Here is a 506,549-nt window from a genome sequence, read left to right on the forward strand (position 1 = left end):
CTGCTGAGCGCTTGCAGTGACCTGGGCACGGTTCGGGTTGCTGGGGGCCCGCAGCCAACACGCAAAACACATGCATACGTGCCCGCCCCGGGGGAGCCTGTGTTCCAGTTATGGGAGTGGAGTGCACGGATGGGTGCATGGGTGGTGGGTGCAGTTCTGCCAGCTCGTGAGACGTTTGTGCTACTCTAAATGAGTTTTAACGCGCCTTACCCAGAGTCTACCTTAAATGTTCATTGATCTGAAGAATAAACACTGAAGAAGTTAAAAAAAAAAAAGAAGAAGAAGAAGGCCCCCTTCTCTTGAAAAGTTTCTGTTTAATATTAAGTTTTTAAGACTACTCCTGGGAAGGACAAAATGTATTTTTAATCAATTAATTTATATAGGCAAATATTGGATTTATTCCTACCAGTAATGAAGGAGTCAACTAATCGCTTTCTAGATGTGCAAAAAATGCAAAATGAACACAGAACTATTTAATACCTATTCTCTCTCTCATTGAGTGCACAGTTATTTCATGTCTGAGTAAATATGATTTCTTAAACATGGCACAATGCGTGAAATGTGATTGAGACTGGACGGATCTTGACCTTCTAGATAAATTTTAAACTTGAAGTTTCTTCACTTGGCAGTATTTAGCATAGAGGCTTCGGTCTTTTAGCTTCTTTATCTGACTTCAGGAAATGTGAAAGTAATGCCTAGGTCGGACTAAACCTCATTTAATTTCAAGGCTGAACTTTTTTTTCTTTAATTTTTTTTAAATTTTTATTTATGATAGTCACACACACAGAGAGAGAGAGAGAGGCAGAGACATAGGCAGAGGGAGAAGCAGGCTCCATGCACCGGTAGCCCGACGTGGGACCCGCCGTCTCCAGGATCGCGCCCTGGGCCAAAGGCAGGCACTAAACCACTGGGCCACCCAGGGATCCCCCCAAGGCTGAACTTTCTTAAAGTCAGACCCGAGTCTCATGAGGACTAGAAAGATCAAGAACTCTAGAGCATCTTAATTTTCCATCTGTCAAAGGTGTTCACATTTTCAAACTGCAGCCAAATCTACTAGGTTGAACCCTATGCGATCAGTTTCTTTATAGGTCAAAACCAGAATACTAGCGTTTCAGATAGTTCATCCTAATACTTTCCTTGTGTTTCCCCATGACTATTTGTAGAGGATATCATGGTGGGAATTTCTTGCCAATCTCTTAGCATTGTGTTCAGGCCAAAAGTCTTTGAGAGATAGTTAGGTATTATAACTGCCATGTTTATAAATGAGAAACCTGAAGTAAGGGGGATAGCTTAGTGTTCATACTGATGATTGCCAGCCCTGAGTCTTTTCAAATGCAATCAAACAATTTTGACAAAGGGTTCTTAGGTGCTTGGTTCCATATTCATTACCTTGCAACCCATGAAGGAAGCACTAGATGCCTACTTCAACCACCTCAGGCATCTCTAAGTCCCAGTTTCAAAACCCCAAACAAGACCTCTTCCCAACCCCTCATGCAATCAGTCATGAATCCTAGGAATCTCAGCACCTCAGAACAACCTCCCAACAAACCCCACCTCCATCATTCTTCACCTGGCCCACACCAATCCCATAGATACCCTGCTTCCAGTATAACACATCATTCCATTAGAGACATCTATTGAGCACCTACTGAGCGCCACTGCGCTAGTTACCAAGGACAGAAAGAAAAGACGATCCATCTGTGATAGTTTGAAAATACATCCTCAAGTTCTTTGATATACCTCCCTTCCAGAAGCAACAATTAATCCCTCCCCACTTGAATGTGGGCTGGACTTAGCAGATGACTTCTAACAAATAGAATACAGCATAAGTGATGGTGTGTGACTCCCAAGACATCCCAAATGTCATGAAAGACATTTTGGTTTTCCCCTTTCTGTCTTAGATCACTTGTTCTGGGGGAAGCCCAGATACTCAAGCAACTTTATAGAGAGGCCCACATGGTCAAGAACCAATGCCTCCTGCCAACAACCAGCACTAATTTTCCAGGCTTGCCACCTTGGAAGCAGATCCTCTAGCCTTTGTCAAGCCTCCAGATGACCGCAGTCCCACATGACCGTAGTCCCAGCTGACCTCTTTAGTGAGATTTCGTGACTGCTTAATATAAGATCTACAGGAGTTAAAGGAGTCAAAACTTAAGGCTGGGATGACATAAATAATGGTGGGACCATTAAAAAAATCTATGTGGAACAACAGAGAAAGAGCAGGCCTAGGAGAGGAGAAGATGGCCTCGCCTATGAACAAGCTGGTCTTGAGGAATCACGAGACATCCAGATCTCCACTTTGACAGATCAGGTAAAATATGGATGGACTGGTGTGTGTGGGCGGGGGTGGGGGGACCCAGAATTAAAGGTATTTGTGGTTCATCTGCAATGGGACTGTTGAAGCCATGAGGTTAAGTATGTGATCCTGGGAGAGTGTGCTGAGTGAGAAAAAGCCTGAGGACAGAAGCATGCTAGGGAACCCCGAGCTGAGAAGGGAGGAGGAAAAAAAGGACAGTATAGAAAGCCATGACGCAGGCTTTTCACAAGGGTAGGGTAAATCAGGCAAGATGCAAATAAAATGAAGCCCCTCTTATGGCCTTTGAGAGCACCCCTTTTTTGAGAGCCCATTTTTAATTGGACATTGGAGTGGGCTTACCAGTGGGTAGAAGATGAGAAAAGGAGGTGAGTACGTAATCTATTCTTTTGAGATGTTTGGTGAGGAAAAGGGAAATGGATGTTGTCTTGGGGGATATAGAGGATCTAAGGAAGGATCTTTAAATTACATTTATTTTTTGGTATTGGAGTGTGTTTGGAGAAGAAACATGAGAGAAGGAAGGAGTGAAAATACTCAAATTTTAATAATAGAGATCATTGAAGAAATCAAGTAGAACAGCCCCAACCATTGGAGGAAGAGGGAAAAGTCCTCGGGCTGGGGCAAGGACCTAAGAATGGGTAAATATATAGTTACATCTGGAGGGGGAGGAAATAATTACCTCTCACATTTCTATTGCACTTTACAGTAGCCTGCGAGGGAGGCAAGACAGTCATTACCAACCCCTGGTGTCTCCGTTCTGAGACACATGAATGACCAAGGGCCACATAATCAGTGGGTAGCTGAGCCAGGACTCAGACCAGTAGGTCAGCACAGGGTTCCGTTTGCTGGACCATCCCGTAGCATTTTAGGCTACCTAAAGCGTGGCACCGATCAAGGCGATACCATCTGTCTCTCCACCTGTCCTGTCATGGCTGCTGATAATTCAGCCACACCAGGGACATCTGGGTGCCTCAGTGGTTGGGCATCTGCCTTCGGCTCAGGGTGTGATCCTGGGATCAAGTCCCACATCAGGCTCCCTGCGAGGAGTCTGCTTCTCCCTCTCCCCTGTGTCTCTGCCTCTCTCTGTGTGTGTGTCTCTCATAAATAAATAAGATCTTTAAAAAAAATTCTGCTACATCAGTTCTTACCTAAATTGGCATAGCCCATCTTTCCAGAACAGACCATATAGTTTCCAATCTCTGTGTCTTTGTTCCCCCCACAAGGCCTTTGTCCAATGTCCCTTTGCCAAAAAAGGTAACCATCCTTCAAGATAAGGAATGTCTCTCTTCCTTCACAGAGCTGTCTTCAGGGCACTAGGCTGGAGGCATGAGCACTGTACCATGGACATCTCGGGTAGCAGCACATTCTCCTGCAATCAGTGTATTTGTCTTTGAGTTTTAACACCCGGTGGATAGTGTCATCCTTCGGGGCAGGAATCTAGCCATTTGCTCTTATATTCCCATAGCACCAACCACAAGAATCCCACATGGTATGTTCTCTTCAAGTGTTGTTGAATGAATGAATTAATTAATTAATTAATTAATTAATTAATTAATTAATGAGATATGCTGTTGCCTGGGCTGGTATAAATGTAACTATTATCTCCAACCAACGGAAAATTTATTTTCTCACATAACAAGAAGTCCTGAGTTAGTTCATTCCCAGGAGTAAATGATTCATCAAAAACTAGGGTCTCTCTAGCTTCCCACTTTGCCACTCCGTGTTTGCTTTTGTCTCAGACTTCTCCCTCATGGTTACAAAGTGGCTGCAACAACTCCAGGCATTCTTCATTCATTCCTTCCTACAATAAGATCCAAAACTCAGGAGGGAGAGGGGCATTTTGAAGAGTGAAGAAAACTTTCCCAGAAACCCCAGACTTCTAATGCCTCACTGTCCAGAAGTGCATCCTATGCGCATTCCTAAATCAGTCTTTGGCAAGGTGAATGGAATTGACATAATTGGATTAACCTCACCAAGGAGACCTCCTCAGAGAGCCTGTAGAGATTTCTCACCCCCTGTGAAGATCCTGGCTACCTCTTACTTGAATAAAATAAAAATTCTGATTGCAAGAAAAAAGGGGAGAATTGGTAGGGAGCAGATCCAGAAGGATCTGCATAGTGATTTTTTTTCAGGGTTTTTTTTACTCTATTTATTTTCACAACTTTGCCTCACAGGACACACAACATTCTTGCCCAAAATGACCCTTGCTTTCTGGTTCCTTACAGAAGGAACATGAGCCTTACAAATGTCATACACCTAAAAGTCACTGTCCGAATGTCTGGCTGAAGGATCTCCAGCTTGACAAAGTGGACAGTTTGCGCTCTGGTAGTCTAGTACATTATATCAGACTCAATAACGCCATTCGTCAAAGAATGAGGCTTCAAGGCCACCAGGTCTTCTTGCCTCTGATATCACAGCAGTTTAGTGGAATCAGTGTATATGGAGGGCAGGGCTGTAGGAGCAGTCATCACTGGTGGCAAGCACTAAGGAGTTGCATGTTCTATAAGGAATTTTAAAAACAATGATAAACCTCTAAATGCAGTGTAGTATCCTGGATTAAACCCTGAAACAGAAAAAGGACATTAGTGAAAACTGCTGAAGTTCAAATAGCCTGTAAATCAGTTAACCGCATTGTACCAATGTTAATTTCCGTGTTTCAATAAATGTGCCACACTTATATAAGTTGGGTGAAAGATTTATGAGGACTCTCCCATTTTTGCAACTCTCCTACAAATCAAAAATTATTTCAAAATTTAAAAGAAATTAAATGACAAAAGTGCCTAAAATTGGATATACTTTCTGCATTATCACCATGGCAATTCTAAACATTGTTAGTGGTAAAAACACTTCCCCCTCAACCAAGTCTTTTGGTTCTAAGTTCTAAGCAATTGTTGTAGTTGTTGAGTCTTAACAAAAATGTAAGTTCTAACTTAGCACATTTTTATTATCTTTTAATAAGCATTTCATCCTACATGCAGGTTACTCCTACTAACTCATATATACAATTGACCCCTAATACATGGGGGTCTCAGATGCATGCATTGGTTTTGAGTAAGTTCAAATCCAACTGGAATCATCTCAGCTTGTTTCCAGCCCAGTCATGTCTCCAGCCCAGTGGTACTTCAGAAACTTGCATTTGAACCACAAATTGGAAACAATTCTAGCACAGTGATTTTAGAGATGAAGAAATAGTACTGTGGCTTCAATTCTGTCATTCTGTGGGACCACTTACAGCTTTTATGTGTTTAAAATTTCAAACAGTGAAACAATGCAAAAAGCCAATTTATTATTTGTTTCAAGACACATGTCCGATTTTTTTTTTCATGTAGAGGAGCAGAGAGTTAAAAATGATCAGCTCCAGGTATTAAATATGCTAAATATGGGGCACTCCAGTGGCTCAGTCTATTGAGCATCTGCCTTCAGCTCAAGTCTTGATCCCAGGGTCCTGGTATTGAGCCCTGTATTGGGCTCCATGCTTAGCAGAGTTTGCTTCTCTCTCTGTCCCCACTCATGCTTGCTCACTCTCTCTCTCTCTCTCTCTCTCAAATAAATAAATAAAATATTTTTTTAAAAAATAATATGTTAAATATAAGAGTGAGTGGAATTAAAATCCCAGGTACTAGAAACTGCTGTAAAAATCATATTTCCCCTCCCCTCCTTTTAGGGATCAAGAAAGTTTGAAGGCCCAGAAAGTTGCTGAGGTTAAGAAGGATTTGGTGAAGGGAGGCAAGGACAAGGGCCTCTCCCCCACTGACCCAGTGCCCCTGGCACTGTCTCTGCAGCCCATGCCCACTCTCCTTTAGCAGACAGGCAATAACTTACAAAAACCGAGTCATTTGTTCAGTGTCAGCTAGTGAGTCAGTGGCAGAGCAAGACGTGGGAACCAGGACTCCTGACCCTGCAAGGCTCTAACCACTGCCCCCTATTTCCTCTTTCCAGCTCTCATTCAGTTAGAGACAGATTAATTCCAGAGGGCTAAAGAATGTGCCACCTGACATGGGAAGAGGGAAACATTTTTTTAGAGTCACAACTTGAGTTGACTTTAGAAAAGAGTAAATTTCAGTCAGAATCCCCACAAGCAGAAAAACACTGGAATACAATATTTGAGAAGCAAGGGAATGATTTCAGACCTTGGTTTCCACTGACTTTTCCAACTTGGCAGGGGTCGGGGGGGCTACTGTTCAATGGAAACTATCTGGGGAACTTAACCACAAAGATGCTCATCCTCAGTTTTTTCTTTATTTTTTCTTGTTTTTTCTTTTTTTAGTTTTTTCATGTTTAAGTAGAAAGCAATAATTAATAGAGTGACCTTTGTGATGCAGGGGGCATCACACTGAGGAAAAGCTCAATAGCAAGAACTCCGTGAAAAGGTGTGCATGAACCACTGCCTTCCCTGAGCCACTCTTTCCTACACTTTCCTAGACTCCTAGCACGGTAGATGCTATCTTGATTAAATCTAAGCACCTCCCTGTGAACCTTTGCTACCAGTCTTTGAAATTCATCCCATCTCTGTTTTCTCAGATTACAGTCCAGGGTTCAGAAACCATTCACTTGTGAATTGTCAGGCATGGATCCTACATACAACTATTGGGTTCTGTCTTTGCACAGCTCCCTACCACAATAATTGTTTAGGTGAACCCTGATCCCCACTGAGCTAATAATTGACTTCCTACCTCACGCTTGGAAGGATGATGGTTGAGTAGATGGACCAATGGATGGATGGATCAGTAGGTGGATGGATGGAAGGATGGATGAGTGGAAGTGTGGATGGGTGGATGATTGGATGTAGGTAGCATTTTGTTCCCTATATGAGTGGATGGATAAATAGACTTATAGATAGGTAGATGGATAGATGAGTGAATGGAATGGAAGAATGGAAGAGTGGATGGATTAATGGATCAATATACAGGAATCCATACCATTCCATTTTTATATTGGTGCCCAAGATAATTTTTTTTAAGATTTTATTTATTCATGAGAGACAGAGAGAGAGGCAGAGACACAGGCAAAGAGACAAGCAGGTTCCAGGCAGGGAGCCCGATGTGGGACTCAATCCCAGGACCCCAGGATCATGACCTGAGCCGAAGGCAGATGCTTAACCACTGAGCCACCCAGGTGTCCCAACCCAAGGTAATTTCATAGTGAAGGGGCCCCAAGAGGATTCTACTTCCACACAGGAGATATGTTCAAGACCAATGCTATATTCAGATTGGGTAGAACTTAGCCTTAAGGTAAACTTTAAGGCCCCAAGAGGCAGGAATTGAGCTTTCCATCTATGAGCCTTAATAACCAGCTCATTCTCTGCTACATAGTAGATACTGCATGAATATTTGTTGCCAAGAATGAATGAATGAATGATTTGAAAAACACAAATCAAGGAAGGCTCCCTTGACCCTGAAATTCACTTCTACGGTCTGATTCTTTGTGCTTATAATCCAACATTAAAATTTCATTCCTTTATAAATCAATTATATATTCAGAAAGTATCCAGTTAGGATGCAAAATATTCCTGGATATCAAATACATGAAGTTCTTTCCATTTGTTGTCTCCTGGGCAGGAATTAGTCTCACTGTTATCCCTCTTGATTCTTTGCTGATGAAGTTGGGCATGGGGCAGGTCCAGAGGTTTCTCTGACTGAGCTGAAGGATTCTTGCTAACTAGAAGGGAATGGGCCCTTTAGAGTAGGAAGTGCCAGGGCTGTGACGAGCGACCCAAAGACTCCTCTCCCATCTGACCCCTGGGAACTAGCCCCTGGCCTTCTTGGCATCCCCTCCTCTTGGTAGGATGGGAATTTCTCGCTTTGTCCCCTGGGTTTCTGCAAGGTGGGGCAGGGCGCTGAGTGAAGAAAGAAATAAGAGAAGAGGGACGCCAGGGTGGCTCAGTGGTTAAGCGTCTGCTTCAGCTCAGGGTGTGATCCTGGAGTCCCCAGATCGAGTCCCACATCAGACTCCCTGCCTGGAACCTGCTTGTCCCTCTGCCTGTGTCTCTGCCTCTGTGTGTGTGTGTGTGTGTGTGTGTGTGTGTGTGTGTGTCTCATGAATAAATAAATAAAATCTTTTAAAAAAAAATGAGAGAGGAGGAAAAGCGAGAGGAAGAAGGGAAACGTGAGAAGAAGAGAGACACGGGACAGTAAAGAGAGGAGAGGAGGAAAGCACCCAGCGAGGCTGGCGATGGGCAGAGACAGGAAGGATAGGAATGATATTTGCAGCACAATGCTTCCAGTAATAACATCATCGTTGTCTTGCCCGAACAGATGTGCAAGGACTCCATCTACTCATTATACAACATGAAAATGGAACACGTTGGTTTCTATCAGCCTCATCAGAAATCTTGGCAGATGCTGTCAGAAAGCACACACTACTTCTGAGATGTGATTTTTCAATAATGCAGACTGTACTTTTTGATTGGGGTTGGGAAAGAGAGGAAAGGGGAGTGGATTGTGCTTTTTTTTTTTCCTTTTTAATTTTGAAATTATTCTTTTCCAGGAGGCTTTTCCTTAGACCCCACTGAGCTCCTCTGACTAGCCATGACCACACCACCAGTGGTCTGGGGCAGGCCAGCCATCTCGAGGCCACCCTAGAGCCCTGTGCCAAGGATCCATTCCTTTGAAACAGCCCCCTGTGTGCAGTGTTCAGGGCTCACCCTTGGTGGCTCTCACCTCCCTGGAGTCCAGCATTATTCATAGCTCCCAGTCCCCTCCACTCCACTTGGCCTCGACCTCTGTGTCCCTGTCTTGCATTAAGACATCTGAAGTGGGTGGTTCAAGCAAAGAGCATTTTGTTCCCAGCGGAACAAGGCTCAGGGAGACCGGCAGTGCCAGAGACAGGAGTGGGCACCATTCGTCATTCGACTAAAGCCTCGCAGTGTGCAAGCTCCCCACGACAAGCACCACCTTTCCCTGGGAAGGCGGCCAAGGCCTGGAGCCCTGTGTAGGAAATCCCCAGCGAGAGGCCCTTCCTGAGCGCCACAGAAAATGGTTCTTTTCAGAGACTGAGTCCCCTTCCTTTCTAGCTACAGGCCCACATCACGTCCCCCTTCCTGGCCTTCTGCAGCCCGTTCACATGCCAAGTGCTCCCGCCCCGGCGCCGCAGGGCTCCTGCGCCCCTTCCCTTTCTGAGCCACCCTCAACTGGCTTCCCCAGCCCTGGCAAAGCCTGCAGTCCCCACTTGGGCTGCCAGTGCTCCCTCCACCCCACATGAAAACTGTCCCATGCCCTGTCTCCACATCTCCAGAGGCTCCTCTTGCGTTGAACAGAAATGATTTGTTGACTTTACTAAATTAGCAAGGGGAGCAAATTCCACAGATGCCTCTTTGTTCCTGAGTCTCAAAGTTCAGACCTCTAGCTTGATGGCAGGACTGAGGTGGTGCCAGCAGCTTGAGAGTGTGCGAGAGAATGACAGCTGACAGTCCCTCTTGACAGGGCCATCACGAGCTGGCAGGCGGTGGTCCACGCCTCTCACAGCTTCATAATGTGATCTTCACGACAGCCCGCTCTCTGCAGCAGATACTGTTGCTAGGCCTGCTTTACAGAGGAAGGAGCCCTCTGTAAAGCCTCTTGCTAGTGAGGCTAGCAAGAGTCAGACCTGGGTGTGCCTGGGGGATGGCACCCCTGCACCCATCCGACTACCTCTCCCGAAGTGCGCTGGGGAAGGGGAGCGGGAGCCTTGGATTCTGGCCTCCTCCTGCCACTCCTTAGGTGGGTCACTTTGGGCCAGCCACATGCATTTTTCCAAATGTCCTTTCCTGATCAGAAAAATTATGGGAATGAGGTGATCCCCTAGGGCACTTCCACACAATGACATTCTCCCCCCCATTATAAAGGCACTCAGAAAGATCCCCAAATTCCTAGACTCGAGGCCAGCCCCAGGTAAAGTGATGATGTGGCTCTTCTTTGAGTACATCCCCATCTGTAACAGAGGAAACACTGCCCAGGTTAGGCAGCTGTTCCAGTCCAACTCTCTTGGGCAGGAGGGTGTGATACTTCACGCTTTAATATGAGATGGAGTCATAAATAGTCATGAATACTGTTGCAGATGCCAGGGGCCATATGATCGCAGATGTCCTGCACCCCTGTCAGTGATCCCTCAAGATCACTGCCCTGTGCCTGCAGGAGGAAGCCTGCACTCTAGCTCGGCTTCTTCGAGGAGCTGCATGAGCACACTTTCACCTTCCTGCCTTGACCTCTTATCTTCTCCAGAGACTCACGCGTACCTCCCCTGCCAATTTTGGCTGAGCTGACAGGATGTTAAGGGTTCATCCTTACCACTGGTGGAAGATTTGTAGCACCATACTCGATCGATTCAAAGGTGCACATTTTTTCTCTTTTTTTTTTTGAATATTTTTATTTACTTATTCATGAGAGACACACACACACACACAGAGGCAGAGACCCAGGCAGAGGGAGAAACAGGCTTCCTGCAGGGAGCCCGATGTGGGACTCGATCCCAGGACCCCGGGATCATGACCTGAGCTAAAGGCAACCACTGAGCCACCCATCATTGTTTATTTGGCAGCACTTTTTCTTTCACGGTGGTTCACAAAATAATGATGTATCTTGCAGCCAAAGGCCTCTTAGGTTTGATGAAGTATGGTGAGTAGCATTTTCCAGATCTGAGCTCTAGAAGCTCAGCCAGACACTGGCAACCTGTGTGCCCTTTTTCTGAGGCTTTTCCTCCCAATCAGGATGGGGTCCAGTATAATGGAGATGATCTTGGGGAGTTTCTAGGGCTCTCTAATTGTAGCCATGGGGGATATGCAAAATGTTTCCTGACCAGACCAATCAGAACGAAGACAGCTGAAAACATCTGGCGTGTCTGTCCTGGAGTTTACCCAGTACCCACCCTGGCTCTAGTACTCCTTGCCCTTGGCTCCAGATTTGCAGCCATCTTCTCTCCTCCTTAATTTTATGGGCACTTACCAGCACTCTCAGGGAACATGGCCTATCACTCAACCCCAGGGGACAATCCCTAACTGGACGAAGCCAGGCATGGTTATCCCAGTCTCCTTTGCTTTTATTGTTTTTAGGAGTGGGCATGTGTATTAATTTACCATTGCTGCCATAACAAATGACTAGAACTTTAGCTTAAAGCAACACAAATGTATTATGTTTGTGTAGGTCAGAAGCCAAGTACAGATATCACTAGGCTAAAAATCAAGGTGCCTACAAGACTGAGTTCCTTCCCAGAGGCTCTAGGGGAAAACTGGTTTCCTTGCTCTTTCGGGTATTGGCAGAATTTAGTTCCCTACAACTATAAGAATGAGGTCTCTGGCTGTCAGCTAGGAACCTCTATTAGGGTCGAGAGGCACCCTCCACCTTGGGACAAGTGACAAATCCTCCTCACATTGCCATCTCATCACCCAGCAGGGCTTATGGAATTATATTGGGCACCCCAGATAATCCAGGATAGACTCCTCGTCTCAAGGTTCCACCCTTGGTCACATCTGCAAAGTTCCTATTGCCATGTAAGGCAACATACTCACAGGCTGCAGGGACAAGAGCATGAGCATCTTAGGAGGTCATTGTTCAACCTGCTACAGCAGGTGACGAACTCTGGCTGATGAGCTATAAAGGGGTACCGCTGGGCTTTTGGGGATATTGTTCCCTGACAAAAAGACAGACTTTGAGGAGGCTTGCCCTGCTCCCACTTGCTTTGTTTGAGACGGTGTGAATTGCAGCAGCTACCTTAGCAGCATTAGGCATCAATGCCAACAATAAAAGTTGACACTGAGAACAGCAGTGAGAATATCAGAGTGAAAAGGAAAAGCTTGCCTTTGGATGGTAATGTTGGGCCATTGAAATTGCCTAGATCTCCTGCCTAGCTCCTGTTGACCCCTCTTGAAGGGCAGGGCAAGCCTCCTATATTTCTGGTTATGCCTGATTAGTCTTCGATGAATAGATCTCCCATAGTCCATAACACTGCCTGCCGGGTTGTACCTCCTGGTTGAGATGATTGTCTGAATTATGCCTGAATTTGCAGTGCCGTCCAAACTTGATGGCTTAGATTGCTGGCTGCCCTCATGGCAGCTCTGTTTTCCAGGCCTGGTACCTTCCAGGCTTAGCTTTTCCCTCCTCGTTAATCTGCATGCTCAGGGTCACACCATACCTACACTCCATCCATCTTAGTGTTTCTGGTGTATCTTAATATCCAGATACACTAGGCTACTGGCCATTCCCGGACAATTCCCTTCACCTTCATTCTCCTGTGCCCTTCCTCCTGCTGCTCTCTCAATCAGAAATGCCCTTTCTATATCTGTATATCTTTGCCATTATATCCTTGCAACAATTTTATGAGGAGGTACTATTATTCCCATCTGGCAAATGATTAAAAAACATCAGGTAACTTATATTTAAGGGTACTGGCCAGTAAGTGGCAGAACTAGGATGCTACTGTAGGTCTTATGAACCTGAAAGCCCACATCCTTTCACTGGCTCCTACATTGGCATTTTAGAGGAGACACTGCTCAACTGAAGTCTTAAAGGATTTGTCTCCCTCACTGCATTATAAGCATCTTGAGCGCAGGGGGTGAGTCATTTCTTAGTGACCTCAGAATCAGTGGTGTGCATGTAAAGGTTAACAACTGGCTCTGAGAGAAGATTGGGGATAGGGGAAGGAAAGCCCTAATTTATACTGTTTTTCATGGGGAAAATTCTCCCATCGTGGCTGATCTTGAGCTTCCAATGTGACATTGCTGAACAAGGAGTTAGGAGAGATGTAGAAGCAACCATCAGATGATACTTCCACCACAAAGATAAAATATAGGTGAATAACCTCAAGAGGACAGAAAATGGTAAAAAGTAGTAAAATAATTAGGGAGTGAATGAATTTTGATTAGTTATTACCATTGTTTTATCTAATTTATTCTGTTTTAATCTTATGTAACTTAACCTTTAATAATTGTTATGTTTAATGATCAGCTTGCAAATTTCCTGAACACCTAACAGTGAGGTTTGAGGTTGGTTTGAGCTGGTTCTGGCACACCACTGCTAGAGTCTAGTATAAGGATTTGCTTTTTTTTTTTTTTTTAAAGATTCATTTATTCGGGATCCCTGGGTGGCGCAGCGGTTTGGCGCCTGCCTTTGGCCCAGGGCGCGATCCTGGAGACTCGGGATCAAATCCCACGTCAGGCTCCCGGTGCATGGAGCCTGCTTCTCCCTCTGCCTGTGTCTCTGCCTCTCTCTCTCTCTCACTGTGTGCCTATCATAAATAAATAAAATAAAAAAAAAGATTCATTTATTCATTTAAGAGAGAGAGAGAAAAAAAAATAAGGAGGAGGCAGGGGAAAAGGGAGAGGGAGAGACTCCCCACTAAGACGGAGCCTGATGTAGGGCTCAATCTCATGGCCTGAGTCAAAATAGAGAGACACTCCATGGACTGAGCCACCCAGGTGCCCCAGATTTGCTTTTAATAGGCTCTGGAATGGTGATGAGGATGCTAATAAAAAGAACATGATTATCCATTAATGAGTTTTGAATAGAGTCTGATAACTCAAGCTGCAATGTTCTTCCTGTGATTGAGAATTTCTTAGTTCCATTACTCAGACTTCACCAAAAGCCCAACAAATACAAACTAGCTGACAGTAGAGATCAAAGAATAGCCAAGGCTCCCACTAAGGGCTGTGAAGACTGAACTCTGCCCAGTGTCAGGGTGGGGCGCTATGACTGCTTCCAGTTCCAAAGGGTCTGTGTGGACTGGGCTTGAGCAAGCCTCTGGAGTTATCACCGTCTCCTCTCTTCACTTCCCTCTGGCCACGCCCACAACAAGAGCTGTCCTGGACAAAAAGCACCAAGTCAAATTAGCACTTCGTTACATTCAAGAAAGTTCACTCTCCCAGGAAGTAGGGAGCCTAAAAAGAAAAGGAAACTACATTGCAGCTCGCCAAGAAGTCCTGCCTTTCACTGTCTTAAACTTTTGTCATGGGTGCAAGGCTGATGTCACTGGAAACTGGAGTGGGCAGGATCAGCTTAGGGAGGGAGACCGACAGCTGGTGAATCAGCTGTGCTGCATTACACTCAGCACTCTCCTCGTCCTGGCTCAGGGATTGTACCATATATGGACTCAGCCTCATGAAGGCAGTCCCACTGATTTGCATTGGAGCGCCCTTAAAACTGCCTTTAGGGATTAGGTCATTGTTACCAGGAAAAGGGAGACCCCAGCAAGGTTGGTCAACATGAAGAAATCAAGCCCAATTGTGGTCTGGCAAGGGAAGGCTGAGAAGAGGGGCAGCCCCATCCAGCCACACAGCTCTGGGGAATGAAGGACAGAGCCTGAGAAAGCGGTGGGAGTGACTCTTAGCAGTGGTTGCAAGGGGGAGGGATTGGGCACAGGACCAGCCTACTTCTGTAGACTCCATTCTGCCTCTGGGCGGCCTGGGGCTGCAGGAGCTTTATCCTGAGGCTGACTCAGACCAGAGGAATAACTCCCAAATTTCAGATGTGAGACAGCTTCCCCGCCTGTGGGTGAAGGTGGCTGTGATGCTGCTGAATGTACAGGAGCCCCACTGATGAAGCGAGGGACAGTCCAGGCTCTGAGTTATTCCAGAGCTGAGAGGGGTTCACCCAGGTAGAACACCACTTGTTAACCTCCAGCCCCCATTCCATCCATCCAGACTGGGGTAGCCCAGTGTGACACAGAGAGGCGGTGGGAATCCAGGGAAACAGGAAAGGAAAAGGAGGTCGGGGAGTGATCTTGGAAAGTGGCTTTTAATAGACAGCCAGGAAATTGGATCCAATTTGTAAAGATTAACCAATTTTTTTCATTGTAGTTTCAGCAGTCTGTGTGCTTTAACTTTGTTTTTTAAGGACCAGCTTGAGTCATTTCATGACACCTCTCTCTCTCCGTATACCCCCTGATTTTGTTCAAAAGAGCAGAGCCGTGGAATAATCTAGCGGTGTGAGAAGGAACTACTCCATATGCAAAACACAGACAAATCTCACAAACGTAATGTGGAGTGAAAGAAGGCAGACACAAAAGAGTACTGTGAAATCCCATTTATATCAAGCTCAGAAACAGGCAAAACCAATATGCGATGTTAGAAGTCAGGATAGTGGTTCCTTTGTTGGTGCTAGCCACTGGGAGGGGCAAGAGGGCTTCAGGGGTGCTGGTGATGTACTAATTCTTTGTCTGGGTACTGCTTGCATGGATGGAAATACCCTGAACTGTCCATACACATTTCTGTATGCATGTTATATCTCAATCAAGCTTCCTAAAAAAAAAAAAAATCACAGGAAGAATAAATTCCTGTGTGCCAACCAAAAGGAAGCCTCTGAGGGTTGATGTAACAGAATGGCACTCCCTGAGGGCTAAGAGTCAGAACACTCCATTGCCAATCACACTCTGTTATCCACTGCTGGAAGGGTCTAGGAGGCTTAGCTCCCCTGCATCTCACTTTCTGTGCTGCAGAACAAATGGGTTTTAATCGATTACAGGAGCTCAGAGAGATTCCCCTTTCTTACCTGTTCAGCAGAGATGGAATATAATTTAATGCTCATTTTGCCTCTCATGTGATCTTCTTATAAAGGAATGATCCCCAAGCTTGGTGAGATCACAGATAGATTACTACAATGTCAAATCGTGCACACACAGATGTGCACACACACATGTGCACACCTAGGGATATGTGGCCTCTCTCCGTTTCCTTTTACCCATCATCAACCTTGACTTTCTCATACATATCCTTCTTCCCCTTCATCCCCACCTTCTTTGGTCTTATCATTTATTTGATTCCTTTCCTAGGGCTGCCCTATAATGTACCACTGACTGGATGGCTTAGAATAACAGAAAATTTTTGTCTCGCAATGATGGAAGCTAGAAGTTCCAAAATCAAGTGTTGGCAGAGCCATGATGCCTCTGAAGGCACTGAAGGATCTTCTTCCTGTCTCCTAGCTTCTGATAGCCTCAGGCGTTCCTTGGCTTGGTGCTGATCAATCTAATCCTCTATGTTCATGTGATGTTCTCCTGTGACTTCCCTCACATGACCTCACATGACAAGAAGAATCACTCTGTGCTTTTCTGTGTCTGTGTGACACCGGTCATATTGGGTTAGGGCTCACCTGAATGACCTCATTTTAACTTGATGACCCCATTTCCAAATACAGTCACTTTCTGAGGTCCTAGAGGCTAGGACTTCAACATATATTTGGGGTTGGGGGGACACTATTCAACTCACAACAGCCAGCAATTAAAAGGCTTCAGGAAACCCTAAAGTAGCACCCCAACTCCATGTCCTGCCAGGATAGGTTAAGAATCCCAAATCCCAGTTGAAGACCAAATATCAAGAGACTTGGACAAATATATAGTGATATTAGCCTATGTTTGTATAGTGCTTCCCACTTCCAAAGCCCTTCCCTAATTATTAGACCATTTGATTTTTTTTCACAGTAAGAAAGTCAGAGCTGCAGGCTCTGAGGCTAGACTGCTTGGGTTGGGACCTTAGCTCCTTCTGTTTTAGCTGTTTGACCACGGAGTACATTGCCTCTACACCTCAAAAAGGGATGTGGTGACAATCAAGTGAATTAGCATACATACTTACAATACCACCTGGTATGCATTTAGCATTGATAAATGTTAGCTACTAAAACAAAGAGCCAGATAGTGTCATCCTACATCCTACAGATGAAGAACCTAGAGAGCACACAAGGCTAATTCAAAGCAGATCCAGAACTAGACTCAGGTCTTCTGAGATGTAGCACAGACTTGTTATCTGGCATGACTTGCTGTCCATTTTTAGGCAAAAATAGCAACAATGACAGCTACCTTTTACTGAGCACTTACTAAGCACTAGGCACTGTGCTAAGTGTTTTATATTCAACATCTCTCTTAATCCTCATAATGACCTATGAGGCAGGTATTGCCCCCATTTTAGAAAGGTACAAAGCGAGGCCTAAAATTTTAGGAAGCAAAGTTGGATCACCCAGCTAGTGATGAAGAACTAGGATTTGAATCCTAGTCTCTGCAAGGCCAAGGCCAAGTTTTCAACCACTTATGCTCCTCTGGAAAGAAAACCAGCATAGTTGCTGGCTTTATATACAATCAGGGATTGCCAGGATGGACAGGATGATGCTTGTAAGTTCCCCAAGGGTCAAGAAGAAGCCATTCTTAACCATCCTTCTCCCTTCCCCCGGCTGCTGCAGGCACTGCACTTCAAAAAGTGTCCTAGATCCTCCATGGAAATTTGCAGATCAGTCCCTAGGAGCTAAGGAAGCCTAGCATTGGAGTGAGGAGGAACCAGAGGAGTGTTGGACAGCCAAGCCAGAGGGATTGTTAGGTGCTACCCAAAAGACAGGGGAGACCCCAATGCCAGAACCCAGAGGGAGCCGTGGTGCCCAGGCACAATGGGTTTGTGACACCTCTCAGGTCTGTGAAAGGAGGGGGAATGATTTGACATGGGTGCAACTAGTTGGAGAAGGGGAGTACTGCTCCCCTCAGATGGCTTCAGATGGCTGCTCAGAAACACCTGCCTGGTTTGGGAAGGCCTAATGAAAGCAGCCCTTAGGAGGGCTCTGCCCAGGAAGGCCCCACATCCATCCCGATGCCCACATATGGTTGTGGCTAGCAGCCCAGACAGACACTACTGTTTTGGCTTCTGTCATTTCTTTTTCTCCCTCTATCGGCAGTACTGTACTCGGAGTCCTTGATCTCTGCTAGCCTGATTAGGGTCCTCAGGATCCCAGCACCCTGCATGTGCCTCCTGGGGCCCCCTAGTGGATGAGCAAAGGTTACGTGAATCATTTGAGTCATAAAATAAGGCAGGTGCTGTTGTAAAGAAGGGGGAGGAGAAGGAAGAAAAAAATCATGGTGAGTTTTTCCCCAACAGAATTTAAAGATCTCTGTTGTGAATCTCTCTCTTGTCCCAGCCTGGGTGAATGATTTACTCTGACTTCAGGAGCCACACAAACACAAGCTCTGACCCTGGAATGGACTTGGAGGGGGGCAGGCAACATAGAGGGCTGGCCTCTTCCCTTGACTTACATTAGGAGCACCCCACAACTATCAGGGCATTTAGAAAGTAACACATTTAGAGTTTTCCCAGAAGAATGTGAGCTGTGGCCTGAGGAAAAGGTGTTTACTCCCATGGAGGTGGGATTTTTATTGCTGGTTTCAACATCAAGGAGGTGTGAAAGTTATGGACAAATCCTGACAATCAATACCACCTGAGGAAGGCCAGAAGGCGGGGGGCACGGGCCAGTGTTTCTCAAACGTAAGGTGCACAGCTCAGAAGCACCTGGGAATCGTGTGGAAAGGCACATTCTCAATCAGTAGGTCTGGGCTGGGGCCTAATAGCCTGTATTCTCAACATGCCCCTGCTGCTTGCCGGAGGACCACTCTGAGCTAAGAAATAACGCCGGCACTTTTCTTGGCATCCTCTTCCATACACACCTCCCTTCACCAAAAACAAAATAAAACAAAACAGGGAGACTGAATTGCCTAGAAGCGTCTTACATAATACCAGGTAATTGGGAAGGGACTGCCATACTATATTTAGAATTTCAATCAGCTCCCTCTCTGGCCAAGAACGGGCTTATTCTTGATCAGGACAGAGGGTCAGGCAAAGGATGAAGAAAGTTCCATGGAGGGACACCTGGGTGGCTCAGTGGTTGAGGGTCTGCCTTTGGTTCAGGTTGTAATCCCGGGGTCCTGGGATCGCAGGGAGCCTGCTTCTCCCTCTGCCAATGTCTCTGCCTCTCTCTGTGTGTCCCTCATGAATAAATAAATAAATCTTAAAAAAAAAAGTTCCATGGAATCTTGGGCAATCGTATAGAATAAGCAGAAACTACAGTATTACAACTACTGTTTTTGCTTTAAAATATATTCTTAAAGGTGGCATAAAAAATAGTAGAAAACATAAAGGCAAATTTTGCTTGTTCTTTGTGTCTTCCTGTATTTCCCAAATTTTCTACAAACCAACCTATATTGCTTTTTTTTTTTAAAGCCTAACTTGAAACATCCTGTATTATTGAAGTTTATAGGCCTTTTCCCTGGTGCTAGGAACCAAAACGGAATCTGATATTGTACATACAGGTACATTCTGCAGATAACTAAACCTTTGGGATAGGGGATGACAAGAATCATCTGGTGTTTAGGAGATGAAGTGGGCAGGGCACATCATCAGTGAACCACTATTTAGCATGGAAAGGAGCATAGAGAAGGCTTATGAGGAGTACCCAGTCTCTGCCTCCTGAGGTCGTGCTGACCTCTTGCTGGCCTAATGTCTGATTTATTTTAGTTTCTATGGCTCTGAGGAAGGCCAATTTGCACAAATGGTGGTCTGGCATCTTGATCCGTGTTTACAAATCAATGAACAGACTACCTAAATCAATGAACTCTGATCTTGTGCATTTTATAGATGAGAAAAAGCAAGTTGGACAGAGGAAGATTGCAGAGGGTGGAAGTAATCATGGAAATGGAAACTTCATAACTCAGTTTCCCACCCCATGGCATTTCCTTTAAATCAGGGATTCCCAATCTTCAGAATCGCTAGGGCAGGATAACTTTGGATAAACACAGTCCTTCCTTATCAGCATGGTGCTTTGTGTCCAGTGGGTGCTCAGTTTTTTAATACACTAATGTTTCTTTCATAATGATCTGAGACATAGAGCACAGAGCACTTTAGGAAATGGCTATCTTTTCCCACTGGTAGCAATAAGCTTTGAAAAGAGGTTTGCATAGGCAGTCACCCAAAAGCTATCTGTTAAATGGAATAAAAGATCATTGAAGCAACAAGATTTAAGAGGACTGAAATAACAGAACAGATTTCTAAGAAATGGGAAGAAACAACTCTAAATGTAGCAATACTCTTTTCTATTTAAACATGTAAGTTTGCTTTATTGTTTGAATAATGTGATTTTTAAGGTTTGAAGAAATAAAATTCCAGGAGGGCCCATTCCTTGGTCTCTCCACCTACTATTTGGGAGTGAAGACTGGACTTATGTTGGCATCTTGGCTGATCTCTTGCCTGCTTGGTGCCAGTCTCACTCAGGTTTGAGTATTCTTTATCCTTCATGCTTTGGCTGCAAAGGTAAATGTAAGCACATTTTGTTCTTTTTGTCTCCATTTTTTTTAAAGATTTATTTATTTACGATAGACATAGAGAGAGAGAGAGAGGGGCAGAGACACAGGAGGAGGGAGAAGCAGGCTCCATGCAGGGAGCCCGTCGTGGGACTCAATCCCAGGACTCGATCCCGGGACTTGATCCCGGGACTCCAGGATCGCGCCCTGGGCCAAAGGCAGGCGCTAAACCTCTGAACCACCCAGGGATCCCCCTGTCTCCATTCTTTATTCCTCTAGATCCTTTATTCCCTTGACCATGACCCTTCCCACCAGAGTTCCAGTATTTTCATGGCTTCTCTAGAAAAAAGGGAAAACTCCTTTATACAGAGGTACAAACAACTGATAATGACTTAGAGTAGCACAGATAGGTTCTCTTCTAGACCAAGTCAAGAACAGACAAAATTTATTCACTAAGGATCTGCTTGATTAGTTTTGATCCTCTGCAGTGTCAAGATGTCCCTGGCTTCAAGGGCATCTTTCTGAATCTCTCTATCTGCTCAGAAAAGGCTCCCTACATGCAACGTTGCCCTGACTCCTACACTTCTCTCCTTCTCACCATCCCACCAAAACTAACCCAATGTTCCTGCCTTCATCATAAATTGACCAGATGTACCAATAGATCCTCTTGATAGTGAGAACAAGAAGCAAGTCCATTTTTGAGATCGTAGACCAACCCTGCGCTTTGGCCCAGGGGCCCAATAAAAATTGATGACAGATGAGTTAAGCTGTGGCCTAGACAGTCTTGTCTTGATTCCAAAGCACATTTCCCCAGCCCTATGGGCATCAGTGACTCACCTGAAGACTTAGAGGACCAGTTTGCTCCCTTAGTAAAGCAGATAAGATGAAAACACAAAGTGGTATTTGCTGGGGTGGATCACTGCCCTTTCAGTATGTTTGCATTGTCTACTTCTGATCCAAGGTCCCAGGCTGAGCAAACTGATATGTGACCAATTACATTTCCACTGCAATGGATTCGGCACATACCCAAAGCTTCTGTCATAATAAAGTGCACTCCCTGAGTGCCTTGCTAATGGTAAGTGGGCTTTGTAGCATACATACCATGTTGCAAGAACCAGAAGACTAGATGTGGGTCTCGGCACCCCTTTTCCTGGGGAAGAACCAACCCCGAATCCTAAGTTTACCACATCTTACCACTATTCTACACTAACCTCCAGAATTATTTATGAAAAGCAGTCTGTTGTAGAGAAAAGCAGCTGGGAAGACTCTTAGACACCCTGATTTCGGGAGTGTGCCAGCACTAGCAGCTAATGAAAACAGTGCTTCATTCATTTGCTGTTGCGGGAGCATGAGCTGGAGTTCTCAGACCCAGGGCACAAAAATATGACCTTGAGAAGGGAACTCTCCATCAGCAGGAGACAAGTCTGTCATCTGTGTCATACCAGGCTGCAGTGGGGACTAGGTCTCCATAGGACAGCATAGGTTAGTGGCTTGGTCAGGAGGGCCACATAACCCCTAGAACTTTCTGGGGGATCCTCTTAACCAACAGTCACCCAGATCTGACTCATTCTCAGTTCACTGAAGGCTACTGACAGGAATGGGTCTCTCAGTCTAACTGAGGATGTTAGACTGGGGCAATTGGAGAAATCTGTTCCTGGAATGTCTGCTTGTTTAGGGTGGGGGTGTACCATCAACTTTCTGATCTGAGAGTAAATGTGATGAACTAAAAAAGACTCTTGGAAGTGTAAGCTACAGGCAAACATAAAGTTACCAGTTTACCTCTTAAATATTTATCATCCTAAACTTACTTATCTTGAGAGGCCATAGAGCACGGTGATGAAACCCACAGTTTTTGGCACCAAACAGATCTGGGTCTGAATTCCAACTGTACTCACCATGTGGTCTTATGCAAGTTACTTAACTTTTCTAAGTCTCACTTCCCTTATCAGTAAAATGGAGATGATGATAATAAAACAGTACCTTCCAAATAGAGTTACTATGAAGATTGAATGAGCCAATGCAATCAAAGTGGTAGCACAGAGCATTATTTAGTAAGTGCTTAATATGTGTCAGCCCTAATCTTGGGAATATGAAAGCTCATCATTTCTTGGTAAAAGTCAGGTTTGTTTAGATATAATTTACATGCAATCAAATCCACCCCTTTTGGTATACATTTCTGCAAGTTTTATCAAATACATGCAATCATGTAACCACTACCACAATTGAGATACATCATCCCCAAAGTTCCTTTGTGCCCTTCTCCCCAGCCCTAACCCTAGGCAGTATTCATCTGTTTGCTGTCCCTATAGTTCACCTTTTCCTGAATGTCGTATAAATAGAATCACACAATAAATAGCAGAAAGCTCATCATTTTTAAAGGCTGACACATGTGGCATCCAATGAATTTCTAAGTATATTTAAAGAATCAAGTTACAATGTTCATTCCAAATCAGATGATATATTTCCTGTTGACTTACAGAAGAGGTATATTATTTCAAAACGCCTCCTGAATTAGTCCCTTTATGGGTAAGTGGATCTTTCTCATATGCTCTCTTATCAGTCATTACATCTCAACCTTGAGGCTAGAGTTGGCAAGGACGAGGATATGGCATAAGGAGATCTCAGGTATACAAAAAGGTGAAATAAAACTTCTTCTTACCTGAATGAATAGTGGGAAGAGGAGCTAGAGTCACTTGAGGCAGGAAGTCAATTATATGGTTCTCCATCTTTCTATTTTAAGGGACGTCTTGGGGCTTATAAAGAGTAATGCCAAGGGCAGGGGCATTGTGTGTGTTTGTGTGTTTTTTCAATTTATGCCTTAGACTCTGGGATGAGCTTGCCTTGCAACCTGTCCTGCACCAAGCATAGGAGATAACCACTCTTAAGTAAACTTGGTGGCACAGTAACTGTCTCTGTTTCCACATGGTACAGAGGGGCTCCTGAAGTTCCTTCATGGAGTGAGAGGGAAGAAAGTAGCTGAGTTGAGAATGGCCCACAGTCACAAGGGGAAATGACCCATAGCAGATAGCATGGGCTAATTACCTAGGCCAGGAGCTAGATAGAAGACAGCTTTGAAGGGTTTAACACTAACAAGAGCCTGGAAAACCAAGGTAGCCAGGAATCATTCCCACATCCTGGCCAAGAGGCTAGTTGTTGAAGCACACCCACAGTCGACTTAGCTGTGTGCAAAGGTTAGGAGGGAAGGCAGTGGGCAATGGTGAGGATCGGAGCATCCAGGGACACTTCCTGGATTCCAAACCTCTCTTCTCTACTCCCATGATAATTCAGTCCATACACCTCTCCCCATAATCCCAGTTTGTGGAAGCACAGGAGAAGGCAAGGTCACTGGCAAGACTAAGCCTTTTCCTTCAAGCACTGTTTGAACTGTTGCAGGGAACTAAGGTGACTCAGTGGGTGAGGGCTTGTGAGAAACTCATGAGCTGTTTTCTCAGTCCACTTGAGCATAAGGTGTGTGCCTCTGCAGCCCCAGTATACTGCCATTACAATTTCACAGCTACTTTATCTTCATTTTTTATCTATTACCTCTTGGCCATGGCCCCTAATAGCACAGCTTTAAGACTCTTGGTCTTAGAATATTATTCAGCTATAAAACAGAACGAAATCTTGCCGTTTGCATCAACATGGATGGATTTAGAGAACATAACGCTAAGTGAATAAGTCAGTCAGAGAAGACAAATACCATATGATTTCACTTGTATGTGCAATTTAAGAAGCAAAACAAATGAACAAAGGAAAAATGAGATAAATCAAAAAACAGATTCTTTTTTTTTTTTTTTTTTAATTCATAGAGACAGAGAGAGAGAGGCAGAGACACAGGCAGAGGGAGAAGCAGGCACCATACAGAGAGCCTGACTTGGGACTCCATCTGGGGTCTCCAGGATCACTCCCTGGGCTGCAGGCGGCGCTACACCGCTGCACCACCTGGGCTGCCCAAAAAACAGATTCTTAACTATAGAGAATAAACTGACAGTTGCCAGAGGGGAAGTGAGTGGAGATATGGGTGAAATAGGTGAAGGGAATTAAGAATACACTTATCATGGTTGAGCACTGAGTAATGTAGAGAAGTGATGAATCACTATATAGTACACTTGAAACTAATATAACACTGTATGTTAATTATGCTGGAATTTCAAAAGTTAAAAAATAGCATCTTGGTCTGCAACTTCTACAAAAACCGGACATTTTAAGGAAATAATGCAATGCATTCCTCTGTAAATAATGATATTATTTTATTTTGTTTTTTAAAGATTTATTTATTTACTTTTGATGGAGAGTGCACGGGGAGGGGCAGTGGCAGAGGGTGAGAGAGAATCTTCAAGCAGACTCCCTGCTGAACATGGAGGCTGATGTAGGGCTTGATCTCACAACCTGCAAATCATGACCTGAGCCAAAAGCAAGAGTCTGACACTTAACTGACTAAGCCACCCAGGTGCCCCAGTAATGATTTTTAAAAGCTTGTAACTCAGGCTTTCAAGTTAGTTAAGTGTCTGCCTTTGGCTCAAGTCATGATCTCCAGGTCGCAGGATTGAGCCGCATGTCAGGCTTCCTAGTCAGCAGAGAGTGTGCTTTTCTCTTTCTCTCTTTTTCTCTCTCTGCCCATCTCCTTCCACTTATGCTTGCTCTCTCTCTCTCTCTCTCAAATAAGTAAATAAATAAAATATTGAAAAAAAAGTTTGTAACTCAAATAAGCACTCTGTAACTCATCTTTAAGTTCAAGATTTTACATCCCGATTTCTTCAAATTTCTCCCTTTCTCTTTGGATACACACAAACGTACATCATGCCATTAGATGCATTTATGCATTTCCAGAAAGCAAACATGAGCTTTTTATAATGAGCAATTGTAATGGGATTTGGCTTCTAGGAGAAGATTAAGAAAATGATTATAAATAATAGGAAGAACAAATGCCCTTTATGTGAAAGCAAATAAACTCTAAATGTTAGAGCAGGTTACAATGCCTCAGTGATAGAGTAATTAGTAGTTCCTACTGAAACAAGCTTAACCCAAGGGAAATTTCATAACCAACTATATTTCTCATGTGTAACTGGGCAGGAAAAATATGAGATTTAAGAAAGTAAAAAAGTAACTTCTTTGTAGGCCTCCATTAAAACTGGACATTGGAACATGAATGCACTCCAAAGTATATCTTTTTTTTTTTTTTTTTTTGCACTCTGAAGTGAGGAAACCAATCTATGAAAAAGGTGAGAATCAGCATTCTGAAATGCATTGGAAAATTGCAAATTATGAAAGCTATTGATAAAGTTGGTATTTATAACGCTATCAAGGATTTTATATGATTTACATCTGGATTGTAGACACAATCAAAGCCCACTAACCTATTCCAATTTATTAATGCTGTTTCCATTTTTGGTGTCAAATACATATGAGACAAAGATACTCTGAGAGGGTCACTTGGATCAATTTAAAATATAGCCACTTAAAATAAAGGCCTCCTAAGCCAGACTGTATGTTTTGATATAAATTGCATCCAAACTGGTATCACTGAGGATGTACCTTTACTACTCATCTACAAATGCACATTCCTGTGAATGATAGCAGTTTGAGAAACATGCCCCTGGGCATATAGAATGTCCACTCAACTGGTGAGTTTCTGATTCCAAAAACTTTGGAAGAATTTTCCCCAAAACCCCTCCTTTGGATTCTATGGTTGAGAGAAACATAATCACATAGGAAGCATTGACAATTGCCTCTGTCTTAGCACATCAGTCCACTTCCTCCCCACCCCGGTCTTAACTTCCCCTTACTTTAGTGAGGTCTTATGTTTTATCCATTCACTTATTAATCTTTTTATTAATCTTTTTTAAGATTAATCTTATTAATCTTAACTCCCCTTACTTTAGTGAGGTCTTATGTTTTATCCATTCACTTATTAATCTTTTTATTAATCTTTTTTAAGATTAATCTTATTAATCTTTTTAATCTTATTTGTCTTATTAGTTATCTATTGTTGTGTAAGAAATTACACCCCCCTGCAAGACTTAGTGGCTTAACACTACACACATTTATCACTTGGTAGTTTCTGAGGAGCAGGAGTTGAGGCATGCTTAGGTGGGTCCTCTGCTTCAGGTTCTCTCACAAGGCTGTAATCAAGGTACTGACCAAGGCAGGGATGTCATTCAAAGGCTGACAGGGGGAAGCATCCACTCCCTAGCTCATGTGATTGTTGGTAGGATTCTATTCCTTGAGCTTTTCCAATGAGCTTGCTTCACCAAAGCATGTACAGGGGGAAGGTAATCAGCAAAATGGAAGTTACCATCGTTTGCAACCTCATAATGGAAATCACATACCCTCAACAGTGCTGAATTCTATAGGTTTGAAGCAAGCTACTCCAAGTAAAGAGATGACACAGGCTGTGAATAGTAGCAGGTACAGATAATTGGAGCCATTTTAGAGGTTGCCAATTTATTAAGAATTTGTTTAGTACACCCTAGGTATTGGACACTGTACTAGGTGCAGATAATATTGTGGTAAACTTCCTTCTCTCAGAACTTTTATTGAATCTTTATGACATATTAGACATGTAGTAGGCACTGGGAATAGAAAGAGATTAAGATATCTCTTCCCTCCATGAATTCATTATCTAAAGAGGGATTCCCGTGGTTGAATGACTCATTGCATTACCATGTGATATGCAATTATGGAGGGCTGGGCAGGGAACTGTGGTGGATCAGAGGGGACACAGTCAAGGGAAGACTTCAAGAGGAGATGAAGCTTGAGGGAAAAGGAGTTTGCAGTTGAACAAGAGGCCAGGTGGTACCCATCTCTGAAGATTTGCTCTTTATCTGAATTCACTTCCTTCACTCTGCCTATGTCAGACACCTCACTGTCTAGATGGGGGCCCTTTCTCAATATGCCAAAAATAACTGCCCTAGGCTTTAAGTAGAAAGGCCTGATCGATCTCTCAGGTTCGATAATAACATAGAGAGCTTGCATTGGATTTTTAATTTCTCAGGGTTTCGGGATTAGAAGAGAAGATGAGCCACTTTACACAGTTCTATACCTCAAATTGTCTTTTTCCCTTTACAGAAGGAGGAGCCAAGCAGAGAACACTCTTTGTATCCCATCTCAGTGTTTCCTCCCTACCAAGGTTCTGTGCAGAAAAGGCAGCAGCAGCCTTTGACCTCCGGTCTGATTTCAGAGTCTTAGGCTAGGATCACCCATCAGGTCTAGCATGTTCTGTTGGTCTCAGAGGTCCTCCCCGATTTGTCTCAACAATCCCGAATTCTAGGGTGAGATGGCTAGCATTTGCTCGTTATTTAATTATCCAGGGATTTGATTAATCCTTTATAACTGACAATTGAAAGCTCATACCAGTATAAGACAGTAAGTTCAGTAAACTTAAAGTATTAGCACAGTAAAGGATGCAATACTAGGCTGAAGCTATGCAATATCAGAAGAACTGGCCATGCAGAGGAAAAGGCTTCAAGCCCGGATGTTGGGTTGTGCAAGCCAAGCACTCTGTTGTTTAATTGTTTTATCTCTCCATGACTCATCTGGCATGTTTTAGCTTAGCCCCAGGCCAGGTTTGAATAAGAACAGCAAAAGAATCCAGCTCAACTTTCTCCTCCTCCATAAGATCTCTCCAACAAAAAGCAAGCTCATCTCTGTCCTACAAACTCAGGTCTCCTCTTGATTTTTGGACACATTGTCAAGTGTTGGCACAGTCTCTTGGGATTCCTATGTCTCTTATAATGCTGTATTAACATTCTGTGCTGTTTTTCTTCTCAAGAAATGCACTTTGTCTGCTTGAGTAGATCGTAAACTCCTTTCAGGCTCAGGAAATGCTTTACTTGTGTTGGTATTTATGGTTCTCTCCCACCTCCAGTAGACTTAGCACAGTGTCATACAAGTAGGCACTCTATAAATATTTGTGTGTGAATGAATAACCATGGCCTACCCCATGTATGACGCAGCTAGTCTCATTGACATGTGGGTGACCTAGCTGGGGTATTTGTGAGGGAACAGAGTTATAGAGGCTATCTGGGTGGGCAGCATATGGTTCACAGCTGGCAGGCCACATCCACAGACCCCTGGTCAAGTATGTGTGAAAGTCAACATCTTTATGCCTTGGGGAAAAAGGTCACTGGTTAAAACTGCATGGAGGATGATTACCATTTACTTAACCCCAGCTTGGATGACATATCGCCAGGTTTCCCTTGCACACTTTTCTTTAGTTGTAATTTAACCATTTTTGCAACATTTCACTTCTTTACCCAAGAGTGTATTCCCTGAAAACAACCACCCAGAGGATTCTACTAAGAGCAGCATGGTTTTTATTTTCTTTTGACTATTGCCTCACACGTATACTATAGGCAATTAGAATTTTATCTCCTTCAACCTAGATGAAAAGTTGAAGAGGAGGTAATATAAGCAGAATATCATGAAGCTCTTATTCAAATCAGAATTTGCTTTTTAGTGCAAGTAAGGAGGCTTAATGTTCTAAGCCACAGATAACCATGTCAGGAGGGCACTAGGTCCCACTAGGACATGCCCTTCTGGCTTTATGACTGTCGGTGATTCACTCAACCTTCTGGCAATTTTCTTCCTCCCACCAAAGAGGTGAGAAAGAGACAGGAATATCATGAACTCTTCTCAGGCTAAGGATGTTATGAGAATGAATTGCTTTTTGTCTATCCCCTCTAGGAAAAACATACAAAAAGTGTGGACTTCTGGGCTCACCTTTTCCATAAACTGGATTCTGTTTCTTTTTCCCCTATTTCTAACAATAGTATTATTAATTACTTAACATCTTTCCAAGGCAACCAGTCAAGTCTTAGCAAATCTTCCTTGCCAAAACCTGTGCATTTGTCCTTTTTAATATAGCTCATTGATTCACTTAGAGACTGTTACTGACCATCAGTGAAATGCAAGCCATTGTATTCGTTGTAATGGAAAGAAATAGATATAGGATCAAGAAATGACTAAAAATAAGAAATAAGACTTGGTTCTTATAAAGCTTTTTAAAGGTCACGATTATCAACTGTTCTTCAGTTTTTTCCTTATACGTAAGAAGCTGAGGTTCCAAGTCTAATCTCCTGTCTGGAATCTCTTACTCATTTTCTCTATAAAGCACTCCACTGCCAAATTAATATTCCTAAATAAGCATTATAATCATGTCATTTTATGGAGGTAAAATTTTTAATAGCTCTTCAGAGCTTCTAAAGAAGCTCTAACACTTACGAGCTTCTAAAATATAGAATGAACTTATTCTCACAACTCTCACAACTCTCCACTGTAATTTTTCTGCTTGGACAAACTGGTATACATCCTTTTCCCACTCCAATCTATTGCATGAAGAAAGCCACAGGCCCCAAATGGCATTACTTAGGCTAAGCCCTCAAACTAGGGCTTAACTAAACTAATTGTAGCTTCAACCTTCCTCAGAAATACAGTCTTCCCTAGTTGGGCATTTCTGATAAGCATCAGTGAGGTAATCTGTCGCAGGGTTCTCTCTCTCCCTCAAAGGAAGATGAGGTAATTTGCATGAAAAGACCCCTTTCCTTTCCCCCTCAGGGAAAGTGACCTTGCCTGAAACAATCCTTTTCTTTTCTTTTGCTAATAATTCCTTGCTCTACCCTCCTTCCCATAAAACCTTCCATTTTATTTTATTTTATTTTATTTTACTTTACTTTATTTTATTTTATTTTATTTTATTTTATTTTTTTAAAACCTTCCATTTTAAACAACTCCAGGCTACTTGCTAGATAGGCTGCTGCCAGATTCATGAATTGCTTAATAAGGCCAATTAGATCTTCAAATTTACTCAGTTGAAGTTTTTTCTTTAATACTATTTATTCATATATTCAAGAATGGATTGGATGTCTTCTGTGTGGCCGTCTGTGATAAGAGATGGTGCACAGTTCCTGCACTCAAAGAGCTTATTGTTTAGTCAAGGATAGAGACAAATGGATTAACCGTGGCAATGACAGGAGGAGTACAGGATGTATTGAAGCACTTAATGTGATGGGAATGCACAGAAACACACAATATCCGGCCTGGAAGAAGTCAGAGAATGTTACTCAGAGAAAATGATATCTAAAGGGACCCACATAGAGAATGAGTAAAAGTTGGGCAGTAAGTTGAAGAAAGTGTGGACCAGACAGAAAGCAGTGGCCTGGTGAGGAGGATACATTGGGTTTGAGCAACTGAGTGAAGGTGGATCTGAATGGAATGTGGAATACACATAGCAAGAGGCTGAAGAGGGAAGCAAGTCCACAGGATTTGAGATCTTGTAACCTGGTTGACAGGTTTAGGCCAGACAGGCTTGAAGCAGCAAAGGGCCATGACCAGATTTGACTGTTGTGAGAATGCTGTACCCCAGTCTCATAAATCAGGAAAGAAGTCTTTGGGAACATTAAGGATGGCCTTTCTTTCCAGGGGTATTGTTAATGATCTTATTAAGGTGCTTGATTAATTTCCCTGCATTAGTCCTGAGACTCTGAGAAGTCCAACTGAAGCAATCTTTGAGAATTCAGGTTTTTGTTGGGCCTTAGAAAAATGACAGGGGAGATCTACCTAAATCAATATGGAGGCAAATATGTCACCTGACGGTTTTCATATCAAATTCTTGCCACAAAGGTAATAGGTACCACTGGTTGAGTGCTCACTACATGCTCATATACTCATATCACTTTATGTGAGATATGTATTATTAGACCCATTTTAGAGATGAGAAAACTGAGACTCAAACAGTTCAAACAAACAATCTGGCTCAAGGTCTTAGAATTGATGGTAAATATTTGCTTACTATGATATGAACAAATAAGGCTAGAATTTGAATCCAGAACAACAGGACACCAAAGTACACATAATTTTAAGGTTTATTTGGTTGAAATTTACTCTGTATTAGTCAAAGATATGTTACAATATTTCCTTTCCATCATCCTTCTCATAAGGCCAGGTGTATAGGCTACTCTATGCTTTGCCTAGAGTGGTAAGAATTTAGCAAATGCACATGGCATTAGATAAAAAATAAGGAGTAAAGGAGAGATACCCCAGGGAACAGGGTGTTTTAGGGTGATTTGTACTGATGAGATACGGGAGGGTAGAATTTAAACCATGCAAAATAGGTAGGATTAATGTTTCCCTCACTGACTTCAACTCTGGCCCATGCCTTACAGTAATAATTAGTAGGTTGGAGTGAAATCGCTTCTCTTCTATGGCCCATTGGAGAGGGGTAATGAATGGTTCCTTACATAAGGCTCTCTTGTATGGAGGAATACGGTACACAGAACTGAGTCCTCCAAATACAGAGGCCCATGTCCAGGTTTTAAACACCACCAACCTGTACCCAGAAACAGTCATTCCTTTAGATGTGTAGGAACTAAACAACTCCAGAAATGTTCCAAGCCAAATGGCATGGGGTAAAAAACAAACAGCAGTAGCTTGCTTGCACGAGGTTTCCAGGAATCACCCTGTCCAATAAAGAAAACAACAGCCCAAATCTGCTTGTTAACCAGTTCAAGTCTGAGAGGATAACTCTGCATCTCAACACTTTTTTGCTATTTAATAATGGAAAAAATAATGAAAATCATCTAAGACCTTGAAAATAGGTTATGAACTCAATGAGAAATCACAGTATTTCAGCTGATATTCCACCACTTAATATCCACCCCAGGAAGGAAGCAAGATGTTCATAATAACATTTCTTATTATTGCAAAAATACAGAAAACAACCAAAATATTCATTAATGGGAGATGGCTAATATACCAGTGTAGCCATGTTGTAGAATATCACGCAACATGGAAGAAGAAAGTACTGATGGGTACTGATAAGTACTCAGATGACTGGCTCTTCTTGTCACCCCGTTGAATAAAAAAAGTAAATTGAGAATAATATGTACAGCTTGACAATTTTTATGTATTAACAAATAGAAAGCAAAACTAAATTTAAGCAACTCTGTGTCTTTTCTGAGAGTAAATATATTGGAAAAAGTTCTGGAAAGGTACATACTTTTGGAGAGCACAAGAGGGAAAGTGAAGACAAAGTAGGGACTTCAGTTCTATTTATAATATTTAATTATTTGTAAGTAAATATATCCTTGTATTTGTTGTATAACTATAAACTAGAAATAATTATCTAATACGTTATAATAAGTCAATTTGAAAAAGAATAGGCATTAGGGTTGCTAATATGAGGATCCCACATAGATACTGCCAAATTCATGTAGGGAAAAAAATTTTTTTAAGGAAATGTAGACTTGTTAAGCAAGAATTTCTATTCAGGTTGGTGTATTGAGATGACAAAGCCAGATTTCCATTAGTTGGTATTTTGAGACTACAAAACAGGTTACCAAAGGAAACTGTGAAGACCGTCTTACTGAAAACCTTTACTACCAAGATGTACTTAAGGAGTAAGCTTAGGAATAGATAAGGAAACCCCTCAAAATAAAGTGAAATTGAGTAAAATATCCAGAGTTATGCTTAATTTTCCAATATATGAGCAATTATTGATTGGAAGGAATTTTTTTAAGATTTATTTATTTATTCATGATAGACATAGAGAGAGAGAGAGAGAGAGAGAGAGGCAGAGACACAGGAGGAGGGAGAAGCAGGCTCCACGCCGGGAGCCTGACTCGGGACTTGATCTCGGGATTCCAGGATTGCGCTGTGGGCCAAAGGCAGGCGCTAAACCGCTGAGCCACCCAGGGATCCCCCCAATTGGAAGGAATTATTAATGAAAAAAATTATGTTGACAATAGCAGCAAAAAAGGATAAAGCATCCTAGAATATACAGGAACTTTATGACCAAAACTTTATTAGGAAATATACATAAGTAAATTGAAATAAACGGAGAGGTACATTATACTCCTGACTGAAAAAGCTGGCTGTTATAAAAACAAATCCTTCTCAAATTAATATATAAGATTAAGGCAATCCCATTGAAAAGTCCCAGCGGAATTTTGTTTTCCTGTTGAACTTTGAGAACATGAAAGAATGACTAATGAGAAAAAGCAACATTTTTCTTATTCCACAAAATTTAAAGTATAACACAGGACATCAATGTTTAAAATGTTGTGGTATTGATACAAGAATCAAAAGAAAAACTAATACAGCAGAATAGAACATAGTTCTGAAAGAGATCTATCAGTATATGTATTTGAGATAAATCACATCAACCAATGATGAAAGGAAATATTATTCAACACGTGATATTTTTAATTGGTTATACAAAAAGGAAAATAAAATATAGCTAATTCCAATGTTTTGGGTTTAAATTTTCCATATAACCATAAAACATATGATTTTACTTGAAAATGCAGATTAAGATATAAGTGATATTTTTGAGAAGGACATTCTAAACATAAAAAAGGAAAGAGATCATAAAAGGAAAGATTATGCTTTGAGCATTAAAAAAATAATAAATAAACAAAAACCCAAAACTCTTACAGGGCTTTTAGGTTACACAATTACAAAGGACGAATGGTGACTACTGGAACCTAAATAGCCACAGCCTCACTGCTGTATTGCAAAAAACACCATCATCCAAATTAATTTTTTTATTGAAGTGTGATTTGCCAACATATAGTATAACACCCAATTCTCATCCCATCAAGTGCCCTCCTCAGTGTCTGTCACCCAGTTACCCCAACCCCACCCTACCACCTCCCCTTCTTCAACCCTTTATTCATTTCCCAGAGTTAGGAGTCTCTCATGGTTTGTCTCCCTCTCTAATTTTCCCCACTCATTAAATAAAGGCAGAATTGAAAAGCACTTCTGCATCATATATGACAAGGAAGTTCAGGCAGAGTGATCCATTTACAACATGGCAAATCACTTCTCCCTTCTCAATCCTTCCGATGACTTCCATCTCACTCCAAGTAGAAGCCAAAGTCTTTGCTATGGCCTTAGGGCCCTCTGCCACCTCTCTGACCTTGCTTCCTTCTGGTCTTCCCCTCCATTACTCTACACCAGCCACATCTGGCCACTTAGTACCATGAAACTATCAGGTACACTCCCATTCCCAGGCCTGTGCTCTTGTTCTTCCCTCTGTCTCAAGGCTTTCTTCACTTTCTTCAGACCTCTATGTCATTTTTCTCATTAGGGTTGCCCCTCCCCCAAAGGATTGTTTTATTTTCCTCCACAGTACAAATCCCCACTGTCATTCTATGCATTTACTTATTTCTTTGTTTTCTGTCTGCTTGCCTCTTGAATGTAAGCTCAGTGAAGGCAAAAATTATGTCTACCTCGACCACTTGTATATTTCTAGCTTCTAAAAAAGTGCCTGCAGGTAGTACTCAGAATTAATTTGTTAAATAACTGGATAAATATACTTATTAACTAGTACTTTTTTAAAAAGATTTTATTTATGTATTTGACAGAGAGAGTATGGGTCAGAGAGAGAAGCTGAGGGAGAGGCAGAAGCAGATTCCCCACTGAGAACGGAACCATAGGAGGCAGGGCTCAATCCTAGAATCCTGAGATCATGACCTGAGCAAAGTCAGACACTTAACGGATGGAGCCACACAGGCACCCTTAACTAGTACTTTTTAATATGATTGCCAGAGAACCATTTGAGCTAACTTAACTTAAAACTAAAGATGGAAAGGATGCCTGGGTGGCTTAGCAGTTGAGCATCTGTCCTTGGCTCAGGGCATGATCCCAGAGTTCTGGGATGGAGTCCCACATTGAGTCCCACATTGGGCTCCCCACGGAGAGCCTCCTTCTCCCTCTGCCTGATCCTGTGCCTCTCTCTCTGTGTGTCTCTCATTAATAAATAAATAAAATCTTTTTAAAAAAACAAAACACTAAAGGTGGGAAGGCAGCTGGATCTCAATTATTAGAATCAGCACCAGAATATTATCAAGATCTAATATTGTCCCCCAACTCTACTTCATACTTATCTTTTCCCACAGATCCTCATCTCTGTTTCCCAGAGCACATGGTAATCAGATAATCCTTAGAAGCACCCAAGTTTTATTGTAGGTTGCCCAGCTACTTGGGAGAGAGGATGACCTGGCTCTCTTGATTCTATTCCAAATTCCTGGGGAAGGCTGTGAATAACTTAGTCTGCACTGAGGTCTATCCACGACCAATTGACTGTGGCAGGGATAGAGGTAGGGGTAGGGTCAGAAGTTCACTGTGAAACCATGCTGCCTCACTGCAACTATATGGATAGAGGAGAGGCCAATTCCTAACAAAGGGTGTTAGGAAGTTAAACCAATAGTGTCTACTATAATATACAATTAACTCTTTCAGATAAATTATAAAAAATGCCAATCCCTAATTGAAAATGAAAAAAGGTATGAACAGATAATTTTAAAAAAAGAAAATAAAAATGCATTAAAAAAGGAAATATGATTATCCAACACATTTAAAAAAGGATTTTACTTATTTTATAGTGTACACTAAAAATGATGGTATATTGCTGGGGAAAATATTTGCCACAATAAAACAAAATATTAATCTTCTTAATATATAAAGAGTTTGTAAACACTCAAAAATGAAAGATATTAATGTGACTTAGAAAGGGTAAAAGATGTGAAAACTACTTATCATAGAGAGAGCTTAGAAAGTTATCAGTGTGCATGGACTGGAATATTTGATATTATTAATGTGTCAGTACTATCTAAACTGCAGGTTTAGTGCAGTTCCTATCAAAATCCCAATGGTGTATTTTTTGCAGAATTAGAAAAATCCATTCCAAAATTCACATAGAATCTCAAGAGATCTGGAAAAATCAAAACAATGTTGATAAAAAAAAAAGTTGGAGTTCTCATATTTCATGATTTTAAAACCTATTACAAAGTTTAGTAATCAAAACAATGTGGTACTGGCATAAAGACAGAAATGTAGATCAATGGGACAGAATAGAGAGCCCGAAAATAAAACATCACATACACAAAGAATTTTCAACAATGCCAAGATCATTCAGTGAGGAGCGGACAACCAACAAATGTCAGGGAAACTGGACATCTACATTAAAAATAATGAAGTCACACCCTACCTTACACCATGTACAAAAATCAACTCCAAATAGATCAAAGACATAAATCAAAGACCCCAAACTGTAAAACATAGGGGAAAGAAATATGTAGAAGAAAACATAGGGGAAAATTTTATGACATTGAAATTGGCAATGATTTCTTAAATATAGCACTAAAAACACAGGGAACAAAAGCAAAAATAGACAAATGGGACAACATAACATCAAAGTTGAAAACTTCTGTACATCAAACAACAAAATAACCAACCCACATAATAAAAAAGCAACCTGTGGAATGGGAGAAAATATTTGCAAATCATATATCTGATAAAGAATTGATATCCACTACATATAAAGAACTCCTACAACTCAACAAAAACAACTATAGATAAATAATTTTATTTAAAAATAGGCAAAAAAGTTGAACAGACATTTCTCCAAAGAAGATATGCAAATGGCCAACAAGTGTATTTAAAAGATGCTCAACATCACTAATCATTAAAGAAATGCAAATCAAAACCACACCTCACACAGCTGTTAGGATGGTGACTATCAAAAACCAGAAAATAGCAAATGTTGGTAGTGATGTAGAGCTACTGGAATCTTTGTGCACTCTTGGAAAGAATGTGAAATGGTGCATTTGCTATGGAAAACAGTATGGAGTTTATTCAAAAAATTAAAATAGAATTACCATATGAACCTGCAATCCCATTCCTGAGACTATATCCAAAAGAAAGAAAGAAAGAAAGAAAGAAAGAAAGAAAGAAAGAAAGAAAGAAAGAAAGAAAGAAAGAAAGAAAGAAAGAAAAAAAAAAGAAAGAAGATATTTTCACACTTACATTTATTATAGCATTATTCACAATACCTTAGAGGTGGAGGCAACCCAAATATTCACCAACAGATGTGGTATATACCTAAAATATTATGCAGCCTTTAAAAAAGAAGTCCTGTCACATTCATGACATGGGTGAATCTTGAGGACATCATGCTAGATGAAAGGAGGCAGTCTCAAAAAGACAAATACACAAATTCATATTATTTCACTTATGTGAGATATGTAGAATAGTCAAACTCACAGAATCTGAAAGAATGGTGGTTACCAGGAGCTAGGGGAAGGGGAACACAGTTGTCATTCAGTAGTTAAAAAGTTGGGCAAGATTTAAAAGTTCTAGGGATCTGCCGTACAACAATGTGCACATACCTAACACTACTGGCTGTACACTTAAAAATGGCTAAGATGGTGGGATGGCTAGGTAGCTTAGCGGTTAAGCATCTGCCTCAGCCCAGGGCATGATCCTGGAGTCCTAGGATCGAGTCCCACATCAGGCTCCCTGTATGGAGTCTTCTCTCTCTGCCTAGGTCTCTGCCTTTCTCTCTGTGTGTCTCTCATGAATAAATAAATAAAATCTTTAAAGAAAAATGGCTAATATGGTAAATTTTATGTCATATATTTTTTAAAAACCACGAAGAATTGCAGATGGATTTGTACATGGATTCAAGTCTGAGTTGCACTATTCTAGATACTAAAAACCCTGGTACTCTTCCTTCAATACTCTTAAAAAATATTTTATAGATGTTGCCTGGAAAACATACCAAAACAGCACTTGAACAAAGCAACAAATAAACTGAAAAGAGGTAACGAGTTACAACCTTCCAAAGGAATATCCACCAAGGAGTTTTAATGTTGAAATACCGACATAATGCAAATAAGGCATTCATGCATTCACTACAGTGGAAAATTCTATTATAAAAAGTGTACTTATGGTCAAACAAGGAAATTTGGTGATCAGGCATAATGATATACATGGAAAGATGAAAAAATATATATTATTCCCATCTATCAAGTCGGCAAATATAAAACAGAAATACAATGTAAAGAGCCATATTGAGAAATAATATACATACAGCAAAGAAAACAAATTTTAAAGGTAATATTCAATGATTTCTGACCCATATGCATGTGTGTACACACACACAGACAAGAGTGAAACCATAAAAATCAAGATGCAGCAAACATCCAAAACTACAGAAGATTCCCTCTCATGCCCCTTTCCAGTTAACCCCTCTTGAGAATGTTTTAGAGATAATACTCAGTACTCATAATTATGTTGTGTGACATCCACTTACATGCAATATTAATAGGAGTGTAATCAGGGGATGCTTTCTATAAAGCAATTTTATAATATTATCAAAAGTATTATTAATGCTCAAATTCTAAGGAAGGAATTGAGTTTCTTGAAATCTGTCATAAGCAAATGACATGAAATGTAATAAAACATATACATATAAGGATGTTGGTCACTCCAAAAATGACATCAAAAAATTAGAAATTGGGGAGATGTAGGTCAAAAGATACGAACTTTCAGTTGAAGAGTAAGTTCTGAGGATCTAATAAATAGCATGGTGACTATGGTTAATAACACAGTATTGTATACTTGGAGGTTGCTGAAAACAATCTTAAGCATTCTCACTACAAAAAATAAATAAATAAATAAGGGACGTCTGGGTGGCTCAGTGGTTGAGTGTCTGCCTTCAGCTCAGGATATGATCCTGGGGTCCTGGGATCGAGTCCTGCATCAGGCTCCCCACAGGGAGGCCTGCTTCTCCCTCTGCCTATGTCTCTGCCTCTCTGAATGTGTCTCTCATTAATAAATGAATAAAATCTTAAAAAAAAAAAAAGCTAAATATGTGAGGGGATGGATGTGTTAATTATCTTGATCATGGTAATCACACCAAAATGTATACATATATCAAATTATCACCTTGTATGCTTTAAATATATATAATTATATCTATCAGTGATTATCAACAAGGTTGAGGAAAAAATAAAGGACACACAAAAACATGAGAAATACCCATTCCATCATGAGGGAATGGTTAAATTATAATATATCCACTTGATGAAATAGTTTGCAATTATTAAAAATTAAGTTTTTGAAAAAACTTTCACATTAAAAATACACACAATGGTCATGTATTAATTAACAGGATTAAATGAAATGAGAAATGCAATATGATCCTAATTTTGAAAAACATTACTTTCATGGGGAAAGAAAGAGATTAGCTTGGTATTTTAGTTAATACAAATATAGGAAATTTTAATTTTTTTCTTTCATTTTTAGTATTTTCCAAAATCTTTTAGAATCACATGTGGTTTTTTGGTAATTAGAAGAAACTGTATTTTAAAAAGCAAACAAGGGAAGTAAACAAATTGCTATTGGTTCAGTTCCTTTGAGGATGAAATAAAAGCTTTCCCATGGTTGACTGCAATTTCCATACAATTCATATTGGGGACTTAAATAATGAAAACAACAAAACATAGAATGGATCAAAAGTCAAATGGACACTTCTATGAGGAATCTCATGACACACCTTATGTTATAGACAATTGATAAAGGTTCATCATTTCAGTGTTTTATCAAAAGGAAAAGACCGTAAAGCTGCATAAAATTCTGTGCTATTCCTTCAATGGGAAGAAAGAGGGAACTAAAAGAAAAAGACCAACCCTATATAATGACTCATTTTCACCTTCTTTCCAGAGTTTACAGGACAGGTCAAAATCAATCCAATCTGGAAGCTTTTGGAGGGAACCCAAAGTCCTTCTAATACCCATGTAACACAGATTACATGCATAAGCTAACATCTGACCTGCTCTTTCATAGTTTTAAGGTCCTTCACTGAACAAAAAAAAATTGAGGTAGAAGCTGTGCTCCCTGGCGAATCCTCAAATAGCTCCCTGCTTTATTTTTCTAGAAGTTGGGGGAAAAATAAAGTTTCCAAAGTCTGTGCAACACAATCCATATGAATGGAGGAAAAAGACAGTAGTTTTAATTTTTATTTATTTTCACATCACCTTTTAAAACTTTCTATTCTCTCTGTACAAAATATGTAAGTACAGTGTTACATGCACATAATTTTTAAAGAAATATAAACACATATATTGGGGTGTTCATGCTCACATTTTTTAATGGTAGGGATACATGCAAAAAATAAATAAAATTGGAGGCCATTAGTCTAGACCAGAGGAACTTAGCCTTAGTTACCTCTGAAGCATCTTACAATCAATGTTTTACTGATAATAGTGAAATACCAGTTTGGGTTTGTTTTTTTTTTTTTTAATTAAAGCAGATTCAAAATTATCACTCTCAGTTCTTTCATAGGTAGTATGCTTAAATTTTTTTTTAATTTTAAAGACTTTAGGGCTGCCTAGGTGGCTCAGTTGGTTAAGCATGTGCTGTCAGCTCAAGCCATGATCTTGGAGTCCTGGGATCAAGCTCCTCATCAGGCTCTTTGCTCAGTGGAGAGTCTGTTTCTCCCTCTCCCCCTTCTTTCCCTCCACCTGTGCACTCTCTCTCTCTCTCTCAAATAAATAAATAAAATCTTCAAAAAATTTAAAGACTATATTTTAGAGCAGGTGTAGGTTCACAGCAAAAATAAGAGGAAGGGGCAGAGATTTCCTATATACCTCCTGTCTCACCTATACATAACCTCCCTTATTGTCAATAGCCTCCACCAGAGAGGTATGTTCATCACTGATGAACCTACATTGACAGGCAATAATTAACCAAAGTTCATTTTTTACATTAGGGTCAACTCTTGATGTTATATATATAATGGGTTTGTACAAGGACATGTATCCATTACTGTGGTATCATACAGAGTATTTTCACTACCCTAAAAATCCTCTGTGGTCTGCCTATTAATCCATTCTTCCATCCTCCAACCCCTACAACTACTGATCTTTACTGTCTCCATAGTTTTGCCTTTCCCAGGATTTATATGGTTGGAATTGAACAGTATGTAGCCTTTTCAGATTTGCTTTTTTTTACTTGCTAACATGCATTTAAGCTTCCTCTGTATCTTCTCCTAGCTTGATAACTCATATCTCTTTAGTGCTGAATAATATTCCATTTAGTATTTAAAATAAATGTCTGGATGTATAACAGTTTATTAATCCATTCACCTCCTGAAGGATATCTTGGTTGCTTTGAAGTTTTGGCAACTATGAATAGAGCTGCTAAAAATATCTGTATGCATCCACATGCAGAAGAATGAAACTAGACCATTCTCTTATACCATACACAAAAATTAACTCAAAATGGATGAAAGATCTAAATGTGAGACAAGATTCCATCAAAATCCTAGAGGAGAACACAGGCAACACCCTTTTTGAACTTGGCCACAGCAACTTCTTGCAAGATACATCTATGAAGGCAAGAGAAACAAAAGCAAAAATGAATTATTGGGACTTCATCAAGATAAAAAGCTTCTGCACAGCAAAAGAAACAGTCAACAAAACTAAAAGACAACCTACAGAATGGGAGAAGATATTTGCAAATGACCTATCAGATAAAGGGTAGTATCCAAGATCTATAAAGAACCTATTAAACTCAACAGCAAAGAAACAAACAATCCAATCATGAAATGGGCAAAAGACATGAACAGAAATTTCACAGAGGAAAACATAGACATGGCCAACAAGCACATGAGAAAATGCTTCGCATCACTGGCCATCAGGGAAATACAAATCAAAACCACAATGAGATACCGGATGGAGTGAGAATGGTGAAAATTAACAAGACAGGAAACAACAAATGTTGGAGAGGATGTGAAGAAAGGGGAACCCTCTTGCACTGTTGGTGGGAATGTGAACTGGTGCAGCCACTCTGGAAAACTGTGTGGAGGTTCCTCAAAGAGTTAAAAATATATCTGCCCTACAACCCAGCAATTGTACTGCTGGGGATTTACCCCAAAGATACAGATACAGTGAAATGCTGAAACACCTGCACCCCAATGTTTATAGCAGCAATGTCCACAATAGCCAAACTGTGGAAGGAGCCTCGGTGTCATCGAAAGATGAATGGATAAAGAAGCCGTGGTCTATGTATACAATGGAATATTACTCAGCCATTAGAAACGACAAATACCCACCATTTGCTTTGATGTGGATGGAACTGGAGGGTATTATGCTGAGTGAAATAAGTCAATCGGAGAAGGACAAACATTATATGGTCTCATTCATTTGGGGAATATAAAAATTAATGAAAGGGAATAAAGGGAAAGGAGAGAAAAATGAGTGAAAATATCAGTGAGGGTGAAAAACATGAGAGACTACTAACTCTGGGAAATGAACAAGGGGTAGTGGAAAGGGAGGTGGGTGGGGGTTTGGGGTGACTGGGTGATGGGCACTGAGGGGGGCACTTGGCAGGATGAGCACGGGGTGTTATGCTATGTTGTCAAATTGATCTCCAATAAAAAAATTAAAAAATAAAAATAAAAATATCTATATGCAGGTTTGTTGTTGGATGTACGTTTTTCATTCCTTTGGGTAAGTACCAAGGAGCTTGATTGCTGGGTCATATGGTAAGAATATGTTTAGTTTTCTAAGAAACTGCCCAACTGTCTTCCAAAGTAGGTGTACCATTTTGCATTTCCACCAGCAATGAATGAGGGTTCCTGTTGCCCCACATATTCACCAGAATTTGGTGTTGTCTGTGTTCTGCATCTCACCATTCTAATAGATGTATAGTAGCATTTCATTGTTATTTTAACTTGCATTTCCTTAATGACATATAATGTGGAGTATCTTTTCATATGCTTATTTGACATCTGTACCTCTTCTTTGGTGAGGTACCTGTTAAGATCTTTGGCCCATTACTGAATCAGGTTGTTTGATTGCTTACTGTTGTGTTTTAAGAGGTTTTTGTATATATTTTTTTAAGATTTTATTTATTTATTCATGAGAGACACAGAGAGAGAGAGAGAGAGAGGGGCAGAGACACAGGCAGAGGGAGAAGCAGGCTCCATGCAGAGAGCCTGATGCAAGACTCATTCCAGGACTCCAGGATCAAGCCCTGAGCCAAAGGCACGCGCTAAACCATTGAGCCACCCAGGGATCCCCAGGTCTTTGTATATTTTGAATAACAGTACTTCATCAGATGTGTCTTTTGCAAATACTTTCTCCCAGTCTGTGGCTTGTCTCCTCATTCTCTTGACATTGTCTTTTGCAGAGCAGATATTTTTAATTTTAATGGAGTTCAGCTTATCAGTTATTTCTTTCATGGGTTGTGCCTTTGATGTGGTGTGATTCTTTTTTAGAGGAAAAGATAGTTATACAACCTGCTTCATTTTCTCCAAGGCCCAAATCAGCCCTTATTAATGATATACTATTAATAAGTAGGAAAATTGAAAATCATTGCAATGGATTGTTTTCTCATTTTCTCATGGGAAAATTTCTCACTTTCTTTTAAATGAGAAGCATGGATAGATATATAGTAGAATACAAAGAATAGATAAAGTATACATAAGTACTTTATAAACTAGAATAGTTATGAACTATTTCTATTTCTATTGCTATTGCTATGAACATTTCTATTATAATGACATGATAAAATATTATTACCAAACTGAAGCAACATTTGCATTAATGTTATTGATATTAATGCTAATTTTTAAAAAATTCAACAGATGGTACATTAAAATAACAAAACAAGTTTTATCTAAGCTTATTCTTCAATTGAAATATCAACTTGCCCTGGTAATATTCCTGTGGAGAAATGTGATGAAAGACAACTTGCCTTGCACTTTTAAAGATTATTTATTTATTTATTTATTATTTATTTATTTGTTTATTTATTTATTTATTTATTTATTTGAGAGAGAGAGGGAGAGAGTGAGCACAAGCAGTGGGGAGGGCAGCAAGAGAGGAGGAAACAGGCTCCCTGCTAAGTAGTGTGCCCAATGTAAGGCCGGATTCCAGGACCTGAGGATCATGACTGGAGCCGAAGGCAGACACTTAACCAACTAAGCCACCCATGTGCACCTCATCTTGCATTTTAAATAAAGTTTAAAAATTAGACTAGCCTTGTGTTTTCCCATGTTTTGTTATAATTTTTGAAATTCCAAATGACTGATTTATTAGATGGATAAAATGATGTATTAATATTAAATCAGGAAAAACAGTCTTAGTAGTATTTTATTATCTTTGCTATAAAATATTTCCAGACATTTTTTTAGTGTGTGGATAGAGCATGAAAGAGTGACATGGTTGTGAGCATCATCTATCATTTGTGATGAAGTGGGAGAAAGAGAGCCTTGGGTATATATTTCAGTCTCATCTGAAGAGAATATTTCTTCATTGGCATTCCAGAAAATCCATACTGCTCCTCAATCTTCTAGTCCATGTGAACTAGAATTGCAGAGGTGTAGATGGTATCAGGACCCAAAGAGGCTCTGAGATCTAGAGCTAGGAAGAGGAAGATGAGCAATCAGAGACTGACTACCGTTACAAGTGCATCAATATGTTTTTACTCCAAAGCTTCCTCAGAGATAACAGAACCACTTGTCAGGATAGCACCCTAAGTCAATGCCTCCAGCTACCCTCAGCCTCACTTAACCATGGATGGGGTCACAAAAATGTAATATTAACATGAGAGGACATTTCATTCCCTTTAGATCTCACAGTGACTTTGTCAAGCATTGAAGGTGTTGTGTGTGAGAAGGGCAAAAATCAAAAGCCAAAAGGAAAAAAAAAAACAAACCAATCAAACAACAACAAAAACAAACAACAAAGGCTTTCTAGGCTTTGTACTAGAAATGGTGAACAGATGTTCCTCAGATCCACTGAGAAATGGCCTTAAGTTAAAATAATCAGAATTTAGACATATCATAATTTGGGCACAGATGGGATGGAGAGCCCAGGGGGTTAAAAATCTAGTTATAAATAGGAAAGCAGAGGTAGTGAGTGAGGATATTTTCAGAGGGGAGAGTTAGTTAACACGGGTATGGGTTATTGATGAAGGTCATTCAATGTACATTCACTCTCAGTAGACATTAAAATCAGATAGACTCTCACCCCTCTGAGCCAGCACAAATTAATTCTCAGGTCTCTCAAGATTTTGAAACTCTAGGACTCTTTGTAGGGTGTAATTATATTTTATTATCAGATTTTCCTGTGAAAAGCCACAAATGGACATCTCTCAGAAATCAGACATCTTAGTCAAGGTAAACCCGACTTCCCTGTCCCTAGCAAGGCCATACATGGACAGCTAACCTAAGATTTGTGATTTGGGGGACAATCTCATGGACATTAAGCAATGATTCTCAACACTGCACACTATAATTTGTTGAAGAACTGTAAAAAAATACCAGTGCTGCAATACTGTACACTGAAAACTTTTATAAATCATCATTGAAAGCAATTAAAGAAGACCTAAGTTAACGGAAACATCTCAGGTTAATGGATTGGAAGGCTTAATAGTGTTAAGACAGCAATACTCTTCATATTGATATATAGATTAAAAGCAATTCCTATCAAAATACGGGCTCTCTTTTTGGTAGAAATTTGACAAGCTGATCTTAAAATTCATATGGAAATGGAAGGGACCCAGAATAGCTAAAACAATCTCAAACAAAACAAAACAAAACAAAACAAAACAAAAAACAAAGTTATAAGATTCGCCCTTCTTGATTTTAAGCTTACTACAGTAATCAAGACTGTGTGGTTACTGGCATAAGGATAGATGTATAGAGCAATGAAAAAAATTGAGAGTCTAGAAATAAATCAATGTGTGTATGGTCAACTGGTTTTTGACAAGGGTATCAAGACATTTGGTGGGAAAGGAACAATGTTTTCAACAAATAATATTGTAATGACTAGATATCTAAATGCAAAAGAATTAAATTGGATTGCTACTTCATTCCATATGCAAAAATTAACCCAAAATGCCTCAAAATACAAATGTTAAGGGGTAAAATTATAAAACTATAGAAGAAAACATAGGTATAAATCTTCATGACTTTGGATTAAGCAATGGTTTCTTAGATTCGATACCAAAAGCACATATAATAAGAAAAAAAGTAAAACTGGACTTCACAAAAATGAAAAACTTTTTGCATCAAAGAGTTTAGAAGTAGAAAGCAACCCCTAAAATGGGAAAAAAAATATTTGTAAATCATATATCAGATATTACATACATCTATTGGTGTCTAGCTATTGATATCTACTGGTACTCCAGTACCCAAAATATGTGAAGACTTTTACAACTCAATAATAAAAAGAAAAATAATAACCCAATTTAAAAGAATTTGAATAGACATTCCTCCAAAGAATATATACAAATGAGGAATAAACACATAAAAAGATGCTCAACATTATTAGTCACAAGGAAAATGCAAATCAAAACTGTCAGATATTCCTAGAAATATAAACTACCATAACTGAAGCAGGAAGAAATAGAAAACCTGGACAGATCGATTACCAGTGGTAAAATTGAATCATAATCAATAAACTCCCAACAAACAAAAGTCCAAGATCAGATGGCTTCACAGGTGAATTCTACCAAATATTTAAAGAAGAGTTAATACCTGTTTTTTTTCAAACTTTCCCCCCAAAATGAAAGAGGATGGAAAACTTCCGAATTCAATCTATGAGGCTAGCATTACTCCGATACTAAACCAAATAGAGACACAACACACAAAGAAAGAACTACAGGCCAATATCTTTGATGAAGATGCAAAAGTCCTCAACAAAATACTAGTAAACCCAATCCAACAATATATTTAAAGAAAATAATTCACCATGATCAAGTGGGATTTATTTCCAGGATGCAATTGTGGTTCAATATTTGCAGATTAATCAAGGTGATATATCTCATCAACAAAAGAAATAAAAACCATAAATCATTACAAATAGATGCAGTAAAAGCATTTGACAACATTCAACATCTATTCATGAAAAAAACCCTCAACAAAGTAGATTTAAAAGGAACATACCTCAATATAATAAAGCCCATGTATGAAGAACCCACAGCTAACATCATATTCAATGAGGAAGAACTAAGAGCTTTTCCTTTAAGGTCAGGAACAAGACAAGGATGTCCACTCTCACAACTTTTATTCAATATAGTATTGGAAGTCCTAGCCATAGCAATCAGACAATAAAAAGTCATCCAAATTCATAGGGAAAAATTAAAATGTCACTATTTGAAGATGACATGATACTATTTATAGAAAACCCTAAAGAATCCACCAAAAAACTATTAGAACTGATAAATGAATTCATCAAAGTCCCAAAATACAAAATCAATGTACAGAAACCTGTTGCATTTCTATATACTAATAATGAAGCAGCAGAAAGAGAAATTAAGAAAACAATCCCATTTATAATTGCAACAAAATAATAAAATACCCAGAAAATAAACTTAACCAAAAGGATAAAAGAAAACTTTTATTCTGTGTTCTGTATGCTGAAAATTATAAAACATGATAAGTAATATTAACAACACAAACAAATGGAAAGATATCTTATGGATTGGAAAACAAATATTGTTAAAATGTCTATATTACCCAAAGCAATTTAGAGATTTAATGCAATCCCTATCAAAATACCAACAACATTTTTCACAGAACTAGAACAAAATCCTAAAATTTGTATAGAACCACAAAAGACCTTGAATAGCCAAAGCAACCTCAAAAAGAAAAATAAAACTAGAGGAACCACAATTCAAGACTTCAAGTTATATAACAAAGCTACAGTATTCAAAACTGTATGGTACTGGTACTAATAGAGACACCTAGGTCAAGAGAACAGAATAAAAAAGCCCAGAAATAAACCCATATGATAAATTAATCTTCAACAAGGAGGAAAGAATGTGCAATGGGAAAAAGACAATCCCTTCAACAAATGGTGTTAGGAAAACTGGAGAGCTACATGCAAAAGAATGAAACTGAACCATTTTCTTAACCCAAACACAAAAATAAACTCAAATGAATTAAGAACCTAAATGTGAGACCAGAAACTATAAACACCCTAGAAGAGAACACAGGCAATAATTTCTCTGACATTGTCATAGCAACATTTTTCTAGATATGTCTCCTGTGGCAAGGGAGACAAAAGCAAAAATAAACAAAATTAAACAATAAACAATTGGAACTACATCAAAATAAAAAACGTCTGCAGGGCAGCCCCGGTGGCTCATCGGTTTAGCGCCACCTTCAGCCCAGGGCGTGATCCTGGAGACCTGGGACTGAGTCCCACATCAGGCTCCTTGCATGGAACCTGCTTCTCCCTCTGCCTGTCTCTGCTTCTCACTCCGTGTTTCTCATGAATAAATAAATAAAAATCTTAAAAACAAAAAAAGCTTCTGCACAGTGAAGGAAACAACCAACAAAACTAAAAGACAACCTAGTGAATGGGAAAAGGTATTTGCAAATGACATCTCTGATAAAGGGTTATTATCTAAAATATATATATTAGTAATATATAAATATACTAATATATTTTAGTATCTAAAATATATTATTCAACATCAATTAAAAAAATGTGATTTAAAAATGGGCAGACGACCTGAACAGATATTTTTTTTTCCAAAGAAGACATACAAATGGCCAACAGACGTATGTAAAGATACTCAACATTGCTCATCATCAGGGAAACGCAAATCAAAATCATAATGAGGTATTACCTCACACCTGTCAGAATGGCTAAAATCAAAATCTCAGGAAACAACAAGTGTTGACAAGGTTGTAGAGAAAAACGAATCCTCGTACACTGTTGTTCGTAGAAATGCAAACTGGTATAGCCAGTTTGGTATAGACTGGTATAGACAGTACGGAGGCTCCTCAAAAAATTAAAAATAGAATTACTCTATGATCCAGTAATTGCACTAGTGGGTATGTACCCAAATAATATGAAAACATTAATTTGTTGAAGAGATATGTGCATACTGATGTTTATTGCAGTATTATTTAGAGTAGCCAAATTTTGGAAGCAGCCCAAATGTCCATCAATAGATGAATAAAGAAGTGGTAAATACACACAATGGAACATTAGCTATAAAAAAAGAATGAAATCTTGCCATTTGCAACAGCATCTATAGTGCTAGAGAGTATAATGAGTGAAATCAGTCAGAGAAAGACAAGTACCATATGATTTCACTCATATGTAGAATTTAAGAAACAAAACAAAGAAAAAAAGAAACAAACCAACAAACCAACAGTTAACTACAAAGAATAAACTGATGGTTCTGGGGGAGGGGTGGAGGGTGGATGGGTGAAAGGAGTTTAAGAATACGGTTATCTTGATGAGCACTGAATAATACATGAAATTGTTGAATCACTATACCGTACATCTGAAACTGATGTAAAACTGCAAGTTAACTATGCCAGAATTAAAATATAAAAATAATTTTAAAATTTTTTTCACTATGAAGATATCACTTCTTCATAACCACTAGGATGGTTATAATCAAAAAGACAGATAATAACAAGTGTTGCTGGGGACAGAGTGAGAAAATTAATAACCTCACATTGGCAGTTCCTCAAAAACTCAAAACATAGGGGTGTCTGTGTGGTTCAATCAGTGAAGTAGCCCATTCTTGATTTTTTTTTTAAGATTTTATTTATTTATTCATGAGAGACAGAGAGGCAGAGACATAGGCAGAGGGAGAAGCAGGCTCGTGATGTGGGATCACGACCTGTGCCAAAGCCAAAATAGGTAAATCCATAGGGACAGATCAATCATATCTTAATATCTCGGGATGAGGCCTGGGCCTTTGAATTTTTAAAGGTTCCTGCTAATTTTGAAGCACTGGTGCATTAAATAAACCATCAATCTTTTTTATTACAAATTTATTGGCAGAGATTAACAAGATTTTTTGACCTGCCTCCCACTCCCATCATTATTATAATGGTTAATTTTGGTGAGGACAGTGGTGGGAAAAGGTCTAGAGTAATGATTGCTAAAATTCACCAGTACGAGAATTATTCACCAGTGCTATCAACAAAGGGACATATTGTTTCATTACGTTATAATGCGCTTTAAAAAAAAAAGTTTTCCCCAATTCTAAACAGCATTTTCTTACCTGTTCTTTGCATTGTAATATCATTTAAGATATTTCAAAGGATGTGACATTACCCTTAGTTACCATGTCAATACAACAATCTGTAATGCCAGAGGGGTTTTGGTTGTGTTTTGCTTTTAATCTACTCCTGCTTCAAAGTTCACAGTGGAATAGCCATGGTAATCCCTAGCTCTGAGGATTTCTCCCTGTGGGATCCAGCCTTCAGATCTTGGGTGGTCCAAAGGGTTGGGTGGGGGTGCTTTAACTCAGGATAGGCTAAACAATTTCACCTACCCTAAGTGAAGGCTAGAACCACAACCACCCAAGTGGTTTTTAATTTTGCTTTATCATTCGTTTACTATTCCCACTTAATTTCCAAAAGGAAGTTGAAGTAATTTGATTGTCTAAGAAAGTATATTTAGGCTGGAGCAGGCCTGATAAGCAAAGGCTTAGGTTTCCAGCATGATTCTTTATGGATAGTAACCTGGATATTATGTATCATTTTGGAAAATGACCGCTTTCCACATAGTCTAATCCCATGATGAGAATCAGCAGGGACAAAGCCATGCAGAAAATGCAGATATAATGGCAAAGTTCTCGTATATTCTACTGGGAAACACCTCATTTCTGCTAAGATACCAGAATCATATACACATTTACATTTATTTTATTAGAAAAGTTTTCCACAATTAAGCAATAATCTTTCTGAAACATTTCTAAATAATGGGTTTCAAGCTTTTAATCTATTATTAAGCATAATGGATGAAATGTAAAACTCATGGAACATATTAGAGTAATGAAAAATAACTCTACCTGTAACTTTACTATTTTTAATCTCATATAAGAAAGCATATCAGAATTGAAATGAGCAAAAATAATGTTAATTATTGACTCTAGGTGATGAGTACAAGTCTGTTGTTCCATGTACTGTGTCTCTGCCAATATTGAATTATCCTAATTATATTAATACTTAATATTGGGTCCAATTCAACAGAAATGTGAAAATACAACCTAATGAGATAGGTTCAGTATTGGGGTAATATTGAAACTATTGAATTTAGAATTATCTTAATAATAGCATCAATTAAAACAAACTTTTTACATAGATATTCTGTTCTAGCCATGATGAAATAATTGATACCACAAAGCCCTCCCACTATAAACCCTCCTGCCCCCTCAAACTAGATAAAATATATAAAATAGCTGTTTTCATATACTGGATAATAGTCATGGAGGACTATAATTTCTGAAAGAAAGAAAACAAGACAAGTTACAAGGACACAAAAAAAGACTTCACTGATGAATTATCTCAAACATTTTAAAGGAAGAAACCTTATTAATCCTATATAACTCCTTTTAGAAAATAGAAGAGGGGGAACACTTACAAACCTGTTTTATGAGACTAGAGTTACCCTGATATTAAAGCTAAAAAAGACATTACAAAAAGGAAAACTACTGACCAATACTGTCATTGATATAAAAGTCCTTAACAAAATTTTAGCAAATTGAGCCCAACGACATAGTAAAAGAGTAATCATCATGATTGAATGAGACTTATTCCAGGAATGAAATGTTAGTCTAATATTTGAATACAAATTGATGCAATTTAAAGAATAAAGAAGGAAAAACATATAATCATCTCTATAGATGCAAGAAAAGCATTCAACAAAATTCAATATAGGATAAAAGGAAACTCCCTCAACCTGATAAAGGACATCTATTGAAAAATCTACAGGTAGCAACATACTTAATGGGGAAAAATTAAAATATTTTCCCGCTAAGATGAAGATCAAGGCAAATATGTCTACTCTCACCACTCCTGGTAGAGGTCTGAAATACTTTTACTGGAGATTTTCAACACTGTAATAAGATAAGAAAAAGAAATAAAAGGCATTAAACTGCAAAGGAATGAGCAACAGTGCCCTTATTTACAAATGATATGATTGTGTACATAGAAAATCTTAAGCAATTCAACAAAAGATACTAGTGCTATTAAGTGAATTTAGGATGATTTTGGAATAGAAGGCCAAGATACAAAACTCAGTTGTATTTCTATATATTAGCAAATGAACATTTGAAAAAGTAAACTTAGAATAATACCACTTACAATAACATTAAAAGCCCAATAGGTTAGGTATGCACATAATAGAATATATGGAAGATATCCTGAAAACTAAAATATTGCTAAGAAAATCAAAGGTGACAAACAGAAAGACATACTATTTCTTGCTAAGATGTCAATTCTCTAAGAGTTGATCTAGAGATTCAACACAAACCCAATCAGAATCCTAAACTTTTTTGCAAAAATTGACAAATGGACTATTTTTGTAGAAATTTTTATAGAAATTTTTATAGAAATATGAAAAGCCTAACAGAGATAAAGTAATTCTGAAAAGAAAAAAAGTTGGAGGTTGTATAATATCTGATGTCAAGATTTCTGTAATGCTATGGTAATCAAAACAATGTGATATTGGCATAAAGACAGACCAACAGAAGACTGGATTAGAATATACTACAAAAGTAGACCCATATATATTGATTTCTCACCAAGGTACCAAAGAAACAAAATGGGGAAAAAAATACTTTCATCAAATGGTGCTGAAACAATTGCCTATGTATGCAGAAAAAAAAAATCAATTGCAATTCATACTCATGCCAAACACTAAAATTAATTTGAGATGGATTATAGCTCTTAACATAAAATCTGAAATCATAAAGTTTCTAGAAAAACATATGGAGGTTATTTTTGCAACTTAGAGATCAGTAAATATTTCTTTGTCAAGGACCCACAAAAACTAATCATAAAGGAAACAAACTGATAAAATGGACTTAATAAAAATTTTAAACTTCTGTTCATCAAAAGTCTTTGTTATTACGTTGAATAAGCAAGCTAAAGGAAGAAAATATTCACGACATATCTGACAAAGGACCCGTATCTAAAACGTATGAACAACTCCTATGATTCAGTAATTAAAAGATTTTTAAGAAGTAGTCAATTTTTAAAAAGTAGTCAAGAAGACTTCTGCTTCCAGAAAGATAGAGTAGAAACAATTTTTTCCCTTACTCCTTCTGCTAAGTAGACCTAAAAACTCTGGGCATTCTACATAAAACAAGGTAAAAGGGCTGAAATGTGGAGAGAAGGCAGACCAGCGATAGACATCAGAAACTGAAGAACAAGATGGTGAGTTCATGGGTTTTCTTTTTGTCTCATATATCCCAGACTAGATGGTAGAGAAATCAACAACCTGAAATTGCAATTGGTCATGAACATCTTTCCCTATCAATAAATATGTTTCTATGCCACCATTTTCTTTCAACCAATGTTCATTACTACTCAGCAATAAAAAGGTGCATGTGTGCACCCTCCACCCTGCAGAAAAACCTGCTGGCTCTAGTCAAAGGACCAAAATAGGACAGGCTAGGAAGACAATAACAACTCTATTCCTGCCAAATACTCCGGATAAAATGGAACTCCACCCCCATCTGCACCAACAAGTCCAGGTAGGGAGCCTAACCCTCCATCCTCAAGAGCTTATAATGAGGTACCCCAAACCTCTCTCTTACCCTCCCAGTAAGGTGGTGTCAGAGATCATGGAGCTAAAGATTAAGTCCCAGCTTTAACTGAGTCTCTGATTCCAGTTACTCATTTTTTGATACCCTAGGAGGCAATGAATTGCCCTTTCAGCTTAAACTACTTTAATGAAGTTTATTTAAGAGCCCTAATTCGACTTAAAACTATTTTTTTCTGCAACCTAAATTCTGCTATATACTTTCTTCTCTCAACTTCCTATCCTTTCATGCCTCTTACTACTTAATTCTTCTCTTTAATTGTGTTGGTCATGCTTGCCCACTTCCTTCAGTGCCTAGCCTGTATCCTATAATGCATCTCCTGAACAATGCTTCTTGTTGAAATCAATTTTACTGATCTATAATTTGCCTGCAATAGGCTTCCTTTTAAAATGTACAATTTGGTGAGTTCTGAAGCATCCATATACCAGCGAAACTACAGCTACAATCAATACAGAGAATATTTTCGCCACTCTCAAGTTTCATCTTGCCTCCTGGCAGTCCATCTCTCAACCCCAAGTTTTTTTAGTCACTGTATTTGAATTCTCACTATAGTTTTTATTATTTACACTTTTATGTCTGGTTTCTTTCATAATGGTTTTGCATTTATCTATAGTCCGTTCCTTTTTATTGCTGAGTCGTATTCCATCACATAGACACCATATTTTGTTTATGCACTTACCAAGTGAAAGGTTGTTTCATTTTTGGGCTATTGTGCATAAAGCTGTAAAAAACATTCATTTTTTAAAAAATGGTAGCATAAAAGCATATTTACTGATAGGGAAAGATATTCATGACCAATTGCTAAATGAGAAAAACAAGTCATGGAACCGTTTATAAATATGAACCCATGTTTTATAAAGACTATATTTATGTAAATAAGTAAATGCATGGAAAAAATCCAAAATATTAATGATGGTTATATCTGAGTGCTGAGATTACACATCTTTTAAGGTAAAAATCAGTTAAAGTGGGCAAAAGACTGAAACAGTCACTTCACAAAGGAAGATATGCCAATAAATATATGAATAAATTGGTCAACATCCTTAGTCATCAAGGAAATGTAAGTGAAAGCTACAATGAGATACCACAACTGATAGCACCAAACATTGGCAAGAATGTAGAGCAACAAAACACTCATATATTACTAGTGAGAATGTAAAATGGTATAGCCAGTTTGAAAATCAGTTTGACAGTTTCTTGTAAGTTATACATACACCTACCTATGACTCAGCAAATACACTTCTAGAAGAAACAGAAATACTGGACACAGAAAAGTCTTGTGCATGGATTTCATAGTAGTTTTACTCTTAGCCCTGAATACTCCAGGAAGAAAATCAGATTTCAAAATATTTTACTTTGTTTTCTCTTTTCCCAGCCTCAGTCTCAACAACTAGAAACTAGAAACAACCCAAATGTCCATCAGCAAGAGAATGAATAAATAAAATCAGTATGTCCATAAAATGGAATACTTTACAGCAATAAGAAAACAAAACACAAAAACCTTCTGATAGCTGGTTGCGCCCCAGTATCATTACACTGAGTAAAAGAAGACAGAGACAAAAGGATATGTACTATATGACTCCATTTGTATGAATTTCTGAAATAGGCAATGTCAATCTATGGCAAAAGAAATCAGCACAATGGTTGTCTGCGGAGGAGGGGGCAGGCAGGGATTAACTGGGATGGGGCTTAAGGGATATTTTGGGGGTCAGGCAGTATTCTGTATTGTTATAGGGTGTGGTTGACACACATGTATGCAACTGCTGAAGCTCATCAATCTATACTTAAGAGCTGTCATTTCACTGTATATAAATTATATTTCAATAAAATGGGAAAAATTAAAACAAATCTTTTTGTTAATGTAGATTTTCAAACACACAAGAAAAGTAGAAAATACACTATAAGGATCCCTCTATCATATTTGAGTAATCATTTGCTAACTTCACTTACTGGCAAAAAAATTGCTTACGACACATAATTCAACGGATTCCCATAGGTTTGTGAGCCAAGAACGATTGTGTTTACTTTCTAAAGAAAGGCAGGGAGTTTTTTGATTGCTTGTTTGTTTCTTTGACAGATTTCATGGTTTGAGAAATGGTAGTATTTTTTATTTCCCAGGGATTTCAACAGAAAGTCAAAATTTGAGGTACACCTGGGTGGTTCAGTGGCTGAGCGTTTGCCTTCAGCTCAGGGTGTGATCCTGGAGTCCCAGGATCGAGTCTCGCCTTGGGCTCCCTGCATGGAGCCTGTTTCTCCCTCTGCCTGTGTCTCTGCCTCTCTCTCTTTCTCTCTCTCTCTCTATCATAAAAATTTTTTAAAAAGAAAAAAAAATTTTTTTTAATTTTTAAAAAGAAAGTCAAAATTTGATCCACTGACACCTACTTAAAAAATGTGGTCATTTTCAAATACCAGCCAGCTTCATTTTTAAAGGCTTTTTATCAGTTAATGTTGCTTCTTAGAAGGAAACAACCAGAACTGATTGATTTTAAAATAAGCTCAGGGGCACTTGGGTAGGGTAGTCGGTTAAGTGTCTAACTCTTGATTTTGGCTCTGGTCATGATCTCAGGGTCTTGAGATCAAGCCCCACATCAGACTCTGCACTCTAGAGTGCAGAGTCTGCTTGAGATTCTCTCTTTGCCCCTCCAGCTTGTGCTCTGTCTCTAAAATAAACAAACAAACAAACAAACAATCAAATAAAATAAGCTCAATATTTTTTCCATTTCACCAGCTCAGGAACTACCGTGATAGTTTCTGCTATACTACTCCCCACTCATATTTTAGAAGAGGAATCAATGGAAGAAAGGAGGTAGGTTGAGGTTATGATGCTGTTCTTACCAATTATTTGCTATATGATCTTGAATACATTTCTAAATCATTCTGACCCTCAATTTCCACATCAATAGGCATGAGAATCCCTATCTCAAAGTTTCATAATGGAAATTAAATATTGTCTGTGAAAATGCCTTGACATACACCAGGAGCTCAGTAAATATTACTACCTTCCCTGAACAGAAGACAAGAATGAAGAACATGTTTTCCTTCATATTTCATAGTTAGGTACACTCTGGTATCTGGACACTCTTTGAGTGATTTACACAAGTTCCACTTGAACTATTTTTTAGGTGAGGTGAGGATGGGTGGATCAAGGTGGGCAGGGATGGCAAGGCTGAGAGATCCTTATCTTTTATCTCCTAAGAACATTGTGAACATTTTATAAAAACTAAGGATGAAATATTGCTTATTTTTTGCAGTTTCTATTTGTCTCTAGGAAAGTGTATCTAGAAGGCAATTTCTTGTGGTGGTGGTGGTGGTGGTATTTCGTTCTGTTTTTGTTGTTGTTGTTGTTTTCTGCACTAATCAGTACAGACTGCAGTGATGATTCCCAAACTCTGAACAATAGTCCCCAGTGTGTGGGCAGGGAGGGCCAGCATATGGAGGCCTCTCATATAGCCAAATACTGGCTCTCTGCCTTTCCTTCAGCTTTGTTTAAAGACAAGATCCGTTTCCTCCTTTGTCATCCCCTACAAGGCCTCCAGACTCCACTCTGAAGCCCAGCCAGATTTCTGTAATAAATTACCTGGGAAGCTGAGGCTGAAAAAAAGAAAAGAACAAGGTGAAGTGTTTTGAAATCTGACTTTCCTTTCTGGAGCATTCAGGATTACCTATTCAGAGGGGGCAAGGTTGCACTAAGGTTTGTGCTAGGAAATTTGCCAGCTAAAGTTTGTAGACGAAGTTTGGTCAGTTCATTTAGGCCATTACAAGTTTTTCATATTAAGGGTGAAATGTGTCCAAACTTAAAAAAAAAGATAAAGAAAATAGGTTCAGAGAATTACAAAAGAGTACATATAAAAAAGTTTTGTGGCATGATATAAGCCTATACAGGCATGACTTGTTTTATTGCACCTCACTTTATTGCACTTGGCAGAGGATGCATTTTTTACAAACTGAAGGTTTGTGGTAACCCTGCATCCACCAAGTCTATAGGTGCCATTTTCCCAACATTTGCTCACTTGTGTCTCTGTGTCATATTTCTGTTAATTCTCACAATATTTCAAACTTTTTCATTATTACTGTTTTTGTCATGGTGACCTGTGATCAATGATCTTTGATGTTACTATTATAATTGTTCTGGGTAAGCATGAACCATGCCCACATAAGACAGTGAGCTTAATATATAATTATTTAGGTGTCTGACTGCTCCACTGACCAGTTTCCCTCATCTCTCTCCCTCTCCTTAGGCCTCTCTACTCCCTCAGACACAATATTGAAATAAGGGTAATTAATAACCCAACAATGGCCTCTAGGTGTTCAAGCAAAAGGAAGAGTCACACATGTCTCACTTTGTTTTTTAATTTACTTTACTTAAATTTGATATAATTAACATAGCATATTATTAGTTTCAGAGGTAGAATTTAGTGATTCATCAGTTGCATATAACACCCAATGTTCATTCCATCGTTTCCTAGAGTTAAGAGTCTCTTATAGTTTGTCTTCCTCTGTTTTCTTATTTTTCCTTCCCTTCCCCTGTGTTCATCTTTTTTGTTTCTTAATTTCCACCTATGAGTGAAATAATTTAATTGTCTTTCTCTGACTTTTTTGCTTAGCGTAACACCCTCTAGTTCTATCCACATAGTTGCAAATGGCAAGATTTCATTCTTTTTGATGGCTGAGTAATATTCCAGTGTGTGTGTGTGTGTGTGTGTGTGTGTGTGTGTGTGTGTGTATTATCTCACATCTTCTTTATCCATTCATCTGTCAATGGATGTCTGGACTCTTTCCATATTTTGCCTATTGTGGGCACTGCTGCTATAAACATTGGATTGCAACACATCTCTCACTTTAAATCAAACCTAAAAATGATTTAGTGAGGAAGGCATGGCAAAAACCCAGACAAGCCAAAGGCTAGGCCTCTTGCAGCAATTAGCCAAATTTCAAATGCAAATGAAGAGTTCTTAAAGGAAACCAGAAGTGCTACTCCAGTGACACACTAATGGTACGAAAGTGAAACAGCCTAATTGCTGATATGAAGACAGCTTCAGTAGTCTGGATAGAAGATCAAACCAGCCACAATATCCGCTTAAGCCAAAGCCTAAAGCAGAGCAAGGCCCTAACTCTTTTTAGTTCTACAAAGGCTGAGAGAGGTAAGGAAGCCGCAGAAGAAAAGTCTGAAGCTAGGAGAGGTTGGTTCATCAGGTTTAAAGAAAGAAGTCATCTCCATAATATAAAAGCAACAGGTGCTAATGTAGAAGCTGCAGCAAGTTATCCAGAAGATCTTACCAAGAGAATTAATGAAGGTGGCTACACTAAACAACTGATTTTCTTTCCTTCCCTTCCTTCTTTCCCTTCCTTCCTTCCTTTCTGCAACAGATTTTCAATGTAGATGAAACAGCCTTCTACTGGAAGCAGATGCCATCTAGGACTTTCATAGCTACAGAGAGGTCAGTGCCTGGCTTCAAAGCCTTCAAGGACAGTCTCACTCTCTTGTTAGGGGCTAACACAGCTAGTGACTTAAATTGAAGCCAGTGCTCATTCACCATTCCGAAAATCCTAGGAATCTTTAAGAATTATACTCAATCTACTTTCCCTGTGCTCTATACATGGAATACAAAGCCTAGATGATAGTACATCTGTTTATAACATGATTTACCAAATATTTTAAGCCCACTGTTGAAACTTACTGTTCAGGAACAAAAGATTCTTTTCAAAATATTACTGCTCATCAACAATGCACCTGATCATTCAAGAGCTCTGATGTAGATGTACAGCAAGGTTAATGTTCTCATGCCTGCTAACATAGCATCCATTCTGCAGTCCAAGGAGTAATTTCAATTCTCAAGTCTTATATTTCTTAGTTAAACTCCATAATTTATAAATTAAATGATAAAATTTATAATATAAATTAAATGTTATTTAATTCATGTTTCATAAGGCTATAGCTGCCATAAATAGTGATTCCTCTGATGGCTCTGGGCAACGCAAACTGAAAACCTCCTGGAAAGTATTCATGATTCTAGATGTCATTAAGAACATTCAAGGAAGAGATCAAAATACTAATATTAACAGGTGTTTGGAAGAAGTGGATTCCAACCCACATGGAGATTATTGAGGTGTTTAAGCCTTCCATGGAGAAAGTTAAAGTGCAGATGGGGTGGAAATAGCAAGAGAACTAGGATTAGAAGTACAGCCTAAAGATATGCCTGAGTTGCTGCAATCTCATGATAAAACTGAAATGGATGAGGAGCTGCTTCTTGTGGATGAGCACAGGCAGTGGTTTCTTGGGATGGAATGGACTCCTGGTGAAGATGCTGCAAAGACTGTTGAAATGACAATAAGGGATTTAGAACATGACATAAACTTAGTTGATAAACAGAGGCAGCATTTGAGAGGACAGATTCCAATTCTGAAAGAAGTTCTACTGTGGGTAAAATGCCATCAGACAACTCACATGTTACATAGAAATCATGAAAGGAAGAGTCAATTGATGAGGCAAACTTCATTGTCTTAAGAAATTGACACAGCCAGCCCAGCCTTCAGCAGCCACCACCCTGATGAGTCAGCGGCCATCAACATTGAGGCAAGACCCTTCACCAGCAAAAAGATTATGATTCTCTGAAAGCTCAGATGATGGTTAGCATTTTTAAGCAATAAAGTATTTTTACTTACTTACTTACTTACTTGTTTATGGTGGGGAGGGGCAGAGGGAGACAGAGAATCCCAAGCATGCTCCATGCCCAGCATGGAGTATGATGTGGGGCTGGATCTCACAACCCTAAGATCATGACCTCAGCCAAAATCAACAGTTGAATGCTGAACTGACTGAGGCATCCAAGTGTCCCTAAAGTATTTTTAATTAAGGTATGTACATTGTTCTTTTTAGACATAAGACTATACCACACACTTACTAGGTTATAGTATAGTGTAAATATAACTTTTATATGCACTGGGAAACCAAAAAAGTCATTTGATTCTATTGTAATATTTGTTTTATTTCAGTGGTCTGGAATTAGACCTGTGATATCTCTGAGGTGTGCCTAGAAGTTGACAAAGTTGTTACCGGGTAGGTAATATTAGTATCCCTCATTTTATAAACGAGGAAAGAAAGTCTCAAAGAGATTATGTGCTTGTTTGATAAAAGCATATAGACAGTAAGGAGTAAAATTAGGTCCTGAATCCTGGCATCCTGGTTCCAAATCTTTCCCAAGGCCAGATACCAATTTCAATTCCTCTGAGAATAGTCCTAGTTGATGTGGCCAAGCTTTGGGGCAATGTTCCCTGAAGCACAGACTGTGATAGTGGGGATCCAGAGAATGAGGGGGAAAGGTGGAGATGTAGGAAGCAAACATGAGATGTGGCACATGAACATCACAGCAGTCATTTGCAGGGCTAAGTCAAGAGGTGCCCCTGATAGCATCTCTTGGGTGGGACCCCCTTTCACACATCCCCTTTCTGAGATTACATCTCTGTTTCAGATTGGGAACAACCAATGCAGAGGGAAGAACAAAGGAAAATAGAAAATAGCATTTCCATAATGTGTTGAGTATCATCCAAATGAGAAAGAAATTTGTGAATGTACATAGAACAACGCATAATTTTTTTAGATTAAAAACACTGTATCCCATCAAGTACAAAGCTTGTTTGACTTTTTTTTGTCAGCCCCATGGTTTTTTTTTTTAAAACGGAAAAAAAAAACCATTTTATTTATTTATTTGACACACAGAGAGAAAGAGCACAAGCAGGGGGAGGGGCAGAGGGAGAAGCAGACTCCCCACTGAGCAGGGAGCCCAGATGTCCAGCTCCTTCCCAGGGTCCTGGGATCATAATTTGGGCAAAAGGCAGATGCTTAACCGACTGAGCCACCCAGGCACCCCAGCCCCATGTATTTTTGTTAGCACTGTTGACCACTGAAATTATTTTCTTAGAAGAGAATTTTCCAGTAAACCTCCCACATCAATGCAAACTTCCTGTTCCCAACTGCTATTCCTCTTCTTAGGTCCATCATTACAAGCAGCAGGAGGGCTGATGTTCAGCAGAAAATTAATTTGACAGGGTGTGTGCTTAAAGGCATCAGCTTCCAAGGGGAGGAAGTTTTTGTTTTGTTTTATAAAGCATTGCTTTTTACTTGTGGTGTGCCTTCTGTAGTTATGGATTATTTTTTGAAGGTAAAGACTTTAGGTTTAGCTTAGTTCTCCTGGAAAATATTCTGTACATGCTATTGAATTGAATGTTTAACAAATACTTCCCCTTAACAAAATAAGGAAAATTCTATGTGTCACTCTTCATTTTATTTTTTTTAAGTTAAAAGGTTTTATTTATTTATTGACTCAGAGGGAGAGCACAGCAGTGGGAGTAGCAGAGGGACAGGGAGAAGCAGACTCCCCACCAAGCAGGTTGCCCAATGTGGGGCCCGATCCTAGCACCCTGGGATCATGATGTGAGCTGAAGGCAGACACTTAACCAACTAAGCTACCCAGGAGCCTGGGTCACTTTTCATTTTAGATGAGGTTATAGGAATAGGGGAAATTAATCTATAAGGACTGTGGTCCAAGTTTAAATGTACACTTTTAAAAACAGGGCTTTTGACACTTTATTAAGTATAAAATAAGCACATGGCTAGTATAAACCTCCTCTAAAATTGATCATACCAGGCTTGGCTGCATACTGGGGACATGTGAGGTGGAATGTGTAGTAGGATTTTTTACAAATACTGCTGCCAGGCTCAGAAATATAATTGGTAATCTGTAGCCTGGGCTTCAGAGTTTTTAAAAACTTCCTAGGTGATTCTAATAGACAGTCAAAGCTGAGCATCATTGTCCTAAATGAAAGAACACATTTAATCAGCACTTACTAAGTACCAGGCACTGTGCTAGGCACCTGTTATCCTTTATTTTATGAATATAGAAATTAGGACTCAGAGAGGTTATCTGCTTAGCATCATAGAGCAATTCAGTGTTAAGGTTGGAAAAAAAAATCCTGTGACTTCACACTCTTTTTGCCATTTACATTGTAGTAAAGAATATGCTAGTGTCTGTAAAGGCCAATGTATTGACCTTTGAAAATGAAGGCATGATTAAGTGAAGACTAACTTTGTTGAAGATGAAAAGGATAGTCCTTGGGATGCTATGTGAAGCAGGTTTTTTAATCCATATAGAAATAAAATCTGGTGCAAACCTGTTGATCAATATTTCCTTCTAATGCCACATTCTTTTGTTTGAAACCCAGCAGTGTCTCCTATTGAGTTGGAAATTGCAGACTGATGTGAAGGGCCTGATGACAGGCCTTACTGATTTGGGCATTAGAGGCTGTTCAGTTGGCTCAGTCGTTTAAACATCTGTCTCTTGGTTTGGACCCAGGTCATGATCTCAGGGTTGTGATATCCAGCCTGACGTCAGGCTCCGTGCTCAATGGGGAGTCTGCTTGAGATGCTGTGTCTCTCTCTGCCCCTCCTCCTGCTCGCATGCTCTCTCTCTCTCTCTCAAATAAATAAATAAATAAATTGGCAGGTAGAGGACATAACAGGCACAGAGAACTTAAACACACAGAGAAGAACAGACAGTAAAGGACAGAGAATGAAGGAGACAGAGACAGGGAAACCCCAGAATGAGAGAATGGAGAGAAGCCAAAATGGAAACTCAGGGAGAGCTAGGCAGAGAGAGAGATGGTCAGTCAGTAATGGGAAGAGAGACAAACAGAGGCAACAGAGAAAACCAGACAGGAGACAGAGATGAAGAGAGAAAGGAAGAAAGAAACAGACATGCCGAGAGGAACAGAGAAGACGGATGGAGGTGAACAGGAAGATGGAGGTGAGCAGAGAGGCAGAGCCAGGCAAGAGTGTGGACAGTTTTGCATGCATTCTTGTGGAGAGATGAGAAGCCAACTGGTTTGCCAGGAGGGACAGCCTTCCCAGTCAGGGCTGTTGGAGCGTATGAGTTTAGTCATGCTAAATAGAAACAGGATTCCTTCCTCCTGAGCCTAATTCTGTTCCATCTGGAGGGCAATGTGGTGACTGTGGTTTCTATGCCAGCACTCTGGGCCATGGGAGGACCTCACAGAATTACAGAATGTTGGAACCAAGATCCTTGTGGTGGACATGTGTGGTTTCCTGGCCAGCCCGTATCCATTTACCCCAGTAAAAGCCAGTTTCCAGTAAAAGCCTCCAATATTTGTGGGGGAACCACCCTTTCCCACCTTCAGTCCTTGTGGTTTTTGTGGCATTGACCGTGCCTCCCCACCATGCCCTATTCCATGGATAGTGTATAACCCAGGCTTGGCATATGATCCAGAGCATCAGTTTCTCCTGTGGTTTCAGTGATTGGTTCAAGGACAGGCGCATAACTCAAGGGAGGCAAATCAGAGCCAATCAGTCTCACTTGGGTTTTCTTTCTGGGCTCCTGGGTTTGCCCTCAGATCCAGACTTGAACCATGGAGCCATGTTGGCTGGAGCTGGGGCTGCCATATTGCCAAGTTATATAGTCTGAAAATGAAGCCAACATACACAGCAGCAGAGAGTAAAATGAAGAACAACTGGGTTCTTGTGGCCTCTTTGGAACACTGATCAAACTGTTCTGAGGTCAGAACCATCTCTAGGCCTTTTTTTTTTTTTTTACAAAAGCTAATAGATTACCTTTAAAAAAATTTTTTTAGAACAGTTTGAATTAGGTATTCTTTCATTTGCAACTACATCCTAACGATATAATGTCTTAGAGATCATATATCACTACTTTCTACAAAAACTGAGTTGAACTTATCTATGATTTTAGCTCATTAGTGGCAGCATATGAAGAAAGGTTTCATCCACCACGTACCCCAATGAACTCACTCTTTCATTCTCTCCCCTTTATTTTATTTCAAAATTAAGCAATAGGGACCATTTCCAAAAAACATCTTTACTCGTGTGATTTCATAAGCTCTAGAAACACCAGCCCTAAGCAATATGCCCCCTCTAAGCAATGCTTCTCTTTGTTCGGCTAACTCCCCTTCCTACAATGTTTTTCTTCCTTCCTAGTCATGGTTAAGCAGAATACAGCATATGTCACTGACACTTTTATGTGAACTTACCAAACAGAACCTATATCTTTTAAAAGAGAATAGTGAAATGAACCTGAAGGAATACACATCTAATGCAGGAATTCCAAACATCATAGCATGTGGTTAGAAGACATACTGTGGAGTTGCTGAACCTTCTTACAATTTTCTGAAATGTCAGCTCTGAGCATTAGGTCCAGTATTCTTTTTTATAAGATTCTAGATGAAAACTTACTGAAGAACTCTGAAACACATCTCCCATGTAACATATGTTTAGAGCAGTGGTTCTCAAGCTTCACTGTGCATTAAATCACTGGAGATTTGTTAAACCCTCTTCAAGCCCCACCCCAGATGTTTGGCTTTAGAGGGGGTGGGGGTGGGTCTGATGATTTGCATTTCTGACAAGTTCCCAAGTGATGCTGATGCTACAGGTCTGGAGGGCACCATACTTTGAAGAACATGTTCAGATTTTAAAATAAAATACAGCTTCGAGAGAGTTTGGCCAGGTAGCATAAAACCTCAGCAGTGCCCTGCCCTAGTCTTAGAAATTAAGCCCCTCTCCAGCCCCAGCAGAGGTATAGGCTACAGTTTGAGGTGCAACCTGCACAATTGTGGGAGGGGCCCCTGGTGCCCTGCAGGTGAGTCCACTGGTGAATCAGATGAAGGACTACAGCCAGAAGTTGTTGAGTGCTAGGATTGGCAGATGCTATGTGGTAGGAAAACAGTTTTGAAATACAAATTCAAGTGTCCTTTTTCCCTTTCTGATAATGCCTGTTACTCCAGGCATTAACTAGAGCTGTTTTATTCTCTCATTGCCCCAAGGGATGATGTCACACAGGAAAGAAGCCTATATCCTGGCTTTTGTGTATCTAGATACATAAGCAAGCCAGGTTAATGTGGCCAGTGTGAGTGCACAGGACAAAGTGCTCAGAAGGGCCTGGCACATGGGTTTAATGCTCTGCAGTGGCTGTCTTGAAATTTTTGACAGTTTTAACTTGGAATGTTTGATTTGTAAAGTAGAGTGCAACAGGACAATGGAGCATGCACTTGGGGCTTGAGGCCTTGACTCACATGTAATCCTGCCTCCAGCTGTCTCCTGGGGCAAGTTACCCACCACTCAAATATCCCCTGGTGCCCTAGTGCCATGGCCCTACTTGGCTTTCTTCCATACCTGGCATAAGCCTGGGCATAGGTGCAGAGAGAAGAGGGTGATAGGCCCTGGGGGTGCATATGCCTCAAGGCATCTGGTGATGAGAATCAAAGAGGATGCCTTTGGACCTCAGGTGGTGGGGTGCCACAGCCATCAGGTGGGCAAATCAGTGAGGTCTCTGGTTCACCCCCAATCCAGACATGGGGGCATATGTGTGTACATGTGTATGGCACGCATGTATGACAATCCCCTTGGAATCAACCCACCATGTGTGTTTGGTGGTGTGTTGACTTTTCCCACCCCATCCCTACCTTTATGTTTTCATATTGCATTGAATCCAGCAAATGATGTAGCTGGCCAATACATAGGCTTTGAAACAGACACCTTTGTACCCCAGAATACCTGAGATGTGATGAAGGCCACTGACAGTCCCACGGACGTTCTTACTTTTCCCAGCATTATTGTGGGAAGAGGAGACCTATCCTTTGCACTTGAAAGTAATGAAGAATTGAGCTGAGAGCAAGCTGGAGCTGGAGGGGCCTTGGGCCAAGGATGACTTAGCGGTGACCCACACAGTCCAAAGGCCAAACAGGAACAGGTAAAGTTCAGACTGTGCCAGCAAGGATAGTGACCTAGACTAGGGACGTGTGTGCGCATGTATGTGTGTAAATCCCACATTGTCAGATTAAACTCCTGCCATCAGATGAAGTGGAGGTTTGAAGTAGAAAATAAATGGCTTACAGAAAAAAAAAATTAAATCTCTTACATTCCTGAATTTGCAGATCGATGTGTATATATGCTATATTGTCCCCAAAAATGAGAAAAGGAGTTTGTAGAGGCAGAGTTAAGAACATGCAGGGAAAGAAACCACTTACAAGGCTGAGAGCTGGGAGAGACTCGTCAGGCCTGGCAAGGAACCACTGTTCAGAGGATCTAGGAAGGGAACTCTCAAAGTCCACTTACAAAAGCCAAATTGCCCAGGGTCAAGAAGCATAAGGACTGAGCCTGGTCAGGGGAAGCCGACCTAAGAAGCAGTATCACAGCATAGCTTCCTTCTAAGAGAGTTGTTTAAATTGTCCATGAAAATATTTTGTTCTTTTATGAATACAAATTCCTTGTGTACTTTATTTGGGAGAACATTTTCTTCAAAGCAATTTAGCTAAGGCGGTGGCGGGGAGGGTGGGCGTAGGGGGTTGGGAAATACTGGTTGCCAGGGGCTCCATCCAGGTCCAGGGGAAGAGCAATACTCGACAAAAATTAGCAGGAACTGAGTCTCAGAAACACTGGAAAGAGCAAAGTCATTGAGAAACCTGATTTTTTAAGCGGGAAGGTATTTTTGGAGATTTCTTTTCTCTTTTTTTAAATTTCTCTCTCTTCTAGTTTTTCTACAATGCATAGCTTTTACTTATGCCATTTTTACAAGGGGGTAATCCTCTAAAATGAAGCAAAATGTGGGCATTCACAATACTTGTAGTGAAGATCCATTTATGATTCTAATCTGCCTTTCTCTTGTGAAGAAAGGAGCAATAAAAGAAGAAAATGAAAAAGAAAGCCCAAGTAGTTAGTTTCATTCTCTTTCCTATTAGCTGAATCCAGACATAAATGAAAGAACAAACATTCCCAGGGAAAAACCAGAAAGGAGGTGAGGCAGGGGGACCCACAGGTGGCCAGGTCTTTAGAGGACCAAAGTGCACCCACACGAGTCCTCCTCAAGGAGATATCTCAGACCAAATCATAGCTGACCTGGAGGATGTACCACAGCAGGTTACTGGGCCTCTGGGATTGTGCTGGTGGGGGGGCAGGGAATGGATTCTGTGAACAAACTAGTCAGGCCCATGTCAACAAAAATTCTTATATAACCAAAGATGTTCCAGGTTGTAATAAATAAATACAAAGCCCAGATAAAACCAAAACCATTGTGTCAAAAATCCATGAATAGTTCCCTGGAGTTCCTTGGAACTGGATTTGACTTATAGAAGGTTTAGGGGGAGAGGAGTTTAAAAGATTCTATTTTTAAGTAATCTTTACACCCAAGGTGGGGCTTGAACTCACAATGTCAGGATCAAGAGTCACACACTCCACTGACTGAGCCCGCCAGGCACCCCCTTTATTTATTTATTTTTCAAGATTTGGAAGGTTTTAACTTGTCCATCTGGTGCCAAATCTGCCATAAGAGGGAACTCTCGATATGGATACAATTCATACCTGTGAAAAAACCAGGATAGAAAAAGACATTCAAATGCCAAAGCGCGCCCAGAGACAATAAAAGGGGAACAGAGAAAAGTAGATGCAGAGAGAAATGGCATTCAATAACTCAGAACAGATAATGGATTTGTTCTTATGGAATCGGTGAAAAAAGGTTCTGCAGAAGGGGGTCAAGTCCCTGACCCATTTAAAAGAGTGTGCACCCTACTTGGCAGGCTGCCCTTCCCTGATGTGGCCTCCGTGTCAAGAAAACTGGATCCCGGTTCTCAGAAGCTTGTGTTTCTTCTCTCTTAGGGATCCTGTTTAGCTCACGATGAGAATTCTGTCCTCATCAGCATCAGTTTCCAAAATTCCTCACACTGACACAAAATTAAAAGGGAAGCAGAGGCCCCTCTGGGCTGTTTTATATCATGAATCACCAGGCCCTTCCTGACTCTCCTGGGAATCCCATCCACACACAGAGGTCCCATTGACTCCTGGGGTCCCTGTCAAAGGCGAATTCAAGAATGGAAAAGATGAGCTGGAGTTGATTTCATGTTGGGCTCATCGGCTGAGTCTTGTCACAGGCAAGGGTCACAGCAGCTTAAGATTAAAGAGCCTGCCATTCAAATACTTGGGGGCTTCTAGCATTCTGAGCGTAAATGGATCCCATAATTTACATGCGGACTATTTAGAAGGAGATGAATGAACAACAGAGCTCCACAGTGTTCTTTTTAGGCATACAGTGCAGCCTGTTTGCGTGGTAACTGGACTGTAAACACGTGCCACTGAAGGAAGTGCTTTACCAGGTTTGCTGCGTTTTATTTTAATCCTGGAACAGGCAAAGGAAGAACAGAGTTTAAGAAAGGACATCCTCAAGCCTGGACAATCAAACACCTTTCCAGAGACATAACAACTTTGGGTTTTTTAAATACTTCACTGCTTTAAAGATTCAACAAGAATAAGCTGTTGTTGTTGTTGTTGTTGTTGTTGTTGTTTTAACAAAGGCTGGATCCTCTCTGTACAGGATCCCACACTCTTCCAGCAAGAGAATAGAGGAAGACTGACCATGGCATGGATATCAGAAATTTGCCTTTGGAAATGTGAGAATTTCTGTTATTTGTAAGTAAATCATAGGACTTTGATTTGTTCACTCTTTCATTCAGCTATTCACTTTGTTTATGTAGTGAACATCTGTTAGTCTCTCCCATGTACAAGGCACTATGCTAGGCACAGGGTGAACAAAATGACATGAGATAGATTCCAGGGTTCCATGTAAAATGGACTAAGCTGGACTAACCAACCTTGCTCCTCCCACTGAATGCAGCTATAAAACCTGGACAGAACGCAAGGAGCAGGTATTTACTTTGAAAAGTAAATAGTAGCAGGTGGCTTGGGGAAAAGATCGAAATTTGAAGTACTGCTAAAACTGGTGGTGGGCTTCTCACTTTTCTCCTCCTGGTGTCCCCTGCCCTGGATTCAAGGCAGCCTAAAACCTGGAAGTGAGTGTTGGCAAGAATAGAGAGAGCTCCAGCAAAGGCCCTTTTGTTTTGACATGAGTGATAGAAGGATCTCCCAACATTCAGAGAAAATGGAAGAAATTTCCCATATTCCTTTTTCTTTCTTTTTCTTTTCCTGAATCTCTCAAATTACCCAATCTGTGATGGCCCGCAGGTCCCTAAAACTCCAAGGGACAGGAAGGAAACTTCCTCTCTGATTCTAAGAACTGTGGCCCGAGAGTGGCACTAATGCCTGCTACTTTTTTTTCCCCCTTCTCCATCTTCCTGCCTCTTGGCCACTGTAATGAAGAATCTGACTCTATTTTTGATGTTTGATTGCTGACAGCTTTTGAGCTTCACCACTCCCCATTCCCTTTGTCCCACATCTGGACAAAGCTGGTAAGAAGGCTCAGTTGCTCCTTTGTCACCAATGAGAAGTACAAACCCTGGTGCTCCAGCCTTCATGCAGGGACTTTTGTCCCAGCTGCACTCCCTGGCTCGCAGAAACACCAAGCTAGTCTCCATTTCTGGCTCTTTCAAGCCATTTTCAAATCAGCTTGGGAGGCATCTTTGCTCTCTCCGGAAAGTTCCATGACATAAGTAATAAACTTTTCCATACTTCCTTGTTGATGTATGGCTCATTGATCTTAATATCCAAATAAAAAAAAATTTGGCACAGTTACAGTGGGGGAGGTCCATCCCATTTTTGCTGAATGAAAACAACATCCCCAGATATGGGCACTGCTAATAGGAAATGCACAGCAGATGAAGACCAACAAGGGACTCTTTGGGGAACAAGAAAGCACTAGGGAAATCTCAGAGAGGAGGAAGCTGAGGGCACTGGTCAAATTGTTTAAGAGCTAGGGCTTATTCCCAGGCTGTGCCTGCCTGAATATGACAGTAAGAGTGTATCCCAGGAAGAAAAATTAATCATGGGAGATGTCACTGCCCAAGTGTCAGACTGGCCACTAGGTGGCGTACACTTTAGGTTGATCCCAGCAGCGGAGCAAAGGCTTGGAAAACAACTGACTGAAACCACAACCCACACAAGGCTGGTCAGAACTTGCAGCCTAAAACCAACTAGGTTGATTGCCTGCTAAAACAAAAAATGTCAACAATCTATCGAATTTAAGCAAGACCCAGAGTCTCGTAACAGAATCTTCAAAATATCCAAGACACAATCCAAAATTATTCAGCATGCCAAGAACTAGGAAAACCTCAACTCTAATAAATAGACTTGCTTGCGAGAAGTACACAACCGAGTGTGGAAGACAGAATCGTGAATGGATAGTGGCATAACCTTTGGTATCTTTGGTACCTATGCTGTGAGAGATGCAGATAGGACAATGCAGGAGCACAGACGTAGTAGACCTAACCCAGTCTGGGGAGGTGGAGTCAGGAAATTGGGACTGGCTTCCTAGAAGAACAGATGTTGGAGTTAAGTCTGAAAGAATAAATAGACAAGGAGGAGTTAGGTGAGGAAGTAGAAAGTAGAAAGTATTTATAGGGTACCTGGGTGGCTTAGTCGGTTAGACTCTTGATTTTGGCTCAGGTCATGATCTCAGGGCTGTCAGGCTCCTAGCTCTCTTGGAGTGGGCTTGGGATCCTCCCTCTCCCTCTGCCCTGCCCCCTCCCAGAAAAAAAAAAAAAGGAAGGAAGGAAGGAAGTATTCACATCTATGCAAGGGGCAGCAAGAGAAAAGAAAGCAGGTCAGGCGTGAATGGGGGACTGTAAACTACCCTGTTTTGATGGGGCACTAGCTACTAGGCAGGGAGTAGCAGAAAAGGATGGTGGAATGCCCAGGAGCAGGCCACAGAAGGCTTCAAATACCATCATATATCACATTGGACCTTATCGGTCATCCTATCTGATCTCAGTTTTGGCCACACTGATACATTAATACAACATAACACAGTGGTCATAACAAAATCATAGAAATCATGGCACCCCTCTGGGTCTTGGCTTCTTGTGGCCTAAACTATTGGTATGCACTGTCCTACTGGTGTGCACTGATGACCTGTCTGGTCCGGCCTCTCTTGAAATTAGATTCGCTGTGTGACTGCTTGTGCCTATTGGATGTGAGTGAAAGTGATGCATGAAACACTCAGGGCTCAGCTGTCTCAAGAACCCAGGGTGCCTTTCCTGAACTCTCTTCCCCTTTCGCATAGACCTTAGAGGCATGTGCTCAAAGGCCATGCAACAAGATGCAAGCAATTGGGTTTCTGGGTCAACACTTGGAGGTGAGTCACTTCAGGAACATTAACAAAGGAGTTTGCACTAGGGAACAATAAGCTTTTCTTGTGTGAAGCCACTGAGATTTCATGGTCTAGTCTAATAGAATTTCTCCATCTCTTTATCAAGAACATGATAAACCTCCCTCCAAAGTCTTCCCAGATCCATAAATCTAACTATCTAGAGAAGTCCCTCCTCCAAACATCTTTGTCCAATTTCTTGGGGTCAGTTCTGCCTGTGTTCTTCATCTTGAGGACACTTCTGTATCCTCCCTTGGAGAAGAGTCATGATGCCAGAGACACTGAGGATAGAACAGGTGAGCTTTATAGCTCACCTAGTGCACCTTACTTTCCTAGTACCTGACTCACCTTTCCAACAGTCCTGCTACGTAGTGGTCCAGGATCTGGTTGAAAACTTCCAGTAACTCTAAATTTACTGCCCTGACTACAAAAATTCTTCCTCTCCCAACATTCTGAAAAAGAAATACACTGTCCTTAATTGATAATCCCTATGGACCATGCTTAATCTCCTCACTTTATTTTTTCAAAACAATGAGTAGTAACTCTATTCAAATGAATGAGTTGTGATTCCATTTGGTACATGTGAGCTTTTTCCTGACCTCTTCCCATCATAGCAATAAATTCTTTTTTTCCCCTACACAATGAACTATTTATTTGGTGAAAATGTATGGCCTGTGAGTGACAGTCCAGAAATTATCCTTATATTCATCAATTCCATGTGCCGATGAGTAGAGAGCTCTTTCTTTGAGAGGATATTGTCTATAACACTACAATTTTACAGACAAGATCTGATAAGCAGTAGCAGTTTTGCAGTTCAAATCTTTGGAAGCATTAAGTCTACCTATATGTCCATGTGGTATCTCTGAAACCATGAAGATCTATAAAAAAGTCAACACAACTAAACAAGAAAATAGAAATGAACACCCTCATCTGGCTGGAAACTTTTTAAAATGAAAGGTTTTTGTAGTGAGGCACTCTGTTTTCTTGGATGCAATGTCTGCTTGGTTCATAACACTAGATAGTTCTTGATTAATGCAAAGCACAATCCATAAAAGGAAAAAATGATCAATTGGACTGCATCAAAATTTAAAACTTTTGCTCTGGGCAGCCCCAGTGGCTCAGCGGTTTGGCACTGCCTTCAGCCTGAGGTGGGATCCTGGAGATCCGGGATCAAGTCCCATGTCAGGCTCCCTGCATGGAGCCTGCTTCTCCCTCTGCCTGTGTCTCTCCCTCTCTCTCTCACTCTGTCTCTCAAGAATAAATAAATAAAATCTTTAAAAAAAAAAAAAACTTTTGCTCTGTGACTCTACTGAAGGCATGAAAAGACAAGTTCTTTACAGAGTGGGGGAAAGCATTTGCAAACCACATATGTGACAAAGAACTAGTATCTAGAATTTATAAGGAATCTCAAAGTGCAACAGTAAAAAAAAAAATAATAATAATCCAAGTAGAAAATGGGTAAAAGACATTTTGCCAAATGGTGGCAAATAAGCACATGAAAAGATGTTTAACATCATTCACCTTAGGGAAATGCAAATTAAAATCACAATGTGATATCACTGCACATCTATCAGAAAGGCTAAAATATAAAAGAGAGACTGCCAAATGCTAACAAGGGTGCAGAGAAACTGGATCTCTCATACACTGATGGTAAGAATGTAAAATGGTATAGCCACTCCAAAAAATAGTTTAGCATTTTTTTAGAAGTTAAACATTAAAAAAAAAAAAAGAGCAGCCCCAGTGGCCCAGCGGTTTAGCAACGTCTTCGGCCTGGGGTGTGATCCTGGAGTCCCGGGATCGAGTCCCACATCGGGCTCCCTGCGTGGAGCCTGCTTCTCCCTCTGCCTGTGTCTCTGCCTCTCTCTCTTTCTGTCTGTCATGAATAAATAAATAATTTAAAAAATAAAATAAAAAAATAAAAGTTAAACATACACCTACCAGACAACCCAATAATTCTATTCCTGAATGTTTATCCCAGAACAATGACAATGTATGTTCATACAATAATATGTACATGAATTCCTATATCAGCTTATTCCTAATAACCAAAACCTGAGAGCCATCCAGATGGTTAAACAAAGTCTGGTACATGCATACCATGTACTATTACTCAGGAGTAAAAAGGAACTAATTATTGATCCAGGCAACAACCAGGATCAATGTCCAGATAATTACACTGAGTGAAAAAAACTAATCCCTAAGGGTTATAGATAGAATGAATGTTATTTATATAACATTCTTGAAATGACAAAATTATAGAAGTGGAATATAGATTAGTGGTTGCCAGAAGTTACAAGGGGTTGGAATGGGAAGTGGATGTGATTACAAAAGGCCAACGTAAGGGAGGGATCCTTGTGCTGATGAACATGTTCTGTATCTTGACCACATCAATGTCCATACCTGGTTGTGATATTCTATTACAGCTCTGGAGATGGTACCATAAGGGGAAACTGGATAAAGAATACAAGGAATCTCTATTATTTCTTACAAATGCATATAAATCTACAATTATCTACAGTTATAAAAAGATTAGATTTTAAAAAGATTTTCAAAAACATTCCTCATTTCTGGGTTGCAGCTCATACCAGGTAAATTATAATAGCTGGATGTAAGGGCCAGGCATCGGTAGTTTTTAAAGATGCCCAGCTGATTCCAGTGGGGAGCAGGTTTGGGAACCACTTATTAAACATCTCAGAAGCCTCCAAGGAGATATTTAAAAGAAGGGGGGAGGGTTCTTAAAGCTCTGTCTATAGATATATCTTTGCAAAAGGGAATGACACAGAAGCATCCTATAACATTTTGGCCACAGGCCCAGTCTATGTGTGGGAGATGCTTTGGCCCTTTCTTATTCATCTGGCAGGCTGCTGGCCTTGAAAGTTCACTAACTGAACTTAAGCCTAAAAGCCAATGTTATTAACCACTTTGTTAATTGGAATAACTTACCAAAATGTTTTAAAAGTCATTTCATAAACAAAGCAATATCTTCCTCTCCACCTTCACCCCAACATTCATTAAATCTCACCAGGGGAGGTGAGATACAAATGCTACTAAGTGATCTAGAGCCTGCTCAAGGTTTTACACGTGTATTGTTGTTTTAAAATTAACACTCTATCCACATCTGATTTGAATTTCAGCTTTTTAAATAGCTGTTGCCCTTCTTCCCAAGAAATCTGTTAGAGGTACTACCTCTACTTGCTAAGCAATTAGCCTCTTAGACCAAACTGTAAGGAGAGAAAAAGGGACTGTATCTTTCCTCTATTAAATTTGGACCCAATTTATGCCTGAGTGGCTCAGTGGTTGAGCATCTACCTTTGGCTCAGATCATGATCCCAGAGTCCTGGGATCGAGTTCTGCATTGGGCTCCCCACAAGGAGCCTGCTTCTCCCTCTGCCTCTTCCTCTGTCTCTCATGAATAAATAAGATATTTAAAAAAATATTTGGACCCAATTTCACCTCTACAGTCAGCCCCACTGCCCTGCTGAGAGGACCTCAGAATGTTCTTCAATTGTATGCTTTCAAGTATTATGCCCTATATTTCAGCCTACACCTTCTCTTGGGACTTTTTTTTTTTAATTAAAAACACTGTTTAAAATGTGTTATTGAAGCAACATTAATGTAATGAGAAAAAGCCTTATCAGACAAGATAACCTGCTTTTCCTCAAAGATGCCATTTTTATTGCATTAAGTGCTGTTTGCTCCATAAGATCTGAAGAAGTCAAATGGATTAACCCTGTACATCACGTCCTCTTTCTCAAGAACCCAATTTTCTGTTTGATTTTTCCACTCCAAGTATCACAAATACAGTAGTAGCTCCACGGGGACTCACAGAATAGGAAAAATTGAGCTCTCTTTAATTTTTGTCTTGTTTTATTTCCAAGAAATCTCTTTTGGAGAAGAGCAAGTTAGGCATGTATGCTAATGAATGTATGTAAATCCATTTTACCATAGAAACAAACGTAGTTCTTTTACAGTTAAGCAAAACACAAGAGTTGAGGAGTCATTTCATTCGGGACAGAGGCTCTTCTGGATTTAAGCGTACACAGACACACAGCATTAAACTCAGTTGAGGGCAGCCAATGAAAAACAAGCTGCGCGCAAAGATTGCCTCTCACACGGTGAAGTTTTGCACACAACAACATCTGCAGGCTGCACAGTCCGGATGACTTAAACAGAAGATTCAGAGGCAGGAAACCATACGCAGCCCTGGCTCTTTGTGAACAGAACTTGTCGCTGAACCAATTCACTCTTCTAATTTACAATTCTCCACCCTCAACCAAGTACCCTTCCTTGTTTTCACAAAGCACAGAGCCCTTTCCCCCATAAGAGTCTTTGCTCAGACCATTCCTGCTGCCCCCCATGTGGTTCTCCTGATTCCTTGCCTGCTGGCTCCCTCTCAGACTTCATGTTTCAATTAAAATAATATCCCTTCCCATCCCCCTCGCTCCAGAGTCAGCCTCTGACTCTGCACTCTGTTTATTTCTAAGTCCTATTCCAGGGCTTGTCATCTAACAGATAACCATTTGTAAAATTAATAAAACGCTTCTCTTAAAAAACACTGATAATCAACAAAAGCTTCCTCCAGCTGAAAAAGTAGGTATCACAGCATTCCTTAAGTGAATTCTAGTGACGAGTAAAAATTGATTGTATTTTTAGTTAAACACACACACACATACACACACACACACACACACACACACTAATCAAATACAAAGAACATAATGATTAGCTCAAGTGATTGAGTTTCAGAGGCTAAGGCCCATTGCTTGGGTAGAACTTGAAGCACCTAGTACCATACCCAGCAACCTTTGACCCAGACCTGACTAGTATTGCACAACTGTTCCCGCCTCTGAACACTTAACATGCATCTTGTATCTGTCCCATTCATCCATGTAATAGGTGCTTCTGCCTTATGAATCTTACCAACCTCTAAAAGTATATTTTAAGCTCCTGGAAACCAAGGACCACTTTTTAAATAATAATAGCAAACACTTGAATATTTCCTATGTGCTTTCCTGTATTAATAATATTCACAATGGGAGTTGTGATGGATATCCAGGCAGAAAGACTGCAGAGCCTGCATGCACCTTCTTTCCTGAACCCTGGATTTGACATGCTCAGCTGTTTACATGACCTTTGGCAAGTTGCCTCAGTTTCTTCCTCTGTAAAATGGGGATGACAATGACATAGTATTACCTTGGAGGGTCCCTGTGAAGATTAAAGCAAGTTGATACCTGTAAAGTGCTTGGAAGGTGGCTGGCACACAGCAGGTACTCATTAAATGTTAGTTGTTATTGTTTTAGGAAAGTCCCTAATCCTGGGAAAGCCCTCAGCCCCCCCCCCTTTTTTTTTTGCACGGGAAGTCCCCAGTCCTTAGCAAGGGTTCAAAATGGGTCCAAAAGGCCGGCTTAGGACAGGAAGTTGGCCCAGGCTCTGCGGTCACTCTCTGCTGCCCTGTCTTTCAGAGCCCACCTCAAAACTCTCCCTAGGTCCTATGACCTCTCCTCCCCACACGCCAGTGACATTAAGGAAACTACTCCTTAGCCAGTAGGCTGTAACACAGAAACCATGTGCCTTTTTCTTACGTTTTTCCCCGTAGCCCATTGCTCTGTTTTTCCCATTCACCCTTCCGTTTTATAACCATCCCTGTTTCCTAAGAGCAAGCTACAGGATGTTTGGGAATAACGGACAAGCCTGGCCGAATGAAACTAGGGCATCTAGTGCCCCCTGCTGCCACTCATAGGAAAGGCAATTTAAATAAGAAAAGCTCGATTCACTGACCCTGAATTTTGCTTATCGAGATCTAAACAGAAATCCGTACAAATATCCCAAGTTTGAAATTAGACTCATCTTTTTATCTTTTCTTGAATTCCCACTCTTGAATTCCAGCTTTTGGCTTTGCCTTTGCAAAAACCGATTTTTGCTTATTTATACCTTTCTCTAGGCACCTGGGTGGCTCAGTTTGAGCCTCTGCTTCCACTCGGGTGGTGATCCCGGGGTCCTAGGATCCAGTCCTGCATAGGGCTCCCGGTAGAGAGCCTGCTTCTCCCTCTGCCTCTCTCTGTGTGTCTCTCACGAATAAATAAAATCTTTTTTAAAAATTATACCTTTCTCATTCCTTGAATTGGCTGGCAGCTCTGTTGCTTTAGGGATTTGAACTGGTTTTGTCTTACTCTTGGCTGTTGTCACCTCGGTGGAGCCCAGAGCGGGCGAGAGGCTGAGGCTGCAGCGGCCGGGGGTGCAGGCTGGGACCGACAGACAGGGCTCCGGGTGGGCCCCTGGGAACTCGTCCGCACCCAGGCTCCCCGCCTTGGGAAACCGCACATTCCCACGGATTCAGAGCGCGCTCTGGAGGCCAATGGGACGCCGGCGCCCGGCTGAGTGTCAGGCTGGTTCAGCCAATGAGCGTGCGCGGGCACAGGTGGCTCCGCCCTCCCCGCCGACTGGAACCTCCTAGAGGCAGGCGGGGGCTCGGTCAAAGCCCGCAGCCCAGGCCGAGGCGAGGGCGAGCCAGTCGCCTGCGCGGCATCCGCGGCATCCACCGGCCGCGAGGGGTCTGTCCAGGAGGTCGCGAGCAGGTGAGGGCGCGCAGCCCATGGGAACCCCCCGCCCCCGGCGGAGAACCGACTGGGGCCACCCCCGAAAGTGAGTCTCCAGCTGGGACCCGGGGACCTCCCACTGGAGCCGGAGCCGCGCCGGGACGCCCAGAGGTTGGCCCGGGGGTGAACTGCGGCAAGAACGAGGAGGACTCGAGGTTAGGGGCGGTGGCGTTGGCAGGAGTTGTGGGGTGGACTTTGGTGCTGTCCTGCAGCCGCCTGGCGGAGAGGGCAGGTGGCCCGGAGTAAGGTGTGCGCTGGGAAGCGGTGGAGCAGGGTCAAGGTCTGGGCCCCTCGCGTGCCAGGCCAGGGCCTCCATCCTCCCACCGTCCTCCCTCTCTCCATCCTCCCCTCCAGGTGGGAATGGAATACACTGACCTAAGCCTCTTTCCCCAAAACGCCAAGTTCCTTGAGAGTCACATCTGGGCACCGAGGAAGACAGACATAGATGATTGCACTCTGATAAGAGGGTTTTTAAAAACCAACTTCCAGGGGCGCCTGCGTGGCTCAGTGGTTGAGCGCCTGCTTTCTGCTCAGGTCCTGATCCGGGGTCCTGGGATCCAGCCTCCCTTCCCTGCAGGAAGTCTGCTTATGTCTCTGCCTCTCTCTCTCTCTTTGTGTTTCTCATGAATAAATAAATAAAATCCTTAAAAAAAAACCCACTTCCAGTTGTGATGAGTGCCCAGGGCCTACACCCTGGCCGAGTTGCCCTTTCTCCCTCCCAGTCTTAAGTTTTATTACTGTCAGGCTGGAGTTGAGATCTCAGTAAGGAGGTAGTGTAGATTTATTGACATCTGTCAAAGGTAGAGTCCTTACAGATAGGATGGGTGGGTGTAGACCCTTGCTGTGGATGGTGAATTTATTTGTAATCCTTCCAGTGAAAGCTTTGGGAGGTCCGGTTCTTCCTTAATTCATGGATTTTTTTTTTTTTTTTTTTTTTTTTTTTATGATAGTCACAGAGAGAGAGAGAGGCAGAGACACAGGCGGAGGGAGAAGCAGGCTCCATGCACCGGGAGCCTGATATGGGATTCGATCCCGGGTCTCCAGGATCGCGCCCTGGGCCAAAGGCAGGCGCCAAACTGCTGCGCCACCCAGGGATCCCAGTTCATGGATTTTTTGAAGACACTCCAAGCTCATAGAAGGATGTCCTAAAGGCTGCAAGCAGTTCAGAAAAGTATTTTTGGGAAAGAAGACAGAATAAAAAGTCTACTGAACCATGGGACAGAAAGAAATATGTCATTTTTAACTAAATGTAGGAAATCTGGTTCAACCTTTTATATTCATGTTCTCCTTTTAAAGCCTTGCATTATGTAGGGCAGCCCTGGTGGCTCAGCAGTTTAGCACTGCCTTCGGCCAGGTGTGATCCTGGAGACCCAGGATCGGGTCCCATATCGGGCTCCCTGCATGGAGCCTGCTTCTCCTTCTGCCTGTGTCTCTGCCTCTCTCTCTGTGTCTGTCATGAATAAATAAATAAAATCTTTAAAAAAATAAAGTCTTGCATTATGTATTTTATTTTGATGTATATGTTTGTATTTGAAATATCCACAGCATATTAGCATAGCAGGTGTCTGATTTAGATGTTTCTTCAAAATTTCTTTTACTGATGAGCAGAGGCCTAAATAGTAAGTAGCTCTGTAGCATCTGGAAGAAGAGAAGGATCACGGAATTAAAGCAGACTTTTTTTGTTTGCTTCAAAATCAGTAAGTCCCCTCTGACTTCAATTTGTTTTTGTTGTTGTCATTTTTAAGATTTCATTTATTTATTTAAGAGAGAGCACAAGCAGGGGAGGGTCAGAGGAAGAAGCAGACTCCCAGCTGAGCAGGGAGCCCTCCTTAGGGAGTGTGGGGGGAAGCTCGATCCCAGGACCTTGGGATCATGACCGGAGCCAAAGGCAGACACTTAACCAGCTGAGCCACCCAACACCCATGACTTTGCTTTTTATGAATTAATCTCCCAAAGCCAGGGTGTTCCTGGAAGAGCTGCTACAGACTGAGTTTTGGAACATTGTTGGAAAACAAGGATTAGGCTCAGGATCCACAGAGCACTCACTGAGGGGTAAACATCTTATGAGGTCCTGCCTGAACGACCAGTCTGTCCATCAGTCAGGCTCTCAACCATGCTCTCCTCTTCTCCAATTCCACCTGTGTACAATTTATGAAAGCCTGTATTACTATAGATTGGAAGTTCCACCAATCCAAAGGGAACTGAGGATGGAAATCAGGAGACCTGAGAACCTGGACGGGGAGATTTCTATCTTCACTAACCTCAAACTAAAATGCAGCATTTCTTTCATAGGCAACAAACCACCGTGGGATTAGTACCCATGACTGTGTCATCACTAGGAATCACAGATGTTCACAGGTTACAGATGCCTCAACATATCATTTATGTGCAGCATTACTTGGGAATTATGGTAATTATTATTCCCACTCTGAGCTCTTGTAATTTAGTATAGTAAAGAAGTACATCTATTATATCATAGATTTAAATTTTTAATAATTTGATAACTGTATTTCAGTAAAATTGGCTTCCTTGGCAATCCCATTTTTTATTGTGTGTGTTTTTCCAGACTGCCAAAGGGGATGCCATCTGTCTCTGCTGTGGATCATGAATAGACAGTGTGACAAATAGGTAGAGATGAATATGCATTGTGGTGCTCTTGCCTTGTTCTCTAACCTTACCATTAGCTGGCTTATGAGTTGAGAGGACAATGGCCCCTTTGCCTAAGAACCTTCATGAACCCACATCTCCAAGAATATGGAATTTCCCATGATGGAGAGTTGTTCTTTTAGGTTGAGGTGAAAATGCCTTGAGAAGGAATATCATGGGACTGTTCTCGGCTTCTAATACCTCAGTGACCAGGTGGAAGGGATCTCTGAGAACACCTAGTCTGAGCAGCATCTTATATATCCAAGCACTGAAGTCTGAAGTCCAGGGGCAAGTTATTTACCAGAGCTCATATCAGGTAAAGATACCATTATGGGAAGGCTTTTAGTTGTACTCTGAATAGGGAAAGTGTCCTGGGAGTCTGGAGAATGGGTGGATGGAGGCTAGGGTAAGGGTGGGCATAGAAGGGGATGGACAGGAGAGCTGGCTATTAGTTATTTATCCAAAGGATACAAACATAGTGTTTTGAAGGGGCACATGCATCCCAATGTTTATAGCAGCAATGTCCACAATAGCCAACATATGGAAAGAGCCCAGATGTTCATCAACAGATGAATGGATAAGGAAGATGTGATACACACACACACACACACACACACACACACACACACACAATGGAAATTATCTGGCCACCAAAAAGAATGACATCTTGCCATTTGCAACAACATGGATGGAACTAGAGGGCATTATGCTAAATGAAATAAATCAGTCAGAGAAAGACAGTTACCATATGATTCACTCATATGGGGAATTAAAGAAACAAAACAGATGAACATAGGGGAAGGGAAGGACAAGATGAAAACAGAGAGGGAGACTCTTAACTCTAGGAAGCACTGAGGGTTGCTGGAGAGGGGTATGGTAACTGGGTGATGTGCATTAAGGAGGGCACGTGATGTGATGAGCACTGGGTGTGGGTGTAATATGCAATTGATGAATCACTGAATTCTACCTCTGAAACCAGTAATGCACTATACATTAATTAAATTGGGGGGAAAAAAAGGAGAGCTGGGCGTCAGAGCCAAACCTCAGGTACCACCTCCCCGAGTCCACAGTCCAGTGCATGCCATCAACTCTCCTGTGAACCTTCAGCTGACTTAGACTTCTCATAAGTTAGTCACGTTCGTTCCCTGAAGCACTTTTATGCGCGAGGAATAAGTTCATCAAACACGTTTCACGAGATTTAATCTATATTCTTTGGGTTCTTAAAATACTGATAAGCTCTGCTATTATTCACAGGCCGGCAACACTCCTAGAGCTGCCTGATGACTCCTAGATAACCGCCTTCTTCCACTCTCTGAAGGACTGTCCTATATAAGGAAGAGGGTCGGGTTGGAGTTACTGGATGCAGTTGAGGAAGAAGGCAAACCTGGCATGAGAGGCACAATTCCAAATCCATTTTTTAAAAGATTTTATTTATTTATTCATGAGAGACAGAGGCAGAGACACAGGCAGAGGGAGAAGCAGGCTCCATGCCGGGAGCCCGAGGTGGGACTCGATCCCGGGACCCCAGGATCACACCCTGGGCTGAAGGCGGCGCTAAACCGCTGCGCCACCCGGGCTGCCCCCAAATCCATTTAAGGTTCATTCCTGGGATCCGATTATCCCCGGACGAGACCTGACTTTCAAATCTGTCTATACCTTTCCCTTCTCATACTGGAAGCCCAGCAAACCCTGGGCTTGGAACCAGGGCCCTGATCTCGCCTCCGCGTCTCCAGATCACCTAGGCAGCGCGCTATCACGAAGGGAGCTCCAGCTTAGAAACGCGACAGACTCGGTCTAACCTTTGCACCCTGCTTAGGAGCTGAGACCGGGGACACCTCAACCACTATACCTGTCTGGACCTTAGCTCCCCCCCGCCCCGCCCCCACTGAAAAGGGCGACAGTCTGCTGGTGAGAATCTAGATCCCGGTTGCTGGCGAGGTCCCCCAACAGTCCCTAGAGGGATGAATGATTGATTCTCAGGGTGAAAAAAACCACGTGCCTTCCGGGCCCCCTGCTGCACCCAGCGGAGTGCACTCGGCGGAGGCCCCTCGGTCCCGCCCCGGCCGCTGCAGGCAGCGGAACTCGGCCGGGCTCGCGGCCAGCGCCCAGGGCCCCGCGGACCGAGCAGGAGCCTGCAGCCAGCGGGCCTGCTCCGCCCTGCGAGCCTGCGCAGCTCACACCCAGCCCCGGGTGGCGGCGAGGGCGCGGCAGGGCGCATGCGCGCCGCCGGGAAGGCCCCGCCCGGGACCGGCCGCCCGTGCACCGCGCGGGGAGGCGAGCGCAGGAGCGGAGGCGCTGGCCGCGGGGACGCTGCCCAACCTCAGGTACAAGGTTGGCCGCAGGCCGGCTCTTCATTTTTGCATTTTGAGCCGCGGGGAGCGGGGAGGGCTGCAAGTCAGCTGTGCGCAGTCGAGAACTTCCTCTCCTGGATGGTCTTGTAAAGGCACAGATTTGAGCGAAGATGCTGAGGCCCTTGGGAGGATCTTTCGGGGTTTGGGGCTGCTTCTCCCAGGGATTGCTTCTTTCCAGCTCCTGAGAATTCCCTGAGCTTCTTCCTTCCGGGGCCCTGAATCTCCCACCCGGTCTCCTTCCTACCTTCCTGGAGCTGGGGAGAGGTGGGGAAGGGATGGGGTTCTCGGAACATGGCAGTTTTAACCTTCCTAGTACCGCCCAGACTTCACTGGAAAATGGTCTTTCGAGACCCCAAGGAGTACAGAGGTAGGTAGCTTTTTATATAGTAGCTTACGGAAAATCTCTGTGGGTTCCCCAATTTTGGGAGGGTTAGGGGCAACGCAGGGCCCTGTCACCTGGGTTTCTATGTGGTGCAGTAAATCATTTTGCTGCATTGCACCCAAGATGCTTTCTGGCCTTTCCAAGTGCTGAGGTAGCCTTTGCCAATGAAAAAGCATGTGATGCAAGGCGCACATCGGCTCCCCCTTGCATCACTTTCATATGTGGTTCTGGACAGGTCATAAGGTCCTTTGTGGAAATGGAGCAAGAGGGGCGATTGCTTTTTGTCTGCAGTTTCCCTGTGAGTTCAGAAACTTCTTGCAAGGGTTGGGAATAGATTTATTTTCTCCTTAGAATACTCAGTTCAGTAAGGAGATTAAGGGAACAGGCTGTTTCCTGGTAATAGACCTATATTGAGGGTTGGTCAGTTACAGAATGTCTTCCTTCAGCCAGACGTTGTTCCTTTGGTTCACTCGCTCGTTCATTCAGCAAGTGTTCTGCACACACCTGCCTTCTGCATGGCAGTGAGCTCGGTGATGTAAGAAGGGCAGAGATGAACTGAACTTGAGCTTAACCTGGAGGAGTTTGGCTGGGAGGGAAATGAGGGTGGGGGAGCTCAACCTAAGTAACTACACCAGGTATAAGGGAGTGGGGCCCCAAGAGAGAGTCAGAAGACTGAGGGTCAGAGGAGGGAAAAGAATCATCCTTTTACATCAGGTGGTTGGCTTAAGGAGAAAACTAGGTCCCCAGATTACTACCTGATGATGAGTGATCTCTCCTTAAGCTTCAGATCTGTGTGTAAAGGTGTTTTCCTCACTGTGTGTCAGGTGCCTTAGACTATGTCTTAGATAGGTCCCACCCCTCCTGGTGACCTCCCTCCTGCTGCCACCACATGCTTAGTCCAGTGTTCCCTGTCTCAGAGAGTAGCATCAAGGCCCCTCAGCCTCCTACCTCTCCTTCCTAGTGGTCCAAGCCAGAGACTTAGAGGTGAGTCATCTCTGACTCATCCCTCCCCCGCACTTACCACACCCAGGCTCTTGATTCTGCTCTCTGAACCTCTCTCAGAGCCATTGCTCCAGGCCAGGCTGCCCCATCGTCTCTGGCTTAGCTTATCTTCCTGCTTCACTCGGTTCCCATCGCAAGGAAGTACTTGCTGGAATTAAATCTGGCTATGAGACTCCCTTCATTCCTCCCTACCACCCTTGAGACAGAACTCAGCCTCCCTTACAGGACTTACAAGTGTCCTGGCCCTGTTGTTGTTGTTATTGTTGTTTAACCAACCCCATCTTATCACAGCCCCCTTGCACTTCTATTTTGAAAACATGCCATGCTTTCTTATGCCACTAGTTTTTTGCACATGTTCTCCCTGTTGCCTGGAACACATCCTTCCTTGTCACTGTCTTCACTTGGCTTACTCCCTCTCCCCCAGGTCCCAGCCAGGACCCCATTTGCTCTAGGAATCCTTCCTTAGGCTCCCAAGTCTCACTAGGCACCACTTCTTATTATGGTGCTCATGAGTCTCCTCTTAGGGCTCATCCACACATCTGCCTTCTCTGCTGTGCCCTACTGTGTGTCCCAGAAGGCCAGAGCCAAATCTGAGGGCTTTTCTTTGCTTCCTACTGAAGGCACTCAGTAAACAGGTGTTTAATGGAGTTGAGTAGAAGTTGTAAGATTATGGTTTGATTCATTGAATACCTGAACCATAAATTCATTCTATCCCCATTGTTTCCTAAGTGGGCTGATATAGTTATGGCCTCTCCCATGTCAAGTTGAAAAATGGGTGTGATGGTGAAAGAATAATCACTATTAAAGGAGCTAGTATTGGTTGAGTGCTCGGTATGTGCAGGCACCTTATAGTATTACCTCATTTAATTATCACAACTCTGAGAGGTAGATAATTTTATTACCTGCATTTTTTTGGCAGACTGAGTTGCACAGAGATTAAGGAACATGCCCAGTGTTACATAACTAGTAAGTAGTGGCATCTGGTTTGGAGCCAAGCATACACTGTGAAATTCAATTAACTCTTTGGGAAAGACAGTAAGTAGGACAGACCATAAGAAGCTGACAGGGCTGAAGATGGAAAGTCACCAGATGGATGGCAGTGCAGTGTGGTCACAACTTTAAGCTGTGAAACCAACAGAAGCAACCAACCCAGAGCTTTACAGATCTGAAGAACATTCATTTTTTGTTTTTTGTTTTTTTTACGTACTCACTTTTCTTCAGACAGCTAACTCCATTATTAGAGGTATTATTCCTAGTGGTTAGGAAGAGACTTCTCTCAGTCTGAAACCTTGGTTCTGTTGTGTGGCCTCGGGAGTATTGCTCACCCTTTCTGTGCCTCAGTCTCTTCATCTGCAAAATGGGGGTACTAACAATAGTGCTTATCTCAGAAGGTTGTGGTAATAATTAAATGAGTCGATGTAAGGCTTTAGAAGGGTACCTAGCACATGGTAATTGCTCCCAGACATCCTCATCCCCATTATTATCCACGGGGTGGACATGACCAAGCTTTCCTCTTTTTTTTTTTTTTTTTTTTTTTTTTTTTGAGCTTTCCTCTTTTAATTCTTCCTGTGGATGTTGAGAATTCTTCACCGGTACCTTCTGATCACGGCCATCATCTCCTGGGCTTCAGGATTTCCTCCCCCCAGGCCCTTCCTCACAGTAACTTCTAGCTTCCTCTCTGCTCAAAACTCCTTTCTCTGTTCTTCTGGGTCAGTTTGGTACCAGTTTGTTTAGAGGATAAAACACTCTTTTAGGTCAACCTAAAAGAGGAGCAGTGAGAACACTGTAGAACTACAAAAAAACCTCATATGCTATTCCTCTTATATGAGGATATTTTCCTCAGGGAGGAGGTGTAGATGTAAAGAATTAAGATGCAAAAGCACCCCTGGGAATCAGAAATTAAAACGCCACAAGGGATTTATAGGGTTCATCTCATCTACTCCCCTCGTTTGGGGGGAGTTGATGTTGGGATGGGGCGTGATCCAAGGCCCACCAGCCAGCTAGTGACCATGTCTCCAGCCTGCAGCCAGCACACTTTGTCCTACATCTTATAGATTCCTTGGTAGGATTTTAATGGAACTTCTCACCCTAGATATATGTTTCAACTGCTGCTATGAGGCACCATAGATTGTTCTTATCCCTTACTTAATTTTATGCCAGGGCTTCATTATATTCTTCAGTGATTTACTATTGATTAAGCATGGATGTCTCTGTACTTTTTGTTTTCTTTTAGTAAACTAGAAAAGAAAAATTAACCTCTATAATTCTATGGAATGCGTATCATTTTTATATTACATTTGCTCCCCCAGTTCTTTTTATTTTGTAAAACCTGTCCCTTCCCCCAGCTTTAGAATTGCAACCTTGCCAATGGACCTGATTGGCTTTGGTTATGCGGCCCTTGTGACATTTGGAAGCATTTTGGGATATAAGCGGAGAGGTAAGCCTTAACCATATTTTTCATCAAAGGGACTTCATTGGGGATTGGTGGTTGTGCTAAGATTATCTGAGGGTTTATAAATAAGACAAGAAGCTAAAGATGTCCTAGAGGTGGCTGAGGACCAGCATGTTATGCATGGAAGTGAGTTGTAGAGGGAAGGGGGGACAGAGCATTCTAACCCAGATATCTGGGTCTTTGTTCACTCGTCATCATCAACTGCATAATTAATTGGTTTAACCTCCTCAGCTACTCACTTATTATCAAATGAGGATTTTTATTTGTTTATATACTCTTGGTATCAAAACCTGAATTATGTTGATATGGCATTTTGCAAAGGAAAATTGGTTAAATACTTACATGTCCTATCTGAGTTGTCTTCTTCATCTGTATCCAAAAGTGGAAAAAAAAAAAAAAAGCACCCAGTTGATAAGCTTTCATGGAAAAAAAATGAAAGGTCAAGTTTTATATTTTATTTTGTTTTAAGGTAGAAGCATTTTTAGTCGTGGTATCTCATGTTGATGTTTCTTATATTTTTATGAAATTTTTAAAATGAAGTTATATTTCAAAGAGTGTTCTTTTTGTGAAGTGGTGGGCTTCAATTTGAGTGGAAAAAACAAATCTGGGCAGCCCTGGTGGCTCAGTGGTTTAGCGCCACTTTCGGTCTAGGGTGTGATCCTGGAGACCTGGGATCAATTCCCATGTCGGGCTCCCTGCATGGAGCCTCTTAACTCTAATATTCTGTTATTTCCACCGTGGGAAATGTGTGTCAACGTTGAACCTGGTTAGGGAAGCTGAGTGCCCTGGTACTGTTTCCATTCTAGTTGTCCTCTCCCCAGTCAACCTCACGTAAGTTTTTTTTATAGAAAAACCCTATTTTTCCTTGAGAAGCTACTGTGCCTACAGCCCTCTGCCTGTGTCTGCGCCTCTCTCTCTGTGTGTCTCTCATGAATAAATAAATAAAATCTTTAAAAAAAAGAAAGAAAAACCAAATCTATCTAGTTATTAGAGTTATCCCTTAGAGATTACTAAGAAGTCCAAGGCCAGAAGCACAGGTGTCTGTAGGGCCTGAGGGGTGGCGGGTTAAAGTAGATTATTTTCTAAGATTCCTAAGAACCTATAATTCACTTAGACTTTTGTTTGTTCTTATTTTCTGTCTCAATGTGTGCAACATCATGGATGTGTATTTGTTGGAAAAATATGATGGCATCAAAGACCTATAAACCACTACTCAAAAGCTGATGTTTATAATCGATTTTAAAGAAGACTCAGATGAAAATTCTGATAGGATTGTTATTGAAACACTTGTTCATCGTCAGAGGTGTCTAAATATTTCTGTTACAGAACAGAAAAGCACATCTGGACATTTTAGCTTGCATTTTAGGGGCGTGAGAAGAAGGAAGTGTGTGTGTGTGTGTGTGTGTGTGTGTGTGTGTGTGTGTGTGTGTTGGGGTAGCTGGAAGTGGCGTAGGAGAGGAGAGGCAAGGATTACTTTACTATTCTAACACAAATCTCTGTAGGAACAAATGAAATCTCATTCGCTGTAAGGTCTCTGATTCCAGGTGCCTGTTGTTCAAATGCACAATATGGTTCCTTGGATTCCTAACAAGAGCCCCCAGCTAAGTGATCATGGAAGCCTCTGGGGGCAGGTGTTCTCAAAGAAGCCCACTCTCCTATAATGTAGGTTAAGAGCACAGGCCACAGAATCAAGCATGGCTAAATTCTGCTCGTGACACTACCACTTACTAGCTCAGATACTCATGTGAGTTGTTTTAACTTCTGGGTCTCAATTCCTCATTTGCATATTACTCAGGATTAAATAAGAGAATGCATGTAACACATTTCACAGCGTGCCTGGCCCAGAAGAAGCATTTAATATTCTTGTTTCTGCTGCTGCTGTTCTGCCAGTGGGAGAGTCTCTGGGCCAGTGGGGCAAAGTACCTTTTTCTAGTTTTGTATTCCATATTATATTCTAAGCTGCCTGTGGCCCCAGTGTCCTAGTACTTTTGTAGAAAGTGAATCAGCCCTTTCTGTTTTTACTTAAAGCTTCCCTAGACATGAATCCCATATAGTTCGGCCAGGAGACCCTTCCACAGGACAGTTACTGAGAACAATGTTGGGTAGGTTAAAGATGGGACCTCAAAATGGTGTTTGGTAAGAAAACAAGTATATCTGAATCCTATACTAGACTGGCTGCCAGCCATGGGTTGGGTCAAGGTGAGAGACTGATGCTTTTCTTGCTGGGAGCACAGTGGTAGGGCAGGATGCTGAGCACTGAGTTCTGAGTTCATTCCTCCCCCCTCCCTCTCCCATACAAGTCCCCAGAAAAGTGCATAGCCAAGAAGACACTATGATTTTGAGGCTTTTTCTGAGCTAAGTAGCCAGTGCCCAAAGCCAAAGATGGCCTTCTCCTGCACCAGGGCTGAATCTAGCCTAATATCTTTCTACGCCAGTTCAAGGGCAGGGCACAGCAGCCCCTCCAGAGAGGAGGGAAGCAGGAGAGCTTGTCAGGCAAGTGTCCTGCTCTGAGGGAGGGAGGCCCCCACGTGCACTTTGAAAACTTCTTGAGACTGCCCCCACCAGGTTGGCACTTGGAGGAAGGGGGTGTGGGACAGAGCTTGGAGCTTCTTTTTTTGTAGCCCCACCATAGACAAGTGAGTTTTTTTGCAGGATCCCTCACCCCTCCACCAACCAAGTCTTTCTTACGAGGTGGAGCCCACAGTTCCATCTCCTTCCTCATGCAGGATGCATTCTCCCAGGAAGCCTTCCCATTGCTCAGTCATGTGGGCTGCTGGCGTGCCTGCCCATCCCCACTGTTTGGCTGTCTCATCTCACCAAGGCTCGGGTGCAGATGCTGCCCCTCCCTCCATATACATAAGGTGGGGAGGATTGTAGCAGGGCAGAAACTGTCAGGGTGTACAGAAGAGAGTCAGAGATCTGTAAGTGAGAAGACATATTAATTAAGGTGATCTAGTCATGCATTCCAGAAAATGCTTAAATCCCCTTACTTATTTTCTAATCTGACATCTTGTACTTAAACATGACCCAGAACAGGGAATGCCCAGGCATGCATTTTGTCAACATTTATCTAGTGTTGCCAAGTACCCAGCGTCATGTCAGGCCCTGGAAAACATCAGTGAGCAAAAAGAGATGGTACTCAAAAGGAAGGCAGGGGGCTGACCTTTAAATACATGGACAAGTGTACAAATATATGATAGAGAATCGTGGGAGGTTATGATGGGGGCCCTTGTTCAGAGAAGAGAAGACTCTCTGAAGAGCTACGGAGACATCTGGAGGGGAGCTGCAGTTGGCCAGGTGAGCAGTGCAGGGAAGAGCAGTGCAGGCAAAGAACAGCGTGTCTAGACGCCATGAGGAATAAAGAGTTTGACATATTCAGGGAACTGAAAGAAGGCCAAGCCTCCAATAATAGAGTGGGGCGTAGGTTTTTCCCTAAGTGCCGTGGGAAGCACCAAAGGTTTTTAATTAGAAGAATGACCTGTCCGGGTATATGCTTTTAAAAGATGATGTTGCTGAGTAAACCTGGATGGCTCAATCGAGCATCTGGCTTCAGCTGGGGCCATGATTACGGGGTCCAGGATCGGGTCCCACGTCAGCCTCCTTGCGGGGAACCTGCTTCTCCCTCTCCTTCTCCCTCTGCCTATGTCTCTACCTCTCTCTCTGTCTCTCATGAATAAATACATAAAATATTTTTTTAAAAAAAGATGATGTTGCTGTGTTTGCAGAAAAACTTGTGGGAGGGGGAGAAACAATGAGGAATTTTTTTAAAAGACTTTTATTTATTTATTTGAGAGAGAGAGCAAGCAAGGGAGAGAGAGTACAAGCAGGAGGAGCAGCAGAGGGAGAGGGAGAAGCAGGCTCCCCGCTGAGAAGGGAGCCTGGCACAGGGCTCTATCCCAGGGCCCCACGATCATAACCTGAGCCAAAGGCAGACGCTCAACTACTGAGCCACTCAGGCACCCCAACAATGAGGAACTTAATATTATCCAACTGTAACATTCTAAGCCTTTATATATTTGACATGGATGGTATTATTAACTCTGTTTTGCAACTGACAAAACTCAGAGAAACTAAGTGCCTTAGCCAAAGGCAACAAATGGAAGAATTAAGACTAGAACCCAGTGCTTGTGGCTTCTCATCCAGATGCTGCTGCTGCTGTGTGTTTGTGTATGTGTGTCTGTCTGTGCTTGTGCGTGCAACTACACATGCACACATGTTGCTGCAATGGTTTTTAACCCTGACTACAATCCAAATTTCCTATAGATATTTAAAAAATAGAGATGGTTGACCCTACCCAGAGGGATTCCAATCCCTCTGGGTAGATCCCGAATAGAATGAACTGCATGAAGCACCAACTGCGCGTGTGTCTTGTTCACAGTGTCCCTGGCATGTAGCCCACTGCCAATGCACAGGAAGTACTTGCTGCTGGGCACAGTGCCCTGGGAGCTGGGTGTGCACTGGGTGGCCGACTGGTAGGCTGGATCAGTGCCCTGGCTCTTCCCATTGCTCAGTATAGTCACCATTCGTCCCTGAGTCCTGACATCTTGAGGCTGGAAGCTTTGTTAATTATTCAGGACAAAACCATCACTTGGTTGGCACAGGACTTATCTTTCTACCTCTGTGAGCTTAAATATCAGTGCATCCTATTTTTATTATCACAGCCTCAGAGTAAAAAGACAGAGGCAAGAAGAGGAAAAAAAAAAAAAAAAAGAAGAAGAGGGGTGTAAAGAAGTCAACTGATTGTCCAAGATCATGCAATCAAAGTCAAAACCACTACCACCAGGCAGGCTTTCTTATTCACTCAAGCTGTATCTAACACCTGCATTGCTATGTATTCGTGGTTCCTCTGCCTTGCATTTCAAGTTCAGCAGAGACCAGTCATAACTTAGAAACGGCTGACACATAATTCAGCTTTGTCTAAGTAGCCTGTGGACTTTGTCTACAGTACTCGAGTAGATAAACATTTGAAGGTGCATGTATCATACTGGAAGGATTGGAAGGAATTCCTTTCATTTGGAGATTCTCTTTCTGAGCCCACCCCCCCCCCTTTTATTTTTCTTTCCAGGTGGTCTTCCATCTTTGATCGCTGGTCTTTTTGTTGGATTTTTGGCTGGCTATGGAGCTTACCGTGTCTCCAATGACAAGCGAGATGTCAAACTGTCACTGTGTAAGTAAGACATTTTCTCCAGTTATGAAGCATTGAACCTTTGGAGTGGCTTTTTTGATACCCTATCCTAGGTATACTAGAAAACATGCAGTCACATGGCAAGTGGATATGCCAGCATTGAGACTGAACACAATTTTTGTTCCTTTCTAGACAGGCCCACTCAAAAACAAGGATATTGCTCCCAGGCCTTCAAACACAGAAGAACATTTCTATGAAACATGTTACTAGAAAAATAAAATAAAATTAGAAAAGTAGGGCAGCCCGGGTGGCTCAGCGGTTTAGCACCGCCTTCAGCCCAGGGCATGATCCTGGGGACCTGGGATCAAGTTCCGCATCAGGCTCCCTGCATGGAGCCTGCTTCTCCCTCTGCCTGTCTCTGCACCCCCCTCTCTGTCTTTCATGAATAAATAAATCTTTAAAAAAATAAAAATAAAATTAGAAAAGATAAGGAATTATGCCTAGATTTTCCCCTAAGCTCATATAAGCATACTTTTTGTGTTGCTATTAAAATACCTAACAAGAGACAGCCTCACATTATTTTATTTAATTCACAAGCAGCTTTTAGATCCTCTTTTTGCCTTAACTTAATCTAGAAAACCAAAGCTGACCTTTTTTTTTTTTAGCTTCTTCCCTTGTTTGGCGTGGTAGGGGAATGTCCCCAGTAAAAATGGAAACCTGTATGTGTTTAAAGGCCCAGGTTGCTTGGTTCTTTTTAGCTTGAAATCTGGCGAAGGTTTGGAAATTGTCTTTATTGAATTTGACTATTAATCAAAGTGGCCTGCGTATGTATGGAAAGATATGCAAATGAAGACAAATTGTATCAGTTTGGTCTTTGAGGGAGAGAAGGAGACAGTGTTGTATTTTTTTTTCATGATGTGTTTGAAATAGAACTGGGGATAGTTTTTAAAAGTGTGTCAAAAGAAGAAACATATCAGCAAGAGGTGGATATTTTGGGTTTTTTATTTCACATGCATTTAAGTAGTTTACACATGTTTATTGTCATTTTGTTCTATCGGCAAGTGATTTTTCGTTGAAAGCTTTTCTGAAATTGTGACATCAGCACCCTAAGCTCTTACGTAAAACAGCCTCATTCTTCATATTGGTTCAGCTCCTAAAAGGCTGGTATGTGCTTCTGAATTTAATGTTATTAATACTCTTATTTAGTCTCCAGGCATTAATTTCTCAAAATGCAGTGCTGCAAATTAAAAAACAGCCTTTTTTCCTAGTATTTTTTTATTCATCAGGTGTTACTTAAAAAAAAAAAAAAAAAGATATTTGGTGGCACCTGGGTAGCTCAGCGGTTGAGTATCTGCCTTTGGCTCAGGGTGTGATCCTGGGGTTCTGGTATTGAGTCCCACATGGGGCTCCTCACAGGGAGCCTGCTTCTCCCTCTGCCTCTGTCTCTGTCTCTCTCTGTCTCTCATGAATAAATAAAATCTTAAAAAAAAAAGATACTGATTATTTACTTTCACTTAAATGAGCATTTATTGGATGTCTCCTGTGGATCCAGACGTACTGCCTACTGTTCCTGAGAAAAGTTGAATTAGACACAGTCCTAGCCTTCCAGGAGTTTCTACAAATAGAAATTTAAGTTAGACAAAGGCTTTTTCTTTTGAAGATATTTCAGGAATGGATTATAATGTGCTTGTTAACTCAGAAAAATTTTCGGTAAGCTAGTTTATAAAGTCTTTTAAGAGCACTTTATCTTTTTAAGAAGATAGCAACTTGATACTTATACTTAATAGTCATTATATTAAAAAGCTGAAACAATGTCTTTTTTTTTTTTTTTTCACAAGCAAGCATTGATAATGTGTTTGAAACTCTGGTTCATGCATTGATTTGATTTTTAGTTACAGCTTTCTTCCTGGCCACCATAATGGGTGTGAGGTATAAGAGATCTAAGAAAATCATGCCAGCTGGGCTGGTTGCAGGTTTAAGGTAAGAAAAACTATTTTGATCTGTACTTTCTTCTGCCATCATTTTGCAGTGCTGACTTTTTGGCAAGAGTCAGTTTTAACTTGAAAGGTCAAAGTAAATTTTTTTTTTTTTTTTTTACAATAAGCATGACTGTAAAACTTTAGAATATCATACCTGCAATCAGTCATGGTATTGATGTTTCCATGAGCCCTTTTTGGAGTACATGCAATGTTGCTATAGTATCTGATCACATGCACCCGCTTACCTTTTTCCAAAAAACTAAATTCAGCCTCATATTTCCTTAAGATTTACTCATCTGAAACAGTAAATGTGTTCATTTAAATCTAAAGTCAGTCTTTCTTAGAATGTTAGACTGATAGTAGGCTACACATCTTCTGAGTTTTCAAGGGAAGACCATATATTTTTAAAAAATAGGCACCGTGGGTGGCTCAGTCGGTTGAACGTCTGCCTTTGGCTCAGGTCGTGATCTTCAGATCCTGGGATGGAGGCCCAAGTTGGGCTCTCTGCTCAGCAGGGAGTCTGCTTCTCCCTCTTTCTCTGCCCCTTGCCCCTGTTCCTAGGTGCCCTCTCTCTCTCTCAAATAAATAAATAAAATCTTAAAAAATAAATAAATACAGAGCCTCCAATTTCTCTTAATTTGATCCCAGTGATTCTATCCATGAGATTAAGCATATTACCATGTACAAATTTATAGGTAACATTTTTCATTCTTCCTGGAAGCAGCCTTTCTATGTTAAGTCTTAAATATGTTTACTTTGTTATACATTTTTACTTTTTGAAATAAAAAGAAACAATGAAATGTATACAAAGACTGATGTTTATTACAACTTTTTTTGAAGATGCTAAAATCCTACAGATTTATTAATTTATTAATGAATTGAAGATGAAACAGAAACAAGATCAAAGTCTGAGCAGACTATGGTTCACTGTTGCCCAATAAAAGGAAACAGAAGAAAAAAAAAAAAAAAGGAAACAGAAGTTGGCCCATGTGAAATTCAGAGAGATTCTGGGCTCAGACTCAGCAGGCAGGAGAGAGTTGTAATGCAATTCATATTAAAACTAAAGGAATAAAAAAATAAAACTAAAGGAATCGGGCATCCTGGGTGGTTCAACAGTTTGGTGCCACCTTTGACCCAGGACGTGATCCTGGAGACCTGGGATCGAGTTCCACATTGGGCTCCCTGCATGGAGCCTGCTTCTCCCTCTGCCTGTGTCTCTGCCACGCTATCTCTCTCTCTCTCTCATGAATAAATAAATAAAATATTTTTTAAAATACTAAAGGAATCAACACAGGGTCCATATTAGAAAGCCTGCTCTAGTCCATAGTGCTATACTCTCCCACCAGGAACAGAGAATTGGGAGCCTGGGTTATCCTCAGACAATCTTTTTTTTTTAATTCAGTGAATTAACATATAATGTATTATTGGTTTAAGAGGGAGAAGTCAGGGATCCCTGGGTGGCGCAGCGGTTTAGCGCCTGCCTTTGGCCCAGGGCGCGATCCTGGAGACCCGAGATCGAATCCCACGTCGGGCTCCCGGTGCATGGAGCCTGCTTCTCCCTCTGCCTGTGTCTCTGCCTCTCTCTCTCTCTGTGACTATCATAAATAAATAAAAATTAAAAAAAAAAGAGGGAGAAGTCAGTGATTCATCAATGTTATATAACAGCCAGTGCTCATTACATCACGTGCCCTCCTTAATGCCCATCACCCAGTTACCACTGACCCCCTCCCCCACCCGTCTTCCCTTCAGCGACCTTCAGTTTGTTTCCTATGATTATTGCGACTTTATTTCTAATGGAACACACGTGAACTGAAAAATTAGAAAACAACTTAAAAACTCACCAATAAGGAAATGTTTCAATAAGTGTTTTGTCAACTTAATGAAATATCGAGCAGGAATTACATGTCACATTTTCAAAAACTATTTAGTAGCATTATAATATCTTAATGTTCTAATCAGGAAATACTAGGAAGGCAATGCTTCCAGCTGCTAATAGTGTTTATCACTGGGTGGTAATGCAGTGAGTTTTTCCTTTTTACTTTTCTTTCTCTTTTAAAAAAATATTTAGTTATTTATTTGACACAGAGAGAAAGCACAAGCAAGGGGAACTGCAGAGAGAGAGGGAGAAGTAGGCTCCGCTGAGCAGGGAGCCCTACATGGGGCTTGATCCCAAGGTCCTGGGATCATGACCTGAGCTGAAGGCAGACACTTAACCAATTGAGCCACTCAGCTGCCCCTCCTTTTTACTTTTCTGTAGAACTTTCTTCTGTGGCTATGCATCATGTTTATGACTTGGTGGTGGAGGGAGGTGTCAGGGAGGAATGTGGTTACAGGGAACTACTTTCCAGTTATGGCTGTGTTCTAGAAATGATACTTGATGATAGAAAGGATCAGAAGTATGGGTCCCGAAGACCCTAGTCAGTGGAAAGTAGCTGAGACTGTAATAAGAACACCCTAGAATTGCTCATTGCTTTTTTTTTCAAGCCACTTGCCTTTACTAGCACATCAAAGACTTGTGTTCCTTTCTAAACCTTTCTCTTAAAAAGGTTCATCCCAGATTTGCAGAATCATGAGTTCTGATTTTGCTCATTCAGTCAATCAACATTTTTAAGTGGTTAATTCAGCCATGTCTGAAGTTCCAATACAGGGATCACGTGATCACCCCTGCTCCAAGGAGAAACAAGAAAGAACCTTGGAAGCCAAAGTTTAATAACAGTACAGGTTAGGTGAATATGTGAACCTCTGTCATATACCAGGTAAGCATGACCCGCTACTTTGCCTTTCTTTTATTTTAATCCAGCCTCATGATGATTCTGAGACTTGTCTTACTGCTGCTTTGAAAGTCCGAAGGAACTGAAGACTAAATTCATATGATTCTACTGTAACGGGCAGAGCATACACTTTGTATTTAAAAGATAATCTTCAACTTGGAATGTGAAGTGTCTCATTTTACATTAGAAACAACAGAAACACTCCAAAATGAACGCTAGTTTGAGGGATTTTTTTTTTTTAACCAAAAACTCAACCGTTTTCTACTTGTCAGATAATGGTTTCATTAAAGATATTTAATAAATCATTATACACTCTTTCATTTACTGTGTCTTGTTTTATATATGTGGAGGTGTTTTGTTTTGTTTTGTTTTGTTTTTGTCGATTCCAAATACTTGTGTCTGAAGTTTACATTAAGCTTTAAGTCCTCAGATAATGGAATGCCGGAAGTGAACTTTACAAAATGCTGATGTATCTGCTTGTCCTTTGTGTTATATTAGAAATTATAGTTCCTCCATTTTAATTTTATTGCTGCCAATGTGAGTTTTCCCTTTAAAAAAAAACTATTCTTAGCACCCTCTGCATATTAACAGGATGTATTTGGTATTCAGATAAAATGCATTCAGTTTTGAACCTGTTTCTATCATTTTAGTGTCCTATGTACTCTAAATCATTTTTAACATTTAAATGTTCAATTATTAAAGAGATTGGGAACTCTTCCTCAGGAGCAAATGTTCTCCCTTGCTGGAACAGTAATAATTCTGAAAGAGAAATGATTTTGTCCCAAGTCACCATTTCATTTTTAGGTATAATTATGACAGTGTCCACAGCAGTTATCTTCAGGCCCCAGACTGACTATCAAGAGAGCTGAGTTCTAGCCCAGTTTTCCCACTGACTGGTTATATGTTCTTTGGAAGGTCATTACCTCTCTCTGGGTCTCAGTTTCTCATCCTTAAGGTGGAATTTGGACTAAATGGTTGATGAAATCCCTTCAAGTTCAAAAATCTGCAATTTTGGGCAGCCCCGGTGGCACAGCAGTTTAGCGCCACCTGCAGCCCGGGGTGTGATCCTGGAGACCGAGGATCAAGTCCCACTTCGGGCTTCCTGCATGGAGCCTGCTTCTCCCTCTGCCTGTGTCTCTGCCTCTCTCTCGCTCTCTCTGAATAAATAAATATTTTAAAAAATAAAATAAAAATCTGCAATTTTGATCCTGTTGCCTCTACTCTAGGGTGTCAGATTGCAAACCCATTCTTTATATGAAATGGTGGGTAGAGTCCTACCTGGTAAGAGCAGAGTTGATACTGTTGTGTTCAGTTACCTTTCCCAGCTGACTTCCAAGGAAGTTATTAGACTTCCAGTGATAAGTAATGCAATTAAGGGAAGGGAGGGAGGGAGGGAAGAAGGAAGGAAGGAGAGAGCCTACCAGGGTAACCAAATAGAAAACCCAGACAAAATTCTTTGATAAACTTTAAAAATATTCTACTTAAAAAGAAAAAAAAATCTCACTTATACCAATGGTGCTAAAGAGGTTGTTAGCACAAAGTTGGAAAAAGTGGCCATCATTGGGGTACTGTGCATACTTACTATCAGAGATAATTGAGAATTGGATTGATAATTCATACTCAAACTCTGATTATGATACTGAAGCAGAAACTATGAAATTGATTATAAAAATATATGCCATATCTGTAAAATGCACTAGTGATTGAAAGTTTAAGAAACTAGTTTGAATCTATGCCATGTCCTGGACTTTTCCCAAAAGGATGTGGAAGTAGGTGAGGGTATATGTATATGTGGGGGTTTTTTGTCTTTTAAAGAAGTCTTTGATATCCATTGCCTTTATGATTTTACTCTTTTGCAATAAGAAGAATGCAGAAGAATCTTCATTTTGATGAGTGATTGGTATTTTATTGTTTTATGAAAAAGGGTTGTCCGATTTACAAAGTATTAGTTTATTTCCTTTTGCTTCTTATTACTTTATTAAAGTGGCCTCATGATATCTTCCTGAGCACTGCTACAAATGCAAAGTGAAACATTTGCCGAATTCTCTAGCCCTCTTCATTTTTTAATACTCTGCTACTATAGTGCTCATGTTTTTGAGAAACATGCCACGTTCAAATTTGAATATGTTCTTCACGCTCTCAATGGAGCTTTCATCTAGTGGAGGCTTCCTTTGGCTTCCAGGCTGGAGAAATTTTTGAATTGTGGGAATGTAGCTGATTCTGGCCTTGAATTCCTAAAATGCAGAAGTATACTGTCCATGAGAAGAAAATATGGCAAAATAGGCAAAATATAAATGATACATATTTTTGCAAATGAGAGAAACCTTGTGTAAAAATTATATTCCTCATGGCTGGCAGAAGTAGGGGATAAAATGGTGTTTTCACACACTGTGTGGCATTGTGAAACGATGCTACCCTTGTACAAAGCAACTTTGCAGTATTTCTCAAAAAACACAAAAATGTTCCTAGTCTGTAACCAAGTGACCACATTTTTCAGATTGCTTCCTAGTGATACCGTTTTAAATGAGGAAAAATCTATACCCACAAAGATGCTGTTGCAACATTACTTGTAAGAGCAAATATTTCAGAGTATCCTGATATATAACTAATAAATAGATGTCCTTATGTCATAAGGATTTCTTCATGTCCTTATGTAATCTTTGAAAATACACCTTTAGGTGGCTGCATAAAATCTACCCAATGGATGCATCCTTGTTTATGTAGACCCTTCTCTGGTATTGAATATTTAAATTGTTTATGGTTTTCACTATTTAAAGTAAGATTATTCTGAGCATAGTACATGGAATATTATATAATCATGAAAAATTTCAAAAATAGAAGACTAGGTTGTATCAAAATGAGGCAGATTACATAAAAATACCAAAACATGCTTATTGTGTAACATGAAGTGGGAGGTTGAGGCTGCAGAGTTATCACAACTTTGACAACAACTATATTTTAAATATATTTTTTAAAGGTTAGAAAGGAATCCACCAACATAGCAGAGTGTTCTAGGAGTCAGGTCATGGAATCAGCTGAGGGTTATGTCCCAGTCCCGTCACCTACCAACACTGTGACTTGAAGGACAGTTATTTGACCTCTTGGAGCCTTGTTTCCTATCCACTTTGAGGATGGAATAAAATCAGTGAGGTAATGCTCATTCAGTGCTTGGTATACTGCTTGGCACATAATAAGAATATAGTCGGTGGTTATGGTTACTGTTAAATAATGGCTATGTTAGGATGATAATGTCTTAAATGTTTTCCCATCACCTTATCTAGAGGAAGGTAGCCATTTTATTGAGGTTCTGCTACATTCAGGGCAAACCCTTGGAGACTGAAGGCCTAGGATCAGAAGTCTGCCTCGGATCCCCATGCTGGCCCAGATGACCCTCATCTGCTTTCCTTTCTCACTTTATTTTTAAATTTACTACCTTAGATTGAGGTTATTTGTCTATGTGCTTCTCTCGCCCACTACATGTTTCCTTAAGGGCATATTTGTATCTTTAGCACAGGTCTTGGCATAAAGAAGTTAGTAGATTCTTAAATAATAATGAAGGACTGAATGAAAGAATAAATAAATGATAAAAATTTATTCTTCCTGCAGTTCTTGGGAGTTATTTGGATAACATTACCTGTAGCAGAGGAAAGCCTGTGAGGACACTGGGTTTGCATTCTTCAGCCATTAGGATGACTTCAAGGAGCTGTATATCAGCCCAGCTCAGCCGATTGCCCACAAGAAAATCTTGCCCATGATCTCTTAGTGCCTGCATGACAGTTGAAAAGAAAGTAGAGGATTTAGGGGCATACCTAGCAGATAAAGGCAGTGAGACTTGGCAGAAAATCTAGAAGTTTAGAGACCTGGCTCCTAAGCTTGGCTGCTGGCTAGCTGTGTGAACACATATAAATCCCATCTCTGAGGGCTTCGGTTTGTTCATCAAAAGAGGTGAGATAGCCTGAATTGTCCTGAGAATTCTCAACACCAGAAACAGCCTAATCTCACATGCCTTTGTTTTCTTTTCATTACATCTCCTGTGCCTATTCTATGAACCTTTATAGAATAATTTTACCCCCATAGCCTGGATTGGTGGTCCTCCTGGGTGTAGGATGATAATTCTCTCCTCACATCATCTCAGGTCAGTATCCTTAGTGCACTGTTCTTCATGGGAGAACATTGTTCTCACAGGGACCCCCACTGTATTTCTAGAAGTAAATTTTCTAATAGGGCTCTGACTGCTAGGTCACTTTGAGTCAAAATCAACTGAATAGAAAAGGTTGGAGTAGAAAGTCACTAAGGTATTTTGTAGCCCTAAAACTGATTTTGTGATGCTTGGACATTGGGATCAGGAGTTAGAGAGACCTGAGTATCAGCCCCAGTGTGATTAGTTGTATGACATCAGGGAAGTTACCATGCTTCTTTATGCTCTGCAAAATGGGGAGAACAGTGGCACATCTTTAATGAATTTAATAAGATTACATGGGATCATGCATGCAAAATGCATAGCACAGTGCTAACACATAGGAAGCACTTAGCAAAAATGAACCATCAGGAAAGTTCTGTTTGAGTGATGATCATGTTAATACTATTTTTAGCCATGAGAGAAGTCTCCGTTCTTCATAGTATCCCATCACAAAAACATAACTCATCCATCCCATTCTCATTATTGGTAAACTATAAGATAAAAATCTCTTAACTAAAAAAAAAAATCTCTTAACTCATATGCTCATTACAATGGAATGGATTATCTTTCAAATAATTTTGAAGGAATGACAACAAGAAAGCTGGAGGTATAGAATATTCAGTTTGATCCATCTTCCATCTTGGACCAAAGAGACTGATAACTCACTAAATGTAATTAATGGAAAAGTATAACCTAGGAAGTTAGAATATCTATAATCTATATTCAATACATAAATATCAATTTAAAAATCTGTAGGATTAGACTATAAAATAGTTGATATGATAAGTATATTTAAGTGTATGTACTAAATCATTCAATTAGAACCATTGTTACTCAACCTGGAAAGGATGGATTAAAACAGCATTGCTGGTGGGTTTGGAAAACTGATGTCTTGTTTTTACCAAACCCTTAACATTATTCATGATCCTTTCCTATATTGACTGATATTATATCAAATGCATCTTGACCTTGAGGTCAAGAGCACTGTTAACTCAAGAAGCTATCCAACTCTGTGTCGGGGCTGGTACTAAGTATTTGCTTAAAGCTCAAGTTTTTCAGACATATTTTCAGCTGTTAAAAATGAAGAGACAGATGAAAAATAGCATCAGTTTTGGAACAATTTTTTTCTTAACATTTTAAATATTGTGTAGAATTCAGATAAGCCTTATGAAGTACCCTGAGCCCTGGTACTATCCCGTGTATTTTAGAAGTAATATCCATCCTATCCCTTACTCTAGCTCTCTAATTAGTGTGGGATTTTCCCCCTAGAATTCTTTTTACAAGACTGTTTTACTCCAGAATTAAATCAAGCAACTGAAATTATGTCAGCACAAGAACCACAAATATTGCTGAAGTTATGCATGAAATCCTTAAAAAATAAAATGCAGAAGACTGAGGTGAGAGGAAAGAGATTTGTTTCATAATGGCAACTGGGGGAAGAGTTTTGCTTTCACAGAGTGTTTTGGGGATCTTTCACCCACCAGTGAAGTTCTTTACTTTTAGTTTAGTTAGTTTTTCTCCCCCTTGACCCAAGTCATACAGCAAGGCAGAATTTGTCACTTACCTTCTCATAGACGGGGAAGAATTTTGTAGTGGCTCTTTCAAGGATGTATTCAAGATTCATCTCCTTTTCTCCAGGCAGGGAGAGTGGAAAGAACATAATCATGTCACTGAGGTCCTTCAAACCCTCTACATACATGTCAATCCTAGAGAAGGGGTGATAATTCAAGAGCTCCAGATAAAGGAATCATCATTTCACGAGCCAAAGAAACATATTAAGTAATGCCTTAGTTCCACCTGCCTTGTTAGCAGGTATCTCAGTGTCCCACGAGTTAATACCATTTCTACTTAATATCCTTTGAGATATTAAGATCAATTTGAGAAATGGGAGAATTATAGGACTAAAGTATGGGAGCAATTATGTGAGTGTGAATATCAACTGTGTAACATGAGTGCTAATTAAAACACAATGTATAAAATAGTCCTAAAGTAATATATTAGGCAAAGATTGTATTTGACTATTTAAATGTTATAACAACAATGAAACTGGGGCACCTGGGTGGCTTAGTAGTTGAACGTCTGCCTTTGGTTCAGGTCATGATCCTGGGATCGAGTCCCACATTGGACTCCCTGCAGGGAGCCTGCTTCTCCCTCTGCCTATGTTTCTGCCTCTCTCTCTAGTCTCTCATGAATAAATAAAATCTTTAAAAAATAAAATAAAAATAAATTTAAAAATCAATGAAATTGCCCATGTCTATACTTGTTGGGGAAGAGATAACTAGGAACCTCTATGCCAGCAACAATATCTCCACCTGGACTGAAGGTTCTGAAAGTTAGAACAATTCAAGAAGGCACAGAAGTTACTCAACAGTTCCCCTTGCCACCACTCACATCTTTATGCCAGAATGAATTGAAAAATATATACTATGTTAGACAAGACACCATAGTGAAAAGACTACTGGTTTGGGCATTGGCAAACCCTGTCCTGGTCCAAAGGGAGTCTCTTAATCTTTCAGAGCCATAGTTCTTTTAACATTAACCCAGAATAGCAACAAGTATCTTGAAATGGCCTCAAATTCGTTGCTACTTCTGCTATTGAGAATGAGTCTCATTCTCCCTTGAATTTGAATGGTTCTTGAGGACTTGTGTGACCAACAGAATGTGGGGAAGTAATGTTCTAAGATTTCCAAGACTAGGTCATAAGAAGTCTTACAGTTTCCACCTGGTCCTCTTCCACGTTTGCTCTGAGGGAAACCAGCCACCTCATAGAAACTCAAGCTGTCCTCATGGAGATGTCATGTGGAAGGAAAGACATACCCCACCAGGCCCATTTGTTCCAGTTCTCCTAACCCAGGTGCAAGATATATGAGGGAAGAACCACATGAGAGACTCTTGAAGAGTGCCATCCAGCCTGCCCCTGTCAACTCACAGAACCGTAAGAGATGGTGTCTACAGCAACAAATTGCCTGAGCAATAGCAACAGTAGGGTTATGTTGGGATTTTGTAGTTGCAAGAGTTTTAAATAATAAGGTCTCTAACATATGAGGTTTTATCATAACAATATCTCAGTGAAGGCACTATAAAAATTCTTAATTCATTTTCAATTTATAAACATTAGTTTTATGAAAGATGTACTTAAAAACAATTTTGAACCACAGGTCCTCAGAGAAATGGCTGAGTTCAGGTCTAGAATAAGAGATGTACAGGATAAATATGGATTATCACATTTTATCAGGTAATAAGGAAATTTTGAGAGATAACTAGGGTAAGGTCAAACATTCCCAGGAGCCACTTCACTCCCACTGGCCAAAGGTAGTACAATTTGAGTATCAAGAAGAGTAACAACTGAAGTGAATTGAAACACCTCAGAGATATTTACATTGACAAGATCACAGTGATACTAGAATAATAACAATAATTAATTGGTCAATGTTGTAGGATGCAGGTGAGCCAACTCATTTGGAAAATTGGTAAACAAAGGTCTATCATGTCTTTCCTAGAGGAAATTGTACTCCAGATAACCAGAGAGTAGATGAAGAAAAGCTTTTCTTTATAGAAGTATTCTAGATAACAAATGCAGAAGGAATGATAGTACTGAACACAAATGGTGTTAACATCATAAAGAAGGAATGATAGTACTGAACACAAATGGTGTTAACATCATAAATAGACAAGCAGATATTTTTTGCTTCCTGATCAGGGAATGCACCAATACCTATGAAATAGTCTTGCAAAAACCACAAGAACTCGAGTCTGATAAAACTTCTATATCTTACAACCAACTGACAGGAAATACAGAGACAGAGGAATGTGTTAAACTACACTGCAGAGATGCAATCAGCAGAAATTTGGCTATGAGAATCTGCTAGAAAGCATGAGAAAGCTTATGTTAAGCTTTTAAAATACAAAAAAAAAAAAGATTTTAAAATACAAACTCTATTTCAAAAATTTTACTGCATTAAAAATTTTAGTTATGTTTCTGAAGAATGTCTGGGAGACTGGGTGACTATCTGATGTGCCAGAGACTGAGGAGGTGGCTATTCCTCAGGAAGGCTACTTCCTGAATCAATTTCACAGATTCACACTCCAAATTTTGAGTTTGTTCTTGTGATTTACCCTGTGCTTTACTCCCACCTAGTGGAGCAAAACACAGAGTTCATCAGGAAGAGGCAGATTTCCTTCATTGGTTTTGTCCTTGCTTTGTTCTCTCTAAATACAGAATTAGAAAATGAAATAAACTGTGTAACTGGCCATGAATTGATAATTGCTGAAAGTAACTCTGTACATAGGGTTTTTTTTTACCAGTCTCTCTCCTTGTGTGTTAGATTTTTCCATAAGAAGTTAAAAAACAAGAAAAGAAGTTTCAGGTAATCTATCAAGAACTACATACAATTGCTAACATGTCTAATGGTTAGATTTTCGTTTTTTGTTTGTTTAAGTAAAAAATAATTGTTGTTACCAGGCTTGTTCCTGTATATTCCTTCCATACAAGTTGTATTTTGCAGCTAAGTATCTTAGGATGGCTCTGGTTTCTACCAAATTCATTCCATCAATTTCGACCATGGGCACTTGTTCATACATCAGAGTTCCACCTTTAAATGTACAAAGGAAAGTTGGATTATTTACTGTCCCTAATGGTAGCATCTGAGTTTTCTTTAACCCTTCAGGTGCTACAAAATGGGACTACGTAACTAAATATGATTAAAATATTTTACAGACTAATCCACAAGGAGAAATAATTATGTATTTATTCACAGATAAATGTGTAGAGTGCAAGACTTGAGGCTGTGTCCTCCAGGAGATACAACAAGGTACAGACAGAAGCTTTCTTTCTGGCCAAGAATGTCTGTTTCTCATCACTTATTCTCCATTCCTGTAGCCACCCTGCTGGTGAGACTCTCTTTCCCTCTGAACCATCATAGTAATGTCCTAGCTGTTAACATGACCCTCAAATGATCCCTCCTTTTTTTGTTGTTAAACTTTTTTGTTTTCATTCCTGTACAGTTAACATAGTGTTCTATTAGTTCCAGGTGTACAATAAATTCAACAAGTCTATACATTACTCAGTGCTCATCATGGTAGTGCACTCTTAATCCCCATCATGTATTTCACCCATCCCCCACCCACCTCCCACTTTGTTCTCTATAGATAAGGGTCTGGTTTTTGGTTTGTCTCTTTTTTCTTTGTTCATTTGTTTTGTTTCTTGAATTCCACATATGAGTGAAATTATATGGCATGTGCCTTTCTCTGACTAGCTAATTTTGCTTAGTATTATACCCTCTATGTCCATCCATGTCATTGCAAATAACAAGGTTTTATTATTTTTTATGACTGAGTAATATTCCAGAGGTGTGTCTCTGTGTGTGTGTGTGTGTGTGTGTGTGTGTAGCACATCTTTATCCATTCATCTATCAATGGACACTTGGGCAGCTTCTATCATTTGGCTGTTGTAAATAATGCTGCAATAAACATAAGTGCAAATATCTCTTTGAATTAGTGTTTTCATATTCTTTGGATAAATATCCAATAGTGGATCATAGGTTAGTCCTATTTTTAACTTTTTGAGGAACCCCCATACTGTTCTCCAGAGCAGCTGCACCAATCTGCATTCCCACCAATGGTGCATGAGGGTTCCTTTTCCTCCACATCCTCACCTATAAGACAATAATATTTATCCTCAACCTGGAATTCAAAGCACTCCTTGTAATTTGCCTCCATGTACTTTCCACACATTCCATGCCACTCACCTATGTGAACCAGAGTCCCAGTGGCCTCCCATCAGAGTGACAGCTCTTTGTTTGGAGTTTATTTTTTCAGTCTTCTAGGGAATCTTTGCGTTACACATCAACAGCAACTTAAGAGGCCCAAGGTTTAATTTAAAAGAATTCCATTCTCTCTGCACCATCCTTCCCTCCTTCTCTTCCTGTGTCTTTCTGACTCTTCATCAAAAGGGCAACAGTAAAGCTGGCACTTTTCCCACTTTTCCTTAAGTTGAATCAGCTCTCTGGACTGAATCCATGGCAAGAACATCCTGGTTTTTCTGCTCTTGCCTCCAGGTTTAACTGGAAGAACATTTTCTCCCTAATTACATCAGTCGGGGTCTAGCTGGGAGATAGAACCATACTAGTTAGTTACTTTAACCATACTAAGTTACAAAGAAGTCAACTAGGTCCTGGAGAACTGAGAGGCAACAAAGGGACAGTACAGTATCATGAAGGTGACATCTGCAGAAAGTATCATCCCTAGGGCTGAGAAAACAAGGGGACGGTGCTGAAATTATTACAGTTTAGAAGCTCAAGGGCAGTACTCCTCTTACTTTGAGCATTCATAAGCTTGTTGCAAGATCCAAGTGCTGCCCTCCTGACATAGAGATATTGATAGACACTGTCTAGCTAATTTTCTCCACTGAATGTGTGTGTGCTTTTTTCTCACCTTGGATTAATTTCTCAAATTCTTCACGTGTTTCAAAAAGTTCTTCTTCAAACTAAAAAATGAAAAAAAGAATATGTTGCTATTATTTTTATTGTTATTATTACTTTTGGTATTATGGAAAAAGAGTTGAATAGAAGTAAAATGCCTAACTACCAATGAAACCAATGTTTCAAGGAGTTATTCAACACACGCTGATCTTTTCTGGGTTCTATGAACCTAAGGAAGTTTTGGTATAAAACTAAAGCAAAAGATTTACTGAATTCAGTTGATTGAGTAACATTGATACCTCCTGTTGTGTGGATGGAGCCTGCCAGGTAGACTTTTCAGATCACAATCTGAATGCAGGCTACTCCCTTCATTAGCTCAGATAAATTACTCTCTTCTAATTTCAGTTTCCTAACATGTGAAAATGGAGCTAATACCTACTCATAATGTTGTCATAATGTTTTAAATGAGATCCTATCAAAGGAAGACCAACACTCATGTTTGGCTCACCATTACTGTTTTCCTCAGAACTTTCCCTTGGGTAGTGTTTGTTGTCCCTAGTTTCCAGGGTTCAAGAACAACCAAATGTTACTTTGATCATTCTATTATATATTCTCTTTTTAAACCCAAGATGGTTAGACACAGAAAAATTAAATTGCAGCAAATCTCAGAAATTACAATCTGACAATAGAATTGAATAAACTCAAAAGATACTTTGTAGCATTAAGGAAAGAAGAATCAAGGTACGGTTTATTTCTTACAGCTTTCAATTTTTTTGTCTTAGATTTCTGCTTTAATGTTTTTTCTACATTATTACCAGTTACCTTCCAGAGACTTAGAATATATCCACAGACTGAACATGGCCATTTTGTACAGTATAATTTTAATATAAAATTTAAACACAATTAATTTTTTGTATTATTTCTATCATAATTAGAGATGGAAAACCCCAACATGTAATTGGAAAACAGTGTTTTCCCCAAGGATTCTATTCTACCCCCACTGAAACAAAAATAATTTTAAAATTTTACATTTACAGTTTGGAATGATAAAAAATATTAAGAAAAGATACGGATAACGTGGTTCCCTAGTACTGATCCTGGATACTTACTATTAAACCAAGATGTCTGGTCATCCTTATTCCTAAACCTTGAAGACCAGCATTAACTACAACTCTTGGTGCTCTTCTTTTCCAAGCCTTCATGTGATACTTATAAAGCCCAGAGAGGTTAATTGACTTGTCTGAAGTCCTACAGCTAAAAAGTGGAAGAACCAGGGCTAGAATCCCTTATCTCCAAACTCACTACATTTTAGATATTATCATTTTGCTAAATGTGTAATTTGTATTTCAATAATCTTTATAGGAAGAAGTCATATTCCCAAATTGACATCAAATCTTAGGATACAGATAGGACCAACTAAGACATAAAACAACGCTTCCCAAAAAGCACTTTTTCCCTACTTTTAAAGATTGCTTATGACTTTCATGTAATGTGATGGGGGCAAAAAAGTATATGTTTATGATTTCAATTTCTCCTCAAATTTCTCACATCAGGAACTCCAGGGTAACTGTCTACTTTGGCCAGGCTCCAAGAGTTCAGAGCTTAGCCCCAAACTCCAATTCCAGCCCAGGTGTTACCAAGTGGGTCCCTGAGAGCAGCTTGGAAAGAGGGCAGCACCCAGGAGTTCATAGTCTGGGTGTGGCCATGGAACAAAGGCATGGGCTACAGCAAAATTCCTCAGACAATATACTGCATGAGGAATTTTCTGGTAGGTTTAGATTGAGTTTGACCAGATCACACACCAAAGATTTCCCACATGAACGTTTTTGTTTTTAATGGTGTGTTTCCTTCAATTTTATCTTTTGCTTAAAGGCTTAATGTGCAAGAACCCTGGGCTCTGAAGATAAACAAAACACAGCTGTTTTAGCAAAGTCACTGATGCTAGAGCATGATTATTTAACTTCTGAAAATTTCCTATGACTCACATCAAAAGGAAAAAATCAGGCACAGAAGGTAAATATTGACTATAGAATTTTCTTCTAACTCTAAGAAGCTTTGAGGATACCAACCCTAATATAAAAATTGTGAGGAGTCAGAAGATGCAGGAAGGAGCTTCATGTGGCTCAGAAAGGAGAATTGTCCTTTTATTGTTTTGAAAAAATTAGCTCATTGGAAGAAGAAAGGACAAGTTCAATTTTTTTTTAATTAGATACTAAAAATAGTGCCCCCTCCAAAGAAATTGGAGTGTTTTTGGTATGTGGGCTTTGGGTTCACATCATCTCCTGTGTGTTTTACCATATTTTATTCAGATCTAATGTTAAAGCAACACTACATAAAAATAAAGGAATGACTCTGATTCTCCACTCCCTTCATTTATTCATCTGTCATTTATCTGCCTCAATATGGATGGATCTCAAAGACATAATATTGAGTGTAAGGAGGAAAATAAAGAATGATTCACCAAAGGAACCACTTATATAAATTATCTCAAAGGACGCACAAGTTGTTGGTTGGTGAGCACACACATAAAAATATAAAGGCTGGACTAACAGGATAGGGGTTACTTATGTGACATGGGGGTGATGGTCCAACTGAATCTTAGCTTTATCTGTTAATGTTTTATTTTTAAAAGAAGATTACATTAATACCCATAGCCCAGGGCAGCCCGGGTGGCTCAGCAGTTTGGTGCCACCTTCCGCCTGGGGCGTGATCCTGGAGACCCGGGATCGAGTCCCGCGTCGGGCTCCCTGCATGGAGCCTGCTTCTCCCTCTGCCTGTCTCTCTCTCTCTCTTTCTCTCTCTCTCTCTCTCTCTCTCTCTCTCTGTGTGTGTGTGTGTGTGTGTGTCTCATGAATAAATAAATAAAATCTTTAAAAAAAATGCCCATAGCCCATATGTTTTTTTAAGACTTAAGGCAAATATGACAAAATAATAATACTCATTCCATATAGTGTCATCATGTGTGTTTATTAAAATATTCTTCATACTTTATTATATGTGCTGCCAAAGCAAGCATTCTTTAAACTTTACATATCTTCAACATTTAAATAATTCATAATAAAGGAATTTTTGAAAAAAGTGATAATGAACTTTGTTCACAAGAATTTGTTGCTTTATTATAGCAGAAATTCTTAATCTGGGGGCCTAGGATATGTTATGTATTTTGTGGCTTCTTGGAGACCCTACAATTCTATGTACATCAGGCTTTTTCCTGGGAAGCAGCTTTATAGGTTTCTTTAGATTCTAGTATAAAACATCTGTTCTATTCTCCTGAAATGTCTTCAAGCCTTGGTACCACCAGATACTGTAAGATGGTATGTTTCACAAAATATTTAAAAACAATAAACTGTGTTCTAAGCTGCATTTATATAAGGTATCTGCGTTCCTAGTGAACAGATGAACATATGTCTTCTGTCAGGGTCAAAACAATGTAGAGATTCTAAACAAATATCAAGTGAATGGGGTTATTTGCTATTCTCATGTTAAACCACGGAAATGTGAAGAAAACTCCCTGTTCTTTCATCTTCGGATCTAAGAGACCCACTTAGGAGTGACTAGGAAAAAAAAATTGTGGGTCACAGAAGAGGCTAATTGCTTTATATTCACAGTGAATGTGTATAAATGAATGTGTATATAGACACAAATATTTATCTTTGAAAGGTCGGTATAAACTTCAATAACAGGGATCCTGGGTGGCTCAGCAGTTTAGCGCACTTGTGTGCAAGCCCAAGGGTGTGATCCTGGGGTCCGAGGATCGAGTCCCATGTCAGGTTCCCTGCGAAGAGCCTGCTTCTCCCTCTGCCTGTGTCTCGGTCTCTCTCTCTCTCTCTCTCTCTCATGAATAAATAAATAAAATCTTTTTAAAAAACTTCAATAACTTAGCTTTTAAGTATGTTGAGAATAGAATTTTTTAACTTCATTAAAGTATAGGATAGTTATATTTTTGGTAATGAATGATATGTTCTAACATCAGTCTCTATGAGACTTTTCTATGCACTTAAAAAAAAACACCTTGTTTCTCAATATTCATGAGACAGATGTAGTTAAGCAAATCCAATACTTGGCTGACAAGGACGAAATGGAAAGAAACTCTTTGGTAGAACAAGTCCCTTCCTCCCTTCCTTTCTTCGTTAGTTATTATTTGCTTCACCTTGGGTCAGCTCAGTACCCACAACCAGTTTCCACGATACTTGGGCACTTATTTAAAAGAACTCACTCCCTCCTTCACAACCGAGTATCCAAAGAGCAGGTGGCAAAACCGGCTTTTTGTTCAGGAATCATATGAGAAGTTTCCTATACCTGCTCTCTAAGTAAGTGCTCAATGGCCCCATTATGAAAATAATATGAGGGCACCTGGGTGGCTCAGTCCATTAAGTGGCTGCCTTCGGTTCAAGTCATGATCCCAGGGTCTCCCTTCCTCTACTCCCCCTGTCCTCCCCACCCCCCATCCCCGCTCAATTCTCTCTCTCTCTCTCAAACAAATAAATCAAATCTTTTTAAAAAAGGAAACAATATGAATAAATCCAGTGTCTTACCTCTACTCCTGCTGCAGCCAAGAGCCATCTGATGGACTCCATTCTGCCTCGTCCATTGAAGTAGTGAAGCTTGGGCTTTCCCGCCATGCTTAAGGATTCCTGCAAAGCAACAGGGAGAGAGACTGATGAAGACCCATCCGCAGAGAGAGAGAGAGAGAGAGAGAGAGAGAGAGGGAGAGAGAGAGCAGGAGAGAAACAGAAACATACAGAGCAGTGTAAAGTGAACCAGAAAGCTCTGGACTTGTGCCCAAAGTCAAAGCTGTTCCTCAGCTCCAAGGATGTCTGCGTTCTGTGTTCTGTCTCACAAATGGAGTTTATCATCACAAATTGGTGTTCTCAAAGCTTAATTGGATAACAGATACATTTTTAAAAATAGATAGAGGATAAGTGAGGAAGCTAAACAGATGGAAGGAATTCAAAAATAAGACTCTGACCAGCTTTTCCTCCTGTAGCAGGTGGTGAGCTTCCAGCATCCCAATCTTTTTCCTTTTTATCTGTACAGATCCCCCTCCCTCCTCCTACCAGCACAGCACAGACTGACAGCCCAGACTGGCAAAACCAGGAGAGATTAGGCGAGGTTGATGTTTTTCACTTTCCAAGTAAATCTCTGTACTTTAATTGAGGTGTCCTCTGAAGCCTGGAGACAGCATTCAAGAGGATTTTCAATGACTCATTAGGATTTAAAGCAAAAGTGCAGAGTTAGGCAAACTGGGTCTTTTCATCCTTTTTCCTCTGAAAATGCCTTTTTTAAAGAAACATAACCCTTGCTCACTTTGAAGAAGTTAAAATAGTATAGAAATTAAAAAGCCTATCTGCACCACCCCAAGATAGACTCAAGGCTTATGGGACATGGGGAGTAGCTTTGGTGGGGTGACAGGTTCTGGACATTCAAAAATAGCTTGAGGTACCTGGAGAAGTGGGTCCCTGGAAGCACAGGAGGCTGTGTGGAGGGGCAGGAGTGGCTTTCAGAGTAGAGAGTCAGCGTCTTCATGCTAGGAATGGGACCTGATTTACTTTGCAGCATATCACCCGGCTCACTTTTTAAACAAACAATTCTACACATTAAGAGCTCAGCAAAATAAGTGAAGAGAAAAGGATAGGTTGAGGATATTACCATTTGGGAAACCAGAATGAAAAAAAGTAATCTAGACCTATGGCTTTTCAGCCCCCTATGTGGTACTTTAGAATCATCCTATTAGGTGCTTGCAACACACACAGGTGCATGAGTGCACATTGGTGGTTCAATCTCAGTCTCTCTCTCCTTCTCTCTCTCTCTCTCCCCCCACCCCCGTTCCCTGCCCCCCCTGCTCCGCCACACCCCCCTCCGGTCCCACATTGATTTGGGAAAGGACTCTGGCACCAGTGTATCTTAGAATCTTTCTAATATGCAGTCAGCATTAAGAACCACTGATCTAGACAACGGTTATATCAATAGCTGCTGAAACTACTGATAGAGATCTCTAGAATGGAGAGGCCAGGCTGACTACTCTAAACACCTAACATCACTAAATTGGGACAACCAGACATGACAGTTTTCCCAATGTCATGTAATAGAAAGTGTACAGCACTGCCTGTGAAGAATTCTTGCCAAAACAACTGACCAGGAATTCAATCAAGCCTAAAGATACCAATTTATGGGATACAGGAAACAGATGAACACTTCAGGGATGCAACTAGCAAAATCAACAAAATCTATAATGTGGAACTGGACAGGCTTGCCATTCAGACAGTGGTCCCCATGCTAGCAACATATGGATCACCTGGGAAGTTGTTAGGAAAGGCTCCACCCCAAACCCTCTAGAATCTACATTTTAAGATTCCCAGGGATTTACATGCACACTGAAGCTTGAGAAGCACGGTTCTGCAGGTCAAATAACTTACATATTCCCAAAGAACCCTCTACTCTTATATTGTGTGATAAGAATTTTTTAAATTTGCATGAAAATTAGAGATGCAGGGGAATCTATAGGTTCAAGAGACTTAAGAGATCCTTTAAACAAATGCAATGTATAGGAACTTTTATTGGATTCTGATCTTAACGAGCAATTAATTTAAAAATAGATGATATGCTGGGAGAATTTGAACTACAAACATTTAACGTACGGGAATTACTGTTAGTTTTGTAGGTATTATAATGATATTATGGAATGCTTTTCAGAAGGAATCTGATCTTAAGAGACTCTGAGCGCAGGATCCCATCAATGCAAAGCTGGGTTCCTGATCGACAGAAACTAGGAAATAATACACGGATATTACACTAAGCCAAAAAAAATCCGTATCTTTCAGAGAATCATGTCAAAGTATTTATGGAAAAAATAGTATAATATTGGGATTTGCTTCCAATTAACCCAGTTGTGAGCGAGAATGGATGGAAGCCTCAGTAACATGAGTGATCTTTTATTGCTAATTGTTGCAGCTGGGCAATGGGTATATGAGTTTTTTATATCATTTGTTCATTTTCATAAATGTATGAAATTTCCCATCATAAAAATATTTTTAATTGCTCAGCAAAAGCTGATATTATTCATAATGGACTGAAGCTTTAAAGGCCCTGGGGTGGCTTCTGAATCACAAGGAGATTTGGAACAGTGCTCATTCCCGCTTCAGGGATGAATGCTCAGCCTAGTTTTAGTTTGTATCCCTGGTGGAATGAGGCTCAAAATAGAAATTAAACTCAGTTATAGAAATATAAAACTACGTATGCACTCTTGAAATTGTGAACTGGCTCAGCTGGATCTCCACCCTACAGTATCTACTCTGAAAATTTCCCTTGAAAAGTCTGAGGCCCGGGGAGCTTGTGAGCTGACCCAACTTCCCATCTGGTCTCACCTACAGCAGATGTGGGGCAGCTGTGGAAGAAAGCAGGTGCCTCCCACAGGACAATGGGCTTCTGAGTCTCATGTCATCTTGGGGAGCTGTGAGAGAGGCTGAGTTCATGGAGCCTGGGGAGGCCCCCATGAGGAGCTGGGGCTAAATATTATGGTCAATGATCTCTGGTTCCATCAGCTCTGGGCTGGTTCCTGTAGAGTAGAGGCCAGTGGGTGACCTTGGATCATATGCCGGGGAGGCTCTGATGAGCACAGGTAGGAGCCTGAGCTGGGGAGGACCTAAGCCACCCAGAACTTTACCTGCTGTCCACAGGGCCTGCCACCCCAACTCCCAGCAAGACTGCCAAGGGGGCCCCGTCCAGACCCTCCCCACCATAAGCATTCACTTTTGGGGGTGGTTCCCAGAAACCCATAAGCCTGGTGCACAAGCTCTTGTCCCCTCTGTTTTTTCTGGACAGGCAAAGCCTTGGTTTCCCCCAAGTGGGGGCATCCTCAGCATTCTGGACCTGGGGTTTCCTGGGTCACCCCCACCCCCCAGGAGTTGACTAGACCAGCACAGGGCTCCCCCATTATCCTGCTCCCTTCCCTTTTGGGGAGGATGTGGAAGGCCCCTGCCCCCAACTTACCTGCCCACCTGTCCCCCAGCTGAAGACTGTGACATTAATGAGTACTTGACCTGGGGCACAGCTTATCTGAGACTTAATAGAGAAAACCATACCTTAGAGAAAAAAAGAAAGCAGAGAAGGGCTAGCGTAGCTGGGAGAGCCCCCGAATGTGTTACATATAATGTTAAGTCCCCCGTCTACTCGTTTCAAATATACATATTAATTTGAGGTGAGAAAGTAACAAGAGTATATGGCAAATATAACTAAATCAATATGGTTAACCCATTTTAAATCATTTGAATTGTAATTGGGGCTTTCGTTAAAGCTATAACTTAATTATAAGCAGAAAAAAGGGTATATCTTAAGTATCTGTGACTTACACATATAGTAAACACACTGTAGCATAATTGCGGGATTTTAACAACTGAACTTGTTTGTTTAAGAGCAAGTACTGAACTGCCTCCTACAAATGACCCCAAATAGATTTCCAAACAAAATATCTTCCACCAACTTTTTCCAGCTGTCTTTCCTCTCATAACATTTCCAAATCTGTTTTTTTTTTTTTTTTTTTGAAAGTCAAGGGAAATTGTCAGAAGGCTCAATAGATTCCAAGAGCACTGATCACAATACTCCTCAACCTATTTGCAGGAAAAAAAGGGATTAGAAGCAATTATTGTGCATTTATTTCATTCTAGCTAGAAGAACATCATTAGGCAGATAACCCTGCCAAGTAGATAATTATAATAGCTTTCAAGAGGACATCTGAAATTTTTTTAAAAAATTAAAGGAGTAACCCGTTGTTTAAAGGGCGTAAGACTAAAAGGAATTAAACAAACTGGTAATGGCACGTCTTTTTCCTTGATCCTCAGCCTAGCATTCTGGTATTCTATTTCTAATTATCTTGGCATCATGCCCCTGTTCTGCTTTGTTTTCTGAAACCAGATTTTTAGTAACACTGATTCCTAGGTAATCTAAGAGAAAGAGTAAGGATGTTCTCCTCTATAAAAGTCAAGCTAGAAGCCTAGTGCACAGTACATCTTCATGTGTCTATGGGAATTGGATGCATATTTTCTGGTTTATGGAAAATCTTTATGTCCTGCTGATGACATAAAGGGAAGTTTGTTTTGCTTCCATATAGATACTATCTTGGCACATGTTGGTCTGCTTTGGAAGAGTCTGTGCTTCAGTGTTGATGCCAGTGGATGGCTTGGTTCTAGGAACTAAATTGTTATGAATAGTAGAAAAGGAGGCTTTGTAAAATTATCAGATGATAGCCAGATAAGCAAACAAGTTAATTTATTTAAACTATATTGGAAAATCTTTAAGCAAAATCAAGTATTTCTTCGATATTCATCTCATGTTTTTAAGTTGTCAAACAACCTTAAAACATGGAACTTCACAATTCAGTACAATTCAGCCCATTAGCATTTAGTACATGTTTTCCTTACATATGTGTATATGCATGCAGTGTATGTGCAAACACAATCTTGTACTGGAATCTTTGTTTCAAGAAAGCTTACATAGGGGTGCCTGGGTGACTCAGTCGGGTAAGCATCTGTCTTCAGCTCAGGTCATGATCCTGGGGTCCTGGGATGGAGCCCCATGTCCAGCTTCCTGCTCAGCAAAGTCTACTTCTCTGTCTCTCTCTGCATCTCCCCTTGCTTGTGCTCTCGCTCTCTCTGTGTCAAATAAATAAATAAAATATTTAAAAAAGAAAGCTTAGCATAAAAGTATTAATTTATAAAACAATATTAGAAGCAATTATTCCATTACAAGGCTCCTTTTGGTTTTGAAATGATTTCGTAGGTTTAAGTTAGAAGCTTCCTGATATTTTTAAATGATTCTGTTGAAATGTTTTGGTTCACTTTTACCTTGTCAGTGAATTACACCCAGCAAACAGTAGTCTCAATTAGCGTGGTTAGCTGGCCTCATCCTTTTTTAAAAGGTCATTACAGGGACACCTGGGTGGCTCAGAGGTTGAGCATATGCCTTTGGCTCAGGGCGTGATCCCAGAGTCCCACATCAGGCTCCCTGCATGGAGCCCACTTCTCCCTCTGCCTGTGTCTCTGCCTCTGTGTGTGTGTGTGTGTGTGTGTGTGTGTGTGTGTCATGAATAAATAAGTAAACTCTTTTAAAAAAATAAAAAGGCCATTACATTTTAATTCATTTTTATTTATTTATTTTTTTTACAATTTAATAAATCATACCAACATACTTATCCACTAAACTCCAGAAAGGTAGGGTTTTTTTTTTTAAGATTTTATTTATTTATTTATTCATGAGACACAGAGAGAGAGAGGCAGAGACACCGGCAAAGGGAGAAGCAGACTCCCAGCAGGGAGCCCAATGTGAGACTCCATCCCAGGACCCCAGGATCATGCCCTGAGCTGAAGGCAGACGCTCAACTGCTGAGCCACCCAGGCGTCCCTCCAGAAAGGTAGTTTAATTTAGTTTGGCAAATCCACACACTGTGATTTGCTTTTTAGTTTTCTTGTCCTCCTTTTTTTTTTTTTTTTTTTTTTTTTGGTGTGAAAGCAGATGAGTTTTTCATCTATAGTTCAAGTTATGTTTTCAAATACCTATAACATGAAATTATATCTCCTAAAATACTATATTGTCTGGGCAAAATCTCATGGAAAAAAACCAGACATTGGATTCCCATTTCATCAGGATAAAATCCAAATTCCTTGACAGGACTGGTAGGAGTGTGTCATTTGCTATCTGCCACCCCATCTCAGGCCATATAGCTATCCCCCACCTTGCAGCTGAGCCTCTTCTAGCTTGGGGTACTTAAGACGCTGCACACTTTTCCACCTGAAGTGCTTTGAGGATGCTGGTTCCTCAGTCTGGAACTCCTTCTGTCTCTCTTCTTTAGAGAGAGACAGTGTAAAAGTGTGAGTTCGGAAGGAGGGGTACAGGGAGAGAGAAAGAGATTCTTTTTTCTGGAATGAGAGAGAGAGATTCTTAAACGGTCTCCACTAGTCCAATGCAGGGCTGGATCTTATGACCCTGAGATCATGACCTGAGCAGAAATCAAGAGTCAGATGCTTAATCAACTGAGTCACCAGGTGCCCATCTGTCTAGAATCCCTCTGCCCATCTCCTTGCTTGCCTGGTTTCTTCTCACTTTGTATGTCTCACCTTAAAGGCCATTTCCCCAGAGTGGGCTTCCCTCACCATCCATCTAAAGTAGAGTCCTTGTTGGTAAAAGTGTACTAACTTTTACCTAGAAGATGAACGGTGTATGAGGATCCAGTGTATAACATGGTGACTATAGGTAGATAGCACTATTGCATAATTGAAGCTTGCTAAGAAAGTAGAACTTAAATGTTCTCACAAAAACAAAAAACAAACAAACAAAAAAAAGTAGATATGTGACGTGATGGGTGAGTCAATTAACTCAAGGGAAATCCTCTCCCAATATTTATGAATATCAAACATCACATTGTATACTTTAAATATCTTATCATTTTATTTGTCAATTATACCTCCATCATGCTGGAAAAATATAAAACAAAGCTCTCCCCTTATCTGCCCCCCCCCCCCAAGCGACTCTCTGGTGTAATTCCTGTTCAATTTTCCTCATATCCCTATAACAGGTTATAACTGTGATATTTATTTGTTTGTTTGTGGCCTATCTCCTCTCACTAAAATGTAAACTCCTTTAAGTCAAAGACCTTTGTCTCTCTTGCTCATCCCCATATCTCTGTACCCTTGCAACATCTCATATTAGGATTCAAAAGATGTTTCCTGGATCAGTGAATAGGTGGGAGAGGCTTTGGCCTATGTCAGGAGATCTGGCCTATAGGCTGATCCTACCATTGACCAGCCCTGTGACCCTAGACAAACCCCAATATCTCTGGATCCCTGCCATTATTCTTCTAAAATAGGGAGATTAGATGTCTTGAGGGTAAGATGGCTGCCAAGTATGCTACTTGATTCTTCCTTCCTCATTTCCTCACAATAATACTGGAACAACTGGTATCCAGGGCAACCTCAAAAAAAGTATGGTTAAGTCTTGAGGTAGGACTACACGGTCAGGATGGTATAACAACAGAATTTCTTTTTTAAAATATTTTATTTAAATTCAATTTGCCAACATATAGTATAACACCCAATGCTCATCCCATCATGTGTCCTCCTTAGTGCCAGTCACCCAGTCACCCCATCCCTCCACCCATCCCCTTCTGTAACCCTTTGTTTGTTTCCCAGAGTTAGGAACCTCTCATGGTTTGTCTTTCTCTCTAATTTTCCCCTGCTAAGTTTCCTCCCTTTCCCTTATGGTCTCTTACACTATTTATTATTTTCTACATAGAAGTGAAACCATATAGTTGTTTCTCTCCTATTGACTTATTTCACTCAGCATAATACCCTCCAGTTCCATCCACATCGAAGTAAATGGTAGGTATTCATCCTTTCTGATGGCTGAGTAATATTCCATTGTATATATACACCACATCTTCTTTCTCCATTCATCTGTTGAAGGACATCTCAGCTACTTCCATAGTTTGGCTGTTGTGGACATTGCTACTATGAACATTGGGGTGCAAGTGTCCCATTGTTTCACTACATCAGTATCTGTGGGGTAAATACCCAGTAGTGCAATTGCTCAATTGTAGAGTAGCTCTATTTTTAACTTCTTGAGGAACCTCCACCCTGTTTTCCAGAGAGGCTGTACCAGCTTACATTCTCACCAACAGACAAGAGGGTTCCCTTTTCTCCACAACCTCACCAACATTTGTTGTTTTCTGTCTTGTTAATTCTCGCCATTCTCACCGGTGTGAAGTGGTATCTCATTGTGGATTTGATTTGTATTTCCCTGATGGCAAGTGGTGTAAAGCATTTTTTCATGTGCTTGTTGGCCTTGTATAGGTCTTCTCTGGAGAAATTTCTGTTCGTGTCTTCTGCCCATTTCATGACTGGACTATTTAACAACAGAATTTCAATCAGCTTCCATGTTTCCCCATCTCTGTGCATGGGGCCCAGCCTTCACCTACAAAGTCTAATAGCAGCCTTCCTACTGAGTAGGAAATGTTTCTTCTCTACTGACTACTACCACCCCCCTGTACACTTTCCCCAGTGCTAGGGTGAGGAAACTATAACCTGGGGACGTAAGAACAGAATGGAAAGAAACATTCATATCCAGGGGTGCTTGTGGGAATGCCCAGTATTTGTTGAGTTCACCAGTGAAGGTGTCATTATGGAAAAGGCCTTGATGGACTGGCAGACAGTGGTGGAGACATTTCAAGATAAAAAGGAAAGGAACTTAGAGAGTGTGGGACAACAATCATGTCACTCTTGAGGCTTGTCCAACTTGCCCCATCAAATGCTGCATTCAGTGCCCACTCTCAGGCTCTGGAGCATTTCTGTAGCATCCTCACAAGCCTGAGCTCTGGAGGAGGGAGGGCTGTCACTGATAATGTATTATTCATTTCGCCAAAATTCTGTCCTTTTTTTTTTTTTTTTAATTTTGTCCTTTTGAAACAAAGCAGGATTGGATGCAATGAGTGTGACAGCATGTGGCAAGAAAGACATATAAATCACTAAATAAGCAAAGGGAGCCCCCAAATTACATGAGAACTAGAGTTTAGTGGAGGGCAGGGAGGCTCTGGCAGTAAGTTGTGGATGGAGAGGGAGGGTGGGCTTGTGTTTACAGTAAAGAGGTCAAAGAAGATGAAATTGAGAAGAGACCTTTGAAACAATAGGACTAAGGTGGTGGTTAGTTCATTAGTTATGAAACAAAAGTTCAACACTTTGGCCTTTGGTGAGAGGAAGTGTAGCTAGAATGTAGATGTCTGAAGCTTTGGAAGTGAGAAATAAGTGGGAAGGATATAGCCAATGGGAAAACCAGATAGAGATAGAGAACTGTTTTGATTTGTTTTGTAGTGTTTGTTGGGGTTTTTTTTCTGTGGGGTGGAGAAGTAGATAGCTAAGAGGGTTAGGACAGGGGATCCCTGGGTGGCGCAGCAGTTTAGCGCCTGCCTTTGGCCCAGGGCGCGATCCTGGAGACCCGGGATCGAATCCCACGTCGGGCTCCCGGTGCATGGAGCCTGCTTCTCCCTCTGCCTGTGTCTCTGCCTCTCTCTCTATCTCTCTGTGACTATCATAAATAAATACAAAAAAAATTTAAAAAAAAAAAAAAAAAAAAGAGGGTTAGGACAGGAGAGACTTCAGTCAGTTTGTAATTAGAAGGCGACATGCCAGAGGCCAAGGAGGCAAGCAAGGCAGCATGGCGTGCAGATGAATTGTCCAGAATGACTATCTACAGGACAGATTTGGGGCTTTATTTGCCTCCATTAGTATTATTACCATATTTGGGGGCATAACTGACCTATAATAAAACATGTAATTTAAGTGTACAGTTGGATAAGTTTTGACATATGCATCCCCCATGAAAGCATCACCACAGTCAGTAAATTGAATACAGCAGGTCTGATGCCCTGTTACAATCCTTTCCTCCTGTCGCTCCCCATACCACTGGTCTGCTTGGTCATGCAAAATTAGTTTGCGATTTCTAGAATTACGCATAAGTAGAAGCATACAATAAGTGCTGTGATTTGTCTAGTTTCTTCCAGTCCATATCATTATTTTGAGAGTCATCTATGTTGTTGTGTGTTTTCCTTCTCATTTATCACAAAGTAGCTGCACTCGTTTTCTGTGGCCATTGGCGACTAATTACCACAACCTGGGTGGCTCACACAATAGAAATTTATTCTCTCACAGTTCTGGAGGCTAAAAGTCTGCAATCAAGGTGTCAACAAAGGTGGTTAGTTCTGAGGGCTGTGAGGGGAATCTGCTCCATGCCTGTCCCCTAGCTGCTGGCTTGTAGGAGCATCACTCCAATCTTTATCATAGAAATGGACAATGGAAAAGGAAACTGAGTATGGGACTGATGGACAAAGGAAAAGAGATGGTGGAGAAAGAAATGAGAAGAATGAACTAGAAGGTGTTGAAAGGAAGCATGGAAAACTTTCCAACTTGGCTTCTCAGTCAGAAATTTCTAGTTTCCATTTTGGCAGTTTTCCAACATAGATTTAAGATTTACAGGAAAAAGTGATTTCTCTTCCAGCAAACAGATTGTTTTGAACCAACCTACTCTGAGAAGTTAGTCTGACTCGGCTGCCATGGCTGAGCACTAGATGGCACACTTTCCAGAGCAACGGAAACTTCCTGGTGCCAACAACCTAAGTGCCTTCAGGAAACTCTGTCACTGTGTAGTACACAGCCTCACTGCTCTTAGGTGACTTCCCATGATCACAAATGAAGCCGACCCCAACCTGTTTAACATTCCCTTTCTTTTTTAGTTCACAGATAAAGTCTACTGTCCCACACATCTGCCCTTCTTAGGGCAAAACTTCGCAAAAGGGTGATTGATCAGTAGCGGTTGTCTCTACTCACTTCCCATTTCCTCCTCAACCCACTCTGGTCAGGCTTCTGTCCCACACTCCACAGCGCTCATCAAGGCCAGCAGTGGCCTCCTGTCCCCAGATTCACCCTTTACTCTCCAGTCCTCGTGCTCCTCTCCTTCATGACGCTACTCTTTCCCGGCTCTCCCCTACTTCATGGACACCACCTCCTCAGATTCCTTGACTGGCTCCCACTCTGCTTCCCTTCTCCTCTCCAAATGCTTTCTCTTCCTACATGGGTTTCCAATCAGTCACTATCATCAGAAGTGTGGCCCTGGATGATAGATTGTAGAGGACATTGCTGTTTCTGTCTTGTTCTCCCTTGGATTGCTTGCTCTAGGGGGAAGTTAGCTGATCTATCATGAAGATACTCAAGCAGCTATACAAAGAAGCAGACATGACAAGGGACTGAGAGCCTCATTGCCAACAGCCATGTGAGGGAACCATCTTGGAAGTGGATTGCCTGTCCTTAGTGAAGCTTTCAGATAATTGCAACCCCTGCTGATGGCTTGGCATACAACGTCCTGAGAGATCCTGACCCAGAATCACCTACCTAAGTTGCTCCTGGGATCCTGACCCTCAGAAAGTGTGCTAGAGAATAAATGTTTGTTGCTTTAAGTCACTAACCTTTGGCCTGATTTATTAGGCAGCAATAAATAACCGAGGCACTGCAATAAATAACTGACCTTGCTTACCTCTCTGACTTCATCTTCCAATACTTTCTCACCATGCTCCTGCAACATACGCTTGCCTACTGTGCCTAAAACACACCAAAGTTGTTCTTGACCAAGATCCTTGTCCTCATTAGTGTCTCTAGTTAGCACCCTGTTGCCTTGGATCTTCTCATGCTTGGCTTCTTCCTGTCATTTGTGTTGCACGTTCTGCGGCAACACGATCAGGGTCCTGAGGATAAGGGGATGAGGAAAATAAAAGAAAAGTAAAGAGATGGGGACAGGAGGGACACAGTGGATGATGTCCAAGCAGTGTCAGCTTTATTCAAGGTTCTACAGCATTATGTAGCATAAGCAATACAAAGATAAGGAAATGTCCATTCTTAGCATAGTTGTGAATCCCTCCAAGCTTTCCCTTTATCAGCATGCAAGACAAACCCACAGGCGCCAGAAGATTTAGGATCCTGGTTAATAGATAAGCTTGTTGCTCCAGGTGTATGTACCTCGAAGGAACATTATACATGGTTAACAGACCAGCAAGGACAGCACAGACCCCTATTTAAGTTTATGACCAGGCCAGAATAAATTGTATCTATTGTGTTACGTGGGCGATCACTGTAGAAGCAAGCTCTGAAAACCGTTGCTCAAGCCCTTTCTCAAGCGTCTACCAGCTATTCACCCTTTAGGCTCCCGAGCCTTTTGAGTGAATGAGGGACGCAAGTCCGGGCCTGGTTTGGGTTAGTAACTCTAGCTAGTCCGTGGCCGCCCACACACTTGGACTTAGTCTTCTATGACCAGTCATTTTAAATTAACCACTTACCCACTGCCACCCTAAAAACTCTCCATCACCCTACTCTGTTTTATTTTCCCCTTAGCACTCATCACTAATAATTTTCTCATTGATTTGTTTTTTAACTCATTGTCTACACAGGAAAATGCTCTTATATGTACCATGGCATCCTCCCTGCCTAGAAAAATTCAGGGAACAAAATAGGTGCTCAGTAAACATTTACCAAATGAAACAAAGAATAAAACTATTTAAGTATGATTTATTAGGTCATAATCCTTAAGAATATTTCATCAATTTCCAAAGTCAGAATCTACATTTTTTTTTCTACCAGGTATCCTTGGCTGGCTTGTTGACTTAGAATATCACAATTATGTCAAAATTTCCAAAGGACAAATATTTTCAAAAAACTGTTGGGTGCAGACAGGAGGTTAGCAAAGCTTTTGAGAGAAAAATAGGAAGCAAAGTGGATCAAATATAACATAGATAAAAGTTGTGCTGACTCATGAAAACCTGGTCCAACCAGTTTGGGTTGGCAAAAGTTTCTAGTACTTTTTCTTCAAGAAGATATTGGAAATTTGGCAAGTTGCCATGTATAACAGCTCAAATCTTGACCCAATTGCCCTAGGACAGAGAAATTAATATTTATTTTCATTTCAATTTATCTGTATAATCTCTCCATAGAAACGGTGGGTAGTATAAGGGTCAAATACCAGATGTAAATTATTTTATAACACATATTTTTGTCCTTTAATATCACAGATTACCCAGGAGTGATATTCAAAATACTTGACATCTGCATAGTAAATAAAAATTAATATATGTCAGGATATATACTGAGAATGAATAATATTTCTTTTTACTTTCTAACTAAACTGCATATAGCATTGAAAAAGCAATAGTGCAAGCCAGTCAGAAATCATTGTGATAGTTTCCATTCATTTGTGATTTTTACTAATTATCTCTGTGTTCTGGGCCGTTTCAGTGACGGTGAAGAACATCTACTCTATCAAGGTGGCTCTTTCCTGCACCTGTGACTCGGCACATTCCTGGGTTCCTCTTCTGCTTTTTGCCCTTGTTCCATTGAGAGTAGGGGAGGTAGAGGCCTCCCCTGTGGCTAACCCAGGTGTATCACCATCCCTTGAGGTATCTTAATACTACTCCAGCTTTGTAAATAGGCACTTCACTAACCTCTCCTCAGCCACCCTTTTTGAGATGAGGTGATATCTTAGTTTTCATGTACTCAGAGCACCAGTCATAATGGGGTTAATCTTACTGAGTTCACTTCAAGACAATAAAAAGGGATTATAACGTATGTTCTAAATTGGGGCGGGCTAGATGTGATGAGGTTGAGAACCTCTGTTCTGGAACAAAGGTATAAGAATATATTGTTTGAAGGATGGATAACAAAGGCCCCTTCACCTCATAAACACCTTGAGGACTCCAGTGTTAGATACAGAACAGGTAAATGCAAGGGGAAGTGGGGGCCTCCTGAGAGGACAACTTGGCACATCTTGCTTGGGCTGAATTGACCTGATACTGGGTAAACATAAAGGACCCAAGGCATGTGTCCTGTGTATGTATCTGCCCCACAGTATGCAACTGTGGGGAAGTTCACACTGTGAAAATGGGCAGTCAGGGCTAGGGCCCTGGGCTCAGCCCCATTGATCCTACATGTTTTGGGGGAACGCAAGTTATAGGCACAGTAGTTAGTTGAGGCTAGACATCACTCACCATCCCAGCGTCTCCTGCACAGCAACATGCGGGGAGGCGGGGCAGGGTGGCGGGGAGGACCATATATCTCCCTGTAAGGTTAGGGATCCCAGGCCTAAGTAACAGCAGGGAGAGAGACCCCCACATCTTTTTCTCTGAGGTCACAGAGAAAAGGATGCTGCTGCCGAGGTGGACGAATGGTGGCCAGTGTTTCAACCAAACTGTCTCAGATCAGACAGTCTTTGGGACAACAGGAACTCCACATGGCAGAAAGGGCAGCAAAGAACAGGTACTGCAGCAGAGGACTCCTGGGATTTTTCATCAGTCTCAAGTTGGGTGACTCCTTGAATGGAGGAAAGCTCCTAGGTTGTTGGATTTAGCATTGCAAAAGAGATTGCTGGGGGCAAGAACCATTCTTGCAGTTCTAAGATGGATGCTTGAGTGACTTAAAGCAAACATTTAAAAGATGTGATTTTATTATGTGTGTATCAGGCTGGGTAAGCAGGGTATATGGCTGCACTTCAGTGGTCCCCTATTTTCCTTAGAACAAAATCCAAACTACCCTTCATGACAGACCATGAATGACTTGCAGATTCAAGCAAGGGTGTCCTGATTAGGTTCATGTTCAGCATTATCTCGTGCCCTAGTATGAAGTTATAGATTAAATTGTGTCCCCCAGAAAGGGTAGGTTGACGTCTTAACCCTGGGTACCTGTGAATGTGATTTTATCTGGAAATAGGGTCTTTGCAGTTGTAGTCAAGTTAAGATGATGTCATACTGGATTACGGTGAGCCTAGATTTGATTACTGGTGTTCCCTAGAAGAAGACGGAAATTTGGACAGACACACACACACACACACACATTTATGCCATATGGCAACAGAGACAGAGATTGGAGTTATGCATCTACAAGCCAAGAAATGCCAAGCACGGCCAGCAACCATCAGAAGCTAAGAAGCAAGGAAGGATCCTTCCCTAATGCCTTCAGAAAGAGTATGGCTCTGCTCATATCTTCCTTTCACACAAAGAGCCTCCAGAACTGTGAGGGAATACATTTTGCATTTTTCATCCACTAAATTTTTGGTCACTTGTTACAACAGCCCTAGGAACATGCTATACAAAGTATGTATGACTTTGGATTAGAATTATCTATTTTTTTGTGTGTGTATGTCACTACAGTCACCCCTCATTGGGCAAAGACTATATCTGGCTTGTTTATCTTAATCCAGCTCCTGGAACACAGAAGTCCTATATTATACATAAAATAAATATAATTTCCATAAGTGAGCAGGAAAAAAACTGATTACCTGAGGAAAATGGTTCTGTACCAAAAGAGAAAGAATAAAAGAAAGAAAGAATCAATCTTTCAGGCTGTGGATCAGAAATCTAGCAAAATACAAAAGAAAGAGACTATTTTTGTCTAACTAAAAATGTCATATGAAAATTTCTACTTCACTCTTCTGGACAAAGTATATGACAGCTGTTATGACAATTTTTTAATCAAAGAATCCATGACATTTTTCTCCTTTTATCTATGTTTGAGACCAAGAGAAACCCCAGGAGGTGATCGTGATTTGATATTTAATCAAAACAAAATGAATCGCTTTGCAACTAAATCTGCATAGTGAATTTGTAATGAAATTAGATTTTAAATTTTTGAGAAGTATCCTAGCCTTGTAATAGCCAGGATTTGGATTTAGGTAACACATTTCATCTCAGGAGATTGGTCCTGCATGTGCTGGGCATCCATTCCTGTTCAGTTAATCCTGAAAATCTTCTTTGCTTGCTCTAAACTTTTCTCATCCAAGGGAGGCTTCCTTGGGCTGCCAGGCTGCAGAAACTTCTTCACGGTGGGGAGATTGCTGACTCTGGTTTTCAGGGCCTGCAAGGCACAAAGACACAGACTCAGAATGGAGCCAAAGACCAGCCCCGTCATCAGCACAAGCCAGGGAATCAGAAATGTTCCTAGCAAGGACCACTGAGTCCCCTCCATCAGCACCACAGGGAGGCTGGGAAATGACACCCAGTGAGACACAAAGGTTGGAGGAAGAAAACACAGCTTAATACCATTTTCCCCCAAAGACATCTTTCTTTCAGACTCTATTCAGTTTCAGGTCCCCCTGCCTCCTTCCCTACACATAAACCCTACGGATTCATTGCTCTCATGCAACACAGGGAAGAGGAATGTGTCTGTCACATTTCGACACACATACAGTCTCCAGACAGACCATGAAGATATAGCAAAACTGCCCTGGAATGGAAGACAGAAAATATAGAAAGGTAAACCATGAGACCAGGCAAAACAGTCATTCAGCCCACAGAGAGAGGAACAGGGAGAGAGGGAGACTCTGCCCAGAGAAACGTGATGTCTGCCATTAGGAGCAGGAGTGGAGGAAAGGAAGCAGAAGGAAGGAGACCTGCTCAGGCAGAAGTACGAAGGAAGGAGAGGGACACACCGGGATAAGGAAAACCCCAGAGAAAACGAGGACAGAAACCATAATGGAATAGGGATGTGGAGGTTGATGCTGAGCCCTGGGTCCTTCTCGTGGCAAAGACCATTTCTTTTTCTCAGGGAAGCATTCACTTCATCCCTTGGCATGACAAGATTCTGAGCCTCAACCAGCCCCTAGGAGCTAACTCTGGAGGGAGTTCCAGGGCCAAGAAGATCTGCACAATGATGGGACCTGAGTCCAACTGTTAGATCCTCAGGTGGGAAATGTGAGCCTTCCCTCCTGAAGGCTGTGAGAGAGATCACCTTCAGCAGAGGGAAGTTGGCCAGAAGGCTGGAGTCAAGCTCTTCCACATAGTAGAGAAGTTCAACCAGGTGAATGTCAGCCCTGCTCAGCTTGTTGCCAACAAGGTAATCTTGTCCATGGCTCTTTAACACCTGGAGGATTTGAGGAATCACATCATGAGCTCAGGCACAGACAGCCTAAGACCCTCTGCTCCTCCTTGATGTCTCCAGCCCAACCTCCCCACCTCTCCTGACTCACTGAGGGAGTGTGGGCTTCAGACCCTCTGCATTGCCCCTGACTCAGTGAAACACTGGGTCTCGGCTATTCTTTCCCCTCTCCTCAGCTGAAACCCTGGCTAATGTCTCCCTAAAACATGTGTCCACTGTCTATCTCTTTCAACTATCCTGACATATGCAACTTCTCCTAATAAAATGTTGGGGAAATTAATGAAATTTATTAAGATATTCCAATAATATGCAAATGATAACGTGAAGAAAAAAACCCATGGCACCATCAACTTCAGGAAATTTTGCCAAATACCCTTTAAGGCTATGTACACATAGAAATATGGATAATTAATAGGCAAAGAACATAACACAATTTCAAATACTGTATAGTAATATACATTTTTCATTTATCTTATCATAGGGCTCACTCTGTAATTTCACAGTAGGGCTGTACTCAAATGGGATGACTGTTCAGGTCTTCATCATGTGAATGTGCCCCAAACTCTTAGCACCACAAGGGATAGGAGGATTTCCTGATTACTATGAATTCTTCCCTCCTTGAATAGGGCAAACACACAAGCAATCAATTAACATTTATTCAGTGATTGACAGAATGACCTACTGCCTTATAAGGATGGGTATGTCTGTGTTAACCCTTTCATTTCTATGTATGACCCCCTGTATCTCCCACAATCTTTTTTTTTTTTTTTGGCCCATAGTTTTTATTTAGCACAATTTCAGGTTCTTTTGATCCCAAAATGTTCTCCTCTTACCTCCCAGGAGAAACATTAACTAAGATACCAATCTATGTCTAGTGATGGAACCTTATTTCCTTAGTTTGCATGGTTTTCCTCTTAAGTCTAAAAGCCATGTCTTCAAGGATGTCAATTATTTTTTCTTAACACCTCTCCATCTGTCTGTTCCTCTCCATCCCACTGCCCCCATCTCTGTCTAGATACATCTCATCCATTCATCCTCAAAACACTACCATATTCTCCTGAAGGGCAACTTGTCTCATGTCTCCCTACACATGTTGCCAGAGTGTCTCCTGATGCATTGCTTTCATGGTATTCTTCTGAGATCAAAGCCCCTGCATGGTGCTCTGAAAGATCTATTTCAATCTCCAGTGTGGCTCTCAGAGCCTTCAACAGTCCAAGCTCTGACTGTGACCATAGAAGTCTGCCAGACAGAGAATTCTAGATTGGGTTCCTATTAGTTGAAGTCTTGCTGGAAAACTAAAACTTGGGTATAACTGGTACAATTCTTCCTCACAGTCAGTTTTTTATAAGATGCCTTGAGAGTCATACTAATGCTGCCTTAGTATTCAGGAAGGCCTCTGAAGCGACAATCAATGCCTGAGCAATGCCAGGCATCATCTTTCTTTGTGCTCTAAGTTCACAGTCCCAAAGTACCCAACAGTCCACTTACTTTTTCAAACACGGGGAGATAACGATCTGTTGTTCTCTCTTTGATCAGAGTAATCTTGGCATCTTTTTGATCAGGTGGGCATAGAGGCAAAACCATGATCATTTCATTCAAATCTGCCATACCTTCTGTGTACATATCTATCCTGAAAGACAAAGTGGGCAAATTGTCAAATGTCTTCTGCCTTGATTTTATTTTATTTTATTTTATTTTATTTATTTTTTTAAAGATTCCATTTATCTAGTCACCAGAGACACAGAGAGAGAGAGAGGCAGAGACACAGGTAGAGGGAGAAGCAGGCTGCATTCAGGGAGCCCAACGTGGGACTCAATCCTGGGTCTCCAGGATCACGCCCTGGGCCGAAGGCGGCACTAAACTGCTGAACCACCGGGACTGCCCTCGCCTTGATTTTATAGCTGAAAAATGTACAAGAACGGGCATCAGGAAGTGGTAAAGTAGTTCAGCTCCCACCACATGCATTTTTATATGCAGGTATCCAGCTCTGATTTTTACTCGATTTGAACATTTCATTCAAGAACAACCTATCAAGGTAGGTTTATGTCTAAAATTCTCTTTATATGCATGACCAAAAAGAGGGACAGAGAACATTGGTGACCTGTCCAGAGTCACAAAGGAATTGGTGCAATCCTGTAAGTACCCCTAGGACCGTACCCGGGACTTGCCATATCTGTGGTGACGTGTTCTGTGCACAAATGCAGTGTGACTCGTGTGGCTAAAACCTGCCATCTAAGTGATCTCTAGAGAGAGTCCCTGGCACAGCCATCCCAGTCATGGTGCCTTCCTCTCTTGTCCTGTTACACCACCCAGGCCCATTTATACCAAACATCGGCAGGTTTTCCAATTATTTTCCACAACCTGTCCCCATGTAGTTGCCCATCCCTGGCTTTGTTTGCATTTCTCAAGTCTTCATCTAAAATGTCCCCTAAGGGACACCTGGGTGGCTCAGTGGTTGAGCATCTGCCTTTGGCTTCGGGTGTGATCCTGGAGTTCTGGGATCGAGTCCCACATCGGGCTCCCTGCAAGGAGCCTGCTTCTCCCTATGCCTATGTCTCTGCCTTTTCTCTGTGTCTTCATGAATAAATAAATAAAATCTAAAAATAAATTTAAAAATAAAAAAAGAAAAGAAAATATCCCCTAAAAGGGTGAAAATCTTTGTACATTGCAACTAGTACATACTCTAGGAGATTTGGTTTTATAGTTCCAAACTGGGCTTCCTATAAGAGTCTTTAAAATAAAATCTTTAGGGATCCCTGGGTGGCGCAGCGGTATGGCGCCTGCCTTTGGCTCAGGGCGCGATCTTGGAGACCCGGGATCGAATCCCACATCGGGCTCCCGGTGCATGGAGCCTGCTTCTCCCTCTGCCTGTGTCTCTGCCTCTCTCTCTCTCTCTCTGTGTGACTATTGTAAATAAATAAAAAAAATTTAAAAAATAAAATAAAATAAAATAATTATTAATACATAATTCACATACCATAACGTATAAACTTCTCAAGTGTACAAGTTTGTGATTTTTAGTAAAGACACACAATTTGGGAAGCCAGGGTGGCTCCGCAGTTTAGCGCTGCCTTCAGCCCAGGGCGTGATCCTGGAGACCTGGGATCAAGTCCCACGTCAAGCTCCCTGCATGGAGCCTGCTGCTCCCTCTGCCTGTGTCTCTGCCTCTCTTCTCTGTGTGTCTTACGAATAAATAAATAAAATCTTAAAAAAAAAAAGAAGACACACAATTCTGTACCATCACCATACTCTAATTACAGAATATTTTCATATATCCAAAAGAAATGCTGTATGCTTCTATACTCATTCCAATTTCTTCCCTCCACAACCCCTGGCAACCTCTAAACTACTTTTTGTTTCCATAGATTTGAATGTTCTGGATATTTCATACAAATAGAATCATACAATCTGTGCCTTTGTGTCTGGTTTATGTAACATGATGTTTGCCAGTTTTATCTGTATTGTACTATGCATCCATACTTCATTCCTTTTCATGGCCAAATAATATTCCATTGATGAACAGGCCAATATTCCAATCATGCACATTCATGTCATTTCTACTGTTTGAACATTAAGAACAACACTGCTATAACCATTTGGAGTTTTCTTTGTTTTTTTTTTTAATTTTATTAATTTATTCATGAGAGACATAGAGAAAGAAGCAGAGACACAGGCAGAGGCAGAAGCAGGCTCCCCATGGGGAGCCTGATGTGGGACTCAATCCCAGGACTCCAGGATCATGCTCTGAGCCAAAGGCAGATGCTCAACCACTGAGCCACCCAGGCGTCCCATGCTATAATCATTTGCATAAAAGATCTAGTGTGGATATATTTTCAATTATCTTATGTGTATACTAGTAATGGAGTTGCTAGCATATGGTGACTCTATGTGTAACTTTTTGAGTAACAGCACCTTCTGAGATTTAAATTTCAATCTTGTGGTCCCATCACAACAGAGAAGAGAACCCATAGATATGGTTGTAGTGACTAAAATCTAGCTACTTCAGTCCTGTATCAAAATGGTCAAGATAACCTTGGCATCTGGATAACAAGGTTGTGCTAACCCTTGTCAAGTGGCTAGTCTATATAACAGGCTGATAAGTGAAGTTCTTGGTCATCATTCTTGTAATTTAAGAATCTTTAGAATCAGCTCCTTTGGATCCTTCTGTTCCCCAGCCTTATCTGCTAGACACTCAGACACATTGTCCTTTGTCTCTAGCTGTTGACTAGTATCTAGCTCCTAAAGGCCTGAGTACCTGGAGTGATGATTCCACCATCTTTCTGACTTTATAGTTCATCAGCATTCAGAAAACTGTGTCACCATATGTGCTCTATCCATGGACTGCTTCCTCTTCTGTAACCCCACTTGATGAATCCACTTCAAGTGGAATCCCTCATCCTCACAGCTCTCTGTGGTGTTGGACCTTAACCTATACCACCAAGTCCTATGGCACTACTGGCCATGATCTTCCTGACAGTCCTGCTCACCCAAGGAAGAAACCAAATTTTCACATTAATCATTCATGAAAAAGCAGAAAAAATACCGTACAGGGCTCTCTCCTTTATGTCTTTCCCATAGAGGTTGTATTTGGTGGCAATGTAGTTGAGAATGGCTCTGGTCTGTACCAGCTTCATTCCATCAATTTCCACCATTGGCACTTGCTGGAACATCAGACTTCCATCTTTTAAAGGAGAAAAGAAGAAGTAGAGTGAAATGTTTTATGGATCATTACTCTTTTAGCATGAAAAAACATTTGTTGCCATGACCTAACATATAAAAGGAAACAAAAAATTATTGCCTGGTCACATTTCAACAAAACAGCATTTTGCTTTTAGCTTCCTATAATCCTCTTTGCTCAATCTGCCTCTTACTTTTCACCTATTATTTCATTTATCTTTTTATTTCCCATTTAGATACATGGTAGGTTTCTGTGTTTTTTGCAGTTGATTTACTTTCATGGATATTTTAGGAAATTTTGAGAGAAGCTACAACAGGGCCACCATGACATGCATTTCAAATGAGAAGTCCTTTGGAACTTATGCCATTAGGGCAAATGCTAAAAGAGATTTTTATGTAGGGTGTTTTATGTGCTCTTCCAATTCTCCTAGTGGACAGTTTATGCAGGTCAGGCCCTGTTTTCTTGAGTATGCTGATGTTTGTAGTGTTGGACCTTGTTCTTCATCTCCTTCTTCATATTGTCACCTGGACTTTCAACTAATCCATCATCTCATTCTCTGAGTCTATAATATTGCTGAGTATTCGCTTGTCAACCTTACCAGAGAAAAGAACTCATAGAAACTGCTGGCCTATTTCTACTTTTTTGTTCAACTGCATGTGTTTGAGAGTCCTTGGATGGGCAGGCGATGTGAGATCCTGAACGGACCCAGCTCACTCAGGGTACGAAAAAGCTAGCGAGAGCAAAGAGAGGGAATTCATAGGGAAGGGGGCATGGTTTTTTTAGCAGATACTCAGAGTTCAAGCCCTTCCTAGCCCTGAGTGAGATGGAAGACCTGCCCAAGGAGACCCCCTTACATTGGAGCCACTTTTCTTCCTTTTCACCACTCCCAATTCCCATTACATTCACACATAAGTGTTAAAACCTCAACTTATGACTTCTACCCAATACCCTCATCCAAGGAATTAGATTCTTGGTCTTACCATTTTTTAATTTATCCAAGTCTTCTGGAGTACCTATAAATTTCTCTTCAAACTGAAAAGCAGAAACAGTGAATTAGTTACACCTACAATACCAACATTGCTTCTTTAAAACCATCTAAGATCAGGATGCCTGGGTAACTCAGCAGTTGAGCATCTGCCTTTGGCTCAGGTTGTGATTCCGGGGTCCTGGGATTGAGTCCTGCATCAAGCTCTGTCTATCTTTCCGCCTCTCTGTCTCTCATGAATAAATAAATAAAATCTTTAATAAAAAAATAAAATCATCTAAGATCAAGTTTCATGTTTCTAATTTTTGCCCACAGGCCATAAATGATATTTTGTAGTTTGCTTAAATCCAAATCCAAATAATGCCTAGACACTGTGGTTAATTTCCTTAAGTTATTTAATTGTTTATGTTCTTTGATGAGAGGAAATTTTAATAATGTATTAGGTCAAGTCTGTTCATCTGTCTCTTTTTTTAAAAGATTTTATTTATTTATTTGAGAGAGTGAGAGAGAGAGAAAGCCTGAGCAGGGAGAGAGGCAGAGTGAGAGGGAAAAGAAGACTCTCTACTGATCAGAGAGCCTGATGTGGGGCTCCATCCCAGAACCTGAGATCATCACCTGAGCCGAAGGCAGAAGCTTAGCCAACTGAGCCACCTAGGCACCCCAAATCTGTTCATCTCTGTCTGTCTTTAATTTTTACTTATTCATTTGAGACAGAGAGAGAAAAAGAGAGCAAGAGTAGGGGGGGAGAGGCAGAGGGAAATGGAGAAGCAGACTCCCCGCTGAGTGAGAAGCCCAATGTGGGGCTCAATCCTGGGACCTGGACTCAGGTCATGACCTGAGCTGAAGGGAGATGCTTAACCATCTGAGCAACCCAGATGCTCCTGTTCATCTTTTAATAGCTGACAATTTTTTTTCTTTTTTTAGAGAGAGCATGAGTGTGGGGTGAGAGGTTGTCAGAGAGTAAGGGAGAGAGAATCCTAAGCAGACTCCACACCCAGTGCAGAGCCCAATGCAGGATTTAGTCTTATGACCCTGAGTTCATGACCTAAGCCAAAATCAAGAGTTGGACACTTGACTAATCCACCCAGGCACCCCAAACTGACAATTTTTTTAATGCAAAACTCTTGACATTTCATTTAATAAGAAAATTCTTTTAGTTTATGTGAGAAAAGTACTTTGATAGAGTCAATTTGAGATCCAACTTAAGATGAGGACTCAGATCTAACCTCTACTCCAGCTGAAGCCAGGAGCCACCGGATGGACTCCATTCTGCCTCGTCCATTGAAGTAGTGAAGCTTGGGCTTCCCCGCCATGGTAGTCTCTGGATTTCTTTAAATATGAATCAAAGAACAAATGAATGAATTAATTAACATATGAACGATACCACAGAAGAAAAATGTACTTTTTGATATAGGGTCAAATAGTACCGACAACGCTAAAGGAATATCTTTCCTCAGGACAGAATTGGAAAAGTCCCTAGCATGTCTTTCACGGCCAAAATCATCATCCATCAGTAGCCAACCATGGGAAATTGTTCCAAATCATGCCCATGTCTCCACTGGGTAAAATCTGTTTGTCTTGGCAGGCTAATAGGTGGGAGTGTATGGTAAGGATTTAAGTATGGGTATTAGCAGGACAGGAAAGGATTAGAGAATTAATATTTATTGAAAATCTCCTAATGATCATGACCCAGTGTTAGTCCCTTTGGATATATTATTTCTTTAATCTTCATAACAACTCTATCAACTAGTTATTATCATATCATATTATATCATATCATATCAGCTAATGAGAACAAGGTTCAGAGGTGAAAAAATGGGTCCACAGTCATTCTTTAGTTAGTGATGGACATAGAAACCCACACCTAGGACTAAAAAGAGTAGGGCTAGAACCCACACAAGTGCTGGCCCTGTGAGGGTCATTGAAACCAGAGTACTTCACTGATAAGAAAGGGAGGCGGGACAGAGTTAGTCCTCCACTCCTTGGCTGTTATGCTGCTTTTGCTTAGAGCAAAAGTAGGGCTGAGACTCACCCTTAGCTCGAAAGACCCTAGTTCTTTCCATAGACACAGGATATTAATTCTTTTCTTTTTTTGGCGGGGGAGTTGGTGGGGGATGGGAGGAGGAATTCTACAATTCACCTTTACTTGATACACTTTATAATCTAGAAAAAGGGATATTACTCCATTAAATTTACAGTAAATGGAACAGAACTAACATTTCTTCAGTGTCTGTCACACAATGGGCATTCTCACCTATTTATCTTCATTTCATCCTACAAAAATCACCTGAGGTGGCTTCTGTTATTACTGTCATCTTAAAATTGATGATACTGAGGTTTCTAGAATAACTTGCCCAAAGTAAGTGGTAGAATTGAGATTCAAACCCATTTTTATTCAAACCAAAAGCTTTATTTTCTATATTGGTATTTTTAAAATATTCATGACAATCCTTCAGTGGATTGTGAAACCCACCAATTTTTAAAATGAAGCAGAAGAAAATCGACAATATCTGCATGCATTATGTGTAGAAACATAAACATCTTTTCATGAGGTTTTAGCTTCAAATATGTTTGTTGTGTGTATGGACGGGTGCGTGAGTACACACGCATCTGATCAGTATAATGGTGAGGGATACTTTGGTTCTGCTTGGTCAACAAACTTTGAAAGCCCTTGGTCCATCCCAGCCTGCATGACAAATGAACAAAGCATGGGGCAGCCTGGGTGGCTCAGCAGTTTAGCGCCACCTTCACACCAGGGCCTGATCCTGGAGACCCGGGATGGAGTCCCACGTCGGGCTCCCTGCATGGAGCCTGCTTCTCCCTCAGCCTGTCTCTCTCTCTCTCTCTCTCTCTCTCATGAATGAATAAATAATAAAAATTTAAAAAAATAGAAATGAACAAAGCGGGGAATCAGATAAGGAAACTCAATGGCTTAAACAATGGATGTTCTAACATAGATATGAATAAAAACACACAGGACTCCTTAAAAGCAGGAGTCCCAAAGCCAGGTCTTAAGGAGGAACAGCTGCATATTCTGTGCAAATCTCAGGTTCTGTTTACAAAATATTAAGATTCTCTTGCAGGGATGCCTGAGTGACTCAGCGGTTGAGCATATGCCTTTGGCTCAGGGTGTGATCCTGGAGTCCCAGAAAGGAATATTGCATCAGGTTCCCCGCAGGGAGCATCCTTCTCCCTCGGCCTAAGTCTCTGCCTCTCTCTCTGTGTCTCTCATGAATAAATAAATAAAATCTAAAAAAAAAAAAAAAAAAAAAGATTCTCTTGCAAAATTTTGTTGTGAAATCTGAGACAAAAGATACCTCTCTTTACCCAAGGCATTGTGGGAAGCAAAGGCAGAAGGAAATGTAGATAAGATTAAATGTCTCTATAACCTGTAGCCCATTGATAAATACTTGAGATAGGCAGAGTATAACACTCCTCCAGGAAACTCCCAACTGTCTTACTGTTAATGCTTTACTAGAGGGGAAAACAACTTTAGCTTGACAGTAGCAAGGCCTCTGCTATCCTGTGAATCTTCTTTAGCATATGAAAGTCCTTTTGGAACATCCCTTATCTTTACTTTCCCCCAACCTCTATGTATATAATCTGTTGCTCCTCACAATCCTGGGTATCTCTTCCAGCCATTAAAATCATCTTTTTTGCACCAAAAATGTTTCATTAATTCTGGGTAATAGGCTCTGGACCCCAACAACACTACTCCAAAAAACTATATCAAATGTATATATCTCTGAAAAAGTGCATGTGACTTGAATTTCAAATATCAAAATGTTTTCAACATCCACATTTTTCATGTGGGACTCAATAATTCTAACCTTTATAAAGTAAAGAATTGCTGGGACACCTGGGTGGCTCAGTGGGTTTCATCTGCCTTCAGCTCATATCATGATCCCAGGGTCCTGGGGTAGAGCCCCCAGTCGAGCCCCCAGTGGAGACCCCAGTCCAGCGGCCAGTTGCCCAGTCGGGCTCCCTGCTCAGTGGGGAGCCTGCTTCTCCCTCACCCTCTGCCCCTCTCTCCCCCTACCCTCATGCTTTCTCTTGTGCTCTTTCTATGTATATTAAATAAATAAATAAAATCTTTAAAAAAAAGAAAGAAAGGAAAGAACAGTTTGGAAACATACTTACCTAAGTCTTCTGTCTTGTAACTGGAGATTTTGTTTATTGTACTTTCTTATCATGGGGACTGGAGGTGTGTGTGACTCAGCAGAATGAAAAGGAGAATGGAGCTTATACTAAGTGTGTTAAAGTACAGATCACAGGGCTGTGATAAAAGCCCTCACACTGCCTTACCTATTGACTGAAGGTCAGGATACAAAAGGAAATAATGTTTGTCTTAATAATATTTTATCACTAGGCCCCCCGGGTAAGCAACTTTGTTCCCCTTTTGAATGGGAGGTCACCAGAGGCCTGATGGAGACTGGGGCAAAGGGTGTCAAAGAACTTTGCCTGATCGACCGAAAATGAGAACTGGACAGACTCAATGATTGGCCATAGAGCTACACACGGATATTCCTGATTTGTGCTCTCGATCTGGTGAGTGTGATCACCCCCTAGGACAACTTGAGGAAACAGCTTCTAATGTCCTATTTTAAAGATGAGGAAATTGAAGTACAAAGAGACAAAGTACCTTTCCCACACTCACAGGTTTTTGGAACTCATCTGATTTCAAGTCCAGGGCTCTTCCAGGAAACCATGTAACACTTTGACACCTTTTATGCTTCTCTCCAAGACCCTTGTTTATTTGCTCCCATTCAGAACCCATTAGCCAACTAACGGATGGGGGAGGCAGAGGGTGAAACAGAATTCACAAGTTCCTTTCTTGTTAGCTTATTTACAGGAGCATGATAAGAAGAATATTAATAAAAGCAGACCTCGCTTTACATTGACATCCTAAAGAACTAGGAGTAAAATGAGCACTTATATATTTTACCTGAATAAGAAAGTAGACTTATATTCCTTGAAAGGAGAATATCCTATGATAATTCCAGTAGTAGATGAAAGGAGTTATTGTCACTGGATGTGGCCCTAAATCACAGTGTGTGGATTAGAGAGCGAGAAGGGAGCCTTAGAGACAAATGCCAACTCCTCTGCTTCAGAGTACATAATCTCAGCCAGGTTGTTAAGTGTCTGCACATCAATTTTCTCTTCTAAAAACAGAGATAGTTACATCTACTCTTGAGGCCTGTTGAGAAGTGCAGTGAGATCGTGTACATAAAACTCATAATAGGGATCCCTGTTCCTGGGAGAAGATGGGTCTCTGAGCACATTGGGTAGCGCACATCTTTCTTCTATCTCTATCTATCTATCATCTATCAATCTATCTCTATCATCTATATCTATCTATCTATCTATCTATCTATCTATCTATCTATCATCTATCTCATCTATCTGCCTATTTATCAATCACCTTGTGTATCTATCTATCTCTTGACCCAGAGCGCTCCAGTAGGAATCAGATTTCACATGTATCCAGATGTTGTTTCACAGAGTCATACAATCATTGATTTGGCTTGTGTTGGTTAGTCAGTTTCACACGGTGACATTGACTGTGTGCTAACCCGAATTGCAGGACTTTTGATGAAGGTTCGGGGAGGTCTGGCATCATGAAACACCACCTTTGGTAGCCTCAAGATGTCAGCAGATTTCTGGTTCTGCCCCTACCACATGCAACCCCCAGTGTCTCTCACCTCTGGTCCACCCCCACCCTACCAGCTCCCCAACCCAGGCATTCTGGAGTCTATCCTGTCTCCAGGCTCCTCCATGAGTTCCAGCCCTGTGAGTGGCACCACTAGGCAACAGCACTAGTGCAGAGTCTCACTGTCAACACTTGAAAATGATCGCTTCTCTCCAACATCCTCTTCCTTACCTGGTAATAGCTATTTCACTGAACCTCCTTTAACACTTTGTTTCTGGTTGATGTGTAATGTATTTCCTGCTTTCAAGAAGTTTCCTTCCAACTTTCTTGACTAACATCATTGAGCACTGTCCTGTACTAAGGAAACAATGGCTGCATGGGAAGGAGATAGGAGCATTATTTGGTTCTTGCCCGAAAAGGTCTGTAGACAACAGCAGCACACAAAGGGCCCAGTAGTGACTCCAATTTAATTGGTCCCAACCCCCAAATCATGATTCTCTTGGCCAAGCAAGCCATAGCAAGGTGAAGGCTGCCAGGCTGTAAGCCAAAGATACTGAGCCTTCTGTCCAGGCTGGATCCCTCCTCCAGGGGCAGCCTGACATACTCAATCCCTCTCCCACCTCTACTTATCTGCCCTCCTGCCCTTCAAAGTAGGATCATGCCTCATCCTTGTCAACCCTGCTCTCTTTAGCACCTTGCAAAGTGCTTTTCCTCATTGCCATGTCAGTAGGTACTGCCATAGGTACTGTTTTCCCGTGGATTCTGTTATACCTACAGGGTTCCTGGATTGTTACAGTGATGTCACTATGCCTCTAGTCTCACCTGTACAAAACCTGTCTTTCCCCATGAATATGAACACTGCGGCAGCACATTGTTGACTCTAACATTCTGATTCCATGGGACACCTGGGTGGCTCAGTGGTTGAGCATCTGCCTTTGGCTCGGGGTGTGGTCCTGGGGTCCCAGGATCAAGTCCTGCATCAAGCTCCCTGCATGGAGCCTGCTTTTCCCTCTGCCTGTGTCTCTGTCTCTGTGTCTCTCATGAATAAAGAAATAAAATCTTAAAAAAAAAAAAAAAAAGACTTCCTGAGTTTGGGAGTTTGAGAATTCATGTAAGCTTGGGAGTAAGAGAATTCATGTAAGAATCATTAAGTGATTCTTAAATGGGGATTATTTTGCTCCCGAGCACCCTGAAGGCTAGACATTGTTGGTTTGTCAAAACCAGAAGGGAAAAAAAAACCAAACAAACAAAAGGGAGGGTGTTAACACATCAGTTGGGAGGAGATGCCTCTGATGTGGCATGAGGCCGTGCTTGATGTGCCTCTGAATGCCTTTTATCTACTACTAGTCATTCTGCATTTTATCTGCCTATTTTTCATCAACCTTGTTATCCTAACACACACATTTATTGGATATTTAGTTGGAAATATATTACACTTGAAATTGCAATTGCCTACTGTATCTATGTAGTCTTTCCAGGATAGAGAGCATGGCCATTTTGGAAAATACAGTCATGCTCTTGTTATCCATTGGCACTTATCATTCTACTCTTGGGCTGTTTGTCAATGGCACTAGGATGGAACCTCACCCCCACACTGTGCTCTTTCTAGAAGTACTGAATGAAATGGAAAGAAACTGTGAGAATGTAAACTGTATCAACAGTATTGATGAAGTGACTATTTCTTGTAAAACTTGTAAATAAACTATCACTGTAAATATTTTAAAGGTGTGAAGTTTCCAAATTTGAGGAAATACATGTGTTAACACCATTGTCAAGCACATTCTTTAAAACTAATTAAATGTGCATTTCTATAATAAATATTTATTAATTACAAAAATAAAATACCAATCAGCTGGACCGCTCCCCATAACAGAGAATAAGCCCGCCTAAAATGTCAATAGTACTAAGGTTGTGAAACACTGCTCCAGCCCTTCTCTATGTTTGACATGAGCTGATTGAATCCTAGAGAGAGAATGGGCCTTGCCAGCTATCTAGTCAGAGCCGAGATTTGGAATCTGGTTCTGCTGACATTCACACTAAATTTTTTCTATTATACTAAGTCTTAATTTTTAGTTTTCACATGCTACATAGCATTGTAGGATCATAATTCACAACTGTTGTGTGTTGACTACAATAGTTCTCCTTATCTGCATGGCTATGTTCCAAGATCCCTAGTGGATGCCTGCAACCAGGAGAGTACCAAACCCTATATATACTATGATTTGTCTACATACATACATACCTATGATGAGGTTTAATTCATAAATTAGGCACAGTAGGAAGTTATCAACAATGACTAATAATAAAATAGAACAATTATAAAAATAGGCTGTAATAAAAGTGATGTGCATTTATAACATGAATATTTTTCTTTCTGGAATTTTCCATTTAATATTTTCAGACTGTAGTCACCATGGGTAACTGAAACTACAGAAAGCAAAACACACATTAGGGGAACCTCCATACCTACAGAGAAAGTAAGGCTGGCACAAACACCTACACTCTCTCTTGCACTGGCCATAGTCTCAGATTGCTGAAATGGTTTCATTCTTTTTCCCCTCATATCATTAATTCTTTTCTATCTAAATTCTCCTGCCCTAGATTTCAAATCTCTTCATTTTTACATTTCTGTAAAGCAATGTATCCAACAGCATTGAATTTATCTAACAGCAATTGAATAAGCAACTCTTGATCTGTCCCTTAAACACATCAAGAATGCACAATGTGAGTATAAAATAGATTTTTCCTGGGGCTAAGGACACATTTTAAAGTAGTTTTCTGGTGACCTAGAGATGACGATGTGAGACAATGTCTAAAGATTTATGAAAGCAGTACTTACCTCACTAAAGTCTCTCTCCCACGAGGCTCAGCAGCTCCCGTGCCAACCCCTTATGCGTTTATAAGCTCTTTGACAGTAAGTAATGCCTCCTCTCTGACTAGGGGCCAATAGAGTTCAGTGAAAGAAAAGTCACTCCCACAGTGTTCAGGGCCTTGGCTCCCAAGCTAGATTAGAAGGAAATGACAAGTCATCATCCTCTTATGAAATAACTAGTTAATATGTTCCTTTTCAAGGTTGGCAATTAAAAGATTAAACAAACAATTTCAGACTGATTGGACTCTCTCTGTCAGTAGGTGAGGTATGGCTTTTGGGAGGAATTGTGAGGTTTTCACGAATTGGATGCCAAGACCAAGGATGCAAAACCCTTAACATGAGCCTAGCAGGGAGCTAATGTCAGTAAATGGAAAACAGATCTCTGGGATACTGTTTATATTGTGTTTTAGATAAAATTCAGGGCACCCAATTAAATGTGAATTTCAGACAGATAATAAATGATTTTTTTGGTACTGGCACCAAAATAGACATACTAGATCAATGGAATAGAAGAGAGAGAGCCTAGAAACAGATTCATGATTATATGGTCAATTAATCTTCAACAAAGGAGACAAGAATACACAGTGGGGAAAAACAGAGTCTCTTCAACAAATGATGCTGGAAAAACTGGACAACAACATGCAAAAGAATGAAACTGGACCACTTTCCTACACCATACACAAAAATAAACTCAAAAGGGATTAAAGATCTAAATGTGAGACCTGAAACCATAAAAATCCTAGAAGAGAACACAGGTAATAATTTCTCTGATATCAGCCTTAGCAGCATTTTTCTAGATATGTCTCCTCAGGCAAGGAACTATATCAAAATTTTAAAATTTGCACAAAACAGAAACAATCAACAAAATAAAAAGGCAACCTCCTGAATAGGAGATCTTTTCAAATGATCCATCTGCTATGGGGTTAATATCCAAAAAAATATATATATATATAGAACTTATACAACTCAACACCCACAAAACAAATAATCCAATTTAAAAATGGGCAGAAAATGTGAACAGACATTTCTCCAAAGAAGACATATGGATAACTAACAGACACATGAAAAGATGCTCAATGTCACTGATCATGCGGTAAATGCAAATCAAGACCACAATGAAATATCACGTCACTCCAGTCAGAATCACTAAAATAAAAAAAACAAGGAGCAACAAGTGTTGATGAGAATGTGGAGAAAAAGGAACCCTTGTGCCCTGTTGGTAGGAATAGTATGGTGCCACCACTGTGGAAAACAGTATGGAGGTTCCTCAAAATTTAAAATTACAAAAAATAATAATAATAATACAAAAAATTTTTAAATTACAATGACCATATGATCCAGTAATTCCATTACTGGTTATTTGCCCAAAGAACATGAAAACACTAATATAAAAAATATATACACCTCTATGTTTATTGCAGTATTATTTACAATAGCCAAGGTATAGAAGCAACCCAAGTGTCCATGGATAAATGAATGGATAAAAAGAATGAAGATATATATATATATATATATATATATTATATATATATATATATATATATACACACACACATATACAATGGAATATGACTCAGTCATAAAAAAAGAATGAAATCTTGCCATCTGCTACAACATGGATAGATCTAGAGGGTATAATGCTAAGTGAAGAAAGTCAATCAGAAAAGACAAATACCATATCGTTTCACTCATATGTGGAATACTAAGAGTCAGATGTTGATCTGACTGAGCCACCTATGCATCCCAAAAACATTTTTATCGTTAGAAGAAAAATGGCTCCCTAGAAGAAACATGAACATTTCTTTATGCTGTTACCCAGAGGGGTAGTTATTTTCCTGTGGGTATATGAGAATGTCAGATATGAGTTTCTACACTCAACTCTTTGAGAGGCTAGGTGACAAATGTTAATATGACAATTCCTACAAAGATTAAAGGAGACCACATAACCTGTTTTCCTTTGTCATTTAATTTTTAATTCAAGAAAGAGACGAGATAGAAGAATTGAAAATCTGATTTTATATTTGATCCTAATGAAAAAGAATAAATTATACTACAATCTGCTTATGGGAGTTTTATTATTTAATTATCACTAAACCTTGGCAATGCTTTCCTGCCTCACAATAGCCAGGATTTAGATTTAGGTAACATACCTCATTGCTGGAAAACCTCAGCAGACTGGCCCTGCATGTGCTGGGCATCCATTCCTGCTTCATTTGATCCTGAAAATCTTTGCTTGCTCTAAACTTTTCTCATCCAAGGGAGGCTTCCTTGGGCTGCCAGGCTGCAGAAACTTCTTCACGGTGGGGAGATTGCTGACTCTGGTTTTCAGGGCCTGCAAGGCACAAAGACACAGACTCAGAATGGAGCCAAAGACCAGCCCCGTCATCAGCACAAGCCAGGGAATCAGAAATGTTCCTAGCAAGGACCACTGAGTCCCCTCCATCAGCACCACAGGGAGGCTGGGAAATGACACCCAGTGAGACACAAAGGTTGGAGGAAGAAAACACAGCTTAATACCATTTTCCCCCAAAGACATCTTTCTTTCAGACTCTATTCAGTTTCAGGTCCCCCTGCCTCCTTCCCTACACATAAACCCTACGGATTCATTGCTCTCATGCAACACAGGGAAGAGGAATGTGTCTGTCACATTTCGACACACATACAGTCTCCAGACAGACCATGAAGATATAGCAAAACTGCCCTGGAATGGAAGACAGAAAATATAGAAAGGTAAACCATGAGACCAGGCAAAACAGTCATTCAGCCCACAGAGAGAGGAACAGGGAGAGAGGGAGACTCTGCCCAGAGAAACGTGATGTCTGCCATTAGGAGCAGGAGTGGAGGAAAGGAAGCAGAAGGAAGGAGACCTGCTCAGGCAGAAGTATGAAGGAAGGAGAGGGACACTCCGGGATAAGGAAAACCCCAGAGAAAACGAGGACAGAAACCATAATGGAATAGAGATGTGGAGGTTGATGCTGAGCCCTGGGTCCTTCTCGTGGCAAAGACAATTTCTTCTTCACGGGGAAGCATCCACTTCATCCCTTGGCATGACAAGATTCTGAGCCTCAACCAGCCCCTAGGAGCTAACTCTGGAGAGAGTCTTGCTGGAAAACTAAAACTTGGGTATAACTGGTACAATTCTTCCTCACAGTCAGTTTTTTATAAGATGCTTTGAGAGTCATACTCATGCTGCCTTAGTATTCAGGAAGGGCTCTGAAGTGACAATCAATGCCTGAGCAATTCCAGGCACCATCTTTCTTTATGCTCTAAGTCCACAGCCCCAAAGTACCCAACAGTCCACTTACTTTTTCAAATACGGGGAGATAATGATCTGTTGTTCTCGCTCTGATCAGGGTAATCTGATCTTTTTGATCAGGTGGGCATAGAGGCAAAACCATGATCAGTCCATTCAAATCTGCCATACCTTCTGTGTACATATCTATCCTGAAAGACAAAGTGGGCAAATTGTCAAATGTCTTCTGCCTTGATTTTATGTTATTTTATTTTATTTTATTTTTTTAAAGATTCCATTTATCTAGTCACGAGAGACACAGAGAGACAGAGGCAGAGAGAGACACAGGCAGAGGGAGAAGCAGGCTCCATGCAGGGAGCTTGACGCGAGACTGGATCCTGGGTCTCCAAGATCAGGTCCTGGGCCAAAGGCGGCGCTAAACCACTGAACCACCGGGCTGCCCTCACCTTGATTTTATAGCTGAAAAATGTACAAGAACGGGCATCAGGAAGTGGCAAAGTAGTTCAAATCCCACCGAATGCATTTTTATATGCCAGTCATCCAGCTCTGATTTTTACTCGATTTGAACATTTCATTCAAGAACAACCTATCAAGGTAGATTTACGTCTAAAATTTTCATTATACCCATGACCAAAGAGAGGGACAGAGAACATTGGTGACCTGTCCAGAGTCACAAAGGAATTGGTGCAATCCTGTAAGTACCCCTAGGACCATACCCGGGACTTGCCATATCTGTGGTGATGTGTTCTGTGCACAAATGTAGTGTGACTCGTGTGGCTAAAACCTGCCATCTAAGTGATCTCTAGAGAGAGTCCCTGGCACAGCCATCCCAGTCATGGTGCCTTCCTCTCTTGTCCTGTTACACCACCCAGGTCCATTTATACCAAACATCGGCAGATTTTCCAATTATTTTCCACAACCTTGTCCACATACAGTTGCCCAACTCTGGCCTTGTTTGCATTTCTCAAGACCTCACCTAAAATATCCCCTGAAATGGCGAAATTCTTAATACAGTCACAACCAGTGCATATTATAAGGGATCTCTTTTTCTTTTGTTTCAAACCAGTTTTTCTAATCTACTTATAAAAATACAAGCTCTATTGAAATATATTCATATACCATAATTTTCACCTTTAAAAATATTTTTGCAGTAGTTTTTAGGTAATTATGAAACCATCACCTTCTAATGCCAGAACATTTTTATCACCCTAAAGACAATTCAGTACCCTTGATAGCCACTCTGTATTTCCTGGCCCCTCCAGCCCCAGGCAACCACTCAACTACTTTCTGTTTCTATGGATTTGAATGTCTGGACATTTCACGTAAGTATACAAAATGTGTCCTTTTGTGTCTGGTTTCTTTGATTTGGTACATTATCAAAGCTCATCCATGTTGTAGTACACATCAGTACTTTATCTGGCTAAATCATACTCCATTGTATGGATAAAACCATCTTTTGCTCATCTATCCATTGTTGGATGGACATTTTATTTGTTCACCTTTGTGACTATTAAGAGCAATACTGCTATAAACTTTTGTCAACAAGTTCTTGGGAGGATTTTTTTCATTTTCCTGAGTGTAGATGTAGCAGAATTGCTGACATATGTTAACTGTGTAATTTTTGTGTAACTGCTAACAGTTCCTTACAAGATATAAATTTCAATCATGTGGTCCCCCAGGTATTGCCATAGAGAGGAGATCCCTCAGGTATTATTGCCATATTGACTAAATCTGGCTGCTTTAGTCCTGTATCAAAATGTTAAAGGTAACCCTGACATCTTGAGAACCAGCTTCTGCTAACCCTCATCAAATGGCCAGTTCATGTAGCTGACTGATATGTTAGGTTCCTGGTCATTATCTTTATAATTTCTGGAACTTGAGAACCCAAAGGATCTGCCTTTGCATGCTTCCAAGCCTTCTACTCTAGGCCCTCAGGCTCATTGTCCCTTGGCTCTAGCTGTTGGGTGTATCCAGCTCCTTTGGGCCTGAGTACCTGGAGTCATGTTTCCATGTCCTCCTGGCTTTGTAGTTCATCAGCTTTGGGAAACTCTGTCAGTATGCTCTATCCATAGACTGCACCCCCTTATGTAATCATACTCATTTGGGCAGCTATGCCATTTATCCAACCATGTATGTATCCATGGGTACATGAGACTTAACTATCTAGGTACATGAGAAATCTTTTATCATTTTGTATCAATTTATTTATAAAATCATGGAGGTTTTAGGAATATGTCTGAAGAGACTACAACAAGGCTGCCAACCAGTTGCCATTCCAAATGGGAAGTTCCAAAAGAAGTCTGCAACAGCACTCTTGCCAGTCTAAAGGGTTAACCTGCTTCAAGCTAACATATATCCTTACTTGCTGATCTAAATCCCTGGATTTGTAGAAGACAGATCACTGTCCTTGAGGACGGAAAGACCAGAGCTTTCCTGGGCTGCAGAGGCCAGTAAGTCTCTTTGAAGCTGCCTTGGCTTTCTGATTAGCCTAGCAATTTTTTTTATCAAAATGTTCTCCTTTTTTTAGGTCACGCAAATGATTTTAGTAACCTCCCTTTGTGTATCTCTAGACTTAGCCATCCTTTGCAGAAAGAACAGTTACTGTTGCATGTCGCAAAACTGGAACCAGACCCCCTCGCACAACCCTCAACACTGAGATAACGTTTTTATCCCGGACTCTACCTGTTATCAAGAAATGTTGCAGTCCATTGCACTCCCTTTACTGATTAACTACCTTACAGTCCTTTAAAAATCCCTTTAGAAATCTCAGAGTTAGCTTTTGGACAGGAGTCCAACTTCTCCCCAGTGGCCAGCCTCCTGAATAAAGCTCATATTCCTCTCCAATCAAAACCTATCTCCTGAGTATTGCCTTTCAAATGACAGGCAGCCGAACTTGATCTGTAACCAGCCTCATAATGTTCATGGCACTTAAAGCAGATTATGAGAGATATTTCTATGTAGGGGTCCCTTTCTCTGCTCTTTAAAGTTTATACATATTGTTATGCATATTTCTGAAGCATAAGAACTGTTTTGAAAATAACCACAATAATATACCTAAAGTTATACCTAAAAATTCACAAAAATTCTTTAATATCATCTAATATTCAAGCAAATGTCAAGTTTATAATTCTTGTGTCATAAATATTTATAGTTTGTTGAAACACAAATCTAAATGAGGTCCACACACTGGATCAGTTGCTGTGTCTTTTGATTCCTTTAAAATTAGTTCATGAAAAAAAAATTTAAAAAAATAAAATTAGTTCAATAAATAAATAAATAAATAAATAAATAAATAAATAAATAAATTAGTTCATGTACTCTTTCATGGGCAAGATGACTTAAGTTTCCATTCGGTCAAATCAGTCCATTTCTTTCTCAATATGTGGATATTTTTATTTAAGGGAAAACTATTCACTTACCATCTAGTGTGGAAGTCTCTTAGTTTATGAGATAAAAGTACTTTGATACAGTCAATTTAGTATCCAACTTCAGATTACTTAACTTAGAATCTACCTCCACTCCAGCTGCAGCCAGAAGCCACTGGATGGACTCCATTCTGCTTTATCTATTGAAGTAGTGAAGTTTGGGCTTCCCCATCATGATCCCATCTCCTGTTTTCCCTAAACCTAAATGGATGGATGGATGGATGGATGGATGGATGGATGATGGATGGATGGATAACCATTGAACAAATGAAACCCAGAAGTAAAACTGTACTTTATGGTATGCATCCAAACAGAAGAGTAAAGTGTCTGCTTTCTTCACAGTGGGGTTGGAGGAGTCTCATGAAGGGCTTTGTGCCTCAAATTCTCACCCATCAGTGGCCATCATCATGAAATTGCACCATACCAGGCTCAGGTTGCCATTTCTTCTCACTCTGAGGGCATAACCAAGGCCGCCATGATCTCACATAGGTGCTGGCCCTGGGAGCCGATGAGGGGCACTGAAATCCAAAGACCTTACTCACAGGGAGTGGAAGATGGGAGCAGTCAGTTTCTGTTCATTGGCTGTCATGCCACACTTGCTCAAAAGTATTAACTGGGCCTTCATCTTCATCTGTTGCCAAAACCGTCTAAATTCTCTCCATAGAAAAGGATGCTCAACCTGTACTTAGGTGGCTCAGTCAGTTAAGCAACTGCCTTTGGCTCAGGTCATGATCGTGGGGTCCTAAAATTGAGCCCCATGTCGGCTCCCTGCTCAGTGGGTGGGGAGACTGTTTCTCCCTCTCCCTCTGCCCATTCCCTGCTCATGCTCTCTCTTGCTATTTGTCTCTCTCTCTCTCTCTCTCTCTCTCTCTCTCAAATAAATAAATATAAATCTTTAAAAAAAAAGGATACTCGGGATCCCTGGGTGGCGCAGCGGTTTGGCACCGGCCTTTGGCCCAGGGCGCGATCCTGGAGACTCCGGATCGAATCCCACATCAGGCTCCCGGTGCATGGAGCCTGCCTTCTCCCTCTGCCTGTGTCTCTGCCCCTCTCTCTCTCTCTCTGTGACTATCATAAATAAAAAAAAATTAAAAAAAAAAAAAAAAGGATACTCAATCCTTTTTTTTTCAATTGAAATTATATATTTTTCTACTACTGGGCAAATTTTATTTTATAATCTAAAAAAGAGGATGTTAGTGCATTACCTTTATAGTATATAAAGGAACTAACATTTTTAGTGTCTACCACAAAATGAGCATTGTTCTCATTTTTATCCTCATTTCATCTCCATAAAATCACTTGAGGTATATTCTATTATTTTATTTAAAGATTTTATTTATTTGAGAGAGAGAGAATGAGCAGGAGATAGGTAGAGGGAGAAACAGACTCCCTATTGAGCAGCGAGCCAGACCTGGGACTTCATCATCCCAGGACCCTGAGATCATGACTTAAGCTGAAGTCAGGCTCTTAACCAACTTAGCCACTCTGGAACCCCTAGATTCTGTTATTAATCCAAGTTTACATTTGAGGATTTTGATATCTATAGAGGTTAAGTGACTAGCCTAAATTAAGTGGTGAATCTAGCATTTAAACGCACTTTTCTTTGACCCTCAAGTCTTAAAGATTCTCTAAATTAGTGTTTTGCCAACTGTAGGCTGTGATGCATTAGTGGGCTGGGAAATCAGCACAGTGGATTCTGATTAGATTTTTCAAATGCGGTATAATAGTAAACATCATAGTATATCATGTACAATAAGGGTAAGTATCTTTTTGGTAAAATTTTAATTCTAATTACATTAATACTGTGTATGAGTGTCCCTGTGTGACTGGATGCTCTGAATTGTTGTCAAGTGAAATATTTTGACAGGGACCAGCCAAAGATGTCTGACAGCTGTTGTTTATTCTAACGCTTTCTGTATTATCAAGATTTGGGGCTGGGTAATTCTTTGTTATCAGAGGCGGTCCTCTGCGTTGGAGGATATTTACTTAGCAGTATGCCTGGCCTCCACCCATGAGATGCTAGAAGCATAGTGCGCCTCTTCCATCCTGACAAGCCAAAACAAAACCAGGGGCAAAATCAGCCATAGCTGAGAACCGGCTCTACCCCAAGCTGCTAGAGGCAGCGACACACAGATGGGAGGAGCCAGAGAGCTCCTGACACAGTGACTAGGAGAATCAGCAATGGTCTTGCCTGATTCTATCAGTGACATGAGTACAAAAGCACAAAATCCATTACAAAGCAAGGATTCAAGTTATCAACACTTGGGGAGGGACAATTTCAGCCCCAGTTTGAGTCATCAGAACTCTGGTCAGAGAGCTTTGCAAGATTTTGTTGTCGTTGAATTTTTAGCACAAATGTGTTTGTCCTTACATAACTGTCATATTTTTGAAAAGTGATGTGAAATTTGAATTTTTATATGCCAAAATAGTTTAAAGGTTCCAAAGGACCTTTATTTTTCTTCTTGGACACCTGGCTCCTGGTTGACATGTAGCACATTTCCTCTTCTCGAGAAGTTTCATTCAAACTTCCCCCATTAACTCTCACTGAGCAGTTCCACGTATGAAGCAATAATGGCAGCCGGTCAGGAGCGGGATACAAGTCTGATTTGCTCCCTACCCTGAAGGGGTTTACATCTGGTTAGAAAAATAAGCTTACAGGGATACCTGGGTGGCTCAGAGGTTGAGTGTCTGTCTTTGGTTCAGGGAGTGATCCCCGTCTCGGGATCGAGTCCCACATAGGACTCCTCTTGGGGAGCCTGCTTCTCCCTATGTCTCTGCCTCACTCTGTGTGTTTCTCATGAATGAATACATAAAATCTTAAAAAGAAAAAAAAAGAAGCTTATAGACAACTGAAGTTTTCTCCCGTATACGGGAAAGCCTGCTTTATTTATTTCTTGTTTTGTTCTCTTAATGCTGGCAATACTTCCAAGCCACTACTGATTCTCATGCTGCATCCTACTTGATGACTTGAAGTGCCTTCCAAAGACTAAGTCTGTGCTCCATTGATGTACCCAGCTCTCCCTTCAAGACTCCTGAGCTATAGAACCAGAAGGCATCTGAGAAATCAGCTAGTCCTCCAAGTATGTAATGCGTATGCTGCACCCCAGAGAAAGCGTGTGATTTGCCAGCTAGCAATGGAGTCTGGACTAGATCCTTGTTCTCCTGACATTCAGACTAGTTTCTCCTTGTTACTCCTAACTACTGAATTTTCACAGCCTGCAGCAATTACAGTTTCTGTGCCCCTCACTAACTTGTGAGCTCCTAGAATGCAGAGAAGTTGTCACAGTCTTTTAACCCAACACACTGCTCAGTATGGCACTTGCTCAAAGTTCAGCATCCTCCATATAACATGGCATGACTGAATATCTCAAAAGCCACACTTCATTTTTCTTTTGTGTTTCCCTCATAGGGTTCCCATTTTGCAATTCAGCAGTATAGAGTAATTAGATAATAAGCTAGGATCGTGGTAACAAAGTGACTGATCCTGATTATAAAGCTCAACATTGTGCTGTTTAAACAGACTCATCAAAGCAGTGGAACCCTCCCACATGGCAGAAACACAGCTGTGTGATAAAGTTTGGACAGGTCATTGGCAAGGCAGCCCAGGGGAATGTTAAACTGTTCAGACAGAAGGAATTTGCAAATCCTCTGTTAGACTGGGAACATGACAGCTCAAGAAAAGGGCATTATTGTTCTTAACTTTGTCTAGGAGGTAAATCCAGATGCACTTGTCTTTCTATGCCAAAGGCCCTATACATTTAGATTCGATTGCAATTTTAAGACTTTTGTTTTTTTAAAAGATTTTATTTATTTACTCATGAGAGACACAAAGAGAGGCAGAGAGAGACAGAGACACAGACAGAGGGAGGAGAAGCAGGCTCCATGCAAGGAGCCTGATGTGGGACAAGATCCCAGGACTCCGGGACCACGCCCTGAGCTGAAGGCAGTCACCAACCACTGACCCACCCAGGCGTCCTGCAATTTTGAGTCTTTTATTCATAAAAAACCTTTCCCATCCTTTGGTCCCAAAAACATTGAACAAAGAGGAGGAGTAGGAGGAGGAAGAAGAGGGGAAAGAGGGTAAGGAGGAAGAGAGGAATAAAAGAGAAGAGCGGGCTACAAAGAAGGAGCAGAAAGGAAAAGAGAAGAAAGAAAAATAGCATGCTACTCGGGCACCCAGTCATAAAGTAACTCATATGAACAACCAGCTAATGCATGTGAAATCAGCTGTGGGGTGTAAATCCCGATTCTGATTGGCAGGCATTGATGATCCGTTTCCCCACGGGGAAGTGCTAGTTCAAGTGCGGTACAAGGGGCACGCAACCACTCAGACATATTTGCTTTGCTTTGCTTAAGTGGAGTCCCTGAATGTGTGACCCTAACAAGTATAAGTCCAGTATAATTGTGTGTTGACTTCTCCATGAACCACACTAATTCATCATTTTTAATAGAAAAAGTAATTTTAGTGTAAGCTCATATACTCCTCCTGGCATTGGACAATTCAGATTGCCCATAATAGCATTCTGACCTTTCCCATATCATCAAACCCTCTGTTCTTCCTTTCTAAATTCTTGACTATTGTTATTTTTCTTAAAGATATGTCCTTGAGGAGCTAATAAACAATGCTTGAATTGTATCCTGAGCACACAAAGAAGGCACAATGAAAACATAAAGTACTCAAAGTAACACATTCAAAAATATTTTCCTAGTGAAACAGGCACGAGAAAATTATGAAGATCTATAAGGTCAAGACTAACCTGGTTAAAGTCCATGCTGCCTCTCTGCTCATTCCTCAATGCCAATTTCTGATATGCCTATTAGATGCTTTATTCTTTATTTAAATCAATTAATTAACATATAATGCATAATTGGTTTCAGAGGTAGAGGTCAGTGATTCATCAGTTGCAAATAACCACCCAGTGCTCATTATATCACCTGCCCACCTTAATGTCCATCACCCAGTTACCCCGTCACCCCACCCCCCTCCCCTCCAGCGACCCTCAGTTTGTTTCCTATGATTAAGAGTTTCTTATGGTTTGTCTCCCTCTCTGATTTGGCCTGGTTTTATTTTTTCCTCTTCTTCCTCTATGATCCTCTGCTCTGTTTCTTAAATTCCACATATGAGTGAGATCATATGATAACTGTCTTTCTCTGAATGACTTATTTCACTTAGCATAATATCCTCTAGTTCCATTCACGTCATTGCAAATGGCAAGATTTCATTTTTTTGGATGGTTGAGTAGTATTCCATTGTATGTGTGTGTGTATGTGTGTGTGTGTGTGTGTATATATATATATATATATATATATATATATATATATATATGTATATACCACATTTTCTTTATCCATTCATCTGTCATCTGGGCTTTTTCCATAGTTTGGCTATTGTAGATATTGCTGCTTTAAACACTGGGGTGCAGTTACCCTTTCTGATCACTACATTTGTATCTTGAGGTAAATACTCAGTAGTCTAATTGCTGGGCCATAGAATAGCTCTATTTTCAACTTTTTTGAAAAACCTCCACTGTTTTCCAGAGTGGCTGCACCAGCTTGCATTCCCACCAACAGTGTAAGAGGGTTCCCCTTTCTCTGCATCCTGGCCAACATCTGTTATTTCCTGAGTGGTTAATTTTAGCCATTCTGACTGCTGTGAGGTGGTATCTCATTGTGATCTTGATTTGTATTTCCCCGATGCCATGTGATGGGGAGCATATTTTCATGTATCTGTTGCCCATTTGCAGGTCTTCTTTGGAGAAATGTCTATTCATATCTTCTGCCCATTTCCTGTTTGGATTATTTGTTCTTTGTGTGTTGAGTTTGATAAGCTCTTTATAGATTTTGGATATTAGCCCTTTAACTGATATGACATTTGCAAATATCTTCTCCCATTCTGTTGGATGTCTTTTGGTTTTGTAGAATATTTCCTTTGCTGTGCAGAAGCTTCATTTCTTGATGAAGTCCCAATAGTTCATTTTTGCCTTTGCTTCCCTTGCATTTTGGAGACGTGTTTAGTAAGAAGTTCCTGTGTCCAAAGTCACAAAGGTTGCTGCCTGTGTTTTCCTCTGAGATTTACATGGATTCCTATCTCACATTTAGGTCTTTCATCCATTTTGAGTCTACTTTTGTGTATGATGTGAGGAAATGGTCCAGTTTCATTCTTCTACATGTGGCTGATCAATTTTCCCAACACCATTTGTTGAAGAGACTGTCTTTTTTTCCTTTGGATATTCTTTCCTGTTTTGTTGAAGATTAGTTGACCATAGAGTTGAGGGTCCATTTCTGGGTTTTCTATTCTGATTCCATTGATTATCCATCTGTCTCTTTTTGTGCCAGTACCATACTGTCATGATGATTATAGCTTTATAATAGAGCGTAAAGTCTGGAATTGTGATGCCACCAGTTTTGGTTTTCTTTTTCAATACTCCTCTGGCTATTCAGGGTCTTTTCTGGTTCCATACAAGTTTTAGGATTATTTGGCCCAGCTCTGTGAAAAATGTTGATGGTATTTTGATAGGGATTGCACTGAATATACAGATTGCTCTAGGCAGCATAAACATTCTAACAATATTTGTTCTTCCAATCCATAAGCATGGAATATTTTTCCATTTCTTTGTGTCTTCCTCAATTTCTTTCATAAGTGTTCTATAGTTTTCTGAGTACAGAGCCTTTGCCTCTTTGCTTAGATTTATTCCTAGACGTCTTACGGTTTGGGGTGCAATTGTAAATGAGATCAACTCCTAATTTCTCTTTCTTCTGTTAGTATATAGAAATCAAACTGATTGCTATGCATTGATTTTTATATCCTGCCACTTTGCTGAATTCCTGTATGAGTTCTAGCAATTTTGGGGTGGAGTCTTTTTGGGTTTTCCACATGGAATATCATGTCATCTGCAAAGAGTGGAAGTTTGACTTCTTATTTGCCAGTTCAAGAGGAAATTCTATATCCAGACTGCCCTCAGACTTGAAGTGCAATATCAATCCTCTGAGTCTGGCCTGCCAGCCTACCCTATAGATTTTGGTTTGTCAGTCTCCACAATCATGTGAGCCAATTCCTAAAAATGAAATACACTCTCTCTCACACATACACATTCTAGTCTGTTTATCTGGAGAATACTAATACAGAGGTCTACAGGAAAAAATGAGAAGTAGTGTCTTTGCAATATTATCAATTAGTGTATGGCAAAGATTCAGTAAGGTAAATTATTTAGGGGTACACAGAAAACTGGGCAAATACAAAAAAATAAAGTAATTATTAATTCTAGGAAAAACAAAGCCTTGTACCTCAATGAACAATGTTTTGTCATAGAAATGTAAATGCCTACAAATAACTAGCCAAAAATCCTTATATAATTATCTGAGGAGAGGGAAATGAATCAGGAATATCTAAAACTGATAAATTGAGAAACGGAATATAAACATATTATTCAGAAACACAGAAATGAATGCTAAGAAAAATTGCCCCAAAAAAGACATGGGTAATTTCCCCTAGTACAAGGGTAGGAGTTAAGAAAAGGCAGATCAGCTATTTGCAGTTTTTCATCATAAGACTTTTTAACTATTTGAACTTAAAATCAGGTATTATTTTGATAAAAATTAAAATCAACATAAATGCTCAGAAAAAAAGGTATTAGTTCTTCTTTAAATATTTGGTAGAATTCCCCATCTGGCCCCTCACTTTAAATCTGGAGGTGTTTTGAGGTCTAAAATAAATCTCTTATAGACAGCATTTTGATGGGTTTTGCTTTTTTTTTTTTTTATTCAATCTGATACCCTGTGTCTTTTGATTGGGGCATTTAGCTCATTTACATTCATGATTTTTGGAAGATATCAATTTAGTGCCATTGTATTTCCTGTAAATTCACTATTTCTGTGTATTGTCTCTGTTTATTTCTGGTGTCTGTTACTTTTGGGCTCACTCTTAGCTTATAGGATCCCTTTTAATATTTTCTTGTAGGGCTGGTTTGTTGATCATAACAAATTCTTTTAGTTTCTGTTTGTCCTTGAAGCTTTTTATCTCTCCTTCTATTCTGAATGATATTCAGATGAATGAAGTATTCTTGGCTGAATATTTTTCTCATTTAAAACTGTGAATATATCATGCCAGTCTTTTTATGCCTGCTGGGTCTCTGTGGATAGGTTTGCTGCGACTTTAATGTTTCTACCCTTGTAGGTTACAGACCTTTTGTCCTGAGCTGCTTTCATGACTTTTTCTTTGTCTCTGAGATTTGCAAGTTTCACTACTATATGTCGGGATGTTGATATATTTTTATTGATTTTGATCAATAAAAATTTTATTGATCTATTTTATTGATGTTGGGGGGTTCTCTGTGCATCCTGGATTTGAATGCCTGTTTCCTTCCCCAGATTATGGAAGTGCTTTGCTATAATCTGCTCCAATTTACCTTGCGTACCCCCTGTCTCTGTCTTCTTCCGGGATCCTAATTACTCTAATATTGTTTCACTTTTTGGTATCACTAATCTCTCTAAATCTGCCCTCATGTTCCAGTAGTTGTTTATCTCTTTTTCTCAGCTTCTGTATTCACCATCATTTTGTCTTCTAGATTACTAATTCTCTCATCTGCCTCACTTATCCTAGCAGTGAGTGTCACCAGTTTTTTTTTTTTAAGATTTTAATTTATTCATTCATGAGAGATGCAGAGAGAGAGAGAGAGAGAGAGAGAGAGAGAGAGAGGCAGAGACACAGGCAGAGGGAGAAGCAGGCCCCATGCCAGGAGCCAGACGTGAGACTGGTCCCTGGTCTCCTGGATCACACCCTGGGCCCAAGGTGGCGCTAAACCACTGAGCCACCGGGGTTGCAAACATCTCCAGTTTTAATTGCATCTTATTAATAGCATTTTTTTTATTTCAACGTGATTATAGTCTTTTTTATTTCTCCAGGGATTCTCTAGTTCCTCCTATGCCCAGCTGGTCTCTTTACAATCATTATTCTGAAAACTAGTTCCAACATCTTACTTATGTTCATATTGATTAGGTCCCTGGTAATCAGTACTGCCTCTTGTTCTCTTTTTTGAGGTGAGTTTTTCCATCTTGTTATTCTGTCCAGAGAAGAACAGATAAACGAGAGAATGAAATACTAAAATGGCAACGACCCCAGAGAAATATACACTAAACAAATCAGAAGAGGCCTGAAACTGAAAAGAAAAAAGATAAATAAAAAATAAGAGAATATAATTAGACAGGTGAACAGAATACAGCAATACACTGGATCCTGTATTTTGGTCCATTTGTTAGAAAACTAGATCCCAAAATTGTAATGAAAGAAAAACTTACATACATACAAAAAAATTAAATACAATGAAAAGATAGAATGTAACTGTAAAAATGAAAATTAAAAAACAAGAAAAGGGCAGCCCCGGTGGCTCAGTAGTTTAGCATTGCCTTCAGTCCAGGGATATACAAAAAAAATAAAATTAAATACAATGAAAGGATAGAATGTAAAATGAAAACTTAAAAAATGAAAATTAAAATTAAAAAAGATTTTTTTAAAAGAGTGATAAAATAAGAAATTGGTTGAAAAGGAAAGAGAAAAAATTTAAATGTTAAGACTAAAGAATCATGGGAATAAAAACCATGAATTCTATATGCTATATTCCCCTAGCAGTGGAGTTTTGCAGTTCTCAATGATGAGTAAACTTGGTCTTGGCTGGATGCTCTTGCTGATCTTCTAGGGGAGGCCCTGTTGCATTGATCCTCAATTGTCTTTGCCCCCCATCCCCTCTGCGTCCCCATCGAATTGCACCACTCTTGCCAGGGTCCAGGCTAACTGATCTGTTCCAGATTGCTGAAGGTGGCTTTTATTCTCGGGAGGCTTTCCACACAGCCTTAGAGGATGAGAGTGAAAATGGCAACCTCACCAAGCTCCATGCCCAGAGGGAAAGCTTGGGGCCCACCCCTCAGTGCCCCACAGGAGAAAGCAGTCACTCCTGTTTCCCTAGTCTCTAGCCACTCCATTGCTCTATCACTTTCTGGTAGGGTTTACACAGGTTCCACCCACCCCACCCCGCCTCTGTGATTTATCTTCCCATATATCACCCCAGATTCACTTCTCTGCACCTGCCTTGCAGAAAGTGGTTTATTTTCTGTTTGTAGAATTGCAGCTATTCTTTTCTTAGAGCTCTGGTTAATAGCTATCTAGCTGAATTCCTAGGACTAGAGGAAACTAAGGTCTCCTACTCTTCCACCATCTTGGACTCCTTTGCAATGGTATAAGGAAGAGCCTAACCTGGAGAAAGTGCTGACTCCCTTCCATTTTCTGGAAGGAACAGGCACTGCTAGTCTGAGGAGGTCATAACAAGGAAGTGATTGCCAGATAACCTGTCATATTAAATGCTTAAATATTGAGACAGGCCGGTCTCCCCAAAGGGGGTGTTCCTCAGTAGGGAGCAGCCTCTCCCACAGCTCCCAGGCTCCCCAGGGTTCCCTACTAGACCAGGAAAATAGTGATGGGGAGGAGAGTGTTTCTAAGCACAAGAAGTAATACCCAGTTAAGGCAGCTAAGCTCCTCTCACCCAGTGCTAGAATAACTCAGCTAGATTTTCTGGTCTTACAGAACTTGGGTTGCAACAGAATTCACTATATAGTCCTTTTCACAAATTTAGATTGCTATCTCCCCATTCTCTTTATCATATTTTCTTTGCTGTCAGCATACTCCCCGCTGCCTTAACTGGGTCATTTGCAGACTCTTCTTGACTGTACTTTAGCTTTTTCCTCTAGCCCCAGGACTCTTGCATGTGTTACTTCTTGTGCTTAGAAATATTCTCCCCTCCCAACTCTTAGCAATCCTGTACATCCTCTAGCCTATCATTATTTTGACCTCATGTGTTTAATAGTTGCTTTCCCCCTGTTGACTATGGGCTCCTTCAGGGCAGGGATGAAAGTACCCATGGCTAATGATAATATCTGGCACATGGCAGGGATATAATTTATCTTTTTCTAATGGAAAATTTCTAACATATAATAGACTTCAACGTACCCATCACCTTGCTTCAACAATTGTCAACGATATTTCAAGGCGCATTCCAGACTTCATTTTATTTCATCCATTAATAATTTAACATATATCTTCTAAACTTTTTTAAAGATTTATTTATTATTATGATTATTATTTTAAAGATTTTATTTATGTATTAATGAGAAACACACAGAGAGAGGCAGAGATATAAGCAGAGGGAAAAGCAGGCTCAATGCAGGGAACCTGATGTGGGACTTGATCCCAGGACTGTGGGATCATGCCCTGAGCCGAAGGCAGATGCTCAACTCCTGAGCCACCCAGGTGTCCCAAGATTTATTTATTAGGGAAAGAGAGAGAGAGAGAGAGCAAGTAGGGGAAGGGGCAAAAGGAGAGGGATAGAGAATCTCAAGAAGACACCTTGCTGAGCACAGAACCTGGCAATGCAGGACTCTATCCCATGACCCTGAGATCATGACCTGAGCTGAAATCAAGAGTCAGACAACTAACCGAGCCACTCAGGTGTCCCTCAAAGGGGTCTTTTTAAGAAGCAAATTAATTATGTCATCTTCTGGCTTACACCCCTTCAGTGAACCCTTTCAGTGAGTCACTGTTGCCTTCAGGGTGAAGTTCAGGCTCTTGAACAGAGTTTACAAAGCCCTTCTGAGTCGCCCATTTTGTCCAGCCTCATTTTGGTCACTCTTCCTCCCTCACTCCCACACTCTCACTTTTAGAATTTCTTTCCCACCTCCTGGCCCTCCTGCCTTGACACAGGCCATTTGGTCTTAAAATTCTCTCTTCCATCTGCCTTCCAACTCCCCCTTTGGATACCTGCTCCTCACATTTCAGGACAGCTAAAGTACCAGTCCCTGCTGAAGCTCCTCCTGACATGGTCACACAGACCAGGTCTGCTAAGAGCTTGGCTTGGCATTAGTGTGGTGGTTATAAGCCTGGCCTTTGGAGTTAGGTTCCTGGGTTCAAACCAGGGCTCTGGCCCTTGCTACTGTGTAGGTTGGGGTAAATTACTTCCTCTCTGTGTTTCAGTTTCTCCGTCTGTAAAATGGAACCATAATACCTATTCTCATGACCCTATTGTGAGGATCAAATGTGGAGTGCATTAGGTCAGAGCCTAATAGTAAAATAGCACTCACTGTATGTGTATGTCTTAGTCATCATATTTCTGCTCCATCCCAGTGTTTCCTGAATGTCAGCTTTTAACCCCATTAGGTGTAGGAAGATATGAAGGCATATACATTTTTATGACTAACAATGGTTATCTTTGGGTTGTGAAATTAGACGAGGGGTGTGTGTATATGTACATTTTGTCTTTTCATAAGTTTTGTGCACTAAGCCTATACTATGAAATTTAAAAAAGAAGTAATGCAATACTTAGGAAATTAATAAAAAGAATCAGAATACTCAACCATTTCCTCTTTGGTTACAAATATATAAGGATGTATATGTACATGTGCAAAGACAGAAAGGAACATAGAACAAGGAAAATAATGTGCATTAGAGTTGCAAAACTGTGGATAAATTAATCTTCTTTTAAAATGTACTGGAACTTAATATAATATCATTTCTTAACAAAATAATTAAAATCAGGAGAATAGATATGAAGCAAAAGGGAACTTCCCCTATAAAATTTTTTTTAAGATTTTTAAAAATTTATTTGAGAGAGAATGAGTGAGAGTGAGAGAGAGTACAAACAGGGGGAGTGGCAGGCAGAGGGAGAGGGAGAAGCAGGGTCTCTGCCAAGCAGGGGGCCTGATGCAGGACTTGATCCCAGGACCCTGGAATTATGACCTGAGCTGAAGGCACATGCTGAACTTACTGAGCCACCCAGATGCCCCAGGAACATCCTCTAAAGAGAAGGGAAGGAAGGAGGGAGAGATAAAAGGAAAAAAGAAGAAGCAGGATTCATTTTACCTTAATACAGATTTGTGTGCCCTAACAGTACTCAGCATTATCCAATATGGCAAGCATCGCTATATATTGCAGAGTATAGTACAATTAATGCTTAGTGAAATATGTATTAGTATGTCCCAACCTGGCATAGGCTTTGCTTTGCATTGCCTTGTATTAGCTTAATGTCTCCTTATATCTCCTCAGTTACTGTAATTGTACAATGAAGAAAGTGGGCCTTTGAGTTGTAGTTTCAAAACCCAGCTTAACCACTTACTAACTATGCAAACTGGGGAAGTAGTTTAATATCTCTGAGCCTAATTTTTCATAAGTAAAATGGAGAGAGTAATGCCTACCTCACTAGGTTATTGTGAGGTTTAAATGAGATAATATGTGTAAAATAGTTGGCATTTAATTGAAAATGGTCCTTACCACCATCACCATCACACACACACACACACACACACAGAAGAATATTATTTAGCCATAAAAACATGAAATTTTGCCATTGCAACATGGATGGACCTAGAGAGTATAATATTAAGTGAAATAAGTCAGTCAGAGAAAGACAAATATACGATTTCACTCATATGTGGAATTTAAGAAACAAAATAAATGAGCGAAGGAAAAAAAAAGAGACAAACCAAGAAACAGACTTTTAACTGTAGAGAACTGATGGTTATCAGAGGGGAGGTGGGTGGGGAATGGCAGAAAAAGAGGGTGGAGATTAAAGAGTACACTTATCATGAAATAAAATAAAATATTAAAAAAAGAAAAAAACTAGAGATCATTTGAGATGATAAACAAAAAGACCCAGCTGTGGGAGGATCGTCAATAAAGCTAGGGTCAACATTCAGACACTGGAGCTGGGGCCTTTCAGGAACAGTCTGCTGCCAAACCCTCAACAAATACATCAAATCCAAGTTTTCCTTAAAATGTGGTTCTACGTGAGAGAATCCTAACTGTGGGAAATGAACAAGGGGTAGTGGAAGGAGAGGTGGGCGGGGGGATGGGTGACGGGTGATGGGCACTGAGGGGGGCACTTGACAGGATGAGCACTGGGTGATATGCTGTATGTTGGCAAATTGAGCTCCAATAAAAAATAAAATAAAATAAAATAAAATAAAATAAAATAAAATAAAATAAAATAAAATAAAATAAAATAAAATAAAATAAAATAAAATAAAATAAAATAAATAAAATAAAATAAAATAAAATAAAATAAAATGTGGTTTAGAAACTACTTCTAAAGCAGGTTTTTATTCAGCCATAAGAAAAGGAAGGAAATCTTCCATTTGAGACAACACGGGTGGACTTTGAGGGTATTATGTTAGGTGAAATAAGTCAAACAGAGAAAGACTAATACCGTCTGATCTCACTTATATGTGAAATCTTAGTTGTGGAGGGGGAAGGGAAACAAGTTCATAGATACAGAGAACAGATTGGTGGTTGCCAGAGGCAGGGGGTGGAGTGTGATTGAAATGGGTGAAGGAGGTCAAAAGCTACAAATTTCCAGTTATAAAATACATAAGTAGGGGGGAAATGATACACAGCATGGTGTCTGTACAGTTAATGAAACTGTATTGTAGGAATGCCTGGGTGGCTTTGTCGTTGAGCGTTTGCCTTCCGCTCAGGTTGTGATCCAGGGTCCTGGAATCAAGTCCCATATCAGGCTCCCCCTAGGGAGCTCCCCTGTATATGTCTCTGCCTCTCTCTCTCTGTGTCTCCCATTAATAAACAAATACAATCTTTAAATAAATAAATAAATCTGTATTGTATATTTGAAAGTTGCTAGGAGAGTAGATCTTAAAAATTCTCATTGCAAGAGAGATTTGTAGCTATTTGCAGCTATGTGTGATAATACATGTTAAGTAGACTTACTGTGGTCAACAGTTTTGTAATATATACAAATATGAAATCATTATGTTGTATACCTGAAATTAATGTAATATTAAATGTCAAGTACATCTCCCCCCCAAAATTTTTTAAGCAGGTCCTGTAATTCAGAGCTTATTTTGTCCCAGCAATCATGATATATTTGTAGAGTTTATTTCTCACCAAGGACTCAGTATAAAATAATGCCTAGATATGGCCAAGAAAATCTCATGAAAGCACAGATGAACTCTGAACCTTCAAAATAGATTTCAATAGATTTATTGAGCTTTAATTGGTATAAAATGGAGATCTACTGTCATCCCTAAATCCTCCTTAAGACATATTTGGACACAATTGATATTTTGCTTGAAGAATCTAAGGGATTGGTGGCTAAAAGGAAGTCATGGGCTTCCCACGTCTCCCTCAGTCCCACACCTAACGTCCACCAAGTTTGCTGATTTTCATCCCTGTTTTTGAATCTATCTCTTCCTCTGTCCTTACTTACCTCTGCCTTACTTTTGGCCCCACCATCATTTAGCTGGGGGTCGTCCCAAGAATCCCTAAAGATATTCCCTGCCCCCTGGTTCTGTTTTTCAGCTTGAAGTTACAGAAAACTCAAACCAAATGTGTTAGCAATAGAAAATATCACTGTTTCAACAAGAAATCTGGAAGCATCTCAAAAGATCATTAAAAAAAAGGTCATTAAAAAAAAAAAAGGTCATTAACTTGGCAACACAATAAGGTTATCAAGGACTCTGCAAGTATGTTGGCAGCTTCATGATAGTCATATCCTTGGCTGCACAATGACTGACTGCCACAGCTTGGCTCTTCAGCTGACTTCTCCTTTTGGGTCCTTTGTTAACGTTGCATAGCAGCACATAAACACATGACCATGACTGTCTACAGATTAATCAAAATTCATTGATGGAACTGAGAAGAGGCCAGTTTCCCTGAGCCCATGAGAAAGTGATGACAACAAAATTGCTGGATGCTAGTAGGATAGGCAACCAAATGTGCCTGCTCTCCTTCATCCTCCTCACCAGCCTCCTTCTACACAAAAGGCATCTCAACAATGCATATCTGACGCACGTGCACTCCACCCTCCAGTGGCTCCCCAGGATTTAAGTCCCCTACTCTACATTCTAGCAGCATGAATACAAACTTTGAAGTATTTTTACACACACCAACCAATCTGCTCTATGCTGGTCCTCTCCTTCCTTTATTCTCATGCTAATACTGAGCCTCCAAAACCCACCTGGAGGAGATAATCTCCCCTTTCACCTAAGATTTGGCTAAATAACCCTTATTAAAGGGTATTTATTAAAGGTATTAAAGGGTATCTGCTATCTGCTATATCTGCTCAGTACAGAAACCATCACAATGGTTGTTCAGGGCTGAGTTCCCTTCTGGTTAGTCCCTGGTCTTCCTAAAACCCACTGTTAAATATGTTTTACATCATCCTACTTTTCTAACACTCTTGCAGTCTATCTTAGCAGTTACCTCTTAATGTAATGATTCTTTGCCAAATATAAACTCATTGAGATAATGTGCATTACCTTATTCATCTATGTAGCCCCCATAACTTCTGAGATGTAGCATAAAGTAAGCTATCAATAACTTGAAACATTGTTATTGTTGAACCAGTTGCATACAAGCTGATTAAGGAGAGGAAGGAGTCAAAGATAATGGTGGTAAGTGGAATAATTCTGCTAGGAAGAATGTTGGGCAGGAGAGCCACTTGGGTGGGAACAAAGGTTTTGTGGGGTTAAAATATGACCATGTGGGGACTTAGGCAATGGCAAGACTGCCCCGGTAAGACGAAAGACTGGAGTCTGTCTCTGGGGCCAAGAGAAGTTACAACGATGGTACAGTCATCAGTGTAGAGGAGATAATGTAAAGCATCAGAAAAGACCTATTCATCTTCAGTTGAAAACCTGTACATATAGAACTAACAGGGCTGAAGGTTTTAGCTTAAATGTTACTACTTCCTGATCCCCTTCATCTGTGTTGCCAGCTCCTGGAAACTCTCATAGGAACCTGTCCTATTGCCATCATCATACTTCCCATATGCTATTATTATTATCATTATTATTATTATTATTATTATTAATGATTTGACTATCTTCCCTGTTAGTCTACAAGCACCATTCTGTTAGGGACCATGTCTACTTTGATCTCCATGGTTTCTCCAACCCAGAATCCAGCACAGCAGACAACATTTAAAAACTATTTCTTGGGGCACCTGGGTGGCTCAGTGATTGAGCATCTGCCTTTGGCTCAGGTCATGATCCTGGGGTCCTTACAACCCTCCTTTGATCTGGCCCCATTATCGTCCTCCTACAGATGTGGAATCTGGGGTTTAGGGAGTTTAAATAGTTAATGCAAGGGAACTGGAGCCTGCTATCTAGCACATCATTTTACCTCCCAGTTTTAGTAAAAAGAAGGCAAAAGATAGGTTCTCAATGGTCATCCATGGGCTTAGGTCTGTCCCAGTCCTTTATTTGACTTGCCCAATATTTTTAAAACATTGAGGCCAACACTGGAAATGGGGAGATTTCACATATACACCTGGATATCAAGCTTCTTTTGTAAATTTCAGAAAAACTAAGGAATTTATGCAGATTCAGACAGGTCAGCAGTTGAGCCAGAGCTGAGTAATAGCTGCTAGCCTGGTGAGGCCCTTAGGGGCCCCATCACTCACACACACACCCCTGAGTGTAAGCACCTGGCGCCCACGAGTCTACTTCACTCACTGGCCCACATGTACCCTGCAGCCATGCAATTGCTCTCTTCAGATTGTACACAGAGTCCTTACAGTTCTTTTATTATCATTCAATTTCCCTTGTCTTTTTCCTTAAAAGCAGAGTTAATCTTTTTTTGTTTTCTTTATGATAGTGACAGAGAGAGAGAGAGAGGCAGAGACACAGGCAGAGGGAGAAGCAGGCTCCATGCACCGGGAGCCCGATGTGGGATTCGATCCTGGGTCTCCAAGAATCAGGGCCAAAGGCAGGCGCCAAACCGCTGCGCCACCCAGGGATCCCTTTTGTTTGTTTTCTTAGTTGTTTTTTTAAGCCTCATTTTATTACCCTGCACTTTTTTTTTTTTTTTTTTTTAAGATTCTATCTATTTATTCACGAGAGACACGGAGAGAGAGGCAGAGACACAGAAGCAGGCTCCATGCAGGGAGCCCAACGAGGGACTCGATCCTGGGTCCCCAGGATCACACCCTGGGCGAAGGCGTCACTAAACCGCTGAGCCACCCAGGCTGCCCCACCCTACATTCTTATTTTCAAATGAATTAGAGTCCTCTAGAATGAAGACTGATTCCAAAGTCCCCTCTTGAAGACATCTACCTCAATACTCTGTAGTCACACCTCAGGTCTAACCAGCAGCAATGTCAGGTCTTACCTGTACCACCATGACAACAGTGGAGGAACAAAGCTCCTGCCTGAAGTAAACCAAACCCCCTTCCCCTGCAAGCCCACCACCCTGAGAAGTCCTTCAGAGCAGTGCTTGCTCTAGCTATGAAGTATAAAAGAATCACCTGGAGAGCTTGTAAAAGCACATATCCTGGGCCTCTTTGAGGAGAGATTCTGATTTAATTGGCTCAGGTGAGGCCCAGAATTTGTACTTTTACCCAGCAATTCCACCTCTGGGTATAAATTCAAAAGAATTGAAAGCTGGGTCTTGAAGACATATTTGTGCACCCATGTGCATAGCAGCGTTATTCACAAAAGCCAAAAGGTGTAAGCACCCAGTGTTCATCAAGAGATGAATGGACAAACAAAATATGGTATGTACACACAATAAAATATTGCTTAGTCTCAAAAAGGAAGAAAATTCTGACACATGCTACAACATAGTTGAACCCTAAGTGAAATAAGCCAGTCACAAATAGGTAGGTACTGTATGATTGCACATATGTGAGATACCTAGTGGAGTCAAGTTCATAGAGACAGTGGTTGCTAGGGGCCAGGAAGAGAGGAGGTGGAGAGTTGTTTAATGGGCATGGAGTTACAGTCGACAAAACTAAAAGACAACCTACAGAATGGGAGAAGATATTTACAAATGACGTATCAGATAAAGGGCTAGTTTCCAAGATCTATAAAGAACTTATTAAACTCAACAGCAAAGAAACAAACAATCCAATCATGAAATGGGCAAAAGACATGAGAGAAATCTCACAGAGGAAGACATGGACATGGCCAACAAGCACATGAGAAAATGCTCCGCATCACTTGCCATCAGGGAAATACAAATCAAAACCTCACACCAGTGAGAATGGGGAAAATTAACAAGGCAGGAAACCACAAACATTGGAGAGGATGCGGAGAAAAGGGAACCCTCTTACACTGTTGGTGGGAATGTGAACTGGTGCAGCCACTCTGGAAAACTGTGTGGAGGTTCCTCAAAGAGTTAAAAATAGACCTGCCTTACGACCCAGCAATTGCACTGCTGGGGATTTACCCCAAAGATACAGATGTAATGAAACGCCAGGACACCTGCACCCCGATGTTTCTAGCAGCAATGTCCACAATAGCCAAACTGTGGAAGGAGCCTCGGTGTCCATCGAAAGATGAATGGATAAAGAAGATGTGGTTTATGTATACAATGGAGTATTACTCAGCCATTAGAAACGACAAATACCCACCATTTGCTTCAACGTGGATGGAACTGGAGGGTATTATGTTGAGTGAAGTAAGTCAATCGGAGAAGGACAAACATATGTTCTCATTCATTTGGGGAATATAAATTATAGTGAAAGGGAATAGAAGAGAAGGGAGAAGAAATGGGTAGGAAATATCAGAAAGGGAGACAGAACGTAATGACTCCTAACTCTGGGAAACAAACTAGGGGTGGTGGAAGGGGAGGAGGGCCAGGGGTGGGGGTGAATGGGTGACGGGCACTGAGGGGGGCACTTGACAGGATGAGCACTGGGTGTTATTCTGTATGTTGGCAAATTGAACACCAATAAAAATAAATTTATTATTTAAAAAATGGGCATAGAGTTTCAGTTTTGCAAGATGAAGAGAGTTCTGGAGTTAAAAGGTGGGATGGTTGCACAACACTGTAAATATGCTTAATGCCTCTGAACTGGACTCTTAGAAATCAGTAAGATGGTAAATTTTCTCTTATGTATTTTACTAGGATTTTAATAATAATAATAATAATAAAGATATTTGCATTCTAAGAAGCGCCCTGATGCTAATGCTGCTGACCTATGAATCACACATTGAAGCAGCCTTACTTCAGAGGACTCCACCACCATATGTTGATAAAAACCAATGTTTTTATCATTGACATTGAAACCAAATTAGTTCTTAGGGATACCAGCTTCCCTCTTTATTGCTGGGTGACTTGGTGCTTATTCTCCATAAAGCAGATCTCTGTTAAGAGATTCTCCCTGGGTCTTTGTTTTCATGTCCCAAAGATGGAGAGTTTGGATGAGACCCTGGACCAGGTGACCCTGTTTCCTTCGGGATAAGTGAGTACATAATTTGAATATGAAAGTGCTTCCAGGAGAGAGCTCCAGCCAACAGATGGAAAGACTGTGCAGTGTACACAGTGTGGATTTAGGATACTCCAGACTTTTCCAGTCTATGGGAAGGAAACAAATTCTTTAGGAAAATTAGGTTTATTCAAGATGGTTCTGAAGGTTTGGGATCAATGTTTAGTATGCCTGGAATTTGAGAAGTGATCATTGGAATCTCTGATTTCAGTGTTTGGTAGTTTCCAGAAATGTAGGAGTCTGGTAATTCCAGTATAGTTAATGTACAGTGTTAGATTAGTTTCAGGTGTGTTATATAGTATTCAACACTTCCACACATCACTTGGTGCTCATTGGCAGATATAACTTTTAAGTCCCAGTTCCTCTTTCCTATTATTGTGAAATATTGTTTCCTTAATGGCAGTTAGACCCCCCCCATGCTGCCTGTACAGTATTAATGGCTAGGGCTGGAGCTTGTTGCTAATTTGATCCAATTAAGTAAAATCCAATTAAACTTTAGATGCAGGGATCCCTGGGTGGCGCAGCAGTTTGGCGCCTGCCTTTGGCCCAGGGTGCGATCCTGGAGACCCGGGATCGAATCCCACATCAGGCTCCCGGTGCATGGAGCCTGCTTCTCCCTCTGCCTGTGTCTCTGCCTCTCTCTCTCTCTCTCTCTCTCTCTATGTGACTATTATAAATAAATAAATACATTAAAAAAAAAATAAATAAACTTTAGATGCAATGGACTTCATAAAACTGGCACTTCTACAGCTATTATCAAATATACATATATGGCTTGTATAATAGACCTAGTAAAACTAATGATTACGTGGATTCATGAACTTCATGTTTGTTTTTCCGTATTTGGGGGAAAAATCATAGAAAAATTCAGCTTCGAAAGAAAGAAAGAAAGAAAGAAAGAAAGAAAGAAAAATTCAACTTCCCCTCTCAAAGCTACCACCAGGCAAAGACCGGTTAACTAGAACATGCTTTCTTACCTTTGCTGATCTCTGGTGGTGCCAGCGGGAGTGTTTAAAGAAGCCAACGAAAGTAGAAATGCAAGAGGGAAAAAAGTACATGTTTGTGGAATGCATGGAATTTATAATACCCCAAGCATGTTTCCCTTAGACATGCAATTTAAACTACCCAGATGAAAACTGGTCCATTGGTGATAGTTATATATGTTTCCTCTCAAAAAAAAGTTGCTATAGGTGCAGCAGAACAACCATATAATTACATTTGGCTTGGAAGCAACCTGAGTCAGGAATCTCATGCTAAATTTGCAACCCAGAAATTGCTCCAGTCAGAGGTAAACTCATGGCAGACCAGTAACAGATGCCACTAGAGAACAATACTGGTCTGCATCAAAGTGCTATTCACATCCAGTTCTCTGGAGTTGATACTAGAGAACGGTAGAGACCCAAGGATAACTGGACCATGCCTGCCAGGGATCGGGTTACCAAGAGATAACTAAAGTCAGCCAAGGACATTGGATAAGCAGATGTGTTCTGTCCCTGGTGCTCTCTATATGACACTGAGTTTTATAGGCAAAGAGACAGGCTCAGAAAGACAAAACTTGCTGAGTCAAGGGGCTGGCTTGATGCCAAATCTTTTTTTTTTTTTAATTTTTCTTTATTTATGATAGGCACACAGTGAGAGAGAGAGAGAGGCAGAGACACAGGCAGAGGGAGAAGCAGGCTCCCGTGCACCGAGAGCCCGACGTGGGATTCGATCCCGGGTCTCCAGGATCGCGCCCTGGGCCAAAGGCAGGCGCCAAACCGCTGCGCCACCCAGGGATCCCCCAAATCTTTTTTTTTTAAGATGTTATTTATTTATTCATGAGAGACACACACAGAGAGAGACAGAGGCAGAGACATAGGCAGAGGGAGAAGCAGGCTCCATGCAGGAAGCCCGATGTGGGACTCGATCCTGGGACCCCGGGATCACACCCTGAGCCAAAGGCCAACGCTCAACCACTGAGCCACCCAGGCATCCCTTGATAAGCCAAATCTATGCTATTTTCACCACCTGCCTCTAACCCACACTGGGAGAAAGGAAGCACACCATGATCTAAGGCTTGAAAACATGAACCAAAGGCACAACCACTGGAAGCAAGTGAGGGTCTGAAGCCTAAAGCAGGCAGAGGTGGAGGTGGGAGGTGGTCAGGGAAGCCCAGGACTTTGACTCCTGAGTAGGAGTGCCAGATAAAATGCAGGACATATGCAACATTTGGGACCTACTTGCACCAAAAACTATTTATTGCTTCTCTGAAAGGCAAATAAATATAACTGGACATTTTGGATTTTTATTTGCTAAATTAGAAACACTATTTTTTTAAAGATATTGTTCATTTGTCTCATTTATTCATGAGACACACAGAGAGAGGCAGAGACATAGGCAGAGGGAGAAGTAGGGTCCCCGCTGAGCAGGGAGCCTGATATGCGACATGATTCCAGGATCCCGGTGAGGAGAACAGGGCTAGCAGAGGACAAAGTGCAGCTGATATTCCACAAACAACCACGCCCCGCCCCCAGGGTTCCTCATGAAGTTTCTGATTGTCTTAATGTGAATGACTTGCTGGAGGGAAAAACAATCTTTAACTTGAGAACGGCAAGGCCTCCAGTATAGGGTAGGTCTTCCTTAGCATATGAAAATCTTTTTGAAATCTCCCTTTTCCTTACCTCCCCTAATTCCCAGTTATATAATCAGCCACTCCTCACAGGCCCCCGGGGTAGCAGCTCTTCCTGCCCCCGGATCATGTCCCTGTGCTTTAATAAAACCACCATTTTGCACCAAAAATGTCTGAAGAAGTCTTTCTTGGTCATGGGCTCTGAACTTCATCCAAATTCCAACTTCATCACCGGGATCACACCCCAAACCAAAGGCATAGGCTCAACCATTGAGCCACCCAGTAGCCCCAACAACCCTACTTCTGGTTTGTTTGAATTGGAGGCAGGACCTTGAAGTTGTTCTTTTTTTTTTTTTAAAGATTTTATTTATTTATTTATGAGAGACAGAGAGAAAAACAGAGAGAGAGGCAGAGACACAGGCGGAGTGAGAAGCAGGCTCCATGCAGAGAGCCCGATGTGGGACTCAATCCCAGGACTCCAAGATCACGACCTGGGCCGAAGGCAGGCGCTAAACCGCTGTGCAACCCAGGGATCCCTGAAGTTGTTCTTTCTAAGTAAATGTTTGATTGCTCTTATAAGGGACAACAAGTAGAGGATGAAAAGGCAATAGAACATTCTCACATCTGAGAAGGATAGCATTCTACGTGGGGAGCCAAGACTGTGTGTGTTTGGAAAGACAAGTAATAATACAAGACCAGGTCAGAAACCTCAGTGGGCACACAGATCACCTGGGATCTGGTTACAACGCAGATTCTCATTCAGTAGGTCTGGGGAGGGCTTCTAACACTCTGCATTTCTGACATGCTTTCAGGTCCTGTCCATACTGCTGGTCTGGGGCCACACTTTAAGTAGTATATGTAAACCACATAAGCTGAAAGGGTCGTTCAGACACTGGTACTCTTCACAGATGGAGCTTTCCCCACTGGGATGGGGGACAGAGGCACTGGGGGCCAGCCTCTGAGGTCCTGCGGGAATCTGTGCTTCAGATACGAGAGTCTTGGGCACGTCTGTTATTGTCTGCTGCTGTTATAATCCATCTATGGGTCTTAATTGTTTACTTTTAGCAAAAGACATACAAGAACTATTGACCCAGGGTGTCTGTCTCTCTTTTCTTTCAGTGGAAAGATTTCTGTATTTCTACAGTGGTTGGGCTGGCCATGGGGCCTCAGAACATTTATTTTCCTGCAGACATTTGCGCTCAAGGATGAGGAGGATCTTATCTCATCTTTCTCCAGATCAAAGGAACCCCTTCCCCACAATCTCACTTTTCAAAGTCTGGTTGTTTTTGAATTACAGGGAACAGGACTGAATTGTGGGGCCAGAACCAGAGAGGCCGATAAGAAGCCAGCTGCACTGGGCCTGAGCCAGCATCTGGGAGCAGAGAGGCTTCCCTGCCCATGATCAACAATGCAGATGCCACAGAATGAAACTGTTCTGGATTTCAAGGCCTAGCACCTCATAATTGACAAACTTGAAGGCAGATACTGGCTTCAGGGTCATCAGCAAAAATCTCTACTTCTCCTCTCTAGGTTTGGAAAGAAAGAGAAAAACTACTATGTATCTAGGGTCTGCTCTGTGCCAGGCATTGTGCCTAAATCTGTCACTGGATTCACACACACACACACACACACACACACACACACACACGTTGAAGTAACAGGCAGAAAAGCAGCTGGTTTTTAATTTTTCTTGAATTCATTTCATTTGTGAGAATAAATTTCTATCTCTAGAGTATGGATTTATACACTTCAAATCTTTTTGCTTTTGTTGATGCGGATGCCCTGATTAAACACAAAATTTGATTTTGGAAATTGTTCAGATAGGGTATAATCTTACCCAAGAAAAAGGCTTTGCAATTCCATTCCCTAGAAGAGACTGGGGCTGCCCCGCCCATTCAGTGGACGTGTCTCTGGAGGTATCACCCGATTCAGTTGACTCCGGCATCTCTTCCAATCCCATGACTCCTTTGTCTGCTTGTTTTACACTTGACTGGATGCTTTATCACTACATGAAGCAGTTCTCTTTGATGCCTTCTGGGAATAATAAATGCAACTGAATTATAGTTTTTAATTCAGCCACAAAGCCGAGAAGGGAGAAACAATCGTGTTAACTTGATTATTGAATTCTTTTACAATTGTCAAGGGACAATAGAGGCTTCCAGACTATTGGGAAATATTTGGCTACTTCAAGGTGTACATTCCAGTCCTGTAAAGAGGTGATCCAGCTTAAAGCAGAACTTGAGAGTTCTCCACACCCTCCACTCCCCTGTACTGGTGTCCTTGGTATGCACGGTCTAATAATAATGCAGGTCCTTCCCACTCTGCCCCTCCCCTGCTAGTGAGATTGACAACAGGTATTGCTGGCAGGACAGAGGAAACTCTCTTTCAACCACTTAACTTATTCCATTAACTACTTTGAGACCTACCTCATAAGGATGACTTGTGAAGGATAAGTCATAGGTAAAACCTGCCTAGCACAAAGCTAGACACAAGGAAGGCACTCAAAGACAATAGCCATTGTGATTTTTGCATCATTATAAATAGAAGAGGCTAGGGAGAGAGAATTTAAAGGCACCAAGGAGAGGTGCTGGGGTGGCTCAGTCAGTTGAGCACCGCCTTCAGCTCAGGTCATGATGATCCTGGGGTTCTGGAATGGAGTTCCAAGTCAGGCTCCTTGCTCAGTGGGAAGCCTGCTTCTCCCTCTCTCTTCCCCTCTCCTCACTCATGCTCACTCACTCACTCTCTCTCAAATAAATAAATAACATTTTTTCAAAAAGTAATAAATTAGAGCACTGAGGAATGATAAGAAAGTAGGGAAGAGAGAGGTTAAGTCAATAGCCTCTTAGACTGGTTCCTATCTCACATGGTTAGAAGCCAACCTCAGTCTCGCAGGCAGGTCTTAGAGGATGCCAGCAGGGAGAATGGGGCCACATAGACTTACCAACCAGGATGCCCATAGTTATCCACCACCACTACCAGGAAAGCAAAAGAGAATTGCCTCTCTGGCTCCTTCTGGGGCCACTGGCCTGGCACACCTGGCCTGTTAGAACAGTCTTACCTGAAGGCTGGGTTGAGCAAGGATGTCCCTGGACATACCCACAGGACTGAAATCTTTAACACTACCAGAGGCCATCCTGGGAAACAAGATGGAATAATCTCTCCCCGACCAGTGTCTGGATCTGTTTAAAGCCTTGTATTTTACAATTACTTGCTCTTGACTCTGGAAAAGGAAGGCATCTTGGGCCTGGCATGAGTAGCCCTGGCTTTTCACCCTCATCCTGGTCCTGTCTCTGGGAACCTTCGTCCTCAGGGTTCTCAGGGCCTCAATTTCCTCTGTATAATCTCAAATGATCATATGGCTCTTGGAATGTTGTCAAAAGGATTAAATCATATAGTGGATGTAGAACACCAGGAAGAGAGCCTGGTCCAAAGAAAATTCCTAATAAAGATTACTTTTCACTCATGACATTTGTCTGAAGAAATCTGTATGTCGGGGATCCCTGGGTGGCCCAGCGGTTTAGCGCCACCTTCAGCCAAGGGCCTGGTCCTGGAGACCCGGGATGGAGTCCCACGTTGGGCTCCCTGCATGGGGCCTGCTTCTCCCTCTGCCTGTGTCTCTGCCTCTCTCTCTCTCTCTGTGTCTCTCATTAATAAATAAATAAAATCTTTAAAAAAAGAAAAGAAATCTGTATGTCATGTAGTTTCAGCAGGAAACTGATCCTTATAGGTATCCATATTATATCCATATTATAGATATCCATATCTATGTCCTGATACCTGAAATTCCTCTGAGAAGGGACAAAGGTTTTTATAATTAAATATGAGGCTGAATGTACAAATTGTGCAGAGAGAGGTTTCATAAATCTGAGAACTTACTGTGGAGGGGAAGAGTGCTGTGATCAGAGAAGCCAGAGAGAACAGGATCCCAGCTGGCTTCTCAGATAAAGATGGCAGCGGTAGGGTCGTCAGCCCAGGGCCTGTGTGTCAGCTCCGCAGGTCCTAAGACACAGTTGTATGAAGTGCCTCCACAGGTAACATAACAGGAGAAAACTTCCTTTCGTGAAAAATACACGAGACAGCCTGAAAAAGAAGGAAATGCTGCCACACACTATAACATGGGTGGCCTTTGAAACCAAACGCAAAAGAACAAATATTGTATGATTCCACTTATATGAGGTACCTACGGTGACAAATTCACAGAGACATAAAATATAACAGTGTTTACCAGGGGCTGGGGGAGGGGGAATAGGAAACTATTATTTAATGGGTACACAGTTTCAGTTTGCGATGATGAAAAATTTCTACAGATGGAGAATGGTGAGGGTCACACAACAATGTGAACACACCTAGGGCAGCTGAATTGTACATTTAAAATGGTTACAATGGTAAATTTTATGTTATGCATATTTTACCACAATAAAACAAAAAGGGGAGGAGCACCTGGGTGGCACAGTTGGTTAAGCACTGGATTCTTGCTTTTGGCTCAGGTCATGATGTCAGGGTCGTGAGATCCAGCCCCACGTTAGACTCCATGCTCAGCGCAGAGTCTGCTTTGAGATTCTCTCTCCCTGCCTCTCCCTCCCTCATGCTCACGCGCACACTCACTCTCTCTCAAATAAATAAATTAATCTTAAAAACACACACACACACACACACACAAAAGAGACATATATACAAACCAGAGATACCTAGTTACTTTCAAGAAGAAAATAACTACCTGGATTATCAGAATGTTTCTGATAGCTGGCCAACACACCCACAACCCTGGGGGTCAAAAACAAAAAAAGTCTGTTAGCAAAGCCATAATTAACATGGAGGGGTAATATTCAGAGCTGACTCAACTCATGAAGCTATGAATTCAGTCTACCATCAGCACTCCCTTTGGCAATTTCCCAGCCAGTTTTTCACAAACTAGTAGAGAGAAGAAATGATAGTATTTGTTAGCTCCAGAGGTAAACCACCCCTCTAGCTGCCCCAAGGGCTGAGCTAATTAACTCCTGGTTTCTACAACCCATCCAGGACACACAGCTATGTCAGGAGGCCCGGAATATTCACGTTCAAGTACTAGAACGGTCTGCAAATTCCTTTCCTTTGCATGCTGCCTTATAAAACTGCTATATGAATTCTAGCTCATTTTTGCATTAAATCCTATTTCCTTGAGGTTATACCTCAACATCCTTAACTGACTTAGGAGTTTCTGAGATTTCCTCACAGGATCTTGACATTCTCTATGCCTAGCAGAGTCTGTAATACCTTATTTCATTCACTGTTGAGAGAAGGAGCTACTGGCTCAGGTAGGACAGCTTCTCACCTACAAGAGCAAGTCTTGCTGGACCTTCCTGCAGGAAGAGAAAGTCACGGGAAGATCACCCAGGAGTATTACCTTGGCATTGTGGGTTTATGCCAGTTTTATCTTGGAGAAGTGAATGGGCTGTGATAGCACATCAGAGATGGCCTGGGATTGGGGTGGGAGCAGCCTTTGACTGGGACAAAGAAGTTTTTGTGGAATGGGAACATATTCTAAAACTACAGTAAGGTGATACTTGCACAACTATGCACACTTACTTAAACTCATTGAACATTTTATGTATGTTATCCTCAGTAGTGTTTTCTATCAAAAATAAGAATGTGGAGTGCCAGGGTGGCTCAGTTGTTTAAGTGGCCAACTCTGGATTTCCACTCAGGTAGTGATCTCAGGCTTTGCACTCAGCCAGGAGTTTGCTTGTCTCTCTCCCTCTTCCCCCCACTTCCCCAGCTTGCTTTCTCTTGCTCTCTCTCTCTCAAATAAATAAATTAATTAAATATTTTTTTTAAAAAGAAATGTGACATTAGTAAGAACAAAAACAAAAAACACTGAGCTGTAAACATTAGATTTAGCCCCTTTACTGTTCACTCAGTTAAAAAGTTTTATCTTAAAAAAAAAAAAGCATCAAATTCCAATAGTGTTATAATCTGAAAAAAAAAAGAAGTCCTATACTTGCAAAGTTTGGGGGAGGATCCAATGGCACTGGATGAAAAGTGTCATGGGGAAAAAAACAAAAACCAGAAAGCACAATATGCTGACTCAACATGGTAATGGCTGTGGAGGGCAAGGCCTGGAAACACCAAATCCAAATCTGCTATTTCTTAAGCAACCAGGAAGACTATCTCCTGGCTATCTTCAGTCTCACAAGCTGAACACCAGGCTACTACTGCCAAATCTATTGAAAAGACCATGGATCCTGACTGCTGTGTCTGGGTTCAGGTCAGCCACTTACTAGCTTGTGATCTTACACAAATTTGCCTCATCTCTATGTGTCTAGTTTTTCCCATCCCTAAAGCCGAATTGTCATTCCTGCTACAGCACAGCATTGTGGGAGCTTGGCATATGGAGTAACAGACTGGCTGAGCCTCACTTTCCCTAACTATAAACTGGTGAGATAGTAAATCTTTGTGGGTGTGTCTGGCCTGCATGTCTATTCTCTCCTCCTGGCAATACCAGTCCACTCCTTTAGGGAACCTCTTTTGCCTCTTCCCAGTAGTCAAACTGTGGCTGCAACATCACCTCATTGTCAGCCCCTGGGCCATCTGAGATGAGGATGAGCCAATCATAAGCCTTGAAAGAACCTGAGGCCAACATAGAATGAAATCTGGGCAATCCGGATTGTCTGAAAGTCCCTGGATTCATATTTGTTCTTTCAAACATATGAGCTAATAAACCTTCTTTATGTAAAAGCAACAGCCAACACCCCATGCCCCAAATAAAAAACCAAAACCAAAAACAAACCTCCTTCTCCCAATTTTGTTCAGGGCCAGCAGTCCACTGGGGAATGGGAGAAAGCAACCATCTCTGACTTTGTCTTGAGTTTTTTCCTCTAGCCCTGGGTAGAGGAACTCTCACAGTAATCCCACGTTTTAAAATCCAAGCTGAAAAATAAAATAAAAAATAAAAAATAAAATAAAATCCAAGCTGGACTCCAAATTATCAACATTGAGTTAGGAAGGGTCAGGATGGGGTCATTGCGCGCTGTTTTCATCCTTTGTATGCTGAGGTTTAAACAAACAAAACAAATAGGCTTTAACTGAAACAGGGGAGATTCATCGTCGCCAAGAAAAGAAATTCTCACCTTCTAGAGAGCTAAATGCTTGAAATGGGAGAACAAAGTTGGCAATAGGAGCTCCACCCACCCCAGTATCTTCTGGAAGAGAGGACCAAAGACCTCTAAGCTGCCCGCCACACACACACACTCCTTCTATGAGTATACTGAGCTGTCTTCACTTGCCCATCTTTTTCTGTCCAAAGCTACGACTGTCTGATGATGGGAGAGAAGTAGGGCCTTGAATGTTGCTGGGCGCTATTGGGCTCTCTGAGGTTCAGTTCCATGGGCACCAGAGTTACCTCTACCAGTTTGGGTAGCTAGGCAGTGGGCCCAAAGAGAACCCTATCGAGAAGAATGAAGAGGTAAAAACTATTACAAGAAAGGCAGCAAGTTGTACGAATGGGGTTATTGGGTGATGAAACACGCTCTGGCACAGTGTCTGTGCCTCTGTCAGGTGTTTTTAGGGTGTGCTCGGAGAATGTGCCAGGCTGGGGTCAGACCTAGGGCTTGTTTTCTAAACCCAGGAAGAAGAACCTTAGGCGGAACAGGCTTAGAGCTTTGGGAACTCAACCTCGCAGTGTTTGGCTTCTCAAGGGAGGCACCAGGGCAAGGTGTGAGGACCCAGGAAATGCGTGTTTTTAACAACAATCCAGGGAGGGGAGGATTTTATTTTTCATTGTGCAAGCCTTCTAAAGTATTTTCATTATTTGCCAAGACCATGTGATTGTAACAAAAAGAGACTGGCTTACAATTATGAACCATGAAAAAATAAGTTCTTTTCCTTTTCTCACATAATTTCTGTCAGGTCAGATTTTTAGCTTTGGTGGATGTCAGAAGAAAAATTTATCTCACAGAGAAAGGGGCAGAGTTTTCCCGTGAGAAGACTTTTCTCCTCCTTTGTCTACGCATCATCTAGTAGCTGGCGATAGCCTTGCCAGAGTGGGACATGAGATGGGGCGATTAGCTAAATGAGAATCCCTGGGATGTGACCACGCTGGGAGCTAGAGCTCAGGCTCTACACAGTCTGGGCTGGGGGACACTGTATGGCCCAGGTGGTCATAAGGTGGTCAGTCTGTCATCTGAGTTGAGGAGGAAAAATGTATGGGACGGTGTACAGTGTAGGAATGGTCATGCCCTGTGGTGGCCCTGAAGAAACGGTATGAAGTCTGGTGAGCCATTAGGTTATTTCACAAGTACGGACATGTATAGGTGGGTACTCACTGAGAAGCTGATCAAGTGTGTGGCCTGGGCAGGATGGCCTAGCAACAGTTGAAAGCTGGTAGAGTCATGTACCTCAAAGCATTGGCAGGAGCCCTGCTCCAGAGCACAGACCACCCACTAGAAATCATAGCTGTGCCTGTAAGATCACCCTGAGCAGCTGTTCTATCTCCCACCACATTGGGTCCCAGATGTGGGGCTGAGTTCCAAATTACCCAATTTGGGAACACAGTAGTTACCCTTAAAAGAGAGGGAATTGTTGGGTCAATTCGTATAAATATTGATTATATCTTAATCTCAGTGTTACTTGTTTCAGCAAAACAAAACCCAGTCTCAGGTAGCTCTGTGAGTTGTCTAATTGTCCAAGTTTTTTTTCAGGGTCTCAGAATAATGTTCCCTGGACATTCTGTTTCTCCATCCTTTCTCTCAGGATTTACTGGCATCAGCCATCATCTTACTCCTGATTTGTCATTTGTCATTTTTTTTCCTATCCCAGCTCAGCATTAGTGTGGGTGTTGGGGAGATCCCATGTCCCAATCTCTGTTCATTCTTCCAACAGTGATCCTGATCTTGGTACAAACAGAAAGAATAGTGCCTTAAGTGGGCCACTGCCCTAAATACAGCAGCCTCCTGATTTATTTACAGAGAACACTGATTTCATCAAGTTGTAACCATCATCCACAATTGACAAGCTTAAAAAAATTCCACATATCACAATGGTTTTGTATTGCATTTAATTGGTGTTTGCTGTTCATGACAGTATGGTTTTGTTCTTTTTAGACACTTTACTTCTAGAATCTACAGTTTTCTTCAATTGGCAGCCCATACTGATGCTGTGACTGGATCATTGCTGTTTGCCATGGTAAGACCTGCTGCCATCAGAAATGCAGGATGCTCCTGACTACTTCCACATAGTGGCTATCCGGGGGTGGCTGCCTCTGACTCCCAGGCTGCAGGAACTTCTTAATTGTAGGGATGTTACTGATTCTTGTTTTAAATGCCTGAGAGGAGAACCAGAACATTAGAGCCTCAATGACAGTCACGGCCTATAACAGAACTTTGTCATGGGAGGATGGTATTTAGACTGTCAGCTTACAGAGCCCAGTTGAATCTGAGTTAATCCCTCAACACCAGTTTGCTGGATGTTCCCGGGAAGGTAATACAATGGCTGGTGTGCTTAGTGTGAATTAAATAATCTTATTTAAAAATCATTGTCACAAGTAGGTGGCACATAATAAAAACTCTAAAAAATTCATATTCTTTGACCTACTGATTCCAGTCCTAGGAATTTATTAAAAGGATGAGCAAAGAAATAATATTAAAAATGTTGGCACAGTGAAAAATTGGAAATAATCTATGTTTCCAAGAAAGAACACTGGTTATACAAACTATGGTATGCCCCTACAAGATATATAAGCCAGTAATTTAAAATGATATATATAAAAAGAAAGAGGAAGTTCTCTGTATTAACAGGGAAATAACTCTAGAATACAAGGATTAGCTGAAAGAAAGAAAGAAAGAAAGAAAGAAAGTAAGTAAGTCAACCCGCCCGCCCCAAGCAGAACAGAATATATTTGCTGTTTTGTGTAAGAAAACCAGGGGTGATGGGGCACCTGGGTGGCTCAGTGGTTGAGCATCTGCCTTTGGCTCAGGTCATGGTCCTGGGATTCTGGGATGAGTCCTGCATCAGGCTCCCCACAGGGAGCCTGCTTCTCCCTGTGCCTATGTCTCTGCCTCTCTGTGTGTCTCTCATGGATAAATAAATAAAATCTTAAAAAAAAAAAGAAAGAGAAAAGGAAAGAAAGTAAGTAAGAAAGCCAGCCAGCCAGGGGTGAAGAAGAGAGAAAAAGAGATATTCATATTTGTTTGTATCTACAAAAATAGGAACACTGGAAGGGTACACAGGAAACCAATAAAAGTGATTATAGGGGCAGGAAGATGGGAGGTTAGTGGTGGCAATGAGCTTTCTCAATTTATGCCCTTTTTATATAGTTATAATTATTCAAAAAGATGTGACTATTATCTAATGAAAATAAAATAAAATGATATTGCAGAGGAATATTTGTTGACATATCAAAACATTCACGATAATTTTTTAAATGTTAAAAGCAAGCCATGAAATATTTAGTATGATCTTATTTCAGGGGAAAAATGTAAAATAATAGATCAGAGAGTCTAATGTGGTGGCATCTGGCTGGTTAGGTCTTTTCTTTTTTTATTTCATACAAATGCCTAATGTAAAGACCTGAACTTTCATTTCTTTTGTAGTAAGAAAAAATACTGTTCTTAAACTACAAAACCTATGGTCACCTCTTTGATAAAATGTTTCTAAGGAAATGGAACAGAGGCCAGCTCCAGTCTTGCAGTGGCAGGATCCAGAAAGAGAGGTCTAAGGATGGGCTGAGCAGCAAGGGATAAGCAAGCAGTGATACCTAAGCAGAAGCTCTGAGCAATGGAGGGGCATTGTGGGGTGTCCCTGGCATCAGGTACACTAAAGTGGGGCAGAGTTGTCTGGCAGGCGCTCTGAAGGGAAACGACAAGACAGATTTGCCAGTGTCATCACTCCATCAGGAAAAAAATGCTCAAAAAAAAATGCTTTTTTTTAAAAAAAAGAAGGCATTAAATATTTATGCTAGAAACCAAAATAACCCATCATAAGAGATTATTCCTGTTCTAGGAATTTATTAAAAGGGTGAGCAAAGAAATAATGTTAATAATGTTGGCACACCGAAAAACTGGGAATATCCTATGTTTCCAAGAAAAGAAAACTGGTTATATAAACTATGGTACATCCCTACAAAACATATAAGCCAGTAATTTTAAGGGTTTCTCCCATCATTAGGGTTTATTTCCTAATTATCCTGTAGTGCAAGTAGGAAAAAATTACCAAAATAAATTAAATAATGATTTTTAAAAATCTTCTTTTGAAATTGACCTGGAAATGCATTTTGTTTTACTCTTTGTTTCTGTTCACTTTTCCTTGGGCTTTGTGTGGCTTTTAACACCCTACCTGTAGCAGACGGAAGTCGGAAAGAACAGAAGCGTTGAGTTCTTCCACCATTAAAATCGCTTCCAACAGTTGTATGTCTGCCCAACTGAACTTGTTGCCAACGAGAAAATCCTGTCCGTGGTCTTTCAAAATCTACAGAAAGAGAAATAACAAAGAATATCAAATAAAAGTAAAGACTATTTTGCCTGGCTTAGCACTTATAAAAGCAGGGAGTCTTCTGTACAGATCAAGTTCACTAAAGAAATCCTTTTCTTAATAATCTCCAAGACCGCTGGAAAGGATCAGATGCAACCAACTCTTCTTAAACACTCTTAGATATTGCTGTAAATTGGCACAACCTTGTTGGAAATCTGTCAGTGATTATCAAGACATTTTGGGTAGTGAAGCGCTGGAACAGAGTCCTCTCTTAAAAGCCTAAAGCTGGTTAAGTAAAACTGTACCCACCAGCCCAGGAGACACAAAGGTCATGATTGGTTAGAATGAGGCTACTGTACCGCAGGTAGGAGGCAGGATGATAAAGCTCATTTAACATTATAACTCAAATAATCCTACCAGCTTTTTATTTTATTCATTTGTTTGTTTGTTGTTTTAAAGATTTTATTTATTTATTCATGAGACACACACAGAGAGAGAGGCAGAGACACAGGCAGAGGGAGAAGCAGGCTCCTCGCAGGGAGCCCGACGTGGGCCTCGATCCCGGGTCTCCAGGGTCAGGCCCCGGGCTGCAGGCCTACCAGTTCTTTAAATGGAAGGCATTTCAACGACACTCTGCATTGCTCCCCAATAAAGAAGAACCGGACTGTCTGATACTGCGGGGCACTGGCAAAACTTCACTGTAGCCTGATCCGTAGTAAATCCTCGCTTCCCAAGGCTAAGGCTGAGCAGAAATCCCAGAGAATTCTTCCACGGCCCACCTTTACCCCGGAGCCCTCTGCTAACAAGTCTCTCGCACCAGGCCCCGCGCTGCCCTTACCAGGTGTATTTCGAGGACATTCGTACTTAGCACTCAGCCAACACGACTTCGGTAAGGTCGTAAATTTGAAAGACCTTGTTTTTTTGATCCAGGCGGGATTGGGCCTCCAGTATTAAAGGTAAAGAAATACCCATGGTACGTACGATGTGAAGGTAAGGCGGGGATGCCCTGGGCTGCCGTTGGCTTATTTTTTACATCGGAACAGAAATGTTTCTGAACAATGTATGCTTTCGGCGCTTTGGGTTAACTCCCTTCTGTTTTGGTACAGGCTCCGCGTAACTGCGTTACGGCATCCGTTTCGGGGCTCTCGCCCCAGCTCAGGTCCGCCGCAGCGGCCCCCTCCCGGAGCAGCCGTCTCAGCAACAGGAGGCCAGGCCCGGACCCTGCGACCCGCCAAGCGCCGCGGCCGGTTCTCCTCCCTCCCTGCGGTGGGGCGGGGGCCTGGGGGTCGCTCGATGACGTCAGCCCCGCCCTCGCCCCGCCCTCGCGCGCCCCCATCGCTCCCAGGGTCTGCGCGCGCAGCGGCCGCCCCCCGGACCCGCCCACCGGGCCCGCCTCTCGCGAGAGCACCCGAATGTCCCCCCCGCCCCCCCGCCCGGCCCGGCTGGGGCCCGCGGCGACCCGAGCTGCGACCCCGCAGCCTACCTTCTCGAAGACCGGGAAGTAACGAGTTTGGGCCTTCTGCACGATCAATGCAAGACTCTCCTCTTTTTCTGCCGGGGGTTTGAACGCAGCCAGCGCGATCATCAGCATGAGGTCCAGGGTGCCGTCCGCGTACATGTTGATCCTGACAAAACCGGCGCGTGACTCGCGTCCCACGGACGCCTCTGACCTCGGGGGGCGGGGGGGGATGGGGGGTCCCCGGGGGGTCCCCGCCTCGCAGCCTCGCCGCCTCGCCGCCTCGCCGCCGCGACGGTGAAGGGCGGATGGGGCGGATGACCCTGTACACCCCTTCCCGGTGGGTTCCGGCCCACGGGGGATACTAGGACCTCGGGAAAGGCGCGCTGGGTCAAGGGATGTGTGAAAAAATTAGCAAGTGCTTGCAGGTTGAAGTCTGCCGTGAATACATCATTGTGGTTTTAAAGACCCGACTGGATGAAGTTCACCGCAGGTGCAAAACCGTTAGTGCTTCCCGAGGGAAGATACATCATGTGGCAGGTCTTCCCCTGACGTGGCAACCTTGTCAAGTCAGACAAATACCTCGATTTCATTTTCTAAAATTTTCCTTTCGTTGACAAACACAAAGGTTAAAAACGACTGGGGCACCCCGCTGGCTCAGTGGTTGAGCATCGCCTTCGGCTCAGGGCGTGATCCTAGAGCCCCGGGATCAAGTCCCGCGTCGGGCTCCCTCCCTGCATGGAGCCTGCTTCTCCCTCTGCCTGTGTCTCTGCCTCTCTCTGTGTCCCTCATGAATAAATAAATAAAATCTTTAAAAAAAAAAAAAAAAAAAGATTGCCTGTGTATCCTCCACTGTATGCTAGTTGCCCAATAAATTTGGCTCAATGATCATCTTTGTCTTTTTAACATATATAAAAGCACAATTTACTTAATTGTCCTATCGGAATTATAAATCTTTTTTTTTTACATGTGAAATTGTTACCTAACTAGTCACCTTTAACCGTAAAAAAATAAGCACATTCATCCAAATAATGGGAAACAGCTTTTGCATGTCAGTACTGTTTACATTCTTATAAAAGGATTCTTTTCACACACTGTTTGAAAGTGCTTGTCTTGCCATGTACTTCTGGGACTGCAAGTCAGGATGACTCAGTTCATTTGAGAGTTGAAAAAGTTGGGGTATGCCTCTGGTTATGAATTTTGTTCATTCTTATGCTATACTCTTTCTCTCTTTTTTTTTTTTTAAGATTTTATTAATTTATTCATCAGAGAAAGAGAGAGGCAGAGACACAGGCAGAGGGAGAAGCAGGCTCCATGCAGGGAGCCCAACGTGGGACTCGATCCGGGGACTCCAGGATCACACCCTGGGCCAAAGGCAGGCACTGAACCACTGAGCTACCCAAGGATCCCTATACTCTCTCTCCTAAACAGTTGAATTTGGACCTTTCTCCCACCATGTCTTCTATCTATATGTATGGACCATCTCAGTGTCCATGCTTATGGTGATGAGATTTTAGGGACCATGGAAATGGCCCTTTGACCCCAAATCTAGATAAAACTTTTATAGTTGTAAGTCTGTCTTTGTTTTGTCTTTAGTTTGCTTATCTCCTGTAAAACTGAACCATTCCTGGGAGTAATAATCCAGCTATCTGCAGCCAGGCCTACCATAGTGCCCAGCACAGGGTAGAGGCTTGTGGTATATTTGTGCAGAACAGTGAATATACATCTTCACCCTTCAGTAATTGTGACAAAACTCAACAGCTCCTTCCATCAATAGCTGGGGTCTGTTTTCTGGAATGATCTCATGACTTGCTTTCACTAATAGAATGAGGTGGAACTGATGACCAGTTCTGAGCCTAGAACTTTAAGAGGCCTTGTGTGCTTTTACTCTCTCTCTTAGAACCTTCCCTAGCTGCCCCAAGAACAAGCTCGGCATGAGACAATGAGAAACACATGCCCCATGTGCCCCCACCCCTGCCCTGGTTGATACTTAAAACCCAAAACCAGAACCTCCTGGCTGACTACTGATTGACCACAGAATACATGAGTGAGTCCAGCAAAGAGGAGTCAAGCCTGGCCGAGATATGCCAACACCCACATGACCCATAGATTGATGAGCAGTAATAAATGAATGCTAATTTAAGTCACAGTGTTTCAAGGTGACATGTTACACAGCATTATTTGTGGTAATAGATCATTGATACAATGCTCATTGTTTGTTTGCTGAGTCAGTCATTTCCACTTTCATGTAGAATAGTTTACCAGGTCATTTTATGAGACCATATTTGGTAGGAGTGGGAGAGAAGAGGAGAATGTTGAATGCATACCACCATGAGTAGTAAAAGGGAGTATATATCCAGCTATGCACAAGGCATATGGGTATAGCAAGAGCATCTCCCCTTGTTCCCCCTTGCCTTCTCCCCCTAGTCTAGGCTGAAAGGCTCTATGTTAACTGAGTCTCAGCTGGTGCGAGACTATAGAGCTTGGATAAGAGTCAAGTAACAATGTAAACACTGTGCTACCTGACTGTCTCCTTCAGGTCCTTCCCATACAAGTCATATTTGGCAGCAAGGTAGCTGAGGATGGCTCTAGTCTGCGTGAGCACCATTCCATCAATTTCAACCATAGGTACTTGGCCAAAAAGCAGGCGTCCATCTGTGGATTGAGAAAAGCAAAGTTAGATTACTCTCCTTCCATCGTTGTGGTAAGCCTGTAGGAGAGTTTCTTCTAGGAGCGGATGACCTTTTGCACAAGGATTTTTAAAACTCTCAGATCAAGAGCACAGGAAAAGATCTTTGAGATCATTTAGCTCATTCATATTATAGACTGTGGCACTGTGAAGGCCAAGGGGGCAAATGTGACTTGCTCAAGCTTACAGTCAGGAGACAGCTAAGCCAAGTGGGCCTCCTAACTCTTAGCCTAGAGCTGTCTCTGCTGTCCCTCTCTAACTCCTATGCACAAGTAATAGTAATGCTCAGGCGGGTGTCTCAAGCACAAGAGCAGCATCACAGACTCAGGGAGGACTGGAGGATTTCATAGGCTATTAGGGAGGACTTCTTGCCAGAATGATCATGGAAGAGTCTCTGGAGATCCATTTCTTTTACTTATTCAATACATATGTACTGAATCCCTACCACATGTTAGTGACTGGCCTTGTTTGGGGTGGAGTAGGGCAGAAATAAAGAAGAAAGGAGCTTCAGGAATATTTGAGGCGATAAAGTTCCTAAACAAGAATTGGGAAAGGGGCTAGCCGGCCTTCTTCATTCAGTGAGATCTACTGGTATACCGCATCTGTGACCACAGAATTTATTTTTTTTTTAAAGATTTTTTATTTATTTATGATAGACATAGAGAGAGAGAGAGGCAGAGACACAGGCAGAGGGATAAGCAGGCTCCATTGCCGAGAGCCTGATGTGGAACTCGATCCCTGGACTCCAGGACGGTGCCCTGGGCCAAAGGCAGGCACTAAACCACTGAGCCACCCAGGGATCCCCAGAATTTATTTTTATATTATGGTAAGGAGATAGGATGCAGAGAACTTAGAGGCCTTCTGCAAAGTCATACAGTTTGTAAATGGCAGGTCTGCTGATTACTAGTTGAATGTTTCTCCGAAAAATAATATATGTCAGTCTCATGGCTATTTCTCAGGAATGGTGGGAGCTTCCAGGTTTCCTTAGGTAAGGAAAGTAACATTGTGGTTATTAGAACTATGAAAGTACTAGTCTTTTCTCTCTCTCTCTTTTTTTTCAATTTTTATTTTTTTAAATTTATTTATTTTTTAATTTATTTATTAATGAGAGATAGAGAGAGAGAGAGAGAGAGAGAGAGGCAGAGACACAGGCAGAGGGAGAGAAGCAGGCTCCATGCAGGGAGCCGGAGGTGGGACTCGATTCCCGGTCTCCAGGATCAGGCCCTGGGCTGAAGGCAGGCGCTAAACTGCTGAGCCACTGGGGCTGCCCTAGTCTTTTCTCAATGTGAGAAACTTTTCTAGGGAATTGTAAGGATGAAGGACTTTTTCGAATTTAATCAAATTTTGATCTTTTCTATAGTCTTGGTTCTACAATTGTGACCTATTAAACAGTGTCTTTTAATCTGTTGAAACCACTGAGAAAGAATAGATATTAGCCATGAGCACTTCTTTTTTGCTCCCTCCCTTCCAACCCACTGGATCGTTATTTAACAATTCTTAAAGGATTCTTTAACGGGATGATGAGTATTGAACCAATTAGCTGAGTCAAACCCATGCTTTCATCTCTAATTGAGGTCAAAGTCAGAGTCTACTTGATAAGCTTTTACGGATAAGGATACAATGCAGATGATAAATTTAGCCCTGTGACAGGGACACAGTGAGTACTCAATCAGCGTTAGCAGTCCTTTTTCTAATAGTTGTTACTCCAGAGTCCTGTGTTCTATGTTGAAATTAATATTTCCAGAAACAAATATTTATTTTTTTCCAGTAAGAAAACATTGAATAAATCCAGGCTCACCCTTCTGCAACTTCTCATATTGTTCCGCTGTTTCAATAAACTCTTCTTCAAACTAGATAAAGGATAGAAACTTTGTTATAACTTTAATGTCCTGAGAGAGAGAGAGAAATATTCACAGTGTAAAATGCCCGGTGTCTTTCAGAATAAACATTTTAAAAGGAACCACAAAGTTGTCAATTTCCACACAGCTGAACATTCCACCGTGTGTGTGTAGACTAGCTTAAATGGGCATGGGACTGGCACCCCTCTTGGGTTTTGCCTATTTATAGGATATCCTCAGCCTCATTCATATTTTCCCTTTTCTTCACCTTAGCTCTTTTTTTCTCTCTCCAAATTCTTGTCCTTTTCACCAACTTCCCCCAATGATTTCCCTTCTCTCATTCCTCTCTTCTCTCTCTTCTGTATCATTCTCCCTCCATATCAGGTCAAATTAAATTTCTCTTTGATGTTCATACATTCAATGAAAGAGATCCAAAGATCATTACCCAGGTGGTATCACCATCACTTATTGATGGAATCCCTACAGCTTTTATGGGTGAGAGTGACTTTTTTTGTTCCCCAAACTTTGAGATGGGGGTAGGATAAGGTGGACAAAACAAAGAAGGTCATGCATGAGTCTTGTTTTAAAGCAGATGGCATACAAATAGGGAAAAAGAAGTCACACCTGCCTGAAACCAAACAATTCCAAAACACTCGTGCAAATCTATGGTAAAGTCAGTGGTTAAGGAATTCAGAATTAAGGAAGGATCCTGGTGGGGCAGACCTTTCCAAGGAGAGCTCAAGAGGAGACCAGACTGCAGCTGGATGTAAGGTTCCAGTTGGCAGCCATGGATAGAACAAGACTGAGGTGCCAGGACAGAGCTGGAAAGACCACAGTTAATTGGTTCCAGTAAAGACAATGATCCAGTTGTGGGTCTCTTCTCTCTCCTTTGTCTTATGAGTCACCGTGACTTCTTAGGCCTCTATGAAGCTTCCAGAACATCTCCCTAGGCTTCCACCCTCCCAACCTTGCTTAAACAGAGGACTATGTTCTCTCCCTCAGCTCTTACAAAGAAAGATACATGGAAAGGGAAAGAGTGGTCTATCCTGAAAGCCCCATCCTAAATTTTGAAGGGGGAAGAGGACCACTTCGGTCTACCCAAATTACCCTCCTTCCTTTTCCCAATCAGGAACCAACCTCCACTCCAGCTGCAGCCAGGAGCCAGCGGATTGACTCCATCCTGCCCCTGCCACGAAAGTAGTAGAGCTTGGGTTTGGTTGCCATGACTCCTGGCTCAGGGTTTTCTGAAGGGCAAAATAAGAAAAATAAGAAAAGCAAGAAAACAGTGATCACAGAATCAGGGTGGTGGTTATCTCCAGTGAGGAGAACGAGTGTTGTGATTGGAGAGGGGTGCAGGGGAGGAGGCTGGAGTGCTGTTAATATTATATCTTTTTTTTAAGATTTTATTTATTCATGAGAGACACAGAGAGAAAGAGAGAGAGAAGCGGAGACACAGGCAGAGGGAGAAGCAGGCTCCTTGCAGGGAGCCTGATACAGGACTCTATCCCAGGACCCCGGGATCACACTCTGAGCCAAAGGCAGATGCTCAACCACTGAGCCCAGGCGTCCAGACCTGCACCCTTTTAAAAGAGTATAGAACTATGTGACCATACCTGATAGCACTTTCTGCCTCACCATGGCAAGGGCTACAGTGACCATTATGTTAGTGACCCCTTCCGGTCTCATAGGATTATTGAACGTGCTTTGAGAATACTAAGCTCTATACCAATTTAGAGGACTGCTAGGTCTGCTTTTCTCACATTTCCCTCTCTCTCCCCATAGGTAACGATGCATGCTTCATGGAAACAGCAAAAAAAAAAAAAAAAAAAAAAAAAAAAGCCAAGTCCCTGGTCCAGTCAGTGCACACGGTGCTATGGCTGGGAGGTTGTTTAGCTCAGGGTGACACACGGATCTCATAGGGACCCACGGCTTCTCAACACAGCACTCAACATGGTCCTTTGCCCACTAAGCCCCAAACTGCCAAGTAACCTGTCCTAGCTGGGATTCTACTTGAGGATGCTTCTTGTGCTAACAAAATTCATAAGGAAGTTAAAAAACCATAACAGTAGCTCGGTTTATGATAAAACATTTGACTGGGAATACCTATAACCATATGACAACAAGGTCACTCACTCAGGTTCATAAAATCTTACAGGTGTTTTGAAGCAATGTTACCCACAACCACTCTATTTTCTTATATGTTGGATTTATAGTTTAACTCTTGGAAAAGTTGAATTCCTTTCCTCTTTCTTTTTTTAATATGGAATGCTTCACAAATGTGTGTGTCATCATTGCATGGGGACATGCTAATCTCTGTATTGTTCCAATTTTAGTGTATGTGCTGCCAAAGCCACATTAATTACTTCCTTGTGGTCTTGTCATCCCTAGGTACTATTTATGTCGGGTTGTTTTCAAGATTCATTACTTTTAAGTTGCCTCTTTAGCTATTGAGTGTTGAGAGTTTCAGGAGCTTCCTAAAACCCCACTACTTTATTGTCTTGGGAGACACAATGATTAAGAAGGCACCCACATTCCCTGATTAGAGAAATTTGTTTGGATCTAGTAATTCACTTAGAATGAATCTTACGATAAAAATCAGTGACGAGAAAGTATGACAAGAAGGAGAAGGGAAATGGTGGCTTCTTGTTAGCCTCTCCCCAACAAAAAAATTCTTGAATTCTCTGGTCTCCTACAAGGTCCCACATATGATGGTTAAGGAGCAAATGTAAGTGCTGTTAAAAGTCAGAAGGAGGAGGCCATAGCAGTTCCTAACATGCAACAGGCACAGCAGGATGCGCATGCCTGGTGGGTTCCAGTGCTAGAGAAACTCACATCCTCATGGGCCATGTTTCAGGGACTGACCAGGTGTCAGGAAGGCTGCAAGGCAGACAACTACAAAATATTTAACAGCAGCAAACTCTGGGTGATTGACAAATAATTCAAGCCCTCACTCTAAGAACCCTTTCCAGGTCTCTGTTCATTCTGCTACCTTCAGACAAAAATAAAGCAACACTGGTGAAATTAAATATCACTCCATCTTGAGGAGCTCCACAGAGTTCCAGCCAAGCTGACCCCTCTCCACCGGCTCTGAGAGACAGGGATGAAGCTGTGGATCTGGATGGGACTCAGATTAATTCCTGTTGTTCTGTGTCCCTGAAACCTTCAACCAGTCCAAATTCTGTTTGAAATAAATCTTACAGTGAAAGAAGGTGGAATATAGGAACAGCTGCCAACACCCTTTTTATTGTAATTCTATCCTGCTCCTCCAGTTAGCCAAAGCTGAAAGTTATCCTTTTATTTAGACCATGGATCCAGAAAAGGTCATCTCTGGTAGCCTCCAGAAAGCTGTTTCTAAGCAATGAATGGTCACTTAAAATGCAGGCTGAATGGTCTTTCTTCTGACTATTCTCTTAGTTATTTGAAATCCAAATTTCAAATAGAGATTAAAAAGACATTAAAAAATCCTAGCCCCAGACTGCCCACGAGAGACAGATACCTAACGCCACTACTGAGTGTCATAACGTGGAGGCTCCAGACATCATATTTGTTCCAGAAACCCAATGAAATCTCTCAGATGAAAGGAGAGGCAGCAAAATGTAGCCCCACTCCTCCCTTTTTAAGATTTTACTTATTTGAGAGAGAGAGAGTGAGAAAGTAAGAGTGGGGGGCAGGGCAGAGAGAGATGGAGAAGCAGACTCCCCACTGAGCAGGGGGCCCAATGTGGGGCTCAATCCCAGGGCCCCAGGATCGTGACTTGAGCTGAAGGCAGATACTTAACCGACTGAACCATCCAGGTGCCCCACAAAATGTCATCCTAAAATGGTCAAGAGAGGGTAAGCTTCTTGCTGGCATTGCAGAATCCACACTCAAAGGGATGTAGAGATACGAGCCCTTGGAGGTGCTGGAATAAAAAAATCGGGAACTGGCAACATCAGGGAGACAGGAGTCTGAGTATGAGGGAGGGATTGTGCTGTGTTCTGCTGGGAGGTGTGCTGTCAGGGGGGGAGAGAGGAAAGCTGTGCTCCTTAAGGTGTATAACCAAGAATGTGGATTAACAGCCATCCTGGCTTTGCTGAGAGAATGAACCCTGAGAGAGCTGAGGGCATGGATGTGGATCTGGTCACATTCATTTCCAGCCCCTCTGCCAGGCAGATACCCAAACAGAAATGTCCAGTCCTCAAACAGAAATGATAACTTTGTGTTACTGTCCCCATCTTTCAAAGGCAAGGGGCTCTGGGCTTTTGAGTCATGAGTCCTCACTAATGTTGCACAACCTTTATCCACCTCTGTAAGCCTCAGTCTTCTAATCCTTAGAATGGGTATGGTGGTTATACCTACTGACTTCAGGCAGAGGCCTATTGTGAGAACCAAGGATGAATAAAGTAATGGGTAAAGTACATACCACAGGATGTGGTCCATATCAAGTAGAGTCCCCTGTGCTTCTTTAAATGACTTACACACAGATTTCATGTTTTCTTAGAGTTTCTTAGGCTGGTTGGCTTGTCTATTAGTTTTATTTGAGATTGATACGTGTTGCAAATGCTACTGATATTTTGTAAAAGGGAGCCAAGACTTTTTAAATTTGACTCAATATTGTGATACAGGATATTTTAAAAGCAAATCTGATGTGACTTTTGCCTTCATTTTGTGACTGTGAGCAGCATTGGAGCTTTTTCATGGTTTGTTGCTATATGGAAGAGTACTGGGGGACTTTATGTGATGCCTACCAATATTTCCCACTTCGTTTCTGCCAGCCCCTTACATATATCCTCAGGGTACGTGGGAGATTGAAGGATCTATCTTTGGAATCCAGAGTTGAATTACAAGGATAGGATCATTCCTCTCCCTGGCAGCATGTCCAAACCTTCCTCGATGTTCAAGGGAGCCCTAAAGTTAGAATAAAGGAGACCCCACCTCTGATAAATAGGACTGTGGCCTGTAACCTTCCCTCTCCAGTCCATAAGAAGGAATTTTTCCCTAGTCATTAATAACCAGCCACTCGAATGATAACCAGTTACCACTTCTTCTATAAAAATCTGGATAAATGTCTGTGCCCCCCATAAACAGCTGGTTCTGGCCAACCATTCACCATTCCTCAATCTCTCCGCTTTAGCTCAGTGGTGTCCTAAAGTGGGCTCCTAGATGAATGATGGGAGACTGAACAGGAGGGACGCTTGGGTGGCTCAGCAGTTGAGCGTCTGCCTTCGGTTCAGGGCATGATCCCGGGATCCGGGATTGAGTCCCACACTGGGCTCCTTGCAGCGAGCCTGCTTCTTCCTCTGCTTGTGTCTCTCATGAACAAATAAATAAAATCTTAAAAAAAAAAAAAAAAAGGAAGACTGAACAGGACATCGTCAGGAGCTACACCAGACTCCAGTCCCTACCCCATGCCCTTCCGAGGAGCAGCTATTTCTTCTGGAAGAGCTGATTACAGAGAAAGGGTCAATACCACTTACAATCTCACCCCAGCCAAGAACCAACTGCTCCCCTGGGATTCTGACCTGCAAAACTAACAAGGTGGCAAACTCTTGGAAGGCAGGAGTCAGGGTATCTTTCTTCCATCTCCTAGAGAACCAACCCAGCACTATCCCAGACACATGGTGGTTACACAGAATATACTGCTATTGCCTCAGTGGGCCTGAGATATCAATTTCTAAACTTGCTAAAATGTCTATGTTCCATCTTTCATTCTTTCCTTTAACATCAAACATTTATTGAGCTCCTGCTATGAATACAGTACTAGGTTAAGAACTCCAGGCATACAAAGATAAATAAGATATAGTTCCTGCAATCAAAAACCTTGTAAACCTCATACCTTGTGATGGAAACACTCAGGTTCCCAAGCTGTAAGTCAGAATGAAATTGTGTTTAGAAAGAAATACAATACGTTATTACAAGAATTGAACAGAGCCATACAGAATGAGCATATATAAACAGAAGTTTTGTCTGAGCCCTGCTCCTTCCAGCCCCTCCCATGGCATTATAGGTTAAAGACCTAAATCAAGTCTTTTAATTCTTTTTTTTTTTTTTTTTTTTTTACCTCTAATGAAGTTCAACAAAGAGTTGGATAAATCACAGCTTGGTGATATAGAAAACCAAGTTTGTGCTTCAAAAAGTAAACCCAATTATTTTCATTGTTTAAAAAAGAAAAAGGACATTGTCAAATCTGAAATGGACAGGTGCAATGGGCATATTTGTTCCTTTTCTGAGAAATAAAGGGAGCAAAAGAGAATGTTTTCTGGGTGTCACCCAAAATGCAGACACTGTGAACACAGCTGCTGGAAGATCCAGAACCTGAGATGTTGAGCTCACCATAAATTCACACTCCAATCTTCAAGTCTCTTTTTTGTGCTGCTAATATTGCCCAACAAGTTGGTCATGAATTAAAACTGATTCACCAAGTAGGCTTCCCACACAGGGCTTATTACATCAGGAATTGAAAGCCACCTCTTGGGGCTTGCAAACTTCCCCCATATGCCACCTCACCTGAGATGAGCTGTGGGACGCACTGCCCCCACCCCCAGAGCTCCAGGGGCCCGTGCGGTGCTTGGTAAAAAAAAAAAAAAAAAAAAAAAAAGCCACATTCAAAATGGGGGCGGGGTATGCCTGGGTTGCTCAGTCAGTTAAGCCTCCGACTCTGGTTTTGAATCAGATTGTGCTCTCAGGGTTGTGAGATAGAGCCTCGTGTTGGGCTCCATGCTCAGCATGGAGTCTACTTGGCAATTCCCTTCCTCTCCCTCTGCTCCTCCTCACCTTAAATAAATAAAATAAATGGGATCCCTGGGTGGCGCAGCGGTTTAGCGCCTGCCTTTGGCCCAGGGTGTGATCCTGGAGACCTGGGATCGAATCCCACGTCGGGCTCCCGGTGCATGGAGCCTGCTTCGCCCTCTGCCTGTGTCTCTGCCTCTCTCTCTCTCTCTCTGTGTGTGACTATCATAAATAAATTAAAAAAGTAAAAAAATAAATAAATAAAATACATATTTAAAAAAAAGAAAATGTGGCAGAACTCATATGACTTATGCCCTGGGTGCCAATAAAAGTAAAGACCTAAGTTGAAATTTTAACTCTACTTCTCACTTCTGCAAGTTTTTAAAACTCTGTGAGCCTCGGTTTCCTCGTTTGTGCAATAAGACTAATTGTTCTTAATTCACATGGGTAGTTATGAGGTGGAAATAAGATAATGGATGCAAATCACTGAATACAGTAAGGACTCAAAAGATGACACGCACACACACACAAACACATCTACATCTCCAGATCACAGCAACATTCACTGTAAGGGAAATTTGCTTCTGAAAGGAAAGGAAGGCATTCTCTAGAAGTGTGATTTTGGACCAACAGCATCAGCTTCACTTACTAGAAATGCAGACTCTGAGTCACTGGGTCAGAGCTACGGAATCAGAGTCTACATTTTCACAAGAGCCCCAGATGATTCACTTGTATATTAAAATGAAGTTTGAGAAGCCAGGTCTGGAGTGAAAACTCAACAAAACTGCATCTGGGGCTCAGTGTGTGGTCATTCTTCTCAGGGACTGTTATGCAGGCATAAATTACAGAAAATGATGTTTTAAAAGAGGGGTGAGCAAATGGTGAAGTGCTGGAGTTGTGTGTGGCTAAGAATAGAAGAAGAAGAGAGGAAACTGGAGGTAATTATAAGTGAATTTCCCATGTTAAGCCATTTTCATTGGCCACCTTTGAAGAGATGTGAGGCCTTCTTTCATCCCCAAGTTTAACCAAGTAGCAGGTGTGTAGCTTCCTCCCAATCATGAGGTTGGTCTGGAAGAAATGTCAGGTGCCCGAACTATAAAAATGGAAGTTGGTACAGAATTTGGTAACCTCTTTCATTTATTCCCAGTTTTAAGTCTTTCTGATGTCATTTCTCTTTCCTTGTCATTCTTCGCCCTGTGCTCCTAACTGAGGAACACATACATTGGGAAAGCAGTCAATCTTTTTCGGAGTGAAATTCTACTGACAATGTTATCAGCTGTTTTAGATAATTGTGGCAAAAGAGCACACATTTTTATCAGTTATTTGAACAGTTGGGCAAAAGGCAGGCTTTTACTGAAGTTTCTGGCTAATGAAAATTTTAAGGGGTTAATTTAAGAGGCTGGGAGTTTTAACAGATGCTTTGGGCCAAAATATAAGATGTCAATTCTAAATCTATTATTAATAGAAATATCTGTAGCATTTACTTTGGTTTCTCCAGTGGATTAGAATGACCTATTTTCATTGTAACCAGCAGATCAAAATGTGTCACTGAGACAAAAAAAAGAAGAAAAAAAAAAAAAAAGAAAGCAAAACAAAAGAACTCTCCCAGATAACCCTGTATTCCCCCACAGTACTTAAATTTGCCAGATTGGAAAGGTGTAGCATCAATTTAGTCTTTCGACAAAGACTATGTTCAAGTTGGAAAATAGCAGCATTAACAGCATAACCAAGGCCTTCGGTATAGTTTCAAAGTGTGGCTAAGTATAGCCTTAAAGTTACAGTCCATTTGTAATTGACTAGGAATTATTCTCTTCTATTTTCCTAACATGTTCTATTAGCAAAATATTTAATTAGTTGATTTGATATGTTGATTAGTTGAATTGGACATGTTATCTAAAGGTAAGCCTCCAGGACACCTGGGTAGCCAAGTGGTTGAGCGTCTTCCTTTGGCTCAGGTCGTCATCCCCGGGTCCTAGGATCAAGTCTTGTATGGGGCTCCCTGCTGGAAGCCTGCTTCTCTGCCTATGTCTCTGCCTCTCTCTGTGTGTCTCTCATGAATAAATAAAATCTTAAAATAAAAAAAAAAAACAACTAACAAGAGATCAATTTATACACCCAGGCATATAAACTGACAGATAAAAAATATACCTGAGCCAAGAAAGAGACGTTCATCTGCCCAGGTGACTGAGGCTGCTGGGAGAATGAACAGAGTGGACCACAACTGGCCCCACTGCTCTTTAACGATCAGGACAAGTCCTAGAAAAATTGTTTTCAAGGCTTGACTAGAGACTCATTTTTCAACAGGACCTCAGAGGAAGTCCCCTGTATCAGATTATTTGGATTATATCTTCCAGGCATATGTTGAGTAGGCACCTAGAGAGGGAGATTTAGTCTATGTGTTAGGAACTATGACACAGTGAGCGGGGCCTGTGTTCTTCTCTTCAACTGCATACAAAAATATCAGATTTGAAAAATATATATATATATATCAGATTTGCCTGAGGAGAAAAAAATGTAATGGCTCAATTCTGCTAAGTGGGTTATTTCCACCAATCAACTGAAACACCACTTGACTCATATATCTTTAAAATTACATTTAACATCAGAGGGGCTACATTTTAACATCTAATATGTATGCCATGCATAGGCAATGGAAGTCTTTATTTTTTAAAAGATTTTGCTTATTTACTCATGAGAGACACACAGAGAGAGGCAGACATAGGCAGAGGAAGAAGCAGGCTCCCTCCAGGGAGCCTGATGTGGGACTCCATCCCAAGACCCCAGGATTACAACCTGAGCCAAAGGCAGAAGCTCGACCACTGAGCCATCCAGGTGCCCTGGCAATGGAAGTCTTTAAAAGGCCTTGTCTAAAGGCATATTTGCTATCTTGTTTTCGTGTACATATCTACTCTGCATAAAAATACATTCCTTTTATTTGATACAAGCAGGTTTAAAATAATAGCCATTAAATTAGCCAAAGTTAAAACAATTGCTGCTGTAAGCTACAAATCTGGCCACAAAATATAACTATCCAGCCAAATCCAAGTACAATGTGTAAGAAATTCACCACTAACCTTATCTCTTCCTGGCTCTTTTCTGGGAGTGCTTCTTGGAGATCAGGTGAGGGTTTATAACTCTTTCCTTTCCCCGCTGAGTGCTCCACCCAACTCAAGGGATTAGACAAGCACTCCAGTTTGTACACGCCTCTGGGGCTTCACCTTACATCTGCTGTTTGTGCATTTGGGAACGTATCAAGTTACCCAAGTAAGGATCCCACTGGCTCACTGAACAAATCTCTGTGACAGGCACACTTTTAGGTCATGAGTCTAAAATGGTGGCCCTGGCAGCCACAATTCCTGCATGTGTGGTGCTTACATTCTATTTGGGAAAGACAGGCAGTGTAAATATATGAACAAATCAATATGGTGCATTAAAAATAATAGTAGCAACAATGTATTAGATGATTATAGCTGAGGAATGTGACATCTGTAACAGAAATGTTATAAGGGACCAGGAGGAGGAATCAGGAATACTCTGTTAGATACCTGCATGGGTCACCTTGGTGGCCCAGTTGGTCAAGCATCTGCCTTTGGCTCAGGTCATGATTCTGGGGTCCTGTGATCAAGCCCTATATTGGGCTCCCTGCTCAGCAGGGGGTCTGCTTCTCCCTTTCCCTCTCCCCCTGCTCCACTGTCTGTCTCTCACTCACTCTCTCTCAAATAAAATCTGAAAAAAAAAAAAAAAAAAAAAGATAAGATACCTGCATTACCCGTTAGGTATCTTATTTGAAAGTCCCAGCATAGCTGTAAATCTGCATTATAAATTTTCTGAGTGGCTTGTCCTGGGTCCCAGAATCATTAAGTGCCGTACCCCCTCCTCTGTCCAGACACCCACAGCCCCCTTGTATGTGGTTATGCACTTTAAGCCCTTGGTTTACTGCTGTGGCTTTAGTTGGTGAGGCTTCTAGTTTACCTGTTTGGGTTTAGCCCTGCACCCTCTCGCACAGTGTTTTTAAGGATAAACAATTTCTGGTGCCTGACCCTTTACTCTATTCCCAGAGTCTGGTGGTTCAGGAATATGGGGGGTGGCATGCCATGGGCTGAGACTCAAGTGTAGGAGTCTGGCCCAAAAGGGGACTGTGACAAAATGGGGGTAATGCCACCTGAGGCAAGATGGCAGCGGAAGGAGGCTTGTTTTCAGTACAGGAAGAGCACTGTCCCATGTGAGGTCACGCTTCCACCCGGAAAGCCACGGGCTTCATTTGAGACAGTGTGGCCTTTTCTATTTGTTGCTTCTAATCCTCTGACTCCCTACAGAAGCCAACCTTTCTCTCTGGTTGTTCCCTCAGAGCCAGCCTTGAGGGCCCCCTGGTGTTTAAGAAAATGATAACCCAATAGTTACAAAAGGCTTAGTGTCTGCATATTACCAGGTGATGGCACTGCACAGTAACATCACACCAAAATCATAGTAAAAAGTAGCACATGTTTGCTGCCATCCCACAAAACTCAATTATACAGACGCCCGGGTGTTATTAAGGCAATGTCTGGTTCCTATCTATACGTTGATCAACACCTAAGTATAAAATGTTTCTCTTCCCTGAAGAGGTTATAAGGAGCAGTCCAAGAGACCACCCCCACTTCTCACACCAGCTTCAAGTTGAAGGGTGCCCAAAATCCAGCCTTAGGTTCCACAAGTCACTAGAACTCATAGAACATGTTGAAAGCTGTTATACTTACAGCTATGCTTTACTACAGGGAGAGGATACAGATGAAAATCAGCCAAGGGCAGAGATGCCCAGGGCAGAATCCAGGAGAGTTCTGAACATGGAGCTTCTAGATAACCTCTTTCTGTGTGGTTGTGGACAGCACTAAATCCTCCTGACAACCAAGTGTGACAATGGAGTACGGTCAATCAGGGAAGTTCACTGGAGCCTTGAGTCCAGAATTTGGGGAGCACTCCACTATGTAGGGATGACTGACTATCCATGTGGCTGATCCGTCTCCAGGCCCTCCAGAGTTGAGCTGATACCACAAGACCCAAAGCCCCCACCCTATGCTGCATTGTTGGTGTGGGTCAAAGCCCTAACCCTAAATCATACAGTTATTATCTGGCTAGCTCACTTGTTTGGTCCAGGCAAACAAGTGTTTCCATCAGGTATGAGAGTCCAAGGGCATATGGATCTACTCCCAGAAATGAAGGCCAGACCTGTCTTTGGGCAAGGTCATGCTGTATACACCTGACTTTCTTCTTATTGGCTTGTGCTCTCAAGAGCCTGGCAGGAGCCTGGGCCTCTCCGTCAGAAGCAGCAGCCTGGACCATCACCGCTCCTCAGGCTTGCCTGGCACTACACCTGCCACCAATTGTACTTCAAGCAATTCTAAATATCACAGTGATGACAGAGGCACTGAGGACCTGGGAACACAAACAACCACTTTGATGCCTGCACTGGATTTTCCTCTAATAAAACACTTAAATACTTGTGCTGATTGTGACAGGCATTAATGATCACTTCACCGCTGTTGTCTGTTCTTCACATCTCAGCAAAAATCCCTCCTGCGGTAAGGAATCGGTAAAAATCCCTCCTGCGGTAAGGTGTGTCCTCTCGGAGATTCTCATCAAAAACTTGCTTTTCTTCAGTTTTCTAATTCCTGAAATATCAGATACTCTAAAAGCAGAAATTCTCCCTTTTCCAAAATTACTTCAGCTGTTGACACCTCTCTCCCCTACTTTGTGGTGAGCTGTTCTAGAACAGGGGCTCTGTTCAAGAGTTCTGTCCCCTGGCACCCTGCCTGGCACATAATTAGTGCTCAATTAACATTTGAGACCTAAATCAACACATGTTAAAAGCAGTATTAATAAACCATACTTTTAGGGACACTTGGGTGGTTCAGCAGTTGAGCATCTATCTTCAGCTAAGGGTGTGATCCCGGGACCCTGGGATCAAGTCCCCCATTGGCTCCCTGTGGGGAGCCTGCTTCTCTCTCTGCCTCTGTCTCTGACTCTCACTGTGTCTCTCATGAATAAATAAATAAAATCTTAAAAAAAAAAAAACCATACTTTTAATTCTGAAATGCAAAAAATTAGCAGCCTACACATAATCATTTGGGGAGTAATAAGATAAAAGTAATATCTATATATTTTTTTAATGTATGCATCAAATATAACCGGAGGGATATACAAATGATAACTATGTCTGCAGGTGGGGAGCAGAACCGGGTAGCAGCAGGGTAGGGCTGAAAAGAACACTTCCAATTCTACACCTTCTTATACTCTTGATTTTTGAACCATGGGAATATGTTATAGATTCCAAACAATTTAATCAAAAAAATTCTGGCAACAGGGCAATGATTTGTAAATTCTTTATTTTGGCTAATATTGGCTGCCTTCATTACACCACAGATTTATTATAGCTGAAAGGAATTATTCACTAGATATTCTGGGTTGTTACAAAACACCAAAAATTAGGAAGATACTGCTTTTAGACAGGGATAAGAAGCGGAGGAGAAAAAGCTCAAGGGAGAATACAAAGTCCCGCCCATTCTGGTTATCAGGAAATGAATAACTACATCAGATCTAACTTAAATGCAAGCCTCTCTGAAAAGGCTTTCAGAAAAAAGTTGCGTAACAATTATTCACCGGACAAAACAAAAGGTCAATGTTTCTAGAAAAGATCTTGACATGAAAGACCCAACTGAGGAACAGTTATACATAGCACCATGACAGAGCTGGGATCAGAGCAGCCTGGCATCAATTAAGATGCTACTGTGGAACTGCAATCTCTAGGGGCTAGCTCTCACTCACAGATGTATGTGATGTTTATGGCATAAAGATATTGTAGACGGTTCTCACGTAGATGTCATCCGGAGGAGGCTTCTTCTTGCTGCCAGGTTCAAGGAATTTCTTAATTGTAGGGATATTACTTATTTTCACTGTAAACTCCTACAAAACGAAAACACAACAGTTCAAGGTTGACAGCAAAGGTAATGATAACTATGAAAATACGATTGTGTAAAATGGCCCAAGAAGTATGTTATAGGAACCCGACCAGAAATGTCATCCAGCATCTGTTTGGGATCTGATCTCTTGGTGTAACCATTTACCATCTCTGTCCACAATGGCTGGGACCTAAACCAGGCTTTATATACACAAATATCACAGTTCAGATGAAGATGTGAAATTCTCCGGAGACAGAAAAATAAAAAATGCTTAGATTAGAATTATGATGCTTCCTTAAAGAGGAAAAAGGAAAGAAAAATTAGTACCTTAAGCATACTGATCTACTCAGAGAAAATACATGAGTTATTTAAATAAAATTATTTTAAAAGGCCATCATAAGACCTTTTAAAAATTCAGCTTCCTTGAACTTTTTTTTTTCTCCTTGAACTTTTTTTACTCCTATTACCAAATGAATCCTCTTTCAGGCCAGGTGTGGGAGATGGCCAGTTATATCTTTTGTGGCCTAGGGCTCAGACACTAGATATCAGATATTTATGTAAATCATATTTAATGGAAACCATATTTTCCATTCACAGAGTCAAATCTTACCAATTCTCAGTAATTGAGAAGAAAATTCTATTTTGATCTAGTAAAAATTTTAAAACGTATGAAAAAGTGTATATCCATCAAATATAATTATTCTAACAAAAGTTTTCAAAGAGGTCATTTATTCAAAAAGCTACTATTTATTAAATGTCTATAGTACAAAGCACAGCCTTAAGCATGCACACAGACATATAAACATACATGCATATATCACTAATATTAACAAAATATAATAATTATGTCACTTAAAGCTATGTAAATGACAATTTTCTTTTTTTCACTTACTCAAACTCTTTGTATCATCTAATTTCAAGTACTATACCAATATTTAGAAGCTTCTTCTATAGGATTTACCATTTTAAGATTTACCTAAGCTTCATATTTGTCATGTATAATAAAACTGTTACACTTCTGACTTTTTTATTATCCTTTAATCAATGCAGGAATGACCTTTTAGATTCTAAAGCCCTTTAATATCAATGCCCTATCTCATCCCGGATTAAAATTATATTTAGGTGAAGCCATTATGGAAAACAATATGGAAGCTCCTCATAAAATTAAAAATAGGGGACGCCTGGGTGGCTCAGTGGTTGAGCGGCTGCCTTTGGCTCAGGATGTGATCCTGGAGTTCTGGGATCAAGTCCCATGTCGGGGTCCCACATGGAGCCTGCTTCTCCTCCCTCTACCGATGTCTCTGCCTCTCTGTCTCTCATGAATAAATAAAAATTAAAAATAGAAATACCATATAATCCAGGAATTCCACTACTGGATATTTACCCAAAGAAAATGAAAATATTAAGAAAAAAAAATGAAAATACTAATTCGAAAAGATACATGCATCCCTATGTTTATTATGGTAATTACAACAGCCAAACTATGAAAGCAATGAGTATCAATCCAATGAGTATCAATCAATCTTTGAATGGATAAGAAGATATGGTGTATATATATATATACAGTGGAACATTACTTGGCCATATAAAACAATGAAATTTTGCCATTTGTGAAACATGGATGCACCTCAAGGGTATTATAAGCTCGGTGAAATACATCACAGAAAGACAAGTATCACATGACTTTACTTATACGTGGAATCTAAAAACCACAACAAACAGAAACAGATGCATAAATACAGAAAACTGATGGCTGCCGGGCAGAGTGGGAGGTACAGGCTTCTAGTTATGGAATGAGTAAGTTCATTGAAATGAAAGGCATAGCACAGGGAACACAGTCAATGACGCTGTAACAGAGTTGTATGGGGACAAATGATAGCTATACTTGTGAGCACAGCATATGTGGAGCTGTTGGGTCACTGTGTTGAAACTGGCACAGCATTGTGTCGTGTATCAACTGTGCTTCAAGGGGAAAAAAGGAACCGGACCCGTGTTTAAAATATACATATTGGGCAGCCCGGGTGGCTCAGCGGTTTAGCGCCGCCTTTGGCCCAGGATGTGATCCTAGAGACTGGGATTGAGTCCCATGTTGGGCTCCCTGCGTGGAGCCTGCTTCTCCCTCTGCCTGTGTCTCTGCCTCTCTCTCTCTCTCTCTCTCTCTCTCTCTTTCTGTGCCTCTCATGAATAAATAAATAAAATATAAAAAATAATAATAAATAGCCCCCCTCCCCAAAAGACAACAAAACATACATATTTACATAGCTACGCCTGGGGTGTAAAAGCAAATTGTCTGCATCATGGAAAACACCAACAGGTCCTTGGGTTATTTCAGGGACCTATTGGTATTGAAGTCAAATTTCAGAATATTTGCTTCTTTGTCTGCAAGAGGAAATAAACAGGTAGCTAAACAATATAATGCCTATTGCCTTAAGATTTCAGTTCTTATTTCTGGGTACATGTCTTTAAATAGTGGTGGTTGTCCTCATTAGTGCATCAAAATGTATTTACTAGACTTGGAAAAAAATCTAAAAGAAAGCATATGTACCTGGAGACTTCACAGATCTGTTTCTCTTGGCTTTGGATAACTTAGTCAGAGATGTGCCCATGTGGGGACTGGCAACCTTTTCCTACCAAGGACCAGTTAGTAAGTATTTTAGGTTACGTAGGCCCTATGGTCTCTATCAGAACTACTCAATTCTAGTGTGGTAGCACAAAAGCAGGTAGACAATGCATACATGAATGAGCATGGCTTTGTGAATTCGAACTTCCTATGATTTCATGTGTCATGAAATACTATTCTTTTGATACTTTTCAGCCACCTAAAACTGTAAAATGCATTCTTAGCTCAAGAGCTGTACGCAAACAGGTAGCAGGCCCGATCTGACCCAGGAGACTAGTTTGCCAACTCCCCATATACAGGAAAGCCCATCAGATCTCAAGATAAAAAGCTGGTTCTAGATAGAACTGAGGCTCCCACTAAGTAGTCCATCTTGGCTGCTGGCTTCTTTACTCTTAGTCTCTATTTACTCCTATCTATACTGAAGGTGCTGGATGAGATTGGTTGTTTGAAGCCCCTTTTTGCTTTGAAGTTCTATGATCAATATTAGCAGAATAATGAGGAATAAGCAGAACCACACCCAAGTCTCTCCTTGGAATTTCTGGGAAGGAGAATGGTGGCAACTCTTAGGGCGCCATGTATTAGCTTCCCAAACTCAGGATGGCATGTTTCCAATTTGAGAGCAAGTTTGTTATTTCTGAGACTGAGAGCCATATCCTGACGATGAGATTGGTTTTGGTGCTGATCTCAAGCCCTATCCGGCATGAATGGACAAGGAACACTTCATCCCTGTGATTACCACTAAAGCAAGTACTCACTGGCAAACTCCTTAGGTACATGATCTTTCAGCTCTAAAGACTGGGGACCACAAAAGCCATTTCAAGCCTGTATCTTCACTTAATTTCACGAACTAGAATCGTGAAAAGTACACACACCTCTAGTCAACCATTAACAGATATTGAAGGAAGGCCTAAGAGTCCTGGGCCAGTGTTCCAAAACATGGTTTTATTTACCTGGAGGTGAGGAAAGGCAGACAGGATATTGGGGATTTTCTCTTCTAGAGCCAAAATGGTTTGAAGTAGAATAATGTCCGCAAGGCTCAGCTGGTTACCAACGAGAAACCTTTGCCCATGATCCCTTAAAACCTACAGGATACAAATGTTTTACATTGCTTACAATACTTTACATGGAGAAACTGATGACACTATTGAATCAGTGCAGTATCTGAGTATTTTATAAATAATATCAACTAAGAGATTCCCTATATCAGAGAGAGAAAATGTACAAAGGGTACAGAAATTGAAGTACCATAAAATATGTGCTTTGTATCAGAATGAAACACTCTAAGGGGAAGAAAATATTAATTCTAAATTTAGCATCCAGTGCTTTAAAAGGATATAGCCATTCCATAAATGTATCTACAGAAATGAATTAAGGGTGACAAATTCAGGAGGCTGGGGGATGTGACTTAAGAAAGCAACATGTCCCTTTAAGGAGTCTAATCCTACTCACCAGCTCTGTGCTTCTACAAACATCAGGACTTGTAGTCATTAACTAGACATGACTATTAAAGAAATAGGATTCCTGGGACAACTAGATGGTTCAGTTGGTTAAGAATCTGCCTTCGGTTCAGGTCATGGTCCCAGGGTCCTGGATTTGAGCCCCACATGGGGCCCTCTGCTCAGCAGGGAGTCTGCTTCTCCCTCCCCCTCTGCTGTTCCCCTTGCTTATACTCTGTCAAATAAAACCTTAACAAGAAAAAAAAGGTAGACTTCCTTTCATATCTTCCAAGACAGAAGAAATGAAAGCGTAAGAGCTCATTTTGACTCCCATTTTGAGAGTAACACGTAGGTTCGGAGATTCACAGGGATAGGTGATGATAGGGGAGAGGCAAGGAACAGCAGTAGAAAGGGGGTGGTTCTCCTTTGCAGCAAACTCTTGGATGCCCACGAGTGTGAGTTTCTGTGAGGTGGGAGTGTCTGGGTCTGGGTCTGTGGGTGTGTGTGTGTGTGTGTGTGATGTCTGACAGGGGCTCTTCATACAATTCCTGGAGCCAGGGTGGGAGAGCACAATGAATCCAGAATTGCAGTCAGGGGCCAGAGCTCCAATCCTGGCTCCCCTCTTTAGGCGTGTCACTCAGTCTGTCTGGGATTCCATTCCATTACGTGTAAAAAGGGTAACAGTTCATGAGTTGGGAGGAGCCCTGACCTAGTCCAGGCCACAGGAACAGAGGAGCCAGCGTGACCCTTTACTAAGGCACCTGTTCCCCCCTCGCCACACCCACATTTCTACATTATCATATTTCACATTCACCAAGTGCCTCTGGGCAAGAGACCATGAAACCAAGCAACAGAAAAACCCAGAAAATACCTCTCCTTTTTAAATCTAATTCCACGAAGATGGCCAGAGGACATTTGCCAATTTCCTATTTTTACACTCTTTTTTTTTTTAATTGAAACATTTAAAACCGTTCCCCTCGGTTGAGAAAAAGAGTTTGAAGCTCAGAAGAGCAGATGCAAAAAAAAAAAAAAAAAGAAGAGCAGATGCACAATAAAAAGTAGAAAACAACAAAACAGAAAATAAAAAGAGCAAAGGGAAGAGAAATAAAACGGTCTTCTATTACATCAAAACTATTCGGTAGGATGTCTGATACACAATGGCCATTCCACAAATGTTCGTGGGAGAAAGAAGCAAGGAATTAGGTAGTTTCTGCTTTTCTGTATCTTACACAGGGCCGGATGGTGAATGTAAGGAACAATAATGCACACATGTGGTGAACTCATATTTCTTCTGAATAACATGGCCCAAGCTGCGTCTGAGGGGCTTCAAGAAGACATCCTGGCTTTGTGCTGACAGCTACCATCAGCTCTCAGGAATCCAGCACGGTTAGTTCAATGGCCCTCCATGTTACACTGTCCTGAGCAGGAAGTGGCATTAGTTGCTGCTCCCTTGTAGACTGGTTATGCTTTGCTCATGGGCTTCTCTGCCACCTACCTTTTCAAACACAGGAAAGTATCTAATTATAGCCTTCTGGGCCATGTTAACCACTTCCTTTTGTTGATCATCTGGTTTTAGAAAAGGATGCATGATAATCAGTTCCAGCAGATCTAGCGTCCCCTCCACGTACATGTCAATCCTTAAAACAAGAAAAAGTTGTCTCAGTTTCCCCTTCTTTGAACACATCGGCTTCCACAGCTAAGAATTCACAGTGCTTTTCACTTAAGTACCCAGAAGCAATTATCTATACCTGTCTCCCAAGAGCAAAGATGCAAAACCAGTGCTAGTTGTAATTTAGAAAAATCTGTCACAAATCAGAAACCAGAAGAATCAAATCATGACTTCCCCCTCTCCCAGGCCCCTAATCCTCTCCCCTCACCCCAGCACCCACGCTCGGTGTGGGTGGAATTTCACATTCATAAAAACAGTGGGTATCATTTATGGAATGCTTAGTGTGTACCAGGCATGGTGTTAAACATCCTACACCTGTCACTTCATTGACTCTGATGATAATATCAGGTATGTGCTATCTACATATTGTATGGGACACTCATCGGCACTGTGAAACTCAGCACTTTACTCAGTATCATGCATCTTAGGCGGTACAAGGACCAGGCTCAGTGTTCAAAAATATAATCAAAATTATAATCAAGGCACAGTATCCCTGGTCTTGAATGGAACAGCAGCTTCCTGTTCTTCATAATTAGTGATAATACATTTGTGAGAAAGGTAAAAAGCAGTCTCAAAATATTTAAAGATGTTGAAACCTGCAACAATCATGCCCCAGATAGAGGACCCAGTATCTGAACTCAATTCTTCTCTATTGTTTTACTCAGACTTTTCTATACTGATTTTTTCAACTGGTTTTTGTTCGTTGTTTACACTAATGATACAAGGCAGGAAGGAGACGGGGCATAATATAGAGGCTGCCAATCAGCTAAACTATCAGTAAGTGACACAGGAGATCACTCGAGAGGGGCCACAGTACAGGGTTCTCTCCTTGAGGTCCCTGCCAAAGAGGTGGTGTTTATCCGCTATGTAGTGGAGGATGCTTCGGGTCTGCACCAACTTCATTCCATCAATTTCAACCATGGGCACTTGTTGGAACAGCAGGTGGTTACCTGAGAATGGAAGGGCCGGAGTTAGAACTGATCTCTTCCCTGTCCCCAAGAACCCCTCCAAATGCCCTACCAAATGAAAAGGGACAGTGGGGTCAGAGCCTTGGGGACAGTGTGAAGCTCCCTGATGACAGATAAACTCAACTTCACTCAGGGAAGCAGATTTAACCATCACAAGAGCTTGAAAACTAGCACTGTTCCAAACCTTTTTTCATTTTCACCCCACAGAAAATACCTACCCACATGACAAAGGGTGGGGGAGAGTGCAGTGAAGATAGTTCTGCAGAGCTTCATTGGCCAACATCGTAGCTAGTGAAACCTAAATTTAAATTAATCAAAGTTTTGAAAAATTTAGAATTCTATTCTTTAAGCATGCTAGACACATGGCAAGTGCTCAGGAGACACACATGACTAGCGGCTACTGCTTCAGACTGAGAACAGAGCATTTCCACCATTGTGGGATGTTCTCCTGATTGCACTGCTTTAGAAAATTCATAAAAAAAAAAAAAAATTCATTAAACCTAAGTCACCAACCAACACTCTTGTGTACACACTGGCTCCTCCACAGCCACAGACCACGTACTACCAAGTTTGCAGCCACTGATCTAAAAAGCGACCCATTGCTTTCTTCAACAAACCTGTACTAAGGTTTGTTCTTTATACTTGCAGAGACGCAGATAGAAGATACAGCCCAGGCCTCAAGGGGCTCAAGGACTGGGGGGCACGTGAGGGTCTGGGGGAGATGAGGACTCAATACTTGTCTAGGGAGGTCAAGCCAGTGTCACACATGAAGGCTGACATTGCAGCTGCTTCCTGTTTAGGGAGCCTTCAACTGGGCCTAAAGACCCCGTGATGGTGGGGAGGGAGGCTACCTGCAGAGTCACGGGGTATTCCTTATGGAGCCCAGGCACAGAGAGAGTGGGGCTGACCAGGAGTTAAGGGGACACCTTTCATGGACTTCATTTGTTTGGTATTTGCCACAGAAAGGCGGCCCAGTGTACATGGGGACTTCCGTCTGTACACCTCAAGCAGACACCGATGCCTCAGACAATTTGGAGGGAGTGGGGTGGGGAAGAAAAGAGGAGGGAAGGGATGAAAGAGGGGAAGGAGAGGTGAGAGGCGGGCAGGCGGAAGAGAAAGGAATGGAGAAGACTGTCCACCTGGTGGTTTACTCCCATCTACTCTCAGCGAATTCAACTAAAAGTGACTTCCTGGCTATTTCAGTTATTTCTCCCCCTTGGTTTTAGGATACTGTTCTGAAGTCAGTGTCAGCGTCTTTGCCCTTCCACATAAATATCTGTTCTTAAACAAAATCACTATTAGGGCGCCGGGGTGGCTCAGTTGGTTGAGCATCTGACTCTTGATTTTGGCTCAGGTCGTGATCTCGGGGTCATGGGGTCATGAGGTCAAGCCCTGAGGTCGAGCCCCAAGTCAGGTTCCGGGCTCAGTGTGGAGTCTGCTTGAGGATCCTCTCTCATCCTTTCCCTTTGCTCCTCCCCCAGCTCATGCTCTCTCTCTTTTTCTCTTTCTCTCTCCGTCTAAAAATAAACAAACCTGAAAAGAAAAACAGTATTACCAAGAGTTGTTTCATTTCTATACTCACCATCCTGCAACTTCTGCAACTGTTCTTTAGTTTCTAAGAATTCTTCATCAAACTAAATTAAAAAAAAAAAAAAGATACCCCCCCCCCCCCAAAGGCATATGTCATTACAGGATCAGAACTGAAAATATCAAGTTAAACTGTCTCAGAAACAGAGAGAAAGAGCACACTTAGCACCCACATCTCGGTTTCCTAGTATCACTGCCTACTAAAAGAAACTAGGGCTCCTGGGAGAAAAGGTTGGTGCTGGTATATTAGAAAGCAAAGAACACAGGAGACACACAAGGCCAATGCGATATGGCAATGGCAAAGGCAAAGGCAGGCAGGACCCCATTTGAGGGGGAGTCCCTAGCCAAATCTGGGACAATTCAAGCATTAGAAGAGTAATGTCACAAAGGGATCATCACACACACCAATAAAAAAAAGCCCCTGTCCTTAAGCTATGATACTCAAAAAGGCAGAAGGAAAAGCTCTTTTATTATTAAAGAGTTAATGATAACATTAGAATGTTGCCAATTTGTAATCTACAACTGATTCTGATAAGGATCAAAACGGATGCTGAAATCACGGAGTTGTAGGGCGCAGAAGACTCAAAACAACCTCAAAGTATCAGCCCACAAGTTAATTATGACAAAGGTAACACGTATCTTGGTGGTGGAAAGATCCGGAGATCGCACCATCTATCTAAGTGATTAAACTTAGCACCCCATTGGGAGACACTGAGACTTCATGTGCTTCCTGCTGTGACACAATGAGATGGGCCCAGTAGCACTGTAAAAATACTGCCAAAGACATTAACCCAGGGCTAACTGCAAGGTGAAAATCAGGCATATCCAGGATGCGGGGCACCCTGCAACAAAAATGGCTGGGACTGTCTCAAATATACGGAAAAACTTGTTTTGTTTGTTTGTGTTTAAGCTTCTTCTGCGGGATGCCTGGGTGGCTCAGTGGTTGAGCGTCTGCTTTCGGTTCAGGTTGTGATCCTGGTATCTGGGATAAGTCCCGCATCGGGCTCCCTGCAGGGAGCCTGCTTCTCCCTCTGCCTATCTCTGCCCCTCTCTCTGTGTCTCTCATGAATAAATCAATGGAATCTTAAAAAATAATAATAAAATGAAATAAAAAAATAAAAGAGATTTGATTCTATTAGCCAAGTAGACCTCCTCTGATAATTCTTCTTCTTCTTCTTTTTTTTTTTTAAAGATTTTATTTACTTATTCATGAAAGAGAAGAAAAAGGCAGAGACACAGGCAGAGGGAGAAGCAGGCTCCATGCAGGGAGCCTGACGTGGGACTCGATCCCAGGTCTCCAGGATCAGGCCCTGGGCTGAAGGTGGCGCTCAACAGCTGAGCCACCAGGGCTGCCCCTGATGATTCTTCTTTATGAAATTTGATTTCCAAGTTCACGCAAGAGTCAGTTTCTCCTTTACATTTTTCTTTTTAGTTAAGTCAAGGGTATGGAAGGAAAGAAAATGCAGACACTACTATATATGAAAGCAGACTAAAGAGATAAAATAACCAAACACCTGAATCCTGTTAGATTCTGGATGCTGGAAGCAGGGGAGTGGGGAGTGGTACTGCTAAATAGATAATAAGTATATAGACATTTGGGGATTATATGGAACTTTTGAATATGAATCATATATTGATATTGCAATATTAGTATTAATTTTATTAGTTGTGACAGTGATACTGTGGTTGTTAGAACAACTACTTTTTCTTTCTTAGGAGGAAAGTATGGGTTGATGTCTGCAACTTACTTGTATGTGGTTGACAAAAAAAATAAGGCAGAGAGAGGAGAGAAGGAAATGTAGCAAAATGTTAACAATTAGTGAATTTAGTTGAAAGGTGTCCATAATCCTTTTATAATTTTTCTGTAGGCTTAGAAGTTTTCAAATTAAATATGGCAGGGGGGAAGAAATAGTGGAAGCATGTTCCTCTTCTCGTGACATTAAAAAAAATGTGTTTGAATGCACTAAAGTGCTTCATCTCAAGAAGGGAAGACCTCCTCTTACCAAGTCCCCAGATGACTCCCCACCCATGTCTGTCCCCAGGCTGCTCCCCCAAATCATCCCAGGGAGGGGCAGAGCTGACCAGCACAGAATCAGCAATCCTCCTCTCTTCTGGCTCAACTACCTGACTTGGGGTTGAATCAAGATAACAGGATGTAGGTATGGCTTCTACTACTTGCTGGGATCTTCATGGTGTGAGACAGTACTGGCAGGAACTCCGTCTAGTGCCTACAGAGCAGCAGCTCAGGGTAAGAACTTTAGAGCATTTGTCCAAACACCCACATTAGTGCAGGTGGCACTTCTTCTATATTATGGCTCTCAACCTTTTTTAACCATGATCATTTAAAGCAGGAAATAAATAGGAAAGTAAGTGTGTGTGTGTGTGTGTGTGCGTGTGTGTGTGTGTGTGTATGAGAGAGAACTGCTAGGTCCACCGTTCACAGATTCACATTCAGTAGTTGAGAGAGACTAGAAATGTACATTTTTTTAAAGCAAATCTTTCTAAATGGTTCTGATTCTGGCTTTTGACTTCTCAGGAACATTATGCAAAATGTAGGTGATCTCTCAGCAGAGAAACTCTTGAGCTTTACAAAACTTCATCAGTAAGAAGAAACTGGCAAAGGAAATACATATGAGAGGGTCGGAGAGGGAGGGGGAAAAATCACAAGGCAGAGCTTGAAGGGAGCTTGGTGACTGACTCTGTATTGTGCAAGGCTGCAAGTACATCTCGGGTTCTATCTACGTCCCGGGTTCTATCTACGCAGTTACCTTTGCTCCCTAACCAGGGTACTGTTCCCAGTGAGATTCTTTGGAGAACTGCCCTCTTACCACACCATGCTCTTTTCCAACACTCTCAGTTTTAGGGGAATTGCCCAGAAAACCTAAAACAGGAGTTTGGGGCACTTGAGTCCTTTACATGTGTTACTCTCCCTCTTAACAAAGGGGATTGGACTGGGTTTCAGGGAAGATTTTCAGGCAAATAAAGCCCCAAGCAGCAAAGCAGCAACACTCAGCCAGGAAGCAATAGCGATGTCTAAGGACCCAAACCAAATGACTGAGTCTGAGGATGCCGACTCTCTGAATCAGGCAGGCTGCCTTCCAGCAAGTTTTAGTTACTGAGGGACTCAGATGCGCATGCTTTACATGTCAGGCTCAACCTAGCACTGTGATATTGGGCATCATGAACTTTTCCAGTGGGCTGCCAGCCTGTCAACCACAACTGTTTCAGATCTATACGAGCACAAACCTAACTAAAAGTGTGCTTTGGAAAAGAAATGTGGAGGCCCCCTCACCAATGCTACCTTTGGGGGATGGCTCCTGTAAACCATGTGGCCAATCTCTAGTTAAGGACGCCAATCCAGCTCCCTCCACACAGGTTGGAAGGGTGGGCTGGGGACCTGCTGGACCAATTACTCTACCTCCCCTGCCTGCCTTCTGTGACTGGTCTAGGGGAGGTGGGTCATATGATCCATGTTCTTTTTTGTTGAACTTACCTAGGGTTAGTTTCTCTACTGTTGTCACCAAGAATCTTGATTCTTACATAGGGAAGTAGGAGGAATAGGGGAGAATGAAGATTGGAAAGAGAGGATTTGACAAAGGGTTATATTAAATGTATAAGTAAGATATCCATTGCAAACCCATTAAATAAGCCAGAACTGCAAACTCAGAAGCACGCAGGGAAAAAACAGGTGACTTCAATATGCCAACCAGGTTCAGGTCAGGAGACCAAGAATTTTTTCACACTCTTCTTAACACAATTAGAAAATCAATCCTGAGACAACAGGGAATGATGAGGAGTGTAATGAACTGTAAAAGTTCATATATGGTGGTAGCCCTTCCTTGATTTAGCAATTACTGCCCTCTGAAAATGAGGGCCTAGTATTATCAAATCTTCAAATATATCAAAATAAGTCAGAAATCAGAATTTGTATATAAAAATGACATCAACTGATTTAGAAAATTTTAGAACACTGTACAGTGAGTTATAATGATATGCAAAGAAACCAAAACCAAAACCAACCAAGCAAAACACAAAGCCTCAAATCCAACAACTCTCATTTGCCATCTTTAGAGGTTGCTAGGGTAACAAATGAGTATTCTGAAAATTCATAAAGAGACTATATCAAGCATATACCTAACCTTTCCCATATGAACTATACTTCAAGGTAACTAAATAGTTAAGTTAAATTTACTCTTTGTAAGAGAAATACAGTTCACAAATTCAGATACAATGATAGAAAGAAAACAGAAAAATCACCATTTTATAATCCCTAACAATGGTGATGGTAAGTAGCTGCTAAAACCAGTGATTGAGAAGGTAATGGAGGAAACTTTACGTGCGTGGGTCAGGCTGATGTCACCGGAACACCCCGATCAAGCCCAGCACTGCTGAAAAGGAGACACTCAGACATCATGCATCCCTTGATGTCGTATAATAAAAACATATTCAGGACAGAGTCTGACAGGCAAAAAAAAAAAAAAAAAAAAAAAGGTTTAGAGATAGAAAAGAGCCTGGATTTGATCACATCTCTGAGTCCAACTCAGAAGCTAGTAGCTTACAGGAGATACCGGAATAGAAGAATATGTTAAAATGAGGGTAGATCAACCAAATCCAGAATGAAGGAAATTCTACAGGGCAGTTTCTTCCACAAATAAATGCCACTAAAAACAATACAGACACTTGGTATTCAGCTCTTAGCTGCTAAAACCACTTGCTCATAAAAGACACCTGAGCTCCTTGGAGAAATACCAGAATCTAGGGCCAAGAAAAGGAAAATACAAGATGAGCCTGGAGCATCTTTAAGAGTCAAAAGAAAGAGAGAGCTGAAGGTGGGAAAAAAAAAAAAAAAAAAGAAAAAGAAAAGGAAGCATGGAGCCATGTAAACAGGTGTGACGCAGGAGCCAACCTGAAAGAGCCAAAGGCCAAAGTAGGCTAATTTTAGCAAGAAAGCATTCTTGGATTGTTAAACAAACCATACAATAAATATCACATACTTAAATCCATACTGATATAAATAAATGATTAAATAAATGGAGGAGAAAAAAACTCCAAATATCTCTTACATAAGAATTCTAAGTGCAGATGCCTCCCCTCCAGGAGGTGGAGTTTAACTCCCATCCTTTTGAGTGTGGGCTGAACTTAATGACTTGCTTCCAAATAATAAAGGGGAAATAGTCCCTTTACAATGAAGAAACCGGCAGACTCCACCTTACCAAGTGACCAAGGTTAACAGCACCAGCAATAACTCATGTTAATATCACCCCTAATAAAGGGAGAAGAAATGTGTGGGAAATATCAGAAAGGGAGACAGAACATAAAGACTCCTAACTCTGGGAAACTCTAGGGATAGTGGAAGGGGAGGAGGGCGGGGGGTGGGGGTGAATGGGTGACGGGCACTGAGGGGGGCACTTGACGGGATGAGCACTGGGTGTTATTCTGTATGTTGGTAAATTGAACACCAATAAAAAATAAATTTATTATAAAAAAATTAAAAAATAAACTAATGCAATTAAAAAATATATATCACCCCTAATATTATGCAAATGAGAAGGACACTTGACCTCTTTGCTAGTCTTCACCAAAACCCCAAATTCCAGTCCAATTAGAGAAAACATCAAACAAAGCCAAAGTAGGGAGTTCTACAAAAAATCTGATCAGTACTTTTCAAAATTGTCAACCTTATGAAATAAAAGAAAGATGGAGGGACCTAAGGAGGCATAGTGTCCAAGTACAAGGTTGGAGCCAAGAACAGTAAAGGACATTAATGACAAAGGTAATTAAATTTGAAGTCTGCAGTTTAGTTGTGCACCAATGTCAATTTCTTAGTTTCGAAATGATTATGTAAGATGATAGCATTAGGGGAGACCGAGTAGTCTTTATATGCACTGTCTTTATAACTTTGCTAATTATAACTTTATAATTTTAAAATTATCCCCAAATATACAGTTTATTTTTTAAAAATGCAGATGGAACGGTTACAGATTTTTTTTTAAGGTTACAGAGTTTAAAAATACTGAAAGAAACATAACCAAATGCAATGTGTGGGCATGATTTAGATCCAGACTGGAATAAACTTACTATAAAAAGACCTGTTTGAGTCAGTGGGGCTGTTCAGATATTAATAAGGAATTGTTAATTTTGCTGGGTGTGATTGTGGTATTGTGGTTATGTTCTAAAATTCTCATCTTTTAGAAATAAAAACTGAAATACTCATCACAGATGAAAGGACATGATGCTTGGATTTTGCTTTAAAATATTTCCACAAAACAAATGGAGGAGATGGATGAGGCAAGAGCTGCATAAAGCAAATGACTGGAAACTGGGTGAGGGAAATTTATGGCAATGTTTTCTCAACTTCTGTACCAAGTTGACCATTTCCATATATAAGAAGCTAAAAGAACAAAAAGAAAGATATAAACACTACACACATTCAGACAGATAAGAAGGCTGCCAGTTGGAAGCCATTGAAGAGGAAATTTACCTACAAACTGTGCAATTAACAAGTCCTAACTGGCAAATTTCAGGCTCATTCCTTTTCTCCCCCTGAATAAATACTTACTGGTGGCAGATCAGAAAGTAACAGTTAAGGAAAAGTCTAAAGTAAAACAGAATTCCATCAGCCACATTCCATTTATAAAGAAAAAAACTCTTGCAAGGAAGGAATCTTCCGACTCAACCAAGCATGTCTGTTAGGGGGGTTGAGGGCTACAACAGGCCTCCCCGCCATTTAGGTTTCCCTCAAAAGTCTCCAAGTTGTATGGCAAATCTGTGAAGAAACAGCATATAGGGTACCTCGACTCCAGCGGCAGCTAAAACCCATCTTACGGATTCCATCCGGCCTCTTCCATTAGGATAGTGGAGCTTGGGCTTCGCTGCCATGATGGCCTTTCAGGCTTTCTAGAAGGAAAAAAGAAAACAAAACAGAACAAAAAAACCAACCAAATGCGCAGCTCCTCCTACAAGAGCAGCCTTATTTCGTGTCTTCCACCCTGTGCTCGCGGCCTAAATGAATATTCAGGATTTTGGCACAGGAAATCGTTTTTTTTTTTTTTTTTTTTTAATTGTTTTTTTTTTTTTAAGGACTGCGTTTTCCCTCACTCAATAAAAACCTACCACCGTTTCCAAATATTAAAAGAAACAACCACGCTGGTTTTCATTCTGTTCCTATTCAGGATTTCTTATTCTGGGTCTTAGGAAGCTGGGGACATTTGTTGGGTAGAGGTTCGTGCCAGCAGCACGGGCCTTCTTAGATCCGGAAGATCCTATCCTTTGACCTTGAAAATCCTGAAATTTCCAAAATCAGGCCGGCGAGGCGGGGCGAGGCGGGACGTGGAGGGCGGCGGGGCACGAGGCACCCTCTGCAGCCCCGGCAAGAAGGGCTTCCCCGGGCATCCCCGGGCATCCCCGCACGCGGTGCTCGCGGCACCTGCAGGTGGACGGGCCGGGCAGTACTATTGTCTGCAAACCGTGCGTCGGGGGTCCTGCCTGCGGGGTGCCCCCAGGCCACCGACGTGGCCGCCCGAGACCGGGCGCCGCTCAGCCAAGTTCCCGGGGGATCCGAGCTGCTCTTCCACCGAAACCGGAGGCTCCGGACTCCGCGGAGCGGGTTAATAAAAATACGCACCCGGAGCCAAGGAGGACCCCGGCCCCAGCCAGGAGGTCCCTGGGCGGAGGCGCCCAAGGACCGCAGGGAGGGGGGAGGGACACGAGAGGACCAAGGGGCCTGGGAGGGAGGGATGCGCTGGACGGTGGACTTCAGAGGCCGGGGGCCGAGGAGCGGAGGGGAGGAGAAGGGCGGCGAGGAGAGCGGGCGGGTGGGGGCGGCCGCGGGGAGACAGACCTGGCGTCGGCGCGCGGCACCCGGAGCCCTACGAGGCGCTCGGCGAGCGGTCTGCGGCGGGGCGGGGCGGGGCCGGCCGGTCTCCAGAGGGCGCCCCGGTGGGCGAGGCTCCGCCAAGCTTCACCAATAGGGACGGCGGTGTTTAGCATGCCCCACCCATCTGCAAGGCATTCTGGATACTGTGAGAGCAGCCCCAAATCAAGCCAGCTTTGAGCAAAAATTTTAGCTTTACGAGGAATGGAATGGCCTTGGAAGTGTTGACAAGGTCACGGTCTTAGCTAAAAAGTCCCATTCGAGGGCCAGTGTGATTACAACAACTCGACCTATGTGTAAAGGAAAATGCTATCTGAGGCATATATAGCGCCTGCGCGGCGCTGGTCTCTCGGATGTGAGGGCGATCTGGCTGCGACATCTGTCACCCCATTGATCGCCAGGGTTGATTCGGCTGATCTGGCTGGCTAGGCGGGTGTCCCCTTCCTCCCTCACCGCTCCATGTGCGTCCCTCCCGAAGCTGCGCGCTCGGTCGAAGAGGACGACCATCCCCGATAGAGGAGGACCGTTCTTCGGTCAAGGGTATACGAGTAGCTGCGCTCCCCTGCTAGAACCTCCAAACAAGCTCTCAAGGTCCATTTGTAGGAGAACGTAGGGTAGTCAAGCTTCCAAGACTCCAGACACATCCAAATGAGGCGCTGCACGTGGCAGTCTGCCTTTCTTTTGACACCTTGATCTTTTAAGATTTTTTTTTTTTTTTGAATTTTGAAAACCCAATGCATGACACACAATTTTGAAGGTTGTTAAAAGGCAAAAGTACCTAAATACTTTTCTAATGTATACTATTAAACAGAACACCCCAGAATAAACAGGACCCATATATTATTAGAACTTGTCTCATTTTGTCTATAGATCATATACATTTTCCCCCTTTTCTCTCTTGATCATCTTGAGCTTTCCCTTCGTTTCTTTTCCTTTCCCCCCCCCCCCTTCGTTTCATACGCTTTAAAGACAACCACTCTAAGTCACAGGCTAAATAGAGATGGGAAAAAGGGGGCCATTGGGGTAGAAGTGTCAGCGGAGCTAAAAAAGTAAAATAAGTTTAAACTTCAAAAAGTAAAAAACAAAAATAAAAAATAAAACTTCATAAAGTATAGTAAAGCTATCTTATAGAGCAGAATGCAGAATTCACATGGATCTCAAAGTGTAATGTATACGCCTTCAGGAGGACTTAAAAACTATTTCTTGCTTTTAGAAGTAGCTTCTGCTATTTCTCAAACTATAGATGTTGATATTATGTCCTCCCTGAGGGGCTCCTGAGAGTATCTGCCTTGAGAAGCCTTGGTGCTGAACAACTGCAGCAAATAACACAAAGTTTAATTTCAGTAGATTTCTGTGGCAAGAGTGTGGAGAATGAATTGGGATAGTGGGAAGGAGAGAGAGACCTATTAAATATCCGTGTGCATTAAAGTAGCACCATGAATTTGAAGATAATGGTTAAGAAAAGGTGAGATATGAAGGAGGTGGAAGGTAACAGATTTTCTGATCATGTCACAGGGAGTAAGGGGAAGGAAGAGGAAAAAGTCTAGAATGATGCATCTTACCCCCCCCCCCACCACACACACACATTTCCTTTACCGCCCTCCTTGTCTATTTTTCATGACACTTACTATCATCTAATATATCATGTATTTTATTTATGTATTTTGTAATCTGTAGATTTAATAGAACATAAATTCCATGAGATTAGCGATTTTCATATTTTAAAAAAATATGCTTTTGTATATCCTGCTCTTAGAATAATGCTTAGCCCAGAGTAGGTATTCAGAGAATATGTGTTGGAAAAATGATTAAATGAATGAACAATGGTTGGTTGGTTTCTGTTCCCTAAAGGGTGGAGAAGGACAAGGTTTGAGGAAAATAATGAGTTGATTTGTTTTTCATTCCTACAAGCCATTAAACTGGAAATGTCTACTAGACAGTAGAATAAGCCAGTGAGGACTCAGAAAACAGGACTGAGCTGAATCCAAGTGGCAGCAAAAGGATGAGTTTATCTAGAGAAAGTATGTAAAGTAAGAGAAGCAAGTTAAGAACCGCTGGGCACCACAAGAGTCAGAGACGTCACTAACAGTACATGTTCAATTTCACCTTTCTAATTCTGACTTAACACAGACATTGTTTAGTTTACTGTGGGTAAGAAGTCATATTTTCCCATCTGCTGAAGGTTATTGTTCTTTATTCATTTTTTCTAACCCATCTTTTTTGCAAGAATTCACTTTACTCAAACTAGATAGGACAAGTATTATTCAACTTTGATAGGACAAGTATTATTCAACTTTGTTGATAAACCAAACATTTATCACCATTCCCTTATTTCTAAGGAGTTGAACCATATCAAATTGCTGATATTTTGTTGTATTTTTCTAACCTACAAAAATGGCAACTTCGTAAGTCAAACCTAATAAAATAGGGGTAATATAATTTCTAGCAGTCTTGTTTACCTGAATGAGAAGCTAAAGCAGTATCATAAAACTCTATGTTTACACAGGCTTGTGGAGAAATAAAAAGGGCTGTTATAATAATTCTGCCATTTTATGACAGGTGCCTTTAGGTCATTTTATTCCTGAAAGGTTTTTATGTCAACACTCCAGAGAGAGGGAAGCAATTGGCTTACATTCAGCCTTAGCTATAAATGACTGGTGTCAGAGACCATATTCTAACAGCAAAGTGGTTTGTCAATTTTGTACATCTTTTCAAAGAACCAAATCCTAGTTTGGTTAATCTTTTCTATTGTTTTTCTGTTCTTTATTTCATTTATTTCTACTCTTTATTATTTCCTTTCTCCTGCTAACTGTGGGCTCAGTTTGCTCTTCTTTTTCTAGTTCCTGATGGCAGAGAGTGAGGTTGTTCATTTGGAATCTTCCTTGTCTCTTAATATAGGTGTTAATTGCTATGAACTCTCCTCTTAGAAGGGAGTTTTACTGCGTCCTACAGGTTCTAGTATGCTGTGTTTCCATTTTCATTTGTCTCAAGAAACTATTATTTCTCCTTTAATTTCTTCTTTGATCCATTAGTTGTTCAGGAGAGCGCTGTTCAATTTCCATGTGTTCCTGAATTTTCCAGTTTTCCTCTTGTTGTTGATGTCTAGTTTCACGCCATTGTGGTATGAGAAGATACTTGGGATGATTTCAGTCTTCTTAAATTTGCTAAGGCTCATTCGGAGGCCTGACATGTGGCCTATCCTAGAAGATGCTCCATGTACACTTGAGAAGAATGTGTATTCTTGGACAGAAGGTTCTATATATGACTATTATGTCTCTTTGGTCTATAGTATTGTTCAAATCCACTGTTTCCTTATTGATTTTCTGTCTGGACGATCTACACATTGTTGAAAGTGGCCTATTATTAAAGTACCCAACTATTATTGTATTACTGCTAATTTCTTATTTTAAAACTCTGTTACTTTTTGCCTTATATATTTAGGTGCTCTGATGTGCATAAATATTTACATTTGTCGTATCTTCTTGTTGTATTGACCCCCTTTATCATTACATAATGACCTCCTTTCTTTTTTTATCATTTTTAGTTCAAAGTCCATTCTGACTGATACATGTAGCTATTTTGTCATTATTGTTGTTGTTACCATTCACCTGGAATGTCTTTTCCCATCCTTTTACTCTCAGTCTATGTGTGTCTTTAAGGCTAAAGTAGGTCTATTGCAGGCAGCATATTATTAGATCTTGTCTTTTTGTTTTTGTTTTACCCATTTAGTCATTCTCTGTCTCTTAACTGGAGAATTTTACCCCTCTTTGTTAAAGCAGCTATTGAGAAGTTAACGACTTACTATTGTCATTTTGTCCATTGTTTTCAAGTTGTTTTATCACCCCATTGTTCCTTGTTTTTTATCCTGCTCTCTGTTTTTGTGCTTTGATGTCTTTGGTATCGCATGTTTTGACTTCTTTATTGTATTCTTTTGTGGAATGACATGATGGCAGGATTTTCCCTTATGGTTACCATGAGGATTACATAAACTGATAAATTATACATCTTAAACTGATAACCAATAGAATTCCTTTTTTTTTTAGGCAGTAGAATCCTTAAACTTTACACTTGTACTTTTACATTTCTTCCCCCTCACATTTTAGGTTATCATTGTTACAATTCACATATTCTTTTAATGTTGTGCTACTAATAACAGATTGTTGTAGTTATGGTTATTTTGACTACATCTGTTTTTAGTTTTTAACTTTTAAGCTAGAGATTTAAGTGAATTATGCATCACTATGATTATATTGCAGAATCTAACTATGACTATACGTTTATCATTATCAGTGAGATTTACACTATCTTTTCATGTTTTTTTTTCTTTTCATGCTTTTATGATGTTAATTAGTGTTCTTTTACTTTCACTGGAAGAAATCCTCTGAGGGTTCTTTTGTAAGGCAAGTCTGGTAGTAATGAATCCCTCAGCTTTAGATTGTTCAGAAAAGTCTTTATCCCTCCTTCATTTCCAAAGAACAGCTTTGACAGGTACAGAATTTTGGGCTGACAGTTATTTTCTTTCAATATTTCAGATACAACATCTCATTCTCTTCTGGCTCAAAAAATTTCTTTTTAAAAAAATATTTATTCATGAGAGACACAGAGAGAGAGAGAGAAAGAGAGAAGGAGAAAGACAGAGAAAGAGAGAGGCAGAGACACAGGCAGAGGGAGAAGCAGGCTCCCTGCAGGGGGCCCGACGGTGGGGACTCGATCCCAGATTTCCAGGATCAGGCCCTGGGCCGAAGGTGGCGCTAAACCGCTTGAGGCACCCAGGCTGCCCTGGCTCAAAAAATTTCTATTGAAAAATTCATCAGTGCTCTTATGGGCGGTTCCCTCATATGTGACTTCTCTCTTTTTTCTTGCTGCCCTTAAAATTCTTTCTTTGACTTTTGACAATTTAATTATAATAAAATATAGTATAATTTAATTATAATGTAATAATATGTCTCAGTGTAGCCCTATTTGGATTCAGCCTATTGGGGTCTTCTGGGCCTCATGGATCTGGATGTCCATTTCTCTCCCCGGGTTTGGGAAGTTTCCAGCCATTGTTGCTTTAATATACTTTCTGTATATACCTTTCTCTTCCTCTTCTCTTTCTGGAATTCTTATGAATTTTGTTTCATATTGTGTCCCAGAATTCATTGTGTCCCACCAAAAATTCCCATAGGCTTTCTTCACTCTTTTTCATTCTTTTTTCTTTTTGCTCCTCTGATAGGGTAATTTCCAGTGTCTCATTCTCCAGGTCACTGATTCTTCGGCATGGTCAAATCTCCTCTTGAAACTCCTTATTGAATTCTTCAGTTCAGTTATTGTATTTTTCAACTTTGGAATCTCTAAGGTTTGGTGGAGTTTTGGGTGGGTTTGTTTTGTTTTTGTTTTTTGATGGTTGCTATTTCCTTGTTAAACTCATTTTTTCATGCATTGTTTTCTTAATTTCATTTAGTTGTCTGTTTTCTTGCTGTTCACTCAGCTTTCTAAAGAGGATTATTCTGAATTCTTCATCTGACGGTTCATAGATTTCCAATTTCTTTAGGTAAGTTATTGAAGTTTATTATTTTCCTTTGGTGGTATATTTACTTGATTTTGTGATCCTTGATTCCTTACATTGGTACCTGTGTTTTTGAATAATGGGGCTCCTTTTTCAGACTTTACAGATTTACTTTGGGAGAGACAGTTCTTCACTAGTCAACTCAATTTGGGTTTCTGGGTGTGTCTGCTATAATAATGTCTCTGAATAGAAGAGGCCTACTATTATGGTCTATTTTTGGGTGAGGCAACTGTTCAAGCTCTGAGAATGGGGGTGGGGGAGTATGCTACTGGATGAGAACAGTTGGATGGGACTGCTGACTTGGTTCCCTATCCAAGTGAGGCTCTAGGAGAGGCCCCACAGTGCCTGAATTCTCTGGTGAGTCTTGCTAGATGGTCAGGACTGGGGACTATATTCAGTAATAGATGGGGCTATGAATTAACTTCCTTGTCTTAGCAGGGTAGCAGGACAGAACCCAAGTCTTATATAGCTCATTGTTTGGGGACCCACATCAGGACAGAGTGTGCACTGAATTTTGTCTTCAGGTGGGGCCATTGGTTTTGCCCTGCAGATGAAGAAAGCTATGGGCTGTGCTCTGTTCAAGTGTCACTGTATATGGGGCTGTTGAATGGGCTATACAGCTTCCCATGTGCTCTGGTTAGGTTCTGTGGCTGGACACATTGAAGTCTGTATTCAGTGATGAGCAGGGCTATGAATCAGATTTGCTGCTTGGATGCAACAGGAGAAGCAGTAAAGTTGGTAAAGCTCTTCATTTATTTTCTTAATTAAGAAAGAAATTAAGCCTACCCTTACCCCAGTTCCCTGACTGATCAGGGCCACTGGCTTTGCTCCCCAAACTGTAGGCTCTGACTGATTCTAGGCTTGGGTACTGCTGGGCTACATGGCTTTTAGGTGTTTTTGCCAGCCCTTCTAATCATATGGCGCCAAAAGACACTCTCTACGGCAATAGGGCCATATCTCAGCTTCCTTGCTTGGTGGGAAGGGAATGGGTGCTCCTGGCTACTCCCAATTTCCCAAACGGGCTCTTAGATTGGGAGGAGCCAGAAGCTACCCTCAGCTGTGGCTGTGAATCACTCCCCCTGCCTATGTATAGGATGGGAACACTCTGCACCCCATACCGGCTTTGCACTGTGGGGGATCTCCTCCGCTCAGTCACCTCTTAGCTTAAGTGCTGCTGGGACACAGCTTCCAGGACTTGTCGCCAGCCCTTCTGGTCAGATGAGGCTGAGAGACATTCCACAGCAGGTGAGGCTGCTGGCTGGGATTACTACTTGGGAACTGCAAGTATGAATTCAGTCAGCTGAGATCTGCGTGCTGCTTGTTGCAAGGCCTCATCCCTGTCACAGTCAGATTCCCCCGCACTCCCCCTGGTGAGAGATCAGGACCCTAACTTACAACCCCAAGATCAAAAGTCCCAAGCTATACTGACTTGAACCAAGTGAAACTTTATTTTATTTTATTATTTATCTTATTTTATTTTGATTTGATTTTTAAAAAATATTTTATTTATTTATTCATGAGAGACACACACACAGAGAGAGAGAGAGAGAGAGAGAGGCAGAGACATAGACAGAGACATAGGCAGAGGGAAAAGCAGGAAGCCTGATATGGAACTCAATCCCAGGACTCTGGGATAATGCCCGGAGCCATAGGCAGACGCTCAACCACTGAGCTACCCAGGCGTCCCTTGATTTTATTTTTAAGTAATCTCTACACTCAGCCTGGGGCTTCAATTTACAAGTCTGAGATCAAGAGCTGCATGCTCTACTAACTTGAGCCAGCCAGACACCCCAAGGCTTAATTTTAGAAAAGACACCTGCATGTGTTTTAGTTGAGGCATGAGCCAGAGGGAGTACTAAGGGCAGCAGACTCCCCCGAAGGGTAGGCTGAGGACTGGGGCTGAGCCCTAGGTGGGTCTCCTGTTCCCACTGCTCCCCTGCACAGCTTCTTCCCCCAAAGTCTATGGCAGGCACAGGATGGGGAAGCTAGGAGGGACCACGGCGGCTGTTCCCTTAGCACATTGGACAACTCAGACACCAGCCTCCCATCACAGGTCTTCATCTTCTTCACCAAACATGGCCTTGGAGGAAATGGCACTGCCGAAGGAGCTGGAGCCCCCACCACAGGCGAAGCTGGCCTAGAAGGGGCTCAGGCTGTAGCTGAGGCCAGGCCCGGCTTAGCCCACCGGAGTAGCTGCTGGTGAGTTTGGTATGAATATTCACCTTCTGCATCCCACACTCCAGCTGGCTCTCCCCAACCTCCAGCAGCTTGGGTGGGTGGTGATCTCTCCGACCAGGACCAGCCTGACATTCCTGAGCTGCTGGTACTCATGCAGCTGCTGCCCCAGGTCCTGCTCTGCTCGCTGCAGGGCAGCCTCCAGCTCAGCCAGTGTGGTGTCCGCGGAGAGGACGGCGGAGGTGTCAGAGACCAGCGGCCTGAGGAAGCCCATCTCTCCGGCCAGGACCACCAGGCAGGACTCCAGCTCTGCCTTATTCATGTAAACTTCACCCACAGCCTTCCTGCTGAGAACAGATGCGTTCCCATCTCTGCACGCTCCTCCATCTCTCCCGCCTGCTTATCCTTTGGTCCCCGCCAGCCCCTGCACACTGCCTCACTCCACCTGGAGCTCCAGCTGCTCCTGGCTGTGTCCAGCTGCAGTCCAAAGTTGTTGATGAAGCTCTCCAATGTGTTGTCCGTGTTGCTCTGAACCATTTTCTGCTGCTGCGGGAGGCTCCACTTGGTCTCCAGAATCTTGTTCTCCTGCTCCAGTGTCTATACCTTGTCCATAAAGGACACTGACCTGTTGAGGAGGGTTTTGACCCCTTGAGTACCCATGGCCTGGATGTTGGGGTCCACCTCCAGCTTTAGGGGACTCAGCAGGCTCTTGTTCACTAGGACAGTTGTTGTGCCCTCCATAGACCCGCTGTAGCCTCCAACCACAATCCTGCTGGTGTCCAAGCCACTCTGGAAGCTGCTGCTGCTGCCCACCTGGGAGAAGGCAGAGGAACTGACGCATGTGCCAGGCGCACTCATGGAGGAGCTGCTATTGAAGATCCTAGGCCAGAGGTGGACACCTTGTAGGACTTCTGGGTCACCCTGATGGGCATGGTGGGGGCTGGAGTGGAGGCAAGTAGGCTGAACCAGATAGAGATTCAAGGAGGCGAGAAGCTGCTTCTAAGTGGGAGAACTCAACAGCAGATTTTATTAGCAGGAAGGATGGTGAGAGCCCAAATCTGTAGGCCCTCTGAAGGAGTAGGCTGGGCACAGGATTCCAAAAAGATAAATGCCATTGAGTTCACAGTCAGGGCAGCAGTGTTCTAATGTGACAGATTCAGCAATACACCTTTGGTAAACTGTGTTCCTAAAAAAGTCTTTCAAGGATCCAAAGAATGTTTGGGAAGTGAATTTCCCATGGAATCCTATATGTAATTCATGAAGTGATGAGTTTGGTTTGAAGGTTTATATTGTACACAGGAGTATGCTGTGAAAAGCTGAAAACACGGAAGGTAGGTATTAATCATGAGGCATGACGAAATCAGCAACAAGAAATTGTTTCCACCTGCTTTTTTCTTTTTATTATTTTAAAGATTTTATTCATTTATTCATGAGAGACACAGAGAGAGAGAGAGAGAGGCAGAGACACAGGCAGAGGGAGAAGCAGGGTCGGTGCAGAAAGCCCGATGTGGGACTCAATTTCAGGACTCTGGGATCACGGCCTGAGTCAAAGGCAGAGACGCTCAACGGCTGAGCCACCCCAGGCATCCTGTCTTTTTCTTTTTTAAAACATTCCTAGTCACCTAACTTGCTAGATGCTAATTTTTTTTAAAAGCCTCCAAAAAAATAAAAATAACAATAAGTCTCCAGATTGCAAGATAACTCTTTAAACTGCTGCTCTAAGCTTATGCTTCCAATTTCATAGCAGTACAACTATACCAACCATTAAGAAGTTATAAAATATCAAAATTTCACATTAGGAAATTCTGATGTTATCTTTTTGCTGTTGTTAAAGAGTTTATTTTTAAGTAATCTCTATATCCAATGTGGGGCTGGGAATTTACAACCCTGAGATCAGGAGTCCCATGTTCTACCAACTGGGCCCACCAGGCACCCCACTGTTACCTTTTGATGGAAGAACAATGAGAACAAAAACAGAACACTCAAATCATTTTTTCTCTCTTTAACTGTGACTTTATTTAGGGTAGAATTTCCTTACATAAAGTTAACGTTTTTAAACACCTTAGGACAAACTATTCAAAAAGCAATATTTTATTTCAGAAGGGGCTTGTGTCTGTGGTTTTCTGTCCGCCTCTATTTTCATCATTCTGAACATTTGCTTTTTAAATAAATATATTCTCAGTTGTTCCCTTGTACGAATCAGGTGACTAAACTGCTATCAGTACTAAGATATCTGAGATCAGAAGACTGCTCGGGTCATTTCAAATTCACATTAGCACAGTGTCTATAAGAAACAGGTAATACAGATCAATGTGATGCTTGCCTCTAGTTTGTCTTCTTAATGGTTTCCATGAGAGGGTCCTCACAATAAGTTATATAAAATACAGTACTTTGGTTGGAAATTGTAAAAATCATTCTAAAAATTAAGCACATATATTAAACAAACGAGTTGCTACAGTATGCTTTAAATGATATAATATAATTAGCATGTCAAACATTTTCTTATAAACATATTGCTTTTGGTCATACACTGAGCTGGATCGTACAGCCTGCATTCTTTTTCTCCTACATGGCACAAAACGATGGCTTGATGGTAGGGAAACGCTACTTCATGAGAAAAGATGGTGTCCATGAGCTCCAGTAGTACCGGTCTTTGTACTTAGGCATTACCTTGAACGTGTTCAATTTTTGATAACGTCAGAAGGTGACGCAGTGTCAATTTGTTAGATGGATACGGTCCTTTAGGCTATCTATAAGAGAGGGTTCTAAAAAACTGTTTGAAAATCAATTTTCTTCCTACTTAAACCCTATCATACTGAGCAATGCTTAGTAATTCATGGAATTTTACTGTAAGATGAACAATCACACCAGGAGTAGCTTTTATGCCCATGCAGCTTGGCTCGCAGTTGATACATGTACCCCAAGGCACACCGCTATCACTGGACCTTGGGGTGTGGAATGAGAGCCATCCCTGTACCATTTCCTGACATCCCGAAAAGCTTTCTGACTGGAAATGAGGTATAGTCATGGATAGATACAGTGAAACTCCTCATTCCTCTTGGTGTCTATAGTACATTTTATAATTCTCTATTAACTAAAAAATATATGCACCAGGTAGCATTTGATTTTCACTTAACAAAAAAATGATCACAATTCCCTTCTATAGTAAACAGTGTGTATACACATTTGTCCTTTACCCATTACGGTGGGGAGTGGGGAGGGAGAAATTTCTAGGATTTTGCTGGTTCTTTAGAATTTACATTGTTTTTTCAGTCTTCCAGTTTTCTCAACTGCTCATCAGCTTCTCAACTTTCACATGGATAAATGTGTTTAGCTTCCTAAGGGAAGTCGTTTGCTCATAAATAAAGCAAAAAGTAAGAGGACAAAAACAGAAATATCTTCTAAATTTGGGCCCACAAAAATATTATGCAAACAATTTTATAATGTGTAATAACCATGTGACTAGATTTCTCAATTTAAAAAAAAATCATGACCTTAACAAGAGCTAGAGTGCCAAGAATATGGTATTCACAATCCATTTGCTTCTCTAAGAGGTATTTACAATTTAAAACCAGCTTTCCAGCAAGCTGGGTAAGGTTACAGATTAACTTACTTTTTATACATAATACAGAAAGGGAAAATAAATATTACTCGCAGTAAAGGACTCATCTCTGAAAACACATTTTCTGTTGCTTTAGATAATGAGTTGAGGATATAATACAGAAGTGAACTCAGCTTCAAGTTGTGCTTACATTTACATATTTGTTTTCTGAAGCTTTGCTGCCAGTTTGTTAACAGAAAATATTACCTATCAAATCCACATCCATTAGGTGCTTCTCTCATGCCTCTCGGGATCATAGTGCTTGCTCAAGTACATTTTTGAACCAGATTCTCCAAAGCAAAAATTACTCCCTGATTTAGATTAGGGCTCTTCGGGAGCCAAGGCAATTTGTTCAGGCTGCAACACATTACTAATACCTCAAACCAATCATTTGCCAACTTATTGGGTTGAATCCTATCAAAGTGCCAATGTTCACTTTAATATATCATTTTAACCTCCAGAAATGACAGACAATTTCATATGGCTCAACTTGCTTATACCCTGGCACCCAGAACCAAAAGAGAGTAGCTTGGGGCCTGGGAGAATGTGAGTCAATACACTATGGAGTTTGTCTCGTGTTCAATGGCTGAGACCTTCACTCTTGCCTTCCAGGTAACCACAGGTGGAGGCAGACATGCCCTACAGAAACAAAGAGTGGACCTTTTGTCTTTTTCTGACTCCAAACTAGCTTTGTCGTTTTTAAAATTGCTGTAAACATGCCTCTCAATGGAACAGCCTCTGTCCAACAAATAAGAGTTCCCACTGTGTGAAGAAACTACAGTTGTTAAGAGTTCAAATGTGGCACGCTATAGACACTAACATCATGGTAGCTATGACTTCCCAGATAAGTGGAACCTCTACCATAAATTTTTTCTGCTCCCCAAAATGCCCTGAGAATTTGGCTAGGGCAGATTATTCATCGTCTGTTCCTAGCCAGGCCTGGAGAACTGAGCTGAATGCAAAATTCAATCAGTTATTACAATAAAGAAAATCTTCTGCTGCTTTGACACTCAGCTTTTTGGTCATGTATCTTGGTAGGGATGTAAGTTTAACGGACTGTGTTGACCTTTCTGTTCAAAACCTGTTGACTTGAAAAGCTTCCCTTTTGTGGGTACTGATACAGTTTGATTTCAAAAATGGAAGGAAAAAGTGGGAGAAAATAGGATGCGATGGCATAGCTGATAAAATGGTTCGTTTGCATATCTCCAACCACCAAAAAGGGTTGTCGTCAAAATTTCAAAAAATATTTAGAGTTCTTTCATCTGGGAGACTGATTGCATAATAGTACTTTTAGAACAGCACAGTGGTATCAAAAAAAAAATCAAACCAGGATCATAATATTGAGAAAAGCAGAAGTTCATTTATCTAGTGCTGAGCTTAGTCCAAGAAAGCCTGAAGTACCAGTGTGCCACATTTAAAATTTAACCACTTCACAAATACCTGCACGCATTGAGTAAATAACCTTCTATCACATAGCCTTCAATTGCACCCCTGCTGCAATACTGCATCAATATTATTACATTTTTAAAAATCTGTATAAAATACTATCTGGAACCCCAAAGGAAAATCAATTAATTTTTAAAAAGTTCATTACAAAGTTGACCGTATAAAATGCTAAAACATAATCCATATATACAAAATGCTGCTGTTTAAGAAAATAATGGGACCCAGTTTTAGAATAAAATAATTTTGTACAAAAAAAGGGTATTGCATTCAAATCAATATTTAAAAAAAATTTTTTTAAAGAATATTGAAATGTCTTAGTTCAGAAGAATAACTATATAAAGTGTCTGCTTTTATACCCTTCACAAGTTTTCTGCCGGCAGAACACCAACTGGCAGAGGGACTGTGTCTTGCTATTCCCTGCGCCCAGAAGCTTCGTGCCGGTCATCGCCGAGAAGCGTACTTAGAAGCCCAGTCCGTCCGGCCGTGCACTGGCTGGGCAGCTGGAGGCCGTGGCATCAACCCAGGAGTGCTTCTAGGCTGGGTGTGGAAAAAAGGTCGCCCGGGGTGAGGTCTCACAGCCTTCAGGGAAGAATAGCCTGCAGTTAAAGAGGAAGGTGGGTCTGATTGATATGGGACTCCTGCAAACAAAGCAAATCAATGCATCTGGGCGACAAAAATATCAGAAAACCAAGTTCAAGAGAAGCCCTGGTGGGATACTCATAGTCTTCCCTTCCATTCTAGAGTGTCAGGTCAAAAATGCTGGTGTCATTGCTGATGCCTCTTTTTTCACAGCCCACTTGTCACTGGTCAGCAAATGCTACTGGCTCTACCTTCCCAACATACTCAGAATCTGGCCCCGCTCAGCTCTTAGCACCCTGGCCCATTCTTTCCTGCCTGGGTAATTCTAGTTGGTTTCCCTGCTTCTGATCTTGTGACAACCAGCACTTGAGTGAGGCTGCAAGATGGAAGTCAAATCACCTCATGCCTCTGCTTGACACCCTCCAGTGGCTCCTATGTCGCTCACGGTCAATGATGGCAAGCTTATAGTGGCCTGCAGGGCCGGCCTCATAGACCCCTGCCTCCTGTCACCTCTCTCTCCTGCCCACTCCCCTCCCATCACTCATGCCACCCCTGCCATCTGCCTCCCTGCTTTTCCAGGAATATGGCTGCCTATCCTGCCTCCAGGCCCATGCACTAGGAACCCTGTGCTGAGGACAGTCTCAGCCACACCACATGGCTAGCCCTCTCGCCTCCTTCACACTTTCACTCAACATCTCCTTGGTGGTTAGGTCTTCTTTGGCCACCTTCTTTAAAATACACACTCTGACCCCTACATTCCCTATATCCTGCCTACTTAATTCTCCTTAGCACTGGTGAGCGTTTGATTCGGCTTACTTATTTTGTGCAGAGTGTAAGTTCATGGGACAGGGAGTCTTGTCTTTCTCTTTCACTGGTGGGTCTTCAGCCTACAACATGCCTGGCACAAAGTAGTTATTCGATAACCGTTTGATGAACTGATCCACGAATAATCCAAAATAGAACTCACCAGGGGAAGGATCTGGAATAGGTGCCAAGTGTACTCTCTGCATAGCAGAACCCACTTCTTTTTTCAGAAAGGATGGGATATAGTTTCCAGTCAGTCCACTAGAACTTGTAGAACCGGAACCAACTGATTCACAAAAGCAAAAGCTTGTTACTACAAAGACATGTGCAAGTAACACCAACGTAGTTACACAGGTGCAGAACAATAAAGAATTAGATTTTTACTTTTAGGGGGGAAATACAATAAAAACAGTGAATTGCGAGCAGAGCATTCTTACACACCACACTGTCAGAAAGACAGGGAAGAGGGACAGCAGACAGTGCCGCTCCCGCAGCCTGACCTGAACAGAGTCTGGAGGGTTGCCTGGTTCCAGAAAAGGGAAATGTGCAGTCTTCTTTCTTTTTTGGAATCAAAGGTTTAGCCTGTTCTGAAATTCACTTTTTCCACTTCATAACAGAGAACAGTTATCCTTCCATGTCAGTATATACAAATTCTAGAATATGGCTAAGCCATAATTCACTGGACCATTCTCTTACTGAACAGCACACAGGTGACCTTAATTATTTAGCTATTACAAGTGATCCTACACTAAATGCTCTTGCCTCTCACCAGAACAATTAATAACTTCTATTAAATATATTCACTTTTTATGACACTTTCATATTGAGAGTGCTTAAAGGCCCGGAACTGTATGCTACTCATCCTAGTATTCTGGGAGGTTAATGGAATGCCTTATATGTAGCAGTAATCAATACATTCTGGATGGATGAATGGATATCTCTAAACCTTATTAAGACTTAAAGTACACACGGAATGATGAAAGATGTTATTATGGGCCATTATACAAATGGAAGTTACATCCGGTGGGAAAAGAGGGAATGTGTGGCAGAGTTGTTGTACGTCTTCACAACACAGTGCTCCTGGCAACTGCTTAAGGCATGGTGGCAAAGCATGTGTGAGGAGTTGTGTTGTGCTAGAGCACATTTTGTATTTTTGGTGAATAGATATGAAAAAAAATGCGAAGAGAATCTGAACACGTAAGTCACAAAAGGGGAAAAAATATAGTCAAGAAACACAAGAAAAGATGCTCAACCTCATTAGTAAACATGCAAGTTTAAACCACAATAAGATGCCATCTCACACCTATCAGACCGGCACACATTTTGCAATCTTGACAGTACCAAGTGGCATCAAGGATGCAGCACAACTCCCAGACCCTGCTGGAGAGCAATTTGGCAACATCTGTAAAGTCAAAGATGAGCACACCCTTTAACCTGTTAACATTATACCCAGAGAAACCTTCACATGGGTGCACAACAATAGGTTCATCTCAGCACCCTTTCTCATGGCAAAGATTGTTCACAAATTACACGCTCATCGAGAAAGGAAGAATAAATAAATTACGGTCCAGTAAAACTAATAGATTATGATACAGTATATATATTATATATATATAGTTATGTTATACAATATTTATTATGTGTGTCTTACATATATGTTTAATTGCTACAGCATAACATAATTACTAAAATGAGTGGAGATCCAGAATTATGTTCATATTAATTTTTGAACATGCAAAAACATACTAAGTGGTTCATGAATCTTTTAAGAATGCAGAGAAATAATAAGCACCCAAATCAGGTGATGGTCAGGGGAAGGAAAGGGGAAGAGAGAAAAGGTAGGAAGGCCTAGACAGTGGACTTCATGTATATTTGCAAAGTTTGACTCCTTGAGCTGGTGGCAGGTACCTGTCTGGGGAGAGTGATGTGGGAAACTGGTCTACTGGGAATGGGGTTAGCCCGCCTGGAAGGCTTATGAAATTCATTTACTCATTTTAAAAAAAGTGAGGATGAGGGAAAAAAAGTGAGGCACTTTTTTTTTTTTTTGGCACTCTATCTATCATTGTGCCTTCTGAGCTGTCCACCTACAAACTGGAGGGGGTTTTTCGATGCTCTGGGCTAAAGCTGGGTCATCAGAGGAGGGGGCGAGCTGGATGGAGCAAGGCATTTTACAATGCATGGAGCTAGGTTGGAGGTCCAGTAGGGCAGGGTCTCGGAAGTCAGAGGTGCCCGATGCCTTGGCTACTCCTGAGGGCAGACCCTGGAGTCGCTGGCTGAGTACCCAGGGCCTGCTGCCCAGAAAGAGACAGGAGCACAGGCCTGGTAAAGGGGCCCTGGGCTTGCCGCCTAGAAAACCCTCTTGTCTCTTCTCTCTGGACCCACCCTGCAGCATCCAGAGAATTTGCCTCTTGTCATTTAGGGGTTAATGATCATTACCCACCTGAATTTATTTTGCTGATTACCGATACCGTTCCTGAAGATTTTCCAGACAAACCAGAACTAGACCACGGGTTAGATGGAATAAAATCCTTGCCTGGATTTGGAAGGATGCCGTTTCTTATATTTATTCCTAATAGGGAAGACAGGAGTTTCAAATGCAAAAGACATATTTCATCTTGTACCAGATTTCAGTGGTAAGCTCATCACAGAACCCTATTCATCCAAGCTTCCTACAGCTTGACAGTCAGAGCAAAAACTGGCTGTGATGATAGACAGCAGAGGAAAGCTTGTGTCCTGGGGTTGAGTATGCTGTCTCACTGGTGGGCAGCCCGAGAGAGGTCTCTTGACCTTCTCCCAACAGGTCTGCCTCACGTCTTCTGTCTTGGCCCCTCTGGTGGTGTCCTGGGCGTCAGTGTTCCTGGACACTCCTACCTGTATCCCTTCATGGGTCACTGCTTGTCTGTCACCTTCCCAAAGTCTTCTCCATCCCCCTTCTACCAGCCAGCTCTGCAGGCCCCTGCTCTCCTCTCTGCATCCTGTCCCCCAGATCCATCCTCTCACCTGACCTGGACCATGAGCGCCATCGAGTGCTGGTGACTTGGGTCTGCACTGGTGACCCTTGCTGACTCCCTCACGCCCAAGGCTGCCTGGATCTTTATCAATCACCTTGACCTGGAGCCAAACCACCCACGTGACTGCCCACTTGCCTATTTATGTCAGGCACTGCAGCTATTTTTCAGAACTGAAAGACTGAATTCATCTTTTATCCTCCTTCTGCTGCTAGAGCCGAAAAGAAATAACTAATTCCCTCCCTGCTCCCTTTCGCTTGTGGTGGCTGTAGTTCGAATCTTTGCCCCTGACATCTGGACCACTGCTGTGCTCTGTCACTTGCTCTCTCTTCTTCTTGGTCATCCCAGGAGGCCTGTCAAGGGCGAGGAGTCAATACACCAGCAGGGCCTGCTGCTCCCACCTCATGTGTCCTGGGGCCCCAGCCCCAGCCTAAGCCACCACTCCCTTACCGGCTACGAGAGCTACAGCCTGCCTTCATCCGCTCATCACACAGATGGGACATGAACCCAGCACACTCTCCAATTAAAGCCTTTGAAACAGCTTCCTGCTGCTTATGAAATAAATTCCAAATTTCTTAGAAGACTCCCAAAGAGGGCTCTAGTACATCTATCGCTCTCTTACCACACTCTGGCTACTCTGGCCCCACTGCCCTTCCCCTCACAAACCAAGCCCTTTCCTGCCTCCTAGGCCTCTCCATTTGCTGCTTCATCTGCCTGGTTTGTACTGCTCATTTGTTCCTCCACATTCTTTGGTGGCCCAGATAGGAGTCACTTGCTCAGAGAGGCCCTTCCTGAGCACTCTATCTATCATTGTGCCTCCTTCCTGCCTTCTATCGCCCTTAACATCTCGTATCACCACCTGAGCTACTGGTTCCTATTTGTTTAGGGTCTGGCTCCCACCTCTAGACTATAAGCTGCAGGCTGCTGTACAAAGTCACTGCATAGACTGTAATAAAACTGCAGCCCATGGTCCCACTTGGATGCTGTGTTCCCCATAATTTCCCTAGCACACATCAGATGCTCAGTACATATGTACTGACTGAATGAATTTGTGAACGGATGGTTGGCTCATCCTGTAAGCTTGGAATATGGAGGATGTGGAGAGAGGAGGCTTGCGCAACCATCAAGCTACAGCGTTTATACTTACCCCTTGCAATACTGCCAGGTGGTATGACTGAGTTCCTACCCTGGTCTCCTGAGAGCACACAGGACTGGCAATTTTTCCAGAGAGTCTCTGGAGCAGGGGCCCTCAGGCATGCTGCCTGGCTCTTACCAGTTCCTCCCTCTCAGTAGGGGTGGGGAGCCCCTGGACCCAGTTTCCACTACAAAATGCTTTTATCTTAGACAACTATATAAAATAAAAATGTGAGGCCTGGGTTTCAGCAAGTATTTTTACGATGCTCCTGCTGGTTCTGAAGGTCTAGAAGCCCCTTGGCACTTGCCTTCCAAAACAGAATCTTTGTGAAAACGTGATTCCAGAGAAATGGTTTCTTATCAATGATGAAAGTAAAGGCAAGTATTTCTATTACCAGGCAAGTATCGTGAGTGCTTCAAGTAGTGCTGCTTGGCGGCAGATCTCAGGGTTGGTGTGTCTCGCCTCTGATAGGAGGTCTGGGTGGGGGCGCTATTGCCTGTACCCACAGGCTCAGAGGGCTTCAGGTCCAAGACACTCTCAAATCTGAATCAAGGGAATGTGACTCAGGTCAGCATGAGACTGAAAACATCATCAGAGAGGTACAGATTGTTCTACAAACCCCAGATCCGATCTGTTTACAGAGCTGAGGAGCATACTTGCCTGCAGAGAGTCTCTTCACTCTGTCTCTTCTTGTTTTTCAGGTCAATCCTGGTGAGGGATGGACTGAAATCCAAGTCATCCAAGTCAGCCCAGTCATCGGAATCCTTTGTTGACCGGGACACAAGACCCCACCTTCTCCTACTCTTCGGCTTGATCTCCCCATTTTTGGGTTCTAGGCCAGCTAGCATTTTCTGTGCATCCAAGAAGTGGGGGATAAAGCAATATTTGGCATTAATGAAGCTCACCCATGGGTAATCCCCATTCCAAACTTTCTTGGTGATGAAAAGTAGGATCAGGGGCATATCATTCCCAATATGCAACCATGGAAAATTCCTAGGCCTGTCTCTCACCTCTCCTGCACACATCATATCAGTTTGCATCCTATGGGGACACTCAGTTATATAAGATAATGATTTTTAAAAAGAATTTTTTAAATAGATTTTTTTTTTTTTTGAGGAGAGGGAGAGAGGGAAGGGGTAGAGGCAGAGAGAGAGAGAGAGAGAGAGAGAAATAGTCGACTCCATGCTGAGTGCAGAGCCTGACACTGGGCTCGACCTCATGACCCCGAGTTCATGACCTGAGCTGAAATCAAGAGTTGGGCGCTTAACTGACTGCACCACCCAGGCACTCCTAAAAGGAAACTTAAGGTACCTCTCACATATAGGGAAGATAGCTAGGTTGTCATCCATCATTAACATGCTTTATTCTGTCATAAAGAGAAATGCAAGAGAAAACAGCTCAGATGTCAGTTATCCTGCTCTTTTACTGAAAACACTGCAAATATGCTTTCTTTGCCTTCTTAGTAGACCTCGATACTATTTAATTAAAGAATCAGCAACAACAGGAGATTTCCAAAAACGTATTGATTCCAAAGTTGTGGGTGGGGTACAGCAAATAGTCTAAAGGCACCACTCTTATAACCTCACATGGTATCTCACAGTGTTGGTTGGGAGCTGGCCCTCAGTGAATGAATACTAGTTGAGAGAAAAAATACTGCTTTGCATAAAGCTGTTAGAAAATCAGACTCTCTGACAGCATTACAAAGCTACCAGTAACTAGATGCCCTTGTCAGGTTATTATTGAATCTAACACTCATTGTTTTGAGCACCAATCCAAGCAGATGAGAAAGATCTGGACTCAATTAACAGCCTAGCATTAGCAGCATTAATTGACAGCATTAAAAGAAATAGCAATCTACAAATTTTATTATGGTACTTTGTGATTTTTCAAAACATCACAATTAGTAGGACCTTTGATCTTCCTGCACAGCTTACAGCCTGGTCTGGTGGGAAAGAGAGGCATTATGATCTTCCTTTTATAGATGAAAAAACTGAGTCCAAAGGGATTAATAATAACAATGACTAACATTTATCAAATTTTAACGAAGTGTCAGCTACTATTTTAAATTCTTTCAAGTATTAACTCATTTAGTCCCCCAAAGAATTATTATCAGGGGTATGCAATTACAATCTCTATTTTTTTTTAATTTTTATTTATTTATGATAGTCACACAGAGAGAGAGAGAGAGAGGCAGAGACACAGGCAGAGGGAGAAGCAGGCTCCATGCACCGGGAGCCCGACGTGGGATTCGATCCCGGGTCTCCAGGATCGCGCCCTGGGCCAAAGGCAGGCGCCAAACCGCAGTGCCACCCAGGGATCCTACAATCTCTATTTTTTTAAAAGATTTTATTTATTTATTCGGTAAGAGAGAAAGAGCGTGAAAGTGTATAAGCAGGCGGAGCAGGAGCAGAAGGAGCAGGCTCGATCCCAGGACTCTGGGATCACGACCTGAGTGGAAGGCAGATACTCAATCTCCAACAGAGCCACCCAGGTGCCCCTATTACCCTTATTGTTGAAAATCTTTCACACAACAAGTGAGGTCAGAAGAGGAACAGGCAAGACAAGGTTCCCTAGCAAATCTTCACTCCTTACCGACTGAGGCTTCTTGGTATGGAGGGACGGGAAGAGCAATGGGCTTGGCTTGTCCTCTGGAAGATGGTTTGGGTGATCTGTCCTGGAAGCCTCTGCTTTGTAGGGGTATATGAGATGCTGAGGGGCCTGGCTGCCTTGATGTTGTCTCGATGAAATCCGCGGGTGTGGTTTGGTTGGGGGCTGGGCAGGGGGGACTGGCTTAATGTGAGGAGGCGGGCCTGCCTTCTCCAGGACATCTTTCTGTGCTTTTCCTGAATCTTGAAGGCTCTGTGTGGTGCTGCCCAGTGGATGCCCAATCTGGAAGTAAGGATATCGAAGTGCCTGGAATAACACATAGAGCTGCTTTACGAGAAAAGTCTAGCCAGGAAGGTTAATACCATCAGGCTAACTGAGCCACATTTCATGGGACTAGTTTACTACATTTTCTTAACCTAAACCAACTAGAAAACAGCACCGAATGTGTGATACTCTATGATTTTCCTGATCTAAAATATAAAATGTATACACTTAAAATTATTTGGATAAAGCAGCCAGTTACAATACTATTACCTTTGCTACTTCTGAAAAGTATTCTGGCTCAACACAGATGCTGGCTTTGTAATTTATTTGTTCTGCACTATTTTTTTGGGGGGGGGGCAGGGGTGGGCAGAGTGAGAGGGAGAGAGAGAATCTCAAGCCAACTGCCTGCTGAGCATAAGCCCAATGTGGGGCTCGATCCCACAACCCTGAGATCATGACCTGAGCTGAAATCAAGAGTCTGACACATAACCGACTGAGCCAACCAGGTGTGTCTGCTATGTGTTTTATTTTATTTTTATTTTTGCTTTTTTGCTATGTGTTTTAAATGTAATGTTTCACCTTTATGAGCCAATTTCCTCAGTCCATAAAAAGCAAAAATATATAGAGAGACAGCCAAACACAATAATCCTGGAAGACTCTGAGAATCAAGTGTAAAATGAGCAGACATTTTACCCTAGGGATGCCAAGAATGTAATACATGATATAGATAAACCCTGCCTATAAACAACAACTGACAAACCTTGTTCGTTGTTCTGAACAATCCAGTTTTCCAGATAGTCAAGGAATAAATCTTAAAGTGCTAGGGTTTACAATTCTTTCTAAAATAGTCCCTGAATTGCCTAGCTTTTTTTTTTTTTTAAGATTTTATTTATTTATTCATGAGAGACACAGAGAGAGAAAGAGAGAGGCAGAGACACAGGCAGAGGGAGAAGCAGGCCCCATGCAGGGAGCCCAACGCGGGACCCGATCCCAGGTCTCCAGGATCAGGCCCCGTGTTGAAGGTGGCGCTAAACTGCTGAGCCACTTGGGCTGCCCCCTAGCTTTTTTTTTTTTTTAAAGATTTTATTTATTTATTCATGAGAGATCAAGAGAGAGAGAGAGAGAGACAGACAGACAGACAGACAGACAGACAGACAGACACAGGCTGAGGGAGAAGCAGGAAGCAGGCTCCATGCAGGGAGCCTGATGTGGGACTCGATCCTGGGTCTCCAGAATCACACCCTGGACTGAAGGCGGTGCTAAACCGCTGAGCCACCCTGGACTGAAGGCGGTGCTAAACCGCTGAGCCACCCAGGCTGCCTTTTTTTTTTTTTTAAAAAAAGATTTTATTTATTTACTCATGAGACACACACACACACACACACACACACACACACACACACACAGAGGCAGAGACACAGGCAGAGGGAGAAGCAAGCTCCATGCAGGGAGCCAGATGCAGGACTCAATCCAGGACTCCAGGATCACACCCTGGAGGCACTCAACCCCTGAGCCACCCAGGCATCCTGCCCCAGCCTTTTTGAGTGGAAGTTACCAAACATAACCTTTCTTAATAACTCTATCTAGCTATGAACATCTATCATGATTATATGTAAGAGGCTGATAACATGGAGACTCTGGAGGTTCTGGATCCTGGCGTCTACCTTGAAAAGTCTCTATAGCTCCAGGCATTTTTTGCAAACTGCTCTGGTGCCATTTTTAGCTTTTCTGACACATTCTTAAAAGTACACATCGTTCTCTTGGCTCCTTGCTACAGAATTTCTTCTTTTCATCTCTTGGGTACAACCTTTACAAAAATGTTCATCAGACAGCTTTTCTCTTGCCCTCAGAATTTTTGTGATTTTCATCCCCCAAAGTGCACTTCTGAGAGCTTTCCAATCCTTGCCACCCAAAGTCTTGCGGCACCAAATAGCTCTTTCTTCTCTGAGCCTTTGGAAAGCTACTTTTCTATAATTCCTTACCCCCCAATTATTGTCTCTCTGGTTATCCCAAATTCTAGCATTGCATCAGCCCTATCTTCAAGCGTCCCCATCACTTTTGTTTAGCCAAATCATTGTCTCTGATTAGAACTGGTACCTGTGTCATTCTGAGCCATGTAACTGCCAAGGAGGCCACCGAGAAGAATCTAGATACACTAGTGCAGAGGGAGGCCTGCAAGAGGCATGGGAGCAGCTGAAGCCACAGCATGACCACACGTCTTGGGGCGCATTTTATCATCTAAATCAAAGTGGACGGCAGGGGGAGGTGGCGGGTTGAGAAAACAGGTGGTATGAAGCAGGAGACCTATCATCTTTGTCACTGAACTGTAGTTATCTGTACTAGTCTCTGGATGGGAAATCGCTTAAACTTACTGGGATTCAGTACTCTCACTATAAAGTGAAAACAGTTAACACTGATTTCACAGAATCTTCATAGGGTTAAAATGGTAACTGACATATTTGCAAACTGTTAAGTGCTATAAAAAAGGATGGTTATCATCCTAACTCTATCTTATCTGTTGTTCTCTCTGTGTCATCTGTAAAATGAGTGAGCTGGATTTTACAAGATATTTTTTTTTAAGATTGATTTTATTTATTTATTTATAAAAGCTTTTATTTATTTATTCATGAAAAATACACAGAGAGAGGCAGAGACATAGACAGAGAGAGAAGCAGGCTCCCTGAGGGGAGCGCGATGTGGGACTGGATCCTGGGACTGAGATCACACCCTGGGCCATAGGCAGACCCTCAACCGCCAAACCACCCAGGCACCCCTATTTATTTACTGAGAGGGAGAGAGAACAAGCCAGGGGGAATGACAGAGGGAAAAGCAGACTCCCTGCTGAGCAGGGAGCCCGATGTAGGGCTCAATTTCAGGCTCTTGGGATCATGACCCGATCCAAAGTCAGACGTTTAACCAAATGAGCCACCCAGGCACCCCTACAAGATAATTTCAAATTCCCTTTCAACAACCAGTACTGCCTTATAAGCAAATTGCTATGTAATCTTAACTCAGAATATATTTGAAAACATTCTCCAAAGACAGGTAGATCTATCTGCTTATTTTCATTTCTACATATGTGGTGATGGGAACTGTATGCCAATTTTCAAAGCAAGTATAGTGTTTAAACCTTTAACATATACAGTGAGTTTCAAACTATTTTATGTTTTTATATTTAATATACCATTAGTGGCATCTGATACTATTTTTCACCCATAATACCAAATAAAATACTTCTATGAGACAGGGATTATTCAGAACCTGAACTTCGAAAGAAATGCATCCAACAGAAGGAAATGGAAGAAAACCTGACTAGCTGTTGGCCGTTTCTTGGGATCCCACTGGAGCATGTCTCTCAGGAGTTGAATGGCTTCGCTGCTGGCATTTGGAATCAGGGTCTTTAAGTTATTGGGTACACATTGGGGCCAGCGGAAGTTCATCGCACTTGAAAGTTGGTAGCCTTCAGGCCAGTCAGTCTAAAAGAAGGAAGAGATAGAAAGTCTTGCTTAGCTAACTTGCTGTGATAGTTTATATTCTGGCCCATGTACCCATAATGGAAAAGCAATCATGTTGTTACCATGCTCATATTCACAGTGCAGCCCTGCGTGCGACAAAACACAGGGGATGCTAAGGGAGGCACTAGAAAGAACATGAAGTCTGGGGAACAGTGGAAAACACTGAATTTGCCACCAACTTGTTTTAAAACTATAACACAACATAGTTCAAATTAGTATTCTTCCAATCGCGTCCCATGAGACAACAGTTTAAGAAACCGCTAATGAAAAATTGTTCTGGGGGAACAAAATGAAAGAAGACATCTTGTTTCCCATTAAATAAATTTGTGATACCCTACATATTACAATATCTCCATCTTGATAACTCAAAATAAACATGCTGAGAAGTCCAGTAAAGAAAGCTATTCTACTCAGTCTCAAGCTCTCCACTGCTTTGTGCATCATACCCACTAAATTCGGGAGGTAATGATGGAAAATGAAGAGCAAACAATCTTTACGGTCCCTTCTAATTCCAACACTTTTTGCAAAACACATTCTCTACATTGCTTTTATCTTTTTTTAAGGTTAAGTGGCACTATGTATAGCTTATGTTATTTATTCACTCAGATGGTTATTGAATGCTTAGTGTGTTGGATATATAAAAACAATCCAGTATAAATCCTGCTCTTAAAGATGTTATTGTCCAAAAAGAGAAAATAAGACATTATGTAAAAACACAATAATACAGAGAAAAAAAATGATGAGGGTCACAAGGGAGGTACAAGTACAGGTATCCAGAGGACACAGGGAGTTCAGCAAGAGACTCTGAAAATCTTGAAGAGGTAGCACTCATGATTTATTCAAACGATGTAAAAATTTTTTGACAGTCTGGTTTGTACTAGCAATGGTGCTAGGACCTAGAAAAATAAATACAAATAAACACAAGCCTATGGTCCAGGGCACAGAGATGTACACGGATAATGATATTAGTAACACAGAACACGGCTGAAATGAAGAAGAGATTAGAATAGTACAGACGAGGTAAATTATTGAGAGGTTTTGGAAAAACAGAATTACATCACGTGAGATGTTCACGCAGGTACGCAGAGTGTGCATGCACAGAGTAGGGAAGTGGGGCACCACCCAGGTTGCACCAAGCAGGTGCAGGTAGCACGTGGGCGATAAGTAGTGAGAGTGAAGAAAGCTCGGGTATGGGGACTCAACAAGTATTTTTAGCAGGGAGGACTGTACCAGGGCTAATGTTTAGCTGGAGGAATATGGCTGCAGAGCGAAAGATAAGCTGCAGGCAGGGCTTGAGGGCAGGGGGGCTGAGAAGATGCCCCAGACACAGGTGGGATGGTCAAGGCTGGCCTGTGCTGGCTGCAGCAGGGCTCCCAAGCCAGATCCCGGTAGCGAAGTTCAACATGATTTGTGGCCAGCTGCTTGGATGACGGGAAAGAGGGGATGGGAGAGAGAGAAGGTGGCACTGAAATTTAAATTTAGCCTCAACGCCAGGGCACTGGGATTCTGGTAGGAGCGCAGGCAGAAACAGGGTAATGGGGGAAGGGAGCTAGCTGGGGGTAAGCAAAACACCATCTGTGTCAGATGTTGAGGCCACAGGGACGGTGAGGGTGTTGGGAGAAAATCTCACAGGTAGTGTAAGCATGTGAATGCAGTTATAAGGAGGGATTTCACGTAGGAGGACTTCCAAATGGATGCAGGAGTCGTAGCCATGAGGATGGAGAAGGCTGGCGAGGGAGGTGAGGTGGCTGAGAGAAAAGCAGGAAGCCGTAATGCATGTACTTAAGAGCAGGAGGGTTGAGGCCGTCTGCAAAAAGGGCAGGGAGGGATCACCAAGGTGAAGAGAAAGACTGCAGGATGAGCTGGTGATCCCCAGGGCCAGGGGGGCACAGGGTACAGGAAAGGTAGTGGGGGAAGCTGCTGGTTTTAGCCCACAGGCTTTTGTTCCGTATCATCACCTTTTTGGGTGTCCCCAACAGCTGGCAAATTTTGAAGATGGTGTCAATTTCACTGGCCCCGGGAAAGAGTGGCCTGAGGGTGTACACTTCTGCCATGATGCAGCCCACCGCCCAGATGTCAATGGGGGAGCTGTAGTTGGTAGATCTCAGGAGCACTTCTGGGGCCCTGTACCTGGAGAGAAAAAGACAAAGATGGACTGCTGGTTACTGTCTCTATGAGTTAAATGCAATACTACCACTAATTCTCGGGGAGAGACCTATATTTCTAATATTTCTAATATTTCTAGTGCAGTGTGGTAGGTGGACTCAGGACGGATTGGCAACTGCTGTGGCTGCTGTCAGAAAGTAGTGTTTCTCTACTTCTCTACTTCTACAGTATTTTCTACTGAGCATTTCTCTGCAGGACTCTTCTGTACAGCATCTTTGAGAAACATAGAGTGAGACCGAGGAAAAAGAAGAGAGAATAGAAGAAAGAAGCACATAAAACTTGTCTGTAGGCTACTTCTTGGTCATGGGCAACTGCTTAAATTCTTGGGGTCTGAAAGTTTCAACAATAGTCATTGGCTGGTTTTTTAAACAGGTCTTTGGAGAATCTTCTACACAACTCTTCTAGGAAGCGGTCTTCAGCAAGGGCTGTATATAAAATATTATTTATAACATGGAAAAGCATAATGGGCCTCCTTTTAAAAAGATTTACCATATAAGCTTTTAAACCTGGTGAAATGTCAACAAAACTACAAATACGTGTTTCAAACTGCACTGCTTCTCTTAGTGAAAAGTTAATTATTTGTGACATTAATATTATTCTCAGTATAATGGTATATTTTAAAAGAAGTGTGATTTGAGGAAAGAGGATTTACCATCTGGTAGATACATAGTCTGTGTATGGGGGTCTCGATCGGATTTCTCGGGCCAACCCAAAGTCTGCAATTTTCACAAGTTCTGGGCCCATGCAGAGGAGGTTCTCAGGCTTTAAGTCCCGATGGAAGAAGCCTGTAGAGAGTGGAGTAGGAATACAAGTTCATGTTTGCTTCTGCAATAACTCTTTACAGTTGTATTTCTTTCTTTCTTTTTTTTTTTTTTAAGATTTTATTTATTTATTTGAGAGAGCAAGAGCATGCATAAGCAGGGGGGAGGGGCAGAGGGAGAGGGAGAAGCAGGCTCTCGGCTGAGCAGGGATCCCAGGAACCTGGGACCATGACCTGAGCCAAAGGCAGACGCTTAACCGACTGAGCCACCCTGTATTTTTTTCATAAATAGCTGTAAATTGAAAAGAACCCTGGAATGATTCCAAAGGCTCCATGCACAGGACTTCTTTCATTTTCCACTGATGAATTCAAAATGTAAAATAATCCAAAAGCTGATCTTCATAATACTTTTCCAGGAGAGAAAACAGCTTTTAAAATATCAAAACTGGGGATCCCTGGGTGGCTCAGCGGTTTAGTGCCTGCCTTTGGTCCAGGGTGTGATCCTGGAATCCCGGGATCGAGTCCCACGTCGAGCTCCCTGCATGGAGCCTGCTTCTCCCTCTGCCTGTGTCTCTGCCTCTCTCTCTCTCTCTCTGTGTCTCTCATGAATAAATAAATAACATCTTAAAAAATAATAAAATATCAAAACTCAGTTATGGGCTGATGACCTTCAAAAAGAAAAGTCACCCAAGGGGGGGGGGGAATATATATATATATATATAAAAGTCTCTAGTCTCTAGTCCGAGACTAGAACCATTTCAAAAGACAAAAGTCTTATGACTTCTGAGAGTTTATATCACAGAAAAAACACAATTACAATTTTTGTTTAAAGAACAAAGCTATTTAAGAATACGGCCTACTTGTATCTGAGATTCTGGTGTGTTGCAACAAATATTCATATGTTAAATGCTTATGACTTTGCCTAACAAAGAAGTAGAGGTACATCTGCAGCACAGCATACATTGTAGAAGGCAAAGACAACTCACCAAATGGGAAGCCTGTCTCAGCTACAGCAGAGCTTTGCAGGTGCATGCAGGATATTCAACATGTGAACTTTCCAGGTACGCTCAGACACCCACTGATCAGTGATAAATGTCTCTGAAAATCTAAAACCCTCCACTTGTAGAGATTATCACTGACATAGACATCATTCTATATAACCCTAAATCTCATTGAAACACCAAAACTGGAAATTGTGAATGCTGCTGGTGGTGTTGTTATGTCCTGTCATTATCAATGTTGTGATAGCTAGATCCCAACCAGCACATGATGGGAGGAATTAATAGCCATCACAGAGGAGCTACACTGCTCCTTGCCAACCTCTATGCTGAAAATGTTTAGATCTGCATCTCTGACCCCACTCTTCTCTGGACCCATGTCTCCAGTGGGGTAGCAGCTGGATATCACTGTCTCCCCCCATCAACCTGTCCCAAACCACTTTTATCCTCTCCCAAATCATCTCTCCTTCCCAAACCTTTGATAAGATATCCTGGTTTCCTTTGTATATTGGATCCTTCCCAAACAGTCATAGGATTGTGTTCTATTTTTCACCCAAATATCTCCTATCGACCCTTCCTGCCCCCTTTCACTCCTCCCCCCCAAATCTTTGCTCTCCTCACCTATCTCTGTGCTGCCACTTGCTGGCAGGGCTTCCTCACCCTGGCTACTCTGGAGTCCCACACTTCCTGATAATTTAAACACTTTCCCTTGTGACGGTCTCTCTCACACACACACAACCTTCCATGGCTCCTTTAAAGTTACATAATAAGCTTGAATTCCTTTCAGTCTACCTAAAGAGATAGACTTACTTTCTAATACTTATCATCAGTATGTATAAAGTATGTTTCAATTCGGTAGAATTTCTCATTTCCTTCATTCATCTTACCTACTCCCATTCAAAATGCTGGACCATGGTTTCTTTGTATCTATGTCAGTCCCAATCTTTGCCATCCTTCAAGACCCAATTCAAGTTTCCCCTCCTCCAGGAAGCCATTCTCTCTCTCTCTCTCTCTTTTTTTTTTTTAAGATTTTATTTATTTATTCATGAGAGACCCAGAGAGAGAGAGAGACAGGCTGAGACACAGGCAGAGGAAGAAGCTCAACCGCTGAGCCACCCAGGCATCCCTCCAGGAAGCCATTCTAATTACACTAGCCTTTTTCACTCATTTGTCCTACTAGTAAATGTTCACTGAGGGCCTACTCCAAGCCAGGCACTGGGCAAGGCTCTGTGGATTCAGAAGCAACCAAGATGGACATAGTTCTTGCCCTGATAGACATGATAGGCTCTCCTCTCTGAGCTTAAGCAGAACCCTGCTGTTTTCAGGTATATTGACCATCTCTCTCTAATTAGATGGAGCACTTTAAGGGTAGAAGCCACAGTCCTATTTCTTCTGAAGGTCTAGCACCATGGCAGGAGTATAGTGGTCTCATAACATAGTCTTATTGATCGAACAAAGGCCTTGAATAGTTTTGTAGAGAACATGAAAGAGCTCAGTGGTTGACAAATCTACCTTGGCCCAGCAGGCAGGGACAAACGAGAGAAGACCTGGAGGCAAGAAGGCTCATAAGCTAGTAACTGAGAAGTGAGAAGAGCAGTGACCCTGAAGTAGTGGGGGAGACACTGAGGGTTCAGAGCAGGAAGTCCTCAGCGTGGGAGGAGGGGGGGTTCCAGCAGGACTAAATCTACTAGTCAGGGTTATTTCCCCCAAGCCCTCTCTGCTCTAGAGGAAGGGGTGGGGGACTGTGATGTGGTTATACCTGAATGTGCACTGGATGTGACTCATATATCATGAAAAGCAACAGTGTTCTTTTAAAAAAATTCTCCACTCTGTTTATCACCAGAGCTTGGTATTAGATCACACTCCAAATGGATAGTATTATGGCATAATGATGGGTCTGCAGGCAAATGGCTGGCTAAGATACACAAAATAAATATAGTTACAGAGCACATAGAAGGGGCTGAAGGGAGCCATCTGAGAGGTGCAGTTGGTTGGGTGTCCAACTCTTGGTTTCAGCTCAAGTCGTGATGTCAGGGTCATCAGATTGAGCCATGTGTTGGGCTCTGAGCTCAGTGTGGAGTCTGTTTGAGAGTCACTTTCCCTTTTCCTCTGTCCACCCCACCAGGGTGTGTGTGCACGTGCTCTCTCTCTCTCAAATAAATAATCTTAAAAAAAAATTAAAAAAAAGCAGGGGCTAAAGGTACAGAGGGGATCATATATATTCAAGAGGGCCACACGTGAGAAGAGGAAGTACTTCCTTCTCACCAAAGGCTGCTTCTATTTTCCATAATCCAGGGCATTGAGAAATTCAAAGGAGTCCTACCTGGGTTAGACCAGAGACAGGAACAGAGAGAGCTTGCTATTTGTACATCATATGCACATGTATTCACATATTCTTGTTTGTATGGAAATGTGTATTAAAAATATATGTATATATTCCATTGCATCATTCTTTATCCTGCCATCATACCAATATACACCTGATGGCCTTCTTCACACCACTTGCTTTAAGTATTCTAACCAAATTAATAATAAATTAAACCTAAATTATAGTAAGAACCAAATTTGAGGCTGTCAGCAAATTCAAAAGGTAATTCAGTATTAGTCAAGGGTGGCCTTTGAAATAAAAGAGAAGAATTTTCTTTCTTTCTTTTCTTTCTTTCTTTCTTTCTTTCTTTCTTTCTTTCTTTCTTTCTCTTTTCTTCCTTTTCTTTTCTTTTCTTTTCTTTTCTTTTCTTTTCTTTTCTTTTCTTTTCTTTCTTTCGTGACTTTATTTACTTATTCATGAGAGACACAGAGAAAGAGAGAGGCAGAGACACAGTCAGAAGGAGAAGCAGGCCCCCTGCAGGGAGCCCGCTGTGGGACCGAATCCCGGGACTCCAGGATCACGCCCTGGGCCAAAGGCAGGTGATAAAACCACTGAGCCACCCAGGCATCCCAAGAGAAGAATTTTCTGATGAGGACAAGTTTGGATGGCTTATTATCAGATGGATTAAATAAAGATGATCAATACACACCAGAGTGGGTGGTTTCTAAGACTCAGTATAACTGAGTCATCATGCTTGGACCCTCTGTTCCTCAGAACACCCTCCAGCAACCAGAAGGCCTGGTTGTAAGCTCCCTCTTGGAATTGGCTTAAGAAAGTGCAAAGACAGAAACAGTTACCAGAGAGTGATCTTTTGTCAGTACATGCAGGAAGACTCCTCTGACCCTGAAAATATATGAACTGTGGGACCATGGCCTCTCTTCCTAAAAACTCAGAGCACTAAAAACACACCAGTGAAAAAGAGAAATGGCAAGCATCATTTTCTTATTGAACAGATGGGAAAAGTGAGTCAGTGGTTGGTGATGGTGGGGGGTGGTTAATTATTCATAGTCCTACCAGAAATGTGCTAGAGCTACTATACTGTTGAGCTGTACTCTGGCCCTCTCAGGATTCATATAGTTAAATCTTGATTTGTGGTTCTAGTCCTCTCAATACATACCAACACTATTTCTCCTCTTAGACTCCCTCTTTCTCATCTAGTTGGGCTAAATAAATTATTATTTCCAAACTCATGTGGCCTTTCTCTCAAAATGAGTCATTTGTCCTCTAGCGTCCAAGCCTCATCGCGAGCTCCCTCTGCCACCATCTATAACACCCACCTCAACAAACTTGCATCTTATCCTTGCTCAGTTCATCCTATCACACTGACTTGTACTATGATACAAGTATCACTCTTACGCTCTGGATCTTGCACCTTGCTTCCACCACAGGATATGAGCACAGACCACCTCCTCACATTGGTCAAGCTTTATCCTTTCCCTCACTGCTAACCCCTCTTTAATCCTACTAGAACAGATGTACTCATAAACCGAGGAGAATGAAGATTCTAGTTCCCCATATATCTGTATAAGTAGCTTCACATTCTATAGATCATACTCTGGACCTGAAACAATCAGAGGTACAAGACTAGGAAAAAAATGAATTGCAAAACAGATCCTTAAAAATGACTAATGAAAACTGTATCTGTCAGGTGGCATTTTGACAAATATTGTTTGACAGGTGCTGTTTGTTATACTGTATTTGAGGATAAGCCTTTTGTAACTAGGAAACATTCATAAATATGTCTGTTTTTCTTCATTACTAAATTAGTTATTATCAGTCTTATAAGTTCTATTCCTTCGTAATTAAAACTATAAGACCCTCACATTGTGTACATTTATTTTTCATCTCTATTTTAACAAAATATTATGATTTCCATATGAGAGGCCATACAGCAGAATGGTTATGTGTGCAGACCAATAAGGTTGCCCAATTTCAAATCTCAATTCTTTTTTTTTTAAGATTTTATTTATTCATGAAAGACAGAGAGAGAGAGAGAGAGAGAGAGAGAGAGAGAGGCAGAAGCACAGGCAGAAGGAGAAGCAGGCTCCATGCAGGGAGCCTGACGCGGGACTTGATCCCAGGTCTCCAGGATCATGCCCTGGGCTGAAGGTGGTGCTAAACTGCTGAGCCACCCAGGGCTGCCCTCAAATCTCAATTCTGTTCTCTGTCTGGAAAAATCATGTAATCTCTCTGTGCCTCACTTTCCCAATCTGTAAAAAGAAAACCTTAACAGCTTGTTTTGTAGGATTCAATGTGTTAGTTTTGTAAAAGTTTTAGAGCCATATCTGGCACACTGGCACCTTGCAAGACCTTGTCATTATTTGTAGTATGAATCCTCTCATTTATCCTTCCAATAGGGGGGCAGGCAGACACAGCTCCATTTTTTGCATATAAGAATTAATGCCTACAAAGCTAGTCATGCACTTCACCTGTGAGGAGGAGGTGCTGCTAAGCTCCAATCCAATTATTAGCTAGGTACATGTTCTGCTGATGTGTGCACTGGAGCTTGTAACAATGAGCCTACTTCTTCCTCTGGGCTTCTGATTCATAATGGAAACCCTTACAGATGGTTCATTCAGACACCACACAACAGCAAAGTGCTATTAAGATAAGAATCTTCCCGTTCAAAACTGTTTGGTTTCCAGAAGACAGGAACAGACCTTCAATTTCATTTCAGGGTACCCCATGCCAGTCAAATAACAGAGGGATTTTCTTTTTTCATCTTGGCAGAAACTGTGTTGTGCTTACTTTTCATTAACAACCCTTGGGCTAGGAAAACATCAAGCCACAAAGCAGGCTTTCTCCCATCTACTACATTCTGCTAATGATGAACCTGATATGAATATATGGAAATAACCAGGGAATATTTAAACACGATGAATTTATATAGCATATCTTCCTGCTATGGAAGTTGTTACTTTCACAGATATCACTGAATTGAAACCTATAATGTTTTTATCAAGAAGACCAACAGGACAGCAACACACAGACCAAGGGGTGACTCAAGGTCATGCACGGCAAGACAGTGGTGAAACACAGAAGCAGAGAATCACTTCTTGGGGCAAAACATTGTCCTCCAAGCCATGTGAGGCATTTCTGACTGCCTGCACGGGTAAGTGTGAGCTGGACATTTCTAAGGGCAGGTCAAGGACGAATGCAGTTTGCGTTAATTATTCAATTCCAGCAAAGTACATATGCTTTGGCATTGCTCAATCAGCACCAAGTGGAGTCATGTTTTCATTCCCTGTGGGGGGAAAGTACTCGGTGACATGAACTATGGCCATAGCAACTACCTGCAGCGCTGTTCTCCCCTCTCAAAGGAGTCTACTCCCTAGGGCCAGAATGCACCTTCTCGCAGTGAGAACAAGCTAACAAGACAAATCTGTGTGTGAAGTACTTTAGATGATTTTTTTTTCCATTACTGGAAGAAAGGGGTAGTATGGAGTTACATGTGCACTTAAACAAAGGCAAATCAATACCATATAAAAACCTTTATAAAGTTTCTGAAAATCATTTGTCAATAAAAATGGGATAGGACCTGTAAAATTAAGATCCCTCCCACCTACCATTATTATCACTATTTTGTTCACCTCTTATTCTCTTGTTCTCTTTGAGAAATGACAGGATTTTCTGGTAAAGCATCAGATACCTGAGCTAATCTCCACTCTACTACTTTGTTGCAGTGGGGCCTTTGGCAGGCCTTTAAACCTCTTTGAACGTCAGGTTCTTCTTTGGAAGGAACAGATACCATCTGTCCTTTCTAACTGAGAAATTGGAAAGGAAATAAGTAAGGTGACAGATGAAATGTTATTAAACTCAAATTACAACTGGGCACTTAACAGCTGGGGAACAGTGCCCGCAAAAATCTTTGGTAATAGCAACAGTGCTGGGTTGTAAAAGCAGAGGTTTTTATGACTTTCTTCATGACCTGAGCCTTCTCCTGTTATCGCCTTCATACATGATCTGAGTGTCCAAGGCATGTGGGGGGAAACTGACAGTCCAGAGTTTCAAAGAGCAGTGGTGTCACAACAGTATTTGGATGCTACATTATTGGATACAAATATGGATTGTGTGTGCACACATATACATGCCATTTGTGGGTTTGGGTGTGTGCATGTATTGGGGGGGAGCAGGATGTATGCAGGTATGTGGGCATGTATACATGTAGATATGTATGCATATATGTGACGTACATGTGTGAATATGTGTGTTCATTTGATAAGATTAGGTAGAGACCCAGGTAAAAGACTACAAGTCCTTTCTGGCAACAAATACCCGAGTCTCATGAAAAGCAACCAAAGGAAGAGAAGAGAAAGCCTAATGAATACTAACTTTCTTTTGGGTCCACTACTCAGTTTCCAGGACTGAGGAAACAGCCCAAGGAACTGAGACACTATGACCATCTCTGTGTGAAAACATTCTGGCTGACTTTCTCTTTCGAGAATCTCTTTGATTTCTCATCACTTCGTTTTGCTGGGTTCCTGAATCTAATAAGTATCCTTCTCCCCCTATTTATCCCTTAGATACCATACCCGTTTTTCATGTTTCACATGAAACATCCCTTGTGAATTCTGGTGACTGAAGGCTCTGTTGATGCCAACAGAAATCAGGCTGACCATTTTACTAAACCATTTACTAAAAACTTTTTATTAGAATTGGTTCCCAAGTGGACTCAGTGTTGTATATTACTCACTGATAATTTAGCATGTACCTGAGGCTGACATGGATTTGCCCAGATAGCCTCTGTCTATGTTTCATTTAGCCCCTGAGAGGCTACTTAGAGGTTAATCACACCACCAGCTTTGGCACGGTGTCTTTTCCACTCACTGCCAATATGTCAAATCTGTACTGACTGTATTATCAAAGGGCTTCCGCCCAGTTTCCTTATTGGGTAATGAAACTCACCTGTTGATGCAATATTTGCAATGGCAACAACATCTTTAGGCTGGGGGTGAATGGCTTTCTGCTTGTGCAACTGCTTAGCCCATCTGTCTATAAAGTTAAAGTGACTTTGAATGACCCCCCTAGGGGACTCCCTGTTTCACTGGTGGACATATCCACCTCATGGCTGTGTTCGCAAGGTGGGTCTGCATCTAGTTAGCAGCAGAGATTTAGTAATACCCCAGGTGTTTGATGGAAAATATAGCCTCAGAGTCATTGCTACTCAACACCTTTCAAAAGCTCTGCTAAGGACAACAGTATTGGAGGATTTCCCAAAGGGTTCATGGCCATGCACTCCTCTAGATATTCTAAATTTCTCCTTGGACTACCTAGACCATTTCTACAGTGAATCCTACTGGGCCCCAGTAGGGATTACTTTCTCTGATCAGGTGATGTAACCGGCCTATAATGAGGGATATGACATGAAACTGCCCAGTGTAACCTGTCACTGTTTACCATGAAATCACATTATATACTGTCTCCTCCAGAAGGATCCATGAGAGAAACCTCTCTGGTCTTAGTTCCAAGCCAAAAATAGTACTGCTTCTCTTGGGCAACCAGACTGTTTTTACTGGGGGTAGGTGGGTTGTGGCGGGGGGGGGGAGGGGAGCTAGGTTGGATGCAACTGGTCATGTTTCACATTTTGCATTGTCAGAAAGCCAGTTCAGAATCAAATCTGTAGCCTATTTCTTTGACTTAAATAGAATTTGTTGACATGCATTTTGCAGATTAACTTTCACCTCTGCTATATCCATATATTGTTTTGTCTTTATTTTTCTTTGCTAATTCTTAATTGATTTTATTTTCCTGTTTTGAATCAATTTTGTTAGGCCATTTTTGCATGCATTTGAACTGAAATCTAGTACATCAGGAAAATGAGAAGCCACAGCGAAGCAGTAGTAGTAGATTAAATAAGTGAAATTTCTCTGATTCTAATCTGAGGTGTCTTATTGATACACCAGATAATGGGCAGTAATAACTTTTAGATCTATAACCAATGAGCTTAATGTTAAACCCTAAGGATTAAGAACATGCAAATATAAATAATGAGAAAAATTCAGAAGTCAATATGAAAGAGAATAGATCCCAAACCCCATTGTCAGCATCTTAAGCCATCAACCTCTTCTGGGAGGCAGTCACAAAAAAGAGCCTGATGCTACCTATATCTTCTATGTGACGACAACATTTCACTATTAAAAAGCACAATACTCCAATTACCTACCGTGTTTGTGAATAAATGCAAGTCCTTGTAATATCTGATACATGATATTCCTTATAGCAGATTCAGGGAACAACTTATTTCTGTTTGGGGCAGAGGAGGAAAAAAGTTATAAATCTAGATTTACATATGAAAACAAATACCCCGTGTTCCTATTCTTCTGGTTATATAGTAAGTATTTAAGAAAATATTTGGTCATACATAATTTGATCAGATCCTTTGATAATAAAGATCAAAGAAAAACAACCATTTGTCCATATGAGATAGTTACCTTGTAAACACTGGTGTATTGCTTACTGGTATATTCAGTTACGTTACAAAGAAGATTAAAAATTTTATAGTCACCACCCCCCTCAATCCCTCCAATCTATCATATAAAAAAAACTTCTCTCTCCATAATATAAAATAAAACTTTAACACATTTTAACAGGGAAAATCTGAGGTCTTCCAGACAAAGTCCTTATAGAATGTGATGGACAGTGCCGCATTGCCCCTGGTTGGGCAGACCATACAGCTTCACTATTGTTAGTGACGATGAAGACCATATTTGTTCACTGAATTCACTCAGAGAGAAGTTGTGAATGGCACTCACTTGCCACTAAGAAAATATGACCATGAGGTTCCATGTGACTGACTCACTTTCAAAGTTCAAAATGACCAGAACAGGTAAGGTGGTTGTTAGTTTCCTCTTCTTAGCACACAAGCCCCTGAGCACAGCAGCAGGAAAGGAAATACAATAAACCTCCAAGTTTTCAATGGAGCTCTCAAAATAAATGAAGCCATCACACTCTGACCTGAAATTGTTCTGCCCATATGTCCTTGCAGAAATAGAGAGCTGTGGAGTATCTGTTCAATCTCCGAGCTTCTCTGGGTGAATAACCCATTGAAAAATGAAAATGGCTGCATTGAAAGTAGCTTTTATGAAAACTATCACGAGGCCTCCAAAGTAGGAATGTGGTTTGGGCCCCGCATCTAATGGGCAGCTTTAAACAGTGAAGCCTAAGCATCAGGATGGTGATACACAATCGCCAAAAGAAAACATATCCACTTTGCAATACTTATTTCTAAGATCATGATGACCAAACAGTACCTTTCTTTAATGAGCTGGTAAAGATTTTCCTTCATGTACTCGAAGATAAAATAAAGATGATCATTTTCCCTGATAACTTCTTTTAATTTTACTACATTGGCATGGTTGAGCTTCTTTAAAGACTGAAAAAGGCAAGAGAGAAAAACAAAAAATTAGAGAAAATCTGTTGTTGAAAAAGAAAAGTCATCGCATATATACTTAGGAAGAAACATCTGATTCTAGAACCATAGAAATGCCACAAATCCCATTTTATTGACAATTTAGTAAGTGGTATTTCTCTGAAGTCAATAATAACTTTATGTAGAAAAACTATTTCGATTAGCTGACTAGAGAGGAAGTACTTGACCATCACGGGGATTTCTGGCTGCCTCCTGCACCAGGCAACCGGCCAGGGCTATCTAGGGTGCACTCCCTCCAGATGATGGAATTCATGCCATGAAAATGGCCAGAAGGGAACCAATGGGAAGCTAAAGCTTTGATTGTTCTAGTATCGGAGGAGGCAGATGCTTGGGACTGAGATGACCAGCCAACAGTCCACAGGCCCTTTGAACAAGAAATTGTTCAAATAGACAGAGGCTTATAGCCTGAGGCTCTCAATTTCCATCTGAATCATGTGTGTCCATGAGGCATACAGCAGTCTTTACAATGTGAATTTTATTTTTCTAAATTTTATTTAAATTCAAGTTAGTTAACATACATGGTGTAGTATTGGGTTTTAGGAGTAGTATTTAGTGATTCATCACTCACATACAACACCCAGTACTCATCCCAACAAGGGATCTTTTTAATACCATCACCCATTTAGCCCATCCCCCCGCCACTAGTGTGAGTTTTAAAAGAGAAAGGAGGAAGAGGAGCGATCTCATTGCAAAGCACCCCCTGAGGTGAGATGGGGAGAAAGAGCTCTGCTTCCAAAGGACAGCAAAGGCAAAAGTCAGCAAAGGCAAAAGAGTCAGGCGGGTGATGAGAAACAAGAGGGTGGCTCAGAAAACAGAGCATGACCTGATTCTTTATCCTTGTGCATGTGCAGTTTCCCTCTACCTGCCACATCCACATGAATACAACTATGTATAAACTTTTTTCTGTTTGCATCATTAGTTCTGTTGGTGGATAAATATACTTTTGTATTCGTGAGCAGGGATCCTGTTCATGTACAGCAGCCAGAGAAACTGCTGCTTTGCTCACCAGATGGTCAGAATTTGATTAATAGTCTCCTTCAAAGGAACCTCAAAGGGTCGCTGGCCAGCGGGATGAACCCTTTAATTCCAAAGCCTTTCCCTCACAGAGAAGTGACTCAGACAATAATTCACTGTAAAACCCACTTTATCTCTGAATTTCCTTAAAAAGAATACTCCTTTTATAAAATAAATGCAACAGCTGAAGACAAAAAGCTGAACATGAATATCCCAATCTAGAAGGATACTCAGTAATAATGCACCCAAGCAAGGAATCAGAGCTTGGGAATGCTGCTGTGATATGATTGAATTACTTCAAGGGGCCAGGAACAGACCGGAAATGGTCAGTGAATGAGAATAAAATGAAACTCTTCTGGAACCTCTTTCCTGAAAGACAAACTCTTGCCAAGGAGGAGCTTCTCTGGCAGGAAATCTTCAATGGAAGGGAAGGCCAGATCCTTCAAGAATGACCCAACCAGTCTGATTACTTGTTTTAATTAGGTTGGATTCCAGGTTCTCCATGAGTAACAAACAAAAACATTGCTTAACTTCTAAGTATTTACCCCTGCAGGCATCTTTTCTATTTGCTTAAAATGCATCACAGCAATCGCTGAGATGTCCAGTGGATGAACAGCAGAATAAGCAAGGGTAGTCAGAGAAAAATGAAGTAGGTTTTTAAGCTTTTCAAGAGAAGGGTTCAGGCAAGGAGCAGAGACAGTACCTTCCACATTTGGCCTGACATATGTTGTGAGCATGAATCACTGGCTCAAGTCTAAGGGCTCGTAGTTCTTGTTTCTGAGTGAGCCTCATGGACAAGTGAAGTCTATATTAGCTTAATGTAAAAGGGATGAATTTTGTGTGGGAGATTTCATGTGACTCATTTTACAGGAAGAAGGCATCTTCTTTTGGCACAGGAAAGGCTTACGAGAAGAAGAAGCAGGACAGAGCTGAGAAGCACAAATAGCAAATTAGACCCAGGTCAGCAGTCCAAATGGGGACTGTTTATCCCCACTTGGAGGAAGGTTCTTAGCGATTAAACAAAACTACAAAGTACTTCTCTTCAAGGGTACCCTGGGGCATGAGACACAGTCCTCGCCTGTAAGAGGCAAATAGCCTAATTAAGACAGGGCATGAATACAAAATCCACAGAACAGAATGAGGAGGATTTTATTAAGGTCAAGAGAATGGCAGCAACAAGGAACATTAGACATGTTTTCAAGAAGGAGTAATCAGCAAACTCTGAGTGGCCAATGAGTATCATTCACAATGTGATTTGAAGGAAGAGTGGCATCTAGATGAAGTCAATGGGAGGGAATGGGTGTGTCAGGAGAGAAGTCCTTCTTAGGTATGGGTGCATGAGTGGAATGGCATGGTCTGTGCCTGAGAGATGAGAACTGTCCCAGTTTGTTTCCAAAGGAAGCTTATCCAGAAGACTTTGATGGGGGAAGTGGGCAGGGAAGACACTGGATGCCAGGTGTATATGCCATGGAAGCCCGACAAACATGGGTCTGAAACCAAGCTTTGTGGCTTAGAGTTGTATTTACCACAAGCAAGCGGCTTGAGTCTCTGGGTGTCAGCTGTTTTCAGCAGCAAGTCCAAGATACTAACATCTTCCTCATGGGGTAGTTGTGAGGATGAAATAAGACAGTGCATGTGCTGCCTGGCTCATAGTAGTGTCTCAGTAAATTGTAGGTACTGTGTGAACAGCTGAATGTCGCGAGGATTATTCTGGGGGCAGCACAAAAGGTGGATGAGATGCAGAGGAAGTAAGGTCACACAAGCCACCTGCAGTTTCTGGGTGACTGGGTGAATGTTCATTAACAGAGAGAATATATGAGCATTGGGGGAGCACTGGCAGACATTCTAGAAAGTTCAGGCACTGATATCCACTAAGCAGGTAGATTTGTGGACCTAAAGTAGGTGTCAACAAATTCTTCTTAAAGGGACAAATAATAAATATTTTAGACTTTCTAGGTCTTTTGGTCCCTGTCTCAACTACTCAACTTTGCCATCAAAGCATGAAATCAGCCATAGGCAACACATAAACAAGTGGGCATGGCTGTGTTCCAACAAAATTGCACTTAAGCGGGATGTGGCCATTTGTTAACCCCTGATCTAATGCTTACGAAGGATAAAAGATTTGATGAGCCCACTGAAGTGAGGAAAGTAAATGAAATTACTCGTTGGAGATTCAGAGCAAAGGAGAAAATCGCTAAGGGCAGAATGCGAGAAGTCATTGCTATTTCAAGGGAGAACTACAGAGCGTTTGGTGAAAGGCAAGAAAGCCACATGTCAGTGGGGCAAAAAGCAGAGTCCCACAGCCATAGGAGGGGACAGCACCCAACACTGCAGGCAAGAAAATGCCTAAGAAAACAAACTGGACTTGGCAACTCGTGACTTTGAGTGCGTGGCTCCCATAGAGCTGCAGAGGCAGATGCCTGCTTCGGCCACACGGGAAATCAATGCAGGTCGGGGAGTGAGGGCTTGGGACAAGGTCTGCTAGGGTAGGCAAGGCAAGGGGTAGAAGCTTCCACAGGAAGGGGGCTGGAACTCATCAGGGAGGGTGGCGGGCACATATATTTATTTATAGACTGAAGAGAAGGAGATAGTAGAAAGGAAGAGCTTAAAGAAATGGGTAGGTTCAGAAGAGCCAAAAGGTGGGAGCAGCCCAAGTGTCCATCAATGGATCATCAATGGATGAATGGATCAACAAAACGTGGCATATACCTACAACTGAATAAGATTTCATCTTAAAAAGGATGGAAACTCTTGACACAGGCTATGATAGGAACCTTGAGGGCATGATGCAAAGTGATATAAGCCAGGCACAAAGAAGAAATACTGTATGATTCCACATATATGAAGTACCTGGAACAGTCCAATTCATAGACACAAAAAGTAGAATGGCGGTTGCTGAGGGTAGGGGTAGAGGGGTCACGGGGCGGGTGGTGGTGGTGGTGGTTGTTGTTTTATGGGTACAGAGTTTCAGGTGTGTAAGATGAAGAGTGTTCTGGAGGTGGATGGAGGTGATGACCGTACAATACAAACGTACTTAACACCACTGAACGGTGAATTTACAAATCTGTAATATGGTAAATTTTATATGTGTATTTCATCACACTTGGAAAGGGAAAGGGCATTAGGGGGAAATGCTTGAGACTGAAATAAATCTGTGGTTTAGTTAACAGTACTATACCAAAGTTTAAAAAAGTATATTCACTAATATAATAGGAGAGCAATCTTCTACTTTGAGCTATTAACTATATGATGTTGTCATTTGCCCCCTTTTGTGGGCATCAGTGTAACAATTCAAACAAAATGACTAACTCTATCAACCGTATGTCTAAGCATGTATAAAGCTATTTTAATCAACTACATACAAATTATTCCCCAGTGTATTAATAAATACCTTAACCTCCCGAAGGTTCATGCATTCCTCCCAGGAATAAAACTTTCTTTTCATTCTAAAAGAGAACAAAGAAACAAATAGCATGCTTATTCCAAGTAACAGGCTAAACTTTCTTGTTTAAAATATTTCCATTCTGGAGAGGTGGAGGGTGGAACAATTCAAAACTTAACTAAAAAATTAAAAAAAACAAAGAAACCAAAAACAAATGTTTTTGACCTGAAACTCTTGAATAGTGCTTAAAGTTGGTTTCAATTTCTACCAAACATTATACTACCCAAAACAACATTCATTTTAAAATCTGGCAGTGTGATCAAGTCTACATCGCAAAATTTTCCAGCAGAGGTGGTGCAGTACAGTGCAAGGAAACCTCCCCTGCTGTCTTGCTCTATCATTAACTGGCTAACCTTGCCTTGGAGGCAAATCCCTCAGGCTTTTTTTGATCTAGACTAGAGTTCTCCAACAGAACTTTCTGTATTGATGGTAATGCTCTGTGGTATCTAGTATGGTAGCCACTACACTACACATATATGGATATTGAGTACTTGGACTATGGCTAGCATAACATAGGAACTTAATTTTTAATAAAATTTAAATTTAAATGTCATATGGTTACGTATTATCCTATTGGACAACACAGTTCTAGACCCTCCTGTATAGAGGTTGGCAAATTATGACCCACAGGCCAACGCTATCTCACTATCTTTCTGTGTAGCCCATGAGCTAAGAATGACATTTATATTATTAAATACCTGGGGAAAACAAAGAAGAGTACGATCTTATGATGATGATAATTTTATGAAATTTAAGTTTCAGTTTCCATAAAGAGTTTTATTGGAATACAACCACACTCATTCATTTCTACATGGCCTATGGCTGCTTTTACACAACAGCAGAACTGAGTTATGACAGAGACCATATGGCCTGCAAAGCTTGAAATATCTACTATGTGGCCAACCCTGGCCTACGGCCTGAGGGGAGAGAAAGAGAACTCGATGGGTGAACCAGAAATCCAAGTTTCTAGTTATATTGTTCACTGCACTGCAATCACATGGTCTCACTGGACTCTTCCATTAGCCCCAGGAAATAGATGGGACAAGGGAGGAAATGATGAAACTGAGAAATCAAAAGATTTTCCCCAAGGTCTCTCTGCTGGCTAATAAGAGGCCAAAATCCATTTCTCCACCTCGCTCTCACACTCTGTCCCCAGTGTCACATATCTGCAGGTAGAGTGACCAATTCCTTTGTGCATACCCAAATATTGTTTAGCCCTTCCTGTATGGTAGGGCCTTTGTCAGGCACTAGAGATACAACAATGAGAAGGGCATCCCTCGTGGAACTGACATTGCAGCAGGTAGGCAGGCAATTCATCATCACTTTCTGTGTTGAGTGCTGGGAAGGAATGGCATAGGGCATGGTGACAGCAGACGCCAAAGTGACCTAATTTAGTCTGAGGTATCAGGGAGCACTCCTAGAATGAGGTGATGTTTCTATTAAGACCTGAAGGTTCTGCAGAATTTAGCCCATCGAGGCAGGAGGCAGGGAATATCATGTGAAGACTAGGGGCAGAAAGGTATCTGGTGAGTTCAAGAAGCCAAAAGGCCAAAGTGGTGGAAATGATATTGGTAGGGTGGTAGTGAGACATCAGACTGAAGAAAAGAGGGAGCGGCCAAGTGATGTAGCATGTTGAAGATCACATTAAAAACTGGGGGCTTGGGATCCCTGGGTGGCGCAGCGGTTTAGCGCCTGTCTTTGGCCCAGGGCCAAAGGTGATCCTGGAGACCTGGGATCGAATCCCAAATCGGGCTCCCGGTGCATGGAGCCTGCTTCTCCCTCTGCCTGTGTCTCTGCCTCTCTCTCTCTCTCTCTGTGTGACTATCATAAATAAATTTTAAAAAAAGTAAAAAAAAAAAAGTAAAAAAAAAACAAAACTGGGGGCTTGGGCAGCCCTGGTGGCCCAGTAGTTTAGCGCTGCCTTCAGCCCGGGGTGTGATCCTGGAGACCGGGGATCGAGTCCCATGTTGGGCTCCCTGCATGGGGCCTGCTTCTCCCTCTGCTTGTGTCTCTGCCTCTCCCTCTCTCTCTGTGTCTGTCATGAATAAATAAATAAAATCTTAGAAAAAAACAACTGGGGGCTTGATCCTAAAATTGATAGGATATTGCAAGCTGTTATAGTTTGGGTTCCCCTGAAAGCAGAGCCTGAGGCAAGGACTTGGGTATGGGTAGTTTATTTGGGAGGTGATTCCAGGAAGCCAGGGCAAGGAGCAAGGAAACTAGGAACAGAGAGATGGGAAATCCATTAAAGGGCATGTTATTGAGATGACACCAAGGTGTACAAGTGGGGCTCAGTCCTGGTCTGGGCTGTCTACAGACCTATGCGGAAGGTCCCCTGGTTGAGAGTCTCCCATGTGCATTTACAAGGATGGGAGGGGTGCTAGTGGTGGGTACAGAACTGTAACTCACAGCACACTGAGGTCAAGTAGGACAGGCGATGAAGTGGGGCAGCAGGGACACAGTGTTTGGTGTACAGGATTTTAGACAATCAGATTCAGGTGTTTAAAGTAATCCCTTCAGATTGGAATGGAAAGGGGTGGAATGGAAGCCAAGGATCCTACAGAGGAAATTATTCTAGTGGTAAAGGTGGTAAAAGATAACAGGTTGAATGGTAGGTTAGCAGGGAGAATACAGAGAAGTAGGTGGATCAGATAAATACATAGAAGTTGGAATCTACAGGTCTAGGTAGCCAATGCTGGGCATACAGAGGGAGGTCAGAAGGATGTGCAGGTTTTGAAGAGATGGTAGTGTCATTTATCAAGATAAGGAACGTGGGAGGAAAAACAGGCTTGGGGTAAGAGAGAGAGAATGGTGAATATAAGCTCAGTTTGGGATATAATAAATCTGAAGTGTCTGCAGGGCATCCAAATGGAGATGTTGAGAAAGTGACTGGATATAGGTGGTGTGTCAGGCAGGCCCTGAAATGGTCCCTGAAGATTCCCACCTCCTTGTATTCAGAGCCTGGTATAAGGCCTCTCCTTTAATGACTTGCTTCTAACCATCGGAACACAGCAATCTGAGAGGATATCCCTTCTGTATTAGTTTACAAAAGCAAAATGATGTGACTTCCACCTTGACAGAAGCCTCTCTCATTGCCTTCACGACCCCCCATCTTGAAGCAAGGTGCCATGTTGAGAGCTATTCTTTGGAGAGGCCCACATGACAAAGGACGGAGGACAATGTCTAGCTAACAGCCAGCAGGGAACTGAGGCCCTCAGTGTAACCACCCAGGAAGTAATGAATGCTACCACAATCATGTGAATGAGCCTGGAGGTGGATCCTTTCCTAGCCCAGTCTCCAGATAAGACCTCAGCACTAGCCAACACCTTGATTATAGCCTCATGAGAGACCCTAATGTAAAGAACTCACCCAAACCCTGCCCAGACACCTGACTCACAGAAACCATGAGGTAATAAATGGGTGTAGTTTAAAACCATGAATTCCTGGGGTAAATTATTAGGTAGCAAGAGGTAACTAATACACTCAGGTTGGACTCAGATTGTAAAGGGGAAGTAGAGTGGGGAGGTGAAGATAGTAGTCCCTAGACCACCACCTGTGTGAATGATCCAAATCAAGTCACTTAACTTCTCAGTGTCAGTTTCCTTTCCAATAAAATGTTTCTAAACCTTTTCATTACTACGTCACATTACGATATGACAGTTTGGAAGAGGACTAGTGTCATATGCAAATCTAAAGTAGGAATGTGTTTAAGACCTCTGACACGAACATTCCGGAGCCAACAATCATCTAGCCCACATAAATCAATGTCTAAGACTTTCCTGTATGCCTCCTACCCCCCCCCTTTAGAAATTTTCAATAACGAGAAATGCAGAGGGTAGAGTGAAAACGATGTTGACATGTGTCGTTGATGATGAAATGATGTGAGTGAAGAATAAAACTTACTTTTTAATGGCAATCAGTTCCCCAGACTCAATGCTTCGTCCCAGTAGGACGGAACCATAGGTTCCATCCCCAAGTTGCTTGATTGTTGTGTATCTATTCATGGTGTGCCCGCTCAGGCTGGACACTCATCTCAGGGCCGAGGCGGTGCAGTCCTGCAGAAGCAGCAGGCCTCCCCAGAGTGTAACCAGATTTTTCGATGGCAGCACCAGCACAAGGTATTCAATAGAACGTGACTATCTCCCAAATACATATTTTCAAAGATCAGTCTTCTGCCTGTAGAGAAAAAACAGAGACAAGAGTAACTGCTAATGTACATTTTGTGTATTTTTATTGTCTAAATCAAGGGTCAGCAAACAATAACCCTCCCAGGCCACCACCTGTTGTTGTGAATAAAGTTTTATTGGAACACAGTTATGGTCATTCATTTGCATAGTGTCTATAGCTGTTTTCATACTACAAGAGCAGAGTTTTGCAGTAGTTGTGACAAAGACTATATGGCTTACCTGGGTGGCTCAGTGGCTGAGTGTCTGCCTTTGGTTCAAGTTGTGAGACTATCCCTGGGGTCTTGGGATAGAGTCTCGCATTGGGCTCTCTGTGGGGACCCTGCTTCTCCCTCAGCCTGCGTCTTTGCCTCTCTCTGTCTCTCATGAATGAATAAATAAAATCTTTAACAAACAAACAAACAAACCTAAAAAATTTATCATCTGGACCTTTATGGAAAAAGTTTCCCAACCTCTGGCCTAAATAATACTCTTTTTAATTTTCATAAGATGAAAGATACCATTCTTGGAAAGTGAACTTGCACTGACTCAGAAATGAATCAGTTGCAATTCAATGCTTTTCTGCTGACCAGCCACTGTGGGCAAACACTGCATGAAAACTATGGTTGACAAAAATTGCAGAGCTACAAAAATCTGTACTAAATATACTGTGTTCTGTGTATTTCTGCTACAATTTACAATGTAACAAAGCCAAGAAATGTTAAAATTAAAGTTCTCCTGATACAGAATTTACATGTGATCCATGAACTATTTGTGGCTAGGCATCAACAGTATTATTTTTATTACTAGACATACAGAAGCTAAACAAAGAACAACTAATTTCTTAAGGTCTGTATATAGGGTGTGCCCTTTTTAAAGTCATTTAGCTGTCTTTTCTTTAATAACAAATCATTGGCTTTTGCAATTTATAGAACTGAGTCATTCAATCTGTCTATAATAAAGAAAATATAGCAATAACTTAAGTGATTGCAATGCTTAATAAAATATAAATGCTAAAATAAAAGTAAAGTTTTTTTTGTTTTTGTTTTAATGTAAGCTCTATATCAACTGTGGAGCTTGAACTCACGACCCCGACAACAAGAACTGCTGCATACAATATCAACTGAGCCAGCCAGGCACCCTGAGCAAAAAACAGCTGATAAAATAATTATCTGAAAAATCAAAAGATCAGAAAACACTGATTAGAAGTATGCGATGTTCTGCATCTAAATCCAGTTTACGCACCTTGTCCTTCTAGAAGAATTCCAAACAATAAATGAAGAAGGAAAGAAGGAAATAAAAAATTCACTATTAGGCAAATACCACAATAAGATTTGTTGCAGACAAGAGTCACTGATGAATGCTAATATTAGTGGATGAATGGTTGAGGAGAAACAAGGTATTTACATAGTTTATTGTTCATTTTTTTTTGAAGATCTTTGAGTCTCAGGACGGGGATGATGGTGGTGGTGGTGGATCCCCAGATATGTTCTAGGGGATGACGGTGGATTGGCCAGATATGTACTAGCGAATATGCACTAAGATATTTCAAGTCAGCTTAGGTTTCAGGGACAGGGTGTGGGAGAGGTTCAAGGGAAAGTCCCCTAGCTTCCAGCAGGGTCCATTCCATCTGGGTAAGGGAGGGCATAAGTAAAGTCTTCACAAAAGACGGAGCTTGAGAGAACAAGAAAAGAAGGTGTTTTGTAAGGTAAGGCATTCTAGCTGTTCAAGGAGCAGAAACAAAGGCATCAACTCAGGAGGGAGGGGTAAGGTGGGAGCTTGGAACAGGAGAGAGAGAACCCCAGAGTTTTGTTTGTGGAGGGCCTCAGATGCCACTTTGAAAAACATAGGCTTCAACTTGATCAAAGGAGACAAAGTGCTGCAAAGGACATCATTGGGCCAATGGAAAGGACTGAAAGACAGATGGTAGATTAGGTATTCCATCTGTATTAAATTTACTGAAGTTGATATCTGTCCTGTGGTTCTGTAAGAGCAGTCTTATTTTTAGAAAATACACCCTGAAGGATGTATAAGTCAAGGACCATGATGTATGCAATTTGTTCTCCAGGGGGTACAGTTAAAATATTGTGTGCATGGGAGGGAATGATGTGAGGGTAGAGAGAGGGAACAAATGGGGTTAAATGTTAACAATAGGTAAATTTGGGTAAAGGTATATGGGTATTCTTTGGACTGTTCTTGCAAGTTTTCTGTATGTTTCTAATGTAAATTATTCTACATTAGAAGTTTAAAAAGTTACCAAAATGGTAAAGGAAGAGAATCTTTAAAAAGATATATATCTTAAACATTTTATTTCAGCTTAAGACATAAAAGTGTAGATTTATTCGATAAAACCTAACATTAGAACATACATCATGGCTGTGTCTCAACACAACACAGGAAGAGTACTTGAACCACAACATAAGCAATTTTTAACTCTGGGCTTATTTTCCCCTTTTTCTTCTTTTTCATATCTATCTCTACCTATTTTTGATATGACCTAAATGATTTCTACATCATTCATGATTTCATTTTCTAACAAATTAAAATTCCCAAACCATTTTTGCATGTCATCTTCCTAAAAATCACTGGTACCTTCCTTGATTTGTCAAATAGCAGCTAATAAATCACATGCTTTATTTAAAAAAAAAAAAAAACAACAAAAAGGAGGCTTTCACCTAGAGGCAGTGGGAAGTTAAATTTTTTTTTTAACTTGAGAATAACACGATTAGATTTGCATTTTGTAATCTAGTTAATTAGAATATTTTTCTTAATGTCCAACTAAAACTTGCCTGTTTTAATTTAAGCTAATTTCTTCATGCTTCGTTTTTTGGTAGATATAAAGAAAGTACCCCACAAAATTGTGTGTATACATGAAATTAGTAATCAAATGTGTGTCTCTCAGCCTTCTCCCGCATTAATTATGCAACCTTTCCTCATAAGACCTTTTTCCACTCCTTTAATTATCTTTGGCATTCATCTCTGAATCCTCACACATTTCTCCATTCCCTTGATGAGCTGTGGTGACCAACCTTAATAATGATGTGCATTCCAGTAGCATGTGGGCTCTCCCCTACCTTTTTTTTTTTTTTGCAATAGCATTATATTATTGATTCATATCTATAAATTATCAATCACAGAAACCTTTCTTTGGTAGTTATGTCTCACTACTTCCTCATCCAATTAAATTGTATAATTAGGACAATGTTTCTAGATTATCATTGAGAAAGCCATTTGTGAAAGAATTAAGAACTTTAGTGAAGTCAAGATAGAATGAGTCATTCATTTAACATATAGTCATCCTAATAGCTTCTTATACAGTTTGTCAAATTATCATAGAATTAAATTTGATTACTCTAGAAACATTTGACTTTCACCATGCCATGATAGCAGCTTTTTAATCTTATGTTATTTCAGGTAATTACATAATAATTGTACAATAGATCAAATTGGTGTCTCTTCAGGCACTGATGTCAGGTTGACAGTGCAGAATTTTATTGCACCTTTACTAAGATGCTAACCATTATGCAAGGCTTTTGCGGCACACAATGAGTAAGATAAGTGTCCTTTAAATAACTCACAACTGACGTGATCATGAAAAATGTAGAAAGTACTATGAGACTATAGTAGAAAGAGCAACCAACTCTTCAGTGGAGGGAGGGATCTGAGAGAAAAGAAGAGAGGAGGTAGTACTAAAGTAGTAAATGAACAAGGTTTTATTAAGCAGAAAAGGAAGAGAAAGGAATTATAGATGGAGGAAACTGTGCAAAAAGTTGGTGGTACAGACCTTGGTGTGTTCATGAGAGGGCAAAAGTCCAGTGGTTGCATCCATGTCTGAACACTAGAATAGCCTTTTAACAAATACTATTGCCCAGACCCCACCTCTAAGGGTCAGGTGAGGGGTGGGGAATGAGTTTCAGTAGTTAAGAAAGCTCTGCAGGTGATTCTAATGTGTAACCAGACTGCGAAGTATGGGCCTAGGGCATAAAGACTATGGAGAGAAGTAAGGAAATGGCGGGAAATGCCTAGAAACTCAGGGTGGGGGTGGGCCCATGTGTGAAGAAATATATTCATCATGCAGGAGTTTTGGTCCTTACCCTGGAGAGGGGAGTTCTCCAGTATTTTGAAGTAGGGAAACAACATGAGGAAGATACCTTTGGAGACCACATAGATGTTAGGATGGAGAGACTACAGGCATAGAAACTAGTTTGGAAGGTTTGCTGTAGTCTATATGATACATGTTGAAGGCCTGTACAAGAGACCTAGCCTACATGACTCTTAGATACAGGAGACACATGTTTGGAATAGGGAATGTATGCATATATGTTACTTGGACAAGGTGTAGAGATGATGGGTTCTGCTTCCTGAGGTGTAGGATTTGAGGAATGTACAAAACCTCTCATTGCAGATGCTCAGTAGACAGCTACAAGTAGTTTTAAGGTTGTTTAATTTTCTCCAAAGATAATACATTATTGGAGCTCTTATGAAGAGCTCAGCATTCAGACAAGGTTGATCTGCACGACTCTGATCATTTCAACTTTGGACGACAAACTTCAAGAGAGACATTAAAGAACATAATAAAGGGCCTAAATAAAAGCACCAGAAGAGTAGCTGAAAGAATATTTGAAGTAAAAGAGACTTGGGGAACCATGCTCATTGTTTCAAGTGTACAAACGGGTATAAGGGAAAAGGATTAGTTACACTATGTCTGGATCCAGAGAACAGGACCATGACCACTGTCTGAGCTTTCTGGTCTCTGGTCAATTATTTCCCATATCAAAAAAATTGCAGTGGCATCATTCATATTAGCATTACACAAGAAGCATCAGTCCACCCACAGTCAATTCTGGGCATATCCCAGCAGGAAGCAGTTAAATACATTTGAGATCGGTATTTTCAGTTGTTCACCACTTTTGTGGTGGCTCAAATATGATGACTCATGTCATAATCTGAAACTGAACAAAAACCTCACTGCTACTCTGGGAAAACAACAGGGCAATGGACAATGCTGTAGAAAAAAGAAGGGAGAGGCAGTAGATGCCACTGTGGATCTACCCAATAGCAATGCTGCCCTTCTTGCTTAATTTTCAAAACACTATTTATATTCAGGATCCAACATAATCAGGGTTGGCAGCCACCTACCACAGCCCTAGGGCATGAACTGTGATCACTCTAAGCCAAGCTAAGCTATTCCACCTCCCACTAAAATTTGTTTAGGAATGGGGCTATGGCTCTTACTCGTAGATGGAAAGGATGGTGAGCTGGTAGGAGAAAGAGAAAGGCTTCTAAGAGGGAATCTCCTGCCTGATAAAGACAGCTGACAAAGAGGTTGCCCTGTGTTTCTGCTTTAAATAAACATAGTTGCATAAAACTCATATGTAGTTGTGAGATAGCCTTCTAGTGACTATGAGAAATCAACTCTAAAGAGGAGAATCCTGTCTGCTAAGAATGGATAAAAACAAAGAAAGAGGCTGAGTCTGTGATGATACCACTAGGCTGCTGCATGATCTCTGAAAATATCAGCCTTAGATTTCTCATTATAGGACCTAATTAAAAATCTTTGTTGCTGAAGCCAATGTTAGATATTCCCTCAAGTACAGCTGAAAGCATTCTGGATACAGTATACTAAGGCTACTCTGACTTAAGAGACTAAAATTCAAAATTCTATCTATACAGGAGGTAATAGGTCAATTAATCCATTAACCGATTGAACTTCTGTAGCTAGCATGGTTTTGAAAACTGAAAGAGGAATAGAGTTGGAGACAAATTAGAAGAAGTAATTCTGTTAGCCTAAGGTAAATTTTCTATCCACCAGGATCTGCTTCCATTTTGCAAGAACAAATGACTACAAATCTTATAGGATGAGTGTCCAAAAATGGTCCTGGGTGTCACTCAGGGTTGCCTGGACAACTAGCCAGCTGGGACTGGGCTTCCTTCTTCTCCCCAGTATTTATCCAAACCCAACTTCTCTTAGGCCTTATAGGTCCCTCCATGGTAGGCAGATGGTTTTCTCAGACAAGTCCTCTCTGTAGGTGGCACCTAAACCCAGATTCTGCAAATCCTCTGATAATGGCCCAACAGACAAGACTGTTCTGACACCCACGAGGGACCCAGTCTGTATGCTACTGATAGTGAAACTTACCACACGGAACAAGGTAGCCTCAGTTAAAAAGGCAACCAAGGAAATCATAGAACTCTCATTCCGAGTTTTAACAGGAAAGAAGTTTCAGCATACTATTGACTATTTGTACTGTACATTCTTTGATGCTGGAGAGACATCTATATCTATGGAGTCAGTTCTTTAAAAAAGGTAGACAAACATCAAATGTGTAAAATGCATATGTGAAATAAAAAGTTGGGTATTGCAGTGTATTTTATTAACTTGGCACTTTGGAATGCTCATTTAGAACAAAAGCCATTAAACTATGTTTTTAACTGTAGCTAACTCAAGTCTCAACTCAGTATAAAAATAAATCACAGCCATGTCATTCTGGTTCCTCTCAAGCCCATCATGTTGGCTCCTTTCCACAACATTGTGTCTATATGTCATTCTATTGAGACCTCAGTATATAAGTAGAAGACAGTTTCTACTTTCGGATTCCTTACGATTGGTAAAAATTTTACAACTTTTTATAATTTGGTAAAAAAGGCAAAGTATGGTCTTTCCCATGGTTGTGAGGTTTACCCACATTTATGTTGCACAATATAGAAATATGTGAAATATAAATATATTTTAAAGATTTTATTTATTTATTCATGAGAGGCAAACAGAGAGAGGCAGAGACATAAGCAGAGGGAGAAGCAGGCTCCCTGTGGGGAGCCTGATGTGGGACTTGATCTTACAACCCTGGGATCTCGACCTGAGCCAAAGGCAGTGCTCAACCACTAAGCCATCCATGTGTACCTGAAATATATATTTTTATAGAAATATGCAAATATTTAGGGGCATCTGGGTGGCAAAGTCAGTTGAGCGTTGGACTCTTGGTTTTGGGTTAGGTTATAATCTAAGGGTTCTGAGATTGAGCCCTGTGTTGGGCTCTACACTCAGCACAGAGTCTGCTTAAAATTCTCTCTCCCTCTCCCCTTCTTTCCCACTCCTTCTCTCTCTCTCTCAAATAAATATTTAAATCTTTTTAAAAAAAAGTATACAAATATTTATCTCAGATACAGGAATAAGTATGCTCAAAAAATTAAAGTAGAACATATTACACAAGTGAAAAATTATGCACACAGCACTATGCTTAGTTCTGAGTAACAAGATCCAAAGAGCTGAGGGAGGTGGATCTGGCCTCTAGGCCTTTCCCTCCTAGCTAGGGAGGTGGAATATACACAGTGACTAGGAGACATGGTACCTGGGGTCGGTTCCTGGGAGGGGTGGAGACCACAAGGATGCTACAGGTGTACAAATAAGAAATCATTTTGTGAACCACTGGCTAATTTCTCTTACTGAGGACATGCCATTTACCCATACACTAACAAAAACCAATCTTTGAAAAAAATATAAAACGATTTCCTTACCAGCTCTATTAGTTTCCCACAACTGCTGTGACAAACTACCATATACCTGGTGGCTTAAAGCAATAGAAATTTATTCTCTTACAATTCTGGAGGTCAGAGTCTGAAATCAGTACTGGGTTTCTCAGTGGGCTAAGATCAAGGTGTAGGCACTTCCTTCAGAGGCCCTAAGGGGGATCTCTTCCTTGTCTCTTCCAGCTTCTGGTAGCCACTGTATCCCTTGGCCCTGGCCCAGTCTCTGCCTCTATGGTTCCACAGCCTTCTCTTCTGAGTGGTGTCAAACCTTCCTCTCCTTCTCTCTATAAGAACTTAAATTTCCATTTAAGGCCTACCCGGATTATCAACAGTACCCTTCTCACCTCAAATTCCTTAATTTAACCACAGCTGCAGTCTCTTTTGCCATATGTGGTAACATTCAGAGGTCCAGGGACCTGATACCTTTGGGGGATATTATTTAGCCTATTACTCCCCAACATAAGGCCCAAAGCCTTTCACACAATCATCTGAATCACTGAGCAATGCTTTTCATTCATTTAAAGTTGAGTGTTTTAGGAATGGAATCAGAAGTCTGTGCTTACTTACCCAATGAACAAGGGCATTCCTCTTTGAAGTACAGAGAAGATTTCTAATTTTGCACAGTGGGCAAGACTTCACAATTCTGACTGAAATCCCTGAATATATGACATTAGCATATGGAGAGTCCATACTGTGTAGACCAAGGGTTGCAAACCAGCAGCCTGAGAACTGAATTCAGAGGTATGCTTTGAGTCTATATTTAAAAATAGTATCTCTCATATAAAAATGAGATCTAGGGCTTCTCTGGAAAAACTGAAGAGCTAATAACAGGATCTCCTTAGCTTTCCATGGTAATAAAGAACTAGAGAAACATCACCATCCTTTTAGAATGAGCAAGGGTCCAGATGCTCATCACAATCCCCATCCTGCCTGTTGTCCCTAAACGGTTACCACAATGGTTGCTAATATTTTTAGTTGTCATTTATTTTTGTACCTTTGCATCACTGGTTTCACTGGAAGAAAAATATTTCTCTGTTTCTATACCTCTACCAAAAGTGACAAAGTAAAAGCCTGAAAACTGCTCATGTTTGAAGAAAAACTGGAGAAGAAAATAATGTTTTGTTTTTTTTTAAAGAGAAGAACATTCCTTTACTGTTTCACAAGCACATATCCAGCTTCTCTGAGTCTTTTACATTTCTTCCTCTGCCTCTGACAGCATTTGAATTCACAGCTCCAGGTACAGACCTCCTGAGAAGGGAATGGAATACAGCAGCCGATCCTTTAACTTGGGAATTAGCTAACTTGCTGATGGGCAGTATTCTAAATACTGCTCTGACTCTAAGAATTAACTTGGATAAAGCACTCACTAGAATTAATCCACACTTAGCCTCCTAATACATCAAATAAACCAAAAGGATAGTAATGATAATAATTTAAATACTTGATAGGTGTACAGTACTATCATAAGCGCTTTGCATATATTAACCCATTCAATTCTCAACATTCTACCAGTAGGCACTACTATTACCCCTATTTTACAGATAAGGAAACTGAGGTACAAGCAACTTGCCCTTAGTACTACTGTGCTCACCAACTCCCCTCTCGCCAATTTTCTAGATAAGGAAACTGAGACACAGTGACTTGCCCAAGGTTATATAACTAATAAGTTATAGAACTAAGATAGGAACCCAGGCCGACTGCACCAAACTCAAAAGAAAGGTTGCAAAAGATCCAAAGATCATGAAATCTTTTGAGGATCTGAGAATGAGAGGAATTTAGAAGCACTCTGTAGCTCAAAATCCAAATATGGAAACCAGTGATGTGGCCCTGGTCTAGTTGGCCTCATTCTGCAATCAAACATCAGGGAACCCAGCAAGGGACCTCACCAGCACTGACTGTCTACAATGGAGGCAAAGTGAATGCAGAGAAAGAGGGACTGGGTCCCAGTTTCAGCTCATAAGCACTGTCACATAGACTGAGCTCACAGGCTTGTTGACTGCTTTTAAATAGCAAATGATGGAGTGATGTCTCAATGCCTTTACCTGCCCTGCAGAACAATCACCGTCTCCTTGATTTTTGTGTTTTTTTAAAGAAAAAGTTTTTATTTATTATTTTTTTGAATTTAAATTTTTTTTTTTTTTTAGTAATTTGTTCTAAACATGGGACTTGAACTCAAGACATCAAGATCAAGAGTCAGTTGCTCTACTAACTGTACCAGCCAGGACCCCTGCTCCTTGGGTTTTTTAACACTGAGTATCAGGAGCTGGCCTCTGCCTTAATCATGAGACCCACCTGGGATAGGAAACCCTGACCACCCATGCTCATACCACTTGGTCAAAGTCACTGTTGTTGGGATCATTTAGTGTTCTTTTAATTTATATATATATATACATATATAATTTTAAGATTTTATTTATTTATTTGAAGAGAGAGAGCACACAAGTGGGGGGGGGGGGGAGCAGAGGTAAAGGGAGAGGGAGAAGCAGACTTCCGGCTGAGCAGGGAGCCCAGTGCAGGGCTTGATCCCAGGATCCTGAGATCATGACCTGAGCCAAAGGCAAATGCTCAACTGACTGGGCCACCCAGGCACCCATGTAGTGCTCTTCCTAAAGACACTCTTTTTAATTCAAACAGAATTATTTTTTCTGTGACTGTCACATATTGTAGATCACCCAAAACCTAAATTCTGGCAAAAGCTGAGATGCTCTTGATACATCCATTTTTTGCAACACATCTAGTCTTTCGATGAACACTAAACAGAAGTCTTTTCTCCCACAACGCTACTTGATACATATGCAATATGTTCTGGGTCCAATTTCTTGATTTTCCTTTACAGAATACAAAGCACAGTATATAGAGAGAATGGGATATAAAATATACATCATTTGTAAGGCAACAGTTTGATCATTTAAATCACTACTCTGAGTATTTGCTCAATCTAGTCCAGATCACATGGGTAGGGCCACAGGCACCAACCCCTGTGACTCAGAGTACCTCTCAGTCCTTAGGTTTACTTTCCATGAAATTGGGACATTGGATTTGACGAACTAAGGTGGTTTCCTGCTCTAATGATGTGTGATTCCATGACTCCATGTCAGGACTCAAGTTAGTCTTGTCTAAGAAAAAAACCAGACCAATGCTTCCAGTTTTGCCATCATGCACAAAAGCTAGCAAAGGGAAGGTTGTAGCCCAGAGGGACCCTGTATGCTATACAATATCTCTGTTTTAGAGTGGGACAGTACCCTACTGACACAGCCAGGCCCCCAAATCAGAATCTACGTGTTCCCTTCCCTCTTAGCCCAGCTCAAACATCACCTCAAGAACCTTTCATTCCAACCTGTAACAACGGACCCAGCTAATGGCTCTTTCTTAAGCCACCACAGAACTCTGTCCCCACCTCACAGCCAGCCCTTCCCTCTGCATTAGTGGGGACACTCACCACACTTCCTTCATCTCTGTGTCCTCACACCTCACATTCTATTTGCACACAGTAGGCATTCATTGTTTGGTCAAAATTTGAATTTTAGTCTTTGCTATCTATTTCCGGTACCACCCTTGGTACAGGATCTCCAAACACAGTGCCATTTCTTCATGTGCAAAATCATGATAATCAATTTGTTTGACCTGACCACAAATGCTCTGAAATTCTAAGATGAAAGAATAGTAGATGCCATAGAAAGGCTAATGCAGGCTGGCTGCCAGGGGCCCTCCCACCACAACACTGGAATTCCTGTGTCTCAGGGAATCACAGAAAGGCCCCCTTTCTGTTATCAGATCAGGCCTTAGGCCTTCGGGCAAGGCCATATTCAATGAACACGGAAATACAGCTCTATTTTGCTTTCAGTCTTTGAAACAAATGTCACGGTTTCTCTGGCTAGGTGACATGAGGAAAAACCTTCCTGCGATCCGCCCCAAATCCCTCCCTTCGGCTTCAATCCCCAGTGGAGGCAAACAACATCTGCTCATGGCCAGCAGCTCATACTGGGTATACCCTGCTCATTCACAGCCTGGAAAACAGGCTGGAGGCAGGGGACAATGGTAGTCCATTCTTCATTTTGAAACTTGGATGGTCATGGAATAAATGTCACAATCACTAATTTTTTAAGAGAAGAGGCAGAAAATTGTGCACAAATTTGGTCTTGTCTGGGAACTGCGGTTCACTGGCTCTGCTAAATTCAGACCCTTCTGAGCAGCTTTTCTTGCTCAGCCTTAATCGTTTTAACACTGAAACTTACCTGTCCTCATAGGAAAGCTGAATTACGCGCAGAATTATCAAATGGCCCTTCTATGGCACTTCAGAGTTCCATTTTATTTTATCCTGCAGGTAATTACACATCGGATTCTAGGTTCTAATGTGTCATAATTTCACAAGAGTTAAGCTAATACTGTTAATTTACTTCAAAAGGGTTCTAAAAATAGTACATCTGTGTTTATATTTTTCTCTCTGGGGCCTACTCTTTCTGCTCATATTCATTTCAGCAAAACTGCTTCTAAGTACTTTGCCTCTTGGATTAGTGCTCCTTTCTGCACTGCGGACAGCAGCTAGAAGACCAAAAGAACTTTCTTCATGTGGAATTTGCTTTGCTTTTACCTCAGCAAAGGAGTGCATTAAAGATGCCTTTGGCTCTTGCATCAACTGGAGGGAGTGGAAAAGAAAATTAGCTAGCTGGTGCACCTCTGCTATTCCCCAGAAACTGTTCCATGGCTCTTCCCTCAATCCCACTTCTGAGCAAAAGGACTTCTTCTGCACCAGGGTCCTTAATACCAAGAGAAGGATCCACGGCTTCTTATTGCTTCACCTACAGTACCAAAAGGGCACTCCTGTCCGGAGTCAAAAAAAGTCTTCAGTCACTTGTAGATTATTTCTAAATGAGGGCACATCACTAGCAATGGCTCAGGCAGACCGTAAAGAACTGAAGTTAGTGTGAAATGCTGAAGAGCTAGAGGAACAATACCTTTACCCTTGACTCATGTGAAAAACTATGGATGAGCTGTGGGCACAGTTCTCCCAAGCTTAACAATATTGCTGTCAAGGGATGCCTGCGTGGCTCAGTGGTTCAGCGTCTGCCTTTGGCTCAGGGTGTGATCCCAGGGTCCCGGGATGGAGTCCTGCATCGGGACTCTGCGTGGAGCCTGCTTCTCCCTCTGCCTGTGTCTCTGCCTCTCTCTCTCTCTCTCTCTCTCTCTTTCTGTCATGAATAAATAAATAAGTAAATAAGTTAATAAATAAATAAATCTATCTATCTTTAAAAACAAAACAAAACAAAAAACAATGATGGCTGTCGAGGGTGGCAGCAGTCAGAGCCCAGCTACCTGCCTGATTGCCACCTCGTGATTGAAGTGGGGGGGCAGGGTTGGGTGAGGTGAAGATGGGGAGAGTGAATGAGAACATATATGAGAACATGTATCTCTAGTGCTGTGCTACTATGACAGCACCTTTAACCCAGGAGCTGATCTCACTCAATGGAAGGTGCTTCACTGTTACCGCAACAAACAAATCAGTAAGACATACCAAAGAGGTAAAGGCTTAATATAAAAATAAAATAGGGCAGGGGTCAGCAAGCGTTTTCTGTGCAAGGCTAGTAACTACTTTAGGCTTTGAGAGCTATGTCTCTGCACAACCACTCAACTCCACCGACGTAGCACCAAAGTAATCATAGAATGTAAATAAACGGGCTGTGTCCCATAAAGACTATTTAAAAAAGCAGGGAGCAGGTAAATTATGCCTACAAAGCACAATCTGTCTACCCCTGAAACAGGAAATCTGCACATAAACAAACATTTTAGCACTCTCTATGTAAGCCTCATGTACCCTGGGCTTATAGGGTTAGATAAACTGTGCTTCTCCCAAGAATATAAATGCCTTGAGGGCACAATTTTTATTCAGTTTTTAACTGTATTCCCTGCACCGAGACAGAGATCAGGCATGCAGTTGACACAAATCAAAATAGTTGCTCACAATAGACATTTGTTGAAAAAATAAATTAATGAATGAGCACATTATGTGTCTGTAAAGGATAATTTTGACTATTGGTGATTTTTCTGTACATCAACCCCATTCCCACTGCCATTCCATCCCCTTGTGCCTCCTTCTTTGCAAAATTGGACAATTATATAGGGACCTGGGCAAAAAAATTATGAATCCTTCTAAAATTTTTTTTTTAAGTTTTATTTATTTATTCATGAGAGATACACAGAGAGAGAGAGAGAGAGAGAGAGAGAGGCAGAGACACAGGCAGAGGGAAAAGCAGGCTCCCTGCAGGGAGCCCGATGTGGGACTCGATCCTGGGACTCCAGGATCACATCCTGAGCCAAAGGCAGACGCTCAACCGCTGAGCCACCCAGGCATTCCTCCTTCTATAAATTTTTATACAAATTTATGAAAACACTTGCTTTTTTTTTTTTTTTAACACTTGCCTTTTAATAGCTAGGGTAACATGCAGGAATATATATCTTTTTTCTCACTCAGTTTTATCTAAGTTAAATCAATCTTTAATAAATTTACTTGCAGAGCAAAGGCAGTGTACAAGAGGCCAAAGGCATTAATTATTATCTTCTGGGAACTACAGGTTCATGCAGATAGTAACTTTTGTGATATGGTCAAATATATAGTTGGACGTTACAACATAATACTTTACCCTTGGCTCTGGGACATTATCTTTCATAGTAACCACAAGGGCAGTCACATGTTATCCGCACTTTATCACAGGTCATATTACACCTACAGAAAGGTAAAATATGACTCGCATTGATCTTGTCTCAGAAATATGGGGGCTCACAAGTTCTTGGCCATCACTGTACATTTATCAAGTGGCTGCCAACAGCCCTGGCCATGGTGGAAAAAGTACCAAAGGAAATGTGAGGCACTATTGTGGTCCTTCCATTTTAAAAAACTGAGTTAAGACAACAAACCTAAAACTCCAGAAAAATTTAAAGTATGATAATAAATAACCCAGTATTAATCCACATAGTTTGAATGCTAAGCTTGATAGGACCTAAATTCAACATGGATATAGCATCAGACTTTAGACTACAGAATTTGATTTTTTTTTCTATAAAGGACCTTAATGATGATCCAATACCTTCACTTTACTGATGTGATCTAGAGACCCAATTAATACAAATAGAATCTTTGTTATCTCCAGAGTAGCATATTTTTTAATGTGTGAATGTAAGAAGTGTTCTAGTAGTCTTTTAAAAGTATTTATAAGGGCACCTGGGTGGCTCAGTGGTTGCGTGTCTGCCTTCGGCTCAGGGCGTGATCCTGGGATGGAGTGCTGCATCAGGATCCCCGTAGGGAGCCTGCTTCTCCCTCTACCTATGTCTCTGTCTCTCTTTGTGTCTCTTCTGAATAAATAAGTAAATAAAAATATTTTTAAAATAAAATAAAAGCATTTATATACTTTTGTACAAAGTATATAAATGTATAATTAATCCTGAACCACATATTTAAAAGAAGAGGGGCAGATAATGTGCTTTCTTCAAACTCTGAGACAACTTCACCCATCCACACATACAGGGCTTGATCTCACCTGCACAGTTGAGCCCGACCACAAACACTCTTTCTATGAAGGTTTCGACTTTCAAAGCACAGTGAGTCAGTGCCTGACTCACTAGTGCAAGGACACTTGTTTCCTTGCAAGGAAATAAGGAATGGAAGCTTTCCACTTCCATTGCCATCACAATCCAATACTGGATTGAGTATTTCCCTGGGATCGGCTGAACAGCAGTATTTTCCTAACAAACATCACATAGCACCTCACTAGGTACAGAGGGGTTAAGCGTGAATGTCCACATCAACTTTCCTTACCATCTTGCAAAGACCTGTGCTGCTGCTTTTACTTCTCTGGCTGCAAGTGAAGACATCTCTGATTTCTTCAAGCCATTAACACTCAACACTGTAATGCAATTTGCCCCACAAAATGACTTGCTTTACCAAATTGCTTTTATGAGGTAATTTTCCAGAACATACATGTATTGATAAGAATAGGAGAACTGTTTCAGGGTAAGCACAGTCACAACCTAGGATATGGTTGCATCATAACCCCCAGTGTGTGTGTGTGTGTGTGTGTGTGTGTGTAAGCTGTCCTGTGTACACCTCTGCACATTCTCCCAGCCAACCACATCAGCCACAAGCACTGAGGTCTGCTGAGAGGAAAGTTCTAGTCCTCCAGTTGTTGTATACCCCTCTAGGACACTGGTTGGCAAGGACTGCTAGTGAGAAGATTTATGGTTTAAGAGAGCCCTACTCACAGGCTGATAGATCAACACACACAGAAAGGTCACTGTACCCAGAATTCTGACAAGAAAGCACCGGGCAAGGAGTCCTGCCATAAATACACTCACACATACCACATGGACAGAAAAATAGAAGGGCTAGGTACCACTCCAACTCAGCAAGATCCTGCAAAATGAAATGAAGGAGATTTCTGCAAGAGAAGCAATGAGAGAAAACACACACACACACACACACACACACACACACACACACACACACATCTAGAAGGCAGTAGTATGTATTCCTGGCAAGGTTCAGCTGGAAAAACAGCAACAGATCTCAGAAGCAGAGCTGTAGCCAGGAATAAGCTCAGCTTAAGCCATGTTCAGTAAGGCCAGGATAACACTCCTGGAGGATTCAAGGACGGGCTGGCTGCCCTCTCTTCTGGGCCTCCAAGCTGAGCCATGACCTGTAGTCTACCACAAGTCACTCAACAAATACCAAATTCGTCCTAAATGTTCCGGCCCCTTGAGTCACTGCGGAGAGATGAGGGGATTTCAGTCAGGCGGATGTCAGGCACTGCTGAGGCAATATAGACCATCTTCACACCACCCACCACATGCTGAGGAGGCATTTCCCCTCCTTTCAAATGGTAGGAGAATCCCACAAGGCCACAGGAGTAATAAGTGGAGTCAGGCCCTGACCTCAATTCTGATTCCAAAGCCCAAGACGTCACATTACTATGCATAAACTATGGCTTCTGTCCTAAAGAGGCTTAAAATAAGCTAAACCAATTAGAGATCAATACAGCCAATATAATGAAGGATTACAAACAAGTTATCTTAAGATTTTAAAGAGAAGAGAGGGGAGCCTGGTTGGTTCAGTCCAGGGAGATGTGGGAGTCTTGATCTCAGGGTCATCAGATGGAGCTCCAGGTTGGGTGTAGAGATTACTTAAAAAAAAGAAGAAGAAGAAGAGGAAGAAGAGAAATAAGTAGCTAGAGAAGACTTTAGGGAAGAAGGAGGGTGTGGGCTCCTTCTCAGAGGATGGGTAAGATTTGCCCAGGGAGAGTAGGGAGGAGGGTGGGAGTTTCTAGGGGAGCAATCTGAGCAGTGACACTGCAGTGGGAATGAAGCCATCCCCCTTAACAGGACAGCAAGACCAAACTGCGTAAAAATGGAGATGTAAACTGAGCTGAAAATAGGATTTAGATAGGAGGGGTGAGGCCTGATTATGAAGGCCTTGAAAAATCAGGCAAATTATTTTAGACTTGTGACAGCAAATGGAGAGGAACTGAAGGTTGCAAGGCAAGGAGAGAGTTGAGGAAGTGATAGTTTAAAAAAATTAGATGGACAACAAAGGCTGAAGAGACCAGAAAGAGGAGCATCTCATTCATTCATTCATTCATTCATTCATTCAGCAAACAGACACTGAGGGCTTATTAAAAAAGCCAGGCTTGGGTGGCCAGTAAGAGGCTGCTCCGGTCTGCAGGAGAGGAAGGGTGAGGTTCTGGATGGGGGCAGGGATCTGTATAAATCACATTTCAAAGGTCTTGATGACTCACTGATATAAAGGATGGAGGAAATAAAGGAAAGAAATGGTTATAGATAATTCCAAAGGTTCAAGATTGACATGATTTCCACCTTTACTAGAAACCTCAAAAAGCGCTGCGAATAAAACAATGAAAGTACAAAGAACTTTTATGATGTTGAACAGAAAAGAAAACCTTGCAAAAACCTGTTCTATATCCTGCCAGCTCATTTACACATAGTCTGTAGGTAAGAAACTTCAGTGAGAAAAACCCACTTCTGTGTGACTAAATGCTGTGTTCCCTTGACAAGAAGCACAGAACCTCTGCCTCCTCAGACAGGCTCCATCAACCCTCCACTATATCCCTCCATCATCTAAACTAAACCGATCTCATTAAGAAACCTGGCTGCTCACTCCTGCCCAGCTAACAGCTTTGACTTTGGAGAAGGGGCAAGCCAAAGTGGACAGGGTGGGAAACAGAAAGTTGGCACGGTCGGTGTAGGGTGCTGGACCTTAGAGAGGAGGCAATGGTACAGGATATCATTTTAAGTAGAGAACCCCAGCACTGGTCTCATTTCTACACCCACTTCCAGGACAATCACTGGTCCTCAGATAGGCAGGAAGGCCTTAAAGATTCCTTACCAAATTAAAAAAAAAAAAAGAAAAAGAAAAAGAAAGAAAGAGAGAGAGAGAGAGAGAAGGATTCTTTACCAAATTGCAGCACTTTATCCAGAAGTGATTTCATATGTGCATATCTATGCATACATTTACTCCGAGTACGGCTGGTATATGGTGAAGCACAAATTCTTCTTAATAATTTATATGCTGATGACACAAATTTCAAGCTCATTTTAATGTCACATTCAGCAACAGTACAATTCATTATTGAGGCACATCCCGAAAGCCTACTCACTGGAAAATGCAAGAAACGAAAAGTGCAGCTATCAAACTTCTACTGCCAAAAAGAGTGCTCTGGGCAAAAAACAAACAAACAAACAACCCAAAAACAAAATAACAAAACCACACAAGAACGCAAGTCCCAATACCTTGGAGAAATCTAGTCTTGCATGCACGATTCAAGGCAGTATTCTCTCAGCATAGCCCAGCTTTGGCAAAAGCAGATCTTTACTTGATTATAAGTAGAAATGAATACTTTTTTTCTGCGGAATGATGCCTCCCACTACTTTTATGTTTAAAAAAGTAAGACCTCTCAATGGTAGTGTCCAAGTCAGATTTGAACAGGCACATTACAAAAGAAACGGTTGCTCTGGGGGGGGTGGGGGAAGAAACCCTTTAACATCCATCTCATCACATCTACTCAGGTCAAGAAGAAATCAGAGCAGAAAAACAAAAACCAAAAAACTGAAAAATGGTTGCACATACATGGGTGCGGATTCCTGCTAAGACCCCATATGGGACAGCCACGGGCCTAGTCAGGGAAATTCTAGGAACAAGTCCTCCACATCCCGTTGGAAGGGGCTTCCACCTGGGCGGGGGGCTTCGCCGTCCGAGCCGGAGGGCAACCCCCCCCCCCCCCAAACCTTCCAGACTCCCAGCCATCCGGAGTTTCCACGCCGCGAGGGCGAGAGCCACACGACGGCGGAGAGAAACTACAGCCCGGCAGCGTCCCCGTCTCCTCCGGGCCCCGGGGGGGGCCCCGGGCGGCGGTGCCTCCGCAGCTGCAGCTCTCGGCGCCCGTGACAGGTCGCCCCGCTCAAGCCCCTCGCCTCCCGGGCCCCACTTACCCGCGCCGCGGACGCAGGCGGGGGCCCGCCCCTGCGGTGAGCGCGGCTCCGGGGCGGCGGGGGCGCCGCGGCCCGCAGGGCACCCGGGGAGGGGGGCGACCGCCGCTAGGACCGGCCGCGCGGTCCGTGCGGGGACGCCCGGGCGCTCCGGAGGGTCGCACGGGCCGCGCGGCGCATGGTGGAGCAGCAGGAACCCGGCCGCTCTCCAGCCTCCGGCAGAAAAACAAACAAAAGGCAGGGAGGCTTCTAGCGGGGACGACCGGGCGCTTTCCCTGGGAAAAGTTACCCTGCAGCTCCCCTCGCTGGCCCTGCGCGTCCCTGCACCGCGTCCAGGCCGCCGCGGCCGACCGAGCCCGGGGAGCCGCGCCCCCGCGGACCTCCCCGGCGCCCCGCCCCCGCCCAGCCGCACAGACGCCTTTTCTGCAGGTCGGCGGCATCCGGCATCAGGACGTAGAACTGGAGGCCGTGCACGCCGGTTCTGAGGACGTTTCACTACAGGTTGATGCTCGTGGTGAAAAAATCTTCTCCCCCGGCGCAAAAAAACGTAACCGGGGATGCGCCTTGTGAATGAAATCAATGCCCCTGAAACGTTACGCTCCAACATGGGGTAAGATGGCAGATGGTGTTGGATTTTCCCGCAATAAAAAATATACATATATTTTGCTTTTAATGAAAACGCAAGGGATTGCCTGGGAGGATTCATTGGAACTTGAAGAGTTTTATAGGTAGCAACTTCAGTTTGAAAGACTGGATTGTCACCCAGGTGGGAAGCAGACTAGATGGTATCTAATGCAACAATTGTCCTCTGTGTGTAACAAGTTATATGCAATCTAATACTTGCACTGGTCTGTTAAACACACTCAGTTGTGTCATAAATTATGTTGTAGAGAGTATCTTAAAGACGGTCCTGAAGTGACTTGGAAAAAAAAAAACTGCTTCAAGCCTACCCCCCCCCACCCCGCATTTAAATTTAAACGATTGCCCCAAGACTTTATATTTTTCAGAATTAGTTTAATGCCCATAGCAGAGGGGGCAACTTTACTTGGAGGCATCGGAATCATTTGGGGGCTTATGAAAACAGATTGCTGGGCCTTTTTCCCAGAATTCTGGTGCTGATGCTTTTGGTCCAGGGAACCATATTGCCCTAAGCAACACACTTTTCATCAATAAAGCAATAGCCCATTTACACATTGTGGGTCTTTCTCGGAGTTTAAATTTTCCAGCTCATCACCATATCGATTTTCTCTCCTTTTATTTTTGAATTCTAAGAACTGAAGGCATTGTTTTTTTTTTTTCCCCCCCTAAAAGAATCTATATCAAAGACCTGAATCCCTCACTCTTCTTCCTCCTATTGAAAAAACCTGCAAGATGCAAGATTTCCCTTCCCAAATGGGAAAGGATCATCTGGCCTCTTGGCAAATGTATAACACTGATCTTTGTGTTTACCTATGTAACACCCAAACCATTTGGCAAACGAAAATTGAAAGTATTTATCAACGAAAAGACCGAGACAACAGGGGTAGCCTAACAAATTATATACTGCTCTGGTGAAGAGTGATTTTTAAAGTATCTAAAATTAACAGTTTTAGTCAAATTCAGTTGTCCATGCAAGTCTACCCAGCAAATACAGGGACTCCCTTGGTCTACCTTTAGCAAGGGTCCACTGGTCAGGAAAATTATAATCCTGTAAATATAATATAATAGGATAATACAAACCTGAGGTGTAGTAGATACAGCAGGTACTGGTCTAAAATAGAAAATTAGTAATTGAAACATAACAGCAGTTTAATAAAATAGGTGCTTAATTTATCCTGATGAATACTAATTATTATTTTATTAAGCTTTATTTTTTTTATTAAGCTTTATTATTAGCTAGAATAGAAATTATCTGTATTAACCAAGATATCTTAAATTAGTATTCAACATGTTCAATGAAATTGAGTAGTTCTGAAAACATTTCCATCTGCCTCATTCTTCATTTGCAAAACTGATCTTTTGTGTTTGTGAATCACATTTATCAATCTCCGGTTATAAATCCTTACAACTGACCCCCCCCCCCCCCCATTTAAAATGAAAAATCCAATTTTAAAGAGGTCTTGGGAGGAAAGTCAAGTTTAAAAGACTTAAGTTTCCTTTAAAAATTAAAAACTTAGATTTTTTTGGCCTTCGTTAAACATGAAGGTACTTTTTCTAGGTGGCTGATTTGGAGGGGCAAACAAAAACACCCATTCGAAGGGTGGATCCTAATATTTAAAAATAGCAGCTGGGCTTCCTTATTGTAGCTCACCATTTTGCCATCCCCCCCCCTTTTTTTTTTTTACTATTTTTCTGCCGAACGTACTGCATTTCTAATACCTCCAGAATATAATAGTGGATAAGAGGTTTAAACTCAGTGGGCTCGTCGAACTAGCGTCTTGGAAATCTGATCACTGTTAGTACCTGACGCCTGGTAGAAATCGTAGAAACTCAGTGTTTGCCAAATGAAGATAAGAGCCTGTAAGGCTGTAGGTTTTCACAGAGCATACAACCTTCCGTATTCAAAATAAGGTAAAATGTGGAAAAATAATAAATTGCCTGATAGATTCAAGTGTCTTCTTAGGAAACAAAGTCGGGTGTTTGGCCTTTAAGAGGTGGTACTAGTATCGCGAGCAAATTCCGGCGCTCCAGGCGGAACAGCGGACTACAAATCCCAGAGAACATCGCGGGCGCCGTCTCCGCAGAACTGGAGTTTCAGGGCCTTGGGAGCCTCAACGTCTTTACCCCATTGCATGATGGGATCTGTAGTAAGACTTGCCTCGCGGTGTCACTACCTGCCTCCTGCTTCTCTCCTAAGCCTATCTTTTCCTCAACCTCCAGATCCATGTTTTCAAAAAGTTTAGTCATTGTAAGAGCCTGTGACTGTAGTGGAGTTTTACTGTTTCCCTGCATTCCTGGCATGGGACTCCAGACAGAAAAGCGTGTTAGCGACCTTACCGAGCACCAAGTGGATGCTCGACTTAAGGCAAGTTTGCCTTAGGGTCTCAGACCTAAATTTGAGTCATAAACGTTTTTTTAGATAATGTTTAGATAAAGTTTGCATTAAGGGGGTCACTGCGACACATACGTGGGCTCAAACTGGGGTCGGCAAATTGGGGACCTGACGCAACGCCGCCTGGCGGACAGTAGGCCGACGGCCCCATCCCTCCACTAGGCAGCGCACGCGAGGCGGGGGTAGCAGTGAGGCGCACGCAGGCGGCGGCGGCGGCGGCGGCGGCGGCACTGCGCATGCTCAGTGCGTCGACCCAGGTTTCCGCAGTAGAGGGGGCAGCTCCGCCGCGGCGTCCGGGGTTTCCAGCAGCGCCGACGCTCGGTGCTCGCACGGTCCTCGGCCTCGGCTGGCAGCGGGCGTCCCTCCGCTCCGCGACTTCCCGGCCGTCGCTCTAGCGCGCCCGGATCTGGCCCCCTGCCCCGCGAAGATGGCTGCCGTACGCCGGGCCCGCAGTTACTGCCGCTGCCTGGTGCGCTTCTCCGACCGAGAACTCTGCTAAGCCCCGTTGCAGCAGACGGGCAGGAGTAGGCACCCGGACACCCAGCACACCTCCTCGGGGGAGCGGTGCGCAGGGGGCGCGGAGAGCCCCTGGCCCGCGGCCGCCTGCCCCGCCAGCATGGTAACCCGGGAGGGGGCGCGGGGGGCGGGGGGCGCCCAGAGGGGCGCGAGTGCGGCGTGCAGGAGGGGTCGGGCCTGGGAGGAGGGAGCCTGAGGGGTGGGAGCTGCTCGGCCGCCACCGCCGCAGGGCCCTCGGCCTGAGCGGGCCCCGGCGTGGGGCCGCGCGGGGTGCAGGACACGGAGGAGAATGCCTCTTCTGGGTTCGCTGAGGACGCTGAACCGGCCCTGCCCCTCTCGAGGGGTTTTTCTAAAAGCGGTGAGCACGGGTTGAGGTGAGCCGTTGCAGCGTCCGAAATCGGCGGGGGTGGGGGTACACGGAGTGGGGAACCTGGCAAACCCAGACACTTGTTGATTCCCCCCCCCCCCCCACTCCGGAAAGCGGTACCGATGGAGAACGCGTTCAGATCCTTTAAGGAGCACCTGGATTTAGGACGCACCTGCCCGGTGGCTCTGCGGCCCTGGAGGTGTGCGGTCTCCCTCCGTAGCAGGGAGGGCCTGAGCAGCGTCGGTGCGGTCCAGAGGAAGACAGAGGGAGTTAAGCTCCAGAAACTGACGACGCAAATTCCACGGGACGATCGCATGCTGGAATCTTGTAGTCTCTGCCCTGTGCTGCCTTCCTTTGGTCTTGAAAAAATTTCCTCTCTGAGAAACTAATCTCTGGCTGGGATGAAATGAATCAAGTGTGAAATGATACCAACTGCTGAGTTCATCGTAGGCACACACAAATATTTATTGAGTAAATGGATGGCTGAATGTATTTCATGAAGTTAACCCGGAGGATAGAAAAAGCAGTAATGGACTATGCCCTTAAGCTTTCAGAAGTAGTTTCCCTGATCAGGATTAAACACTTAACTTTTTTTTATATTTCATTAATCCCATGTGTAAAACAGGAGTAAAATGCCAGAGACACGAACTACTCAAGCGAAAGGTGCTGTTTAGGTCGGACTCAGTTGTGAAAATCTCTGGGTGACAGCTGGGACCTAACTTCTTTCAAGTGGTATTTGAGTTGGCAAAATGTAGTAATATCCCTAATTTGATGTCTGTACTGCCAGAATTAAAGTCATAAAGGATTAAGAATTCAAGAATAACACAGGAACTCAGGGGAGAAGATGCTTTCTGTATCATAGATTTCTCATTTTTTTCCCTTGAGGTATGCACTATGCGTCCACATGACTTTTTATTTGTTGATTCAGGCAATTTTTTGGAGCACTTATTAGCAGCCTGACATTGTGCTAGACCCCCCGCACAACATTAGATATTTGGTATAACCAAATAAATCTCCCAAGGTGATTTATGGTAAACTTAACCATAGAATGTCAGCTATGAAAAGGGACCTCAGAGGTTGCCACATCCAATGCCCTCTCTTTGCAGATGTGAAAGCTGAGGCCTAGATAGACCTTTACCATGACTCAATGTGTTTGGCCCTCTGAGATTACAGACATGACTGATCCTTGTTCCCAATGCACTAACTCTAGGGAAGAGACAAAATAATGTTAATGCAGGTGTTAGGTGCTTGATACAAGCACAAGTGTTGTAGGAAAACAAAGGCAATTGGGAGGATCAGAAAATGCTTCTTACTGAATAATCCCTGAGCTGAACCTTGAAGGATGAGAAATAGCCAAGTGAGGAAGAAATTATTCCAGACGGAGACAGCAAGCAGCATACGCAAGAGCTTGGAGCTGGATGGAGCAGGGAAAGCTCTTGAATGAAGTCAGGTTAGCATGACTGCGAGGACAGGGGTAGAAGGCTGAGTTACCAAGAGGATACCCTAGAGAGCTCAGGTCCACTCCTATTAGCTGTACTTAAGAGTTTACAGTAATAAATCAGCCTCTTACTGGAGAACAGAAAGAGCCTTTACAGTGGGATATATAAATTCAAAGTCCTTCATTATGTATTTTCCTATTAGTAGGAAAGCTCCCAGCTTAAAGAGACTAAAAAATATATTTGGTAATACATAAATGTTTCCATTTTCCAGTTTTCTGGAAACTAATTCGGAATCTTGGCCTCTTTCATTTAGTTTTTCATTTATTTATTCTTTTCAGTATGCCCAGTGCTTTATCTTATACCAACTAGTTCAAGTCTTAAAGTCACCTCTGCTTTGAGCCTGGTTGTCAGAGATAAGATAAGAAACGGGGCTTATTTATGTTTCTCTGTAAAGTACTGCAAGTCTGTCTGGTGGTTGAGTTAAAAAATTTGTGTTAATACAAATGTTTTTGTCCTAGAAATGAATTACAATGAAAATTTACAGTGATAAAGCTTACATCTTTGGAACAAGTTAAATAGGTTTCATTATTTCTTATTTCTGACTCTCAGGTCATTTCCCCTATTGCCACATTATAGGACTGAACACATAGAGTGTTGAGCAAGTCCCATTTGCTAATAAGTCTATTAGGCAACAGACTGACCTGAGGCAACATGTCATTTTCCCGGGGAAGGTAGGATTCAGTTTAATTTAGCAAACATATAGGGAGAATACAAGGATAAAATGTGAGGAAACTGACCTGAGACCTCTGCTAAGCCCCAAGCCATTGCACAGTAATTCCAGTCCAGTTTTATTCTACCACAAATCAATCCAATAAATAAAAATCTGGGCTTATGAAACAGAACAGGCTTCTTTATAAAAACATTCACTATTACATGACTTTGATTAATGAGCTTTCCTAGGACATTTGAAATAATAAACAGACAAAAGTCATACTCACATATTGGTAACATGACAGCCACGTAAAAGGAAGGACATCCATATACGGACTAAAAATGATCTTTTAAGTGATCCAAGAAATAAAAACCATTTGCTGAACTCTGCTGCAGCTAAATGTTATTTTTTGAATCAAAGTTGTTTTAAATCACCTACTGACACATTTTAACTGGAGCCCAGTGAAGTCCTTTATTCTTCAGTGTTAGGAAAGTATCGAATCATTAAATCATTAATCATAGGAAGTTTAAATCATTAAACTGTGAAGGAGATACCTAGAGAGAAGCAACTGAATATTTCACTGGGCAGGTAGCTCAAGGAGATGTGGATTATAAAGGGAAACTGATGTTTGTATATTCCTGACGATTATTTTGTTTTTTCTCCCCTCAGGCAGAAGCTGAGGAAGATTGTCATTCTGATACTGTCAGAGCAGAAGATGATGAAAATGAAAGCCCTGCTGAAACAGATCTGCAGGCATGTTTCTTCAAGTGTATATTCAATTCATTGCTTTCCATGCATAAGCAAAGATTGGTCGTACTTACGATTTATCAATTCTTTTTTAAAAAATTATTTATGTATTTAAGTAACCTCTATCCTCATCGTGGGGCTCAAACTCACAGCACCCTAGATCAAGAGTCCCATGCTCTTCTGACTGAGCCAGCCAGGCGCTCCAAGATTTATTGGTTCTTATTTGCATTGAATTTAACTGTATTTTCATACTGGTTTACAGAATATGCAAATTAAAGCTGTGTTACAGATTTTTTTTAACCATTTGTCACCATATGTTATTATAGTATCATTGGCTATATATTCACTAAGGTATACTTTTTATTTCTGTGATACTTATTTTATAACTGGAAATTCATACTTAATATTCTTTAGCTATTTTGCCCATTGCCCCCTCTGCTACCCACCAGTTTCTTCTCTATATTTATGAATCTATTTCTGTATTTTGTTTGCTTGTCTTTTGTTTTGTTTTTTAGATTCTACATATAACTGAAATTATATGATATTCGTCTTTCTCTGACTTACTTGACAGTATAACCACTAGGTCCATCCATGTTGTCAAAAATAGCAAGATCTCATTCCTTTTTGTGACTGAGTAATATTCCGTGTGTGTGTGTGTGTGTACACAAATACACATCTTTATCCATTTATCTGTTGATGGATACTTTAGGTTGCTTCCATATCTTGGCTATTTTTAACAATGCTGCAATAAACAAGTACATGTATCTTTTTTAAAAAAAATTTTTTTGGTTACATATATCTTTTCAAATTAGTGTTTTAGTTTCCTTTGGGTAAATACCCAGTAGTGGAATTACTGGATTGTATGCTATTTCCATTTTAATTTTTTTGAGGCACTTCCAGCCTGTCTTCCAAAGTAGTTGGAATAGTTCACAAGGATGCCCTTTTTTCCCCACATCCATACCAACTTGTTACTTCTTACCTTTTTGATTCTAGCCATTCTGACAGGTGCGAGGTTAATATCTCCTTGTGGTTTTGATTTTCATTTCCTGATGATTAGTGATGTTGAATATCTTTTCATGTTAACTGTTGGCCATTGTCTTTTTTTAGAAAATGTCTATTCAAGTCCTCTGCCAATTTTTATTTATTTATTTTTTATTTATTTTTTTTTAATTTTTTTTTTTTTAATTTTTATTTATTTATGATAGTCACAGAGAGACAGAGAGAGAGGCAGAGACACAGGCAGAGGGAGAAGCAGGCTCCATGCACCGGGAGCCTGACGTGGAATTCGATCCCGGGTCTCCAGGATCGTGCCCTGGGCCAAAGGCAAGCGCCAAACCACTGCGCCACCCAGGGATCCCTCTCTGCCCATTTTTAATAGAATTATTTGTTTTATTAGTATTGAATTATATAAATTCTTTATATATTTTTGATTATCATTTGCAAATCTCTTCTCCCATCAGTATGTTGCCTTTTTGTTGTCTTGTTTCCTTTGCTATGAAAAGTTTTTTATTTTGATGTAGTCTCAGTAGATTATTTTTGCCTTTGTTTCCCTTGCCTGAAGAGACATATCCATAAATATATTGCTAAGGCCAGTGGTTAAGAGATTACTGCCTGTGTTTTCTTCTAGGAGTTTTATGGTTTCAGGTCTCATATTTAGGTCTTTAATCCATGTTGTTTGTTTGTGTGTGGTATGAGAAAATGGCCCAGTTTCATACTTTTGCATGTAGCTGTCCAGCTTTCCTAGCACCATTTATTGCAGAGACTGTTCTTTTCCTCATTGCATATTCTTAACTCCTTTGTTGTACATTAATTGACCATTTAGGTGTGGGCTTATTTCTGGGCTCTCTATTCTGTTCCATTGATCTTTGTGTCTGCTTTTGTCCCAGTACCCTACTGTTTTGGTAAACGTGACTTTATAGTGTATCTTAAAATCCAGACTTGTGATACTTCAAACTTTGTTCTTTTTCAAGATTGCTTTGGCTTTTCAGGGTCTGTGTGGTTACATATGAATCTTAGGATTATTTGTTCTAGTTCTGTGAAAAATACTCTTGATATTTTGACAGGGATTGCATTGAATCTATGATTTGATTTGGGTAGTTGGACATTTTAACAATATTAATTCTTCTAATCCACAAACATGGGATATCTTTCCATTTATTTGTGTTGTCTTCCATTTGTTTCATCAACATCTTACAGTTTTTAAAGTAGAGCTCTTGGGCAGCCCGCGTGGCTCAGCAGTTTAGCGCCGCCTTTGGCCTGGGTCGTGATCCTGGGGACCCGGGATCGAGTCCCACGTTGGGCTCCCTGCATGGAGCCTGCTTCTCCCTCTGTTCTCCCTCTGCCTGTGTCTCTGCCCCCGCCCCCCAAGAATAAATAAATAAATCAAATCTTAAAAATAAAGTAGAGCTCCTTTACCTTCTTGGTTGAGTTTATTCCTAGATAATTTCTCTCAGGTGCAATTGTAAATGAGATTGTCTTCTTAATTTGTCTTTTTTTTTTTTTTTTTTTTGTCTTTTTGCTACTTTGTTCTTAGTGTACAGAAGCGTATCAAATTTCTAAATATTTGTATCCTACAGCTTTGCTAAATTCATTTGTAGTAACAAATGAATATCGAAGTATCGATAGTTTTTTGGTGGAGTCTTTAGGATTTCCTGTATATATCTGGAAATAGTGACAGTTTTATTTCTTCCTTACCAATCTGGATACCTTTTCCTTTTTTCTTTCTTTCCCTTTCCTTCTATTTCTTTTCTTTTCTTTTCTTTTCTTTTCTTTTCTTTTCTTTTCTTTTCTTTTCCTCTTTCTTTCTTTCTTTCTTTCTTTCTTTCTTTCTTTCTTTCTTTCTTTCTTTCTTTCTTTCTTTCTCTCTCTCTCTCTCTCACTTTGTTTTTGAGAGAGAGAATGCACACGAATTGGGGAAGGGGTGGAGGAGAGGGGAGAGAGAGAATCCCAAGCAGGCTCCATGCCCAGTGCACAGCCTGATGCGGTCCTCAATCCAATAACTCTGATATCATGACCTGGGCCAAAATCAAAAGTTGGACCGACTTAACCAACTGAGCCAACCACGCACCTCATGGATACCTTTTATTTCTTGTTTGATTGTTGCTGCTAGCACTTCCAGTACTGTGTTGAATAAAAGTAGTGAGTGGTCATCCTTGTCCTGTTCCTGATCTTAGAGGGAAAACTTCTGCTTTTTCTACCATTGAGTATGATATTTATTAGCTGTGGGTTTGTCAAATATGGCCTTTATTATGTTGAGGTATGTTCCCTCTAAACTCACTTCAAAAAAAAAAAAAAAGATTTTATTTATTTATTTATTTATGTATGTATTTATTCATGGGAGACAGAGAGAGAGAGAGAGAGAGAGAGAAGCAGAGACATAGGCAAAGGGAGAAGCAGGCTCCATGCAAGGAGCTTGATGTGGGTCTCCATCCCAGGACCCCAAGATCACGACCTCTGAGAAACTAATCCCTGGCTATGATGGTTGATTTGCAAGTGTTGAACCATCCTTGCATCCCTGGAATAAATTCTACTGATTGTGGTTCATGATCCTCTTAACATATTACTCAATTCAGTTTGCTAATATTTTGTTGAGGAGTTGAACATCTGTAGATCATCAGAGATACTGGCCTGTAGTTTTCTTTTTTTGTAGTGTTTTTGTCGGTGATGTCAGGGTAATGCTGATCTTGTAGAATAATTTTCCTTCCTCTTCTGTTTTTGAAATGGCTTGAGAAGAATAGGCATTAACTCTTTTTCAAATGTTTGTTAGAATTCTCCTGTAAAGTCACCTGGTCTTGAACTATGTATTTTTTTTTGTTTGTTTGTTTGATTAGCAGTTCAATTTTGTTAAGGTAATTGATCTGTTCAAATTTTCTATTTTTTTATTCAATTCAGTTTTGGAAGACTATATTTTTCTAGGAATTTATCCATTTCTTTTAGGTTGTCCAACTTGTTGGCATATACTTTTTTATTATATTGTCTTGCATTTCTTTGTATGTCTGTGGTGTGGTGTCAGTTATTATTTCTCCTCTTTCATTTCTAAATTTATTTATTTGAATTCTCTTTTTGTCCTGATGAGTCTGGCTAAATTCTCCCCCCACTCCCCCATATCCAGCTCTTTCTATTTTTTTTTTTTAAGTCTTTCATTTATCTCTGCCCTGATCTTTATGATTTCCTTCTTCCTTCTTTATACTAGCTTTGGATTTGTTCTTTTTCTAGTTCCCTTAGGTGTCAGGTTAGATTGTTTATTTGAGATTTTTCTTGTTTTTTGAAGTAGAAACTTGTATCACTATGAATTTCCCTCTTAGAACTACTTTGACTGCATCCCAAAGATTTTGGGCCATTGTATTTCCATTTTTGCTTGTCTCCCATGTTTTTTTTTTATTTCCTCTTTGATTTTTTTGTCGATTTATTAGTTATTTTGTAATGTGTTATTTAGCCCCTTCATGTGTTTGTGATTTTCCCAGTTTTTTTCTTGCAGTTGATTTCTGGTTTCATAGTGTTGTGGTCAGAGAAAATGCTTCATATAATTTCATACATTTTATTTTTTATTTTAATTCTGACATAGTTAATGTACAGTATTATATTAGTTTCAGGTATACAATAGCATGTTTTAACAATTCCATACATCACCCAGTGCTTATTATAGCAAGTACACTCCTTAATCAACATCACCTATTTTACCCATCCTCCCATCCACCTCCCCTCTGGTAACCATCTCAAACTTTTCAAATTTGTTGAGACTTATCTTGTGGCCTAACATGTGATCTGTCTTGGAGAACATTTCATTTACACTTGAGAAATATGTGTATTCTGTTGATTTTGGTTGGAATGATCTGTATATGTTAAATAATAGCTAGTCTCCTGTGTTGGGTTTTTTTTTGTTTGTTTGTTTGTTTTTTGTTTGGTTTTGATTGATTTTTGTTTGTTTCCTTATTGATTTTTCTGCCTAGATGATCCATCCATTGATGTAAATGAGGTATTCATGTCCCCTGCTATTAGTGTGTTACTGTCCATTTTTTCTATGTTAATATTTGCTTTATGTATTTTTAAGTTCTCCTATATTGGGTGTATAGGTATTTATAATTGTTATATCCTTTTTTTAAACTTTTTTTTTTTATTGGAGTTCAATTTGCCAACATATAGCATAACACCCAGTGCTCATCCTGTCAAGTGCCCCCCTCAGTGCCCGTCACCCAGTCACCCCTATATCCTTTTTTTGGATTGATCTTCTTATATGTTTTATACTATTCTGTGGTGCCTTTCTTTGTTTCTTACTACAGCCTTTTTTTTTTTTTTTTTTTTTTTTAAGATTTTATGTATTTATTCATGAGCGACAGAGAGAGAGAGAGAGAGAGAGAGGCAGAGACACAGGCAGAGGGAGAAGCAGGCTCCATGCAGGGAGCCTGACAGGACTCCATCCCAGGTCTCCAGGATCACACCCCCAGCTGCAGGTGGCGCTAAACCGCTGTGCCACCAGGGCTGCCCTCTTACTACAGTCTCTATTTTAAAGTCTGCTTTGTTTGGTATAGGTATTGTTTTTGTTTTTGTTTTGCTTCCATTTGCGTAATACAGATTTTTCTCTCCACTTTCAGTCTGTGTCTTTGGATAATGAAGTCTTTTTTTTCTAACATACAATAAATAAAGGGTACACTTTATTGGCTTATCTCCAAATATTTGTCACATTTTATTTTAGTCTTAAAAACTATTTTTGAAAATAGAAGATTTACTGTGAATTAAATATTATACGTGGAAGTTGAAACTTGATAAAGCTCTTGGGCTTTGGTTTCTATGGTTGTCATCTTCATAGCTGAATAAATTATTTTTTCCTTTGGTAATAGTTTAGTCCCATTACATAAAATAAACTTTGGAAAACAGGTTTTTTGTAGTCTGATTTGAAAAAAAATTTATTTTAATTCCAGTTAACATACAGTGTTATATTAGTTTTAGGTGTACTATACAGTGATTCAGCCATTCCATCTATCACCCAGTGCTCATTATGACAAGTGTACTCCTTAATCTCCATCACCTGTTTAACCTATTTTTCCACCCACCTCCCTTTTGGTAACCATTGTTTTATTCTCTATAGTTAAGAATTTTCTGTAATTAAGGGTTTGTTTCCTGTTTTTTATTTCCCTTTGTTCTTTTGTTTTGTAAATTCAACTTATGAGTGAAATCATATGATATTTGTCTTTCTCTGACTGATCTCACTTAACATTAGACTCTTAGCTCCATCAATGTCGCAAATGGCAAGATTTCATTCTTTTTTTATGGCTAAATAATATTCTGTTACACACACACCACATTTTTATCCATTCATAAATTGATGGGCACACTTGGGCTGCTTCCATATCTTGGCTATTGTAAATAATGCTGCTATAACTGTAGGGGTGCATGTATCCCTTTGATTCATGTTTTTGTACTTTTTTGGGTAAGTACTCAGTAGTGTAATTGCTGGATTGAAGAATAGTTCTATTCTTAATTTTTTTTAAGAACCTCCAAACTTTTTCACAGTAGCTGCATCAATTTGTGTTTCTACCAGCAGTGCACTAGGGTTCTTCTCCATGTCCTAACCAACATCTGTTGTTTCTTATGTTGTTGATTTTAGCCATTCTGATAGCCATTCTGATACCTCATTGTAATTTTGATTTGTATTTCCCTGATGATGACTGATGTTGAGCATCTTTTCATGTCTTTTTTGGCCATCTGTATGGAGTAAACTGTATATCTTCTTATTTTCAGATTGGGTTATTTGTTTTTTGGGGTATTGAGTTTTATAAGTTTTTAATTTTTTTTCAGATACTAACTAGTTCTTTATTGTGGATGTGTAATTCATAAATATCTTTTCCCATTCCATAAATTGCCTTTTAGTTTAGTTGATTGTTTCTTTTGCTATAGCTTTTTATTTTTTGAAGATTTATTTATTTATTTATTTATTTATCTATCTATCTATCTATTTATTTATTTATTTTGGAGAGCATGTGGGGGGAGGAGAAGGGGGAAAGAAATATAAGTAGATGCTGCATTAAGTGTGGAGCCCAACTCAGGACTTGATCTTGTGGCCTTGAGATCACAACCTGAGTTGAAACCAAGAGTTGGATGCTTAATTGACTGCGCCACCCGGGCACCCCAGAAGCGCTTTTTATTTTGATATAGTCCCCCACCAGTTTATTTTTGCTTTTGTTTTCCTTACCTCCAGAGACATATCTAGGAGAAAGTTGGCATGGCCAATGTCAGGGAAATTACTATCTTTGCTCTTAATAGAATTTTTATGGTTTCAGATGTCACATTTAGGTCTTTAATCCATTTTGAATTTATGTTTGTGTAAAGTCTAAGAAGGTGGTCCAGTTTAATTCTTTGCATGTTGCTATCCATTTTTCCCAACATTATTTGTTGGAGAGACTATCTTTCTCATTTGATATTCTTTCCTGCTTTGTCAAGGATTAATTGACCATATTATAGCTGTGGGTTTTTCATATATGGCCTTTATTATGTTGACCTTTGTTCCCTCTAAACTTACTTTGTTGAGGGTTTTTATCATGAATGGATGTTGTACTTTGTCAAAAGCTTTTTCTGCATGTATTAAAATGATTACATGGTTCTTCTCCTTTATCTTCTTGATGTGATGTATCACATTGATTGGCTTGTGAAGATTGAACCACCCTTGCAACCCAGGAGTAAATAGTATTTGATTGTGGTAAATAATTTGTTTTTAACGTATTGCTGGATTCAGTTTGCTAGTTTTTGTTGAGGATTTTTGCATCTATGTTTGTCAGGGAGATTGGCCTGTCATTCTCTTTTTTAGTAGTGCCTTTATCTGGTTTTGTTATCAGGGTAATTCAGGCCTCATAGAATGAATTTAGAAGTTTTCCTTCCTCTTCTACTTTTTTGGAATAGTTTAAGAGTAGGTATTAACTCTTCTTTAAATGTTTGGTAGAGCTTTGTGTAGTGGCAGTATCATAGCTAATAAAGTTTATCCAAGGCACAATTATTGCTAATTAAATGTTTGGTAGAATTCCCTGTGAAGCCATCTGGTCCTGGACTTTTGTTTGTTAGGAGTTTTTTTAAATTACTGATTCGGTTTCTTTGCTAGTTATAAGTCTGTTCAATTTTCTGTTTCTTCCTTTTTGGGTTTTAGTAGTTGATGTGTTTCTAGAAATTTATCCATTTTTTCTAGATGTCTGTTTGTTGGGATATAATTTTTCATAATATCCCTGTAATTGTTTGTATTTCTGTGGCATTGGTTGTTATTTCTCCACTCTCATTTGTGATTTTGAGTCCTTTCTCTTGTTAAGTCTGGCTAGAGGTTTATCAATTTTATTATTTTTTTTTCTAAACACCCTGCTCCTGGTTTCATTGATGTATTATATTGGTGTTTTTGTTTGTTTTGGGGTTTTTTTGTTTTGTTTAGTTTTTTAGTTTCTTCTTTTTTTTTTTTTATTAAGATTTTATTTATTTGAGAGAGAGTGAGCAAGAAAAGGAGCAGATAGAGGGGCAGAGGGAGAGGGAGAAGCAGACTCCCTGCTGAGCAGGGAGCTCGACATGGGGCTCCATGAGGCTCCATCGCAGGACTCCAGGATCATGACCTGAGCCAAAGGCAGATGCTTAATTGACTGAGCCACCCATGTGCCCTTGTTTTTTTTTTTAAGTTTCTATATCATTTATTTCTGCTCTGATCTTTACTATTTTCTTCCTTCTAGTTTTAGGTTTTGTTGTTTTTCTAACTCCTTTAGGTGTAAGATTACATTGTATTTGAGATTTGTCTTGTTTCTTGAGGTGACCTGCATTGCTATAAACTTCCCTTTTAGAACCAATTTTGCTGCATCTCAAAGGTTTTTGATGTGTTTTCATTTTCATTTGTTTCCATGTACTTTTTAAATTTCTTCTCTTATTTCCTGGTTGACTCATTCATTGTTTAGTATCATGTTATTTAATCTCCATATATCAATCTTTCCAGATCTTCTCTTGTGATTGACTTCCAGTTTTATACTGTTACAGTCAGAGAAGATGCATGGTATGGCTTTACTCTTCTTGGCATTTGGTGAGGTGTGTTTTGTAAGCCAATATGTGATATACTTTGAAGAATGTCCATGTGCATTTGAAAAGAATGTGTATTCTTTCTCATTTTGCGTAATTCTTTTTTCTCTTTGTTCAGCTTGATTATTTTCCATTATTTTGTCTTTTAGGTCATTGATTCCTTCTTCTGCTTCTTCCAGTTTGCCATTCATTCCATTAAATGTGTTTCTCATTTCGTTTATTGAATCCTTTATCTCTATGTTATTCCTTATCTCTTTGTTAATAATCTCACTGATGTCTTTCACTCTTCCCATGTCCAGTGAGTATCTTTATGATCATTACCCTAAATTCATTATCAGGCAAATTACTCATGTCTGTTTCACTTATATCTCTGGCCGTGGCCTTCTCCTATTCTTTCATTTGGACAGGTCCAAAATGTCTTCTCATTTTGTCTAAGTCTCTGTGCCTATTTCTCTGTATTAGGAAAGTCAGCTGTGTCTCCTGCCCTTGAGGGTAATGGCCTTATGAAGAAAAGGTCCTATAGTGCCCTGTAGTCTAGTATCTCCTGTTCCCCAGGGTCTGGTGCTTCAGCGAGTGTCTCAGTTGTGTGCTGTATGCATTCTGCTGTTATATCCTGGCTGCTTTAGCCTTCAGGCCAATCTGCAGAAGCTTTCTTTGCCTGTTATGGGCAGTGCTTGGTCCTTGGCCGAACGTGTTAAGTTTTAACCAGGTGTGCTCTGGCCTGCTTGTGAAATGATACCTGTCACCACTACCACTGGAACTGAGGCCGTGCAAAACTCCTGGGTTGGGAAACATGGTTTGGGCAGGGATTTAGGCTGGGCTTTGAGGGGAGAGGAGGCCTTCCACAATGGGATAAGGCAATTGTGACTAGGAAGGGTGATACCTCTGGAATATGGAGTGGTGGAGTTTGGTATAAGTAAGTTAGGGAGCAATTGTCCACTCTTTGCTCTCCCCCTGTGTGCTAGTCTGCGTCTAGCCCATCTCTATAACTGGGACTGCCTCCTGGCTGCAGGGGCCATGATTTGTTTCTCTCCGATGTTGTCTTCACACTATCTTCTTCGATGTGGCCTTTTCTCTACCTTTAGTTGTGGAGTTTGTTCTGTCAGTCTTCCGGTCAATTTCTGAAGTATTTAGGATGATTTGATAGTTGTCTAGTTGTATTTGTGGGATGAAGTGATCCTAGGGTCCTCCTACTCTGCCACCATCTTTCAGACTTTGAAGTGAGTCTCTTGTAGGCAGCATATAGGTGGGTCTTGTTTTTTTTATCCATTCACCACCCTGTCTTCTCAATGGAGCATTTGGTCCATTTACATTTAAAATACTTGTTGATAGGTATATACTTATTGTCATTTTGTTCATTGTTTTTTGGGTTTTGTAGTTTTTCTCTGTTCCCTTTTTCATCTCCTGCTCTCTTCCCTTGTGATTGATGACTTTTCTTTAGTGTTATTTTTGGATTCCTTCCTCTTTATATTTTTGTTTATCTATTACAGTTTTTCATGTATGGTTACCATGGGGTTCATTTATCACATCCTATGCATATACCAGTCTATATTAAGTTGATGGTCACTTAAGTTCAAATGCATCCTAAGGCACTAAATTTTCATTACCTGTTACCTGTTTTTTTTGTATTTGACATCTTATTTTACTACTTTTTAGTTTTTGTATCCCTTGACTGATTTTTATAGATGTAGTTGTTTATCATGTTAGTCGTTTAACTTTCATATTGGCTTCATAAGTTTTAATCTATTACCTTTACTATATGTTTGCTTTTACTAGTGAACTTTTTTCCTATCAATATCTTCTTCTAATTATGGCCTTTTCTTTCCACTTAAAGGATTCTTTTTAACATTTGTTGTAAGGCTGGTTTAGTGGTAATGAATTTAACTTTTTCTGTCTGGAAAACTCTTATTATGAGTAATAGCCTTGCTGAGTAGAGTATTCTTGGTTGTAGGTTTTTTTTTTTTCCTTTCAATACTTTGATAATAGCATGCTACCCTTTTCAGGCCTGCAGTTTCTGCTGAAAAATCAGCTGATAGCCTTATGGAGTTTCTCTTGTATATAACTGTTTTCTTTGATTTTAAGATTTCTCTTTCTTTTCTTTTCTTTTCTTTTCTTTTCTTTTCTTTTCTTTTCTTTTCTTTCTTTTCTTTCTTTTTTCTTTTTTCTTTTCTTTTCTTTCCTTTTTTTTCTTTTCTTTCCTTTTTTTTCTTTTCTTTTCTTTTCTTTTCTTTTCTTTTCTTTTCTTTTCTTTTCTCTTTTCAGGTTTTATTTATTTATTCATTATAGACAGAGAGAGAGAGAGAGAGAGAGAGAGAGACGGGCAAAGGGAGAGGGAGCCTGACCTGGGATTTGATCCCGGGGCTCTAGGATCACGCCCTGGGCTGAAGGTGGCGCTAAACCGCTGAGCCACCTGGGCTGCCCAAGATTTTGTTCTTTATCATTACTTTTTGCCGTTTTAATTATGGGTCCTGGTGTGGACTTACTTGGGTTCATCTTGTTGGGGCTCTCTGTGCTTCTTGGACCTGGATATCTGTTTCCCTCTCCAGACAGGGAAGTTTTCAGATATTCTTCAAATAAGTTTACTATCCCCCCCCTTTTTCCTTTGGGAACCCCTATAACACAAATATTATTACATTTGATGATTTTGCAGAGGTCCCTTAACCTGTTGTTCTTTTTCCATTTTGCTGTTGAGCTTAGTTGCTTTCCTTTATCCTGTCATCCACATCGCTGATCAATTCTTCTTTGTCCTCTGATCAGCTATTGATTCCCTTAGTGTATTTTGCATTTCAGTTGCTGAGTTCTTCAGATCAGATTGGTTCTTTTTTATATTTTCTGTCTCTTGGTTGAAGTTCCCATTGAGTTTATCAGTTTGTAACTCTGCTGAATAGCTTTATGACCATCACTTTGAACTCTTTATTAGGCACAATGTTTATCTTAGTTCCTTTAGCCTTTTTTTTTTTTTTTAAGCGATTTTTGTCTTGTTCTTTTCTGTCTCCTCATTTTGTCTGACTCTTTGTGTGTTTCTTTGTATTACGTAGGTCAGACACATGTCCTGGTCTTTAAGGTAGTGGCCTTGTGTAGAAGAAGTCCTGAGGTACTCTGTAGCTCAATCCCTTGGTCACCAGAACCAGGCACTCTATAAGCATCTTCTGTGTTGGCTGCCTTTGCCCTTCTGTTGTGGATGAGCTATGATTGATATAAGCATGCTGGTGGGTTGGACTGTCCTTGGTTCAGGTGGTTTCAGTGGTCTGCTGCTTCTTAGTGCAGGTGCAGTGGGCAGGTTTTGCTGTTGATGCTGTTAGATGCCTGGCTGTAGCTGCTATGGGCTTTATGGTTGTTGGAGTCAGTTTTCACATTGGCTGTCTGCAATTAACCACTACTGACAACTGCAAGCACACCAAATGGCAGAGATTGCTTCCTGCACAGCCAGCAAAGAGACTGGCTGCAGGAATTTATGTGCTATTGTGTGGGGTTATCTCCCTTCCCATGATAGGAGTCCGTAGGAAGTGTGCTGGTCCTGGCCAGGGCTGCCTGCTGGCTGTAACAGGTATAGAGCTATTTTGGATAGGCACCTACTAAGGTGGGAAGTCTACAGGTAAATGCAGCAGCCAGGCGCACAGTGCTGGCAAGGCAGATAGATAGTGTTAGAATTGGCTCCCACATGCATCCAGCTATCCAGGGTAGAGGAGGGAAGGAAAATGGCACCCACAAGCACTTTTGTTCCTGGGGAACTCTCCTGCAGATACCTGCCCGTTTGGCACATGTCCTAGAATTAATTAATAAATGCCTGTTATATATACCCCAGGCATTTTATTTTATTTTTTTAATTAATTAATTAATTAATTAATTAATTAATTTATTTATTTATGTTAGTCACACAGAGAGAGAGAGAGAGAGGCAGAGACACAGGCAGAGGGAGAAGCAGGCTCCATGCACTGGGAGCCCGATGTGGGATTCGATCCCGGGTCTCCAGGATCGCGCCCTGGGCCAAAGGCAGGCACCAAACCGCTGCGCCACCCAGGGATCCCCCCCCCCAGGCATTTTAAAAGTGCTATTTCCGGGTGGAGTTATTGGTGTGCTGGCTCTGTGCTCGCTTCGGCAGCACATACACTAAAATGGTGTGCTGGCTCTTTAAGGGTGGAGATGCCTTTTCCAATAGCTCTCTGCCTCTCTTGGAATTAAGCCTCACTGATTTTCAAAGCCCGATGTTATGGGGACTCTTCTTCCCAGGGTTGGGAGTGCCTGGTGTGGGATTTGATCCTCTCATTCCTCTATGCCTGGTACTTTGGATGATACCACCACTCCTCATGTGCTGCTTTCCTACAGGTACACTATTCTGAGATTCACTTGGTCTCTAGAAAGGTCAATGCCTCTCAATATATTAACAGAAACCCAAAAGAGGACAACTTGTTCAAATGTTAATACCTTTGCAAAGGTCTTAATGCAGTGTTTTGTTATATTTTGCATTGAACACATGTATAATGATGAATTAATTATTTCCTTATTCTGGAAAATTTTGAAAGTGCTCACACTGAGGATAACAATAATTGCCATTATGAGGTTTGATACATGGGTTTAAAATGTTCAAAACAAGACATAACTCAAAACCCATCACCTTAAAATAGATTTGACCACCTAAAGGTTAAAACCTGTATGTAGAAGAGACATCATAAATCAAGAGAAATGATTAGCTAGAAAAACCTACTTACCATATATTGGCAGAGCATTGATACCTACCCTCAGTATTTGGAACATCCTTATAAATTTGTGCAAATGACACAAGATTGATATGAATGGACAATTAATGGAAAAATAATATAAATGCTATTAAATATTTGAAGAGATAGTGTCATGATTTTTAAAATACAAATAAAATCTAAAATGAGATTTTTCTTAATGAGATTAGTGAAGAATGCCCATTGTTACCCAGGCTTTGAGAACACTCAAGCAGTGCACATGAAGTGTAAATTGCTATAACTTTTTTGGAGAGCAGTCTAGCAATATGGAACAAAATGAAAAATATTCCATTTGATCGAGCAATTCTTTTTTAATTATTTACTTATTTGAGTGAGAAAAAGTGAGTGCATGTGCACATGAGTAGGGGGAGAGGCAGAGAGGGAAAGAGAATCTCAAACAGATTCCCCACTGAGCACAGAGCCAATGCAGGGCTGGATCTCACAACCCTGAAATCATGACCAGAGCCAAAATCAATACTCAGACACTTAACTGAGCCACCCAGGCACCCCTGGTCAAGCAATTCTATTTCTAGAAAATCAATCTTAAGGAAATAATGGGGAAACTGAGTAAATATACATGTACAAAAATGTTTATTATAGCATTGTTATATGAAAAAATAGAATACAATCTAAATATGCATCACTTGTATTAAGTAATGGTGCATTCATACAGTGAGATGCACCATAGCCATTTAAGAGGATGGGGTAAATCCTGTGCGTTGAAATAGAAAAATACTCATTGTAATTAGATAAATGCATCTTACTGAATTTATAAGCCTTATAATACTTATTTGGAATGTATCATCTAGCAGACATTTGGTGTTACTAATGATTGTGTAGGGCAGAGGTGTATGTGTTTTGTGTTACAAGTAGGAGGATGAGAACCAAAGCTGTTTAGAATGGCAAGACAAAATTATTTTAAGAACTTACCCATTCTATATATGCCCCTTTAAGAAAACCTAGGAATAATATACACAGTTGTATTGATAATGGCCTTGTTTGGGAGGAGAGATATTTCAGGTTGGGTTCCCAGAGAATAGACTTATTCTAAAGGTAGACATTACAATGAGGGAGGTTTACTAGGGAATGCTTTGGGGATCCACATCTATGGAAGGCGGAGAGGGTGGAAGCTGAGTGGGCAGAGGGAGAAGCTGAGCTTCTGTACTGTCTTAATGGACTACCTTAGCCAATTTTGCAGGAGTTCTGAGTATGGAGGAACCAGAGCCTTTCTTTTTTTTTTTTTTTTTTTTGGAACCAGAGCCTTTCATATGTTTATCAGCCACTGATCAGTCATCGGGTTGGGATGGCCTGGGAATGGGTATGACCCTGCCTAGGCAGTGCCCAAAGGGGCTGACAGCTGAGGGCTGTCTGTGTGGCAGTCCTAGCAATTAAGGTCCTCAGTGCTCTTTTTTTTTTTTTTTTTAAGATTTTATTTATTTATTCATGAGAGACATAGAAGGCAGAGACACAGGGAGAGGGAGAAGCAGGCTCCATGCAAGGAGCCTAATGGGGGACTCCATCTCAGAACCCAGGATCATGTCCCGGGCCAAAGGCAGGCACCCAATCACTGAGCCACCAGGCATCCCTCAACTACACAATTTTTAACAGTACTTTTCACATCTGGTAGGTGGTATATTCCAGGTAAACAAATATTTGAAAGCTTCTAAGTTCAGCCTTATAGGTGAACTTAGGTGATGGCTTATATTTTCAACTCTAAAACAGAACTTGGTTTTCTAATACCATTAGATTTTTCCTGTATGGACAAACGTAGGGACCTTTTCATGATTTCTTTAAAGATTTAAGCAGAACATTATTTTAGAAGATAACATGTTGACTGGATATTAACTTAGTAATTTAAAAGACTATGTCTTCTAGTCTTAGAATATGTTATTTATATGGAAATTGATGTTGGACCTGTGGATAAATTGTCCAGAGTTGAGCTTCTCTTCCTTTATGAGCCCTAAAGTACTTTTCTTTCCTTAGGCACAGCTCCAGATGTTCCGAGCTCAGTGGATGTTTGAACTTGCTCCAGGTGTAGGCTCTAGCAATTTAGAAACTCGGCCTTGCAGAGCAGCAAAAGGCTCTTTACTGAAAGCAGCAGACACCAAAGGAAAGCAAGAACTGGCAAAAGAAGAAAAGTTAAGTATTATGGACATTGTGACAAAGTAACTTTTTTAAAAATTGCACATGAAAATTTTCTCATGTGGTCGTTATAGTTATATTCTGGTGCCATTAGCACATAACTTATACAATTTTTCCTCATGTGCCAAAGTATGCCAGTGTGCCCATCCTTCACTACTACTTCTGGGTACTTTGGATGATACACTACTCCTCACGGTCTTCTTTCTAGAGGTTCAGTGTCTTCATGGAACTGTCTTTGGCAATTTATAGATCCCTAAGATTCATTTGGTGTCTAAAAGGTCAATGCCTCAGAGTTCATTAGCAGAAGCTCAAAAGGAGAAAAAACTTGTTTAAATGTTAACACCTTTGCAAAGGTCTTAATGCAGTGTTTTGTTATATTTTGAGTTGAACAAATGTATAATGATGTATTATTTCCTTATTCTGGAAAATTTTGAAAGTGCTCACACTGAAAAAAATTTGGAATGTTGACAAATTGTTTACCTCTTTTTAATATTACATGAAGTAGGCACAGCACATTTTCCATTTTTCCTGTTCAATAGAGGCTATCTTCTTACACAATTTCTTTACAAGCTATTTGCCATTAAATAATTGAAATTACCGTGATAACTATAAACTTCCATATTCATTTTAATTTTTATTTTGAAAATAATCACAGAAACGTAGATACAGGGAAGTCCTATGTTCATCCTTTCTCCTTCAGTGGTGACATCTTGCATAGCTACAGTGCAAGATCAAAAAATAAGAGAGACATTGGTACCATGCACAGAGCTTATTCAGACCTCCCAGATTTATAAACACTTTTTGTGTGTGTGTATAGAAATACTTCTGTGCAGTTTTATACATGTGTAGCTTCCTGTAACGAGCACCATGATCAAGATACAGAACTGTGGTAGCACTGAGGAGCTCCTTTCTACACCTTTATAATAACACTCTCCCATCCCCCACTCCCTGACCATTCCTAACCACTGGCAATCACTAATCTCTTCTCCATTCCTATAATTTTGATATTCAAAAACTGTTGCATAAATGGAATCACCCAGTATATATCCTTCTGACATGAGTGCTTTTCACTCAGCATGATTCCCGAGATCTATCCAGGTTTGTGTATAATAGTACTTTGTTCCTTTTTATTACTCAGTGGTACACAGTATGAGTGTACCCCAGTTTGATTATTCACCGGTTGATGGACATTTGGGTTGTTCCCAGTTTTTGGCTATTAATAGCGCTGCTATGAATTTTCATGTGCAGGTTTCTGCATGAATGTAAGTTTTCATTTCTCTGGCCCAAGAGTGCAATTGCTGGGTTGTATGGTAAGTGCCTGTTTGGTTAAAAGAAACCGCCCAGGTGTTTTTCAGGGTGGCTGCATCATTTTCTGGTCCCAGCAGCAGTGTATGAGTGGTCCAGCGTCTCCACAGCCTCGTCAGCCCTTGGTGTCATCATTCCTTTTTAGCTATTCTGATAGACATACGGTGATAGCTCATTGTGATCTTAATTTGTATTTCCCTAGTGGCTAATGATGTTGAGTATCTTTCCATGTGCTGTTTGCTACCTGTATCTCCTCTCTGTAAAATATGTTGTCTTCTCTATTTGCATTGCTTATGTTTGTTGAGTTTTGAGAGTTCTTCTAAATACAATCCTTTGTTGAGCAGGTGGCTTGTAAATTCTTTCTCTCAGCTTATAGCTTATAATTTTCATCCTCAGGGTATTTCATGGAGCAAAAGTTTTTAATGTTGATGAGATCCAGTTTATCACCTGTCCTTTTATGGATTATGCTTTGGGAATCCAGTATAAGAATTCTTTGCCCAGCCAAAGGTTCCCAATACTTTAAAAAAATTTTTTTTCCCTGAAAGTTTTATATTTAAGTCCATAATCCATCTTTGAGTTAATTTTTATGTAAGATGTGAGGTTTAGGTCACGGTTCATTACTTTGCCAATGGGTGTCCAGTTGTTCTGGCACTTTTGTTGGAAGGCTGGCCTGTCACACATACTCATTTTTAATACAGACTTTCAAAAATTGCATTTCACTATTTTTATAGGCTCGAGAACTCTTCCTAAAAGCAGTAGAAGAAGAACAGAATGGAGCTCTCTATGAAGGTAAAAAAACTCAGGGCCCAAGATCATATGGTCATGACATTTCTGAATAACAGCTGTTACTGAACAATTTTTTTTAAACTAGAATATATTTGGCATATAAACATCTGTCTCCCTGTATTTGAAATTGTTTTCTAACAAGTCAAAACTAAACATTGTATTTCTGTATAACCTATTCTCAAAATATATTGCTGTGGAACATCATCATGTTGGTCTACACTTAGGTTTTAGTATTTATTAATTCTTCATTATTAAAGTCTTAAAAATAATTTGTTTCTCATTTTTAAAATAGTGTATTTTTTGTGGGTGAAAATTACCTCAGAGGAGGGGAATATAAAGGATAGCTTCAGGAACATATACATATTTTCTAATTTACATTTTACACAAAGGAATACCCTTCAGCTTTAATTGTCTCTCTTAACCCATTAGAAATGCATAAACGATCAGAGCGATGGGGCATTTTACTGCATTAGATGTGTAAGTAGGCTTCCATTTTGTTGATAATAAAGCTAATAATTGGGGCATGGGAAAAATGCTTGTGCTTGAATCACTTGAAAATGCCCCCAAAATAACATTTTCAGGATTACCGCATTTTACTCTCAAGTTTCTTCTAGTGATATTTTTACTGAGATATTAAAAGAGCCCAAATGGTGAAATCCCTCCACAGTCTTCATTAGTTTGTGAGATTCCCATTTCCGTTTAGTGTACAATAATTCACCCAGAGTAATACAACACAGCAGAATATATTGAGTAGAGTCCATCTAAGGGAAGAAGAACTAGTCTGCTTCTGTAGTCTCAAGTTCTGTTGTATAGCTTTGTGAGAGAGATTACTAAATATCATAGCTCTAAACCACCTGGCCAGGAACTTTATAAGAAAATAAGTTTTAAAGGTTATGTAGCTAAATAATAGGCAGCTGGACTAAAGGAAAGTTGGATTTGAAGGTTAACTAAAACTCTATTCTACGTAGGAGGAAGTATTTGATTATCCTCAACTCTGCATCTTAGAAAGAAAAGGTTGCTTAAAAAATGTTTTTCTTGGAGCTATAGCAGTTGCATTTCCAAAGCCTGAAGAAAGCCATATGAGATCACTTCTAGCAGTACTTATGAGGTTGAGGGAAAAGGTGGGAAGGGCTAACAGCAAAGAGTGAAATATGACATCCATAAGCTGCCATAATGTGTTAGCTTTAGAAAAAAAGATTATTTCTGAGTAATAAGGCTTGGAAATAAGTTGTTCACTGAACTACTGTTGCATATAGAAAAAAGGAAATTTGGCTGTTTGTAAAGAAAGTTACCAAATTAATCCACAGTTACAGGTAATCAAAGGAAATGACAAAAATGTGTGGTCATAGCTAATTTAGCTTTATTTCTTCTTTTAGCCATCAAGTTTTATCGTAGGGCTATGCAACTTGTACCTGATATAGAGTTCAAGATTACTTATACCCGGTCTCCAGATGGTGATGGCGTTGGAAACAGCTAGTGCGTATATAATTCGATAGACAGTAATACATAGAGTTTGTTAAAGTTAAGCGTCTTTGCCCTGTTGACTCTTAACGTGATAAGAAGGTGGTGGTAATTCTGTTAAATTATATAGTCCTTAGTATAAAGACTTGTTTATAAGGTTGTAGAAATTTTTTTAGTTAGGGAAAATTTAAGATTAAAATATAGAAATGCACATTTTAAACAGATATAACAAAGATAAGGTAACACAAGTTTTTTTTTTTTTAAATAAAAGCAGTGATTATTGAAAGTAAATTAAAAGACACATTTCAGCTTTTGAAACCTATTTTAAAAAGTCAAACCTATTAAAATATAATTAGGTCAAAGTTGACAAAATGTTAATAGTGGTTGAAATTAGGTGATGGGTACATGGGGTTTCATCATTCTTTTTGATATGTTTGAAGCTATACTTTCAAAAAAAAATTTCAGTTTATTAAGAAAATGCTGAATTATAAGAAGACTTATTCTCTTAAGGTATCTGAGAGGACATTGTTAAGACTTTTTTTAAAAGCCCAGGTGCAGGATATAAGCCTTGTTTCTTTGGATAGATACCCCTTGCATCAAAATTATAAAGTGGCATTGATAGTTTTACATGGACAAAGATCAAGAGAACATATTTTGAAGCCAATACTTTTGAAGTTATTTGTGAGCCAATTGTATAAAAATGTTTTGGCTTAATCTCTCTACCTCCAAAAGCTTAATTATTTGGTATTAGAAGGGAGGAGAATCTTTGCCCATGAGAGAATGTCAGGTTAAAAATGAGCAATACATAGGAAAATAATGCTTTTAGTAATAAAATATTACCATTATGTTATGATATTACCTCTGTCATGAAATAATTAAGAAGTTACCTTTATGGATAATGTGCTCACTGCCAGTGTTTTTAAACCGCTTATGGTAATTAACACTCAAGCTTTGGATAGTAAAAACATCCCAATGAAGTCAGTCTTAATTGTCTCTTTGAATTTCAAGGCTAACAGTGTTTGTTGTTCACCAAATGAAATTTAACAGTGTGAGGTAGTTCAAACTCAAAATGAATCATTTGGGCTTTTTCTAAGCCCTCTTTATATTTAGGTGGCCATTTAGACCCAGCTCTTAGCCAGTTTTATGAGTAGATGCAGATGCTGTTAAGAAAGGCTGTATTAAAACGTGAAGGAAGCATTCCTTTTCTTTCCCATCTCTTGGTACAGCCCAGATGCAATAAAAGTTCTTGAAGGATACAGTTGTTTTTTTCTTATCAGATCTAATAATCCCTGAAAGTCTCTCTCCTGGTTTTGTTCTTGTTTTTTGCCTTCTCTGAAATGTTTGTAGAGTAGCCCTTGTGCCCATCTAGCCTCTGCCACATGTGCCTTTGTTATAGAATAATTAGCCCTTCCTGGTCTTTGGACCTCATCCTCATCTAAGCCTTTCTTGTAGGTCTGATTGCTTTTAAGGTTAATTTCAACAAAAATGGAAAGACGGTTTTTTGTTTTTTGTTTTTTAGAACTCTAAATTATACTCTGTTTAGATGATTGGTAGTTGATTTGTGGACCCCGCTAAGATTTTTAAATTACATATTTTCCTCTCTTAAGGTAGGGTGGTAAAGCACATCTGTTAGAAAACCCTTGGTAAGTAAGTACCACAGATGACATCTATATATTTTATTTTTATCCAATTAGAATGGATTATAGTCACATTAGTATGGAATATATTTACCTAAGTTTTTTAAAAATCATTTGAAATTATCTTTTTCACTAACTCAAGAAATCTCTATCTTAGAATAAAAGGGGCTAATTAAATCTCAACGCTTGTATCCAAAATTCTTGTTCTTTCTGGGTGAGAATGAAAATTGCTGAAGCTTTTTTCTTCAAAAGACTTGGTATGCTACACCTTGAAGCCAAATAAACTTTTATCAAATCAAAACAATGGTTAAGACAGTTTGCTTTTAGATGACTTTCTCTGAAGCAGATTTGAAAGTACTATGAAAAATCAGTTTCTAAGCTCTGTGTTTGTGGACTTAATTTATTCCCCTCCTCCTTTTTCAGCATGGAAGATAATGATGATGACAGCAAGATGGCAGACCTCTTGTCATGCTTCCAGCAGCAGCTCACGTTTCAGGAGTCTATGCTCAAACTGTGTCAGCCTGAGCTGGAAAACAATCAGACTCACATATCAGGTATGAGTTCATGGTTGTTATAACTCAGTGAGGCACACTTTCACTTTAGATTTAAGTTTTCCAAATTTACAAGGCCAGAAAACTTGCCAGGCGATTGCTCTAGTTCAAAGTATGTTGGGAGAGCTAGTTATAATTACTGTTTGCATATACTAACAAGCTTTTCAAAATCTGAAGTAGAAAGGAGTTTATAGTTCAGGTCAAGGATGCCCTACTTTATTCAGTGAAGATATAAAAGGGTGTCTGTGTTGTTGAAGCAGCCCAAGAAAATTAAAGGAATACTGGTGTCATCAGGCATTTCAGCCTGAGATAGGCTGCATGTTTAAAAATGAATGTTTTGAGCTACCCCTGGGTGGCTCAGTCAGTTACACATTCCAACTCTTGGTTTTGGCTCAGGTCATGATCTCAGGTTGCGAGATCGAACCCCGTGTTGGGCTCTGTGCTCATTGTAGAGTCTACTTGAGTGTTTGTTTTTTGTTTTTTTAAAGATTTTGTTTATTTATTCATGAGAGACACAGAGAGAGGGAGGCAGAGACATAGGCAGAGGGAGAAACAGGCTTCATGCAGGGAGCCCGATGCAGGACTTGATCCCCGGACTCCAGGTTCACACCCTGGCCGAAGGTAGGCGCTAAACCGGTGAGCCACCCAGGCGTCCCGTAAAATGATCTTTTGAAGGAGAGGGTGCTTTATAAAAGTAGCTTTTGATATGTTCTGTACGGAAAATTTCAAAACATTTGTGTATTGATGTTAGAAACCATTGTTACTTTTTAGATAATTAAATACACTCACATATAGCTCTGAGCAATACTGAGGGTGTGATTCACAGATGTCTGGGAATACCTGAAGCTACCTGCTCGGAGAAGATGGTAGAATAATCTAGGAGAGTTGCTGAAGGGATGATTTTCTTTTGCAGTGCTGCCAATGGAGGTCCTGATGTACATCTTCCGCTGGGTGGTGTCCAGTGACTTGGACCTCAGATCATTAGAGCAGTTGTCGCAGGTGTGCAGAGGATTCTATATCTGTGCCAGGTACTTCATCTTTTTAAAACAACTCTGGCAGTAGTGAAAAAAGAATTATGGTCTTTTGCCAATTTTGATTAAAAACTTGATTGATGATATTCTGAGTAAAAACTTAAAATGAACAGTTTTACCTAAAGTGTATTTCTGTGATTTTGCCAAACCCCTTAGCCCTTAAAGGCTAGAATGCACCAAGTTTCCAGGGTATAGAATGTTCTGCAGAACAGGTGTAGTCACACATACTACTACCATAGGGTAGTTTGCATGCCAGCCTAGCTGATTTGGAAAAATAATTGTGCTAGGAAAATAAACTCAAGTCATCTTCACAATGACTCTAAACCCATTAAGTGGTAATGATTTAAATTTAGATTGCACTAGAATTTTCTTTTGGCCCATTAAAGGTTAACCTATACTTTTAAAATATTGCTGTGTGAAGAATAATCATAATTGAGTATAAAATTGTTGGAGACTAATAATCTTTCATGAATATTCTTTTTTTTTCTTTCATGAATATTCTACATAAAAATATATACTTTGTCCTTAGCATCTAGAAATTTTTTATAACTTCAGTTCTTAAAATTCAGTATTCTTAAACAACCTGATTTTATTCGGAGTCTTGTATTTTGGATAAGATATTTGAATTGGCTGATGGCTTTGTTTTTTGGTGAGTCTATGTGCTATTCTCTTTAACAAAGACTTACTAATCACCAGGTACATTTCAGTTTTAAAATTGGAGTCTCTAGAACCCTTATTCCAATAACTTTTAAAATGTGATTATCCAGAGGGAATTTCTTAAGAATGCAAATTTTCAGGGATAAAACTTCCATGTGCTTTCATAAAATAAAAGTAATTGTAAAAAGAAAAAAACTGAGGAGGTGGCTAATCCTTTTTTTGCAGCCCAGCTCAGACACAAGTAGTTTTCATAGCTTTAAAACTGAATATTTCAGGTTATAGATAGGGTTAAAAATATTTTGAGCTTTATCAGAATCCTGTTAATATTCATTACATCTTTTGCTTAGTTTTCTACACTAATAATAGTCTCATTGGTGCTACCTTAGAAAAATAGATCTCCAGTCTGACCATTTCACCCTTCTCCAAGGACCCTTCCTATTGTACCCCTTGTTACACCCGGCCTGGGTTATGGCAGTAGTCTGCTTCCACTCATATACTCCTAGAGCATATTTTCCAGACCACCAGAGTGATCTTTTAAGAGCATGAGTCATCCTTAGAGCTTTTCAGTGGTATCCATCTCACCCAGATTAGCTTATAAACCCCTCCCTGCCCTGCCCCTCACTGCCTCTCCAATCATGTAGCCTGTTAACTTGGCTTAGTTTGCTGCACCAGTCACACTCCCACCCAGAGCCGTTCCCTTGGCTGTGGTTCTGCCTCAGTTCTTTCGGCTGCTGTATCTGAAATAGTCTGTCTTTTCCCCACTGCAGTTGTCCTTTTCTGTTTACTCTGCTTTGTTTGTTTCACTATCTGAAACTTTTCTCTTTGTTAATTCTTGGTTTTGTTTGCTTTCCCACAAGTGAAAGAGCAGGGCTTTTTGCCTTGTCTGTCTGTCTCCAGAGCCCTGGCCAGTGCCTTGCAGGTGCTCAACAGATTTTTACTAAATAGAAGACGATGGCTGATAGCAGAAATATTTCTGCATTTAGGGACTTAACCTTTTTTATAAATTGGTGTTCTGCTTTTATTACCTAGAGACCCTGAAATATGGCGTTTGGCCTGCTTGAAAGTTTGGGGCAGAAGCTGTATTAAACTTGTTCCATACACATCCTGGAGAGAGATGTTTTTAGAAAGGCCCCGTGTTCGGTTTGATGGTAAGTTGAACTCTTTAGAACTCAGGAGAAATAGTGGTCTTTCATGCTGATTTTGATAAATACACAATCTTATTTTTCTGTGACACACCTAAATACTCTGATCATACTTAAAGGAAACCACAATAAAAATAAAGCTGGAAACATGTTAGCTGATTTTAACTGTAAAAATTTAATTTATATTCCTACTTAAAAAAATTTTTTTTTTTCTTTTTTATAGGAGTGTATATCAGTAAAACGACATATATTCGTCAAGGGGAACAGTCTCTTGATGGTTTCTATAGAGCCTGGCACCAAGTGGAATATTACAGGTACAACTGTAGTAAACTGAGTGAGTGAAAAATTCTCTCTCTCCAAGTATTAATTCATTAGTTACCGGGCAGCTGTTCTTTGTGGCCTTTATATTTATCCACAGAATGACCCTCAGTATTTTTATCCAGTTTTGTAACAGGAACTGCACTCAGAGAACCGATAAGTTAATACAAATTGTTGAATTCCTCCTAGCCTCTAAATCTGAGAATCACTTTGTTTTAGAGCTCTTAGTATTTTGCTGTTGGTGGGACTCATTTGCCTTTTCAGCTAGCTTGTGCTATATCATTCAGCTTTACTGTCCTTGAGAAATCAGTAGACATTAACTACTGTGTATGATCATTAGATCTCACTTTTCACATTAATTAGTACTTTAGGAAAAAATGCACACAGCTATCATAGGGGTGTATTTATTTTTATTCAGGAGTAAAACTGAAAGTTCAGCACCTCCCTCTAAGAAGTATAAAAGAATGCCTTTACTTCTTTTTTGCTGGCCCCACAGGTTGCCAGTTATGTTTGTTTTAATGATGTTTTGCCAGTTTTTTGGCCATTGTACTTCTGATTTGATTTCACAGCAATGAACAGGTTTAGGTGCCAGGAAATAAGGACATGTTTTATACTTTGTGTGTGTGTGGTGTTTTTTTGGTGTTCTTTTTCTTTTTACACAGGTACATAAGATTCTTCCCTGATGGCCATGTGATGGTGTTGACAACCCCTGAAGAGCCTCAGTCCATTGTTCCTCGTTTAAGAACTAGGAATACCAGGTAGTATTTTTCTCTAGTTTTCTTCCAGTTCACATTTTATATGGTTACTTGGAGGTTAATGTAATCCAGTGCTTCCTTAGCTTAGTATCAGATGATTAAAACAGCACTCAGCAGGGGCCTTTGTGAAAAATACCAGTTCCTGGCCCTCTCTCCCTAGGTATAATTTTCGGTAGATCTTGGGAGCCTTAGCAAGCTAGGTTTACTCACATCCCAACTGATTCTTCTCAGGCAGTTGAGTAACCACTGTTAGAACCCATTATTTCTTAAATGATTTAAATACATGATTAATAGACTTGGTCTTTAATTGTATTTTTTAATTTTTAGAACTGATGCAATTCTACTGGGTCATTATCGCTTGTCTCAAGATACAGACAATCAGACCAAAGTATTTGCTGTAATAACTAAGAAAAAAGAAGAGGTGAGTATGCAAGTGGAATTAGAGTTCTCTTTTTATTTTAGTACCTTACTCATTCAGACACTCTTGATTTGAAAGGATAAGAAAATACTGTTTCATAATGTATACTGTTACACAAAATGTTTGTTTACTTACAGCATTTCTCTGAAGAGAGCTGGAGGGTTTTCTAAAATGTGGGGGTTTTTTTAGTTGGATCACTTTGTTTTTCTCTAAATGATTTCCTTTTCTGGTCTTTTTTACATTAGAAAATGAAAAGCCAAAATATGCTATGAAATAACTAGTAAAACTATACCTGAATATGGTTTTTTTTAGCGATTCTTGTTTTGAATCATAAGGGATTTCTTTCATAAGTTAGCCCATATAGATAATTTTTTCTCAAGAATACTCTTAACAGAGAATTTTAATTTCTACTGGAAATAAGCTAAAGTAAGATAATTTTCTTCTTCTTCTTCTTAGAAAAGGGGGAAAAATGCCAAGCAAATATTGTTGAATTACTACATTCTAGAGTATTTTTAACTAACACATTGAGGGGGCCTAATTTTTTTCACAACTTTTCTCTATATGCATTTTTTAATCCTGGTTTTAAAAATGTATATCCAAGAGTCAGTTGTGATGGAGTTGGAATAAATACTTGCCTAATGCTTTTATAATTAATACAGTTTTTAGAGTTTTCCTTAGATCCGCCTCTCTTCCCTGGCATCATGTGTCAGGATAGTTAGGGCAGAGTTTCATCTGAGTCCCTTGCTAGTTTCCTTGCCTACTTCTGATATGCTCTAGTTACCTGGGGCAGCAGTCTGAGGGGCGAGAGGTAGCTGCTATGGCTGTGACCTTGGCCATGAGTTTCGGGGAGTTGTGAGGCCCTTGTTTTTTAGATCTTGTAAAAGAGTTTAGGAACTCTTACATTGAGTACCAGTTTTCTCTTCAGAGTATGATACAGTGAAGCCATGTATACTATGGACATTCTTGTGTTGTTAGCAATAGTATTTGCAAAAGTGTGATTCAAAAATGAGTGTCGTCCACATCTGTTTCTTCATTGACTCTTTTACCATTACCACAAAAGATAAGTTGTACTCCATGCTTCTTCTACATCTTTCACCAATTTATCACTTTGTCTCTTTAAAAATTCCCATATTTTCAGTTGAAGGAAATGCTAGGCTTACATGGAGAAGACAGAAGTTTTCATTTCCAACTCTGAAACTACTGTGTAATTTTAATTTGTTTAATCTCCTGGTGTCTTCAGTCTTTCAGCCGTTAAATAGCAATGTACCATCTTATTTATTTATTTATTTATTTATTTACTTACTTACTTACTTACTTACTTACTTATTTACTTACTTAAAGATTTTATTTATTTATTCATGAGAGACACACATAGAGAGAAAGAGGCACAGACACAGGCAGAGGGAGAAGCAGGCTACATGCAGGGAGCCGGATGTGGGACTTGATCCTGGGTCTCCAGGATCAGGCCCTGGGCTGAAGGCAGCACTAAACCGCTGAGCCACCGGGGCTGCTGTACAATCATATTTAACACTTAGGGTTATTATGTTGATTAACTGAGATGATGATGGAGAGAAAAACCTTATTTTTAGAGTGCTTAACATTTTTCAGGGCACTCATATACCTTCTCATTTGATACCCAAGATCCCTGTACCATGTGCAGTTATTATGTTACTCTTAGTATCACTCTTACATATAAATACTATAGGAACATATTATGTATCAATGAGGGGAGGTTTCATTATAGCTCATACACTTTCTCTTTTATAGAAACCACTTGACTATAAATACAGATACTTCCGTCGTGTCCCTGTACAAGAAGCAGATCAGAGTTTCCATGTGGGGCTCCAGCTGTGTTCCAGTGGCCACCAGAGATTCAACAAACTCATCTGGATACATCATTCTTGTCATGTTACTTACAAGTAGGTGAATATCATACAAATACCAAAGTTGCAGAATAAATGTGTACTTCCTGTCAGGCTTAGAAAACTCTGATAGGTTTTAAAGTCCTCTAAGTCAACATTATATTATAAAACATTATGTTCCATAACATTACATTACAAAGTATAATTAAATGGTACTGCTACTATAGATGCCTCCAGAGTTTGCTGTGCTTTATGTAGAGAGCTGCCAGCATGATAATGGTGCCAGGGAGAGGTTCCTGGCCAATGACAGTCTTTTCGGTAAGGGTATTATTCTGTCAGGCACCAAAAGAGTGGACCAGGAGGTGGAACTCTCCCCAGTGCCCATAGGAATAGGAATGGGAATGGGTGCCACCACTTTGGAAGTGAAAGCAGCACTCTGTGAGCAGAATGGTACTCAGTCCACCTCTAAGCCGTCTATACATTACCTACTCATTAGCTTAAGGCCCTTTTAAAACATCAAATCTTTTTTCTTCTCCTGTGTTTCACTCTTACCAATTTTTTTTTTTTTTTTTTTTTACTTTTACTTTATTTCCAGTTTCCATAATCCTCTGGGATTATGCACTGATTCTAATAAAATTGTAGCTAAGAGAGTAAGTCTTCTAAAAAGATGTCATGTGTTCCAAAGCCAAATCTATTAGGGGGTTTCTATTTAAAGCTCTTTGTGTTAGGATTTACCTGTAAGGAGTAATTAAGGAACAGAAGAATGTGAGAGAGAAAGGAGCAATATAGAAGTAAGTAAAACATCAATTTATGTGAATAGTGAGATTTGCTGTTGTTAGATTTGAAAAAATGTTGTGTGTAGTCAAGGTCTCTCAGTTCCAAAATTGAATCTAAAATTCTGAGAGACAAGTTTTGAAGTCACCTTCTATTAACCTACTTCACAACCTCGACCACTGGGTTGCAAACTTCCTGCCTCCTGTTTCCACCCTTTGTCCTCTTGTATGGAGGGTCCTGAGAACTGAGAAAGTATTTTTCTTTCTTTTCATTCTTAACTTACCAGTCGTATATCTCCTTTTTGCTTCTCTCAGTGAATATGCAGTGGAATGTTTTTTTTTATTCTCAAGAAAGACACCAAACTCAGGGAGTACCAAAGAAATAGAAAACATCATGCTTTAAGAGAAAAAAGGACATTATAATAGGTGTCTTTTGTAACTGCTAACAGTGACATTGACTTCCTTATTGTATTTATAAAGTCGCTTGAATTTTCTGCCTTTGTTTATTTTTCCCTTTTAGGGAACAAAAATAAAAGACTGTAGTAGTATTACTTGTCATCTGCTTCCACTCCCTCCCAACTGGGATGATGCTGTTGATCAGTGCAAATATTAAGTCATCAAATTCTATTCCAGGATAATAATTCTTCCTAAATTACATTTTAATGAAATCCTTAAAATGTTTGTAGCCTTTTACTTAGAATTTTTAAGGAATCTGTTCAAAGGACATAATCAAAAATATTACATTATTTTTAATTACCAAACCTAAATCTCCAACAGAAAGGGAATTATTAAGGAAATTGTGATACAGGCAGACAGTGAAATATTATGCAGGCACTAGAAAGGGCTTCTGAAGAGTATTTAATAATGTGATGAAATGCATATGTCAGAATGGTAAATGAAAAGCAGGATTACTGACTTCTTTCTGATCAGTAGATTATTAGTAGTTACGTTTCTGGGGAATCAGAAATTATATGCAGATTTTTAACTGTGGGAGTTTGGCACCCAACCCTTATGTTGTTCAAGGGTCAACCATACCTCATATTGTTATGTCTACGTGGTAGAATGAGGAGTGATTTTTCTTTGTACTTTTCTAAATTTTTCAAGTTTTTTACAGTATGCTTGTCAAATAACAAAAATTTAACCAAGTAAATTTTTAAGATCTAATTGGATTTATTAAATGCGTGAATGGGGGTGCTCTGAGGAGTTGGACAAAATGGAAGGTTTTAATAAAAGAAGAGTGGGGCAAGAAGGTTATTAGCAAAAGAAAAGGATTGTTTCAGGCAAAGACACTTCCCTTAGAAGGAAGAGCAGAGCATCTATGCAGACTCCTCCTCTTCCTTTGAGGGGTGGGAGAGGGCTCAGGTGGGTACCCATCAATAAATTTCTGACTTACCAGTTAAGACTGCATTTCTGGGGGAGGTTGAAACTGCAATTAAATTATATATTAAGCCCTGGTTTGGGAACTCATTCTGAGTGATGCCATTTGGGACCTGTGGTTTTCTTTTTAACAGTTCCTCCTTTTTATTAGACTCTCAGCCTAACTGAGAGATGTGACCAAAATTTAAGGCATTACACTAACCCTCAATTACCCTTTTGTAGTTCTCACAGCTTTCGTTGTTCTTTGTGTGGTTCCTGTAGGTCATGATGCTTTTCCTTAATCTCTGTGATATATATAGATCACAACAACAGGTTTATGTTCCAGACTTAAATCATTTGGTGATTAGTGACAGTGAACATACATTTAAAGCTTTTCAGAGAATATAATTTACCAAAGAGAATACTATTACCATAGATTGTTATTACTATTAGGATAATTCCCGATAGTTGGAGTATACTTTAGAGCCATGGTCCCCAAGACCCAACCAAACCAATCAAAAATAAATAGTCAAAAAAGGATTCTGCTGAAGGAGTCATCTTTTTAAGCCCAGTGCCTTGCTCAGTGATCTTCTATAATTGAGTTCTAACTTCCCCATAAGTGTTAAATCCAAGCATACGAGGTGGTATTGGCCACAACACAGACAATCCACCTCCTTGCTCAGCTAAAAGATAATCAAGGACAACTTTGGCTGCAGAGTCTTAGGATCTTTGTTGTGCTACTATTGCTTTAGCAGCAGACTTTGCAGTAATTTTCAGAATTGATCATAGCCTCATTTATTTGTATCCCTAACCAGGGAAATAGAGACCTATGAAAAAGAGTGAATCTGAATCATGAATGTCTCCTTTTTAATTCCAACAATGTAAATTTAGGAGAGTCAACCAAAGAGATCCCTTATTTTGCTTAGAGGCACAGTTTGATCTTCTCCTAGCCTGAAATAAAAGGTGGTTTTAAATTCCAGAGGTTATACCCCCTACCCCCTCCCTTAGCCTGGGAGATACAGATGAGGGTGTTGTCTTTCCAGGGCAAGGCCAGAGTGAAGGAAAGGAAAAGGAGAAAGAGGTTTACGTTTAGTTAGCGAATGAAGTCTCCATCCATCATTTGGGGTGGAATCAGCCTGCCTCTCTGTCAGCTACTTCTCTTCCTCATCAGTTTGATGTGGAGGTCTCTAGCATCTGTACAGGACCAGGTGGAGCCTTCTCTGTATGCTGTGTACCCAAGGCTTAATGGTTTTTAGTTTTGCAGCAGTGTCAGTGGTCAGGAGCACCTGCTAAGGTCTTTTTTCCAGTGGGGCTGGAGGGTGATTTTCCTCTGGTGACGTTTATACACTCACCAAATTCTGTGACTAACAGGTTTCTTTGAATTGGGATCCAGGAAAGCTTCTTGAATCTGTGGTTGACACAGGCCTGAGCATAAGACATTAGAGATTTATAGTAGCTCGTCGTCATACAAGCATGAGGCAACAAGAGACCAGAAGGTTGTGTACCTTCTTTATGTGATAGAATTCCAAGAAGTTTATAGGGTTTTTGTTGGGCTCAAATGATTTGTCCAGTGAAATGGCTGCCTTGATCACTGGAGATAGTGGAAATTATACCCTAAGTGGGAAACATATTCTTAAAGTTTGGTTGATTGGTTGGTATTTCCTGTGAGGGCATCAGTCATACAACAAGGGAAATCTCAACCCATCTAGAAAACACACATACAATAACAAGAACCTAATGATAAGCCACACTAAGTGGCAGGCAGTTGATTGAAGTCCAGCTCCAAGTGTTCAGAGGGTCCAGAGGACCGAGCTTTGAGGCCCCCGGGAACAAAAATAGGTTTTTAGGTGTGGGGAGGTGATTGGTGGTGACCAAATAGGTCACACATTGCTGGTAGACTGTTTTTGTCATTTTAAAGAAGTCTATCAATGTCTGTTTATAACTTGAGTCTTTGTAAATGTGCTATGGTGGGTGAAGGAATACAAAAATTAAAATATGGGATTTGCTAGAGAGCCAGGAAGAATTGGGCTGTCTTAGGTTTCTATAACCTCAAGTGTGTGTTTAATTTGCGGTCAATGCTCACTCATTTCAGTGTCTTCAGTTTAGAAGCAGGCTGTTGCCATGTTACAAGGACATCAGGATGGCAAGCCTGGTGATCAGGGGCCATTTTTATGGAAGCAGAGTGGACTTTCTATATAAGTGCCACAAAGAAGGCTTAGTATTAACTTAGTTGGCAGTGCTTCCCTGGTAATTTGCATAGTTGAATAAGCCTCATTAGTTTAACAAGTCCTTTGGAAGTTTGTCAAAAATTTTTCAAAAAGGTTTAAAAGTGCTTTAAAAGCACTTGCCTAATAAGTAAGATTACAGATCATTATGAAACTGCAGTCTTATCAAAAGCAGACCAATGTCCAAGAAAACTTTGTTTTTTTAACAAAGCAAAAGCCAGATTCTACAACCTCTTTTTTCTACATTCCCATTTAGTCCCTTTTTTCCTTTTAAACAACATAGACTCTCTTTCTCCTCAACAAAAAATACATCTCTATTTCTCATACTTTATTTTATGAAAAGCACATCCTGCTTTTTTGGCATACAAAGGTCTTTTTCCCTTATTACTTTTATTTTTTTATTTTTAAAATTTTTTAAAAATTAATTTTTTTCTTATTTTAGTAGCTTTAATGACATATGAAATAGAATTCTTAACCTTTAGAAGCTTGGGATCCCTGGGTGGCGCAGCGGTTTGGCGCCTGCCTTTGGCCCAGGGCGCGATCCTGGAGACCCGGGATCGAATCCCACGTCGGGCTCCCGGTGCATGGAGCCTGCTTCTCCCTCTGCCTGTGTCTCTGCCTCTCTCTCTCTCTCTCTCTCTCTGTGACTATCATAAATAAAATTTAAAAAAAAAAAAAAAAAAAAAAAAAAAAAACCTTTAGAAGCTTTAATTTCTAGTGAAAACTAAGAAGTAAGCAATTGTGAACTTTTACACTAGCATTTTTTTAAATGTGTGTATTTGTGAATACATTATAAAATTTCTAGAAGCCTGTACTGTTTTACATTTTTTCTCTGTAATATGAAGCCAAAAGTTTACTAATTAATGTTTTTAGTACTTTATCTTATTTGGAAAAGATCTAGGTATTTATTGGATTTAACTTTATTCATCATTTTAAAACTTTAAGATTTTAGATTATCAAAAAACAAAAAGGCCTGGGAAAACTAAGTAGACATAATTATTGCTGAAAAGCTTATTTCTAAACTTTTGTTTTGCTTACCTGTTTTCTTGAGTGATGTTTAGATTACCTACAGACACTTTATTAAACATTAGACAAATTCAGCCATTACCCTAAGCTATTATTTTTTGTGTGGACATATCTAATAAGAGAATATGAATTTATATGGCTAGTAAACTAAGGTAGATTAAGTTTTATATTTAATGTTAATAACTAAAAACATGTCTGTTTTAATTAAACCATCAACCATAATCTAGCTTTTATATCAAATATTTTCTGGATCACATTCTTTTTTTTTTCCTTCATTTGTTTTTATTGAAGTTTGATTTCCCAACATATAGCATAACACCCAGTGCTCATCCCATCAAGTGCCCTCCTCAGTGCCCATCACCCAGGTACCCCAACCCCCCACTCACCTCCCCTCCTGCAACCCTTTGTTTGATTCTCAGAGTTAAGAGTCTCTCATGGTTTGTCTCCCTCTCTAATTTTTCCCACTCAATACCCCTTCTTTCCCTTCTAGTCTCTTTAACTATTTCTTATATTACCCATATGAGTGAATTCATATGATGATTGTCCTCCTCCGAGTGACATATTTTACTCAGCATAATACCCTTCAGTTCCATCCACGTCGAAGCAAATGGTGGGTATTCATCCTTTCTGATGGCTGAGTAATATTTCATTGTGTGTTTCATACACACACACACACACACACACCACATTTTCTTTGTCCATTCATCTGCCAAAGGACATCGAGGCTCCTTCCACACTTGGCTATTGTGGACATTGCTGCTATGAACATTGGGGTGCAGGTGTCCTGGCATTTTACTGCATCTGTATCTTTGGGGCAAATCCCCAACAGTGCAATTGCTGGGTCGTAGGGCAGGTCTATTTTTAACTCTTTGAGGAACCTCCACACAGTTTTCCACAGTGGCTGCACCAGTTCACATTCCCACCAACAGTGCAAGAGGGTTCCCCTTTTTCAACATCCTCTCCAGCATTTGTTGTTGCCTGTCTTGTTAATTTTTGCCATTCTCACTGGTGTGAGGTGGTATCTCATTGTGGTTTTGATTTGTATTTCCCTGATGGCAAGTGATGCGGAGCATTTTCTCATGTGCTTGTTGGCCATGTCTGTGTCTTCTTTGGTGAAATGTCTGCTTATGTCTTCTGCCCATTTCATGATTGGATGGTTTGTTTCTTGGGTGTTGAGTGTATAAGTTCTTTATAGATCTTGAATACTAGCCCTTTATCTGATATGTCATTTGCAAATATCTTCTCCCATTCTGTAGGTTGTCTTTTAGTTTTGTTGACTGTTTCTTTTGCTGTGCAGAAGCTTTTTATGCTGATGAAGATCCAGTAGTTCATTTTTGCTTTTGTATCCTTTGCCTTCATAGATGTATGTTGCAAGAAGTTGCTGTGGCCAAGTTCAAAAAGGGTGTTGCCTGTGTTCTCCTTTAGCAGTTTGATGGATTCTTGTCTCACATTTAGATCTTTCAACCATTTGAGTGTATCTTTGTATATGGTGTAAGAGAATGGTCTAGTTTCATTCTTCTGCATGTGGCTGTCCAATTTTCTCAGCACCTTTATTGAAGAGACTGTCCTTTTTCCAATGGATAGTCTTTCCTGCTTTGTCAAATATTAGTTGACCATAGAATTGAGACTCCATTTCTGGGTTCTCCATTCTGTTCCATTGATCTATGTGTCTGTTTTTATGCCAGTACCACACTGTCTTGATGATCGATCACAGCTTTGTAATACAACTTGAAATCTGGCATTGTGATGCCCCGCCATTGGTTTTCTTTTTCAATATTCCTCTGGCTATTTGGGGTCTTTTCTGATTCCATACAAATCTTAATATTATTTGTCCCAACTCTGTGAAGTCTGTGGTATTTTGATGGGGATTGCATTGAACATGTAAATTGCCCTGGGTAGCATAGACATTTTCACAATATTTATTCTTCCAATCCATGAGCATAGAATGTTTTTCTATCTCTTTGTGTCTTCCTCAATTTCTTTCAGAAGTGTTCTGTAGTTTTTTGGGGCATAGATTCTTTACCTCTATGGTTAGGTTTATTCCTAGGTATCTTAACGGTTTTGGGTGCAATTGTAAATGGAATTGATTCCTTAATTTCTCTTTCTTCAGTCTCATTGTTAGTGTATAGAAATGCAGCTGATTTCTGTACATTGATTTTGTATCCTGCCACATTGCCGAATTGCTCTATGAGTCTAGCAATCTTGGGGTGGAGTATTTTGGGTTTTCTATATACAGTATTATGTCATCTACAAAGAGGGAGAGTTTGACTTCTTCTTTGCCAATTTGAATGCCTTTTATTTCTTTCTGTTGTCTGACTGCTGAGGCTAGGACTTCTAGTACTATGTTGAATAGCAGTGGTGAGAGTGGACATCCCTATCGTGTTCCTGATCTTAGGGGAAAGGCTCTCAGTTTTTCCCCATTGAGAATGATATTTGCTGTGAGCTTTTCATCTTAAAACCAATATGATGGCTTCATCAGGATAAAATAGCTTTTAAGATATTGAGGAATATCCCCTCTATCCCTGCATTTAAAGAGTTTTAATCAGGAATGGATGCTGTATTTTGTCAGATGCTTTCTCTGCCTCTATTGAGAGGATCATATGGCTTGTCTTTTCTCTTGTTGATGTGATCTGTCACGTTGATTGTTTTGTAAGTGTTGAACCACCCTTGCATTCTGGGGATAAATCCCACTTGGTCATGGTGAATAACCCTCTTAATGTACTCTTGGATCCTATTGGCTAGTATCTCGGTAAGAATTTTTGCATCCATGTTCATCAGGGATATTGATCTATAATTCTCCTCTTTGGTGGGGACTTTGTCTGATTTTGGAATCAAGGTAATGCTGGCCTCATAAAACGAATTTGGAAGTGTTTCCCTTTCTATCTTTCGAAACAGCTTTAGTAGAATAGGTATCATTTCTTCTTTAAATGTTTGATAGAATTCCCCCAGGGAAGCCATCTAGCTCGGACTTTTGTGTCTTGGGAGGTTTTTGATGACTGCTTCAGTTTCCTCTCTGGTTATTTGCCTGTTCAGATTTTCTTTTTCTTCCTGTTCCAGTTTTGGTAATTTGTGGTTTGGCAGAAATGTGTACATTTCTTCTAGATTGCCTTAATTTGTTGGCAGATAGCTGCTCATAATATGTTTTTAAAATCGTTTGTATTTCCTTGGTATTTGTTGTGATCTCTCTTCTTTCATTTGTGATTTTATTAATTTGAGTCTTTTTTTTTTTTAATTTATTTATTCATGAGAGACACAGAGAGAGAGAGAGGCAGAGACACAGGCAGAGGGAAAAGCAGGCTTCATGCAGGGAGCCCGATGTGGAACCCGATCTCAGGTCTCCAGGATCACATCCTGGGCCAAAGGTAGCACTAAACCGCTGAGCCACCCAGGCTGCCCAAGAGTCTTTTCTTTTTAATAAGGCTGGCTAGGGGTTTATCTATCTTATAAATTCTAAGAACCAACTCCTGGTTTTGTTGATCTGTTCGACAGTTTTTCTGGTTTCTATTTCAGTGAGTTCTGCTCAAATCTTTATTATCTCTCCTCTGCTTAGTATAAGTTTTACGTGTTCTTTCTCCAATTCCTTTAGGTGTGAGGTTAGCTTGTGTATTTGAGTTTTTCTCAATTTTTTGAGGGAGACTTGTATTGCAGTGTATTTCCCTCTTAGGACCGCTTTTGCTCTATCCCAAATATTCTGAACGGTTGTATCTTCATTTTCATTACATTTCCATGAATGTTTTTTAATTCTTCTCTAATTTCCTGGTTGACTCATTCATCGTTTAGTAGGATGCTCTTTAACCTCCATTTGTTTGGGTTTCTTCCAAATTTCTTCTTGCAATTGAGTTCTAGTTTCAAAGCATTGTGGTCTGAAAATATGCAGGGGACAATCCCAGTCTTTCCGTATCTGTTGAGACCTGATTTGTGACCCAGTATGTGGTCTATTCTGGAGAAAGTTCCATGTGCACTTGATAAGAATGTGTATTCAGTTGCATTTGGATGTAAACTTCTCTATATACCTGTGAAATCCATTTGGTCCAGTGTATCATTTAAGGCCGTTATTTCTTTGGTGAGGTTCTGCTTAGAATATCTGTCATTTGCTGAAAGTGCCATGTTGAAATCTCTTACTGTTAGTGTATTATTATCTAAGTATCTCTTTACTTTGGTTATTAATTGATTGATACACTTGGCAGCTCCCACATTAGGGGCATAAATATGCATGATTATTAGGTCTTGTTGGATAGACCCTTTAAGTACGTATTCCTACAGTCTTTGGGATTAACTTTAATTTATCTGATATGAGGATTGCTACCCCAGCTTTCTTTTGAGGACCATTTGAATGGTAAATGTTTCTACACCCATTCATTTTCAGACTGGAGGCGTCCTTAGGTCTAAAATGAGTCTCTTGTAGACAGCATATAGATGGGTCTTATTTTTTTAACCAGTCCAATACCCTGCGTCTTTTGATGGGATCATTTAGCCCATTCACGTTCAGAGTAACTATTGAAGTATATGAATTTAGAGTTATCGTATTACCTACCTATTTAGTCCCTGTTTTTGTGGATTGTTTCTTTGGGCTCCCTCTTTATTTTACAGGGTCCCCCTTAATATTTCTTGCAGAGCCAGTTTGGTAGTCACAGATTCTTTCAGTTTCTGCCTGTCTTGGAAGCTTTTTATCTCTCCTTCTATTCTGAATAACAGCCTTGCTGCATAAAGTATTCTTGGCTGTATGTTCTTCTCATTTAGTACCCTGTATATATCATGCCAGCCCTTCCTGGACTGCCAGGTCTCTGTGGAGAGGTCCACTGTTAATCTGATATTTCTCCCCATATAAGTTAAGAATCTCTTGTCTCATGCTCCTTTAAGAATTATCTCTTTAGGGATCCCTGGGTGGCGCAGCGGTTTGGCGCCTGCCTTTGGCCCAGGGCGCGATCCTGGAGACCCGGGATCGAATCCCACATCAGGCTCCCGGTGCATGGAGCCTGCTTCTCCCTCCGCCTGTGTCTCTGCCTCTCTCTCTCTCTCTCTGTGACTATCATAAATAAATAAAAAATAAAAAAAAAAAAGAATTATCTCTTTATCTTTGAAATTTCCAAGTTTATTAAATGAGGTGTTGAACAGTTTTTATTATTTTTGGCAAGGGGTCCTCTGTCTCTTGGATCTGAATGCCTGTTTCCTTCCCCAGGTTTGGGAAGTTCTCAGCTATGATTTGTTCAAATATACTTTGTTGTCCCCTCTCTCTCTCCACCTCTTCTGGAATCCCAATTAGACGTATATTCCCTCTTCTCAAACCCTCATTTATTTCCCTAAGTCTTTCCTCATGGCTCTTAATTGTTTTTGTCTTTTTTCCTGAGCTTCCTTCCTTACCATCAGTTTGTCTTCTATGTCACTCACTGTCTCTTCCACCTCATTAACTCTAGCAGTTAGAACATCCAGTTTGGATTGGATCTCATTTAATCTATTTTTAATTTTGGCCTGATTAGATCTCAATTCTGCAGTAACAAAATCTCTATGGAGGATCACTGGGTTTGTCTACTTGGGTGCCCTGGGATCCAGGGCTCTGTGCTGCTGGATCCCCACTCCCTGGGACCACTTCTACCAAAGGGAAAGGGGCACAGCCATCTCCTTCCATTGCTGGGATCTAGGTTAAAGGGAGCTCTGGAGCCAGCCTGCCTACCCGACTGTCTTATCCCAGAGAGCGCTCCAGCCCTTTACCGATATTGGACTGTGATTTGTGGTGAGCTTTCGCCCGGGTACCCCTCCTCTTATAGTGAATCCAGGAATTTTGACGCTTTACTGCCCCTCCTGTGATTCTGCCCAATTTCTCTGCTAAGCACTTTTCAGTCAGGGAAAACTGTCACACAAATTTTTTAAGTTCCCGCTTCTTCAGGGCTGGGCTTTCCTGCCCCAGAGGCTCTCGCCTCTGCTTTAGCCTGGCCACTTGTGGTTCCCTCCCCCATTTTATTCTTTTTTTTTTTTTTTTTTTCATCTTCCTACCTTGTTAGAAATGAAAACTTTTCTTCCATAGCATTCCATCCACTCTCTTTAAATCTCAGGTCAAATTCATAGGTGTTCAGGATGTTTTGAAAGTTATCTAGGTAAGTTTGTGGGGCCAGGTGAGTTGAGGAGCCTATTCTTTCACCATCTTCCTGGATCACATTCTTTATGATTTTCAGAATGCCCATCCTTAAAGGCACTTGCCTTCAAACCCACTAAATAGAGCTCTTTTACAAATTCATTTCAGTGATAGCATCTAGAGGTGAAAAGTACCTCATAAGTAAAACACACATGAACAGACAGACTCAGAGACCTTATAGCTTGTTTTGAAAGTCCCGCCTAAATTAGACAAAGGATTTATGAAAGTCAGATGTGAGTTTGTTTTTCTGATAGATGGAATGGACTATGTTGAGGTTACCTGGCTGCGTGGATAAGGCTTTTCTTTATACACATCTTTGGAGAAAACACTTCAGTGTTGTATTTGTCCTTGGTAAGTCAAGTTCCAAATGACTTCACCCATTGTGTTTTTTCTTGAAAGAATCATCTCCTTAAGTTTGCATTGTAAAGAGATCGACTAAAGAATTTCAGGAGAAGCCCGGGTGGAACACTGAGATTTGAAAGGCACAGGGAAAAATGCAAGCTCCTTCTCGAAGAAATTTGGTTTCCTAAAGCCAATCATTTACAAGCTATTTGAGATAAATGGGGCATTTTGGGATTGGTAAGGGCATAGGGGAACTTTCAGTTACCTGTAGAACTGCATTTCTGGTTTTGTAAAGATTTGTGACGTAAGGACCATTGCTTTCAGTTCAGTTCAGAGAATTGGATTGTGACTTCATGGCATTGTAGGTTGCTGCATCTACTCAACTGTGATATCCTCAGTTTGCTTTTTTCACCCTGGAGTACATCATTTTAATTTTAAGCATTTTTGGCAGTATCGAAGAGCCTCCTTTGGGTAAAAGGTGGATCTCCAAGGAGGGTACAAGGTTATCAACTTCCCTGAATCTAGAATCACTCACAGTGATGACTCCAGAGAGAACCAACATCCTGCATGTCCCAAGCAGGCAGAAAGCCAGGCCCAGTTATGTAAAACCAGACAAACAAGAAGGTAGTAGATGTCCCTGGGAGAGAGGGATCGGTAAACAGTGGATCTGGATTTAGAAGGAAAGGGATGGTCATTTTATTTTCTCTTTGAGATTTGGAGGAGCTGATTCCAGTAAGAATTTTTTTTTTTTTTCCCAGTAAGAATTTTTACCTTTTGCTGGCTCCTGCCAGTTTTCCCCGCATCCCCTCGGCACGATCTGGTATATGCCAGTTCCCTCTCGACTAAGGAATAGGATAGCAGTTTATCAGCAGTTTGCCCTCGGCTTCATCAACTCTGGGAGGGGCTCACCTGATGCCCTGCTTGGAAGGTAGATAACAGGGTGTCTGTAAGGCCATTAACTTGGCACAATGTCGTTTATGTTTGTGTAGTCTCTTCAGAGTGGGAAAGAAATTCGGATTAGAATGAGTACCCAAAGGAGGAAGATGGGGAACAGGAATGATGTCAGTCCCACAGGCTTGTTTTAGGTACCTACCTTTTTTTATTTTTTAATTTTACATTAACTTTTTGTGATAAAATCTTTCAATGAAACTGTTTCAGAATTTTGAAACCTTTTGGAGGCTTCTGCATGCCAAATAAAATGGGTATCCCATTCTGTCTGGTTTGGAAGCCCTTGCTTTTAAGTGGACTTCTTCAATGATCTTATCTAATGGGAACATTCCCCATAATGGCCATCATGTTTCCAGGTTGTGATTCCTCTGAGGGCTGGCAGCAGGTTGGTAGGACCCTAGCCATAGAGTTAACCCACATCAGCCTTCTTTTGGGGCACCCATCCTGACAATTACCAGGCTGAGTTCCTCGGGACACATGACAAGCTTAGGAAGATTTTGTCGTTTCTGTTAAATATCTAAAACTTCTGGGACTGTAGTTCTTAGACATGAAATAAGCAGATGAGCCAGAAGGTGGCATGCTTGAGGCATTAGCTAAGCCCTTGGGTTTCCCTGAGCTGAACTACCACCTGCAAGGGCTGTGCTATGGGGTAGGGGATTGTGTATGTTTTACAGTGTGCCTCGTTGCCTGGAAAGTTTCTTGAGATTGGTAGGTGACCTCTGCCAACATAACGTGTTCCACCACCAACTTATCTTATCCCAGGTCTTCTTAAGGTGGTGAACACTTTGAACAGCCTTTAAAAAACTCAAACCATCCCCACCAATTCTTTCGGCTTTTTGGCCTCCCAAGATCCCCGCTAGCAATAGGCTTTACACAAAACAAGACAGACAGACCTGTGCACCTTGCCGTTCCGGCAGTACCGCGTCTTGGCCGCAAGGCCCTGTGCACACCACCACCGATTCCCGCAGCACGTTGCTTTTCCACCAGAGATTGTGGCCTGCAGGGTTGGGGGCTTGGCTCTGGCAGGCCCTTCTGTGGGCTCAGTTGGGCTCTGGACAAATATGCCAGCTGGACTGGGCTGTAGGCATAACTGTCTGCCAGCTCAAGCTGCCCTGCCCTGGAAAGGAATACCATTTAGATGGGGAGCTTGGATGTCAACAAGTGACCAAAAAGCTCAGAATCGAGAGGAACTTACGCATGCCCCTCAAAAGGGTGACAAAGATAGGAACTCCAGAGCTTCGCAGGTACCATGCCTATGTTCTCATCGTCCCCAAATGCTGTCAGAAGTTCACTTTGGATCCTGTTGGTGCCACCAAATCTGTTAAATGACAGAAATTCAACCAAGTGAATTTTAATTGTCTAGTTGGCTTTATAAACAAGTCATGAATTGGGCAGCGTCCCATCTAACAAGTAGAGGGGAGCTCAGAGGAGTTGTACAGAATGGAAGGTTTTCATAGAAGGAGGGCAGGGGCAAGAAGGTTATTTGCTAGAAAAGGATTGTCCCAGGCAATGCTGCTTTCCTAGAGGGAAGAGCAGGGAGTCTTACCACGCAGGCTGCCTGCTTTTCTTTGGGGGTTGGAGAGGGCCCAGGTGGCAGACTCATGAGCACTCCTCAGAAAATTCCTGAGTGATTGGAAACTGCATCTAGATTGTGTGTTAGGCCCTGGTTTGGGAACACAGTCTGAGTGATACATTGTAGCCTGTGATTTTGTCTTGTCATACCTCTGTCATTTAGAATTTACTGAGATGAATTAAAAGTAAAAAAGACAGAAGCATAAGATAAACCTTCCCCTATAAATACGTGAGGATTTTGAATGAGTTGAAATTTCCTTGTGACTGTTGATTTTGTGCTTTCCTTCCAGATCCACTGGTGAGACTGCAGTTACTGCTTTTGAGATCGACAAGATGTACACCCCCTTGTTCTTTGCCAGAGTGAGAAGCTACACTGCTTTCTCAGAGAGGCCCCTGTAGGGCCTCATGTCCAGTCCTCTGTCAATGTTGCATGAATAAAAGTATATAGAGCAAAAGAGCACCTAAGTTATAAATGTACATATATATATATATGGAATTGGAACTTATTTTACATTGTTAGAGTTCTTTTAAGAAGAGTATAAATTGATTATTTTTTTTATTTAAAGGGATAGTTGATACTTGGGGTATTTTGTTTTGAAATTAAGGAGTTGAGATCACAAGTTGTTTAATAAGCACATTTATGTTGTGAAAAACCTTAAAATGAGCTTTAAATAATGTCCTTTTTCAAGAGGATTTCTGAGCAGATTTCTGTCACACAAGTCTCCTTCCTCCTGATCATCCCAATATTTTAATTGCATCAGGGGAGCTTCCACTGGATCAGCATTTCTTTCACGCATGACACGGTGTCTTTGCACTAAAGGCTCAAAATGTGAAAACTTGTTCTGAATTTGTTTGAAACTGTTTGGCCAATAAAAATAATAAACACTTCTTTCAAGAAAATATCTCTGGATGGCCTTTTTAAAATATGAGAATAATAAGCAGCCCTAGGGGAGCCAGCAGAGGCTTAGGAATCTGTCTCCTTTCATCCGTGGTCTCTATATGCAGCCACATATCCGTACTTCTCCACACTCCAAGCTCATCTAGGCACCTTACAGATGTGTGATGTTAAATGAGAAAGACTGAGCTCAAGCCTAGAGCCCTTCAACAAACTCAACTGGGCATCACTATTTTTAACAGCAGATGATCATGCCATCCCAGGCCCAACTCTATCCAGAATTAAAGCAGGGAGGGCACCGCCCACCAGGAGCACTGTTTTGACTCCCTAGTGATGATGCCATGGCTGTGTGATCTCAGAGTTTGTGTCTGGCAGACCTGTACCAGAGTCAGTTCTGGTGTTGGCAATTCAAGCTCAGCTAGAATTGAAGACGCACATACTTTGAGAAACCAGCATCGGCAACCACAGCTGCTTTCCAGTTGGTATTGACGTTAAAAGATACTTCCTAAGTTCCTGTGATTCGGTGTGAGACAGTTCATTTAAAAAGCTGATATATGGGGGATCCCTGGGTGGCGCAGCGGTTTAGCGCCTGCCTTTGGCCCAGGGCGCGATCCTGGAGACCCAGGATCGAGTCCCACGTCGGGCTCCCGGTGCATGGAGCCTGCTTCTCCCTCTGCCTGTGTCTCTGCCTCTCTCTCTCTCCCTGTGTGACTATCATAAATAAATAAAAATTTAAAAAAAAAATTTTTTTTAAAAAGCTGATATATGTTATATTAAAGGTGAAAACCAAACATCCAGAGACTACTACTTGGGTAATCTGTAGTAATCTGAAAAACAATGTTTTCCTCAAGCAAAAAAAGAGAAAGCAGCAAAATGCCTAAGATAGGGCAGCTCTTCATGATGTGACTAGTAGTTTTGATACCCAAGTGAAAAGGACATCTGACTAGGACATCGTCAAATATAGCTAGAAAAATACATTCCTAAGGAGAGTGGGAGTCGAAGATTCTCTGTTGTTTTGCCACCATGCCTGGATTAGTCAAGAGCTGCTGTGGACAGCCAGTGGATACTAAGTTCAAAGCTTTCCTTGTTCCCACGAACGAGACTTCTATGTATTTAGCTTGTAGCTGACGAGTATTTTTGAATTACATTTTCTGTACATTCAGATTTTTTATTTTTTAAAAGATTTTTATTTTAGAGAGTGCAGGGGGAGGGGCAGAGAGATGGGGAGAGAGAGTTCCAAGCAGACTCAGTGCTGAGTACAGAGCCCAATGTGGGGCTGATCTCTAACCAGGGGTGCACTGGCATATTGAGTTCTCTCTCCCCCCTCCCCATGGCAGGAGTCACTTGGGAGTGGTACCAGTCCCTGCCAGAGCTGCTTTCAGTGAGGAAGACCTGCTGAGGCAGAAGGGTTAGAAGATGCAGGTTTGCAGGGGAACTTAGAGGTGGCGCACGGGGTGCTAGCAAGTTAAGTATGGATGTTAGTGCTGGTTCTCACCAGTATCCAGCTGTCTAGTCTCAGGGAAGGAGAGCCCTGAGCCCTCCTACCCTGCCCTCCACTAAGGTGTGAGAAGGTTGCTTGTGGAGGAAACACCAGAGGAAGGGGAGCTGACTCTACAGTAGTGCTTAGGCCAGATTCTCTATGAGGACATCTGAGCAGCTCAAGGAGATAAAATGCAATTTCTGGATCTCCTTTTTTAGGAGCTCCTGTACATACTGCTCTATCAGCTTCCCCTAGTATTTATTGGTGTTTGTAATGTTCAAATAAAGAAAGGACATCCCTGTAGTTAAGAGGCTTCTGTGGCAGGATTTGCAGAGAACGGGAGAAAAAGGTTACACAGCAAAAATTCCTTCTGGTTGGTTATCTTTGGGTGTCTTTTGATGTTCTGTATATTCTAATATTCTCACAGTAAATGTCTATGTTTTGTATTAACAATTTGAATGTACTGCGGCACCTGTGTGGTGCAGTTGTTGAAGCCTCTGACTCTTGGTTTCAGCTCAGGTTGTGATTCCTGGCTGTGCAGGGAAAAAGCCCTGCTGCTTGGTGCACCCATAACTGTGGCAGAAAGATGAATACCACATCTAGTGCAACTGCCGGCCCTGCCCATCAATGAAAGCCTCTGTGGGCCACCGGGAGAAAGCCCTGGCCTTCCAAGAGCCCTCAACTACAGCAGAAAGGCTGACAGCAGAAACCTAGTCTGACTGCTGATCCCATCCACTTGTAAGCCCCATACTGATTGATACCAGGCACCTGATACCCTATACCCTGTGTGGTGTGCCCACAGCAGGCAAAGTGGGCTATTGCTGATTAGGGGCAGGCAAACAGCCACACAGCAGAGTACATGCAGCCTACATGGGGACACCCCTGGAGCACCTGATTCTGGTGCCCAGGGGGCATTGTGCTCCAGGACACCACAGGACACAAGGCCACTACTTTCAAGAGACCAGTAGACGTAGCTGACTTCCCTAATCCATAGAAACAAACAGAGACTAAGACAAAAAAAGGACACAGGAATAGGTCTTAAATGAAAGAAAGTAGAAATCACAAAAGAGCTAAATGAAATAGGTAAGTCCTATGCCTGAAAAAAAAAATTCAAAGTAATGGTCATAAAGATACCAACCTTGAGAAAAGAGTGGGTAGGGATGCCTGGGTGACTCAGTTCGTTAAGCGTCCGACTATTCATCTCAGCTAGGTCTTGATCTCATTGTCGTGAGTTGGGCTCCATGCCAGGCGTGGAGCCTACTTAAAAAAAAAAAAAGTAGATAAACTCAGTAATAACTTAAAGAGGAAATATAAAAAAGAACCAGAGACGAAGAATTCAGTAACTGAAATTAAACTAACAGTAGAGGGAAAGGACAGCAGATTAGAGGATGCAGAAGAACAGATCAGTGATCCTAAGGAAAGCAACCACGCTGAACAGAAAAATAAAAAGAATAAAAAATGAGCATAAATTAAGGGAACTTACCAATACCATCAAGCTTAATAACATTTGCATTATAGGGATTCCAGAAAGAGAAGAAAGAGAAGGGGGTAGAGTATTTACTTGAAAAGGGGCACCTGGGTGGCTCAGTCGCTTAAGCATCTGCCTTCCACTCAAGTCATGATGCTGAGGTCCTGGGATCAAGCCCTGCATTGGGCTCCCTGCTCGGCGGGGAGCCTGCTTCTTCCTCTCTCTCTCTGCCCTTCTCCCCACCGCTTGTGCTCTCTCAAACAAAACAAAAGAAAAAACTTTAGAAAACAGCCATCCAGGCCCAGGAAGCACAGAAAGCCCCTTAGAAGATGAACCCAGGAGGTCCACAGCAAGACATAATTTAAATGGCAATTAATAATTTAAATGGCAAAAAATAATGATAGAGTTTCAAAAGCAGCAAGAAAAAAAAAGTTATATACAAGAGAAACCCCATAAAGCTATCAACTTTTTTTTTTTTTTTTTTTTTTTTTTTTAGCAGAAACTTTTAACATACCATGCCAACCCCTCTGGCCTACAAAGTGCTGAAAGGAAAACAAAAAACAAAAAACACCTATAACCAAGAATACTTTATCCAGCAGGTCATCACTTAGGAGAGATAAAGAGCTTCCCAAACAAGAGTTAAAGGAATACATCATCACTAAAACATCCTGATAAGAAACATTAAAGGGAATTCTTTGGAAAGAAAAGGCCATAACTGGAAGAAATTTGAAAGGAAAACATTTCACTGGTAAAAGCAAGCTTATAGTAAAGGTAGCAGATAAATCACTTATAAAGCCAGTGTGGAGGTTAAAATAAAAAGTAGTAAAATCAATGATTTCAGGCAGCCCAGGTGGCTCAGCAGTTTAGCGCCGCCTTCAGCCCAGGGTGTGGTACTGGAGACCTGGGATCGAGTCCCGTGTCGAGCTCCCTACATGGAGCCTGCTTCTCCCTCTGCCTGTGTCTCTGCCTCTCTCTCTGTGTCTCTCATGAATAAATAAGTAAAATCTTAAAAAAAAAAAAAAATCAATGATTTCTACAAAATTCACTCAAGAGATACACAAAAATGTGGAATATGATATCATACACATAAAAATTGGGGAAATAAAAATTTAGTATTTTTAGAATGTGCTTGAACTTAAGTGACCATCAATTTAATATAAATTGCTGTACACATGAGACATTATATGTCAATGAAAGGTAACCATAAATCAAAGCATATATAATAGATATATAAAAAAGAGAAAGGAATCCAAGCATAACACTAAATAAAAACCATTAAACCACAGAGAAAGAACAAGAGAAGAAAGGAATAGAAAATACCTACAAAAGCAACACAATGAACAAAACGACAATAAGTACATACTTACTAATAATTACATGTAAAAGGACTAAATGCTCTAATCAAAAGACATAGCGTGACAGAATGGATTTTAAAAAAAGGCCTATCTCTATGTTGCTTACAAGAGATTCACTTCAGACCTAAAGACACATACAAACAAAGTGAAAGCATAGAAAAAGATACAGCATGAAAATAGAAGTGGTTAGGGGACAAGAGTCAATGTAGCAACACTTAGATCAGACAAAATTACTTTGAAACAATAATTGTAACAAGAGACAAGAAGGGCATTACTGCATAAAGATAAAGAGATCAGTCCAACAAGAAGATATAACAACTGTATATATCTATGCACCGAACATTGGAGCACCTAAGTACATAAAAGAAATGTTAGTGGACATAAAGGGAAAAACCGCTAGTAATGCAAAAATAGCAGGGGATTTTTAATGCTCCATTTACTTCAAAGGATAGATCATCCAGGCAGAAAATCAATAAGGAAATCATGTTTTTGAATGACAATTTAGACCAGAAGGCATAAACAGAGATATACACAGAACATTACATACAAAACCAATAGCATACACGTTCTTTTCAAGTGCACATGAAACATTCTCCAGGATGGGTCACATGTAGGGCCACAAAACAAGTCAATAAATTTAAGGAGATTAAAATCACATGCATCTTTTCAGACAGCATAATGAATCACAAGAAAAAAAACCCAGCATAAATACATGGAAGCTGAATGACATGCTACTAAACAGCCAATGGTCAATAAAGAAATCAGAGGAAATTTAAAAATAGCTGGTGAAAAATGAAAATGAAAACACTAATGTCCGAAATCTTTGGGACACAGTGAAAGAAGTTCTAAGAGAGAAATTCATACTGATGCAGGCCTACCCCAAGAAACAAGAAAAATCTCAAACAATTTAACCTCATACCTAAAGAAACTAGAAAAGGGAGAACAAACAAAACCCTAGGTTAGTAGAAGAAAGGAAATAATAAAGATCAGAGCAGAAATCACATGAAATAGACACAAGCAAACAAAGATCAATGAAACCAAGAACCATGGGATCCCTGGGTGGCGCAGCGGTTTGGCGCCTGCCTTTGGCCCAGGGCGCGATCCTGGAGACCCGGGATCGAATCCCACATCAGGCTCCCGGTGCATGGAGCCTGCTTCTCCCTCTGCCTGTGTCTCTGCCCCTCTCTCTCTCTCTGTATGACTATCATAAATAAAAAAAAAAAAAAAAAAAAAAAAAAAAAAAAAACCAAGAACCAGTCCTTCGAAAAGATAAAATTGATAAACCTTTAGCCAAATTCATCAAGGAAAAAAAGAGAGAGGACACAAATAATATCAGAAATGAAAGAGGGGAGGTAACAACTAACACCACAGAAACACAAAGAATTAAGAGACTACTCTGAAAAATGATATGCTAACAAATTGAATAAGCTAGAAGAAATGGATAAATCCCTTGAAACGGGCACTGGGTGGCTCAGTCAGTTGGGCATCTGCTTTTGGCTTCCGTCATGATCCCAAGGTCCTGCTTTTCCTCTCTTCCTCACTTGTGCTCTCTTGCTATCTCTTTCTCCCTCAAATAAATAAAACCTTTAAAAATTCCTAGAAACATACAATCTTTCCAAACTGAATAATGAAGAAATGGAAAATCCGAACAGACTGGTTACTAGCAAAGAAATTGAATTGGTTATCAAAAACTCCCAACAAAAAGTCCAGGACCACATAGATCACAAGGGAATTCTACTAAACATTTAAAGGAGAGTTAACATGTATTCTCTTCAAACTATTATGTGTGCAAGGACACACACACAAACATACACAAAATAGAAGGAAGGAAAGCTTGCAAATACATTCTATGAAGGCAGCATTATACTGATACTAAAACCAAAGACACTAAAAAAACAGAAAACTACAAACCAATATGCCTAATGAACATAGATACAAAAATCTTCAGCAAAGTATTAGCAAACCACATTCAACAATACACTAAAAGGATCTTTCACCAAGATCAAGTGAGATTTATTTTTGGGATATAAAGATGTTTCAATATTCACAAATCAATCAACATGATATAACACATTAGCAAAACCAAGGATGAAAATCACATGATCATCTCAATAGATGCAGAAAAAGAATTTGACAAAATTCAACATATGTTCATCATAAAAACTCTCAACAAAGTAAGTTTAAAGAGAACACACCTCAATATAATAAAGGCCACATATTACAACCCACAGCTAACATCATACTCAATGGTGAAAATTGAGAGCTTTTCCTCTAAAATCAGGAACAAGACAAGGATGTTCACCCTCACTAATTTTATCCAACATAGTACTGAAAGTCCTAGCCACAGCAATCAAACAAGTAAGAGGCATTCAAATTAGCAAGAAGTATAACTGTCACTATTTGCAGATGACATGATACCATACACAAAAAAAACTAAACTCCACACAAAAAAAACTATTAGAATAAATGAATCCATAAACTTGCAGGATACAAATTAATACATAGAAATTGATTGTATTTCCATACACTAATAATGAAGTAGCAGAAGTAGAAATTAAGAAAACAATTTCATTACAATTGCACCCAAAAGAATAAAATGTCTAGGAATAAACTTAACCAAGGAGGTAAATGATCTGTACTCTGAAAACTATAAGACCCTGATGAAAGAAATTGAAGATGACACAAATAGAAAGACATCCCATGCTAATGGATTGGAACAATTAATATTACCAAAATGTCCATGCCACCCAAAGCAATCTACAGATTCAATGCAATCCTGATCAAAATACCAACAGCATTTTTCACAGAATCAAAGCAAATAGTCCTAAATTTTGTATAGAACCACAGAAGTCCCTGGATAGCCAAAACAGTCTTGAGAAAGAACAAAGCTGAAAGTTTCACAATTCCAGATTTCAAGATATACTACAAAGCTGTAGTGATCAAAACAGTGTCGTACCAGAACAAAAGCAGACACACAGACCAGTAGAATAGAATAGAGAGCCCAGAAAAAAAAATGCTTTTACGATTAATTAATCTATGACAAAGGAAGCAAGAATATACAGTGGGGAAAAGGCAGTCTTTTCAATAAATGGTGCTGGGAAAACTGGACAGCAGCTACATGCCAAAGAATGAAACTGGATACCTTTCTCATGGCACACACAAAAATAAACTAAAAAATGTATTAAAGACCTAAATGTGAGATATGAAACCACAAAAATCCTAGAAGAAAACAAGCAGTAACTTCTTTGGCATCAGCCTTAGCAACATTTTTCTAGATGTGTCTCGTCAGGCAAGGGGACCAAAAGCAAAAATAAACTGTTGAAACTACATCAAACTAAAAAGTGTTTGCACAGCAAAGGAATCCATGAACAAAACAAAAAGGCAACCTGCTGGGTGGGAGAAGATATTTGCAAGTAATATATCTGATAAGAGGTTTATATCCAAAATATACAAAGAACTTCTACAGCTCAAGAACAAAAAAAGGCAAATAATCCGATTAGATAATGAGCAAAGGACCTGAATGGACATTTTTACAAAGAAGACATATAGATGGCCAACAGACATATGAAAAGATGCACGACATCACTCATCATCAGGGAAATGCAAACCAAAACCACAATGAGGCATCACCTATCACCAGTCAGAATGGATAGAATCAAAAGACAAGAAACAAGTGTTGGGGAAGATAGGAGAAAGGAACCCTAGTGCACTGTTGGGGAAAATGTAAATTGGGGCTGCCACTGTGGAAAACAGCATGGAAGTTTCTCAAAAAAATTAAAACTAGAAATATCATATGATCCAATGATTTCCCCTCTGGTTGTTTACCAAAAGAAAATAAAAACACTATTTAGAAAAGATATATGCACCTCTGTGTTTACAGTATTATTGTCAATAGTCAAGATATGGAAGCAACCCAAGTATCTGTCAAAAGACAAATGGATAAGGAAGAAATGGTATATACATATGATGGAATATTACTTGGCCACAAAAAAGAATGGGTCTTATCATTTGCCACAACATGGATAAGCATGAGGGTATTATACTAAGAAAATAAGTTGGGCAGAGAAAGAAAAATACCAGGTGATTACACTCATATTTGGAATCTAAAAAACAAGACAAATGAACAACAAAAAACCCAAACCAACCAACAAACCAAGAGACTCTTAAATACAGAGAGCAAACTGATGATTGCCAGCGGGGAGGTGGGTGGGGGGAATGGGAAAAATACATGAAGGGGATTAAGAGGTATAAACTTACAGTTATAAATAAGTGATGGAGATAAAAAGTACAGCATCAGGAATATAGTCAATAAAAATGTAATAACATCAGATGGTGAAGAAACATGGTGACTACACTTACCATGGTGAGCACTGAGTTGAATCAATATGTTGTACTCCTGAAACTAATATATCATTGTATATTAATTATATTTCAATTTCTTTTTTTTAATTTATTTTATTTTATTTATGATAGTCACAGAGAGAGAGAGAGAGAGGCAGAGACACAGGCAGAGGGAGAAGCAGGCTCCATGCACCGGGAGCCTGACGTGGGATTCGATCCCGGGTCTCCAGGATCACGCCCTGGGCCAAAGGCAGGCGCCAAACCACTGCGCCACCCAGGGATCCCTTAATTATATTTCAATAAAAAACTAGAATACATGGCACATAATGCTTTGTAGGCTTATTTTCTTTACATAATAGTACCACATACATCATTTCAATATATATTATATATATTATTTTCTTTTTTTAAAATTTAAATTCAATTAGCCAATATATAATACATCATTCTTTTTTTTTTTAAAGCAGGCTCCACACCCAGCATGGAGCCCAATACATGGCTTGAACTCATGACCCTGAGATCAAGACCTAAGTGATATCAAGAGTCTGACACTTAACTGAGCCACCAAGTTGTCCCTCAATATATATTCTTAATGGCTATGTAGTCTAACTTTCATCTCCCCTTTAGATATTTATGTTACCAATAAATATATGAACTAGGGCTCCCTGGGGCTTCTGTGGCTACAAAGTCTAATTGGGATCAGAAGCAGGAGCTCAGACAGCAGGATTGGCCTTATTCTCACACTGGCCATCCATCAGGCAGTCTGACCAGTCATGATAGCTACCTATACCCAAAAAGAGATTTCCGTACCTGATTCTCTATGGTGAATGAAACCTGTGCATTTGTCTCTGCTCTTCTGAAACCCCACTAAAATGGCAGTAAATAAAGTACAAATCCTCAAAGACAAGGAGAACAGGAGAGGCACCATCAATGGACAAGGGAGGGCACTATTTGGGAAGTAGAAAGCAGAGGAACAAGTCACACAGTGGTTTTGAGCCTGGGTTCTAGAGGGAAGTGCTAGATCCATGGCTTTGTGACCTTGAGCAAGTCACTTAAACTCTCCATGTCCCAACAAAAAGTTGGAGGAAATATTAGTACCTACCCACACAGTAGAGAGGAAGAAATGACACATTACATCTTAATTACTCAGGACAATGTCTGTTGGAGTTGATGCTTAATAGCAGCCATAGTATATGCTCTCGTTACTGCTGCTGTTCTGGAGAGACTTGAGACCTCAGCTGGGAGTAGGGGAAGCTAAAAAGAGCAAATCAATTCAACTGAACTCCAACTGGAGGCAACGGTGAGACCTGGCAGGAAAGATTCCCAATTAGCCTCCAGAATGCTAATTGCCAGGCTTATAGCCATCAGGCAGGAATGTGGAGACTTTCTCTCTGGAAAAACAGCCTCTCCAAATAAAGACCTATAGATACTGACACTGAGGCACGTCAACAAAACAGGCTCATTTCTCACTGCTCAGTCAACACCCCACCCTGACATCCCCCTCCCCTCACCCCCACACAGAGGTTCCAGTCAGCATTTAGTGTCTCATCCTTGAATATCAATGGGCAAGTCAAGACCAGACATGTGAAGGGCAAGTCTCTCACACAAAAAGATAGAGAAGCAAACTTACTAAACAGAAAAGGAGCACAGAGTAAACAGGAAAGTACAGGTAGTAGGAGAAAAATTTAAGAACAAGCCATAATTATACATCTCCAGAGAGATGAAAGTATAAATAAAACCAGGGAAACAAAAACAAGACTATAAAAAGAAAGAAACAATTTGAAGACAGAACTTTGCAATACTACGAATGATAGCTATTTTTTTTTAATTTCAGGGGAAACAGAACAACAAAGCTGAAATTTATCTTAGAAATCATTTATTGATCAATTGTTCCAATGGGGAGCAAAAAAAATGGAGATCTGGAAAAGACAACGGGTTTGCCTAAGGTGGTAACACTAGAACTTGTACAAATTAAAGGAGAGAATTCATACAAAGGGCTTGGCAGTAGGAAGCACTCAATAAATTTTAGTCTTAATAACATTCATTAAGAGTTTATTATTTATAAATGACACCTCAATAAAGCTGTTTAGAAATTTTAAGAGCTTAAATGTATTAAATATAGAGCAAAGAGCTTTGGTTTATAGGGATTATTGTTTATGCTCACAACTCCTAAGTCTTATTGTCCCTGCTTTATAAGTTAAAAAAAAAATCCTGGCATTAAGAGAGTTTAAACTTGCTCAAAGCTTACCCTAGTTACTGAGTAGTGGAGCAGGGCTGACTCCAGAACACTGGTTTGTGGCAGAGCCAAGGTCTAGTTCTAAAAGAATCACATCAAAACCCAAATGGGCAGGATTCCCACTGAAGTTGAACCAATGATTAGACCAGCATCGCCTAGTTCAAAATAGAACTTAAACAACATAAATAATTTTAAGTTTTCTAGAGCAATACTAGCAAAAAAAAAAAAAGAGGTGAAATTAATTTCAAAAATATTCAATGTATCCAAAATAGTATCATTTCAATGTGTAATATAAAAACATTAAAGGGATTTTTTTATTCTAAATTTCTGAAATCTGCAAAATAATTTACCTTTATCACATATCTTAGTGTAGGTTAGCTGTATTTCAAATGCTAAATAGCCACATGAGGCAGGTGACTACAGTAACGGACAGGCACGTCACAAACCAGTGAGAGCAAGCGAGTGATCAGGGCTAAGCTCAACCCTCACAGCTTCTCAACTTGTGCAACTGGCTGCAGGGGTCACTGAGCCAATCATGGAACTAATGAATTCCCTCTTAACCTTAGGCTCAGCAGGTCTGGAATACATCCTCTGACTCCACCAGAATGTACCCCTTCTCTGTGTTTCCTAAATACCCTGTATTACTTCTATCCTAGCAGTTATTGATGTGCGGCCATGGAGTGCAATGGTTAAGAAAGAATTCTTGAGACATTTTATGGTGCAAAAAGGTGCTTTTATTATAGCACAGACACAGGACTGCCATGGGCAGTAAGAACTGCACTTATGATTATGAGGAGTGACTGGTTACATGCCCCCCTCCAAACTTAAAAGTATATAGAGATAACATAAGTCTCTAAAGGGATTTCCATGTGTTAAAGAAGAGTTACAGGATCCTGGAGATCTGGCTATTATTGTCAAGACGAGGTTGTTGTTAGTCTCTAGCAAAACATGAATTTAAGGCAGCCATGAGTTTCTTGAGGAATGTCATGCTCCGCAGGTTTCAGGTATTTATCAGTGGGCTGAAATCGTAAGGACACTTAATTTTAACTGCATTTCTCTTGCCTTTGTTCTTCTCATTTTTCCCCCTGAACAATTTTGACCCTTAAATCTTTAAAGTTGCTGAGGTTGGAAGGTTTTATCTTCTGTAATTTCTTCCTGCTGAAGAGGGACGTAGAGATGTCCCTACTATGAGTCAACACTGGTCAGTTGGGGGATTTATATATAGGAGTTACCAAAGGCAGAGCCAGCTGAATCCAAGGTAGATAACATATGGGAGTCTTCTCAAGGAGAAAGGATCATCTGTCAGCTTGAAGTAATGGTAGTGAAAGAGTCTCAGCATCAGGCAGGGAGACACTGGAAAAAAAACAGCAAAATAAGATTAATATTATTATGAGAAAAAGAAGCCCAATAAGAAGACCTTTGATAGTTGACCAAAATCCTCCTCCAGTCCAGGAGTTTAACCAATTGTTAAAGGAGAGGGAGGAGGGCAGCCCCGGTGGCGCAGCGGTTTAGCGCCGCCTGCAGCCTGGGGTGTGATCCTGGAGACCCAGGACCGAGTCCCACATCGGCCTCCTTGCATGGAGCCTGCTTCTCCCTCTGCCTGTCGCTCTCTCTCTCTCTCTCTCTCTCTCTCTCTCTCTCTCTCTCTGTCTCTCATGAATAAATAAATGAAATCTTAAAAAAAAAAAAGGAGAGGGAGGAATCATGTAAAGTGCCAGTTTGAGTATATTCACATCTTTTAGCAATCCTGTTACATTTTTGTGATAATCTGGGATATATATACATCATTCCCTTTTATTTATTTATTTTTAAAGGTTTTATTTATTTATTCATGAGGGACACAGAGAAAGAGGCAGAGACATAGGCAGAGGGAGAAGCAGGCTCCCTGTGGGGAGCCCAGTGCGGGACTCAATCTTGGAACTCTGTGATCACACCCTGAGCCAAAGGCAGACACAACCACTGAGCTACCCAAGCATCTCACATCATTCCATTTTAATAATGGGGTATCACATTGTGCAGCTGTTAAATATCTTAGGCCATTGTATTTTGTAGAACTGCTTTAAGCATCTGTGAGCTGTAACTTCAGCATTAAGTAAGGAAATACTGTTTTGTGTCATTTAGTGCTTCTATAACATATTTGTTAAAGGATTCCATATGCCAGATATCCCTCCAATTCTATTGAGGGAACAAAGATGGACATTAAATGATCATACCAATGAAATATTGATCATGTCTATCGTTGTTTTAAATTTGGAAGATAAGCCGAGTCGTGATGGTTTTGATAAGGCGCCCCCCAGTCCAAGCAAAAAACAAAACAAAACAAAAACAAAAACAAAACCAAAAACCCAAGGTACAATGACCTGTCAATCCTGGAGGAAGTCAGGGCCACAGGTCAGATCCATGTAACCGCTGGGGGCTGTTTGGAGCTAGCCATCGAATTCCCAGTTGCCTTGCCCAGCCAGTAACAAAGCAATCAGCAACACGGAGAATAATGGTTTGAGAACATACTTCTAGTGCCAGCCATTCCAAATGTCATGCGCTGTTTGTATAGGTATCACATGTATGATCTTTTGTTCTCAGCATAAAACTCTTTTTTTTTTTTTTTATAAAACTGTCTTTTGATTGAATTGTCCAGTAGTTGTTGTGAGCCATAAATAATCATCCTGGACTCGGTATATACCAACCTGGGTATACTGATAAGTAGGGTTTAGTAATCTAGGCAGTCATTGACAGGCGTTTTTATTTGTAGGCTTGTGAATTCAGTTAAAACCTTAATGGTCTGAGGGTATGAAAAAGTCTGGTTATGACTTGGGAAGTTCCAAGTCATATCGATCATTGGCCAAGAAGAAATATTTTCAGGTGATAGAATTATCACAATATATGCCAGTGTTAGGATATCATATCTAAAGTATAAGTGTATAAGGAGTGCCAGTCAGTGCCCTGTAAAGGGGAAACCACCAGGGCAATGTGGATGTACTTGACATAAGCAAAAATCTACAAATCCAACAAGCTGTTTGATTTTGAAATTCAGCATAATGTTGTACCATTGTAGGAAGGAATGGTCTGTAAAATTGGAGAACAAAGAACAAAGAGAAAACATACAACCTTCATTGTCTTTTGAAGAGGAGTTTGAGATCTTCTAAAGGTTCACAGGAGTAAGATGGCATGTTAGTTTGTTCACTGGTTTCCTGTGAAGGAAGTACAGGTTTTATTTTAGATGGAAGAGTCCCTCTAATTTTACTGCAGTAGAAGTACATAACATGACCTGACATGAACATTTCCATTTTGGATTTAAGTCCCCCACAGTATTTGACTTCCAATCTTTTAAATAAGCCATGTCTCCAGGGCTTGCATGGGGTGGATTTTCAGTTATAGTTAAATCAGGTTTGGGGAGCATTTGATCAGCATATTCATTAAGTAACTTATTAATTAAACCAGCCTCGAATGAATAATTAAAGTGTTATGATCTTTATCTAATTACAAGTACACTGTAAGAAATGGTTTTCTGTATAATATCTTATAACCAATAGGTTCTTCTGGAGAAGTTCTCATTTGGAGAAGTCTTATAGGTAAGAGAGTAACCCAATTTTCCTGGGTCTCTAGATATAGTAAGGTGTTGTTTTATTATTTTTTTATTTTTATTTTTTAAGGTGGTGTTTTAAAGTGTAATTAGCTTTCTCTACCTGTTCAGAGGATTGTGGATGCCAGGATAAATGTAGAAAAAATTTAATTTTCAAAGCTCATGCTATTTGTTATTTGTGCAGTAAAAGAAAGTCTATTGCTATTTTGAAGGGACCATGGAAGACCAAATCTAGGAATAATTTCTCACAACAAAACTTCGTTATTTCTATGGCCCTTTCAGTTTTACATGGAAAGGCCTTGATCCATCCGGTGAAAGTATCAACAATCACTAGTAGGAACTTAATAACCTTTGCAAGGAGGCATTTATGTGAAATCAAGCTGCCAGTCCTCTCCTGGATATGTTCCATGTCATTGGAGTGGTTTCAAAAGGGAGGAAGTAGACTGCACTTTCCAGATTTACCTGTGCACAGACAATAAAGGATTGACAGACCTGTTTTATAGTTGTTAAACTTATCCCATCAAATATATTTGTAATTAAATGTTCTAAAGCAAATTTTTTTTTGCCCAAATGAGTAGCCTGGTGTAAACTTGTATTACTTTCCATCAGTTATTTTTGGGTATGAATATTTTTCTGTCATTAACAAGGCAGTCCTGTGCATTTTTAAAAATATACTTGTTTCTGGACTATGTGAATCTCTTGGTCTAAATAGACTAGAGATATGAGGGTACCTGGATGGTTCAGTTGGTTAAGTGCCTGACTTAATTTTGGCTCAGGTCATGATCTCAGGGTCTTGAAATAAAGTCCCAGGTCATGTTCTGCTTAAGATTTCTCCCTCTCCCTCCCATTCACACGTTTGCTCAAATAAAACAGACTGGAGATATGGGCTTATGTGGAATTAAAACTTTATAGTTTTAATTACAGACAAATAAAACTGGTGAAGACTTAGTATTTATTTTGTGCTGCCTGTTTGCTGCATGGTTGGCCAAATTGTTTCCTTTAGAGTCCAAGGTCATATCTTTTTGATGTCCCTTGAGATGAATTACAGCCACCTCCTTAGGTAGATTTATGGCCTCAAGAAGGATAATTATTTCAGGCTTATATCTGGGGAGTTACAACTTGATAGCAATTCCCTTTCTTTCCAAATTGCTCCATGGGCACGTAGTACCAGGAAAGTATAATTGGAATTAATTTAAATATTAATTTTTAGGCCTTTTGCCAATTGAAGAGCACAAATACATACTATTACTTTAGCCTTTTGAGCAGAAGTATTTACTGGAAGGGCTTTTTCCTCAATGGTCTTAATTAAGCTAACTATAGCATATCCAACTTTTCTTTCTTCCTTATCCATGAAGCTACCACAATTGGTAAACCTGCAGTTATCTGCATTTTCAATAGGGGAATCTTTTAAGTCAGGTCAGCTAGAATAATCAAGATCAATAATTTCTGAGCAGTCATGTCCAAGCATAGAAATATGATGGTCAGGTCCAGCATAAGGGTACCTGGGTTTAAAGTTTGACAAGTTTTAAGCACTACTTCTGACATATCTAAAAAACATAGCCTGGTATTTACTAAATCAGCCTCCTGCTATCCATTGGTGGCCTTTGAACCTGATATGGAATCATCACTGTCAAGGACTATTGCATCATAAGTTTTGAAGCTTCTTCTAGCAGCAGGGCTGTTCCAGCCACCATTCGAAGACAAGCTGGCCACCCTTGTGCTACATTATCAAGTGCCTTTGAATAATAGCTCACCAGTCTTGTTTCTTTCCCTAATTTCTGGTTAAGAACCCCCAAAGCTTGTCCCTGTTTTTCTGTTGCATGTAAAGTAAAAGATTTTTCTAAATCTGGAAAGCCAAAGCTAGGACTGATGAAAGTTAGCTTTTAATGTTTGAAAGCCTGTCTGCTGGGCTTTAGTCCACAGTAAAAGTTCTTTATCAGGGCCTTTAATTGAATCATACAATGATTTGAAGAATCCAAATCTAGGAATCCATAGGTGGCAAAATCCTGCCATACGTAGGAAAGTATGGAGTTGTTTCTTTGAAGTTGAGAGTCCAAAAACTAATGTAGCCTTTTCCTGTCAGTAGACAGGGTATGGTGACCTTGTGTTACTTTGTATCTCAGATATTGTACCTTTTATTTAGATATTTGTGCCTTTAGGGAGACATGATATCCTGTTTATCAGGAAGTTAAAAGTTAGAGAATTACTATCAGATGTTTCTTTTGTGGGACAACATATTAAAATATCATCCACATACAGAATTACAGTCCCTTGAAGCAAGGCTACATCACCAAGGTCTTTACGAAGCACATCCCCAAATAGGTGAGGGCGGTCCCTAAAACCTTGTGGCAAGACAGTCCCAAGTTAATTGAGCATCCTCTGGGCTTAAAGGTGAGGCCTGTTCAAAAGCAAGTAATGGCTGTGTTTCTTCACTTGGAGGGATGCAAAAGAAAGTGTCTTTTAAATCATACTGTAGGGGTGCCTGGGTGAGTCTGTCAGTTAAGCATCAGCCTTTGGCTCAGATCATGATCCCAGGGTCCTGAGATTGAGTCCTATATTGGGCTCCCTGCTCATCAGGGAGCCTTCTTCTTCCTCTGCCACTTCCCCTGCTTGTGTTCTCTCACTCTCTTTTTCAAATAAATAAAATATTAAAAAAAAAAATCAAATACTGTGAGTCAGTTAGCATCCCCAGGGACTTGGCACTATGGGATGAATAGATTCAAATGTTTCATTTATTGCTCTTAAATCTTATGCTATTCAATATTTTCCATTTGGCTTTTTTACTGGTAAACTTGAAGTATTATAAGGAGATTGACAAGGCCTTAAAATACCATGTTTGAGGAACCTAATAATATGTAGTTATAACCCAGCTTTTGCTTCATGTTTTAAGGGATACACACATATATAGGGATACATATATACATATATATGTAAATACATATACATATATATAAGTGTATATATATATATACATATATACACATATATATATATATTTTATAAGGTATATTGGTTAGGTCTTTTAAGGTCATCATTTTAACTAGTTGGTCTTTAAGAGGCTGTCCTGGAACATTGCAACCCTAGACCTGTGGATTTACTTCTTTCCAAATATTAGAAGGGTTATCAGGGTAAGGTTTTAATTCTTCAAGTGTTAAAGAGAATAAGTCATTCTCCTTTTTAGTAAGAGCAAAACTGCTTCTTAGTTTATGAATTAAATCTTATCCAAGTTATAGAGTGGAATAGGATGGAAGGACCAGAAAAACATGAGTCATCAATTGACTTTTGTATTTATAAGTTAAAGGAATTGTCTGATGGCATATTTTAGCTTCCTAGGCCAACAATGTTATGGTTAGAAAGATAAATGGGTTGGGATGCCAGGGTGGCTCAGTTTGTTAGGCATCTAATTCTTGGTCTCAGCTCAGGTTATGATCTTGGGGTTGTGAGATAGAGCCTGGAGTTGGGTTCTATGCTGAGCATGGAGCCTACTTGGAATTCTCTCTCTCCCTCTAACCCTCCCCACTCCCCACTTTCTCTAAAAAAAAAAAAAAGAAAAGAAAAAAAAAAAAAGAAAAAGGGAAAAAAAAAGTTAACTAGGGCCTGAGTGCTGAATAAGAACAGAGTAAATGGCTCCTGTATCAATAAGATCAAATTGAACTTACCTTCCACATCCAGGGTAACCTGGGGCTCAGTCATCTTGATGTCAAAGGGAGCCGGACCAGCCTCAGGGCCTCGTCATGCCAGATCCTCAGGTTCCTGCTCTCGGGCGGGGAAGTGAGTTCCTGTCTTCCTCTCTCTCTGGAGATGAGGACAGTCTCTCTTCCGATGTCCTTCTTCCTTACAGACAGGACATGGCCCCGGTGGAGAGCTTTTGTTTGGACATTCCTTGCTCCAATGTCCGATCTGGCCACCCCTGTAGCACGATCTCACCTGGTCCTTGGTCTGATGCCGGCTTTTTCTTTGGCCCCTGGTTAGTCTGGTGTTGTGGGGAATCCGCGATGGCGGCAGCCAATGTTTGAGCCTGTATTTTACCCTGCACTTTAGCTCTCCGGTCCTTTTCCTGTCTTAAAACCTTCTCTCTATTATTAAAAACTCCAGTAGTGGCCTTTAGTAGGTGCCGGGTGGGGTTTGAGGACCTAAAGTCATTTTAGTTCATTTTCAGTGGCTGTCAGGCTCCCAGGGACTTAGAATATGTGTGCATAAATAATTGTTCCCTCAGGTGAGGTTGGGGCCAGATTTGTAGATTTTATGGATGGCTTCTATCACACAACCTTGAAATAGAGCTAGATTTTCATCAGCTCCTTGAATGATTTTCTGAATTTTAATAAAGCTTACAGATTTTGAAAATACTTTTTTTTTTCATTCCTTCTATTCAACAAGTGATCATATGGTCTCGTCTTTCCTTTCTTTGGCTAGCTACCCTCTTGATAATTTCAATGTGGTTGGGTATTTGGGATAACAACACCCTCTACCCCCCTACCCCTCTATCTCTGACTGGTAGTTCATCAACAAATTCTTGAGCCCCCGCCCAGATAGGTTTTTCTTCCTCAAGGGTGCAACAGTGAGTTCAAATCAAACATAACATAATTGCTGAGAACCTTCAATAAATTGAGAAGAGTTTTCAGAACGTTGTCCTAATTGTCTTACTTGAGGCTAGTCTGCCATGGAGAACAAGACATGGACTCTAATAATGCTCATTTCTCCATTAGCAACCTCCCTAAGGGGATATAGTCCAGATTTAGAAGGAGCTCCTGGGAGACAGGGGTTCCTCTTCTGGTAGGTCCAGATAGGCTGGGAACAGAAGGGACTTGGGGCTTGTAAAGAGGAGGGATAGTAACAGATCCAATGTTTTTGCACTGGCTGGTGATTCCTCCAGTAGCTCAAGTTTGTTGAGAGGAGGGGGCCTGTTTAGACAATCAACATCCAATATGTTGAGAGGGGGTTTATCAGCCTGGTTAGTGGCTAAACACATTCTGTAAGAAGCCCTTGTAAGGACTTCCAAGATCAAAATCAAGGATCTTGATTTAAGGCCATGAAGGCCTGAACATAAGGCATTTCTTTTTTTTTTTTTTTTTCATAAGGCACTTCAATGCTTTTTCCTTGTTTCCTGCAGAAGAGATCTAACTGGTATATAGTACTGAAGTTTTTGTCCCATTAATGGGCTATTTTGTCCTTATCTCCTAAGGAATACCGAGGCCATGCATTATTGCAGAAGAAGAGGAGTCTTTTTTTCTTTATCTTACAATCCAAATTGGTTCCAATGGATTAAGAGATACCCCAAGGGAGGAAGATTCCCCCAAGAGGAAGATCTCATTACCAGAAAAGTGGAGAAGTCCGTTACCATAATCCCCCTTGGACAGCTTGGTGGCATCTTATTCAAGATCATGTCAAGGTTCCTAGTGTTCGAAGCAACCAGAGGCATCCTTCAAAAGGCTATTATGAATACTGACTTGTTTACTGAAGGGACGTCAACATCCCTTTGCTTCCCTATTGTTTTTCCCAGGATATAATAGGTGCTGGTAGGTGGACCAAGAGTGCTGCCATCTTAACCCATGAAGAATGTTAAGAATCTGCATGGGGAAATACCTAATGTTACAATTTAAGTAGTCAGTAGGGCACACTGAAGAAGAAGAATAAAGATGGAACTCCATCATGGTCTAAGTGATATTCCAGCACACGTGGTCATAATAGCTGACTTCCCCAGGAAATGGTCCCTGGCTGGGTTTTAATTCCATCAGTTACTGGTTTCGGTGGCTCCAGGCAGAGGTCCTGTGGCCAGAAGCGGCTACACCAGAGATCTGGAGGGGATCACATTAGACCAATAAGAAGGAAACCTCCTGTGGGAGTCTTAAGATTAGCAACCATCTTAGTGACTTAAGTGGCTGTCCTGTGCCCAAGAAAGACAGCTTTGTATAAGAGTACGAATAAAGAGAGGGCATCAAGTTTCTGGGTCTTATTACCATTCGGGCCAAGGTACAGCTTCCAGTCAAAAGGCAGGCTTTTCCCCCTCCCCGTAGAGGAGCCACGGGCTAGAGGATTGCAGCCTGAGCAATCGACATGAAAGTGTTCCAGTAAGACCATACTCCTTGAAGAGCCCTGAAATGAGAGTAAAAGGAGAAGAGGAAGTAACTCACCAAGTTTGCACCAAGGCTTGAAGTCCAGGTGAAGGAAGATGCAGAAACCCTGTACCTACCAGCCATCAAAAATGATGTGGGGCCATCGATGCAATGGTCAAGAAAGGATTCTTGAGACGTTTTACAGTGCAAAAAGGTGATTATAGTACAGGCATAGGACCTATGGGCAGACAGAGCTGCCCTGTGATTGTGAGGAGCCACTGATTATGTACTTTTCAATTTGGGGTGGTGGCGCGTAGAGATACCACAAGTCTCTAAAGGGATTTCAACATGTTACAGAGAAGAATGATAGGATCCTGGAGACCTGGCTATTATTGTTAAGATGAAGTTGCTTTTCATCTCTAGCAAAACATGAACATTAAGGCAGCCAAGAGCTCCTTGAGGAATGTTACGCTCTGCAGTTTTAGAGTATTTATCACTGGGTAAAAATTGTAAGGACATTTAATTTTAGCTGCATTTCTCTTGCCTTTGTTCTCTTCATCAGTTATCACATGCAATTCTAACATTCTTACATATCGATGTCCCTCTATTAAAGTCTGGGTTCTTTGAGGCCTGGGACCACTCCTTTTAAATTCCTGATTCCAAGCACCTCTGCACTATTGTACATTAAATAATCACTATGTTCTGATCCAAGATGGTAATGTAGGAAGACCCTGAACCCACCTCCCCCATGGACACACCAAATCCACACCTATTTATTTATTTATTTTAAACTTTTATTATGAGAGAGAGAGAGAGAGAGAGAGAGAGAGAGACTCCATGTAGGGAGCCCCATGTGGGACTCAATCCTAGGACTCCAGGATCACGCCCCAAGCTGAAGGCAGACACTCAACAGCTGAGCCACCCAGGCATCCCTCCACACCTATTTATAAAGCAATTCTTCCTAAAAAACTGATGGCTGACTGAACCAGCTTCTGCACAAAAGACAGACCACATCGGAACAGCATGAGAGGTAGAGAGACATGGTTATGAAGGGAACTGCCATCCCTCATGCTGCAAACTGCTGTGAGGAGGGATAGTTCTGAGATATCATAAGCAGATTCATCATCCTTGCAGCACAGAAAGAAAAAAAAAAGCTGTGTTTTAAAAGGATAACTAGAATATAAAGGAACCAGCCCTAGAATAGAACTCTGCCAAATGGCAGGGGGCTGCTGGAACTCTGGGTCTGAGGGGCTCATGAGTGCCATGGTTTATGCTCCCCCTCCATCTTGATAATGCACATGGGAGCAGAGTCCATGGGCTATAACCAGCTAGCTGCTTCAGTGAGCCCACACCAGCCCCAAATGTCCTGGGGCACAGAAAAAAAGCTACATTTAAAAGAGCAGCTTGGGACACCTAGGTGGCTTAGTCCGGTTAAGCATCTGACTTCAGCTCAGGTCATGATCTCAGGATCCTGGGATCAAGTCCCATGTCAGGTTCCCTGCTCAGTGGGAAGTCCGCTTCTCCCTCTGTCCCTTCCCGTCTCCCACTCTCTGCTCTCTCTCTCTCTCTCGAATAAATTAAATAAATAAATAAATAAATAAATAAATAAATAAGCAACTAGAATATAAAAAAGCCAGTCCTATAAAACTCCTGAAGGGCTGGTGAACTCCATGGTTGACATTCTCCACAATGGATAGGAACAAGGTCTGGGTACCAGAGCTGGCTTATCACCTCATGAGCCTAAGCCCCTAATTCACACCCATCCCAGTTGCCCTATCAGGCAGCCCCAGTGCAGCACACACTGGGAAATCCCTGGGGTCAATGCTCACTATAGCTCCAGCTGTCACACCAAGGTAACGCAGGTGCAAAGCACACCAGAATACTCTAGGCCCATACCACTTTGGCTCCAGACAGCTTGCTAGGGCACCTCTGGCAAAGAGCTCTCCAGAGCCTCGTGGCTCATACCTCCTTTGGCTTTAGCCGCCCCACCAAGGCACTCCCAGGGCAGAGCACCCCAAGAAGCCCTGGCCAGTGCCTACCTCAGTTCTACCTGCCCCATCAGGGTACTCCTTGTGTAAGAATCCTAGAACCCCTGGACCACTCCCCATCTCAGTTTCAGCCACCCTACCAGGATGTCTACTCCCTGTGTGGAACACCTCAGGACACCCTGGCCCATGCTGGCCTTGACTCTAATTACCCCACCAGGGCACCCCCTGTACTGAATACCTTGGAATACCTCAGCATGCACCCACTTTAGTTATAGTTCTCCTGCCTTGGCACCAACTCTGTGGAGACTCCAGGGACCATTATGGCCTGTGCTCAGTTCAGTACCATCCCCCTAGGTCAGCCCCAGTATGGATTGCCCCAAATCATCTGCCCTGTGCCAGACACAGCACTAGCCACCCAGCCAAAGTCACCAGGCACAGTCTACACAGAAGATTACCACATAAGACCATTCTTCAAGTTCAGGAGAAGTAGCTGTTCACCTAACTCATAGAAGCAAACATAGATAGTCAAGCAAAATAGGGAAGACAGAGGAATAGGTTCCAAACAAAACACCATGACAAAACCCCAGAAAAAGAACTATATAAAATGGAGGTAAGCAATATGCTTAATAAAGAGTTTAAAGTAATGATTGTAAAGATGCTCCCAGGACTGGAGAGGAGAGTAGAAAAATTTGGTGAGGGCAGCCCTGGTGGCTCAGCGGTTTAGCGCCGCCTTCAGCCCAGGGCGTGATTCTGGAGACCCAGGATGGAGTCCCATGTCGGTGGGACTCCCTGGATGGAGCCTGCTTCCCTCTGCCTGTGTCTCTGCCTCTCTCTCTCTCTCTCTCTCTCTCTCTGTGTCTCTCGTGAATAAATAAATAAAATCTTAAAAAAAAGAAAAAAAAATTTGGTGAAAACTTAGGCAAAGAGATAGAAAATATAAAAAATAACCTCAATTGAAGAATACAACTGAAATAAAAAATACACTAGGGGGAATTAATAGCAGATTAATGGATGAAGAATAATTGATCAGTCATCTGGAAGACAGTGGTGGAAAGCACCCAAGCTAAAAATCAAAAAGAAAAAAAGAATTTAGGGATCTCTGGGACAAAAACAACTGAACGTTCACATTTTGGCATCCCAGAAGGAAAAGAAAAAGGGCAGAAAACTTATGTGAACAAATAATAGCTGAAAACTTCCCCAATCCAGGAAAATAAATAGACATACAGGTTCAGAAAGCAGAGGGTTGCGAAGAAGATGAACCCAGGGAGGTCCACACCATAACATTTTAATCATTATTTAAAATATCAAAGTTTAAAGATAAAGAGAGAATTTTAAAAGTAGTAAGAGAGATCGCTTCTTGGCCTTTTGGCTAAGATCAAGTGTAATATCTTCTTATCAGTTTGAAAGGTAGTAAAGAGACTAGAAAAAAGTTACACATAAGAGAAATCCTATAAGGCTATCAACTGATTTTTCAGAAGAAACTTTGCAGGCCAGAAGGGATAGCATGATATATCAAAGTGCCAAAAGGAAAAAAACACAACCAAAAACACTTTACTCAGCAATGTTATCATTCAGAATGAAAGGAGAGATAAAGAGCTTCCCCCCCAAACGTTAAAGGAGTTCATCACTGAACAAACCTTAGAAGAAATGTTAAAGGGGCCTCTTTAAGTGGAAAAGAAAAAGCCATAGTTGGAAGAAAATTATGAATAAAAACATGTAAAATATGATAATATATACATAAAACATGGTAGAAAGAGTAAAAAAGTTCTTTTAGAATGTGTTCAAACTTTTTTTTAATAGATTTTATTTATTTATTCATGGGAGACACAGAGAGGAAGGCAGAGACATAGGCAGAGGAAGAAGCAGGCTCCCATAGGGAACCTGATGTAGGACTCAATCCCAGGACCTGGGATCATGACCTGTGTCAAAGGCAGATGCTCAGCCAGTGAGCCACCTGGGCATCCCTTAATAATTACTTTACATGTAAATGATTCAAATGTACCAATCAAAAGACATAGTGTGGCAAAATAAATAAAAACAAGACCCATCTATATGCTGCCTACAAGAGACTCACTTCAGATCTAAAGACAGCAATTTGAAAGACATAGAGACTAAAAGTGAAAAGATGGAAAAAGATATAGCATGAAAATAGAAGCAAAAAAAAAAAAAAAAAGCCAGAACTTCCAGGTTGATGAATAAGTGAAGATTTAAAGAGAATGGCTTGCTTAGAGACCATGGAAGCTCTGTGCACTTTTCACATACCCTGCCATGTGCATCTCTTCCATCTGGCTGTTCCCAGTTACACCCTTATAAGAAACTGGTCATCTACTTAATACAAAACGCATTGCTAATAGGTTCTGGTTCAATATTGTGACATAGGAGGATTATGAACTCACCTTTTCCTCAGAACACACCATATTACACCTATTAATGAAATAATCCCCACAAAGAACTGAGAACTGACTGAACAGCTACTAAACAACCAAAGACAGATAAAATAGCAAGAGAACAGCAAAAGACATGGAGACATACCACTGTTTCAAAGAGTAACTAGCTGGGGCACCTAGGTAACTCAGTTAAGTGTCTGATTCTTGGTTTCAGCTCAGGTCATGATCTCAGGGTCATGAGATCAAGCCCTTTTTGGGCCCCATACTCCACTGAGCATGGAGCTCCACTACTTAAAATCCTCGCCCCCCTCCTTTCCCTCTGCCCCTGCTTCCTGGTTTGTGTGCACTCTCTCTCTCAAAAAAAATTAAAATTAAAAAATAAAAGAGTAACCAGCATACACATCCACAGCCCCAGCCACCGTAAGTCACCAAGTGCACACAATCTGCATAGAAGTCACCATACACAAGACCATTCTTTCAAGTTTAGGAGAAGTAGTTGTTTGCCTAATCCATAGAAATAAACACCAAGTCCGACAAAGTGGGGAAAGAAAAATATGCTTCAGAAGGAAGAACAAGAAATAATTCAGTAAAAGAATTAAATAAAACCAAGATAAGAAATACGGTTGATAAAGAATGTAAAGTAATTACTGTAAAGATACTCACTGGATGGGAGACAACAATGGAAGAACTCACTGAGACATTTAGAAAGAGATAGAAAATATTAAAAAGAATCAGAGGGGCACCTGGGTGGCTCAGTTGGTTAAGTTTCTGACTCTTGGTTTTGGCTTGGATCATGATCTCAGGGTCATGAGACTGAGCCATGCATCTCTGCACTCAGCTCAAAGTCTGTTTGAGATTCTGTATTTCCCTCTTCCTCTGCTCCCCTCCCTTCTTGTGTACTCACACTCTCTCGAAAATAAATAGTTTTATTTATTTATTTATTTATTTATTTACTTACTTACTTAAGATTTTATTTATTTATTGTGTGAGACACAGAAAGAGAGGCAGAGACACAGGCAGAGGGAGAAGCAGGCTCCTTGTTGGGGAGCTGGATTTGGGACTCAATCCTGGGACTCTGGGACCACACCCTGGACTGAGGGAGACATTCAACCACTGAGCCACCCAGGCATCCCTAAAATAAATTTTAAATAAAGAAATCAGGGGATGCCTGGGTGGCTCAGTTGGTTGAGCATCCAAGTCTTGATTTTAACTCAGGTCATGATCACAAGGTTGTGAGATCCAGCCCCACATTGAGCTCCGTGTTCAATGTGGGGAGTCATTTGTCGCTCTCCCTCCCCTCTGCTCACTCTCTCTCCTTTTCTCTAAATAAGTAAGTAAATAAGTAAATAAATAAAATATTTTTTAAATTTTTAAAAAGAATCAATCAGAGCTCAAGAATACAATAAGTAAAATGCACACACTGGAGGGAATCAACAGTAGATAAAAGGATCCAAAAGAATGTATCAGTGATCTGATCTGGAAGACAGAGTGATGAAAAGCACAGAAGCTGAACAATGAAAAGAGACAAGAATTTTTAAAAAGGAGGCTAGATTAAGAAATCTCTTGGACAACATCAAACAAAAAACCATTCATATCATAGATATCCCAGAAGATGATGAGAGAAAAAGTTATAGAAAACATATTTAAAGAAATGATAACTGAAAACTTCCCCAACCTAAGGAGGGAAATAGATACCCAAGTCCAAGCAGCATAAAGAATTCCAAACAAGATGACCTAAGAAGGTTCACACCACCACAGATAATTAAATGTCAAAGATTAAAGATAAAGGGAGACTCCTAAAAGGAGCAAGAGAAACAGAAAATTGCCTGCAAGGGAAAACCTATAAGGTTATCAACTGATCTTTCAGCAGAAGCTTTGCAGGCTAGAAGAGAGTAGAATGATATATTCAAAGTGCTGAAAGGGGAAAAAAAACTACAACAAAGAATAGTGTACTTGGTAAGGTTATAATATAGGTTTGAAAGAGAAATAGAGTTTCCCAGATAGTGATAGAATGGATTAAAAAAAAAGAAGAAGAAGACCCATGTTTATGTGCCTACAAGAGACTCATTTTACACCTGAAGCACTTTCAGATTGAAAGTCAGGGGATGGCAAAATTTTTACTAAATTTCAAATGGATGTCAAAATGAAGCCAAAATAGCAAAACTTATATTGAACAAAATGTACTTTAAGATAAAGATGGTAAAAAAAAAAAAAAAAAAAGATAAAGATGGTAACAAGAGACAAAGGTCACAATATAATAATAAAGGGGCAATCCAACAGGAAGATATAACAATTTTAAATATTTATGCAATCAACATAGGAGCACCCAAATACATCAAACAGTAAATAACAAACATAAAGGAATGAATCAATAATAATACAATAATAGTAGAAGACTTTAACACCCCACTTACCTCAGTAGACAAATTATCTAAACAGAAAATCAACAACAACAAAAAAAAGGCTGAGGATGACACCCTGGGCTAGACAGATTTAACAGCTATATTCAGAAGATTCCATCCTAAAACAGCAGAATACACATTCTTCACAAATGCACATGAAACATTCTCCAGAACAGATTATATATTAGCCCACAAAACAAGCCTCAACAAATTCCAAAAGATCAAAGTCATACCATGCATCTTTTCTGACCAAAAGGCTATGAAACTAAAGTCAACCACAAGAAAAAAAATCTGAAGACACCACAAATAAGTGGAGATTAAATAACACGCTACTAAACAATGCAAGAGTCAACCAGGAAATAAAAGAAGAAATAAAGTCCATGGAGATAAATGAAAACACAAAGGTCCAAACCTTTGGAATGCAGCAAAAGTGGTTCTAAGAGGGAAGTTTATAGCACTACAGGCCTACCTCAAGAAGTAAGAAAAATCTCAAACAACCTAACCTTACACCGAAAGAAGCCAGACAAAGAAGAACAAATGAAACCCCAAACCAGCAGAAGGAAGTAAATAATAAAGATTAGAACAGAAATAAATGATATAAAAACTGCAAAATCAGTAAGACAAATCAATGAAACCAGGAGCTGGTTCTTTGAAAAAATATCAATAAGACTGATAAACCTTTAGCCAAAGTTATCAAGAAGAAAAAAGGGAAAGGACTCAAACAAATAAAAATCACAAATTAGAGAAGAGGAATAGCAATAAAGGCACAGCAAAACAAACAATTATAAAAGTATTATAAAAATATTTGCTAACAAGTTGGACATCCTAGAAAAAATGGATAAATTCCTAGAAATGTATAAACTACCATAACTGACAGGAAGAAACAGAACATTTGAACAGGCTGATAATCATCAAAGACATTAAATCAGTAATCAAAAAGCTCCCAGCATCATCAACACAACAAACAACAGGTATTGGCAAGGATATAGAGAAAAAGCAACACTTGTGCACTGTTAGTGGGAATGCAACTTGCAGCCCCACTGGAAATGCAGCCACTCTGGAAAACAGTGTGGAGTTTCCTCAAAAAGTAAAAAATAAAACTACCCTATTACCAAGCAATTGCACTACTGGGTATTTACCCAAAGAATACAAAAATACTAATCAAAAGGATACATGCACCTTGGTGTGTATAGCAGCATTATCTATAACAGCCAAATTATGGAAACAGTCCATATGTCCACAGACTAATGAATGAATAAAGATGTTACATACACACACACTCACACACACACACATACCTCAGCCATAAAAAATAATGAAATCTTGCCATCTGTAACAAAATGGATGGAGCTGGAGAGTATTATGCTAAGCAAAATAAGTCAGAGAAAGACAAATTCTGTATGATTTCACTCATATGTGGAATTTAACACAGCAAACAAAAGGGGGGGGGGGAAGAGACAAACCAATAAACAGACTCTTAATATAGAAAACAAATTGATGGTTACCAGAAGGAGGAGAGTCTGGGAATGGGTTAAATAGGTGATGGAGATTAAAGAGCACACTTGTGATGAGTACTGGGTGACATATAGAATTGTTGAATAACTATATTGTGCACCTGAAACTAATAGAACACTGTATGTTAACAACTAGAATTAATATAAAAACTTTAAAAAACTAAAAAAAAGGTGGGGGGGAACCTGGATGGCTCAGTTGTTTAAACATCTGCTTCCAGCTCAGGTCATGATCCTAGAGTCCTGAGATTGAGCCCTGCATTGGGCTTCCTGCTCAGTGGGGAGTCTGTTTCTCACTCTGTCCCTCACCCTGCTTGCTCTCTCTCTCTCTCTCTCTCAAATAAATAAACTCTTAAAAAAAAAAAAAAACTAAAAAAAAAAAAAAAGTTTCCCAAACGAAATACACAGTAGTTCATTACCACTAAACCAGCTTCACAAGAAATGTGAAAGAAACTGCTTTAAGTGGAAAATAAATGGCCATAATAAGACATAAGAGAAATGTAAACAAAAAGATGTGGGGATCCCTGGGTGGTGCAGTGGTTTAGCGCCTGCTTTTGGCCCAGGGCGCGATCCTGGAGACCCGGGATCGAGTCTCATATCGGGCTCCCAGTGCATGGAGCCTGCTTCTCTCTCTGCCTCTCTCTCTCTCTCAATCTCTCTCTCTCTCTCTCTGTGACTATCATAAATAAATAAAAATTTAAAAAAGATGTAAAACATGATAGTATATACATAAAATGTGAAGAGAAGAGTAAAAATGGGAAGAGGAGAGGAAAAAGTTGTTTCTTTTCCAATTAAAAAAAAATTATGTATTTGAACTTAAAGGCTATCAAATTAATATGAACTGTTATTTACTTAGGATGGTATATATGAGCCTCATGTTAACCACAGACCCAAATCCTATGATAGACACACAAAAAATAAAGACAAAGAAAGCCAAACAAAACACTGTAAATACTCAATAATCACAGAGAGCAAGAGAAGAAATACAAAATGAGAAAACAAAATTTTAAAATGGCAGTAACTACATACCTATCATACTACATGATAAATGGTTTAAATGCTGCAATAAAAAGAGTTATGGAATAATAAAAAATATACATCTATGTGCTGCCTATGAAAGCTTGCCTCAGACCTAAAGACACATACAGACTGAAAGGGAAAGGATAGAAAAACATTCACCATACACATGGAAGTGACCAAAAAACCAAGGTACAAATATTTATATCAGATAAAATAGACTTAAAAACAAAGACTGTAACAAGAGACAAAGAAGGACATTACATAAAGGGACCAGTCCAACAAGAGGATATAACAATTGTAAACATCTAAGCACCCAACATCAGAACATCTAAATATGTAAAGCAAAAATTAATGGACATTAAGAGAGAAACTCACAGTAATACAATAATAGGAGAGGACTTTAACACTCTACTTACATCGATGGATAGATCATCTTGACAGCAAATCAATAAGGAAAGAGTATCTTTGAATGACACATTGGACCAGATGCACAGAACAGATATATACAGAACATTCCATCTATAACCAATAAAATACACATTCTTTTGAAATACACATGGAACATTCCACAGAATAGATCATATAGTAGGCTATAAAACAAGCCTCAATAAATTTAAGAAGATTGCAATCATATACATCTTTCCTGACTACAACAGTATGAAATAAAAATCAGTCACAAGAAAAAACTGGAAAAATAAAAAACACACGGAGACTAAGCAATATAATACTAAAAATCCAAGGAGACAATGAAGCAATCAAAGAAGAAATACATTTAAAAAATACATGGAGACAAATGAAAATAAGAACACAACAGTCCAAAAATCTCTGGGACTCAAGGAAAGCAGTTCTAAGAGAGAAGTACACAGCAATATAGGCCTGTCTCAAGAAACAAGACAAATCTTAAACAAACTAACTTTATGCCCAAAGGCTCTAGAAAAAGAACAACAAAGGTCAAGATAAGTAGAAGAAAGGAAATAATATAGATCAAAGCTGATATAAATGAAACTAAAAAAAAAAAAAAAATAGAAAAGATCGATGAAACCAAAAGCTGTTTCTTTGAAAAGATAAACAAAATTGTCAAGTTCTTAGCCAGGCCTGACAAGATATAAAGAAAAAGGACTCAAATAAATAAAATCAGAAATGAGAGAGGAAAAGCAACAATTGATTCCACAGAGATATAGAGCACTATAAGAGAATACTATGAGAAATTATATGCCAACAAATTGGACAACCTAGAAGAAATGGCTAAATACCTAGAAATATATAATCTTCTAAAACTAAACCAAGAATAGAAAAATCTGAGTGGACCAAGTAGAAGTAACAAAACTGAATCAATAATTTAAAAAACTACCAAAAAATAAATGTCCAGGATTAGAGGGATTCTCAAATGAATTCTATCAGATATTTACTGAAGAGTTAATACTTATTCTTCTCAAACTATTCAGAAGAAATAGAAGAGGAAGGAAAGCTTCTAAATACCTTCTACAAGGATAGTTTTACCCTGATATCAAAACCAGAAAAGACACCACAAAAAGCCCCCCACACTACAGACTAATATCCCTGATCAATACAGATGCCAAATTACTCAACAAAATCTTAGAAAACCACATATAGCAATATATTAAATAGATGTTTCACCACAATCAGGTAGGATATATTTGTAGGATGTAAGGATGGTACAATATTTGTAAATCAATCAATGACATACACCATATCAACAAAATCAGGAATAAAAACCATATGCACATCTCAATAGATGCAGAAAAAATATGACAAGATTCAAAATCCATTCATGATAAAAATTCTCAACAAAATGAGGTTAGAGGAAAATATATCTCAACATAATAAAGGCCATATATGAAATTTTCAACCGACAGCTAACATCATCCTCAATGGTGAAAACCTAAGAACTTTCTCTCTAAGATCAAGAACAAGGAAACGATGTCCACTCTCACCACTTTTATTTAACATAGTACTAGAAATCCTAGCCACAGCAATCAGACAAGAAAAGGAAATTAGAGGCATCCAAATTGGTAAGCTGTCACTATTCACAGATGATAGGATACTATACATAGAAAATCCTAAAGATTCCAGCAAAAATCTACTAGAAGTAATTAAAAAATTTAGTAAAGTGGCAGGATACAAAACTAATGTACAGAAATCTGTAGTATTTCTATACATTAACAAAATCACAGAAAGAGAAATGTAAAAAACAACATCATTTATAGTTGCACCAAAAAGAATAAAATACCTAGGAATAAACTTACCCAAAGGGGTAAAAGATTTGCACTCTGAAAATGTAAAACACTAATGAAAAAAAATTGAAGATTACACAAATGGAAAGCTATTCCATGTTCATGGATTGGAAAAATTAATATTGCCAAAATGTCTACATTACTCAAAGCAATCTACAGATTCAATTCAATGCCTAACAAAATACCAACAACATTTTTTGCAAAACTAGAACAAATAATCCTAAAATTTGTATGGAATCATAGAAGACCCTGTATAGCCAAATCAATCCTGAGAAAGAAGAACAAAGCTGGAGGCAGCACAGCTCCAGATTTCAAGATATACCAGAAAGCTCTATGAATCAAAACAATATGGTATGGCATGAAAATAGACACATAGATCAATATAACAGGATAGAGACCCCAGAAATAAACCTATAGATATATGATTAATTCATCTATGACAAAGAAGGCAAGAATACATAATGGGGAAAAGACAGTCTTTTCAATAAATAGTGCTGGGAAAACTGAACAGTCCTCTGTAAAAAAATGAAACTGGATAACTTTCATACCAGATACAAAAATAAACTCAAAATGGATTAGAGACCTAAACATTAGAGACCTAAACATTAGATTAGAGACCTAAAAAAAAAAAGAGACCTAAACATAAGGCCTGAAACAATAACAATCCTAGAAGAGAACACAGGTAGTAGTCTCTCTGACATTAGCCATAGCAACATTTTTCTTGATACATCCTAAGGCAAGGGAAACGAAAGCAAAAAATAAATTATTGAAACTACATCAAGCTAAAAAGCTTCTGCACAGAAAAGGAATCCATCAACAAAACAACAGACAGCCCACTTAACAGGAGAAGATATTTACAAAAAGGTGTATGCAATAAGGGGTTAATATCCAAAAAATATAAAGAACTCATCCAATCAAAAAACCAATCTGATTTTAAAAAATGGGCAGAGGCCCTGAGTAGACATTTTTCCAAAGAAGATATATAAATGGCCAACAGACACATGAAAAGATGCTCGATATGACTAGTCCTCAGGGAAATGAAAACCAAAACCACAATGAGACATCACCTCACCCCTATTAAAATGCCTAAAATCAAGACAAGAAATAACAATTGTTTGTAAGGATATGGAGAAAAGGGAACCCTTTGTGCACTGTTAGTGGGAATGTAAATTGGTACTGCTACTGTGGAAAACAGTATGGAGGGCAGCCCGGGTGGCTCAGCGGTTTAGTGCCACCTTCGGCCCAGGGCCTGATCCTGGAGACTTGGGATCAAGTCCTATGTCGAGCTCCCTGCATGGAGCCTGCTACTCCCTCTGCCTGTGTCTTTGCCTCCCTCTCTCTCTCTCTGTGTCTCTCACGAATAAATAAATAAAATCTTAAAAAAAAAAAAGAACTAGGGATTCAGAGAACTGTAGTTAGTGAGTTCATTTAAAAAAAACAGTATGGAGTTTCCTCAAAAAATTAAAAATAGAAATACTATATGATCCAATAATTCCACTATTTACTCAGGAAAAATGAAATCACTAACTCAAGAAAAAAAACCTACTAAAAGTACTTCAAAAATTACTTAACCCTATGTTTATTGCAGCATTGTTTACAATAGCCAAGACATGGAAGCAACCTAAATGTTCATCAGCAGATTAGTAGAAAGGAAAATATGGCATATATACACAAGGAATATTAAAAAGCCATAAAAAAGGATGAGATGTGTCATTTGAGACAACATGGGTGGTCCTAGAGGCTATTATGCTAAGTGAAATAAGTCAGACAGAGAAAGACAAATATGATTCCATCCATATGTGGAATCTGAAAAAAATGTATCTACAAGAAGCTGAATCAGAACTATAAATACAAGAGTGCCTGGGTGGCTGAGTCAGTTAAGCATCTGCCTTTGGCTCAGGTCATAATCCAAGGGTCCTAAGAAAAATCCTGTGTTGGGAGCCATGCATCCAGGGCAGGGGAGGGGGTGGTGGTGTCCATGCTCAGCAAGGAGCCTGCTTCTCCCTCTCCTCACTTCCTGCTTGTGCTGTCTCTCACTATCTCTCTCTCAAATATATATATATATATATATATATATATATATATATATATATATACAGAAAAGCAAACAGATGACAGCCAGAGGGGTAGGTGGGGTATGAGCAAAATGGGTGAAGGGGAGAGGAAGATTCAAACCTCCAGTTATGAACTGAGTAAGTCATGGGAATAAAAAGCAGAACATAAAGAATACAATCAATTATATTGTAATAGTGATGTAATGGAGCAGATGGTATCTAAACTTGCAGTGAACATAGCATATCATAAACTTGTCAAATCACTAAGTTGTACACTTGAAACTAATGTAACATTTTGTTTTAACTATACTAAAAAAATTAAATAATAAAAGCTAATGTACCAATACTGAGATCAGACAAAGTGACTTTAAAACACAGACTATCACAAGAGACAAAGAAAAACATCATATTATTGTAAAGGAATTAATCTGACAAGAGAATATAGATTTCCATGTACCCAGCATTGGAGCATCTAAATAAATAAAGCAAATATTAACAGATATAAAGAGAGAAATTAACAATAATACAACAGTAGGGGACTTTAATGCTCCACTTACTTCAAAGGATAGACCATTCAGGCAGAAAATCAATAAGGAAACAGTGTCATTGAATGACAAAATAGATCCAATGGACTTAACAGATTTATACATATCATTCCATCGAAAACCAATAAAATATATATTCTTTGTAAGTATACATGGAACGCTCACTGGGAGAGGTCATATGTTAGGCCTCAAAACAAGTCTCAATAAATTTAAGAAGACTGAAATCATATCATGCATCTTTTCCAACCACAGCTGTAAGAACCAAAAGAAATCATTCACAAGAAAAAAAAAAAAAAAGCACAAACATGTGGAGGCCAAAAAAACATGCTACTAAAACAGCATGTTTTTTTCATTTCTTCTCATCAAGAAATGAAAGAGGAAATTTTAAAAACTTGATGAAAAATGAAAATACACCAATCCAAAATCTTTGGGACACAGTAAAAGCAGTTCTAAGAAGAAAATACATAGAAATCCAAGCCTCCTTCAAGAAACAAGAACAATCTCAAATAAACAATTTAACCTCATATCTAAAGGAACTAGAAAAAGGAGAATGAACAAATCCCAAGGTTAGTAGAGGGAAAGATAATAAAGATTAGAGCAGAAATAAAGGCTAAAAACAAACAAGCAATACCTGAAAAAGATAGAAAAGATCAATGAAACCAATAATTGATTCTTTGAAAAATAAACAAGATTGATAATCCTTTAGACAAATTCAAGGGGGAAAAATGGAGAGGGCATAAATAAAATCTGAAATTAAAGAGGGGAGGTAACAACCAGCACCACAGAAATACAAAGGATTATAAGACTATTCTGAAAAATTAGATGCCAATAAATTGGACAACCTAGAAGAAACAGATAAATTCCTAGAAATACACAATCTTCTAAAAATTCTAAGTCAGGAAGAAATAAAAATTCTGAACAGACTGTTTTCTAGTAATGAGATTGAATTGGTTGTCAAAAGCTCCCAACAAACAAAAGTCCAGGACCAGATGTACCATAGGTGAATTTTACTAAACATTTAAAGGAGAGTCAATACCTATTCTCAAATTATTGTGGAGGGAGGATGGGAAAAAAACAGAAGACGGAAAGCTTCTAAATGCATTTTATGAAGCCAACATTACCCTGATACTAAATCCAGACTAAGACACTAAAAAAAGTAAAACCATAGGTCAACATTCCTGATGGACATAGATGCAAAAATCCTCAGCAAAGTATTAGCAAACCACATTCAACAATACATTAAAAGGATTTTTCACCATGATCAAGTGAGATTTATTCTGGGCATGCAAAGATGGTTGAAAATTCACAAAATCAATCAACATGATATAACACATCAGCAAAACCAAGGATGAAAATCCTATGATTATTTCAATAGATGCAGAAAAAGCACTTGACAAAATTCAACATCTGTTCATGATAAAAGCATGAAGTGGGTTTAGAGGGAATACACCTCAACATAATAAATGCCACATATAACAAACCCCACAGTTAGCATCATATTCAATGATGAAAACCAAGAGCTTTTCCTCTAAGATCAGAACAAGACAAGGATGTTCACTCTCACTACTTTTATCCAACATAATACTAAAGTCCTAGCCCGGCAATCAGACAAGAAATAAGAAGCATTTAAATTGGTAAGGAAGAAATATAACTGTTACTATTTGCAGATGACATAATACCATACACAGAAAACTCTAAATACTACTTAAAAACTATCAGAATAAATGAATTCAGTAAACTTGCAGGATACAGAATTAATACACAGAAATTGATTGTTTCTGTACACTAATAATGAAGTAGCAGAAGTAGAAATTAAGAAAACAATTTCATTAAAATAGAACTACAAGAATAAATATCTAGGAACAGACAACCAAGGAGGTGAATGACTTGTATTCTGAAAACTGAAACAATGATGAAAGAAATTGAAGATGATACAAACAAATGGAAAGACATCTCATGCTAATGGATTGGGAGAATTAATATTGTCAAAATGTCTACATTAATCAAAGCAATCTGTAGATTCAATGCAATCCCAATCAAAATACCAACAGCATTTTTCACAGAACCAAAGTTCTATAAAATTCATATGGAACCACAAAAGACCCCAAAGAGCCAAAGCAATCTTGAGAAAAAAGAACAAAGCCAAAAGTTTCACAACTCCAGATTTCAAGATATACTACAAAGCTGTAGCAATCAACACTAAGACACATAGACCAGTGGAACAGAATATACCAGAACAGAATATACCAGAAATAAACCCATAGTTTTATGGTCAATTGATCTATGACAAAGGAGGCAAGAATATACAATGAGGAAAAACAGTCTTTTCAATAAATGGAGTTGGGAAAACTGGACAGCTACATGCAAGAGTGAAACTGGACAACTTTCTCACAGCACACACAAAAATAAACTCAAAATGTATTATTCATGTGAGACATGAATCCACAAAAATCCTAGAAGAAAACAGGCAGTGATTTCTTTGTTATCAGCCTTAGCAACATTTTTCTAGATATGTCTCCCCAGGCAAGGGAACCAAAAGCAAAAGAAACCTGTTGAAACTACATCAAACTAAAAAGTGTTTGCACATCAAAGGAATCCACCAACAAAACAAAAAGGCAACCTAAGAAGAAGAGATTTGTAAATAAAATATCTGATAAAAGGATCATACCCAAAATACATAAAGAACTTATACAGCTCAACACCAAAAAAGCAAATAATCTGATTAGACAATGGGCAAAGTACCGGAACAGACATTTTTACAAAGAAGACATCCAGATGGCCAACAGACATGAAAAGATGCTCAACATCACTTATCATAAGGGAAATGCAAACCAAAACGACAATGTGGCATCACCTATCACCAGTCAGAATGGATAGAATCAAAAGACAAGAAACAATAAGTGTTGGTGAGGATGTGGAGAAAAGGGAACCCTTGTGCACTGTTGGTGGGAATGTAAATTGGTGTTGCCACTGTGAAAAACAGCATGGAAGTTTCTTTAAAAATTAAAACTAGAAATATCATATGATCCAGTAATTCCACCACTGGATATTTACCCAAGGGAAAACCCCCACAAATTCAAAAAGATATATGCACTTCTGTGTTTACTGTAGCATTATTTACAATATCCAAGATATGGAAGCAACCCAAGTGTCTGTTGACTTATGGATGCAAAAAGAAATGATGTGTGTGTACACACACACACACACACACACACACACACACACACTGGAATATTACTCAGCCATAAACAAGAATGGGCTCTTGCCATGTGCAACAACGTGAATGAATGGGAGATTATTATGCTAAGTGAAATAAGTCAAACAGAGAAAAGCAAATACCCTATGATTTAACTTATATGTGGAATCTAAAAAAACAAAACAAATATATATAAACAGACAAAAAGCAGAAACAAACTCACAAATACAGAGAATAAACTGATGATTACCAGAGGAGAAGAGGTAGTGGGATGAGCAAAAAGGGTGAAGGGGAATGGAAAAATATAGGCTTCCAGTTATGGAATATCATGGGGATAAAGCATACAGCATGGGAAAGATATACAATGGTATTCTAATAATATTGTATTGTGACACACGGTAGCTATTCTTGTGGTGAGCATAGCATAACATACAGACTTGCAAAAGTCATCTATGTTGCACACCTGAAACTAATGTGACATTCTATGCCAACTATACTCTAATTAAAATAATAACAATAATCCCTAGTAAGCAGTGGGCACATTCTATGAGCTTTTGATACTAGCTTTATTGAAAGAAATAAATGAAAGCATGTCTTTGCCGCTAGGTGACACTCTTGTCCCACCATTATTTTTGCTTTTATTTGTGGCCAGTGTTATGGGGAGCTGTTTTTCCACAAGAAAACAGAAGCATTCCCACATCCTTCTGATTGGCCTTCAAATCTGCAAATGATAGGATAAGGTGTGTATCCAAAATGAAATGCCATCTTGATGACAGGGCTCTGACTCTTGCCATGCTGAAGTCCTCAATAGTCAGCCAAGGAATCCAAGTTGTCTTGGCACATTTTTATCTAGCCAGTGTATCTTGGCTGTTTGAGGAAATTGAACATCCTATTTTGGACTGAATAGGAAAGGGATGCTGGGATGAGTCATCTGGGGCAGGGGTGAGGGTAAAAAAGCTGGGAAGGGGTAGAAGAGAGGCCAACTTGTCCTTATTTCCAGGCAACAGGCTGGCTCTGTGACTACTTTATATTTGGAGGCCCCCAGCCCTGCCTCCCATTAGTTTCCCACCCAATTCAAGATTTGGTATATCACTATTAAATCCACTCAAAGGGACACCTGGGTGACTCAGCGGTTGAGTGTCTGCCTTCAGATCAGGGTGAGGTCCTGGGGTCTGGGATCAAGTCCTGCATCAGGCTCCCTATGAGGAGCCTGCTTCTCTCTCTGCCTGTGTCTCTGCTTCTATGTGTCTCTCACGAATAAATAAAATCTTTAAAAAAAAATAAATCCACACAAGACTTCCTTATTTGTACCTCCTTCTTGTGACTCCGATAGGCATTTGGCCATGAAACGGAGATTCACAAAAGCATGTGGGACTGTTCAAAGAACAGTAATTGACACCAGACACTCTGTGTGTGTATGTGTGTGCGTGCTCACATGCAGGCATGAGCGCACAGCAGATTGAAGATGAATGGAGTGTAAATTTCATCAGTGGCTTAGGCTTCTTTTGCACAAAATGGAAGCGTGTGCAGATTAACTTTTCCTTCAACACTGGAAATCTATCCAGCCCATTTTATTGCGTGCAGGCCTAAGGAGCAGTAAGTTGAAACCTGCTGTATAAGCAAGGTAACCACACAGTCAATTTATTGTCAAATCAGAACATTTTTTTAGTGGAAAGAGGAATATGTTTTCTAATTACACTGAAACAACAAGCATAAATGGCACCGTTAAACTGGGCAAACTGGGATGAATGATCACTCTAGATACAAAGCCATTGCCCTACAAACAGCTTTTAATCAGATTTAACTCGGAATGAAGATTATTTGTTCTGGTCTAGCTATTTTCCTTGCTCCTGACAGGAAAAAAGAAAATGGCTCTGGTGTTTCTTTAGTGGGTGAAGAGTGACTGCCCGTGAATACTGCTCATTGCCCTCAGAAGGTTCAGCAACTTCTGCTGGTGGCTAACAAAGCCTGATGCCTGGAATCAGCAACAGCCCTAAAGTGTGCATCAATATGCCTGGTCCTACTTCCCTCAAATCTGTTCTTGATTGCAGTCTGGTTTCTCTAAAATATGGCTAGTTGCTTGCAGGCCCAAGCCCACAATCCTGGGTTAATGTGGACAGTTGCTGAGAGATACCTTCCCCTTGCCTTATGACTCACATTCCCTTGAGATAGAAGCAGAGTTCCCCCTCCTGCTTTGATCTTTCTTCATTCCCATCTGTGAGAGGTTTCCTCTGCAGGATTGCCTTAATTGGAGCACTGTGATGTGAGGTGATGTGAGGAGCTAGCTGTGTGATGTAGTGCAAAGACCACAAACTGGATCAAAGAGCATGAGCTCAGAGCCGGACACATAGTAAATGCTCAATAAACCCAAGCTGATTCCAAGTCTGACCATCACAGTAACCTTGCAGTGGAGGCAAGGCCTGTTAACTTCTCTACTCAAGGAGGAGTTCCTTGCCTGGGTGCCCCCAATTCAAGCCTATTGTTGTAGAGGCTAGTGCCACTGGGGGCAAGTGATAACACTGGAGCTTCTATAAATCTAGAGTCTCTCATCTATATATCTTTCCAACCTCAAACAGGATTCCTTTGAATCCCTGAGAACTGAACAGGAAGGAAAGGATCTTATTCCCCCAGAGATGAAGGAGTGATGCCTTCCCCTAACTCAGAACTTGAAGGGAGAAGAAAGTAGTGGAAAACAGGAAGACTACCCTGAACTCTGGAGTTAGAAAGCCTTGAACTCTCACTCTTACTAGCACTTGCTATCTCCACTTAGCCCCTGGAGCCTTATTTGTAAACTAGGGATGATGATGATGACCACCTGCAGCGTTGCTGTGAAAACAGAATACTACAGATGTTAAACCCCAGCACATAATTTATCTTCTGTCTATAGAAACTATTATTGCACAGGATTCTCTAAAAGAACAGTAACACTCGGGTGGCGGGAGAAAACAACTCTGTAAAAGTAGGAACCCCCAGAAATCTTGAAAACCAACCAAACTAACCTAAGACTATGCTTATGACCTTTCTCAACTGGGCAGTTTAGATCAGAAATCCCCTGACACCAGGGCAAATAAGCTCGTGTCAAATCAACCAATTTAGTCAACTGGTTGTGGTCACCTGAGTGCCAGTGGAGGCAGATTCTGGTGCTGAGTGTGAACTCGGTAGGGAGTTCACTGACTGATTTGTGATACCTGTGCTCTGGGCGCAGGATTGGGAAGTACAAGTTACCTTCTGTTTCTCCCTGACCATTGGTTAAGATTGCCCTTAATGCAGGCAGGATATGGAGGTCTAGAACATTGTTCAGGCTTTGGACAGCTCAGGAGAAATTAATGAAAGGCAGTGACGCTCCAAAGGGGGATACAAAAGGAAAGGCATGGAAGGTCACAGGAAACCCCTGGTAGTATGTTAGGCAAATATCAATGATTTCCTAATCCTATCCAGGAGTAACCTTCTTAATTCTTCTCAGGAAAACCTGAGAAATTACATGGAAGAGTCAAGAGAAATCAGGAATATTGAGAAACCCTAAGGAGTGCACAGAGCCAAGTTAAAGAGGAGGAGACTGGAAACACTAAAAGAGTACACGGTCAAATGAAAGCAAATGCTCAAACTGGTCCTCGAGAACATTAGTTTAAGAAGTAAAAAGTAGGGGTGCCTGGGTGGTTCAGTTGGTTAAGCATCTGCCTTCGGCTCAGGTCATGATCCCAGGGTCTAGGATAGAGCTCTGCTTTGAGCCCCCTACCAGAGAAGAGTCTGCTTCTCCCTCCCTCTGCTTTTGCGCTCTCACTCACTCTTGTGCTCTCTCTCTCCCTCTTAAATAAATGAATAAAATATTGAAGAAATAAAAAAACAGAAGCACAAGTTTATAATCCTTGAGCCAAAATAGTCAAGAGCAAGAAAGCCTCCACCTCCCCTAAATTGAATGCCCCTTCCAGAACCCAATGGCCTTGTCCTATGTGTATGATATATCAATATATCTATTCTGAGGAGTCTAATCTTGAGAATTGAGTAAGAGACAGTCCAGCTAGTTCTTCTGCAATGATAGAGTACAAAAGATGATCATTATAAGCATCATGGAGACTCTCAATATTAAACACCTGTTCCTGACCCTGTTTACCCCCATCACAACTCAACAATAAATAGAAGTATTTGAAGCAGAAATAATGGTCTCAAAGCAGATCCAAGTGAGGAAAAACAATCTTGAAGAACTTGAAGAGGCAGGGGAAATATAAAGACCAAGAAGCTTTAAGAAAGAACAAGTTTTCTTTAAAAAAGAACAGGCTTCTGGGGTGTCCAGATGGCTCGGTCAGTTGAGCATCAGACTCAGGTCTGATCATGATCAGACCATCAAATCAGGTAATGATCTCAGAGTCATGAGATCGAGACCCACATTGGGCTCCATACTCAGCCATGGTGTCTGCTTAAGATTCTCTCTTTCTCTCCCTTTCCCTCTACCCCTCTCCCTGCTCATGATCTCTCTCTCTCTCTCTCTCTCTCTCTCTCAAATAAGTAAATGAAGTCTTTAAAAAAAAAAAAAAGAGTAGGTTTGTCTTCTTCTACTGAAACAGTCATTAAGCCTGGACCCTTAGGGTCAGGCACCACGGAGGAAGCATCCTACAGCCCTCTCCCTAATCTTTCTGAGACAGGCAGTGTTCTTTTGCCTTTTCTTCCCTCACTTTCCAATGACATGGCACCCTGGGAAGCACCCATGAATTTTCCAAACTTTTTAGCAAATATTACTGAAAAGTGAAGATGACAGGACCTGACTCAGTTTGAAAAGATGTAGGCTCCAGATTCACATCTTTCCTATTATTTTTTAAAGAAATACATGCTTCAAAACTTTTTTTCTGATTATAGAATAATTATACCCAATTTGGAAAATGCAGAGAGGCATTAAGAAGAAATTGGCATTTACCCATAAACCTGCCACCAGAGATAACCAGCATCTGCACTTGCCAGCCTCATATCTGCCATTCACTAATGGGTACCCTGGTTGTCTTTGTCCTTATGTGCTGTGGGACACTGGTATGTTGGGAAAATGTTCTGTCTCCTTGCCAGTTTTCACCAAAGCAATACTGGCAGGGTTTGGGATAGGGAAGGTGAGAGGCATTAATACTGGTTATCACAATGGTGAGAAATGGAGTGATAAAATGTGTGAGCAAAGTGTGAGTTTAATGCATTTTGAAGGTAAATGTGGTAACACTAATTGTTGGCCTTGGGGATAATTTGGTGAAGATTATCCTGATGTGTCCTGGTGGGTAGCTAGGGGTTTTACCACCTAGAACCACAATCCCTCGTGTTTGAGAAACATTGTCTTTCAAAGCCTTGTTTCCTCATTTGTACAGTGGGGAGACCTCCTCATACCACATAAATTGTGTCAAACTCCCTGCAAACTAGAAGTGAAACAATTATTTCAAAGCCTACTTATAGCAGCACACATGGCTGGTGCCTTTACACCTTAACCAGGGGTTCAACCCCTCTGCCCCACTGCCCGACCAAGGTAGGCAGTGACCACCTGATTTATCTTGATAGGTGGGGATGATGGATAAATACAAAGGGAGAAGAGCTCAGGGTGAATCAGAGGCTATCCTGAGATTAGCTCTATCTCCTGATCACTGAAATAGTCCCTGGAATTTTCTGCTCAGTCCTAGAAAGGCACTGTCAGGGGGATAAATTGCTGGAATGGGATAGGCACCTCCAAGAAACAGTAGATATACTGACCGGGAGATGAGGCAGTGGTTTACAGAGAGACTACCCCTATGCCATTGGTAGTTACTCAAAACTACCTTCTTTTACTCATCCCAGTTCCTGCCTGTCATAAATGCCTGAGTTGGGGCTGGTCCTCTATGTGGTTGGAGGAACCAACCAGACTTTCAGCACCCCGCAGACTGGTTGAGGGATGGCTGCCTTTCAGTGAAGAGCTGGAAAAGCAGGGTTGTCTTTCACTCATCAGCCATGTGGATTTGAACCCATTCCTCCCAGGGTGTCTACCTCTGGGTGTCTCAACCCTTCTACTGTTGACATTTGTGAGTAGATCATTCTTAGTTGGGGGAGTATAGTTCCTGCCCATTGTAGGATGTTTAGCAATACCTGTGGGCTCTACCCGCTAGATGCTAGGAGCAATCTTCCCACTTGTGACAGCCAAAAATTTCTTCAGATTTTGCTAAATATTTCCTGAGGGAAAAATTACCCCTGTCCTTGCCTCATTGAGAAACACTGAGTTATCCTGAAGGAGAGAGAACTAACCAGAAGTCTTGAGCAGGTTACCCAGTAGTTAGAGAGATAGATGGCTTCAGGGATAGCCTCTTTCTGGAGGTTCAAACACTCTCAACACCCAGGTCCAGCTAAAACTTGGCTCCCATTTCCTTAAATGTGCTACTTAAGGTTTGACCTTTGACTCCAATGACACTTCCCCTTGGATGTGGCCCAAATACTTAGACTCTGGAACCTCTCTGTGCCACTTCCTATCTTCCTTGTTTCCAAAAGAGTTTTAGGCATCTCTGGAGGGAGAGACATTTGATGTGAGTCTCTCTGAGCTAAAATCAAGGTGTCTGCAGGGTGGTGTTCCTTTTTGGAGGTTCTAGGGGAGAATCAATTCCCTCACTTTTCACAGTTTCTAGGGGTTGCCCACATTTCTTGGTTCAAGGCCCCCATCCTCCTTTTACAAAGCCTGTGGCCTGCATCTTTCTTAACCAAACCCCACCCCCAACCCCAGCTAGCAATGTTTCTCTGCTTTTAAGGAGCAATAAGATTAGATTGGGTCCATTTGGATAGTCCAGGCTAGTCTCCCCATCTCAAAGTCCTTCCTTTAATTACATTAGCATAGTTAATGGGCCAGCCACGTAATGTTTTGTCCTAGGTATTAGGGTCATCCTTCTGCCTACCACAGCTATGCAAACTGCCTGGCCTATATGAACATCACTCAGACTCAGTGCTCCCATTCTGAGGGGTCTAAGTGCAGGTTATGGGCTCAGGGTTTCCAGAAGGCAGTGTCTCTAGGTAGTTAGCACCCTGGGCACAATATCAGCTGTTTAGTACCCGTGATTATGACCAGCCAGCACATAGTCTACCTCCAGCCAGGTGCCTATAGCTGAGTGTTGTCACTTCCACCAGCCTCAAGTCTCTTTCCTCTGGCTGTCCCAGGGATACAAAACTCCAAGCCTGACTCCCTAGGAGGATGGTCCAAAGCAAGGACAAGTCCCATCTCCCACTCTCTACCACGCATAATGACCCAGATGGCTCTTCAATCACCAATATAGCCTCTTGTTGGCAATCACCATGCAGAGAGGGTGTCCCGATGCCCCTTCCACATCCACACAAATCTTCCCAGTGCCCCTGCTGTTCTCTGCTCAGCACAAGAGACCCAGGGCTGTGGACAGGCTTATGAAGAATGTGGATAGCAATGAAAGAGCATGTAGTAGCCCACTGAATCCTCACAACAACCCTGTGAAGTCAGCGCTGCCATCATTTCTTTCAGGCAAGGAAAATGAGGCAGCAATATTTAGTGACTTGCCAGTAAGTAGAAGTGATGGGATTCACAGCCAGGCAGGCTGGCTCGGAGCCTCTGCCTGGCCCGTAGGCTACGGTGCCTTCTCTATCAGCAGGTCATCATGCTTTGCTAGGAACGGGAGTGCGTTCTCCTGGCTAGATGTATCTGCACCGTTAAAAAGCAGAGAGATGCACTCACTTTGGCAGCACATAAACTCAAATTTGGAATGATACAGAGAAGATTAGCATGTCCCCTGCACAGGATGACACTCAAATTGGTAAAGCATTCCATATTTTTTTTTAAAAAAAGATAAAACCAGAAAGGAGTACTTTGTGCAACATGGAGGCATACCCATGTCACCCAACCAACGGAGGTGGATTCGGGTTGGAAGCCCAAAGGTATTTTGTTCAGGTATTTCTGTTTTCTGGCTGAGGGGCTTTAGGCAAATAACCAACCATCTCAGAATCTCAACTTTTTCACCCACAGAATGGAGGGGACAGTGACTATACTATACCACATTCTCAGGGGTATGGTGGATCTGATGAGATAAGGAAGGTGAAATGATCAGGTTTAAGATATTATTAGGGTTTGAGCATGGGCTTCACACTTGTTGAGAATGAATTTGGGACAGAGACCTCACTGGCGTTCACCTCACACCACCAGGCAGCACCTAGTCCTTTGACATCGAAAGCCAACTCTTTCTTTTCATGCACTGCCATCACCTAGGCTCTGCTCGAACCTCTGCAACCATCTCTAGCAGGCATCCTGCCTCCATTCCTGCCAGTGCCCCACCCAACTGCTGCCCGTGACTAGTCTTACTGCTATTAACCCCAAGGTGCCACCTTCTATGGCCTGGGTCTGGAGGGTGCCACAAATGGGCCGAGCCAGGTGAGGCAAGTATGCAGTTACGATAGCTGGACCCTATGTGGTTCATCCAAAAGGGACTTGGCTACTTCACTCCTTCGGATTATCTCCACAAGACCAGATCTTCCCATGATTAAGGGGAAGCTGGAAATCTGGGTAGTATGTGAAATTTAGGTCCGTATTTTAAAAGGTTGGCTCAAATTAAACACACACGCACACACACACACACACATACTACACAGGCCAAACAAAAGCCATCTGCAGAATAAACGCAATCGGCCAGTTTTTTACTTTACTGTGAGGCTAAATCCAAAATCATGAGTGTTGCATTCTAGTCTCAGAAAGATTCAGCAGTGACCTACCTTTCCAATAGTGTCTCCCATTAGCTTAGGTCTTTGGCTCACCAAGAGGAGGTCTGGTTCCCAGGACACCTGAGGCATCTCTCCACCCCGCGCACCTTTGCTCTGCTGGCTCTGGAATGTTTTTCTCCCAGTTCCTCCGGCTTTCCTTCAAGAGTTCTACTCCTCTTCCTGGAGGCCTTCCCTGAATTATCCCCAGCCAAAGAATAATTCAGTAATTATATACAATGTACTCTGGGCCTCTGGGGCACTCTCAGAGATTGTGTTTCACCTCTGCTGCACTTTCTCCCATATCCCAGCATACGCCACACATCACAAGGCTTCAGAGAGAAGATGTGATGTTAAATTGTCAGGAACTTGTGTGCACAGTCCCTTCCTGGGTCCCCAACCTGCCCTCACTAAGCCCCAGGATATTCCTTGTAGGTCCTGGATGGATGTCTGGGCTTCTTGGAAGCTCCAGCTTTATGGGACTGAGCAGAGTTTCTCCTGGCTAATCTCAGACCTGGAAGACTGGGCCTGATTGACTCACCAGCTTCTACCGAATCCTTGGACCTGCTGTTCATGGAGCAAAACTCTGCCTTTTCCTTGCAGCACTTCCCCAGGGCTCCACTTTTCCCCCAGCATGCCCCAAGTCTCTTAGCTGCGCCCTGGGTCACTTGGGATCTCTTAATGAGCCAAGCAGCCTCCTCATCCACCTGGGGGAGTGGGTCCAGGTGCTGGCCCTGCTACTTGGTTTGGGGGATGCCAGGATCACCAGGGAATGGGAAGAGATGCCCTGAAGGAACAGCACCTGGATTTGGCTAATCCAAATAAGTACTGATATTACCTTCCTAAAAATGTTAGAGCCCAGAGGGGTCTTATAAACATTAAGATCAAAGGAGGAAACAGCCCCAGAGAAAAGTATGGTTTGCTCAAGGACAAAGCAAAGTGTGCCCTGGTTAGGATCTGAGACACCCAACTCCAACCTTAAGGACTTTTTCCCACTAAGCCACAGATTTGCCGCTATCATTCTTCTGATAAAAACACAGAGGACATGTCACAGGGCCATATTTTTCAAAAACTCTGTTTTGCAGCTAAGCAAAGATGGGTTTCTGGTTTCTTATCCTTCCTGCCTTTGTGAATGTAGCACTTGGGAAATGAACACTCGCTGCCCCTCCAGCCATCCCCACCATGGTGCAATTTCCTGAGCAGAAGAAATATGAGTGGTGTGCATCCACACATTTCAGACTCCCAGCAAAATGTATTACAGGAGGGAACAAAATGAAAAAACTCTCATGGGTTGTTTGCTGCGATGTGTCTTGATCTGCTTCCCATCATAGCTTGCCATATTTCCCTGGGAATATTCAAATAAGGAAGAGCTACCATTTAAATGACGAAAAAATTTTTTTACACTTAACACTATTTTTTCCAAAATAAGAGATTATACTATCTCCTTCTTATGTCCACCCTGGGAACCTCTGTGTCAGTGTAGAAAGAGATCCAGTGATGCTAAGACAAGATTATTATCTTCGCTTCACAGACAAGGAAGCTGAGGTCCAGAGCAGCTCAACATCAGTCACCCACAAATTCATAGCCAAATAAATGGACCAGGTGCTGTGCTAGGTTCTGGAAATACAATGGTGGGTAAGATGGGTACAGTCCTCACCCTTAGAGTGCTTCCTAGCCTAGCAGGAGATGGACTATTGATAACTTATATGAAATTGAATGTTAACAGAATATGTCACTCCCAAATACACCACTTTGGCATAAGAGTTGTTTTGAGCCAAATACAACTGAGAAACAGACCACAGGAAAAGCTCTCTACCCTCCCCATTTGCCTAAAAACAGGGAAAAGACTTCCCATTGGGAAGGGATCCCCTCCTGCCTCTCTTGTACCTGGAAGGGCAGGACTGAATCACTGGAGAGAACTCCAGACCCATCAGTCCCAAGATGGTACCGAGAGGAAGTGCTATAACCAGACTTCCTAAGTGTTCACATTCCATCCATTCCCACAACTTACCAACCCCAGAAGCTCAAGAGCCTTTTTTCTTTAAACTGTCTTGTCACTTCTCTACGTATTTATTGTCCTTTGGGTCTGACCGTGTCTTGGGGGTCTCATTTCATGTCTAGGAGGCCCTCCATATGCATGTGAGATAAATCTTTTAACTCTGTTCATCTGTCCTTTGGCAGTTTAATTCCCAGGGCCTTGGCCACAGAACCTGAGGGGTAGAAGAGATGGTGTACCTCCCCTACAGCCTCTTCTGACACGTAGTCCTTTCCACTCCGTGATGCTGACACCACACTCCCGAACCAGCAGTGAAGGAGATTTCCCAGGTGAGCTCAGTCTTTAGCTGCTCCTTTCACCTGACCTTGTCACCACTCTGGCTGCTTCCTTAAAAGATGCTTTATTTTGAGGGGAGTGTGGAGATCTTAATCTTCGTAGTCTACATTTCATGAGTTCTTCAGCAGTATCTTTCAGGGCTGGCTTGCCCAGAGCAAGCTGCCCATAGCTCATCTATGTTGTAATGATGTGGCTTAGCCAAAGCCAAAAGCCAAGGAGAACAGCATCAAAGACTTTTTTTTTTTTTTTTGCTTAAAATACACTTAGTCATGCAAACCATGGCAGGCTTTGATGGTTTCTGAGAAATGTCCAGCATTTCTAAGGAAGCTATCATTTAAAGTCAGCCTTGTGACCTTGGGTCATCCAAGCACATTTCCACATCCAAAGCCGAGAGTTCTTTACATCAGACCACGGTGCGGAGTCTCTCCAGCTCATAGTTGAACCCTGGCAGCTTTTGTTACCATAGAATCACTAAAATCCAGCAGGAGAAACCAAAAGTACTCTGATGAAACAGGCTAATGGAGGCAGAATGACAACTGATATGCAAAAGTGTGTGTGTGTGTGTGTTGGGCATTGCAATGTTGGGGATACTATGGAATTTTTAAATTCTTATTTTGAAGTGCTGCAGAGGGGACTTTGCCAGGCCCTGATGGTGGAGCCTCAGTAAATGTCCCTGGATGCTGTGAGTGCCTAGCCACCCCCTCCCCCCACCCCCGAGTCCCTGAGCGCTGTGTGACAGGTATCATCCAGGGATGCCTTTAGGCTCACCTGCTTGAGTGTCAGAGCTGCTTGGTCACTTTGGCAGTCTGCCCCACCTGCTATGTGGCAGTCCATCTTCCTTCTGCTTCCTGAGCCAAGGAACTCTTAAGGTGGGTCAGAAGCTCAAATGAGAGTGAACTTGGACCCTTCCACAGCCGGGATATGGGCATGTTCAGAAATTGAGAGACTTGAGGAGGGCGGGGTGGCTTATTGTAAGCGAGACTGCAGGGAAGAACAGTAGGGATCCTAGGGGACAAACCACGACTGCCAAGGAGCCAGGCAGAAAGGCCAGCCTGAGTACTAAGTCCTGTCCTGGGAGAAACTATGGTGGGAGGCAGTACACCCTGCCCAACACTCCTGCCACTGGACTCGGGCCTTCCAGCCCAGGACTCGGGTCCCCAGTGAGATCCCTTGAGCAGGTGTGAGGGTAGCTAGGAGCTCACACCCCAAGGGAGTCAGAGGTTGAGGGCACCGCTGCCAGCCCTCCCAGGTCAGGGAAGGATGGCAGGGGTGGGGACAAAGGCCTGGTGGCAAAGCAGCCCCGGGAAACAGGTCAGTGTGAGTGGGCGGGGAAGCATGGAGCAGAGTGGCAGCCAGAGGAAGGTGCCCAGAGCTGCCAACTGTGGGTTGACTGATCTGCAGCTGCCCCCTCCCACCTGCCTAAGGAGGAAGGACTGCCACACAGCAGGTGGGGCACACCGCAGGACTGACCCACGGTGAGCATAAGGACTCCCTGGGTTATGCCTGTCACACGGTGTGTTGGGACTCCCAGAACAGGGTGAAAAAGGAATTCCACTCTGGAGTGCACTCCAGTGGGAACCCATATGACATCCGGGAGCTGCCGAAGATCGAATTTGCCCAGATTCTTAGTACTAGGTGCTCTTTATTGCAAAATGAGCCATTGCTTTAATGACAGTTTTTAGGGAGATTAAAAAAAAACAGACAATGGGGTACCTGGGTGGCTCAGTCGGTTGGGCATCTGCCTTCAGCTCAGGTCGTAATCCCAGGGTCCTGGGATCGGGCCCCACGTTGGGCTCTCTGCTCAGCAGAGTCTGTTTCTCCCTCCTTCTGCCCCTCTCCCGACTTATGCTCTGTCTCTCTCCCTCTCTCAAATAAATAAAATCTTAAAAAAAAAAAAACCCAGACAATACGAAACACTATTACATTAAATATATATAAACAGGCACATCCTGATTTTAGAAACATCTGAATATGGTAAAAAAATACTTTTTATAGAATGGAGGTGACTGTCATATTAACATAGTTACATTTATACTCAGAGGCCAAGAAAGGGCACGTGTTTCCATGACACGAGGCTGTCAGGTAAGTCAGAGCCCTGACATGTCACTTTCAGAACAGCATTCACAATGTGGGAAGGTCTTGGTTTGTTCTGGGCCTTGTGACCATCCCTCAGGGCCCTTCAGCAGAGCTCCTTGGCATTCTGACCCTGAACTTACCAGTTTAGGGATATTAGGAAGCTGTAGGAATAGTACCCAAGGTCCATCTTTTCTTGGCAAAGTTTCATTTAAGCTGCACTTATTATAGTGAATCTTAAGCTTATTACTTAAAAGAATCATGTGGCACATTCTATCTAATTTAAAAGAATCTTCAAGGAAATAGACATTCATCCCATCATTTATATTTCACTGAAAAAAAACTTTTTTGGTCCGAATTAAGTTGGTTTATCTTTTTCTATTTCCAATGAGTTATGTGGAGCTTGTTGAGCATTTAGACTTTTCCTGTTGTGGTGTTTTTTTGACCGATGGGGAGTGAATTTTTCCTTTTTAGACCCTTCCCTGCAAACCCTCTTTTCAGTGGCAACTCTTGGGAGCGCTCAGACTCCACACTGCATTAGCCAGTTCCCCTTCTTCCCTGGGTTTTGGGTATCACTGAGCTTGAGAGACCAAGGCAAATGCTCTAAGTGGGGGCACCTGGGTGGCTCAGTGGTGGAGCATCTGCCTTCAGCTCAGGTCATGATCCCAGGGTCCTGCGTTCGAGTCTTGCATCAGATTCTCGGGAGGGAGCCTGCTTCTCCCTCTGCCTATGTGTCTCTGCCCCTCTCTGTGTCTCTCATGAATAAATAAATAAAACCTTTTTTTAAAATAAAATGCTATTAAGTGGTGGAGAGCATAGGCTCAGGAAGGGCCTGGGTTCAAATCCTGGCTTCCCATGGTGATAAACTAAGTGCCCCTGGAAAAGTTACCCCTCTCTGAGCCATGGCTTGTCACTTATGAGAGTAATGATAATAGTACTCGTTTCAGGGATCCTTGGGTGGTGCAGCGGTTTAGCGCCTGCCTTTGGCCCAGGGCGCGATCCTGGAGACCCGGGATCGAGTCCCACGTCGGGCTCCCGGTGCATGGAGCCTGCTTCTCCCTCTGCCTATGTCTCTGCCTCTCACTCTCTCTCTATTATAAATAAATAAAAATTAAAAAAAACTTTAATAGTACTCGTTTCATAGTGCTGCTGTGTGTCTTACATGGGTAAATAAAGATATGGCCTGTAAAACAGAACTGGCACAGAGTAAGTGCTCAGTAAATGTGAACTACTAACTATAAAACAAGCAAGGTCAACATGATGGATTACGTCCAAGGTGGACTCATAAGGCACATAATAGTGCTAGAGTATCCTGCCATCAACCTGCCAGAGTAGACCTCTTGCCATTCAAGTCAGTCCTGGGCCAAATCATTGTCTGTCAAAGGCCCCGGCTAGAATGTGAACACTAAATCATATGAGGGTAACTTACTCTCTGTTAGCAGAGAGAGAGTGGTTTCTCACAAGTGAAGTCTTGTGAGAAGGTTCTTGACCACTAGAGGACACATTCAGACTGGATCCAAGGGACTGGATGAAAGTTCGGTGCTTATGAAAAGGGACATTGGAAATGAATTTAAAAAGAAATACATTGAATAAAAAACCAAGAGGAATAAAGCTACGCAGTAAAAAGGGTACCTGTCATCAACGTGTTGATTTAATACTTACAAACCGCAATCCAATTACCACTAACACCTCCGTCGTCTCCCATACTTCATTTAATGGTAAAAACACTTAAGATCTAGTCTCTTAGCAGTTTTTAAGTATATGATGGAGTGTTGTAACTATAAGGACAATGCAGTGCTTGAGATGCCCAGAACTTATTCATCTTCTAATTGCAAATTTGTACCCTTTGATCAACCTCTTCGCATTCTGCGCCCAGCCCCCACCCCCACGGCTCATGCTCTTAATTGACCCTTACTCTGTGCTCTCTCTGCATAGCCTTGTGAATTACTTTACATCTTGGAGCTCAGTTTTCTTCTTTGTGAAATGAAGACACTGAAAACGTTCTAATTGTTGTTTTGAGGATTAAATAAGGCAATGTATAGTAAGCATTTGGCATGATGTCTGGCACATTCCAATCCTCTCAATAAAAAGAATCCGAGTGTTGGACATTCTTTCCCATGCTTCATGAAAAACTTTCTGCATCTCAGGAAAGGGGTTTCAAACAGCTCAGGCACTTCTCTTCCTCCAAGGGATGTTCTCCATCTCCCTTATAACCAGAGCAAAACCAAACAGGTCCCAAGAGATGGGAAAAAAGGAGCGGCCCTGAAAGATCTGCCCAGGGTATATGAAGAGCCTCTGCTGATAGGAAACTAGATGCAAGCTATTTGCTCAGTCCCAGCTGTGTGCACAAGAAGACGATCACTGGTATGAAGTTACACAAGAGCATGAAAGAGCAAGAGCTACCAGAACTCAGTACCTCACCCCGCAGGAGCTCAAAGAATCCTAGGTCTCCAGGTTATTGTCCAATTATTATATTTTATTTTATAACAAAAGAAACCTAAGTTCTCTGTGTCAGGTTAAAAAAAAACAAAAACAAAAACAGAAAACCCCCAAGGCATACAAGAGGATGCTTCGATTTCCAAAATATTCTTTTCTTATTAGCAGGGCACAAAATAGCTAGGGAAAGAAACATGTAGAATAGGTTTCTTCTTTCTTTGTCAATGAAAAACTGTTCTGGACAAGGCCTCTATGTAAATATTTGCAGGAAAGAATTAAACCACTGAAATAACCCAGGGCCAGAAGCTTTGTCCTCTCCTCCCAGGACAATATTCCACTTTTGAGGGAGATATTCTGGTCAGAAGCTGGATAATTATTCTATTTTGAACATCAGAATGAAAGTTAGGGAGTTGGTTCTGGTTTTAACGTGCATCCCATCCTTTTTTCATCGATCACCACGTGCAGTTATTAATCTTCCATCTCTCCCAACATTCCCCCTCACCCCACTTTTGAATGGTCTTCCTCTTTCACTCATCCTGGGAGCTTAAAAGGGTCCACTTGGCCACCAAATCATCTCCATCCTCTAACAAAGCCCTGATGTTTAAGGGTGGTTTAACCTTCACCCCACTGGTAGGGGCTGGTTGACAAAAGAAAAACAATAGCTATTAAGGTACCATCTGGAGTCAAGACCACTTACAGGCTGGCATCACCCAAACTGACTGCCCTCACTCCCATTCACTCCACTCACCTGGCTGGGGTATCTCCTCACCTGTGTCTCTGAGCTCACTCCTCTCCAGACACCCAGTTCCTGATTAAATCTTATCTATGAGTGAAGACGAAAGCACTCCCTAAATGGAGGGTCACTTTGTGCATTCAGAACCAGCTAATAGATTAGCAGTAGGAAGACACAGAGTAGAGACACAGCTATTGGCACTCATGTCATAAACACAAATATTATTAATCATATATGATGAACAATAGAAGCCAATCAAAAAGCACTTGTGACAAACTTACATTAAGTTCATGTAGTGCTTTTTTTTTTTTTTTTTTTTTTAAGATTTTATTTATTTGAGAGACAGGGAGAGGGAAAAGCAGATTCCCGGCTGAGCAGAGTTCAATCCCTGGAGCCTGAGATCATGACGCATAACCAACTGAGTGACCCAGGCACCACTTATGTAGTACTTTTTATTTGATTTGTCATTCTTAATTTTTCAATCAAAATGACATTTGTACATATATAAGATGTATTATATACATATATACATATGTATATATAAAAAATCATATATAATAGTACAAGCCAAGAATTGATAAGAAAAGTACTCCTCCTCCTCCAAGTTTCCCTAAGAGGCAACTACTTTAAATCAAGTTTCAGTTTTTCTGAGGTCACCCTCAGAATTCTAAATCCTGTTCTTATCCTGTCTGGAGATCTATGGATTTCCCAGAATGAATTTAGCTCAGGGGCATGGCCACTCCTCTCCCTCCCTTCTCCCTTCCTCTTCACGATCTTTCTGTCATATGTTGTTATAAGATTATTCTTCAATGCTTCTAGCAAATATCTTGGCAGCTTAAAATTACACATTAAACCACCATTTACTTATTATCCCATCAATGTTAGTCAGCATCTGGTGATTCCCTTCCACGCAGGATATAAGGCGCTTACCCAAATCCTCCACTTTTTTCCCCTTCATCATCTGTCAGCTACACCTTTACCTTTGTAAAAGTTATGTTTGTTCTGTGCTGTAACTTTTATGAGGTCTTTTGTATTTTGTCTGTGGTTAATTTTAAAAGTTGGAACTCAGGGACTACTGTATACAGTACTGGGTCTCTGTAAATAGCTCATTGCAGGCCTGGATTATCTTTACTTATCTGTGGGCTTAAGTTAATAGCATAAAGATTTTTAAAATACCAGTTTTTATTTTAGACATTGGTTCCCAAAAGGCAAGCATGAAAGGTGTTTTATTCTGGGGAACAAGTACCATAGTAAAAACCTTAGTACTTCCTAGAACACTAAATTGAATTTGTTTTGAGACAAGTCTTAATGCTTATTTTTAGTTTTTTATCCTCTAGGATACATGTTTGGATGAATGCCTGCTAAGAGAGGGCCTGACTGGTAACAGCTGATCTATACAAAGACCTTCAACTGTTGATCCTGTTTTTGGAGCCCTTACTCTCCCCATTCCTATTCTTCAGCTTGGTGATATCAAGCCCGCAGCCTCTCCAGAGCCCTCTATTTCACCACCACACCTCTATTTCACCACCACACCTCCTCACTACAGGTCTATGAATCCTTCATCTACTTCCCATCTCTCAGAAATGTGTTGACCTTTCTAATGCATTTGTGTTCTCCCTTATATTCCCTTGGCTATGCGTTCTTTTTTTTTTTTTTTTTTTTCTGTACTTCATTACTAACATTGAGGACAATCTCAAGAAGTGGCAAAGGCATAAATTTGGTCTGCCACCCTGAACTAAATGAAAAATGACTTTATTTTTATACAAAGCAAAGGCAGTAGAACTAGTTCCTACTCTGGACACTTTGTTCTTATTATATGTTTATCAAAGTCAGAATGATAGTCTTGATCATTGATTTTGTTTGGCCTTTGACATTTCTTTACATTTGAGCCATTCTAAGTCATTTCTAAGACCCTAGTGGGAAGCCAGGTGATAGGTGATATACTGATGACATATATGAAGCCTGACAATATGAAAAGTAAATTTTAGTGCTGTAATAGTTGTTACTATCTATGTTTCCACTTTATTTGCTCTTCATATTTTTTTATTTGTATTTTATCTTGACCTCAATAGATTTGGATTTCTTTGATCAACTACTATATCTTGTAACTTATCTATAGACTCAAGTATGGTTCTTGCAATCAGTCAATGCTCAGTAAACATAGTTGATGCAATTTTGCCTGGCACAGCAGCCAGTATAAGCACAGAGCCCAGGGTAAGTACACGAGTAGGTGCTCAATGAAAATTTGTTTAATACAACACCCAACTAAAACTAAAAGTTTCAAAAAAGAGAACGAAAAAAAAATATTCTCTTTTTCTTTTATTTTTTTAAGTAGGCTCCATGCCTGCCGTGAGGCTTGAATTCATGACCTGAGATCAGGAGTCACACAATTTATGGACTGAGCCAGCCAGGTGCCCTGAAATTTATTATCTTTTTAATTATAAGAAATGCCCCATAACAGAACCCAGTTAGTGTCTGGCACAATAAATAAAAAATAAAAAGTCCCACATCAAAGCTCATTATCACGAAATCTCAGATAATCAGAAGTTACAAAAAGTACCCGTAAGAGCTTCTAAAAAAAAAGGACCACATTCAAAGGACCAGAAATTGAACAATATGGCACTATTCTCAATAGCAACACTGAAGGCTAGGAGACAACAGAGCAATAACTTCAAGCTTTTGAGTGAAAATTACTTCCAAACTAGACTTCTATTCTCAGCTAAAGCCTCAGTCAAATATGCAAATAGAATTCAGACATTTTCAAATGTACAAGAGTTCAAAAGTTATCTCCCATCCATGTTTTTTTCATAGGAAACTAGTAGTGTATGTTCCACCTAATGAGGAACTATACTAAGAACGCGAAAGGTGTGAAATCTCACAGAAACGAGGAGAAGGAGGGTCGAAAGATGATGGTGAGGAGAAACAATATGACAGCAGAGCATCAGGATTACTGTGCAATCTGTCCACAGTAGAGGAGAGATAGAAGGTTCTAGGAGGATTATCTTTAAGAAAATGCTGAGTTACTATAAAGAAAAGGACTAGTATAGCTTGGATGGTGATTAAGGATAAATTTTCATTAGTTATATAGAAAACTAAGCAATGAGGTGAAACAATTATTAACTTCAAAATAAATAATCTGTTGTGTAAGGGAAATGTAATTATAGTACACCAAATGATCTACCTATAACTTAGTCACAAAAGCAGAAATTCTGAATTTTCATTTAACCAAAGATCACAATTACATTTTGATTTACCAAATGGTGCTGAAACTATTTCATATCCATGTGTGAAAGAAAATGAAGCTCAATGCTTACCTCATACCATATAACTGGAAACAGAACACCGACCTACATGTAAGAATTGAGAAATAAAATTTCTAACAGAAAACATAGGAGAAAATTTTTGTAATCTTGGATTGGATAAGACAATAGCTGGGAAAAAATGCTCAAAACATATCCAATTATAGACTTTTATCCAAAAGATGAAAAGAAAAAAACTTGTATTATATCTGGCAAAAGACTTATAACCAGAATATATAACTCCTACAATTTTTAGAAGTGAACAAAAGTTTTGAATAGACAGTTCACCAAAGATATATAAGTGGCAAATAAGCATACAAAATGAAGTTCAACATCATTAGTCATCAAGGAAAATGCAACTTAAGACCACACTGAAGAGCGCCTGGGTGGTACAGTCGGTAAAGCATCTGACTCTGGGTTTCTGCCATGGTCTCTGAGTCATGAGATCAAGCTCCGTGTCATGGCTCTGTGCTCAGCGCAGTCTGCTTAAACTTTCTCTCTCTCTCTCTCCCTCTCCCCCACCTGCACTCTCTAAAATAAATTAATTAATTTTAAAAAAAGGACCACACTAAAAAACAGCACTATATTCCTATTAGAAAGGCTAAAATTTAAAAGACTGTATCAAGAAATCAAGAAGCAGTTGGAGCTCTTGTACATTACTGGTACGAATGCAAAATAATACAGCCATTTTGCTAAAATAGTTTGGCTGTTTCAGCTAAAATACGTGCACCCAAGATGAAACAATACTGTAATATTTGCTGGTTGCTAAGAGAATAGATCTTAATACTTATCATCACAAGAAAAAAAATGCCTGTAACTATGTGTGATGATGGGTGTTGACTAAACTTATTGTGGTGACCATTTCACAATATACGCAAATATCAAATCATTGTCATACATATAGCTAAAGCTAATACAATGTTAGGGCAATTTTATCTCAACCAAAAAAAAGTTGCACACACACTAATCTACCCCATCCTTGGTCTCAGAAGTGGAACATTAGAATGATAAGAATTATCCTTTGGAAAAACAAGGAAAAAAATCACAATATTCAAGGTACATTAAAGTGCATTTTAAGTCTATTGTGGTTTTTATTTGGTGGTCATGCTCTGAAGTAAAGAATTTATCTTTTCTGCAAAGCAGTAAAAACATGCTGGATAAACTTTTATTTGGAAAGTAGGAAGAGAGATTCATGTCTGTTCAGATATTTGCACAAGTGACCTTTAAACTTACTTCAAACTCTGGGATCCAGTGGTTGTATAGACATGCAGGATGAGGGGATGAAAAATCCTGGAAATCTGTGAGTAGAGTTAAATTTCATGACACACTACTTTCCAGAATTTTGAGCCAAAATTTTTAACAGCAAAGGTGTCTTGTTTTAGAGCATGGAGAAAAAACATTTGGGGTGAAAAAAATTTTAGGGGGGCCTGACTGGCTCAGTCAATAGAGCATGCAGCTATTGATCTCAGAGTTGTGATCTACACCATGTAGGGTATAGAGATAACCTAAATAAATAAACTTAAAAAAATAATTTAATACAACAGTGAAAATAACAAACTACAACTGCACACAACAATCTGATTCTTATGGACACAACGTTGAGCAGAATATATGCTAACCAGGTAATGGCTAGATTGGTGTGTGCTTGTGACAATTTGTTGAGATGTAGGCTATGATTTGTGCATTCTACTGCATGCAAATTGTATTTCAATACTTTTTTACAGTATCCCATATGATTCTATGTTAAGTTCCCCCCAAAAGGCAAAACCAAACTATTGCTTAGTAATACTGCAAAGATAGTAAAAATATAAAAAGCCAGTCAATTGCCTTCAGAATGCAGGAAAGGGTTTAAGATCAGGAGTGGGTGCAATCAGGAGACCTTGATTTACTGAACTGCTGGTTAAGTTCTATTTCTTGGTTTGGATGGTGCTTACACAAGCATTTGCTTTAGAACTCTGCTAAACTGATCATAAGTTTTATGCACTTAGAAAGAAAAAAATTAAGTAGATTCAACCCAATCTAAAGATCTATCAATAGGGAACTATTTAAATTAATTATAATACAGTCATGGAATATAATCTGTACCATTAAAAATGAGGCAAGTAGGGGGTGCCTGGGTGGCTCAGGCATCTGCCTTTAGCTTGGATTGCTATCTCCAGGTCCTGGGATGAGCCCTGCATTGGGATCCCTGCTCAGTGGGGAGTCTGCTTCTGCTTCTCCCTCTCTTCTGCCCCTCCTCCCCCATTCGTGCACGCTCTCTTTCTCTGTCTCAAATAAAATCTTCAACACAGAAATGAGGCAACTGTATGCTTATAAGGTCCTATATGCTTCTAAGGACCCGATGCCCAGATTGTGCCCTGAAATGACAAAAGCCATTTTAGAAATGAATCTATATGATGTATATATATGTGTGTGTATCTATATATATATACAGATACACACACACACACACAATACCTCTATCTCTAGAATAGACAAGAAATGAGTCAAAATTGCCTTGAGGAGGAGACTGGGAATCAAATTTTGTATTATGTGCATTTGTTATCCTTCAAATAGAAAGGAAAATTATGAACTTTGGAAAATATTTGTTTATCACACAGTTCTTTCCAGATTTTATGTCTAGGCTCACATTTTATTGTCAAGTACTTTAGCAAAGAAGAAGTGGCATCCAAGTATGGTTGGCCAACTACGGCCAGGTTAATTATACAAGGACTTTTCTGAGCTAACATTTCTCAAGCACCTATGAGGAACTTGGCACGGAGTTGGGCACGGTAAAACTGTAAAAACAAAGGTAAATGGGACAAAATCTAAGCCTTCATGGAAGAGGAAGGCAGTAAGGAAGAGTGAGAAGAAGAGCAGGAGGCCATTTGGCACCATGGGGATTTTTCTTCCTGCAGCCATTTAGTCTTGCTCTTTGTCTTAGATGGAATCAGGTCATATTCTTGTCTTGACAAGTCTTAGAAATCAACCAGAAAACACAGAGTTCAGGAACGAATACCACATGTTTAATACTAGACAAAGCATTAAATACCTCAGTGGTAGAATCTTCATCTTTCTACACCTCAGAAGCTCTTTTACCCTTTATCCCTGTTGCTTCAGCTTCACCTTTCCAGAAGGCAGAGGCGAGATCTAGGGGAGTGGGCTTTTCACATCTCTGCTGTTTGATAGGATTTAAGGACAATGAAACAGATAATGCAGCGGAGGTGCCAAGCACCAAATAACGTGGGGGGAGAAAAAAGCAGAGCACATTTCCCACCACAGAGCAGACAGGTTTCCGTACCTCACTAAGGATGGGAGAACTGGAAGGGAGGACGACCCCAATTACTTGTATGAGGAAGGAAGTCTTGCCTTCTGCTTATCGCCATGATTCCGATTTACATGTGGTTGTTTTGAAAACTCTTTCCCAAAGAAATTCTTTCGGCCATTTCCTAAAACAGTTCTTTTTGAATAGTTGTAAAAAATCTGGGTCGTCTTTTTTTTTCTTCCAGTTTTATTGATATAATTAACATATAACATTGTAGAAGTTTAAGATGTACAACATAATGACCCGATATATGTATATACTACCAAATTTTTACCACAATAAGTTAATACCCATCGCTTCACCTAGTTACAATTTTTCGCCTTGTCATAAGAACATTTAAGACCTACTCTCTTAGCAACTTTCAAATATACAATACAATATTGTTAACCAGAGTCATCATGTTGTACATTACATCTCCAGGACTTAATTTATCTTAAAACTGGAAGTTTGTAGCTTTTGTTCGCCTTCACCAAATTCTCTCCCCACCCCACCCCACCCCCCACATCTGGCAACCACCAATCTGATCTGTTTCTATGAATTTGGGTTTCTTAAGATTCCATATGTAAGTGAGATCACACAGTATTTGTCTTTTTCTGTCTGACTCATCTCACTTAGCATAACGCCCTCAAGGTCCATCCATGTTGTCGCAAATGGTAGGATTTCCTCGCTTTTGTGTGACTGAATAATAGTCCATTGTATATGTATATATGTATATATACACACACACACACACCCCATATTTTCTTTATCCATGCATCTGTTGATGGACGCTTAGGTAGTTTCCATACTTTGGCTATTGTGAATGATGCTGCAATGAACATGGGAGTGCAGGTAGTCCTATTTTTAATTTTCTAAGGAACCTCTATACTATTTTCCATAGTGTCTGCACTAAATTACATTTCTGCTAATAGTGTACAAGGATTTAGATTTGGATCATCTTAAAGGACAGAGGTTTAGAAGCATTTCATTGTTGTAGTGATCCAAACCCATGCCCCTCATTTCTTCATCAAAATCCCACTTGCTGCTCTTGCCTGTCAATGAATATTGATGGTGGGGATGGGAGGTATAGGTAAAGAGAAAGGGATCTTCCTGAGGTGAATGGCATGTGGTGGAAGGGTAGCAGCTGCTAAAATCCACATGCACCTTCTCTTCATAAAGATCGCCCCCTGGATTTGGCCATAATGGACGGTAGCTACTTTCAGCTGCAGGTGGTTCCACTGGAATCTGCTCGGTAAAGGGTTCTGAAGAGTTCTGGGAAGGGGGGAAGTCATAAGGCCAGCTGGTCAGAGGAAAAGGATAATTGGGACAACAGTTGTCATTAAGAGAATTTCTCCCCAAAGCAGTGTTTTTATTCCACGTTTGCCGATCATCGTAGTCAGAGAAGACTCCAGAAACAGGATGAAGCAGGTCCCCACTATTATAGATCCAACTACTGGACAGTTTGCATTTCTCATAGAGCTTAGTGGGGCCCAAGGTGGAAGTGGGGTCTGCCAAATCAGTGGTTCCCCCCAAACAATAAGTCTTGGAGAAGAATAAGCAATCATTCAGTGACTTCTGCTGGGGAGGCTTAGCTATTAAACGTCCACTGTAACTACCAGGCAATTGGACGCCTTCCTGGAAAGACCAAGTTAAAGGTAAACTTCCCCAACTTTGAGTTTCACCTGAAAGAGACTAGAAAGGAAAGCGAAAAGCTCACATTAATAAGTTAAGCAAATTGACACAACTACCACAGGCACCCAGAGTTACTCTGTACAAATAAGCACGCCGTCCGATTTTCCTCATTCCTTACATACTTGAAGCACAAGTGCATGGGGCAGTTTTTACCACAAGCACTGAGAGAAGCAGTTTGCCTCCATTTCCACTCTGAAGCCTATTGACCAGTAAGAGCTGAATTACTCTTACTTCTTTGGCTCTGAGCAGAGTGAGTGGGCTTAAAATGTTTCATCCTCAAACACAAATCTAGTATTGTAACTGCCTTTGTGAGAAACTTGTAAGAGACTAAGAAAATCAAACTACAGCTTCATAGGTTTGTATCACACTCGGTATAACTCTCAGGGGATCTCTCACACACTCTTTCTCGCTAGCTCACTCAATCTCTCTCATGCACACATGCATGTCATTTCCTTCCTTGACTTTCTATGTTTTAGTGCTCTTTGCAATCCGAGAGCCTAGGCTTGTTGTTTTTTTCAAGAGATTCTTCTCTGTGTTCATGGGGATTCTATTGAATCATAGATAGGAGGACCTCTAGAATATGAAGTAGTAAGTTTGTTTCTATAAATAAAGTGTACTACTTTCCAGTTAATCATAGGAAAAGAAGCTGGTTGAAAATTAAGTTTTCTGCTTACTTATGTAACTAGAGGGTGGAGGTAGAGAGATGATGACCAGGTGGAGTGAGTGGGAGAATATGCCCTTCAATTTGTCCCATGACTGGGAGAAGGGATGAGGAACCAGTCATTTGGGTTTGACTCACGTTTCCCTATAACTGACCCAAATGACAAATTTTTTTTTCTATGTAAGACACAGTTAGAACCCCTAGGGAAGGACTGGCTCCATCTCTCTTCTCATGAAAAGAAATGTGGAGCACTGAGCAGTAGTAAAATATAAGAATTAGTATCACTGTCAAGCAGACAAACCCACAGACCTATAGTATGATGCCCATAAAGCCATAGATTTCAAATCACAGTTTGGCTTCCCAACCCCCAACCCTCCAGATGGCCAATATTTTCAGAAACGTCCTGGTTATTTCATCTTGATAGAGTGTGCTCATCTATTTAGGGGAAGAATGGAAATTTTGGAAAAAAAAATTTAAAACATAAGGCTAATATTTTGTGGTTCATTTCTAAACCAAAACTAAGTGCCAAATATAGGTTAAGAACTAATCCCAATCTCTCCTTATAATTCTAGTAGGGAAGATGATTCTAAAGTTATATGGAGGGGGATCCCTGGGTGGCGCAGCGGTTTAGCGCCTGCCTTTAGCCCAGGGCGCGATCCTGGAGACCCAGGATCGAATCCCACGTCGGGTTCCCGGTGCATGGAGCCTGCTTCTCCCTCTGCCTGTGTCTCTGCCTCTCTCTCTCTCTCTCTGTGTGACTATCATAAATAAATAAAAATTGTTTAAAAAAAAAATAAAGTTATATGGAATTTAAGAGCGTTTGAGAGCATACTACAAAGATGGTAGAAATTAAGAGGAAAACTCCAGATTCCATTTCTTTTCTCTGGTGGATGCTGCCTTGTAGCTGAGCCAGAAGGTATCATTTTGACTTCATTCGTAGGTAGCAAGGGACCAGGGATATGTATTGCCCCCACCATAGGGGCAGTGAGTTGCTGTATGTTTTGAACACACACAGGAAACAGGTTACCTTTGTCTCTGGGCTCCCCTTCAGCTTTAAGGAGACAGAGGAAGATGCTGTGTGTGCTTTCTTCGTTGTTCTTCTTGCCTCGGCTTCCAATTTAGTTTCTGGTTTTGGATGATCGTGCTCTCCTTTTGACTTACAGGAGACAAGGAGGTAAAATAAATAGCAAGATTGTACTTCATAGTATGTAAAGTTTTTCCTTGGGCCCTGCCATCTGACTAGGTGTTTCTGCTGTTGGTGACTGTCACAAGACTACATAAACGTCTCGGGTCCACTATGTGCTTTCCTGCCTGCCTTTGTTCATGGCTCCCCTCGCCCACCTGGCAAAGCCATATTCTCAATAACAAGGGACACTTATGAAGTGCTTCCCATGGAACATGCAAGTGGCTGCATCAAACACATGACCTCACTGAATCTTCAGCACAGCCATCAGTAGTGCCACCATTACCGCTCCCAGCTTACAGAGCAGGAAATCGAAGCATGGAGAGACTCCATCAGCCAGGCAACCTCTTTCCCCTGCCCCCAGAGCCCACAATTCAAAGCATATTGGAGCTGGCCAAGCCAGCTCTAGGACATTCAGGAATTCTGTGAGCTGCCTGGTAACTGGAAATGAGCCATAGTGGGAACTGTCATCAACACAGATGCTGGCCCACCCTGGGAATCAGGACATTTTCTTCTTGTATGGCTGGTAGACCAGCATGCCATCGATCTAGGTAGGCCCAGGCAGGCTGACATCAGAGATCACCCTTTATCCTGTTTATACCACCACCCCCTTATGCACTTCTTAATATTCACATTTTATGTTAAGCTGGGACTTAGGGGAGTAAAGTAACATGTTTAGGTTTACAGAGTTGGTGAGAGGCCAGAGCTGGTATTCAACCTCGGGTTTGAGGAAGCTGACCACAGGCCGCAGCGCTGTGCTAGCCTGAGTGTGATCATATTAGGGACAGCTGCCTCCCACAAGGAGCCTGAGGCAGAACCAGCCAGCTCCTCTCCTGGGACTCCAGTACCCTGTGCCTCTGTTCAAGGGTGGGTACAGACATGTGCTTGCCCAGAGTGTGCCTCAGGGTTGGTGCAGGCTCTGATTCACCTGTCCATCTCCTGGATGAAACTTCCCCTGTGCTCTGTACACATTTCTTGAATTAAAGAGAAGTGGCATCTCATAACTCTAACTCAAATCCAACCTGGAAGAATATGAAGCGTCCATCGTGCCTCCAGAAGTTGGTGACCGGGAAGCCCCCATGGCCTCGGCAAGGAATCAGCTTCAGAGGCCCATCACAATTAGGACAGCGTTTCCCTGAAAGAAAGCACAGGAAGGTGACCATGCCAGCTGACTCCTGAGTCTGTGCAGCCCTGGCACTTTGAGCTTGCCTCCAGCATGGCAGAGAATATACCTGGGCACAGCTTTATGGACTTCCTTCCACTGGGCATTGCCTCTGACTCTGGGCGCCTTGGACATTTAAGTGTCTCAGACCAGTCTCACACAGGGGTAGAGGAAGTGGTTTCTTTCGGAGTAGGATATTTCACAGGTCAAGGGAGAGCTCTTCTGAGCAGAAAATCCCTCCCTACTTATTCATTGATACTTGAAATTCTTTGCAGAGAAGAGGACAGAATTCTTTTCCTTCACAATAAGAATTAAGGGGCAAGGAGCAAAGTCACATGAGAAAAAGAGCGCAGATCCTAAATTTTCATTCAAGTGTAAATGACTGATACCAGATGCTTTCCTCCGAGAGCAAGTTTTAAAGACATATTACAAGGGAAGAACATGAAGTAACTTGAGGTCTAAAATGGGCAAGGCACAGGGAATGCTGAATGTATTGGTTTCACAATCCAATGAACATGATAAAGAGAAACAAAATGAACATGATTATGGCATGGACCTAAATGGTGTGGAATGGGGTCGAATCTCAAACTTTGTCCCACGGCTCCCACTCCAGATCAAAGCCTTCACTGAGCTCATGGGAGGGATCCATTCCCCAAGATGTCAAGTGGCAAGTGTGATCAACAGCTTTCTCCTAGACTCTATGTGGGTACACTGATGAACTAATGTGAGTCCCCTAAGTGATACACCTGCTTTTGAACAGAAGCTTTGAGTCAGATGCCTTCACCCAAGGGAGCAGTTTTATTGGTGGGTGCCCTGGGCATGGTAGATCCACAGGGCAGATCCTGGGGGGTGAGGAGGCTTGTTGGCTCTATATAAGGTGTTCTGAATAAAAACAGCCTTGATCTCTACCACACTCCACACCCCTCAGGATGTGCTGGGATGAAGCAACCTTTGGGGAGGAGCCTCTAAGTGCAGCCAGCTTCCTCACTGTACCAGCAACCCTACTCACTCTGCTGCTTCTGCCGGGCTTTGTCACAGATGGCAGGTCTCAGGTAAATCTTGCGGCCCTCCTCGGCGGAGCAGTCGCGGCTGCACACCACCACACCCAGGCAGGACTTCTTGAGGATGCGGGAGTTGTGGTTGTTGGTGTTGCGCATGGCCCAGCTGCTCAGATGCCGTTGTGCATTTCTGTCCTCAGAGCTGTAGATGTGCTTCTCATAAGAATCTGGCCATTCCTGGAACCAGTCGGTCTTTTTGACATTCTAAGAGAAACACAAAGAATCATGCTATATTGGAAGTGAGAAAACACAACTGTTCATAGATGTGAGGCTGTTTGGGCACCCAAGAGCCGTTGAGACCTTTGGCAAAGACCATCCAGGGTTTCATTCTGACAGTGGGATCTGAGCGTGGTGCAGCAGCAGCAACGGGACTGCTATGTCTAGGAAACATCTGCTCCCCAGACCAAAATGAGTTGTAATTCAGTGCCCCTGCATCCCCTGAGTTCTACCCCATTGATGTTTCTCTAGCCCTTGATGGTAAGACTTATTGACCCTTTCTCACTAAGAATTTTTGAGGGTGAAGTAATATTATTACGCTCTTACACAATCACAGTGGAAAACATTGTGGCGGGGTAGTGAGATAATGTCTCATACCACACTGTAGTTACCTTATTGGGAATGCAAAGAGGGTTTATGCGGTCACCAGAGATAAGCAGTGGGAAAACTGGAGAGCCCAGGCTTGGGAAGGTTCTGACAGCCGTCTTCTCCCCTGGGGAGATTTTCTTCCTTTTTCTCTACTTCTAGATCCATGGGCCTCCAACAAGGCAGAGGAGTAGGGAAGAGTTTACTTTGGCTATGCTCTAGCCCAGCACTGGCACTATATTCCCCATGTGTGAACATCTAAGCTCTCCTTAAAAAGATCAGGGACACAGTACATTCAATCCTTCTGGCAATCGTTGGGCTTTCTGTACTTCTGTTTCTTCATCCGTAGAAAAGGGATTATGAGACCTGCCTACTGCAAGTGTGGTTTGGAGAATATGCTAATATATAAAAAATCCTCAACACAGCACCTAGCATAGGATAAGCTCTAAATAAATGTTAGTAACTGATGTTGAGGCACACATTCCTTAGGCCCTTTGGTGTATAGATCCTGCACTTGACAGATCCCGCCTAATTCTCAAGAATGACAATCATTAAGCAGTCTCTGTGCTCAAACTTAGGTTGTGTCCATCCTCATAGCCTCCAGAGGTCTGGCATGATAGAAGAACATTTTTCATCAAGAAGATTCTAGAAGGTCAGAGAGAAGATTCTGTAAGGTCCAGAAGGAGAGATCAGGGTGTGCCTCTCTTTAGATTCCACAACAAGAAAGCACAGCATAGAATATGAGAAAAAAATGACATTTTAGAAGGAAAAGAGAAAAAACATCAACTTCAGGATGGGGAAGTTGGTGTTTATTGAGTTAGATTTCAAGTTTAGAATGTGCCAAAGAACTTTGTAATGTGAGACTCTGGCAAATGACTATCTCTGAAGCCTCATTTTGCTCTTTTCCAAAATGGACATAGTGATAAAGTATTCTTCAAAAAAGCACCATGAAGAGCAGATGTGTTATAAACCATAAATCTGATATAATGATAGTTGTCATTTGAATGGAATGTCACAGGAACTCAGTGAATCTGAGGAAACAAATGAAAGTTTTCATGTACATGGAGAGGTAGTGTTCGTAAACAATTAAGAGCTGGTCTGCAATCTAGGGCCCATAGGTCAAATCCAGCCCACTGCCTTGTTTTATACATAAATGAAGTTTTTTATTAGAACACGGCCACACTCATTCATTAGTGTGGTCTATACATACTTTACACTACCATGGCAGTCTAGTAGTTGTAGCAGAGACTGCAAGGCCCACAAAACCTAAAATTTTGACTGGCTCTTTACAGAAAGTTTCCTGACTCCTGGTTAAGAGCAAGGCCTGTGGGACGCCTAAGTGGCTCAGCAGTTAAGCGTCTGCCTTTGGCTCAGAGTGTGATCCTAGGGTCCGGGGATTGAGTCCCACATCAGATTCCCTGCGAGGAGACTGCTTCTGTCTCTGCCTCTCTCTCTGTGTCTCTCATGAATAAATAAATAAAATCTTAAAAAAAAAGAAAAAGAACAAGGCCTGTGAAGTAAGTCTTTTTTTTTTTTTTTTAAAGATTTTATTTATTTATTCATGACAGAGAGAGAGAGAGAGGCAGAGACACAGGCAGAGGGAGAAGCAGGCTCCATGCAGGGAGCCCGACGTGGGACTCGATCCCGGGTCTCCAGGATCACACCCTGGGCTGAAGGCAAGGCTAAACCACTAGGCCACCCCGGGCTGCCCTGTGAGGTCAGTCTTAACAAAGTTCCTTGCCCTCTGTGTGCCTCCACTTCCTGCTCTCCTGGGCATGTTAGGAAGACTGAACGAGTTAACATACACAGAGCATTTAAAATAGCGCCTGGAGCACTAGATCCAGGGCCGCAAGCAGCCAATGTGGTTGTAAGAGCCACTGGCTTTCAGGAGGGAGAAGACCCGCGGAGAGGTCACTGCATGCTTTAAGCCTTGCCAAGACAAACACAAGATGGGAGTCCGAGCCCCAAATAAGCAAAAATTTTATTATTGGTGCAACTTATTCCATGGCTTTCTTTCTCAGAGCAACGGTGCAAGCAACCCCTTCCTGTGCTGGACTGTGAGAAAGGGAAGCTGCCCCAGGGGGACAGAGGAAGGAGTGTGGCGTCTGGTAAAGTCCCCTCTGGCCCATCAGGCAGCCACAGCAGAGCTTCTGAGAAACAGGCATGACCAGGCCAAGATGCTGAAAGGACTGTCTGTTTTTCCCAGGTTCTTCCCCTCTCTGTCTCAATTCCCTGGTAATTCTGAGCTGAGGAAGATTCACTTCAGGCAGCCCCTTCCTGCTTCCTCCACTGGCCTTCTCTTCTCTTCCTTCTGACCTCAGGCTCTAAACAATGTTCTCTTGTTTTCTGTGGTCACAGAAATGCCATAGAAAGCATATTTTATCTACTGAAATAAGAAGAATGCAGGTTGAAACACTAAAATATGGACATTTGACTATAAAAATCTATGGGTGCATTTAAATTATTCAAACACAAAGCCCAGCTGTCAGGGTAGCACAGACAAGGGCAACGCAGACTAAAGAAAAGCGGAGATTTTCATTTTCAAAGGTGAGTGGCCCCTGCAGGCTGGTCAGAGCCTGAAATCCCATGAAGCAGGAGGAGGGGAAGGTATATGTGTCTCAGGTGTTCAGAGGAAGAAATGATCTCCACCGTCTTTGTTTCCCCGTTTTCTCTCAGTTTAATGTATATTTTGATCTTCTTTTTTTATAATGAAAAAATTTATATTTAGATTCATAGCCAGCTGGACTCAGTTTAGATGATCCCAATTTTGTTGGCAACATCCAAAGCATCATAGTCAGGAGCCAGTCAAACATATGCTTTCTTCTCTCCATCAGGCCTGATCAAGGCATTGACCTTGGCCACATCAAGTCATACAGCTTCTTCACTGCCTGTTTGATCTGCTGCTTATTGGCCTTGACATCCACAATGAACATAGGAGTGTTGTTGTCTTCTATTTTCTTCACGGCTGACTCAGTAGTCAGGGAGGACTTGATCAAACTTGTTTCTCCTGGGGGCGCTCTTTCGAGGATATTTGGGCTGCCTTCCAAGACGCGGAGTCTTGGGTCATCAGAACGTAGGTGATGTGCGGATCTTCTTTTTTTCTTTTTTTTTTTTGTGACCGTGCACGCCTTTCAGCACAGCTTTCTTAGTTTTCAAAGCCTTTGCTTTGGCTTCAACTTTGGGAGGGGCAGGGGCTTCCTTCTTTGCCTCGGTGCCATCTTCGTGAAAGGGCTTGATCTTCCTCTTTGAAGCTTCCTCTTTGGCTTGTGGATTATTTACAAACATGTTGTTTCGTTTCCATGTATTTGCAGATCTAATAGCCTTTTGCTATTAATTTCTAGTTTGGTTCCACTGTAGTTGGAGAACGTTGTGTGTTTTCAATTATTTTAACATTGTTGAGGTTTGTTTTAGGGCTTACAGTATTTTCTATCCTTTTTAAAAGAATATTTTATTTATTTACTTTTAAGTAGGTTCCACACCCAATGTGGGACTTGAATTTATAACCCTGAGATTAAGAGTCACATTCTCAACCTACTAAGCCAGCCAGGTGCCCCAGGGCTTATAGTATTTTCTATATTTGATGATCTTTTAAAAGTCTTTAAAGTTTGTTTTTTGTTTTTAGTAGCCTCTATACCCAGTGTGGGGCTTGAACCTGCAATCCCCAGATCAAGAGTCACATACTTTTCTGACTGAGCCCGCCAGGTACCAGTACATTTGTCCATCTTTTAAACTTTTTTTTCTTTTTTTCCCCAGGAGCCTCTCCACTGCCAGCCTACTTTGCCAGTCCCATCAGTAACATACTGATAATTCTGACAACATACTGACTCGAGAAAATCACTAGGAGTAAATATGTTCATATCAAGCAAGCTCTTCCCTATGCTCAATTTTTAGACTTGGATGCTTAAGGGAATCTTTGACATTTTTTGACACTGAAATTAAAACATAACCAAATTCCTATAATGCAAAGGAACACAGGTTTCAAATGACTGATAGGGATTTCTGAAAGCCTTGTAAATTTGAGGCTCCAGAAAGGTAAAATTTAAAAAGAAAGAACAATCATTTCTTAATCTTGTTTAGCAGATCTCCATAAAATATTTTCTTCTTTTCTGATCTTGTGTTTAATTTCTAACTTTTCATGAGTAACTCTTTGTTTTTCCTCTCGGTTAAGACGTTTATAATTTAAAGGGAATATTCTTAAGGCCTCCAACATGTAAATCTAATGAATTTATATTCTATAGTCTCTTTGGGTAACATCACTGGCAGTTTAATCAAACATTTCTCTGACTTCTGTATTTTTTTTTACTAAGAGACGCAATCTTCTAGCTCACTTAAAATCTTTGCAACTCCATGGAATCCTAGAGCACCCATCCCTCCTTATTCTGCTTTGCCTAACTACTTAGAGCTCCAATAGGGTCCCTTAAGAATTAAATATACACTATTATATAAAACTAATAAAATGAAAATGAAAATTTTGAAATAAGCTATCAAAAACAACTACCTCACCGTGTTATTATATTAAAATTGATTTCACATAGACTATAATCCACTTTCATATAAAGCAATTATCTGCAGGTTTTCTTTAGTGCTATGAATAGCTTAATTCTTCATAAATAAATGTTACCAAATAAAACAGGGAAAGCAAATAGAAACACATTTAAGCAAATCAGATAGAAGGGAAAAATGTAACTTATGGAACACAGAAAAAACAATTCAACCAGAATTTTGGTTTCTATAGAAATTTTCAGGAACTTATCTCTTTTGGGCCAACTGAAACCAAACTCCAAGTGTTATCAAAGGAAAAAATTTGGGATCCCTGGGTGGCGCAGCGGTTTGGCGCCTGCCTTTGGCCCAGGGCGCGATCCTGGAGACCCGGGATCGAATCCCACATCGGGCTCCCGGTGCATGGAGCCTGCTTCTCCCTCTGCCTGTGTCTCTGCCTCTCTCTCTCTGTGACTATCATAAATAAATAAAAAATTAAAAAAAAAAAAAACAAAGGAAAAAAATTTAACTCAACAAAATGCTTGTAACTCAAGAATAACTCCTTAGGCTAATGCTGCAATTTCTGGCCTTTGTTGAAGGGTCAAAATTCAAAACAAAAAAGTCCTTATTTGCTCAGACCACACTAAGGTGGGCTGGAGTACTCCAGTTTTCAAACTCTCCATCACTTGCCTCTCTCTGCTCTTCTTCCTTCCCTTTCTCACTCTACACAGCTAAGCAAGGGAACTTCCAGCAGGCACCAGAAGCGTTTCTCCTACTATAGAAGCAGTAAGGTCCCCATCCCCATCACATCAGGAGCTTACTTATGGAGTGGCAGAGTAATTCTGGCTCCAGTAGTGGGGATTCAATGACCAAGGGAGCCCAATATAGGTGGAGCTGTCCAGGAAAGTTGAAATGAACTTGAAATCAAGGGGAATGTCAGCAAGGAGGACATAGCCATGAGCTCACCTATCTGACTAACAGCAATGTGACCTGATCATGCAGGCAAATGATAATTGACAAGAAATTGAGAATCTGGTTTACCTGTTAATTCTTTAGCACCAAGACACATCTGATTACTCTTACTGGCTCATTGTGATTACATTCAGCCACATGAACTCACTGAAAGAGTTCAGATTTCCCTTCCCTTAAAAGTTTAAGGCAAATGCAACCTTGCCGGCTAAAATCATGGTCCAGGAATTAACTAATTGGAGACATGGCTTCTTCTTTGTGGTTGACTCACCAGGTTTTAGATTGGCCTGTATTTATGTTTAGACTATGTATATTTTTAGATCTTTTATCCATGAAGACTGTCCTCAAACCTTGGGATTTTGTGAGTTAAATTCTGTTTTTTGGAAGTAAGCTCTATGCCGAACATGGGGCTTGAACTTTTATGATCCTGAGATCAAGAGTTACATGCTCTACCGATTAAGCCAGCCAGCAGCCAGGCACCTCTGTACACAGGTTTAATTTGAAAACTACTCATGCTTAGGAACAAAATCAGGTTTTCTCTGCTGTTGTGCTATTGGAACACCCTGTACTTGTACTCAGAGAAAACTGGCTGGTGTCAGGAACAGAGCAGGTGCTCTCACCACACTGCTAAAATGAGTATTAGGAAAAAAAAAGAAGTGATTCTGCTCCCAATTCTGACCAAGAAAAACAAAGAAAACAGTTTCTTAGGTATTCAAGGCTGTCAAGAGTTACAGTCAATATTCATGAGATTGTGACCCTTTTCAGGAACTCATAATAAGCATTTTTAATGTAGGTAAGGCTAAACCAACATCAGACATTTGCTGCTTGGACCAAGTGAATCCTAAAGCAATTATATTTGAACCTTTAAAATGAAAATGTAATTTAAGGGAAATAAAATGGGAAAGCAAAACTGGTGTACCACATTAGCCTGGAATAGAGATTTTTACCAATGATGGGTTTGAGTGAATTGAGTACCTGTAGTAGTTCAGGGCAGGCTCCCTTGGGGCTGGATTATGGAGAAATGGTGTCAAAATAAACACAAGTTAGAGGAGTGACCAGAAGCAAGTGAAATGAAGATTTATAAAGATATAACACACAGCTGAAAGGAGGACAAAGCACTCATGAAACAAATATAGGGGAGCGATGAATTAGCGAGGGCAAGTGGACTTTGAGCCCTAGATCTGATCATGATGTTGTCCAGGCCCAAAAGCCTAAGGGCTGCCCACTTCCTAGAAAAACAACTGAATCTTCTTATGATAGTTTGTTTCTAAACTATGTTTCCAGCCAGTAGCCTACCCAGTCTCCTTGGTGAATGCCTGTGCACAAGCTCTCTCAAATGTAGAAGCTTAATAGAATCTGGTGCTCTGCTCTGCCTTGATGGTCTTGTTTGCTTCCTTCCCCTGCCTTAATCCTTTTACATTTTACAATGCACTTCTCCAGAGAAAGCCCTTTGCAAGAATCTCTGCCCTGCTTCCCATGTCCAAGACATGCTGAATTACATACTTCCTCTTTCAAGTACCTCCAGCATTTTTCTGCATGACATAGGTTCTCTGTTCAGGCATGGATCTTGTTCCATTTGCCCAGAAGACCATGAGCCCTTCCAAGAAAGTTAACATAGCTTAATGGCCCCTGTATCCCCAGAGCCTGCTGTAGTGTCTGGCACATTCTAGTTACTCAGAAATGTTTGGTGTCCTTTAAAAAAAAATTAATTTTTTTTAGAGAGAGAGGGAGGGAGGGAGGGAGGGAGAGAGAGAGAACACACAAGTAGGGGAGTGGCAGAGGAGAGGGAGAGAGAGAATCCCAAAGCATGCTCCATGCTCGGCATGGAGAGGGGCTCGAGCTCACAACCCAGAGATCATGACTGGAGCCAACATCAAGAGTTGGACACTTAACCGACTGAGCCACCCAGGTACCCCATGAAACATTTGATGAAGACATCAGCGTTCACTGTTGCCAAAAATTAACCCATAAAGCTTGACATGTCTGAGGTGTATAAGGGGATGTGGAATTTCAGGGAATGGAACAAGTCATTAGCATTCAGGTGATCATCTTGAAACTTGAAGCATGTGAGTGGATGAGCAGGAAAGAATTTGGTCTATAAGTTGCAGGAATGTGCCTACACATTGCAGAAATAATCATCCTGGCAAGAACATAAAATTATGAAAAACAAACTCTTAGTTCCTTGTATGAAATTTACAACAATAACAAGTGATTGCATTTGATCCTTTAAACCACATTTTTTGGTGCCCAAACAGGTGGTCTGAGGAACATTAATCACCTGAGGGGCTCCATCCACAAAGAAGGCTCCAGGGTCAAAAACCAGTTGGGGCCACAGTGCCTAACACAGCTTCCTCCTGGGAGCACCGCCAATACCACACTGATGGGAGTCTCTAAGTCTGCAGCAAAGAAGTCTGTTTAACTTTGTTGAACCTAGTATTTCTGTTTTTCTTCCTTACAATACCCACAAAAATACCTTGTCACTTGCACTCTACAGAACGTACTTTGGGAAACAGTATTCCAAACAGCTTGTATAAGGAATTACTGTTTTTCTTTTACTGAGGTGGTATCTAGACTTAAGATCATTTTATGTAAAGTCACACAATTCTAAGCAGTGGAGCCATTCACTAATGAATTCCACGTTTGTCAATTGCTGTTAATACACCCCAGGTATTGTGTTAGCACTGGGCTGACAGTTCTAGAAAGCAGGCTGCCTTCCTGATCTCAGGTCACAGAATCCTAGACGGGTGAGTGCAACCAACTCATTTACAGAAGAAGAGAGTCTCAGTAAAGGTAAACACCTCCCTAAGGCTTTACAGATTAAAGAGGCAAAACTGGAATTCCAAGACAGGGCTTTGTCTCCATACCCTGGCTTCCACAGTGCAACCGCTCAGCCTCAATATACTCACAACCACATCTACTCACAAAATATACAACCTAATCTTGGAAATCTTTTCAAGACCTTTTTATTTTTCACCTCAACTGGTTCTTTTTTTTTTTTTTAAAGATTTTATTTATTTATTCATGAGACAAAGAGAGAGGCAGAGACATAGGCAGAGGGAGAAGCAGGCTCCCTGCAAGGGGCCGGATGTGGGACTCAATCCCGGACCCCGGGGATCACACCCTGAGATGAAATCTAAGCCACCCAGGCGTCCTTCAACTGGTTCTTGCTATGAGTCCAGAGCCAAGCATAAACCCAGATCAGGATGGTGTTGTCTTTACTTAGAAAATATTAAGGGGGGCAGCCTGGCTAGCTCAGCGGTTTGGCGCCGCCTTCAGCCCAGGGCATGATTCTGGAGAGCTGGGATCGAGTCCCACGTCAGGCTCCCTGCATGGAGCCTGCTTCTCCCTCTGCCTATGTCTCTGCCTCTCTCTCTCTCTCCCCCTTTGTGTCTCTCACGGATAAATAAATAAAATCTTAAAAAAAAAAAAAAGAAAGATTATAGGCTCTGAAATCAGAATGATCCTGTAACTTGAGCTCACATTTAGTAGATGCACAACCGTGAACAAATCTAACTTCCCCAGACTCAGTTTTGGCGTTTGTGAAATGGAGAGGCATATTCTGCCTCTCTCTCTCTCTCTCTCTCTCTCTCTCTGTCTCTCATGAATAAATAAATAAAATCTTAAAAAAAAGAAAATATTAAGGAACACTGACTTTTTTTTTTTTTTTTTAATTTGAGAGAGAGTATGCATAAGCAGGCAGAGTGGAGCAGACAGAGAATCTTAAGCAGGCTCCACACCCAGTGCAGTCCAACGCGGGGCTTGATCTCACAGCTGAGATCACGACCCCAGCCCAAACCAAGAGTTGGAGACTTCACTGACGGGGCCACCCAAGAGCCCAAGGGACAATGGACTTCTAATCATTTTCTTGGCATATTTACAAGGGCACTTGTTGAAGAGTTATTTCCTGGGACACCTGGGTGGCTCAGTGGTTGAGCGTTTGCCTTCTGCTTTGGGCACAATCCCGGAATCTGGGATCGAGTTCCATATCGGGCTCCTCGCAGGGATCCTGCTTCTTCCTCTGCTATGTCTCTGCCTCTCTCTGTGTCTCTCATGAATAAATATATAAAATTTTTTAAAAAAGTTATTTCCTTGAGAAATCAAACTTTTTGATTAACTATAAATGATACATTTTCAAAATTTCATTGTGTATTTTTGTTGTAAATTTCCAAATTTAGTGTCTTGGGTAGCTGAGAATACTTTTGTTCTTGGAAATTCTCATTGGAAAAAGAACTTTTATAAACTCTGAGAAGTGGTGATTCCTTTCTTTTATCTCCAGATCTGAAGAATGATACGGATCCTCTGTCCCAGGAAAAAAATGCAAGTTAGTCACAGTGTTACCCACCATTTCAAAGAGTTCTCATACCCATACCCTTGCTCTGGGATGCAACATTGCATTGTGAATCTTCCACATACCTGCTTACTTCTACCTTTGATGTTTAGGAGACCCAGCTGCTACTTGGGAGCTGCAATCATGAAATTAGGAATAGGCAGCAATATAGGTCCCTGAGCCAGGTATAACTAAAATGTACCTTAAAGTTTCCCATAAAACAGCTACAACAATCACAAACCAATTAAGAGCAACTATAAAGGGGTGCCTGAGTGGCTCAGGCAGATGGTTAAGTATCTGCCTTCAGTTCAGGTCACAATCTCCAGGTCCTGGGACTGAGCCCCGCATCTGGCTTCCTACTCAGTGGGGAATCTGCTTCTCCTTCTCCTTCTGCCACTCCCCACTGCTCATGCTCTCTCTCAAATAAATGAATAAAATCTTTTTTAAAAAAAGGCAGCTATAAGGACAAATCCCTACAATAGATATTTCTATGATTCAGCTGTGATTTATTTAACCATCCTTAAATGAGTGAAAAGCAGTATATACTTTGTGTCTTCTAGCTCTTCCAAAACCTACTGAGAGGTAACATAGGGGAGAATTTAAGAGAAAAACATAGAAAATCTTCATTAGACTTGAATTTGGAATGGTTATAAATTGAGGCTGTGGAATCTCATTTCTTCTGCCCTGCTTGGGTAAATACAAATTTTTTGTTCCCTAGAATCAGGCAGACTAGCTTGACCTTTTCATTACATGTTCCTGGTGATCTCCAGTCAGCCTTCCCAATGCCCTTTCCAACAACTTCCAATGAAAACATCATTTGAATGCCAAAAGCGAGTCAAGGGAGGTCAGTTTTAGACAATATTTTCCACCAAATTAAGAGTTAAAAAGTCAAATGCCAAAAATGAAGTTAAAGAAAATATGAAAGTCTCTCTGTAGCTGAAAAATGGCCCATTGTGTATATACCCGGTATCACTTACAAAAGTTCTAGAAAAGCACTGTCCCATAAGAGCACTATCATTTGGATATTCCGGGTATAGATTTAATTTAAAACCATTACTATAGCAAATAAGGCTGTTTGGGAATTTGTGTACCATGCAGAGTCCATCTATACACAAATACCTTATCATGAACTTTATTCCACTACCTAGCTAGAGTGGGTATGACATGAGCCAAACCAAACTTTGAAAGAGAAGGGAAGTAGCATTTTCTTTGTTTCAGTCTATAACTGTTGTGGGTTGAGGGCATGGGGGCCAGTGTCTGATTCATAAAGATACATTCAAATTCTAGGTCATGACATCTTGTCTTAAAATTCTTCAGTTGGATGCCCAGCTAAAGCTCTGAAGGAGAGAAATTTACCCAACTTGGACTCTCACCAATTTCCTTCAGATTTTATCAAGTTAAGGCTTCATAGTCAAATGCTAAAGGCAATTCTTATAATAAGTACATACCTGTGGCAGTTTCATATCATTAATATCCCAGCTTAACATCTCTTTGTCCTCAGAATCAAAGTCTTCAGGCTCCATGACAATCAGCTTACCCACAGGTTTCCGTCTATTCAACTTCTAGCAGAAGTGGTGGAGAATTTTCCTTTCAAAGGCGTTTCATACAGTGGGATCAATCCACTCTTGAGCAGCTTAGACCTGGAGACTGTTTTCTGACACTAAAAAATAAGTGATAGTAATACTGACCGTTAAAGAGATAAAAATCAGTACTTGCCTGCCAGAAAAACCTGTTTCATTGACATTTTTTGCAAGCACCAACATACAAAATAAAAATACACTCTAGAAGTTGTTAGAGATCTTGTTGCAATAAAGCTTGACCATGGGGAATCAGAAGCACCAGGATCATTGCTTTCACCTCAGGTTTGGGCTGCCTTTCTCACTCTTACACCCAGGTTGGGAAAGCCTGAGTAGAGACCATTGTCACCTATAGGCAGTGGTTTTCCCCTAATACTTTGGGGCAGGAAGGAGAGGTGGCTTGCAGTTCTTTTCATGAATATACCTTTGTACACTAGCTAAAGTGTGGTTCAAGTTATGAGTGAGAAACATCACAACCAAATGTATCTATAAATGTTTTATAAACCTAAATTGCCACAGAGATTAATTTTTATCTCCTTAGTAAATCCAGTGTGTACTTTATATCTTCAAATATTGTCAATGGATATCCTCAAATCATATTCCCTCTAAAACCTTGGCATTATTGACATTTTGGACCTGATAATATTTTGCTGTGGGAGGTTATCTTGTGCACTATAGAATGTTTAGCATCATCCTTGGTTTCTGATCATTGAGTGTCAGTAGCAACACATCCCTTTGTTGTGACAACCAAAAATGTCTCCAGACATGGCCAAATGTCCCCTGGGTGGGGGGGCAAACTGTTTGAGAATGACTGCTTTAAATTAGTGTTTCTTGACTTTAACTCAAAGCACTTCAAAACTTCTTTCTTCAAGACTTTGTTGTTTTTTAAAATTTTTTATTTATTTATTAGAGAGAGCACAAGTAGGTAGAGTGGCGGGCAGAGGGAGAGGGAGAAGCAGACTCCCCACTGAGCAGGGAGCCCAATGTGGAGCTCAATCCCAGGACCCCGGGATCCTGACCTGAGCCGAAGGCAGACACTTAACCAACTGAGCCACCAGGTGCCCCCTTTAAGACTTTCTAATAGAATCTCCCTCTTCCTTGCCCCCTCCCAAAAATTCTATCTCAATCTCACTTTACTTTGATTAAATTGTATTATGTAAGTGATAGAGATTAAAAAATGTTTGTGCAAATTGCATTTCTTCCTCTGAGAGGAATACCACTCTGGTTCTAAATGGTTAAAGGAGATTTAGCCTCCCAAAAAAGGAAGAGAAAAAGAGGAAGGAAGGAAGGAAGGAAGGAAGGAAGGAAGGAAGGAAGGAAGGAAGGAAAGAAAAGAAGAAAGAAAGAAAGAAAGAAAGAAAGACAGAAAGAAAGAAAGAAAGAAAGAAAGAAAGAAAGAAAGAAGAAAGAAAGAAGAAGGAAAGAAATGTTCTACACTGTGGAAAAAGCTAGTCATTTTGCAGATGAAATGTGTTTATTAGTAGAACACAAAGTGAAATATGTTTACATGTGTGACATCTCCATTTGCTTATTAAAACAAGGATGTAATGATGTGACATAAAACAACTTAATAGTAAACTTGCACTATGATTACTTTAATAGTCTCCAGCCAACGAAGTCTCATGGGCTTTCTTCCTTAGTTATTTAACTGTATATAACCCTAATACTTTTCAGTCATTGAGATATGCTGAGGACAAGAATATGAATACAGAAATATATGACCATTATATAACAAGCTAATAAGGGTCTCTTCACCCTCCCACCACATTCACCTACAACCTAGTGGTCAAAGAACATGAAGTCCATTACCCTTGTTTCAAACACTGCCATGCAAGGTTAAATCCCCAAGAGTTTTTTTTTTTTTTTTTTTTTTTTATTTATTTATGATAGTTACAGAGAGAGAGAGAGAGAGAGGCAGAGACACAGGCAGAGGGAGAAGCAGGCTCCATGCACCGGGAGCCCGACGTGGGATTCGATCCCGGGTCTCCAGGATCGCGCCCTGGGCCAAAGACCGGCACCAAACCGCTGCGCCACCCAGGGATCCCTCCCCAAGAGTTTTAAGTCAAATTCTGTTTGGGAAATAAGCATTGAGTTGCTGAAGAAATGCTGCCATAAACTCACTTGAAATCAGATTTCAATTACAAGTTTATGAGACACAAAGATCGAGTGTCAACATGATAGCAGCAGTTTTATGTACTTACCTCTTTGAATGTTAACAACAGTAACTCAGACGGTCTAAAACTTGTTATAGCTAATCAGAACAGATTGATCTTTTTAAAAAAATATCTCGAATAACAAGATTCACATCTCAAAAATTCAAAAGCGTTTGAAGCAACACAGACATAATTCTTCTGTTTTTAAATTAAGGGGAGGGGAGTAAAAATTCTTGCTGCACAGAAGTTACATTGCTCTTTTGATTTTCTCAGATATGAATTGTTGCCAAATGAACAAACGTTAATTTAATATTCCCCCTGGAAGTTAAGAATACTTGATCTTAGCCAAAAGGCCGAGAAGCGATGAAAGTTAAGAACAAAACAGGAAAAAAAATGTTTGCAGCCCTTCGAAAAATAAACAACTAACTCAGTTTTCTTCCAGAATTAAAAAACTAATTTTGTAAAGACTTCCTTTTTTTTTTTTTTAAGCAACTTGCACCAAAGTATATTCAAATTTCATCATTTCTACAGAGAACTAAGTACAACAACTGAAACCCTGGAGGAATAGGGTGACAGAATATTCCTTACATTGGCCTCTCAGGATTTCTGGCTTCCTTACCTTCTGACTTCTTATGGAAATGCAGACAATACAGTGTCATAAAAATCTCATCTCTGGTTCAGGTCCCAGCAGGTTCTGATCATTTTCTACGCAGAAGCTGTAGTTCCCTAATCCAGGTCAAGGTACACTATGCTAATGAGCTCTGGCAAAAGTCCAATCAAAATTTAGATGCTCTCAGCTTGGGATAGGTGAAAGAGCTTGGGATAGGCAAGAGTGATCCAGCCCAATTGGCCCCAGAATGCCAGTAATGTGATGGATATTTCAAAGTTTTACCTCTGAACTTTCTCCTCCTTTAGTTTAAGAGGGGATTTTAACTGAAATGGACATTGAAAAAAGAACCTCATGAGGAAGTACAGGTGTTTTTCTGCTCATCATTTCATAAGTTGGGCTCATAACAGGCTGATTTAATAGTAGATTCTAATTCTCCTACCACTTACCCCTGCCTCTGTATGAGAGAGAACAGAGAGACAGACAGAGGTAGAGAAATACCATGCTGATGGAACTTACTGGAATAGATATTGGATAGCCAACATTCCTAAACCAGAAATACTAAAATGCTATTTATTCTACACCTACCAATTATGCCCCCACTAATTCTGAGTGTTCCGATCTCCTCAAATAATATCATGCTCCCAAGTCAGTTCAGTCCACATGCTGTGTTCCAGGCTGTCTGCTAGGCTCTCGAGATCTAAGGGAGAATTAAAACATTGAATTTCATAGTAGAAAAGACAAACAAAGACACTAAATAAGCCTAAGATAACTTAATGCATGGAACAGAGGCATTCTAGAAAGAATGTGGAAGGAGAAGTTATGAAGTGGAAGGGAAGTTAATCTGGGGAAACTTCTTCCACCATCATGATGCCCGATTAGCCTTTTGAAGGACAAATGGATATTTGTTAAGGCATCAAAGAATGGAAAGTGTTTCAGGTAATGGTGATATTGTGAGCAAAGAGAAAGTCATGGGAAGAGTTAGTGTCCTCAACATTAGAAGTAGGCGACTGTCAGGAAGGCCCTGACCATGGAAGACAGGATGTGGACAAAGGGATGAGCAGGCCAGAGGGCAAAATCCTCGGGAAGACTCAAAATCCTGTATTGTGTAGTTGCTAAGAGATCGTTGGCAGTGTTGAGATTTCTCACTAGTGTTTCAGTTCATGAATGAATTTCTCTTCTGCCTAGAGGTTGAGACACTGAAGAATTTTCTGGTGCTTTATCACACTAATCTTGATCTGCTCCTTGTAGTCCCTCCTTGGTCAGGGGGTTCTTTCAACATCTCCAGACACGCTGTGGCAGGACAAAGCCAAGGGCTCTGCCAACTGGCAAGAGAGAGAGCTCTACATGGTCCTGCTCCAGAAGCTCAAAGCAGAAAGCTCCAGAAGCACAAACAATGGATTTTAGACTTGAGAGGAAATAAATTGGTAACTGGCACACCCGTCATGATTATCCATTCACTTTGGTCTCCTCTATTCTTGCCAGTTACCAATTTATTCGTAATCTTTAAAAAAAAATTGTGTTCTTATCTCCTAGGGGTTCCCATTGTTCACATTTTGGTCATGTCCTTTCAGGCATTTGTTTTCCCCTACACACATCCCCGAACAAAGATATTACTTTGCATAATTATAAGAGTAAATGTACATACTATTACTTTAACTATTCATGAGTGCTAGTCCTGGGTCCCCAGCTAAGCTACTGGTTCCTTTACGGAGGAGTTGGTATCTCTCACTTCCCTTCTCCTCACACAATGATCTGCTGCAGGCCAGCTGCAACATCACATCCATCTTCATCCCACCAAACAACCCTACTCTGACACAGGAAGAAACTGAGGAGCTCTCTCCACACTTGGAGTGGGCTGTGACCTCATGTTGTAGACTGGTTAACAGCACTTCTACTTTCGCAAGGCCAGAATCCTGCCTTCTTACCCAAATTCTCCTAATTGGATCTCGATCATTGTTTTTAGTGACAACAATAATCACGGCCACTTCCATTGATGGAACACTTGCTAAAGAATCCATCCTTAGAGCACTCTTATGTGGTAGATGCTATCCTTATTTACCCTCTCTTCAGCGGTGTTCATCGAGGCTTTCAGAAATAGTGACTTGTAAGCATGTAGGTGGCAGCGCTGAGGCAGAAACCAGAGCGTGCTGGCCAAGGTGCTGCATGAACTGCCCAGGGTTGTTCAGGGTCTGGAGTCTTTGTCTTTCTTCCTATGTACTCAGAGCTCCACTCTGCTTTTTTGAGTCTCTGTCTCCTTTCCGAAGACAGGAATCCTGCCCTAAAAGCCAGGTGCTCAGGGGCACCCGGGTGGCTCAGTTGGTGTTCAAGTCTTCATTTTGGCTCAGTTCATGATCTCAGGGCATTGGGCTCCCTGCTCAGTGGGGAGCCTGCTTCTCCCTCTTCTTCTGCCCCTCAGGGGCAGGGGTAGCCCTGGCTTGCACATGCGTGTGGGCGCGCGCACACACACTTTCTCTCAAATAAACAAACAAATAAATAAAATATATATAAATTAAAAAAGCTGGGTGCTAAGAAGCCCTATTGCTTGGTGACTGACCTCAACCACGGAAGCTTGGATTTCTCAATATCTCTGCTCTTGTGTTCCCCATCCCTCTGGGGTCTACTTACTGAGATCATGATGGATTCTCACATCACTGGGGGTGCTTTAGGCATTTTAGGAAGGATAGTTCTGTGTAGGACTGTCCCATGAACATACTGTTTCCCCAGGCCCTAAAGGCCAGCAACACATCCAAGTTACAACACCAACCCTAGCTTCCCACCCCTGTACTTCCAAATGTTTAGAAAGGGACAGGGAGAGTGCCATTGTATGGCCTCTGCTTCAGGACAAGTATGCCAGAGGTGCTTGCCTAGATAGGCTATCACTGTTGTCTCCAGTTTATGGCCTTCAGATGTCTTGCAATACAAGATGAATGAGCTTTTCCAGCATTTACAAGTCTTGTCTATCCTCCCGGTTCAATAGATGTGCCAGGCCCTAGCTTCACCCATTGTCTGGTCCCTCCACTGTTTAACTCTTACCATATGTCAGGTACTGTTCTAAACACTTAATCCTCACAACTACCTAACGAAATAACATTATTATTAAGTTATATTAGTACGAGAAACTGAGGCACAGTATGGTTAAATAACTCAATCTTTATGAGGTCACGAAGGAACCAATCTCTTGGCATCCATAATCTGATCTTGGTCAAAGGAGAAATATCAGCTAGATAACAGTGATTCCCTCCATGATAGAGTAAATCTATCTGACACATCAGCCCTTTCTGGTAACAACTTCCCCCTGCCTCCTCACCTCACCATTTTTAAGGAAACTGCTATTGCCACCACCACCACCCCTCACTCCCCCTACAAGGCTATCCATCAGAATTTTCTGTCCCTTCTAGCACCAGACTCAGTCTGATCTATACAGTCCTCTTCTGGAATTTCCCAAGTCAGAGGTGAAGAGGTTGCTCTTTCCTTTCAGCTGCCAAATTGTAAGCTGGTCTCTGAGCTACTATGGCCATAGCTCTGCTGTTGCAGGACAGAATCTGACCATGAAACCAACAAGGGAGCAAAAAGCATAGGGAGAGAGATAAGCAAAGGGAGAGCAAAGAGATTTGGATTCAGACAAGTCTGTGGCCCACTTCAGTCCTCTCATTTGGAATCATGCGACCCACAAAGACCATTTACACTTTTACTCCTTGGAATTGAGTCCTTCAACTTGCACCTGTTAAAGATCTATTTACACATCTCCCATCTAGGTAAGCCTAAATTTTGCCCAGATTTCAAAATGAACCACTCTCCTTTTTATTTATCCTTCTAATAAAGGTGGGCACCCAGAGGAACTTGTCTGACACCCCTTAAAATCAGAAAGGCTTCATAATATCTCACTTGAGTCAATGTGCAGGACACAGAATCTTCATCATCTCAGTTAAACCCTGAACCAACACAAGCAGTCCTTAAAGCAGGTAATCATTCATAAAAAGTTCATAAAACTGAACTTTGGATTTTTCCTCTAGGGTGTCTCAAATTTTAAGCCATTTGTGATTCTCATATGGAGAACTCTCCAAGGTCTGTATAGGATACTTTAGTTCTAAAGACCATCCTGCATCATCTTAAATTGGATTCTGAGCTGCATCTGTTCTGAGAAATAAGAGGCTAACTTAGTGTACTCTATAAATATCTGGGCAGACAAGACAGACATGGTTGACTGTTCCCTAATTGGTGGTTGAGGTGGGTAAGCCTCTGGATGTCATGGTGTTCTCTGGAAAATACTATGAAATTTAGAAATACTTTCTTTAAGGGGTGCCTAGATGGCTCAGTTGGTAGAGAAGACAACTCTTGATCTCAGGGTAGTGTATTTGAGCCCCATGTTGAGCATAAAGCTTACTTTAAAAAATATACATACTTTAAGACTTGAGAACAGTTTTACTTACAGAAACTATGACTGATAGATATATGTGTAATATAAAAATCACAACTATGAACCCAGGGTCAACCCCCCAAAAGGGGAAAAAAACCCGAAACAAAGAACTTCTCACATTCATAAAAGTGGATTTTTTCCAGTTTCCTATAAAAAGTTGGCTGCTCTTTTGTTTTGTACCAAAAGGCAAGAAATGGGATGTCCTGCTGGTTGATAACAATGTGAGTAAAGTCAGAACTGAGAAAACAATTTTGTTTCTTAAATAATTTTGCAAATTAGGAAATTGACACCAACTTTTTAAAATTTAGGAATCAGATTTTTAAAAAGTCACAGAACAATCAAAGCAGGAATATGATCTACATTAAAATGGAGTAAGCTGTTGCTGCTATTTTAGAAGAATTAATAAATATTTCAAGCTATTTTGTTCTGATTTCCAATATGGCAAACATTGGTAGATATTACCACATAATCAAAAGCTGTTGGAGGTTCTTACTAATTTTGAATAGTGAAAATAGACCCAGAAGATTAACAACTGCTGTCGTCACGTAGTAAGTCCTGAAGTAGTGAACCCGTCATGGGGTGGGGTGGAGCTGTTGCTAGTGATAGTCACACTCAGAATGTGAACTCCAGCTCTCCATGGGCTCCTATCTCAGGACTAGAAAGGTGGCAGGAATGGAGGGGGTAACACGATAAGGAGAAAGAGATGCTGTCAGTAAAACAGCACCATCAATGTCCACAGGATGAAATGCTGCTGGAGGAGGGAGGTCCTGCCCTCAGCCGAGGCTCTATGGCACCCAAGACTGGTTCCAGCAGACCCAGCACCCACTGCTTCTGCTGACTGTGAACTCCTGATCACCGGCATTTGAGGCTCTAGCAGCTAGTGTCCCCATAGAGGGCAGAGCAGGAGAGGGAGAAAGTGGTGGACAAATGCAGTAACTGAAGACTCAGCAATGAATACACATGAGATATCCCTTGAAGAAAACACAGAGAGAACTGTGCAGAGCTGGGATCCTGAAGGTAGAGCCAAAGGCCAGCACCTGACAGCCTAGACTGGTGCCACCCAAACTCTGAAGCCTGGCGGAATCACAGGTTAGATATTTGTAATCAAAGGATTGCACACCTGAAGCTAATATAACATTGTGTTAATGATCCCTCAATTAAACAAATTTAAAAATAAAATAAATAAAAAATGCAACAAAAATGGTAACCACTGTTCTTTGTATTATGGAATTATTGATCATACTATTTCCTTTTTTATATTTATTTGTAATTTTCTAAATTTCCCATAAGAAAGGTGCATCCTTTTTTAGCATGACATTCCTTTTTAAGTCAGCGATATAAAGTAAAAATAACTACCATTTATAGCAACCTTTATACCAAGTAAATACCACTATACCAGTATACCAAGTATACCAGTATACCAAGTTTATACCACTACCTTTATAGCAACAGTTCTCAAACATTTTTATACTCTTAAGAAATAAGGAGACTCTTGGGGGACCTGGCTGTCTCAGTTGGAAGAGCATGTGACTCTTGATCTTAGGGTCATGAGTTTGAGCCCCATGTGGGGTGTAGAGATTACTAAAAAAATAAAAAAAAGAAATAATGAAAATCTCAAAAAGCTTTTGTTTATGTAGTTATATCTGTCAATCTTTACCATATTAGAAATTAGAACTGAAAACTTTTTTGAAATATTTATTTTTTTAAAGATTTTATTTATTTATTTGAGAGAGAATGAGAGCACAAGCAGGTGGAGGGGCAGAGAGAGAAGCAGACTCCTCACTGAGCAGGGAGCCCAATGCAGGGCTGGATCCTAGGACCCTGAAATCATGACCTGAGCCAAAGATAAATGCTTAGCCCACTACCACTAAGTGACTCAGGCACCCCTGAAATATTTATTAATTGATGTAAAATAATAGTAATAACCCATTTCATTTTAATATAAATACCACTTAAAAAAAACTATGTTCAAAACAAAAATTCATGGGATGAGTCACAGTAACATTTTTTGCAAATCTAATATCTAACGCAATAGAAAGCAGCAGGACATCTCATATCTGCTTCTGGATTCAATCTGTTATAGTACATGTGGATGTCATGTAGGCTCTGGGAACTACACTGCATATGTGTGAGAGATTTATAGTGAGATTATTTTGAAGTGAAGAATATATCTTAATATATTCATGAAAATAGTTTTAATTTTGTAAACCTCCTGTAAGGGTCTAGGGTACCTGCAAGATTCATTGGACCATACTTTAAAAACCATTTTCTTTTCTTTCTTTTTTTTATGATTTATTTATTTGAAAGAGAAAGGGAGCTGGGCAGGGTTAGGGGGAAGGAGAAGGGCAGAGGAAGAGAGAGAGTCTCAAACCGACTCCCCACTGAGCACAGAGGCTTGGTGGGCCTCCATCTCATGAACCTGAGATCATGACCTGAGCCAAAATCAAGGGTCGGACACTCAACCGACTGAGCCACCCAGGTGCCCATAAAAACCATTTTCTTTATAGTATACAAAATATCTTTACAAACAAATCTCATCTGACTCACAAAAACACCTTGAATCAGGCATGTTTTTAAACATATGAGGAATTTGGGAGTCAAAGAGGTCAACCAATTCATCAACCATCACATGAATTCCTGTCTTTTAGAGTCTGAATCTGAGACTCAATTCCAGATATCTATCATATCAACCCTGAAAAGCTTTTTAACTGCCCGCCTTTTCCCAGGGCAATAGCTGGGACACTTAAAGATTTTATACACAATAATTAGGATTAATATATTAATTCTAGAATGTGATAAATAAAAACAGATCTAGAGGAGTTAGAGAAGACAAAGCATGACATAGCAGAAATAAGCACAGGTCCTGGCAGGCAGGAGCCCTGAGTTCTGGACGCCATTCCTTCACTTATTGTGTGACTTGAGCTGAGTTTCTCTACCTCTCTGGTCACCAGGATTGCCTCATCTGTAAAATGGGATGATGATATCTTACCTGCCTGAAGGCATGGTCTGGACCAGATGATTGCTCAACATCCCTGCTAGTGGAAGACTGGTCATCTACCAAAAATTCCAGTCACTTGAAAAGTAGGAATACAACTCAGCTGAAATGGACTCTCGTTTGATAGTTCCTGTAATTCTTCCTTTTTCTTTAGAGTAATATTTGGGACTTGGTATTTATTGAAATTTATTTCAGTCATCTTTCTTGTAATTTCTTCAAACTTTATCCAGAAAACCTAACCTTGAGAAAATTCATTAAAATCACCTGGGTGACTCAGTCAGTTGAATGTCCAACTCTTAATTTTGGCTCAAGTCGTGATCTCAGGGTCCTGAGATTGAGCCCCCATGTCTCTCTCTCTCAAATAAATAAATCTTAAAAAAAAAAAAAAGAGAGAGAAATCACTTAAAAACTTTGGTGAGTAGAAACCCAATGCAGGGATCCCTGGGTGGCGCAGCGGTTTGGCGCCTGCCTTTGGCCCAGGGCGCGATCCTGGAGACCCGGGATCGAATCCCACGTCGGGCTCCCGGTGCATGGAGCCTGCTTCTCCCTCTGCCTGTGTCTCTGCCTCTCTCTCTATCTCTCTGTGACTATCATAAATAAATAAAAATTAAAAAAAAAAAAAGAAACCCAATGCAATTCAACAAGCCCCACAAGTGTACTGAAAACCCACTATTGTGCTGGAGACATGTTATGATTCTAGAGAAGCAGGCACACCTGATTTTATTTCTGGGCATGCTACTGGATTTAGACATTTATCATGCACTTAAGCTGGTTTATTTTTCCAATTTTTTATTGTGGCTAAATATACATAACATAAAATGTACTATTCTAACCATTTTTAAGTATAGTTCAGTGGCAGTAAATATATTCATTGTTGTGCAACTATCACCACCATCCATCTTCAAAACTCTTTATATCTTGCAAACCTGAAAATATAGCCATTTTTAAAAAAGATTTTACATATTTATTCATGAGAGACACAGAAAGAGAGAGGCAGAGACATAGGCAGGAGAAACAGGCTCCCTGAGGGTAGCCCTATGCGGGACTCGATCCCAGAACTCCAGGATCACGCCCTGAGCCAAAGGCAGATGCTTAACCACTGAGCTACCCAGGTGTCCTGAAAATACATCCATTAAATAATAACTCCCTTTCCCTTCCTGCTCTGGCAACCACTATTCTACTTTCTACCTCTATGAATTTAACTACTCTTAGTACCTTATATAAGTGGAATCATGCAGCATTTGTCTTTTTGTGACTGGCTTATTTCACTTGGCATTGTGTCCTCTGGGTTTGTGTTGTAGCAGGTGTCAGAATTTCCTTCCTCTTTAAGGCTGAATCCTATTCTATTGTGTGCATATACCATATCGTGTTCATACATTTATCTACCAATGGACATTTGGGTCATTTCTACCACATTGAAGCTTTCCAAACCTTTGTTTAAAGGTTAGAGGGAAAAAAAAAGGTTGGAGAAACTTAGGACGCCTGGGTGGCTCAGCGGTTGAGCATCTGCCTTTGACTCAAGGCATGATCCTGGAGTCCCAGGATGGAGTCCCACATCGGGCTCCCCGCATGGAGCCTCCTTCTCCCTCTGCCTCTGTCTCTGCCCCTCTCTGTGTGTGTCTCTCTCATGAATAAATAAATAAAATCTTTAAATAAATGGATGAATGAATGAATGAATGAATGTTGGAGAAACTCAACCCAAAGAAGAAAGTAGAATACAGCTAATGATAGCAGACATGGGTCAGAAAAATATGCACAGAGTTATTTCAGATTCGAGACATAAATTCTAGTACTAAAAGAAAAAAAAAGCTAGATTTTTGTCTTTGTTATTTTCCTCCCTTCCCTAAAGAGCTGTTACTAAATTCTAAGTGTCATAAGATCATGGAATGTACTGCATTTAATTTCACATTCCACAGAAAATGTAACAAAGTTCTGGGCAAATTCCATTAACGTATCTCTGAATATATCAGTGTAGTGGCACAATTAGGGAAACATTTTGATCTGAATGACCACACTTGATTTTCCAACAATCTTACAAGATAGTCAAGGCAAGTATTTGTGTCATTTCATACATGAAGAAGCTGAGAATCTCAGCCATTAGGTCATCACCAGGCAACATGGAACAGGACCGCTAGAGGTCTCACAGCAACTCTAGCACTGTCCCTCTGCCCCTGCCATCTGTCCGTAGTTGTGAATGAGCATTTAGAGTCATTTCCTACGTACAATATCACTTTGCCCTGAAGCACAGTAGTATCAGCTAGACAACATCACACTTAAGATCCTTCTAATCTTATGATTTAATGTGACGGTTTTCCATTATGGTGAGTTCTTTTTTATTTTTTTACTACGATGTGTCTGTGTGAAAGCAGGCCTACTAACATATATATTTACTTAGTAATAAAATGATCCGAGGTTCTGTTAAAGACTCTGCAGTAGTGAGAGGAAATCTGCAAAAAGTGGCAGGGGAGGGTTAGCTTGTACATATAGGGTAGGAAGAACATTGCTCTTTGATCCTCATGCTTAGCTTAGAAAAAGTAGGTATAAAGTTGATTAAATGTATCATATATTTGTTTAAAAACCAAAACATATGATGGTTGACAAAGAGTACCTAGAACAAAATTATGAAGTAGTCAGACTAACTGCCCCTTGAGTATTCCAGTCTCCTTGCAAACTCTTGGATTGAACCTTTCTTGGCTCTACCCAGGGATTCAGTACTTTCAAAAGGCCTGTATATCCAGCCCTACACGAGCGTCTTTTCTGGACCTGCCCCGACCTCTGCACTTTTTCCTGTCTCTTCATCAAAACATCTAGCCAACAAATTGTCCATAGGTATTTATTTCCTCTTCATCCCCAATCCCTCTGCTAGACTAACTGTAAAGAAATTTTAAATGTTATTAAGGAAAAAGTTCACCAACATCACCATAACAAAAAGAGGCAAGGAGGACACAGGAGAAAAGGGATTTCAATGATTTTTTGAAAGACAAAGTAGACATGAGGGGAAGCAATTTAGGAAGGGGAGAGAATGTTTCAACTTAAATGGAGGTAGATGTGGAAAAAAAAGGAAGCCAATGGCTCACAGGCTTAGTGGCTGGAGACCCCAGGGACTAAGAAAGGCCAGGCTTGAGTGAGGGTGGAATGTACTAAGTAGTTGAGTTGTTTTCCTTAATCCACTAGAGATAATGCCTCCCCAGCCAACAGGAGAGCTGAGATCTGTTCTCTTGGGGAACTGAATGACTATGGCTTTGGATTTGGAGACGGTTGCCATATGGGGACATAAAGAATAAGTGAAGATTGAAGTGAGCACCAGGCTGAAATTAGCTCAACTAAATAAAAGTCTAAAAATTAACTGTGGGGACCTCAGCTTTTTTTCCCACTCTGCCCTCAGCCTTTTTTCCCACTCTGCATAGGCCTCGTTGGACATTACTCTGGCTGTAGGGAATGGATGACCCTTCCAGAAATTGAACAGTCTTAGAAAAATAAAGTTTAGCATTCCATGATAAAAAGGACAGTTCAAGGACCAATCCCCTAAAAGAGAATTCACTAGTCCACAGGCTTAACCTACAGATGTAGAGCTACAAATTAGCTTTTAAGAAAGTGATCTCACTCTTAAATATGAACAGTCAAGGATGACTACACATTTGGGAAAAGCCTCCAACATGAAAGAGATTTAAAACTAACGAGCTAACCACGCCTTGGAGGAAGGAGAGTACCAGAAGATGTTGCTACTATGTCATTGAAGTCCCTGGAGGATGAAACAGCTAAGATGCTACAAGAAAAAAAAAAAAAAAAAGAAAGAAAGAAAAGAAAAAAAATATCAAAAAAGTAAGAAAGAGCTCTAGGGAATTATAAATATAACAGTCAAAATGAAAAAATCATAAAAATTTAGGAAACTAAAATCAAGGAAATCTACCAACCAGGTTAAATCAAAACTGAATGAGAACAAAAATAGGAAATAAGCTTCAAGGGTTAGATTAGAAAGACCACCCAACTAAAGTTAGAAGCTAGCAGAAAAAGAAATAATTGAAAGTAGAAAAGATGGGCAGCCCGGGTGGCTAAGCGGTTTAGTGCCGCCTTCAGCCCAAGGCCATACCCTGGAGGCCTGGGATAGAGTCCCACGTTGCGCTCCCTGCATGGAGCCTGCTTCTCTCTCTGCCTTTGTCTCTGCCTCTCTCTCTCTCTCTCTCTCTCTCTCTCTATATGTCTCTTGTGAATAAATGAATAAAATCTTAAAAAAAATAAAGTTAGAAAAGAGGAAAAAACCAAAGTGATATAAGAAATTTTTCTGGCCAGAATTGGAGGGCATGAGATTCCAGACAGCAAGTTATACTGAATCCTCAGCAGGTGAGTGAAAAAGCCCAACCCTGACACATCACTGGAAAAGCTCAGGACATTGGGAGTCAGGAGAAAGAATTGTTACACTTCCAGAGAGAAAAAGCAGGTAAATCAGAATTTTACTGGACTATTCAAAAGTACTAACTCTGAAAAATCAGCAGATGATGGAGTAATACCTCCAAAATTCCAAGGGGAAAGCATCTCCAACCCAGAATTTTAGAGTGAGCCACATCAGTCAAATGTGAGGGAAAAATAAAAATGTTTTAAACATTCAAAGACCAAAAATTTTGCTTCTTGTGCACTGGAAACTACTGAAGGCTAGCTATGCTCCCCCAAAATAGGGGTAATTGGATGAGAAAGGGTTCCAGGAGCACAATGAAGAGAAGTCCATCAGGGCAGGTATGCAGAAGACCATAATTATGAGCAGAAACTATATGCATGAACAGAGTATTCTGGGAAAGAAAGTGTGAGGGTTAAATTTTATTTATGTGTTTGGGTTTTGCTTTTTTGTTTTGTTTTGTTTTGGTGCTGGTTAATTTAATTTTTAAAAGATTTTGGGCAGCCCCGGTGGCTCAGCGGTTTAGTGCTGCCTTCAGCACAGGGTGTGGTCCTGGAGACCCAGGATCCAGTCCCAGGTCAGGCTCCCTGCATGGAGCCTGCTTCTCCCTCTGCCTGTGTCTGTGCCTCTCTGCCTCTCTCTCTCTCTCTCTCTCTCTCTCTCTCTCGTGAATAAATAAAATCTTAAAAAAAAAGATTTTATTTATTTATTTGACGTAGAGAGAGCACTAGGGAGGGAGAATCAGCCTCCCCACTGAGCAGGGAACCCAATGAGGAACTCGATCCCAGGACCCTGAGATCATGACCTGAGCCTAAGGCAGACGTTTAACCAACTGACCCATCCAGGTGCCTTGGTGCTGATTAATTTTAATGTGTCAATTTAGCTAATCCAAGATCCTGGATATGTGGTTAAAAACCAGTCTGGATGTTGCTGAAGGTGGATTCTTTTAGTTGAGATTAAGGTTTATGTCAACAGACTAAGTCAAGCAGATTACCCTATATAATATAGATGGGTCTCATCCAATTAGTTTTAGGCCTTAAAAGAAAAAAATAATAACATCCTATGAGCAAGAGGGAATTTTTAAAATTTAAATTCAATTAATTAACGTATACTGTATTATTAGTTTCAGAGGTAGCATTCAGTGATTCATCAGTTGCATACAACTCCCAGTGTTCATTACATCATGTGCCCTCCTTAATGTCCATCACCCATTCACCTCATCCTCCTCCCCTCCAGTGACCCTCAGTTTGTTTCCTATGATTAAAGGTCTCTTATGGTTTATCTCCCTCTCTGATACCACGTTGTTTTATTTTTTCCTCTCTTCCCCTGTGATCCTGTTTTGTTTCTTAAATTCCATGAGTGAGATCATGATGATTGTATTTCTGATTGACTTCTTTTGTTAAGCAAAATATCCTCTGGTTCCATCCATGTCATTGCAAATGGCAAGATTTCATTTTTTTTTAATGACTGAGTAGTATTCCATTGTGTATATATACACCACATCTACTTTATCCATTCATCTGTCAATGGATATCTGGGCTCTTTCCATAGTTTGGCTGTTTTGGACATTGCTGCTATAAACATTGGGGTGTAGGTGCCCCTTCAGATCACAACATCTGTATCTTTGGGGTAAATACCTAGTACTGCAATTGCTGGGTCATAGGGTAGCTCTATTTTCAACTTTTTAAGGAATCTCCACACTACTCTCCAGAGTGGCTGCACCAGTTTTCATTCATGAACAGTGTACAAGGGTTCCCCTCTTCTGCATCCTTGCCAACATTTGTCATTTCCTAACTCGTTAATTTTTCCATTCTTACTGGTGTGAGGTGGTATCTTGTTGTGGTTTTGATTTGTATTTCCCAGATGCCAACTGATGTGGAGCATTTTTTCACATGTCTGTTGGCCATTTGTACGTTTTCTTTGGAGAAATATCTGTTCATATCTTCTGCCCATTTCTTGATTGGATTATTTGTTCTTTGAATATTGAGTTTCATGTTCTTTATAGGTTTTGGATATTAGCCCTTTATCTGATATGTCATTTGCAAATATCTTCTCCCATTCTGTCAATTGTCTTGGTTTTGTTGACTGTTTTCTTTACTGTGCAAATAGCTTTTTATCTTGATGAAGTCCCAATAGTTCATTTTTGCCTTTGTTTCCCTTGCCTTTGGAGATGTGTCTAGTAAGAAGTTCCTGTGGTCAAAGTCAGAAAGATTGCTGCCTGTGTTCTCCTCTGGGATTTTGATGGATTTCTGTCTCACATTTAGGTCTTTCATCCATTTTGAGTCTATTTTTGTGTAGGGTGTGAGGAAATGGTCTACTTTCATTCTGTGCATGTGGCTGTCAAATTTTCCAAATACCATTTGTTGAAGAGACTTTTTTTCCATTGGATATTCTTTCCTGCTTTGTTGAAGGTTAGTTGACCATAGAGTTGAGGGTTCATTTCTGGTTTCTCTATTCTGATTCCATTGATTATCCATCTGTCTCTTTTTGTGCCAGTACCATACTGTCATGATGATTATAGTTTTATAATAGAACTTGAAGTCTGGAATTGTGATGCCTCCAGCTTTGGTTTCTTTTTTTGTTCCACATAAATTTTAAGATAATTTGTTCCAATACTGTGAAGTAAGTTGATGGTATTTTGATAGGGATTGCATTGAATGTATAGATTGCTCTAGGTAGCATAAACATTTTAATAATATTTGTTCTTCCAATCCATGAGTGTTGAACATTTCCATTTCTTTGTGTCTTCCTCAATTTCTTTCATGAGTGTTCTATAGTTTTCTGAGTACAGATGCCTTGCCTCTTTGGTTAGGTTTATTCCTAGACGCCTTATGGTTTAGGGTGCAGTTGTAAATGGGATCAACTCCTAATTTCTTTCTCCTGTCTCATTGTTAGTGTATAGAAATCAAACTGATTTCTGTGCATTGATTTTTGTATCCTGCCACTTTGCTGAATTCCTGTATGAGTTCTAGAAATTTTGGGGTGGAGTCTTTTGAGTTTTCCATATGGAGTATCATGTCGTCTGCAGAGTGAGAGTTTGACATCTTTCCCAATGCAAGAAGGAATTCTATATCCAGACTGCTTTCAGACTTGTGCCAGTCTACCCTACAGATTTTGGTTTGCCAATCTCCACAATAATGTGAGCCAATTCCTAAAAATGAAATGCACTCTCTATCTCTTTCTCTCCCACCACACACACACACACACACACACACACACACACACACACACACTATTCTGTTTCTCAGAGAATGCTGATACAGAGGTCTACAGGAAAAAATGAGAAGCAGTGCCTTTGGAATATTATCAATTAGTGTGTGGCAAAGATTCAGTAAAGTAAATTAATTAGGGATACACTGAAAACTAGGCAAATACAAAAAATAAGGCAATTATTAATTCCAAGAAAACCAAAGGTTTGTACCTCAGCAATGAACGTTTTGTCGAAGAAATGTAAATGCCTATGACTGACTAGCCAAAAATCTTTATATAATTATCTGAGGAGAGGGAAATTGAGAAACACAGTATAAACATATTATTCAGAAACATGGAGATAAATTATAAGAAAAATTGCCAAGAAAAAAAAAGACATGGGTAATTTCCCTGAGTACAAGGGTAGGAAGTAAAAAAAGGCAGATCAGCTATTTGCAGTTTTTCACCATAAGCCTTTTTAACTATTTGAACTTATATTCAGGTATTATTTTGATAAAAATTAAAATTAACTGATAAATGCTTGCCCACTTGAAGCTTCATTCCTTTTGGGTCCTGTTGCCAGGTAACTGATATAGTAATAAAGCTTGACATGTTGTCTAATCCCATTGGATAATTTATTTAATTTTTAAAGGGTTTCAGCACTATTATACTAAAAGGGATAATTGCAAAAATTCTAACCAAGGGACCCCTGGGTGGCTCAGCAGTTGATCGCCTGCCTTCAGCCCAGGGCGTGATCCTGGAGTCCTGGAGGTCCTTTTTTTTTTTTTTTTTTGATATAAAATCAGATTGGTTTATTGCTTCTGCTTGCATATAGACAGGAGAAAGGCAAGTGGGAGGGCCTGGGGTGGGTGGTAGATGAGGGGTATCAGAGGGGGAGAAAGGTGCCTCAAATCTGCTCTGAGTAATGGAAGGAGAGGGAGAAAGGGAGGCACCCGCAGGCTAAAAAGAAATACATTTTCTGCAGGCAGCTCTCACCGAGTGGTAGTGACGGCCACCCTGCTAGGGCTCCCTCCTTATCCTCTCCCCTACTCCCAGCCTAGCGTGGGAGGACTGGGAAGCTGAGTCAGAAGTGTTTTCTACTACTGCCCCATCGATTGGAACACATTAGTGCAGTTCTTTAAACACATTGTGTGGTCCTACCTATGCATGGGGTTTTCCTCTATGATGATATCCTGCTCATGGACTCTGATTTGGAAAGCACACAGATCACTACTCCATACCTAAGTGAAAAGTCAGCACATTGCACTGAGGTAACCCTCAACTCAGCCCTCACCCTGCCCAGCTACTGGATTTATAAATCAGAGGTGAGGATAATGGTAGAGTCCCAAATTAACAAAAGCCGAGTTCCACATCAGGCTCCCTGCATGGAGCCTGCTTCTTCCTCTGACTATGTCTCTGCGTCTCTCTCTCTCTGTGTCTCTCATGAATAAATAAATAAAATCTTTTTAAAAAATGCAGAACCTGCTTCAGTAGTCCTTAGATCGACCTGACTGCTTTAAAAAAAAAAAAAAATCTAACCAAGAGGGATGCCTGGGTGGCTCAGTGGTTGAGTATCTGCCTTTGGCTCAGGGCGTGATCCTGGGATCTGGGATCGAGTCCCACATAGGACTCCCTGCATGGAGCCTGCTTCTCCCTCTGCCTGTGTCTCTGTCTCTCTCTCTCTCTCATGAATAAATAAAATCTTAAAAAACAACAACAACAAAGCTTTTTAAACCAAACCACTGGGTGATGAATATATTATGTAGGACCTATGGCAGTCTGTGTCTCAGTAAACATCTAATATGAATTCTGATCGAAAAACATAAAGTTCACATTCAGTGAACTTACTCCGAGTGTAATGCCCTGTCTTCATGGTAGCATATATGTGTTTGTAGGGTGCAAGGATGGCCGCAGTGTAGACCCTTGAATCTAAAATATTTCCTGCATTGGTTTTCCACAGACACTTGAAAATAAATGACTATTTCACTTCCTTGGTTCTTGTGAGCTTTTGATATTCAAAGTCATCCACTAAAATGGAAACATTCCCAAGAAAGAAATGTCCTTTAGTAGGAATTACTTTGCTCCTGAGAATGAGAATGGAAAATTGAGGGCTGGGGAAAGGCAGAGGTGGTGGCCTCCTGGGCAAGCCAGGCCATTGTTTTTACCAGGCACCAACCCCAGATGGCGAGAAGCTGGTTGTTCTGGGGCCTGGTGTGTCTGCAGTAGCGGCAACTGGCCAGGAGGTAGCAGCCCTGTCTTATCTGGTGCCTCAGCCGCCGTTCCCGCCTAGGCCATGCAGCTCCCGCCTAGGCCATGCAGCGTTAGAGCAAACAGGGTCGTCCCAGAGGCAGCGCTGAGCGCCCAGAGCAGGTGTGTTACACTGCGGCCAGATGACAGTGAGCATTCAGCGAGCAGTTGTTTGAACGCGGGAACTCTCCAGCAATCATTAAGACCGCTCCCTTGAATCCACCCTCAACGCGTTTGCAGGTAGCACAGCCCTGGATCATTCCACTCTTCGCTTACCCTGGTCAGTCCCGGCCCATTGCAGCAAAAAGTGGCCAAAGAAAACAGAACATTGTGCTCACCACTCTGGCTTTAGACCCACGTCCATAAATCCCACGAAGACCCTTAATCATCCTTGATGAAGGATCCTGGATCCTCTCACATCGTGTCCTAGACAGCTTAGGGTTGTCACTCTCACATCGTGTCCTAGAACAGCCAGTTAACACTTTCAACTCGCTCCACACACCTCCACCACCTCACTCTGCTGATGGGCGGGCTTCCCACTTCACTGCAGAAATGAAGCAGCTGGAAATGAGCTTCTACCCCCAGCAGCCACACCCTGAGAGCTGGCTTTCCTGCTTGCTATGGTAGATGAACTGTCCAGGCTCTTAAGGGTAACCCTGTCCATGCCCTCGAGAGAATCCCCTCTCATCTCTATGGGAACAGAACTCTAGCATTTTCCACTTTTTTTTTTTTATCATCAACTTTCCTTTCTCTCCTGTGCTATTCTCATTAACACATGAAACTGCTCTTATGTGTCCCATCATTATTTATCTCTCTCTTTAGTCCCAGTTACCTAGTAGCTTCTGGCCTCATCTCTCTCCTTGCTTTTCCAGTAAAATTTTTGGAGTTATCCATGCTTGCTGATGCTGTCTCCAAAGCCCTTCCCACCATTCTCCATTAAACCCACTGCTATCAAGCTTTTGTTCAGATCATTTCAAAGAAACTCCTCCTGACCTGCACATCACTTACATCCAACAGTCAATTCTTCATCCTCATCTTTTCCTATAGAGAGCACTTGACACAGTCTATTACTTGCTTCTCCTGGAAACACGTCCTTCATTGGCTCCTGCGGTCACCATAACCTGGCTCTTCCTCTTCCTTTCTTAGTTTTTTGCTGATTTCCACCTTTTCTCCCCAGTCTTATTCTTAAACTCAGTCCTTAGACTTCTTTTTCTTTAAGAGAGAGTGCACACGCATAGCAGGGGCTTGGGTGGAGGGCAGGGGAGCAGTAGAGGGAGAAAGGGAGAGAGACAGAGAGAGAGAGAGAGAGAGAGAATATCAAGCAGACTCCATGCTCATCACAGAGCTAGACATTGGGCTCCATCTAACAACCCTGAGATCGTGACCTGAAATGAAATCAAGAGTCCACCACTTAACAAACTGAGCCACCCAAGCATCTCATCTTCTTTTCTAAACATAATCTCACTCCCTTGGTGAGCTCCTGTAGTATCCTGACTTGAAATACCACTTAGATGTTACAGTTCCCAAATACATACCTCTAGCTCAGACTTCTCCCCTGAGTGCCTACTTTACACAGTCAATGGTCTACTAAATATCCACATAACCATTTAATTGCCATCCCAATTGATATACTGATATTCCACAGCTCTGTCTGTGGTCTTCCTAACCCAGTTAATGGCAGCCCCATTCTTCCAGTTTCTCCAACCAAAATATTCACAGACATCTTTGACTCCTTCTTTTCTCTCATCTCTCATGTCTATTCCTGTAGGAAATCCTCCAGTCTCTACCTTCAAAATATATCCAGACTCCAACCACATCTCATGACTTCCATCACTATCACTCTGCTAAGCTACCATCATCACTCCCCTGACTTACTGCCAATACCTCCTGACTGGTCTGCCTGCTTCCACAAGTGAGTTTCTACAATTTAATCTCAATATAGCAGCCAGAATGATCCTTTTACAAAAAGCTAGACCATGTCATTCCCCTACTCTAAACTCTCCAAAAGCCCCCCATTTTAATCAAAATAAAAGCAAAGTCCTTAGAAAGGTATAGAAGAACAGCACTAACAGAAGTAGGAGCCATGTGTGGCATTTAAAATTTCCCAGTCGCCATAATAAAAAGGTAAAAAGAAACAGGTGAGATGAATTTTAAAATATTATTATTTCAACGCAGGCTCCATATAAAAATTGAGAAATCTTACCTTCTTGTTTTCATTGAAAGTCTTTGAACTGCAGCATGTCATTTAGCCATCCAGCATGTCTCAGTTTGGATTAGGCACATTTCAAGAGCTTGAGAGCCACGTGTGGCTGGAGGCCACGGCAGTGGACAATGCAGCTCCAGCCCACGCCTCTCTGAGGGGCCTTCAGCTCCCCTTCACCTGGCTCACTCAGCTCCTTGCCCAATGGACAGGCTCCCACCTCTGGACCTTTGCACAGCCAATTCCTTCTGCCCACCCCCCCAACCCACGCGGCCCCCCACTGCTCTTTCCCAATAACCTCACAGATGCCTTTTTCACCTCCTCCTCATCCTCATTTACATGGCCATCCCACTTAAATTGAAACCAGCACACTTCCCATTCTGACACTCCCAATTCCTCTTACCTGCTTCAATTTTTCCCCCTAGCAATTATCACCTTCTCTATTTTCTCACACAAGAAAAGCTCCCCCCAGGGCAGGTGGCTATTTTGTCAAGTGACATATTCCCAGTACCTGGTACATAATAAATGCTTCTTGACTGAATGAATTAAGGGGAGCATTAACTTTATCTTCCCACAAGCTTCTCAGGTCAGGGCTTGGAGCTAGCATCTCACATTTCGCACCAGGCAGGCACTAGTCTTGGGAGTGACTGACAAGAGAGCTATTTCATCTGTTAGCCATCACTGCGGGAAAAGGAGTGGTAGCACGATGGTCACAAGGACGTGGCCCCATGTCCTCAGGCAGGCCTGGATTTCTGGGCGCAGCTCCGGAGGCCAGAGCCAGTGCCACAGCCAGAGCCAGTGCCGAAGTGGGGCAAATAGAGATCAATTTCAATTTGTTGGAAAGAACCTTTGAATCAGTACCTGTTCAGAATGAACAGGTCTGTCTTAAGAGATCCCCTCAGGGCAGCCTGGGTGGCTCAGCGGTTTAGCGCCGCCTTCGGCCCAGGATGTGATCCTGGAGACCTGGGATCGAGTCCCACGTCGGGCTCCCTGCATGGAGCCTGCTTCTCCCTCTGCCTGCCTGTCTCTCTCTCTCTCTCTCTCTCTAACTCTCATAAATAAATAAAATCTTTAAAAAAAAGAGAGAGAGAGATCTCCTCATGGCACAAATATAGAAGTCACCCTTTGCCAAGAGGTGGGCTCTATACTTGGGGTTGGACTAAACCTCTCCAGTCACCTTTACCATTGTAAGATACTTGAGCCTAAATTGTTGGTGTAGTAGAAATATCAGGGGTTTGTTTTTAGATTTTAAGTAAACTCTACACCCAACATGGGGCTTGGACTCACAACCCTGAGATCAAGGGTCGCACGCTCTACTGACTTGAACCAGTCAGGTGCCCCAGTATTACGGGTTTTGATATCTGACAGTTTGGGTTAAAGTTTTATTTCACGGTTTACCTGCTGCTACTTGCATACTTGTATTTGCTCAGGATGTTATCTATCTCCAGGGATTTGCTTCCATATAATATATATACAACTGTCTCCCATACGAGTTGACATGTAATGGAAAGCAAATACTTTTTTTTTTTTTTACCTTAACTTGGAAAATTTTCTCCTAGGTTCCAGAATTTCCAAAAATTTTAAAGGTCCCACCCCACCCCCTTTAAATTGTCAAGTAATTTGTAAAAACCTGCTCTTACCTCAAAATGATTCCTCCCTACCTCTTTTCCTATCGGCAACAGCAACAATCACTACTTCTTACTGTTAAGTGCTACCTCATTTCATCTTTGCAAAAGGTGTGGAGGTGTTGACTGGAATCACTCATTATTCAGATGAGGAGATTGAGGCTCAGGGATGTTAATTAACTTGCCCAAGGACACATATCGGTTAATAGGTCAAATATAACCTAGGAAATTCCAAAGAATCTCTTTTCCTGTTCCATACCCCTTCATTCACTCAACAAATATTTATTGATGTGTCTGTGCCAGGAGCTCTATTAGGAACGGGGGACAGGGCAGCCCGGGTGGCTCAGCGGTTTGGCCTCTGCCTTCGGCCCAGGGTGTCTGGAGTCCTGGGATTGAGTCCCACATCAGGCTCCCTGCGTGGAGCCTGCTTCTCCCTCTGCCTGTGTCTCTGCCTCTCTCTCTCTGTGTGTCTCTCTCATGAATAAATAAAGAAAATCTTTAAAAATAATAATAATAATAATAAAAATACCTCTTCTCTGCTGTCTCGACTTGGCCTCTGAAATTAGGTTAGAGGGCTTTTTAGCCGTCTCCTGACCTGTTCTCTTTCATTTAAGGCTCTGGCATCCCCTCCCGGCCCCAGGAAGGGTCTCTATGTGCTGTTGGTTTGTGGCTTCTCTACTGAACTGCAGTCTTCTCTTGAATTTATTACAATTGTACAAATGAGCAGTCATTTTCCATTTCTGATTGGATAACAAAGGGAGTTCACTTTTCGCTAAGCAGTGGCTGCACATCTTGGCCAACATCTCACAGAATGTGGACTGTAGTTTGAGAACCTGGCACTTCTGAAGGCCCCTTGATGTCTCCTCTGACTTCCAGTTAGTTTCCAAATCCTAGTCACAACCTGTACATTCGACTGGGGGGCCGAGGGGATGGGGAGGGAGAAGAAGCGTGTGTGTCCTCAAGCAGTACAGAGACAGGAGTGAGCAAAATAATGTTTGCTTACTCCTTCCCTTTTCTCAAAGGTCTGACCAGACGTCTTCATTCAGGCCATGACCCAGCCCATGCTGGCTCCTTCCTAACCCCTCCTTAGGCCAACCCCAAGGCACCACCCACAGATCCAATGCATATTTCAAGGACCCAACCTTCCTCTTTCTATTGTCTGATTTTACTCACTTGTTGCAGGGTGGGTGGGTGGGAGTTCTTCAAGTATTTTCTAAATTACTTTCATTTTAGGGACGCTTGGGTGGCTCAGTGGTTCAGAGTCTGCCTTTGGCTCAAGGCGTGATCCTGGGGTCCTGGGATTGAGTCCCACATCAGGTTCCCCGGCATGGAGCCTGCTTCTCCCTTGGCCTTCTTTCTGTGTCTCTCATGAATAAATAAATAAAATCTTTAAAATAAAAATAAGTAAATTACTTTCATTTTAGAAGTAACCAGGAGATTATGAAAGCTTAAAAAGAACCAACTGCAGTTTTCCCAACCCCAGGTTATATACTATTGTAACATGGTAGGTTTCAAATCCATTTTTAAAAGCTCTCATATTCAGGTATGTCAAATGGTTGAGCTGCATTGATTTCACTACTTCTCATCACAGGGAAGGGGAGGGATATTAAACCAATGTTCCTAGATTTCTTAGCATAACATTCAAGGGCATCCCTGATCCAGTTTTTTTTTTTTTTTTAAGATTTTATTTATTTATTCATGAGAGACACACAGAGGCAGAGACATAGGCAGAGGGGGAAGCAGGTTCCATGTGGGGATCCTGATGCGGGACTCAATCCTGGGACCCCAGGATCACGACCTGATCCAAAGGGAGACGTTTAATCACTGAGTGAGTCACCCAGGTGCCCCATTGATCCAGTTCTAAATGAACTTTCTATGTCACTCTATAGACTGGAACACTGATTAATCTTCATTTCATGCCCCAACACGGTGCTGGATACATGGGAAGAATGCAATTATTTCAGCCCTCTTAGGGCATTATCAATATGCAACCAGTGTATCTGCTCCCTCTGAATGGTGAGTTCCTTGAATTCCTTACCTTCAATGGTTTTGTTGTCCACCCAGTGCTACTGGCATATCCCAGTGGCTGAACCCTGAACCTTGTCATGACCAGTGGCTGAACCCTGAACCTTGTCATGATCAGTAGCTGCAATTGCTCATAATTTCAAGGTCAAGCAATCGATTCTACTTCGGCCTTCCTGGTAGCATCTCCAATATTCTTCTCCAAACTAGAACTTCTAATCCACTGACACCCCACCCCATAACACTCCCTCAACCACTTTATGTTCTCTCTCCCTCCCACCTAATCACCTGATTTGCTTATACTAAAACATTTTTTTTTTGTTTATCTGAAATTCAAATGCAACTCAGCATCCTGTTGTTATATTTGCTAGCCTCACAACCCAACAACCATAATAATCACTCTCCTATACAAACACAACTTCTTGGACCTCCTCCTACTCAGAACCCCCCCTTAGCAAAACCACAGCTTGGGAAGACCCAACTTTCTGAGAACTCTGCGTCCCCATCCAAGCAGCCGATTGTGGCTGGTGAAAAACACAACCCCACCGAACAGATCTCACTTCAGATTCATGACCGCAAACTTCAAAGGGGGCCTTCATGCTTCATGGAGAATCATTTTACTTAATAGGCTCTTCCTGGTCAAGTCACCCTCTGTATTTTTGGCCTTTGTTTCTCTCCTCAAACCTACTGTACTTTCTCTCTCCTCATTCTCAGGGTCTTACTGGACAGAAAATTGAAGCACTCGGGAGAATTCCTGGATTCCCCTCACCACTTATATCCAATTTATTTATATCCATCCAGGTTAACCTCCCGTCTGTCACCTAGATTGGGGGTTGGCAAACTATGGCCCATGAGCCATCCAGCCCACTACCCATTTCTGTACAGCATGCCAGCTAAGGATGGTTTTTAGTTTTTAAATAATTAGGGAGGGGGTGGGGTGCACAGATCACAAGAATATATTTTGTAACCGGTGAAAATTATATGAAATTAACATTTCAGTGAACCTAAATGAAGTTTTATTGGAACACAGCCACACCCATTCATTTATGTATTGTGTGTGTCGGCTCTAGAGACACAGCGGAATAGTTGCAACAGAAACTGTATATCCGCAAATACTAAAATATTTACTGTCTGGTCCTTTGTAGAAAAGTTTGCTGACCCCTCATCTATCTGCACTCCAATCCAAAACCACTTAATCCCATCCATCTTCCCTACTCAGGAATATTGCCTTTCTAATTCCACCGAACTCTGCCTCATCAATATTTCCATCTGCTAAATCACTCCTCCTATGAACCTACCGAAAAGCTGTTGTTTCTCCAGTCTTAAAAAACAAAAACAAAACGCCAAAAAAAATACCTCTTCTTGGCTTCCTTCTACCCCTACTATTTACTGCTCTCATTTATAGCAAAAATCCCAAAGAATTATCTGCACATGAGGACCACACTCCTTCTTCCCCAAATCACACTTAAATCTTTGCCTTTCACTCTCCACCGAGGCTGCTCTATGAATACCTTGTTTCCACCGCCACTGCGAAGCTGCACCATCGGCTGGTCCTCAGCTCCTCTTACCTGGTGGGTGGGCAGCAGGACACAGTGAACGCTCTTGGCCCCAAAGCTCCTTTTCACTTGACTACTGAGACACTATACCTTCTAGATTTTTCTCTCACCTTCTGGGCACTTCCTCATAATCTCTTTTCCTTGTTCCTCTTCTCTTATTACTGGAGGCCCCAGGACCTTTCTCCCTACCCCTGCTCTCTCCTGCACAAGCTCCTGCAGGCTCTTATGCTAATGTTCCCAAAGGTATACCCCCAACCCAGAACCCCGTCCTGAAGACTGAGCTTCATTATCTAACTGCCCACTTACATAGCCAGGCCAGCATCTAACAGACAGAGTGGCATCAACATGCCAGTCCACAGGTCAGACAGACTGAGACCCAGGTTCCCCTCCATCCCCAGCCTGTCCTCCCACCTCTGGTGATTGGCAACCCTGCCCTTCCATTCAGGCCTAAATCCTTGCAATCACTTTGACCACTCTTCTCTCACACTCCACCTAGAATCTGTCGGGAAAGACTGTTGGCTCGTCTCCACAATTTGCCTGGCAACGGACCATTTCTCACCTGACCTCACCTTATCTCATCATCTCTCACCTAGATTAAGGCCAAGTCTCCCGGCAGTTCTCCCTGCTTCCACCCTTATCTGATACTTTCCCTCTCCATTCAGTGGCCCGGAAACATTTTAAGTCTGATCAATCCCTCCAATGGCTTCCCATTTCACTCAGAGCAAAAGCCAAAGTCCCTTAATGGCCTATAAAGCTCTACGTGATCTAGCTTGCTGTCACCCCACTCACACTCTCTGATCCCATCTCCTGTCATCTCTTCCTGACTCAGTACAACACACCAGCCTGCTTGCAGCTTCTGGGACTAAATGGGGCTGCTCCTGCTTGGGGGATTTTGTGTTGGCTGATCCCTCTCTCTGCAACACTTCTCCTTACTTAAAGTACAGTAAATCTCAAATGTGGGCTACCCGGGTGGCTCAGTGGTTGAGCGTCTGCCTTTGGCTCAGGTTGTGATCCTGGGGTCCTGGGATTGAGTCCCCAACTGGGCTCCTCACAGAGACCCTTCTTCCTCTGCCTATGTCTCTGCCTCTCTCTGTGTGTCTCTCATTAAAAAAATAGTTTTTAAAAAATCTGCTCAAATGTCACCTCTTAAGTGTGACCTACCTTGACCTCCTGATCCCTCAGCCCCTGCTCTACTGTAGGACATCACTCTGTTAACTTCTGACATATTGGGATGCCTGGGTGGCTCAGCGGTTGAGCGTCTGGCTTTGGCTCGGGACATGATCCCAGGGTCCCAGGTTCGAGTCCTGAACTGGGCTCCTTGCATGGAACCTGCTTCTCCCTCTGCCTGTGTCTCTGCCTCTCTTTCTGTGTCTCTCATGAATAAATAAATAAAATCTTAAAAAAAAAAAACTTCTCATATACTTTCCTAGGTACTTACGTATGCAATTTACTAGAATGTTGACTGCAGAAGGCAATATATTTTTGTCTGCTTTGTTCAATTATTTAGTTCCAAGTGCTTGAAACTGACACACACTCAATAAATATTTGTTGAATAAATCGAATGTCTACTCACTAGATGATTTCATCCTCATTTTTTAAACTTAATTTTTCAACAACCTTGACAGTCATGTGTTATCTCCATTTTACCCCGTTAAATTAATGGGACAGGGAGGCCATTGGTCCAAAATGGTTCTAATGGTTTGGTGGCCTGCATAAGCAAACCAAAACCTAAGCCTGGAATGCCTGGAGCTTAAGAAATCAAAACCTAAAGATAATCAATCACAGCCAACTAGGCTTTAAGCAATAGCCAATCAAATAACTTCCTTTCTATGCTTCACCCTCTTTTCCTCCATCTACCTTTCCTCTGGCTCAGGTCAACAGAGCACTTCTAAATACTTCCAGTGTGGGGCAGCCCAGGTGGCTCAGTGGTTTAGCGCCACCTTCAGCCCAGGGCGTGATCCTGGAGACCTGGGATCGAGTCCCATGTCAGGCTCCCTGCATGGAGCCTGCTTCTCCCTCTGCCTCTCTCTCTCTGTCTCTCATGAATAAATAAATAAAAATTTAAAAAATATATAAAAAAATAAATATTTAAAAAATAAATAAATAAATAAATACTTCCAGTGTGGAGCTGCCTGAATCCAATTAATTTTCGTTCAAATAAAAGACTTCAAGGGCACTTAGGTGGCTCAGTGGTTGAATGTCTGTCTTCGGTTCAGGTTGTGATCCTGGGGTCCTGGGATCGAGTCCTGTATTAGGCTTCTCCCTTTGCCTAAGTCTTTGCCTTTCTCTGTGTCTCTCATGAATAAATAAATAAAATCTTTTAAAAAAATGAAATTGAGAACCTTGATTTTTTTTCACCCCACAATGTTGTTTCCAGCTTTCTGGGTGGCTGGCTTCCACGTTCCTATTCATGAGGGTCCAAAGAATGACTAGGTCACTCACACTCTCTGTAAACCAAAGTAGGGCTTCCCAAAATAAGAGCAAAGGAAAAGTTAGGAGTGGACTTTTGCTCAGAATTATAATTCCATTTGTTCCTAAAATAATTCACATCTTTACCGGACATTAAATTAAAATTATTTTTTAAATGCAATTATTTTAACAGGTAGGGATCTTTTTAAAATTCACACATTAGTAAACATAGAACAAATCACTTACTTTTGTCACGTTTCAAAGTTTCCTTGATGAAGTTGTCATTGAAGAGACTCGAGGTGAACTTGATGAGGCTTGCTTGGAGATTTGGGGCAAAGCAAAGTGCTGGAGAATTAAAAAAAAAAAATAGGGAGGAAGGGAAATGGAAAAAATAGAGAAAAAAGTGTTACTTAAATAATTTGGTCAGCTCACATTGCCTAGACCACAAGAGGCTGATGATCTCAGTGAACCTTTCTTTGTTTTAGAAAAATTTAGAGCATGTGCTGTCTCTTGCCTTCAGGAGAACCGAAGGCTGTAGTCTAGATCAAGTTATCTTACCTGGAAGGCCTGTTTAGGACAAAACCAGTAGAAAAGCTACTACCAAAAAAAAAAAAAAAAAAAAAGAAAAGCTACTACCAACCCCAATCTCAAGCTCCTCCCACTTCCACCCTGGATCCCTCAAATTTGCATCTGGAGCTCTGGAGGAGGGAGCCTGGGGAGCCTGATAAACTGACAGCCATCCTGCGCCCAAAGGTATACTCACCCCTCCAATAGGTGGGTATGGCTGGAATTGGCCCTACGATTTGTAGGGAGAGAGGAGGAGGACGGTTTCCTATGTTACCATTAGTTCTCATTAAAACTGCAGATTCTCTACTAGTTAATAATTAAATACAAGAACCATCAATCCAGCAATATTAGTATTATGCATTTTTAAAAATCATATGCTGCAGATAACTAAGTAAGCATTGTTACTGTATTAATAATGTAATGTGGAAAAGGATAGATAGGACACTCTGCTGGGCCTGGAGAGCCCCTGGTTATCTTTGTTCCTCATTCATCTCAAGCTTGCTTGTTGCAGACAGCAAAACCAACAAGCAGCCACAGAACCAAATGGAATAGGAGGGTGTGGGGGTCACGGCCATTTAGACAGAACTGCTCCTCCTGCCCAAGGTAATTGCATCTAAAGGGCCCCTTAAGATTGGTAAAGACAGACCTTTTGAAAAAGAATTGAAGTGATTCCCAAGGGAATGAGTCTGAGTCTATTACTGACAAGACAGAACCCTTAAAACCAGTCCCTGTTCAAGAGTTGGCTGGGGTGAGATGCCTACACAGCTCCTTCAACCAAGCTGATGCTCCACTAAAGCCCCAAGACCCAGGATCCTGGTGTGTCCACTCTGGCCCTTTAAATTAAAGTCAACAGAAGCTAAAGCCACTCTACCTCACAAATACAGTTAAGTAAAATATTCACTAGGCACAATTATTTATTTAACAAAATAAATGGGTAGTAATCTAAGAACTAAGTTTTTGGCTCACTCTATACTTGATGTGGAAAATACTGAGTCAGAACCTTAGCACATGTCTTTATTTTGACCCTTGGGGGAATCAAGAGGATATTTTTGCTTGAAATCTGTTCAGTTTGCTAACCTAATCTAAGGTAGGAAGACCGTTGCATCTAAAATATAACTTTCCTGGGACGCCCGAGTGGCTCAGCGGTTTAGCGCTGCCTTCAGCCCAGGGTGTGATCCTGCAGTCCCCGGATAGTCCCACCTCAGGGCCCCTGTGTGGAGCCTGCTTCTCCCTCTGCCTATATCTCTGCCTTTCTCTCTCTGTCTCTCTCATGAATAAATAAATAATTTCTTTTTTTAAAAAAAGGACAGTACAAATCTAAAAAAAAAAAAAAAAAAAAAAAAAGGTGGCTTAGCGGTTTAGTGCCTGCCTTTCACCCATGGCTTGATCTTGGAGTCCCAGGATGGAGTCCCACAGGGGGCTCTCTGCATGGAGGCAGTTTCTCCCTCTACCTATGTCTCTGCCTTCTTCTCTCTGTGTCTCTCATGAATAAATAAATAAATAAATTTTTTTAAAAAAGGAAAGTACAAATCTTTAAAATAAATACATAAATAAAATAAAATAAAACTTTTCTGAGAGTCATGATTATATTTAGTAAATTAAGTCATTGGAATTGGAATTGGAAAGCTTGGCTTTAGTTTTGAGCTGTTAATCTAAAATATTATGTCATTAAGCTTGCAGTATGCAGTGAGTTCTAGTGCATTGTATACCTAAATAATATAATTGCTTGGTTACCTTCACACTAGACATCAAGTCAGGCAACTGGAAGTCGAATCCTGGCTACCCCATCTCACTTACTACTTACTGATCTTGGGCAAGTCACTCAACCTTTTTGCATGTCATGAAATTGATCATCGAAATTGATAATAAATAAAATTGAAAATACATACATCCCTGCCTCATTGGTAAGGCTAATGTAGGTGGAATGACCATTAAATAACTCGATGACCCTAAAGCTCTGTACAGATATTTGTTATGATGTGAGAAACAAAAGCAAAAGAGAAAACTTAGATATCCTTGCTGCTTACAGCCCATTGACAAGTCCTTCTAATAGGTAAAATGACCTTCCTCTAGAAACTCAACTGCCTTGAAGTTGACACTTTCCTAAGGACAAAAGGCAATCTTAGCTTGACCCCCCCCAGGATCCTGTAAGCCTTATGAAATAAATGAAAATTCCTTTGGAAATTTTCTTTCTCTCTACCCACCAAGCCTATAGCCCACTGATATACATCTGAAGGGTCTCCTGACTAGGGTTTTACTAGATAATAATAAATGACTTTTTCCTAATAGTACTCAAGGTCCTGGAAACCTTGCTTCCAAAACCTTAGAGACTTACACTCTTTCTAACCCCCACCTGACTTGAAAGTATATCATCAGCCATTCTTCATGACCCCAATGAAGCTCTTCCTGTTCATGGGTCCTGTCTCTGTGCTTTAATAAAACTATCTTTTTGCACTGAAGATGTCTTAAGAATTCTTCTTGGCCATTGGCTCCAAACCCCCACATATTTCCTATGTTAAATTTTTTTTTTAAGAGAGATGTGGGGAAGAGGGAAACAGAGAGAGAATCTTAAGGAGGCTCCACACCTCCTTAAGGGTCCGACGGGGGGCCCCTGAAGACCCCTGAATCATGACCTGAAGTCAAGAGTCAAATGCTTAACCAACTGAGTCACCCAGGCTTCCCTACATCAAGTTATTTTTATTTTTTAAATTTTTATTATTTTTTAAAGATTTTATTTATTCATTCATGAGAGACACAGAGAGCGACACAGAGAGCGACAGAGGCAGAGACACAGGCAGAGGGGAAAGCAGGCTCCATGCAAGACCCCGAGGTGGGACTCGATCCCGGGTCTCCAGGATCATGCCCTGGGCGGAAGGCAGCTGCTCAACCACTGAGCCACCCAGGCATCCCTCAAGTTATTTATTTTTATTTATTTTTTATTTTTTAATTTTTATTATTATTTTTTATTTATGATAGTCACACACACACACACACACACACACACACACACACACACACACACAGACACACACACAGAGGCAGAGACATAGGAAGAGGGAGAAGCAGGCTCCATGCACCGGGAGCCGACGTGGGATTCGATCCCGGGTCTCCAGGATCGCGCCCTGGGCCAAAGGCAGGCCCTAAACCGCTGCGCCACGCAGGGATCCCCCTTATTTTTAACATCAACTACTATAATTGTCAAAATGGCAAATATTGGCCAAAAGCCACATAGGATTCTTACTAGTGCCTAGAAAAGACTTCCTAATCATATTATGTATTGTTATATTTTATTATTCCCAGTAGACGGACAGTAAGAAAGATTTACTGGTATTTATCTTTAAACTTACTTTTATGACCACCAAATAAAACAATTTACATAAAGTCTAAATGTCTTCACTGGAGGTAGGAATGAAAGCAAAAAATTGGAATCAATCTAATTGTCCCTCAACAGGGGTTGATAAAACAAATTATGTCTTATCCATCCTATGGAATACTATTCAGCTTTCAAAAAATAAAATAGGGAAGCTCTTTAGGTAGTTATATAAAAACCTCAGACATAAGAGGAAAAAAAAATCAAGATGCTCACCCGTATCTTCATTCAGCAAAATCTGTAGGTTAAAAAGGGGTGGGGGAGCGGGACAAACCACTTTGAAAATTTATAGAAAAATGCAAAAGTCCACATACAGGCAAAGCAACCCTGAAGCAGAACAAAAGGGACCCCTAGATGGCTCAGGGGTTGAGCAGCTGCCTTTGGCTCAGGGTGTGGTCCTGGGATCTGGGATGGAGTCCCTCATTGGGCTCCCTGCAGGGAGCCTGCTTCTCCCTCTGCCTGTGTCTCTGCCTCTCTATGTGTGTCTCTCATGAATAAAAAAATAAAATCTTTAAAAAAAGGAAAGAAGGGGACATTTACTAAGGGGACATTTACTAAAGGGGACATTTACTAAGAGAGTAGAACGTAAATGTGCTCACTAAATAAATAAATAAATAAATATGAATAAGTGAGGTGATGGATGTGCTAATTGATACAATATATGTCAAATCATCACATTGCACACTTTAAATATCTTACAATTTTATTTATCAGTTATATCTCAGTAAAGCTGGGGAAAAGAGACTTACTGTGGATCCCTGGGTGGCTCAGTGGTTTACCTCCTGCCTTTGGCCCAAGGCGTGATCCTGGAGTCCCGGGATCGAGTCCCACGTCAGGCTACCTGCATGGAGCCTGTTTCTGTCTCTGCCTCTCTGTGTTTCTCATGAATGAATGAATGAATGAATGAATGAATGAATGAATGAATAATATATATATATATAAAGAGACTTACTGTGAAGCTCTAGTAGTTAAGTCAGTTACGTCCTTGGGTTACTGGTGCAACAAAAGGCAAATAGACCAATAACACAGAGTTCAGAAATGCACACATACAGACAACTGATTTATAACAAGGGTGTTACTGTAGTGTGGTAGAAAAAAAACCCATTCAAAAAATGGTGCGAAGTTAACTGGATATTCATATGAAAAAAAAAAAAAAGAACCTCGACTCCTACCTCACAACATATGCAAAAGTCAACTTGGAAAAAAAAAAACAATAAAGGTCAACTCTGAAGAATTAGAGATCTGAAAACAAGACAACTGAGCTAATAGAAGAAACATAAATACCTTCATGAGCTTAGGGAAGGCAAAGATTTTTATTTATTTAATTAATTAATTTATTTTAAAGATTTTATTTATTTATTTGAGAGAGAGAAAAAATGAGAGAGAGAGCATGAATGGGGGACGAGGTGGAGGAAGAGGAAGAATTAGACTCTCCGCTGAGCAGGGAGCCCAATACAGGGCAGCTGGATCCCAGGACTCTGGGATCATGACCTGGGCTGAAGGCAGAAGCTTAACTGAATGAGCTACCAGGCGCCCCAGGCAAAGATTTTTAAAAGCAGGGAACAAAAAAGTGCTAACTACAAAAAAATAAAATTTACACTTGGACAACCAAGTAAACCAAAGACATTTCTTTATCAGAGGACACCGCTATGTGGGTAAAATGGGAGTCATGGAGAGGAAAATCTGTTTGTAATATACATAATAAATGAAGGATTCATAGCCAGAAATGTAAAAAACTACTGATCAGTTAAAAAAAAAAAAGGCCTGTTTTTTTTTTTTAAACGGACAAAAGTCCTAAATAAATACCTATTTACTAAGAGGCTATCCACATGACCAGCAAACATATGAAAAGTTGTTATTCTTTAAGTTTGGAAAGTACTCAGAAGAATGACTAAGGTGGAAAAAATAGTCAACCGCGAGTATTGTTGAAGTTATTGAGAGACTAGAACTCATACAGCCCGGAAGGGATTTTATACTGCAGATCGGTTTGCCAGTATATATGAAAGCCGAATACACACATCCTGTGATCCAGTGAGTCTATTCCTAGGTATGCAACAGAAATGCTTGCATGGTATTCACCAAAAGCCAAAACATGGGGTGCCTGGATGGTTCAGTTTGTGGAGCATGCAACACTTGATCTCATGGGTTCAAATCCCATGTTGAGTAGAGAGATTATTTAAAAAATAAAATCTTGGAGTGCCTGGGTGGCTCAGTCAGTTTAGCTTCTGCCTTTGGTTCAGGTCATGATCTTGGGGTCTTGGGATCGAGCTCCGCATCAGGCTCCCTACTATGTGGGGAGTCTGCTTCTCCCCCTACTGGTGTGCTCTCTCTCTCTCTCAATTAAATGAATAAAATCTTAAAATAAATTTTAAAATAAAAATACAAATTTAAGATATGAAATGAAAATAACGCTTCCAAAATCCAAATAGTTTGATTACTTGTTCCCAAAATTCTTATTTCAAGAAATAAGCAACTATGGAATTTGAAGGTGTACATGGGAAGACAAAACAGTTTATTATTTTATTAATCAATCAACTTTCAGTCTTTTTTTTTTTAAATTTATGGTAGTCACAGAGAGAGAGAGAGAGAGAGAGAGAGAGAGAGAGAGAGGCAGAGACACAGGCAGAGGGAGAAGCAGGCTCCACACAGGGAGCCTGATGTGGGACTGAATCAGGAACTCCTGGATCACGCTCTGGCTGAAGGCAGGTGCCAAACTGCTGAGCCACCCTGTTATGACTATTCAAACATATATAATGGTAGAAAGAGAATAGTAGAGTAACCCTGCACATACTCGTTGCCAAAATTAAACAGTATCAAAATTGTGCCGTATCTTCCATATCTTTTTTCCTTTTTTTTCTTTTTTGTTCAAGTATTGTAAAGAAGATGCTTGAAGTGGTATCAAGTCTCTAAAAGCATGATAGATGCCTAAAGCATGATATTTTTTTCATATAACCACAGTGCCACTATCACTCATGACTAAATGACTTTTTTTTTGGCGTTATCTACTACATTACCCATAATCAGACTTCCCTGATTCTCTCAACAGTGTCTTTCTATAGTTGGTTTCTTTGAACTAGGGTCTACCATACATGAGGTTATGACTCTATAGTGTTTGCATCTAGAGTAGTCTTCTCTCCTTTGACCTGCATGTCATTGACTCACAGAAAACAGGTCTGTTTTCCTATAGAGCATTTCTGTATTTTGGTTTTATCTCTTTATCTCCTTTGTGAGGGTCATTTAACTTTCTCCTCTATTTCTTGCATTTCATGTAAGTTAGTTCTGAGGATATGATTAGGAGTATTAGAAGATAAAGGGATGCTTTAAACTTTTTAAGAGTTTATTCATTTCCAAAACAGGCAGCGTCAAACCAAAATTGGTTTGGAGTGCTCCACCAATACGAATGGAGAGAGACTTGTATAGAGAAAATGCAAAAGTAAAGCAAGGAAATTATTGATTGGCTGTAGCTTAAAGCCTAGTTGACTGCTTGTGATTGGTTGTCCTTAAGTTTCAATTTCGTAACCTGGAAGCACTTTTAGGCTTGGATTTTGCTTTGCTAATGGAGACCCCTTCATGTTGGAGCTGCCAATGTCTAATGACCTTCCTGTTTAATTAATTGACAGGGGCAAGACTCCTCCATAGGTGGGGCAGTGGACTTCCTGTTCCATCACATTAGGAGCTCCAAGTCTACCGTCCCCTATTAAGGATGCTAAATTTGATCAATATCAGAGCACACATGGCAGGTCAGGCATAAAAGGGACCATCAAGCTATCTTTGGGAGCTATGGTGCTCTATTTGCTTGACCCTCTCTGTTCCCTCCCAGGGAGTCGTCACTGGTACAGATGTGGAAGGCTGGGCCTTCCAGTCCTAGCTCTTGCCCACACATCTCCATCCAGAAGGGACCCTTTCTCCTACTAGCCTTATTTGGCTCTGGCTGCATTCTACTTGGCTTATTATTTGTGTTTGTGGCTCCTTGTCCCCACCCCACCCTCAACCCCCGCTTTAGGGTGCAAGGTTTCAAGGGCAAGGCAATGGTTTGTGTATCTTCTTATTCCTATTTTCCTAAGTGGCATGTTAGTGCAAAGAGCACAGCTCCTGAGTCAAACTGCCTCTGTTCAAAATCTTCCCCGCCCCTTATTGACGGTGAGTTAGGAACAAATGACTTAGATTGTCTGTGCCTTGGTTTCTTTTTTTGTATGTGCATGAGTCTTAGTTTCTATGCTGTTAAAGTCGGGGTGGTAATGGACACAAATTCATGGCACAGTTGTGAGGAATAAATACAGGCATAACTCTTAGTATGTTTCACTTGCTTGCATTTGGCAGACAATTGCATTTTTTACAAATTGAAGGCAATTCTCCTAGTATTTAAATTTTTTTTGTTTATTTATTTATTTATTTACTTACTTACTTATTTATTTTTAGTAAGCTCTATAGCGAAACTGGGGCTCATGACCCTAAGATCAAGTCATATGCTTTTCTGACTGAGTTAGCCAGGTGCCCCTCAAACTTTTAAAATCATTATTATATTTGTTATGGTGCTCGGTGATCAGTGATTATGCTTTGCTGGAAGCTCAGACAATGGTCAGCATTTTTAAGCAATACTTCTTTTTTTTATTTTTATTTTTTTAAATTTTTTTTTAATTTTTTAATTTTATTTATTTATGATAGTCACAGAGAGAGAGAGAGGCAGAGACACAGGCGGAGGGAGAAGCAGGCTCCATGCACCGGGAGCCTGATGTGGGATTCGATCCCGGGTCTCCAGGATCGCGCCCTGGGCCAAAGGCAGGCGCCAAACCGCTGCGCCACCCAGGGATCCCCTAAGCAATACTTCTTAATTATGTTATGGGCTTTTTCTTTTTTCTTTTTCTTTTTTTTTGATATGGCCAAAGAATTTTATTTTGCATTTCAGAAATCTCATTACAATTATGCTTTAATAGACAATAGTGAGATATATTCAATTCCCAGCCCAAGAAAATCATAACATGGAGAGAAGGCTCTGTAGAGGTTACATGATAACTGACCTTTGTGGAATTTTGACATCTTTCAGAGGAAGCATGAAATTATACAATTTTTATATGATTGATCAATTCCAGAATAGTCTATTTGTCCAAATAGTGGACTTTTGGTAATTCTCTCTTTCCTTATAGTAGTGCTTTGCAGATTGGCTGAGGATTTATTTAGAGAATTGGGGAAAGCCCCTTGAAATTTAGCTAGAAACATCACATTAACATAACATTTATATATTCATTAACAACTTCTGAACTATTTGTTGAGCACCTACTATGTACCAAGCATAGTGTTCAGGACTAGGAATTAATACTCCATGAAATGGGCCCTGACCTTACTCTCATGTGGATACCTTCTAGTAGGAGTTACAGAGGAGTGGACAGGTAATTTTAACCCAATGTGACAAACTCTACCTTGGAGTGGATATAGAGTGCTATGGGCACATAAGAGGGATATCAATTTACATTTGAAGTGATTGGTTAAAGTAGTTTGAGACTTTGTTTCATGGCCTAAGAAGTAGGGGTAACAAGGAGGTGTTTGGGAGGGCCCATAAGCTGACTCATGGGACAAACGGAAAGTGCAGAGTCTGTAAATAGGGACAGCAAAAAAGGCAATTAGAGTCAACAATTTAAGGACTGGCCTCTGAATGATCATTCCTGGGAATGATCCTTTAGTTTGGTGTAAGGCTGGACATGGGTTGCTGTGTGGCATGGTGTCTTTAGGGTGTTGCCCAGCGACTGATGCTTACAGATGGGAAATTGCCTGGGCCTGGAACAAGGTCAGGTAGACTGAACAAGTCTGTACCTGGTGTCCCAGGGATTTACAGCCACTCTTTGAGCTTTCTATTGGTGAATTCAGCTTCATACAACAGAAACCACTCTAGTGAATTTAAGCAGAAATATTACCAGATACTAAGATCACTGGATACTGGTTAGAAGAGCTGGTTCTAGGCTGAGCTTCCAAAAACACTTCCAGATTCCAAAGTCATACAAACCTAAGCCATAATTCAAGCAGTTGCATTTCTGCTGCAGGAGGACCCTGAATTATAGGGGGCTGCTGACTACAGGTTATGCTGCCTTTGCCTCGGGCTTTTTCTTTTTTAAGATATAATGCTATTGCACACTTAATAGACTACTGTATAGTGTAAACATGACTTTTATTTACTTATTTATTTTTTAAAAGATTTTACTTATTTATTCATAGAGATGCAGAGAGAGAGAGAGAGAGAGAGAGGCAGAGACACAGGCAGAGGGAGAAGCAGGCTCTACGCAGAGAGCCCAACGTGGGACTCGATCCAGGGTCTCCAGATACGCCCTGGGCTGCAGGCGGCGCTAAACCGCTGCGCCACCGGGGCTGCCCTAAACATGACTTTTACATGCATCAGAAAACAAAACGTCATTTGGCTAGGTTTATTGAGATATTTACTTTATTGGCGTGGTCTGGTATTGTACCTGCAATATCTCTGAGGTGTGCCTCTACTCAGTGAAAATTACCTTCAGCGTCCTTATTGTGCATAGTGGTTATCTATGAATAACTGTCCTCCTCGCTGCCACTTGCTCAAACATTTGTATAGCTCATCATCGCCTCGTGCTGGTGAATGAGGTACCAGTTTACAGCTGCTTTTCTCTAATTCATAGGATTCCATGGCCACCGAACCAAAGGGTCCAAGAGCTGACTTCGTCCAGACCCCGACCTTCCGTGAGAGGATAGATATTTTGGTTCTCATCTTACACAGGAGCTGACTGTAGTCCGCAGAGGCTAATCCATTCAGAGGAGGAGGAGAGATTAAAGATTTAATGGAAGAAGAGAAGCCATGGGTGACGGGATAAATCGTTCCTGGTAATCAGACAGCTAAAAAGTGTTGCAAGGGGATCCGGTTTCAGGTCCTCTGCTTCCAAACCTCGAGCTCATTTTACTACATGTTAATAGATTTCTCTGCTCTTTAGATCTTCAGTTTTTTTTTTTAATTTTTATTTATTTAAGAGAGAGAGAGAGAGAGAGAGAGGCAGAGACACAGCAGAGGGAGAAGCAGGCTCCATGCACCGGGAGCCCGACGTGGGATTCGATCCCAGGTCTCCAGGATCGCGCCCTGGGCCAAAGGCAGCGGTTTGGCAACCGCGGCGCTACCCAAGGATCCCTAGATCTTCAGTTGTAAATAGTGACAGTGAGCCAGTCAGGGACCTTGGGAACCAGCTCCTGCGCTGTGTGTGGGGGGGGTGGGTGGGTGGGAGGGGGAGGGTAGAAGTTGGGGGGGGGGGCTCCCTGCAGCCTGCTGGATTGTTACCACTTTTCTTGTAAAGGAAAGCACCAGGTGAAGTGCGAACCCAGACTGGTCCAAACCAGTCTGCACCAGGGTGAACCCTAATACTGAACTTTCACCGACTTTCCCCCTCATTATAATACTAAACGTCACACCCAAAGGTGGAGATTTAACATGTTAATTAGACAAGCAACTCCTAAAGAAGCATTACCTAGAAGTGCAGGATGCCTCGGGCAGCCCAGGTGGCTCAGCAGTTTAGTGCCGCCTTCAGCCCAAGGCGATCCTGGAGACCAGGAATCGAGTCCCACGTCAGGCTCCCTGCATGAGCCTGCTTCCCCTCTGCCTGTGTCTCTGCCTCTCTCTCTCTCTCTGTGTCTCTCATGAATAAATAAATAAAACCTAAAAAAAAAAGAAAAACCCTACCTCAAAAAAAAAAAAAAAGTCCCTGCCTCTGTGCTTGTGCTTAGATACCACCCTTTCCCCATCTAAGTGTCTTTTTTTAAAAAAATATTTTATTTATTTATTCATGATAGTCACACAGAGAGAGACAGAGACACAGGCAGAGGGAGAAGCAGGCTCCATGCAGGGAGCCCGACGTGGGATTCGATCCCGGGTCTCCAGGATCCCGCCCTGGGCCAAAGGCAGGCGCCAAACCGCTGCACCACCCAGGGATCCCCCATCTAAGTGTCTTTAAAAAAAACTCTCTCTGATCTCACCTCCTCTGAGAGTCAGCCTGAGGATTCTCTCATGCTGCCTCTCTTGTACTCGAGCCTAAGTCCTGGCAAGTCTTGCCTGTGCTTTTAAATTTGGGGTCCAGCTAGGTTTCTACCTTTGCTGGGTCCAAAAAGAGTCCAGGAACACCAGCGACTGTAGTAATGAGCAAAGAATAGATTGAAAGCAGGGACAAAGCCGCAAAGCCGGTGTTGGAGGAAGTTGACTTCTGTAGAATTTTGTTTGCTCTCCGTTTGGCTGTATTTTTCTCTTCCACCTGTCTGTGATAAGTGTTTCCAGGAGAAAGACAAATGTGTGCTTTCCCCTCTGTGAATGTCTGTGTGAGTAGCCATGGAACTGTGGTCTGGCACTTGTATAGAGGACTTGAGTGACCCAGGCCCCGCCTGGGAATAAGCACCAAATAAGACCTATACATGGCCAACAAGCACATGAGAAAATGCTCCGCATCACTGGCCATCTGGGAAATACAAATCAAAACCACAATGAGATACCACCTCACACCAGTGAGAATGGGGAAAATTAACAAGGCAGGAAACAACAAATGTTGGAGAGGATGTGGAGAAAAGGGAACCCTCTTGCACTGTTGGTGGGAATGTGAACAGGTGCAGCCACTCTGGAAAACTGTGTGGAGGTTCCTCAGAGTTAAAGATAGATCTGCCCTACGACCCAGCAATTGCACTGCTGGGGATTTACCCCAAAGATACAGATGCAGTGAAATGCTGGGACATCTACACCCCAATGTTTGTAGCAGCAATGTCCACAACAGCCAAACTGTGGAAGGAGCCTCGGTGTCCATGGAAAGATGAATGGATAAAGAAGATGTGGTCTATGTATTCAATGGAATATTACTCAGCCATTAGAAACGACAAATACCCACCATTCGCTTCAACGTAGATGGAACTGGAGGGTATTATGCTGAGTGAAATAAGTCAATCGGAGAAGGACAAACATTATATGGTCTCATTCATTTCATATTCATTTGGGGAATATAAAAAATAGTGAAAGGGAATAAAGGGGAAAGGAGAGAAAATGAGTGGGAAATATCAGAGAGGGAGGTAGAACATGAGAGACTCCTAACTCTGGAAAACGAACAAGGGGTAGTAGAAGAGGAGGTGGGCCCGGGGGGGGGGGGGGGGGGGGGGGATGGGGTGGCTGGGTGACAGGCACCGAGGGGGGCACTTGACGGGATGAGCACTGGGTGTTATGCAATATATATGTTGGTAAATCAAACTCCAATAAAAAAATATACCAAAAAAAAAAGAAAAGAAAAAAAAAAAAAGAAAACAACAACAACCCAGTGCTCTGTCACCTTGATGCCTTAACCCCAGCCTGGGGGGCCTGTGCCCAAGGTCAGACAATGTAGGGTGCCACCACAGAGTGCATGACCTTCAGGAGAACCTTGCACAAACAAAGGCCTCTCCCACCCCGGCAAGTCCCTCCTCCATCTGAAATACAACTTTGAGAGAATTCTTTCCCTTCAGCCAAGGCATTGTCTCTGAGATTACTTCATTAAAGTGCAAATGGATCCAAGAAAAGAAATAAGGGCCACTGTATTAATTAGCAATGACTTAATGATCCTTCAATCATACTGATTAAGTAAAAGAGAAGATCCCTAACACTTGCTAATTATCCTCTTAACAAAGGATCCCAGCTGCCAGCAGGCAATAGTATTAAAGCAGACTGGAAAATATTGTTTTATTGCTGCTATATTTATTTTTGGTAACTTTTATATTTGTGGCAGATGCATTTTCCATTTTATGTTGTGTGGGACGGTCTTTACGATATAGCTATTTAACTTCTGAAAAGTGTGAATACATTTAATAAAAGGTATTAAGTATGTAGTAACACAGGCAGTAGTCACTAGTGGCAAAAACCAGGAGGGCTACGTACAAATGACTGAGCAGGGGATTATGTCATCCCTGAGCTAGTGATGACTTAGTGTGACTTTAAAAAATTGATTTTAAATATTTTGTTTGTTTGAGAGAGAATGAGAGAGAGAGAGCACATGCACACACAGAGAGGGAGAAGCAGTCTCCCCTCAGAGCAGGAAGCCCAGTGCAGGGCTCGATCGCAGGACCTGGAGATGGTAACCTGAGGCAAAGGCAGACGCTTAACCAACTGAACCACCCAAGCATACCCCCTTCCCTAAAATTAATTTTAAACAATTTGTAAAAATACTCTTCTATTTATTCATGAGAGAAACACACACAGAGAGAGAGAGAGAGAGAGAGAGAGAGAGAGAGGCAGAGACACAGGCAGAGGGAGAAGCAGGCTCCATGCAGGGAGCCTGATGTGGGACTCAATCCTGGGTCTCCAGGATCACGCCCCGGGGCCAAAGGCAGGCACCAAACCACTGAGCCACCCAGGGATCCCCCTTAAAATTAATTTTAAGTTATAAAATAGTTTAACCAATTTGGAGAAAGTTTGAGAAATAGAGACAGGGAAAAAAGCATCTATAAACCTTCCACTCACACCTCTCATCTAATGCTCCTGTCACAGGGGTGGTTCGGGGGAAGGTCTCTAGGAGTAGGGTCCCTGCGATGTAAGAGGCAGGCGGGCAGGTCTGGTAGCCGGAGCAGGAGTTACAGTGAGAAAGTGGCTGCCGGGGACAGGGAAATCCTGGACCCGGTTGGCATAGGAAGCTGAGAGGAGGGGCGGGAGCGGAGTAGGGGGTCGTAACCAGAGGATAAAGAGATTGAAAGGGAGAATGTCAGGGGCACCATTCTGAACGTTTGGTAAGCGCAGCTCTGTCTGTGCACTCCTAGGAGGAATTATTTGAAGGGAGCTCTATCACCTAATTGCCTAATGGTCAGATAGGACCTTCCCTTTGCAAGGACCAGCGACACCTCCCGGGGAAGATGAGGAAATGCTAAACCACATAGGAGACGAGAGTGTTCCACGGAAGGCTGACGTATGAATGGGGATGTAACTTGGAATAAAAACTGTAACTCACAGGCCAGAAGCTCCCGTGGTGCGATCAGAGTCCCACACTGCAGTTGCGGCACCCTGGAAGTCACATCAGGAGCAGTTATTTTTTTGATCCACTGAAATAATTCACCTTTTGCAGGGACCAGAAGTTTTCCTGTGAGTAGCAAATGTCCACCAACGAAGCCGCAAAATAAATATGTGTGTTTATTTGGGGGTCTTAGGGATTGCAGTCAGGAGACACAGATTCAGCTGAAACCAAGTGTTTGGCTCTAGAGAGACAAAGGAGGTTAGGGTTTTTAAAGAGAAAAGAAGGAATTTACACAAGTTGTTTTGAAGAAAACGTAATTGGTGCTGGTAGAGCTGCTGTTACACTAGTTGATACGTGACTGGTTGCTAGGGCTAGTGTAAGGTGGAAAGTTCCTTTATGTCCATTTTAACATAGCGGATGCTTTGGCTTTTAGCTGAGTTCAGCAAATATTCCAAAATTGCTGATTTTGGAAGACAGAAGATGTGCATAAGCCTCACTTCCCCAATGCCGTCCTGGTTCCATTTTATTTTTAAAAAATAAACATTTAAAAAAATGTTTAAAGATTTTTTATTTTTAGGGGCACCTGGGTGGCTCAGTGGTTGAGTGTCTGCCTTTGGCTCAGGTCTGACCCCGAGGTCCTGGGATTGAATCCTGCATCAGGCTCCTGCAGGGAGTCTGCTTCTCCGTCTGCATGTCTCTGCCTCTCTCTGTGTGTCTCTAATGAATAAATAAATGAAGTCTTAAAAAAAAAAGATTTTTTATTTGTAAGTAATCACTACTAGAACCCAATGCGGGGCTGGAACCCACAATCCCAAGATCAAGAGTCACTTGTTACACTGGCTGAGCCAGCCAGGTGCCCCCAGCTCAATTTTATATAACTCTTTTAGCAATACTTACTCCATTTTATCACAAAGGCTAAAATAATTAACAAGGAGACCAGTAGACTGTGATGGCTTTAAAAAAAAAAAAAAACTTTTTATCGGGCAGCCCCGGTGGCGCAGCAGTTTAGCGCCGCCTGCAGCCCAGGGCATGATCCTGGAGGCCCTGGATGGAATCCCACCTCAGGCTCCCTGCATGGAACCTGCTTCTCCCTCTGCCTGTGTCTCTGCCCCTCTCTCTCTCTCCCTGTGTGACTATCATAAATAAATAAAAATTAAAAAAATTTATTTATTTATTCATGATAGAGAGAGAGAGAGAGAGAGAGAGGCAGAGACACAGGCAGAGGGAGAAGCAGGCTCCATGCACCGGGAGCCCGACGCGGGACTCGATCCGGGGACTCCAGGATCGCACCCTGGGCCAAAGGCAAGCGCTAAACCGCTGCGCCACCCAGGGATCCCGAATACATAAAATCTTAAAAAAAAAAAAAGAAAAAGAAAAAAGAAAGGAAAAAGGAAAAGAAAACCCAAACCTAAGCCTTTACCTCCACCAGGTTAAGAAATCGAAATCTAAGGAGCAGCAGCCACAGCCAGCTGGACCTTCCCAAATAAGGCAATTACTTAAGTTATGGCCGATCAGTTTCTTTGCTTTGGCCTCTTTCCTGTATGTTTTTCCCCTGGCTCTCATGAGCAGAGAGCTTCTAACCATGGCTGATTTGGTACTGTAGGATTAGGATCAATTTTTGCTGAAATAAACTTAAAATTTTTAGTATGCCTCAGTTTACCTTTCAACACAAGTCTCTCCCAATCAGTGCGATTAAAGCAGGATTTGAAAGTTAGTTGGTAAATGTAGAATATCATTACATAGACTTAGAAAACACTTATTGAGCACCTACTGTGTATCAGGCACTGTAGACGGTATGCCATAGACAAGGTCAAGGACTTGCACTCTAATGGGGTGCCCAATTAAAGCAGTTTGACAGAGGAACCGGGTGGCTCAGTAGTTTGGCATCAGCCTTTGTCTCAGGGCGTGATCCCGGGTCCTGGGATAGAGTCCTGCCTCGGGCTCCCCACAGGGAGCCTGCTTCTCTCTCTGCATGTGTCTTTGCCTCTCAGTGTCTCTCATGAATAAATAAATAAAATCTTTAAAAAAACTCCAGTTTGACAAATGAACATATAGGACAATATCAAATTTTCAGATAGAAATAACTGTTATATAAGCAGAATATGGTATGGAAGGAGGGGAGAGAGAAAGCATGCATGTGCATGTGTGTATGTGTGTGCGTGCGAGCGTGAGCACATGTGCGTGTGTGTGTGTGTGTGTGTGTGTGTGCATGTCGCTTCTGTTCACTGGCTGATCAGGGAAGGCCTCTTTTAGGAGGTGGCATCTGAGTTAAAGCCTGAAGGATGAAGAGGACCCAGGAAAAGAGCTGGGGAAAGCAATCGAGCTTTGGGGCAGTGCTGAAGCAAAGGCAGACCAACTGGGTCTTTTAGAGGGACAAGGTGAAGCCCATGGGGTTGGACAGGAGAAGGAAGGAAAGGGAGGCACTAAAGTGTGTAATGGTGGGCAGTTAGCATGATGGCTTAATGTGCAGACTTTATAACAGGCTACCTGAATTCAAAGCTCTACTCAACACAACCTAGCTCTGTGACGTTGGACAGGCTACTTCACATCTCTGTGGCTCATTTCTTCATCGATAAGGAGGGGAAAATACAGGTTACCACTTCACGGAGCTTCTATGAAGATTACATGATTACATGAGACATTCTTTTTTTTTTTTTTTTTTAAGATTTTGTTTATTTATTTGACACAGAGAGAGAGCACAAGCAGGCAGAGTGGCAGGCAGAGGGAGAGGGAGAAGCAGGCTTCCCACTGAGTAGGGATCCTGATGCAGACTCGATCCTAGGACCCTAGGATCATGACCTGAGCCAAAAGCAGAAATTTAGCTGACAGGCACCGGACATGAGACATTCTGAGGAAAGCCCAGTGCTATTTTGCCACCTGGTTCATCCTCGGTAGATACTAGATATTACTATTAATGTGTCCATGTCCATGTAGACTAGTCCAGTGTAAAGAGTCCCTGTTCTTGGGGTTGCACTTGGAAGGACACTGCTAAGTTGGGACACTGAGTACTTTTTCAAAGTTGAGCAGTAATACACCAGAGATCTGCAGATGAGGGCTCACAGGCCAAACCTCCCCTGATGCCTATTTTTGTAAATCCTTGAGTAAGAAATAGGTTTACACTATTAAATGTTTGGAAAAAGATAAAAATAGGAATATTTCATGATACATTAAAAAAATATGTGACATTCAAATTTCAGTGTTCACAAATGAAGGCTTATTAGAATACAGTCACAGCCTTCATTTATATGTTGTATCTGGCTTCTTCCTTGCTCCAACAGCAGAGTTGAGAAATTTCCAGAGACCAGAAGGCCTAAAATATTTTCTGATCCTTTATAGACAACATTTGCCAATCCCTGTATTACATCACAATTGTTAGGAGTGTGGATTTGCGGGCCATGTTGCCTGGAGATTGAACTTCCTTCTAAGCAAATGGACATAATGGTAACTGCCTCAAGAGGTTGTGATAATTAGGAATATTTATCCTCTAGTCTGAGCTCAACAAAGCTTACCCATTGCTTTGACAATGAAGGTGATGAGGATGAGGATGTTCCTCTAGCTGACAGTCCAGTCTCTGACTGACACCTTTCCTTCTTAAATCATGTGGATATTTTCCCTGGAAACAACCTTTTCAGCCTGGAAGACAGCTTCTCTCTCTCACTTTTTTTTTTTTTTTTAGCTCATTTTGTAGATATGTGCACACAATAAGTTAACTCTATGAGGGCAATCTTTCCCCTTTATCACTAAGTTCTTAGAGGGTCTCTTAACTAAGCCTCCTGGCATTAAATATGCCCACAACTAGGTAGCTTTCAAACTCCCCTCTTCTCTCTGTGCCCAGGTTGGCAAAAGTTCACAACTCTGAATGGTAAGTAAACAGAGTACCTTCACAGGCTTAGTTTATTTACTCTCTGATTATGGAACAAGATGTGGTTTTGATGATTGTTTTAGGCTATCTTGAGATAAGCTAGTAACCTATGTCATCAGGAGTCAAATATTCTCCCAAATTCACTCTTTGTTTCCTTTTAAATAGACTCTGTTTTTTAGGTTCATGGCAAGGGTGAGGGTTTAATACAGAGTTCCTATATAACCTCTGCCTCCCTGCCCCCATATACAACATCCTCCACTTTCGATATTCCACACCATAGTAGTATATTTGTATCAACTGATGAACTTACACTGACATATCATTACCCAAAGTCCATAGTTTGCCTTAGAGTTCACCTTTGGCATGGCACAATTTATGGATTTTGACAAAAGTGTAAGGACATGCATCCACCATTATAGTATCATACTGAATGATTTCATGGCACTAAGAATTTTCTGTGTTCTGTTTATCTCTCCCTCCCCTTATCCCCTGGCAACCCCTGATTTTTTTATTTTTTATTTTCTTACTATCTTTTCCAGTACATCCTATTGTGGTATCATACAATATGTGGCCGTTCCAGATGGGCTTTTTCCACTAAGTAAGATGCATTGAGACATGCATCTTCATGTCTTTTCATGATTTAATGACTTCTTTTTCCCCCCACCGTCTACCCCCTGGCAACGACTTTTCTACTTTCTGTTTCTATGAGTTCAATTATTTTGGGGGAGCTCCACACATAAATGTATAGTGTAATGACCTCTAGGTTTATCCATGTTGTCACAAATGACAGGATTTCCTTCTTTTCTAAAGCTATTGAATAACAATAATAAGCTATTGAATATATAAGGACTATTTTTAAAAAAGATTTTATTTGTTTATTTATTTATGAGAGACACACAGAGGCAGAGGAGGAGACATAGAAAAAGGGAGGAGAAGCAGGCTCCATGCAGAGAACCTGATGCGGGACTCGATCCCCAAACTCCGGGATCATGCTCTGAGCCAAAGGCAGACACCCAACCGCTGAGCCACCCAGGCGTCCCATATGGACTATTGATATATTTATTACATTTTCTTTATTCATTCATCTGTTGATGGACACTTAGGTTGTTTCCACAGCTTGATTATTATAAATGGTGATACACTGAACATGGGAGTGCAGGTAACTCTTGAGATAATTATTGCATTTCCCTTGGATATATACCCAGAAGTGGGATTGCTAGATCATATGGTAGTTCTATCTTTAATTTCTTGGGGAACCTCCATATTGATTTTCATAGTAGCTGCAGCACTTTACATTTCCCACCAACAGTGCCCGAAGGTTCCCTTTTCTCCATATCCTTGCCTGCACTTTTTTTTTTTTTATCTTTGTTATCTTCTTGTTTTGATGATGACCATTCTAACAGGTGCGAAGTGATAGGTCATTGTGGTTTTGACTTGCATTTCCCTGATGATTAGTGATGTTGAGTGCCTTTTCATGTACCTGGGGACCATTTGTAGGTCTTCTTTGGAAAAATGCCTATGCTGACTGATCCTTTGCCTATTTTTAAGTTGAGTTGTGTGTGTGTGTGCTTTAAATATCTTATTTATTTATTAATGAGAGGTAGAGATAGATATATATATATATAGAGAGAGAGAGAGAGGCCGAGACACAGGCAGAGGGAGAAGCAGGCTCCATGCAGGGATCCTGACGTGGGACTCGATCCCAGGACTCCAGGATCACACCCCAGGCTGCAGGCAGTGCTAAACTGCTGCGCCACCGGGGCTGCCCGAGTTATTTGTTTTTTTGACATTAAATTATATTCCTTTGTATATTTTGGATATTAACTCCTTATGAGACATACAATTTGCAAATATTTTTTCTTGTTCTTTTTTTTTTAATTTTTTATTTATTTATGATAGTCACACAGAGAGAGAGAGAGAGAGAGAGAGGCAGAGACACAGGCAGAGGGAGAAGCAGGCTCCATGCACCGGGAGCCCGACGTGGGATTCGATCCCGGGTCTCCAGGATCGCGCCCTGGGCCAAAGGCAGGTGCCAAACCGCTGCGCCACCCAGGGATCCCTATTTTTCTTGTTCTGTAGGCTGCCTTTTCATTTTGTTGATGGTTTCCTTTGTTGTACAAAAGCTTTTAGTTTGATGCAGTCCTGTTTTGTTTTGCTTTTGTTGTGATTGCTTTTGGTGTCATAGCCAGAAGTCATTGCCAAGATGAATGTCAAGGAGTTTACTCCCTACATGTTCTTCTAGGAGTTTTGTGGTTTCAGGTCTTCATCCATTAAAATTTTTTAAAAAGATTTTATTTATTTATTTGACAGACAGGAAAAGAGGAGGGGAAGGAGCAGAGGGAGAAGGACAAGCAGACTCAGCATCGAGTGCAGAGCCCGTTGTGGGGCTCCATCCCATGGCCCCCAAGATCATGACCTGAGCCGAAATCAAAAGTTGAATGCCCAACTGCCTGAGCCACCAGGTGCCTCCCTCTCCCTAATTTTTTTTTTTTTTAAGTGAGTTCTACACCCAACATGGAGCTCAGACTCCTGACCCTGACATCAAGAGTAGCATGCTTCACTGACTGAGCCAGCCAGGCGCCCCAGGTCTTAATCCATTTTGAGTTGATTTTTGTGTATGGTGTAAGACAGTGGTCCAGTTTCATTCTTTTACATGTGGCTGTCTAGTTTTCCCAGCACCACTATTGAGCACACTGTCCTTTCTCCATTGTATGTTCTTGGCTCTTTCGTGGTAAATTAATTGACCATATTTGTGGGGGGTTGTTTCTGGGCTCTCTAGTCTGTTCCATTGATCTATGTGTCTGCTTTTATGCTAATACCGCACTGTTCTTGTTTATTTGTTTGTTTATTAAGTAATCTCTACACCCAATGTGGGGCTTGAACTCCTAATCCTGCCATCCAGAGTTGCATGCTTCACAGACTAAGCCAGCTAAGCACCTGAATACCACACTGTTTTGATTACTACCGCTTTGCAATACAGTTTGAAATCAGGAAGTGTGATTTAATGCTATTATAAATATCATTTTAATGCTACTGGAAATAGGATTGTTTTCTTAATTTCTCTTTCTGATCATTCACTGTTGGTGTATAGAAATACAACCAAATTTCATATACCGCTCTCTCTCTTTCATGAATAAATGAATAAAATCTTTTAAAAAATAATAATTTGTTAGTTCTAGCTCGTTTCTTTTCTTTTCTTTTTTTTTTTAAGTTTATTCATGAGAGACACAGAAAGAGAGGCAGAGACACAGGAAGAGGGAGAAGCAGGATCCATGCAGGGAGCCCAATGTGGGCCTCGATCCCAGAACTCCAGGATTACACCTGGAGCTAAAGGCAGATGCTCAACTGCTGAGCCACACAGGCATTCCTAGCTCATTTCTTTTTAATGCTGAATAATATTCCACTGTTTGGATGCATCAGTTTATCCATTCACCTACTAACAGACATCCTGGTTGCTGCCAAGCTTTGGCAAGTATAAATAAAGCCTCTACAAATATTTGTATGCAGGTTTTTGTGTGGATATATTTTCAACTCACTCAGGTAAATACAAAGGAGCATGATTGCTGGATCATATGATAAGAATATGTTTAGTTTTGTAGGAAACTGACAAACTTTCTTCCAAAGTGGCTGTACCATTTTGCATTTCCATCAGCAATGAATGAGAGTTTCTGTTGCTCTACGTCCCACCAGCAGTGGATGGTGTCAGTGTTCTGTACTTTGGCCATTTTAAGAACTGTGTAGTGATAGCTCATTGTTGTTTTGATTTTTATTTCTCTAATGACATATGATGTAGGGCATCTTTTTATATGCTTATTTGTCATCTGTATATTCCTTGGTGAGGTGTCTGTTCAGGTCTTTTTGCTCACTTCTAAATTGAGTTGTTTTCTTTTGTTGAGTTTTAAGAGGTTTTTTGTGTAGATTGGATATGTGTTCCTTATCAGATTTGCCTTTTGCAAATATTTTCTCTTATTCAGTAAATTTTAAACAGAAATCATTTGTAATTCTTTTGGTTGGAGAAGTGAAGTGAGCTCTACAACAGAAGTGACTACAAGGTGATAAAACAAAAATCATTTTTTCCATTATAAGATGAAAATTTTTTTGTTGGAATGGTAGTTTTTATTTGGTGGAATAAAAGTACTGCCATTGCTATTCAACCATTAAACAACAATCCTAACCTACTCCCAGGAAAGAGATTGAGGGTAAACACACCACAAATCTCCTCTCTGGAAGATTTTAATAGCCATGAAAAGGAAAGATCATCCACACCTGCATAAACTAATATTATTACAAATTTTCTTATCTCTATTTCTTCTTCTAGAAACCCATTGAACAGTTTGATCAAATAAATGCTTACTTCCCAAGATTCTTTGAAATATTCACCTGCAATCCACCTTACTGTGTCCAATTCTAAAACATACTATGATCTTTATTTATTTTTTAAAAAGATTTTATTTATTTATTCATACGAGACAGAGAGAGAGAGAGAGAGAGAGAGAGAGAGAGAGAGAGAGAGGTAGAGACATAGGCAGGCTCCATGCAGGGAGCCTGATGTGGGATTCGATCCTAGGACAGCAGAACCATGCCCTGGGCCAAAGGCAGGCGCTAAACCACTGAGCCACCCAGGGATCCCTACTATGATCTTTACATCACCCTAATTAAGCCCTCACAATGAGAGACCTGCCTTCAGTCCAACTTCTCAGACCTCATAAATACTCCAACATCACCTCTGAGCTCTAAGACTCTGTCATAGTAGTGTGCCCTCTTTTTTATTACGGGAAGAATAACTAAGCTTTGTCTTAGTAAGAGGTTGTTTCTCTGGTATTTTCTGGGAGCCGCTGTTCAACAGTGATAAATTGCAATTTTTAAAAATTTATTAATGAGAGACACAGATAGAAAGGCAGAGACATAGACAGAGGGAGAAGCAGGCTCCTCACAGAGACTCAATCCCTGCACCTGGGATCATGCCCTCAGCTAAAGGCAGATGTTCAACCACTGAGCCACCCAGGGATCCCTAAATTGCAATTTTTAAAAAAGATTTTTTATTTTTAAGTAATCTCTACACTCAATGTGGGACTTGAACTTAAAATTCTAAGATCAAGAATCACATTCTCTACCAACTGAGCCAGCCAGGTGCCCCTTATAGGTGAAGTTCTTTTTCCTTTTAAAGACTGTTAAAGTAATCTCTACACTCAATGTGGGGCTCAAACTCGCAACCCCGAGATCAAGAGTTGCACACTCTATTGACTGAGCAGGAATTTTATTTGTTTTTATTTTTATTTTATTTTTTAAAAGATTTATTTATTCATGAGAGACAGATGGTGAGGCAGAGACATAGGCAGAGGGAGAAGCAGGCTCCATGCAGGGAGCCTGATGTGGGACTTCATCCCGGGTCTCCAGGATCACACCCTGGGTTGAAGGCAAGCGCTAAGCCGCTGAGCCACGGAGGCATCCCTGAGCAGCAATTTTAAATATACATCACCAAGTAGGCCTACTTAGGAATGTGATATTTGAACAAAGTTCAAAAAAGGGGGTTCACCTTAGGGAATTGTGAGAGGAGAGTGTTTCAGGCAGCAAGGACAGCCAGAGCAAAGGTTCTAATGGGTTTCAGGTCTGTTCTGATTATAGCAGAGTGAGCAAAGAAAGAGTAGTGAGAGATAAGATCAGAGGTTATGTATGGTGCTGAGTGAGGTATGTGTGTGCTTCTGCATGCACATGTGCTGTGGGGCAATAATATAATTAAGAGTCAGCTAGTTAGTCTACAAATATTTATTGAGGTCTTTCTATGTGCTGTTCTAGGTACCAGGGACATTGTGATGAGATAAATCAGTTTGATGACCATACATTCCAGTAAACAAACAAAAAAGAGAATTTCAGATATTATGGGCTCTGAAGACAAAAACAGAATAAAAAATGACTTGAAGGAAGAGCCTACTCTACTAATGTGTTAGGAAAGGTTTCTTAAGAAATTGATGCTTGGCTGAGGTACCCATAAAGAGGAAGCAGTTGCCTAATGAGTGTGAAGACAGCATTCCAGGAAGAAATTACAATTCACAAAGCCCTTGGGGAGTCTGAGGGATAGCAGGAGGTCAGTGTGGCTGGAGCATGGTGGATGAGCAGAAAAGCAGGGCTCCTACTCCCTCGATGGTTGGGCAAGGAAGGCAGAGTCATGCCATAGATAATGCTAAGGGCTTGGATATTACCCAACACATTATTGGAAGCCATCAGATGGATAGTGGTATGATTAAGCAAATGTTTATAAAACATCACTCAGATTGCCATCTGAGGAAGGGACTATCAGGAGAAGAAGAAGGGAACCAGGGAGAAAGGGGTTTTACTTGAAGTCTAGAGAAGAAAGAGTTTCCAGAAGGAGGGAGTGGTCTGTTTGGCCAAAGGCTGCTGGACAGCCTCATAAGATGAGGACAGAGAACTGACTACTGACTTTGGCAAGACCTAGGTCATTGGTGACCTCAGTAAGAGCCGTTGAGTTAGAGGAGTTGGTGTTGAAAGCCTGACTGGAGTGGATTGAGAGAAAATGAGAGTGAAGATGTCGACAAAGCAACCACAGTCCACTCTCTAGCTCTTACTAGAGCTCCAGGGCGGGCTTGGAGAGTGACATGGCTGGGCCCTGAAGCTGATGGCAAGGGGCGATCTATATCATATTGGGTGAGATCCTCCCATGTGAGGATCTCAAAAAGCTATGTCTTTTTGACCAGAACTGCCTGAGAGAGCTAGAAGGGGACATTGAAAAATGAAAATATTTTTCTTCAGTTTGTGGGCTTATATGTACATTGAAAAGTTTGAATTAACAAGTGGTGTGGTGGTTAAAACATCAGGGTTTCAGACCTAGGCAAAAATTTTAAAGCAGTGTTTTCCTGAGGAAGCACCGTAGTATAGACTGAGCCAGCTTCTAGTATAGACTGAGACAGTTTTTATCTTTGCAGTTGTCCAGAACTGTGCACTTGTTTTGAAGCATTGCTATCATATCTTAAAATTCTTAATATTTTTTAACAAGGTGCCCTGTGTTTTTATTTTGCTGAGCTCCACAAGCTATTGCCTAGAGTATAGGTTAGTGCTCATCTCTAAGGCAGGCATTTTGCTATCAAATATGGATCAATTCTTAATAGATTAAAGAAGGCAATATCAGTGTGTTGGTGGTTGTGTGCAAGAATGACTTCCCAGCATGGATGACCAGACAAGTTTAGCATTTCTAAGCATTACTGTTCTCTTAGTTCATAGGACAGATATCCTTAATTTTACAAGTAAGAGGAAAAAATCTAGTTAAAAATTATAGATACTTCTGAATATAATTCAGCCTTAATAAGAAAGGGAATACTCATACATGCTACAAAATGGATGAACCTTGAGGATCTTGTGCTGCAATAAGCCAGTCACGAAAAAACAGGTACTGTATGATTCCACTTATATGAAGTATCTTGAATAGTCAAATTCACAGAGATCAACAATGAAATGATGCCAGAGGCTGGAGGGATAGGGAAATGGGTTGCTTAATGGGCATAGAGTTTCAGTTTTGCAAGATGAAAGAGTTCTGGAGATTTGTTGCACAACAATATGAACATATTTAACACTTCATTTAGAAATGGTTAAGATGGTAATTTTATGCTTGTGTATTTTACCACAGTTAGAATCCTTTTTTTTTTCTTTTTCGTTTTTAGAGGGCTGGAGAGAGAGAGCTGGTACGCAAGGAGGGGGAGGGGCAGAGGAAGAGGAAGAGAGAAACTTTTTTTTTTATTCATGAGAGGAGGGGAGAGACAGAGAGCATGCAGATGCATAAGCAAGAGAGGGATAAGGACAGAGGGAGAAGGAAAAGCAGACTCCTTGCTGAGTGCAGAGCCCAACATAGGGCTTGATGTGGGGCTGGACTCAGGGTTGGACATGGGCTTGATTCTAGGTCCCTGAGATTATAATTTGAGCGGAAGTCAGACACTTAACCAACTGAGGGGCCCAGGTGGCCCAAGGGAAAGAAAATCTTAAGCAGGTTTCTCACTCATCTCAGAGCCTGACCCCAGGTGCCATCTCATGACCCTGAGATCATGATAGGAGTGAAATCAAGAGGTGGATGCTTGGGATCCCTGGGTGGCGCAGCGGTTTGGCGCCTGCCTTTGGCCCGGGGCGCGATCCTGGAGACCCGGGATCGAATCCCACATCGGGCTCCCGGTGCAGGGAGCCTGCTTCTCCCTCTGCCTGTGTCTCTGCCTCTCTCTCTCTTTGACTATCATAAATAAATTTAAAAAAAAAATTAAAAAAAAAAAAAGAGGTGGATGCTTAAGGGCTGACCCACCCAGGCACCCCCAAATTTTTGTTAATTAAAAAAAATTGTAGATAGTTCTGAAAACTCTTAATACAAAGGTGCTTGGGTGGCACATATCAGATGTTTTCTTCCATGGGGGAAGATATAGGAAATATGAGATTTCTAGGTGATTTTGGTGTCAAAACAGATTTCAAAGGCATGGTGTACTCATCCTTTTGTCTCTAAAGAATTGTGTCATATGAACTACATTATGCTCTCTTGACTTGACTTGTGTATTTTTCTATTATGCTGATAATGTTTTATCCAATTCTCTAAACAAACATTTTTTTGAGAGCCTACAATGTGCAAGGCACTGCCCGAGGCAATGGGTATACAGTGGTGAATCTAACAGATTCATCTCATTCTCTGGTCATAAGGCTCCTGTGAGGGAGACAATTTATCACATAACTAACTTGTGATAAGTGTCATGAAAAGAAATTCAAGAAGCAAGGAGAGAGACTGTGACAGGGTCTGAGGATGGAGGTCTAGAAGACTGCCCTGATCATAGTAGATTCAAGATGGCTGCCAATTCTTTGCCCTTCTCCCCATGGAGAGGTGGGGCCTATTATCCATCCTCTGAATCTAGACTGGTCCTATGACTTGTGTTAACCAATCGAGTGCAGTGGAAGTGAGGCTGTGTATCCCCTTAGGCTCCAGGTTCCTGACTTTGTTGCTTGAAATGTTTTCCCCTGGAAGCCAACCATCAGATAAGAAGTCTGGCTACCCTAAGACCACCATGTTGTGAGGAAGTTTAAATTAAGCATGTGGACAGAGAGAGGCCATAAGGAGGAGCACCCAAGCACCAGCCTTTTTTGACCTTCTAGTCTACCCCTGCCAGCCACTGCATGAATGAAAGCTGAGTTGATGATTTCAGCAGACCCCGCATAAGCACCCAGCTGAACTGTGCCTGATACCTGTTTCATAGAATCACCAGCAAATAAAATCATGGGTGTTTTGGGCCACTATGTTTTAGGTAGTTTGTTACACAGCTGTAACTAACCAAAACATAGAGGAAACAATCTTTGACTGAAACGAAGTGATGTTTGGATTTCAGCACCTAGCTTTAGCCCAAGATTCCCAACATTGCACCAGCCAGTAGGGAAGGCACCTGACAGTTCACTGTAAGGTAGGGTTGAGAGGCAATAGAAGAAGTAGTATTTACTAATTAGCAGAGACTTGCTTTCTCTGGGACTCACGAGTGCCATGGCAGTGGGATGAATTTGTAGCGTCTGAAAGCAGAAAGGTTTGAGACTTGCTCCCAGGGAATAATTTTTTTAAAGATTTTATTTATTTATTTATTTATTTATTCATGAGAGACAGAGAGAGGCAGAGACACAGGCAGAGGGAGAAGCAGGCTCCATGCAGGGAGCCTGATGTGGGACTCAGCTTCAGGACCCCAGGATCATAGTCTGGGCTGAAGGCAGGCACTAAACCGCTGAGCCACCCAGGGATCCCACTTGCAGGGAATAATTAAACATATCCATTGTGTCCTCTGATTTTGTGTCACCAGCCTCTCTATATACTTGTCAACGTTTCATCCCTTCTGGTACGTTTCCTGGCCTCTGGCATCCAGAATTTCCTGGTGCTACTTTGTGCCTATTACCCCCAGCAACCCAGAGGCACAATGTTATACACAAATGAAGAATTTCTTAGAAATTTTTCTGTATCACCAGACACAATACCTGTAAGGTCCCAGTCCCTCCAGAAAGTGAAAATCACCTGCCAGGCCCTCTCTCCCTGTGTTCTACTGGAAGGGGGTATACAATGAAAGGAGAAGCAGACATGTCTGTGCTAATGACAATGATACCCACTTCCAGTGTGCCTGCATGCTGTGTTAAACATCACAGCAACCTGTGAAGAAGGAACAATGACCCCTCTGACACAGATATGGAACCTGAGGCTCAGAAGACGCGGGAGGCTGTCTGCATTTGCACTGCTGGTGGGACAGGGCTGGAAGTGTGCCCTTTGAAGAGGAAGGGACCTCCCCACCCGTGCTCCAAACCATTCAGTAAGCAAGGCCTGAGTTCTTCGGGCAGGTCCTCTGTTGGTGGGACTCCCATGTTCTTTCAAAGAAGGTCTTTGTTTAAAGAGTGGGAAGAAGAAAAGTTAGTACTTGAAATTCTGCTCTCCTGGCACAAATGGCCTTTTCTGAAATGGTTTATTTATTAGCGGATTTCATCAATTTATCAATAGCACATATTTTGTATGTGGCATTGAGCATAGAGGTCTTCATTATGACTCAGAAGATGTAAGTCCTACTTCCCATATGAGCTGGAACTCTGACAAATTGCTTTACTATTCAGATTTTTCAGATCTCAGTTTCTTTTTTTTTTAAGGATATATTTTATTTATTTATATTTGGGGGGGCGGAGGGGCAGAGGGAGAGGATCTCAAGCCAACTCTACACTTAGCACAGAGCCTGATCATGACCTGAGCCGAAATCAAGAGTCAGTCACTTAACTGACTCCCAGGCACCCTTCAGATCTCAGTTTCTGTCTCTTTCACTAAACCGAGAATAATTTGAGGGCAGAGAATGTTCTGGTCTTCTTCATATCTCTAGCATCTAGTACAGGGCCCCCAAATATTTGAAGGTAGAAAGAATGAAGAAGAGGGAGAAGAAAGAATGAAGGGATTTATCACGTAATACTGATCATGGGATCAGCTACAGATTTAAAAACAAAGTGCAGTGTTTGTTGAAAGACAGGTGGATCTGGGTGGCAAGCTTTTGAGGCGGAGGTGGGGCCTGTAGCAAGGGCCCCTTTTATATACAGGGCACAGAAAATGGAACTGACATGTAGGCAAATAGGCATAGGCAAATGCTTTGGCAATCTTCCCTTTCCTTGTTCTTTCCAAAGCAATTGATATTACAAGATGACAAAGTGGGGCAACAAGAGGACGACATCCGGCCACAACTCTGTCCAACCACTTCCTTTCTAGTCACTTTGTAGATGGTAATAAGAATGGAGAGGTTGGAGGAAATCTTAACACACATGCGGTATTGCAGCTTGGTTTTGTGTCACCAAACTCACCTGATACATGTTCTTTGGTGACCTCGATTCTTCTGACCTTTGCAGAGCAATCTCCCACTTTAGGATTGTGCCAGGATTTAAACAGGGAGCCTCAGCTGCAGAGGGCAAAGGAGTCATGCTAATAAGTTCTCCAATTCTGCTTCTTGCAGACAGCTTCAGTTTGGAAGGAGAAGGCATTATTTTTAGAATCCCTTCTTGCTTTCATCCTGTGCCTTGAATGATTAACTCCTAGTGTTTCCTCCCTGGTTGCTCCTGGGGAAGCAAGTACACTCTCAACCCAGAGACACAGTGGTTCCTTTTTTTTTTTTTTGAATCATTCTCAATCTGCCTCCTTCACCCCTCCAACTCTCCATCTTCTGCCCCCACAACCTCCCTCCTCTATTAAAATCACCTCCATCAGGTCTCTGGGACAGTGGTTTGTTTGGGAGGCCCTAACGTGGTAAGAGAAAGCTTTAACAATGTTTAAGTCCAGTTTAACTCTTCTGGTGTCTAGAAGTGACTTCATAGGCAACCCCGGTGGCTCAGTGGTTGAGCGCCTGCCTTCAGCCCAGGGCGTGATCCTGGAGATCCAGGATCGAGTCCCACATCAGGCTCCCCCCACGGAGCCTGCTTCTCCCTCTGCCTGTATCTCTGCCTCTCTCTCTCTGTGTGTGTCTGTCGTGAATAAATAAAATCTAAAAAAAAAAAATAGAAGTAACTTCATGGATCTTCAAACAGATAATAGCGTAACTTAGGACATTAAAATATGGAGGTTGGGGTGAAGGGATAAGAAGCACACACAGTTCTGCCTTTTGGGAGGGGCACATATTTAAAATCTCCATGGTCTAAAGGGGCACCTTGGTGGCTCAGTTGGTTAAGCGTCTGCCTTCAGCTCAGGTCATGATCTCAGGGTCCTGGGATCGAGCCCCACATTGGGCTCTCTGCCCAGTGGAGAGCCTGTCCCTCCCTTCCCTTCTTCCTCTGCCCCTCCCTCTTCTTGTGCTTTCTCTGTCTCAAATGAATAAATAAAAAAATCTTAACAAAATTAAATATAAATCAAAATTCCTATGGTCTTTCATAGAGTAAGCAGATGCAGTCACTGTTTACTTATAAATCTACAAAATTCTTTCAAAATATATCTTCACTCCGTGGTTTGTTTTTGCTGAATTTTCCTTTACTAATTTTAAAAAAGAAATCTCAGAAGGAAAATTATAGTTTTCAAAATTAGATGCAAATCAAAATCTATGAGCATCTTTCAGATAAATTTTCTTGAAAGAAAAATGGATGCAAATTGCTACATTTGGGGGAGTATTTGTATCTGAAACAGAAGAACATGCTCTATGTAAGTAGTGAGTAGTTCCTAATACTGACTTATCTAAGTGCATTATTTTATTTTTAAAACATGGGACTGTGGTGACCAGAAAAGGAGCCAAAAAAGACGTCTGATTTTATTTTTGACTTTATTATTTTTAAATATATTTTTATTTTTTTAAAAGTAGACTCCACGCTCAGTGTGAGGTTCAAACTTATGACCTTGAGATCAAGTCACATGCTTTACCAATTGAGCCATCCAGGGCCCCTAAAGATGGGAGGTTCCATGCCCAGGGTGGAGCCTAAGGTGAGGCTCGAAATCATGACCCCGAGATCAATACTTGAGCTGAGATCAAGAGTTGGACACTTAACTGAGCTACCCCGATGCCCCGATGCAAAAACCTTAAGTGAATTTGAACCTGTAATGAAAAATGGATGGGTTTCGCGACCTTGCCAAAAGCATGGGTGTGTGAGTCTGTTTGTGTGAGTGTAATGTGTTTAAAGTTGTATTGGGTTTGATATGGTGGCTCCTGAGATGTAATGAATAAGATTTTAAATAAACATAACTTGTCCTTTAATTCTCTAGAGTAGGTTTTAATTAATTAATTTGTTTATAAGTTTATTTATTTAAGTAATCTCTACACCCAACATGGGGTTTGAACTCAGGACCCTGAGATCAAGAGTCCACTGACTGAGCCAGCCAGGTTCCTAGAGCAGGTTTTATTTTTTTATTTTTATTTTTTATTTTTTATTTTTTGCAGGTTTTAAATAAGCTTGCATTGGACAAGAATCTTACTATCCATTATTTTTTTCTTTTTTAAAAATTTTGTTCATTTATTCATGAGAGACAGAGAGAGAGACAGAGAGAGAGAGAGAGAGAGAGAGAGGCAGAGAAACAGGCAGAGGGAGAAGTAGGCTCCCTGCAAGGAGCCTGATGAGGGACTCGATCCCTGGACCCCAGGATCACGGCCTGAGCCAAAGGCAGATGCTCAATCACTGAGCCATTCAGGCATCCCTTACTGTTTCTTTAACAGTGAATGAGGACAAATAAATCTTACGGTTTCCTTGACTAAGAATATTTTCCTGATAATGATTTGGCAACACGAAACTTGGGGGAAGTGAACGATAGTTACTGAACAGACTGCCTTTGATTATCTTATGTGAATCACCTATTTAACCTAAGAATACCTTAAATTATTTTTGTAGGGATAACCATACTAACTAAAAAAAATGAAAACCACATTTATTATGGATACATGGGATATATGCTAAACATTTTTTTTATTGTTGTCCCAAGTGCTTTAATTGCAACTCCAAAATTTATCTTCCTCCTCCACCTGGCCAACACCAGCACACATATCCAGACACAGACACACAGATATCTACTCCCATATAGCAACCTTACAAAATTGCATCTTTATTAGTGTCCTTTAAGATAAATGTTACCATGTTTCCAAAGTCAGAATGGCTCTTGTAAAGGAAAATAGAAAATGATGAATAGAAGACCCATTCACTTGGCATACGTGGCTCCCCTTTGACTTCTTCAAACCAAGAAATCAAGAGCGAAAATCATATAAGGAGGCAAAACTTGAAATACTTCCCAAATCCCTTCACATCCAGTCATGTGGACCTGTGTTGAGTGCAAAGCCAGTTCTGCAAGTCAGCTGGTAGACAGCAGAGTTATTTTAAAAAGATCATCTCAGGAAGCTTATTTATATTCTCTTTGAAGTAATGAGTCCAGTGAACTCTTGAACTGGAGATTTGAAGTCCTTAATTTTTTGCTGTCACTTGGACGAGAATTACTCTTGATAATTTTAAATGTAATTTATTGGAGAGCAACAAAAGTGGCTGACATTATTATTAACTGGACTTTTGGCCTGTTTTGGTAAACACCAGATAAAATGTTTTGGGGGTGGAGCTTGAAAGTCTAATTAGACAATATTCAAAATAAATGTCTCAATATCAAGCATAGTTTGTATTTTGTTAATAAAGATTTTATTTATTCATGAGAGACACACAGAGAGAGGCAGAGACACAGGCAGAGGAAGAAGCAGGCTCCCCAGGGGAGCCGGATGCGGGACTCAATCCCAGAACCCCAGGATCACGACCTGAGCTGAGAGCAGAGGCTAAACCACTGAGCCACCCAGGTGCCCCCATAGTTTGTATTTCTACGTGGACATGAAAGACTGTTAGAACATTCTGCCTAGCAATTCTGAATCTCAAAAAACTGAGGTAAGAGGTCTGGCATGGAATTTGGCATAGAATGTTTTTCCACAAATTGTAATGAGAAAGGACATTGAGGCAAGAGACTTAAGATTCAGTTTAGTTCCAGTTTTACTCCTGTGACCCGGCCAAATCACTTCAGCGTGAACTTGGATTTTCACAGCTACTGAATAAAGGAGTTGGACTTTTAGTCCAACATCTCTGATGATCTGTGTTAGATTATCCTATATTCAGATCCTATATCCTGTATCCTGTATCCAGATACAGGAGGCCACGTGTTTTGGGCTATACCAATTACCATTTAAACAAATGATCTTCCCTTGTCTCAGTGGAGGAGGAGGTTAAATACACGCTCTGCTGCCTTCCGTGGGAAATCCAGATGGATTCCAATTAGCAGGCCCCAGCTGACTGATATGACCACAGTCAGTTCCCATTCCACGGATGGGAGGCTTTTGGAGGCAGTTGAGTCATACTCTCTGTGAGCAGTTGGATGGACCAGCAACTACATAATCCATCTCCAGGAGGGATAATGGGGTGAATGAGCGAAGGTTCTGGGGAAAGCTTCATTCAGGTTATTTGCTCTGTGTGAAGGCCCAATCACTTCAACCAGCCTCAATCCACTTGCTCTGGCCTCTTTCTTTCCCCACATCTTCTCTGGATCTTGATTTCCCTTCTTACTAGTGCAGCTGGATTCTTGTTGGCTCAGAGAAGATAATGTACCTAAGCCATTCACGACCACCCTAACTCTTCCTTGGTGCCAGAACCCTGATTGGGATCAAGCGTGCCCCAGCCTCATGCAGCTAAGTGCTGAGCTCCAGGGGAAAACCCTGGCTGTTGTGAGCCATCCTCCTATTACCCTCACTAGTGATTGGTTTGGGTAGGGGCAGGCATTATAGTTCTGGCTAATGTGGGTGAGATCAGTCGAGAGACTTCTGGGAAAACTCATATTGTGATGTCTGCATGCAATGCCTTTTTTTTTTTTTTTTTTTGCATGCAATGCCTTGAATGTCATGGCCATCCTCTGAAAATAGGAAAGATAAGCTGACAGGCTGAATGAACTTGGTTGTGTAGAGAAATGGGAAGAATTACCTGGTCCTTGGTGATATAGCCAAGCTGCTTAATGAACGCTGGAACCCATCTAGGTCTTGAATTCTTGCTATATGAGAAAACTTTTTTCTTACTATTTGGGTCAGAAACCAAAAACATTTTAATACAGTTCACGATGGCATGCTGGCAAAGCAATGAGGAAACCTCATTGCAGACTTCGGCTGGTCTGTGCATACACCATCTCTGAGGAGAAAGACAATGTGTGGGACTCTGGACTACTTGCCCCCAGAAATGATTTAGAGGAGAACATACAATGAGAAGGTTGATCTGTGGTGCATTGGAGTACTTTGCTATGAGCTGTTGGTAGGATATCCACCCTTTGAGAGCCTTTCCCATAATGAGACCTACAGACGCATACTCAAGTTAGACCTACGATTTCCCTCATCATTACCTTTGGGGGCCCAGGACTTAGTCTCCAAGCTTCTCAGATACCAGCATTTGGAAAGGCTACCCTTGGCCCAGATCATGGAGCACCCTTGGGTCAGGGCCCACTCAAGGAGGGTTTTGCCTCCATCTGTTCAAATGGCTTCTTGAGGCCTGTCTGCACCTGTTTCATTGTGTTTGTTCAGAGCTTTGCTGGCTCTCTTATCTTTTGTTTCTTCTAAGATGCTAATTAATAAAAGCTGAATCATTTTGTAAAAAAAAAAAAAAAAAAGTCTGCTTGAGAATTTATGTGGACCCAGTTTTCAATATCAGTTCCTCCACTTAATAGGTTGTTGCTGAGAAACAAATTAATTCATTAACTTAGGGATCCCTGGGTGGCGCAGCGGTTTGGCGCCTGCCTTTGGCCCAGGGCGCGATCCTGGAGACCCGGGATCGAATCCCACATCGGGCTCCCGGTGCATGGAGCCTGCTTCTCCCTCTGCCTGTGTCTCTGCCTCTCTCTCTCTCTCTCTGTGACTATCATAAATAAATAAAAAAAATTAAAAAAAAAAGATTTAAAAAAAATAATTCATTAACTTAGTGACTTCAAAAAACACTAAGCATCTCTCAGATTCTATGCATTGTAAAACTTAGGATAGCTTAGATTTTTATTCTCTCATGAGATTGTAAACAGATGGGGTTGCAGTCATGATGGCTTAACAGGGGCTGGTGGGTCTGCTTCTCAGGGAGCTTACTCAGGTGGCTGATGGGAGGCCTCTGCTCCTCCCTACCTGGGCTTCCCCACAAGGCTGTTTTAAATGAAGTTCTTATTAGGTCTATATAGTCCTTATTAAAGGACTAGATGGTATAGTCAAGTGTCTGACTCATGATCTCAGCTCACGTCTTGATCTCAGGGTCATGAGTTTGGACCTTGTGTTGGGCTCCATGCTGGGCATGGAACCTGCTAAAAACAAAATTAAAATGAAATAAAATAAAATAATCAAAATAAATAAAATAATAAATAAGCATCTTATTATTTTGATGTTGCAAGGCCAACAGATCAGGGAATGACTGCCAATGAAAAGAAAATTTGGAGGATGCCTGGGTGGCTCAGTGTTTGAGCATTTGCCTTCAGCTCAAGTCATGACCCTGAGGTCCTGGGATCGAGTCCCGCATTGGGCTCCCCACAGGAAGCCTGCTTCTCCTTCTGCTGCCTCTCTCTGTGTCTCTCATGAATAAATAAATATACCTTAAAAAAAAAGATAATTTGGTAAACTCCCAGATCACAAGAGGAGGGCACATCTACTCCATAGGAAAGCACTGGGAAGGGTCTGGAGGCAGAGGCAGTAGAAAATGTGGGCAAGAGGCTTTATTGAGGTTTCCATGGGAAGGAATGGCTAAGCAGGCTTAGGATTGGCTAGTTTGAATTATTTCAGCAGGCTCTGGGGCATAATGGCTGTTCTCTAGTTGTCTAGTACCTGGCCATGGGGTGATTAGGACAAGTGGACAATGGCCCAGAGTGTGGGGGCTCAATAAAGGAGGGGATGTGAGCCCTGGACCATTTGGCTTGCATTTGAAAAGTGTGCTCACTGACAAGGTGTTTGTTATCTCTAGGAATTGGCTTACCCTTGGAGGGGCAGTCCCTTTAGGTCATTAAGGTCAGAGATGTCAAAGCATGAAAATACAAAAATAAAAGACATGATTTGTACATCCTCATAGTGTAGGTGGCTGGCTCTGCCCAGAGTAAGCCATCCAAGAGAGGAAGGAAGAAGCTACAATGCTCTTTGTGATCTAGACTCAGAAGTCAACATACCATTACCTCTGCCGTACTCTACACAGATCAGTCCTGATTAAATATTGGAGGAGACTACACCAACGTGTAAACATCTAAGAGGTGAAGATCATTGGAGTTCATGTTAATAGCTGGTTACCACACATTTAAGACATTATTTAACCTCCAAGTCTCAGTTTCTTCATCTGAAAAAGATGGTAATTATATTATGGTAATTAGACCTCTTGGTTGCAAGCAACAGAAAATGATCCTGGCTTACTGAGACAAAAGGGTATTTATTGGATATAATTAGGGCAGTTCACACAATAGAAGGAGACTTGGAAGCAGGAAACGGGGTGCAAGGTCAGTGGTTTGGTGGGGAAACCTCCCCCACCCCGACACTGGGTATTTCTGCTGGAGCTGAATTCCCAGCACCATGGCTGTTGCTGTAGGTTGTTCTCAACTGCTTCTGCATCCTGAGGATTCCACTGCACTCTTTCCAGGAAGACTTGGCCTCTTCTGCTTACAAGAATTCAACAAATGTCCACTGCAAATCCCCACCTCTTGGGATCCTCATGAATATTGAACAATATATGAGTCTTTGGAAAATTGAGAATCATCAGTAATTAATTGTTTAATAGAAGGAAGAACTCAGTCACCTTGGGCATCAAGTGGATGCAGAGATCTCGGGTGGAGAGGGATCTTGTGTTAGACTCTGAAGCATCCTCATGTGTCCAGACACATTGATTACTTCTAGTCACATCCTCACCCCACCTCTACTCTTATATACATGTATACATTCTGTGTGTTTCCAGCTTTATTGAGATATAATTGTGTAAGTTTAAGGTATACAAGGTGATGATTTGATATATGTCTATATTGCAAAATTATTAGCCGTTGTAGGGTTAGTTAATACCTCCATCAGCTCAGGTAATTATTATTATTATTTTTTGTAGTGAGCACATGCACACATTCTTAATTTGCTGAATTTTATGCAAATTCTATCTCCACTCTGATTTGGTTGTCCTGTGAGCAGAGTTTGAGGCAAAGGAGTAGTATGTGACTATGTAGAAAAGCAAAAGTAAAAGCCTCCTGTGAAAACTGCAACCCTGGGCCCTTGGTATTCTGATATGAACCACCATTAATCAAACTGTTTAACTGGTGCTGGCTTCTATTGGTGTCTTTATTATCTTCTCTCTCAGTTTGAATTGTCAAGGCATGGCAAGACACTTCTTCCCAGAGAGCCTGTGCTTTGTTAGCTGTTGGCATGGGTCTTACTACTCAAACTCACTTATTTCATTCAAAGTTTCACCTGTTTTGGGTTTGAATTCACCAAGGTTGATGAGCTTAACTTGTCAGTGGTTCTCAGATTTCAGTGTATATGAGGATCGCCAGGAAGGCTTGCTAAAACACAGATTGATGGGCCTCGCCAGATCCTCTGTTGTAGTAAGGCTGGGGTGGGGCCTGAGAATGTCTAGTAAGATCCCAGGTGGTGCTGATACTGGTGGTCTGAGACTACACTTTGGAAACCACTGAATTGGGTGACTTGGTGCTGGTGCTGGACTGCTTTGTAAACTTATACTCTTCCCAATAATTGCCTTTCATAAAGAAAGCCAAGACAATACTCAGAGAGCAAATTCCAGGATAATCAGAAATAAATACTGAAACATGATTTCAGTTAGAAAGATGTTTATATGCATGGAATAGTGTTGGCTACTAGCACTTAACCAGATAGTTTATTATTTCTCTCACATTCTGAAGAAATCAGAAGCTGTCCAGGTCTAGGAAGATGACATCACATGATCAAAGGCTCAGGCTTTTGCTTTCTTTTCTGCTACTCTTAGTAAATGACTATCGACCTCATGGTCGCAAGGTAGCTGTTGCACCTCCAGGTATTACCTCTGCATTGTAGGCAGGAAGAAGAAGGAAGATAAAAAGCAAATGCAAGGGCTCCTGGGTGGCTCAGTTGGTTGAGCAACGAGCTCTTGGTTTTGGCTCAGGTCATGATCTCAGGTCATGATCTCAGGGTCATGGGATCAAGCCCCACATCCGGCTCCGTGCTTAGCATGGGGTCTGCTTACCTCTTTCCCACTGCTCCTCTCTCTTTCTCAGATAAATAAATAGGAAATGTATGTGGGAGCTTTTCTGAAATTCCCTCTATAGACTTCTGTTCCATCCTCACTGGCCAGAACTATGTCATATGGGCACAATCAGCTTCAAAGGAGCCTAAGAAATCAAATAGTTTTAGTTCAACACTTGTTTACCCAACTAAGATGAGCTTCTGTTAATGAAGAGGAAAGGGAGAATGGACTAGCAGGCTCTGTCTCAGCATTCACTTGCTTGATTCTCAAAGGATTCTACACAGTGTACTCAGGCCAACTCTATATATGGTGCTAAAGCAACGCACAACAGGTGAAGGGCTGAAGGACACAGAGCATCTACACTGGCATTTCTTGTTTCATGCCAATGCATATGAAATGAGTAAATTCTGGGTTAGAACTTGCTTCTTCCTACAGGACTTTTGAGGAGTCTTCTATGCTTAGGTATGTAATGCCTTTCCAAGATGAGGATAAACATGATGCATTTCCAAGCTTATTTGACCACAGAAGCTTTTAAAACATTTTCCTGGAGTTTCTCCCTGAACTAAGTTCCAGAAGAACCTTGATCTCCTTTTGCCAGGAAACTTAGGTCTATACAACATCAACTGTCAAATTCCCCCAAAATGGAAAATGCTTTTTCTTAAACAGTGGGATAATCCTATCCTTTTTAAGAAGAAGGAAATGAATATAGGAACAGCTGGTGAGTCAGGACATGGGGTGTGGTACCTGTCTGCTGTCTGGTAACTGTGAACTTTGACAAGCCCCTTGCCCTTTCAGAGGGGCCCTGTTCTTATTTGCAAAATAAGATCTGTAGGAGGCCAGGCTGCATCCTAATGAACTAAAATTTTGCAACTTCACAGCTCGTAGAAAAGTCAGGAAGGGATGTCTGAATAATCTTTGCTAATGGGGGACATGGTAAGTAAGGAAAGTAGTTTAAGATAAGATAAAGGCCTTTATCTTTTTATTTATTTTTTAAAGATCTTATTTATTTATTCATGAGAGACAGAGAGAGAGCAAGAGAGAGTGGGAGAGAGAGGCAGAGACATACGCAGAGGGAGAAGCAGGCTCCGTGAAAGGATCCCGATGTGGGACAAGATCCCAGGACTCCAGGATCACGCCCTGAGCCGAAGGCAGATGCTTAACTGCTGAGCCACTCAGGTGTCCCAAGATAAAGGCTTTAGAGGTCAAGAATAGTTTGGTTGTTTTTTAAGATTTTATTTTTGAGTAATTTCTACACCCAACATGGGGCTTGAACTTAAAAGCCTGACATCAAGAGTTGAATTACTACTGATGGAGTCAGCCAGGTGCCTCTAGAAGTCAAGAATAGTTTTGTTTCGTTAAAGATTTTATTTATCTATTCATGAGAGTCTCACACACACACACACACACACACACACACACAGAGAGAGAGAGAGAGAGAGAGAGAGAGAGAGAGAGAGAGAGAGAGGCAGAGACACAGGCAGAGGGAGAAGCAGGCTCCATGCAGGGAGCCCGACGTGGGACCCAATCCTGGGGTCCCCAGGATCACGTCCTGGGCTGAAGGCAGCACTAAACGGCTGAGCCACTGGGGCTGCCCAAGAATAGTTTTATGGGGAAAAAACCCCTTAATGACTATGAGGGGTGGAGAATGTGGGATTGCATTAATTTCCTATGATTGCCCTAACAAGTTACCACAAACTTGGTGGCTAAAAAAAACAACAACAACAACAAATTTTTAACAGTTCTGGAGGTCTGACATGGGTCTCATTGGGCTCAACCAAGGTGTCAGCAAGATTGCATCCCTCCCTGGAAGCCCTAGGGGAGAATTCACCTCCGTGCATATTCTGGTTTCTGAAGGCTGCCCACATTCCTTGGCTCATGGCTCCCTTCCTCCATCTCGAAAACCAGCAACAGGCACTGACCATTGTCTCTTGTTACATCTGCCTCTCTGACCATAGCTCTGATCAAGAGGTTTTCCTCTTTCAAGGAACCCTGTGATTAGGTGGAACTCACCCAGATAATTCAGGACTTACCCCTCACCCCCTGAATTTAACATCAGCAGAATCCCCTTTGCCATGTAAGGTAACATATTTGCAAGTTTTGGGATCAGGGTGTGTTCATCTTTGGGGGGCTGGGGAGGACATTATTCTGCCTTCCACATGGATGAAATGTTTTGTTTAAAGGAATGTAGGGTTTTGTTTTTTTTTTAAAGTGTAGATGTTGAGAAGACTCACTCTTCTTCCTTTCTGAGTCTCCCTGAAGTTCTATCTGTATCTACACTTCATAGCTTTAATAAACTGCTCTCATTTCCAAAAAATAAAAAAATTTAAAAAATAAAGAAGTGTAGGTGTTGAGAAACTAAAGGATGTTTCTGAAAAAATGAAATTAGGCTTCATAATTATGGAGTAAAAAGGAATAGACAGGGTTGATATAAAAAAAAAATCTAAGAAAGCAGAGAAGTTACAACATGAACAAAAATAGTTAACAGTGTTAGATACACATTAATCCTTTGTGGAAAAGCCAGAGCAAAGATCGGAGGCTTAGCGGGGGATCATTTTTCTCTATTATATAGCATACCTTCACAAAACAGAACTAAAAACCTAAAACTCATACCATTTAAAAAGTAAGACTATTTTAGCATTAATGAAGTTGGTCCTGCATGGCCTTGCTTGACTTTCAAGGGTGGAAGATGGTGGAGGGAGCCCATGAATGGTCTGAAGTCATCACAGACCCCCAGGCAGTGTTTGAAAGAATTGATAGGAACCTGGTGGGGTGAGGACAGTCTTGTCTTTGTTTAGTGGCTGCAGGACATAGAACAAAAAGAAACATGGTATTTACATCCAAGGTGAGAGTGGGCTTACGGGCAAGGGAGGCCAAAGCATCATTCAAGGGCAGATAAGACGGTAAAAACCAAATTCAAGTCAAAGTATCTAAATGAAGGGTGTATGCCATAGCTTTCTCAGCCTTGACACTATCAGCATTTTGGACCAGATCATTCTTTGATGTAGGAGACTATCCTGTGCATTGTAAGAAGGTTAGCAGCATTTTCAGATTCTACCAATCGGATGCCAGTAGAGGCCCTTCCCCAGGCTATGACAGCCAAAAGTGTTCCCAGGTACTGCCAAATGTCCCTTAAGAGAGCAAAATTGCTCCACCTGACAACCACTGGTATAGACTGAGAACAGGTGAGAGGAAGCAGTGAGCCAATAGGTTGAACCTGAGAACCTGGAGAGATTTTTTCCAGACGTGAACTAAAGCTACATTCTCTAGGATCTTTTGCTGGACCTCGGGGGCTGGCAGGGAGCCACCGGGAACGTCCAGTTGGTCTGCATATTGGTCTCTAACTTGGCTGTGGCAGCCTCCAGGTCAGAAGAGCTCAAGCTTAGGTGTTGCACTCTGCCTATTTGTTATGCAAGCAGAGGCTTTAAAAGGCAATTCACCTGCGCAGGTGATAACCTTGTTTGTAATATAAACAGCTTGGGATCTATTATCTTGTTTCCCTCATCTAGGTTAATTGCAAGTCCTCAGGACCACTGATTTTGTAGAAGAGGGAGAAAAGGCGGACTGCGGACTCTCAATGCAGGCTGGGCCACCTCAAACCTGTACAAATGATCTTAGGTAATTTAGAAAACGTACACCCCTGGTGGATGAATTCAATGAGCGTGTCCCTCTGGGCACGTTAGGAGCAGGGTTAGGAGAGCAGACGTACCTAGTGTGCAACCCTGGCCCCACTCAACATGGCACCCTGAGTGAGCGCAACGGCCGAGCCCCTGGGCTGGAAGGTCAAGCTCTGTGCCCTTTGCTGCATTTCACATATCACAGGAGACACATGGTAACCTTGGAATCAGACGTGACATTGGGGCCCCCTCGCTATGACAGGCCCTAAACTTTCTTACTGGATTTAGAATTTTCCAATAACTCATGGTCAGAAAAAAAAGGCAATAGATTATGAAGCAATGAGCAAGAGGTGGTTTAGGAATGTTCTAAGGAAGGAAAAAGCAGAATGGATAGCTAGAAGAAGCTGTACCTATTTGTCTTTTTGTGTCTGAACTATTCATTTATAAATTTAGGACTTAAGGGATGAGGTGGATGCAGAGAAAAATAAGGGAGCCAGGCTTTTTGAGTGAGGTCAGACCTCTGAAAGCACTTTTAACTGATTAATGGCCTCTAGTTTAGAAGATGCCATTCCGCAAAGTGGATCATGATCTATCTACCGTCTGCATTCCTGTGAACTTCCTTCAAGGACCCCAGAAGACCAGCAGTGTTAACCCTCTTCCTAAATGGGCTAGGTGTTATCCTACCAAGGAATGGAGATATTTTTTTAAAATTTGAGAAAGAGTGAGGGGAGTGAGGCAGGGCAGAGAGAGAGGCAGACAGCATCTAAAGCTGACCACGCTGAGCTGGAGGCAGGGCTCAATCTCCTGACCCTGAGATCAGGACTGGAGCTGAAACCACGAGTCAGATGCTTAACCAATTGTGCCACCCAGGAGCCACAGGGGAGAGAGATTTTTTTATAAAGATTATATTTGTTCGTGAGAGGCAGAGGAAGAAGCGGGCTTCCTGTGGCGAGCTTGATTTAGGACTCGATCCCAGGACCTGGGATCACACCAGAGCCAAAGGCAGACGCTCAACCACTGAGCCACCCAGGTGCCCCAGAGAGATTCTAAATCGAGAAAAGCTTCATTAAATGCAGCTGTTTCCCCTGTTACAGCTGAAGATCCTGAAAGGTAGTGTCAGACCAGCTGCTATCATTTGCAGGCCCTGTGGCAAGAGTACACATGGAGGCCTACACAGCCTAGGTTTGATATATATATATATTTAGGTTTGATATTTAAATAAAATTTGCTCCATCCTTGTTCCTGGGCAAATATGCCTTCAGAGCAAAAACACTGGGGAGGAAAATGAAATCTATGGGTTTTGAAAGTTTGCAAAAATTTTATTTTATTTTTTAAAGATTTTATTTATTTATTCATGAGAAACAGAGAGAGAGAGAGAGAGAGAGAGGCAAAGACACAGGCAGAGGGAGAAGCAGGCTCCTTGCAGGGAGCCCGACGTGGAACTCGATCCCTGGTCTCCAAGATCATGCCCTGGGCCAAAGGCGGTGCTAAACCACTGAGCCACCCAGGCTGCCCACAAAAAATTTTTAAAATGACAATTTTGTGATTAGTGCTCACTTGTGGCATTGTTATGACACGTTTAAATGAGCATTAAAGATGCACACAGTTCATATGATTACATATTTATCCATAAAATTAATGTTTTTACTTTAATTTCAACAAAATAATTTTGTTTATTTGAGAGAGTGCAAGGGGGGTGGGGAGGCAGAGGGAGCGGCAGAGGGAGAAGCGGACTTCCTACTGAGCAGGGAGCCTGATGCAGGCCAATCCCAGGACCCCAGGATCATGATCTGAGCCAAAGGCAGACACTTAACTGAGCCACCCAGGTGCCCCACAACATCATTATGTGCTTATAATCAATATTTTCACATAATTTGTGTTCTGTGACAGTAAAACCACACTAGATTAACTTTATTGAATCTTAGGTTTTTTTTTTAAATTTATTTCAATTTGGATAAGTTTTGTTCAGCAGCAATTGAAATTGTCAAAATTATTTTTTTATTTTAAAGATTTATTTGAGAGAGTGAGAGAGTGTGGTGAGGAGGGGCAGAGGGAGAGGGAGAGAGAATTTTAAGCAGGTTCCCCACTGAGCACATAGCCAATGCCCAGCTTGATCTCACCACTCTGAGATCACCACCACCTGAACCGATATCAAGAGTAGGTTGCTTAACCAATGGAGCCACCCAGAATTTTAAGAATAAAGTTCTTAATTTTAAATATCAAGCATTGGAATGGGGTCACACAGCATATCGCCATTACCACAGGCACTATTATGAGTATTTAAAGTCATGATTGGAAAAATCCTTTAGAATATCTTATAAAAATCTAGATCCATATAATATCATAAAGGGTGGATGTCACGTTTCATGCATATTATGAGTGTACCTACATACATTTAAGAGTAGCATGCATGAGCTAGTTATGAATAGTGTGCTAATTCATGAGAAACTCTAGAACCACATACCGGAGCATGAAGAAGAATCCATAGGTGATGAAAGTCTGGAGAGCTAAGTTATCTTTCATCTCCTTCAGGAGCTTCTTCTGTTCCTTGATCCTCCTCACTCTCCAGGGCAGTGTCTGTGTCTCCAGGGCAGTGTCTTCATCTGATGTCAGCAGTAACACATCCTACAGATGTCTGCAGCTTTGAGTGTGCTTGCCTTTTATTTGGAGAACACAGGGCAAAATATAGAGGCACGCCGGGGAGATGAATGGTGTTAGCCACCAGCCGATGATCAGGGTCACAGGTTGTACTGAGCCAGCCCTCAGAGCCACATGACTCCAGCCTTTTAAAGTGTGGGCTCTAGAACCCCAGCCCCGCTCCGTGGCCAGCATGCCAGGTCACCATATAAATATCACTGTAGTGCATTGATGGCAGCTCCCAACAGATATGCTCATGTCCTAATCCCTAGAATCTGTGAATGTGACCTTATTTGGGAAAAGGGTCTCAGCAGATGTGTTAAATTAGGGATCTCAAGATAAATCATTCTGGATTATCCAGGTGGGCCCTCAGTACCATGACAATTGTCCTTAGACAAACAGAGGTGAATCAGAGGGAGAAGAGAAGGCCACGTGAACACAGAGCAGAGCGGAGGGCTGTGGCCACAAGCCAAGGCCTGCTGACAGCCACCAGAAGCTGGGAGAGGCAGGGAAGTGTTCGCCCCCAGAGCCTTCAGAGGGAGCACTGCTCTGCTGACATCTTGATTTCAGACTTCTGGCTCCTACCACTCTAAGAGGATAAAGTTCTGTCATTTTAAGCCACCAAATTTGTGGTAATTTGTTATGGGAGCCCTAGAAATTTAGAGGTAATTACAACAATTACTAATAACATGGAATATTTGTTAGGCCTGATTACAGGCCAGGCCCCTTGCTAAACCTCTTTTATAAGTATTATCTCATTTAAACCTCACAACAGTCTCAAGAGACAGGTGCACTATTATCCCCATAGATAAGCAGTGAGGTTCAAAGGGGCCAAGTAGTTTGCCCAAGGCCACATGGCTGGTGAGCTGGGATTTGAACCCAGGTCTCTCTCTCTTTTTAAAGATTTTATTTATTTATTTTTAAATTTTTATTTATTTATGATAGTCACAGAGAGAGAGAGAGAGAGAGGCAGAGACATAGGCAGAGGGAGAAGCAGGCTCCATGCACTGGGAGCCCGATGTGGGATTCGATCCCGGGTCTCCAGGATCGCGCCCTGGGCCAAAGGCAGGTGCCAAACCGCTGCGCCACCCAGGGATCCCACGATTTTATTTATTCATGAGAGACACACAGAGAGAGTCAGACATAGGCAGAGGGAGAAGCAGGCTCTCTAAGGGGTGCCGGAGGTGGGACTCGATCCCAGGACTCTGGGATCATGTGCCCTGAGCCTAAGGCAGGCACTCAACCACTGAACCACCCAGGTGCCCTGAACCCAGGTCTCTCTGATTCCGAAGACCTCCTTTAAGCACACACAGAAACCTCCCCACCGCCTCATGTACCCGGCTGTAAAGGAGACACGCCGCACACTTAGGGGTCTCATCTGTGCTAGTGGTCTTTGTCCCTCTACTTAGAAAGGGGCCTGATTCTTTGAGCACCCTCTCCACCAGCCCTGGGCTCTTTACCACCGCCTCAGAAGTGAGATATAAATTACAATGGGCCGTTCTTCTAACTCAGTGGATCATGGGAACACTGTTTCTGTGTCATAAAGAAACATTTTAGGCATACACAATCACTCATAGTTCTTTGCATCTATTTAGCCTCTGGGTCATTTGGGTTTATTTGTAGATGTTGCCAAGATGAAGCAGAAATCTGCAGAAACTATTTGTCCTTGGAGAAGGACAGCGGTCAGGATGGATTCTTGTTATTTTCTTTTTGCTGATTTTGAATTTGTGCTAAGACTATCTCACTGTCCCAGGAGAAATAGAAATTTTGTGTTCTTAAGACTTAAAATATATTCTCTGAGCTCACTTAAGCTATCAGAACTTCAGCACTGGACTCTGGTGATGGTGTGGTTTAGGAAACAAACATTTCTTTCCTTCTCTACTTTTGTCCAGTCTTTTGGGGATTAGAAGGGACTGTTCTCCATCTGCTTATAAACCCAAATACTCAGTGTATGTGTGTGTATGCGTGTGTGTGTCTGGTGATGGGGTGGTTGGAGGAAGAAGGTCCAGTTGAGGTAGTTACTTTTATTTTGTTACCCTTTAGTTTCTTTGAAACAAAATCTACCCCATTGTATAGGTGGAAGCACTGAGTCTTGGGATAATCCAAGATAATTCAGACTTAATTACAAATGCTATGCTTATTCTCTCAAGAAACATTCCGTCTAGTGAAAACGAGAGCTGTTATACAATGAGTTTTGAGGCTAATTTTAAAGCAAGTCATGTGTCCCTCCCATTGCTCTGACCCAAATATGAGACAGAGATTCAAAGTTATGCACAAAGAAAACCAAAATCAATAAGGAGGCCCTACATGAGCACTTTGGGTGATTACGGGAATGTAAGCCTCATTTTCCAGCCACTGCAATGCTTCATCACTTGGGATTCACTTGCTGTTCCCGTTAGGGCATGGCCCCCCGAGACTGTGCAGAGGGGGATCTGAACCCAGAGCCAGGCCCGGGGATGACTCTGGGTCATTGTTCTCCCCAATCCTGATTTCCAGAGCAGTCAAGAGATACTAATCTAATCCCTCTCACAAAGATGGCTTTGCACTGTGCTCATCAAAATAGCCAAGAGGTTTGAAACCTTTGTTCTCTTGGGGGGCTGACCGTGGAAGAGGAGAGCCGGGCAGCTGACAGTGCAGCGCTGGGAAGCGTTAGTGCCGACAAAGGTGCTGGCCTGAGCCAACAGAAGGTCACTCTCGATCTCACTTTCCTGAATCCCTTCTTTCTGTCCAAGGGTCCCATACACATCCTCCCCCCTCTCCCCCCACCCCCAGAGCTTCTCTCCTCTCTCATTTCTCTAAACTCAAATCTACTCCCAGGGAAGAATCTGATAAATTCATTTGCATCATAGAGTGAACAAACTCTTCCCAAGAGTATATGTATTTTGAAGACCTAAGGTGAGAATAATGGGTCTCTGTGCAATTTCAGATGTCACGGAAATCAGGTAAGAGGGGTGCAACCGGCTCTGAGGGGACAGGGAATGGTGCACAATGGGCGGGAAGGCTAGGGTGAGAGCAGGACAGGCATTTTCGAGAGGAAGACAGCTCCCAGCCAGGGCTCCAGGGGCAGACGGAGGTGACCATGGGAGCTAAGGAGGCAAAGAGCAGGAAACCTTGAACTCAAAACTCGTGTGGGAAGTTACCTGCTTTTTCCTTCAAGTGAGAGATTCAAGGGAAGAAGGTATATGTAAAACTCACTCATGTATACACTGTCATTCATTCACTTAAATGAAGTGGTATTTGCTATCAGAGAGGCAGCAGAGAGAGCCACGAGCAAGATAGAGAAGGCCTCTCTATACCTGAAACAATGGAACTTTCTCTCCAACTGGCAGGGTGAAGCTAACAACATACAATTTCACGTGGCTCTAAGTGCTTTGACAAGATAAAGCAGGGTAAGGAGATGCGAGAGCGGCAAGGCAGTTGCACAGGGCAGGTCTGTTTAGATGAGGTGGCCGGTTAGGTTTACCTAGGTCGGGTTTCCAGATGTAGCAAATAAAAACACAGGACACCCAATTAAGTTTGAGAGAAACAATGACAACTTTTTCAATGTATGTGTGTCCTGTGCAATATTTGGGATGTACAAGTACCCAAAAATTATTCATTGCTCATCCAGAATTCAAATTTTACTGGGTGTCCTGCATTTTATCTTCTAACTCTAGCCCAAGAAACCCCCACAAATGAGGTGAGGGAGATTTCCAAGAGAGAAAACTGGAAGGGCAAAGATTTCCAGGCAGAAATGAGCTCGTTTTGTTCAGGAAGCTCTATGTTGTTGGAATAGGGGTAGTCGGGGGACCCCAGGCACATGAGAAGTCTGCATGTTAATCTCATCTGTTGAATTGTTTTTTAAGATTTTATTTATTTATTCATGATAGACACACACACACACACACACACACACAGAGAGAGAGAGAGAGAGAGAGAGAGAGAGGCAGAGACACAGGCAGAGGGAGAAGCAGGCTCCATGCAGGGAGCCTGGGTGTCTAGGATCACGCCCTGGGCTGAAGGCGGCGCTAAACCGCTGAGCAACCCGGGCTGGCCTCATCTGTTGGATTTTTAAAAATGATTTATTTTAGAGAGACAGAGTGTGAGCATGCATGTGTGCATGTGTGCACACACACACACGTGCATGCACGAGTGGGGGGTAGGGGAGGGAGAAGGAGAAGCAGACTCCCCACTGAGTGCTCCATCCTGGGTCTCCACCCAGAACACTGGGATCATGACCTGAGCCGAAACCAAGAGTCCGACACTTAGCCAGCTGAGCCACCCAGATGCCCCTCATCTGTGGAATTTTAAGGAAAGCCCTCAGCACCACAATTACTCATTTCCATGAATATTCCAGTTGAGTATTGTGTCCCAAAGCAGGCACCGCTGACATTGCTTTAAGACCAGACGTTGGAGGAACACCTGGGTGACTCAGTGGTTAAGCACCTGCCTTGGGGCAGCCCTGGTGGCTCAACGGTTTGGCACCACCTTTAGTCCAGGGCCTGATCCTGGAGTCCCAGGATCGAGTCCCACATCGGGCTCCCTGCATGGAGCCTGCTTCTCCCTCTGCCTGTGTCTCTGCCTCTCTCTCTCTGTATTGCTCATGAATAAATAAATAAAATCTTAAAAAAAAAAAAAAAAAAAAGCACCTGCCTTTGGCTCAGGGTGTGATCTGGGGTCCTGGGATCGAGTCCCACACCGGGCTCCCCGCGAGGCACCTGCTTCTCTGCCTGTGTCTCTGCCTGTGTCTCTAGGTCTCTCAGGAATAAATAGATAAGATCTTAAAAAAAAAAAAAAAAAAAAAAAAAAAAAAAAAAAAAAGACCAGACTTTCAAATGAGAGAGTAGGTAGGAGCTTCCGCCCTGGGGGAAAGTGAGCCTTGCCTTCCCTAAATTTGCTTGGCCTCACCCTTCTTCCTCATTCACTGCTGCCTTCCGTGAGCAGTGGTTCATGCTACCAGAAGGAACCAGCGCAACCGTGCCACTGGGACGAGACACTCAGGGACTCAAATCTGACGAGGCTGCCAGGGACTACTAGAAAGTGTCTTGCAAGTGATGAATGGGTGAGCGTGTAGCAGGAGTCAGGCGAGGATGGCAAAAGCATGAAAAGGGGGAATTAGAGGGCGCCCGCGTCCAGCCCCGGCAGCCTGACTAGTTGGCCTCGCTGTGCCCCTGAGGCCGCCGGCCCGCAGAGCTGGGAGCAAACTCTCGCCCCTTCTCCGCATCTGGAAGGCCAAGGATCCCTGGTGGAAGAGATATTCAGAGCCAGGCTGGCGGCAACGCGATACTGCCAGATGGCCGAGCAGTCAAAATATTGAGCGGTGAAGCCCACGCTGTGTTTGGGTACAGGCTGAACTTGCATTCCTGCCCTAGACCTTGGTGGGCTCGGGTCTCAGAACGTTTCCTGCCGCCTCTGCCATGCTCCTTGGTGACTCACTGAGTGACTCACGGCTCATCTCAGCAGCTCGCTCCTCGCGGAGATTTCTCTCTCCCAACCCCAGCCTCTGCCCTGGCCTTCTAGTAAAAGACGCCCGATGCTGAAAAAGGAGTCTTGACTCTATTTCTGTGAAAATAGCCCAACCTAACTTTCCACAGAATGTGGGGTTTGGGGGCCCAAAAATAATCTTGTGAGGTAAACAGATAAGCAGGCCCAGGTCCCAGTGGCGGAGCATGGACTTCTGACTTGTATCTTTTCTCACACACGAGGGGCCACCAATTCATTTGAAAATGATGTAATGACTTGTTCTAGATCTCATAGCTGCTTGTTGCCCTCTCAAATAAAAACGTGAGGGGCGCCTGGCTCAGTTGGAAAAGTGTGTGGCTCTTGATCTCAGGGATATGAGTTTGAGCCCCACGTTGGGTGTAGAGATTACATAAATAAATAAAACTTTAAAATAAACATGTTAGGGATGACTTGGGTGGCTCAGCGGTTGAGCATCTGCCTTCAGCCCAAAGCGTGATCCAGGAGTCCTAGGATCGAGTCCCAAGTCAGGCTCCCGGCATGGAGCCTGCTTCTCCCTCTGCCTGTGTCTCTGCCTCTCTCTGTCTCTCTCTCTGTCTCTCAGGAATAAATAAAATCTTAAAAACAATTTAAAAAACAACAAAAAATAAAATAAACATGTTATTTTTCTAGAAAACCATGGTTTAGAAAGTAAGACAGTATAGTATCTTCAAAGGGGGAAGGAGGTTTCTCCCATTTTTTGCAAAGGCATTTCTTTCAGATTTTTTTTTTAATTTTTCTTTATTTATGATAGTCACACAGTGAGAGAGAGAGGCAGAGATATAGGCAGAGGGAGAAGCAGGCTCCATGCACCGGGAGCCCGACGTGGGGCTCGATCCCGGGTCTCCAGGATCTCGCCCTGGGCGAAAGGCAGGCGCCAAACCGCTGCGCCACCCAGGGATCCCCTCAGATTTGAATCACTTGGTGATGGTCATATAATGACTCCCCCATTATACAAATAATACATGTTTACTGCAGAAACTTTGGAAACGTTAGAAAAACACAAAGGGACCATAAATATCACCTGCCTGTAATCCTCCCACTTAGATATAATTGCTGTTGACATTTTGATATGTATCCTTTCTTTTTCCATATACATATGACTGTATTTTAACAAATTAGAAGAAAATGTGGTATAAACTGATCGATAACTTGTTTTTTAAATTGGTTTTTCATTTAATAATATTTCCATGATTATTTGCTCATGTCATAAAATGTTCTCATCATCCTATGAATGAGATCCCTCAATATACTCATTTGGACTTTTAGATTGTCACCCTTTTTATTTTTATTTTTTTGTCACCCTTTTAAAAAAAATTATAAACACCATTGCAATGGGCATGCTTAGTCTTGTAAAAATAAAGTGATTTTCTGCCCAGTGGTTTGTCTGGGCCTTGGTTTGAGAAAGGATTGAAAACAGAGAAAGAAACAGAGAAAGTTGATAGGCTTTTGCTTGATTTCCATTCATCTCCTGGAGAAGGGGGAGAAGCGAGGCCAGGATTGCAAGGGTCCCCCCCCTGTAAAGGCTGTTTCCTCCTCTGAGCTCTTCATTCTGTTCCTCCATCTCTGCTCTCATGGTATTTATCACCTCTGTCTCTCTGTAGCTCCTCTGCCTTTTCTCTGCCCTGCTGGCCCTCATCAACACCCCAGAACCCGCCTCATCGGACACTCCCTGGTTCCGCTGGCTACTGAGGAGTGTTTTCTGCATCTTGACTCAGTATCTGAAAAGTTGTTTCTAGGAGCAGTAAATGAAGGATCGTCATCACAATATCTGCAGTCGTGCCCACAAAACTCTTCGGCAGACCACTGCACTGCTTTGCCTGGGGGTACACCCCAGCGCCCAACTATGCCTGACCCAGGAAGTGGTAAGAAACTCAAAGAAAATCAACAATCGTGTGATTTCTGGATTTCTTTAATTTCTTTGCTGGATGAAGCTACCATCCCTCTATTCCTTTCTCATCAGGCACTAAGTGTTTGTGAGTTCTAATAACTAGGAAAATTGAGATGATCATAATTCCCAAGCAATAATTTGAGAAGTAGATAAGAAAGGTCATAAAATCAAATCAGACTCAACTGAGTGCTTAAAAAAAAAAAAAAAACTTTTGTTGCAGGATTCTAAAAATAGGTCCTAATGCTGTCCTTCACCTTCACAATTATTTTAGTCGTCCTTTCTAAATCTGAATGGCACAGAGCAGCAGAATTTATACATTATGTTCATAAGAGAACAGACAGCTCATTAATTCTTGACATTGGTGGGATTTGACTGTTCACTGTCATATGCTCCCTTCTGAAATATATCTGGTCTGCTTTCCTGAGATGATTAAGATGTCTTATTGATAACCCGAGGGATATTAACAACACCAGTACCCTTCTTGTATGAGACAAGGTCACAGCCCTCCCACGGGAGAGTGTGGGCGACACCCACACTAATCATCTCAGGTTCATTCGTTCACAAGTTCATTTATTCAAATATGTGAGACTTCCCTAGGTGTCTAGCAAGAGAAAGTCTTTGCCTTCCAGGAGGAAGACAAATAACAATGAAAATATTACAAAGAAAAGTAAAGCCAAGTAAGAGAATGGAGTGTGTGTTTTGGGGGGTGGATAGAGTGTGTGTGTGGGGGTGATATTTTATCTTATTTTAACAATTTTATTTATGTATTCATGAGAGACACAGAGAGAGAGAGGGGCAGAGACATAGGCAGAGGGGGAAGCAGGCTCCCTGTTGGGGAGCTTGATGTGGGACTCAATCCCAGGCCCCTGGGATCACGACCTGAGCCAAAGGCAGATGTTCAACCACTGAGTCATCCAAGCACCCCAGGGGGTGGTATCTTAGATCTGGTAGTTAGAGAAGGCGCCTTTGGGGAGGTAGCATTTAAGCGTGGGAACCAGTCATGGAAATAACTATCTGAGGATGAGGTTTAAGGACAAAGTCCTCTTAAGATGGGAGAGGGTCCATTGGAGAGCCACCAAAGACTTTAGGGTGACTGAATGCATTGTTGGGGGTGGGAGTAGATCCTAGGAATCTGGGGAGGGCCTATGGATCATTGGGAAGATTTAGCATTTTATTCACTGTGAAGCAATTGTCCAGAAGTGGCCCTGAGGCCGGGGGAAGATGACCCCTAAAGTTAGTCGGCTCTACCATGCTCTTTCCTATATGCAGATTCACTACAGACTCTTCCAGTCCCTGAGCCCAGCAGTGACTACTTCAGGTCCCAGCAGGCTGGAAGCATCTAGGGATTCTAGGGAGAGTCTCCGGGTCCTGGTGTCTATGGCTCACACACGTCTTGCTGGTTTTACAAGGCAGATGAGCTGCCCTGGTATCTTAGGTCTATTGGACACATGAGATTTTTAAGGAAAGCCAACTTTATTTCTGCTACACCACCACCTCACATAGCCATCAACTATTATGGGGGGTAATTGCTTCTGAATCTCCTCTGCAGACTGTGTGAACAACATGTTCAACTTTCTCCAGCCCTGGAGAACCATGGTGAGTTTTAGAGGAGGTTAGATAACCTGACCAGGCCACATTGCATCTTAGTTCATGCTGCTATACCAACATACCGTACACTGGGTGGCTTTCAACCAGGCATTTCTTTATTATAGTTTTAGAAGCTGGAAGTCTGGGATCAGAGTGGCAGCATGGTCAGGTTCTGGTGAGACCCTCTTCTGGGTTGCAGATGGCCAATTTCTCCTCATAGCCTCATGTGGCAGAGAGCAGCAAGCTCTCTAATGACGCTTATAAGGACACTAATCCCATTCACAAGGGCTCCACCCATTACCTCCTCTATTTCTAAGTACTTCCCAAAGTCCATCTCCTAATACCATCATATTGGGGCACAGGGTTTCAACATGGACTTGGAGGGGACGCACATTCAATCCATGACACACGATTATTGAGTGGTAGGGGGATTTAAATTCAGATCCAATTGGTTGGAAAACCTGTTTTTCTTACTATCACACTGGCTAATTCTTCCTGAGTACTTTCATTCATCACAACATTTATTAAACACCTGCTGTGTTTGGAGCTGTACTGGGCACACACTAGGGATGTAGACACAGATGAGAATCCCTGCCCTCAGGCTTCCTAGAATTGAGTGGGCTCTCCGGAACCTATACTTCATCTCCCAGAATGGAGTGAGATCACACAGATGCCCCCGCTCCCCTCCGCCACACACCATTTTGGACTTTCTGAAATGGAAATTTGTCTTATTCTTCTCATTAAAGAAATTTGCCGGCTGCCAAGCAGGTTGTGCCATGCATGAATAGCATCTGTTGACCCATTTGTCATTGGTTGACATTGGTGCCACCTGCTCACACTTGGATTTCACTTTAATTTGGATCCTAAATTGTCACTTTAAAAGATCTTCAGAAAAAAAAAATAAAAGATCTTCAGAGAGTGGGTCTCCTGGGTAGTTCAATGGGTTCAATGTCCGACTCTTGATTTAGGTTCCGATCACGATCTCAGGGTTGTGAGAATGAGCCCCACATCGGTCTCCAGGCTCAGCGAGGAGTCTGCTTGTCCTTCTCCCCCATCTCCTTCTGTCCCTCCCCATTTTCTCTCTTTCTAAAATAAAATCTTAACAAAAAAGTTTTATGAACTTTTTTTCTCCTGAAAAAAATTTCATTAAATTTACAGGTATTATTCAGTGTTAACTTTTATGACTTGGTGGTTTCTTTTACTCAACGAAGGAAATGGTGTAATAAGTAAAAGCCCTTTAAAGATTTCAAAGCTTTAAATCAGACATTTTAATATTTGGGGATCTCTTTGAGTGACTCTCTCAGTGTTTTATTCCATTAACTGACAATTCTCACTAGATAATGGGTATTTTCTAAATGTAAGCTGCAAAGTATAACTTGTGGGCAAATTCTCCCCACAGCTGGGAAGGAATAGCCAGCATGATTTGAATACATGCCGCTGTTAATTGCGCTGAGAAGAGCTGGCCTGAGGGGCTGCTGTCGGGGTGGGGTGTCTCCCCCCATAGTGAGCTCTAAGGGCCAGCCCGCAGCATGGGAACAGGAGAGCCCCTGAGAACAGAGGTCCCGCTTCCCCCGGGCAGGTCACAGGTTGTGTCTCCTCTCTGCTTGCCCTGTAGATCGGAGAAGACGGCTGCCAATACCCAGACGGAGGGAAGAAAGCGCCGTGGCCTCGCCTCAGTTGGTGCTTGGTGCTAGGCACATACCCCAGCTCCTTCAGGCTGCTGTTAACAGAACACAACAGACAAAAAACGTTTATTGCTCACAGTTCTGGAGGCTGGGGGCGGTCCAAGATCCAGGCACCAGCGGGTGCGGTGTCTGATGAGGGTCGTAGATGGTCACCTTCTCGCAGCCTACAGGACACGAGCGAGCTCTCTGGGGTCTCTTGTACAGGGCAGTGATCCCGATCACAGGGGCTGCCCCTTGTGATGGTATCACCTCCCACAGGCCCTACCTCCACGTACTATCACATTGGACATGAGGCTTGCACACAGGAGTTTGGCAGGGGTGGGGTGTGCAGAGGGGGCACACACCATGGCCCTGGCCCCGCCTGACTCCTTTCTAGAACACCTGAACCAACAGGGAATGCCTTCTGGGATTTGGAAGGCTGGTGAGAGCACCGCTTCTAAACTCAGATCAAGGGCAGCCTGGTGGCTCAGCGGTTTAGCGCCGCCTTCAGCCCAGGGCCTGATCCTGGATCAAGTCCCACGTTGGGCTCCCTGTGTGGAGCCTGCTTCCCCTCTGCCTGTGTTTCTGAATGAATGAATGAATCTCTCTCTCTCTTTCTCATGAATGAATGAATGAATGAATAAATAAATAAATAAATAAATAAAATCTTTAAAAAAAATAAACTCAGATCATAAGAAAAACTCAATCTCCAGAAGAGTGCTCCTTCTCTGGTGCTTTTCTTGCACCAACGGGTTCCCTTTTAATCCTTTTATCCAAACTTCGTGCTTTCTCCTAATCTTTCCCTGCCTCTGCTTCTTCAGAAACCTCAATTCCAGCACAGGTCCAGGGACACAGTCCATGCTCACTTGGATTTTGGACCAGAGAGGTTGCTGAATTTCTTGACGTCATTTCATAAAAAGCCATATTTAAATCATAAATTATTTCGAGTATTGTGGTAAATTTAAAACACAGCATAAAGGGGTGCCTGGGTGGCACAGTTGGTCACCTATCTGACTCAGGTCATGACCTCAGGGTTGTGACCTGGAGCCGCGCATCGCAGCTTCCACTCATCGGGGAGTCTGCTTGAGATGCTCCCTCTCCCTCCCTCCCCCTTGTGTGCACGCACACTCTCTCTGTCAAATAAATAATCTTTAAAAAAAAAAAAAGGACACCTGGGGAGCAGGTAGATAAAGAAAATCTTAAAATAATAATAATAATAAAAAAAGGACACTGTAAAAAATATGTTCTTTCTCAAATAAATCTCCAAGCACTGGGAACTCTGGACAAGAGCCAAAATAATATTTTTCTATATTAGATCCAGATAAGGAGGGTCTCGATTTCATACTTTTTTTTTTTAAAGGATTTTATTTATTTATGAGAGACCCAGAGAGAGAGAGAGAGAGAGAGAGGCAGAGACACAGGCAGAGGGAGAAGCAGGCTCCATGCACCGGGAGCCCGATGTGGGATTCGATCCCGGGTCTCCAGGATCGCGCCCTGGGCCAAAGGCAGGCGCTAAACCGCTGCGCCGCCCAGGGATCCCCAATTTTCCGATTTAATATCATTTTGTGACACCACTAAATTTAAGATGTTCAGTTCATCCATTAAAAAAAAGATTTTATTTATTCATTTGAGACAGAGATAGGGTGTGTGTGTGTGTGTGTGTGTGTGTGTGTGTGTGTAAGCATGAGCAGGGGCAGAGGCAGAGGGAGACGGAGAAGCAGACTCCCCAGTGACCAGGAAGCCCGATATGGGGCTCGATCCCAACACCCAGAGATCATGACCTGAGCTGAAGGCAGACGCTATCTGAGCCACCGAGACACCTCCAATTCATCCATTTTTAAAGAAATTTGAGTTCCCTTGTCAAAAGTTATTATTAACTGAGCTTCAACCAAGAATAACTTAGTGCAAATAATTTGTAGTGAATAGATTTAAAATCTGATACAAAATTGATCGGCATGCACCTTCTTCCTTGTGTACTTACCTGTGTGGTCTTCCATCCTTGATAATGACTATTGCTTATAATGACTATTGCTTATAATGACTATTGCTTATTGATAGTGACTATTGCTATAAAGCTCTGTCCTAAACACCTAATATTTCATCTCTGCATTTAACCTCAGCCATCTGTGCTAAGCATCTATATCAGAAACAGAAGTTCAAAAGAGTCAGATGGGGCACCTGGATGGCTCAGTCAGTTAAGTGTTTGCCTTTAGCTCAGGTCATGATCCTGGGGTCCAAGGATTGGGCCCATCAGCCAGCTTTCTGTTCAGCAGGGAATCTGCTTCTCCTTCTTCCTCTGCCCCTCCCCCTGCTCATGCTCTCTCTCAAATAATTAAATCTTAAAGAAAAAAAAAGTGAGGTAACTTGCTTGCAATCCCACACTACACGGCAAAGTCTTTATTCTAACATGTACACTGTGCCGCTTCCAAAGATAGGTGGGCCCCTTCTAGCCCAGGCAGGAGTGCCTCCTGTGCCCTAAGACATGTGTCCTATTGCATTCTGTTCTAAAATAAGGGTGGGGCTGTAGTTTGAGGCCACCACAGCTCCCTCTTCTGAACCTCTTAGGGAAGTTTAAGTTTGGATCCTGACTGCTCTCTTGCAAGGGCATCGCATGACTCCTGGCCTTGGTCTCCTTATACATTTAGCCCAGTGCCTTAGAGCAGAGGGCCGGAGCTCTGAATGAACCCAGGAGCAGGCAGGAGGGGCTCTGACAACTCTGGATCACACAGCCTCACAAAGGCCTGACCACCTCTGTCGTACTTGAGGTGGGCATGAGGTTGCTGGAACCCGGTTTTGATGATTTGCTACAAATAGGTACCCGTGTCACTGGGAACATTGTCGAGGGGTGAGGCATACGAATTGCTGAAAGGCACTAGCTTGGCTAAAACGTTGTCACATTCATCAGTTGAGGGAAGCCCATACCTAGGCTTATTATTGGAACATAGAATGTTAGTGGTAAGTTGACATGGTCACTTAAGAATCTGTTCACGAGGCAAAGTGGAATCCCACGTGGAATCCGTTCCTTCCGATGTCCCAAGTTTTCAGACTTCAAATGCTAGGTCTTTGGCGAAAAGTAATTTTCACAGGGGCGGAGGCCCCCTTTGAATCCACCTGACAGACTCCCATCGCTCCATAGCTACCAGGTGAGTCCCAAGTCCCATTGCGCTGCTGGCCGGGGAAAGCAGGAGGAAGGCATGTGGGCAGGAGGCAGGGCTGGGGCTAACCCTGATGAGGTCTAATTACTACCTCCCCCTGCGTTCTCGGAGCCACATTCTACACATTTCATCACTGGGAACACCCAAATTCCACCCTCTTCCTGTTTCACCTTATTTAAAAAAGCAAGCCGTGTCTCTCACCCAACAGCTTGGGGAGATTGTCATCTCACCCTTGTCAGCCACAGGCTCCTGCAGGTGTCCAGAGCTGCAACGCTGTCTCCTAGACCCCCCTCAGCCACCACCTCCTGAAATCTCCACGGCCTGTGAAGGCTCGGAGGAAGCCCCCACCCTCACAGAGCTTTCCTCGGCCACCTTGCTAGAAGAGTTGTCTCTTACGCCCACCTCATGGAACTCACCACAAAGCACCCTGTGAGGGCATCTGCGCATGTGTTCGATACCAATCTAACGAAGGCTCCTTTAGGAACTGAAGCCTTATCTCGCAGAGCTCGGCTTCCTCAGTACACTGAGCTCAGTCCTGTGCACCAACACTCTCCCAGTGAGCCAGGTTAACATCCGTCAAAGGTCTGGTCAACGCAAGAACCCCAATGGGCAGCAGAGGTGGCAGTAAGCACCGTTTATTCACCAGAGTCCAGATGATCTGAGAAAGGGAACAACTCCCGATAATTGGTTCTCTGCTACCACTACATCGTCAGGTACTGGGTTCCACCCGCTTGTTCCTACAACTCCCACCGCAAAGTCTGAGCCATCTTCCACAACCTTAGGTCACAAGCTGGGGCCAGACATCCTACGAAAGCTACAGCAAAAATCGGTCCCAGGGAACTTTCTCCTTTTGGGTGAGTGCCATCCTTATGCTAGAGAAGAGAAAATGAAGCTCATAAAAATGTCAAAGATGACAAAAATGAACTTTAAAGATTTTATTTATTCATGAGAAACACAGAAAGGCAGAGACATAGGCAGAGGGAGAAGGAGGCTCCCCGTGGGAGCCTGATGCAGGACTCAATCCCAGGACCCCGGGATCACGACCTGAACCAAAGGCAGGTGCTTCCAGGAGCCCCCCAAAATGAGCTTTATTATTTTTTAAAAACATTTATTTATTTTAGAGAGAGATTTGGGGGAGGGGCAGAGGAAGAATCTTTTTATAAAAAAATATTTTATTTATTCATTAAAGATGCAGAGAGAGCAGAGACATAAGCAGAGGGAGAAGCAAGCTCCTCACAGGGAGCCCAATGTGGGACTCGATCCCAGGACCCTAGTATCACAAAGGCAGCCGTTCAACCGCTGAGCCACCCAGGCCTCCCCAAAATGAGCTTTAAATTGGTGTCTAGAATGAGAACTAGTGGCCAACGATGCAGTGCTATGAAAGCAGAGAGCAAACTAAGGCAATCATCATCTTGCTCCTATTTTCTCTAATGAGAACAGAGAAACATCTGCTCAGTACCTGAAGTCTAAGAGTGATGTGGGGACAGTGGGAGACACCTGTTTAAAAGAAGCTCACACCGCGCTGTCAAAACTCTAGAGAAATCATGAGCAACAGAGGACTAGATACTGAGAAGCACTGCCCTATCTTCCTAAGGGGAAATCAAGTAGATTTTGGAAACTCCTGAATGGTGAACTTCATGTAAAATGCTGGCAGCATCTGGAAATGTTATAGATGATAAGCATTCTGACAGGATCCTAACAATTGCTGGTTTCTTTTCTTTTCTTTTTTTTTTTTTTAAGATTTTATTTATTTATTCATAGAGACAGAGAAAGAGGCAGAGGGAGAAGCAGGCTCCATGCAGGGAGCCCGATGCAGGACTCAATCCTGGGTCTCCAGGATCACACCCCAGGCCGCAGGCAGTGCCAAACCGCTGTGCCACCGGGGCTGCCCCAATTGCTGGTTTCTTTCCAGCTCTTGATTCAACAGAGTGCCACACCAAACTAACTTCCTTTCTTGTTTTTCTTGATAGAGGATTACTACAGCAGCCAAACGAGGAAGTAATAAAGCAATAGTTGAGAATTTTAAGAGAATAGTGGGGTGGATGGAACAGAACACAATTTGAAGGTAACAGCTAACAAGAGTTTACTCTGTGCTTGATGTGGATCCAAGGGCTTCTGTATTGTATTTGCCTAAAAGTCACACAGGTATAATCCTAACCAGGCAAACAGGTCCCCAAGTTGTGCTGCTTACATTAGACTACTATAGGGCCTACCCATATGCACTGCAAGGCTGCTAAAGAGGAGAAAATGTGAATCCTCCCCTTTCCATACAGGTGGGCCAACTTGCCCTTCAGCTTCCCTGGAAGAGAGAAAAAAGGATGGGAACACATCTTGCCTTGCTTTGTCCTCTTACCCACTTACTTCTCTGAGGGGAGGAGGGCGACTTTCTGGTTGCCAAGATTGGGAGATACAATGAGTATATTTTCTTGGCACAGCAAGTTGTTAGGACAGAATCTGACACCAAGGGGAGCTTATAGTTTACACTGGGTCAGTTACTGGGCTCATATTCAAAATATTTTAATAACCAGTTCACCACCAGACCAACAAACACCACAAAAACCATTGGTGTGCTAGGGCCAGCCCTAGTAAGTTTGCGTCAATAGGGTTATCAGCTGGGGTAATAAGCCCTGTTGTGGTTTCAGCTTCACCAATCCAGTCTTTCCAGTAAGAGATGAACTATTTTGATTTTCATTTATCTGATTTCTAGGTCCTTCTTTTTTTCTTTCTTCTTTTTTTAGGTTCTGTTTTTTCAACATGTTCTGCACTTGGGATGGGCAAGGATATGACTATCACCACCAAACCCCAGGAGTCCTCTGTACTTTTCAGCCAGCATCCCCAATACTAAATGCAGTTTCACATTTTCAAGGTGATACTGATAAGCTAGAAGGCACTCAAAAGTTAAGATCCAGTCTACACTGGAGACCGTGTAGTATAAAGGAGATGGAAGGAACAGTGGCCATTCACATCATGGCTCCATGTGTATATGGTTGGACCTGTAAGTCAGACTGGCAGGCAGAGGGGTATGAAATGGCAAAGAAAGTGGTAGAGCTTTTGGATTAAGGTGGGCTCTCATTACTCTAGAGAAGGGGTCAGCAAATTATGGCTACAAGCCTTCTGTTTTGTGAGTAAAGCTTTTTTTGGAACACAGCCATGCCCATCCATACACATATGGCTGCTATTGCACTGTACAATGGTGTAGTCCAAAGTTGGGGCATAGACTGTATGGACTGCAAAGCCTATAATATGTACTATCTAGCTTTTTTTTTTTTTAAAGATTTTATTTATTTATTCATGACAGAGAGAGAGAGAGAGAGAGA

General features: G+C 41.3%; 9 protein-coding genes, 1 long non-coding RNA gene, 1 other non-coding gene and 3 pseudogenes across 27 annotated transcripts; 4 read left to right on the forward strand and 10 right to left on the reverse strand.

Moving 5' to 3' along the window:
• Nucleotides 1–83,260: 83,260 nt before the first annotated feature.
• On the forward strand, nt 83,261–97,429 carry TMEM14A (transmembrane protein 14A). 2 transcript variants are annotated; one of them, XM_025991054.2, is made up of 5 exons: nt 83,261–83,371; nt 87,128–87,219; nt 92,300–92,401; nt 94,252–94,339; nt 97,139–97,429. In XM_025991054.2, exons 2-5 carry the CDS (start codon nt 87,150–87,152, stop codon nt 97,176–97,178), a joined length of 300 nt encoding a protein of 99 aa, XP_025846839.1. In that variant the 5' UTR covers nt 83,261–83,371; nt 87,128–87,149; the 3' UTR covers nt 97,179–97,429. The 2 variants fall into 2 exon arrangements, with proteins under 2 accessions (XP_025846839.1, XP_025846840.1); XM_025991055.2 differs by lacking the exon at nt 83,261–83,371 and adding an exon at nt 83,712–83,765.
• Nucleotides 97,430–98,824: 1,395 nt separating this feature from the next.
• On the reverse strand, nt 98,825–112,569 carry LOC112914066 (glutathione S-transferase-like). Its single transcript, XM_025991057.2, has 7 exons — nt 112,451–112,569; nt 112,244–112,342; nt 107,722–107,773; nt 105,749–105,881; nt 102,854–102,995; nt 100,744–100,875; nt 98,825–99,343 (listed from the first exon to the last, which is right to left on the reverse strand). Exons 1-7 carry the CDS (start codon nt 112,562–112,564, stop codon nt 99,173–99,175), a joined length of 843 nt encoding a protein of 280 aa, XP_025846842.2. The 5' UTR covers nt 112,565–112,569; the 3' UTR covers nt 98,825–99,172.
• Nucleotides 112,570–124,781: 12,212 nt separating this feature from the next.
• LOC112914067 (glutathione S-transferase A3) lies at nt 124,782–179,792 on the reverse strand. Of its 4 annotated transcripts, XM_072733880.1 has the most exons (14): nt 179,653–179,792; nt 178,140–178,225; nt 177,604–177,650; nt 176,763–176,966; nt 174,724–174,920; nt 146,645–146,783; nt 145,490–145,671; nt 143,307–143,470; nt 136,044–136,146; nt 134,813–134,864; nt 133,703–133,835; nt 130,643–130,784; nt 129,008–129,139; nt 124,782–128,134 (listed from the first exon to the last, which is right to left on the reverse strand). In XM_072733880.1, exons 9-14 carry the CDS (start codon nt 136,128–136,130, stop codon nt 128,009–128,011), a joined length of 672 nt encoding a protein of 223 aa, XP_072589981.1. In that variant the 5' UTR covers nt 136,131–136,146; nt 143,307–143,470; nt 145,490–145,671; nt 146,645–146,783; nt 174,724–174,920; nt 176,763–176,966; nt 177,604–177,650; nt 178,140–178,225; nt 179,653–179,792; the 3' UTR covers nt 124,782–128,008. The 4 variants fall into 4 exon arrangements, with proteins under 4 accessions (XP_072589981.1, XP_025846844.1, XP_072589992.1 ...); XM_025991059.2 differs by lacking the exons at nt 174,724–174,920; nt 176,763–176,966; nt 177,604–177,650; nt 178,140–178,225; nt 179,653–179,792 and adding an exon at nt 171,256–171,793; XM_072733891.1 differs by lacking the exons at nt 146,645–146,783; nt 174,724–174,920; nt 176,763–176,966; ... (1 more) ...; nt 178,140–178,225; nt 179,653–179,792 and adding an exon at nt 171,256–171,773.
• Nucleotides 179,793–181,900: 2,108 nt separating this feature from the next.
• On the reverse strand, nt 181,901–200,285 carry LOC112914068 (glutathione S-transferase A4-like). The gene is made up of 7 exons (XM_025991060.2): nt 200,094–200,285; nt 191,449–191,555; nt 190,272–190,323; nt 188,307–188,439; nt 185,812–185,953; nt 184,194–184,325; nt 181,901–182,184 (listed from the first exon to the last, which is right to left on the reverse strand). The coding sequence occupies exons 2-7, from the start codon at nt 191,533–191,535 to the stop codon at nt 182,062–182,064; spliced, it is 669 nt and encodes a 222-aa protein (XP_025846845.1). The 5' UTR covers nt 191,536–191,555; nt 200,094–200,285; the 3' UTR covers nt 181,901–182,061.
• On the reverse strand, nt 192,566–192,665 carry LOC112914280 (U6 spliceosomal RNA; annotated as a pseudogene).
• Nucleotides 200,286–203,362: 3,077 nt separating the features above from the next.
• Nucleotides 203,363–220,186, reverse strand: LOC112914069 (glutathione S-transferase A4). 11 transcript variants are annotated; one of them, XM_072733954.1, is made up of 8 exons: nt 220,075–220,142; nt 219,027–219,131; nt 212,230–212,281; nt 210,866–210,945; nt 210,497–210,629; nt 209,506–209,647; nt 207,525–207,656; nt 203,363–203,958 (listed from the first exon to the last, which is right to left on the reverse strand). In XM_072733954.1, the coding sequence occupies exons 4-8, from the start codon at nt 210,918–210,920 to the stop codon at nt 203,836–203,838; spliced, it is 585 nt and encodes a 194-aa protein (XP_072590055.1). In that variant the 5' UTR covers nt 210,921–210,945; nt 212,230–212,281; nt 219,027–219,131; nt 220,075–220,142; the 3' UTR covers nt 203,363–203,835. The 11 variants fall into 11 exon arrangements, with proteins under 11 accessions (XP_072590055.1, XP_072590049.1, XP_025846846.2 ...); XM_072733948.1 differs by having other exon boundaries at nt 219,348–220,082; XM_025991061.2 differs by lacking the exon at nt 210,866–210,945 and having other exon boundaries at nt 220,075–220,186.
• A 6,908-nt stretch (nt 220,187–227,094) lies between these two features.
• CILK1 (ciliogenesis associated kinase 1) lies at nt 227,095–267,142 on the reverse strand. Of its 2 annotated transcripts, none has more exons than XM_072733986.1 (13): nt 266,870–267,142; nt 262,916–262,970; nt 258,332–258,453; nt 257,245–257,324; nt 247,608–247,740; nt 246,748–246,919; nt 244,583–244,750; nt 240,996–241,316; nt 239,064–239,254; nt 238,798–238,946; nt 236,701–236,829; nt 234,424–234,546; nt 227,095–229,146 (listed from the first exon to the last, which is right to left on the reverse strand). In XM_072733986.1, exons 1-13 carry the CDS (start codon nt 266,968–266,970, stop codon nt 229,115–229,117), a joined length of 1,776 nt encoding a protein of 591 aa, XP_072590087.1. In that variant the 5' UTR covers nt 266,971–267,142; the 3' UTR covers nt 227,095–229,114. The 2 variants fall into 2 exon arrangements, with proteins under 2 accessions (XP_072590087.1, XP_025846850.1); XM_025991065.2 differs by lacking the exon at nt 227,095–229,146 and adding an exon at nt 229,821–233,473.
• LOC112914238 (keratin, type II cytoskeletal 8-like) lies at nt 228,231–228,762 on the reverse strand (annotated as a pseudogene).
• Nucleotides 266,870–267,119, reverse strand: LOC140595140 (uncharacterized). Its single transcript, XM_072734000.1, has one exon. It carries the CDS (start codon nt 267,117–267,119, stop codon nt 267,000–267,002), a length of 120 nt encoding a protein of 39 aa, XP_072590101.1. The 3' UTR covers nt 266,870–266,999.
• A 22,249-nt stretch (nt 267,143–289,391) lies between the features above and the next one.
• Nucleotides 289,392–336,064, forward strand: FBXO9 (F-box protein 9). 2 transcript variants are annotated; one of them, XM_072734015.1, is made up of 13 exons: nt 289,392–289,796; nt 292,881–292,964; nt 308,711–308,864; nt 310,904–310,963; nt 312,337–312,436; nt 314,482–314,612; nt 315,523–315,637; nt 317,327–317,445; nt 317,663–317,753; nt 318,420–318,515; nt 318,840–318,933; nt 320,698–320,853; nt 335,455–336,064. In XM_072734015.1, exons 1-12 carry the CDS (start codon nt 289,794–289,796, stop codon nt 320,851–320,853), a joined length of 1,203 nt encoding a protein of 400 aa, XP_072590116.1. In that variant the 5' UTR covers nt 289,392–289,793; the 3' UTR covers nt 335,455–336,064. The 2 variants fall into 2 exon arrangements, with proteins under 2 accessions (XP_072590116.1, XP_072590111.1); XM_072734010.1 differs by having other exon boundaries at nt 320,698–320,849.
• Nucleotides 336,065–346,520: 10,456 nt separating this feature from the next.
• On the reverse strand, nt 346,521–363,471 carry LOC140595141 (uncharacterized). Its single transcript, XR_011996525.1, has 4 exons — nt 363,362–363,471; nt 354,179–356,612; nt 350,045–350,127; nt 346,521–348,292 (listed from the first exon to the last, which is right to left on the reverse strand). It is a non-coding gene; the product is annotated as an uncharacterized lncRNA (long non-coding RNA).
• LOC112914292 (U2 spliceosomal RNA) lies at nt 359,910–360,012 on the forward strand (annotated as a pseudogene).
• An 18,132-nt stretch (nt 363,472–381,603) lies between the features above and the next one.
• Nucleotides 381,604–381,710, forward strand: LOC112914272 (U6 spliceosomal RNA). Its single transcript, XR_003233821.1, has one exon. It is a non-coding gene; the product is annotated as a U6 spliceosomal RNA (small nuclear RNA).
• A 10,129-nt stretch (nt 381,711–391,839) lies between these two features.
• GCM1 (glial cells missing transcription factor 1) lies at nt 391,840–417,343 on the reverse strand. Its single transcript, XM_025991226.2, has 6 exons — nt 417,243–417,343; nt 414,342–414,553; nt 402,488–402,740; nt 401,339–401,451; nt 400,161–400,289; nt 391,840–398,472 (listed from the first exon to the last, which is right to left on the reverse strand). The coding sequence occupies exons 2-6, from the start codon at nt 414,414–414,416 to the stop codon at nt 397,735–397,737; spliced, it is 1,308 nt and encodes a 435-aa protein (XP_025847011.2). The 5' UTR covers nt 414,417–414,553; nt 417,243–417,343; the 3' UTR covers nt 391,840–397,734.
• Between the last annotated feature and the right edge of the window lie 89,206 nt (nt 417,344–506,549).

Source organism: Vulpes vulpes, chromosome 1 (assembly GCF_048418805.1).
Source record: "Vulpes vulpes isolate BD-2025 chromosome 1, VulVul3, whole genome shotgun sequence".
Lineage (NCBI taxonomy): Eukaryota > Metazoa > Chordata > Mammalia > Carnivora > Canidae > Vulpes > Vulpes vulpes.

Coding starts and splice junctions, on each gene's coding strand:
- TMEM14A (XM_025991054.2), top strand. CDS start 87,150: ATGGACCTGATTGGCTTTGGTTATGCGGCCCTTGTGACATTTGGAAGC. Junction 87,220..92,299: donor TTTGGGATATAAGCGGAGAG/GTAAGCCTTAAC, acceptor TTTTCTTTCCAG/GTGGTCTTCCATCTTTGATC. Junction 94,340..97,138: donor GGGCTGGTTGCAGGTTTAAG/GTAAGAAAAACT, acceptor ATTTTAATCCAG/CCTCATGATGATTCTGAGAC.
- LOC112914066 (XM_025991057.2), bottom strand. CDS start 112,564: ATGATAAACTCCATTTGTGAGACAGAACACAGAACGCAGACATCCTTG. Junction 105,882..107,721: donor ATTTGAGAAATTAATCCAAG/GTGAGAAAAAAG, acceptor GTACATTTAAAG/GTGGAACTCTGATGTATGAA. Junction 100,876..102,853: donor TCTTCCCCGTCTATGAGAAG/GTAAGTGACAAA, acceptor ACTGTCATGCAG/GCACTAAGAGATCATGGGCA.
- LOC112914067 (XM_072733880.1), bottom strand. CDS start 136,130: ATGGCGGGGAAGCCCAAGCTTCACTACTTCAATGGACGAGGCAGAATG. Junction 133,836..134,812: donor CTTGGATAAATTAAAAAATG/GTAAGACCAAGA, acceptor CTCCTTTAAAAG/ATGGAAGTCTGATGTTCCAG. Junction 130,785..133,702: donor GACATAAAGGAGAGAGCCCT/GTACGGTATTTT, acceptor TTTGTCTTTCAG/GATAGATATGTACACAGAAG.
- LOC112914068 (XM_025991060.2), bottom strand. CDS start 191,535: ATGGCAACCAAACCCAAGCTCTACTACTTTCGTGGCAGGGGCAGGATG. Junction 188,440..190,271: donor ATATGAGAAGTTGCAGAAGG/GTGAGCCTGGAT, acceptor CTCAATCCACAG/ATGGACGCCTGCTTTTTGGC. Junction 185,954..188,306: donor GACCTGAAGGAGACAGTCAG/GTAGCACAGTGT, acceptor CGGTTTTGTCAG/GATCAACATGTACGCGGACG.
- LOC112914069 (XM_072733918.1), bottom strand. CDS start 210,798: ATGGTTAAATCTGCTTCCCTGAGTGAAGTTGAGTTTATCTGTCATCAG. Junction 209,648..210,496: donor GACCTCAAGGAGAGAACCCT/GTACTGTGGCCC, acceptor TCTTGTTTTAAG/GATTGACATGTACGTGGAGG. Junction 207,657..209,505: donor ACTTTCCTGTGTTTGAAAAG/GTAGGTGGCAGA, acceptor TGTATCCTGTAG/GTTTTAAGGGATCATGGGCA.
- CILK1 (XM_025991065.2), bottom strand. CDS start 266,970: ATGAATAGATACACAACAATCAAGCAACTTGGGGATGGAACCTATGGT. Junction 244,751..246,747: donor TGTTGGGGACACCCAAAAAG/GTGATGATACGG, acceptor TCCTTCTTTTAG/ACTGACTGGCCTGAAGGCTA. Junction 236,830..238,797: donor GCACTCACGATACTTGCCTG/GTAATAGAAATA, acceptor CTTCCCTATTAG/GAATAAATATAAGAAACGGC.
- LOC140595140 (XM_072734000.1), bottom strand. CDS start 267,119: ATGTATTTGGGAGATAGTCACGTTCTATTGAATACCTTGTGCTGGTGC.
- FBXO9 (XM_072734010.1), top strand. Junction 315,638..317,326: donor GGATTCTATATCTGTGCCAG/GTACTTCATCTT, acceptor TTTATTACCTAG/AGACCCTGAAATATGGCGTT. Junction 318,516..318,839: donor TTAAGAACTAGGAATACCAG/GTAGTATTTTTC, acceptor TTTAATTTTTAG/AACTGATGCAATTCTACTGG.
- GCM1 (XM_025991226.2), bottom strand. CDS start 414,416: ATGGAGCCTGAAGACTTTGATTCTGAGGACAAAGAGATGTTAAGCTGG. Junction 402,741..414,341: donor ATGATATGAAACTGCCACAG/GTATGTACTTAT, acceptor TGTTTCTCTTAG/AATGTCAAAAAGACCGACTG. Junction 401,452..402,487: donor AGCCCGGCAGAAGCAGCAGA/GTGAGTAGGGTT, acceptor GCTTTCTTTCAG/GGAAACGCTGTCCTAATTGT.